General features: G+C 40.8%; 1 protein-coding gene and 1 pseudogene across 1 annotated transcript; both read left to right on the top strand.

Moving 5' to 3' along the window:
• Positions 1–23,135: 23,135 nt before the first annotated feature.
• LOC110540344 (E3 ubiquitin-protein ligase CCNB1IP1-like) lies at positions 23,136–24,032 on the top strand (annotated as a pseudogene).
• A 118,367-nt stretch (positions 24,033–142,399) lies between these two features.
• Kcnb2 (potassium voltage-gated channel subfamily B member 2) lies at positions 142,400–560,172 on the top strand. The gene is made up of 3 exons (XM_060385829.1): positions 142,400–143,064; positions 168,446–169,115; positions 545,748–560,172. The coding sequence occupies exons 2-3, from the start codon at positions 168,537–168,539 to the stop codon at positions 547,890–547,892; spliced, it is 2,724 nt and encodes a 907-aa protein (XP_060241812.1). The 5' UTR covers positions 142,400–143,064; positions 168,446–168,536; the 3' UTR covers positions 547,893–560,172.
• The last annotated feature ends 16,544 nt before the right edge of the window (positions 560,173–576,716 follow it).

The following is a 576,716-nucleotide window of genomic DNA, read 5'->3' as shown; positions in this document are numbered from 1 at the left end:
GCCATATTCTAGGTGAATCATCAGGAAAATTGAGGATAAGAGCAAATAGCACCCTGCTCTACTGCAAACCATTTAATCAGCTCCTTAAAGAAGAGACAGGCAGAGCACCTCTCCATTACATGGGTGTTTCTGGATAATACAGAACTTGTGTGTATGTGCATAGATATTTTTAGAAGTACACTCTATTAGTCAGACTCATGTCACTAGAGCAAAATATGGGAGCCAAGTTGCTGATGCTGCTAGAGATTCAGCATCATGGTCCTGCATTGGGTCAGTTCTGGTGAAAGCGTCAAGTTAGCCAAGGTCTAAAGAAGGACCCCTGGCTTTGGCAATAGTGACGACTGCATAATATGCTCTCATAGCTGAAAGGAAAGATTACTTGGAGTAGGTTTCTATGTCATTAGCAGTAACTGTAAGTACTTTTGAGAGGTTGTGCCACAAGGAAGATCAAAAACAGGAGGAAGACAATAGCAACCTTAAAAGTTATAAAGCAAATAAATCCAAAGTTTTGAGTTGGAGAAATACTGTAGTCACATGTCAATGAAAATTTCTAGGAAAACGTGTGTCTTCCATCTTGCAAGAACATTATAGTGATGGGTTTGGCTGCAAAGGAAGAAAGACTGGCTCTGGAAATAAATAAATAAATAGATAGATAGATAGATAGATAGATAGATAGATAGATAGATAGATAGATAGATAGATAAAGTAAGGACCCCAAAATTCTAGTATCTCTGTTGCCTCTACTACCACCAGCCTGCGTCAAATAGTAAAATAATCACCATTCCTACCAGGAAGCCTGCAGAAGTGTTGCCTCCTTTAGAGTCTCTATGGCTCTGATTAAACACCATGACCTCCTGATGAGACCTGATAGGCTAGGGTCAGATAGTAGGGCAGGGGGACCTCCCCTATTAGTGGACTAAGGGAGGGGTATACGAAACAGGGAGAAGATGAGGGATACAAAGTGAATAAATTGTAATATAATAATAATAATAATAATAATAATGAAAAATTTTAAAAATAACAACCATGACCATAAACAGCTTGTGGAGGAAAGCTTTTATTTTGCATACACTCACATCACAATCCATCACTGAAGAAAGTCAGGGCAGAAACTCCAGGTAGGAATCTTGAAGCAGGAAGTGATGCAGAGACCATAGAAGAATGTTGTTTGGTGGATTGCTCCCTATAGCTTGCTTTATATACTTTGTTGTACTATCCAGGACCATGTGCCCAGGGGTGGCACCTCTCGTGGTGATCTGGGCCCTTCACTATCAACCATCATTCAAATGCCCTAGAGGGTTGCTCCTAGGCCAGTCTCCTAGGACGATTTCTCAGTTGAAGCTCCCTTTTCTCAAATGACTCCAGCTTGTGTCACAGGGATGAATAAAAACAAGCAGGCTAGGTCTCTATCTAAAACCTCTGTTTCTTCCCTTTACCCCATGTTAGCCTGTTCTCAACATGATCTTCAGAGCTAGTGTTTTAAATAAGCTGTCAGAGCAGAGCACAGCCATGTTCTAAACAATGCCATGGCTTTCCTTTGCTCAGTAGAGTTTACAGCCTGCAGGGTCACACAGGGCTCCTCTGCCATGATTCTTGACCTTTGGACTGTGCTGGGCACTCCCAGGGCCCTCTTGCTCCAGAGCCTTGGTCTGCTTTAATCTCTATCTGAGACAGGCATAGTCACAGACATACATAGACTGCTCTATTCATTATCTTCTCCTTTTTTAAGCTTACCTTTTCAAAGAATCCTCACTGGCTGCCTTCTTGAAATGCAATATAGCCCCACAATCTCCTTCTTATTATTACTTGCATTATCTTTAGATTTTTTTAAATATTAATTTGTTTTATGTGTATAGTGTTTTATTCATGTGTATTTCTCTACAGTGCCTGAGGATGTAGGCCAGAAGACAGTATCAAATTCCTTGCAACTAGAATTGGCGATGGATTTAGCTGCCATGTGGGAGCAGGGACTCAAACCCCAGCCTCTGTTGAATCATCACTCTAGACCCTATATCTTAATTTTATACATTTACTCCAGTCAAAAATATAATGTAAATTTTCTGTTTTGTTGTGTTTTTGTATGCATTTCTTTTCCAAATATTAAATGAAATCCTTCTGATTCATGTTCACTGGCATGGATCAAGCTCCTTATATCATCCCTATTGCACAGAGGGTATTCAATAGTTATTTGTTGGATGAATCAATACACTTGGTTAGTGAGATTGTAGGTTATTTATGAACATGAAATCTACAGGGCCTGTTTGCCTCAAGTAAATATATTATAATCTGAATACCTCATTATAGGTGTGTCTTCTAAGCTAAATTTATTTAAAAGCTAAAAGAAATGAATGTTATACATACCTCGCTTCTTTGCATTCAGTGTAAGGCACAAACATCAAAATTATTTATAATAACCTTTATATGTGCTTCAGTTAAATCTCTTAAGTATGTTATATAATCAATGTTGTCTTTCTCATTCAGTTGTTAAAGGAAATAAAATTTGGAAGACTTGTGTGGCTTTTTCAGATTTTGGTTAAAAGTAAAATGTTGAAATGCTGATCTTTTCTCTAAGTACTTACTTTTCTTTCAACCCAGTTCTCTGTGTGAATTCTGCTTGGAGGTGAGATTTATTGGGTAGTCTTAATTAGTACTTGTGAAAACTGAACTTCTCCTGTCACAAAATGACATCCATATGCATCAGTTGAAAACCAGAGACATCCAATGAGTGATGGAGGTGGTGTGAAAGGCAGCTGAATAGCAAAAGTTAAGGCAAAGAGACAAATAATTTCCCATTTCCACTCATGTGAAATAGTTTAATATTTTAAATTTCCAAGTTTGAGTAGGTATGTTCTGCTTAAAGAGCTCATTGTTCTTTTCTAGTTCCCACCCTTTGCCTTCAAATTTGGTGATTTTCTTGTTTTTAATTACTGAGTAGTATTCCATTGTGTAAATGTACCACACTTTCTGTATTCATTCCTCCACTGAGGGACATTTGGGTTGTTTAGAGGTTCTGGCTATTATGAATAAAGCTGCTACAAACATGGTTGAGCAAAAAAAAAAAAAAAGTAAAATGTTGAAAATCAGGTCTCAATTGTATACATTCTGCTTAGCTCAATTATACAAATAAATGACATTTGTTACATCAAAAACTATACATTGGTGTGTTTCTTGTATGCAACAGACTGCTGGGTTTTGTTTACGTATCCATTCTGTTAATCTGTGTCTTTTTATTGGAGAGTTGAGTCCATTGATGTTGAGAGAGATTAATGACCAGTGGCTGTTAGATCTCTTGATTTTGATGTTGGCTGTGGTCATCAGGTTGTGTGCTTGAAATAGTAAGAGCTGGAGAGGACAGGGTCTCCACAAGGAGAGCAACAGAACAAGAAAATTTGAACACAGGGAACTTCCCAGAGACTCATACTCCAACCAAGGACTATTCATGGAGATAACCCAGAACCCCTGCACAGATGTAGCCCAGGGCAGTTCAGAGTCCAATTGGGTTACATAGTAATGGGAAGAGGGACTGCCTCTGACATAATCTGATTGGCCTGCTCTTTGATCACCTCCCCCTGCGGGGGAGCAGCCTTACCAGGCCATAGTAGAGGACAATGCAGCCACTTTTGATGTGAACTGATAGACTAAGATCAGAAAGGAGAGGAGAACCTCCCCTATCAGTGGACTTGGGGAGTGGCATGCAAGCAGAGGGAGGAGGGAGGGCGGGATTGGGAGGGCAGGAGGGAGGGGCTTATGGGGGGATGCAGAATGAATAAAGCGTAATTGATGAAAAATTTAAAAAAAGGGAAAAAATAATTTAAGAACCTTAAATGACTTTCAAAAGTGGAGGAAAACATGGAGTTAGTCAATTGGCATGGAGCATGTCTCGCCCCTGGGGGCAATGGTCTCCTGAACCTACTTAGACCTCAGACACCACCACTGCTAGTTCTAGAACTGATGCAGGATGTTCCAACGAGGGGGTTAAGGCTTCTCATAATATTTCCTATAAGCCCACACCTGTTTGTTTATATCCCCCATTTTTATTCATTATTAGCCAGATAGAGCCAAGTAATTGTGGTAATGATACTTGCTTTTTTGCCCAATGCTGGAATGCTAGTAAATTTAGGTATGCCCTGGTTACTCGCATGCCTCGCTGGGTGCCTGTGCCCGTTGATGCCCCTCACGCTATGACTCTCTTCAGACAGAAAAGGGATCTTGGAACTACAGCCACCATTGTTACTGCCATCTCATTGGCGGCTGTTGGAGCTACCACTGTGGCATTAGCCAGGAGTCATACTGGGCAGACTGCTCAGACCCTGAATAATCATTTAGCCAATGTAGCTCATGCCTTAGTTGTACATAAAGGAATTAATGCTCAACTAAAAGGAAGCTTGATTGTGGTCAATCAGAGGATTGACCTCTTGCAGGAGCAAATTGATACCCTATGGCAAATCGCTCAACCTGGCTGTCAATGAAAGTATGCTGGACTTTGTGTCACTAGCATACAACATGAGAATTTTTCCTGTGCTGCAAATCTGTCTAAACAATTGTCGAGCTATATTTTAGGTAATTGGACTGGAGAATTCGATACTACGATGGAGCAGCTGAGAGTGGCCATTGTCACAGTAAATTCTACCAGAGTGGACGCAGGACTAGCCACAGGATTATCAACATGGATTGCTGCAGCCATGAATCATCTGAAGGAATGGGCGGGCATGGGAGCGGTAGCAGGCCTTCTGGTGTTGGTCTCCTTGGTTTGCCTGTGGTATATATGCAAGATTAGAGTCTCACAACAGTGTGATGCAGCCATGATCATTCAGGCCTTTACAGCCATTGAAGCAGGACATTTTCCCCAAGCATGGTTGGATACCATAAAAAGCTAAAATGATACACTCAGGATGCGAGGCTAAGCGCTGCACTCAGGGTCAGCAGCTTTCGACCCAGAGAAGAGCATGTCTGATTGCATGCGGGTTGATGCCCCAGGTCCCGCCTCTGAGAAAAAGGTATCGGACGGGTCTGATGCTCTTTGGGTGGATGACACCTAAATGAACATCAGTACAAAGTCCCAATTTATTTCTAATATCAGAGATCAGACCTCTACTCTTGCCTGATGCGTCTAAAACAAAAAGGGGGAACTGTAGAGAGCTGCGGAATGCTATGCCTTAAAGATGGAGCTGGTTTCCGCCTTCCACCTTCCCGATGGTGAGTGCTCTCTGTCACGAACAATTCCACATTTGGCTAAGGCTGAGGATCTGGCTTGCTTCCATGTATGTGGACCTATCTGCATTGCCCACGTGGCACGCCTGGGTTGGCTACCCAGAGGCTATTTAAGCTGTGGGCTGGCTTTCCCCAGGGTCCGAGGATTGTTCAAAGTTCCTGAATAAACTGCATTGAAAAAAAAAAAAAAAAAAAAAAAAAACTAAGATATTCTGTGCTGAGTATGTCAAAACGCAAAAAAAAAAAACAAAAAAACAAAACTATACTTTGAAATAGAAGAGAATAGGACCCCTGAGCTTGCTCCAGAGGTGAAGTACTTGCCATCAAATGTGAAGACCAGTGGTCAGTTTTGCTGAACCCAAGGACAAGCCAGGTGTATGTGGTGACTCACTTGTAGCCACAGAATTAGAAGACAGAGACAGGGATCCCTGGAGTAATGCAGCTGTCCAGAGTGCCCTGTATCCCAAAGCTCTGGTTAAATGACTATGACTCAACCTTCTCAGTGTCAATCTTGGTTTCTACATGCATTCACACATGGGCATGTGCACCCACACATGTGTTCCTCCACACACATAAACCCGCATTCACACATGAAATAACTGAGGAAAAAGTTGAGTAAGTTCAGACATTGTGTGTTGGTATACTGAAAGTACAAAACCATATAATGGAAAAAAGATAGCATCTTCAGCAAATGGTGCTGGTCTAACTGGATGTCTCCATGTAGAAAAATGAGAATAGTTCCACATTTATCACCTGCACAAAACTAAAATCCAAGTGGATCAAAGACCTCAACATAAAACCAGACACACTAAACCTGTTAGAAGAAAACGTGGGGAAGAGCCTAGAACTCACTGGCACAGGAGACAATTTCCTGGACAGAACACCAACATCACAGGCTCTAAGAGAAACAATCAATAAATGGGACCTCATGAAACTGAAAAGCTTCTGTAAAGCAAAGGACACTGTCATCAGAACAAAACAACAACCTACAGATTGGGAAAGGACATTCACCAACCCTATACCTGACAGAGGGCTAATATCCAGAATATATAAAGAACTCAAGAAGTTAAACACCAACAAACCAAGTAATCCAATAAAAATTGGGGCATAGAGCTAAACAGAGAATTCTCTGTAGAGGAATAAAGAATGGCAGAGAAACACTTAAAGAAACGCTCAGCATCCTTAGTCATCAGAGAAATGCAAATCAAAATGACCCTGGGATATCACCTTGTACCCATCAGAATGACTAAGACCAAAAACTCAAGTGACAACACATGCTGGAGAAAGGATGCTGAGAAAGGGGAACCCTCCTCTATTGCTGGTGGGAATGTAAACTTGTACAACCACTTTAGAAATCAATCTGGCACTTTCTCAGACAATTAAGCATAGTGCTACACCAAGATCCAGCTATATCACTCCAAGGCAAATATCCAAAAGACGCTCAAGTATACAACAAGGACATTTGCTCAACCATATTTGTAGCAACATTATTTATAATAGCCAGAATCTGGAAAAAAACCAGATGTCCCTCAGTTGAGAAATGGATCCTGTAATTGTGGTACATTTACACAATGGAATACTACTCAGCAATTAAAAACAAGGAAATCATGAAATTTGCAATGCAAATGGTGGGATCTAGAAAAGATGAGCCCGAGTGAAGTATCCCAGAAGCAGAAAGACACACAGGGTATGCACTCACTTATAAGTGGATATTAGCCATATAATATAGGATAATCATACTAAAATCTGTACACCTAACGAAAGTAAGCAAGAAGGAGGACCCTGGGCAAGATGCTCAATCTTCATTCAGAAAGGCAAATGAGACAGACATCAGAAGAGGAAGAAAACAGGGAATGGGATAGGAGCCTACCATAGAAGGCCTCTGAAAGACTCTTCCTAGCAGGGTATCAAAACCTATACTGAGCTAGCCAAACTCTGGGCAGAGTACAGGAATCTTTTTTTTTTTTTGAATTTTATTTTATTCTTATCAGTTACATTTTATTAACTCTGTATCCCAGCCGTGTCCCGCTCCCTCATTCCTTCTCAGTCCCTCCCTCCCTTCCTTGTCTCCACCGTGCCCCTTTCCAAGTCCACTGATTGGGGGGGGAACTCCTCCCCATTCATCTGATCCTGTTTTATCAAGTATCTTCAGGACTGGCTGCAAAGCCCTCCTCTGTGGCCTAACAGGACTGCTCCTCCCTTGGGGGTGGGGAGGCCAAAGAGTCAGTCATTGAGTTCCTGTTAGAAATAGTCCTTGTTCCCCTCACTTTGGGAAACCAATTAGTTACTGAGCTACCACAGGCTACATCTGAGCAGAGGTTCTAGGTTATATCCATACATGGTCCTTGGTTGAATGTCAGTCTCAGAAAAGACCCTGTGTCCAGATATATTTGGTCCTTGTGGAGCTCCTATCCTTTCCCCATCAGACTAACTCCCCTTCTTTCTTATGATTCCCTGTACTCTGCCAAAGGTTTGGTCATGAGTCTTTGCTTTGAAAACACTGCTAGTTATAGTCTTTCAGATGCGCTCAGTAGACTCCTGTCATACATTCAATGCACATCCCATCTGTCTTTCTAAATGAGGATTGATCATCTTACCCCATGTCCGCTCTCTTGATTATCTTTTTTAGGTGTATAGATTTCATTATGTTTATCATATCTTATAGGTTTATATAAGTGAGTATATACCGTGTTTGTCTTTCTCCTTCTGGGATATTTCACTCAGAATGATCTTTTCTAGATCCACCATTTGCCTACAAATTTCATGATTTCCTCCTTTTTGATTGCTGAGTAGTATTCCATTGTGTAAAAATACCACAATTTCTGTACCCATTCCTCTGTTGATGGACACCTGGGTTGTTTCCAGGTTCTGGCTATTACAAATAAAGCTGCTATAAACATGGCTGAGCAAGTATCCCTTTTGTGTACTTGAGCAAACTTTGGGTATATACCTAGCAGTGGTATAGCTGGGTCTTGAGGAAGCACTATTCCTAATTGTCTTAGAAAGTGCCAGATAGCTTTCCAGAGTGGTTGTACCAGTTTACATTCCCACCAGCAGTGGAGGAGGGTTCCCCTTTCTCCACAACCCCTCCAGCATGTGTCATGAAGGAATCTTATGAAAGAAGGGGGAGATAGAAAAACCTGGAGGGGACAGGAGCTCCACAAGAAGAACAACAGAACCAAAAATATCTGAACCCAAGGGTCTTTTCTGAGACTGATACTCTAATCAAGGACCATTCCTGGAGCTAAACTAGAACCTCTGCTCAGATGTAGCCCATGGTAGCTCAGTTGTTCCTTCACTGGTCAAAGTGTTTTCTACTTCTGTAGTTACTTTCTTTTCCCTGTGAGTAAAGCATCTGAAGGAAACAACTTAAAGGAGGAAGAACTGATTTTTTTTACTTTATATATATTTTTATTAATTACAGTTTATTAACTTTGTATCTCAGCTGTAGCCCCCTCCCATTCCCTCTCCCAATCCCAACTCCCAATGCCCTCTCCCTCCCTCATCTCCTCTCATGCCCCTCTATAAGTCCACTGATAGGGGAGATCCTCCTTCCCTTCCATCTGACTCTAGCCTATCAGGTCTCATCAGGACTGGCTGCATTGTCTTCTTCTGCCCTGGTAAGGCTGCTCCCCCCTCAGGAGGAGGTATTCAAAGAGCCAGCCACTGAGTTTATGTCAGAGATGGTCCCTGTTCCCCTTACTAGTGAGCCCACTTGGATACTGAGCTGCCATGGGCAACATCTGTGCAGGGGTTCTAGGTTATCTCCGTGCATGGTCCTTGGTTGGGAAATCAGTCTCAGAAAAGACTCATATGCATAGGCTTTTGTGGTTCTGGTGCTCTCCTTGTGGAGCTCCTGTCCCCTCCAGATCTTTCAATCTCCCCTTCTTTCATAATATTTCCTGTTCTCTACCCAAAGATTGTCATGGAATATTTTGTTTTCTCCATCTATGTTGGTTGAAAGCTTTGCTGGGTATAGTAGTCTGGGTTGGCATCTGTGGTCTCTTAGAGTCTGCATGACATCTGCCCAGACCCTTCTGGCTTTCATAGTTTCTGTTGAAAAGTCTGGCATGATTCTGTAGGTCTACCTTTTTGTTACTTGTCCTTTTTCCCTTGCTGCTTTTAATTTTGTTGTTGTTCTGCAGATTTAGTGTTTTGACTATTATGTGAAATGAGGTATTTCTTTTTGGGTCTAGTCAATTTGGTGTTGTCTAGGTGATGTTTATGGGCATCTCTTTCTTTAAGTTGGGAAAGTTTTCTTCTATAATTTTCTTGAAAATATTTTCTGGACATTGGAGCCTAGAATCTTCTTTTGCATCTTCTCCTATTATTCTTAGATTTCTTCTTTTCATGAGTCCTTGATTTCTTGGATGTTTTTTGTCTGGATCTTTTCCAATTTTATTTTTTCTTTGAGAGATATATCAGTTTCTGCAATTGTATCTTCAGTGCTGGATATTCTCTCTTCCATTTCTTGTTTTCTATTGGTGATGCTTACCTTTGTGTTTCCTGATCTTTTCTCCAGGTTCTCCTGCTTCCGGGTTTTCTCTGTTTGTCCTTTCTTTATTGATTTTAATTCTGTTTTCATGTCTTGCACCATTTCCTTCATCTTTTTGAATATGCATTCGTATCTTTCCATGATGGCCACTATTTTTTTCTTTGTTTCCTCTCTATATATCTCTACTTGTGCCTCTATTTGTTTAGCTGTATTTGGCTGTGTTTCTTTGAGAGCTTTGCTCATTTCCTCTTTATGTGACTCTAATAACTGGATAAGCATAGATTTGAGATCATTTTCTTCTGTTTTCAATGAATTAGAATATCCATTGATTTGGGGGGTTGTTGATGAAGCCATCATGTCTTGATTTTTGTAGGATGTGTTCTTAGGAAGACCTCTTGCCATCTGCTTATCTGTAACCCTGGCCATTTGTCCATGGAGTCTGGACTTCACAGTGGGGCCGTCTGTCTCTGGAGTCAGGAGTATTCTTCAGGTAGATGAGAGAATCTCCAGCACTGAGATTTCTGGATCCAAACTGTCCCAGCTCATGGTTTGTCCCCTATCACCCAGGAAGCCTCAATGTCTATGTTCTGGCTTCAGCTGCCCCTCCATTTACCAATTTCAGAGTTTCGGATCCTGTGCCCCTCAGCTATGGTGTGCAGGGGTCACTTCCATCTTGGACCTCGAAGAATTGATTTTTGATCCATAACTTCAGAGAGGTTTAATTCCACAAAGGAAGAAATACATACAGCAGGAGCAAATCTGGGAAAAGATGAGCATGAGGCAGTGGCTCATAAACCTGCAGCTCAGGAATCTGATGGTATTGGTGAGAACCATAGTCCCCACCTCCTAAAGGTTCCAGAAACACCGAATGTAGCCCCATCATCTGAGAGTAAGTGTTTAAATATGAGCCTGTGGGAACAACTTCACAGTCATACTCCGACCATCATGGTCACATTCATAGACAGCTATCTGTGTAGAAAGTGATCTACTACAGAGTCAATTTCATGTCAAATTTCAGAGTTCTGTACTAAGAGATGGGTATGTGACATCTGAGAAAGTAAATTCCAAATCCTCAAAGTCACTTCATTAATCCCAAAACTCCCTTCAGGTCCTGGGCCTGTAGAGAAGTCAAGACCAGCGTCTTAGCAGAGAGAGCTAGGTGATGGTTCTCTCTACTTCTCTTTGCTGGTTTATTTCTAGCACTAGAGAAAGAGAGAACAGAGGAAAAACAGTACTCATTCTATAAGTATGTGGTACTGAGGATCAAACCCAGGACTTCAAATAATTCTCATAATTTTAAGTCTGTTCTTTCATTTCCTGTTCCTATAATAGAACACCCTGACAAAAGTAACTTTCAGTTCACAATTCCAGGCCCTATCCATCATGAGCAGAAGTCCAGGCAGCAGGAACGTGGGGTAGACACTCATGTCACACCTGCAGTCAACAGCAAGGGGAATTAAACTGATGCATTTGTGTTAGTGCTCAGCTGGCTTTCTCCACCAATCCAGAATCCCCAGGTAATAGTGCCATCAACAATGGGGGTGTCTTCTCATCTCAATTAACCTAAGCAAGCTAATTCCCCATAGACATAAAGGACACAAATCAACCTAATCTAAATAATACTTCGTTGAGATGCCTGCCTTTCCTAAGTGAGTCTAGCTTGTGTCTGGTTGATAATTAAAATTAACCATTGCAGAGGCCAAAGAGTAGTTATAACCATGATTTTGTCACTCTTCCTATCAACATGTGCTATGGTCATTCTACATTAGCTAGATTTATCAATGGAAAGAGCCAGAGAAGTCTCTTCCATTCAAAGTAATCGAATTGTAGGCAGGTTGGATAAGACTGCAATCTAAGTAGTATTCTAAAACTAGTACAGACCCATCTCCTGAAGCAATTATCAGAATGGCTTCTGAATGCTGCTTGGTTTTTATTGGGCTGCTCTACTGAATCCCCATTAGAGCCATCATGATTTTGCTTTAAATGGAGCATTTACAAACTGATCCATTTAACAGTTATTGAACATCTACTGTGTGCCAGAAACTGTTAGGTATCTGGGAGGAGACGGGTTAGATAGTTTCTACCCTAAAGGGACAGTCTCATAAGAAAGCAAGCACTTCAACAGGTAACAGTAGTGAGAGGAACAGTGTTAGAGACGATTATGCAAGATGCCAAGCCTAGCTGTATTGTTTAAACCAAATTTTGCAAGCTTGAAGACAGAACTGCCACACTTTTGTTTAAAAACTATTTACCATGCTACCAGGTACACGAAAATGTCATATAAATACTATTTCTGAAGAGAAGAAAGCACCACAAAGCATTAAATCATACTATAAGTTATATAAGACTATTTTGTTCTCTTACCCATACTTTTGAGCAAAGAATTTTACATATGTGATAAACTTACTGTTCTTTACATTTTGTTTTTATCTTCTTTCTTTTTTGATGAGGCTAGAGATTGAACCCAAGCCTATATCACTACTGTCAATTATTCAGTCTATCGTGAGCTATATTCCCCTACCTGTTCTCCACTTCAAGTTGTTTTGAGGATTTTGTACAAAGAGTTTTGATCATATTCATTTTCACTCATCCAACAATTCCTGGACCCACCCATTTTCCTTACCAACTTTGTGTCCTTTTTTCTTACCCACCTCGACCAATTTATGACACCCATCTATTCTTGGAACTGGAGCTTTCTATTGGAGCATGGCCAGCTTTTTAGGGGCTGCACTCTTGGAGAAAACTGACCCCTCCTTTCCCAGTAGCTAACAATTCCATCCTCAGGTATGGGTATAACTTTGTGCCTAACTCCCCTCTCCATACTGAGATTTGGTCTGTCTTAGGCTTACATTGGCCTGTGCATGCTGTCACAACTGCTGTGAGCTCATGTGTGCAGTTGCATTACGGTGTCCAGATGACATTATTTCTTTGGAGTTACTACAACTTCTGCTTCCTAAACTTGGTTAGCACCCCTGCCTGAGATTTTGAAGAAGGGGTTAAGCATGTATGTTCCATTACAGGATAAAATTATTTAATCTCTTGTTCTCTGAACTTTAGTCATTTGTGAGGTCTTTGTGTTCACCTTTCTACTGCAAGCAGAAGCTTCTTGGATGATTGTTAAAGGGTGTTTTAATCTGTACATATAACAGGTCATTAAGTATCTATTTAATATTATGTACATTTAGCAGAATAATAATGGTAGCTTCTCCCATAGCACCTATGACCTTTGTTTCTTACTCCATTTTTTATGTATGGGTATAGACGTATTTTAGGAAGCTTCTACAGTAGTCAGTATCCACTTCTTAATGCCAAATTTCCAATCAATTTTTGTATCCTGAAGTTCATGTCAACCAAACAGATTCTTCCTCAGGCCTCATTCTGTCTCATTATTATTTTTTTTTAATTTGTGTTTGTACTCATTGTTCCTCAATTCAGGTTTGCTGAAGATGGTCTTCTTTTTCAAAGCTAGATATTATTTTTCTGCCTGTGTTTAGCTGATATCAAAACCTGAAACTGCAAAGTAACAGTCTGGTGCCAGTTCTTCTCCATGGCAATAATGGCACATCCGTCTCCACCTGTCTTGAGTTCCCACTGTTGCTTGGTTTTGTTGTTGCTGTTGTAGTTCCACTCCCAAACCTTCTAGAATTACAGGCATTCATCATCACACCTGTCATTCATGGGTTACATTACCAAGAAACTTATTTATTTCCGGAGCCTTCTGGCTGAGGTAGAAAGGAAAGAGCAAAATTTCAAATCATGGCAAATTCTTGTCATGGACTTAAGTTCTATCAATGTGTTTTGAACTTTCTTTGGTTATATACCTTATCTTTAACCAGGTGTAATCAAGGCTTGGATTGGCATGTTTTCTGTGAGAAGGTACATTCTCAATAGTCTTGGTGTTCTTTGGAAGAAAGGAAGAGAGAGAGCATAGAAAATAAAAGAGGAGGGACCAGGGAAACTCTTGATGGACAGGGAGCCAGGACAAAAGCCAGCCCCAGGCAAAGAACAGTGCTGGATATCAGGAAGGACTTTAAAGAAGACTGGAACTGCCTTAATCACTCACAAGCTTGATTAAAACTCTGCTATGCAGAGCAACTTTTATCTGAAGGTTTTTAGGAATACAGATCACAAAGACCTGTAGTAAATATTATGCTCATCATTGGCACAAGTTACATACCTTAAACAGAAATGACAGCACAGCAGAAGTTTATACATCAGTGCAGAACGAACACATTCACACACACTTTCTCTCTGTCTTCTCTCTCTTTCTTTCGCTCTCTCTCTCTGTGTGTGTGTGTGTGTATGTGTGTGTGTGTGTATGTGTGTGTGCACACGTACATGTGTGAGTACTTAGATATGCTGGAGAAAATAGCAGACATTGGAATTCCCATAACATATGGATTGGTGACGGCAACATTATTTTAAAATGCTCACAAGCAAACTAACCCATAATTTTAATGGGTTAAATAATTCTGTAGAGAATAATATTTGGTTTCTACAATGAATATGTTTTAGGTAAAATGATACTCCTTTTCCATAAGCCACACTTATACTGAGAGACACTTGTTGTGTGTACTATGTAGCCAGACACAGAGAATGGTAGAAGACACTCTGCCACGTAGGCTTCTTTCCAACCAAATAATTTCTTCTGTAAATGAAAGCACACCATAAAAAAATTGTGCTGAGACCAAAATTATTTACTGTAGTCTGTGATGTGTATAGTATATCTCACTTCAGGCTTTTCCCTTTCTGTGAGGGTAACTTTGGGCCAAAGTAGGGGCTACCCCATGTGGATGGCACAGAGCAGTGCAAAGTCCTGGCATCACCTAGTCTCTTTCAAGTCCTTCTCCTTAATGACCTTCAAATCCCAGACATGATGTACTATTGCCCCAAACTGTGCATGATTCACTAAAACGATGTCCTCTTCACAAGTCATATGCACCATACTTGGGAAAGAACATTCTTCTTCCATCCTAATGTATCCAGTCATAGGTCAAAGAACTTCCTGTGCAATGTCATCTATAGGAAATGAATAATGCTACCGTAACCATTAGGGAACTATTAAGAATAGTAACTATTATGAAGATGCAAGTAGGTTGAAGGTGGACCCACACTCTCCTACTGATCCTATGATCCAGTCCCTCTAGTCTCATCCTCAATTCTGTAGCAGGAAATCCACTTGGGTCTTTTTTTCCTATCTGACCCCACCCATAACAGATCACAAAAATCTTCTTCTCCCATCTACCTTTCTCCAACTCATCCCATTATTCCAGCCTCCAACACCAGCAGGCATTCACTGGGAGCATGGCACCTAAGAAAAACAGAGAAAGAAGTAAGCTAGCTGAAGACCTTCACCACTCCCTCCTCCCTTCCAAGTCCAAACTCCCAGTCTCAAGCCCCGTACTGCAGTAGAATACCAACTGGAGCCTTTCTATGCCCCCTGCTCCTGTGGATCTTACAGTCCATTTCTTCCTAGCCTCATTGCTTTGTGCCAGACCCCAACCCTAGCAACAACTACTTACCTGAGCCACTCCTCCCAGGGTAACAGATAGACTGAAGGTGGAACCACACCTCTAATACTGCTTCTGTGATCCGATCCCTCCAGTCCCATGCCCAGCTCTGTAGCAGGAAATCCCCTGTGATCTTTCTTTCCTCATTGACTCCATCCCCACCAGAACTGTCCTTTCCCCAACTCATCCCAACATCCCAGCCTCCAGTATCAGAAGCCATTCCCTGCGAACACACTAGTTGAGCAGGCCAGTAAAGTGGGAAACATGCAGCCATTACACTCTGAAAATCCATAGAGGAAACAGAAATCAAGGAAAAAAACACCTATGCCACAAAGACAAAAACAAACCCAGAAATCAGCACCTAGATGTATAGTCATCCCAAACCCAGATACCGAGACTCCAGAGTGAAAACACAGTAACAGCCAGGGAAATATGTTTCTGCTAGAGCCCCCGCTATCCTACTACAAAGACCCTGAGTACCCAAATTTAGCGTAACCACACCAAACGTCTTTAAAATCAACTCTGTAAAGATGATAGAAGTCCTCAAAGAGGAAATAAATAAATTACTTAAAGAAAGCAAAAAACAAACAAAACCACAAACAACCAGTTGAAGTAAACGAATGAACTATTCAAGACCTGAAAAGGAAAAGAGAAGCAATAAAGGAAGCACAAACTGAGGGGATTCTAGAAAGTAAAAGTTCTTTAGGTATATTGAACAGAAACCTACAGAGGCAAGCTAAATAAACAGAATATAAGAGATGAAGGGGAAAATCTCAGATGTTGAACATATGACAAAAGAGATGTATACATCAAAGAAAATGTTAAATTAAAAAAAAAAAAATCCTGACACAAAACATCTAGGAAATCTGGGACACTATGGAAAAAAAAAACCTAAGAATAATAGGAATAGAAGAAAGAGACGATGCCCAGCTCCAAAGCCCAGAAAATATTTTCAACAAAATTCTTTAGGTGAAAGAAGGCGATGCCTATAAAGATAGGAGAAGTATACAGAACATCATTTATATTGGACCATAAAAGAAAGTCACTTTGCCACAAAATAACCAAAACACCAAACATAACAGAGCAAATTAAGAATACTAAAAGCTGCAAGGGAAAAAGACAAAGTAACATATAAAGGCAGACCTATTAAAATTACAACTGACTTCTCATTGGAGACTCTAAAAGCCAGAGGGGCCTGGACAGTTGTACTGCAGACTCCAAGAAACCACAGATACCAGCCAAGATTACTTTAGCTGGCAAAATTTTAAATCATAATAGATGGAGAAAAATCAGATATTCCATGCCAGAAATACACACTGGAAAAAAAAAGACAACAACTCCAACAAATGGTGCAGGTCAAGCTAAATGTCTGCATGTAAAAGAATACAAATAGGTCTGCTTATCACTCCACATAAAGCTCAACTCCAACTGGATTAAAGACCTCAACATAAAACTAGGTACCCTGAACCTGATAGAAGACAAATTGGGGAAGACCTTTGAGTGCATTGGCAAAAGAGATGAATTTCTGAACAGAACACCGATAGCACAGGCTTTAAGATCAACAATAAATGGGACCTCTTGAAACTGAAAAGCTCTGTAAGGCAAATAACACCATCAATCAAAGTGGGAGCCTACAGAATAGGAAAGAATTTTTTTTTTTTTACCAACTCCACATCTGATAGAGGACTAATATCCAAAATACGCAAAGAACTCAAGAAATTATTATCTAGTTTTTAAAATGGGATACATACCTAAACAGAATTTTCAGTAGAAACAATTCAAATGGCTGAAAAAAACTTAAAGGAAATGTTCAACAACCTAAGTCATCAGGGATTGCAAACTACAACTACTTTGAGATTCCATCTTACCCTGTCAGAATGGCTAAAACCAATAACACAAGTGATAACCTATGCTGGCCAGGATATGGAACAAGGGCATTGCTGGTGGGAGTGCAAACTTATATAGCCAGTTTGGAGATCAATATGACATTTCCTCAGAAAGTTGAGACTCGATCTACTTTGGGAGCCAGCTATACCACTCTTGAGCTTATAAACAAAGGATGCTTCATCCTATCACAGGGACACTAGCTCAAGCCTCTTCACTGCTCCTCTATTCATAATAGCAGAAACTAGAAGCAAGCTATATTTCTCTCAATAAAAGAATGGATAAAGAAAACATGGTGCATTTACACAGTGGAGTACTATTCATCAATTAAAACATTGGCATCATGACAATTGCAGGCAAATGGTTAGATTTAGAAAAAAAGCACCCAGATCTAGAAAGATCATCTATGTATTGGCTTATAGCTGGGTATTAGATGTTAGGTAAATAATAACCAACTAAAGTATAATCCTGAGAGAGGTAAAGTAAAGAGGAAGGGTCTAGGGGGCTTTATGAATCTCCTTAGGAATAGAAAATAAATAGATATATATGAACAGATGTAGGATTGGTGGTGCCAGGAGTAGGGGATTAGATTGGAGGGGGATATGAGGTGGATAGAGAGAGAGAGTAGGTGAAGAATTGGGGGAATGTGGACGTGGTGTCAAAATCTAATGTAGTGGAAACTTCCTGGAATATATGAAGTTGATCTAATGAAGACTCGACTGGACATCTCGTGTCGCCAGACAAGTCTTCCAGTAGTGTGACTGGGTTGAATTCAGTTGAGTTGTTGGCCAAGGAGTTTCATGGAAATTCTCAAATAATCCAGTCTGTAGCTAAGAGAAAGGGTCGCTCTTCACAAACCAACAGTGGACCTCATTGGTGAGGACAGCAGCCAAACAACTCATTGATCACAGAGAAGTTGAGCTGGTGTCCATGGAGCTTTTCACCACTATGTTCTAGTCTCTTTGATGCAGGAAGATGACTAAAAGAGAAACATGGACACCAACTCAGCCATGAAACCTTTGACACACAATCTGTCCTTCCTGTAAAATAAGCTAGGGCAATGGTGGCACAGAAGCATCCAGGAGTAACCAGCCAGTGTCTGACTTGGCTTAAGGCCCATCCAACAATAGGTAATCCATGCCTGACACTGCTTGGGTATTCAAGAATCAGAGAATAGACAACCCAGAAGACCTAGGGTAAAACCCAACACTACTGGTCTAAAAAACATTTCAATAAAATGACTCCTAATGGTATTTTGCTATACTCACAGATCAGTGCCTTATCTAGTTGTCATCAGAGAGGCTCCCGCCAGTATCAAGTTGGAAGAGATGAAGAGACCCACAGTCAGACATTATATGAAGAAAGTCTAAATGAAGAGAGTCATCAAATTCCTCCCCACAAAACCCAGGGAACTCCATGGAAGAGGCAGAAAGGGTTGGAAGACACCAGGAGAACAAGGACGCTGACTCAACTAAGCAAGGCACCTATAAGCTTCTCAGGATGACCTTGAACTCACAGTTCTTCTACCTCCTCATTGTGAGCATTTGGATGACAAGAGTTTATGATAAGTCTGTTTAGGCGAGCTCAAACACAGAGTTTTGTGCATGCTAGGCAATCACCCTGCTAACTGAGCAGTACCTCCAGGATGAGAGGTACTTTTCAGAACTGTTTGGAAAGGACTGAAAAAGAATCAGATTAAGTCATGCAGAAAGGCCCAACTGAAATTACTAAAGGACAATCAAACAGGAATATGGGACCAAATGATACAGAGAAAATACTAAGCATCTACTGATCACTACCAGAGGAGATGAGAATAAGCTGTCTTCCTGAGAAGAAGGCATTGGATCCCCTGGGACTCTGGTCATAGACAGTTGTGAGCTGCATGGTGTGCTGAGAGTTGAAGAGTTGAATAATCTTGGTTCTCTGAAACAGCAGCCAGTGCTCTCAACCACTGAGTAGCCTCTACAGCTGCAATCTTAACATATTTAAATGCAAAAACATTTGTGTTTTATTGAATTGGGTAATACAAATAGCAGAATACATCCATAATACCCCAAGAATAGAATCTTTATGGCCAACACACACACACACACACACACACACACACACACACACTTTGTTGTTGGAGACTTTTTCAAGGTATATTATTTCCACTTCTTAATTTAGTCATAACCATGGCCTATGTGAAATGAGAAACACTGACCCATTCTCTCTAAGGTGTGTGAATCATCAGGCACTGTCATAGAGACACCTGTACATATTTTATTTTATTTTATAGCCAGAAATCATAAGCTGAAACAGAAGAATATTATCACAAAAATAGAATATCTTTAAGATGCTGAAGAAAGTTCATCTAAAGAAAATATAATAAAGTTTTGCATTTATTTAGAATTTTGAAAACCTGGACTTTGATGTTTTACAAAACTCCTGTGTTTGAGGGTTGGGGATATGACCCAATGGTAGGACCCTTGTACAGCATGTGTTAGCCTCTGAACTGAAGTCTCAGTACTTAAAGCAAACAAACAAATGCCCCCCCTCCCCGCGTCTCTGTACTGTTTTAAGGGATTGCTAGGAGGTTGAAGTCTTAGGTATACTTTCCCTTCATTTGCCACTGGGGATTTTGCTGTGGCAGGCTCTTTGCCCTCTTGGCTTAATTCATTCTTTGCCAGCTACATTTTGCCTCAGTTGACTAGCAGGTGAAACTGATGAAAAGCCCTTGTTTGAGTCAACACTGCTTGCATAAGTGGGGCTGATTTCCTAAGATTCTGTACAGTGAAATCTCCTAAGGGCTCTCACAGCTAAATTTGTTCAGAAGCTTCATCAATGTTGATTATACCCTAGAAGCTACAGCATAAGAATCTTGATTTAGTTGCCTTGAAAGTCGATATAGTTCTTCCTGAGGTATTTTGTATAAACTGGCACGAACCAAGACAGAATTGACAACTGCTGAACATATCACTCTTCTGTATGATTAATTTGCAAGGGTCATCTCAAGGTGTGGAGTGATAAATCCCAGGGTTCACTTCTCTAGAACACATGCTGGGACATACCAGGCAAGGAGTGGGCACACTGAGCTCACAGACAGAAGCCCCATAAAATACAGCTGTGTAGTCAGGAGAACAGCAGGAGAGGCAGGAGAAGTTCACAGTTATCACCAAGTAGTACTTGTGTGCTGATTTCAATAAGGTGAGCTATCCTAAAATCAACAGGAAGTAAGAAAGCTGGCATAGGGACATGTTGATATAGAAATAACTGGAAATATAGAGTCAGAATTAATAAGTGGGTGAATGGTGATGGCTCTAATTGTATAGCCATGCCTAGAAGCTTTGGATCCAAAAGACACATGACCTGATTCCAACTACCTAAAGCCAACAGAAGTTACTGCCTGCCTTAAGTGGTTGTCCAAAGGTGAGCCAGGGTCAGTACTGACTGAACGGGTGTGTCAGCACTATATGCCTTCCTTTCTCTTACCTTTCCTCTTGTCTAGGTGACTGATGGTGACTGAGATGGCAGCAACTGCTCTGGTCTCCATCTGTGAGAGGCAAGGGTAATCTCTTAAAGATCTTCAGAGAAGAATATTTAAAAAGTTGCTACAAGTGTCTTTTTGAGTTCTGTCCTCCCATATCAGGTCACATGTACAAAAGCTATTGCTGGCAAAGAGACTCATTCCATCTCTGAGCTCATCTCTAGATGTGGTGTTTGCTTAATGTAAGGTCCTATCTGGCTGGTGGGAATTCTACCTCCTAACAACACACTGAGGTGCTTAAAAGATAAGTTTTATTTTCCACCACAGGAATTCCATTTCAGGATACTTGAGTATCTTTCTGTTGTGAGAGGGAAAGCAAAACATGCCTTTAGAAATAAATATTTCCCTCTCATGATGCGCTTCATTATTTTCATTGTGAAAATGATCTTGATCCCTTTAGAAAAACCATAAATAGTCACAAAGGCATCAAGAAGAAAATATAAGCTCTGTGTAAGTTTTTCACCAGTGTCACTGTTCTGAGAAGGTCTTGCTGATTTGTCTATGTCAGACTCTCTTGGTTGCTAATCACAGAAAACCATATTAATCTGACTTAAATGAAATTAGCAATTCATGTAATGCAAGCTGGCAATATGCCACAACACAACTAGCCTGAGAAAGACAGGAATTTTCCCTTACCCTTATTTGTGGTTCCACCATGACTTTCTTCATGTTCCTTTTTTTTTTACTTTATTAATTTTATTTTACTAAAATTTTTAAGGTTCTCATGAGATTATTGTAACAATCACAGGACAATGTGGTATTGTCCATCTCCTCTGACCTGTACATCCGAAAGGTCAAGTTGTCACTTTAACCAGAATGCAACAGGAAGAGCTGTACCACAGACATCAGCAGGCGCTGCAGTCCAATATTCATGGAGAAAATGTCAATGGTGATATTAAACCTGAAATAATGTCCTTAGAGTCACTGGACTGCCGATGACACAAAGAGTAAAAACCTGTCATTTCCCTACTTAGAAGTTGTCTTTACTAGATTCCGTGGTCAAGCATGACCACCATACAGGTTCCAACTCCATCTTCTCTCTTCATTAAAACAACCCCAGGTTCTTTTCAGGGTCAACCTGTTCTCCTGAGTTCATGCTGCATCCAGCCACATGGGGCGAGGAATCACTCACATAGACTAATATGGCTGCCAAGAACCCAGTCTTAAATGTGAGTTGGGTCATTTATCAGATAAAGAGAAGTAATGTCCACTGGACATGTGTCCCCAAAGTATGCTACTACAGACGTGCCTGCCTGCTGTTATTACAGCTACATGGCTGGTTCCGCAGAGGCTTGAGCCTTTCTACAAAAATGTATGTCATGGAGACTGTTCTAAACATGAAACTGATTTTTAGAAGAAAAATAAATCAAGCTATTACACCATAAATTTCTTTCCCACATTATTACAATTGCTTGTGAAACACCACTTCCAGGGCCTGTGTAATAATCCTGGTAGTGGATGCATTATGTCTTATTTGTAAAACAACTACAGAATGCATGCTAAGATCATTCTCAATACATTATCACTCAAGTAGTGTTTAAATAGAAAGCTTTGTAAAAGTGATTTGTGTGCTCCACTCCCATTGAGTACAATAATGCTGGGTGGAGCACAGATTTCCCTGTACACTTGTCAGCTTGCTTTCTAGAAAGACTTACCAAGTCCCATTTTTTTACATTAACGGTTAATGGTTCTCACTCTGGGAAGCACATCCCAGAGAAGATGGTATCTGCTCATCCAGAGATATCCCTTTCAAAGAACTGTCATCGACTCAAAACACCTTCACTTTTATAGATGCTGAAGAATCTATTCGAAATTTTTTATCCAAGTAGAATTATCAATTGCTGCCTGCTTCCTGTACCCATCTGACAGCTAGGAATTCAGTGTTCTAGTCTCTCTTATTTGAAAGCTTGAGCCCAATCAGGTAGTGGCCTGGTGTTGTCTTTCTGGACTTAGAACATGGTGCTTTATGAGAAATGTTTTGATAAATGCCCCAGGCAGTGATGATCAGAAGCCAAGACCTTGATGAAGCTGGGATAGTCTGAGGAGCAATTTCCCAAGTGAGCTATCAATCAAGAAGCCAAGGCTGGAGCTTTATCTCTCAGCTGGGGTGGGGGTGTTTCAGGTTAAAGATGAGATATGTCCAGAAAAGATCTGGGATTGTAGCACTCCCTCCGTGTGTCCTGCATGAACCCCAAGAATATCTATAAAGTGGGCTCAAATTTTCACATTCATAAGAGGAATGTTTAAAGGCTGAAGGAACCATAAAAGCAGAGATGGTGCTAAGCAGTCATTTTGATATTTCAATTTGGCTTCCAAGATTATAGCTGGATTCATTTGATAACAGAGAAACTAAAGACAAAATGGAAGAAGTACAAATGTTTAGCATTCAGGAAAGGACACCAGATTAATACCAACACTTTCCGTCTGGACCTTCATGCTGCAAATCATGGTTGCATGATTAAAAAAAACAGTTGGCATTGTTTTATGAATTCTTCTTTTGGAGACTATCATGTCTTTGTGTGAAGACATACTGCTTTGCAGTTATTGAAAGTGTCATATCAAGCTCTCTGGTTATGGTTGGGTCACTGCATCTCTCACACCTTCTGTGATCAGCATGGCAGTGATGAGTTCAGTCATTCACCAACTATCTGCTCTGCCTGCAAGCACCCTTTCTGGAAAGCTAGATATTGTCTGTATAGGACAGTCCATCAGAGGAATATAAGCTATGATGCTGGCGGGACTTTAACCAGAGATTATATTGGATATTAGCTTCTGAGCACTGGCCTTCTGGACATGTCAGATACACCGGGAACATCTATCTTGAGAATACAATTTCAGCAAAGTTGAAAGCCATCTGAAACAGACGCAAAAGTTATATAGACAACAAATACATAACAAGTATGTAGAATTGGTCTGTATGAAAGGGACGGTCACCTCTACAAAGAACATTCTAGAAAAATACAAAAAAAAAAAAGTTTAGTGATATCCTGAGAAACAAATGGAGCTCAATCGCCAGCATCTAAAGTTCCAAGGCATTTAAAACAACCTCAGACTATAAAATATCACTATTGTTAGCCAAGAAGATGCCCTGGACAAGCTGCAATCACACAATCTGGTGTCTCTCGCTTTCTGTTATGGAACAGCTCAAAGTTTCTTTTGGAAAATACAGGGGTTGGAAATCAAGGTGGTGGAGATGAAAAGGTTTAGTTCACACCATTATGTGGGTTTCCCTACAGCACCTGAACCCATTAACAACTTCTTTAGTTTTGCCGCTCAAAGCCATGACCCAGAGCAGCAAGTCTGCAGCAGAGCCTTGAAGTAAAAGAAATTGATCTCATGTCACACTTCAAGTCTGTCTCTGTTCTCATACAGTTTTATGTCATCCAGTTTACTGCAGATGACATGATTGACATCCCTGAGTGCTCTTTACATGTTCACCTTAGAAGAAGTTGGCTTGCAGCAGAGCGTGTAGATTACTGTTTGGTTTCTTCCTTTTTGGCTTAGGGCATGAGCACTTCATGTATCTCAGTTTCTACATTCATCACTGTTCACACAACCACAACATTTCTTCACAGATGCTTGTTTCAGACCAAGCTGTGCTTATGCTAATGTAAACACCAGTGATACTTTACATGGCACTTTGGATTCTAGTGTGGAATGTGTATACATTGATTTTCCCTATTTGCTAGCATCTTTATGTCAAGATTATGGTTTGGGAAAATGGTGGTTTCCTATTTGCTTGTTTTGTTCACTCATGTATTTTCATTCGTATTGGCTTGTTTTGGAGATATGCATGTGCAAATGAATGAAAGTGCAATTTGACGAATATTTGATGCATAGTGTTCCATTCCTATTTTAAAAATAATTTACATTGATAAAAGTTATTGTTAATTTTATTGGTATTTGTTTTAAAAATAAAATTGCTTTTTTTTACGTTAAAATAAAGAAGTCAAGGTTGGAAACCAAAAGAGAGGAGACACAATGGAGGTGGAAGGGAGAGTGCAGGCAGATCTCCAAGGTCTGCAGTGACCAAAAGCACAAAGGAGGAGAACACATTTGCTTGTGGGATAAGAGTGATGTGAATCCCAGATATTTCTGAAATCTTTCTTTCTCAACTCTAGCCACTGATGCTACAGGAAACAGTTTAAAAGTTCAAAGATATAAGATTCACAAGCATCTGAAGGAAACCAGAAATGTGAGAGGTTGTAGGTCTTAGTTTTAAATATTGTTCCTATTTTTTAAAAGCTGTGTTTGTGTTTCTGTGACTTACTTCCCTTATCATAATGTATTCCATTTTGGTTGCCAAAATGGTAGGATATTATTCTTTTTAAATGGTGAATTGTAAGAAGGAGCTAAAGTGAAGCCATTTTTAATAAAACTTCCATTTTGAATAGGTATAAAACAAAGTTCAAGTTCCCAAGACCTTCCTGGATGAGCAACATCCTGGTCAGCAAGTTGAGACATGAATGCTGGGCAAGTTGCCCCCCCCCCCAGTTGAGCAAACCAACCAATGAGAACAGGGTAAGTGCACTGCAATGAAAATGTTCCTAGGAAAGTTGCCCATCTCTCAGTCCTGATTGATGGAAAATGCAACTGTATCTTGTCATGGATAAATGTGGCTTTGTGATTGTTTTCTTTTTTCTTTCCTTGCTTTTGTGCTTAAAAGCTCTATAGATTTCTGGCTCCCAGTTGCAGTTCATCTCTCATGTCTGTTCTGTTTCCCTGATCAGTAGTGGTCTGGTTACAAAAAACAAGCAAACAAACAAACAAACAAACAAAAAACCTTTTCATTTCTTCCTTGACTTGGTGTTTGACTTATTTTGGAACTTAGTAGACATCATAACATTTGGTGTGTTGGCCAACAAGTCAGTTCAACCTAAGTCCCTGGTTTATAATCATCTGCAGTCAATATTCCATTGTGTATAATGCATCACACATTCTTTTTTTTTTTTTTTTTGCATCACACATTCTTGATCCATTTATCCATCAACAGATATTTGGGTTGGGTTGTAGTCTGAATTTGAACTATCACTCAGAGGCTCCTATGTTTGAACACTTGGTCCCAGCTTGTAGCCTTGTATGGAAAGTTGCGGAACCTTTACAAGCTTGAGCCTTACTGAAGGAGGTAGAACAACAGGAGAGGGCTTGAGGTATCATTGCATTTCCCCATTTCCTGCTCAATTATTTGCATCCTGGCTATGGCCACAATGTGATGGTTTTGCCCTCACATGCCTGCAGCTACAACCTCTCTATCATATCAAACTCTGCTCATCTTAAACTGTGAGTCATAATAAACCCTTCCTTTTTTAGGTTGCTCTTGTCAGGTCATTTGTCATATGGTGAGAAAAGTAACAAATAGGAATTATCTTCCACTTAGCAATTCTGAAGGGTGATGGGATGAACGTAGCAGCACAGAATTCTCAAGACACATGTTTCAATAATTTTGGAGTAGAATCACATGGAAATTGTGTTTTTAATGTTTCTAAAAAAAAATCATATACTATTTCCATGGCTGATATACCATTTTTCATTGTCATTAATAAATGGGATTGCTGACTTAAAAAAGTAGCCATCCTAACAGGTGTGAACTGACTGAATCACATCATCTATGTAAAGAACCTCAAACAACTCAACTCATAAATGCAGAAAGTAGAACTGTTATTGCCCAGGGATGGTGGGTATGTCAAAAGGAGGAAATGGTGTCCAATGGTCATAAAACCATCTTAAACAAATGAATGAAGTTCTAAAGATGTGCTCTACCGTGTGGTACATGTAGCTGAGAATATGGTGTTAAAATTTTGCTAAAAATGTTTTGCATTCATTTTCACCACAAAAAAAAAAAAAGAAAAGGAAGAGGAGGAGATGGCAAAGAGACACAAGTATCCTGTGGGTAGTAATGAAACTATTATTTTGACTAGGGTGGTTATTAGTGCATATGTTCAGATTCATCCAGTTGTATTCATTAAATATATCTAGGTTTTAAATATTAGTCAACTTTAATACAAACATATAAGATGGTAGTATTGAAAATAAAGGAGATAATGAAAACCTAAGCAATTAAAAAATGAAATTATAGTCATGGTCTAACAGTGGCCTCCTGTTTGTGGCTCAGACTTAGAGTAGCACAAGCACTGAAATGTACTAACTCTTCTCAGTGCTAAATCTGAGTCTCATGATTGCAGATACAGTACATCTGGGAATATTTAAAAGCTGAAGATAGTTAGGCATGCATGCACTTGACTAGAAGATCCCAATGGGACATCACCTTGCCTATGCCTAGCAAGATCATCATACAAGAAGAGATTCTGTGTTACAACAGAAAAAAAAAGTGGGAAGTTCTGACATTCCTGTACAAAGACTGCCCCCATGTAAAGGAATAAACATGGGCTGATGCACTCAGGTGGTTGTTATCACTGATGAGCAGGGGGAAGCCTGGAATGTGGATAGTTTTATAATGCATCACTTCAGCTTGCAGATGAGTTGCCAATAAGACATTGATTTGTGATGTTCATGTCTAAAAATAGAGCTACCACCTAGTCAGGGCTAATCTTTAGAGTCTGTTTCTTTTATACTCTGGTGTCAACTGAGTGTCTGGGATCATATAAATCTGCTTAGAAAAAAAAAAAAACCCTACATCTAGGAAGAAAATCAGTTTTCTGTTATAAATCACTGGACACGTTGCTCTGATTGGCTTCCTTTCCTCTGGAAACCAGAGAGAGCCCTTCTGTCATCCTAGCAGCACACAGGAAGCTTTGGAATTCACAGCCCACACGGGGCCTTTATTCTGTTGCAGTTCCCCAGATCAGTCACCAGTAAATGATTAAATGATGGTCGCTCTCTGCTGGACACTCCCAATTGAGATTTGTCCCTGGTGGTAGGAAAAGGAATCACACAGAAGGCAAAGTGCTGAAGCACATAGGTTCAAAAGAAACAGACTTTGTAGCTATGATCTTATTGCTTTGCTTTTTTTTTTTTTTTTCAGAACAGTCAAGATACAGGATCTTCAAGTATTATAACAACTAGAGGTTTCCAATCAGCATGTTGTGTGAGAGGCGGTGTTCACCGCGTGCCACTTTTTCTGTGTGTTTGGATAGCGGAGGACAGAATTTGGTCTGCCTGCTGAATGAAATCAAGCCCTAGCATGCTCACAGTTCAGAATATAGTGAGAATTAAGAATTCTCCTGCAAAAAGCTAGGCTCCTTAATGTTTATGGAAATGTCAAATTCAGGGCTATATTCCCAGGGGTCTCATTGGACCTGTATCACCAAAATAGCATTAGTGGGGGTTCTCTACAGGAACAAGACTGATCGGGTGAATATATATTGAAAGGCATTTGTTAGATTGTGTCACATGACTGAATCTGGGCAATCCCACAATACCTGCCTCTCACTGGAGAGAGTGAGAACACAGTAGCTTCTCATGCCCTGAGGGTTGGTGGGGCTTCAGGAGTCCCCACCTAGTCCTAAAGACCTGTAAGCTCTTGGAAGTCCACAGGTTTGCAGTCTTCATTGGGATCCCAGACAAGCTAGGTTCTGATACCAGTAAAGCTGTGCAGCAGGAGCAGGATAGATGTACTTTTCAGGGAGAGCCAAGGCGAGAAGGCAGAGAGCAGAGCTCTTGTCTTGGATCTTCTGTCAGCAAGTGTGGTTTTGCTCATATTTAGGGTAGGTCTTCCCACTTCAAATACTCTGATCAAAAGAAAAGAAAAACCCACAGATATGAACCTATGTGTTGTGAGTTGTCAGCTGACAGGATTTTAGGAAGTCATTGAGTTCTCAGGGCTCTGAGCTGATCAATGAGTTTACCCCTTGGTGAGCCCTAAAAAGTTGAAGATGGAAGCCAGGTGGAGAAATCAGCTTTGTAGCCCACTCTTGGCCTCTATCTCCTAAGGTGCCTGCCTAAAGTTCTCTCCTTGGTTTCTGGCTGCCCTGTCAGGACCTTCTCTGATATACCATGCTTCCCCACTGTGGAGGAATGACACATAATAAATGTTCCCTCCTTTACTCTTTCACATGTATGTTTCATCTAAGCATGAAGAGGGTAATTCATTTAAGGCCCTTCTATACAAAAAGATGGCCCATAAATATTAGAATAAATGGCTCACAAATGTGTTAGGCCAACTTGCTGATTTGCATTTCTCTACCTCGTGTACTAATTATCAACTGACAAGTCCTTAGATTTGATCTAGCTTCTGTATGTGGATTCCTTTCTGAAGAAAATGTATCATATGGCACCATTCTGTCATGGGAATGCTTTGAACTCATTGGTATGGTCATTCGGTATACATATAAAAATATGTAATTGCTTTATTTTTCTGAAAATTTTCTCTTAGAAAACCTGGGATCTTTATTTCCTAATTTCATTACTTTTGCAAAGCATTATTTCTTTGACAGAGAACATATACTATTTTCATGTAGACAGGTGGAGCAATTCATTAAAAATAACAAGATTGAATTTGAATGTATTGACTTTATTAATTTGATTAATTACAATTATCTTTCATTGTCTTCCCTGATAGTAGATGCCTTTAGCTCAGCAGCAAAATCATTATCTATCAGGTTTGTTTAACCGTGAGGTGACTTACCTACCTTCTTTCCCCAGCTGCCATTAGATTCAAGTGTAAAGGATTCTGTGTGCTGGTGAAGCAGTGCAGTATTGATGGCCTTCCCTGTTAACTACTGAAGGAGTGCAGAGTCAGCTCTCCATAGCTGTGTTCAGAGAACTTCCCTCGTGGGCTGAGCTGCAACTTGCTCAGATGAAGTAACCTAGATTCACTCACGCTCACTCTACCCGCTGAAGCTGGAGGACCGGGGCTGTCTTCCTAGCATGAGGATTTTTCTCTGCCTGCCAGAACCTGACAGAAGCTGCGTACTAGTGTGGTCGCATAAACAAATTTGCAATCGTTGGAAGGATACAGAAGAGAGTGAAGGCTAAATGGATGGAGGATTGATCTGGTTGTGGAAGTGGGTCTTCATTCATAGAAGGTTAAAACACAACAGAGTCTTTGGCTCCTTTACAAGAGTAAGAGAAAGTGTAAACTGGCTTTAGATACCACATTCTCAAACTATGAGCTACGCAAAACAGAGTGTGGGGGCCAGGAAAATGTGGCATCAGTGAGAGGTTACGACTAAGTGTGCAGTGATGAAAAAATTAATTAAAAATCAAATGTAATGAATCTAAGTGTTTCAGGCATTGATCGCTTGTTGTACGTTACGTGGCTTCACTCAGCCATGGTTCTGTCTTTGCACTATTTGTGCTGTCACATGTCTCAGCGTCATTACATCTACCTGAACCACATTGGTCAGGTTCAAGACTGCTGTATGCTGTGAGCTGTAGTGCTTTTACTGTGCACACAAGGTTTCCTGATCTTACAGAAATAGTGGCTTAGTTACAGAAAGTAAAGATGTTTAATAGTTTCCACCATTATTCATTAGCATGTAAATATCAATTTAGTGTCTCTTTGGGTTGGATTGCTCCAGAATGCTTGGTTTTAAGGATTGCTGTCTGACTTGTTGAATAGAATTTCATAAAACACCATCCAATGAGTTTTGGCCTAGAAGTTAGGCAGGATTTCCAACAAATTCTGAAAAAATATCTAAACACATCTCTGCTACTAGATAGCATGCATTTATGCAAAGTGGCATTCTCAGTGCTGACAGTCATAGAATCAGAACACTGATCAACTCTGTTCTGAAGTATCAAAGACTCAGCCAGGTCTTCATTCCTCATGTAAAATAAAAGGCACATTTATCTCATTAGCAGAAATGTTTTATTTCACCTTCAATAAATACTAAAGCTTATTGGTATTACAATTCTATTTTTTTTCCTGCTTTGCCTTTTTTAAAATTTTATTTATTTTTTATTAGTTTATTCACGTTGTATCCCAACTGTAGCTCCCTCCTTCTCCTCCTCCCAACCCTTCCCTCCCTCCCTCTTCTTCACCCCTGCCCCTCCCCCAGTCCACTGATTGGGGAGGTCCTCTTCCCTTTCCATCTGATCCTAGTCTATCAGGTCTTATCAGGAATGGCTGCATTGTCTTCCTCTGTGGCCTGGTAAGGCTGCACCCCCCCCCTCAGGGGGAGATGATCAAAGAGCAGGCCACTGAGTTCATATCAGAGAGAGTCCCTGTTCCCATTACTAGGGAACCCACTTGGACACCAAACTGCCATGGGCTACAAATGTGCAAGGGTTCTAGGTTATCTCCATGAATTGTCCTTAGTTGGAGTATCAGTCTCAGAAAACATCCTTCTGACCAGATTTTTTTGATTCTGTTACTCTCCTTATGGAGCTCCTGTCCCCTCCAGGTCTTTCTATCTCCCTTCTTTCATAATATTCCTTGCACTCTGCTCAAAGTTTGGCTCTGAGTCTCAGCCTCTGTTTTGACACCCTGCTGGGTAGAGACTTTCAAAGGCCATCTGTGGTAGGCTCCTGTCCTCTTTCCTCTTTCCCCTTCTTCCAATCTCCATCCCGTTTGCTTTTATAATGAGGATTGATTATCTTACCCAGGGTCTTCCTTATAGCTCAGCTTCTTTGGGTGTTCAGATTTTAGTATTGTCATCCTATATTATATGTCTAATATCTGCTTGTGAGTATATACCATGTATGTATTTCTGCTTCTGGGATACCTCACTCAAGAATATCTTTTCTACTTCCCACCATTTGCCTGCAAATTTCATGATTTCCTTGTTTTTAATTGCTGAGTATTCAATTCTGTAAATGTACCACAATTCCTGTATCCATTCCTCAACTGAGGAACATCTGGGTTGTTTCCAGATTCTGGCTATTGCAAATAAAGCTGCTACAAACATGGTTGAGCAGATGTCCTTTTTGTGTACTTGAGCACCTTTTGGATATATGCCTAGGAGTGGTATAGCTGGATCTTGGTGTAGCACTATTCCTAATTGTCTGAGAAAGTGCCAGATTGATTTCCAAAGTGGTTGTACAAGTTTACATTCTCACCAGCAATGGAGGAGGGTTCCCTTGCTCCACATCCTCTCCAGCATGTGTTGTCACTTGAGTTTTTGATCTTAGCCATTCTGATGGGTGTAAGGTGAAATCTCAGGATCATTTTGATTTACATTTCCCTGACAGCTAAGGATGTTGAACATTCCTTTCAGTGTTTCTCTGCCATTTGATATTCCTCTGTTGAGAAGTCTCTGTTTAGCTCTGTGACTCATTTTTTTTAATTGGATTACTTAATTTGTTGCTGTTTAACTTCTTGAGTTTTTTATATATTATGGATATTAGCCCTCTGTCAGATACAGTGTTGGGAAAGATCCTTTCCCAATCTGTAGGCTGTTGTTTTGTTCTGATGACAATGTCCTTTGCTTTACAGAAGATTTTCTTTAACATTCCAGAAAACTGTTTTACAGTACATACCTTTGTGACTTATTGTCACTAAATATTTGATTTTTTACACTTATTTTATATTCCTTAAGTCTTGGGATCATGTAAAAATTTCTCAGGAAAAAAAGGATTGTGAGTAGAAAACTTTAAGAAGCTCTGCTTCAGGTTACAAAAGGTGTCTGAGTTACCTGAGCTACCACAATACCCAAAGGGAAAACTCAAAAGACTTACTGTGTCACTCACGTGTACCACATATGGAACAATTACCCAAAATGCTGTTCACCAAGTCTGTCCCCAAGTCCAGAGTCTAAGAGTGTAAGAAATGACTTTCTATCCAGTCAGGAGACCTTTGTGATTGTAAAAGATTTTCGCTTTTTCGTAGGATTCAGAGCTGAGCTGCATGACACACAGCAAGAGGGATGGGACAGCAGATCACTGGATATTCAAGTCTGACAACGAACAACAGTTCCCTCCATTCCATGCCTGTACAAAGTACAGCTCACTGAGGGCAAGTTGCTGACGATAAAAGTAAACAGGCGATTCAGTCACCACTTGAGCACAAATATCAGAAGATTGTGACCTTCTGACCTCTCCAACATCTGTGAATTAGTCACTGAATTGAAATGACCAAGTCTCCCTCACACAGGAAATAACCCACCTTCGTGTTCCTGTTGTAGGGCACATCATGTCCCCCTGTCTCTTTTGGTCTCTCTCTTTTTCCTCTCTCTCTCCTCATTTCCCATACTCCCTCTCTCTCTCCTGACAAGGCTTCAAGAAAAAATAATAATATGTGAAAGGATAGATTACTGAAGACTTTTGTATTTAATTTGCCAAGGGTCCTTTGTAACTTTAAAAGGCAAAGAAATAAAGCTCCTCATGATACAATCAGGAACAAAAAGACTGTCTTGACATCTATAGAAAAAAAGGAAAAATAGTCAATAAAATAGTGTAATATAATGCCTGCAATTACAGAGCTCACCTTAAAAAAATGAGGTAAAATTGCATTCTTCAGAATTAAGAACAAATCTTAACTTTGGAAGCAATGACACAAAAGCAAAATTTATTGATTCTCTATGTCTGCAATAATAAATGACTGTCAAGTCAGTGGCTTCAAACAAGACAAATTTATTATTATTTAGTTCTGTGGGTTAGAACGGAACTTACTGCGTGAAAATGAAGGTGCTGGCAAGAGTTGTGGGGAGGTTCTATTTTCTTTCTTTTCAAACTTCTGGAAGAGCCTGTGTTTCTAGGCCTTGAGATGCTTCCTCCTTCAAAATCACCGAGGTCTAGGCAGGTCTCTTATCATCTCCCCGAAGTTAACTCTTCTTCCTTCATCTTCCAACCTGAAGGGCTTCATGACTATGCTGGACATGCCAGGCCAATCTCTGGAAGTACAGTACAAACTCCACCAATGAACAATATGCTGTAGCCTCCCTTCATAGTATCACAGACCCAGGACTCAAGACACCAAGCATCTTTAAGTGTCCATTGTTCTGCTCTCCATAAATAGGAAACTGAAGAAACTTGGACGTAATTCTTTGTTCTCTTTTTAATTAATGAAACAGAAAAGTAGGGAGTGATAAGGATGGAATGCCTAGTGGTTCTGAAAGGTTGAGTACGTGCATAGCATAGCCTGTGGCATGTACTAACACTGACTAAGACTAAATCTAACTGAAGAAACCTAGGAAAGAGTACTTGCTCCTGAGCCCTCCAAAACACAAGCAATGACTCGTGGCCTTAGTAGTTCCCTTCCTGTTTGCCCTTACCTGCGTGATGCCACTTTCTCCATGAGGAGGTAAATTATGAGAGGGGTAGCTGTATCTACCTAGTTGTTGCTGTGTCCCCCACATTATGGTCCACACGGTCTAAGCACATCTTTCCAGAAAGCCTGATGCCTCTTCACTGGTGGATTTCAAATGACTTTACCAGCGATAAAACACAAGTGTCGTGGTCACTTACAACTCTAAAGAGAATTTGTGTCATGTGCTTCAAGCCTTGCCTGACCTCACCTGATCCACAGTACCACTTCATTCTTAACTAAGGCCTCTGGGTTAGGCCCAGGCTGTCCTAGACGTCTTGCTATTTGCCAGATGGTATGGATGTTTTTGTCTGAAGGCTTAGTTCTCTCACTAGAGTTCAAACAGTGTCATAAGAGTACTTAGAATGAGATCCACGCATTGAACCTCTTAAGTGCACAGTGTAATATTGTAAACTAAAGGCAAGGTTACACAGGAGATTGGATAGTCTTCTCTCAAGGGGTAATGGTGCTCTTGTCCTTCTTCTAGAGTGCCCAAATTGACCCATTGGCCCTGAAGTATCTTTTATGGTGTCTCGGAAGCAGCCACACGTGCTTTTCTCCTCTTGGTGAAGTTATCCTAGAAGGGTGGATGGTAATGACTCCTGAGTGCTTGGTGGAAGCTAAGTTCATTGATGATCACCATTTGCCTCATGTTGAATTCCAGCCACAGTATACTGGCGTCTGGCCTGAACTTTAAAACTCAGATTACACTCGACTTGGATTATGTAAGATGGAGCCAACTGCTTCTTCCAGATGTGGAGCAGACGTTCCTAATTCACTGAGGTGCAGGCACTTTCTAGGGGCTGTTTCTTAGTTGAGATAGATTCCTGGTCATCCGTGTAGTTCTTTTTCTGTGCTTGGCAGGAATTTGGGTGACATAGTCCAGTGATCACAAGCATAAATGTTAATTCATCCTCACTGACTTATCCCTTAATTATATAAGAAATGTTCAGAAGTTAAGTAGTTTAAGATAAAGAGCACAACATTCATTTACCTTTCTGTGTTAGACGGCATAAGGATTCTGTATGCACTATCATGGGTGTGTGGTGCCTAAAAAAAACCAACCAGTGTGCCATTTCATCCCATTTCCCACAACCTGGCCAATTATAAATAAGCTAAAAGGCCAAACATAAACCTAACGACTATAAAACCTAAGAACCTTTAACTTACTAAAGCTTTAGGGAAATAAAATTTTAATTAGGGAAGCAAGGGAAGGAAAAGCTCCAGCAGACTGAAAGATGAATGTAACAAAAATTTCAAACAGGCTGAAAGAACTGACACATTGTGCTGGGGGATTAGTGAGAGCCCCTGCATCCATGAACAGCATCCTGAGCCCAAGGATTTAACTACAGTGGAAGTGGTACTCTGACCTGAGAGGCCAGTGAGCTCCAAGGGTAAGCATTTGCAACTGAGAGACAAATCACAACAGCACAACAGAAATACAGGAAAACAGCTCACCATGGAGTGACCAGAGAAACAAACATTGAAAGGCAGCAAGAAGTAGGTAGTAATTCCTTTCTCTCTTTGCTTGTTCAGAAGTGAGTCATTCAGCCAGCATTGATTGTGTGTGCAAGGTGTGGATGCTGGAGCTACTAGGCCCACAAACTCCCTGCCCTCAGTGAAAGAAGGCTCAAGTAAGAAGAGAGTGGTGCAAATAAAGAAATAAGTCAATAAATAAATAACAGACAGGAGGGGCAGGGAAAATATCAGAGGTGTTTCCCTTCATTGCTGACACCACTGTCAGTAAGAATTTGGTACAGAGGGACCTTCCTACTCTTTGCAAATAGGAGTCAAAATTGTTAGCACCCTTTGAAAAGCAATTTGTCAAAGTATTTTAAGAACTCTAAAAATATTCAGACTCTTGACCCAGTTATTATTCTTCTGGGCGTCTAGTCAAAAGAAAGGATTTTATGACCAGAAAAAAAAATTACAAAGGTTTTCATAAGATCAGAAATGATTGTTAACAAAGAACAAAAGATTGGGAGGTAGCTAAACAGCCAAACTGTTGAGAAACTATGGTTCTTGAATTTAATGAAATACGATATAGCACCAAAGGACAATTTTAATGAAAACTATGCTATTAAGGTGATGTTTGCAATCTGAAATTACATACCTTGCGGTTGGAATTTATTTAAAAGCACACTTGAATGAAAAGCCTTTTTGAGGCAATGTTTGGACAAGTCATTGTGCTCATGGTGTTACTGTTCCTAATTCATTTTCTCAGCTGTGGACGGCTACACCTGCCCTCCTTTGGTTCTTGAGTTAGCCACTTGTGCAGGCCAATGCAATGTGAAGAGATGAGCCATTCCCTTCAGCCTTGTCAGAGCACCAAGTGAAGTCACAAGAAAACATCATCCTCTGATGCCTCTGAGTGTGGCCCGCTCAGGGGCTTTTCCAAATCCAGGCCTCAGAATGACAGAAGTACAGATGCAGCACCCAAGCTCACTGTACTGGGATTGGGAGATGAGTGTGTGCTTGGAACTTGCTGAGGTTTTAGATAAAATTGTTCATTATTTCACCAAAGATTAATCTGAAATCATTTTATTTTAGAATGCTATAGTTTGGGGAATGTCTTTATAAGCATTTAATGACCTTCAAAGTTTCATATACGTATATGTGTGTATGTATAAATATATATGTATATATGTGTACACACACACATATGCCTATATGCACATGCTCAGATTTGAGGGTAATGAAAAGCTACTTTCAAACAAGATCTGAAGGACTATGTCTGCATGACACAGGAAAATGACCATAGCTTGCCATTGTTAAATGACTCATTTTTTTCACTCAAACTTTTAAATTTTCTTAAAGAAAATGAGGAAAAACCTTTTAGGAATGAAAACTGGAAACCGCTAATGAAGACCAAAACACAGGAGCCATTAATAGCTTTCTAAAATGCATTCATTCCTTTCCTAGCTCATTCTCTTCAATAAGGGTCAGCTTCCTGAGTATTCCTCTGGGGAAGAATGCAATGGCATTGTCTGTTGGCAGATGTGACAGAGGAAAAAAAAAAAACTAATATTTTAAGTACAGAAAGAGTCCACACGAGATAGCAGCAATTATCAAAATGTTCTCTGGAAACATTTTTTTTTAATTTCACAAATGAGAATAAGAACTTGTCCATAAATTCATTTCTGCCAATAGCATATCCAAAATGCTCATAAATTTGTCTTAAGACTAAAAATGGTGGGCAAACTGAGAGTTGTGCTTTGGCATTGAATCTAGGAAAAACAATAAGTTCCTTGGCAAGAAGGAAAAAATGTATAATGACTTTATCACAATTTGATCCAGATCACATTGAAATGTGTATATTTATTTAACAATGCATAATTTTTGTCTTATCTCTTCATTCATGTGTATTCTAGTAGGTGCTAGCTGATGGTTGAGAATGACATGGTGCCTGTCTTTACAGACTCTCTCAGAGAATGGAACGCTCCTTGGCTTCATCAGCTATGCTATAGAGTAATCAAGGCACTTAACCAGGAAACTGTTTCTACAAGTGGAGAGCAGGAGTGACTTAGCAAGAATCAGAGAAATACTTTAGAGATTAGGATTTTCCAATGATCAGTAGATGATAGCCAGAATAAAAGGGGATGAAGACACTGTGGAAAAGGACAGTCTACCATCAGTGATCACAATCTTAGAAGGAAAGCTGAGCATGCCAGTTAGAGACTGTTAGGGAGATTCAGTGAGATGTGAAGGCCTCACATCTCAATAGCACTGGCTGCAGTGCTTGGCAGAGTCAGCTCCTTCAGCAGAGACTTAAGAGCTGGTGGAAGAGCTGGGACCACTAAGAGGAGCAAGATGCTAACACTAGGATGCCAGGCACAGTTAGATCATCAGGTTTATAAGTCATCAAACCAATGTGAGTAAGACAACAATGGGTGAACTGGAGTCAAAAAGCCTTTAGAAATGGTGGTGTTTAGAATTGTGAGTGAGGAAAATGAAAAGTTGGGTTCAAGACATGAAACTTCTAGATTCATCCAGACTGACTACTCCACATGCTTAACCATCACACTTTCCATTATCATGGTAAAAATTGGCTATCAGCAATGTTTTTCTCACTGGGAGAAGGTATTCTGGCCTAGGAAATTTTCGCCTTATTTGGACCATTGGCTTTCTTGGGGTTCATGAATAACTTACACTTCTGGCTGCACACTTCAGGTTCTTGAAGGCTCAGTGGGAAACTTGCTGTGAGGATTCCCAAGCCTGAGAAACTCGAACTGTCCAGTAAGCCTTCTGGCTCTGTGAGACTGGGCACTATATGCTCATCTGATGAATCCTGTGAAGTTGCAGTCATCGTGAGTCCTCTCAGCGGAGACTCTGCCATGAACTTTTCTTCAGACCCGTGCCAGCCTCAGGAAGGTTAGAACCATTTATCCCTTGAGTTGTGTGCATGTTGAACTCAAAAACCAGCTGACCACCTCTGGATATCTTCAGTGCAAGAGCAAGCTTTGTGGACTAGAGCAGTATGCCAGAAGACCCCGTTTTCATGCTCCTGACCACAACCCCATCATTGTCTACTCTGCACAGGAAGAAAAACGTCAGCCACGACAAATGTCTAGAAAGTGGAAAGAGCTCTTCAGGAACGCAGTAAGAAATACCTCAAAGACAAAGATTTAGTCTATCCCAAATCCTCAACTGGAGGTGTTTTCATCCCCTAAAACCAATCACAGTTCTGTGACCCATCGTGACACATTTCTGATTTGTAAGGAGTAGTGTCACTTGAACTGACCGTTAGTGAGCTGGTCCACGTTTGTGTGTGCATTTACATGTATTCCCTCGTCCTGGTCTTATTGTGTAAGTCTTTCTAAATTAGTAACTCCTGTTATTACTCTCTAAGCGTCAAGATTACTATTTCAAGCTCCTGCTATCATCTTAATGATTATAATTGAAAAATGAGATTAAAGGCTTGTGCTACCACACCTGGCCTCATAAAATATATTCCCCAGTACCCACTTCTTCCAATGGACTTGTGTTGTATTTTGGTGTCCAGTATTTGGCAAAAACTCAATAAATGTGTTTTCATTGACCGGTTGTATGAGTAACACGAGTTAGCAAAGTAGGTGGAAGTCTGTGTTCTATGAGAGTTCCACCTCCTGTGGGAAAGGCTTGCAGGCGATCTTGACTGGTGTCCACGTTGTCACACATAGTTGGACGTACATGCTGGAGAAAGTACAGAGAAGCTCTTCTGAAGACCCTGACACAGTTATAAGGAGCATCCGCTCTCAGGCAGGATTAGCTGTTACTCAACCCCTCTGTGTCCAATGGCTGTCATGTAAAAAACTGATGAAGGTAATACCTCATGGGATATTTTGTGGCTTGAAATCCTTAGGAGAGTATCTAGCGTCATTATGATTTTTCTTACACAATGAATAACAAGGTAGTCTTTGTACTGGCTGATATCATATATGATACATCAATACTGTGATCATATATTCTGCTGTTTGTCACTGAATGAATTCTTTACTAATACAAAGAGAGAAATAGAGATGTATACTGAAATCAGAGAGAAGTTTTTGTTTTTCAAAAGCTCTAGCATGCATAGAAATAGACGAGAGGCATATTATGGTAGGAAATCAAAGACAGCACAAGGAGGAGGGGCCTCCCACGCTCTTCCCAAGGGGCCTGACTGAGTCTTCAAGGATTGCTACTGTTATGGATCCAGGTTATAAAACTGCCTTGACAAGGCAGTTGATAAACACAACATTTTATGTGCCATCCAGATTCTTCTCACTGTTTATGGTGGTGACAGCCCCCTGAAACTTTCTACACCCTCATCAAAAGCAGGGCCATCACATGGCTTTCTTAAAATGCAAGTAGTACTGGTGCTCCTCCCCCACAGTCAACACAGACTTAGGAAACTTTTCTGTCTGCATTGAGATCATCTGGTACTGTCAGGATGACACAGTGTTAAATGTCAAGCACTCAGTACTTGGACTGGCTGCGTTGGCTTGCAACAGTTCTCTTGGCTTCGTGACCCTGTTAGTGGCTTTCTTGTCCCAATCACTTGTCCCACTTCACCATCTACCTCTAGTGTCTCCCTAGATTCTCTTATGTGTCTCCTTTGCTCTGATCATAGTCCTAGCCTCATGCAGACACCCATGTAGAAATCCAAGTCCCATGGAAACATTGGCTCCGCCACCCTTGTTCCTTCATCTCCCTGATTTAGTGGAAGCTTGCATATCCTTCCTTGGTCAATAGCTTTTCTTGGTGCTCTTCCATTAAGAAAAGAGAATGTCACTTGTGGCAACTCCTCCATCTGAGCCACCACATCAGCAGCTCTCCCTGTTGCAAAATGTTTAGTTCTTTATGTCTTTGTTAGGGTTTCTATTGCTGTTTTGCCATCTCCCTGCCCCCTCCCCTGCAGCTGTGCACCTCCAAGCCCCACAACCACCACACCTTCATTTAGCCAGCAATCAATTTGTCTTCAGGATTATTCCAATCTGCACATTTGCATATTTTAGAGTATGTCTTCTCCATGGAAACCAGGAATCAATCCTTGGTTGACCTTCACCACTCCCCCAACCTGGCTAAAATCATCACCACTTGATCTACAGCTGTCTCTTCCGGTTCCCTCCTCACCCCGCCTACTGTTCCTTCTTCTTAAGATATTCTCCATTCCTCCATTCCTGAGACCCTCCCTGATCACCTTGCCCAAAATTGTTATCCTTGTTAAAACATGTTCTATTTTTCTTAAGACACATGCATAGTTCTCTCCTGCCTTCCTTCCTTCCTTCCTTCCCCTTTCTGTGGGGCTGGCTTCTTGCTTCCTTATTCACTAGACTGTATGTTCCTTGTATAAAAGAACTGTGTCTTGTTTGCCCTCCATGATATTGCTTATGACTGGCATATAGCTTTGCACATACTAGAGACTCAAAATACTCTGTGATGTTTGTCACTATAAGAGAACAAATGCATTAAATAGAGCCGTTGGGTTGAACCACTTTTTCTTTGCAACAAGTTTTGCAAACAAACAAGTTCTCAAGCAGCCCAGGCTGGCTAGTGATGTACTCTTTAGCTAACAGTGGCCTTGAACTGCTGCTCCTACTGCTTCTACCTAGCTAGGACTGGGATTATAAGCCTGTGCCAGCATATCTGGAGACATTTCTTTTATTAAGATGCTGAAGTTACAAAGGCATTGTGGTGCTAGGCTGATTCCTTTGCATAAGTTTCATGGGGAAGATAATCATGTGTATATGTATTTATTTGTAGTTTAAAATAAATCACTGTTTCCCACAAGTGTTTACAAATTCTTTGTGTTGATGAGCCAGCTTTAGAAATTTGGAGTCTAGATATAATTTGCAGTGTTCAAATAGCTTTTAAAAGAGGCACATTTTTATTTTCCCTCTTTTCCTTTGATCTTTGTCCTATATAAAGTCATCTTCTACAGAAAAGACAGACAATAACTTTATTAAATCTATAGTATTGTTTTTGCAAAATGGGATACAATTCAGCTTTATTGGGATCCCTATTAATCATGGTTCCATGGTTCATGCAGTTCTTAAGGAACACTGACATAAATTCAGATGAGCTTTTAAGGTGGCTCGTAAATGCTCATTAAGATCTCACAGGCAGTCAGGCACAGTGGCTCACACCTCTAATCCCAGCACTTAGGGAGGCAGAGGAAGGTAGATCTCTGTGAGTTTGAGGACAGCCTGGTCTACAAAGTGAGTCAGGGACAACCAAGGTTACACAAAGAAACCGTGTCTCAAAAAACAAACAAAAAGCAAAAGCTCAAAGGCTTCCCTCTCTCTGTTTTTGTCTGCCATTACTGGTGATAACCATGAGATATTTTTATATAAATCCTCTCTCTCTCTCTCTCTCTCTCTCTCTCTCTCTCTCTCTCTCTCTCTCTCCTTTCCTAGTGTCATCTCTCTCAGTCTATCAGCACTATTTTTACAGCATCTTGCTCCTTTACTGAGAAAGTGTGATGAGACAGTGGGCAGAGTAGAGGGAATTCAGTCCTGCCTGTAGTTTGACAAATTTAATGGGAGCCTTCCTTCAACTTCAGTTAAAATGTCGATGCTGGCACTCTCTCAGAAGAAGAAGTTTTTGTGTGGAATGATGTGCTTACAAGCAGAAGTGTTTCAAAAGGAAAAGGATGCTTAAAAAAAAAAAAGAAAGAAAGAAAAGAAAATTGACCAATGCTCTCGCTGTAGAAGTGGAAGGGAAAACTTCCTCTCTCTCCCTCTCCTTTTGGAGGCATGGCAGAAACCTTAGAAAGAGCCCATAAGTGACATCACAATTGAAAGAACATCTGAAAAACCAACTACGCCTCCGAAATTTAACCATTCATTTTCCCCTCCTAAAATATTAATTACTCTTGCCTTTTTTTTTCCTGAAAAACATCTAGCAACTTGAATTCTTGTGGTGTGAAAAGAATAATTGTGCAAATAGCTGCTGAGATTTAAAAAAAAATCAAATCGGAAGGAAACTTGCATACATTAAAGCATATCTGGGTGGGGTTGGGGGTGTGTTTGTTGGTGCTCTAATTCTCTTATTTAAAATGATCTCTCCACAATCCCCCCCCCCAAAAAAAAGCCAGTCAGTAAATTATTCATCTCTCCCAGCCTCTATGTTCCCCTGCTGAGCCGAGGCCTTTTCCAAGAGGCCAAAGTTACCAAAGGGCAACTTCTTGGAGGAAAATGGAGCTTGCACTGAATGGCTGTATTTTTCTTACTTGGATTTAGTTTTATTGTGTTACTCCAGTCGTCTCAGTCTTTGAGAAATCTTTTGAGTGTGTAAGCCTATTGCAAACTCTTCAAAATGAAGCCAACTTACATTAAAAAAAAAGATTCCTTTCTAATCCTTTCAGAGACTCTCAGAAAATTGAGAAATGTTGAAACCAGCGCCTTCTTTTATGTAGGAATTGCATAAGAAGGGATTGTAAAAGTTATTTAAAAAAATAATCTATTAAAATAATTGTTCATTTCTTCAAGTAGGAAGACTTGACTGTATCATAATTACAGAAAGCTTAAATCTGCAATTCTGGTGGTGGTGGTGTGTGTGTGTGTGTGTGTGTGTGCGCGCACGCACTGGAACTACTAATGGCCTTGATATGCAAGTGATAAATTACTGGCTTCACTGTGCTTTGGAGCTGGCCATCCTAAAATCTCTGTGGTCTGTCAATACAATGCATTATGTTAATAAGGTGAAAAGCCAGCAGAGGCCTCAATGTAAAGGTGACCTTTCTGTGAAGACGCTGCATGAAAATCGACAGCTTCTAAAATAGTTTTGGCCACATTCGTTTAATTTACCACTATTACTTTTGTGTTACAGTTCAAACAGCTGATGTGGGAGAATTGCAGTTTTATGCTTATATTTAGTGCTACCAGTAGGGGTGTGTGTGTTTGTGTGTGTGCCTGTGTGTGTGTGTGTGTGTGTGTGTGTGTGTGTGTTTTCTAAAGGTAATTGAATTTGTGTGCTTTATTTTATGTCCACCCTGTACTACTACATCAATAGAGTTAGTTGGCATGAGCTTACCTCTTCTGGAGTCCCATTAGCACCATAGTCTTTAAATAGGAAAACCAAACCACACTTTCTGGACTTTCTAGCCAGGACACTTAGCTCTTATCCTCTCGTGAACGCTGGCAGGCTTCTGAGGTAATGACAACTTGACACAGCGTCTTCCTATTTTTTGTGGTTCTTTGTGTTGGTAATTAGGGTATCACAATGAAATCTCAGGTCTCTAGGGGCCAGAGGTCGTTCCTAAGTTGCAGAAGCTCAATTTTAGCTACCATTCTTTCTTATAAAACCTTAAAAAACACCTACTGTGTGTTAGTCCATGCTCGAGAGAGTGTCACATGCTTTATAGCCACTGGGACTCAACTCTTCAGTTGTGGCATGAGAACACATTTCAGATGTGTGCTGTATCTTAACATTTCCCCCCATTGGTCTTCACTGGTTCACAGGTAAACTCCAACTTGGGTTCAAGATACTTTTCACTGTTACAACCATTTAAAAAGAGATCTTAATTTTTAACTGGCATTTACCTGAGTTCTAAATATAAACAATGTTCAGAATAAAGAAGATCGGTATTTTAAAACACACAGTGTTATTTTTCTGTTTTCTCTCTCACAATTAGGGCTATAGTCTGAATCATTGAAGACAAGAATAATATGGCAGCTCTAAGTTTTACCCCCAGTTGTTCAAGACCACTTGAAATATGGGTCTCTGTCCCCTGAAGTGTGAGCTGGAATGAATCAATTATTCTTAATGGTGGAAGTGGCCATATGTGAATTCCAAGAATAGTCCACCAAAGAAATAGTGACATCTTTCCTTCTCAGATTATCCAATCCCCTAATTTGGATGGAAGTCGCTGTCATGCTGTGAAGACAGCTCTGTGTGGTATCCTAAATGGTAAGGAGACCTCCTGCAGGCAGCCATTGGGATGTGCTACTAGAGACACAGACAGCTCTCCACTAACCAAGCTTTGTTGGTTGGTATTTTTCTTTCTCCTTAAAAACACAGTATCTATGAAAATTTAACAGTTGGGTCTCGCAAATTGGTATTTATTTATTCAGCAAACCTGTGAGTAAATATCAGACACGCTGGATCATAACACAGGTAAATGTTCAGTTTTGTAAAAACTTATCCAAGTGTTTTTCAAAGTTGCACTTCCATTCTATACTTCCTTTAAAGAGTTTAAAAAGGTCTGATTATGCTATATAGTCATGAATATTTGGTATGGGCAAATTGTAAACCCCTCAAAAGATGTCCAGATTCTGACACATACGTTAGGATGTGACCTTTTACAGAAACAGAAATGAGCTCATTTAAGCTATAATTAGGTGAGATGAGGGCATCATGGTAAGCTCTAATTTAGCATCACATTTCCCTTACAAAACAGGAAAATTAAAGGAGTGGTGTGCACGCCTTTAATCCCAGCAGAAGGAGGCAGAAGCAGGCAGATCTATGTGAGTTCGAGGCTAGCCTGGTCTACAGAGTAAGTTTAAAGACAGCCAAGGCTACACTAATTCTGTCTTGAAAACAATAATAATAATAGCAATAACAATAACAACAACAAATAAAATTGCGACCAGAGACAGAGGGACAGTGACCTTTGGAACTGAAGGTAGAGATCAAGGTTGCGTATCTATAATCCAGACAATACCAAAGGTTGCTGGAAAAGATAGGAAAAGCTATTGTAATCCCCCAAAGCCCTCAGGAGGAACCAACCTTGCTGAGACTTGTCCTCAGGCCTCCAGCGGCCAGAACCACGTGACAGTAAGTTTTTGATATTCAGACATTAGCATTGGTGATACTTTGTGCTAGGAAACTTATTTCAGTGCTAGGAAAGTTAGACAAAGTTGTTAGTGTCTTAACTCTTTCCATTTCAGTGTGCTGAGTTGCATCTTGGGGCTCTAACTTTTACCCAGTGGTTGGCAACAGTGAGCATTTGTGATCTGCCTGTTGCGCCAACCTTTGTTTTCTAGTTTTAGCGGACTATGTACCTTTTTTTTTTTTTTGTTACTTGAGTTATAGAAGTACTCAGAGTGTGTTATAAGTACAAGTTCTCGGAAACATTTTCTCCATGCCTATGGCTCAGCGTTTCCTTGTTCTTGCATTATTGGGGACAGAGGAGGAGTTGTAGCAGACAATGCTGCAATGGCACTTTAAAATTATGTTTACATTTCTTAAAATATACAATTATCCCTTCCAATGACTCCCCTTCCCTTAACAAAAAACAAACAAACAAAAAAAAAAAACAATTTTTTTTTTTTTATGAACTTAAGAGAAGAAATGGCCTCTTAGAGCAAAAATGCTCAGGAAAACAGTGGTATACTTGTTGTTTGTTTATTTGTTTGTTTTTTAACCTATACATAAAACTAATACATTTTTTCTCAATTCTAGAAGCTGGAAGTTCAAGATCAAGAACCGGAGCTTCAGTGTCTGGTGAGAGGGTAGTTGCTACTTGCGAGGTGGCTCTTTGTGACTCTGACCTCTCCCTGGCAGCATCTGAGTCTTTTTTAATAGAATGCAAGAGAGGAACTGGCTTCCTACTCCCTTGAACCCTTTCCTGAGGTGTCTGCTATGATTTAAATGTAAAATGTCTCCCATAGTCTCGTGTGTTGAATGCTTGGTTCCCAGTTAATGGTTCTGTTTCCAGAGGTTCTGAAGACTTACTAGAAGAGGCAACCACTGGGAATGTGTCTTAGAAGGTAATGCCTATTCACTATTCCCTCACTATTCCCTTCCCTTTTCCTACTTCTTGCTTCTTGCCTGTGCTCAGGTCAACTGTTGGTTTTCTCACATGTTCCTCTACCCATGATGGTTTCACAATAGACCCAGAAACCCAAAGCCAAAAGAGCATGGACTCTGAGGCTGTGATCTAAAACAACCCTCCTTCCTCTGGGTCCTTTCTGTTGGGTATAAAGGTCATTCCCATGTAAAAGTAAATAACATGGCATTTAATCCTATTCGTGAGAGCAACACTTTCATAATCTGATCAATTCTTCCAACATTTCAGCTCAATCCTGTCACCTTAGTCTTTAGTTCTCTATGTGGATATTAGAGAGGATATATTCATTCAAACCGTCATGATGGTCATCTCACAGTTTTACAAACATCCTCTTGTATAATTTCTTCTAATTCTGGTATTTTGGCCTCTGAATGGCAACAGCATTTTTGAACAATAACAGCTAAAATATTGTAGAAGGGTAAAAGATAAAAACATTGTTGTGTTAAGAGAAGTAAAAATAAGCGAGAAAGAGAGAGAGAGAGAGACCATAATACAAAGAATTGAAAGACTAGGAAAGTCCTGAGTCTGCTTCCTCTCAATTACCCATTGTTGATCTTCAGAGGGTGTTGAAACTCGATCTCAGACTTATTCTGTGCAAGATTTAGGTGTGAAAAACGACGAAAACTGGCTAGGAAGAACACCTGTCACATTGCTAGCATAACTAGACATCGATGTTGAGCTTGTATTAGTATCATTGCAATTATTGTCAATAAATCATGGAACTTAGATGGGGAGCTGGAGCTCATAGTTTAAGACTGAATCAGTCACTGAGCAAATAAAAATCAGCCCTGTACCCCCAACCAACTGCCTACCCCTGCTCATCACTCTTCCTCTCCAACTAATTTTATGTCAGTAAATACAGAGAGAAGCTGAGCTCTGCGGAGATCAGTTAAATGCTGAAAATAATTCCATCGTGCGTGGGTCATTTTAAGCAGATAATGTGATGTCACTGAATACAGAATTCAGAGGAGATGCACATAGTCTGGCCATCCAAACCTGTGTGTGTGAAGTCCTGCATGGCCCTCTCTCCGCCTTAGTCTGTGGAGGACACTGTTCTGTTTGGATAGTACGAGTCTCTTGGGATAGGTCCTCACCTTGCTGATGGGATTGCCTATGCCTAGCACATCTATCCAGTTCCCACACACGGTGGCTAAGCAGCTTCCTTGCAAGAAGTTACAGGATCATGTCCCTTCCTAACTCCTCAGAATCATATGTGCTATTCTTCCCACAGATCCACAACCATCTCTCCAGTTATCTTCCCCCATAAATTCTTTAAACATTGTTTCTGTAGGAAAGACTTCTGAGTCTCCAACATATAAAATTTTCCTTTGTTATATTTTTAAACAGTAAAAATTTCCAACCCATTTTCTCCATCACGAAATCCCAAGTATAATTGCTTGTTGATTTATATTGCCACAAAGCATATAAATACAGCAAGATCGGGGACTGTGTCTTTTTCCCCTAATATTTAAACTGTACAGGAAAAGAATAGGTATTCAGTAAGCAGTTAAGTAACTAAATAAATGTATCAAAGTTGTTGGTTTATGTCTGTTGTATCCAGTGACCCAAACATACATACTGTGTATTATTACCCTGTGTCAGGAAATTTTTAAATAGTTGTAAAAATTGAGGAAAAAAAAGTGGTATTCTCAACTGTATTCTTCCAAAAATTATTTTTTTTGAGAGTCTACAATACATATTCTGTTTTAGGTAACTAGAATCTTGGTCATTTGGAATTATTACAAACCCAAAATTCTTGGAACAAGACTTACCACAATTTCTTTAAATAACTATAGATCAAATTGTATGTCTATGAAATGGTCGAGAATCAATAATAATCCAAAAATACATGTCCTCAATTCTCCTATCACTATAAGTCTTGGGGAATCGATACTTTTTTCCTTTCTGGTTTTCTGCTTGTTCCATGCCATTTGGTGGTCTCTTTTGTCAGTTTGTGGGTAACAATGATTTATTCAGTTTAGCAAAGATTCACAAATTTTGTGATAACAAATCCTGAACACAGATGGTCTGACAAACAAAGGAGATGAATGCGAGGGTTTAATGGAAGACACTGAAATTGCTAAGAGAGGGATCTGAGGGTGGGTGCCCAGTGTAGCACAGAAGCCACTCCAGGGACACGGAACGGCCCATGGTGTGGCTCCACCCCACCATGAGTACCCTTATTCAGTGGAATTGTCTAGAAAGTTTTTTATCTATTTACTTCGGGATTTGAAAAAAAAAAATGGGACAAGTACTTGAAAGTTCCTCTGGGCATCCCAACCCTATCAATTACCAAATAGAAACAAAGGACAAAAGAAAGTAGAGAGTAAACGACACAAATCTCAGATGCTCTTCCTCTGTGGTGCTCTTGCCAATCAATACGGAGGAAGTAAGGATGAGCATGAGGGAAGCCATCTGGCTCAAACTCAGAGGACGTCTTTTGATTTCCCTCTCCTTTGGTTCATATAGGCTTGGGCAGGTGAAATGATCACTTTTGATACTTCAGTTTCCATAATGTTCTTATGCAAATGAACGTAATGCAGATGAAGTCAGACCTAAGGATACATTCACTGAGAGAAAGTGGTTCAGACAAAAGAGGTAGTATGTTTATAACATTCTAAGCACTATTTTACCATGTGAATTTTCTTATATATTTATATATAATATATATATTTTTCTTATATATAAATATATATTCTTATATATATAAACATTTTCTTATATATATTTTCTTACATATATAAATATATATATAAGAAAAAAATATATATATATACACATACATACCTATTTACCATAGTTGCATTAGTACAATGACATAAAAAATAAAAATTAAAGATGTTTTTATCTTACCTAAACCTAAATATATTGGTACAATCCACATTGCTGAAGTCATTCTTAGTATAACAAAAAAATAACGAATTCCTCCCACACAACCTGAGTGTGACCCCTGAATATTGTCTAAATTTTGTAAGTGTGTAAGGCATAAATAATGACTGAATAATGTCAGATAGAAAGTTAGAATACTTAGCTGACTCCTTGAAAACCTATTTGCCCAATTCTGTAAGCCAAGGTCAAGAGCCATGAATACTTTATGTAGTTCTTCACTGTATTGACCATGGCTGAGGAGTGGGTGGGGTAGGCTAAAAGGTACACGCTCTCAAGAACCTGGAGCAAAATGTCCTGGGCTTAGAACCAGACAGACTGCCACTGCAATGGAACACACTCTTCCTTGGTTACTTTATTTATTTGCTTGTTCTTTCCAGCCCTAGTTGTAATTTAACAGAGATACACAGTGAGGCCCTGCATTAGAAGGACTTGAGATAACCAGACATGTCAAGGAACCTGGATCTCGGGAGGGTAAGACTGGGCAAGAGCAATGAACTGTTCAGAAGCCAAAGACAGTATCTGCTCTATCAACAGTTTGTCCACATTTTCCTCGCTATACATGCAAAAGAATGTTCTGAGCCTGGGTCTAAGAACCAGGCAGATGTTGGAAGAATTCAAATAGAAAAGCTATAATTGTCTTTGGATGCAAGGCCAGTTATTTTAGTAACTCGATATATACACCCCAAGGCACATCTTCAGAGTCTTTCTTTTTTCTTTTCGAGAAAAGGTACCATGTGTCTATCTCAGGCTGTCTTGGAACCCACTATCTAACATAGGAAGTCCTTGATTTTCAGATCTTTTTACTGCCGTTCTCCAAATGCTAGGATTACAGACAGGCACCCACATACCCAGTTCACCTGGTGCTAGAGACTGCGTCCAGAGCAGTCTTACCACCAATAGAGCTACATCGCCAACCCCCTGGATCTTAGGGCTTCTATAGTTTGAGAAGTTAAAAAAAAAATGCCAGGCCAAAAGATACTTGCTGGGAGGACAGTAAGAGCGGGCATATACACACAAACCATGACTGGGTAGCCAAAGATGTCTGATATCCACCTGCCCTCAGCACTCATACTCATCCAAGGTCAGAGAGCTTAAGTTCATGGCCAAGGCCCGAATTCCCTAGCATTATTCAAACTTCATGTTAAACCACTCAAAGATGTCACTTACTCAAATTTTTACCTTTTTGAGTTTCTCACTGCTTAAGTTAACAGAGGCAAATGTCCCAAACCAAAAGTAAGAAAGCCCTTGGATGTATATGTTAAGGTCCAGCATCACCCAGTAAGAAAATTTAAGGCCTTTGAACACAGGCTATGCAGCGTCATTTGTCCACTGATTCTCTTCTCCCTCCTCCAAAACAAAAACATACCTCCAGTGGACTAATTCTAGAAGTTGGTTAACTATCAATTAACAGCAAACTCAAGCTGAAAGAAAATGTCTACTATAACCAAACTTGGCTCTCGGGATACAGTCTCATAGTGAGAAATGAGAAAAATATTAAAAACTCCTCTATGTCGTTTTCTTTAGTGTTTTTCTTCATTCCTTCCACATACAGCACATCCTGACATCAACCTCCCTCCACTACTCCCAGTTCTCCTCCACCTCTTTTCTCCCCGGATCTGCTCTTCTTCAGTTTCTCTTCAGAAAAAAACAGGCCTCCCGGGGATGTCAACCAAACACGGCATAAGAAGATGCCATAAGACTAGGCACAAACCCTCTTATCAGGGCTAACAAGTCAACCAGGAGGAGAAAAAGATGGTTCCAAGAGCAGGCAAAAGAGTTTGAAATGCCCTCACTCCCACTCTTAGATGTCACACACACACACACACACACACAAACACACACACACACACACACACAAATATGCTAAGCAAGAACAGGATATATGTACAGCATTTAGCGCAGGCAATGTACAGTCTGTGATGGCCTCTTGAGTCTCTGTGAGTCCCTCTGAGCCTCCCTTAGTTGACGAACAAATCTGCTGGATGTGCTCTCCTACTATCCTTGACCTCTCTGGTGCCCAAAACCCTTCCTCAGCCTTTACCACAGGGTCCCCAGAGCTCTCTCTAAGTTTAATGTTTGGCTGTGAGAGGACGCCTCTCCGATGGTGATTGGGCTAGGCTCCAGTCTATGAGGATAGCAGAATATCATTAGGGATCATTTCACTGATCATTTCTCTGCCCCCTCTTCCTCTCTCTCTCTGCCAGCTGAGTCTGGTGCTACCCTGGGTTTTTGGGCCACCCAGCTTCCAGTTCCTGACCACCCAGGCAGTGCTGAGCTTGGGATTGCCTCTCCTGGTGTGGGCCTCAAGTCATTAGTTGACCACTCCCACAAGCTCTGAGCCACCATTGCCCCAGTACATCTTGCAGGCAGATTAGTGGCTGAGTTGGTGTCCCAGTTCCACCACTGGAAGCATTGCCTAGTTACAGAAGAAGGCCGGTTCAGGCTGGCTTCCTATCCTCCATTACTAGGGGTCCTTGTCAGGGTCAAGGATCCTCAGAGGCTCCAGGAAGTTTCCACTGAACTAGGTCTCCACATCACTTCCCCCCCACCCCAAATACCTCACAATTCCAGTTTTCTCTCCTCAGCTTCTCTCCCTCTGTTCCTCCCTCTTCACCTCATCCCTCCTGTTTCCATTCCTACTAATCACCAGTCCTTTCATAAAATCTATTCTGTTTTCCCTTCCAATGCAAATCCATGCATTTCCCCCCCTCCCCCCCAGAGCCCTCCTTTTTACCTAGCCTCTCTGGGACTGTGGATTGTAGCATGTTTATCCTTTCTTTACCAACTAATATCCACTAATAAGTTAGTACATATCATGTTTGTCTTTATGAGTCTAGGTTGCTTCACTCAAGATGATTATTTCCTAGTTCTATTTGCCTGTAAATTTTATGAAGTTATTTTTTTAAACAGCTGAATACTTCATTGTGTAAAAGTAGCACATTTAGGTTGTTTTTAGTTTGGGGCTATTATAAAATAAATAGAGCCACTATGAACATAGTTGAGCAAGTGTTTGTTCTTGTGGTAGGGTGCAGCATCTTTGGGGTATATGCCAAATGGTGATATAGCTGGATCTTGAGGTAGCAGTTTTCTGAGGAACCTCCATATTGATTTCCAATGGCTGTACAAATTTGTACTCTAACAAGAAATGGAGGAATGTTACCCTTGCTCCACATCCTTGCCAGCATGAGCTGTCACTTGTGTATTGATCTTAGCCATTCTGACAGATATAAGATGGGATCTCAAAGTAGTTTTGATTTGCATTTCTCTGCTGGCTAAGGATGTTGAACATTTCTTTAAGTGCTTCTCAGCCATTAGAAATCCTTTTTTGTGACTTCTTTGTTTAGATCTGTACCCAATTTTCAAATTGGGCTTTGTTGATGTCTAATTTCTTGAGTTCTTTATATATTTTGTCTATCAGCCCTCTCTCAGAGGTAGTGTCAGTGAAGATCTTTTCCCATTCTGTAGGCTGTCAGTTTGTCATTTTGATGGTGTCCTTTGCCTTACAGAAGCTTTTTAGTTTCATGAGGTCCCATTTATTATCTGTCTTAGCGCCTGCAACTATTGATGTTCTGCTTAAGAAGTTGTCTTCTGTGCCAATGTCTTCAGAGTTATTCCCTACTTTCTCTTCTGTCAGATTCAGTGCATCGGGTTTTATGCTGAGGTCTTTGATAGACTTAGACTTGAGTTTTGTGCCACGTGATAGAAATAGAACTATTTGCATTCTTTTACATGCTGACATTCAGTTAGACAATCACCATTTGTTGAAGATGCTTTTTTTCTTTTTCATTGTGTACTTCTGGCTTTCTTAAATCAAAAATCAGGAGTTTGTAGGTGTATGGATTTATGTCTGGGTCTTTGATTCAATTTCATTAATCAACATGTCTGATTTTATGCCAGAGCCATATAGAACAGTTTGAAGTCAGGAGTAGTGGTACATATAGTTGTTGTTGTTTGTTTGTTTGTTTTATTTATTTAGTTAGTTAGTTCAGCATTGTTTGGGTTTTTGTGTGTGTGGTTTTCTTGCTTATTTTGTTTTCCCATATGAAATTGAGGATTATCATTTCAAAGACTGTAAAGACCTGTGGTGGAATTTTGGTGTGGACTTCATTGAATCTGTAGATTGCTTTTGGTAGAATGGCCAAGGATTGGTAGAATTAACACAGGTATTTCTTCAATGATTTAAAGTTTTTGTCATATAAGTCTTTCATTTCCTTGGTTAAGGTCACCCCAAGTTATTTTATATTGTTGGTGACTATTGTGAAGAATATTGTTTCCCTGATTTCTTTCTCTGTTCATTTGTCATTTATAGAAAAGAGCACTACTGATTTTTTGGAGTTAATTTTGTATCCAGCCACTTTGATGAAGGTGTTTATCAGCTGTGGGAGTTCTCTGGTAGAATTTTTGGGGTCACTTCTGTATACTATCATATCATCAGCAAATACTGATACTTTGACTTCTTCCTTTCCAATCTGCCTCTCCTTGATCTTCTTCAGTTGTTGTATTGATTTAGCTAGGACTTCAACTGAATAGCTATGAAGAGAGTGGACAGCCTTGACTCTTTCCTGATTTTAGTAAAATTTCTTTGAGTTTCCCTCTATTAAGTTAGTGGCAACCATAGGCTTGTTCTAAACTGCATTTATTCCATTGAAGTATGTCTCTGTTTCCCTAATCTCTTCAGGACTTTTATCATGAAAGATAAAAGAGATGTTGGATTTTGCCAAAGGCCTTTCTAGTGAGATGACCATGTAGGCTTTTTCTTTCAGTTTGTTTATATGATAGATTATATTTACTAATTTTACTATATTGAATCATCCTTGAATCTCGGGATGAAATCTACTTACTTGATCATGGTGGATGGTATTTTTAATGTGTCCTTGGATTTGGTTTGTGACTTTATTTTTAGTAGTTTGCATCTATGTTCATAAAGGAGGTTGGTTTGTAATTCTCTTTCTTTTTGGAATCCATGTGTGTTTGAGTATTCCATTTCATCCCTGAGATCAATTATTTCTTGCTGTCTACTCCTCTTGGGTGTGCTTGCTTCATTTTGTTTTATAGCTTTCAGGTGTGCTGTTAAATTGCTAGTATGAGATTTCTTCAAATTACTTATAGAGGTACTTAGTGTTATGAACTTTGCTCTTAGTACCACTTTCATTGTGTGCCATAAGTTTGGGTATGGTATGCATTCATTTTTCATTGAATACTAGGAACTCTTTAATTTCTTTATTTTCTTTATATCTTGACCAATTGTCATTCAGTAGAGAGTTGTTCAGTTTCCATGAGTTTGTAGGGGTTTTTTTTTGTTTTTGTTTTTCTTGTGGTTGTTGAAAACCAGCTTAATCCATGTTAGTCTTGAAAGACTGATTATTTCAATTTTCTTGTATCTGTTGAGGCTTTGTGATCAAGCATGTTGTCAGTTTTGAAGAAAGTTCCCTGCGGTGATGAGAAGAAGGTATGTTTTTTTGTGTTTTGGGTGAAATGTTTTATAGATATGTTAGACCCATTTGGCTCACAATGCTGTTAGCTCCAGTATTTCTTTGTTTAGCTTTTGTCTAGATGGACTGTTCTTTGGTTAGAGTAGGGTATTGTACTCTACTGTCAATGTGCGAAGGCCAATATGTGGTTTAAGATTTAGTAAATTTTTTTTTCTTTTTACAAACATGGGTGCCCTTGCATTTATACCATAGATGTTAAGAATTGAAATATCATCTTCTTGGATTTTTTCCTTTAATAAGTATGAAGTATCCTTACCTGTCTGTTTTGGTTAATTTTGGACTTAAATCTATTTTTTGTTTGTTTTTTAGATGTTAGAATAGCTCCACCAGCTATCTTCTTAGGTCCACTTTCTTGGCTAATCTTTTCCAAACCTTATACTTTGACATGATGTTTATTTTTAATATTGAGGAATGTTTTTGTATGGATTGAAAGGATGGACGCTGTTTTTGAAAACATCTATTTTCTATGTCTTTTTATTAGGAAATTGAGTCAGTTGATATTTAAAGACAGTAATGATCAATGATTATTAATTCCTGTTACTTTATTGTTATTTGTGGTGGTGGCGGTAGTGTGTGTATGTGTGTGTGTGTGTGTGTACTGATTTTCCTTCATTTGATTTTGCTGGTGTGTAATTAATTATTTATTTCCTGTGTTTTCATGTATATATTTAACCTCCTTCAGTTGGTGTTTTCTTTCTAGTTTCTTCTATAGAGCTGGATTAGTGGATAGATATTGTTTAAATTTGGTTTTGTTATAGGATATCTTGTTTTCTCCATCTTTGGTGACTGAAAGTTTTGCTAGGTACAGTAGTTTGGGATCACATCTCACAGTCTACAGGATATCTTTCCTTATAACTTTTAGAGTCTCTGTTGAGAAGTCAACTGGAATTCTAATACATTTGTAGGTTTGCCTTTATATGTTACATGTCCCTTTTCCCTTGCAGCTTTTAATATTATTTCTTTGTTCTGTATGTTTAGTGCTTTGATTATTATGTAGCAAGGGAAATTTCTTTTCTGGTCCAATCTATTTGGTGTTTTTATGCTTCTTGTACCCTTTATAGGCATCTCTCTCTTTAGGTTAGGAAACTTTTCTTTTATGATTACGTTGAAAACATTTTATGTGCCTTTAGGCTGGGACTATTTCTTCCTTTATTCCTATTTTTTCTTAGGTTTAGTCTTTCATAATGTTCCAGAATTCCTGGATGTTTTATGACAGGACTATTTTAGATTTAACATTTTCTTAACCAATGTATCTATTTTGTGTATTGTACCTTTAACAACTGAGATTCTCTCTTCTACCTTCAGTACCTCGACTTCTAATACCATGATGCAATGCAGTATTTTTCCATCACCACTTAACCAGGAAAATCTAAATTTAGAGTAGTTAAAAATAAACAAGTATTTTTTTTAGGTACCCCACTATTAAGCAACACACCAGAGATTCAACTGTACTTCTGTAAGACACCAAAAGATTTGATAAATTACAGCATTAAAAATATTACGTTCCACCCTAGAGTGGCAGAATATACTTTTGAGCACCTAGTATGTTTATTATTGGTCTATCTTCTTAAATTATAAGAATGAAGCTTCCTCAACATTGCTTGAGCCTGAAGTAAAGGCATAATGTTAAATCTTTCTGCTTTAAATTTTTTTCCTCTCATGCTCATGAGCTTGACAAAGATTGTATTAAATATACTAATATTAACTCAGAAAAATCCGTATTATACGGTCAGCTTGAAAAGTTCCCATACTGCAGAGGATTCGAACATAAACAATAGCTCAGTGGGCTGTAACTCCTGCCTCTTGGCTTTCTGGTTTTTAGACATTTTAACAATGGTTTAGTCTTTAATTAGCCTCCTGTGAGTGCCTGCTTCTCCTTTTTGGCATTAATTGCCAATTAATAAAAGCATGGAGATGTCAGTATGTTGGCATATGAACCAGAACCTTGATGTAGAATGTTTGTCAGACACACGGCTTTTAGATTTGGACCAGGCAAAAAGTGAAAATTCCATAGGCCTCATGGGACCCAGCTTCGCTTCTTTAAACTTGCCCTGGTGGCTTAGTCAGTTTTCTCAAACTCCTCAACACCTTCCATTCCCAGAAGGACAGCACCATACAGGTATGTACAGACTGTAAATACTTTCAGGAGAAAATAAAGGTGTGTAACTATAAAGCATTAGTTTTTATAATGTTTCTTGAGTTATAAATTCTACTTCAGTGTATATGGTGTGTTGGATGGATAGCATGTCTTGGCCCCAAGCAAGTGTGTTTTTGGAAAGGGGTGCTAAATTTTTAAACACTGTCTGCTTGTTTTTTAGTCTCAACTTTGTCATAATCTGACCAGTTGCTACTTGAAGGTCAATCACTTGAAGGTCAATAAACCTCAGAGTGATGCAGGTTGTAGCAAAATTCATACATAAGTGTGTATGCATGTATGTATGTATGTATGTATGTATGTGTGTATGCATGCATGCATGTCTGTATGTGATATACATAAAACAGTACATACTTGAATGATTGTCCTTCTCTAGGACCTGGAGGAAAGGATGGATTTGACCATGGGAAGGGAAGAAGCGACTCTCTGGGCTGTGAGGTTGAACCATTTGTTTTAGTCTGAACCACAGTCATGAACAGGGAGTATGATAAGAGGACGACACACAAAAGCATGATTCCTGTTACAATTTTATGAAGTTCTCCATTGGAATCTACATGAGAAGGGAAGGCTTGTAAATACCCAGCTTCGATAGCATCCTCCAAGCACCAGCACAGGGCATCAGTTAGAACTTAGAATGATAAAGACTATGAGAACTCTTTAACCCCTTATTCTTTTTCCTTGTGTTAAAAATTATTAAATAAAGAACACTAAGAATTATGAATCAAATGGAAAGAAAATAGGCATTTTATTTTTATTTTTTAATTAAATTTTTATTTTTTAATATTAGTTAGTTTATTAACTTTGGTTTTTTTTTTATTTTATTTTTTCTTGTCAGTTACATTTTATTAACTCTGTATCCCAGCCGTGTCCCGCTCCTTCATTCCCTCCTAATCCCACTCTCCCTCCCTCATCTCCTCCCTGCCCCTTTCCAAGTCCACTGATAGGGAAGGACCTCCTCCCCTTCCATCTGACCCTAGCTTATCAGGTATCTTCAGGCCTGGCTGCAAAGACCTCCTCTGTGGCCTAGCAAGGCTGCTCTTCCCTCGGGTGTCCCCGGTCAAAGAGCCAGCCATTGAGTTCATGTCAGAAATAGTCCCTGTTCCGGCATTTTAAATCGTTTCAAAATGTCTGTTTGAGCTGTCATTCTATTTGACAAAGTTTAATACCAAGTGTCATAGCTCTCTCGGAGGACTTCCATAATGGACGTTTCAGTCTCTTTGTAAACTCACTAAATGTGTTTTTGTTTTAAACCCAAGCGTGGGATTTTAGTTTGAGCTTTAGTTTGTCCACAAGCTTTAATTGTCTCATGCAGAGCATGGCTTTTGCCAGCTGGCATTGGCCTGCCACGTGAGACACAGAAAGGGGCCATGGTCTAGGACTCAGAGAGCCCAGAGGAAGAGAAGATGACACACAATGTTGGCCTATGGTGTATAGCAGTTTGGAGAGGCCAGAGAGATGGACGATGTGGCAGTTTGGAGCAGACTGGGCGTAAGTTTTTGGGCACAACCACTTCGAGGAGGCTCCTGGGTGCATTTGCTGTTGACAGAAATTGGTATATCCCCCAAAGACCCATCGACCCTAAACAGCAGGGAGAAATACAGGGTTCTACACTCCCCTCTCCCCACTAACCTTCTCTCTTCTGCCTAAAGTTAAAGGGTTGGTATAAAGGAGATAGAGGCCTAAACACTCCAAATAAAGCAGAGTTTCAAAAATGAATGGTTACAGACTTCGTCATTTGGTGTGATAGCTCAGTAATCAATTGGTTTCCCATAGTAAGGGGAACAAGGACTATTCCTAACAGGAACTCAATGACTGGCTCTTTGACCTCCCCACCTCCCAAGGGAGGAGCAGTACTCTTAGGCCACAGAAGAGGACTTTGCAGCCAGTCCTGAAAATACCTGACAAAAGGGAGTCATATGAAAGGGGAGGAGGTCCTCCCCTATCAGTGGACTTGGAAAGGAGAAGGGAGGAGATGAGGGAGGGATGGTGGGATTGGGGAGAGAATGAGGGATACAGCTGGGATACAGAATTAACAAAATGTAACTAATGAGAAAAATAAAATTATAAAAAAAAAGAATTACTGCAATGCTTCTTCACTTTGTTCTTTTTGGTAAAGTTATTTTAGAACTTTATTATTTAAAAAAAAAAGATCACACATTCCAAATGGGCTCCCTAGTAAGGGGAACAAGAGCTGTCTCTGACACAAACTCAGTGGCTGGCTCTTTGATCACCTCCCCCTGAGGAGGAGAGGCAGCCTTACCAGGTCACAGAGGAAGACAATGCAGACAGTCCTGATGAGATCCGATAGGCTAGGATCAGATGGAAGGGGAGAAGGACCTCCCCTATCAGTGGACTGGGGGAGGTACATGGAAGGAGAAGAGAGAAGGAGGGAGGGGTTGGGAGGGGATGAGGGAGGGGCTACAGCTGGGATACAAAGTGAATAAACTGTAATAAATAATTTTTTAAAAAAAGATTACACCTCCCTTTTCTCCTAATGATAGCCTATTTATATCTATGGTACCATTAGTCAAAATTAAGAAGCTAGTGTCAGTACCTTCTGAATAGCTGAATTCCAGATGGTTTCTTTTGTTTCATAAACCAAGTCATCATATTGTTTTTGTAGCACATTGATAACATCAAGGAATACAGCTCATATACTTTCATTAAGTGTCCCTCCATCTGGATTTTTCTGAGCATGTTAGAAAATGGCGTTCAGACTAAAATAGTCTCAAAGTCGAGCTGACCAACCAGAGCAAAAGCAAGCGCTGTGGTAAGAGCATAATTCTGCATCTGTACTTACTTCTGATGAATTCCCCTTAAAGATTAGGAGACTGAGACTCATGTAACTTTTAAAATTTGTCATGAGCCAGAAGTTCACTGAGCATGGCCCAGGAATGAGGGGATCGTGGGGAAATGAACCCAGGCTCAGCTAGAGACAGACCAAGCACAGCCTCACTAAACAAAACAAAAACAACAACAACAATGAGCACACACATACATACACACCTCGTCTTGTTTTTCCAAAATAGATAAAGGGCGCTATCTCCCAGTCACTGGTGTGCAAATGCAAAAAGCCAAAGATAGAGGAAAGAGATGAAAAGGAAAAGTGAAACAGGCCTGAAAGTCTCAAATACACCTACAAGCACGGCCTCAAAATCTTCACTGCTAAAAGGGTCCCTGAGCTAGAATTAAGATGAAAACAGTAAGCATTTTTTTTCTTTAGCCTTCACTGGTTATATGTATTTCTGTAGCTGTTAACGTTTAAATGCAGCTAAGTCACTGGGACTGAATCCGGGGCCTTATGCAAGCTAGCTAGACACTCGCTCTACCACTGACGCACACTGAACCTCACCGTTGCCCACTTGTGCTAGACTGTGAGCCGGCCATCTCCTGGGACCCTGTCTCCACGACCCAACAGCGGAATTACAGGCACACAAAGCTACAGCTGGGTTTTAGGTTGGTGCTAGGGATGTGAATCCACGCCCCTGTGCTCTCAGAACGAGTGTGTGAACCCCAACAAGCCACTTTTCTAACCTCAGGTCAAGCAGCTTTTAAGGAGCACCTAGGATAGTCTGAGTCATCATGTTCATCAGTCTCCACTTAACCCTACCTTCATGCTCTGCTCAAACAACCCACAGTCAGCCATAGTCTACCACACAGCCCAGCAGACTAGCCTGTTTGGGGCAAGTGGCCACACTGTAGAACTTTCAGGGCAACGTCTTATTATAACTGATTTCTGTCATCATTGCTGTTGTTAGTCTCTTACTAAACCTGACAGGTAGAGTGGACGTCTTCAGAGGCGTGGATATACATAGCCAATGTAGTGTATGCGCCTTTCAGGGCAATGTGTAGTTTGGGCATACTGTGCTTGGCTAAGGCAGAGCCTCAGCCCTCAAAGCTACCTTTGGCTGTCATAAAGACCAGATGCTGAGAACCTCCCCTGTACACGTACGTGGTTGGTTGGCTTCTGCACTTTTTTGTTTGTTTTGTTTCTGGCGAAATCTTCATTTTGAGTGTCTCTGCTGTGAATTTAACCTAGTGAAGCTTTTCGTTCACTGTGAGTTTTGCTTTAGTTGAAAAAAGCTTTTTAGTTTCTTTACTTGAAGTTTAGCCAGGATTATTTGGTTCAACTCACACAAGCACTGTTTGGGACCCCTGACTCTCATTTGCTTTGTTACTTAAGCCATAAGTTATTATTGACATCCATATTGTTTTTTTAATGAATTTTTAAATTTAGCATATGAAGAAGTAGGTTTCACTGTGACATTCTCATACATCTGTATCATGTTGTTCGTGTTTGCTCAGAATATTCTGTTTCCCCCACCTCCTCTTGCTGCACTCTTTCCTATTCTGTAATAGCCCCCCCTTTCACAGTGCGTTTATTCCATTACCCTCTCTTGATGCCCTCGTTTTTAAGCCAGAAATATCTAATCGTTGCCAGCATCCTTTCCCTAACAAAGCAAATGTGATTAGACAGTAACACTTAATTGTTCTCAGCTACATTATGTTTTGTTTTGTTTTTCTTAAATTAAAAAAAAAAAAAAGCTACAGGGAGTGCCCCAGGCAGAAAGCTGGAAAGGCTGGGACAAGGCTGCAGGCGCCAGCTGCCAGGGTGAGTCCAAGCTTCTGCCAAGGGACCCCAACAGTGGTAGCTGAAATCAGAGGTAGAAAAAGAGGTGCACCCTGGGACAACAGGACCATCTGCTCCAGATGCACAAAAAAAAAAAAAAAGGTCTGGGCCATCCCAGCCAACCAAAATGTTCCTAAGCCAGCTGCCACTCCAGTGCCCCTCCTTAGGGTGCTTTCTCTCCTCTAGTCTTATGCTAAAGTCGGTAATTAGGTATACCGAATTATACAGAATCTCAGTATACAGAATCTGAGTCATTAAGATCTGTATACTATCTTGACATCATGTATACGTTCATGTTTTCAAAATTCAATCCAAAACTATTTACATCTTTGTGTCTATGAATGTTCTCGCAGTAGGAAATTATGGAAATGCTGTAATACAGATAATAATTTAATGATTTAAATTAATGGAAGTTATTACCATGTTTTTCCAACCTCAGGATATCATCTGACATATTGGAGATGAGAAGTTTCAGTATTTATATAAACATATTTTTCTTTATCTCTTACAGTTAAGGGCTAAAATAATAAAGCTAGCTTGCATTGATTAACTCCTGTTTAAAACTTGTTTGTGCCTGATTACGAATGGCCACCAGCAATTTCACCATACAAGAAGCTAATTAATGCTATAAAGACCATGAATACATCCTAATTCCATCATTCCTAGGTAATGATACACTGATAAGAATGAACAACTTTTTAATGCTCATTGGATTTGATGCCCACCCTGAAGCCAAGTCCATGACCTGCTAATCAGGTTGGCAAAGGCATTCTTCATTTACTTGTAAAAGAAATGAAAGTACACTAATTACATCCTTACAGTATGCCATTTGTGTGCAGGTAATTAAATACTCCCTTCAGTGCTCAGAGGGACTTTTAGAAATTTTAGATAGGCACTAGAAACATTCCCTAGCGTTCATGTTTATCAGAGGTGACATTGTCCTTGTTTATATGAAGAAGGAGTATTATGAATGATGTCTATGCATTATTCTCCATGTACAAACACACATTTTGTCTATCAATAAAAATTTCAAACTAAACTGTTTTTTTTTCCAGAAGTCAAATGAAAAACATCACATTCCTTGATGGGTATTTTATGGGATTTGTAATCTGACATGTTAATTATTTCATGCACAGTTCTCAGGAGTTGTGGTTCTGACCGACTCCTTAATTTTGAGATTCATGTTTTGTCTTTAGTTCCCCTGTTCAGTTTCTCTGAATGCCTTGTTCTCACCTTGTCTGCAAGTTTTCTTTCCTGTTAATCATACTAAGATCCACAGATTTAAAGAAGATAAATAAGGAGGACCCTAAGGGAGGATGCTTAATTCTCATTCAGAAGGGCAAATAGACACTGAAGCAGTTGAAGACAGAGAACAGGACAGGAGCCTACCATAGATGTCCTTCGAAAGATTCTACCCTTCAGAGGAACAAAACAGATACTGAGACTCACAGCCAAACTTTGGGCAGAGCTCAGGTTGTTTTATGGAAGAAGGGGGATAGAAGGACTCAGTGGGGACAGGAGCTACACAAGGAGACCACAAAGCCAACTAATTTGGGCACAGAGGTCCTGCAGAGACTGATGCGTCAACCAAGGACTGACCATAGATGGAGAGGACCTAGCTCCCTTGCTCAGATGTAACCCATAGGCAGCTCAGTCTCCATGTGGGTACCCTAGTAAGGGGAGCAGGGGCTCTTTCTGACATGGACTCTGTTGCCCACATTTTATCATTTCTCCCTGGCAAGGTAGCCTTGCCAGGCCATAGAGGAAGAGGATATAGGTAATCTTGATGAGAGTTTATAGGCTAGGGTCAGATGGTGGGGTGGAGGGCTCCCCTTTTCTGTGGACTAGGGTAGGAGAATAAGGGGGAAAAGGAAGGGCAGGTAGATCCAGGAGGAGAAGAGGGAGCTACAACCGTGATATAAAGTGAATAAATTATAATAGATAGATAGATAGATAGATAGATAGATAGATAGATAGATAGATAGATAGATAGATGGATGAATGAACAAATAAATATTCTTTCCAGTTGCTTGAATAGATTTTTTTGACTGTTTTGTCCTCATTTCTAGCATTTCTAACTGCCATTTATTTTGAGTCAAAAAAATTGACTGTGTAACTTTTCTGACACATCTTAGTTTTAAATTTTACTTGGACAATAAACTGTGTGTTTTATTATACTTTGGTGCCTTTATAATTTCTTGCTTAGAAATTATAATTAATGTTTATTCTGTCTATTATTGAATTCAGCTAAATATATTTCCAGAGACTATTTCCTTTTGTTTTATAATTCATAATGTATGAGAGCAGATGGTAGGATTCTCCAAGATTTTGATGTTTTTATTTAAAATATTCATAACAGCAAGTGTAAATTATGAAATTATATTTAACAAAATGATAATAAAGTAAAATTCACATGAATTAAAGCAAAAATTCTATAATATTAAACAAGAAAACTGTTTGTTTGATTTTTGAGAGAGGTTTCCATATTATCTAGGTAGTCTCAAACTCTGTGTAATTGAGGATGACCATGAACTCCTAACCCCCTCCCCCATCTCTATTTCCCAAGTACTGGGATTGCAGGTGTGTGCCAATAAGACCCAGCTAAGAGAATTTGACATTCTAAAATAAAAAGAAAAATGTAAGAAGGGGTTGGGAGTGGGATGGGGCTTGCATTGTCATCAAATTCCCCTTTCTGAGTTATCTGTCAAAGACCAGCTTCGATACCACAGGGTAAACTAAATCAGGGTAGAGATGGGCAGCTGTCTGATCACCCTGCAGACTTTCTTTTGAGGGTGACTTTCCAGGCCAGAACTGATAGTTACCAACAGTGGCTTTCACTGAGAATGGCAAGCTGAGGGGCCAGAATTGACTTGCTGGCTGCAGGCCAGATGCTGGTAGCTTCCTCACGTGGGCTTCCACTGGTGGTGGCAAGTGTGGGTTAGAGCTGTTAGCTCTTAGTATGGGCTTTCACTAGTGGTGGCAAGCATCGAAAAGGGAGAGAAAAGGAGAGAAAAAGACCACACACACACAAACACGCACTTACACTTGATAATAACCTAAGACAGACTCCAGCAGGTAGGTCCTAAAAAGCTTCTTCGTCAAGCTTCTCTTACTTTGCACATACACATACATGCATGTATACATATGTGCACACACATACATACATATTCACATACTGAGTGGATTGAAATGGATTCCAACCCATCCTGCTACTGTGCATATACACAAATATACATGTATACATTTGGTAAATGGAACAAACTCCAAAGATTGAGTTCTAACACAATCTTACACATATGTACACATATACACTTCTTGGCGGATGGAAAAATATTCCAACAACTTTATTTTTTCTCCCACAGCTTATATATCCCCGCAAGATCTTTCAAGCAGTAGAAAAATCACAATGCGCTTACATTCTGTTTTTCTTTAAGTGAATAATTACAATGAGTATACACAAAAAAATGTTACCCCATACCCTCACATGATCAAATGTTTTGCCTATTATGGGTGAAAAGCAAATATGAAAAACAAATTATTCCCGAGAACCTATATACATTTGTAACTAAGCAATTTGTTATGTACTAACAAAGTGTGAGCAAGCAAGGTAATTTCTCAGTCAGATTTTCTTTACTGGCAGGCTGCGATTTGCAAAAAACGAATCAACTATCCTAAAAAATAATCTTATAAAAACCTTAAAAGAATCACAAACCTCAACTTCTATATAAAAAGCAATCAACCATTTCTACTTTAAATTCTCAACGTATGCACCTACTCATTAATAATTTTTATTAAATCATATCAGGGAGCTGAGGGCAAAAATGAGTATAAGAAATTAATCCACCTTGGAGCCCAGAGCCACTAGCAAAAACATCTTTACCTAACCTTGAGAGACAATCTCTTTTTTTCAAATTCTTTCTAAGAGTAGTGGTCATTGTTAGCAATCTACTTCTGCAGGTTCTTTTCAAGGGTGGTGGTTGAATCATGAATCTGCTCCAGCAGCAATGCCTGAAAGAAATCAAGCATTATATTGTGAGGGCCAGTGATACTGCCCAGTGAGGGGCTGGAAGCCCATTTGGAGTTCTCATACAACTCATATATTATGAATGATGTGGTGACCGCAAGGGCAACAAGTAACAGTGAGACGTCCTCATGACATGTAACCCTAGGGTTATACCTCTCCAAAGCAAATCCATCACGATCGTGCTAACCGGTGGGCCGGATTCCATGAGCTCTAAGGCTGTTTCGCTGTTCCCCCAAGCACAGGCCCCAACAGTCATCACAGTCTCACACAGCGTGGTTGCTCTGCTGGGTCATTGTTCTTAGAAGGGCAGAGAGTAATGGCATAACCTATGTCAGGACCACTGATGTACTTGCAGGAGAGTTAAGGCTGCCGCCAGACAAGAAGGATCATGTACAGGACGAAGAAAACCACACTGGTTTCTTTCCTGAGGATTCTACAGAAGCCTGGTGTTAGGCCCGTGGTGAACGCTGTAGTGGTAATAGTTTGCTCTGAATGCTAGCCCCATCTCTTAGCTTAATGACTTAGAACATTCACCAAATCTCGCTCTTCCTCTGTTTCCACCTCTGTAAGAGAGGGTAATAAGGTGTGTTGGTTACTTTCTTTGTTCCTGTGACTAAATACGTTTCAAGAAGAAACTGGAAAAAAAAGGGTTTGTTTTGGCTCAAAGTTTAAGAATACATAGTCCATCAGAAAGGAAGGCATGGTGAAAAAGCATTCCCTTTTACTCACAAGCAGCCAGGAGGTAGGACTGGTTGCCAACACAGATTCGACTGGTGAAGCTCAACCTCCTAAAGATTCTAGAATCTTCTAAATGGCACCATGATCCAGGGAGCAAATGTTCAAATACATGGGCCTTTGGGGGACATTTCTCAAATCTCTGAAAGGTTTCTTATTTTGTGAAGTAATAACAAGCATTACACATGTACACAGTTTTAAATGCTCCCAAGAGAGTTTACTATTTAAAATATGGTGTGTTCTAATAAACAAGAAGTACAATCATGAAAATATTCTGCTCTTTTTTTTTCTTTCCTCATTCAATTTAAAATTCAAAGTTCTTCCAGTAGGCTGTCACATATGATCTATTCCCACTCCTATCTGACTTCATTTCCTCTGTTCTGGCACTCACTTTGATTGCAATTTTAAGCCACTTTATTTCATATGAGATCACATATCTAACTTCTGGCCAAGGCATGTGACCCATGATCCATGACCCATGACCCGTGCACTTTTTGGCTGACCAATGGCCATTACTCTCCTATTTGCACATGGCCACTCCCATCTTAACACTGCAAATCTTGCATCCTGTGCCTCCAATGAATGTGGAAAAGAAGTGATCTCAACCAGTCAGTCCTACAAAAATCATTTAGTTTCCCACACTCTGTCATGTGATGACTGTCAAAGTATAGGGTGATGTTGAAAGTCATGAACTAAATATAATAAATCACCATGAGCCTAAATTCTCCATATGACAAGTTATTGCCTCTCTTCTCATTGTACTTTTTGCAACAATAATAAATTTCTGATATAAGTCATGAATTCTCCATTGAATTAACTTGAAGAACAAAGTAATCATACTAGCCCCCTTGTTCACTCACCAAAACAAAAAACAAACAAACAAACAAACAAACAAACAAACAAAGGATCTTGCAGAGGCTGATTCCTGTTGTCATCATCATCACCATATCTGGAGTCAACTAAAATCCAAGCACCTACCACATGCGTGGAGGCTTCTCATGATTGGGTCATTTGAGGGGATAAAACCCACCCTAACCTGGGCTACACTTCTGGTGGCAGCCTATATGGAAGGACATGGAAGAAGGTAGTTTCTGCTTTTTACCTACTTGTTCTCACTCTCATTGGCAAGTTCATCAACTCTGATGCTGAGGTGTTACTCATCTGTTTCTTCAGCTTTACGATATAGACTGAAGACCAGTGGAGACACCCAACCTTATGGACTGAACAGCTATCAGATTCCTGATCTTTCTGTTGGGAGACATCCATTGCTGTACTAGCTGGACCACAGCCTGTAAGGCTGTAAGGCTCTAAAGGCTGTGTGTATGTATATATGTATGTATATGTGTATGTATGCATATATGCATTAATTTTGTCAGGTCTATTGCTCTAGAGAACCATAACTAACACAGATGGCTTAGAAGGCCATTAACTATTTAGAATTCTCCTTTATAGATAACTGCACAATTTTCATTTTCACTCATTCATTAAGACTTCTGTGGCACTTGAAACCTATTCAAAATATCAGTCTATCTCCTGACCTAGTTTCATTTTCTTTCACTATGACATTATCTTTACTGTGTGGTGTGTTACCATCTACTATCCTTTCTTATGTGTTGTTTTTCTATCTTGCTTCTCTCACTTAGAACCCCAGGCTATAATGGCTGAGAACTTTGTTAAGGTCAAGACCCTAGAGCAGGGCTATGGAGATGGCTCATCAGTAAGAATTTGCTTTTAAGGTTAGTGACCCAAGTTCAGTCCCCAGAAGTAGAAGGAGAGGACTAACTCCCACACGTTTTCCCTCTGACCTCCATCTACAAATAAATACACACATAAATAAATAAATAGAATTTAATATTTTAAAATATCCAGTAATAAGAGGATAGAGTAATAGGAATGCAACAGATGGTTGCTGAATGAAGTAACTAATTCAGTTTATATTATTTTTAGATTTTACAAAGTTGACAAAAATAAAACAAAACCTGAAACAAGCCCACACAGGCAAGGAGAAGCACATTTGGTAGTGACTTAGCATCCTAGATCCTGTCAAACATTTATAGTACATTGTTACGGGTTTTATAAATCTCATGATAATCTTTATTCCTGGCTTCCATGTGAGATTTTTCTAAACAGAGATGCTAAGTGTGTTCAAAGCAAATGTTTCAGTCTTCACACCTGTAATCACTCTTGTTATTGGCTCGATGTCTCTGAGGTCACATCACATTCACTGTCGCTTTAGTGTTTCCCCATTACAGCTGTGGCAGTGGATTTATGGTACCCTTCCAATCTGTTTTCCTTCCTATATACATATTAGTGTTTGCATGCCTCAGTAACTCTGGATTTCAAAGAATTAGAGATGCATAGGTATGTAAGCATATGCTTATCCTACTTTACCTTGAGAAGTTGTATGTTCTCATGCATGTTAGATGCACCAAATCTTTAAGCAGGGCGAAAGAACATCAGAATACACTGGCTCTGATGTTTTAGCACCATCCCCCAAAAAGAACATACTGTTCGTATTTGGTTCTTGTTTAGAGCGAGTTCTGTGTAGCAGTCTTTGTGGCAGTGATTACAATGCAGATGCATAGGTCACAGTTTGGGTCATCTTTTCATTTCATCAGTAAACAGAACACGGAGTATCGCTTGTTCCAATGGCTCTCTCTTTGGTCCAAGTTCTCAGCTAATCGGGATTTGAGGTTGGCAAGAATTGCATCCCTGAGTGATTGCTTTCAGAGTGCTGAGCTTTTGTGCTCAAGGGAATGTTACCATGGCAAGAGTGGCCCATCCACCTGTTAAGATCAATGTGATGCTGGAAAAGATTAAACAACCCACCATGATGTAATTCCATGACTTCTTTGTGTACCTCTGGGAAGCCTTTCAGAGCTGCTGTTTTCCCTGAAGGGGGCATATTCACAGAAGCTGCTTAATAACAGATATGTCTGGAATAACGTTACAGAGGTTCTGATCCAATTTTTTTTAGGAATTATTTTTTTATGATTGTATTTGGTATTTATGTACTTTTCCAGTCAATTCCAAAGGGACATTTCCCCACAGAACTGGGCTGGGTGTTGGGAGGACATAGTGAATAAATCTTTCATGTCCTCAGAGAGCTTGCAAGCTAGTGGCAAGAGTATACAGGAGTTTAATGGTTACAGTTCAATGGTGTTCCATGACCTAAGGAGGGAATGAAGGCAAATCCTAACACAGGGCCATTTTTCAGGAGTTGGTGAGTGAGGACAGGTGATAAGTGCCTTAAGAGTAGAGTGAACAGGGCACTGTGAACAGTCACTAAGCTGAGTCGAGGTGGAGAAAGGTATTAGAAGAGGCGACAAAGAGGTGAAGGCAGGGCTTTTGAAACAGGATTCCCTCTATGCCAAAATGTTTGAGTTCCATCATCAATATAAGGAAAACGCTGTACTTACACTGGTCACTTTTTGTCATCTTGACACAAATATAGACATAACTGGGAAAAGCGGATCTCAATTAAGAAAATACCTCCACTTTCTCTGTGGGCTGGCTAAGTCACCCCAACAGGCAAAACAGATCAAGGAGCAGGCAACCATGTTCATGTCAGAGATTGTCTCTTCCCCACTTTCTAGAGGATCCACATAGAGACTGAGGTATTTATGGTTACATCCAAGCAGGAGGTCTAGGTCCTCTCTATGCATGGTCTTTGGTTGGTGCATCAGTCTTTGCAGTCTCCCCTGGGCCCTGCTTTCATGCCTTTGTTAGTCTCCAGGCAGTCCTGATGGAACCTGATAGGCTAGGATCAGACAGTAGGGGAGGAGGACTACCTCTATCAGTGGACTAGGGGAAAGGGAAAGGGGAGAAAGAGGGAGGGAGGGTGGGACCGAGAAGAGATGAGGGAAGTGGCTACAACTGGGATATAAAGTGAATAAGGTGTAAACAAAATACTAATAATAATAATAAATTTAATATAAAAATCTGAAATTAAAAGAAAGAAAGAAAGAGAGAGAGAGAGGGAGGGAGGGAGGGAGGGAGGGAGGGAGGGAGGGAGGGAAGGAAAGAAAGAAAGAAAGAAAGAAAGAAAGAAAGAAAGAAAGAAAGAAAGAAAGAAAGAAAGAAAGAAAGAAAGAAAGAAAGAAAGAAAGAAAGAAAATACCTCTATCAGTTACAGACAAGTCTATGAAGAATTTTCTGGATTAATTATGTGGTAGAGCCCAGCCCACTGTGGGCAATGCCACCCCTGAGTAGGTGGTCCTTGGTTGTATAAGGAAACAGGCTGAGCGAACTGTAGAAAGTAAGCCAGTCAGTGTTCCTCCACAGTGTCTTCAGTTCCTTCCTTCAGTTTCTTGCCTTGTATTCCTTCTGTGGCTTCCCTCAATGATGCACTACCATCTGTAAGCTAAATCAATTCTTTCTTCCCAAGGTTGTTTTTGGTTGTGGTCTTTACCATAGCAACGGGACTAGGACCTAGCAAACTAGGACTGTGCCTTTCAGAATGTTCTAGGAGTTGCAGTTAAAATAACCGTAAGCTTCTAGAAACAAGAGAACCTACTCTTCTCCCTTCCTTTCCTATTCTTGAAAAGGCTCATTCTTCTAGAAAAGTAGAAGTGTTTACAATGATTTTGGTTTTGCTTTTCAGTCAACAAATAGCAATAAGAGACCAAGAGACATATTTGATGGGTTCTTCCTAAAGAGGCCAATGACAGCAGTAGACCAAAGAGAAAATTGCTGTTCAGACAATGCTGGAAAATTGCATCAACTTGGCACCAGCTGGAGTCACCTGGGAAAACGGAACCCTAGTTTGAAACCATGGCTCCACCAGATTGGCATATGGCAAGCCTATGGTGCATTTTCTTGATCAATGATTAATGTGGGAGGCTCAGCCCTGTGGATAGTAGCACACCTGGATGATGGCCCTGGGTGCTATAGCAGATAGCTGTAGGCTGAGCAAGTCTTAGCAGAAAGCCACATTCCTCTATGGCCTCTGAATCAGTTTCTGGTCCTGGGTTCCTGCCTTGAGTTCCTGTCCTGGTTTTCCTGAATGATGGACAAGTTGTAAGATGAATAAACTCTTTTTCTACTCAAAGCTGATTTTGATCATGCTGTTTTATTACAGCAAAGTTAACCCTAACAAGTCAGGAGTTGTGAACGATGCATGTACTGGTCATTCTGTACTGCCATTCAACGGAATGAACAGGGATACTGTAATAATTTGAATTATTAGTAACGCAACTGAAAGATAGCCATTATTTTTGTGTTGCTTTCACCACCATCCTCAGTCTTGCTGAAAGTTAAAAATTATGAGGAAACTAGGAAAACTCCAATTAGGAAGTAAAAAAAAAGTTATCTATGTTTGAAGCTTTCACATATTTTGACTGCAGCCATAGTAAAATCATTTTACATTAATATATAAAGGCACACAAAACGGAAACAAATATCTCTACAAAACAGTAATTACCCTCATTATGTATATGGCACTGCAATGTTTTCTATTCTGCTGCTATTTTTACCATCTCTTCACAGCGTAGTACATTTAATGATTGTGGATATAAAAATTCAATGCAAGGAACAAGGAGGATGGAACAGTGTGTTCTCTACAAGGAGAAGCGTCACATGCGAGGCAGACAGGAGAAGACCTGGAATTTGAAATCAGACCAAGGTTTACAACCTGATTCACAATATATCAAGCATGCTGTGTGTGAGACACTAGACCTAGCCCTCAGGGACACAAGGTAGTCACAGAGTGCTTGCCCCCTCAGGGTTTTCTTTATCCTAGGCAGAGTGACAGTGCAAACACCAAAATGAGCAAGTGAAAACCTAATGCCAAATACCAAATCAGGGTTACTGTTGGTGGAGAAATAGGATGGGCCCTTAGACGTGTTCTGGAATGAAACAGCTCAAAATAATGAATGAGAAACAGAGTCAAGGGAGGCAGCCGTTACAATGTTCTTAAACAGGATATGGTTTAATGTTTCAAACCTTCTGGAAATGCATATGTGTATATATGTATACATATATAAATGTGTTTTAAAATTATAAAAACAAAACATTAATTTATATTTTCAGTAGAGGTAAAATATCACCCATACTTCTGAAGCCACAGCCCAACTCCTTTTTCTTCTCATGAGTAATCACTGCTTTGAACTTTTCTCCATCTTCCTTTTGTTTAGCTGCATGGTTTTCTGGCATTTCCACAAGTTTTAAATAATGAGTTATTTTGTTTTACATTGTTTTGAAGTCACAACCATGTGACGACATCTAGTTTAATTTCTTTTGTCATTTGTTTTCTCCCTCTTCATACCAACTTGAGGATACTCATCCAGAATATCAAAATGGTTTACTTCCCAATGACCATGGTGTATTTGTATACCACATGCTTGGTCAAAATGTTGATATTCCCAGTCCATGGGTTTGTTTTTATGTAACAATCCATAAACCTATGATCTGAGATATTTTCTGTGTTTTCAGAGTACCTATGGTAACCGTGTAAAATACAGGTCACCTGATTAAAAGGAAGTATTGTAATGAATATGTCCCATGCAATACTTGAGACATTTATATTAAAATGTTTAGCTTAACCCAAGAAACTCATAATTATATTTGATAAATTTGACTCCCCTGTAAAATTCTCATCCTGAGAATGAAATTGCTAAGCCACAGGGAAGGCACAATTTGAGTTCTCCGGGGTGTTTTCACAATGTTCTCTAAAATAATAGAAACAATTTTCTGCACACATCTCACCACTGGAAGAGTGTGAGTTCTTGCTGTCTCTTATTGTCATTGTTACATCAAAATGCATGCAGTCAAATATGAACCCCCCAATGTTACTGACTTTGGATATAGGCTCGCCAAAGGAGTGAATTGGGGCTAAATGATGTTGTGAGGATGTGGTTGTAATGCAACAGGACTGATTCTATACGGGAAAAAAAGGGACCAGAGCCCTACTGCACATGGGCAGAAAGGACAAGCCCTGTGAAGACGGTGGAAGAATGGACGCATGGAAGTCAGATGGAGGGGAGTCACTGAAAAACAACACCGCTTAGCAGCATGGCGGTACTTGTTACTTTTCTCAATGCTGGAGTCCCAACAGCTGAAAGAAATGATTCCATGGAGGAATCAGTCTATTTTGACTCATGTTTTCAGAGAGTTTCAATCCATGGTGGCAGGGAGGTTGTGGGCAACAGACAAGTCCACAGGTTCCAGAGTGTGTGGCAAAGGCTGCTCATAGCATTGCAGGCCAGGAATCACAGAACATGATAGGAACAGAACCTGATAGAACCTTCAAAGTCCAGCCCCTATTGACCTACTTCTGTCAGTCGGCCCAATTTCTTAGAAGGTTCCAGCACCTTCCAAAATGGCACCACCAGTTGGTACCCAAGCATTCAAACATAGGCCTGTGGGGAAATAGTTCACATTCAAACTATAATATTAACTTTGTCCTTACAGCATCCAGAACTGTAGAAAACGAGTGTCTTACAATCTAAGGTGTTTTGTTAGAACAGCCCTACAGCAAATACACTCACCAGGATTTGGTTTTCCAAACTGGGTTAGTCACAATTTTCTCACATTGACAAACATCCGAGAGCAACAACTTAAAGGGAAGGATATAGTTTGGCTCACAGGTTACAGTCTGTGGCCAGCTGGCTGTGCTGTGTCTAGGCCTTGGACAGCAGAGCATGCTGTCAGAAGGACATGGGGCAGGGAGGCTGCTTGCTTCCCTGATGGAAGCCAGGAAGCAGAAAGAAGCAGTAAGAATGGGCCTGGACCAAGATACTCCCTCAAAGGCACAAGGGAAACAACTACTTCCCTGACTGGCTCCCATCAACCTCTCATAAACTATTCAGTCTAAATCCATCAGTGTGCTAAAGTATTAACTCAGTCAGAGCATGCACATCAGGACTACTATCTCTATGTGGACTGCCTCACATACATACTGAGAAAGAAGACTTTACAAGTCTTTAGTGCAATCAAGTTAACAAAGAGGAACCATAACACATGTCAATTTCATTAATATGTTGATAGAAAATATGTTTTTGGTCTTTAATGCATGGTCCTTTGTTCACTAATGAAGTTGAATGTATTTTTACAAGTTGATTGGCCATTTGTAGTTTCTCTTCTGTTATGTGCCTTCTCATGCTGTTGTCTATTTTTTTTTTTTCTTTTGCATTACTTATCTCCACTGTTATTACTAGTCGGCAGTATAGTCCTTGGGTGATTAATGTGTTTTAACTTTCATCTGGTACTATATGACTTGTCCTTTCACATTCCTTAGGCTATGAATAAAACTACTGGTTCTGATGAAATTGAAGTTATTCATCTGATCCCATTATGGTTTATTTTTATTTCATTATTTCAGAAATTATTTCCTCACTTGATACTAAAAATCCTTTTTATATTTTTCTCTAAAACTTTATTTTTTACTTTTATAGTTTGTCTTTATTCTGTCAGGGATTTATTTTTGTGTAGGGAGAAATGAGAACCTCGCTTTGGTTCCATCATCTTAACCACTTATTGGATTAGGACACTTTTCTGTAACAGTCTATAATGTTGGTAACCCAACTAATACATGTGATTAAACCTGTTTTGGAGACTGCTTCCCTGACCACACAGAATATTGCTATTATTCCAGATATTTTCTTAGTTGCTATAATTTTATGTAGCCAGTGGAACAAGACCTCCCATCCTTTAATCTTTCATAAAGATATTTGTTTATTTTATTTTATTTTATGTATTTCATGCCTGCCACATGAGTGTCGAGAATTCTTATCTTAAAACTACAAAGTTTAATTTCCTGATGGTCTTCATCCTTTCATACAAATTTTTGGATCAACTTTAAATAATTTTAAAGAACAAAGTTTTAACTAAGTTCTTACAGTTCTCTGTATTTCCTCTGTGTCTGTTGTGGTGTCCCTTTTCATTTCGAATTTTGTTAAATCAGATATTCTGTCTCCACCTTTTAGTTGATTTGGCTAAGTGTTTGTTCATCTTATTGATTTTCTTCTTGTTATTGTTTTGTTTTCAAGACAGCTTTTCTCTGTATAGCCTTGGCTATCCTGAACACACTTTGTAGACCAGGGTGGCCTTGAACTCATAGAGATCTGCCTGCCTGTGAGTCCTGCGATTACAGGCATGTGCCACTGTGTGCCCGGCTCCTCTTAATAATCTTCTTAAAGAACCAACTCTTTGCCTCATTGGTTCTTTGTATTGTTTATTTACGTGCATATTTTATTGATTTCAGTCCTGAGTTTGGCTATTTCTCATTGTCTATTTTTTGTGTGTAATTTCTTCTTTTGTTCTAGAGCTTCCAGGCATGCTTTTCAGTTTCTAGGATGAGATCCTCTCACCCCTTTAATTTTATGTAGGTGCTTAGTGCTATGAACTTGCCTCTTAAAACTGCCTTGATTGTGTAACATGAGTTTGGGTATGTTGTGTGTTCATTTTCACTCCGTTCTAGAAAGTTTTTTCATTTCTGTCATGATTTCTCTCTTGATTTTAATTCAGTGGAGAGTTATTCAGTTTCCATGAGTTTCTGTTGGTGTTGATATCCAGCTTTCATCTATGCTGGTCAAATAGGATGCAGGAAGTTATTTTCATTTTCTTGTATCTGTTGAGCCTTGCTATGTTTCTGAGTATGTGGGCAATTGTGGAGAAAGTTTCATTACATGTTGAGAGAAAGGTGTATTCTTTCGTGTTTGGGTGAAATGTTCTGTAGATATCAGTTAGGTTCATTTGGTTTATAACTCCAATTAGATCTATCGTTTTCTCTGTGTAGTTTTTGTCTAGATTATCTATCTATTGTCAGGAGTGGAGGATTGAGGTCTCCCACTAGCAATAAATGAGGATCAATATGTAAAGCAGTCATGTTTTTTGGTTTTTGTTTTTGTGGTTTTTTGTGCACCATTTTGTTTGGGGCATAGATATTGGGAATTGCAATGTCCTCTTGACAGAGTTTCCCTTTAAGGTGTCCTTCCCTTTTTCTTCTGGTTAGTTTTGGTTTGAAGTCTATCTTATTAGATGTTAAAATGCCTAAACTACCTTGGTTCTTGGGTCCATTTGCTTAGAATAACTTTTTCCAATCCTTTACTCTGAGGTGTTGTCTATCCTTGATGCTAAGAAGTGTTTCTTGAATGAAGCAAATGAATGGATCCTGTTTTCTCATCCATTCTGTTAGTCCGTGTCTTTTTATTGGAGAATTGAGACTTTTTTTCTTGAGAGATACTAATGATCAATTATTTTTGTGGTATCAGGGTGCATGTGTGTGTGTGTGTGTGAGAGAGAGAGAGAGAGAGAGAGAGAGAGAGAGAGAGAGAGTTGGGTTTGTAGATAGATATTGTTTCAACTTGGTTTTGTCGTGGAATGCCTTATTTTCTCTTTCTATGGTGATTGAACATTTTACTGGGATAGCAGTCTGGAATGGCATTTGTGGTCTCTTAGAGTCTGTAGCACATTTGTCCCAGCCCTTCTGGATTTCAAGGTCTCTGCTGAGAATTCAGGTATAATTCTAATAGGTCTACTTTTATCTGTTATTTGTTTTGTTTTTTTTTTTTTAACCCTTGTTGCTTGTATTCTTGTTGCTTATTTCTTATTTCTTTGCCCTGTATGTATGATGTTTTGGTTATTCTGTAGCAAGAGATCTTTTTTTTCTGGTCCAACCTATTTGGTGTTCTGTATGCTTCTTACCCCTTTATAGGCATCTCCTTCTTTAGTGTAGGGGAATTTTCTTCTATGATTTTGTTGAAAATATTTTTCTGTGCCTTTGAGTTGTGTTTCTTTCTTTCTTTTTTATTCCTATGATTCTTAGATTTGATCTTTCATAGTGTTCCAGATTTGCTGGATGTCTGTGTCAGGAGGTTTTCAAATTTAACGCTTCCTTTTACAAGTTAGCTGTTTCTTCTATCATGTTTTCAATGCCTGATATTCTTTCTTCCATCTTTTCTATTCTATTGGTGAAGCTTGACTCTTGTTCCTGTTCAAGTTCCTATATTTTTAACTTCCATATTTCTTTTAGTTATTGTTTTCCTTATTGATTCTTTTTCCAGTTTCAGGTCTTGAACAGTTTTATCCATTAGTTCCAATGTTTGTGTTTTCATAGATTGCAATAAGGAATTTATTCACTTCCTTTTTTAAAACCTCAGTCACACACATAAAGGCAGTTTTAAAGACTTTTTCTTGTGTTTCAGCTATGTTAGAATATTCAGGGCCTGCTATAGTAAGATTCCTGGACTGGAGTCAAGATATATAGTCATGGCTATTATTGATTGTGTTTTTACACTAACACCTAGGCATCTGGACTAGAAAGATTGTAATTCTAGGTGCTGATATCTGGTTGTGTCTTTGTTGGGTGTTTTTTTGTTTGTTTGTTTGTTGGTCTCTGCTTCCTCTCTGGCTCTTAGAAGGGTGTAATGGCTGTGTGTTGCCTAGTAAGAAGCTGTCCTGGGGTCCTCATAGGTGTGGTCACTGCGGTCTGGATACTGGGATCTGAGACTTAGGAATGTGGACAAGCTTGGGCAGTGAAGAGTATTCAGGAGACACAAGAAACCCTGTGTTCCACCAGGATCTGCTCAGTTAGTTCCCTCAGAGTGGTAGCAGAGAGTGATAAAAGGCCACAGCAGAAGGTCTGTTACAGAGCATGAGACTGGAGGGATTAGACTTGAAAGAGGGAGGAGAAATAAAGATCTGCAGTTTGCTTACTTGCTTCCCTGGTTGGGATGGCCTACTGGGATTGGAGTCTGGGACAACATAGTGAGAGAAAGGAAGGAATTTTAGAGAGGAATATCTGTATGATTCATTGAAGACGGTACAATGTAGGAAGGCAGGCCATAGCAGGTGTTCTGCTGCAGAGCTGAGGATGTGACTGGAGAATTAATTTGCAGGAGCAAAGGGAGAGGTGCAGATCCGCAATTAGCCTATGGTTTCCTTTCCCTGACTGGAGAGCCCTGTGGATTCAGCGGGAGCCCCTGCTGGCATTGAGAGGAGGGACAAACAAATGAGTGGGGGAAGGGAGGCTAGGCGGGGAAGAGCTCTGGGATCTACCTAAGATGAGGTGTTCCAGGTGTTCTGCTGCAGAGCTGGCAATGAGACAAGTGGTAGGATTTGGAGAAATGAGAGAAGATTTGCACGTTGCCTAGCTGCTTCCCTGATGACAGTAATGGCCTGTGATCTCCCAGAGAGTGTCTGATGGAGTTGGGTCTGGGACAGAGCAATGGTGCAGGGGAGGTTAGGAGGAGATCTGTGGGATCAACTGGTCATGGAGGCAGGGTGGGGAAAGGGAGGCTACAGCAGGTGCTCTGTTACAGAGCTGAGGATGTGGCTGGGGGGTTGGATTTGGAAGAGCCTAAAGAGAGGTGAGCTAGCCTACCTGTCTCCCTGGCTGGAGAGGCCTGTGTGTTCTCAGGGAGTGTCTAACCTCATTTCTAGAGACTTGAAAGATATACCATATATAAGAAGAAGCACTTATGTATTTCCTGTGCATAAAAACATGGTGCCCAACTATAGGCTTGCATCATTTTATAGTTATCTTAGTTAATTTAAAGGCTGAAGATGTTGATAGACTGAACAAATATTTATAGCGCAAATTATCTCCAGTATAATTACCCTGTATCAAGCTAGTAAACATAATTTTGACAAATGGCTGTAAATTCTTATACTAATTAAAATGTTACAATATTTATTCCTGAAATTCATATATACATGTCACAGTGATGTTTCTGTTCGTGAACAACAGTTGCCAAAGTGTGCTTCCCTTGTTACAGTGATTGTAACTCCCTACACAACGTCAATATTATACAAAAATGTGTGAAACAGGAATAGTGTGTGTAAATACTAATATACTAAAGTGTTAGAAACAGGAATGTGTGTGCATGTATAAATACTAATATACGAAAGTGTATGAAAGAGGTTTGTTTGTGTATATGCTTGTGGAGGTCCGCAACTACACTGGGTATTCTTTCTCAGGAGCCATCAATCTTGCTCTCTAACACAATCTCTCACAGGCCTGGAGCTTGGTGGCTGGGCATAGACAGCCCCAAAGATCCACCCGCGTCTACCCTCCCAGCAGTGGGATTAAGTATGTGTCACCAAGAATACCATTCTTATCTGCATTCTGGAAGCCAGACTCTGGTCATCCTGCTTGCAAGGAAGCTTATCACAACCGGAGAGCTCTGTTCAGCCCGAGATCCTAGCATTTAAAGAAAACTGATCTCGGGGGTAATTACTTTTCGATTTATCAAGTGCATAATTTTATGTATTAATAGAGATTGTGTCTGCATCTTAGAGACCTTTAGAAATCATGCAGCTCTGTTAAAGAATTTGTTTTAAATATTCATGTATTTTATGTTCCAATGTTAATTGTCCATGATTTTAAATGTGAACAAAATTCTAAAACACAGCTTGATGGTTATTTTCTTAGCTATATAGGACTCACTATAGTCACAGCTCAATGGAGTCCAGACTATTTGTTTCTTTAAATAGCAAATATTTATGTTTTCCTTGAAGTATCCCTAATAATTTCAAACTCTGAATGTGTATACCAGCTTCAGTTACCGATTTTTTTAGTTGTATGATATTCAGAAAATAAAAGAACAAATAAGCAAAAAGTCAAGAGTTCATTTTCTGACTTTTTCACAGAAGACAGTATAATTTTTTCTGTTTTCCCTAGAAAAGTAGAAAGACAGAAATGTTACTGTGACTTTTTAAATGTAGCTGTTTTTTCCAGGTTCTACAGAAATATTATCATGATTACTTAATTGTAATATTTTTATCTTTGAGAACAATGTCACTGATATTTTGATGAGAGCAACACTACATCTGTAAATCACTTTGAAAAATGCGAACATTGAATATTTTTAAAATTTTTTAGAGTTTATTCATTGCATGTTTTTATTGATCCACCTTCAAATCTTCTCACTTCTACCCTCCTCCCTCTTTCCCCCATCTCTTCCCCATGTCCATTGAAAAGGGGAGTTCTCCTCCTGTGCCATCTGCCCATAGCTTATCAAGTCTCCTTAGGACTGCCTAGAATCTCTTCCTCTATGGCTTGTCAAGGCCCCATCACCAGGGAGAAGTGACCAGTTCATGGCAGAGGCAGCCCCTGCTCCCCTTACTCAGGAACTCACATAGAGACTGAACTGCCATTTGGCTACATCGGAGAAGGGGGTCTAGGTCCTTTCATGCACAGTTCTTGGTTAGTGTCTCTGCAGGCCCCCCTGGGCTCAGGTTTTTTAGCTTTGTTGTTCTCCTTGTAAGGCTCCTATCCCCTCTGTGTCCTTCTATTCCTTCATTCTTCCATAAGACTCCCTGATCCAAAGTTTGGCTTTGAGTCTCAGTAACTGCTTCAATACCCTGTTGGGTGGAGCCTTTCAGAGGACCTCTGTGGTAGGCTCCCATCCTGTTCCCTCTCCTCTGCTGCTTCTGGTGTCTATCCTGTTTGCCATTCTGAATGAGATTTAAGAATCCTCCCTAGGATCCTTTTTGTTGCTTAGCTTCTTTAGGTCTGTAGATTTTAGTATGGCTATTCTATGTTATCCGGCTAACATCCGCTTATAAGTGAGTATATACATGCTTGTCTTTTTGTTTCTGGGTTACCTCACTCAGGATGATCTTTTCTAGTTCCACCTATTTGCCTGAAAATTTCATGGTTTTCTCGTTTGTAATAGCTGAGTAGTATTCTCTGTGTAAATGTAGCACAATTTCTGTGTCCATTCTTCATTTGAGTGACATCTAGGTTGTTTCCAGATTCTGGCTATTACAAATAAAGCTACTATGAACATGGTTTCTCTTCAGACCATATAAATCCTTTGCCTTGTGAGGTGGACATTATCATCATTTGACTTTTTCCTATCCTTAAACACAAAGGTTCCACTTTGTTGTTGTTTTTGTTGGTCTCTTCACTGATTTCTTTCAAAGCATTTCATTACTTTCCTTGGAGATGTCGTCCACTTCCTTGGTTAATTTACTCGTGGGTGCTTAATTCCTTTCTGCAGCTATTGTGACTGGGATTCCCTTCATGGTGCCTCTCCCACAGCCCACAACCAGTGCTTTCCATGCTATTGATTCTTGTATGTTAATTTTGTATCTTATAACCTTACGCTATTAATTATATTCTAATTGTCTTTCAGTGGAGCATTTTTTTTAATCGAGACAATACATAATACAGCAAAGGTTTAAACAAAAATATATGAAAGACAAAAGAAACTCTGTATTTCTTCACTTAATTCACTTTACTGCTAAAATCCAATCATAGCCACCAAATGAGTCATTGCTAGGATCAGATGGAAGGGGAGGAGGACCTCCCCTATCAGTGGACTTAGAGAGGAGCATGGGAGGAAATGAAGGACGGAGGGTGGGATTGGGAGGGAATGAGGGAGGGGGCTGTAGCTGAAATACAAAGTGAATAAACTGTAATTAATATAAAAAAAATTAAAATTAAAAAAAGAATTCCTGAAAATGTAAACATGTAATGGAAGTCGTCTTAAGTTCACTTCTCTACTTGTAAGATGTCTTTTAAAACGCATGAGAGAGGTTTTATATTTCTGCAGTATGTTGAGAATGATAAAAATGTATATGCACATAACCACTTGAGAAGGTCAGAGGAAACAATTTTCGCTCTCAGATTGGCAATTTGGTCTATCCTATAGTTAAAAAAAAATGAGGTGGCAAACACGCACATGAGATTTTAAGGTCCATGGAAGCTCTCTTTGGCTCACTGTGAACCGTCTTCCCTCTTCTGTCAGTACAAAACTTTGAAACTGAACTTCTAGCCATGGTGTGGGAGTCTTTATTTACCCTCTCTGCTGAAGGTTTACCAGGGTCTTGAGCATGCTGGGTAACTACTGCCACTGAGTCACACCTCCAGCCCAGGTGATGCATTTGTTCATTTAATGAATCAAATGACATAAAGCATTATTCATTTCAGAGGAACATGGTGATGAATTAAGTATTGAAGGAAACTATTCAGTTTTAAAATGCATAATCATATTGCTTAAAACAAGTGGTAAAAGATAAAAGATTTGAAAGGGCACCAGTCTTCTCCTGGCTTCCTCAGACTTTGATCCCAGAGAGCCCCCTGGACACCCATGAGGCTTGCCCACGCACCTGCCTCTTTTTACCAGCATTGGTGCCAAGTGCGGCCCTGTGTCAACAAACCTTTGAGAAAAGAAAACATAAATCTTCAAAGCAGTAATGAGGTAGAAAGCACATTGTGTTTCAATAAGTAAAGATAAAAAGAAAAACAAATTTCCTTCCGGAAAAAAAAAAAGTAAACCAGTGTAGGAGGACACTTCTCTTCCTAAGCCAAGCTTCTGGAAACATCAAATAGTTAAAGAAAAGTGACTATAGGATGCGTATCAGCAGATGGACTCGGGTTGGAACAGAAATATGAACAATGATCTGGTACCAGACAGCCGTGTGCTGATCTTAAATAGCCACACACTATTTTATGGTTCCATGAGTCCAGCAAAAAGTAATTTCTGTGCAACAACAAATGGCACAGAAGTGGTGAATAGTTGGTACCCAGAGTCTTCAGGTAGCAGAAGCAGGAACGTGCACTGTGCTGCTGACACACAGATACCTAAAGTCAGTTATGACTGACCCTTGGAGCCACTCAAGCAGCCAGGCATTGCTTCATCTGCAGCTACCTGTAACTGTTCCAGCCTTTTACAGTCAAAGGTAACATAGGGAGTGGGCACTGAAAAAAATATATGAAAAAAAACAAGATTCTTTCTATTGTGTTTGAGCCAATTATCAACCCCAGAAGCCAGCTCACCAATTAGGTGAGCTGGCTTATCTTATTTAAAAACATTTTGAGTTGAGCGTTTTTGCTTTTTGACATCAAAAGTATCCTAATTATGTAATTTTCTTGAGGACGCCTCAAGAAATCTAAAGCTTACCCTCTGGAGAGCTCCATGATCCTCACCCTTTGCTCATTTACAGGAATTTCACTGTCAATTATGCATTCATTGTCAGCCACATCGAGTTGATACGGTTCAACAGAACACCAAGTGAATGACAGACAGGGAGAACAAGGCAGAATACAAAGTATGTTTTACAAAAACAAGAGTGGGCCAAAGATAGAGCAGACACTCATTATTCTCTGATATGTTTCATACGATGAGACTTTAAGATGCATGGCTGGCTTTTATTGTGTATAGGCAAAATGGCAGTCAGCGGGTAAAGAGAATTTACAAGAGCATTTAGTCAATTTCCCGTTTTATAGAAATATAAAATTACTGTGTACTCAGACTACACAGGTAGCATCAGTAAAGATGCTCAATCGGTCCAGCTTCATGATCTCTTTTTTTCTAAGGACAAGAAACTTAAGGAGCAAAAGAAGAAGTAGATGGTAGGAACCGCATACTGCTTTAAAGGAACATAACACTCCAAATGGGAAGATCCAGCGTTGAAGTTGAAGGATGAGGAAAGGAACTTAGGATCTGAAGGATATGGTGGTAGAGACTGCAGTTTATTTAGTTCCATGTGACTATACAGTCTTCTTGAGGAGCGAAGCAGTGAAACCAGAGGTGATTGTAAAAGCTTGGGAAGGTTTACATGAAACAAGGGTGTGACAGAGAGAGACAAAAGAAAGAGAGATTTGAGAGCTCGGCCTAAGGGATAGGTTTGGCAGGTTGAGATGTAACAGTGATGGAAGGCCAAGAGTTGAGGATGATGTCAGGGAGAAGGAGCAGGTGTGAGGCCTTTGAGGACTGCATGGTAGTTCATCAACAAGAAGAAAACACTTCAGAAGAGAACATTCGCCTATTAACAGCTGGGTGAATCACCTTCCCATCCCTGTGACAAAATACCAGAGACAGAAAACTTGTATAAAATAAAAAAGTATTTTGACTTAAATTTGACCCAAACAAGACTGGTTGTCCTGTCATTCTTTCATGGAGGGAGGGAAGAGACTCACAAGCTTTCCAGAGAACCCTTCAAGGCCCCTCTTGCTGAGATTATGTGCAGTAAACAGACAAGATGGGGTCCTGCAGTGCAGTAGCTGCCTTTACAGTAGGGGACTTCTGCTGACATATGAGTTTAATTCACTCATGTTTCCATAATCCTAATAAGCTCACTTACTCATCAGTCTGGATTTGGAACCATTTTCTAATCTGTTGATGTTCTCTGTGTCTGGCGCGGATAGATGCTTCAAGTATGTCTTCCCATTGAAAGTTATGTGACAGCAATCATTAGCTATTTTCTGAAATCTTGCATCAGAATGAATAACTGCTGATCTGTTTGCTTGTTTACTCACTCATTCTTTTACTTTCTTATTTAGGTCATGGTGCATTTTGAAGCACGAGGTTCCCATTCATTTTCTACTTGGCATGCTCTTTTGAAATTCTTCTGTGAGTCAATATACACTAACAAAATCATCTCCCATTAACCATTTCCCTCTCCTACTTTTTCCCTTGGCTGTTTTCAGTATGAACAGATTCATTCTTCCTGCACTCACATAGACCACAAACTTGGTAGAAAACATACTGTTGACTGAACAGCAATACCACGGCATTAAAGACTGTATAACTCTACCATATACACAATTACTTTCTAATTATTCAATCACTTTCCTGGTCTTTGTCAAGGAAGTGTGTTCTTACTTCACCTTAAAAGCCTAGAATTTAATCAGTCAATTCAGGGAAAATGATGCATTTTTCAGGCTGTGGTGTTTGTCATCACTGTTTTCAATGGCCAATCTATACTCTGCTATTTGGCATCAAACACTTTCATAGTCTCAGCCCACACTCTTCTCCCTGGAAAGAGCCATTTTCAAGATTTAAGCTTTCAGGAGTTCAATACCCCTGCTTTTTATATTTCAATGTTGTATTTCGGGGGGAGGGAGACTTTAGATTTAAAAGATTTAGGTATGTTGATATTTCAGTGTTCAGGGTATTGTGTCTACCAGGATTTTACTGACAGTGTTCATAAAAATAAATACTTGAAAAATGCCAAGTTATTTTCTTTGGGAAGTACAGTTTTGCTTTTTAAGGGACAATTTATAAAACTTTGTCATGCTGCTGTTTCAGATAGACTGTGTATGGTTACCTATGGGGGTCCAGCTAATAAATAAAGTGCTGAATGACTTCGGTGTTCCTATAGGCTAAATCCTCAGTGTGTTTGAGAATTTATTAGAGTAAATCAGAAAACAGTGCCACTTTACAGAGTGACATTGCTCTAACCAACATTCTTTAAGTCCTTCTAAAGGAATTTGCAATAGTTTTTATAGTCACCTTCACGCTCCAGGGCTATACAAATATTCATGACTCCTGCCATAATATAGTTGACAAGAATATTTATTGCTTTAAACTCCCACAGCATACATCAATCCAATATATTGATAACCACAAATCAAAGCAGCAAGAACACTCAGTGCTTCCCTAACACAGACAAGAGCCAGAAATAAAAAATAAAAATTGACTATATATTTCATGTAAGTGAATTTTATGTAAGTCCATGGATCTGTATCACAAGACAGCTTTTTTCTTTCTTTGTGATTGTTTTATTTATTTACTTTACCTCCAGATCACAACTTCCCCTTCTTCCTCTCTTCCCAGCCCCTCTCTCTCCCACCCCCTCCTGTGATCTTCCCCTCCTTTTCTATTCTGAGATGGGAGGCCTCCCATGGACAGCCATCTACCAAGACAGTTTTTTCTATGGTTAAGGGTGAGCTATTAAGCCATGTGCCCCGTGTCCTTTAAGAGGTATAATTCTTGTTGTGACTATTTGAATTTTGAGCAATGTAAGTCATAGCTAAGACAGTGGTCTCAATCCATTCTCTAATCACATGGTGAGGAGGCCATATATGTTAAGTTGGGGCTACTGAGAGTTCTAGATAGAAAAGAAAAGGTATAGTGGTCAGAAAGGAAGAGATAAAACTTATCACATTCACATTTGAGATAACCATTCACATAGAAAGTATGAAAGAATTAACAACAACAACAAAACCCTCCTGGAGCTTATAAGGAATTATAGCAAGCATTTGCTTAATATGGAATTACATTAGAAGAAGAAGTGGAGAAGAGCCTAGAACTCATTGGCACAGCAGAAAACTTCCTGAACAGAACACCCAAAACACAGGCTCTCAGATCAACAATCAATAAATGGGACCTCATGAAACTGAAAAGCTTCTGTAAAGCAAAGGACACTGTCATCAGAACAAATCAACAGCCTACAGACTGGGAAAGGACATTCACCATCCCTATACCTGACAGAGGTGTAATATCCAGAATATGTAAAGAACTCAAGAAGTTAAACACCAACAAACCAAGTAATCCAATAAAAATTGGGGCACAGAGCTAAACAGAGAATTCTCTGTAGAGGAATAAAGAATGGCAGAGAAGCACTTAAAGAACTGCTCAAAATCCTTAGTCATCAGGGAGATGCAAATCAAAATGACCCTGGGATTTCACCTTGTACCCATCAGAATGGCTAAGATCAAAAACTCAAGTGAAAACACATACTGGAGAGGATGTTGAGAAAGGGGAACCATCCTCCATTGCTGGTGAGAATGTAAACTTGTACAACCACTTTGGAAATCAATCTGGCACTTTCTCAGACAATTAGGAATAGTGCTACTTCAAGATGTAGCTATACCATTTCTAGGCACATATCCAAAAGATGATCACGTATACAACAAGAACATTAGTTCAACCATGTTCATAGCAGCTTTATTTGTAATAGCCAGAGTCTGGAAACAACCCAGATGTCCCTCAGTTGAGGAATGGATGCAGAAATTGTGGTATATTTACACAATGGAATACTACAGAGCAATGAAAAACAAGGAAATCATGAAATTTGCATGCAAATGGTGGGATCTAGAAAAGATCAACCTGAGTAGGTATCCCAGAAGCAGAAAGATACACATGGTATATACTCACTAATAAATGGATATTAGCCATATAATATAGGATACTCATACTAAAATCTGTACACCTAAAGAAGCTAAGCAAGAAGGAGGACCCTGTGTAAGATGATCAATCCTCATTCAAAAGGCAAATGGGATGGACATCAGAAGAGGGAGAAAACAGGGAATAGGACAGGAGCATACCACAGAGGGACTCTGAAAGAGTCTTCCTACCCAGCAGGGTATCAAAGCAGATGCTGAGACTCAAAACTTTGGGCAGAGTGCAGGGAATCTTATGAAAGAAGGGAAAGACAGAAAAAACTGGAGGGGACAGGAACTCCACAAGGAGAGAAAAAAATCTGGGCACAGGGATGTTTTCTGAGACTGATATTTCAACCAAGGACCATGCATGGAGATAACCTAGAACCTCTGCACAGATATAGCCCATGGCAGCTCAGTCTCTAAGTGGGATGCCCAGTAATAGGAACAGGGGCTGTCTCTGACATGAACTCAGTGGCTGGCTCTTTGATCACCTCTCCCTGAGAGGGTACAGCCTTACCAGGCCACAGAGGAAGACAGACAATGCAGCCACTCCTGATGAGAACTGATAGACTAGGGTCAGATGGAAAGGGAGGAGGACCTCCCCTATCAGTGACTTAGGGAGGGGCATAGGTGGAGAAGAGGGAGGTAAAATGGGATTGGGAGGTGACTAGGTAGGGGGCTACAGTTGAGATACAAAGTGAATAAACTGTGATTAATAAAAAAAATCAATAAAATTTTTAAAAAAAGGAAATAAAATGAAGTCATTCTTTCCTATTCCAAGAATAAATAAGTGATAAGTAAAGGCTGACATTAAAAACATACTGTTTTTTACTAGGACCCCTATAAATTATGCGTTAACCTAACATTATATGTCTTAGTCTACATGAGGAAAACTGCCGGGAGCCAAAGCTATTTACTGAAGCCTAAGTCAATTAGTGAGTCAAAGCTATCTCGTGGAGACAAAAGATGTTTGCTAGGCCAAAGCCAAATAGTGAGCAAAGGTCATTTAGTGGAGACCTAAAGCTATTTAGTGAAAGTTATCTAGGACCCTAACTCATGGGTCATAAACTGTGAGGACATCTGTTTGTTAGAGCATCCGTGAGAAAACATCCCTATGGTATTTTGCAGGCACCCTATTTAACACATGAAAGCACTCTTCCTATCTCCTGCAACAGCTAATTACCTTCCCCCTTTTCCTGCCTTCTCCCTATATAAGTTGGGAAAAAAATTTCTAATAAATGAAGCCTTGATCAGACAAACAGACTTGGCTTCCTTCCTTGCACTTCTCGTCCCCCCTCCCCCATTCCTTCCATTCTCCTCCCTTAGGAACCCCGTTGAAGGCCAGCTGGATGGGGCCATAGGAAGCTATGAAACTCTTACAAGAGTCTGCAGATATAGCTCAGTTTTTGGTTTCTTAGCATCTACGATGCTCTCAGTTCATTTCCTAGCACCGCAAAAACTGGGTATGCTGTTACCCATCCCAATCTAAGCACTTAAAAGGAATAGGAGTGCAAGAAGATAAAGAAGTTTTGCTATATAGAAAGCCTGTGGCTAGATGGGTTATATGAAATACTGACATGTCAAAAGGGGAAGAAGGAAGAGGGCAGTAGGAAGGAAAGAAAGAAAGAAAGGAAGGAAGGAAGGAAGAGTCTTGGATACACTGTTGAATAATAGTCATCAAGACAAAAGTAAGGATTGACAGATCAATGGAACAGCGAACTCTCAAACATACACATGTATGAAGGCTGTGGTCAACTGATCTTTAACAAAGGTACAAAGATATTTTCTTCATAAGACCCACAAAGAAGCTTTCTGTAAATGATGCTAGAACAACTAGGCATTATGTACAAAACAGAAAAAAAAAACGGAAATAGATATTGCATTTTTCACAAAGCTAACTCACAGTGGACCCTAAAATTAACTCTGATGGGCAAAAAGATAGAATCCCAGAAGATAACATGATAAAAAATCTAAAGGGATTTTATACCATAATGCATTTTAAGATTTATTTAGCATGATCTTTAATAAATTCCTGAACTTTAATAAATTCCAAATCTTCTGTATCACTTTTAGGCTGGTCATAAATATTTGCAAACAGCAAATGTAATAAAGAACTGATATCTAAAATACATAATAAATTCTTAATAATAATAGATTCAATAATAATATTAATTAAAAAAACCTCAACCAAAAAAAAATACAGATCTGACCAGATAGCTCACTGAAATTTACAAATGTCATATAGCAGGAATCCAGGAGTCTGACAATAACAAGTCCCAGCAGGTTATAGAGTGACAAGAATCTCATTCATTACTGGGGAGATGCAAAATGATATAGCCACTTAAGCAGACAACTTCAATTTTTCACAAAATTAAACATGCTATAAACAGATTTTTAGTATTCCAATTTGTGCTGAAGGAGGTGTCCTGAGTGGCCCCTGGTCCTGGGATTCACTCTTCTGTGTGCCTTAGCACCTAGACACACTGTTCTAGTTGCTTTCCGTCGCTGTGACAAAACACTAACCCAAACTAACTTGGGCAGGAAAATGGAGCTTACAGAATATACTCTATCACCAAGGGAAGTCAGGGAGCACCTCAGGAGAGGAATCTGGATGCAGGAAAGGAAGTGAAGACCATGAGCGGCTTATGGGCTTGTTCTCCATGCTTGCTCTACATGCTTTCTTCTATAACCCTAAACCACCCTCCTAAGAGAACCCCTGCCCACGGTGGGCTGAGCCCTCCCACATCAATCATTAATCAACAAAAGTCCTTAGAGCCTTTCCTACAGGCTAAACTGATGGAGGCATTGTCTCAGTGTGGGGTTCCTGCTTCCAAGGTAACTACAATTTGTGTAAATTGGCAAATGCTAAGCAGTACACATGTTCAAACTGACAGAACCTTGAGATAGCCTCTGTATTTCAAATGTCTGAGCACAAAAAGCATCTCTCTACACGTATGAACTTCAGGCTCCAAAAAGCTTCAGTTCTGCAAATAGAATAATAAAATATAAGACATTGTATTTTCACTCACTTACATTCATGGTTCTTATAATTAACCAAGAATTCAAGTTTTATGTGAAGAAATTATGATACTGCGTCTTAGGCACAGTTGCTCAGTGAGCACTTTTGGACTTTGCATCTCAGAAATTCACAAAGGAAAAAAAAAGTATACAGGTATCTGCTAGGTGTGAGTACAGACGGTCAACTGTGAGGGACAGGAACTCACTGACATATGTGATTTTATTAAGTGTACATTTCTGCTATCCAGTCTCTCTCTGGTGATCTCATACAGTTCTGTGCCTTTAAATTCCATCTTACTACTGACAGCTCCCAGATTTATAACTCCAGCTTGAACCTCCTGGAACAGCAGAATAATACATCCAACTGTCTCTTGACATCTCCATGCACAGCTGAACCAATAGCTCAGGCTTACTGTGCCCCCAGGTTCCCATCTCCTTAACCTCATGCATTGCTCACTTTTTCGTTTTTGCCACTATTTTTTCTCTCACATCTCACACCCCATTCTTTAAGAAGTCAGTTGCCTCCCTCTTGAAAACATGTCAAGAGCCTGTACACTTTTCAGTCCCTCCATCTTAGGCCAAGTCCATCATCTTTGAACAAGTATTTGTAATAGTCTCCTGACTGGTATTTTTGCTGTAATCGTTAGCCTCCTAACAGTCTAATTACCAAATAGCAGCAGGAAGGAGATTTTTAAAGACACAGTAAGATCACACCATTCTTGTACTTCAATTCTTGAAGCTGCTTTTCTTCTCCTTCTTATCAAAGGCCCCGTTGCCTTCCTCCCTGTCCTTGCTTACCACTGTCTATCCAGCCACACTAATCTTCCTACTGTCCATAGGCACAATCGGAAAGTGAAAGCTTTTGCTCTGCTGGAAGGTTCTTTTACAAATTTGCTCTGGACTAACTCCCTCTACCTCTTGCACATCTTTCCTCAAATGTCATAGCTTTGAACATTGAGACCTCTGATCACCCACAAAACAGACACGGGACAGGTTATCTTTACAAGAATTGGTGAGGAGAAAGATCTGAGAGGGAGCACTAGTGGTGAGGGAAAAAATATTCAGCTGGCCTTGTGGACAGGAAGAAGCAAGGATGTTGGAACTGACCCAGACTATTCTGTGGGTCCAGCCACAACAGTCTTTGTACTTTCTCTGCAACCCCCAGATTTCTGGCATGTCAGGACACACAGTATGTTTTGTGTGAACTTCTCTGCTGATGAGATCAAACATTCTACCAATAGCAACTCAGGGTTTCTTTGACTTGAAGGTTATACATAGTCAGCCATCAAGAGAAACCAAGGCAAAAAAACATGGAACAATGATGCGTACTGCCTTGCTGTCTTCAGGCTGTACATCCTAGGCTCATCTGTCTCAGGATGCTACAGTCCACAGTGGTCTGAGCCTTCCTACATCAAATGGCATTCAAGAAATGCGCCATAGACATGCCCTTGGGCCAGTCTGCCACAGGTGATTCTGCAGTTGGAGCTCTGTCTGCTCAGGTATATCAAGCTGACAACTGAGATTAGCCTTCATGTAGTAGATTTCTATCTCTAGCCTGGAAGGGTCTTTCTCTATTTTCAGCATGACAAAAGTGTCAGTTATCATTTTGTACTCACCACCACAGAGAAGCCTTTCCTGGAAGCCATAGAAGTCATTTCTTCTATGTGACCTTCGTTTTATCTTTATTCCTTCTTCCTCAGAAGCACTTACCACACTTGGCAGTGTTCTTTACTTGTGTGCTGAAGTGTTCAAATTTGTGTCTTTTCAACCTATAAGCTCTATGAAAACAGCACTATGGCTCTGATTGTTTCCATTGTTTGCCTGGGGCTGGGGGCCTTTCAGGACAACCATTGCCATACAGAGAGGCTCCTTGGTCATGAATTTTCCACCATTTTTTTTAGTGAATATTAAATGTAATAACTAGCTTTCCAGAAAAGTATGCTATAAAGTAGAACATGCAAAATAATGTGGGAACACACGGAAGTCAGACTGTGAAAGTGCAGGAGGTCAGGAGGTCATCATCCCCACACTTATCTCCAGCAACTTCCCTTTCTGCATCTCTTGGATGTTCTGACTTTCTCCTCACAAGTCTGCGTTGGCTCCACATTCAAATATCTCTGTGATTCTAGAAATGAGGTCTCTAGCCACCCCACCCTCCACAACAACTGTCTCTGCTCTGCCGCTAGGAGAGGCACACACCTGTCTGTCAGAGATAAAACATTCTACAAGCGACCAAACATCCCCTGAGGCTGTTACACTCGCTTACACTGTCACTTACCTGCCATCCCTTTGGAAGAGTTGAGTACGACTTCGCAGTAACTGAGCATTGCCAATGTCCTTGCAGATGTGGTTTCTTTAATAATCCTAGTAACTCATAAGTTCATTTGCGTATGTGCATGTATTACACACATACACACACACTAACACATTTAACCCACATACACACACTCATCCCCCACATATATCTATATATGTATATAGCACAATGTATTATATGATATAAATATAATGTATGTTTTATGTATTTATACATATATAAATTTCTATATTAGTATTTATATGTATATATAATTCCCATTCCTGTTCCCATCAAGACATGGCTATGTGAAGTATTTAAAAATCAATATTTTGTTATATTCTGTCTACTTTCCACTTGCTCTGGGTGGCAGCTGAGGCAGAATCAAGGCCCACTTCCTTTGGCTGGTAGTCCACTTTTGCTTCTCTAGGTGGCCATGAAGAGAGGATTAAATTTTGATTATGTTAGGGGACATTCCTCTGATGCAAGGCTGACCAGAGAGAAGAAGGAGGAAGAGAGATTAGGTGGAAGCACCCAAAAGTACTGAAGAATCTAAGAAAGGGAGGCTCCACAAAGCTCTCCGAGAGCCCTCAATACAAAGCCACTGCCAGAGGAATGGGTCATTGGCATGGGCCTTATTTAGTCTCTTATCATAACCATTGGCTGAGTCCTGTGGGAAGCATAACCCTCCTACAAAACCAATAATGCTTTTGCAAGAATGTACCTTGAAAATTGAGAAGATCCACTGACAGCTATCAACGAAATAAAAAAATGTAGTCCTGAAAAGGCAGAGAAGTGACTGCCAAGGAGCCTAGTAACGTGGAGCATGAGCTCTCCAGAGCCTCTGGATAAGAACCCGGGCCTATCCAGATCCTAATTTAAGCTCCACAAGACCCAGAGTAGAGAAGGCCCATCCACGGGAAACACAAAATAAAAATGTTATGCTGTTCAGAGTAATGATAGGAAATCCGTGCACACCATCTGTAGCTGGACGTTTGTAATCAGCATCTTCCAGGCCTTCACACCTCCCTGCGTAGAGCCACTGTCCAAGCTTTATCCCATCCCCCACCTTATCACTCCCCACACACCTATTGTTTCTTAATGATCTAGATATTTTACTGAATTCCTTTAAATTAATTGTTTCCATCCACTGGGGCAAGAATGTGTACATATATGCATATATAAACATGATTATATACACATAGATACATACACACATATACATATATGTATATCTATTTACATACGTACACATTTAATGCTATTGAACTATTGTTTGCTTACCTAAGATTCTGGTGTTTTCTAGATAGCTGTTTGTCCAATGGACAGGGACTCAGAAGAACCTGAACACCTCGCTACAAATCTTTTTGTTCACCGTAAAGGATCCAGCTCAAGCCTTCTTTCTTGATCACTTCTTACATATTCTAGAGCCGCCTACTTAGTCGAGAAAGGAATGAAAAAGATAAGTCCCGACTTCGTTATTATGTAGCTTATAAACCACATTGACAACATAAACTCATTATTCCACTGGGACCATTCACCTGAGGTCCTAAAATATATTTCTAACTTCATGTTAAATGGAGGCTTAGAGACATCTACCCAAAGTCAGGCAACTGAAACACCAGAGCACTATTCAGCCTCTGGTGTCTAGTATAAAATCCAGCGTTCCTCTCGTTGGTTCATGTTGTCCTTGACTAGTTGGATTTGTTTAGTAAACGGGAGAGAAGGGAGTCGTGGGGACACAGGTAAACTGATTTTGGAGATCTCATGGTGGGAGAGTAGATTCTGAAATGAGAATAACATCAGGCCAAGGTACTTTTTAGCATGCCTAAAACCAGACTTCGTGTACTGAATATGTGCATTATCCTTTGGGAGTCACCCACGTATTCATTGACCAAGACGAAATCCTGAAAAAAACAAACTAAGGAAAACCATGGCTTTAGATATTCTTTCCTTAATCCGCTGGATACAAAATGGGAGAAAACTACACATTGCTGAAGTCGGAGAGCAGTCAACACCGTCAGCCCCTCTTGCCCAGTCATACTTTATCCAACTGTAGAAGGTGTGGACACAGAGGACAATTTCTTCCTCCTGGGTCTTGCTGGCTGTTGTCCAGTTTGCTTTTAAGTTGGGCTGGAGGGGATAGAACACTTGCTTGTCATGTGCCAAGTCCTGCTTCACTCCTGGCGCTCCCACAACACGGAGGTTTCCACCACTGCTCGCATGCGTGGTACGCACAGTGCACCTTCCAAGTCACCGTGGTGGGGTGGATTCTAACAAATCTCAACAAACCGATAATTAAAGAGAAATATCCAGGGTAGGGAAAATATTGCACCAACTGCCTCTATCCAAAGGGACATACAGCCTTTAATGGTTTTAACGTCATTGATTTAGTCTCTCTTATATTCTAGCCTTACTACAGTTTCCCCTCCTCCCTGTCCTCCCAGTCCAGATTCTCACCTCTCCTCTCTCCCCAATCCACTCCTCCTTTGAAAAAAGGGCAGCCCTCCCAGGGATGGCAACCAAACAGGACATGGCAGGTTGCAGGAAGATTAGGAGCCTCCCCTCATGCTGTCTGAGGCAACCCAGTAAAGCTTTTAATATTTAATAAAGCCTTTAATTGATTGTTTTAAGTTTTATTTTTTTAATTGTGTGTGCATGCATGTGTCTTAATGTGGTTATATGTCTATGTATCTTAGTATGGGTTTCTGTATGTATATATGTGTACATATGTGTATGCATGTTGTCTTAGAATGTGTATGTATATGTATTCCTGTCTCAGTGTGGGTTTGTGTATGTGTATGTGTGTCTTAGTATAGCTGTGTATGTGTGGATATCAGTATGTATGTGTGTGTCTTAGTTTAGGTATATACATGTATTTGAGTCTTTGGGTATGTGTACCTGTATGAGTATATATGCTTATCTCAGTGTGTGTGTATGTGTGTGTGTGTGTGTGTGTGTGTGTGTGTGTGTGTGTGTATGTATGTATGTATATTGTATAAGTGTCTTAGTGTGGGTATGTGTGTGTGAGTGCAGGTACCTGGGGAGATAAGGAAACAATGTGGGGTCCCCAGAACCGGAGCTAGTCCTTATGACCCACCTGACATTAATGCTGAGAACTACTGTTTCTTCTACAATAGGAGTACAGGCTCTTAACTGCTAAGCCATCTTCAGAACCCCTCAATTGATTTTTGTTCATTGTTTACAAGGTACAAATAAAACTGAAGTCTTTTTGAAAATGTTTACATTAGTTTTTGAGATTATAATGATAAGATTACATAATTTCTTCCTTTCCTTCCTTGAAACACTCTCATATAGCCCTTTTTTAAAGCCCTTCTTGCTTTTTGAAAAATTTGTCCTTTCATTACTTGTTGTTATATGTATATGCATATATTTATGTTCATAAATAGGTAAATACAACCTCCTCAGTCTAGTTAATGCTACCTATACATATGTTTTCATGATTGGCCATTTGATGTGGTAAGATCCAGAGAGTGAAGAATTTACTATGAGATCATGTCTCCTAGAAACTCCAGAAGCCATGCCACTCACCTCACCGGCGTGGCTGCCTAGACATGACCTGAACAAGGAAAAGGGCAATCAATAGACATGCTAGAATGCAGAGGGGAGAGCCCAAGAGGCCTCAGCCCTGCGCAAAGAACTACAGGGAAGTAAGAAACGTTGAGACAAGGAGAAATTGTCTTCCCCAGGGAAAAGCACATCAATTGGGTGTCCAGTATTTCAAATTTCTCTCTTCCCTGATCTGCAAGACACACTTCTAAAATTGTGACAACCATCATTCAAACCAATGTTTTATATTTTCTCATATGTGTGTGTGTGTGTGTGTACACATATGTCTATACATACATATAGATATATATGTCCTAGTTTATGGTGATAATTTAATTTCAACATGAGGTGTTGAGGGTACTCATATATATATATATATATATATATATATATATATATATGAGAGGGTACTCTCTCTATATATATATATAGAGAGAGAGAGAGAGATGAAGTAGGACTTCTTAGAGGCAATAACACATCAGCCTTGTTTTCTCCATCATTGTACGATGAAACACAGCATACAGTTCCCCATAGGCTTTGTGTCATGCTCTTAGACATCCCAGATCTGTGGATAGTACCTTGTTTTTTTCTGAATTACACACTCTACGGTAATTGAAGGTAAGGTGTTACAGCCATAGAATACAGACTAAGACAATGAGTGAGTATTGTTATTTTTGTGTTGTAAGAGCAACTACATCATACAAAAGCTCTCTTGAAGCTTTCTCTTTCATGCAGCCCGTTATTTTTGGTCTGCCCGTTATCAAAAAAATAAACCAATGTATTATCTCTGAATTATAACTACTAGATAAATATTTTATGGCATGATTAAACCACAGCTTGTGTGTTCCTTCTGAATAAAATTTAGTTCTTTTCAATGTGTCTTCTTATATTAAAAAAAAAAACAACACTGAAATGGATAGTCTTAAAATATGACTTCCTGGAGCACATTGGTAAGAATTTCTCTGGACAATATTTTTAGAGAAGAAATTGCTGGATCATAAGGTATGGACAATTATAGCCTCACTTGATTTTTGCAAATATGTTCTCCCATAATGATTGTACCATTCACATGGCTGCAGCAGTTTATGAGATCTCCTATCTTCAAGTGTGTGTCTGCATGTGTCTCTCTATGAGTATATAGATCTCTGTCTGTGTGTGTATGCACACATACATGCAACATACACACACACAAGCATACTTTTATATTTTGAGTATAATTTTTGGTGCGTCTTGCAAATATATTCTTTCCAATATTTCATGTTTGTCTTTTAAACTGGGTTGTCAAGTAAATTTTGTCTTTTGCTGTCAAATTTATCATTTTTCTCTCTGAGTCATGCTTTTCTTGTGTTGTTTAAAATGAACATCCTCTTGATGTTCAGTCACTATGTCAGATGGTCATTGCTCACCCCCACAGCCTTCCACACTCCAGGCTTGGTTTCAAAAACCCAGCCTTCATAGATTACATTGCTGGCTTCTCTGGCCTCTGCCTTCCAGATGAGTTTGGCTAACTGACAGCATCTCCCAGAGATTAAGGGACAAGAAAAGAGAAAAATCAATGTACTTCTGTCTCATTTATCTTGTGCTTTGTTAAAATTCAAGACAATTTGTCTATCTAAGGTCGTAGTTCCTGTTGAATGGCCTTTTGAATGACTAATGTCTGGTGGTCCCTGTGTCCACTCACTCACTCCCTTCTCCCCTTTAAGTTTAGGGATTATAACACCAAAGACTGCTGTCTGCTTGCTAACCTTATTATGTTTTGTCTTTATTAGTTGGTTAGTTAAACCAACAGGTTAGTGAATAGTCCAGGCATTAAAATCTTCAGTTATCACTTATAACTGATCACCCGTTTCCTGTCTGGATTCTCTCAATATAGCCACAAAAAGAATCTAAATTGGAATGCAGAAGTCAAACATCTATTGAATAGCCTGGCCTTTTTCTACTGACTGATAGAGCTAGTCTACCATATGTTAAGGTATAATATACTAAGCACATACTGAATTTGTTTCTGAATTATTCATCCTGTTACAGAAAAGAAGATTTATTTTCTTACAGTTTGGGCAGCTAAGAAAACCAAGATTAAGGCTGCTAGACAATTTTGTCCTCAATGAAGGTTTTCCTAGTGGGAATCAGATGTTTGACATCTGAGATTGTCCTTCCCTTAGCTCATGCATGTGAGGACAGAGAAAAGATTTCCTCAGAAGATAAATACATGAAGGCCACATTCTCATCAGCCTCCTCCCTTTGGCTCACATTTATGGCCTCATAGAGGAGTGGCTCTGATGAGTTGATGGAAAAAAGAAAACATTGAGCTTGATTCATGGGGGTGGAGGGTGGAGGACAGATTGAATGTTCCAAGGTTCCTGTCTACAAATGTTGTTACACTGGAGATTAATATGTCTATATACAAGCTTTACAGGTGGACAAACTTTCAGTTCAGACCAGTGAGAGACAGCTTCCCTTCCAATCATGATCCTGATGAACAAGTGCTAGATTTACCGAGGACCTTCATTTGCTGGACTGCCTAGTCCACCTGTAAGGTGATGCCTCTTCTACAGTGGACTGTCTGAGCTATATGCTAACATGGGGAAAAAAGCTGAGTGTTCTTTCTGCTGACCCAACTAGTCTTTGAACACATCACTGAATCAAACCTTGTGCGCTTACCCTTCTGATAGTATTCCTTCTGGGACTCCGACCAAACAGCCAAGATGTTAAGAAGAAATCTCCAGATATGTTAGATGACATTTCTTTAGAGGTTTACTGAAGTCTATATATGTATATATGTATACTTTTTTTTTTTTTTGCTATGGCAAAATACCTGACAAGAAGCAATTCAATGAAGGAAGGGTTTATTTGGGTTCATAGTTTGAGGGTACACAGTGGGGAAGGCATGGTCTTAAGAAGGGTATGAGCTATAGCAGGCTAGAATGTGAAGCAGTTTGTCACATTATTTGCTGTCAGGAATTCTGGTGCTCTCCTTGCATTTTCCTTTTGTTTAAGTCTTGACCTCAGCCCAAGAGATTATGCCACTAGTACTCAGGATGAGAATTCCCTCCACAGTTAAACATCTCTGGAACCACCATTACAGACACATTTAGAAGTGTGTCTCTGAGGTGATTTAAATCTAGTCAAGGTCACAAAAAAGATTACCATCATGCTGCCCTCATCATTTGTAGCTTCGGTGGGTCTCTCTAGCATGATTCCATCTGTGTATCCATAAATCTAAACCAAATTGGCCAGCCAGTTCCTGACTTCATGTAAGACGTCAGGCCTAGCCAGCTCCTGCCAGGAGATAGATAGTATACACGAAAACACAGGATTTCGTTTGTTATCACAGGAAGTAAAGTGCTATTGCATTTTCCTGCATGACTATCAATTATCAGGCTATTAACATGTGAGATAAGGTCAGGAAACTTTCTGGACACTTGCAGCTCTCGGATCTCTTGGAGGATGATTTGTATAACTAGGTGGTGCTTCTTGAAGAGTTCTTGAAGAGATTAATGTAGTACACTGGCACAGGATGGCAACTGACTGAAGAGGGCCCGACAGAACAGCTCACAGTGCATTTACAGTAAGACTAAATGCCATGTTTGCCAAAGGCATGAGCAGATGACACTTAAAGAACCATGGGTGTCATATCACAGCTAAACAGATCTACCAAAAATTAACTCTTCTAGCAACGGTTCTTGCTGATAGCAAAGTGCTATCACGAGTGTATATTTTGTTTAGAATGTACATAAATGCATACAGTATTTTGAAGGTTCACTGCTTTTGTGCTTTGCAGTTTTGGCTTCTTTCTCATGAAAGGAATCTTCTGTTCAAGTCCAGTCATGCTATGACACAGGAAAACTAAAAACCTCATTGTTTTAAAGCGGTGGGTCTCATGCTGTTGTGTTTTTCTAGTTCTAAGCCCAATACCTTGGAATGACTGTAAAATTACTACGGTATTATTACCAAAACAACCTTAACTGCTGTTGATGATTTTAAAAAATTCTCATTATTTGTAGTACATGACTCCAGTGGATGCTCATAGGTATTTATTTGAGTAGAAGAACAGGAAAGCCATTTGTGGTGATGGCAGCAAGGAAGCAAAAGAAAAGGAGGGTACATAAACAGCCATTACAGAAAGAGAAAGGTAATTTTTATAAAAGGGCAAAATCCTTCTAAAGCATGATGGATTCTAACAGACAATATTGAATAAAATTTCAGAGACAATTATTTCATCCTTTAGAAACTAAACAATTCCTTATCTTCATGTACCATTGTAGGAGATTACACAGAATTTAGGATCATGTGCTAAGAAACATTGTGATAAATATTATGACAGCTTCCAAATGGGGTTAAGCTGGTAGGAAAATCTCTAGTGAAACGTGAAATGCCTCGCTGCATTGGGCCCAAGAGATCCCTGCTCCTAATCGCTCTATGACTTACTCTAGCAAAATCTCTGTCTTGCCTGAGATGTTGATTATCTGAGCATTCCGTTGGCGACTCATTCCCGCATCGCTCGCCCCACACTGGAAATGGAGCAGGCAGGTAGGGATATCACTGTGCTTCCAAAGCACAGCTCTCCATCAATCTTTAATGTTTAAGGCTTACCAAGAACGAATGTCACTAAGTGGTAACAAGAGACCATTAGGATAATGTAATAGGACGCTGAGAATTCTCTAAGAACAGTGTGTGCTCTCTTACTTCTTCTTGGCTTGTGTCCCCGTGATCCAGGACTGCCTTTCCCTCTCTCTGCTATTGAATGTCTTTTTTTTATTTAAGGCTCAGATCAAATATCATCTCTGGGTAGGCTTCCCTGTTCTCATTAATAAAAAGCACCTTTTAAAAATATTTTTTAAAATATTTTAGAATTCATTCTATTTTTTTTTATTTCACATACTGATTGCAGCCCCTTTCTTCCCTCCTCTCCTTCCAGTTGCACCCTCTCAGGCTCTTCGCCCGTTTCCCCTTTCTTCTCACAAAAGGGAGACAGCCCTCTCACTTGTCATTTCACGTCACATCAGGACTATGCATGTCCTCTTCCACTAAGGCCAGACACAGCGACACAGCTAGGGGAAAGTGATCCAATACGCTAATATTTTAATGCTGATCTAGTTGTAACTCTGTCACTCTCTAGTACTGTGTTTGCTTTTTGTCTTCTACTCCGTGAAACCTTAAACTCTATGAACACATCCTTCTCAGGTTTATTGCCTGATGCCCAGAACAGTACTTGACACAGTATTAAGTACTCAACTATGCCTACACCACATGTTACTCTTTCCTGAGGGATGCCTTCACTTCACCAGTACCTTCATCAGTACTGAAATGACTGCCTGTGTGCAATATCTGTTGGACTGTGTAAAATCCAGTTTCATGCTGGACTAAAACTTGATGAATATTTAAACTTCCTTAACATTCTACAAATGGCATCGAAAGTAGAAGACTGATACTTCCTTCCACTTCTGTGAGTGGTTCACAGCAGCACTTAGGAAGGAATATTTAGCTTCACCTTTTTCAGTGAAAACAAATAATGGAAAATCCCAATGCATGTAAACTGGATTTGACAATGAAGCAAGTGCATGACAGAGGGCAAAGGATAGTTTTCTTAGTGGTGAAGAGATTACAAACAAGAAAGGGAAAAACTAGAATGATCTAAATACTAACAGATTAGAATGGAGTTTTGAGTACCAAATCCTATGCTCTGAATGTAAATACGGATAGAAGTATAAATGTTCTTTTTTTATTTTTTATTTATTACAATTTATTCACTTTGTATCCCAGCTGTACACCACTTCTTCATCCCCTCCCAATTCTGCCTTCCCTCCCTCTTTCCTCCCATGCCCCTTCCCCTGTCCATTGACAGGGGAAGTCTTCCTCCTCTTCCATCTGACCCTTGCCTATCAGATTTCAACAGGACTGGCTGCAATGTCTTCCTCTGCGGCCTGGCAAGGCTGCTCCCCACCTCAGGGAGAGGTGTTCAAAGAGCCAGCCACTGAGTTCATTTCAGAGACAGCCCCTGTTCCCCTTACTAGAAAACCCACTTGGACACTGAGCTGCCATGGGCTACATCTGTGCAGGGGTTCTAGGTTATCTCCATGAATGGTCCTTGGTTGGAGTATCAGTCTCAGAAAAGACCCCTGTGCTCAGATTCTTCTTTTTTTAAAAAATTATTTAGTTATTCACTTTCCATCCCAATCATAGACTCCTCCCTCCTCTCCTCCAGGCCCCCCCCTCTCTTCCCCCATCCCCTCTCCCTTACCTCTCACCAAGTCACGTATTCTTATAGATGTGTAAGTGAACACATTAACACACACACACACATTCCCTCGCTTTGCCATCTGAGAAGGTCTAAGAAAGACAACTCCCCCACAGCACTGAGTATGCCCAGTGCTCTCTCTTGGGTTGCCACACCCTGCCCCAGGCACAGAATCAGAACTCCATGGACAAACAGCAGCTTATAGTATGAGAAATACATAAGTGGAACCTTGAGCAACTCAAACTACTAAAAACTAAGTACACAAAGAGATCAAAACGGGGCTGGCAACATGCTTCAGCACATGAAGGTAATTGCTTAACAGCCTGGCAACCTGAGTTTGATCCCCACAGCCAGTGCAATGGTGTGTGCATTTCCCTGCCAACATTAAATAAATAATAGACAAATAAATAAATAAACACGTTTAAAAATATTTTATAGATCATAATGACACATTTGTCAAAAGTGCACAGGAGCCAACAAAAAATATTTCTAAATGACTGAAAACCAGAGAATTTGAGCAATAAGATAAAATAGCATACTGAAAAGTCCAAACATCCGTAAGTACATATTGACAGAAATAAATGACAACTACATGAAAACCACACTTTTTTTCTGCAGAAAAATTCTAATAATTTGTGAATCCATTTCCGTTCAGTGTGAGTTGCATAAGGTTTCCGCCTTTCAAAGTGTACAACATGGAGAGATGAGAGAGGGACAGCTTTATGGTGGGGATCATGACAAGTCTTATCAAGTTATAAAGACCCATAGCAACAGTGTAAGGCCTGTGGACCAGGAGGTAGGTGGCGATGGCACATCAACTGTTCTCTTTATCATATCGCATAACCTCACTGTAATCATTACAAAAGTGGAAAAAATATTTATCAAGGTGCGTTCCATAGAATATTTGGCCATACAGTTAAAACTTTGAATGTTACCAAAAGTGAAATGTATGAAACTGTCACAGCCGAGAGAAATGCAAAAATGTCACAACACCAAAAGGTAGCCATGTCTCCAGTGGAGCCCCAAGAAAGAAAAGGTATTCTGGGGGTGGGGGGACTGTAAATTTTGTAAATTGTGAACCTTAAAGCCTATAAAAAGGGCCAATGAGATGGTTCAGTGGTTAAATATGCTTGATGCCAACCCTGCTGACAGTTTCCAGGCCACATGGTGGAAGGCAATAACTGACTCCTGAGTGTTATCCCCTGACCTAAGTGGGAGGTTCTGCCACACCACACACACACACACACACACGCACACACACACACACACACACAAAGAGAAATAAGATGTCACTAAAACCTGGAAATCTAATAAACAGAAAATGTGAAGAGCCCAAACATAATATACATGGACCATAAGTAAACGTTTAATTTCTCATTTATCTAATTTATGTAATAATTATTATATAATATAGTTGTAGATGCCATAATCATATAAGCATGCATATTTATTTCTGTGCATATCCATTTAAAAGAATGTAAATAAGATTATGTAAATTGTTACATGTATTTCTGAACCATTGGTTTGGCTGTATTTCCAGAGCCCAAGCTCTTTCTTATTCTTTTCTCCTTTCAATAAATGTAAAAAAAGCATTAGACAAAACCCAGCAATCTTTCCTGGTTAAAAAGAATCTTTCAATAAACTACACACATAAAGAATATGCTTCAGCACAGTGAAGGACACATGATAAACCTACAACTGATATTAAATATTAAACCACACAGGAATAAATTGAAACCTTTTCCTCTAAAACCTAATTTTAAAAAAGGACAAAGGCCTACTTTTAGCACCACTGACATAGCACCAATCAAATGACATTTAAATTGAGAAGAAAGAAGTTAAATAATTTCTACATGCAGGTGATTTGATCTTATATGAAAAAAAAGCTGAAGATGTAACTAAAGGTTATTAGAACTGATAAACAAATTGATTAAAACTGAAAGCCACTGATAGGGGAGGTCCTCCTCTCCTTGATACTAGTCTATCAGGTCTCATCAGGAGTTGCTGCATTGTCTTCCCTTGTGGCCTGGTAAGACTGCACCCCCCCTCGGGGGGAGGTGATCAAAGAGACAGCCACTGAGTTCACGTCAGAGACAGTCCCTGTTCCCCTTACTCCCGGGGAACCCACTTAGACACTGAGCTGCCATGGGCTACATCTGTGCAGGGGTTCTAGGTTATATTCACGAATGGTTCTTGGTTGGAGTATCAGTCTCAGAAAAGATCCCTGTGCCCAGATTTTTTCTCTCTCCCCTATCTGTGGACTGGGGGAGGGGCATGGGTGGAGAAGAGGGAGGTAGGGTGGGATTGTGAGGGGATGAGGGAGAGGTCTACAGCTGGGATACAAAGTGAATAAACTGTGATTAATAAAAATAAATAAATTTTTAAAATTTTTATAAAAGACATGCTTGAGACAAAAAAACACAAAACAAACAAACAACAACAACAACAAAAGAAAACCTTAAAGCCAGTACCTGGAGAGATGACACAGCTATTAGGAGCACGGACTGCTTTTCCAGAGGATCTAGGATTGGCTCCCCTCACACATATAGCAGTTTACAACTATCTATAATTACAGTCTCGGGTATCTGATGGCCTCTTAAGCCTTTGTGTGTACTGCCTACACGTGGTGCACTTATGCATAGTAGAACACTCATGCACATAAAACTAAAATATATCTTTAACGTTTGAGGAAAGAAAACAATATACAAAAAAAAAGGGTAACAACCAATGTGGCAGTAAAACCTAGCTAGAGTCTGAGCAACTTGGGAAACTGAGGCAGGAGAATCGCTTAAGCCCAGAAATTCAGGGCCAACCTGGGTACCATGGCAATGACCCATCTCTCAAAACAAACAAACAAAAGCAAATACAAAACAAAAACAAAAGTAAGAAACCTCAGTATCATTTATATCCGCCAGTGGTAGACTATAAAAATGTCAGAAAATAAATTAAAACAAGGATTAAAAATATTTCCATCCTGAACACTATGAAATTTGATGGAATAGTAGAAACAAATAAATGGATGTGCATTTCATGCTCATTGAATAGAGAAAGTAACATTATTAAATTGTCTGTATAACTTGAATAATCTATAGAATCAATGCAATTCTTGCTGAAATGTCAATTATATTCTTCGTGAAATAAAAATAACAATACTACCATTTGTAGGAAACCGCAGAAGACCCCTTGGAATCAAAGCAGTTGAGAAGTGGGTTGAAGGTGAAGCTGGAGACATCAAATTAAATTGACTCTAAAGCTACACAACGAAACCCAACACTACCGTAGCACTAACAAGGCACTCAGCACACCACAATAGAGCCCACCGAAGGGACATCCTGAGCTGACAGCCAATATATTTTAAGCAAAGATATTGTGAACAAGCAGCGAAAACAGAAGTTTTCTCAGTAGGCAGTGTGGAGAGAGTTGGAGATGCACGAGCAGAATGAAGCAAGACCTTATCTCCCAGTGTATAAAACAACTCAATTTGGAATAAAGACCTGAACGTGAGACTCAAAAGACAAGGCTGTGATTATGAAGCAAAGGAGAAAGGTTCAATGCCATTGACTTGGATACAGAACATGACAGAAACAGACAGGTGACACCACACCACCCGCTTTTACATAACTCCCACACATAGCAAAGGAACTCATTTCCAAAGGGGCCACCTGCAGACTGGGGGAGAATATTAACAAACTCCTCACCTGACAAGAGGTTACATCTGGAATCAGCTCACCATAAATAAAACCCAAGTCATTTTGTTTTAAAATAGTGCAGTCCCAGAATAGAGTTCTCAAAAGAGAATGCAGGCATGGCCAAGAGGAGTCTACAAAGTGTTCAACATTACTCACTGATCGTAAAGGAAAAGCACACCCAAACAATGAGATAAGTGCTTTATCCCAGTTAGACGGGCTGTTATCAAAGAAGGCTATAAGTAAATAAATGAATAAACTTACATTATACATAAAGATGTGCATTAAAATAGCCGTTGTGGAAAACAGAATAGAGGTTTCTCAAAAAACTGAATGTGCAATACATTATGATCCTGCCCCTCACTGACCTGTGTATGCACCCTGCAAAGGAAATGAGTGTGTGGCAGATAGGTGTTCAGGATGGAGACGTCATCTTGATGGATTTTTCTTTTCATGAGTATAAGATGTCCTTTCCCATTTCTTTTATTAATTTTATTTGGAAGTTTTGTTTTGTTAGATATTAGAATAGCTACACCAGCTTGCTTTTGGGGCCCCTTAGCTTGGAGCATCTGTTTTCAACCCTTTACCCTGAATAAAATAAGAATACAATCTATTTATATACTATAAAATAGAGGTCAAATATAGTTCTTGATTATTTTCTGTAGCAGCGAATGATCCAGAATCTGCTATGTGGGCTGCACTGGCCTTGTACTTGTGGTGACTCTCTTGCTTCCACCTTCTGAATACTGAGATTACAGCTATGTGTCACCGGCTATGTGTTACTTTTTGCCCTCAAAGTTTCCCATGTACAATACAGACTTTGTTGCAACCCATCCACACAGAAACTTCACAGCTGAGAATTCCTAATTAACAAAATAAGACCACATAGCTCTGCTACATTAAAACAGTATTCTTATTTTATTGATGAATTATAATCTAAATTCTTTTTTAGTTTATTTAGTTTTAATTGGCACGCACTTATACACATCTACAGAGTAGACTGTGATATCCTGATATATGCATGTGGTACAGAATAATACATGCTGTTTATAATAGTCATCAGCCTGTATCATCCCTCTTTAGCTACCTTGTGACAATAGAGCAGCATTGTTTAGCCGCAGGGTGTCTATAGTAGGGTTACTGTGCAGTAGAATGTAATTATAACATTGTATATCTGTCAGTCTCCTCCTGGTAACATTATTACATCCTATGCTTCTGAGAGATCACCTTCTTTCCATTCCACGAGTCTTTTTTTTTTTTTTTTTTTTTTGCCTGAGCCTGATGTGTTTCACTTAATGTCTTCCAGGCTCATCCACATTGCCTCAAATGACAGAACTTCATTTGTTTGTGACATAGGTAGAATAGTGATTCATTGTTTGCCCATGATGGGTTTCCTTACCCATCCATCTGTTCACTCTATATTTTGGCTAATCCCACTATAACAAACAGGATCTATCTGTCACATACTCATAGTACTAAGTGCTTACTTTAAAAAAATTGGGAGATCTCAGACTAGCAACCTAACAGCATACCTAAAAGCTATTGAACAAAAAAAAAGCAAGCATACCAAAGAGGGAAGACAGCAGGAAATAATCAAACTCAGGGCTAAAATCAATAAAACAAATACAAAGATCAATAAAACGAAGATCTGGGTCTTTGAAAAAATCAACAAGTTTGACAAATTCTTATCCAAGTTAACTAAAAGGTGGAGATAAAATATACAAATTAACAAAATTAAAAATGAAAAGGGGAAGATTAAAAACAAAAACTGAGGGAATACAAGGAATCATTAGGTAATACTTATAAAACTCTACTCCACAAATTTGGAAAATCTAAAAGAAACAGACAATTTTCTCGATAGACACCAATTACCAATGGTAAATAAAATCAGATAAAAATTTAAATAGACCTATTACCTCTAAGATAATAGTATAGAAGTCATTAAAAGTCTTCCAATAACAACAAAAGCCCAAGGCCAGATGGTTTTAGCATACAATTCTACCAGACTTTCAAAAAAGGAACTAATATCAATATTCCTCAAATTATTCCACAAAATAGAAACAGAAGGAACATTGCCAAATTAATTTTATGAGACAAAGCCACCCTGATAACTAAACCACACAAAGACTCAACAAAGAAAGAATTTCAGACCAATTTTATTTATGAACATTGATGCAAAAATATTCAATAAAGTACTCACAAACCAGATCTAAGAACACATCAAAAACATCATCTACCATGAATAAGTAGGCTTCTTCCCAGTGATGCAAGGATGGTTCAACATACAAAAATCTCTCAATTCAATCCACCATGTAAACAAACTAAACAAACAAAAAAAATGACATCATCTCATTAGGTGGTTAAAAGGCCTTTGACAAAATATTACATCCCTTTGTGATAAAAGTCCTGGGAGATCAGAGATATAAGGCACATATGTAAACATAACAAAATACAACAAAACCAACAGCCAACATCAAATTAAATGGAGAAAAACTTAAAGCAATTCCACTAAAATGAAGGACAAAACAAGCAAGCAAACAAACAAACAAAACCCTGCAGAATCAACTAATCTAAGATTATGGGGGCTCACAAACATTGAACCGACAGCCCAGGAGCATGCATGGGACTGATCTCACCCTCTCTACCTCCCCTCCAGTGGGAACATGGGCTACCTCTGACTCTGGTGACTGCTTTAGGGACCCCTTCCTCCTGCTGGGTTGCTTAGTGTAGCCTTAATATGAGAGGAAGTGCCTAATCTACTGCAACTTTATGTGCCATGGCTGGTTGACATCCATTGAGGCTAGCACTTTTCTGAAGAGAAATGGAGGAGGAGTGGATGGAGGTGGGAGGAGAGACTAGGAGGAGAGAAGGAGAAACTGCAGTCAGGATGTAAAAGTCAAATAATTAATTAAAAACATTCATGAGTTAAACAGTGATGAATGAACAAATTTGAGAGATCTAGAAACAATAGTCTGCAATGAACAATTCTGCTCCAAGTTCTGGACAAACTCCTACACACACACACACACACACACACACACACACACACACACATACACAGAGAGAGAGAGAGCAAGAGAGAGAGAGAGAGATGCAGACAATGGCCACTACATTGTCCATCTCCTTTGATTTCAACATAAATAAATCATCATGAAATTATACCAGGGAATACCATAGGCATTTAGAATTAATTGACTTCATCAACATGTATAATGCTATAAAGGAGTGTTGAATATAACGAATATTTAGCAGAACATAGGCAAAATTGTAACAGTTATATAAACTTAAACTCAGAGGCCTGTGTTGTCTCTGACTGTGTACAGATGCAAAGGGAAATTATGAAACCAGGCATGAAAGGATCCGTCAGACTCTAGGACAGAGCTTGCCTCTCTCTATAAGGGTGGGCTGGTGAGTGAGAGCAGAGATGTGGGTGAAATTACTTTAGCTCTCTCTTTGACACTTTATTCCCTTTTTGAAAAGGAGCATTGGAGCAAATATGTCAAAATGCTGACATTCGATATACCTGAGCAACAGGCGTCACATGTTTTCTGTATTTTTCCACACACTAAGTAGTTATGTATTTTGAGATACTAAAAACCAATTTTATAAACATAAATTTTTAAGACAGAATCAATATTCTTTCCTCCTTCTTTGACAATTTTATCTTTCATATTTCTTTTGCCTTTACAGGAACATATGCATACATATTTTTTTTTAATTTGTGTGAAATGACACATTTAGTCTGCAACTCATTTTTATGGCTCATTTCATAAGTCAATACACAGATCTACATCACTTTGTATTTTCCACCCTGTGGATGTGTCATAATTTTATAACATGATTTCTCCACAGATGGGCAATTAGGTTTCTAAGGTGTTTCTGTTTTTGTATTCAGGGAGAAATGATGCTACAATAATGATGCTACAAACTCATACATTTATCTCTTCATTGAAGGAGAGCCAGATAAAATCTCAGAACTGAGGGTCTGGGGTTAAACAGTATGCTCTGACTCTTTCTAATTCACCATAATAACAACTGTAATATTTTATGGCACCACGTCTTATCCATCCTGGCAAACAGAGGCATTATCAGTCTTCATCTTTAGCATTCTGAATTCTTTTTCTTTTCTGCTCCCTTTGTATGATAACTACTAGCCATTGATAGTATGCAGCACAATTCTAAACACAAACACCATTAGGTTAACTGTTTTTGTTTTACAGGGATTTTTTGTTATTTGTTTTGGTGTGTGTGTATGTGTGTGTGTGTAAGTCCTTACAATGTTCCCTGACAAGCCATGTACACATATTTGTATAATGTGTGAATGTATGTGTGTGTTATTTTTTGTTTTTTGTTTTTTGTTTGTTTGTTTTGTGGTTTTCAAGACAGGGTTTCTCTATGTAGTCTTGGCTGTCCTGGATTTGCTTTGTAGACCACGCTGGCCTCAAACTCACAGAGAACCCCCTGCCTCTGCAACCCTGAGTGCTGGGATAACAGACGTGTGCCACCATGCCTGGCTGTGTGTGTGGAGTGTGTGTGTGTGTGTGTGTGTGTGTATTTCCTTAAGATTTGCTCACTGCACTTAGTAAAAGTAATTTAATATCTGCTATACAACTCCCCCATTTCAGAAAGCGTTCTTACAGCTGAGAGTGAATGCTTGGAGCTGAGATGAGATGGAGGCAGAGATGAGATTGAGGTTGTTCCTTCAGGACTCGATAATCCAGTAGAGGGAGACATCCAAATCCCGGCAGGTACAGCAAGAAGCAGTGTTTTAGCAGGGCGTGATGAGCTGTTTGTGGAGCTCCCCAAGGGTCTGGCTAACCTTCACGGCCATTTCATGCTGGATCTTGTACGTGGATTACCCTTCAGGGCTGCAAGAGAAAAGGACAAGGGTGCAGAGAGAAGAGTGCACACAGGGGCAGGAAGTGTGGATTGGTGCTCAGCAGTCACTGCATGGGGTGGGAGACTCAAAGGTCAGGAGGCAGGCTCTGTAGTCCACTGTATGAACTCGCTTTGGCCAATGTATCTAGAAAACAGAATAGTTGGAATTACAAATTTGGGTTTGATAGTCAGCAAGATTGGGAAAATTTATTAATCGTGGCCTTGTTGAACTGCTCCTGTCCCTAGCTCTGCAGTGTTTTTTGGTTTGACAGAAAACTAACTGGTTTCCAACTTCACTTTTGAGAAGGTTTGTTACCGCCTTTCTCTTGCTGTTAGTACACACTTCTTGATGCAGTCAAGAAAATCCCATTATACCATATTCTCTTTACTTTATTTCTTTACACACACACACACACACACACACACACACACATCAAAGCAAGCAGCAACAAAAACAAAAATGTTTAGAATTGTGTTAGCATTAATATCAATGTCCATAGGTGTGTGGGTTTACTTCTGGGTCTTCTATTGGATTCCATTGATCCTCCAGACTGTTTCTCTGCCAGTACCATGCAGTTTTTCTTACTGTTGCTCTATAGTACAGCTTGAGGTCAGGGATGGAGATACCTCCAGAAGATCTGTTATTATATAAGATTGTTTTAGCAATTCTGTTTTTTGTTTTTCCATATGAAATTGAGAATTGTTCTTTCAAGGTCTGTAAAGAATTGGTATTTTGATGGGAACTGCATTGAATATGTAGATTGATTCTGGTAGGATGGCCATTTTCACTATGTTAATCCTACCGAGCCATGAGCATGGGAGATCTTTCCATCTTCGGGTATCTTTTTCAATTTCTTTCTTCAGAGGCTTGAAGTTTTTTTCATACAGGTCTTTCACTTACTTGGTTAGAGTCACACCAAAGCTGAGCCTTGGGGGCCCTGAAGAGAATGAAACCCTAACCAAGGTTCATGCATGGAGAGGACCTAAAACTCCTGCTCAGGTGTAGCCCATAGGCCCAGTCTCCAAGTAGGGCCCCTAGTAAGGGGAGCAGGGGCTTTCTCTGGCATGAACTTAGTGTAACGCTCTCTAATCACCTCCGCCTAGGGGGTGCAGTCTTGCCAGACCACAGAGGAAAACAATGCAGTCAGTCCTAATGAGACCTGATAGGCTATGGTCAGATAGAAGGGGAGGAGGACGTCCCCTATCAGTGGAGGGATATAGGGGGAGAAGGGTAGAATTGGGAGAGAACAAGGGAGGAGACCACAGCTAGGATACAAATTGAATAAATTATAATAATAAAAAAGAAAAAAGATCAATGTCTCGCAGTCATTTTACAGAGAAGATGGAAACCTCCCATGACGGAATACTGAATACAAACCTCAAATGTTTTAAGGTTGTGCTTTTCACCTGATACCAGCATATGGTTTCAGAACTCCTTTTATATCAAAAACAAAACAAACAAACAAATTTTGTTTTGTTTGGAGACTCAAACATAATCACAGCATTTTCTTTTCTTTTTAAATTTGTATCCAGTTGTAGCCCCCTCCCTCATCCCCTCTCTATTCTACCCTCCCTCCCTCTTTCTCCCAGATTCCTCTTCCCTAGTCCACTGATAGGGGAAGTCCTCCTCACCTACTGTCTGACCCTAGCCTATCAGGTCCCATCAGGACTGCCTGGATCCTCTTCCTCTGTGGACTGGCTAGGTTGCCCCACCCAGGCTGAAGTGATCAACGAGCAGGCAATGGAGTTCATGTCAGAGATTGTCTCTTCTCCCCTTACTAGGCATTCTGAGCTGTCTAAGCAGCGGGTCTGGGTCCTCTCTATGCATGGATTTTGGTTGATGCATCAGTCTCTACAATTACCCCTGGGCCCTGTTTTTGTTTGCTTGCTTTGTTTTTGTTTATTGTTGTTTTTGTCTCCTTATGTGGCTCCTGTTCCCTCTGGTTTCTTTCTTTTTTTATTTTTATTACAGTTTATTCACTTTGTATCCCCCTTCTTCACCCCTCCCAATCCCAGCCTCCCTCCCTCATCTTCTCCCATACCCCTCCCTTACTCTGCTGATAGGGGAGGTCCTGCTCCCCTTCCATATGGCCCTAGCCTATCAGGTCTCATCAGTATTGTCTACATTGTCTTCCTCTGTGGCCTGGTAAGGCTGCTCCCTCCATGCCAAAGTGGGAAGCGATCAAAGAGCCAGCCACTGAGTTCATGTCAGATACATCTCCTATTCCCCTTACTAGGAAACCCACTTGGAGACTGAGTTGCTATGGGCTACATTTGTGCAGGGATTCTAGGTGATATCCATGAATGGTCCTTGATCCCCCTTCTTCCATAAGACTCCCTGTGCTCTTCCAAAGTTTGGCTGTGAGTCTCTTCAACTGCTTCAATCCCTTGCTGGATAGAGTCTTTTAATGGACGTCTGTGAAAGGCTCCCATCCTGTTCCCTCTCTTATACCACTTCCAGTGTTTAGCCAACAGACAGCCCAATCTCCGTGTGGGCTAATAATAAGCTATTATTATTATTTAGTTCAAAAAATTAAAATAGCTATGTTAAAAAAAAAACCTTTTGATATCTGTGATGGTCCACATTGTTAACCATCTTGGACTCTAGACAAGATTTAAAACCACCTAGGAGATGCAGGCATGCCTGCAGGACATGATCTAAATGAGGTTAACTTAGGTGGGATGGCCCATCTTAGCTATGGGAGACCCCGCTGGCTGAGGTCCCAGATTGAATAAAAAGGAGGGCAGCCTGAGCAGTAGTGTTACTGAGACAAGCTAGCATCCTGCTCCTTAAACCATGCTTTCTCCCACAAGCACTGCAAACTAGAGTAAACCTTTCCTCTCCTTCATTGTTTTAGTCCGGTATTTCATCCCAGTAATGAGACAGGGAAACTGCTAGAACTGAAACAATAGAGCCAGAAAACCTTGAAAGCAAGGTAACACAATTCCAGAAAATTGAGCAACAGAAAGAAAATGAGCTGAGGAAAAAAAAAATGTCTGCAGGGCCTCATATATAGATGCAACAATTTTATAATCTGTTTATTCTATTAGGGTCCCAGAAAAAATAAAAATCATAAAGTGTGACTAAAAGAATATTTGAAGAAGACATAACAGCTAAAGTATTGTCAAAATTCACAAAATCTGTAGCTCTGAGAAACAGAACAATAACCAACAGGATGACCTCAAAGATAGCCACACTGAAAGTTTATCATACTTAAACCTCCGAATGTTAAGGGAAATAAAAACAAGTGGAAATCAACCTCAGAAATCTGACTTTATCTGAGAAAAAGCATCATTTAAATAATAGCAAATTAGTGAGCAGGAACATGGGCATTAAGAGTAATAAAAGTTCAGAGAGTTGTTAGGTGCAATGTCTGCACAGTATTTAAACTATCCTGATGTGATGATGGGGAAATAAAACTAACGAAGACAAACGAATATAAAAGATTTTATTTGTCAAACATCCTTTAAATTTTTACTAAAGAAATACATTCAAACAAAAATTGGAAACAGTGAAAGAAGGAATCTTGGTGTTTAAACCTAGGAACTTGGGCTCTGATTTTAGGGAAGCTTTAAGCTGACGGTAGTAACTCTGCTACCATCAAACTCAAGTGACGCCTCCAATACTGGAGTAGACCCATCACTACTGACTCCTTAATAAAGCAAATAACATTACACGAGATTGAATCATCATCCCCAATTGTTCTGATTCATGAATGCTAATCTGATCCTGTAGATTATGACATTAGATCCTATATTTAATTTTCCAGTATCAGAATAAGATATGCACGTGGTTGGAAAACAGAGAGGCATATAGTTGGTTCTTCAGGAACCGCCTTTTGTAATGTTTCTTGCTGGCTCCGACAGTGTAACTTTGCAGTCTCTTTCTCACTAATGCTCTTTGCTAATTGCTGTCTGTGGTTTTACTGCCTCTGTGATACTAGAAGGCCAATCTAACCTGTCCCATCTCACTTTTCCTTCCCTGTTTCTTTACATCCTTATTCATACTTCCATCAGATACATTTGCAAATTTAAACATATCCTTTCTACCCTAGTAAAGAAAACCAGTCTTTTTGTCCTCCACTGTAACATATCAGGATGTCAACATGTTTGCATTATGAACTCAACTCCGACCTCATCTTTCAAAGCTTCATTTTCTGTACTCTCAAAGGTAGCAAAAAAAAAAAAAAAAAAAAAAAAACCCACACATTATTTTATTATAATTAAGTTCCTGAATTTTCTGTCTTCGATTATTAGAATTAAAACTTTAATAAACAATAGAAAGTTCATGGAATCAATACTATAATCATCTAAGACACTGGGGTGATGGCTCAGTTATTCAAATGTCTGTGTGCCAGCATGCAGTCCCGAGTTTAGGTCACTAGAACAAAAAAAAAAAAAAAAGCCGCTGGTTTGTTTGTAACACAAATGGGTTGTTTGTATCCTAGCGCTGAGTGGGGCCAGAAAAAGAAAGAAAGCAGGTGGGACAGAGACAGGCAGATCTCCAAAGTGGATCCCATGGGCTGGTCAGCCTAACGGAATTAATGACCTTCAAGGTCAGTGAGAGACTCACTGAAAAATCTCAAAAGATAAACATGGCGGGGCTGGTGACACTGCCTTGCCTTACACCATACTTGCTAGTCTTTCAGAGGAACCCAGCAGTTCTCAGCATCCAGGTCAAGTGACTCACAACTGCCTGCAAATCCAGTGTCAGGAGATCCGTTGCTCTCTTCTGGGCCCTGTGGCAACCAAACACACGCAGCATACATTTGTGTGCGTGTGTGGATGGCAAAAGGTAGAAACAACCCAACTGTCCACTGATGAATGAGTGCGTAAGTAAAATGGCGGATGCAGAATGGTGCAATAGAGGAATATATGCTACAACATGGGTGGAATTTGCAGACGTTCTAAAAGAAATGGGCCGAACATGGCTTTTAAACACTATCTAATTCCACTTCCATGAGGTACCTAGATAGCCCACTTGATAGATACAGGAAGGTACCTGTGATCCTGGAGCACACAGTAATGAAAGGAATAGAAATGTACCAAAGGCATCTGTACACTTAAAAATGGTAAATTTTTTTGCCATATATTTTATCAAAAGAAAAAATTTTAACATATGGAGGAGTAAAGTGAACTAATTTGATTATCTGTTAATAATAAATAAGAAACAAAAAAAACCATTTTGAGCTTTTGGAAGATGAATCTCTGGAGGGAAATTTGGTGGAGATGAAGTTTATAACGTCCAGCTGTGAAATCCCAGCCATCTGAAGAACTCAGCAGAAACTCCAAGCATCACTCCAGAGAGCACTCAGCTCTTCTTAACTTTCCTTAAATCTTAACTTTCCTTAAGGCTGTAGTGATGGTTTAAATCAGTATAGAACTCCAGGCTGAAATAATTTTTAGTTAGAAATGTGAAGAATTTGCCTTAAGAACTCTTTTGGTTTTTCTTAAAAACTACTAGGAAGAAGTTGACATGCTTTCTGTAGGTAAATCATGCTTCTCAAAGATGCAAAAAGTTAAAGATGGCATTTTATGTTTCTAACCAAAGTTAAAACTTCAAATTTACAGATACCAGATCTTTAAGAAATCTAAAGAATAAGAATTTATCCGCATAAACTTCAGACCTCACAACTAATTGGTCATGCTTGTTGAATCAGGACACAGCTCAGATACAGGCCTTTATTTTTATACCATGGAATAATTTAGAAATAGCAAAACCCTAACTCCTAATCAAGCAGCATAGATCTTAATATTAAAAATGGCATAGAAAAATCATTAAATTAATCATTAACCGTAAAGACAAAAAGGCACCATTGGGACTGGTTTTATCAAGAGAGACTGCTCAATATCTTCTGATATTAGAATTTTAATTAAAAGTGATGGGTGTTTCGATTTTTCATTTCCTTCATTTAAACAAGACTGCCAAGCCTGAAGGCTTAAATACAAACCAGAAATAATTAAAATATATAATAAGGGTTAGACTTTGAGTAAACTTTTTATGTGGTCTGTTACACTATGTTTATTTTCAGTGGTTGGTGAAATTAACCTATTTGAATTATTGTCTAAATATTTTGTGCAGACAGCAGACTTTAAAACCCAGACATTCATTGTTTATTTATTTTTACAAAACTTCCTTTTGTGTTACTTATTCTAACCACAGAATTATAATTGTTTCTGTAATTAGAAAGTCCATGATGAGCGCTCCCCAGACGATATCAAGAAATACCAACAACTTTAATGATTGCACTCATTCTTTGCTTAAGTTTATAGTTCTGTGAGACGTCTCAGTTCTAATTGAATTGTCTTTGTCTTTCAAGTCAGGCAAGACTTTCTGCCTAATGGTCCCTGTGTGTAGCATCACAGCAGCATAAACAGTAGGGCACCACTTTCCACTGTTCTCCTACCTGCGCACAGAGATGCACAGTTCCATCTAGAAGCTTCATTCCTCCCATTCCCTTGTTGGTCTTTAGGACTCAAAGCAAAATGCATGGTTTTGTTTTGCAACTTTCTATTGAATTTTCTGCCTACTGGATTTAATTTAACTTGATGTAATGCTATTACTTTTTTTTTCCAGTAGCCAATGTCGTCTTATACATTTAGGAAACTCTTAAATTACATTATTTTCCTTTATGAAACTTCAGCCTGCTTTTGAAGTGGGGCAGCATGGAGGCCAGAAAATGAAAAGGAATTAAATAAAGACAAATAACAGTTGAATGTGTCTGTCAAAGATCACTGTCTTTGATACTTTATTTCTTTTGTAGTCTCAGCTCTCCATTGAATTGAGATTCAATGCCACCATTGACTTTATTGGTAAATGCCAGTTCCACCATAAACAAAGACCTGCATCTTAATCTTTTTTACAAGCCCTGGGGTATATCTTACCAAATCTAATTTTAATAATGTTATAATTAATAAGTAAAATAATATTCACATTTCATGAATTCTGTTTTACACATTTAATCTCCCTCCTCCAGCAATCTCATAAAAACACAATTATTAATTACATTTTATAGGGAGGGAAACAGGAGTTCAACGAAGGAAAAGGATGTGCCGATGATCATGCATTTTCTGGGTCAGGATGTCAGTCCCACCTCCTGACACAAAGTCTATATTTTTGTAAATATCTGCTAAGTACTCTGATTGGTTTCTATATGTTAGAATAGGAACAAATGAAAACAGCGATGGTTCATGTGACTCTTGTTAATCTCTTATAGCCTGTTTATCTCAGGTTAAGGAAGAGTTTTCCTGCTGTCTCACACCAGCCTACATAGTCAATCACTGTGCCTTTGAATGGCTTCTATGTACTTTTCCTGTGTTAGGACTGGGGAACTAACTGTCCTTCTAAAAAAAAAATGTTGAAATTGTAAATTGTCACAGTAGTTTTTGCTATGAATTTGATTTTGACCAAGTCCTTTTGAGAAAACCAGTGGTGAGAACTCGCATTCATTTTCTTCTTTGGCTAATTTCCCTGTATGTTATTTTAATCAACCCTTAAGACAATATTTCAAAATGTATGTTCCTTCCGTCTTCTTATAACCATGAACCCAAGGCCTGGAGATGCTGAGCACTCTCTGCAGTCATGTTTGGAGTTTCTGCTGAGTTCTTCATATGGCTGGGATTTCACAGGTGGAGGTTATAAACTTCATCTCCCCCAAATTCCCCTCCAGAGATTGATCTTCCAAAGCAGTTGATTACCTTCAAAACTCTAGAAATAGTGATGAGACTTTGCCACAAGTGTTATAATTTCAAAGTGATACAGGGGGGGCACTGTGAATGACACTATCTTTTAGGACAAAGAAGTAGTAGATAATACGTTATGGTTTAGACATGAACAAAACTTTTCTGCTCACAGTCAGCATGGACGACTTTAGGGGAGTGAGTAGAATTTCAGTGGACCTCTTCAGAATGTCGACTACTGGACAAGAAAGGGGGACGTCTTTTATGAGAAGCATCTAGAACTATTAAAAGTCTGGAACTGTGAAAGTGCAAGACCTTTCGTGGTGTGGGGACTAGAGAAAGCTCTGTAAAGAATGAAAGTGGAAACTTGGGGTGGTGTCAAACACAGAAACACTTAAACCTCAGAGAAACAGGTTGGAAGTTTACCCAATTAACCACAGGAAATCAGTCACAAAACAATCTCTGGTGTTCTTAAAACACCCAGTACTGTTTGGGGGAAAATGAAATGGCAGCAGTGGGGATGGAGAGGTGGTTCTTATTGAATGATCCCGTGAGGATAAGGCAAAGTTAGAAACACTGTAAATGTGCATGTGTGTGTGTGTGTGTGTGTGTGTTCCTGCATATTTGTGTGTACACGTTGTTCTAAGTTTGAAGACCACGTGAGAGAAAAATCAAGACTTAGCAAGTACTGAATATGGCTGAGACAAAGGAAAAATGACTGTCAAAGCTTTAATCTAAGCAATGGAAAGAAAAAGAAAGCATGGTGATCAACAGAAGAAACGAGTTCGGGTGAATCAGGTTGAGCTGATGGTCTATTGATGGAGTGGGAGGATTCAGGAAACAGTAGGAATTTTAAGGCTGATTGTAACTACAAATGAATAGACACTGTGAGTTTGGAACTTATCTGCAGGGAGATGATGTTCTTAGGAACTGTGAAGCTCTCCAAGAGAGAAAATGACAGCTGCCAAAGAGGAGGGCACAGTCTACCCTGGTACACTTTCCTAATTTTACCATCTTCTTCAACTTGATTAACTTATTTTTTAGCTGCTAAAACTGCAACTCTAACAGTTATAGATATGGAATTGTTCATAAAGTGTAAGCATGTGAATGAAACAGAAAAGGAATGTCAAAAAGGAAAGCTGAAAGCTACGAGATAAAAAAAAATCTTGCAAAAGAAATGCAGTGTTTTCTCTGCTCAGATATAGCCCGTGGTAGCTCAGTAACCAATTGGTTTCCCATAGTAAGGGAAACAGGGACTATTTCTGACAGGAACTCAATGGCAGGCTCTTTGACTTCCCCAACCCGAAAGGGAGGAGCAGTTCTGCTAGGCCACAGAGGAGGACTGTGCAGCCAGTCCTGAAGATACCTGATAAAACAGGGTCAGACAAAAAGGGAGGAGGTCCTTCCCAATCAGTAGACTTGGAAATGGGCAGGGAGGAGATGAAGGAGGGAGGGTAGGATTGGGAGGGAATGAGGGAGCGGGATACAGCTGGGATACAGAGTTAATAAAATGTAACTAATAATAAAATAAATAAATAATAAAAAAGAAATGCAGTGTTTTATGCAGAATTTATTTACCCTTCTGAAGCCAAGTAAATTTCCATTATTTTATTATAATTTTAATAATTTAAATCTAGTTAAGCGCATAGCAATAGATATTCTTGCATTGAAAAATGTCAATGTTTATTACCTGATATACTATACATTTTGAACTTAAGAGAGGCCCCAAGACACGTGTATAATATGCCCTATTTTTAAATGATCAAAGAGAGTATAACTTAGCTGACTCTTAGACTGGGAAAACTTGTCTGGAAATTGTAACAATGAAACTTGTCCTTCTGGAAAGGTTGAGAAAAGAAATACTATGAGCAAGTGCCTTTTTAAGAAAGTCTAAGTACCTTTTTTTAGTCTTGTTTTGCTTTACTGGGGCAGCTTTACAGTATTAGGTATCTGGGGAAGAACAAAACTGTGTGGTTCGCTTTAACTGTCAACTTGAAACAACCTTTAATTATCTGAAGGGAGTCTTACTAATAAAAAAAAAGTCTTAATAATAAAAAGTAGCTAAATTGGATTAGTCCATAGGCATGTCTATGGTAAGTTATTTAAGGAAGATCTGGCCATTGTGGGTGGCTTAACGGTATCTCAGTATCTGGTCCTCACCTTTGTTTCCCTCCCTACACCCTCTCCTGGAGAGAAGGGAAACACAGTGGGGAGGACATTGCTGAGGCAAGCTGAAGACCTACCACAGAGTAGACTCCTGGGAGGATATGGGAGAGACTCTAGCTGAGACTCCTAATTGCAAGAGATGTGGAGACTGATGTGGCCACCTCCTAGCCAGGCAGGGCTTCCAGTGGAGGGAGTGAGACACCAACCCACCCACAAAAACTTCAACCCCAAATCTACCCTGCATACAGGATGTGCAGGGATAAAGATGGAGCAATGAAAGAGGGAATGGCCAACCAATGACTGGTCCAATCTGAGACCCACCCCATAGGGGAAAGCTAACCCCTGACACTATCAATGATGCTCTCCAATGCTTGCAGACAGGAGCTAGCATGACTGTCTCCTGAGAGGCTCCACCCACAGTAGATTGAAAGAGTTGCTGAGACCCACAGCTAAATATTAGGCAGATCTAGGGGAGTCTTGTGAACGAGTGTGGAGAAGAATAGAAGGTCCTGGAGGGAGAGGGGACAAGAACTCCTCAAGAAGACCAACAGTGTCAACTAACCTAGAGCACGCACAACTGGACCTAAGCCCATGACACATATGGAACGGATGGTCAGCTTGGTCTTCATGTGGGTTCCCTAGCAACAAGGAGAGCATAGATTATATCTGACATAGACTCGGTTGTCTGCTTTTAGATCACTTTCCCCTAGCTGGGTTGTCTTTCCTGGCCTCAAGAGAAGAGGATGGACTAAATTCTGATGCAACTTGATGGGCCTGGGTGGGTTTGGGGAGGGGCTTCCCTATTCTGAGGAGAAGGGGAAGGGGGAAAGAGAGAAGATGGGAAGATGGTGAGAGGTTGGGATCAGGAGGAGAGGAAAGAGATTACTGTGATTGGGATGTAAAATGAATAAATGAATAAATCTATTAAAACAAGAGAACAAAGTAAAATAAACTTCCAACCCCCCCCAAAAAAAAATCTCAGGGATACAGTATACACTTTAGCATACCTATTCAATCCACAGAGACATACTTTGACCTCAAATTAGAAGGTTTAGCTATCTCTTATTTTATGAGGAATTTTTTTGTTTTGCTTTAAAATATTTTTCTTCTTTGACAATTTCATACATGTATACAATATATCTTGATCATAACCACCCACAATTTTCTCTTCTCACTCATCTAGGGATGCCCTCAACATTTCCCTTACCACTTTGATGTCCACATCCTTTTAAAAATAATCCTCTGAGTCTAAACACTGTTGCCTATATGCATAAAGGTATAGGCATCTCCCAGAACATGAGCAGTATATCAATAGCCATATACCAAAAAAAAAATAAATAAAAAAGAAAGAAAGAAAGAAAGAAATTATTTCCTTTCTCCCTGAAGCCAACAGCTGTCAATAGCACCTCATCTAGGAATAGAGTTTCATAAGTCCGTCCACTATCCGTGCTGGAAAGCTGACTAGCTTGAACTTTCCAAGTGTTGTAGAGGAAATACCTCTGAATTAGTGTATAATAGCTATATCTAGGTCAGAAGAAAACTCTTCACACCACTCCTCTTCATCCTCAGGTTCCTATATGCTTTCTGCCTCCTCTTCCACAGTATTCCCTGGTCGTTGTGTGGTGGTTGAAAGAGATGCCCTTAAGAGCCTTTGATTTTCTCTTATGCAATCCCATACACACATATTCCAGAAAAATGACTCCAGCGCTTGCCACTTGACATGTTACACTTCTCAGCACTTTGAGCCATTATGAGTCTCATTGCTGCCCAACAACAACAACAAAAAGCTTCTCTGATAAAGGTTTACGTAGAGCACCACTCATCCATGGTTATAAAAACATAACTGTTTAGGAAGAAGTTGGCCAATCCATTTAGCAAATAGCCTTTGATCTCCCCATAAAGGGGATTTTTACAAGATTTGTAAAAATACTAGCAATAACAATATTACATAGCAATACCAAATACTATAGTACCTAAAATACTAGCAGAAATTTGTTATTTATCCGAATTAACCACCATGCCACTATTGATCCAGTAGACAGACCTTGCCTTATATGTCACTATTATAGCATTCAGTTGCCATTGATGAACAAGTCCATGGATGACTTTTCTCCCTCAAAACCCTCCATAGCATCTTCTGGTACTATGAAATCTAGACAGTAGAAAATAGAGGTACATAATCTCTTTCTTTCCTCTTTATATCCCCTTCTTTTGTTTCTCTTGTCCTATTGTTCTAAGACTTCCAGTACTATATTGAAAAGGAGTGTTTGTCTTGTTCCTAATCTAACTGGAAATGCTTTGAGATTTTGTCTATTTTATACAATGTTGGCTATCAGCTTATCATTTGTATTGTTTCTCATGTTGAGAATTGTGAAATTTATAACATTTATTGATTTGTGAATACTGAACTATCATGAATCTTCAGGATAAAGCCAACTTGATGATAGTGAATGATCTTTTTGAGATGTTTTCAATTTTGATTGGCAAATATTTTGTTGAGAATTCTGTTTTCTTAAAGACAGGGTTTCTCTGTGTAATCAGGCTGTCCTGGAACTCATTTTGCAGATAAGGCTGTCCTCAACCATTTAGAGGTATACCTGCTTCTGCCCTCTGAGTGCTGGGAGTAAAGGCATGTGCTACTATGTCTGGTATATCCATGTTCATTGGAGAAATTGGTGTATAATTTTCTTTTTGTTGCATGATTATCTGCTTTGGGTCTAATGATAATACTAGCTTCAAAAATAGCTTGGCAATGTTCTTTTCTTCTCTATTTTATAGAATAACTAGAAAAGCATTGGTATTAGTTACTTGGTTATCTGATAAAATTCACCAGTGATTCCATCTAGGCCTGGAATTTTTTAATCTGGAGACTTGCGATCACTGCTTTCATCTCATCGATTGAGGCAGATAGGTTGAAATTGTTTGTCTCTTCTTGGATTGCTTTTGGTAAGCGTGCTGTTTAGTTTTGCCAACTTTTCAAGTGCTAGAAGGATCTTCAGATGAGGATGTTCCTGCCTGTAGGTGTGCCCATGTGGCAATTAATTGATTGTTGATCCACATGGGAAGGCCTAGCCCTTGTCAAAACCCTCCATAGCATCTTCTGGTACTATGAAATCTAGACAGTAGAAAATAGAGGTACATGATCTCTTTCTTTCCTCTTTATATCCCCTTCTTTTGTTTCTCTTGTCCTATTGTTCAACCCTCTCAGAGGAGAGTCATGGTAGGTTCCCATGGGCAGGTGGTCATGGTAGGTTCCCATGGGCAGGAGAGTCATGGTAGGTTCCCATGGGCAGGTGGTCCTTGACGCATAACAAAGAGAGTTGAATGTGAATCTAGAAGCAAACATGCCAGCCAGTAAACAGGGCTCCTCGATGCCCTCTGCCTTAGCTCCTGCCTCTAGGTTCCTGCCATGGGTTTCTGCATTGGCTTTTCTCTCTTGTGGACAATGACCTGTAAGCAATAATAAGCCTTTTCTTTCCTAGCTTGGTTTTAGTTAGCATTTTATCCCAACAGCAGAGAGGTAAACCAGTAGGTTATATGCGTCCAGAAATTCATCCATTTCTTTTAATTTTCCAATTTATTCGAATATATGTTTTAAAATAAAGCTCCCTGCTGACCCCCCCCCCCCATGTCACTGGTATCTGTCTCAATGTCTCCCTTTTCATTTGATTTGAACTTTGAACTTCAACCTGTTCTTCCTTTTCCAAGCCCTAAGAGTTATTTATTAGAGATCTTTGATTTCTTCTTGTAAGTAGTGAGAGCTGTTGCTCTCCTCCTTGGGATCACTTTCAATGCATCCCACAGGTTTTATGATGTTGTGTTGTCATTTTTGTTTGACTCTGAGATTTCATTTTATTTATTTCTTGCTTTTTTTTCCCCAAAGATCCACCGTACTTGCTATTTTATTTTATTTTATTTTTGTGTGTGTGTGTGATAAAACACCACAATCAAAAGCCCACTTATGAAGGAGTTTATTTTGGCTTATGGATGCAGAGGGTAAAGAGTCTATCATGGTATGGAAGCATGGCAGCAAATGGCAGGAATGGCATCAGCAAGAGCAAGCTGAGAGACCACATCTTAGCAGCAAGCATGAAGCAGAGGGAACAAACCGGAAGCAAGGAGAGGCTGTGTAGTCTCAGAACACAGTAACATACTTCCTCCAGCAAGGCCTCACCTTCTAACTCCCCAAATTGTGACACCAGCTGGGCCCGTGTTCTAATACCCAAGTCTATGGGGCCAAATCTCAAGCAAACTACTACCCTCATGCATCACCCGCTAGTGTTTTTTGTAATCTCTATTAGTTTACATACATTCTAAGGTTTCTTTTGTTGTTTATTTATTAGTATTTACTTATTATTTCTTTTTTTGTCTTCCCTGTACTGATATATGGTCTATTACAAGGAGGTTCTATGAGCTCCTGAGAAAAATATGTATTCTTCAGAGTTTATGTGGAATATTCTGCCATTGGCTGGTGAGTCCATTTATTCTACTATGTAATTTAATTCATATGTTTCTTTTTCATTTATTTTACAAAATCCTGTCACTTGGGAAGAGTGAGACATTGAACTCACTCAGTACTATTGTACTAAAGTTAATTTATGTAAAGTTAGTTTAATAGTACTTATTCTATGAAATTGTTTTTAATGCACATTATACTTAGTATCATACTATCCTCTCAGTATGCATTTTTTATTAGTTCCTGTTTGCAGCCTATTAGGACACTGACAGGTCCATTTGGTTGTAGCAGCTTACTTCATCCATCCATGGTAAGGTGGTATCTTTTGTGATGAAGTGTTTCTTCTGGACACAGCAAACAGATTCTGGCCTTTTAGATCCAGGTTGCAAGTCTCTGTCTTCTGACTGGATAATTGATACATTCGACTGATATTCATAATTATTGAAATCTATGCATGGATTCCTGTCATCGTGTGGCTTTTCCCTCTATGTCTCTTGCTTAACTATTATTCTATGGTTTATTATTTCTATGCTCTCATAGATGATATTGCTTTCATTAAATTTATTTATTTATTCATTTTACATCCCAATCACAGCTCCTCCCTTTTCTCCTCCTGGACCCACCCTCCCACCTCAGCTGGAAAAAAAGGGGAAGCCTTTTCTCCCCCTTACCTTCTTCTTAAAAAGGGGGAGCCCCTCCCTTACAAACCCACCTTGGCAGATCAAGTCTCAAAAGGACTAAGCACATCCTTTTCTACTGGACAAGGCTGCCCAGCTAGGGGAAAGTGATCCAAAAGCATGCAAAAGAGTCCATGTCAGATACAACCCCACTCCAATTGCTAAGAGACCCACATAAAGACCAAGCTGCCCATTAGTTACATATGTGTTGTGGGTTTAGGTCAAGTCCATGCATGCTCTTTAGTTGGTGCTTCAGTCTCTGTAAGCTCCTTTGGGCCCAGGTTAATTGACACTGTTGGTCTTCTTGAGGAGTTCTTGGCCCGTCTGGGACCTTCTCCACACTGAACCAAAAGACTTCCCATGCTCCGCCTAATGTTTGGCTATGGGTCTCACCACCTATTTCGATCTGCTGCTGGGTGGACCCTCTCAGAGGACAGTCATGGTAGGTTCCTGTCTGCAAGCATAGCAGAGCATCATTAATAATGTCAGGGGTTGCCTTTCTCCTGTGTGATGTGTCTCAGGTTGAGCCAGTCATTGGTTGGCCATTCCCCCTTTATTTCCTCTATCTTTATCCTTGCACATCCTGTATGCAGGATAGATTTTGGAAGGGTTTATGGGTGGGATGGTGTCCCACTCTCTCCACTGGAAATCCTGACTGGATAGGCAGTGGCCACATCCAGTCTCCATGTCCCCTGCAGCTAGGAGTCACAGCTAGAGTCTCTCCCATATCCTCCCAGGAGCCTGTTCTGTAGTAGGTCTCTAGCTTGTCTCAGAAATGTCCTCTCCCCTTGGCTTCCCAGCCCTCTCACCACCTATCACTGCTCTCCCCACACCTGATTCCTACCCTGGTTCCTCTCCCCACATCCTCTCTCACCCACTTCCTTCTCTTCATCCAGTTTCAACATTCATTCTATTTCCTATTTTGAGTGGAATGCAAGCATCCTCTCTTGGGACCTCCTTGTTACTCAGCTTCTTTAGTTCTGTGGATTATAGTATGGTTAACCTGTACTATCTGGCTAATGTCAGCTTGTAAGTATATACCAGGCAGGTCTTTCTGTGTCTGGGTTACCTCAGCATGATCTTTCCTAGTTCCATCCATTTACCTGCAAATTTCATCATTTCCTTGTTTCTGATAGCTGAGTAGTGTTCCATTGTGTAAATGTACCACACTTTCTCTATCCATTCTTCCATTGACATCTGTTTTGTTTCTTTCAAATATGTTCTGTAGAGCTAACTTAAGTTCCTTTGGTATATTTGTGTGAATAGTTTTTTTTTTTAAATTTTTCCTTTAATTCTAGATTCCTTTAATTCATAGCTTTGCTAGATTGAATAGTCTGGGAGGAAAGCTTTTGTCTTTTAAACCTTGAAGTGCATCATTACAAGCCTCTTTAAGGTTTCAGTTGCCTTTATACGGAATGTACTGGAATTTTAGTTGAGGAGATTAGGCCTGAAGAGAAATAGGGTGGGTGAGAATAAATATAAGTATTGTATTAGTTTTGATAAGGAATACAAAATTGAAGTGGGTAAAGTAGTGCAAAGACGAGATTTGTGATTCCGCTGGGCACCATAGATTTTTTTTAGAGGGTGTTAAAGCTATGGAAAATGTTGTGCAAGGAGTGGTGACTGGGAAATATTGGTCTCTATAGCCTCCACAGTCAATGCTGTCTAGTATATGACAAAGGGGAGGTTGTATGTCTCTTCCTGGGGTCCCTGCCTTCAGTTTCGGCCTCTCCTGGTCCTTCGAGTCTGGGGTATGTGAGGAGGGGAATTTATGTTGCAACTCCCATTGTTCTCTTCTAGGCAGTTCATTTCCAAGGTGGAGAGGGCTTGCAAACGGGCTCTGGTTCACCTGACACTTTTGTTCTGATCAGAGTTAGTTTAAGGTGCCGAATACATTCTCCACGCTCTACATATACACGGAGCACTGTTTAGAGCCTGGATTTTACATCTCCTTTCCCCTATGCTCATTTTGTAATAGAACTTTAGTGTTCTTCTATGTGTCTTTCTTTTTAATTGCTTTACCTTTTTTTAAAAAATAAAACTCCTCATCTAGCAGCATTTTTCTGCTAGTGAAGTCCACAGAATTGACTATAATTTTTCTAGCTCGAATCTTAACAATCATTTAAATGTCAACAGCCATGTTTTTCAGATGGGGATGCCAACAATATTTTATAGCTCTGGAAGCCAAACAATAATATTGTCTATGGGCACTCAAATCTCATGCTTCAGGGGATAAACTGAAGCATTAGTATAGAGGCAGGAAAGTATTTTTTCCTTCCTCAGCATTTGTTACTTGACTAATTCACTCTATCCACTCTCTTTTTGTTAATTTTTACATTAGTTTCCAGTTCTATAACTATTGGTAATTGCCATAGGCAACATGGAAAATTACATAAGGCAATAACCTTGCTATAAATATAGTGAAAAATATTATGCCTGGAAACTCTCTACAGTTTTTAGTTTTTAAGATCATTTTCACTTTGTGTATTACACAGAAACACATTGTTTTTCATAAAACAATTTCATGATCTCCTGTATGGTAACCCTTCAAACTTTCAAGTGAATTTTCTGCAAAATGACATTCTGGAGTGAAACTGTCTTTGTGGATCTTAGCACTTTGTGTAATGAATGTACACTAATGAGTTTTAAATTATTGTGTCTCATAGGAATATGGCATGATGCTTTCAGTCAATGAAGCATATAGCAGAGAAGATGGGGAGATACAGTTCTTTGGAATATAGTTATCATGATGATTGTATTCACTGAGTGTAAACAATAGAAGAGAACATCAATGAACTCTTCCGGTACCAGTGACAGCCATGCTAGCAGGCATACTAGAAGTCATCTTAAGGAAAGAAAGAGAGAACAAGAGAAATCTTCTAAGTCAAAAGCAATTCCATCCTCCTACACTGCTTGACACTAACCGTGGCAAGAGGGCCTTTTTAATTTTCTCATATTCTCTGGAAAGGTAAACTTTTGTTGCACTTCCTCCTGGGCTGCAACTTAATATGAGAAGAGCTATAGCTGACCCAAAACTTTTAAAATTAATTACGTGATTTTACACCCTGACCTCAGTTTTCCTCCATCCTCTTCTCAAAGTTTCCCCCTGGAACACTCCCCCACACCCCTTCCACTCTTCTGTCCTTACTCTTCAGACAAAAAAGATGGCCTCTCATAAATATCAACCAGCTTTGGCCTATCAAGTTGCAGGAAGACTAGGTGCATCTTCTCCTATTGAAGATAGACAAGGCAGCCCAGTTAAGGGGAAAGGGAACCAAAAGCAGGCAAGAGAGTCAGACTCATCCCCTGCTTCCACTGTTAGGAGTCCCACATGAAGAACAAAATACACAACTGTTACATATGTGCAGAGGGCCTAGCTAGGTCAGTCCCATTCAGGCTCCCTGGTTGGTGGTTCAGTCTCTGGGGCCCCTGTGGACCCAGGTTAGCTAATTCTGCAGGTTTTCTAGTAGTGTCCTTGACCCTTCTGTCTCCTTCCTTCCCCTCTTCCACCGGATTTCCCAAGCTTTGCCTAATGTTTGGCTGTGAGTCTTTGCATCTGTTTCCATGAGTTGCTGGAGAAGGCCTCTCTGATGACAGTTATGCTAGTCCCTGCACATCTTGCAGGAAGGACACATTGTAGGTCAAAGGTTTTGTAGTTACATTGGTGTTGGTGACCCAATCCTTTCACTGGGGGCCTTGCCTGATTACGGGAGATGGCTAGTTCAGGCTTCGTATTCCCCACGGTTGGTATAGATTCTTGGCAGTTTCTATTCCCTATGTTTTTCATTCATCCCAGAGATGCCACCCACCTAATCCAGTTGTCTCTCCCAGTGTTCTCTCCCTCTGTCCTCCCCCAACCTGATCCCTCCTTTACCTATTCCCACTGCCACCCTCCGTGCAGCTCCTTCCTCCTGTCCACTCACAATATCCCCTCAGAAGTCCAACTGCTGCTTCCTCCTGAGTACAGGGATTAAAGGAATGTGCCATCACTGCCTGGCTAAACCAAAACTCTTAAAGAATTGTTTCTTCAAGGAAATGAACATCTCTTCCATATATTACAATGTGACCTGACCGAGTGCAGACAGTTGATTGGGACTTCTAGAGAGTAGCAGAAAGTCAAATTAGATTGTTCTCACGCTAATGAGACTCATTCAGCAGGCTGACTTTTCATGTTGATTTTCCTCTTAAGTATGTGATTATCTTTATAAGTGATGTGATATATGTTAATACTAAGACTTGGTTTGTCTGTGTATTAGTTACCTTTCTCATTGTTATGACAAAAATACCCAGCAGAAACAATGTAGGAGGGGTTAAAATCCAAGAAGGTCAAGTCCACCTTAGTTAAGAAAGTATAGTCGGGGCTGGAGAGATGGCTCAGCAGTGAAGAGCACCACTGTCTGCTCTTTCAGTGGTCCTGAGTTCAATTTCCAGCAACCACATGATGGCTCACATCTATCTGTACTGTGATCTGATGCCTTCTTCTGGCATGCATTCATATACATAAAATAAATTTTAAAGAGAGAGAGAGAAAGGGAGTATAGTAAAGCTTGTGACTATGGGAGCATAAAGCTGGGGTTTCTCACATCTCAGCTCACGAGGATGCAAAGTGTATGGTATGCTGATATTAGCTGGTATGGAATGGGACTGCTCACATTCAGGCTGGGTCTTCCCCTTTGGTTAAACTGTGGGCATAACGTTATTATGTAATTTAAAAACTGATTTTTGTACCCCATATCTGGTTACAATCCTTGTTCTGAGACTCTCCTGGTCTCAATGTTGTGTTAATAGTGCTCCCCAGTTGTCCCCTGATATGCCAATAAAGCAGCTTACAGCCGATCAATAAGGAGGTGAGAGAATAGGGCTGGACTTCCTGCCAGCCAGGGGAGAAAAAGTTAGAAGAGGAAGTAAGGGATGGAGCCCTGGGAGATGTCCAGGAGACATCAGAGAGAGGAGCTAGAGCAGAAAAGCTACAAAGTGCAAGTATCTCTGGATGTTCACTGGCAGGAATCCAAATCAGTTTAGAGGGTTAAGAATAAATTAGTAACTGCTCAGTTATTGTGTTTTGAAGCTTACTATTAAACAAATATAAAAGAGTCTCAGTTATTTTTGTGATAGCTGGGTTAAGAGAGAAGCTGGGAAATAAACACAGTTTTATAAATATAACTTTAACATTAAACCTTACTGGAAATCCTCTCAATGACACACCTAAGGTGTGTTTCTTAGGTGATTCAAAATCCAGCCAAGATGATAATGAAGGTGAAGCCTGAGAGTCTGATTATCAGTGCATAAATTCATTGTGGAGGGGGTTAGTCACTTCTTTTAAGGTTTATTTTTTTTTCCATTTCTGTATTTTAAATTCCAGACAAACTTAGTTGCCTTTGTATTATATATGTTTAGGTTCATTGAAAAAAGGCTCAAACAGACTCAAACACCTAACATGTACATTGACAACATGTTACTTTAAATTCTATATATAAAAATATATAAATTTTATAGAACACATTTGTTGTATGTAATAAAACATTAAATGCACCATGACAGGCATGTGCATTAAACAGAATTTTAACAATAATTAAGGAATCTAAAAATTAACATCATTGGAGAAATTATTTAGTCGTCTCTATTGTTTATTTTAAGTGATACAAGTTTATGTTTGAGTTTGCATGTATCTCATATATGTTAACCAATTTTTATGAATTATTTTCATACTTATTTATTATTAATATTAAGGGTTTAGAAGTAACTACTGTTCGTTTCTTGATATAATTTTTAAAATATCAGATGCTAGGAAATGAATTTTATACATTATTAACTATATTTTAATTAAACAAAACATTGAAATATAAATTTAGCAGGAAATGATAATTGTTAGATTACAGATCCCAGGAATGATCACTATTTCTCCTTGATGCTATAAAGGTTTTGGAATATAAAAGTACTAACTGCAGGACCAGGAAATAATCGGCATCACTTTTTCATCCTTCCTGGAATTAATGGTCCATCAGGAAGGTCGGGAAGGTTTTTGTTGAAACTTTATTATTATTTATTTTTTTCAATGCAGTTTATTCAGGAACCTTGAACAATCATCTGACCCTGGGGAAAGCCAGCCCACAGCTTAAATAGCCTCTGGGTAGCCAACCCCAGCATGCCACGTGGGCAATGCAGATAGGTCCACATACATGGAAGCAAGCCAGATCCTCAGCCTTAGCCAAATGTGGAGTTGTTCATGACAGAGAGCACTCACCATCGGGAAGGTGGAAGGCGGAAACCAGCTCCATCTTTAAGGCATAGTATTCCGCAGCTCTCTACAGTTCCCCCTTTTTGTTTTAGACGCATCAGGCAAGAGTAGAGGTCTGATCTCTGATATTAGAAATAAATTGGGACTTTGTACTGATGTTCATTTAGGTGTCATCCACCCAAAGAGCATTAGACTCGTCCGATACCTTTTTCTCAGAGGCGGGACCTGGGGCATCAACCCGCATGCAATCAGACATGCTCTTCTCTGGGTCCAAAGCGGCTGACCCTGAGTGCAGTGCTTAGCCTCGCATCCTGAGCGTAACATTTTAGCTTTTTATGGTAGCCAACCATGCTTGGGGAGACCTCCTCCTGAGGGGGAGCAGCCTTACCAGGCCATAGTAGAGGACAATGCAGCCACTTTTGATGTGAACTGATGGACTAAGATCAGAAAAGAGAGGAGAACCTCCCCTATCAGTGGAATTGGGGAGTGGCATGCATGTAGAGGAGGGAGGGTGGGATTGGGAGGGGAGGAGGGAGGGGCTTATGGGGGGATGCAGAATGAATAAAGTGTAATTGATGAAAAATTTAAAAAAAAAGGGAAAAAAATAATTTAAGAACCTTAAATGACTTTCAAAAGTGGAGGAAAACATGGAATTAGTCAATTTACATGGAGCACGTCTCACCCCTGGGGGCAATGGTCTCCTGAACCTACTCAGACCTCGGACACCACCACTGCTAATTCTAGAACTGATGCAGGATGTTCCAACGAGGGGGTTAAGGCTTCTCATAATATTTCCTATAAGCCCACACCTGTTTGTTTATATCCCCCATTTTTATTCATTATTAGCCAGATAGAGCCAAGTAATTGTGGTGATGATACTTGCTTTTTTGCCCAATGCTGGAATGCTAGTAAATTTACTAGCTGGTTACTCGCATGCCTCGCTGGGTGCCTGTGCCCATTGATGCCCCTCACGCAATGACTCTCTTCAGACAGAAAAGGGATCTTGGAACTACAGCCGCCATTGTTACTGCCATCTCATTGGCGGCTGTTGGAGCTACCACCGTGGCATTAGCCAGGAGTCATACTGGGCAGACTGCTCAGAACCTGAATAACCTTTTAGCCAATGTAGCTCATGCCTTAGATGTACAAAAAGGAATTAATGCTCAACTAAAAGGAGGCCTGAAGGTGTTCAATAAGAGGATTGACCTCGTGCAGGAGCAAATTGATACCCTATGGCAAATCGCTCAACTTGGCTGTCAATGAAAGTATGCTGGACTTTGAGTCACTAGCATACAACATGAGAATTTTCCCTGTGCTGCAAATCTGTCTAAACAATTGTCTAGCTATATTTTAGGTAATTGGACTGGAGAATTTGATACTACGATGGAGCAGCTGAGAGTGGCCATTGTCACGATAAATTCTACCAGAGTGGACGCAGGACTAGCCACAGGATTATCATCATGGATTGCTGCAGCCATGAATCATCTGAAGGAATGGGCGGGCATGGGAGTGTTAGCAGGCCTTCTGGTGTTGGTCTCCTTGGTTTGCCTGTGGTATATATGCAAGATTAGAGTCTCACAACAGCGTAATGCAGCCATGACCATTCAGGCCTTTACAGCCATTGAAACTTTATTATTTATTAGAAAGGAACACAGGCACTGTTACAGTAACTGCCACATTTTAACCCAATTGCTTTGTTGAGTACCAGGACCACATAGAAATTTCTCAGAAAAGCTGTAGGTAACTGATTTAATTTTGCTAGTTTTGGCTTTGATCTTGGCTTCTTCCAGATCGAGTCTCTGCCCTGGCAGGAGGGACCTATGTTAAATCCACCTTTTGTTTCTGTTGAGAAGTCTGGGGCTCAGAGCAATGCCCTGCTCTCACAGAGCAGCTCTTGGAGTTGCTTGCTCTTTGCTCACTGTTGGAGAGGACTCCATTCTTTCTTTGTCCTATGCGTAGGATATGCCTTAAATCTGTTTTTCTGGGAGCCCCCAAAGTGGTCAGGCACCTTGTGCTGAGGGTATGTTGACATACTGCAGCCATCCGGTACATCTAGGTGAGCCATCCACTCAGGTACCATTACTCGGCGAGTCTGAAAGCCTTCATCAGCATGCCTCAACCTCAAAGTTCCAACCTTGTCAAAACAAACCTGCACAAAGCAGTCATTCAGAGACCTGTTAAACTTGTGAGCAAACCAAACCAGCTACCTATAGAAAGTAAAGGTACACACCCTACCTCCATGCCCCGTTAAGATGAATGAAATTTTTTCTTTAGATAAATTGGCTCTTTTATTTTCTTTCTTTTGCAACTCCCATCTATCTATATCTTAGCATTTTGTGTATTTTCCCACATCAACCTGAGACAATCAAGTGAAACAAGTAAGGTGTTAGGAATGCGAGGTAAAATATATTGCCTAAAACTTTAAAAATACACTACTTCAAGTCAAATTCCAATTCTGCCATTTAATAGCATAAATTCAGGCTAGAACTTTAAATCTTTCTTTGCTCAGCTGCCTCCATCTTTAACAATAACAGCAGTGTCATGATGATGACGATAGTTTTCCTTTTAAGAGCTATCAGAAAGATGAAACTAGCAAAGACTTGTAAAAAATTCAGCCGAATGGCTGACATGACTCAAGTCTGAGTGGGGGTCTAATGCAATGCCCTAGAATAACATGACAAAAATGTCAAATTCTAAGTGCTATATATATATTTTTTTAATTTCCGGTTCATTGGTTACAGAAACTCTGTAACACAATGCTTATGATACCTAAGTGGGGGCAGGGGGTGCAGGGAGCAAGCTGCTTACACTTAGATTCTAAGGCTGTCTGGAAGCAGGCTAAAGGGTGACTTCAAACATGCTACTTATACCCAACCCATGACATAGAAAAATGTGTTTAAGCATCTGGCATTTTTCAAAAAGTTCATGTTCAGGACAAGAACTTCTTTAAAATATATAATTACAGCCAGCCTGGAACTTATCTCCTCCTTTAAATCTCCAATGGACAGCCAAGTCCGTCTCAACTAAACCCAGGAGCACCAGTGAGATAACACTTATCTTCTCAAAGAAGACCACACCGACAGCTCATTCATTTTCCAAGCTTTTGCTGCAGATGTGAGTATAGGATTTCAGCGGCTGCTGAGATTCTTTAAGTTGCTCAGGACTGCCAATGTTTGCCTACGTTTTTATTTAGAAGAGAAAAAAAAAAGAAGCACATTAGGTTTTAGAATATGGTAAATTCTTCCTGCTATACAACGCTTTCCTTTTAACAATAGAACCCACAGTTGTAGTTTCTTTTTTATAAAAGCCTATAGTAGCAATCAATATATAAACTGGATTTTAATTAAGTGCACAAATAGTACTGTTACATACTGATGTTCGAGGAAATTGATAAGCATCACATCTTTTGATATGACTGGCAAAACAAATTTGCCTATCAATTCAGAGACCATTTCTTTAGCTTGGTCATGTATACTTTTCCAGACTGTGGGCACACATGTACATATATGCATCCACAAGCACACACACACACACACACACACTAGCATGTTCACACACATCATGCACATGCACAAACATACAAAGGCACACATGCACATACACACACACACAAGCACACATGCACATGTCTATAAACACACACTATATTTATATAGGTTATATTTTCGCTCTTAATGGGACCTGTGTCATTTTTAGAGACTCTTTTGAGACTCATTTTTGTTTTATTGGATTTTACTCAGTATGTTCCACACTGCCTTCAATTTTATTTTATCTTCTGAAAAGGGGTCTTTCTAGGCAGCCCATGTTGGCCTGTAATTTGAGAGATTCTTCTGCTTCAGCCTCCCAAATGCTGGAGTTATAGGCCTGTGTCACTACACTGACTCCATTTGCCAAAAAATAAAATAAAAGCAACAAATCAAGTCTTGGAAACTATTACTTTTATGCATCTATCATTTTAAAACTGTTCACCCTCTAGCCTCACTTTTTCATTCTAATGTGCACAGACTAGCCGAAAGCCAACATGCAATTCAAATTCCTGCTGGAGAGACTGAAGTAAATGCTAATGTTATTCAGATTAAACTGGTTATTTTCTAATGCTACATTCAACAACAAAACCCAAGAGCACATTATGCTTTGTACTGTGTATATGCAGAGATTCCTGTGTGCCAGCATTATGATGTATGAGAAAAACACGTTTTTCATTTAAATTGTGTCTACTTATATGAAGAAAGATGATTTGCAGTCTATGTAGAGGTATTTTAATCCAGCAACATGGCTGCTCTGGCAAGGAATCACATCCAAAGACCTTCTAGATCTACACAATCCAGCAGGAGTGAGATTCACCCTCGATTATAGTATGCTCTGGCTGGGTTACAGACATGCCCTTACTACACACCTTTAATCCCTCAATGAAAGTAAGGTCAGTTTGTAGAAGGAAGCACCCATGTACTTGAAAGTGAAGTCTAATTGAGGTTTAGACAAACGGACAAATCGGAGAAAGATTTGACAAAATGAGTCAGAGATAGGATACACCCAACTCTCATGAGAACAGGACAGGAAAGACAGACTACTTAAGAACAGCATGGGGTCTGTCAGAGGCTCCTGTCCTGTTGCCTGTTTTCTCACTCATCCAATGTCTGTCCCGTCTGCCCTTCTGAATGAAGATTGAGCATTTTATCCAGGGTCCCACAGAGGGTCTCTGAAAGACTCTACCCAGGAGGGTATCAAAGCAGATGCTGAGACTCATAGCCAAACTTTGGGCAGAGTGCAGGGAATCTTATGAAAAAAGGGGAAGATAGAAAGACGTGGATGGGACAGGAGCTCCACAAGGAGAGCAACAGAACCAAAAAATCCGAGCACAGTGGTCTTTTCTGAGACTGATACTCCAACCAAGGACCATGCATGAAGATAACCTAGAACCCCTGCTCAGATGTAGCCCATGGCAGCTCAGTGTCCAAGTGGGTTCCCTAGTAATGGAAACAGGGACTGCTCTAACATGAGCTCAGTGGCTGGCTCTTTGATCACCTCCCCCTGAGGGAGGAGCAGCCTTACCAGGCCACAGAGGAAGACAATGCAGCCAGTCCTGATGAGACCAAATAGGCTAGGGTCAGAGGGAAGGGGAGGAACATGGGGAAGGTGGGGTTGGGAGGGGATGAGGGAGGGAGACTACAGTTGGGATACAAAGTGAATAAACTGTAATTAATAAGTAAGTAAATTTTAAAAAGAGCGAGACAGGGAAAAAGGAGGCAGATATTTACCAAGAAAGACAAAGTTTTTCTAGGACAGTTTTACAGAGACAAGTGCAGAGAGATCAGCCAGAGAATGAGAAGGGACCAGAAGATTAGAATGTATTGTCAGAGTTAGTTTGAGGCCAACCAGAGCAATTCAGTAAGAAGCTGTGAAAGAAACAAGATTGAGTCAGTCAGCTTAGAATGGAGTTTGGTCCAGAACAGCTGAGTTGAATCAATTAGCGAGAATCCCGAAAATAGCAAGACAGGGTGAGTTCATTCAGTAGTAAGTCTTTGAGGCTGAAACCTTCTAGGCCTATGTCAGCAGATGGAAGCTGGAAGCTGAAGGCTTCAAGTTTTGGGTTAGATTGTATGGGTGCTAGAGATAGCTAGAAGAGAGAAACAAATGCTCTGGGCTCAGCCCAATCTGCCTATATGCACAGCTTGGGTCTGGCTCCCATCCCCTAATCTGAGGAAATAAAAAGAACATTAATGCCCAATGTGCTTGGAAGAAAAATCCACTGTGAGTGGGGAATGAGAAAGCCCACCAACACTGCAGAAAGCAGAGGTCATCTGACAGAAATATCATAGAGGAAAGGAGACATCTGACAGAAAGCCACAGAGGAGAAATTTCCCTAGGATCATCTCCAGAGGAAGCATTGGTTCCCTGAGTTTGGCTGGACACCCCAAGAGAGTCAGGAGGCTCTAAAGCTGCAGTATCCTCTGAGACAGCAAATCACAGTGAGCCACTCCAAAAGACAACTTTAACTGTATAGACAGACTTTTCCTGCATTAAAAACTGGGAGACTCCATTTCAAATCTCTTAAGAGCAAGGGTTAAGACTTGAGGGGATAGAAACATTATTTGAAAAAGCCGTTGCAGTGCTCACTGCAACTGTGACCACGGGAGTAAACCCTCTCTTTTTTCAATTGCAAGCTTTATATATTTCCTCTCAAAAAACATTGAAAAAAATAACTGGACAACAAGAAAAATAGCTGTACAACAAGAAAAAAATTGGATATGAGAGACAAAGGACAGGACGTAAGAAAACAGAAACTGCTTAATTGTGAACCTATGGTACCTATTGTAGACAGTCCATTGAACCTACAGCTCCAACTCTTAATGAAATTGAGGAAAGGCAACCCCCCCCCCCACTGCTGAGCAGAAGAGCAGGTGCTGGGAGCAGCTCAAATGAGCTCACCACAGATTCTGCTCCAAAGAAAACAGAGTCACATAGATCAAAATATGGTGGAAAATTTTTCTCTATTACCGTTCAAAGTCTCTAAACGGTGTGCCACAAACTGTAGAGTTGGTCATCTGAGAATGGTGCCAGCAGGACAGAAACATGAAATCTGGGGTTCAGACCAGAACTTCAGAGGTAATGCAGACCTTGAGACTGATGGTTTCTCAACCCCTGTTGCCTCTGCTAGCCCCAAAGAAGTCGCTTTTGTTCTAGGGGAGCAAACAGACAAAACCCAGGTGGTCCTGGAAACAGTTTTCAATAGCAAGCAGAACCTTTGCTTCCAAATGATACAAAGCCTGCCTGTGAAAAATGCTGTGGCTGTTATAGCTCTCTTCAGCCTAAGCCAAATTCTTCCCCACTTTCTTCAACAATGCCACGCCCCAGCTGTTACCTTCAGTTAATGATGTATGGTCGGAAGGATCCTCTGATTATATTGATTCCTCAGGAATGGGGGCTTAGAGATTTTGAGATACCCTAAAAATACAATACAAACTAGAATTAAAAAATGAAGCAGGGAGAGAAGATTTGAAGTGTGTTGTTACAGATGGGAATAATCTTGCAATTACCTGTGGTCTGAGAAAGTTCTTTATTTCCGTGAATTAGTGATTACAGTTGAGTATTTTTGGAAGCCTTGGCAACAGAAACATCACTGTTTAATAGCCATTAGTACATACCTTTAATCCCTCTGGCTGGAATTTAGGGCACACCTTTAATTCCAAACCGTGACGTCCATTCAGGGACAGACTAAGTGACTAGTCAGAGAAAGACTTGACAGAATGAGTCAGAGATAAGTTACAGCTAGCTCTCATGAGAACAGACTGGAAAGGGAAGCTCCTGAAGAGCAGTGCAGAGAGTGGGGGTGGAGTTGTGGACACAGTACAGTACAGTTCAGGAGTACAGTGCAGTTCTGTGCAGTTCAGTTCGTGGAGTTCAGAGGCAGGTTTTCCAACCAGAACAATTCAGTGAGAAGTGGAGAGAAGCCAGTTTGAATCAGTCAGCTTGGAGAGGAGTTTTGAGCCAGAACAGCTGAACTGAACCATCCAGAGAGAATTCAGAAATAGCTAGAAAGGGTGAATTTATTCAGCAGTAAGTCTCGGAGGCTGAAACATTCTAAGCCCAGGTTAGCAGAGAGAAGCTGGAAGCTGGAACCTTCAAGATTCGGGCTTGCAGAAGATTAGATTGTATGGATGCTAGAAGCTTCTAGGCCTAGAGATATCTAGAGGAGAGAAAGAAATGCTCTGGGCTCAGCCCAAGCCGTGTATTTGCATAGCTTGGGAACAGCTCTCATCTCATCCCCTCATCTGAGGAAATAAAAGCAGCATTTACAAGGCTAACCTTATACAACTATTAATTTTGTTAGCAGGTTATACCAGTGAGGCATTTTCACAATACACTAAACAGTCATTTCTATTCTTTAATATTGAATTCCATCATATTGCAGGACGAATTTGAGAAATTAAAATATAAGCAAACGGAACAGTTCTATAAATCTCAGTAAAGATTTTAAAAAAGGAGTTAAGAAGCAATATGAAAACATGTCTGTTTTTTCAACTACATCATGTTACATTTTTCCTTTGGAGAAAATGGAAATTTATGCTCTAAAGAGGCTCAACCAAGTGATGATAATGAACGCAGGAGTTTTTGCTGTCAGTTGGAACCAAAGCGCTGTTCCTTGGGAGAACCCTGCCATAACAACTAGTGCACAATGCTTTATTTTCTCTAAGCCATTCTGCAGCGAGTAGCCCAGTAAGCAGGGCCAGATCCCACTGCCCAGCCTGAGGCTGTTTTCTTAGGTCTGCATCTCAGGCACACAACCGGGCTGGACGGGTAAGACACACCTAGCACCTTGCAGCCCAGAAAAATGGCAGCTTTGCAACTGGGCTAGAGTCACTCCCATGGTAGACAAATGGCTTTCATTTCCTCAGATCTAACCCAAACGTAAGGGAAATATTTTAAACATTTTTTTTAATTTATTTACCAAATATTTAAGTCCTCCCAGAGGGAATCAGAAGTATTGCTGACGTAGGTCTAACAAAGAGAGGTTTTCATAATCATTCTTAAGTGTATAAAATGTTTACTGTGTCCCAAATTTTGGGCAGCACGCAGGTAGTCTTTGGAGAAATGGGGGGGATAGAAAGACCAGGAGAGGACAGGAGCTCCACAAGAAGACCAGCGGAGCCAACAAATCTGGGTGAGGGGGGAGGGGGCTTCGGAGACTGATGCACCAACCAAGGACCATGCAAAGAGAGGACCCAGATCCCCTGCTCAGATGTAGCCCATAGGCAGCTCAGTTTCCATGTGGGTCATCTAGAAAGGGGACCAGGGCTGGCTCTAATATGAACTCTGTGCTCTTTGTAGGCCACAGATCCTTGCCAGGCCACAGAGAAAGAGGATTCAGGCAGTCCTGAAGAGACTTGATAATCTGGGATGAGTTGGTAAAGGAGAAGGGCTTCCCTCTTTGAGAACTAGGGGACTGAGATAGGGGAAAAGAGAGAGGGAGGGTGGGATTAGGAGGAGACGAAGGAGGGGCCTACAACTAGGATGTAAAATTAATAAATTAATGAAAAATTTTAAAAGTTTACTGTTCCATTGAAGTTTCAGTACACCCATAATAAATGCCAAAATGTCTCACTAGACTTAATATTTTTTATAGATTTTATTCAACTGACAAATAATGAACGGAAAAAGAGCTGTGAAATAAGTGTTTGCTGAATAAAGAGGTGACATTGGGTTCCACCGAAGGCATGGAAACAGCAAAGGCATTCTGAAATCATTCCTGGAGGAACTTGCAGGTTACGACGATACATGGACATACACATATTCCATAAAAGCCATAAGGCTCTGTGTATCTCTTTTAAAAGCTGGGCCAATGTGCGCTGTATGTCTAGGGGATTCACTGAAGAGCCAAAGAGTAGGAAATGCGGCTGATTAGGCTTTAGTAGTCCTAAGGAGAGGAAGGCAGGAGCCAAGGCAAGTTTCTTGTTGGAGAATGAGGGAGTTAGAAGAACCAGTTCTCAGGGTAAACATCAAGCAAATCTGGCAGCCCCCAAAAAACCCCTCACCACAAGGTAAGCCCCAGAGAGGCAGGAATTCAAGACTCGGTGAATTCCAGAAGGTCAGGCCTCCTCCTCTACATAAAGACTGGATGCGATGTATTTTAAACACAGTATCTAGACATTGTTGATCAAACGTAATGTTGGGGTCCCCACTTGGAATACAGTCTCATGCCTTTTCGAAAGAAAGGGCTTTTTAAGTTACCTGTTTTCTTGAGAGACACACAAATATTTCGACTGCTTAATTTTCCACCCATCAAGGTGCACCTAAGTCGGAAACCTGCGAAGCCCAGTAATGTTGCTCAAGTTCGTTGTCTTTATTACACCCTGAAGTTGGGCTAGGGCCTGGGGTATCCACCTTAAGGCCCTCTCACTAAGGGAGAACTTGGCATGGTTTTCCAGCCAATAAATAGACCGCTAAAGCAAGCAAACCAGGGTATGAACAGCGCCCCCGTGGGAAGCAAGAGTCAGAGCGGCCTCCCACCTAGCCTTAGCCTTAAAGGCAGAAAAGACAGTGAGTGACTCCTGTCACTGGGTGAGGATGGTCCCACGTGGAGCTGGAGGATTCCGGGGTGAAGTCAGAATCCCCCCCCCCTGGGCTCCCGCTTATCCCCGAAGCTTCTTTTACCGGAAAATACTCTGGGGCCCATTCTTCAGGAGCCACCAGTTCCCCACAGTGGAGCAAGGAGCCTGGGTTCTGGTTGCTTAGGGGTCGGGAGGCAGGAGAGCACAGCAGCTGGAGGAGAAAGGCCAAGAAACCCCTGAATCCGCGAGGGCATCTCGGCGGGCTTCCCGGGGCTTCCCTGGCCGCGTGCGTTCAGTGGCCGCGGGGCTGTGGACCCCTTGCTGATGGCAGCTGCTTGCAAGCTAGGAAGAGAGGCAGGTGGGTGTGGAGCCCGGACTCAGGCGGCAGCAGCAGCGGAGGGAGGATCCCGGCGAGGTGTGGGCGGCGCCCGATCGCCCGCGCCCTGGCCGCGCCCTGGGCACCGGGGGCGCTGTCGCCCCGCTGAGCGCGTAGCTCCGGCGCCGCGAGGCCGAGCCTGGCGTTCCCCTCCAGGTGCCCGGCCAGCAGTGGAGCCCCCGCCGCCCACCCCGTGGAGCCGCGATTGCCTGGGAGCCGCGGGAGGAGGAGACACAGAGGGGAGGCGGCGGCCGCGGCGGCTGCTCAGCCCGCGGGTGCGCGGAGCGCGGGGAGGCGGAGCGCAAGGCTGGGTGGCCGCGGGCGAGTGTGCGCGCCCCGGCCGGAGAGCTGCGGGGCGGAGGACCCTCGCCCCGAGCGCCCCGCCCGGCCTCTCGCGCGCAGTCAGCGCCGCTGCTGCTGCACAGACACACACACCCACCGAGCGCCAAGGAGCACCCGCCGCCCCCGCTGGCCGCCGCCGCGCCTCGGGCAGCGGGATCCAGCGCCAAGTCCAGGCTGGTGCGGCGCGCGGAGCACCTCCTGATCTATCTAGCTGTATCTTTTCCATTTCACTCCAGCCCTCTCTGATCTGGGCGGCGGCGGCGGCGGCAGGGGGATGGGGTCTCCACGAGGAAAAAGGGGGTGACGATCGAGGAAGATTATTGTTCTTAAAAAAAAAATGCCTTCGCTTCTTCCCAATGCGTCTTCCGTGAGCCTCCTTACTAGAGACTGCGAACCGGAGTGAGGGATGTAAAGAGAGAAGGAAAGCCGCCAGGAGCCAGCCAGGGAGACCCTGCTCTCTGTAGAGGGGAGGGGGATTTCCAGCGACACATCATTGGTGAAAGGGACCTTCGCAGGAGTGGAGCCCCCAGAGGGAGCAGGGAATCCCACAGCCCCTTGTGACACAGGAACCAATGCTGCTGGACGAAAGGAGCGGGTCGGTGGGAGCTAGGTAAGTGGTCCGGGCATTGCTGCCTCTCCCCCCCCCCCCCCCCCAGGAGCTCTTCTTTAGAGATGCTTCCCTGTGACAGCCTAGCCAGACTTGAGTTGCTAAAGGAACTGGAAACTGCCATATGGCGCCTAGTAGACTTCCATGCAAAGCTGTCTGGGATGTTAGCCCTGACCGGGTTATTAACGCCAGGCTTCTTCCTGGGTGGGGGAGGACACACAAGTATGAGCCCCTGAAGAGCCTGCCTTGACCAAAACGGTGAGAACTGTTTATGTAGGAGAGGCGCCCCTGGAGCCTTCTGTTCTGTTCATTTGTTGGTAAACGCCGCTCTCGCAGGCACACACTTGTCGGACTAGACTTGGGGAGTGTGTTGTCTTCAGAATACAATCTTCAGAATACAGGCGTACATGCGTTTTATTCCTCAGTGGTGAGAGGTCTTGGTTCCTGGGAGAAAGGTAGAGCAGGTCTCTAAGGAAAGCGCTCCAAGGCGGTTTCCAACCTGGCAAGGGGACTTGGAATACAGTTGTCCTGAGTGGCACCAAAGACGTTTCACAGTTCACCTCATCATTTGCTCTGGAGACTTAACGACCCTTTCCAGGATGGTATCCTGCCACCCATTTTTCTCAGATTAGGAGCATTTATTTGTATCCATTCATAAAAAAGTGTCAATGTGCGGTGTGCATAAACAGTAAAGAATAGCACAGATAAGATTAATACTGGGGAATTTTAATATGCACCGGTGGGCACTGGGGTAATTGCACAGTCCATCTAATCAAGTCGTGCAATAATGTCAATATTTTAAATAGCACTTCACATTTTTTTTTGATCGGTTGTGGGGTGTTGTTGACAATCTGATTTTTTTTTTTTAAAGCCCAGCTCCAAAGAAAAGTAAACATCTCACTGTCATTGTTTTCAACTGTCTAGCAAGGGACAGACACCTCTTGGTTATTCACCAGTGAGAGCACATTTTATAGAATTATCAAATAATAGATTTTGCTCAGGTGTCTGAAGTCTTACCTGTTAGGACTGAATGAGTCACAGGAAAAAAAAAAGCTGAAGAGAGTAATGTTAAAATCGTTCATATCTTAAAGTTTTCTCTGTTTCACTCTTTAGATGAGTGTGCAGGGTGTATGAATAAATACAAGTTTGTCCCACGCTTATCTTTTAATATATGATTAAAACATGGCTATCTGGACTAGACTAGAGAGTTCTTAAACCAACCAGAAGTTAGACAGTTCAGTAGTTTGGTCCATTATATGTACATGTGCATTTTTTTTATTTTTTTATTTTTATTTTTTTTTTTAGTTTTGCTGCTTCAGGTGTTGTTTTTAATGCGGGGCTTATTTGTGTAGCTATAAAGACTCTGAGAATGATGAAGGTCCAGTAGGGAAATAACTCAGTTCTCCTCTGAATGGGGAGGTCACCTCAGAGTGTCTATATGTCCCCACAAAGCCAACCCTGCGGCTTGCTTCTGCATGGGGTGGCACTGTCTCCGAGCAGTTGTTCATCACAATTAGGGTTCTGTCTAATATGCTCTTCTCTTTCCCCTGGCGCTACTCAGACTTTTGGAGAAAGGAATGAACCTCTTGGCAGTTCTCTTCCCTTTCTTTCTCCTTCAGCTTTCACCTTTCTCTTCCTTGCCTTGTGTCTCCAAGTCTCCCTCTTACACAAACCCCTACAGACAGATTCCAGAAAGACGACTCCAGTGCTTGACACTTGACACGTTCAGCTTCCTGCTGGGTGACCATCCTTTTTGTGCACCCCCCTTTCTGAAGAGACTCTATCTGTGCATCATTTAAAATTGTTTCCAAATTCACTTTCACCCCTTATCTCACAGTTAAGTTTTCCAAGCATGTTTGCTTACTGACTAGTCAGAAAGAGTGAAGGAAACAATTACCTTATCAATGCTTTTCATTGGACTTTTAAAGCATCCCCGTTAATGTTCTGGGGGAATGGGAACACCAGCCTGCTCTTGTAAGATATTCAAGAGTGAGACTGTTAGGAAAAAAAAATGAAATTGAGGGATGTGGGTTCAATCACATTTCTTGGCAACTTTAAGGCATATCTGATCAGATTCTTGGTAGACTTAACTGAATGTTTAAAAATGGCTAAGTCTGTGGAGTACTGAAATATACTTTGTTTCTTGAGAAAAAAATGTGGCTTTTTGCACTGCTACAGTAGAGAGATAACTACACATGTATACATGATATGAAAGTAGATCATATTACTGGCAATCTAGGAAACCCACACAAGATACTTCACTGAATCGCAGTGCATGATTTTGCTCTGATTAATTCCTTGAAATTTACTATCTATTATTGACTAACTACTAAGAAAAAGAATCTTAAATTAATAGGAAACTTCCTCGTGTGTATTCCAAGGTAGATGGATAAGACTAAGATATTTTGTTTATTTCAGAATACTAGTTAGGGTTTTTTTATAGTCACATAGTCATCAAGTGGGGTTTGCATTTTAGCATGATGCTGGCTAACTTCACAGGGCCTTCAGAGCATGCAAAGAACAGATGGGCTGTATGTGAGATCTTTGAATTTCAGAGTATTTTTTAAGATAAGACTTTATGGTCATATTATTCCCATGAAGAATACAAAGAAGAACAGCTTTGAGATAGTTTTACTTGTGGACCACAAGTATCTTGATAGTCTAGACCCGGAGTCCATTCTTTTTTATTGCTTATTTCTTCCCTTCCTTCATAGACAAAAAATCTACCCAGCTATTTATTAAGGTAGAGTTTATAAGGAAGAAACTCAAATGTCCCTTGACCTATGTGAGCTGAGAGCCCGACTGCATCATCTTTAAAATGCCTTTTGCATAGGCTGAATTGTACCCATTTTTACTTTCCAAATTAATAACATAAACGGGTTAAATGCCTTGTTCACCGATTGGTGTAATACTTATTAAGTATAAGAATAGTTATGGATAGAATGCAACAAGGCCTAATGTATAGAAGACAAACCCTGATGTCAGTTTTTTAAAAATCAGGGGGGGAAGACAAACTCTTTCATTCTTAGTTGAGAAACTGTTTCAGTTCAAAATAACAGCTTTCTTGCATTTAGAAACACATTTCACAACTTCATACTTAATAATTTAATTGAAACAAACTCATGAAAAAGATTATGAAGATTTGTAATAGGCTATGAATTTAGGATGTCTCAAAAACACAATCATAAACAACACTAAAATTGTACTAAATGTTTCATTTTAAATATACAGAGTATATGAGAATTTTCATTATAAATCAGAGTATTTGTTTTTTCTTCCTTAAACAAATAATTGTGATAGCCCACACTTAGTTGAGCCAGGCACTGTCTTAAGCATACTGAAAATAAGTTTTCTGTCTTATGGGGAAGCTATAGCTAGTGCCCTTTATATACAGATATAAAAACAAATAGTCACAGGTTTTCCTTACCTAGAGTCACACAGGAAGGAAATGGAGAAGTCAGTCAGTATTTTGAGTTCGGGAACACTGTGACCCACTTTGATATTAGGGCATATTAAGAAGGATGACCCTACACAGAGCTTGCAAGCATGTTTTCACTTTCTAGATTCTTTGGGAACTGTGCATTCTCTTTAAAGAGGCCGTGGTTCTAAGGATAAAGGGAGTGTTGGAAAATACCAAATTGAAGGGCTTTTTTTTTTTTTTAATTGTCTTGATTCAAGAGAAACCTATCCGCCACCCTCCACAAACAGTAAATGCTTTCCTGTGAAAGTGAAAGAAGGAAGTAGTTCAGGTTTGGTTGACTTTCAATGTTTGGTGGGGTCAGTCCTAAGAAAGTTAAGCTGTGAGGCAGCACTGTGCTCATAGTGACCCCTGGAAACATGGGGCTGCAGGAGTGGTCCTATGAATAAAGCTCTGTTCCCAGAATGCACCTAGCATGCAGCGTGGCATTTCAGCATGGCCTGAAATCCTAGCGGTGGGGATGTCAGACAGGATACTTGTCCACTGTCTCAAAAGAAATGAGCAGCCAAAGAGCAACACCAAAGCTGCCTTCTGGCCTTTGCATGTGCACTCCCACACATATGATACACATACATTAAAAAGGGGAAAAGTGTCTCTGAATTATTTTGTGAAGTGTTTTCAACACAACATTGCATTACAGGTATTTTAAAAATTTTATTCATTTATTATTTATTACAATTTTTTTCACTTTGTATCCGGTATCCGGGCTGTAGCCCTCACCCTCCTCTCCTCCCAGGCCCACCCTCTATCCCTCTTCTCCCCCTATGCCTCCACTGATAGGGGAGGTCTTCCTCCTCTACTGTCTGACCCTAGCATATCAAGTCTCATCAGGGCTGGCTGCATCCTCTTCCTCTGTGGCCTGGCAAGCCTGCACTTCCTAGGGGGAGGTGATCAAAGGAGGCAGGCCCCTAAGTTCATGTCAGAGACTGCCCCTACTGCCCTTACTAGGGAACCCACGTGGAGACTGAGCTGCATATGGGCTACATCTCAGCAGGGATCTAGGACCTCTTCATGCATGGTCCTTGGTGGATTCCTCAGTTTCTGCAGGGCCCCCTTGGCCCAGATTTTTTGGTTCTGTTGTTCCCCTTGTGGAGCTTCTGTCCCCTTCAGGTCTTTCTATCTCCCCCTTCTCCCATAATATTCCCTGCATTCTACCCAAAGTTTGGCTAAGAGTCTCAGCCTCTGCTTCGATACCCTGCTGGATAGAGTCTTTCAGAGGCCCTCTGTGGTAGACTCCTGTCCTGTTTCCTGTCTTCTCTGACTTCTGATGTCTATCCTGTTTGCCCTTCTGAATGAGGATTAAGCACCTTCCCCAGGGGTGGAAATGTAAACTTTGTACAATCAGTTTGGAAATCAATCTGGTGCTTTCTCAGAAAATTAGGGATAGTTCTAGTTCAAGATCCAGCTATACCACTCCTGGGCATATACCCAAAAGATGCTCAACTATGCAACAAGGACATTTGCTCAACTATGTTTGTAGCAGCTTTATTCATAATAGCCAGAATATGGAAACAACCTTAATGCCCCTCAACTGAAGAATGGATACAGAAATTTGGTACATTTACACAATGGAATACTACTTAGCAATTTAAAACAGGGAAGTCATGGAATTTACAGGCAAATAGATGGAACTAGAGAAGATCATTCTTAGTGAGGTAACCCAGAAGCAGAAAGACACATATGGCATATACTCACTCATAAGTGGATATTAGACATATAATATAGGATAAACATACTAAAATCTATAGTTCTAAAGAAGCTAAGCAACATTACAAATATTTTAAAAATATTTTTTATACCTCCAAAATTCTTGTATTCAAAATATAAGTCATTTATCAATGTGTTCATGCTTAACTTTGAAAAATACAAACCCAATATTTGGTGGAAATTGAGGCATAGTCTCCCAGCAGTGTCTAGTGTATTCTTAGAATGCATCGGTTTCTTTACACAGCAAATAATTATAATTGTAAGAGAACAAACAAATCCTACCTTGAAATATTTGTCAAGAGAACTTACATAATATTTGAGGCAAAGTTCTTTCTAAGTAGCCACTGCTTCTGTTTATGCCGACAATTCCATCTGGCTCAAAACTGAGAGCTAAAATGATTAAATATTGTTTGCAAGATACCATAGAATCAAATATTTAGATTCATCTTCATGATTGATTGACACTTCTATTTTTCACACAGATGTGTCTCCTAGGCTGGGTGACATAGTCTTTTAGCTGACAATTGGCATGTAGTACAAAATTTCACTTTAAAACTTACATTTCCTCATAAAAAATCAGAGTCTTAAGCAATGTTCAGGTCCTCCGACAAAATTAACAAAGCCTTTTGAATCGATAATATATTTGAAGTGAAGTGCCGTTAGTAGTAAAATCCATGACCATTATCTCTAGCAGCGTTCCCGGGGGACGGTTGGTTTAAATAATGTGTATTGACCTCTCTCTATGGGACTCTCTGGGGGACATGGAGGGGGATGCTGTACTGTCCAGGATCATGAGGACAGGCTAGGCTGGAAAGAGCTATGGGCAAGGAGCTCTGGACTTTCCTAGATACTTCATCTGGGCAGGGTATGGACTAACTCACTCACTGGTCAAACTGAGAGCAGTGCCTTTAGGATTTGCATCTGCTACTTCATTCTGAGGGTTCCCCTGGGCTTCTCTTCTGTGTTGAATCCTGTGTGGATGGCTGTAAGACATCATACCCTCTCAGCCCAGAGGCAGAGCCATAAATCCCCACAAGCTACCATAAATCATTTTGGTGGGTGGTATGGCAAGGCAGCTGAGTAGCTGCACCGCAGCAGGATCACAGAGTAAGAGAATTTTTTTTTAATTCCTCCATATATTTACAGCTATGATTCTACCTTCAGTGAGAGCAAGTTCCTCCTCTTTCATGGGCAGTATTTTTGCAACAGCCCCTTTGCTATTCTGAAATGACATTTACACACAAATTATAACTTGTCTGTACATATATTTTAAGTTAATATCATTTGCAGTAGAAAATACCTTCTGGGGAAAGAGCAGGTATGGCAACATGCGCTGCTCAGCTCTGGATAGACAGAAGACAGAATGGAGTAGAAGTACTGAGAATGCAGATGATGAGAAAAGTCGAAATCCAACCACTTGGAGTAAGAAAGTAATGGTCTCTCGGGTGGCGATGACACTTGCGCACGTGTCGTTCCAGAACAAGAGTGAGATAAACATTCACTAGCTGTGACAACTGCACTCTGTAAACGGATGTGGGCGTGCTGTGGTAGTGAACCAGTTAACAGGAGCAGTGTTGCTTCGGGTTGACACAGTTTTTCAAAGTGGTGACCAAATCTTGGTGATGTTCCAAATATGGTAGTTTCCTAGAAAACTCCTCTGTAAAAATATACTGTGTGCTGTAGGATTGGTCCCCAGCAACGCAGGGAGCTGGGCTTCGCATAAGTGGGTATCCAGGAAGATGTACGAACATTTGCAGGTCTGACTCTAAGTTTCTGCGCACATGCATTCCTGGGCCTGGACAGCTTTCTGGAACTTCCTCCAGAAGGGACTGTGTCTGGGTTTTCAGAAGCACTCACTGTGCCTGTGTTTTCCCATTAGAGGAAGCTTCCACTGTGGTTCTAATGTGTGGCTGGCTGATTTGAAAACGTGACCCTCTTGAAGCTTTTTATTTTATTTTTAAGGCCTTTTTATTACCTTGAGAATCTCACACGCTGTGTTTTGATCATATTCATCTCACCCCTCCATGCCCCCCAGATCTACCCTTTCTGTACGTAGTCTTCTGTTTTCTTTTTCAGCCCATAAAGTCCAGTTTGTGATTGATATATATTGGGTTCATGGGCATCCATTCGAGAGTGGTTGACCCAGCAGGTAGACATACCCCTAAAGAAGACTGGCTATTTCTTTCCCAGCAGCTGTCAACTCTTCAGAGAGGAGTGGGAACTAGTTCCTACCTCCACTCTCTGTGCTGAGATTTTCTCTGGGTTGAGCTCCTGCATGCCTTCCCAACCTCTGTGCACATTTGCAATGTCCTGTTGTGTCTGGAAAGTACTGTTTCTTGTAGTTATCCACTGCGTCAGACTCATGATTCTGCCTTTTCTGAAGTGTTGCCTGAGCCTTGGGAGGGTGGGGAGGTGATGGAGATGGGCCATTTAAAGCTGAGCATTTCACAGTGTCTCATTCTCTGCTCCTTGACCAGTTGCAGGTCTCTGTGTTAATTTTCATTTAGCACAAACAGAATCTTCTCTGATGAGAAGTCATCAGAGTAAGAAGTCATCAGAGCTCTCAAGCTTTTGATAAGAAGGTGAGTTTAGTGGCTGGTTAAATAATAAGGAAAGTAGACAGAGCAAGATCAAAACATGTAGCTCGCATAACATTCCAGACATGCCGATAGTAGAACAGTCTGCAAGGCTGGCTGGTGGGGGAAGGGGGAGATCTGATCAGAGCTGTCAGAGCTTCATCTCCTACGTGGGAGTGTCAGACAAGCCTTCACAGATGAAGTGACATCTAAGCTCACTTTCGAAGATGAGTAAGCATTCTCCAGGTAGAGAAGGAGGCAGATGGAGCATGGTCTAGGCAAAGAGAACAGCATTTGCAAAGCATGGTCAGGAAAAGAGCTGGGCTGGTGACTGGCTTAGTGTTGACACCTGTAGGAAGTTGATGTCAGAGGAGGATGAAGAAAATGAAGACAGGATTAGACATCAGGGTGCTATAGGCCATCCTAAAAGTTCAGAATTTTATCCGGTAGGACAGACTACTGGGATCATCTGAAATTTAAAAACAAAAGTGGCACACTTTTTGAGGTGGTTGAATTATGAGAGATAAGACTGAAACCTTGGAGATTAATACACTCTTGTGGAATACAAGCAGGATAAGATCAAGAACCTACTTTTAATGGGAGTAGGAAGAGAAGGAGGGAGATATAGGTTTCCTCATCTCTTTAGGATCAGCTTTGTACTTTGACAGGTGCAGCTCACTCAAAGTCTTCCCAGGTCATCGGGTCACGTGTTCATTTGTTTTCTGGAGCACCACTTCTTTGTATATTCCTTGAACCCACTTTCTTTTTTCTTTTCTTCTCTTTTTTCCCCCATGTCTCAGATATTCAGATCTCAAATGATTACTGTGCTAGTGTGTTAGGTAAGATTACTCTTGCTGTGATGAAACATGACAATTAAAAGCAGCTTGGAGAGGAAAGAGTTTATTCAGCTTACACTTACACATCACAGTTTGTCATCAAAGGAAGTCAGGAGAGGAACTCAAACAGGGCAGGAACCTGGAGGCAAGAGCTGATGAAGAGGCCATGGAGGGGTTCTACTTACTGACTTACTCATCATGGCTTGCTCAGTCTGCTTTCTTATAGAACCCAAGACCACCAGCCTGGGGGTGGTCCCACATTCAACTGGCTGGGCTCTCCCCCATCATTCACTAATTAAGAAACTGTCCTATGGGCTTTCATACAGCTCAGTCTTATGGAGGCATTTTCTCAATAGAAGTTCCCTCCTCTCCTGTGACTCTAACTTGTGTCAAGTTGACATAAAACTAACCTGCTCAGTTACCTTCAGAATCATCAAAAAAGCAGGCATGGGTGGTTAGGGAACTTCATGGATCAGATGGTTCCTAACAGGCTGTTACTTTGTCCATTCGGAAGAGCTAGTGAGTATCTGTCACTCCAAACCCCCTGCAGGCTGTTTCTCTTCTTTAGAATTCCTAAAATAGTGAGCTGTTACAGATTTTAAGGTCTTACTTTCTAGACTTTGGCTACTCACCCTTTTCTCTGTTACAAAACTAGCAATTCCTTCCCAAGGCTACCAGTTTTTATTTGTTAGTACCTCATTACAAGTACTAAGGAACAAGTACCACATGCTAACATTCTAATCATTCCCTTTGGAGTAATAGGTGGGCCCTCAGAGTTCTATGGCTTTTCTAGAGTATAGCACAAACACAGGCTATAGAGTTCTGCATTTGTTTCCTTGCTGATGGCCAGTGTCATAATATTTAGATTTTTGTAAAGGCAGCACCTTTATTCAGGGTACCAATTTCAATTTCATAGTAAGGTAGAATGATGATAATGGCTGGAAATAACACTGAATGTAGCTATTTAACATGATGCATATTTCTCTATCAGTTAAAGAGAATGAAGAGAGGAAAAGAAAATCGTAAAAAAGGAGAGTGTCATCGGAGATGGAAGAGGAGATAGCAATAGGTAGTTAGGTGGCAGATAGATAGATAGATAGATAGATAGATAGATAGATAGATAGAGATAGATGAGTCTCAACTACTTCTTAAATTCCTTGACTTAGATATGGGACATTTGGGAATATTTGATGAATATTTTTCAGACAACCCCAACCTAGACTACTGGAGGTTGGAAATTAACCCAGTGGCTCAGTGGGAGCTTCTTAGTGACAAATCTCTCAAATGAAGGTGAAGCATAATTTTAGATAGACACTTAGCCATCCAGGCTGTCGTCATCTTCCTTCAAAATAAATTAGGGGGAAATGGGTGTGAATTAAGCTTAGTCACCAGGTAGCCCATACTTTGGATGGTACACCAAATACTCCTTTCTTCTCTTTAACTCTCCTCCCAGACCTGTGACACATGTTCCTTTGCGGCGCATCTTCATTCTCTGAACCCTCAGTCTTATGAGACTCTGGTGTGTGACAGACTCTGGCTGGATGCTTTGGAATAAAGGATGATAACTGTAACATAGGCAAGAAACTGATTCTAATTAAGTATTAGGTGCCATTGCTCCTGGAATGTATGTAACACTTAGTACCACAACGGCTTTTCTACAGGCTCCTATCTCATTGGAGTCCAGACACAAGTCATTTGCTATCTCTCCCTTCCTCCAGATCCATCTTCCTCTCCAACCAGAACTGTACCACTGTCCTTTGTCAAGACGCCAGGGACTCCAAAAGTCAGAGCTAGTTTATTGTGTGGAACAATTTAACTCATGTGTTTCACTTTCACAAGGACACTTGGTTCTAATAGCATAACAATCCGCTTTTCTTTCTTTCCTTCTCTCTTTCTCTTTCTTTCTTTCTTTCTTTCTTTCTTTCTTTCTTTCTTTCTCTCTTTCTTTTTCTGAAACAAAGAAGTGGTTTAATTTTGTCTCATAGCTTCTAGTTTGAAACTGTAGGCAGCTTTGAAGGGCCTTGAGCTCAGCAAATATTTATTAGGCACTTTTCAGATAGGAAGCTCTCTGCTAGGTCACCAGATTAAACAAGCTGAGTTTTCACCTGCATGGGGTTCCTGTCCATCTGAAACCAAGCCTGAACTCTCCAGTCCTCTTTTCATGCTTATTGTAGTGACTCTGCCCTGGGTCCAAACCAGTGATGCTTCTCTGGGTTATAAACTGTTTCAGAAGGAAAGGTGAAAAGCTGTTGTGTGCTGAATTAGGAGAGTTCAGATATCATGCCACTATTGTCTTCCAGCGGTGACTTTAAACTGTGAACCTTAGAACTTAATTGTTTGTGTCATGTTATACTGTCTCCTGTTTTAACAGTCAGTATAAACCTGTCTTACAAGGAGCTAAGACAGATGTGGATAATATGACAACTGGAAAAAGTGGGGCAGGTGATAAATGGCTATCTTCAGAGTCTGAAGACTGAGTTTTCAGAATATGGCAGGATGTCCTGCTGAATATGGGAGAGGGTACCAGAGCAGCCAGTGCTCAGGGGTTTCGACAAATGGCACAAAAATGGCCCCACGAAATCAGACGTGCTTCATAGGAACATAAGGTTTAGGACAAATGTCTGTTTAGTAGCTCTCATGGCTCCACCCACTTTCCTTTATCAGTCTTGTACTAACGAAGGGATTCAGTAGAAAGTTACATTTCTTGTCCCCTTGCCATGTGACCAACATGACTTTCTTTAACTTCCTTTACAACTTACTTACAGGGATTCTTGCATTTCTTGCTGTTTTAATTGATTTGGTACTTTGTGTATTTAACAAATATCAAATTTGAGCATGACATTCTTTTTCTTTTCTCTCCTTTTCTTCCTTTTCCTAATGATGAAATACCAAGCCACAGCTCTGAACTCACATACTCTTTAGACACTTCTTGCCACAAACTAGGGTGTTCCAAGACTCTGGAAAGCACTAGAGTGTGACTGGAGGCCCAGGGTCCAGCATTCTTGAAAATCGAGATGGTCAGTAATCAGGAATACAAATACAGATGAGGTCAAGCGTAGTGCTTCCAAGACAACTTTTCTCTCACCATTTAGGGGACAACAGAAGTTATTTCTGCATTCTGAACGGAACTTACTGTCAAAGCTGCAGGCAGAGGCAGGTTTGAAGTAGAAATCCACAAGAGGATGGGAACGTTGTATGCCTGTGCCTTCTAGAACAGTGAACACCAGCAACATCGAATACCTGAAATCTGATTTCTGACACTAAAAATTAAAACTTAAATCTCATCTAAATTCAAGCAGCTATAATGGCTAATGGCCATGCTAGAACTAGACTATTATAGTATGAATTAATATAGAAAAATGAAGTTTCAAAAGTGTTACATACTACTGTATGTAAATATGGCAGCCATTTCTGATACACAGTACCTGCTTTGGCTCAGATGATCTCAAGGTACCACTTATAGAAGGGATCTCAGTACAGTGGGTCTTGTTTCTAACCATAGGAACTGTGGTTTTGTTGGTTTCCTGATTTCTGTTATCTGCACAAAACATAGATACAAATGCATAGTATTATCTTTGTAAGTATCTGACTCATGTGACCCTAAATGTTTTCTCCAGCCCAGCTGTCCTGACCAGAATGTGTCTGTTGGGGAAAAGGACGGTACCCTCTCCTCCTCCTCCTTTTCCTCCTCCTCCTCTCTCTGTTCACACCTCCTAAGTTCTAAAGTTACACAAGTACATCACTGTGCCCTTTAGCAGGTTCCCTTTTTTGTCATATTGATTTCTTTTTCTCCTGTGCTTATTTATAAAACATGTTTCTCGGTTTAGTTCAGTAGCAAAGAACAAAATAACAACAACAAAACTGCAAACTATTTTGTTCATGCACACACACATACATACATACACACATTTTGATCCTTTAAAAGCACCTGTAGGTCAGACTCTTGAATTCTTCTTCCTACTCCTTTCATGTAAAAACACATTCCCCTAACATGATCCCAGAAGAAGAATGTGGTGTCTGAAAGGGAACATTATGAACTGTGATGGTAAGGTAACATTTAAGAAATTCCATCTTGAGCCCTTTATCCTCAGTGTGAAAGGCTCTGGAAAAAAAAGTGGGTCCAGGGGCGTTCATACAGAATGTCTCTAGTTCATAAAATCATGATCATTAATCAGAACATCATTAAATATTAATTTACTTTTGAGATAAATGTCACTTTAAATTTGGAATCCTGCCTTTTTCTAAATCTAAGGAGAGCATTTTCATTAGGCTATATGGAGAGAATGCACAGAGAAAGCTAAGAAGCTAGTAAAAATCCACTTCTTAAACTCACCTCTGGCTTAAGTTGGGCCCAACAAAATACTTGGCTTTCGGCATAATCAATGCAGTTTGCAATCAGATGCACGCTGCTACAGCACAGCACTGTAATGAGAGCCTTTGTAATTTTTAATCTAAGGCACTTTCTTCTTCTAGAACTTTAGGACATTGGAATGTAATGCCTAATAGTCGGCACTCAGTACATATTTGTTGAATGAATGAACAAATTAATAAAACCTCAAAGAATTTAAAAACCAAACAGCAGCTAAAGTTGTGGCTGCCATAAATAAAGATATTATTGGAGAGAGTACCTGGGGCTTTCTTATTTCCCTTCCCTTTCAGTGAGGTGTTTAAATCAAGGGGAAAGCTTCAAGCCAACTTCAGTGTAATGATAAGTCTGTAATATCATCAGTACCTGAGCAGCACATGCCAGAAGCACAGATCCAAGAGCTGCAGAGCTGTGAGCAGTGGTCCTGTTGGTTTCTCGACAGCAATAGCTACTTTGCCCAATTTGTTCCCATTGAATTTAATGAACACTTAGCTGAGTGACACACTGCTTTGGGAGAAAGAATGGAAATGAGAAGGGAGTGATGGATCTGAACCAGTATTTTTTTTTATTTGTATTTCATGTTCTTTTTCCAGTCTGACTATTACTGAAACAGTAGAAACTATAGAAAGTCAGGATCAACAATACTTAGGCTCAGCTCAGCAGTGTTTGTAGGATTAACTGTGTACTAATTAGTCAATTTATTCTTGTTTTACACCTTTTCTAACTCACTGTTTTCATTTTATATTTATTTGTAAACTCAGGGATTGCAAGGTCTAAGTGAAAGACCTAGGTTTGGGAGCCTTGGCCTCTAGCCTTCATTCTAAAGAGCTTTTGGGGAGAGGATTTAAATCCACGGATGCTCTTTCTCTTCTACATGCATTGACTTTCTAAAATTTTGAACATTAAGAAAACAAATTTTGGGGTATGTCTTGAGCATAGGAATTGAATATTAAGGCTGAGGCTGGGGAGAGCAGGTAAACACCCTATTAACAAATGGACAGAGGTGTGGAGTTGAGACAGGCAGTACAGGGGGCTCTGGCCAGCCAGCCTGTCTGTAATAGCAATAGCTCTAGGATCAATGAGAGACCTTGCCTCAAAAAAATAAGGTAGAGACTGTGTCAAGTTTGACCACCTATTTCATTTATCAGAACTATTTTATAATGCGCTTTGGATATTAAAAAGAAGTATTTAAAAATAAACCAACACATAAATTACTTACTCTAAGAAAGCTGGGGAATTGAAAAGTTTCCAAAGAGAGTTCTGGAAATATTTTACGTTAGCACATCCACACTGTAATAACTTTTATTAAAAATAAAAAGGGTGGAGAGTGATACAGAAGAAATCAAATCTCTACTTCTGCACCCCCCCATACTCACAGAGACAAACTCAGAGACATACACACAGATACAAAGAGACACACACAGACACATCCACATAGATACACAGACACATACACACAGACACACAGGAACACACACACACATACACAGACACACATATAAACACACAGAAACATGCACACACATAGATACATATAAACACACACATATACACACACAAACACATATAGACGGACACCCAAACAGACCAGTACACACACAAACACACGAACAAAGACACATACAGACACGCAGACAGACACATAGACAGATATACCCGGACACACACAGAGACGTACTCATGAACAAATACACACATACACACACAAATATACAGAAACACACACACAGGAGAACATATTCACACTTATATAATACACAGAGTTATACCCACGGAGGAACATGTATACACACATCACACATGCACACATACCCACAGGGTAGTGATAGTGTTGCTTCTGAAAGACATATCTACTAACTTATGCTTATAGTGTAGAAGTTTTCAAGTTGTATGAACTATCGCCAGTATCCCCACTTCTCTAAAAAATAATATGATGCAATAAATAAGAGTTGCACATGTCAGCTATGTCAAAGGATAGATAGGAAAGTATAGAAACTTGGGGATGGTTCTATCCTTTTCTGTATCATACAAGAAGATTTGTTTCATATTGATCCAATCACCATCTTTCTTCTGAGACATCTAGAGTTCTACAATTCATAGAAAACCGTCAATGTCCTATGAAGTTGAAACTATGAACTCTGGATTCAGATACTGCAGCACTTACCATTTGTGTCATTTTGTGTAAGAAGTTTGCCTTTCTGAACTTCAGTCAGTCTGTTAGTAAACTATATTAACACTCACCTGTACATGGGTTTAAAATAAAAAAAGAAGGCTCACTGTCAGAATTAAATGGAATAGGCAGAGTGATCGCTTCGTATTTGGTAGATGATGAGAATGATAATTATTAACCAAGTTCACAAATCAAATGAGATCATCACTTGGGCTCAGTTTCAGATACAGCTCCAAGAATATCCCACCTTCTAGGAAATGTAAATTTTCCTTATGGACATTGAGATCTTAAGCTGAAATCAAATCCAAATTAAGACTCTGCATCTCATTGCCATATTTATTTTACACTCACATGCTCTCTCGTTGTGAGCCTCCGTGCTTGAGGCTTACCAAGGAGACAAAGCATGCTTTAAGATTCTACCATCACCAAATCTAGTCTACCAGTTCCCTGGAGGGGGAAATAGTGGGGAAATACATCATATTAAGTAAGAATTGCAAGCAGGAAAAACATCCACCACCCTTTAATTGTATTCCTCCTTTCATTGATTTCTGAATATTTTCCCTGGTATAAGGCAACAATTCTCTATTTTACTGTTCTTGCCATAATTTTTTTCAACACTGTTTTTGAAATTATTTATTTCAAGACTGTATCATCTGGTACCAATCATATGAACTCAGGGCTTCAGTCAGTCCATCTGTGGTCCCTAATTTTCACATTTTTTATTTTAGAAACTGTTGATTGGGATTGATGAGTTCATTTTCTAATTCTCAAATGCTTTCATATTTTATTATCAGATTGTGCTAAATGCTGTTATTGGCAGTAATTAAACACCCCAAGGTTTGTAGATGCTAGTGGGTCATCTCGTCCATCTGCCTTCCCATAACTATTTGTCATTATTGTAGAACCTTAGCTTTTCATACAACAGAAACACATGGCAGATTAAGACAGGGGTCAGGGACCAGGAAAGGAATACTTAAACACTGCCTTATACAGTCAGATGCTTAAAAATGCTGTTGCTGATTGGCCCCAATGATTAGAATGGGCAGAAAATATCATTCATACGGGATGGAGAGGCAGTAGTATCCATACTTCAGGGACCTCTTTCCTTTACTACCTAGTAGTGATAAAAATAAATAAAACCAAGCATACATGTACTTCTGGTGAGTTCTGATGTTTAAATGTTGTTCACTGAGATGATTTTCTTTCTATGGTAGAATCTAGAATACATTGACTTTCAATCAGAAATACAGAAAGGAAGGAGGGCTGGAAGGTAGGCCGAAAGTTGATCAAATGAAGGGAAGAGAAGTGGAGGGGAAGAAAGGAAGGAGAGAGAGAACAGAGGGAGGAGGAGAAGGAGGGGTAGGAGAGAGAAAAAGGAAGGAAGGAAGGAAGGAAGGAAGGAAGAAAGGAAGGAAGGAAGGAAGGAAGGAAGGAAGGAAGGAAGGAAGGAAGGAAGGAAGGAAGACTTCTGTAATTTTGCTATTTTCCTGAGTATGGAGGCACAATAATAGTCCATTATTTTACATTTTTATTGTGGTTTTTTTTTTATCATGCCTGTCTACCTTCACTAGATTGTAAGTTCCATGATGTCACCAATAGTGGCCTTTATCAGTGTAGTTCCTCATAAATATTTGCTGACAGATGAAGAAAGAACTCTAGATGATGTATAGAATCATACAAGAAAAGCATGGTAACAGATGAGACAGACCGATGGCTTGCTGAAGTCAATGATTCTTTCTGAAAAAGATACTTGTTTTAATCCTGAATAACCAGAAAGGGTTTGTCAGGAAGAGAATGTGGAAGTACCTTTCGTACAGGAAGCCATATTGGATTGAAGAAATGGCAGATAAAAAAGTATCTGGAATGAAAGAAAATGCCTTTTAAATAACTAAATGCAAAAATTAGTGTACTAACCACTGCTGTTGCAGGTGAAAGGTACCTGACTCTAAGAAGGCTTAACATGAGAAATTTACTGTATAGTTAAGGAGGCCAGAGAGACCTCAAATGTCAGCTGTGGGTTGATGTCTGTGGGTAAAGATGGGGGGGTGCTCTACAATTTTTTTTTGGCAGAGAGAGAATAGCATGTAATCATAAATGAAAGATGATCCTGTGACTGTGGAGAGCTCAGCAGGTGGAAAGCTATGTAGGAGAAGCACAACGCTAAATAGAGTTCAGGTGTTGTGGACTTTGCCTTTATTCTGAAAGCTTGGGAACCTGAGAAACATCTTTGATAAGAAAAGACCCAGAGCTGCTGGGAGCTAGGTCTGAAGTAAGCAGAGCCACCTGGGGAAGTTTGGGACAGAAGAAGGTAATCATCAGAGAGACGGGAATGAGGACCAGAGGGAAGAGATTCTGTGAGGTGCGTGACTCTCTGTTGGCTGCAGCCGTTTCCCTTCATTTAAATGCATGATACATAAAAGGCAGGTTGGAGTTTCGTGAGAGTAGCCCTTCAAAACTCTCACTGACAAGGTAAAAAGCAAAGGAAAATGCTGCAGCATGTGATGGAAAGAGACTTGTCTCGGCATGGACAGAGCTGCATTCTAGTTCTAGCTCGACAGATGCCAGGTGATGCCAGCTAAGTCATGTGACCTTACTGGAGCCCAGGGTTAAAAGTTAAAAAAAAAAGGGGGGGGGAATATACAAGCTCTCTTCTGCCATGTTCTATGTTTTAGTCCCCAGACATCGGCATATATTAAAGCATGTTGTAATGCTTATGTTTGGAGGGATGGAGAGAAGGCTTCTTTGTCAAGAGCATTCACTGTTCTTCCAAGGACCTGAATTCAGTTCCCAGCACCCATGTAGGATGGCTCACAGCATGCTGTAATCCAAGCCCCAGGGGATCTGACACCTTCTGGCCTCCAAGGGCGTACACATACACACACACACACACACACACACACACACACACACACACTAAATTGGAAAAAGATCATGTAATAGAGCCCAATATTTAGGATTTGGGCCTTAAGAAAGCTGTATTACCTGTCATGTGCTGGACTCTGGAAACGGGAACAGAAATGTATACCTACTACTAACAGGGTCCAACTGAGAAATATTGCTTGTGCAAAACTCATATTTCTGAATGTTGGAGACTCATCGTGTGAATTAAAGGAGCCCAGCAGTATGTTCAAACTCTACCCAAACTTCATAAATGTTTTTTAACTTGGTTTCACGGAGGCTAACTTTGCTTTATGACAAGCATCCAAATCGAGTATGGAATGTAAGGCAACCATCCAAGGAGTGGACTGTACGTCCAGACAGAGGCCCAGGTAGTAACTGTACTTTGTGATTGGTTTCAAAAGATTAGTGTGGGCCAGCGCTTGCCATCTCTTTCAGTGGCACTGCGCATCTCCTAGCCGCTTTCTGTGTTTTCCTCACACCTTTCACCTTTGGTTTTTTCCCCTTTACTCCATCGTGACTCTGACTTTTATAAAAAGAGACATTTGAAATATCATATTTCGGGGCCCAACAGAAGGACACACTCTCCATCATAATATCCCTACCTGAATGTTTGGGTGCTACTCTGATAGCTGAGCTTTATAGTGCATAAACAATTAATGAAAGAAAGAGGCCATGAATTTGAAAGAGACCAGGTCTGTGAATATAGGAAGGTCTGGAGGGAGGAAAGGAAGAAGAGAAATAATGTAATTCTTCTATAATCTCACAAAAGAAAAGAAATATTTTTAGAAGAAGCATTAACAAGACCTAAATGGAAGTCTAGAGCCTTGGTGCTGTAATTATAGAAAACACACACATACGTGGGCTAATTCTTTAAATAATTTTGTATGCTAGTGAAGAAAATGGTGTCCAAATAAAATAGTTTATTTATAAATTTGGGGACGTCTGTGTTATTGAAGAATGCTCAGATTACATCCTCTATAATACCTGTCTTTCCCCTTCTCACTGCAGCACAGCGCATCCTGTGACCACAGAAGGGAAAGCTTTGGAGATCTATTTGAGTGCATCCAAAAACAGCATCACTTGTGTCAAGGATAAAAGTTCTAGTTTTTTTTTTTTTAAACTAAAGAGTAAATAGTTGTGCTAAAACTGAGGGTCATATTGATATGAGTGGCCTTTGATGGCAGAAGAGAGATGGCACCCTGTGCTCAGGCCGCAGTGGCAGCTCAGTTCTTACTGGAGCCTGACTTGCCAAAAAGCCACAGACAGTTTGGAATTCAGTAGTATTTCTAAGTTCCAATATCATCCTGGTTTACTCATTTTTCTTGGAATCCTTGAAAAATTCTGGGAGCTCCATTTAAAATGTATGTCATCTTGACATAAAAAGTTTGATGTAGGGGCTGGAGAGATGACTTAGCAGTTTAGAGTACTGACTACTCTTCCAGAGGACCTGGGTTCAATTCCCAGTGCCCACATGCAACTCAAGCTGTCTGTAACCGCAATATCTGACACCCTCACCCAGGCACACATGCAGGAAAAACACCAATGCACGTAAAAGTAAATTAAAATAAAGAAAAAAACTTAAAAATCTGATTAAAAAAAAGAAATTTGATGGATTTTTAAAGTTGTTAATCATTTTAAGTTTTCTTTTCACTTTTTTTGAGATGTTTTAAAAGATTTTAGCAGGGAGTGGATTTTCAAAAATGATTTCTTTATCATCTAACAGTTATTTTGTCTTTCTCTCCAGATAATCTCGCAGATAATCTTTGTGGCTTTCTGAAATAGAAACAGTACTACAAAATTCTACTCCTTGATCCATACATGAAATCTTATTTAAAAAACAACTGCATAGCTAGATATGGAGCCTGAAGCTTTACAGGTCTCAAAGCTGTTTGCAAAGCAGACAACTGGCCAGCATGACGCAGCCACACAGAACTGAAGTGAGGCATCCCGAGCCCTTTAGAGACATTTGCTTTTTGTAGTCACAAAATCACACACATGACCTACCCTGCCTGGTTACACCAAGGAAGTGTCAAGTGTATGACATAATGCTAGTATTTTTGAGTCTAAAAAAAAAAAAAAGAAAAAGAAAAAAGAAAAAGAAATAAAAAAGAAAGAAAGAAAGAAAAGAAAACCTTCTCCTCAAACCTGGAGCCTGAAGCTCTGTAATTATGATGCCATGATCAGAAAGTTCTATTTTGTCATCTTTGGCCCTGAAAGGGTGGCAGCATAATTCCACGCTGCTGCTGGGAGCAGTGTGCAGCTGTGTGAGCTCCAGTGTTTGTCCTTGTTTGCTGTTTAAAGAGTCACTCTCTTCTTAGACTAACGAGGGGATGTGTGCTGGCCAACTGATCTGCCACAGGCTTTCCATTCAGTCGCTTCAGCCAGGACAGAACATCAGCTGCCAAAAGAGAATATTCACTGCCATTTCATCTCAAACAGAAGTATAGATGTATTCATTTGTAATTGATCATTTACAGACACAAACACAAATATAAAATCTACAGTTACTTAACACCTATAATCTACGTATTGAATCAATTACATTTGATATTTGATTTATATACAAGTTGAATTATTTGATTAACTTTTATGGGGTAAAATTATTATGATAGACATAATTTCCCATATAAACTTATATATGAGAAAACACAGTAGTACATGCACTTTCATTACTAAAATTAAAAACATAAATTTTATGAACACTCGGAGTTGGTAAGACACTCAGGGTTGGTTCCTAACCCAGAGGAAATGGACAGATTCATTATTAGAAATAAAATTAACATGGCAGAAAAGATAACTTAGATTAAAAGTGCAATGTTACGGTACAGAAAATTAACCAAACGCTAAATAAAATGAAGAAACATTTTTATAATTTTCAGTATGTAGTCTTGTCCAAGCCATGATAAAATTGAAGGGCTCTTAAAGTGAAATATGCAAACCTCCTTCTATTAGGAAGCTGGAACTGGGGGAAAAAAAGTTTTCACTGATTTTGAAGGTAGTCTGAATTTATCCCTGTTTAAATATGGAGACTGAAAGGAAGATGGAACAGACCACAGAATCACAGCAACAGGAAAGTAGCAACTGGGTGTCATAGGAAGTGAGGACATCTTAGAAACCATAGTCCAAACATAAAGGTCAAATGCAAAAAAGCTCTGCCTGCATGGAAGCAGATGTTACGGCCCTCGGACACCATTGTACGGAACGCAGCTTGGGACAGCAACAGTAGCAGCTGCATGAGGCCCCAGTTGCTAAGGAGGCTGATGCAGGAAGGCTGCTTGAGATTAAGTTTAGGAGTCTGAGAGCCAACTGGAAAACACAGGGACACCTTGCCAGAAGCAGGTAGCTCAATGGAGAGGAGGGTACATTAGTAAGTGCCAAGTTCCTTGCTCAGTCTCCAACACCTAAAAATGACATCAGCTTGGTTTGTATATTTTTGTTTCCTCCGAAACAAGACATGCTCTCTTTATCTTGGAATGTTTTTATATTTAAAAGAAGATATAAAAACAACTTCGATAAGTGGTGCAAATTTGAAAATATTAGTCTCTGGATTTGTGGCTGTTTTCCCGGGTTGTGAGACAGGAGTGACATATTCGACTTATAGGAAGACAGGGCATGGAATGGAAACCAGACATATCATTTGTAGGGTGGTGGAAGGTGAAAGCCAAAGAGGAAAGGCAAGAGGAGAGAGCCAGCGGCTCATAGACACAATGGGTCAGTGAATTTCCAAGGTTCTGTTGTCAGGGCTGGAGTGTTGCATTTTACCTGAATTACCACCTTATTCTGAAAGCTTTTTTTTTTTTGACTCTCTGAACACTTTTCACAGTTCTTTAGTTACTCAAGACCTGAAGTCTTTGTTTATCAAGAAATAAGCAGCGCATTCTGCCAAGGGTGAATGAGGAAATTTTACCACAGTAACAAGAGCCACAACAGACCTTGTTCATTCTTAAGGAAACCAAATCAACAGGGCACCCTCTCACCCTGGTTGCACTCTTCACTTTGAAAAGAAGGCATTGGATTTCAATCTCTCTTTTATTTGTGGGATCTGTAATCAACACTGGATGTCTTATAATAGAACGTTTTTGATCGGTGAAGAAGACATTTTGAAATCTAAGTCTCCTGGTCTCTCTTCACTTTTCACTTGAGATCCCCTTTGTAAAGGAAAATTCTATGGAAGTCATGGTCATTAAACTCTTTAAGATAACTGGTGCCCCACGGGTGACTCTAAAACAAGAATTTTCTCTTGGTAAGAACGTTACAAGGTGACAGGTCTCACTCTACCCTTGATCACATAAGAAATGTTTTTATCAGAGTCATGTTGAGGTTCTATCATAGACCTCATACATGAGGCAATTAATTAAAACACTATTTATCTGAGGCAGAGAGCATACATTTCAAAAAGAGAAGCATTTTGTGTTTGTACTTGTGAGGGCTGCTCATGGCTGTGAGATGGACATACTCAGAAAGAATCTCAGCTGAACAATAGTCTCCATCAGATTGGCCTCTGGGCATGACTTCAGGGCATCTCCTTCATCACTGATTGATGGAGGAGGGCCTAACCCATTGTGGATAGTGCTACCCTGGGTAAGTGGTCCTAGGCTGTATAAGCAAGCAAGCTGAACAGCAATAAATGAATAGTCAGTGAACAGCACTCACTCATGGTCTTTACTTCAGTTTCTACCTCCAGGTTTCTGCCCTGGCTTCCCTCACCGATGAACTGTGATGTGGGGGTACACTCCAAATAAGCCCTTCCTACTCCAAGTTGCTTTGGGTTAGTGTTTTGCAACAGAAAAGCAAAGTAGAACAGTATCCAGGTTTGAAGCAGTCTGGCCACACTGCCTGTTGTTCATGGGCACTAGTCAGAACTCTGTGAGTGGTTACAGTATTAGCAGGGAGAAGTTACACAGTGGAGGAAACATCCGGGTTCACCACTGAAGTGGCCCTGTCCCTAATATTTTCATTTAATTTTGCCTGAGCTTGATGTTGCTGCTCATTTTAGTATATATTAAAATATTTATTGATCTATATTATATGCTAATATATATTATATATTAATGCCAGTAAGATACCAAATGTGGACTCAAATATCATTGTCAGCACAGTGCATACATTCTTTGAAGCTCCAATTCTCAAAAAAAGAAAAAAAATATGAGACCCACAAGTACAGGCCTTAGAAGGCAAAAAGATAAACTAGCATTTATTTACTAAACATGAATGTGCTTTTGTATTATTCATTTTCTCTCTGTGGTTGAAAACCAAACCTCGGGAAGATCTGCGAATAGTTTTATGTTATTTAGATGCCTTTTTCTGGGAGTAAGGTCTTTAGACACACTGTCTCATTTACTCATTTGATGCCACCTCTTACAGAAGAAATATTATTCTGGTTTTTATAGAGAAGGAGTTCAAGCTCAAACAACTCTAGTGATCATTATAGTCCCTTTTTACTTTTGTAAAAATGGAAAATTTTTCTTGTTAGATATGAAGGAAGTGTGCATGAGGATGCTCAAAATATTCCCATAACTATGTATCTGAAAAACTCCCAATTCAAATATATTTGCTGCCCATGTCTAAAATACCCTTTATACTGTCCATCTACTTTTTCTTCAGAAGCCAAAATTACATTCATTCGAGAGGATGCTTGGCCTCCAGATGGAGAATTAAATTTAACTACAGATGGTGAATCCTGGGGCTTGTAGGGATTGCTGTGCCTCTTACAAGAAAGTTCGAGTCCTGAGGACCTCTGGGATCTAAGACTTCATCACTTTAGTCTCAGCCACTGACTGTGAAACATGATGTTTTACATTTAAAAGGGTTCTGGGGGTTGGTTGCTCAAAGCTCTGTGATTTCCTGCCAAAGCACTCAGAAAAATGTGCACCACAAGGATCCCTGCTGCTTCAGGTGACAACAGAGACCAAGAAGGGAAAAACTCTAGCTATCATATTCCAAACAGGTAGTGCCCAAGGGAAAAGAGATGTGAAGCAAAAGAAGACAAACCACACACACCCTAACATACCCAATACATGCATAGCATGTACACACGGCTGTATTTTAGGCACACGTCCCCAATAACTTCTTCTACACATTTTTTTTTTCTGACCGTTAACCGCTTAATGGAAAACAAAGAATTGACTCTTTTTCATGTATTAAACCTCACCAGTGTGTATGAACAGTGCTCAGTGATAAGGGCATAAAAGTAAAGGATAGGCTTGCCCTTGAGAGCCTGCAGGTCACCATGGGACAGTTCTGTTAGATTCACAGAGTGAAAGACAAGAGAACCAGTTTCTTCATCCCAGAGGAGTATGTCGTGGAAGACCTTCAGGATGAGGTAACATCTGGCCCCAGGCTTGAAGGGCCAGCAGTGTGGAGACCCCACTAGGATCCACTGTGGAGAGGCCAAGTTCTAGGACAGTGGTGTGTGCGTTGAGGGCTTGTGGTAACACAAAAGGGGAAGTCCCCTTTGTCCTCTCTTTCACTTTCTGTGGTTTTAGTTAACCATACTTGGAGGTTCTCAAAATCCACCCAGTCTCCTGAGTCATATACTCTGTAGATAAGAAGTGCTTTCCAGACAGTGATTTGGACTGAAAGGTAAGGTGGAAAGGATGTGTTAGGGCTGACTGGGTTTTACTTCCAATAACAAAGAGCCTTTGAAGGTTTAAGATACAGGTGGCGAGGTCAAATCTGTGTCTTAGCAGATGGTTTTCATAGCTATGTAGTGAGTGGTTTTAAGATAGTCGACACGAGGGTTTGGGCCAGTTTTAATGGCTATTGGAGTGACACATACAGGAAGGCTGGGATTTAGCTCTGTGCCTTGGTGCTGGGGACTTGGGAATGGCAGAAAGTGTAAGCAGTATCTAGGAGCTGTGGGATGGACTCTGGAGTTGCAGGAATTGCAAGGATCAGGTGCTATCAGACTTTGGCTCGGATAACTAGGGTAGGTAGGGGCCGGAGGAAGGTGATCAACTCGAAATGGCCATTGTGAACAGGACCTGACTGTAGGTTGGAGCCGTAGGCAATACAGCTGTGCTGAGGCTCTCTTTTTGAGGCCCTCATGAGCACCTGCGCTTTTCAGGAACTTGAGAGAGAGAGAGGACTCCGGTGACACAGTTGGGTCTTGTCCACTTCCGGATGTGTCCAAATGAGCACACAGCTTCCTCTGCGAACTTCATCTTGTTGCTTCCAATCATTCTGATCTCCTACACCATAGATTTATATCTGCAAAAACAAAACAAAAAAATACAAACAAACAAACAAACAAAGACAAAAACTTAGCCAAATTGTGACAGTTGATTGACCCAGCAGGCCTGGCAGTGACACGTGAATAACCAAAAGCTGTTGCCTTTTTTTTTCCCCCAGCTGACGAGGAGATGCCTGCTCCGGAGGACTCCTGCTCCAGCTGACCTCCCTCGTTCAGGACCCTGGGCTCTGTGGTCCTGTCCGGTTCAAAATGGCAGAGAAGGCCCCACCTGGCTTGAACAGGAAGACATCTCGGTCGACGCTCTCCCTCCCCCCAGAACCCGTGGACATCATCCGGAGCAAAACGTGCTCTCGGAGAGTGAAGATCAACGTGGGGGGCCTTAACCACGAGGTCCTGTGGAGAACTCTGGACAGGCTCCCCCGGACCCGCCTGGGGAAGCTCCGGGACTGCAACACGCACGACAGTCTCCTGGAGGTGTGCGACGACTACAACCTGAACGAGAACGAGTACTTCTTCGACCGGCACCCCGGGGCCTTCACGTCCATCCTCAACTTCTACCGCACGGGCAAACTCCACATGATGGAAGAGATGTGCGCGCTCTCCTTCGGCCAAGAGCTCGACTACTGGGGCATCGACGAGATCTACCTGGAGTCCTGCTGCCAGGCCCGCTACCACCAGAAGAAGGAGCAGATGAACGAGGAGCTGAGGCGGGAGGCGGAGACCATGCGGGAGCGTGAGGGCGAGGAGTTTGACAACACCTGCTGCCCGGAGAAGAGGAAGAAGCTCTGGGACCTGCTGGAGAAACCCAACTCGTCGGTGGCTGCCAAGGTAGGAACGCGCGGCCCCGGGCCCAGGTAGTCCTTCCCCCCGTGGGCTGCCGGGAAACGGCCTTAGTCTTTGTGAAATACTACTGTCTGTAGAGACAGGCCTGGACCACAGAGGACAGTCCTGATCTATGTATGTTGCCGTGTCTCAGAGCCTATGAAGTGTTTGCCTGAGATGAAGGCAAATTTATGTTTTCCATTGTGCCTGCATAGAAACATAGCCGAATCGGAATTAGTTCCTGTCACCGATTTTTGTGTTTGATATATATTTAATGCACGATTCTGTTTGTCTAGTTTTATCTAGAGCTTCGAGGGTGAGCAAAGGAAAAAGCAGTTTTCATGCCACGTATCAAATGATGTGTTGCAGTATGAATGAAACATGAATATCGGTGGTTCACTCCTGATAGATGGCATGGAGAGGGGCAGAGAGAGGAAATGTCATCATATGAGTTTTCTGGTTGTTCCTTTATTTTCTAATTTCTTTTTTTTCTGCAAACACTAATGGCTACATAAATATAACAGAACATGTGAGCTTTTTGACCGGAAATGAAGATTCTGCAGCATAAATATTGAAAGTAGCTGACACAGATGATGAGAGCATTGGTTCTTACAGTGTTTGGTTTGTCTGGGTTGGTTTCTGATTGGCTTCTAAAAGCATCTTATTTTCTGGGCAGAATGTGCACTTTAAATGAAAAAAAAAAAACTAGCCTTTCCTTTATGCACAATGAGGAAGTGTATTTTTGTGTAGGCGATCTCACTAGCTTCTTCTTTCCCTTTTTCAGTGATGAATCTTTGGTTTGCTCTTTCTTGTCCTGTATTTAGGAAGCAGATGTCTCACCCATGCGGGATTTTGTTGGGGAGGCTATTGCTTTCGCCTATGTTGAGTATTCAGTTACATAGTTGAGTTCCTGGTGAAAATACGGGATGGATTTTGAAAGTGAATGAAATAAACTCTGGATTTAAGTGAGGACTGTGGGAGGTTAAAAAAAAAAAAAAAAAAGACTTCCAGCAACAGAGAAACTAGTTAAGCTTACACCAAAAGATCCAGAAGAAATTGAACCAATTATGTGAAATTGAGCAGGTATATCGAGAAGACTTGAAGTTAATATAATTTATTTGATCACAACACTATTGATGTACATCTAAACTAGAGTGCTAGTGCAGGAAATATTTCAAATGCCTATTTTTTTTCCCTTCTTTAAGATTTTCTGGTAATGCTAATATAGGGTCAATAAAATGTTTCCCAGGTTAGGGAATATATTTGACTTTAAGGTTTAAAAGCAGTAGTTGTTCTTTGATTACTAAGAAGATGGTGCTGATAACGGCTTATTGTAATGTATCATTACTTACCCTATGCATCAGTGATTATTTAAGCTTGCTTTGTATAGATAAATACTTATAATAATATCTACACATTACAACACTGTCCTTCAAATTTTTATATTGTTATAAATAGTAATTTTTTCTCTACATTATTAATGAGGAGTGATTTTGATACCTTAAGGACAGTCACAGAGCATTTACGTTTACTTCAATGCCCAGTTTTCCTCTTTGACTGAGCTTTGAAGCTTCTTTAAAAAGGCTCTGCATGATGCTCAGTGTAACCTGATGTCCGCTTCCACATGCTTCATGAGCAATAGAGCTTGCTATTTTCCTGGAGGGATTCTGGAGGATGGGCGCACCCATTCGGGTGTGTGCGGATAGTGTTTTGTCACTAAAGAATGCACCGTTTGATTAGATTTGCAGTGGGGTGACGCTGCAGTCCTCACTATATATTTAGGTACTGGGTACATTGGAAGCTTATTCACATGCTTGAAACTTGGGTGGAAATTGTGGGAATTGCTCTGTGTTCTTGGGAGGCAGAGGAGGCCAAGATACTGGGCCTACAGAATTCTTTCTTACCCAGTCATTGCTGCTTCAGACGTTTGGACTTGTGTTCCATGTGCACTCTACCTTTAAAGCAGAAACTAGGGAAGATGTTCCCTTCCTTCCAGAATTTAAAAATCAATTCTCAAACATTGGGAATTTCATACCGATGAAAATACTGGTCTTTTTCCTCTTTTGATTTTTTAAAAGTATTTTCTAATTTGTCTGTACTGTTTCTGTAATAAGGTATAGTTGGCCAGGCGCAGTGGGGCACGCCTGTAATCCCAGCCCTCAGGAAGGCAGAGGCAGGCAGATCTCTGTGAGTTTGGTCTATAAAGTGAGTCCAGGACAGCCAAGGCTACACAAAGGAACCCTGTCTCGAAACAAATGAACGAAGTATAGTTGGGGATGGTGCTGCATGGCTACAATGCTAGCACTGAGGATGAGGAGGCAGGAAGAAAGATGACAGTCAAAATCACCCCAGGCTGTAGATCTAGTTCCAGGAAGTCTATGCTGTGCACTGAGACTACGATTATTTGCCATTCCAGCCGCGCTCCAAGCATGGAAGGAAACGCCTTCTGTCAGACAGTCAGACAATTCACAATAGATTAAAATATCTACTCACAGATACGGAATGAACATTCAATAATTGATTAGCAATTTCTCACCCCTGCTGTGTGGATCCAGTATGACGCACATGGGCACTGCTGACCTGCCACACTTTATATTTGGGTATGAACCTGGAAGTAACAGTTTGACCCTTGGGGAACAGGCTCTCCACTGTCACATAAGGAGCTCCTTCACCAGTTAACTTTCAGGAGTTCTAGAACAGCAACAAAGATGGAGCAGAGCATAAGAACAATGTCTGTTTGAACGGCCTGTGTGTAACAAGTTAGCTTCCATGAGTATGCACAGAAACAGTAAACTGTGACAGTAACTTTTCATCAGATATAACAGGACTGATAGAAACGGTATCTCTGTGCTCCAGGCATGGTTCAGTGTTGCAGGGGTGTTTAATCTTAGCACCCCAGTCAGAGGGAAATGTCGTTTATCAGTTCTCAGTGGTATGGTATGACCTGTGATCTGGCATTGCGGTGTCAGTTCATGTTTGTAAGATGGATTTTTATCTTCTTTCAATCCTGCCGATGTATCTCGGTACCTAGATTCATCTTCATGTTGAGATACTGTCCTGACTTAAAATTACAGGCCCTTTGTGAATCCGTCCAGGCATACGGACCTGAAAATGACTGGGACACCTTTCTAAAACACATGACATGGGATTAGTGGCTCTGGTCTCTTTTCGTAGGACTGTGGAAGGCCAAGGGCCAAGATTAACCCAATGCCAGTTTCCTGGGAAGTAGCTTGGAATTAGATTTGAGCCTGTACCTCTTCCAGACTGGAATAATTTAGTCTGTTTCCAGAGCATTCCTCTCTCTCTCTCTTTTTTTTTGGCCTTTTCCAAAAACTATTTCCTATAAATAGCACTGATAAGGGCTTCAATTTAAGGGATGTTTAGAAGCTTTGAGGAAAAATAAGTGCTGTGCCCTGTAGTCTCTCAGGCTCGAGATGGAGAAGAGAGGAACAGAGCTGCCTGCATTCCGAAGTAGACCATCCTCACTGGATGCTCTGGATGTGTATGAGTTAAGGATGTCAGCCCAAGAGCTCAGCACAAGCAGAGACTACAGCATAGCCCCCGCCTGAACATAGGGGAAATTGGCTCCAGGACAGTGCTTGAGAACGGGCTGATCTTAGGCTAAGCCTACCCAGGGAAACTGGGCTTGATGCAGCCCTGCCCTGATAAAAGCAGAATGCAGAAATACATTCCTGCTTAGAGGAACCGGACATCGAGAGCCACCCAGCAGCTTTGTCAGACATGGCGTGGAGTCAGGAACGGGTACTAGAGCTTGTCTGCTTCCTGATCAGTTCCCTCATTTGCATGGCCATCCCACCTCATACACTTTCCTCACTACTCTTGAGTGTGTCTTCTTTCCCCCTTACCCTCTCCTCACTCTTCAGGTCCTGCCTCCCCCCGACCCCCAGTATTGACTTTGATTCTTGCCATTCATCCTCTGCACGGCCATCATGGGTAGCATTTCCCAGAATGGCATCTTAAGCAAGCCTGGACCTCCTACTTCTTGGAGACCCATGGTCAATACCAACCTTTTCACTGTTGTGTTGCTCTGTGGGCAATATTTCCTTTAGAACCGCACCTTCCCTTACCCCACTGTTTTTGTGTGGGCCTTCAATGTCACAAACAAAGTAAACAGAAAAAAAAAAAACGTCAAAAGCACAAAACCCCTAGAGCTCATCAAGGAGAAAGAATGTATAGCATTCTTATTCTTTTTTGTAGTATCCTGATCAACAATGCTTTCAATGAAAAAAGGTAGTAGAACAGAGCCACTGACGACTACTGTTTAGTTCAAGAATGGAACATCACATGTTGACTTGTGGCTCTGAACAGCGCCAAGTTCTGTCCCGTGATACTCTCCATTTAGCTTTGTGATGCCTCCCTGTGAGACCAAAACTAAGTGACAACAACCGTTTACACGATGGATGGACATAAAGGATGACCGATGCAGTGTTAGCACGGGCACAGCAATCTGCTTGCATCCCTGAACTTTTGTGAAGTATCCAGGTCTGTAATTCTTCCCTAGGATTGACAGCCGGCCTAAGCTGTCAGTACCATGCCAGTGTCTGCATTGGTGTTCCTCAGTCTCCTCTCTCCTTTCTGCGTTCACTTCTGTCCTTTCCTTTCTTCATTCACATTGTTCAAATTAAGCCAGTCTGTACTCTTCAGTAACATAGTGTAGGAGGGCAGAGGTGCCAACAGGAAATGGGATTGAACACAATGTGGTCAGGCTATAGAGGGTGAACATGGAGGTTGAATTCTTTATTAAAAAAAAATCAGCAATGCATCAAAGAAGTCAAAATCCCAGTTAAAATATGTGTAACAAAGAAAGCAGATGTGAGAAAACAACTTAATTTTGATCCAAATGTCTGTAATATTCCATTCCTTAGCTCTATGGTCTGTTTCTAAATTCCACTTTTCTGTTTATTAGATGGGCTGACTGGGAGAGGCCTCTCTGCTCGCTTGGCCTCATTTGATGAGGATGAGAAAGGCAGGAGGATAAAAGGAGCCCACAGCTCAGTCTTCGCCTAACTTGGCGGAGGTATGAGAGTGGAGCGTGAACTTTTGCAGCTGTTTGGGCTGTCTTTGAAATCTAATTAACAGTAACCCCTTATGTGTGTAAAGTCCTCTCTGTTGACACTGTAGCTTGTGTGATCACCTTCAAACAGCCCTCACACCCCCAAACACAGTGCCATAGAGCTGAGGATTTAACTCAGATCTTCATGCTTGCCAAGGAGAACTCTGCCAATGAGCTAGCCTGCACCCACGAGTGTTCTTAAAAAAAATACAAGAAATAGTTACTTTTCATTTTTGTTTGTTTGTTTGTTTGTTTGTCTGATTGGTTGGTTGGTATTGCTTGTTTTGAAGAGAGCCAGTCCTAATTTTCAAATAGCTATTTTTTTAAATCTCTTTTAAAAAACAAAACAAAACACACAGCAACAACAAAAACCACATTGGCTTTCATGAATTAAGAGAAGGCTTCCCGGTTTCTTTCAAACTTGAGTTTTAAACCTCAATAAGTGATTATCATTCTCAAAGTTAATCTAAAAATCCAAGAAGCTCTTTTTACTCTGCTTAACATTATCAAAAGCCAGAAAGCATTGGCAATATTGAAATGCCATGGCTTTGAAACGCTGAATAATAGCAGATTTGTTTTATTTCAAGAAAGAGATTTTATGAAGAGAATGGCCTGCTATTTTAAGACAGCATAAGTATTATGAAGAATGGTCACAATATTTAACACTCTCCACTTGGGAAGATTCTAGGAGGGCTTGAAAGATGTTTTTTGATTAACTGATCTTACTGGCACTTGGTTCCCCAGTAAAATGGGAAGAAGAAAGCCAATCCCAGCAAATGCTAGGAGTTTAGCAGGATGTGCCAGTTACACGGCCTGTTTGTGTTTAAGTGTGTTTTCTAGTGGAATAATGAATGCCCCAAGAGCCTGTCTGACAGTTGAATGAAACTGCGTTGATTCATTGAGGAGAATCATTTTATTCATATTTTCATAGCTTAGTTTTGAACATGTAACAGAGGACACAAATAATTTTTTTTTCAAAACTGAAAAACTAGCAAACATGGCATGGTTTAGAATAGAGACAGTCATACTGACTTATGATATGATATAGATATATCAGTTAGTTGGCCTAGAATTGAACATGGGAAAATGTTATTTTGAACATTCTGAGTTTGTTCCCTTTAATGATCCACTTTTATAGAAATATCAAGCATAAAATAAGACAAGCATAAAATGACACAAACTAAATCTCTTTCCAGAGGATCCATTACTATGACCATTATGGAATTTTGAATTTTAAACATAAAGTATTGAATGTCTTATTGAAAGTCACAATAAATAATACACAAATTTAATCACCAGAGAGAAAAAGTTTTAGATGTCTTATTCATGTTTGATTCATCTGTACTTCCAAACTATGCTATGATAAGACAGCTCACTAGAAAAACATGCACTGATGACTCAAATAAAAAAACAAACAAACAAAAAAAAATCCAAAGCAAAAAAAAAAAAAAAGAATTGGATATATTTTTAAAATGCCATAGTGACTAGAGAATATTTTATTTTCTGTACAATGCTGTACCCAATTTGAATGAAAATTACAATCTCACAATTTTTAAATAGATTTTAACATTCACATATAAAATGTGTACTCATGATTAGAGGAGCTTACCTCTCTGGCCTTAGTGACTATCACTAAATGATCCCAAAGAAAAGCCATTCTTTTTTTTTTTCAGGTACATAATAAGTATTTACTCCATATTTTTCTTCTTTACCCAACCTTATATGTTTCTACACACTATATTCTGTTGCTTTAGGAAAGTAGAGGAAGCTGATTGTGATACTGTTTTACCTGTAGAGCTCTGCGGGGTCCTATAACACCGAAGACTTAAAGAACTTTTTTATTTAATGAAAAATTAATAATCTGTTCACTTGCCCTCCATCCAAACTTTCATGCACCGTAAGATTCTCAGCTCTTCTTGTAGCCCATTTCACTTGAAATAAAGTCGTGTGGCTCTGCAGGTCTGGAATCTTAGGGCAAACCATTCAAGCTGTAAAAAGAATCTCCTTGTCACCCAGCCACCAGAATACCCACCTCTGTCTGAGGATAACTGTGCTCAGGCGAGAGCAAGAAACAAATACACGGAACATAATTCAATCCCAGAAAAAATATAAAGGAGAATATTGATTACTCTAAGTCATCAGTTAGCTGAACTACTTACAAAGATGATAGCCTTGGCAAGAAACGACTCCCTCCATTGTTAGACCATAATGATGCCAAAGGTGAGCAAATTTTCACCCTGTTAACACTGAAGCAATGGCTACTTTTATGTAAATTCCACCCAGTCATTCTTCCTAGAAAAGCCGTTCTTAATGGTGACACCATCTACACCCACTTGAACTGACTTTTACTGATGAGGCATGCTTCCAAAAATAATTAACAAAGTGAATCATGGAATTATTACTTGAACTAAAAGTCTGTTCTAATGAAATCATAGCCACAAAGAAGTAAAACAGCTGACAAAGTTTAAATCATGGAGTAGACTGTTGTTTCAAGCGTTGATTTAGCATTGGTGATTTTCTCTCATTTGAAACTAAGAACAAAGTTCCTCCACATTCAACAGTTTTAATGTGCTGAGTCATCAGTCTGAACTGCATGTGATGTAAATTAAGCTTGGGTATGCAAACTTAGCTGGCCCCATAGTCCAACCCGATTTGGGGTTTCTTCACCTTGTTGTATAAATTAACTAATGTTCAACATTATACGTAACAGGACCAATTATATGGAATAGTAGAGATTTATAAACCTTATGACATATTTATCATTAGGAACAGCCTAAACAGGCATGACAGCTTGCTTGTAATCCCAGAACTTGAGAGACTGAGGCAAGAAGATCACAGGTTCAAAGGTCGCCTAGGGTCCACAGCTGCCACAGATGGAGGGAAATGCTTATGCCAAGGAAGAAGATAAGAGTGAACAAAAGCTCCTGCTTCAAAATAAATAAATCAGAATTAAATAGTATACATGTGCACCCACTCTAGGTAGTCGAAGGTATAACAGGGACTTTTTCAGATGCAGTCAGCCTTGAAATCATTCTTGTTTGCCAGTTGCCTGATGCGAAGCTATTCCTGTGTGAGCAAGATGCTCACAGGTCTGAGCACTGCACGTGTTTCAGGCAGCATGTGGGTATTGAGTATGTCTAGCAACAAGGTATAGCACATCCTCCTTTCTCTCTCCCCATGTCACCGGAACTATAGCTGAGGATGGCTCTATAGCTCAGAATCAGAGTTTAAGGACTTAAGGCTGAGGCACCTCTGTGAATGCGGTGCCATTCCAAAGCTACACATAGGCATTCCAGAATGAAGAAAGCGGCCGGACATGGACCAACAGAGAGCTATTGTAACAGGTACAAACATGGATCATGGGAAAGAGAAAGAGGAAGATGTTTGCTTTCATCTTGCCAGAGATTTTCTAGTAGGCACTGAAAGCTAACATCACAATCATTCCGTACTAGGAACCATGTGCTCTTCACGTTTGACTGTGACCGTTTCTATGTTTAAGTTGACTTCTTATAAAATACATAAACTAAGTGGACATTGCTTGTCCGCTTTCTCCCTAAGTCACACCTTTATAGTTTTTATTAACCATGAAGTAAAGAAGGCCCTCTAGATATCTCCAAAGACAGTCATTGAAGTAGATATGTCTGTCCAAGTGCAGACTCACTGCCGCTTCTCCATTTAAACATGTCATGAGAAAAATAATTTCTCTGCAGGAAAACACAGTGTAGTCATTGTTTTCGTGTAGATTTGACTTTGTCATCCAAATAGAACACTCAGCCCATTCAGAGCATAACCTCCTGTGATAATCCGATCGAGCACGAAAATCTGTAAGAAGTGCTCTAATACCCAAGAATAGAAAGATGAAGTGTTCTTATTAGTCTCCCAGGATTTTATTTCAGGATGTTAGAGGTCATTGCTGCCCTGGGTGTCACGATTTAACTTATGTCTCATTGAGTCACCCCTGATGCAACCACAAGTGTTGAATGTCACTCCAAATAGATGCCACCCAAGCCTGTGCCACAGCAGTACGTACCAAGGACAACTGAATGATGGCAGCACAGCATCCTTCCTCTGCCTCAGGATATTTGCATATGAGAGGAAGGACTTCTGACCACTGTTATAACTCTCAATCAATATAAAACCTCGAGTACAACTGTGGATATTGAACCACAGTCGTCCTAGCTGGTGACATCCAAGCTATGTCCTCAACCAATTTTTCAGTTATGAACTTCTTTTTTTCCATTTTTAAATTATTTTTATTTTTATTAATTACAGTTTATTCACTTTGTATCCCCTATAGCTCCCTCCCTCCTCCCCTCCCAACCCTACCCTCTCTCCCTCTTTCCTTCCCATGCCCCTCCCCCAGTCCACTGATAATGGAGGTCCTTCTTCCCTTCCCTCTGATCCTACTCTATCAGGTCTCATCAGGAGTAGCTGCATTCGCCTCCTCTGTGGCCTGGTAAGGCTGCTCCCCCCTCAGGGGGAAGTGATCAAAGAGCAGGCCAATCAGTTCCTGTCAGAGACAGTCCCTGTAGGAACTTATTCTTTTAGCATTGAAATTTTAGCATACATTTTCGAGTTACAGCCTTTTCTGACTTTACAGATTTGTTTGACACCTGTACCTTGCTGCCAGAGTGTGTGGCTTCAAACAGAACCTGCCTGAGTTAGGAAATAAATCAGTGCCACTTTCTGTGATGCATTGTTATGACAAGATTTGTGCTGACGGGTTTGCTTCATTCACGCAGTGGAGATTTTTGCTTTGAGAAGCTAGCAGAGCCCCTGCATGGTATCCTGAAGGTGAGGAATTGGTTATGTTTCGGCAAGCATTTCGGTTTACAAGCACACAGACATCGGTAAGCAGCGTTGCTTTTCAATGGCTGATAATTTACAGTGCCGAAGACGGAGTGAAGTGTGTGCGCCAAGAGAGACGATAAGAACAGGAAGTCTAAGAAGCAGGAAACCTTACATTTGCTATTTGCTCTGTTACATTTGCTCTGTCAAAAGCCAATACATTTTATTGTATTTCTTATATGAATTCTGTGGGTGTAAAAATTATTGTATTGCACAAGTAACATAATTGCATTATGAGTAATATTACAGTTGAGAAGAAAAATCTGTTTGGTTTTTTTTTTTTTAGCACTGGTCTTTATTTTTCAATTTCTTGCACAGGTGCCATTATAAATATTTCAAACACCACTGAAATAATGTAATTTATCATGTAATATCGCACAGAACCTATGTACAGATTAGTGTAGGTAGCTTAATGCTCATCAAACTGTGTTGGTGGGCATATTTTAACAATATAACTGGCACATTTATGTTTCCAAAGAATGATGAAGTTTTTCTTTTGTTCTTTAAAATGAATGAGCTTGAAGACAGGGTAATAGGTCGGGACTACTTATGGGCCATTCTGACCTGCCTGTCAGGGGCCTCCTGGTGTACTTCCAGTGTAGAAGGGATTGGTCAAGGCACTGTATTGCCACTAAGGAAAATATCTTAATATCTTTCCCACTACACTATAGCCTAAGTAAAAATGCACTTTAATCACTTCCTGAGGCTTTTATTTTCTCTGTGCCTGAGTAAACTCACCTCATCTTCTATTGCTCGTTAACAACCTACTTCTCTATTCCTTCACCTGGGCCGGATTTTCCAAATAAAGGAAAAAGAAACCTGTCCCTCCTCCAGGCCCATGCACAACCCACAACCCGTTAGCACTCAATTCCTCAAGAGCCTTCTGCATCTGAGACTGTTGGAGTTAATATGTACATTATTAAACAAATCACTGCTTTTCCATCTCATTTCTTTGGCTCTTGCTGGATTTGCCATTTATGCTTGCTTCTTCATGGATCATTTTTGTGATGATATTTTCTCAGATTTCATGACATGGAACCTAGTATTGATTAGAAATTAAGGAAAGTAGATGGCCTCTCTAATCCAGCCTCTTTCTGGCCTCTGAAAGGCACAGTCTAAGAGGAGGCAGGCTTTTCCCTCCTGGTTCCTTTGAAACCAGAGTCTAGGTTGTTCTCTCCCTGTTCTTTTGAGAGGGACAGCTTCATCCACAGACAGCATGTGCAAGGAAAGCATGGCTTACCTTCTCCTCCCTGTGGCTGCAGCTGTCTCCCCAGCGCCTTCTATTTTGAACAGAAACATAACTTGGGGGAGGCTGCAGTTAGTTCACACCTGATATAGAACCCAAAGCTGCATTAGCTTCTTCTTGAATGTCCTCCATGGGATTCACAAGCAGCTTCCTCACACCCATCAGCACAATGGCTTTTCCTTCTCATTCTCAGAACCGTTCCTTTCTCACAATCCCATTTTCCTCACAACCTGGGAAAAATGAACCTAATTCCCCACAGTCCAAGACCTTACGCAGAGCCTAACCCATGATTCATGTTCACTCCATATCAGCGATGGGAAGCCATTTTATGAAAAGGGCCAGCGAGCCACTGCTTTCAGTTTTATAAGACTTGAAGTCTCCATGTGGAGGGATGGTGAGAAAGCAACTTAAAGACAATGGGAAACAACCAGGCTTAGTGGCTTCTGATAAAACACGACTCTCCAGCTGGATTGGACCCTGGTGCCTCTATGGCCACTATTACTGTGTGCCAATACTATGAGATAACACTACTAATCCCATTTTGCAGATGGGAATGCGGAGCCTCTTCCTGCCTTGCTTCCCCACTGTTGTCTGGTATCCCTGTCACTCCCTCAGAGTCCCAGCAGACATTGCTTCCTGACTTAAAAGCATCTTGCTAGTTGTCTTTGGGAAAGCAACCGGTCTTTCCCACCCTAAATGTTCTACATCTCTAAATCCATTATTATGGGGATGGAGCTTGCTTCCAGAATCTTGAACTCTGGTTCTGATCTCTGAGCCTGCTTCAGAGATTGTACAATCTCAATGCCCCCCCAGAATGCACACTTTTTTCCTTCACAAGATCTTTAGGATTCCTTGTCTCATTCATTTTCTATGCCATTGGGACCACTAGATACACTTCTATAGTCCAGGCTTTGTTCCTCTCAGACTAGGGTGAGGGCTCACTACCTGGACTCCCTCCTCCAATTCCAGCTTACTCTCTATTTGGCCAACAGAATTCCCTTTTAACACATGTATGTGACGGATTGCTCCTGTCTTGCAATCCCCAATGACTTCTCCTTGGCCAAAGTCTAGTTCAGACTCCTTGGCAGTTAGATGAAGATTCCTAGCCCCTATCTGTCCAGCCTCGAACCTTACCACTCCTGAGGCACAGGGCTCTAGCATGCTGCTCTCTGTTGAGATGGGCTTGTCACTTAGAGAGATATTGGTTGTTCTCTACCCTCTGCAGGCAGCAATGCCTTGCAGCTGCAGTCTCTAACTAGTTCGTGGGCACCTGCAGTTTCTCTGCAGCCAGTCCTGCACGTGCATGGCACATTGATACCTCTGTGACCATCACTGATTCTTTGGCCTACAACATTGTCTGTTCCCTGTCCTTCCTTTTACTTCAGCTCATATACCACACTTCTGTGACTTCTATCTGACTCTCTGTTTTTCCCTAGTTCTCTAGTCTTGCAGCCTAGAGATTCTGTCTGTACTGTGTTCTTCTTGGATAGCCATTTGTGGTCTCCGAGGGATCAGACCCCCTCTTATCTTTAGTTCTGGATAACTTGCACTCTTCTGACTCAGAGTAAAAGGTTCTCATTTCCTGCCACCAAATGGCACTGAAGGGTAATGATGGTAATAAAACCAGGCTTGGAAATAGACTGATGTCGATGAAACACCACAGTTAGAAGCTGAATATCTCATCTTAACAACCAGAGCAGGGTATGGTTTTGACAGTTTAAGAAAGGAGGGCATGCTGTCAACTTTAAATTGCTTTCTGTTTTTAAGTGTAAGCCAAGAGCCATGGATGTAACTTTTTGTATTCTTATAACTTATAGACTCTCCCTTCAGAGCAGCAGTGGCTGCTTCTCTGTATGCAATGGCGTTTCTGTGGAGAAAGGAACCAGGCACTGCTAAGAGGCAGGCTTTCAGGTACCTGCCTTGTCAAGGCTGCTCACTTGGCTATCTACACCACAGGTTTTTGTCACAGGCAAAGGGTAGCTGCTCACCCTATGTGTGCCAGGAGGGCTTGCTCTGATGCCAGGCACGGGTCCCGCCACACCCCATAGAGGACAGACACATCATTTCTTTACATTCAGCCTATCTTTGGAGGACTTTGGGACCAAGGGATGTCGGTGACATAGACTCATGATGTACCCTCTACAACTCGGCCTGAGTTCGGTGAGACACGTGTGTACTCAGGGCATGGGGTGACTTAATACCTACATGTGGACAGCAAGGGGCGGTGGAAGCCTCAGCAGCTGGACCCCCGGTGCCCAGTAAAGCTTCTCAGAGCACAGAGCGTCTTGAAAGCAGCCTGTTTTGAAGGACTTCCTGTTTCTAGAGGCCGCAGACAGTTCCTCCTCAGGATGCTGTCTCCCCAACACATTTGCAGATAGTTGAGAGCTACAAGTGATGAAGAAGGACAAAGTCAGTCAAGGGACACCCAGAGACCTGCCTTGCAAGAGGACCGCATTATCTATAAGTCATAAATAAAGACAAATTTTACAAAACCCGCATGGGGGCTTGTGGAGAAATATTAAAGATAACATTTTTTGAAAATAATAATTTTAATAAAGGAATAATTATAAAGTAGAGGATTGGTTATTATTTTTACTATAAAATAAAGTATATATTTATATGTTATCTATATAAGTGTGGTGATATTTTGTAATAAATATTTCTGTCAATACCTTGATTGAGATTTTATAATAGAAAAAATGTGGGTTTTAATTTTTTTAAAAAATACTTGTAATCTGCATACTATTTCCTAGCAAATATACCCAAACAATATTCTGATATTTCAGGTTATACTCATGGTATTTCCTAATTTACTTTTGCATAATAAGGTTTGTTTAGCATTTGCCTTTTAAACTTCTATTACCTATGAGGTGATTTTATCTTGTTTCCATTTAACATTTCATAAAACTATTTTTTAGAACTACTCTGTGTGTAAGCAACCAGAATTTAAGCCTTGAATAGGTCTTCTGTGAACATAATTGCATAGTTGCCTAGAGTTAAGTTTTTCACATGTTAAATCTTCTGACACTATCACATCTGTTTTTGAGTTTTAGCACCGTCGTATTGTACCCTAGTTCTCTTGGGATTCTGTTACAGAAGGGAAGATAGTAAACTGCCGAATTATGCTCTAATCCCAATTCTGTCACTGTAAACTGAACAAAAGAAAAGTCATATTTGAAGAGATTATAAGATTTTATGGTAGAGCAAATTACTAGCATTCATTCTCTATACAAGCACAAATTAGAGCAGAGGCCATATTGTATGGTACTTAGAGTTTAGAGAAGGGATCTAATTGTGCAAATTCTGCTAAGCACAGGGGTCTTTCTGAACCAGGAAATAAAGTGAGAGAGGAAGAAGAATGTTTGGAGAAGAGGGGGAAAGTATAAATAAAGGCAACAGGAAAGGAACGAGAGTGCTGGATGCATGCAGTCTCGTGGACTGTGGACAGCTGAAGGCAAGCTCAGGGGAGCCCCGGCCTTGCTCTCACCCAAGGCCCACCTGAGAGTCTGCACTCACAGGGGTCATCAGGGAGTGAGCTTCTCTTTGTATACATAAATGCCTAGAATGTATGTTATCATCGCTATTACTCAGAGTAGTTATCACAAAGAAAACATTTTTTTAAATATTTAGGATTTCTATTGCAATACGGTAATTTTATTAGAGTGTGAAGGGCAAAGTCTGTAAACAGGCAGTAAATTATCTTCCTCTTATTTCAGAACTAAATCTTTTAAGGGAAGCTAATTGAATTGAATTAATGTTTAGTTATTTGTCTGTTTTCTTGAAATGATACATTAGATGAGCGGAAACTCGAATACAAATTAAAATTTGAATTTTTAAAAAATAACGTTCTTTTTATAATTTTTTTATTTATTACAATTTATTCACTTTGTATCCCAGCTGTAGCCCCCTTCCTCATTCCCTCCCAATCCTGCCCTCCCTCCCTCTTCTCCTCCCATGCCCCCTCCCCAGTACACTGATAGGGGAGGTCCTCCTCCCCTTCCAGCTTACCCTAACCTATCAGATATCATCAAGACTGGCTGAATTGCCTTCCTCTGTGGCCTGGTAAGGCTGACTTCAGGGGGAGGTGATCAAAGAACCAGCCACTGAGTTCATGTCAGAGACAGCTCCTGTTCCTATTAGTAGGGAACCCACTTGGACACTGAACTGCCATGGGCTACATCTGTGCAGGAGTTCTAGGTTATCTCCATGCATGGTCCTTGGTTGGAGTATCAGTTTCAGAAAAGACCCCTGTGCCCAGATTTTTTGTTTTATTGCTCCCCTTGTGGAGCTCCAGTCCCCTCCAGATCTTTCTATCTTTCTCTTCTTTCATAAGATTCCATGCACTCTGCCCAAAGTTTGCTTATGAGCCTCAGCATCTGCTTTAATTCCCTGCTGGATAGTCTTTCAGAGCCTCCGTGGGTAGGATCTTGTTTTGTTTTGTTTTGTTTGGTTTGGTTTGGTTGTTGTTTGTTTGTTTGTTTTCCTTTTTCACCCTCTTCCCATGTCTATCCCATTTGCCGTTCTGAATGAGGATTGAGCATCTTATCTAGGGTACTCCTTCTTGCTTACCTTTGCTTAACCATGTTTGTAGCAGCTTTATTTGTAATAACCAGAATCTGGAAACTATCTGATGTCTGTCAATTGAGGAATGGATACAAAAATTGTGGTGTATTTACACAATGGAATGCTATTCAGCAATTAAAAACAAGGAAACTGTGAAATTTGCAGGCAACTGGTGGGAACTAAAAAGGATCATCCTGAGTGAGGTATCTCAGAAGCAAAATGACACACATGATATATACTCACAAGTGGATATTGGACATATAATATAGGATAAACATACTAAAATATGTATGCCTAAAATTTGAATCTTAAAAATCTTCTGATTGGGGGATGGCAAATGGGTCCTATTAATGAAGAAAAAGAACAAGAAAGGAAAGAGCGGGGGAGGAAAAGAGAGAGGAGGGAGACTGAGATTGATCTGGCCCTTTAGCTCTTGTACCTGCTGTGCCTAGCTGTTCTTTCCAGATGGCCACCGTCGTGCTAATCATGATATTAATGTAATTTCTCAGAAGCTGAGCAGTTGTAAATTGTTCTATTCTTGCTTACAAACATTAAGTTGCCTCTGGGACGTGGAAGTGATCAGTCTATCATGTTGCACTTTCTGGTTGGTCTCACTGGTTCATCTTTCTTATCTACGTATCTGTGGGCAGGTATAAAATTAAACATACACTGTTGACCTTCCAAGGCCCTGTAATTCTGAAACATTGACAATAATATATTTTATGGAAAATGGTTGTTTTGGCCTTAGCCTTAAAATTGTCCATGCTGCATTTCAAAAATCCAAAGTTTGTTCAAAAATTCAGTAGCAACTAGGGAGTCATCAGAACACTAATAAATACTAGTCTTTAACTTAATACAGTGTTTCATCTTGAGTCACATTTGCTATCTTTAAGACTAAGATAGAAATATACAATAGTATTTGTTTTCCAGTGTGTGCATCTATTTGCGTAAAAGTTATCCCCCTTAAAATATCACATTTTCCAGGGACTATTTCTAACAGGAACTCGATGACTGGCTCTTTGGTCTCCCCACCCCCGAAGGGAGGAGCAGTCCTGTTAGGCCACAGAGGAGGGCTTTGCAGCCAGTCCTGAAGATACCTGATAAAACAGGATCAGATGAATGGGGAGGAGGTCCCCCCCCATCAGTGGACTTGGAAAGGGGCACGGTGGAGATGAGGGAGGGAGGGAGGGAGTGACTGGGAGGGAATGAGGGATCGGGACACGGCTGGGATACTGAGTTAATAAAATGTAACTGATAAAAAAAAATAAATAAAAAAAAAGAAAAAAAATTAGCTACATTTTAAAACCACATGAAATTAATCTCTTCAAAGGAATTATTTTGTTGAGATACTATATATGCATTCAATCTGGAATAAACTTTCTGTCCTTTTGTATTTAAAAAAAATATCACATTTTCATTTGTATTAGCATCTAATGAATCATCATCGTGATTAAGAGCATATATTAGTAGGTCTCATTTCCTCAAATTACGTAAGGTAGCTTACAGAGATTAGCATCATCTGAGAATAATCAATGACTGGGTTGTGGATACAGAAACAAAGACAAGACAAACTAAACCAACAGGGAATCAACAGAAAGACAAACTAGATAACAGATGGTTCTTCTTCTTACTCTTATGCCCATTGCTCTTTCTATAGAATATTAAACTATTTTTCTTCTAAAAATGTTCAGGATTTGATAGGTGGAGAGAGTGATAGATGATAAATTATGGATGGATTTGGTACATAGATACATAGATAATAGACAAATTTTAACTAATTTAGATAAATAGTACATATATGATAGATAGATAGATAGATAGATAGATAGATAGATAGATAGATAGATAGATAGATAGATAGATAGATGATAAGGAAATGCTGGCAGCAAAATGAAGAGAAATTTAAGAAGAATGACATCAAATTTCAGGACACTGAACTTTAGTTGTGAGAAAATAAATTTTGGAGATTCTTAATGCTAAAGTGAATAAGTAAACACACAAATTTCAAAAAGCAAAATTCCACAAAATCTTGACTTCTCAGGCAAAACTTATGGTCCCTCTCCAGTCAAGACCTTTGACAAGAGAACTATGACGGGTAGTCAGCGCTTCATGTCATTCCTGTCACTCACGTCATTCACCTATTAACCAGTGTTACTGACTACCTGACTCCGCTCTGTGTGCTGAGGGTCTAGCCTTGAGGACAGAAGGCAGACCTAACTCACCACCATGGCAGGGGAAAGACAAGTACTGTGCAGTCAGGACATTTTTATATCTGTTCTTTCACATCCATGATTCAACCAACCATGGAGGAGGGTTCTCTGTATGTACTGAACACTTATAAGCTTTACTGTTCTCTTTTCTTTTTCTGTACAGTAAGACCACTTGTCTACATAGTTACTCATGTTATTATAGGAAATGTAGAGATGGCACACAGGGGGTGTATGTAGGTTCTTTGCAAATACCACAGCATGGTGTATGAAATTTGCTGTGATTACTTGAACTTCTCTGGACTTTGGTGTTTGCACGGCATCCTGGATCCAATTGCTCAGGGGCGTGAAGGGACAGCTAACTGTGTGTAGTACAAGTGAAAAGGATGAATGAGGTGGGGAAAATACAGCCAGAAGCAAGGATAGGGAGTGTTTCATGACTGATAGTCCCAAATGAAATAGGTTTTCCAGGTAAGATGTGACTGGAAAGGCCACAGTGAGGCAAAGTTCTGAAGTGAACCTGCCTGGCAACCGTGGCTTGCAGCGTGAGTGATTCGCTCACACTCCAGGAAGCATTTGAATGTAACTGGAGCTTTGTGCTTTCAACACAGAGTGCCGCTGTCGTTGGGTGGATGGAGGTCTGGATGCTGTCACACTCCCCACAATGGGCAGAAGAGCCCCTCAGAGCGTAGTGAGGGCCCATCTGTGGCCTAGTTTTGAGCAGGCTGTTGGGGAGTGAGCCTGGGAAACACAGGTGTTAAGCTGACACTTCACAGGAGTCCCGCTGTGGAACCCTGTAGGCCCTTCCCTGGGCATTTGTCCTTTTCAAAAGCTCTGATGAGGTCACAGAGCAACAAGTGGGTTCTGAACAGAAGGGAGCTGGTGTCCTTTGAAATGGTCTCATTCCAGCCCCAGTGATGGAAACAGATGTGAGGGGAAAGGCAAATATGGGTGTTTCTGTAATGATTCTGAAGGGTATATCGCGCTAACTGATGAGACCACACACGGTGAACTAGAAAAGCATTTATACCACACGAAATCATTCAGGGAGTTTATAGTTTTCTTAACACTGTTTTCTAGGGACTCAGCATTCTCGCTGTTCATGTTTTTTTTTTTTAAATTGTAGGATGAAATTCCCACGGTCCAAGTTAGATTTTAATAGCTGCAGCAATAAAATGTATCAAAACAAAGAAATACCTTTAAATACATAACCCAGCTTTAGCATTGCCAGTGACGCTCAGTTTGTCGTCAGCAACTTTTACAAACTTCTTCAAAGAAGCATTTCTTTCAATAAGCTACATTTAATGACTAAATCACAGTAGCTCTATATGAAATGTTAGTGGGATCATATTCAACATTAAATATAAAAATCTGATTTTTAATTTTTTTCAATTTTGACATTGTATTTTAACTGCAATATGCCTCCCTTCCCTTTCTTTCCTCCAGACTTTCCCTTATGTGCCTCCCTGTTTTCCTTCAAAATCATGGCTTCCTTTTTCAATAATGTGATTGCGTGGAAATCTGTACATGCATATACACACATATTCTTAAGTCTAACCTTAATTCATAATGTAACTTGTATATGTATTTTCAGGGCCGATCATTTGGCACTGGGCACCAATTCCTGTGCTCTTCCCTTGGGTAGACTACCTCTGCCACTCTCAGCTTCACTCAGTTGCCCAGAGTTCAAAGAAGCATTTTATAAGGAATAAAACCACGCAGCTCAGAAATCCAGATATCTTTTGGGGGACATCTACAGAGTATCATAATAAGCTAATCAGAGGACACAGATATATGAATGTAATTACTTTAAAAGGGCAAAATCCACCCAGATAAATGTGAGGGAACTCCAAGAAAGCAAGAAGCTCCCATCAATAAATGCCCTGTATCTTCCTTTGACTGTGGTCCCCAGGGTGCTTCTCAGAGCCCACACTGCTATAGGCTTTCTCCTACCTTAGCACTCTATCAGATCAGATGATACAGGTTGTTTTTCTTTTTCTAACTTTTATTCAAATGTGTTAGGAAAGGTCTTTTTTTTCCTCTTACCTTTCTCAATTTCTCTGACAATAAAGAGCATTAATGATTTAAAGAAAGGGAACATTATTTTTTTTTAAATTAGACAAAGGTTCATGTAGTGACAATATAAGCCATGTCTCAACCTCTATGCAAGGACAGGAAATGTGCCTTTGTAAAGCCACAAATGCCTTTGTGACTGTGATCCACTGAGCAAATAAAATTATGCTATTTTATTGCAAGAGATGACATGGTTTCAGGCATTTATATGTTTAAAATCGTGCAAGACACTTTAATATTTGCTTGTGGTAACATGATTTTGGCAAACACTATCATTTAGAGGCCGTATTTAGAATGTTTGACGACTAACAAAATAGATCTTTCTTCTTTCCTTATCCCTGTCTCTCTTGGCTCCATCCTCTGGATTTCTACAGAAGGTTTATGTGGTTCCTTGCAAATCATGGCTACACCAGAAATGACACTTCCAGCTCGTGTGCCTCAGGCTCTTTTACTCTAATATAAAATCTCAGAGTCCTGTCTGAGATTTCAGCCTTGCTGCTGACTGGATGTGTTAATCACGACACCTGGGTTAGAGGAATCCCTGACAGGAAGCAAGTGCTGGGTAGAGGGTGTGCTGTTATTACTGATGTCTGTTTTAGCAGCATGGTGTGGTGGGAGCAATGAAAACGGTGGAAAAGTTACAAAGTAATCCCCTAAAAATTATCTGTAATATTGTCAATAAATAGGACCTGACTCTAAGAAATATTATGCGTGGCTGGAGAGATGGCCCAGTGGTTAGAAATGCTTGCTGCCTTCCAGAGGACCTGGGTGATTCCCAGTACCCCTGTGGAATAGCTCACAACCGCAGCTCCAGGGGATCTGGCGCCCTCTGCTGGCCTCTGTGGGCACTAGTGTACATACATAAGGAGTAATTATTATTGAAATTTACTATTTTTTAATGATGACTGTACTTGCTTCTTCTTAGCTGTTTTCTGTGAATTTGCTCTCTCAAGTTAGATTTTAAACTAGACAAGGATTCTATGGATTTGTTTTATTTTTCTTTCCTTCTAATGCTAGGACCAGTGTCCCAGTGTGTTACAAAGTATTACGCACCCGGTTGATAAATACTTTTGCTGTTAGGTTTTATATAGAAATTAAAATGAATGGTTATATGAAACAAATTTTATATCAAAATTTTTGTGGAAACATGATTATTTAATTTATTTTTTATTTGTAGCAGAGATCAACTGAGGTCATGAAAACAGGCTTGGGAAATAACTTATTTTAGCCAAATAATGGCAGCCTGCACTTCTCAGAATTTGCCATTTGATTCATTTAAATTTATATTTTATTTTTTATGTCAAAGGTATTTTAATTTAACATATTTAAATAACACAGTGATAACAAAGCATATATGTATATTCTGTTCTCAGTCTGTACTGTTGGACTGGAAAATACATTATTTTATTAAATGCATTTATTCACTTTACAGCCCAATCAAAGCCCCCTCCCTCCTCTCCTCTAGGTCTTACCCTCCTACCTCTTCCTTCTTGTTCCCCTTCTCAGAAAAAGGGAGCAGCCCCATATTAACCCACCTCAGTGCATCAAATCACATCAGGACTAAGCACATCCTCTTCCACTGAGGCCAGACAAGGCAGCCCAGCTAGGGGAAAGTGATCCAAGAGCAGGCAACAGAGAGATCTATACTTTGAAAAGTCAGGAAACTGTCGACTTGAAAATGCACTAATTTGAAACATTTAATTGGATACGGGTTTCTATCTAGTCAGATCTTTTCCAGAAATTAATCACTCTTTTTTTTTTTTTTCATTTTCTCACTCACTGTAAATAGATCCTTGTTAACCCGCCAGCATTCCTGAAAAGTGACATTAGAGTTGTTCTTCCATGTGGCGGAGAGGAATGTCCACATTGCCAGATGCCTTAGGCTCACCAGAAGGAAGTCCTCCCACGCTGCCAGTTGGTCTCCTGGTCCATACCCTTTGAACAATAGAGAGACCATCACAAAAGGAACTGCCTGGAAATGCCGGAAGCTGGCTGTGGCACTGACATATTGCAAGCCAGCTTTGGAAAGCGGATTTGGAGAATTAGGGATTTAAATTCTCCTTTGTGTAGTGAGTTCAAGATTAGCCTTGGGCTACATGACTTCCCATCTAAACAAACAAGCAAACAAAGCGAAGCAAAACCCAAAACAAAACAAAAGCAAGCAAACAATCAAAAACCAAGAAAAAGAGAAAAGAAAAATGTTGGCGTACTTACCAGGATAGAGCTTGCTATGTGTCAACTCTGTTTCAAGCCACTCCCTCTGGGAAATGAAAAGATTCCATTAGGAGCCATGTTTTTGCTGTTGAGGTTTTATTAGTTTATTTCATTGTGTGTAAGTATGCTATGTATGGAAAATATGTATATGTGGTGTGTATACATATGGCAAGGGTAGGACACAGGCCAGCCTGTCCCTCTGTAGTATTCTCCCCCCTACTCCTTTGAAGCAGGGGCTCTCACTGAACCTGGAGCTTGCAATTTGGGGCAAAGCTGGAAGCTTTAGGCAGCACACCCCAAGCCTCCTAGCTTCCCCCACCATTACTGGAGTTGCAGGCATGCGCAGGACCACTCTGGGCTTGTCACATGAGTTCTGGGATCTAAACTCTGGTTTTTATGCCTGTTCGGCAAGTACTCTTAACTGCTGAGCTCTCTCTGGCCATTATTGTGGAATTTTAGGTGGAGTTCTAGCTAGTAGATAACTTAAGATTTCTCTCTTGTATCTGTAAGCTCTGAGAGCATTGAAGTAGTTCACTTTCAGAATTGTTTTTGAAACAAATATGTTCGATTTTCAGAATTTTTGCATTCAGTTGAGGAAGGGGGGAAATTCATATTAGAAAAGAAATAAGCAAATTGATTAAAGAGACATAGCATCAAACTGTCTTTTAAAATACTTATACCCACGTAGCTCTCACCCTCATCAGAGAAGTTTCTTTTTTTTTTAGTAATTATTATATTGATTTATTATTATTATTAATTACAATTTATTTACTTTATACCCCAGCTGTAGCCCCTCCCTTGTCTTCTCCCAATCCTACTCTCCCTCCCTCTTCTTCTCCCATGCTCCTCCCCCAGTCCACTGATAGGGGAGGTCCTCCTCCCCTTCCCTCTGACCCTAGCCTATCAGGTCTCATCAGGACAGGCTGCACTGTATTCCTCTGTGGCCTGGCAATACTGCCCCCCAACCCCCATTAGGGGGAGCCAGCAGCCGAGACAGCCCCTGCTCCCCTTACTAGGGAACCCACTTGGAGATTGAGTCTATGGGCTACGTCTGAGCTGGGGTTTTAGGTCCTTTCCAGAGAAGTTTCCTACTGCAATGGAAAGCAGCTAATAGGACGACTCATGACTGGTCAAGGGTAGAGAAGAAGCGGCTATGGAGTGCTCAGTTCTATGAATGTCTCTGTCACTTCCTTACCCCAGGAGTCAATGAACACCCTGGAAGAAGGGGTAGAAAGACTATAAGAGACAAAGGTAGGGGAGTACAACTGTAAAACAGAGTGTTCTGGACATGGCGGGACCATTTCACTTATGAGCTCAAAACAGCTGTGGTTGCTTGCACAAGATCTGCACATAATCAAGCAGGCCAACATTTCGGCCTGGATGGGAGAGGGACTCCTCAAGTCCTACCTGTGGCTGACAGAATTGGCAGTTGCTGACTGCTGGGAGAGGGAGAACCATTTTTTTTCATAGGTGTGACATCTAGTAGGTTGCCTATGCTCTGTGGATGGCCCTATATTCAGGAAGATACAGGTAGAAAACAAAAGATAGGAACCTGGAAAGGTGACATGGGAGCCTGGGGGTACTTGAGGGGGATGAAGGGAGTAAGTAGGATCAAAATACATTGTATACATGTATGAAATTCCCTAAGAATAGATAAATAAAAATAACATTAAAAATTGCAAATAATATTACCATGTGAACAAACAAGGAAACTGAGAAGGATGATGATATGACAGTGCACAGAGTGAAGTGTCTGGGGAAGAAGGAAGCATTAATTATCTACCGTAACGCCATCCATGCTCAGTGACCACAGCTACACAGCAATCCTGAGCTATGTGCATTCGCTCTGACCTTGGGGGATGAAAAGCTAAAGCTAAGAGAGCTTATGCAACAAAACAAGGGGCATTTCCAAACTTTGCTTCCTGGCTTGAGTAATTCTATCGTCTATCCTGCCAAGAGAGTATAAATAATTCTTCAGGAGAGAAGGCTAACTGCCATCACCAGTCCAACCTCATCACGTCATTAACGTCCTCCTCAATTCCTGGGACTGGCCTCACTTCAAGTGGTCATTTCATCTGTGGACTATCAGTAAATACCATGTCTTATATAACTCCTACAATCCTCTCGGGAGGTTGCTAGGAACCTTCATCCTTGTGTTAGCATCTCTGAGACTTTATTCAGATGAGGTCTATGGGAAGAAAAGAAGTTGTGTGTTTTCTCTTTTACTAAATACTACAATGTGTTTCTGTCAAGGGAGCAAGAGTTCTATACGTTTCTTTTTTCATTCCTGGAAGCTCGTCTGTAACCAAACAAAGCAATAGAGAAATAACAGATATTGACTTTAAACCTTGAAAACTCACGGTCAGAGGATAGCTGCTTCAGGACTTGGCTTTCTCCTTTGGCATCGCTGTTTACACTCACATCCCTATCTTCCTGTGTACCGAAAGCCTCTTGGAGACAAGGACGGTGTGTTCTCATTTGTTGTTTTCCGCCCTTGCACAGGGCTAGTCTGTCAAGTTCTCTGAGAATGCCGTCTCTACGGAAGAATGGGTGAATTTGCTATGTCTGAATTCACATGCAGCTTTTAGTACAGATATTGAAAATGTAGACTCCGTAATTGATGCAAGACTTCAATTTAAAATCACCTTCTATTTTTTGAAGTTATCATAACATCCTGATTACATGAAAGAAATAGGGGAAATATATTCCTTTTCACTGAGCATACATGCCCGGGCTATGGGAAGAGTTAATGTATCATAATCATTTATTAAAAACTAAAGATCTGGCTTAAAATACCATCTATGTGGTAAGTAAAGGATTAATGGTACATTCTGTGTATAACGCGTTCATGGTCTATGTGTAATGGGCACCCATTTCCTAGGTTTTTGCATCAGAAAAGAGCCAGGTCTGAAAACACAGTCATACCTTTGAAGTTTGAAAACATGCTCTTCTGCATCAATGGTCATGGTGGCACTGATTTGAGTTAAGGATTTTAAACATCTAGGTTTGCTGCCAGTCTGAGGTTTCTGAGCTCTGTGAAATTCTTCACCTTTGAGTATCATTCACATGTCAGCATGATCCCTGGACAACAGTGAGCCTGCAGTCCTCTACAGTAGACACTGTTCTTCAAGGCACCTTAATCCTCACACTCAGCCTACAAGAGTAGTAGGATTTTCATCCCATTTTATCTGGGGAGCAGAGAAAAATGACAAGCATACCCCATTCCTCATAGCTAGTAAATGGTTGAGCTCAGGACGATATCAGTAGTCTGATTTTTAGAGTCTGTGCATTACATCACTGTAGACATTGCTCTGCCTAGACGGTGCAGCACAGAAATGTGAGAAGACACAATGAGAAGACAGTGAACACTGCAATGGAGGGGCAGCACCAGTGGCATTCATTACAGCTCACAGTGGTCTTCAATGTCCCTTACCATGTGAGTGTGGGCTGCTATTTCCTCAGAACCTGTGGGTCCCTGATAGCACAAGAATAATTTAGCTTGGCTCTATTATAAGGGTGTTTTGTTTTGTTTTGCTTTGTTTATTTGTAATTTTGAACAATGACTTATTCTTGGAATCAAAGGTTAAGGATTTGGGGGACTTAATATGTATATATTCAACTTTACAGCACACACTTTTCTTACATGAAATGCAGGTTACATGAGTGACCCCCAGGAGGGGTGTTGTCTCTCTGATCGGGCAATGGTCAGGAAGAGGCATTATCTTAGTGACTATGCACTGCTGGCACCCATGAGGTGCACCACGAGCTCCTGCCTTCCATGTTCATGCCTCCATCCCAGAGAAGAAAGAACTGAGAGAGCTGAAAGCGTCTTGAATTATTGAAGCCCAGGAGCAAATTCTGTTGACATGTTTCTAACCCCATATTTTAGACTGAATAGCCGAAGAGTGGAATGAAAGTATAAATCCAAAAATCATCGTTATTTACTTTGCTTTGAACCAGACAAGATGTTGAAAGATTCTGAAGCTCACACTGGGGTTGCAGCATTGCTCTGGGGGTTAGAGTCACTAACACACACTCACATGATGATTACATAGCTAAGGGCAGGCATCTGGCTGTATGCTGGTTGTCTAGTTTGAACTTTTGTGCCTTAGTTAGGGTTTCTATTGCTGTGAAGAGACATCATGACCAGGGCAACTCTTATAAAGGAAAATATCAAAGGTTTAGTCCATTATTGTCATGGTGGGAAGCATTGTGGCACTCAGACAGACATGATGCTGGAGAAGAAGCTGAAAGGTCTACATCTTGACCCATAGGCAGCAGCAGGAATAGAACTGTGAGCCATTGATCCTGGGTTTGAGCATCTGAGACCTCAAAGCCCGCCCCCACAATGACATACTTCCTCCAGCAAGACCATGTCTCCTCCAAGGCCACACCTTATAATGGGGCCACTTCCTATGGACCTGTGGAGGCCATTTTTTATTCAAACCACCACAATTTGCATTTTGGAAACCTAGATTATTTCATTAGAAAGGGTTTCCTTTTGTCTTTTGTTCTATAGTTAACTTCATTTATTAATTACTTTTCTCATCAATGTGAGAAAATACCTGAGAACAAGTTAAAGGAGAAGAAATGTTTGACTCAATTGTTCCAGAGGATTCTGTTTATGGTCATGTGGCTTTTCTTTCTGGAGGTCTGGTGGGGCAGAACACTGTGAATTTGTGAGCTTTGGGGGGAGGAGTCTGTGCACAGCATGGTGTAAAGAAACCAGAAGAGGGGACCAGAAGAGGCACGATAAAACACTCAGGGTCAAGGTCCTAGTAACCTAACTCTTCCTGCTAACACCTACTTTTCAGCACCTTCCAATGTTCCCATGACAAGGAGAGAACTACCTCACAAGAGCCCTTTGACCTCAGCATGCATGCCATGGCACATGTGAATGTGCACCACCCCCATACACACATGCACACACACACACACAAGCACATGAGTAGTGCCAGCAGATTGTAAATCCATCCAGAGGTGAATTCATTGATTACCTCAGGGTTCTCTAGATCCAGTCATTTTCGAAAAGTCCTTCAACGGTCAACCAACCCACCTCCCAAGACATGAGACGACAAGGGACATTTCTCAATCAATTTAAAGTAGTTACTAAAAAAATTTTTTTAAGTGTATGCAAATTAAATTACTCACCAGTTTCATTCCCTTGTAGCAAATGAAGCCACACAAAATCTTACTTTCCAAATGAGGTTTCCCTATTGACAGAATCCAGAATGCCAGGGTTGTCTTCCATTTGGAGCCATAAGGACTCAGAGTCAGTCATTAATTTTACTCTGCCAACAATCTTTGCAGCAGTCAACCAGGGTTAACCTAATCACCTCGTAATTACTTCCTTGCAAGGTACCATGTGGTACAATTAAGATGCACATATATGCCTTCACCCTGTTTGCAATTTGTTTTAATTGTGCTAATCCCAGAAGCAATATGAGAATGGACACACCTTCCTGGGATGGTTCTTCTCATTTCTCTGCTGCTTTGATTTGCATGTATATATATGCAAATATATGTATATTCACCTCTTCTCTGAAAGAACGTTAGAATCAGGAAGAAGCTAATGCCATTGAGCAAAAGGGCAAAGTCACTTCTTTTAAAAGAAAAGCTCATTTTTTTTTTCTCCTGGCAACCAGCATCTACACCACATGGCCCATGATTATGAATCCTTTCAGAGATGAATTTCTCTCAGAGAATAATGAGTGTTGCCAGGGCTATCCTTAGGTGACAACCAATGTGATCAGGGTCACACCACTCTGCTGCATTTCATCTGCAGTTTGCAAGAGACAACACTAGCATTTCACTTTTATAAAGATGTTCAATAAAAAGCAACCATGTGCTCTGATTTCTGTTGCATGCAATTTACTAAGTTCCAGAAGTGACAATGTCCCATTTTCTGTAAGAAAACTCTGGAACTCACTCAGTCTTCGTTTGATTTCTTGGACCCTTGTTAGTCGCTGCTTACAGACTCAAAACAACAACATCAACAAAGCTGGTAATTGTAGCTCAGCATTTAGCCATAGTAGGTTAAAAACTTTGGTTCTGAATTAGACTCACTTGTTTAATGATGAAAAGGAAGAGGAAAGCCTTCGTTAAGCATTTTGCATCGTGCAAGTTGTTTTGGAAATACCCTTTGCACTTTTTATTTGGAAACACCTTTTGTTCAGCCAAACTTTTTTTAAGCTAATGTCTCTGGAATTTGCTTGTTCAACACAGGACTTTCATATGCACTTTCCCAATGCTAGCCTGGTATTCAGATGTTGTAGCTTACTGAGTATTCAGTGGTTAGGAGGGTCTCTTAGCTCTCATGTAAGTTCAGATTGGATGACTTAAATACATATAGATTTCTATAGTCTGATACTGATTTCTTCTTTTTAATGAATTCAAGATGTGGACTACAATTCGTTATTATTAGCGGGTTAGGAGTTACAAATATTTTTTACAAATATGTTCAACATTTCAGATATATTTGTAAATTTACACTTTAAATAAATTTGATGCATATGCAAATACATATCAACCTAATATGCCTTTGTAGTCTGAGCAGACATTGTCGAGAGCACAGGACAAGGTAGAGAAAAATGTGTTACCCACTGTGGGAGTAGGAACTATTCTAATAACCTCAGAGCCTTATCATGTATTCGTATGTATCAGTGAGGAGTCGGAATATGCATTTCTGACTCTTAATCCCATTCCTGTCTCCCCTCAGTGTTTCACTCATCCAGCCTAAGATGTTAGCTTTTTAAGGAGAAGAGATGAAGAAGATAAAATTGCAACCTTAACGGAAGAAACTCACCGCAGGGCGATCGAGCCAGGGTGTCCGTGTATCACTGCAGTCCCATCTCAGCCATCTTTGACTTGCTCATCTGTACTGTGGGGCCAATAGGGCACTCAGCAGCTGCTTGCTGAGTTAACATTATTTTGGTTATCATTTTGCGTAAAACTCTTCATTTTATAAGGCTAGGTTTTTTTTTCAATTATAAGATTTGACTCATGTAGAATAATCTTATGTAAATTTATATAACTAAGAGAAAGAGATTCTTTTGAAATGAATATTTAGCTACATAAACTGTACATCCAAAACTTAAGGCATAAGAAATTTACATTTTGGCTTGGAGAATCTCTTTATTGTTGAATTATTATGTGTCCATCTGCTCTAGCGCTGCATAGATTTCAGTGCTAGTGAGCCAGGTGGGAGGATTGAATAGATTATTTGTCTGCCTCACATTCTGATGCATAGAAAACTTCTGATTTGTAAATTTGATCTCTAGTCTCTCCTTGTTTCATGTTAATGCAGTTATATCTTTGCTTGAGTTAAGGTTGACTTTGCAGTGCTTCCCTTCACCCTGAAGGAAAAAATATGCACCAAGTGTAGTAAACTGAGCCCTTGTATGTATTGATGCTGCTATAAAACTCTTTTCTGTCTTTAACCTAATTTTTGAAAAAGCATATCCCATATATATATATATGTATGTGCATTCTGTAGAGGGTAGCTAAAAATACTTAAGACTTGGATTACAAAAACGGTGTGTGTGTGTGTGTGTGCATGTGTGTTGGGGGGGATTCATTTTTGGATGGAGAGAAAGCCTATCTTAAACTGGAGTAATCATTGAGGTTGTTCCCAGGTATTTCTTTGATGTGAGGTGTTATCATGTGACCTGTATTGATAATGAAATGTGAGTGGTGCAGTTGGTATCACTTCTTGGCAGATATTTGAAGAGTCTGTGTGCAGCATAAGCATGTCTCTTCCTTGTTGTTATGAGTATGGGAATGTGTGTTGAGGAGGCTCTTCCATTAGACAGTGTCTCTCAGTGACTGCTTTGTGTTACTACAAGGAGAATGAAAAGGACCAAAAATTTGTTTTATTACATTTATATATGTATGTATTTAGTGTTTGGCGAGGATGTGCAGGCCACAGTTCACATGTGAAAGTCAGAGGACACCTTGTAAAATTTAGTTCTTTCGTTCTAGCCTGTGGGTCCTGGGTTTAAACTCAGATCCTTAGGGTTGGTGGCAAGTACTGTCTCCTAGCAAATATCTTGCCAGAATGAGCCATTACTAATCTTTATGGGTTTAGAGTCATTTTGGTATAGCAGTATAGCCTAACCCAACCTACATCCACAAAACCTCAACTCTTCCTTGGCTCATTCCCATCATGTCTCCCCAAAGAAAAAGAGGATCTGGAAGAAGAAAGTAAATAAGACTTTCTGAATTGGAAATACATAGATTTGCTTTGGATTTCTTTTATAAAACTGTCAGAATACAGGCTCGTTTAGTGAAAGAAAACAGGCTTTGAGTATGTGGAGTATTTGGCTTGCTTGAGAGCGGGAGGTTGTAATTTAGATTAGAAAATAGCAACCACTAAAGTTAGAATTCTTGGTTTCTTTGCAGATATAAAAATTTATGTCGTGTTTACATATAGGATCATGTACTGAGCCCTAAGTATCCTTGTAGAGAGATGTACTTTAATGTGCATAAAACAATAGGAGAAATATGAATTATGAATATGGATTTCATTAAATTCTTCATTTGTATTGTTTAGGTGTTTAAGCTCGCTTCTCTTTTGCTGCGATAAAACAGTGATCCAAAACAACCTGGCGATTAAAAGGTTTCCTTGAATCACAGGTAGCAGTCCTTTATCAAGTGAAGCCAAGGTAGAAACCCGAGGCAGGAACTGAGGCAGAGGCCATGGAGGAACATTGCTTACTGCCTTTCTCCTCATCTCTTGCTCGACTGGCATTTTACACAGGACCACCTGCACAGGAATGGCACTAATGGGCTGGACCACCTCCCATATCAATCATTAATTTTAAAAATGCCCTGCAGACATGCCTGTAGATCAACCAATAGGTAGGCAACTCTTAATTGTGTTGTTCTTTTCCCAGGTGACTCTAATTTGTATTAAGATAACAAAAATGCAGCACACTAAATATTCTGATTTATGTTTGAGGAACTATCAACTATTACTTTAAAATTGTTCTATATTCTCTTTCCCAGTGAAAAAGAAAAAAACAAAAAAAAAAAAAAAAAAAAAAAAACACGGACTATGGGATCTGCAAGAAATAATGATGAACTTTGTAAATAGTCCATCATTACCGGGGTGAAATATTGAGGATATTTGCTAGGATAAATGCTGTTCTTTCTTTTCTGTCTTAATTTCTGGACAGTTCCAGAAAGCCAGTTTAGACATTGTATGAGACAGAGGTGGGAAACCTCTGATGTTCTTACCTTGTCACCTTAGAACACTGAGGCAATACCAGATGTGAAGAAACAGGGGTCAATGACTACTTAGAAACCCGGGTGATTTTCCAATAGCTCTTTCCCGAATGTGGAGCCCTGACCTGCTGCTATGGCTGAATTGACACCATGGTGATCGAAGGTTAAGACCATTGTTAGGGCATCTGAAACTTTCCAATCTGCTGGGTTATGGTTAATTTCATAAATATTGAATGAGCCAGAGTCTGCCAAATGGCCTCAATGTGTTTACTGGGCTCGTAGGAAGCAAGTGGAAATGGTTTCTGTTTTGTCTCTTTAAGTATTGGAAAGAAATAAAACCTCTACGGAGAGTGACAGTTACTGCAAACCTTCAAGGATTTTTCCATAAGGGCTGTTTCACTTACCTTCCCTAACAGTCATTTATTGACAAGTTTAGAGAGGCACAAAGCTGAGCAAAACTACCTTTAATTTCAAGGACTCGAGAGTTCAACATGGGAAATGATAGGCTAGTTACACACCTCATCTGGATATTGCTGTGACTCAGCTCTGCTGGTGCCTATGAGAGTGGAAATGAGGAGATAAAATAGGTTTCTTTTTAAGGCATTTTCTACTTAAAAAAAAATTAAGACGGTAACTCTACCAGGAGGAAATAAAGGATATAATTTGTATACCCTCTGTTCCGCCATCTTTTCTTTCTGCCATTCTTCAGATGTGTGACCACTCCATCCTTTGGTCCACATCAATTGAGAATAAATTTTCTAAACAAAGAAAATGTGACCAAGAAGAATTTTTAAATTGCATTGGCTTTTGAGAATTAGTTTTGAAATACGGGTAGGAGTGGAAGGGGAAAGTATGGAAATGACAATTCCGGTATGCTTTGATACTTGAAGTTAGAACAATGGATTAATTATGGGCTTTGATAGCTGTAAGCTGGGCTTTTCTTTCACCAACGACCAACATTTTCTCATGGAATATGTCAGTAGACCCGCTACTTTGATTTCAACATGATGTATGGGCTTAACCTAGCTCATGTCTTTACCCTAGAGTCATTGGCCGAAAATGTTTCATGAAAGGTCCCAGATGTCCTCTGTGGTGGCTAGACTGTGTCACCTTGACACAAGCTAGAGATATCTGAGAAGAACGAACCTCAGATGAGGAAATGCCCTCGTAAAATCCATCTGTAGGGCATTTTCTTAATCAATTAATGATGGAGGAGAGCCCAGCCGAATGTGGGTCCTGCTATCTCTGGGCTGGTGTTGTTGCGTTCTATAAGAGAGCAGGCTGACCAAGCCAGGAGGAACAAGCCAGTAAGCAGCACCCTCCATGGACTCTGCCTCAGCTTCTGTCTGTAGTTCTTGCCCTGTTTCAGTTCCTAGTCTGACTATTTTCAATGATAGACTAAAGTATGGAAGTATAAGCCAAATTAACCCTTTTCTCTCCAACTTGCTCTTGGACATGGTATTCCATCTCAGCATGGAATCTTTGAATTCTGTTCTGTTTCTTACTGATAAAATAACTTTCTTGGTCAATTTATTATTTTAAAAAATACGTAAAAATATAAACAACTTTGAAACATGAACAGATTTAATATTATGGCAGGCTGGAAGCAATATATTAGCTTGAGAAGATTAGAAGAAAGTTTTCTCTGTATACACACATGAGTCAGAAGTGATGATTGACATGCATCTGGATTGTGAGAATAAAACCCCTATGAAAGCTTTTCTGAGGGCACAACCTATTTTTTTAGTAGTACTTTGGAAATTTCAGGCAATGTATTTTGATCATGTTTATCTTCTCCCTCAACTCCTCTAGAGTACCCTCTTCTACCAATTTAACCTTGTGTCCTCTGTTTGTTTTTGTGTTTGTTTTTTTTTCTTTAACATCCATCAAGTCCAATTTATACTGGCCATGTATTCTTGCATTTATGGCCTTCCACTGGAACATGGTTGACTTATCAGGATCTATATTCATAACCAAAATGGACTGTCCCTATACCAGCATCTGTCACTTGCTAATAGCTCCTCAGCAAGGGATGGGACTTGATACCCACTTCCATTCCATGCTGGAATTTTGTGTCACTTGAGCATACCCAAGTCTTATGTTTGTTAACAGAACCACTGTGAGCTTATATGTTCATTCTACATTCTGTATTTTTATATTCTATATATAATTCTAGAAGACACTGTCTCCTGGCTGTTACAGTCTTTCTGTTCTGTATTCCACAATGATCCTAGAGGAGGGCGTGCGTGTGTGCCTATGTGCATGTGCATGTGTGTGTGTATTAGTTCTTTGAGAATGTCATGCAATGTGTTTTGATTATATTCACCTTCTCCCTCAGCTCTTCTCAGATCACCCTCTTCCACCCATTCAGCTTTGCGTCCTCTGTGTTTGTTTGATTGTTGTTTTCAATGTCCATCAAGTCTAATTTGTGCTGGCCATATGTTCTTGAATCTCTCTCTATATATATATCCCATTTAAGGATGAGAATTCCTTGAGGCTCTTATTCTTTACATCATGACCAGTTGTGAGTTTCTGAGTTAATTGCCACCTACTGTGAGAGAAAACTTCTCTAAAGAGAGTATAGAGGTCATTAATCTATGGACATAATTGTAAGTCATTAGGAGTTGGTTTAATACTATGTCCTCCTAGAAGAATAATAGCAGTAGTTTCTTTCCTAGGGCCCATGACCTCACAGATTCTTGGTCCTGCAGTGCTTCCAAATATTGGTTTCATCTTGTTATGGAAGACAAAAATGCAATCAGAAAGTGGTTGGTTACTCAAATGGAGTTTTACCACTATCGCATCAGTGAGTATGTCTTTACAGGCCAGTCATTCATTATTGTAGATCACAGGGCTCACGGCTTTTCTTTCTCAGGAATGTGCATTAGACCTTCCAGCACCATAAAATCTAGCCAATAAGGATGAAGCCTTCAGGTCAGTACCAGCTTGATATATCTTCATGTTCCATGACTAAAGTATATGGTGTTGGCAACAATAGACTTGCACTATCAAGTTCTGAAGGAAAACCAATAGCATTGTTAATAGTCTGTAATGTTCAGAAGTCTATGGGATATCACTGGTCAACATTCAAAATAGGTAACCTATTTCTGGCACTGGAGATTTTGTCTAATAGGGGCATAGTTGCTCTCTCGTGGGGAAATTCCATTTTAAATGTGTGTGTGTGTCTTTGTGTAGCATGTAGGTTTCCATGTGAATTGTTTTGAAAAGCTTTTAGATTTACTTATCCCTCCCCAGCATTCCCTCATCTAGCCTAGTCTTCATTCCTTGTCTCAAATCATACTTCTCCATTATTCCCCGTAACGTTTTATGCCAGCGCTTTTCTGGATCAGTTGCTACAAGGACAAATTGTTGCGCCTATTTCAAGATCTCTCTTGAGTTTCTGCTTTTTACCTAACAGTGATTCCATTTCTCCCTCTATTTACAAGGGCGCAGTCAACAACTTTTCATGAGCATTGTGTTTGTCAGCTTTCAAGTCACTGTGACAAAATAACTGGAAACATGGTAAGAGGAGGAAATGTTTATGTTGGTGGAGAGTTAAAAAGCCCATAATCACTCTGATCCTTTTGTGATGTGCCTGTAGGTCACAGTACATCATGCTGGTTGTATTAGATAGGATTCATTCTACAAATTCTGTTTTAGATACATATAGATATACATACATATACATATGTATGTAATAAATACCATATTTATGGTATTTATTAGATTGGCCTACATTATAGGGTCTGGGCAGTCCAACAATGGTTGTCTCACACTAGAGTCACCTGAATCTAGTAGTTTCAGTCCACCAGGCTGGATGTCTCCAGGGTATCAATTCTAGAGCTGAAAGTTGGGTGATTCCTGGGTAGCTGCTGGTCTTTATTCTACATCAGCAACCCAAAGAAACTGCTTCTAATGTCATCAAAGGAATGCTGCAGCAATAGGATAAACTTGCCAGCAAGGCCAGGAGTGAAGACTATCAATTGAAGCACTTAAAAGTCATAGGCAATCAGGTCTCTATGAGGCTCTCCTGCTCCACAGAGTTAGACCCTGTTTACCACATAAAACAAAAACACAAATAAAATAGTAAAATAAACTTACTAAATGAGAGCAAGCAGGCAAAAAAAAAACAGTGATTTTCTTCTTCCATGTCCTTTTATTTGGACCACCACCAGAAGGTATACCCCACATTTGGTTGCGGTTTCTTACTTCAATTAATCTGTGCAGTAAAGTTCTCACAGGGGTGGCACATGCTTTATGTGATGTAATATCCAATCAGGTTAATAACCATGATTCGTTTTCCCAGTATGAGTGGGGTGGAGGAGGCGTCACCTTCCAGGAGTTTCCCGGCATCACTGTAGTATCACAGGCTAGAGATCGTGTCTTTAGCACATGAACCTTTAGGGGCACAGACAGTATGAACAAGCATCAACTCTAAACTCCTTATAGAGAGAACTTCCCTTTGCTGCTTACCACATTCCCTGTTGCTTCTGCCTGCCTACCACCATTGGCCTTGAGAGGACCATTATCTCCCTTACCTTTGGCCTCTTGGGTTCTTCTTTCTAAAGTTGCTTTTGACAGTATTATTTTTGTCACATTTGGATCCACATTTAGTACATCACCTTCTCTGGGAAAACTTCTCTTCTCCAGAACAAGAGAAGTGGCCCTGCCAGGTGTTCCTGTAAAAACTTACACATTGTCTGTCCATACAGCGTGCTACAGTTGCCTGTTGAATGGTCATTAGCAGGACTTAGTGAACTGTGACCAAATCAGACAACATCTATTTCTTAAAGAAATTTTTAGTGGACCATGCCAGGCTGATTTTTGTGGCTCCTTCCACAGCACACTGGCATTCTTGGACAGTTGGGGCAAGGGTTGGGGAGAGGCATATTCTACATTTTTAGTATCTAAGCTTTTCCACAAAAGTGTTTCTTGGATTTAAAAACAAGCAATGTGTCTCCACCTCATGCACCACAAATGTCTAGTATTTAGAACAGGGTATTTCATAGAAATTATTACAGTATATAAATAAACCAGTCAAACAAATTTTTTTTAAAAATTAGCCACAATCTGTGATATCTAAACAGTATTCTGGGTGCTATTCATGAAATCCCCAGGGTCAGCAGGTGAAGGATGAAACAAGAATTTTGTTAAGAATTGCAAAGCAACTACAAGGGGCTTTCCTGGAGCTTGAATCCGGATTTCCCCTGTAGTGAAAGTAGAGACAGCACAGCATGTCATAACAGCAAAGAGCAACACCTTTCATTAAAATACAGGGATAGAGTCTTAGCTGTCACATTTGCTACCCTTAGGACCCTGTATGAGAACACACTGAACTTCTCTGCTAATTTATGAGAATTTATACAATCTCTCTGGTGTTCATCTCCACATATAATAAATGAGTAGATTTTAGTGTTTCTTTGGAATGCTGTGAAGTTGAAGTGAGGTAAGTTGCATAAAAAGGCTTTGAAGTGGCCGGCAGAGAGGAAGCTTTTAAAGACATGGTGCTCAGGGGTAAGTGTCTCCCTCAAAAATTTCTTGCTTATGAGCAATACTACTGCAAATGGAGGTAATTACATTAAGTGAGGTAAGACAGGCACAGAAAGACAAATACGACACATTTCTTTAATCTGTGCAGTTATATAACATAATGAAATCAAAGTCAGGGAGCAGGGCTGGAAAGGTAGCTTAGCAGTTAGTAACAATTCCAGAGGCCCAGAGTTTCCTTCTAGCATCCACTTGGGGTGTCTCACAATCACCTAGAACTTCAGCCCCCACATATCAACTCCCTCTTCTGCCTTCTGTGATTATCCACACACATACAACATATACTCACACAGACACATACATGTATACACACACACATACACATATATATGTATATATATAAAGTTCTGGAGGAAAAATGTAACGAAGAGCAAGAATTAGTTTTGGTTGTATGTTGATTCTGGAAATCTAGGTTTTGTTTCAAATTCCCAACATATTAGAAATAAATGGTTCACATGACCCTGAAGTGCTCACTAGGCTGACTGGACATTACATCATGTTTGTTGCATATTATTATGCTGTGTCTAAAACTTAGACTTCACAAATGCTGTATTTCAATAAGAAATTTAAAGAAAATTATAAAACCTTGGTATGCACTTTAAAGTTTTCAAGAAATTCCATTTTGTTTGTGACATATCTCACCTGATTTCAAGGGAAATTTTCATTTGTAGTTTAGCTATGTTCTTTACATAGCTTTTTGTGTGACATTAAAATGTAGCATGCATTGGCTGTTGGGTTGTGATTTGACTCATTATAGCCTGATTGATTGATTGATTGATTGAATGCTTAATGTCCATTGTTAGTGTTTAAGGGGCAAATATCTGTGCAAGATGTTAGAAATGAATCTACAGTTCTAATAGTGAAGTGGATTTTAACTTGTGAAAATGAAGCAGGTATGATTTCTTGACCTGAGCAGTGTCAATAGCAGCTCAGACAAGAATAGTTCATGGAGACTTTCACCAAGACAAGAGTTTGATAGACAGCTAGTGAGGACAAGACATCACACTGAAGCCTCACAGGTACGCAGATTTACAGATAGATTTGAACTTGTATCAGTCCTCAGAATCAGCTCAAGCATGGCCAACACACAAGTGTGTAAAGATTGATGCTTAAAGACTGTGCTGCCTCTGCTTACTGTAGTGGGGAGGAGAGCAGGGAGGCTGAACCCCAGTGAAGGTGTCAGTCAGAGAGTGGTCTGTCATGATTAGGAAAGGTGGGCTTCATTTTGTCTTTACTGTTATCCTTCCTTAGGGCTATAAAATGCAATAATTAGGATTTTCCTGTCAATAATCACTACTGAATGGTGACTTGAATTTTTACTGTTGTACTCAATTTTAATCAAGGAAAGACTGTACTTTTAGAATTATTGTAATTTCTATAACCATTATCAGTATTTGTATTCCAACCTATAAAAATTTCTGTATGGCTCGTCAGTGAATCATGATATGTCATTACATGGTTCTTTTCAGTTATCTTTTGCAAACGGCTTCAAGAGGAGAGGCTTCAGTAGCAACTATTTTACTAGCACTCTTGACTTTATGGGCCAGAAATTTAAGAATTTAGCCTGGAAGTTCTTGAGTTTACCTTCATCAGGTGTCAACTGTGGTTTCATGTGACAGCTGGCTGGTCTTCACTTACAAGTTCAGCATATTCCTGAGAGAAGATGGAATTCTAGTTACCTCTGGTTCCCTTCTTTCCATGAAGTCTTCAGGTCTTTACACATGATATGTCCAGTAGAAGTCAAACTTCATAACATAGCAGCTCAGGCTTCCCAGAGCTAGCCCTCTGAGAGGCCCTTATAGAGCAGCAAAACTTGAGTCCTAGAATACCAGGGGTCCCACCTGGAACCAAGGAGAAGAGACATCATCATCTCCTAGTTAGAAGAATTCAAGAATAGTTATCATCTGGCATTGATGGATAGTTTAGTTTCCTTTGATGTTGAGTATTTTTTTTTTACATTTTTGAGAATTTCATACATGAGTACTGTATTTTCATCATTTCCTCACCCTCTCCTTCTCCATCTCTTTTCCACTTCTTTTTAAATTCATGACATCGTCTTTATTTTTGTTTTACACACACACACAAGCATGTGCATATAGATAGATGGATACACAGCCTTCTGAGTCTGTTTAAAATGCTCCATGTAACTGGGCACAGTGGCACACAGCTGTAAATCCCAGCACTTAAAAAGGCAGACTAGGCTGGTCTATAAAGTGAGACCAGGACAGCCAAGCGAGGCTGCACAGAGGAAACCTATCTCCACAAAGAAGAAGAAAAAAAAAGGTACATGTATTTTTGCTTAAGGCATATAAGTTTGACCATTAGAATTGCAATTGGCCAATTTATCAGGGAGCTCATCCTGTGAAAAGCTGATTCTCCCTCTATTAGCAGCAATTAATTGCCTGTAGTTCTTAATCTAGGAAAGCCTTCTGGTATTTCCCCACCTGCATTGGGATGTTAACTGGTTTTGTCATTGTTCAGATATTTTTAGATGACTACGTTATTAAAATTCCATGGTTGCAAATACCTGTCATGTATAGAAGACATTGTTTCCAGTAGATGTCCTGGTCCTCTGGCTCGTACAGTCTCTCCCCAACCTTTCCATGATGTTCCCTGAGCCTTCATTGTAAATATCCCATTATAGACCCATCAATAAGGCATGGGCACTCCATAGTCAGTTGTTCTCTACGTCTCGATGAGTTGTGTGTTTATGTAATCGTCTCTGTCTTTTGAAGAAAAGAAAAACGTCTTTGATTAGGGATGAGAGCTACGCTTATCTCTATGTAAAGAAGTGGTCATCAGAATGCAGTTGAGAATTATACTGGTTTAGAAAATTGGCAGTGGTAGGTTGTCCTCTAGGTTCCATGGCCCAATCAGGAATGGCGGTTAGCCAGGTTTACAGCTACCAGCCATGAATTTCCCCCTGTTGAGCAGGGCTTACGTCAAACTAAATAGTTGTTGGCCACACCCAAGTTAAACATGTCACTGCCACACCCTTGGGCATATTTTGCTATGCTACTCGTTGTTACGCTTCATAGGCTTTACAGATGAGCAGGACAGTTGATTGCTTTCTTTGTAGCTTACATAGACCTTTTGGATACAATGAGAGTTAGCTAGGCCGAGAGAAGCAAACCTCCAGGTCAGTTCCAACTTGATTTCTCCAATAATGGGGTCTTACCTTTAATTTTTGGGAGGCAACAAAGGGCAAAAGTAACAGCCTATATTGTTTTGGGAGTCTCTTGAACTCTCTTGACTGACAAATAGAGAGAAGGTTATCTATATCTGGTAATGGGATTTATCATCTTAAGAGCAGTAATTCCATCTAAACTGTGTGTATGTGTGTTTAAGCAAACATAAAATAATATGTTTCATTATAGATTTTTCAAGCTTCCTTAGTGTTTGTTATCACTTTTACCTCCTTTTTTTCCTTTGTATTGTCCTTTCTTTCTCATGCCCAATTAAAGCCTCCCACCATTAAAAAAAAAAAAATAGACAACAAGCTAGTCACTAAACATGAAACCCTATCTCCTGAAAACCTCATGTAAAAATGTTACCTCATACTTTTCTTTTTTTTTTTTTTGAGAATCTTCTACACAGATAGCCTCACCACTGATATCCCTGCTTCTTCTCCACTGTAACCACAGTTATTATACTGAAGCACACATACAACTGTCCGTTCTCATTAACACCTCTAAGGGACACATGCTGATGCCCTAGCTGTGGTCTGGAAGACCTGTATTGTCTGATCTCATTCTGCTATTGCTTTTTTTTGTGTAAACCATCTTTATATTTACTTATTTATGTGTTTAGATATGGAGAGCATATTTGGAGATCAGAGGGCAGCTCGTGAGAATCGGTTCTTTCCTAGCATCATGTGAGTTCTGGAAATCAATCACAGGTTGCTTTGTTTTTGATTTCTAATCTCTATAAAGGTGAGAGAATAAATATTATATTAAGCCACTAATTTTGTAGAACTTTGTTATTGTATCCCTGGAAATTAATACACTAACTGGATGACTGTAGTCACCTGTAAAATGCTCACAGTGACGAAGTGTAGTGAATGAATTATGATGTAGTACTTGCTTAAAACACCACACACAGAGAGTCAGTGCTCCTCTCTATACTCCACTACTTATGTTGATGCTTGTTTTTCACTAGAGTAGAGATGATCTCTGGTTTTTATGTGCATCTTAAAAGCAGTATGACATAGCTTAGAAAATAAAGAACAGGTTCAAGTTTGAGATGTGTTATTATTTACAAGTAGTTTTGAACAATTTGTGTAGCTTTGGGCCTGAATCTTCTCACAGGTAAGATAACCAAATAGTACCTGCTTTTAAAGGGTATTGTGGCAAGCCGCACTACTCTGTGGCACAATGTGTCACCTGGATCAGATAAGGGAGCTCTCTTCTTTCTACAGCATTCCTAAGACATGAAGAGTTTGGGTAATGATGTCACCTCTCTTTAATCCCAGCACCTGAGGACAGGGGTAAAGCTGAAGGATTGAGAGTTCAAGAATAAACCTGGCCTACATACTGAGCTCACATTCAACCTTGAGTTCATAATGAGACCCTGTATCAAAAAGAAGTTTTGATTGGATGTGTAAATCAATCTTTCATTATTTGTTTAAATTATCATGTTTTAGAAAATCTATGTCTTTCCAAAAGTTTTTTTTTGTGTGTGTGTGTTTCTGAGTTTTGTGTCCTTCCACTTAGACTCCAAAGGTCATCTCCATCTGGGAAGAGAATTCTGAGTAGAAGAACATGATCGTTTAAAAAATGTATCTTTTATCATTTTATGAACTGTCTATCAATCATGCCTTCTCTTGTGTTTTGTAAAAGAGGAAAAATGATTTTAACATTCTTGATGAGCTTTCTGCTCCTGCATCTGGATGCCAAGTTGGGTCTCTTGTTCGCATAACTTTATCTGTAGTCTTGCTTGGAATATTTTATTCCTTTCATGTTGTGCTGTCACTTTTAAGACAGCCAGTCAGCCTAAGAGTGGTTCACCGTGGTGTCTGTGCCACTCAAATATGCAATAAGAAAGATTTTTCAAGCACAGTGCTAGGAGACACAGTTAATTAACAGAAGTAGACAGTAAGAAGTCACTGGGGAAAATGTCTGGAAGAAACAATGCCCCATTGCACTGCTTCTGTGATTCTTACTAAGCCTGACACAGCACAGATGGGACCTGGTGTTAACAATGGTGCCAACGAGGCCATCATTTCTCAGCAGCTGCTAGTGCCTAGGCTGCACTGAGGGACCCATCGGAGATATCATTAGAATGTTTGTGGTGCTGGCGGCTTTGATTTTGTTCTCTGAGTCCATTTGTGTCATTGCTATCAGCCTGAGACATGAGTAATTTAAACAGTAGGGAAACCATTGCATGGCCTTAGAGGATTTTCTTAGAAAAAAAATATAAGATCAAAATTTCAATAAAATCCATGTAATTGTATTAGCACTACTTCTGAAGTCATTACTAAGAAGAGGACAGGAAAGGAGACAGATGTGTGTGCACAGAAAGGAAAAGTATTGAGGACTTTTTGATGCTGTAAAACCTGAAAACTAATTTCACTGGAAAGAAAATTTTGCAAATGAACCCCCCTAACACACACCAATTTCCACTTCATTTGCTCACCAATTTCATCTTTGTAAAGATACATTATTGAGAAAAGATACTAATAATAGCAGGAGAGCATAAAATTATATACAAGATGATAACCAAATGATACTTATTTTATGACAGTATAAAAATTATACCATTAAACTAACTTTTCGATATAAACTATAAAAAATGTCATGCTGTATTCTCAGTATTTTCCTAGCAAGACATTACTACCCTAATAATTGAGAGAGAAGAACAAAGGATGAAGAAAATTCATAAATTAACCAGTTATACTAAAGAGATATAAATCCAAATAACAGCCCACATTTCCAAGGGTACAGTTCTAAAGATCCTAAAACTTAAAAAGAAAAAAATTGATGAGTACACAGTAGAACTATTGTGATAAATCAAATTGACATCGATTTTTGTGATATTCTTGAGGGTAGCTGGAGTTTAAATTACACAAATAGTGCTGTGGTTTGAATATGAATTGTCTTTCAAAGGTCCATCCGTTTTAACACTTGGTCAATGGCTAGCAGTGCTATTCTCTGTGTGTATATGATGAGGCATTGTGGCAGAACCTTCAGGAACTAGAGCCTTGTTGGAGAATATGAGTCATTGAGGGTGGGTGTCAGTGTGTTACAGCTCAGCCCCCTTTCCTGTCTAGGCTCTAGATCTTTTTAGATGTGAAAACCCCCATTTGTATGACTCCCGTGCCGTTAACTCTGCCGTAACCTTTTTTCCATGATGGGCCGTACTCTCAAACTCTAAGCCAAAATCAACCTCTCTTCTCTCAGATTTCTTGCCAAGTATTTAATCACAGCAGTAAGAAAAGTCACTCACTAATAGAGACCATTGTGATAAAGCTAAATGCTTGTAAGCCTTCAGAACTGATTTGCGGGTGGAATGTAGAGAAGTCTACAGATGGAAGCTAGAGAAGGCCTAGGGTATTGTGAGGAGACCTTAAAGGGTCCTTCTGGTGGGAGTTCAAAAGAATGCTGTCAGAAACAATGACAGTAAAGGTCTCCTGAGCTTTCAGAGAAGAGCAAGGACTCCCTTCAGTGTTGGGCTATTGACAATTTTATGTTGCCTTTTGGAAAATAATATGACTGGTGTTCTTCCCATGTCCTATTAAGTTTGAGTGTAATGAATTAAAAAATAATGAGCTAAGATGTTTGAAGAGAAAATTTCAAGGCAGTATAATATTTAGGCTGTGAAATAGTTGTAGATTATTGCATTCCCTCTTATTTACAGTGAGAAAGAGCAGAAACTAGAGCAGAAATATGTTCAGTGTGGCAAAGATATGAACGTGAACTGGAGATGTGGATAGAAATATCGAGTTTGGTGGAGAAGGAACTTTAAACCCCAGTGAAGTTAAATTTGGGGCTATTTGAATAAAGTCACTGTAGTTGTTAAAAATCGTTAGTTTTATTAAAGAGAAATTTCAGATTTTCAACAAGAACAACAGGAAAGGTGTCTAGGACAATAACCCACCTAATGAGAGCTAAAAGATAGAACAGTGCAAGTTCATGTAAGTGGAGAGTGTTTGAAAGACAGGGCTATCAGGTAGGATACCACACTGGAAAATGGCTGCCCGAAGAAGGGTTTTCCCAGGTTTAGCCTGAAGGGCACACAGAACTGAGCAACTCTGGCCAAGGTTGACCAGGTTGTACCTTGAGCATTCAGTGAGACTTGACATTTGCTTTGTGGGGGGGTGGGGAGTGGGGGGTGGGGGATGGAGAGAGGGTTGAGACTTGCACCAAGGTTCCAGAAAGCTTCTGGGGTAATGTAACATGTATCAGGGTCAGATTCTTTGCATGGAGCCCTTGAACTATCTGTGCACAAAGTTTGCAGGCTTAAGCCTAAATTACAAAGAAGATCCAGGTATAGAAGAGATACCAGAAATGTTAGACATTTACTAGGGTAGAATATTATAATTATCAGGTAGAACCAGCCAAAAAGAGAGTCACACATACTACAGAAAATAGAGCTACAGGGATGGAGTTACCCAAGGCACTGGAGCACAGTCACAGCCACCATGAGCTCCATATGCCAGGCATGAAGCTCACAGATCTCGGGTTTGGCCTACTGGGGTTTGGTCTCACTTTTGTTCAATCACTGTTCTTCCCATTTTGAATGAGCATTTTCACCCTGAACCAAAGTTCTCTTTTTGCGAGTATGTGATTTATTTTTATTGGAGTTAGGAAAATGCCTGAGCCTTTGAGGACACTTTTAATTTCACTTTTTTTTTTTTTCAGCAATGTAAGAATTATAAGACTCTTGGGACTAGTAAAGCTAGACTAAATGAAGTCTGCTTTATGGCAGGACCATGAGCATACGGGACTGGGGAGAATGTTTTATTTTTCTATGAAGCGTCCCCAATAGATGTTTGAACACTGGTCCCCAGATAGTGGTGTTATTTTGGGAGATGCTAGAACCTTCTGAAGGAAGTGTAAAATCTCAGGCACTGAGCTTGAAGTTTTGTAATCAGTCCTACTTCGTGTAAAGTTTCTGTTTCCTGGTGATGTGAAGAGACCCAGTCATGAGCTTTCTGATGCCTCACTGTGCTTTCCTCACCAAGATGGACTGCATCATCTCAAACAAGCCAGACAAGATCCTGACTTTAAAGGAGATTTTGTTCTTACGGTGGTGAGAGAAGGTCACCTGAAATTTTTCAGGGAGTGAGAAATTATCCAGGGATTTTAAAGTAGAGTGGTATGATAGAGAATTCTGGGTAAATATTTTTGGTTATGAGGTTGAAGAGTCTTTGTAGAAGAAGCCTAACAAACTTACATTTTTGGTAGAATTGTGTGGGCATTCCTAATAGGAAGTACTTAGTTGCTATGGAAAACTAAGAGCTATGAGACAGGTGAGCAGATGTTAGGGAAATGTTGGCCAGGGAAAGGTAGATCAGATATGTTGATAATGTGTATACATACATGAACATTTACAAATGCACATGTACACATGTGATCATGTAGCATTATTAAAATTCAAGTGACAAAAAGAACAATACTGAGAGTAAATCTTCTATATAACTTTAAAAGGGACTTTTGATTTGTAAAATCTCAAATAATATCTCTCTTCAATATCATTTCTTTATGAAGGCACTTGCGCTTATCATCTAAGAAGGAAAACATTATTTCTCTTTATCCGACTGTGTGGGTTACTTTTCTGTTGCTGTAACAAAACACCATGACCAAAGCAACTCATAAAAGAAAGAGTTTATTGGTGCTTAAAGCTCCACAGTGTTAGAGTCTGTAATGGCAAAATGAAGGCATGGCTGTTGGAGGTGGAAGCTAAGGACTCCCATCTTGAATTACAAGCATGAAGATAGAGAGCAAACTTGAAATGGTACATGGCTTTTGAAACCTCAAAGCCCACTCACAGTGATGTGCATCCTTTAACAAAGACTGCACCTTTAAACCTATCCAAACAGCACCACCAATGGGGACCAAATTCAATTATCTGAACCTATGGGGGAACATTCTCATTCAAATTACCACAAAGACTCTACATGAAGATTTATAATTTTATTCTATTTTTATGAAGGACAAGAAGTTATTCCAAAGTAAATATTAATATTTTCTACTGTGCTTCTGTGCTTGAGTATAAACTAAAGAGACACAGACAAAATCAGATTTTAAATGTATTGTAAAAAAAGACTGAGAAATATCTAATGCATTAGGCCATACTATCAATTAGGATCAATGCAGTATAATTTCATTTGTTTTACTTGGAATATCTACAAAATGTTTTAGACCATTAAGCGTGATACTCAACTGTGCATTTATTTAAATCAGGTTTTATTCTGGCTCCTGGTTGAATAAAACGTCATCTAGACCTCAGTGTCACCCGATCTTGCAGCTCCCGGCCACCATTCCCATTGAACTCTGGGACCCAGAGGCAGCTATTTACAAGCTTCTCCCTGGAGGTGTAGTCCAGAGCCCTCTCTTTTGTGTGTGTGTGTGAAGGGAAATTGGTTTTTCTCACCCACAGCAAAGTATCACAAACAAAGACTACTTGAAGAGAATTTGCAGACTTTTCTGGCTACAGTGTTAGGATAAGGCAGCAGGGAAAATCTACACATGAATGGACAGAAAGGGATTAGAGCTGAGAGCCGAGAGAAGGTAGTGACTCTCAAAGTACTTCAAATCACAGCCCTTGAATAGTGTATGCTGCACTGAAATATAATCCCGACAAAACCAAGGGTTTACACTTTAGTGCCCTGGCCCTATAACCAGGGGCGTCCTTTCTTCAGCTGATACGCAAACAAAGTGGAGTCTAAGCGAAGGTGTGAAAAGGCTTAACATAGAATCAGGGTTTTATGCAATTTAATTTACGGTGATTTATCTCACAACCATTTTTATGCTTACAAAGCACTGGTTTTTTAAAGACTTGGTTTGCAATTTGTATCTTTCTTGGATTTCTAAGATAAACTACGTCTGAGAAAAGGGTAAGATAAGAAATGTCTTACTACCTAAGCAGTAAAATTAATACTTATAGTGCCATCAACCAGTGATGAGTGCCCCCTGATAAAAATCTCCATTCTGCATAATTTAAACTTCATTTTAACTAGTTGGTCTTTACAGGCAATCCTAAGAGTAAGGGTCTGTTTATTAGTCTCATTTGAAAACGTGTTTAAAGAAGCAGGTCATTAAAATAAAAATAGAGCCGTTCTCTTTTGAGAAAAGGAAAATATATTAACTTTTAGCTTGAGTAAAATCAAAAGACAAATAATTTACAGTATGACAAACACATTTGGACAATTAGTCACATAAGAGGAGGAGGCAGACAGATAAGTGCACTAATAAATATAAATTTACTTGCAATGCTAGGTTTTTGGGACGGGACATTTAACCTGTCTATGTCTGATTTTAAATGAATTATACCAGTAGGCTAGGAGAGATGTCCCTGCAATTGAAAACATTCTGACATGAACTGATTGGCCTGCTCTTTAATTACCTCCCCCTGAGCAGGAAGCAGCATTACCAGGCCACAGAAGAAGACACTGTAGCCACTCCTGATGAGACCTAATTGACTAGGATCAGAAGGAGGGAAAAGAAGACCTCCCCTATCAGTGGACTTGGGGAGGGGCATGCATGCAGAGGGGGGGAAGGAAGGGAAGGATTAGGGCGGGAGGAGGGAGGGAACCACAGGGGGGATACAAAGTGAATAAAGTGTAATTAATAAAGAATTTAAAAAAAGATTTTCTGTTGCTCTCTGAGAGGATCCAAATGTGGTTCCCACAACCCAAGTCAGGCCACTCCCAACCACCTGAAACGCCAGCTCCAGGAAGGTTCTATGATCTTAGCATCTGCAGGAACTTGCACTCGGATTCAGACAGCCACATGCAGATAAACACATACACATAATCAAAAATAATAAAAATAAAATTTTAAGAATTAATTTTTACCCAAGCTTTGGTAAACATAAACTTAAAAATGATCTTCAAAAACCCAGGGGAGAGAGATGGCCCAGAGTTTACATCTCCAACACACATTGAATTCCATATGGACACGGTAGCACACCCGTTTTTCCTGTAGTTAGGGGGTGGATTGATGGAATTCCCAGTGGCAGGCTGGCTAAGACCCTGCCTCTGTTATCAAAATGGAGGGTCATCAAGGAAGACAACTGATGTCAGTCTCCGATTTTACATGCATGCATGTAAAAAACATCCCTGTGCGTACACACCGGCACCTATGTGTGCCCATTTGTATGCATACCACATGTATACCACACACATACGCGTGCAAAGAATGAATCAAAAAGGAAACATAAGGAAATGAACGTAACTAATCAGATTATCACTTCTGGCTCTTTGTAGTTCAAACCAGTAACGTGTCTGCTTTGCTGTCATCTTCCCTTAAGTTTTCCACCTCTTAAGCAAAATTATATGGAAGGTGCTCTGGGAGTTAGTAACACCTGCCATAAAAAGCCTGTTCTGAGTCAAGACTGCGTATGAAGGGCCTGCACATTAAAACTGTGTCAGCATCCGAGACATCAAGTTCAAAGTCTACGACAAGAGAAACAGAAGCTGTTGCCTTGGGCTTTGTGGAGGTAAAATGGGTGTCTGAATGTGACTGAATGAAATAATTGATTTTTCCTGAAGCAAGAGTTATTCAGACCTTAAAACTCCTAAGGGAGTTCAAGTTTTACCTTGCTAGAGACTTTTAATAGACTCTTAGCTGCTAGTCGTTTTTAAGATGAAGAGCAGCGTGAGGAAAGTTTGCTAGAATGATCTTCTCAATAGACTTAAGTCATGCCTTCTGTTTTCACACTTCTTGGGGGAAGATTAAGCATGATCTATCATTAAAAGTTATGATCGTTTCACTGAAATAACCTCTCCATAAAGGTAGTCATTTCATTTACACAGAAGTACAGTTGAACTCACAAATAAATGTCAGGAAGGAAGGAAGGAAAGAAGGGAGAGAGAGAGAGAGAGAGAGAAAGAAAGGAAGGAAGGAAGAAAGAAAAGTAGGTACCAGTAAGATTATACAGAAAAACATAGATTCAGTGTACTCAGGGCTTCATTTTTCCGTATTTTTTCTAAGCCGTTGCAAAGCCTAAGCTGTGAGCCTGGAATTGACACTGTCCACTCACCTTGGCCTGGAGTTAGCCATTCAGAACACCTGGAAACAGAGTGCCCATCTGGCTTCTGTCCCATCGTCATACCTGAGGTGATTCGGCAGCTGATCTCACAGTTGCCATCAGCTGGTGCACTGAGCATTCAATTAGCAGATAACTCCTTTCCTCTACTGGAAATCAGGAAGGGTCCACCTCGAAATTTTATCACCAGAATGAAGCAACGTAGAAGGGTGAATTTCTCGAACTCTTGTACTTACCGAGCGAGATCCGACCTGATCCGTTCTCAACGTGCAGAGATTAAGAGTGTAAACTCCCACACAGCAGCTGAGATAGCGGCACCAACTCTGAGCACACATGTGGACTGATCTAATCTTAGTCGGGTGGCAGCGGATTCTCTTTGTAGACATGTTGCCTGTCTTCCCGCTGGGACGGATGGGAAAACACAGCTCATCACACACGGAGGCAAAGCAGTTTTCTTCTTGCTAAGAGTGTAATGTGCAGTCTGTATGAAGTAGCTCTCCTTTCTGGTAGTATTGCAGTTGCTTCCCCCAGGGGGTGCTGTTTATTGGGTAAAAATAGTCTTATTAGATACAGACTAAATACAAAAGAAGAAGGGTCTGTGAATTGTAGCATGGTTACCCTGTACTTTATAGCTTATAAGTGAGTACATACCATGACCATGTTTGTCTTTCTGGGTCTGTTACCTCACTCAGGATGAGTTTTTCTAGTTACATCCATTTCATTTTTTTACCCCTACCCCAAGACAGTTTTCAAGTGAATAGAGTGGATTAAAAAATAAAAAGTGAGTCAGGTTGACAGATCTATCCTCAGTAGAGTACATCAATTCACAGCTACAGAATCATAATCTGTTTTGATTGACGAACAAAAGACAACTTAAGTTTAAGCCACACAGAAAAGAATTTATTATTACTTTGGAAATGTCAGCTGTTCTGTGCAGGATTCTCCGAATTATTAACTATCCTAAACTCATAAAAATTAAAGCTACATAATCACAAGGGGGGAAAATTTCTATAACCTAGCCAGAGAGAATGAGACTTTTAATTTTTTAAATGGCTTTATTGACACATAACTCACATATAAGACAATTCATTGTTATATTACATAAATAATTTAATTATGGTAAAATACATATCACATGACCTTTCTATTTTAACTATTCCTGGATGGAAAATTTGATGGCCTTAATTACATTCATCATGCTGTGCAATCACTTGTTTCTAATCCCAGTCAGAAGACATATAGCCATCCAGGAATAACTCTATTTAGCGTTCTATCCCCAAGTATTTGCCTGTTGTGGATATTTCACATAAGGAGTAATTTGAATATTTCATGGTTCTTCATAGACTATCATGGTACTTATTCCAGTCTTTATAGAATTTTTGTAGCCATGGATGTCAGACATGGTCCCATATATCTTAGTGTGAACTTCCGGAGTTCTTGGTTCTGTCACTTAGTTAGCTAATCATTTTAAATGTCCTACAGTTGGTTGTATTAAAGAGCCTTCCCCACGGGCCACATCTGCTTACACTTTCATAGCATGTCACACTGTTCGAAAATGTTCTACTTTTCTATTTAGTTTTATCTCCCAGTTCCCTTGGAATGTGGACTTCATGACATCAATGGTAGGTTACCATTCTTCCTGCTTCTTAAAGCCAGACCTGAGGAACAGAGACAAAATGACAAAGTGTTTGCTGGGTACATATATAGAGAGAGTTTATAGCAGTCCTCAGGGCTCTGCATTCTGGCTCCTGTCCTCTGTCTTGTCGATAACATTTCATAAAAGAAGGGAGGGGCTGAAGGGACTCTCACATCCCTTACACACATCTTAATTAAATGCCGTCTAGATTTCTCCTCTTTCCTCTGATTTCTGTTTTAGGAAGTTATATGACTTCACACCTTGAACCAGCTCTCTTCTTTATTTATGTACAGCAGTTGTAACCAGTGGCACAGTACCTTAGTAAGTAGGTAGCAAAAATGTTCACTAATAAAGGGAAGCCTAGCTCATTGTCTAGTTTTACTTCGCCGGAACTTTAGGCTTTATTAATCAAATACATAGACTTCTGCATTGTCGTGAGAAAGAAAGAAAGAAAATGGAAATGTCAGGGCATGGACCTGATCCTACTACTAATATATGAGACTGTTTCTGGTCTCTATGGCATTGGACAGATGAAATAGTAAGTAGATGCTGAGGAAAAACTATCACTGTAGGAAAAGGTGGAGTGGTAGTTAATCCTGAGCTCTGATTTGACAGAATTTAGACTCACTTAAGAGAAAAACCTCTGATCCTATCTGTGAGGACTCGGGCAGAGCAGGTTAACTGAGGTAGAAAGACATACCCTGATTGTGAATAGTGTCATTTCATGGTTTGGTTTCCAGACTGAGTCAAAAGGAGGAAGCCAGCCTAAGCAGCAGCAGCTGTCACTCTCTGCTTCCTGACGGTGACACCATGTGACCAGCTGCCTCAAGCTCCCGCCTTTGGTGGTGGCTTCTTCACTGTGGTGGACTGCCCAATAAACTCTTCCTTCTTGCAGTTGCTTTTGTTGCGTGTTTTGTGAGAGCAATAGGAAAAGTAACTAATGCAGGTAAGGAGTGGAGCCCTGCGGGGTCCTTAGAGGACCTGCATGTCCATGGATCAGATGCAAGGTGAAAGCAACTGCTGATAAAGCAAAATTGGGTAAGGCATGGACAAGTTTGAGAAAGTGTGGAAAGCAAATGATGTCTCCCGAACTGTTCCCAAATAAGATCTATACTGGTTGCAGACACAAGACAACATCAGGACACTCTCTAGCTGTGAGTGCTGAGTGATAGGAAGGGAAACAAAAGGGCGCAGACTGTGTCCTCCAGACTCAACAGATACATCTGGGGCTGTCTCTGCTTGTGTCTTAGTTACCCAGACTGCGTGCTTTTCCTCTTACCTCGAAGCTCTCTGTGTGATGGTTTTTCCAGACGATAAATTCCTTCCTGCTCCTCAAAAACAAATAAATAACCAATTAAAAATAGAGCGATTCTGGCAAGTGCTGTCTAAAGCCTGTTTTAGGAAACACACACCATAATATTATCTGAGCAGCCTCTGAGGCTTTTTAGTGAGGGATATAAATAAGCAGGCAAATAGTTTCAGGACTCCCATATCAAGCACCAGCCGTGACATTTGGAGTCTTTCGTTAGGCTGCTTCTGGTGCTGGGGCGCCTCCCACTCACCTTGGTACCTAAACACACTGTTTCTCTACTCCCTTGTGTGGCTGCATCTGGGTAACAGGAAAGCTAAAAATACCTGTAAAGATGGCAATGTAGATGGACTTCCTCCCATAAACCTTGTGAACTGGCAGGATGTATTCAAACATACCCCCAAATCCCAAATGACTCAAGTTTCTACAGTGCCTGGGAAGATGAGCTAGGTCAAGTATCAAAACCAGACAGTATCCCTAAAATCTTAGGTTTTATACCCTCAGCATCAGAGAAGCTTGTATTCATTCCTAATTAATTTACTTTAGGTATTAGTTTAAAAACAGATGTTGCTGAATTGTCAAGAACCCTTGCTGGTGGCTAGAATTTAAAATATGATTTCAGTAAAAAGAATTAGTTATTTTCAGTTCGTACTATGACTAGTAGTGAAACAATTTTATTTACTCGCCTTTGTTATGTGAATTTTGTCTTCAAATTTTGTTTCTTCTAAATCCAGAATCCTTGTTCAGCATGTAATTGAGCACAGGCACGATCAGTTTCAAGAGACAACTAACAAAATATTCAAGACCGTAATAATGAAAGTGAAATTACAAACATTTCAGATCATTTATTTGAGATGAATTATCCCAGGATTTAATTGTCCTTTTGTTGGATGGTATTATGGCTCATGTCTTGAGTTCTTGGCCCCCAGAGGGTGGTGTGGGTAGGAAAGGTTATGAGGTTAGACCCCCCCCCAGAAGAAGCAGGTCACTGGGAGAGGTTCCTTAGTGGATGCCTGGACTCTGGGCCCCTTCCTGACTCCCTCTTTCTCTGTTCCTTGTCAGCCACGAAGTTGAGAAACACCTGTATGCTACAGGCTACTGGCATAGCACACCGGGTCAATCAACCATGCCCCACAGCCACTGATGCCATGATATCATGAGCCAAATGAATCTCTGCTCTCTTAGGTTGTGACATTTGTCACAGAGGTGCTGGAAGTAATTCATATAGGTGGGTAGAGCTGTCCTCTGCAGTCTGCCAGACACTGGGCTTTAAGTGTAGCTGTTCTGAGTTGAAATGAACTACGAGTATAAAGTACATGCCAGTTTGTTTTGAGGACTTGCTAGAAAAAAAAAAAAAAGAACACGAATATAAAATACTTCTTAATAATTTTGTAAGTAGGTAGCACACAAAATGTCAATGGTTTGGACATATTGTGATAAGATATGTCATTAAAATTAAATTCATTTGTTGCTATTTATCCTTTAAAAATATAACATATAAATAGTTTTGTCAGTGTCCATTGGGCATGACTGCTTTAGAGAAACCAAAAATTCTGATTATTTTGCTGAAAACAGTTAAAGTACAACAACATTCACAGAGATCCAGTATAGATAGTTTTTATTAACATATTTTTTATTCACACTGTGCACCCCAATCCTACTCATTTCTCCGTTCTTCCATATCTGCCCTTCACCCTCATAACCCTCTGCCAAAAAGAAAATTTTTAAAAATTATAAAAAGAATGAATGAAAAAAAATTTTGCCAACCTCTCTGGGCAATGGCCAGTTACAATCTATAAATCTATCAATCACAGCCTTCTCTCATACTAGTCACAATTGTCCTGTCTCCAGTTTCATTATACTTGTACCCCTCTACTCTTCTGCCTTTCCTGCCTCTCTATTATATATCCATTCATTGTAGTGGCATGTGGAGCTCTGGAGAGTCACACACTATATACCCTTTTGTCCAAACAGCTTTACTTGGCAGTGTTCATTGCAATGAGTCATTGGTCTGGTTCGAGGCCCCTGGCTTCTGCTACACCAATACTGGACCTTCACCCAGACTCCTCGAGGATATCCTGTTGTTGTCATGGAGATCCTGCAGCTTTGGTTCTGCAGCACCAGCCTCTTTACATGCTCCAGCAGCTCATAGATAGGGTAGATGCTGGAATGGGCCAACTCAAGACCCTGGATCTGGGCCTGGGGGGTAGCTGAGTTGGTGAGCTGCAGTCTCTGCCAGCCCTCTCCATCAGGGGTAGGGCCAGCTCTTCCATACCCGTCTCACTGCTGGCACTGCAGATCAGCAGGTGTAGAGGTCAGCTCAGCATCCCTTCCAGGCAGCAGCGCTACTACCATCTGCATCGCCTTTGATGGTAATTTGGGCCACAGACATCAACGTAAAACCCTGATGCTGTAGGACCACTGACCCAGACATGGCCCTCAGTGGCAGCCAAGTCCAGGACATCACCATGGCCTCAGGGGCAGCACAGGCCACTCAGATCAGTTTGCATCCCAGCGGCAGCATGGCCCACAGACATCAACCTGGCCTTAGGCAGCCGCAAAGATCACGAACAACCAAATAGCCCTCAGTGGCAATACAGACCCTGGACATCCACAAACCCTAGTTGTGGACCTAGACAAGGCCCTCAGCAGCAACCCCGACTGGGACGTCACCATTGGGTGCACAGGCTGTTCACATTAGCCTGTCTCTCACCATGTTCGTGCCTCCAGCTCCACCTCTCTCTGCAGTGCAAGGACCTCTCTGTTTCTATTTCTTTTCCATCTCTTCCCCACATACTCTGTTTTCCACATCTCTCCAGCACATATTTGTTCATTGTAGTAGACGCTTGGGCATCTTTCCCAGTATAACTAGTTTAAAATTTCTGCCAGAGATTGTGACCAAAGCTACGCCAGGACCAACCAGAAAGGCACCTCTTGAAAGGAAAGAGCCACCTCATTGTCTGCACTGACTCCGTCCTCCATCCCTCTTCTGCAGTAACAACCATATCGATTGTCACTGCATTGATGGAGTTACTGTATCTTCAGTTGCTGTAAAAGAAGAGATTGGCACACATTAACACGTACAGCAGGGGCTTCTCACATCTGTCCATAAAAAAGGCAACTGTCCCTTCCTACAAAGACATTGCTACCCAAGGGGTTAGGCTTTTCCAGCATCACCTTGGTGGTATGTGAGTCAATGGATTATGTATTGAACCATGAGGCACAAATGCAACACGGTCTCTGGGTCTCTGTCTTCCGGAGACTTTTCTGTGAATGCTGCCTGGCATTTGAACAGTCACGAATAGAAAATATGAATATAAAAATGTGTCCTCTTTTTTACATAAAAAGACTAGAAGCTTATGCTTTCCACAGGATCCCGATGAAATGTGTACGTTCTGTCTTTCATCAGTTTCTAACTTAAATTTTTAAATTTTGTCTGAATTCTACCCTAACATGAGTGTGATGGCCTCCTAGGAACACCAAGGAGCTTCTGCCATCTGCTGGTGTGTGGAGTTCACTGGAATCACAAACCCGACGGCACACCTCACAAACCCAGTGCACACCTCAGTTTCTAGACTTTTCTATTAGAAAATGCAGAAAGATGTTTAGAATAGGCCTTATCTGTTTGCTATTGTCACCAGGCTCGCTCTTTTGTTTCTATAATGCCCATTTTCTTGCTTTGGCTTTTGTCTTATTTTTAATTATTTATGTGCTTATTTATCTATGTGTTTACTCATTTGTGTATGGTGGGGATTATTATTGTGGGTATGTGAATGTGGAAATCAGATACCAATATCTGCTGAGTATCTTTCTTGCTTGTTGTGTACTTTATTCTTTGGGACAGGGTATGTCTCTGAACATGAAGCTCCTCATTTGTCTGGACTGGTTGACCATTGAGTTCTGGGATTCACCTGTCTCTGCTCTGTCCCCCAACATTTGGACTTGCCAAGCATACCGGAGACCCAAATATAGGTCCTCAATTGATGCAACAGTCCTTTTACCCATGGAGTCATCTCTCTAGACACATATGCAAACACACACACATGCAAACACACATACACACAGAACATAAAAAGTATTTAACTTATCTATTTCTTTCCACGTGTTTTATTTCATAGTATTTTTAAAACTAGAAATAACTGAGCATCAACAGTACAGATTTAATGACATTTAGACTACATTTTTAAGATTAATTTTAATGTTAATTATCTGTTGTATCTGAATCTAAAGTGACCAAACTTGATCTTCAGCTGATGATGGCGTGAGGAACTGGGGTCTTGCTAGAAGAAATGGATTGCTGAGGCGGCTGTATGGGCAACGGCCCACCCTGGCTCAGGCGCCGTTTTCTTTCTGTTTCCAGACTGCAGACATAATGTAATTAGCAGCCGCAGTGCCGCAAGCTACAGTGAACTCAGCTACGGCTTCTCCACTGTGGCAGATCTCTCAAAGTATAACCGAAAGAAGTCTTCCTTTCTCTGTTGTTTCTGTCAAGTGTTCTGTCACAGCAACAAAGCACATAACCACCTCAGTGTTTCATGAAGTATGTGCCATCCATACGTGTTAATTTATTCTGCATTTTTTGACCCCTGGGTAAAGTATATTAGCATAACAGTTAGCCTTCTAAAATGTAAATAAATTAATCATGGCTCTATCATATGGACTATATAAACTCCTACAAAGGAAACGTGATAGTCTGAGTAAGTACTTTTATTTTTTTACTGTGTATTTTATAACTTCTTACCATATCCTGGGCTGAATGTGATGTGTTAGAGATGGAGAGAGACTGATAACTTGGTATCAGTCTGATCCTTGTGCAAGAGAATGGACATGTTCAGAATTGTCCTAGGAGTCTTTAAAAATGCCTCTGTGGCTTGATGATTTTATACAAAAGTTTTTAATGATTCATATGTTATTTCAGAAGAAGAAAAATCCTATACACCATTATGGGCTTTCTGAATAATAGTGACAGTTTCTCCTTTTATCCCAAAGAAAAGAGACCAAATACAGCATCATTATTTTTATATTTTAATCAATAATGGGAGACAGTCTAGTTATCATAACCTACCACCATAGCTAAAATTCCAAACGAGCAACCCTAAGCTTAAATTCAAAATGTTTTGGAATCTAAAATCAGTGTGTGTGTGTGTTACTGTGGAGTGAAATCAAAGGCTTGCTCATACTAAGATGAGGCACTTTACATCTGAGCTAGTCCCAAGGCTTGTGTTTTTATTTAATTAAAATATTTATTTTGAGACAGTGTCTCACTAAGTTACTCACGGGGTCCTTGAACTCAGTCTGAAGCTCAAGCAGCTCTTGAAATTTCAATCCTTCTGCCTCCATATCCTAAGTAGTGGAGACTACAGATTTGTGCCACCCAGCCTTGATTAAAACCAAAAAATTTTGGACACTGTCCAACAGTGGATAATATCACGTCACGACTCTTTGTTTGTTGCATAAAATAATTTCAAAACCTAGTATAAAGTTACTTTTAATAGGTATGTGTGAGGTGTACAAATCATAAAGGAATCTAACATTATTATATTTGTTTTCCATCTCAGTATATTCAGAACATACATGTTAAAAATTGAAAATCATTCCAAAGTCTGAAATACTCTGCCCCTAAGCATTTTTGACTCAGGATTCTCCACTTATGATATTAATATCATGAACTATAAGAAAGTCTAAGATAAAAGTATCTTTATTAGATGGATAAACATCTTCCTACCTGGACACAGAGATGGATTTGAAGTCACTTTCTCTATGTCAGGTCCTCAGAATGATTAATGTATTAATCTGAACACTCAGGCAAGTAGACACACACAGTAGCGGGGCACTCAGTGAAGAATATGACTCTCAGAGAAAAGGACTGAGGATAACCCAGGCATTAAAGCCTGCTGGGCAGCTTCTTTGAAAGTTGGTCTATGTACGTGTCATGGAGACTAGTCAGGAACCCATGCATAAAAGCCTACTGTTTAATGCAACCTGTTCTGCCCTGTAGAGGAACATTAACCAAAACTGAATTTTGTCTTTGAAGTTGGTTTACCTTGGGCTCCCATCTGCTGACTAGATCACTGCATCTTGATCACCTGTAAAGAGGAGAAAGAGGAGCCCTGTAGTGAGGCTCTGAGAATCCATGGACAATAGCTTGGGTTTGTGATCTGTTCAGCTCCCACCTAAATTCCTCATGTGGGCATACAAGAGACACCACTTGGTCCATGTGTCTGACTGAATTTCCCCATCTGTAAAACAGGGGCCGTCTCAGCATTCTGATTTTACAAAAACTCAAACTCCTCTAAGAGGGAGGCAACAGAAGGTTTGAAGCATTGTTTTCAGCATGCCTTCTTTGACAGGGCTGTTAGGAATAAGGCTATTTCATTGGAACATTCCTGGCACAAGGACTTGTATTCCAGTCAGTCCCAGCCAGTCAGTGTTGAGGTTAACTTTGACTGTATTGATCTGATGAAATTGTTATCACCGTGCTCTAAGAAAGAAACGCCTTCCCCCAGCTAAAATCAGAGATGCCCATCACAGATTAAGGTTACTTCTGATCATTTGCCCTTCTAAAGTTCACAGAGAGATCACAGACATCGAAGTTTAGCTTCGGGAGAAGGAGGGCTGGGTGAGAAAAGGGAACTCTCCTCTGGGTCTGAAGAAGCAGACAGCAAGAACTGAAACACTGTTGGCTGAAACTGAGGATAGAGGCAAAAGAGAGATGGGAGTCATGCTTTGGCCTGCTGTTGATTTGCGCAAATAGTTTTGGAACCCAAGCCATTTAGTCACATTTTAGGAAAGCATGAAGACTATGTACAATGGAAAGAATGTGAAAAATAAGGTAGATGTAACCTTATGAATTAGTTGAAGGTAACTGGCTTCTGGTACACAAGAGATTTTGGTTAGATTGCAAAAATAAGTCTCAGAACAAGGAGAATCCGTTTCTTTGTTGGCTTAGAAAGAAACAGAAGAGGATTCCTGGTGATGCAAAATGAACCACTGGAATGGCTTTTTCTGAGGACAATTGATGAATGTATAAACATCACTTTCATTCTTCATGTCTATGAAGAAAGATATCTAGATCCTTTATCTCCTGAACACCTCAAAATATGCTTTTTAGAATACTGTATTAGTTAGGATTCTCTAAAGGAACAGAACTGATAAAATTATTTTATTAGAAACCATTGGCTTTATAAGCTGTGGGTCCAGCTAGTCCAATAATGGCTATCTACCAACAGAAGGTCCAAGAATTCAGTTGTTCAGGCCAGGAGGCTGGATGTCTCAGCTGGTCTTCAGTATGTGCTGGAATTAAAAAAAAAAAAAAAAAAGGCGGGGTGAGCGCTCATGCATTGAAGGAATGAAGAGCAAGTTTCCTTCTTCTGTGTCATTTGTATAGACTGCCACCAGAAGGCGTGGCCCAGATTAAAGGTGTATCTGCCTACCTCAGTGTGCTCTGGAAATCTGACAGAAAGGTCTCTAAGAAGGCTAGATTAAGTGCTTTTTCCATGATGCTTTTTAGTTTGCCACATGGCTTTATTTTATGCTTGTGAAATGTGTAATGCTTGTAAAAGCATTTTCTTTGACCAAAACTAATATTACTTTTTTTGTTTGTTTACTTGTGATCTCTCACCAAACTTCATGAATCTGGGGTGATGTTTAGAATGTCAGTCTTGCCAGAGGTGTTTCTTTTAACCACACTCTTGCTTCAGAACTTTGCAGTAGTCTGCACAGAACACGGAACCAGTTCAAAAACAAAAACAAAAACAAGCCATCTAAAACCTTAAATGCAAAGCTGCACAAAGTCACCAGAATAAAGCAATTTCAAATCTGGCAATTTTATCTCTAGAAAAGACTATTGCCTAAGAAGAAACCCAGAAATTTCTTTGCATAATCTGAAGATTGAAGTCACGATGACAGATGCTGTGTGCACATTAGTTCTGATGTCTCTGCAGAGAGCTCTGGAGAAGGGCTTTGGTTGAATCTCTGCACAACTTACCTGGCTTTCCATGCAACTCCAGAATGCCCAGCCATCAGGACCATAGCCCACCCCTGGCCGACTGCCCAGCAAATCTGAGCTGCTAGTATGTAGGGGACCTGGAATGCCTACCTTATTCAGCAAACAGCAAAACCAGGGGCACATGAGATGAATTAGACTGAAATGTTTCTGAAAGTCATATGTAAGGGGTCACATGCAGAACTCCTGTAGAGCTTATTTATGTTTTGTGTCCTGTGTACTGAAATGAATGACACTGTGGTACACATAAGATGCTCATACAGCTGGTTCTATCCTTGTTAGTCATAATATGTAATGAGTATGTCTATCCATGTTTAGGATACAGTAATGAGTATGTCTATCCATGTTGTGATTAGGCTGAACTTTTTGATGTATATTTAACTTTATATTCTTAAGAGTATCATTGCAGAGCTGGAGAGATGGATCAGGGTTTAGGAGCATGAGGTTCTTGCAGAGGACCCAAGTTCAATTCCAAACACACATATCTGTCTCCCCAGAACTGCCTGTAACTCCAGCTCCAGGGTATCTGAGGCCCTCTCTTGGCTTCCACAGACACCTGCACTCATAGGCACATACTAAAAAGACACACATAAATATATATATTTTTTCTTTTATTAAAAATAAAAGAAAAATTAAGTCATTGCCTCTGCTTAATAAATGAAAAGTTTTAGAGAATCTAAGCTTTATGCTGAAGCTTCAGGAACAATGCTACGTCAGAGTCAGGGTCTTAAATTAGGCCCTCTGGCGCCTGCTTCCCCACATGCTGCTGTTAGGAGGACGAGAAACTGTTCTTTACTTTGTTCCTCATAATAGCCCAATAGAAGGTTTTTAGGGTAGGCAGGCTATACAATCAAAGTGTTCAGACAACTAGTTTTGGGAAAAGCCAACACGTAGGCACACAATTTTTTTTTTTTTTTTTGGTGCTATATTCATTCCTTACACAATTGGGATAAATGGAGACAGCAAAATTGATTGTTTTGATAGGTGAGCATCATTTATATAACATATGTATGTATATCTATATATCTGTATATCTATATCTTTAGAGAGAGATAAACACATACATTTACATACATATGTATAACTATACATATAGATATACATCTGTGGTACATATATATGTGTGGTGTGCGTGTGTGTGTGTTTGTGTTCTTTCATTCTGGGAATCAAAGTCAATGCCTCTTCATTCTAGGTCAACATTCTCCACTGAGCTACGTACCCAGCCCTGTATGCTAATGTATTAGTTGCTTTTCTATTGCTCTGATAAAATACCAAAAGCAACTTAAGGGAGAAAAGCGTGATTTTCACCTAGGGCTCCAGGGGAATGAAGTCTTGATGCCAGGGATGGCTTGGCATGGCAGAAGGCATGGCAGCAGGAGCTGGAAGCTGACTGTTCACATATCACCCACAAAAAGGAAGGAGGGGGAGAGAGTGAGAGAGAGAGCAAAGAAATTGGGGTGAAGCTAAAAACCTCAAAGTCCATTTCCAAGTGTTGATCTCCCCCCAAAAAATGTTCTATAATCTCCCCCAAAAGCACCACCAACTGGCAGGCAGGAGCTCAAATCTGAGCCTATGGGGACATTTTCCATTCAACCACCACAGCTCATACGTATATTTTAGTAAGAACAAGTTCCTTGCAGTCTTCCTTGAAAGCATAGATTTATGGCGCGGAGAATGGAAACATACACAGACCTGAAGCACTTTTCTAATAGAGGAAGTCAGTAAGGAAGAGGGCAGAAGAGATCTTGTGTAATGCTTCTCAGAGATACTAAAAACATTTTCTGGGGCTTTCGATTTGTATTTTTTATGTCTAATTATATTTTCTATCATAGATAACCTTGTTTATAACCTAGATGCTGCAGAAAGTAGATATTCAGAAAAGGCACAATCGCTTCTGCCTACACCTATTTTTAAAACTCAGAGTTGTTCCAACACACAATTTTCTTACATTAGAGAACAATTTGAGCACAATATGAATTTCCTACTTTCTTACATATTATTTTTAATCCATGAGAAACACTAGATGAATACACACACACACACACACACACACACACACACACACAGTGAGCTGAATGGTGTGCATAGGACTATGCCGAGAATGTTGTGCTCACACATCTGCAGCCTCTGCCAGCTGTCTTCATTCTCCATATTTAACAACCATGTGCTATGAACCACACACATCTGTATCTCGTGCCACACCTTCCATTTTGATTTCAGATTCCCCTCCTCCACCACCTCACATTCATTCCCAGGTTACTGACACACCTACTTTCACAGACAAACTCCTGTCTATGTAATTGTGGTGTGGTGGTATTTTGTAGCATATGTGAAATTGTATTACTATTGTATTCACTTTTTAAAATGTTTTACTATTTAAATCTGTTGCGTTCATTTCTCCCAAGTGTGTTTGTGGGGGAGGAAATTTCTTCATTCTACAGTGGTTGTTATTAATTCATTTAAAACATTATTTAGAATGACTTCCCATCCTTCATTGTGTAGATGGTGTTCCTGTTGAGATGCATGCATGCCTAGCCTTGTACTTGAAGTAAAGTTTACTATTTAAATAAAGAACTTTTAATAATACATTTGGACATGATTTCTCCAAGAAATCAGACTAACTAGGCATCACTTCTAAGGGAGCTTTTCAGAAGACAACCCCAAAGACCAGTGCTCATTTGATTATTTAAATTGGCAACTCTCAAACCTTGTGGTAATGATAGGAGTTCTATCCAGTACTTCCAGGAAGCAGTTGGCAGATTTTTCCCCCCTTTCTTTACACTGAGATGTAATGAGTACCATGCACTCATTGCCTTACCTTCGGGCCAGCCACTGAGAACATAGCAGTCTTGATCTGTGCATACACTGTCCTTAGAGTAACATCCAAATGAAATGCCTCATTTGAAATAAGGCTTTAGCTTGGAGACCATGCTAAGTTTGTGAAGTTTACCATGGCTCCTTGCCTCTACTTCAAAGTCTCAAGAATAGATTTGTGTTTTCTGAGTTACATGGAACCTCAGAACTTATTATATAAAGAACTTATATTTTAAGCCATAAATAGATGATAATGCTGCTGATGAGATTCAAATCAATGGTCAAGCAGAACCTGCAAGCCAGGAGGCAATACTAAGCTGGAAATGCAGACATTTCAAAGCATTCCTATCACACAAGAGGTTTGGAATCCAATAGAGTAAATTTCTGTAGGTCTTGGTAGGATCAACCCATGACTTCTTAAAAAACACACTACAACTCAGTAGTTAAAGAAGCACTGAAGAGTACTCCAACGTGGAGAAGGGAAGAATTGTTTTTCGCTGGAGGAATGGACTAAATAAATGCAGAACACAGCATCTAGTTGAATGGAGTTTTAGAAAAATATGTCTTATCACCCTCACGTACACAGATGCACAATTCGCATACATGCATTCATGGGCTAATGTCACTAGAAGTTAGTCCTCACCTTATGGAAGCACATCAGTCTTTGATAAGCAACCCTCTTAGGGAGATTGGTGGTTTCCGGAAACTTCAAGCTCATATTCTGTCTGCTCAAGAATTCCAACAGGGAGTATGAGTTTTATTCCCCGAACTTTCAAAATAATATCATCAGTGACACAAAATAATATCATCAGTGACACAACCCTGAACTTTATTGGTTTGATGTCCTCTACTCAGTATCATCATAGCTCATGTAGCGAAAGAAATGTGGCATTCTGATTGTCTAGTCCTAACTGACCAGTCACACTCAGTTTGGATCCTGGGAAGACATTTATTACAGGAGAACTACATGAATGTAGAGTAGAAGGTAATCAATGTCTAGAAACCCTGAAGTCACTTCCAATATTTGGCTGTATTTGTTCTCTCTTCCTGTAGCTAGCAAACCTATAGAAGCAAGATTGGCAAGTAGCCAGTTGCATAAATTATTATTATTATTATTATTATTATTATTCATAAATTTTGAGAAATGTATCTGTATATCCCTTTACTTCTAAGATGAATTAGTGTTCACAGCTGGAAATCACAAGCTGTGGTGAGGATATTTACACCACAAAAACTGGTTCACGTGAGAGGGCATAGCTTCCCATCACCAAAAGCTGGTCCAGATACATTTACCAGTATAGTTACAGGGATTTAATCTTCAAGTATTTGTTTTTTCCTTGTCAAGAGTATTTAATCAAACTCTCAGTACAAGTAGAGGAGTGACAGAGCAGGAAGTCAATTAAAATATTAACTTTTTTCTTCCTGCAGTTTACTCCAAATCCAAAGGTCTTCACTTTTATATATTTAGTGTAAATTTTATTTCATTTTCATGCTTAATTCATACTAGCCAAGTAGACACTCTCTATTGGGTAACAGATGAATTTCTAGCTATGAACTTCCACTACTGACTTTTTAGCATGACAAATGGAGTGTCTAGTACTTTTTAACTTTCTTTTTTAAAAAATTATTAAATTTTTATTAATTACAGTTACTCACTTTGTATCCCAGCTGTAGCCACTTCCCTTGTCTCCTTCCAATCCCACCTTTCTTCCCTCATCTTCTTCCTGCCCCTCCCAAAGTCCACTGCTAGGGAAGGTCCTCCTCCCCTTCCAGATGACCCTAGCCTATGAAGTCTCATCAGGACGGGCTGCATTATCTCCTCTGTGGCCTGGTAAGGCTGCTCCCTCCTCAGGGAGAAGTGATCAAAGAGCCAGCCACTGAGTTCATGTCAGAGACAGTCCCTGTTCCCATTGCTATGGAACCCACTTGGAACTGAGCTGCCATGGGCTACATCTGTGCAGAGGTTCTAGGTTATCTCCATGAATGGTCCTTGGTTGGGGTATCAGTTTCAAAAAAATATCCCTGTGCCCAGATATTTTGGTTCTGTTGATCTTTTTGTGGAGCTCCCATCCCCTCCAAGTCTTTCTATCTCCCCTTTCTTTCATAAGATTCTCTGCACTCTGCCCAAAGTTTGGCTGTGAGTCTCAGAATCTGCTTTGATACCCTGTTGGGTAGAATCTTTCAGAGGTCCTCTGTGGTAGGCTCCCGTCCTGTTCCCTTTTTGTCTCCCTCTTCTGATGTCTATCCAGTTTGCCTTTCTGAATGAGGATTAAGCATCTTACCCAGCGTCCTCCTTCTTGCTTAGCTTCTTTAAGCATACAGATTTTAGTATGATTATCCTATATTATATGTCTTACATCCACTTATAAGTGAGTATATACCCGGTGTGTCTTTCTGCTTTTGGGATACCTCACTCAGGATGATCTTTTCTAGTTCTCAATTTGCCTGCAAATTTCAGGATTTCCTTGTTTTTAATTGCTGAGTAGTATTCCATAGTGTAAATATACCACAGTTTCTGCATCCATTCCTCAATTGAGGGATATCTAGGTTGTTTCCAGCTTCTGACTATTATGAATAAAACTGCTACAAACATGGTTGAGCAAATGTCCTTGTATATTTGAGCATACTTTGAATATATGCCTAGGAGTAGCATAGCTGGATCTTGAGGTAGCACTGTTCCAAATTGTCTGAGAAAGTGCCAGATTGATTTCCAAAGTGGTTGTACAAGTTTACATTCTCACCAGCAATGGAGACGGTTTTAACTTTCCAAGTGGTAGTGCATCTCTTATAGCCACATTTCCCAACAATTATATTTGTTAACTTTGCCTTTTGTGACAACATGTTATTTGGGTAAAGGGAATAGAAGAGATATACAAAAATACCTCTTTTCAACTTAACTCTAAAAAGAATGAGGGTATTTATCTTCATTGCTTAAGATAACAAAATTTAGTATCCTACAGTTCTGGAGGCCAGAAGTCCTAGCTCACAGTGTCCCTGACTGCTTCCCTCTGAGGACTGTGGAGGAGAGTCTGTTCTCCGAGACTATCCCTTCTGGAGCAGATTCACTGGCATCCTTGGAATTCTTGGGCTTCAGCTCCATCACTCTGCCACTGCCTTCGTCTTCACATGGCATTCTTTTTCATTTCTGTGGCTGTCTAAATTTCCCCTTCTACTAAGGACATCAGCCACTGACCAGGGGCCCACCCCATGCAGTGCATTTAACTTGATTTATCTGTGAAGACCCTATTTCTAAGTACATTCCCTTTTGAAGCAATAGGTTGGGACTTGAACATATTTCCAACTCATAATATCACCATAATTAAATTCTTAAATCATCACATGTTAATATCAATATATGAATGTATTTTGTCAAGCTGGAAGTCTAGCATGTCAAGTTTTCTTTTTTATGAAGATATTCCTACTGCTCTTCAGAGAGAGTTCTCAGAATGCCATTCCCTCTCCTGAACCCTCCCCCCACCATGCCTTAAGCCTTGTATGTGAACCTCCCTTGTGTGGATGAAGCTTTGCTTACTTAAGGGAGAAGTCAACTCAGCCTGTTGCCTTTCTTTCTTTTCTTTTCTCTTCCTTTTGTAGTGTCTACAAATCTAGAGTGCTCTTTTTTTTTTTACATTTTTAAAAAGTTGGAAACAAATCAAAAGAAGAATATTTCACGACACATGAAATGATACCAAATTCAAATTTCAGTACCAATAAACAGTTTTATTGGCAACCAACCACACTTACTCATTTGTATATTCTCCTTGCCAGCTTTTACACTGCATGGGAAGAGCGAAAGAGTTGTGAAAGAGAGCTTTTAGTCTGCAAAGCCTGAACTACTGACTCTGCCCATTTACAGGGATAGCTGGCTGACCTCTTCTTTGGAACACCAGTTTTGTAAACTAGGCCCATTCACTGCTGATTTCTGATGCTCCTGAGTACCAGAGAGAGGCAAGAGGGATGCTGCCAGCCTTTCTGTTATGAAGATATGTCTTCATTCATAAATATTATCATCCTCGTGGTTTGGTCTAATTTGTTACTATGAGAAGAACCACACAGCTAATTAGTGGGCATTTAATTAGGAAGCTGCATTCAGAGCTGTTGATAGGCATGCTTAATATTCCACTCACAAAATTAATTGCTGAGATCAAAGGTATAAGCATTAATCACCTCCAGCCTCCACCCAGTATGGCAGTGTTTTATGTCTTTGTGATAAACACAGCCTCCTTATGTAGCTTTCATCATGGAGCAATTTGGTTCACTTAAGTTTAGTGAGTTTATATTTGATCCTTTCTCTTATCAGTTTTCTATTGTTACCAAATAAAGTTACCACAAATGTAGTTGCTTGAACCACCCAACCTTTACCATCTCAGTATTCTGTAGGTTACAAGACAGTGGACTTAGCTGACATCTCTGCTCCAGGTCTTAGTGACCTGGAATCAAGATATTGGCAGGACTGCATCCCTTTCTGGAAATGATGGGGAAAAATCTATTTCCATGGACCTTCACATTCCAGCAGAAATCAGTTCATTGTGACTGTAGGGCTGGGGTAACACTGTTTCTATGATGGCTTTCAAAGGCATCTTTCCTTTTTTCCGTTAATTAATTTGTTCATTTTACAGCCCGATTGATACCCCATACCCTCCTTTCCTCCCAGTTTCACCCTCACACCCCTTTCTGCTATACTCCTTTTCTCCCCTCCTCCCCCAATGCCCAGGTACCAACCCACCCTGGCACATCAAATGGCATCAGGGCTGTCTCCTCTTTCACTGAGGCAATACAAGGCAGCCCTGCTAAAGAAACAGGATCCAGAGGAAGGCAACAGAGTCCAAGTCAGAAAGAGCCCCTCCTCCAATTGTTAGGGGACCCACTTGAGGACCAAGCTACCCATCAGCTTCATATGTGTAGGAGGCCTAGGTACAGCCTATGCATTTTCCTTTGGTTGGTGGCTCAGTCTCTTCTAGCTCCCATGGGTTCAGGTTAGTTGGCTATGTAGGTCTTCTCATGGTGTCCTTGGCCCCTCCAGCTCCCTTAATCCTTCCCCTAACTCTTCTCCCAGACTTCTTGAGTTCTGCCTAATGTTTGGCTATGGGTCTGTTTTCATTATCTGCTGGATGAAGCCTCTCAGATGACCATTATGCTTGGTTCCTGTCTGCAAGTATAGCAGAGAATCATTAATAGAGACAGGGACTGGGGGTGGATCTCAAGTTGGGGCAATTGGTTGACCATGTTCTCAATCTCTTTTCTATCTTTTATCCCTGCACATCTTGTTGGCAAGACAAATTTTGGTTTAAGGGTTTTGTGGGTGGGTTGCTATGATCCTCCCTTCATTGGAAGGCCTGCCTGGCTACAGGATGTGACCATTTCAGCCTCAGTATTCCTGTTGCTAGGAGTCACACCCATAATCTTTCCAATAGACTCTCCTATCCCAGGTTTCCGTATTGTCCCAGAGATTCCTCCAACATGAATTTCCCTCCTCTCTTTCTCAGTCCTCTCACACCCCATCCCCAAACTCCTTACACCCCCCCAACCCCCCCAAATGTTCCCCTCTCCATACCCTATGTCTCTCAACCAGTTCCCTCTCTTCCCCCATTTCCGATGTCTCAGAAAATTGAGACTAGTTCTACCTCAAGATCCAGGCATACCACTCTTGGGCATATACCCAGAAGATGCTTCACTATACCACAAGGACACCTGCACAGCTATGTTCATAGTAGCTTTATTCAAAATAGCCAGACACTGGAAACAACCTAGATGCCCATCAACCATAGAATGGATAAAGTACATGTGATACATTTATACAATGAAATACTACTCAGGTATTAAAAACTAAGACATGAAATTTGCAGGCAAATGGATGAGACTAGAAACGATCATCTGCAGTGAGGTAACCCAGACCTAGAAAGACACACATGGTATATACTCATTCATAAGTGGTTATCAGACATACAATGCAGGATAACCATGCAAACACACAGACTCAAAGAAGCGAAATAACAAGAAGGGTTCAAGGGTGGATGCCTGAATCCCACTAAGAGAAAACAAAGGTATCTTTCTTAAGATGGCCAGCATTCCTTCTCTCATGATTCTCTTCCATCTTCACACCACTGCAGCACTCTTTCTATTCTTTCTTTGCCTTTTCAAAAATGTTTGCTTTATTATTATTTAAAATATAATTATACCATTTCTACCCCCACTTTTCACCATCTAATCCTTCCCATACCTGCCTCCACCAAGTACTTTTCAAATAATGCCTCTTTTTAATTATTATTGTAACCTATAAATATATGTATATGGATAGATATACAATCTACTGAGTTCATTTATTATTGCTTGTATATTTATATGTGTTTGTTTTTAGGGCTGACTATTTGCAATTAGATAAACAATTAGATAGCTCATCCCTGAGGAACCCATTCTCTCTTTCTCAGAAGCTGTTGATTGTCTGTAGCTCTTCATTTAGAGTGGGATTCTGTGAGGTTCCTTCCATCCCCACGGGCATGTCAGCTGGTGTTGTCATTGTTTATGTCTTGTATAGGCAGCAATATAAATTAGATGTCATGAGTATAGTCTCCATGTCATGTCTAGGAGACACAACCACACAGCAGACTTCCTTGTACTCTAAGAGCTCTTAAAGGATTCTGGCCTACCTTCTGTGGTGTTCTCTAGTCTTAGGTGTAGGGAATTTGTAGGCATATCAATTGAGGGTGGTTACCACACCATCATTTTTTTTCTCTGCATTTTGATCAGTTGTGGTTTTCTGTGATGGTCTTTCTCTGAAGGAAAGACACGTTAGGAATTATACTGGTTTAGGAAAGTGGCAGTGGTGAGTTCTCCTCTAAGATCCAAGACCATACACACTAGCCATAGTCAGTTGGCTAGGTTTCAAATACCAGGGCTGAATTTCCTCCTCTTGAATAGATGGCGTTCACCGCTAAGAGAAATGCCCCTATTGCACCTTCTGATAGAGCTTGCCCTGCTAATCATTGTGATGTGGAGCACTCCAGGCAGGCAGGACTATTTGTCGCATTCCTCTCTTGGCAGCATTTATAGTGCCTTCTGGTATTATGAAAGCTAGTTCTCAGGGCTATTAGTCCAGACCCAGTTTGAATCTGTTGAGTCCTGCTTTCAAAGTGCATGGTGTCTTTACCTACTGGTGAAGGACTTCACTCAGCCTCTGAGCGGCAACCAGGGACAACAGCAACAGCCTATGTTGTTTAGGGGTCTCTAGGACTCTCCTGACCACAACTTAAAAAGAGGTTGTTCATACGTGAAACTAGGGTTTTTGTTAGTCTACGGCTTTTGGAGGGAGTGCTATCAAAAGTTATATGTGTGTACATATCTATAATGTGTGTATGTATATAATTTAAAATTATAAAATAATATGATTCTGCATGTCATTTTCAAGTATCCTTAGTATTGTTTATCTCCATTAACCCCATCTCCTGTGTTGTTCTCCCTTTTACAACCTATTAAACCCCTTTTCCATTTTCCCCCTTATATCACATATAACCTGCTAAATCCCTCACTAGGGCTCCTGCATCCTCTTGTCTTATTGTCCTGGTTTCTGTGGTTATTCTAAGTTATAGACTCACATCTGAGCATCTGGAACTAGGAACTGCAAATGAGTTGGAAGATATTATATTTGTTTTGGGGAAGAGGGGTCTGTGTTATCTAACCCATCATAATCTTTTTGAGTTCCATTCATTTATCAGCAAATTTCATGATTTTGTGTTGCTTTAGAGCCAAAGGAGTATTCTGTAAGTTATATGTAGTACAGTTGAAGGGTATTTAGGCTGTTTTATGAACAGAGTAGCAATGAACATGGCTGAACAAGTACATGCAGTTTAAGATGGTGATTCCTTTGGGCATGTGCCAAGGAGGGGTATAGCCGGGTAGTATGATAGATTTATTTTTAGCTTCATGAGGGTTCTCTACACAAAATACTTGTATCAGTTTGCAATTTCACCAATAGTGACTGAGTGTTTCAATTTCTATACATTCTTACCAGCATTTGTTGTCATGTGTCTCCTTGATCTTAACTATTCTGAACAGGATAAAATTACATCTCAAAGTAGTTTTAATTTTTATTCCCCGAATTTCATATTTCTTAACTATTTTTCATTTCTTCTTTTGAGAACTCTCTGCTCAGATTCATAGCCCATTTTTAATTGGTCCATTTGTTTTCTTTATTCTTTTATTTTGTTGTTTTTTGTTTGTTTGTTTTTTGTTGTTATTTTAGTTCTTTGCATATTTGGGGCACTAACCCTCTCTCGGATGTATAATTGGCCCTGTGTGGGCTCCCTTTTTTACTCAATTGATTATTTCCTAGGCTGCACAAAAGTTTTTCAGTTGTCAATTGTTGACCTTAATTCCTAGGCAAATGGAATTACATTTAGAAAGTCCTTTCCTACACCTACATCTTATAGGATAATTCCAGTGTTTTCTTTATATGCTTCTGATATGTCTGCTTTTTCTGCCTCTAGTGGAATAGCATTATATTTTCTTTTTTGTTTGTGTGTGTGTGTTTGGTTTGGTTTTTGAGGTGTGTTCTTGCTAGCTCAAACTAGTATTAAACTCACAGCAGAATTCTTGCCTCAGCATCTAGAATGCTGGAATTACAGGTGTGTTCCATGGTATCCATAGGCTCATATATTTGAATGTTTGGTTCCCAGTTAGTGAACTATTTAGGAAGGATTAGAAGGTATGACTTTGTTGGAGGAAGTGTGTCGTTGGGGATGGAAAAGCCCACACCAGGCCTAGTCTTCTCTCCTCTCTGTCTCCAGCCTCCAGCTTCCAGTCTCAGGGTACAAGTTCTTACCTAGTGCTCCAATACCATGCATGCCTGCCATCATGTTTCCCACCATGATGATTGGGGACTACTCTGAAACTGTAAGCAAGTCCTCAATTAAATGTTATTTTTAAACAAGTAGCCTTGGTTATAGTCTCTTTACAGCAATAGAACAGTAACTAAGGCGAGGGCATTGCTTTTGAGAACTCATTGATTAGACTGGACACTTTCAAATAACTCATTGAAATTTCTATATAATAAGATACAAATATTTATTATTTCTACAAATCCTAATGTCATGTAATTTAACATATTCAAGTTCCCAGTATTAGGAAATTGTATCTCCTGCGGGTGCTCTGCCTGGTTAAACTTTTCTCTAGGTCTTTCTTTTTTTTAATTTTGTTACATTTAACTTTATTTATTTGGGTGTGATGGTGTGATGGTGTGATGGTATGCATGTTAGAGAATAACTTAAAGGACTCAGTTCTATCTTCTTACCATATTAGTCACAGAGATTTAACTCAGGTCTTCAGGTCTGGCAACAAGAGCCTTTAGTTGCTGAGGCATCTTACCAGCCCTGGACTCTCTCTTTTTAACCTGAGATATTGTGTCTCTGTGTTGTCCTTGGAAGTCTGGAGATCAGCACTTGGTTTTAAAGACTCAACTGTCTTCTCCACATTGGTGGTAGCTTCTTCTACTGCAGAATTTGAGTTTAATCCTTCACCTATCCGTGATCATATTATTCCCATATAATATACTAAGCAGACTAAATTGCAAAAGCTCAGAACACTAGTATTTATTCATTTTATAAAACTAGTGTCAAAGCTTCATCCACATAAACTGTGATGTGAACATGGCCCAGTGGTTTGTAAGGTGTTTAAATTGCTCCTCCAGAGTCTATCCTAGGCAAGAAATCTGTATGCCCTCTGTTGCCCACACTTCCCCTCCTAAAGCCAAAAGCCAGAAGTGACATCAGAAAGCACAGGCATTCTTTGAAGTTTGGAATACATCCATTTCTTCAGGGCTATTCAAACTGTAGATGCACTGCTATCTTTGTTCCATACTATCTTGGTCCCTATAGCCTTGGACTTGATCCAAGTAGGAGAAAACTTGAAAACTTTGGCTTAGTGATAAATCACATCTAGCAACTTTTAGGTCAGTAAAGTAAACTCCCCATCTATAGGGAGGGTAATCGGAATGAGGAGCTTGATCTTTCTGCCTTTGCCTGTGATTGAAACATATAGGCCCTCAGACAGGTGGACCAGGGCTTTCTAAACTCACAGGTTCATGAGTCACCCGTGGAACACAGATCTGTGACTGAAGTGGGGTTATCCTCTAAGCATCACCACATCTCAGGAAGATGCAGCCTCTGTATGACCATGGAATGACAAAGAGTTTGGACTATAAATAAAATGGATTTTTCCCTAAAAATAGACGTCTTTTAATGCTAACTGACTTTTATATCAAACATATTCATGTTACTGAGAAGGCGTGGTGCTACTTTTCTTTCTTGGTATCCGCATTTAAGTGTAACTTTAATGACGTTGCAATCCCTCGGCTGAACAACTTTGAAGAATGGCATTAGTTCCAACAACACAAGATCTAATTAGAGAGAATAATATGTTTATAAAGGATACAAGCTAAAATTTTAATCCAAGTAGAATTTTGATGACAGGGCTAGAACAAGGGAGATAATTTGCTTACACTATGTTAAATATAATTGGAGAATGACACAATGAAGTCTAATGATTTGTGTTGATGGACAGGCATTTAGAATCTTCCTCTACATCTCTTTGACACTACCCAGAATTCTTTTAGAAGCCCTGGAAAAATGTGTAATTATTGTCATATTAGGATTAGACTGTATGGGTCTGAAATCTCAGTATTTGTGTAAATGCCCTCACTTGGTCTGAACTTATGGAGTAGGATCCACTTCTAGACACTGAGATGTTTCAAGGTTGGTACGAGGGCTGTAGATTTCTTAGAGGCTGAATGGCTGTCTCTATTCTCAATTCTGTTCATGTTGGTGAGTCTAGATCTGAATAAGATTTTTCTCTTTTTACCTTGAAAGTCAGCTTCAAATTGTGGAAGATGGCATACACAGGCAACACCTAAGAGGCTGGAACTGGGCTTTTCACCCTTCATAGATAAAGGATGTGAGTCAGCCATCAACACAATGTAATCCAATTTACGGGAGACTCTAAATCACCAAGATTAGATTTGGTTAAAATGGAGGCATTATCTCCTTGGTGACTTGCCAATCCTATCACTAACTGATTTTTTCTTATTGACTAGAAAGGTCCCAAAGGAACTTCATGTGACACTCTCTTGGAATATGGAGTCCAGCTGAACAGTGAGTGTCCTCATTGCTGATGCTGTATCTCATCGTGGTAGTGAACACTGTTACTCTTACTCTATTCTGTTGGATCTGCCTCAAGGCTCATCAGAGTTATTCATGTGCATTTCCACAGGATGGAGATCCCCGAATACACACTAAAATACAGTTATGTTTACTAACTGAGAACAATAGAAAAACTTCATTTGGGGTATAGGGAAAAAAACCACAAAGTTTGTGTCGACAAAAATTCATAGTGTAATATCTTCCAGCTGTCTTCCTGAGGTAGGACATACCTTCTAATCTGACTTCTCCGTGGCATGGTCATACTAAGGGAGAGCTTTAGTCAAATGGTGTGGTTTGACACTAGTCCTCTTACTTCCTGCTTGTGCCACAGTTGGCATTTCCTTATCTGTATGTTGTGAACACTTGGCTACTTATAACGGATTTCATCAGATTTACCGTGTTCGTACATCTGAAGGGATTACAAGCTGTATGCATTCACTGAAGGCCAGTCCCAGTTGCTGGAAATTTCCTGGATGTCAGAGAGCAGCTACTGATGTAGGGAGGGTCAGTTCATACACACTTGTGTGGATTGTGGCCATTCCCACAGAATCTCTGCTCCTCTTTCTGCAGAGCAGGCAAGGTGGCACCTCTGTCTCATGCTTCCGGTTAAGCTGGAAGAGCTACTAATGCATGAGTGTGGTGGTGAGTTTTCACATGGGAAGAGATCATGGAAGAACAAGTTATTACAGCAAATATGCCTTCTTAATAGTAATTAAGTATTAATTTAATACCAAGCAAATGTGATAGCAAGCAAATGAGCTTTTATCTAAATTAGAAATCTGTTTGCAGACTAGTATTCATTATGAGGCATGGAGAGGATGCTTTGCTTCTCCTGTTATCCTTTCCTTTGATTAGATTATAATCATAACAGCAGCATTTAGATAACATTTTATTCATCCAGTCTCATAAATCCTCACTACACTCACACAGTATTTTTGTGGATAATATTCTGATCACTATAACACAATGTTGGGAAATTTAGAGCTCAGAGAGGCTAAGTCATGTGCTTTCAATCACATGGCAGTAAGAAGCAGATGAGAGACTATATGTAACCTTTCTCCTTTTTACATCAAAGCCATGCTGTTTATATCTGTGATACTTTCCCATCCATAAACAAAGCCAAATCACTTTATGTCTCAAACAGTTTTTACCTACCAATTATAGTAGGTCAGGTCCTAGATTTATTTCAAAGTAAGAAGTAAGTGATCAATAAGAAAGAATACAGAGTCAAAAAAAAAAAAAGGCCCAAATAGCGGTGAGGATGGCTTGGTTGCTAAAATCCTTGCCACACAAGCATAAGGACTTGAGTTTGGACCTTCATCAAGTGCTTAGAAAGCCACATGAGGCAGCATGCACTTGCAATCCCACTGGGCTGAAAAGGAAACAAATAGACACCCATGTCTCACTGGCCAGCAAGCCTAATCAGAAATTCAGCTGTCTTGGGGACATTAAGAGACCTTATCACAAAAAAACAATGTTTCTGGTACCTGAGAAATGACACTCAAAGCTGGCCTTTGCCCTCTGCACGAGTGTGTGTGACATACACACAGGCATGCATGCTCATGCACACACACACACACACACACAAAGCTTGCTATCAAGGAATGTCACAATCTCCAGTGAGAACGTGTGATGAAGAAAAACAGTTGCTATTCAGAAGTCTGGAAGACCACCCCTGAAGAGAGCATGTTGTGGAATGGGGGTGAAGGAAGAGGGAAAGCTGGCCAGGTGGTGATGCTTCCTTTCTCCTCCCCATACAGCTCTGAGACTGTCCACTCAGCCTTAAAATAGGAAAACAGTAGTAATGCCAAGCTCAAATAATTGTTAACACCAAGGAGGAAAATGAATGGAAAGCACACATTAGGGCATATATTCACAATGGTCAGAATACTTTCAAGAGTAGACATGATACATATATGAGACAAGCATGTATGGAGATGTCAAATGAAACTTCTCAACTTGTATAATACGTATAGTATATGTTCATGGAGAAAGGAGTTATCCATCTCTACCCATGGTCACAAGGCCCATCCTCATTATTTCACAGCTCTGCAAGAGAAGGTTCCATGATCTTTGAAACACTGTTCTGTAATATCCTCCTTATCCATTCTGCTTGCCTCCCACAGCACACCAGAACAGAAGCAAGCACTCCCATGCTTTCATCTGTAGATCTATGGAGCATTGAAAAAAGAGTAGTCATCAGCCTTGAACTTCAAGCTTTTTGCTCTAAATCCTCAGAAGCCAATTCTGCCGAGAACATTGACTACTGAGCATCAGAAGGGAATGTTGATGCTTATTTGGCTCTTTGCACAACAGCTCTGCAGAGATGTACTTCTCAGCTCAGGACAGTCTTTCTTACAGCAGCTGATGTAATGAGCATTTTAACGGGCATTTCTGACTGTACGGTTGCCCTGGATACAACAAACATATTTTCAAGCCAGTCTTACAATCATAATTATTGTCTAAATTCTGCCTCCTAGACAAACACAAGGCATCAGCATCCTCAAACACATAGGAATTTCAAATTTAATCAATTCATAACCCCCTTTTCACTAGGAAAATCTCCAGAGCCACTCAGGACCATTCTCTTTATATTATTGGAGAGATGAGAAGATCTAGTAGAGTTTGTAGTAGTTTAAGAGTAGCCTGGAACTTTCTCCTGTACTTTCCATTCACAAATAGGAAAACTCCAAGGGACTTTTTTTCTTTTAGAGGCTAAAAGCTTGAAGGAAATGCGTTCAAGCACTTTGGACAACTGTAAACCCCTCACCAAATGTGTCAATAATATTGTGTTGAATTCTTGTTACTGGCTTCCAGGCATGTTTAATGGCCCTCTCCTTTAACCTAGTGATTTGGGGCTGAAAATATAAAATTGGTTTTATCAAGTCTCAGAAGCATCATGATAACAAATACGTCGTAATAGGGAAGGAGGGAGTGAGTCCTTGACCCCTGAGACTGATAAATGAATCTTTCCCCAGCTTGGTCTTCTAATTGCAAGTCTTCTAGGTTTGGCCCAAGGTGACTATTCATAAGCTCTCTGTACCGTGCACAGGGAAAGCACAGAAATACTTTACAACCAGCCAGGCATTCATTGCTTACACGCCTACAAGGTATATTGCTGATTACTCTCTCCTTGAGCTTGAGGCAGAGAAACATGTTTTCAGCTTTCATGTACTTGTTCTAAGCTGAATACATTTTCTTTCCTTGGTTTTTGAAGTCCCTATGTCTGGCTGTTACCATTTTGTTGATAAGGCCTCCTTAAAAATCTGCCCTCATTCTTGCCTCTTTCCCAGACATACTGCTGAATTAACTCTCCATGGCTGGTAGAAGGGGAGAGGGGGATGTGTTGCTTCCTAAATCAGCCTGTGCTTTGTACCAAGCTCATGCCTTCATCCTAGTTTGGAACCTCAAGCTCTTGAGTGACTGAGGAGCACACTCAATGAACCATCTTCTGGTTGCTGTTAATAATTTCCAGTGACCAACTTCCTTTAGCAAGGCTTCATCACCTAAATGTTCTACAGTCTTCCAAAAAAGTACCGCCAGATGAGGCCCAAGTATTCAAATATAGGAGCCTATGAGGGATCATTTTACATTCAAACCACAGCCCAGTGCTGCTGAGGAGTACTGTGTGAAAGAAGAAAAAAAACCTTCATTAAAAAATTCATTATTAAACTCACAAAATCAGATTTCAGATAGAAAAGCACAGTCAGACCCATAATACATCTCATAGTAAAAATATACCAGGAAAAGGAGTCTAATTACTGTCTCTAGATTGCTAATATTACATTAAAATTGACATTAATATGGACTAATTGACTCCATGATTTTGATGAAAAACGTCATCTTTTCTAAACATAAGATTTAAATGGTGCTGTCAGCTTACCGGTAAATTCAAGCTTATACTACATAGCACATTGGCCTGCCTGTTGTTAAACAGAAGAATGAAAGTAAGAACAGCAGCACTTTCATGTGCTCCAGGTCTAACGTGGGGAACTGCTATGTGTGTTTTCGTTCATCATATGGCTCTCTGAGGGGATGCGGTGTGTATGGGGAAGCTGATAGCAGGCCAGTGAGGATTTTGAAAAGGACACAGAAGTTCAGGAAGTGAGGAGGCAATTAGCTTGACAATTAAGCCATTGAGGAAACCTTCCAAATTCCCTTTCCCTCGGCAAACAAACAAACAAAAATGTCCCTTTGAAGCATCATACCTCCACTCCAATTTGAGGTGCTTATTTTGGTGGTTGTGGGTCTACTAGCCGTGACAATTTAGCTGTTTCCTACTTGGAGCGTATTCATTTTTCACCCTCAAAGTTCTATTTTGGAAAGCACTTTCTAGTATGGGCTTACTCCTGTAGCTATGCAGGTGAATTAGATCAAGTCGTATAGTTAATCCTTCACTAGCCACTCAAGGGAAGGATCTATTTTATATGCTTCCACACTAGAAGAAAGAAATAGGTGTTCTCGATGGCCTGGTTTGCACTTCATCTCCTGCTCAGTTGGTCTCTCCTTATTAGCGTTTCCATTCCTTTAAGCCTCATTTTTATATAATGTGAAATTACACACCAATGAAGTCAGATGCCCTCGGCTCTCCTGAAGTCATCCCGTGTGCAATGACAGAGCACAAGAAGCCCGTGCCTGGATTGTGGCGACTCAAATCGTGACACTGTTTCTACTCTCAGTGGGATTTTGAGTAGCCAGGCCACTGACCCCAAAACCCAGGTCCCCCTGTGCAGTGAGGGACCTACCTGGTTGGGTGATGATGGCATGACTGAGGTGATGTAAGTGAGTGCCTGGGCAAACTAAGTTACCTGGGAAGCTAAGTTGGTGCTAAAGGCTGACCGTGATGCCAGGTGTTTCCGGGAACTTAAGTCGTTTCTGCTCACTCACCTCCCTAATCCATAACACTTGCTGAGCCAGTTAGCACTGACCCATCTTTTCCCACACACGATGAGCTCGAGTTTTGAGTCGAAGCTTTAGGTTCGAGAGGGTAAGCTTTGTTAAGAAGAAGAAAAGGTGACCTACATGGCTCAGCATGATAACCTTGAACTGCATGTGACCACAAAGCACTGGCAATGTGGCCAGTCTTAACTGAGAAATACTGTCACCTGGTTTTTGAAACTTAGTTCAGAAAAAGAAAGTATGAAATCTCTCACTAATAACATTATGTTATATACGGAAATGATAAAATTTTGGATAAATTATCTCAAATAAAGCATATCATTGCCATTCTTTTTACCAAGTTATTGGTGTTCTTGAAAAAAACTATCTGTCAGTTTGCAGCCACATGCCTGGCTCACATAGTTCTGGGAGACAGCACTATTACATCTAAAGATGGCATTCCGCACAGGTTTTGTTGTTGCTGCTGCTATTTCAAAGGGAGCTGTGAGGAGTGACCACGGTATGTGTGTACACAGAATTCATGGTCTCCTCGATACAGGAGACAGCACTAAAAATCTACAGTCCTCTGAACGATTGGGCTTTGTAGTCTGTTTCCATTTGTGTGCAGCAGTGTCAAGTAAGGGGTGAGAAGTTTTCAACAAGGATGGGTTTTTCAATGGAAATCCAGCTAAAGCCAACAGCGGGGGTTCCCCCCCCCAGTTCTGAGAACGTAATGCTTCTTTTCTACAAATTCAGGTGCCAAAATCCAAAAGTAAAATAAAATAGCTTGCTGGTGCTTTTGCAGTCTTCATAGACCTCTTGTTTAAAGAAAAGAATTACTTAGGCTTCGTGGTATTGTAACCAATAAAATCGAGATGTACTTTGTGAAGTACTTTTTTTTAATGTAAGAATACCAGATGTGATATAAGCCTGGATGGAGAGGATTTAAAACCCGTTTTTTTTTTAAAGGCACATTTTAAAGCTTTTAGCTTTGTCAAGAAATAGTTGTTTTGACTTTTGGATAGATGTCTTTTGAGCTTGCCAAGCAGAAGAAATAAAATTTCAGCTACTCGGTCAGAACTTTATTTTCCCTTTTGTATATGCCAAATGTGAAGTGGCTGTTTGGCCCTGAGGTCGGAGAGCACACATTCACAGCACTTGAGGTGTCACACAATGGGTGTCCAACACGTGCCCTCTCCACAGAAAGCCAAAAGCTACAAAATCATCTGTCACCTTCACGATCAGAAATAAAGAAGGGAAGGCTCAAAAGAAAGCTGAGTCAAGGGAGACAGCCATTACTGAGTTTCTCTTTTGTGGAGAAACTTGTACTAGAGACATGACATGTTTGACAGGCTACAGCTCTCTGGTACTTGATTTAGTGTGTGGAACCACTGGCTTCCTGATCATCCAAGGACGATGGTTACTGCATCCATTTAAGTGTGCTCTCTGCCCTGTTTGCATGACTGATTTCTGTAGTGGCCTAAGATCTCATACACAGGCTAAGGAGGAAGACAACTTCATGGTGTGGTGTGTAGCCCATTCCCTCTGCCAATCTGCCTTTGGTGAGATGCCCTGCTCCTGTCTGTGGGCTCTTCACCTTTCCCTTTTGAGCTCACACTCTTTTTGATTAATTGTTCTCTGTAGTTCCACGAACACCCAGTGTGAAATCGGAGGTTCTTAACCTTCTAGCAAATAGATATCTGATTTTTGACGATCAGTGGATCTATGCATGAGGAAGAGGAAACATGAGATGGGCCTAGTAGTCATTGTTGTGGCTATATAGAACACTGAGAACAGAGCCATAGTCAGGTATTATAATAATCCTGAGAAAATCCATACAAAGACTTTTTAGTAGAGTTTCTCAAATGTTTCTAGCAATTTAAAATTGACCTAAATTAGACAAATTGAAGGAAATATCTTTGCTTGTCAGTAGGTATAGTGGTTTCTGGAATAACAGAACCAATACATTGAATGAGCAAATAGACAAGCAAATAGATGATAATGATAGATAGATAGATAGATAGATAGATAGATAGATAGATAGATAGATAGACAGACAGACAGACAGACAGACAGACAGACAGACAGACTGTGCATATTCAGAGACTATTAAAATAGTAACATAGAGGGTGAGACTAATAGAAGGTAAGAACGAGGAGGTAGTCGCCTGCTCCTTGGGGCTGGGGACCTCAGCACTGGGCGGAGTCCCCTAGTGGTTGTCTCGCACTGGAGAGAACAACAAGTTGTTAGCTGCTCAGTCGACAGGGCTGGGTGCCTTAAGCAGTTTCAATCTAGTGTAGACAAGTTGGAAAGTTCCTGGAAAGCCACCAGTTCTTGGTCAGTGATGGAAGCCTGGAGGTGCTAGTTCTGATATCAGCAAAAGAAGCTGTAGCATCACCAAGAGGGTAAGTTAGGCCCATAGCAAAAGGGAAGGCCAGGAGGGCAAGATGAGGACCAAGTGAACGAAAGGTGAACAAGCATCCTCGGCTATGCCCGTCTTCTCTTGGCTGTTACTAGAAGGGGCCGGCAGACTCAAGTCGGGGCGGGTCTTCCCACATCAGGAGACCATCAGGACAGCCCTTTACTTGAATTTTCCTACTTGGGTGATTCCAGTCTGTGGCAAGCTGGTGTCAAAACCAACTACGATAGTAGTTGTTTTGTAAGATCTGGGACAAGAGTGAACAGGCCATCCTGGGATGAGAAAGTAAAGGCAGCCTTATGATTGGTCACCTAAATCTGTACATAAAATGTCATGTTCCTTGAAAACAGGTTTTGTTCTGTACATGAGCTGATTGTTTTCACACCCTGAGTACAATATTTCACACCAGAAATTTAAGTGCCCATTTACACTGTAACTCTGGCAGCTTCATTAAGTTCCGGTTCTGCTTTCTTTTTCTATTAATTGAAAATTTCACACATGCACATTTGTTTTGATCAAGGACACTTTTCATTTCCTCTCCTTTATTCCTCTCTTATGCCAACCACTACATTTACCTCCCAATTGTGTGTGTGTGTGTGTGTGTGTGTGTGTGTGTGTTCGTGCATGCATGTTTATGTGTGTGAGTGTGTGTATGTGTGTAGGGCCAAATGATGGGACATGTGAAGTCTCTCAAAGACTAGATCGCTGTAGAAAACTGAGTCCTAACAACAGCCAAGTGGATTGCCAGTAACTCCTCAGCCAGGAATGGGATCGAGATTTCCTGACCACCTCGTCTACCATGCTGGGATCGTTTTTGTTTGTTTGTTTGTTTGTTTGTTTGTTCCCTCTGGCTTGAGCCTCTGCAGGTCTTGTGCATGAAGTTCAAGCCACTCTGAGTTCATATGTTCAGGCTACTCTGGTGTGCCTGGAAAATGTTTCACCATAGTCATGGACTGCCTCTGGCTTTGACAATCCCGACACCCTCTCTTCTACAATAATCCTTCAGTGTTTAGAGGAATGGTTGTGGCAGAGATGTCTTAGATAGGACTGAAACTCCATGGTGTCTTTATTCTCTGCACCCTAATCAGTTGTGGGTCTCTGCGTTAATTGCCAGGTACTTCAGAAAGAAGCTTTTCTGATGAGGGTTGAGAGATGTGTTTATCTGTGGGTAAAAGGGTTAAGTCTTAGGAGTTCGAAACCATAGTCCTTAAAACTCTCACATTGTCATCCTCAGATGAATGCCGTGTATAAATGAAGTAGTGGTTTTGTTGTTGTTTGCTTTCGCCCTGAATTTTGCTGCTTGGTCCTAGTAACTGGCCATTTGCCATGTTTCCCTCCTGCACTAGTTGTCATTGGTCCCCTAGTACTGACGATGCAGCCTTGTATTTAATGCCAAATGGTATGGGGGGAAGAAATGGTGAAAATCCCTTCAACTTGAAATGGATGTGGTTGCTCTACATACTGGGACTCAAACACGATAATACTGTTGCCACAAAAGCATCACATCATCTTTGCCAACCTGGAGTTGCCCGCTGAGAAAGCCGACCCATTTTTTCACAGAATGTAAGTACAGACTCGCTAGTATCTTACTTTCAGAACTCTGGTTTTATAAAGTAGACAGGCATACTTATAGGTGTCATTTTAAATATGTGTGGAGGGCTTGCTTCGGGTCTCAGTTAATTTATCTCACAGTTCAGTTATGATCTGTTGAATTCTTTTTACTATAACAAGTACTAACTGAGACCACACTCTTTATTCCATTTAGTCTTTGCACTTTCTTGTGAGATTATTTACCTTGATATCTAAGTAAAGAAAATTATATCCAGAGAAATTAAATTGAACAAAAGAAATAAAAGCCAAGACACCAGTACATACCAGCTGGCCCTTAATCTTATAATAGGCTTGTTGGTTCTTTAGTAAGCCAGGAAACAATGCCAAAAGATAGAGGAGGAAGAGACAACCAAAGTGTCAAAATTGCCTTATAATAATCTTTCAGAAGCTAGAAAATGATGTTTGTGATCCTGTAGGATGTAATTGAGCCATGGTTTCGTGATGCATGCCTGCTACTGAGCACTCAGACAAGCTATCTCGTTGCACTGCTGACCACAGTCACGATACAGGGACACAAATGCTAGAGCTCATCTTCTGCCTAAGGTCTGTGTACAGAGGGGCAGGGATAATTTCTAGGACTTTGTATTTCAAGGCCTGGGCATAGTCATTGGTTCCTTGTGCCTTGATAGTTTACAGGTTCCTTACTATTAACCATAGGCTTTGTGGTTGCAATGTCTTGGTATTACACTGCTCCTGGACTGCTTACCCAACAGCTATAAGGTGGTAGAAGGACATTTCATGCTGGCAAGTGTATCATTTACACCTGCATATATCACGGCAGCAACTGTGTCTCGGCTGGGCCTAGTAATAGAAGCTGCTCTCTCATCACTACTGAAAGCAGCCCCTAGAAGGTACGGCATACATTTCGATTCACTTGGCTCTTCTTGTGGTGACGTTAGGACCCCTGGGCTCCCCTTGCAGAGTAATTTATGGGAGTGGATATCCTGTAGAAAGTTCCAAAGGCAAGAAGCCTGCTCTAAATTCTGTCATCAGAATTGCCTGGCAATCCCTAAGCCTGCCAAATCATGTTCTGAAGCCTCCAATCACCATTCTGAAGCACTAACAGGTTGAACCGTGTCTACTTCAAAATAAAATTTCAAATTATTTCCCCATTTTAGATTCCAATCCATAAACGGTGCTGCCTTCTTGATTGCCGAACAGTAGCGGGTATTAATGAGTCTTTTCAACTACCTTCATTGGTATTCAATACATGTTTGTTTCCCAGATTACAAATCAGCACCACCTGCCACGGGAGTGTCAATTTTTATCATTTTCTTTTCTTCAGCTTTTTCATCAATGTTAGTAGTAGAACTGTATGACTTTCTTTTGAAAATATGAATTAAAGATTCACTTTGTTAAGATGAAGAGTGTTTTAAATATATATACATATCACATTTCTGAGTATAGTTAATTTTAATAAAGAAATGAATGTGTGATCTAAATTAATGTATTGGAAATACTATGGACATTTAAATAGTAAAATATATTAAAATTTAATATATATGAAATACATTATGAATATTAGGATTACTTAATTATTTTGTGTGACTTGTATTGCTGCTTATTGATATTCAGTTCTTTATGTTTCATAATTTATTTACTATTAGACACAGTAACCATATTTTTCTGAAGTCCTTATTTCTTAGAGATGAATATAACAATATTCCCTCAGAACTAAAGCCTTTCTCGCAGTGGAAGAATTGAGTTAAAAATCTCCCAGAGTCCCTTTGATTGCATGATGAAAGTCAGGAAGACAGAATTCAGGGCTTGTAGCTCCCAAAACTCTGCAGTAAAAACTATTCTGTGCTGGACATGGTGGTGCTGAGTTCAAGGCCAGACTGGTCTACAAAGAGAGTTAAGGACAGCCAGTGCTACATAGAGAAACACTGTCTCAAAACAATGACAAAACAAAACAACAACAAAAAAAGAAAAGTATTCTGTATTCGGCCTTAAATTAAAAAAAAAAAAATCAACTCAGATCAACGGGAAGAATATCAAAGTAATTGTGCTAAATGAAATAAGCTAGACAAGAAGGACAAATGTATAATTGCACGTCATCTACATGTGATAGCTACATGAAGTCATAGTAACAGAGTGTAGAAGATTGGCTACATGTGGCTTAGGGCAGCTGGAATCAGGAGTTATTGTTGAGTAGGTATTTGGAGAGGTAAGAAAGTAACAGAACAGAGGATGATGATGGCTTCCCAGCAATGTGATTGTAATGAACACCATTGCACTTTACAGCTAAAATAATTCACTGCTGACATTTATGATGTGTATAGTTTATGGTTTAAAAGAGCCACTGTGCCAACGTTTCCTTGTTGCTAGAGAGTATATTCCCGAAGTCCTAAAAGAGAGTGAATTTCAGGGGTGACTGAGAACATGCATAATCCTCTTTATTTCTAGGACATACCTTTCTTGCTTTAAAAAAAAAAAAAAAGTTAGTCCAAGAGTTTTTTTTTTTTCCTAAACCGCATTCCCCTGTTGCTACCATTTCTCAAAATTCTGACAGACGCTCTTCAATTCTGAGAAAGATCATAGAGAGGCAAAGTAAAAATAATGCATTTGTAAGAAAGCCATTGTTATTGACACTCCATGTAAAGGACTAATGATTCCACTTCCTGGACAAACCTCCAGAATAAGAAGCAGTTAAGCAACCATCAGGTCACTCAGGAAATAAACAAAAGCGCTAAAAATGGAGCTGAGGGTTCCCCGAATCTTGTCCTGCCTCTTGAAAAACATGTTTGCACCCTTCCGAGCAGCAGTAAGGTTGGCAGGAGACATGGGGGGGGGGGGGGCTGGCAGCTTGAGGAGAATCTTCTGTGCCTTAAAATAGTTTTTGAGTTCTAAAAATCTCTCATGGCAAAGCAAACCCTGTTACAAATGCTGACTTCTCTCCCAGCCTAGCACCAACCGCTAAAGGAAGGGAACTGGAGGAAACAGATTGCCTCTTCATAGCCACACTGCATTTCCCTGAGATTTCCTGATGTTTAGGAGTTTCATTGTTCCCACTTTTTGAAAGATAACAATGCTCAAAATTTGTCGAACTCTGTTGGTTCCAAACAGTTAATAAAATCATGTTAATCATTTAGTATTCAACAGGCCTATAGCTTTGTGATAAATACTAATGTGCATTTTTTTTGGGGGGGGAACTTCCCAGACCTAGAAGAATATTCATTCTATTTTAGTGGAAAAAAAAAAAAAAAGAAAGAAAGTTCAGTACTGCCTAGGATTAGCCCAGGTGGGCATTAGATTTGATCCTGGTATTACTGACAGGAAGGGGCAGAGCTGAGTTCACTTCTGACTTGTACAGAGGTGATGACATTCTGAAGTAAGACTGAAGAGACCAGCGAAGAGGATGTGTGAGGCTCAAGCCATCAGATTAGGGGAAAATGTACCAAGGGTTAGTCGGTGGCATGTGATTAGGTGAGCTATGCTGTCTAAGCAGATGCTGTCCTCCCATCGACAGGAGGAGGTAGAGGCCTTGCTCATGGAGAAGGCAAGCTCAGGCCTGCTCTTCCTGATTGCTCTCAGGTCCCCGAGAAGAGCACCCCTGAGTTATAGTAGATGCTTATATATCACCAAGGGACAGAAAAGAACTGACAATTGTAAACCCCTTTCCATAGTTCTGAGTATCAAACCATATTACAAAAAGGCCTTATACTAACCAAATGCTGTGCCGCTGAGGAAGCCGTAGAGCTCTGTAAGTCCTTTTTAGTACATTCTCTAAGAAAGGGAAGTCAGGGCCTGTTGACCAATGTCATATAGGAATTGTGTACTTTCTTGGCTGGGCAGCTTTGCATACAGTACAATGCATGCCTGCTGTGTTTTCCTATTAAAGATATTTTTTCTTGTCTACTCTTAGGGGGGAAGATTTTCATTATACATCATAGCTTAAGAAGCTATTCTATTCCTATCATTCCTTGTATTTTAAAGAACGAGCTAAAGTGCTCTTTTAAAAACATCTTCTCACTCATGGTATCTTGAATTCATTCCACTTTGATTAATGGATATGGGTTTGTTTATATGTCACTGAGAACAATCTGTTGTATTGGCCTAACTTCTTTGTGAGAGATGTTGGGAGACCTCTTCTATTCTCCTTAAGGACTCACTGGCATTAAGTCTTCAGCATAGAGACTGGAAGATGAGTCATGGGCCCCTTGAAAGTGGGCTTCCTTCTAATCAGCACTGGAAGAGACGTTTCAGTGATGGAGATGTGGATGAAGGCATCTAAGGTTGTGCTATAGAGAGTTTGTCAGGTTTCCAGTGTGATCTGGCTCCATTTGGGATTTCATGGAACCTCTAAATGCCCTGCTCTTCTCCTGATGGGTGATCTGAATAGTTCTAATGAGTATGTGATTAAATAAAATGATTAATAGTAGGACTACCTGGGATGACTCCAAAAGGGGGGAAGCCATTAAATTACAACTTCAGTGCATCTTCCTACATGGATGGTTCTCCTAGTCAGGTTGGTTCTGTTGGCAATGGAACCTTCAAGATGTGGATCTTTGCTAGAAGAAGCACCTCCCTAAGGCCAGGCTTTGCGAGTTCACGGTCTCTTCATACTTCCGGTTTTTCTCTCTGCTCCATAGTAAAAATGGGATCTCTCAGCCTCCTGCTTTGGCAGCTTGCTGTCTTACCCTCTGAGATCCATGACCGCTTTAATCCCAGGAAGCTGGGTAGCTTTCCCATCGCAGGCATGATTTCTTTCTTATTGAACAAACCTTAAGTCTAATCAGGCAGCTATTGGTTACCACAAAGATGCGAGTGCCACTGTTACCCCTTTAGGGATATTTTCATTGTTATGAATTATGGACATCATAGCTGGATAGGACTATTGATTGCCTTCCCCACAATGGCAGTTTCCATAATACATACTCTGAAAGGTAATCTTCAGGTCAGATCCACCTTGAATCCTCCAAGTCTTTTGTTTGAAGTGAATGATGTGTTCAGCAACAGAGACTCTTCTTTAACCTCTGGGAGGTGAGCAAGGGCAGCAACAATAGCCTATATTATTTTTTGAATCTCTGGGACTCCCCTGAGTTAGATGTGCTATGGCTTTTGAGAAGAGCATTGCCAGCCCAAGTAGTTTAACTCCATTTAAACTATATATGTGTACATATACACATGTATATGTTTTATTTTTACAAGCTGATTCAGTTGTTCCAGATCTCTTAGATATCTTGGATGCTTTTCTAAATTCTCAGCATAAGATCTGCAATTTGCTGAATGCTTGAACCATTGTCCGCTCCCACTTGTGTGTGTGTGTGTGTGTGTGTGTGTGTGTGTGTGTGTGTGTGTTTTCCTATCAGTTCTGCTTATGCTCCCTGATGTTAATTATAATAAAGGGAAGCTAGAAATGACCTTTGCGAGACCTGGCTTGCAGGGAAGTATTTTCAACCCATTATTTCATTTAATCTTCTCAACACTCTCTTTTACCAAGGAGAAAAGTCAAGTTTAGAGAGGTTAAGTAACTTGCTCAAGAGCTTGAGGACAGCATCTGTCAAAGCCAGGAATCCATACCAGAACCCTCGGAGGTAGCCTGTATTCTTTGCATCCCATATCGTCCACACCATAAGATCTTGTCATATGCTTAGTCGTCATAGCCTACTGATGAGTGACCATATCTGTGAGAGTCTTGGAAAAGTGTGCTGTCAGGACTTATAAGGTGTTTTTTTTTTAAGAAAAAAATCAACATACATTATCTTTTCAGTGTCCCAAAGCTCTGATAAAGAGATAGACATAGATACAGTATAGTGTTGGTAAAAAAGTCTACTCTAGTTTTTAAAAATGACTTTTAACCACCTTGTAATGATTTCATATCTACTCTATGGGTGCTAAGACATAGATACGGTGTAGTATTGGTAAAAATGTCTACTCTAGTTTTTAAAAATGACTTTTAACCTCCCTGTAGTGATTTCATATATACTATATGGCAGCTAAGACCCGTTTGGCAGACAGATACATTTGGGAACTTCAAGATAACACTGAGTGTCAAAATTGACATGCCATTTTTAAACCCTAGAATTACCATGTCACAGGGCTGTGGGAAGCTTTAGGAAAGTGCCTTTTCCTGTACTCTGCAGCGTTCATTGAGAAAAATTCATTGATGGGATCATAGGGTATTAAGAAAAAGCAAAGTATAGCCTCTGCTTTCCTTCCAGGATAAACATGCCTAGATTTTATGCCAGAGACTTCTGTCATATTTTATTTCCTGTAAGCCATAGAAAAGAATTATATCCAAAACTTAGACTTCTGTTGATATCCAATTTGACTTTCAGTTGATTAAAGGCATTATGTCAATAAGTAACTAATTCTATTATTTAGACAAAGTACTAATAAACAATATCCTTTTGGGAGTTCTTTCAAATGTTGCATTTTAATTGAGATTGTGTTGGATAACAAAAGCAGCCAACAGTAGGCTTGTGGATTCAAAATACTCACTACCCAACACTAAAATAACTCATTATACCCCCTACTGCTAAAGATTATTTAACATTAACATCCACATCAAGGATCCTTTGCAGGCCCCAAAGTCAATGAAGACAGCACTGAGCCACACAAGCCAGTGATAAAAGGCTCAGCAGTGTCTTGGCGAGAGGCCCAGATATGGTTTATCCACTATAAATCGTACTAGATAATCATAGTCAATCCTGAGAATCTTTTGGAAAATGCTTTTACTTTTGGTCTTTGAATACTAGATCTGCACCCCATTCATCTACTTCACTTTTGACCACATGTTTATTTCATTGCTTCAGGATATAATAATGCAAAAAAAAAAAAAAAAAAAAAAAAAACACTTCTAATTTAAATTAACTCTTAGCAAAGCTGTCTACTTGATTTCTTTATTTGGCTTTTTAACAGTGATGTCAAGGATCAGAAAAAAGAGTAGAACCCTTGAATCTATCCTTCCTTACCTCCATCATCAAATAATCATTACCCTATTGGACCTGTCTTTTTAAATATCACTATTTGTTCTGGTCAGAAAAGGTAAGGCATCCTTTGGATTCTTCTTTCTACCTCACCTCTTACAGAAAATAAGTCCATTGATGCAACTTCCATCATCTACCTAGAATTTGACCTTTTCTCAATATCCTCTTCCAACTAGTCCAAGGCCCAAACATCACTACCCACTAGAAGACTCCTACAAATTTTAAAAGGTGTCCCTTTCTCAAGATACAGACATTGCTGATATGCTTTCTTGATGGCACAGCTATTGACTAGAAAGCTACTGTAATAAATATATATGTCCCTGGTGTTAATGCTCTAATTAGTCCCCCTAGGATTATTGAGTACAGAACCCACACAACCATGGAAAATGGTATTGACTCAACCACCATGCCTAATGCCTTGAATGGTGTAAGAAGTCTCTAATTAGCATACCTTCTTCCTCCCTGTGAGATAGAGTCATTTCTTTAAGATGCATCAAGAATAATCTTTTAAAATCATATATCAAGCCACCCGTTTCCTCAACCAGTGTCACTTACAGTCAAAAGCAAACTGTCCTGCATGGCCACAAATCTAAGCATACCTGGTCTCTGACTCTCTCTTCAGTTTTTTTTCTTTGACCTCTCAGACCAATATGTAATCAAGATGGAATGTCAAGGCTTAATGATTAGTGTCTATTCTGATCGTTGTCTTACCCTGTCTGCTAAATGTCTTTAATATAAATACTGTCTCTTTTGGCTCTTATTTTTCTGTGCTGGAAGAATGCAAGCTTTTCCCATGTGTATTAATTCCCTAGGATTGCTTCTACAAATCATTACAAGCTTAGTGGTTTAAAATAACCACTTTCAAGGATAATTTTTCTTTGAGAGATATTCATTCTCCCATAGTTGGAAAGGCAATAAATTTGAGATCAAGGCAGACTCGGGACCAGTTCTATCTGGAGACAATGAAAACCCAACCATATCTTCTCTTAGCTTACCGTGACTGTCAGCAATTCTCAGTGGTACTTGGTTCTAACTCCTGTCTATGCCTCTCTGTTCATACTGCCTTCACCCCGTCTCCATTTCCCATTGTTTTCTCTCATAAGCACTTTTCAATGAACTAGATGCACATGTCATTCAAGATGATCTCCCTCAAGGACTTTAAGTTAATAAAACCCACAAAATCCCTTCCTCCAAGTCTGTTCATAGTCTAATGTTCCAGGTGGTCAGAAAGTTGGGCAAATCTGTGGTAGCAGCTACATATATATAATGCTGCATAATGGATTTTAGGTCTCTAGCGTTTTCTCTGAATCTTTTTAATTTGACAGGCATGGTTTGGTTTTCTTCTTCACTTTATCCCAGTTTTTTCCCCAAATAATAATTTCTCAAAGAGGTATTTTTGTGCCGTCTCTTAAATGTCTTCCTCTTTTCCCTTGTTACTCTGGATTCTTGTATTCTAATATTTTTCTTCAGGGTACTTTACAACCACCTACTACCCCTTTGAGTATTACATATTTTTGTTTATTGATTGCTTTCTTCACAAGAATAAGAGTTCTGTAAAGTCAGGGACTTCATCTGTTTCACATAAGTGTCACCTAGAACAGAAATCAGCAAGTAATGCCCCACTGGTCAAATCTAACCTGCCACCAGTTTTCATAAATAAAGTTTTATATGAATACAGCTAATCACTCATAAACAGTTTGTGCAACCCTTTATGATGTACCAGCAGAGTTGAATAACATGACAGAGACCAAGCAACCCATAAAGCCTCAAGTAGTCTTTGTGCATTTATAGAAAACTGTGTGCTCAGGGAATGTCTTATGTATAGTATATGGTTTGGGAGCTTATTCTGCAAAGAATTATTTCTAGGGTGAAAGATTTAATTTGATCTAGGATTTGATCCTCTGAGTGGTAAGGTATTTTTGTTTATTTCTAACCTAGAAAAAAATTAACAGATACTGATTTGGGTAGTTAATAGATGAAGAGATAACGTGACGACAAGTTTACAAAGTGAACTTTTCAGATGCAGACCTTCTTTGAAGAGTGTGCCATAGTGTTCGTGTTCATGATGATCCAGATAAGTCAGTGCTATGCTCTACATTAAATAAGAAGGTAGCATTAGGCCATTCTGCCAGAAAGAGTCAAAGTCAGAGCTCCTGCTGAGCTCTGATTTGAAGTTCGGGGTTTCTTTATTGTGTCTGTCTCTCTGTGGATGTCATGTTTCAAGGGCAGCAAATACAGATACACTACAACTGTCCCCTAATACTCATAGAGCCTGAGTATATTGTCATGCCATGTCTCTCATTTTTGGCAGCCATAAGTATTATCTTATGTTTTAGTATAGAGTGTTAATATTAAAAAAGAAGCAGCTGTTTCGGAACATAGGCAATGCTGTATAGTTTTTGTATACCAGCTTATGCCAGAGGAGCACAGAATAACCACAGATGAAGATAAATGATACCTAGTCAGTATAACTGGATTCTGTTACCTAGTAGCAATAGAATAATGTACAATCTAATGGTTTAAGCAACTTAAACATTTCTTATGATTTCAAGGACTACCCAGGAACTAAGAAATCTTAGTATATAGATTTGTTAGTTAGAAACAAGAAACATTTTATTTGAGGTAGGTTGTCTTTGCCTCACTAACTGCTTTTATGTATCATTTAACTTTTTGATTTAAGTAAAGGATTGTTGAATATGAAAACATGAACATGGATATTCTGAAAATCAGATAGTAAACTTAAAAAGTTCTGCTGGAATATGGACTAGGCCATATGAAAACCATATGTGAAAAGACAAAAGATGGAGAGGCAGTACCTACAGGAGAGCTTCAGGAATTAACAGGATTACTGAATGAGGAAAATATGGAGCTATGTCAATAACAAGTCATCACTATGATTAAGATAACAGATAGAAAGGTAGAAATTGCACTAGTTATGTCATTCTAAGAGATAGGATGAATGCATCTATTTCAGAATCAGTCTCTCTCTTTCTTAAAAAAAATATTGATCCAAGACTAGTAATTGCTGAGTGCTCATGCTTGATGCTGGAACTCACAGCTGAGGAAGGTATCCTCTTTGCTCTCGGAAGTTTCACAGAAAGGTGGGAAGGTAAAGGAAGGTTTCTCAGCAGCAGGGACTTGTGAACTAGAATCAGGCAGAAAAGGCTACCACAGGCAGAAGTTACGTTAAAAGTACCAGAGCATTCCGAGGCCAAAAAGTCTTAATTAAATTCTTGTACTTAAGATCTTTCTTTCTTCTTCACACCAGTGCTCTCAATTTGTGACATTGAAAACTCAAGACTAGCATTTTGGTTTGGGGGGAAACTGGCAGCTTTCCTTCATCTTGCCAATGATTTCTAGCTGAAGGGGAAAGGTCGAAATGATAAAGAAAGGCCAAATGTCTTCCAACAAATCTTTGAGAACCACCTGTCTTCAGGGTTGAGGGTTTTCATATGAATTGGTTTGCCAGACTGATTCATTTAGAAAGCCCCAAGGCAGAAACCTTGATTACCCTCTCCTTATGCCATGCTGAACTGGCTGACAACTCTCAAATCATAAATAATATTAATGGCTGACAAAAGCCAGGAAATACAGAAGTGAAGGCTTCCGCTCCAATATTAACTCATCCAATTGTGCCATAAAATATCTCTCAATATCTAGATAAACTTTCCAGACTTAGTTTAGTATGTGAAAAATGAGCAATGAAATTAAGTTACCATTATAATGAGCACCTTCAGTTTTCACAACTGTAGCCTTTTCTAAACATTATTGGATAAAGCATTCACATTGTATAAATAGGAAGTTTCATATTAAACAATAAAAAACAATCTTGTGGGTTGGTAGATAACAGCTTTTCATCTATAGAAATAGATGCTCATTGATCTGCTTTTCAGGATAGGTAATAGGTTGCCTTAATACAGTCTCTACAGTGTAGTTTAGGAGCACCAACCCAAGCATGGTAGTGGAGACCCAACTCTCAAATCTACATCCTTGAAGTGAGGGGATATTTACGGGATAAAGAGGCAGGATGCCTTAAGGTATGAAGAAAGGCAACTGGAGCTGAAGTAACCTGTGCATGTACAGTCAGTCCTCAGAGCTCTGAATGAGGAATGTTTGCAGAAAGTGGTAACATTAGCATAATCCGTGGGTGAATTTTTACCCTCTGACATGAGAGTCATCCACACTCAAGTGATGCACCTGTGGTTTTCACAACAGCAGCCTTCAAATCCTTGCAAAGTAACCAAGGCAACCATTCTCACCAGAACCCACAGCCACAGTGCTTGTGAGAAACAGTATAGCTCAGCTGCATGAGTTCTAGAATTAGTGAGTTTCAAACCCAACAGAAAGCCAAGAACTAAGTAGATTGAAGGGTGATGAGAGTCCAAATGGTTAAAATTACAAAGAGTTTCTCAATGTAAGTGAGATCAGGCCAGATAGGACTGCAAATCAAACTGACTGTCTGGCAAATCAAAATGACCCTGAGATTTGACCTTACACTCATCAGACCTGGCCTGCTGTCTGGCAAATCAAAATGACCCTGAGATTTCACCTTACATTCATCAGAATGGCTAAGATAAAAAACTCAAGTGATAATAAATGCTGGAGAGGATGTGAAGAAAGGGGAACCCTCCTCCATAGCTGGTGGGAGGGTAGCTGTAAACTTGTCCAACCACCTTGGACATCAATCTGGTTCTTTCTCAGAAAATTTGGAATAGTGCTGCCTCAAGACCCAGCTATACCACTCCTGGACATACATCCAAAAGATGCTCAACTATACAACAAGGACATTTGCTCAACTATGTTTATAGCAACTTTATTCATAATAGCCAGAATCCGGAAAGAACCTAGATGTCTCTCAAATGAAGAATGGATACAGATATTGTGGTACATTTATACAATGGAATACTACTCAGCAATTAAAAACAAAGAAATCATAGAATTTGTAGACAAATGGGTGGGATCTAGAAAAGATCATCCTGAGTGAAGTAACCCAGAAGCAGAAACATGGTATATACTCAACTTATAAGTGGTTATTAGCCATATAATATAGGATAAATATACTAAAATATCTATAGTCCTAAAGAAACTAAACAAGAAGGAGGACCCTAGGGAAGAGGCTTAATCCTCATTCAGAAGGACAAACAGGATAGACATCAGAAGTAGGAGAAGATGGGGAACAGGACAGGAGTCTTCCACAGGGAGCCTCTGAAAGACTCTACCCAGTAAAGTATCAAAGCAGATGCTGAGGCTCATAGCCAAATGTTAGGCAGAGTACAGAGAATCTTATGGAAGAAGATGGAGATAGAAAGACCTGGAAGGGACAGGAGCTTAACAAGGAGACCAACAGGGCCAAAAAATATGGGCTCATGGGGTCTTACAGAGACTGATGAATCAACCAATAACCATGCATGGAGAGGACCTAGACCCCCCCCCCCCCGCCTGCTCAGATGCAGCCCATGACAACTCAGTCTCCATGTGCGTTCCCTAGTAAGGGGAGCAGGGGCAGTCACTGGCATGAACTCAGCTGCCTGCTCTTTGATCACCTCCCTCTGGTGAGGTGGCCTTACTAAGCCACAGAGAAAGAGGATCCAGACAGCCCTGATGAGACCTTATAGGCTAGGATCAGAGAGTAGGGGAGGTCCTCCTCCCCTATCAGTGTACTGTGGGAGGCACATGGAGTGGGAGAGATAGGGAGTATGGGACCAGGAGGAGATGAGGGAGGGGGCTACAGCTGGGATACAAAGTGAATAAAGTTTAATAAATAATAATAATAATAATAATAATAATAATAATAAAGAAACTTAAAAAAAAAACAACCAACTAAAAAAAAGCAGCTGGGAAATAAGCATCTCATACTATATGAAAAGTGAAATTTTAGTTTAATGATCTAAATGTTACTCTTTGTGTTTAAACAAAAGAACTTTAATGTATTATTTAATATTGTTTTATATGAAAAGTAAATTGAGAGTAGGGTAAGAGTATTTCTATTGAAGGAAGGTGACTTGGAAGCTAAAAACAGAAAAAGTATGGGTTTATTAATATAAATGTAGAAAAAAAACTTCATGGTAAAATTAAATAACAGAAACAAATTTTCAGGAAACAAAAGAGAAAAATGAACAACAAAAAGAAAAAACCAAGACTATCTAAAAATCAAATAAATTGTGAACCACTTCCTGGTCTTCACATTTATAATGCATGTTATATAAAGACCTCTTAAGAATGATGATCTTACTTCAGTTCCAGCTGAGCTCACAGGTAATCTTTAAACCATGGGAATTTAACCAAAAAAGAAAAGCCTCAACTTGTTTTCAGAGAAAGAAAAGGACTTGCTTTGTTTCTGCATGCTGTCAGTTGACTTGTTAACAACAAAAATGCTGTAATTATGCTACCTACAAGTAGAATTAAATGGAAACAATTAACCTGTGATGTCCACATTTCAATAATCTACAATTACAAACCATTATCCAAAGAATTTTAATTGTATCAAGCCTCCACTTAAACCATTATTCAATCGATTTATGGCAGTATACCTGAGAAAGAACACATCAAAATCATTTTAGTCTCAGGGAATAAAGCACCTTTCTGGAGTTCGGAACCTTCAGAAAGAGGCTTAGCTTTAGAGGCTGGGCCTCCTTTGCCGGGAGCATGCATCTGTTTCTGGGCAGTGTGGAGGCAATCCAGAACAAGATGTAGAGAGACTGTTTTTGTTGCTAAGTCAAGGATGGACCAGAGAGGGGAAGACCCTTTGTAGGAAGATGTCAGGAATGTTCCTGAAAAGCTGCCCCAGCCTTTTTTTTTAATTAGTTACAGTTTGTTAACTTTGTATCTCAGCTGTATCTCAGCTGTATCCCGCTCCCTCATTCCCTCCCAATCCCACTCTCCCTCTCTCATCTCCTCCCTGCCACTTTCCAAGTCCACTGATAGATGAGGTCCTTCTCCCCTTCCATCTGACCCTAGCTTATCAAGTTTCTTCAGGACTGACTGCAATGCCCTCCTCTGTGGCCTAGCAAGGCTGTTTCTCTCTAAGGCGGGAGTGGGAAGGAAGGCCAAAGAGCCAACCATTGAGTTCATGTCAGAAATAGTCCCTGTTCCCCTTGCTAGGGCACCCACTTGGATGCAGACCTACCATGGGCTACATCTGAGCAGGGGTTCTAGGTTATATCCATACATGGTCCTTGGTTGGAGAAAGTCTCATATGTGCCTAGATATATTTGTTCCTTGTGGAGCTCCTGTCCTCTCCAGGTCATATTAACTCCCCCTTCTTTCTTATGATTCCCTGCACTCTGCCCAAGGTTTGGTTATGAGTCTCAGCATCTGCTTTGATACACTGCTAGGTAGCTTCCTCAAGATCCAGCTATACCACTCCTAGGCATATATACAAAAAATGCTCAAGTACACAACAAGGACATTTGCTCAACCATGTTTGTAGCAGCTTTATTCGTAATAGCCAGAATCTGGCAACAACCCAGATGTCCCTCAATGGAGGAATGGATACCAAAATTGTGTTACTTTTACACAATGGAATACTACTCAGCAATTAAAAACAAGGAAATCATGAAATTTGCAGGCAAATGGTGCAACTGAGCTCAACTGAGGATTTTAAAATTTTCTCGGATCTAGAAAAGATCATCCTGAGTGAGGTATTCCAGAAGCAGAAAGACACACAAGGTGTATACTCACTTATAAGTGGGTACTAGACCTATAAGATAGGATAAACATACTGAAATCTGTACATCTAAAGAAGATAAACAAGAAAGAGGACCCTGGGTAAGATGATCAGTCCTCACTTAGAAAGACAAACGGGATGACATTCGAAGTAGGAGAAAGCAAGTAACAGGACAGGAGCCTACCACACATAGCCCCAGCGTTTTAAGAGATGTCTCTCACAAACACTCCATGATACCTGGCTTCTCATGAGAGTGTGAGATGGAGGTGGAGAATCTCCATTGAAGTGGAGTGTTAAATCAAAATAAACTCTGTGGTGTCTCTGATGAGTCAGGGAGCCCAGAAAAGAGTTCTTATAGAGAATAGAAGCAGCCTAACAGAGTGAGCTTGTCTTTGAACCTTGACTTTGGATGAGTGGCATTTGGTTTACAAGGAATTATAATGACACCAAAACCAGCTCTTTTTCCTCCTTGGAAATCACCCAAAGATTTGGTGGGGTCTTCTCAAGCTTCCACTCTACATCCAACTTCTGACATTAGGGACACAATGTGCTTTCCAAACATTTAAACACTTCCCTGATCCCTGACTAGTTTTATCTACTGTGAGCCTTTCTTTAGGTTAGTGAGATTTTTCTCAGCCTACAGAGCTCTCAAATGATTCCTCTGGGCTTTTCTTTCATGGGTAATGAGCTAACTTTGATAACAATCAGTGATTTATTCAACCTTTTCCTGAAAGAACTTCAGCTTTAGTTTTTACATGCATGGCTGATCTCGTTGTCAGCTACAGATAAGTTTGCCTCTGTTTTTAAGAGTTCAACTACTTTTCAAATGGATCTTTGTTGAAAATTCATTTCTTTAATTTTTAATTCAGTTGAGATAGGACCTGGAGTTTCCACTAGTTTTTTTTTCTTTCCATCATCTTTTAAATGTTTTTTAACCACAAGAAAATTTTTCTCGGTTTAAAGATGTCTAATATGATTTTCAAGCGCATCAATTATTTTGTTTTCCTTAGGTAATTTTCTACATGTGTGATTTTTTTCTTTATTTTTAAATATGTGTTTGACTTGGCACTATTGCATGGGTCTTCAAAGCACCTATGGTATGTTGTTTTACGAGTTCTCCATTCACTACCACTAGCCACCATACCTTTCTTCAAGAAAAGCAATCTAGATTCTGGTCTTTGGGAATAAGTCCTGCAGAGGCTTCCTTTGACTTTGACATTTAAGCTTGTCCTGTAGACACTTGAGCACACAAGCTCTACCATTTTATACTGTTTGTTCACATCCTTTCCGTGCCTCATTATCTTTTGGAAGCAGAATCCTGGCTCCTTAAAGAGTGGAGTTTGCACCCGTGCTTTTTCAGTGCTGCCTGCAGTTGCTCTCTGTTTGTCTGATGTGTGCTGAAGGCTGTTTTCATTGCAGCTACTTGAATTGGGTGTGGGATGATGCGTCTTGTGAAGATGGGAATCTTTCTTGCACTGTCAGGCATCAGCTATCCTAGTTCTAAATATTTAGATTTCTGTTCTAGAGATCCTTTCCTGACATCTCTATTTTAAACTCAAGGAGCGATTTGGAGGCTCGAGGCTTTTCATTAAAGACCTCTGGTATTGTCTTTTGTTTTGGTGTATTCCTAATGCTTTGTCTTGTGCCTGGCTTCTGTCAAAGTTCAACTGAGGATCTAGTTTCTGTTTCAGCGAAGCTAAGCCTTGGAAGGATAAGAATTCCAGTATCTTATCCTGCATGTATGTATAGGCATTTGTTTGTTTGAGAAAGTCTCATATGGCTCAGGCTGGCCTCAAACTCACTGTGTATCTGAAGCTATCCTTGACCTACTTCTGGCCTCCACCTTCCAAAAACTGGGATTACAGACTTGTACCATCACAGTTGATGAGTAAAATATTCTTACCTTGACTGTTAATACTGCCACTCCCATGGCAATCTATGGGGCTCTGGGTTTATTCTATGGTACCAAACTCTATTTCTGTCCAGTGGCACTGAGCTCTAGGGCTGATATGGACAGAGCGCTATGAAGATCTGGTGCTATAGAAAGCCCAGGCTTTCAATACCCTAAGAGCCTCAACAGACTTCAAAAGACTGATGACCACTGCACAAAACAGAGCCAAAGAAGGGTACTCAGCTATTAAATCAAAGGAAGTGGGGGAAGTAGAACAGTCCTTTCCAACCTTCCTTATGTCAGAATACAAACACTGTTCTTCTATATGATGTTCTAGTTTTAACTGAAACTATCTGAAGCTATGGGTGATAAGCCGAGGCTTCAGTTACCTAAGGTCCAGGCTTCCTGCCCCCAGTACTGAGGACATGAACGCCATTCTATAAGACCAATCCATTGGTGTCATTTGGGCATTTGTGTGGTAGAGGATTTGCAAGCCTGTGACCCTGGCCAACAATCCTCATTTCCTTGATTGAATACTTTATTTGTAGTCTGGAGAAGATCTTATCCTGCCCACAGAAGTCATAGCAAGTCATGTCCCCAACCTCTTCTTAATTATATCTCTCCTACCTTGCAAAGCACAGGGCATACATGAGAGCTCTCAAGGAAGATAGGCATTCATCACTAATTTCACCTTTAAAAATGAAAGCATAACAAAAGGAATTTTCATAGCTTGCACTTTTAGGGATATATAGCCTACTCATGTGCAAGAAATTCTTTTCAGGAATTGTTTCTAGGGTAAAATATTGAATGATATAGAAGGCTTTGGTATGGCAGGAGCTGAAATACCACTAGAGCTTATAGGCTGTCCATGGGAATAGACTAATAGATAGAATTTTTGAGATATTTCTTATTTCTGTCTTCTACATGGAGTACCATTTGCTTCATATGGGTTAATGCATAATCACATGATGAAGTAAATACTTCTATTTTCAGCTCTTATACATAGACTCACTAAGACTTTTAAGGGCTCTATAACTTGACTGAAGTCCATACAACTCACCGGAGACAGGGAGCACTCACATTGTCAGTCCTCCACATGCAGCTCTAACAGGTCCCATCACTCGCCTTTTGACTGTCCAAGGTTAGCATAAAGTGTCACCCTCCACACCCTTCTTTAGAATGGGTCATTTTAAGAAAAAGACTGCTTTTCCTTATCTGTAATGAAGAGAATGTCTTACCATTAATTTGACTCGTGATAAATATTTATTGCATATCTTCTATATTCTTAGAAATACTTCAGAAAATAAGGATAAAATAACCTGTGAAACCTCAATTGTTCTCCATCTATCATGGTTGATCTTGATGGTCTACTTGATTGTACTGAGAGAAAAATATAAGATATCAAAAACAATCCTGATCTCTAAGAATGATGACGAGGATATTTCCTTCTATACCTAGCATAGGAAACTGAAAATGAAGAGGGAAGACCACCTTCAATATAGATAGTGCTATCTATCTATCTTGGTCTGGGGACCAAGACTGAACACAAATGAAGGAAGGAGAAACCAGCACGTGCAAGTTCCATCCTTTCTTTAGCAGATGTGCTTATAGCTATCACTATCACGCTTGGACAACAGACTCTGGCTTCTTGACCTTTCAATGTAGACACATACCAGTGACACTCCAGAGAGAGTCCAGTCGTCTAGCCTTGGACAAAAACTGCATCATTGGCACCTCTTCTGAGGATTCCAGTCTCTCATCTATACAACTGGGTTCTGTGGTTCTCCAGCCAACAGACTGCCTCTGATCAGCCATGGTAGTCTATTAAATCTTCTTTTATAATTACATTCATCCTACTGGTTTTGTTCTTCTGAAGAACTTTGATTTACACACCTCGCACTAAATTCCATGGGGAGGAACAGACAGAATGCAAAAGTAAAACTATATTTTGGTGGAAATGCATGTGCTTGGGAGGTAGAGATAGAAATATTAGGTATTCAAGATCATTCTTCTTGCATACACAGAGAATTGTTTTTTGGTAGCATGGGCTAGATAAGATTCTCAAAAATACCTTCCCTAAATCATAGTTTTTAGACAATGATAATCACCACGAAAGAAGCCATGTATAATAACAGAACCATTGGGAGTTAATATTTGAAACAAGGTAGTCAGAAAAAGCTATGGGGGCAAAATCAGGTCTATAACACAGAAACCAAAGATCAGAGAATATCTTCAGTATTCAACAGATGACACAGGAAAAGAGAAACTGGAATACAAAGAGCTGAGGGAGAGACAGAAGATGAAGCCATGGAACAACCATGAGGTAGAAATCCAGAAGCTTGAACTGTATAGGTACTGGTTCAGATACTTTCTGTGAACCAGAAAGGCATTGGCAAGGTCTTGACCATGATTTGAGCTGCCCTTAAATATGATTGCTAGAGTTACTTTCCTGACTAGGGATAGAAGAGATGCAGAGATGGGCATGTGAAGATGGTGATGGGCCAAATAAAGAACCAGAGATTTTGGAGAACTGGTGAGAAATGCCAGGATGCTGTTGTAGGTCTTGCTGAAAACAGGGACTCTCTACTCAGGCAGTTGGGAGGATAGAGGTGGGATAGTGGCAAAAATCATGCTGGTAGCAAAAGAGACAGGAAAACTTATACCCTCTTCTAACGCTTTAGAACAAACACACACATGCATACACACACACAAACACACATGCACACACATATATACATACACATAAGTATAACATCAATAAAGAAAAATTGCGAAAGATATCAACATTAATGTATTTATGTGAACTCTTGATAAACTTCTGGGGGGAATTGTTTTAAATCAAAATGAGAAGTAACATTACATTGTTACATCAGATTATTTGGGAGAAATTTCACTGTTGTAACCTTAGTACCTAAGTACCAAGTAGGTATGCATTTGGTCTTTGAGTTTACCACTGCCAAGACTAACAAGCAGGTTCCTTATTAAACCATTTCTACCATTGCTACTATTGGTGGGTTGCTTTCAGGTTGCAAGATTACATATATCAAAGCCAAAAGCTTATTTCTATCCAGATGATTATGTTTTATTTAACTAAAAAAGCAAGCGTATACTCAGCCCAAACAGACTAGCTGTCTCCCATCAAGCTAATCATTAAACACAGTTGATCCGTCCCCTCCTAGCCAGCTGGCATACTGTGAAAATGAACTGGTTACCACAGTGAGTGAGGATGGTGGAGGCTATGGGAAGGTGGAGCTGTGCACACTTGGAGAGAACAGGAACAACTTCCTGGTTCCATGTAGACAGGAGCTAGTGTTCCTGGTCCCTGCCACAGTTTCATGACTGAGACAGCGCTTGCATATTTATTCATTTTTTTTGTTCTGTTTGTTTGCCTCTTTTGATATTTAGTGAAACAGTATTCCTTTTCAAAATTACTTGATCAAAACTGCTTAAAACCACCTTCAGAGTTTTGTTCTTCACAAGAAAAATGCAGTAATGATTTAATGCGTGCAAAGAACTTGTGGATACTTTGGTCCAACCTCATTCTCTCTCTAGAAGCATGGTCATTATTCCCTGTGACTGTCAGAAAAGACACATTTTAGGGCTGGCCCTTATACCTTTCCTGCTTTAAAAACAGGAAAAAGGTTCTGTTTGTTTCATACTTCTTACATGAAGAATGTATGCTTTTGCATCCTGTCTTAAAAAAGTTTAAGAAAATACTGACGACTAATATCACCTCTTAAAGCACCTTGAGTACATTGCCAAGTGCAGTATTTTCACTCCACTGTCTTCATCGTATAGATGGGTAAATCAGAAGCTTAGACTAGATTCTGAATGAATGCCTTAGGGAACAAAATTTTATGCAGTTATGATTCATTCGGTAAGTTGTCTGAGCTGTGAACAGTTTTACATGCCTTCATATGAATAATTGAAAGATTTTGACAGTTCAGTAATAATTTTTCCTTGATTTATTTTCGGTCATGAAGATTATAAACTACTAGAAATTTCTTCAATCATAGATCTTTTTATTTTGTTATGTTGGAGGTTGTTTTGTTTACCTTTCTACTTGTGATATTTAAAAAGAACAGAAAAGGACATAGGCTTACTTGCTCAATGGTGGTGCATAGTTTTAATCCCAATACTTGGGAGGCACAGGTAGGTGGATCTCCAAGTTCAAGGCCAGCCTGGTCTACAGAACAAGTTCCAGGATAGCCAGGGCGGTGCACGCGCACGCACACACGCACGCACACACACACTCACCAAAAACAAACAAAAGAGAAAAACCTGTCTTGAAAACAACAAAAAGAACATAGGCTTAAGAGCCAAATATTTATATTCTGCTTTTTACATGAATATGAGTGTGTTTATGTGTGTGGGGGGGGAAGGGGTATGAGAGGGAGAGGGGAAGAGGAATAGGAAACAGAGATTAGATAGATGATGATGATGAAGATAGATGATAGATAGATGGATGATAGATGAAGAAAGAAAGAGAAAGAGAGAAAGAGAAAGAAAGAAAGAAAGGAAGGAAGGAAGAGAGAAAGAAAGAAAGAAAGAAAGAAAGAAAGAAAGAAAGAAAGAAAGAAAGAAAGAAAGAAAGGGGGAAGGAAAGAAGGCAGAGAAAGAGAAGGAGGGAGGAGGAATGGGGGAGAAAGGAAGGAAGGAAGATGATATATAAATAATAGACATAGTGACTTTAAGGTGGATTATAACATTCTGTATCACTTGGTCTGAGTCTCTGAAGAGTGGGAATAATAATCACTGTATACGTGATGAGGACCAGATGAAGTCACAAAAATCAGTCAATAATGAGCCTGATGTGTTAGAACTACCTGCTTCTTCCTCATCCTGGCTACTAAGGGATTAAGTAAGAGCCCACTCTCCTTTTTTAACATTATTTTTTATTATTATAATTTATTACAATTTATTAAATTCGTTTTCCTGCTGTGGCTCTCCTTTGTCTCCTCCCAATCCTACCCTCTTCTCCCCCATGCCTCTCCCCTAGTCCACTGATAGGGGAGGTCCTGCTCCCCTTCTATTTGACCCTAGCCTATCAGGTCTCATCAGCACTGGTTACATTGTCTTCCACTGTGGCCTGGCAAGGCTGCACCCCCAAAGGGGAGTGATCAGAGAGCCTGTCACTGAGTTAATGCCAGAGAAAGTTCCTGCTCCCCTTACTAGGGACCCAACTTGGAGACTGAGTCTATGGGCTACAACTGAACCTGGGTTTTAGGTCCTCTCCATGCATGGTCCTTAGTTGGGGTAACAGTCTCGGCAGGTTTCTCAAGGCTCAATTGGGGGGGGTGCTTTGGTTGATGTTGTTGCTGGGTTTTTTTTTAATTGGCTCTATTGGCCTCCTTTTGGAGCTCCTGCCCCCCCCAGGTCTTTCTTTCATAAAAGTCCATTCCTTCTGCCCAAAGTCTGAGTCTCAGCCTCTGCTTCAATACCTCGATCAGTAGAGTCTTTCAGAGGCCCTCTGTAGTAGTCTCCTGTCCTGTTCCCTGTTTTCTCCCTCTTCTGATGTCTATCCCATTTACATTTCTGAATGAGGATTGAGTTCTTACCCAAGGTCCTCCTTGCTTAGCTTCTTTAAGTGTACAGATTTTATTATGTTTATCCTATATTATATGTCTAATATCCACTTATAAGTGAGTATATACCATGTGTGGTCTTTCTGCTTCTGGGATACCTCACTCAGGATGATCTTTTCTAGATCCCACCATTTGCCTGCAAATTTCATGATTCCTTGTTTTTAATTGCTGAGTGGTATTCCACTGTGTAAATGTACCACAATTTCTGTATCCATTCCTCAGCTGAGGGACATCTAGATTGTTTCCAGGTTCTAGCTATTATGAATAAAGCTGCTATGAACATGGTTGAGCAAATGTCCTTGTTGTGTACTTGAGCATCTTTTGGATATATGCCTAGGAGTGGTGTAGTTGGATCTTCAGGAAGCACTATTCCTAACTGTCTGAGAAAGAGCCAGATTGATTTCCAAAATGGTTGTACAAGTTTTCATTGCCACCAGCAATGGAGGAGGGTTCTTCTTTCTCCAAAATCCTCCCCAGCATATTTTTTTTTATCTTAGCCATTCTGATTGGTGTAAGGAGAAATCTCAGGGTTGTTTTGATTTGCATCTCCCTGATGGTTAAGGATGTTGAACATTTAAGTGTTTCCCTGCCATTTGATATTCCAATATTGAAAATTCTGTTTAACTCTGTACCCCAGTTTTTAATTGGATTACTTGGTTTGATGGTGTTTAACTTTTTAAGTTCTTTATATATTCTGGATATTAGCCAGAATATATAAAGAACTTTATATATTCTGGATATTATACCTCTGTCAAGATAACGGGTTGGTGAAGATCCTTTCCCAATCTGTACCAATCTGTAGACTGTTGTTTTGTTCTGATGACAGTGTCCTTTGCTTCACAAAAGCTTTTCAGTTTCATGAGGACCCATTTATTGATTGTTGATCTTAGAGGCTGGTTTCAGGAAGTTGTTTTCTGTGCCAATGAGTTCAAGGCTCTTCCCCACTTTTTCTTCTAACAGGTTTAGTATGTCTAGTTTTATGTTGAGGCCTTTAATCCACTTGGACTTTAGTTTTGTGCAGGTCCTAAATATGGCATAGTGAAAATGGCCATCCTACCAAAAGCAGTCTACAGATTCAATGCAATTCCTATCAAAATACCAACACAATTCTTTACAGAACTTGAAAGAACGATTGTCGACTTCATATGGAAAAACAAACAAAACAGAATTGCTAAAACAATCCCCTACAATAAAAGATCTTCTAGAGGTATCTCCATCCCTGATCTCAAGCTGTACCATAGAGTAACAGTAATATAAACTGCATGGTAATGGCATAGAAACAGAATGGTGGATCAATGGAATCGAACAGAAGACCGAGAAATAAACCCACACACCAATGGATACTTGATTTTTGACAAAGAAGCCAAAACCACATGATGAAAAAGAATAGCATCTTCAACAAATGGTGCTGATCCAACTGGATGCCTGCATGGAGAGCCTGCTCTCCTTTCATCTGCACAGAATGTCTTTAGTGCTAATGCAAGTTATCATGGTGTTAAATATTTATCTGCCTACTTTTACCTTTAAATTTTATATTTTCAGTCTATTCAATTCAGATATTCCAACCATCTCACATATAATAGGTAAACCTGAGTTTCTTCTCTGCTGTGTCCCACAAGCCACCCCCTTTCATTTGATTTTTTTTGTTTGTTTGTTTGTTTGTTTCAGGACACCACCATCTACCTGGAGAGTAGTGATGTTATTAAAATGGCAATGTGGGAGCCATCTGTGATTTGTCCTGCCTTCTGTCCTCCCAGGTCTCTTCTTCACAGACTATATCAAGCTTTCACACATTTCTCACACTTCTGTAACCTCAGCTACCCAGCCCGGGTTAAGCCACTAATCTGACCTGCTTTGCAAGGATGCATGGAACTCCTCCCTTCATCCTTAAACCTCTCTAATCCTTCCCCACACAGCAGCAATGCAGATCCTTGGGAGATGCAACAGCTCAGTAGCCTCCTCACCCTCCACCCCTCCACCCTTCTGTGGAGCATTGCTGGACTGAAAACCTCCAACTCCATAATTACAAATGCCTTCTTCATTACCCAGTGACTGTGTTTGGGGGCCGCCAGGACCACCCATGGGATTCAGGGATCCACTGTAATGACTCACAGAGCTTAGAAAACTTACTAAAATCACAGTTATAACCTACTATGGCAAAAGTACACAGGCCAAAATCAACAAAGGAAAAGGCACAAAGGTCAACATCCAAGTGAAAGCAGCCACAAGCTTCAGTCATCTCCTAGCAGAGTCTCAAGAGAGCGGTCTCCTAGAAACGCTGTGTGTAAGCACATATGGAACACTGCCAGTCAAGAACTCTGCAGCCTTGGGAACAGCATTTTCACTGGAGATTAGTCATAAAGGCACACAGAATGCACAGGGGTGACATCAGCTGCTTATTTTCTACCCAACATTAATGTTGGCATAAACCCTCCAGTGTGACCCATAACCTCAGTAGACAGCTTTCAGGCTGGATATTTCAAGTGCTCTGATGTTGTTTCTCTAGAGTCGGTCACTGTTCAGACTGTTCTTTCAAAGGTGAAGAGGTTGGATAAACTAGGCATGCTACGCGCACTCTTTTGTCACCTGACTAGATGGAAGATCCTACAGTAGATCAAGCTCTGTCCACCCCAAGGGCCTTTGTTCCTGGTACCTCGTCCTCATTTTGGGGCACCTTTCGTTAAATGTCACCCAGTCAAAGAGAACTTTTCTTAACCACGTAATACAAATAGGTCTGTTGCTTTTATTAATATCCATCATATGCCCTGTGCAAAATACTGTTACAGTCATATGTTTTCATTTGTCTCCCTTATTAAGCAAAGGGTGGGGAAAATGCTGCTTCTTTCGCTGTGCTATGTGCATTGTCTGACATGCACTTATTGCTCAGAAGAAAGCTGAAATTTGAATGGTGAGTATCTGTCAGAGGTAATGATTCTGTAGTTTTAATGAACTGTAGAAATCCTTCTAACTTGACAGTTAAACTAAGGGAACTCTCTCTGCTATACCTGTAACTTCCCCGATAAGCAATTTCCAGTTTTCTCCACGTATGCCTTTGCAAAGGAATGACAGGCAGGCAAAAAGCCACTTGTTCCTCCCCCCTCCCTATAAATCTAACCACACTGTCCAAGAGCCCTGTGGTCATTTGCATGTCTACATGCAATGAGTTGTATGTATTTGCCATTTACAGTTTACCTGTGGCCATACTATTCAATTAATTCAGTAGTGTTAATATAGCACATGAAACTGTGTGAGACTACATTATAAGTTAAAATAAAGTGTGTATTTTGTTTTATATTTAACTGATACACATAACCAATAATTATTCTAAGATCATTCTAAAATATATGGATAAAAATATAACTTCCTCAGTTCACAGAAATCTGACTGAGATAGAAAAATAAAAGATAAATACATTTGAAGTGTTCTAATTTGCACTGATGTGCATAATTTTGGAAACATCACTATAATAAGCAGAAACTTCTTTCAGCTTTGAAGTTAAAAAGTTCTAATTGCCAGTGGCAATATTCAAAAAAAAAAAGCTGTTCTTTCATAATGATGCTGCCATGTGACGTGAGTTTCATTCAACTTTTGTGCAGAGGTTCAAGAACTAGAGTACTTTTAAATAAATCACAGTTGTACAAGCCTTCTGTGATTTCACATTTTCTATTTCAGTCCAAACCTTTGTCTTGTCATTGCAGATCCTAGACATGTTATGAGCCAGCTTCTATTTACAGCCTCAGCATCCACCTACTAGACTATTCCACACTGGCCTCTTCCTGCCTCCTTGCTTCCAATCCTTAGCTACTGTATGGTCTAGCTGATATTGATAGTCTAGTTGATTAGCCAATGGATGAAAGCATTGCCTTAAACATGTGAGCAAGCATGAGTGTTCCTGTAAACCAGCATCGCTCAGGGAGCACCGTGAGAGCATAAGAGCCAGGATCCTGTCTTAGTCCCTCTCTGGTTTGCTACTCCACTAGACCAGAGCTCCCCGAATCGCATCATTCAAGCATCATTCAACTTGATCTCCACAGTGTTTCTTCCTCTAGGGGTCTGAGTTTTGTCTCCTTCTGTTGATAACTGGGAGACTTCATTAATTCTCAAGAGTTGAGATTGATTTCAACAGCCCAGGCAGAGAGTTCAAGCTGATCAAAGATGAGAACCCAGAGAGCAGCTTCTAGTGAGCTGCCATGTCTGCAGTGATGAATCGATTTGAGTTTCTCATTGTGCTTGTGGCCCTCCTGCTGTATAACAAGCAAGTCTGTCTCTATTGTTCCAAGATTTGGACTAGATTAACCTTAGGAGCAAATTTGGAATCAAATTTAAGAACCTTTATTTACCACTCTCCTATGGATAAGATTCATTGCACAGGATTCTTGGCTGTTCTTCTCTAGTATACACACACACTTTTTTTTCAAGCCACTCTCTTCATAATTTATATTTGTATTACTTCTCACCTAAATGGCTTTAAAGTTCTATGGGTTTCTCTTTCCATCTCATTTCATAGGGCAGTTGGGTAAGATGATTTTCTCTGAAACAGGAGTGTCTGCAGAAATAGGTATGGACATTTCCACTTGTTATCAAGGCATTGACAAGGCATACATGATGTTCCTTAAAGGTTCATCTTTCACAGCCTGCTCACACTTAGAGCCCACTAAACTGGATCATCCCTTGCTCATGTTCAGCTAGCATGTCCAGCCTTATGGAACTAACAGTACCTCTTCACTGTTCCCATTGCTTTGAAAAGTCTCACAAGGCTCTTAAAAGGCACCTGTCCTCGAACATGTGATATACATGTGAGCTCTTAGGCTTGAAGGCCCTTGCCTATCCTGTGTCATTCGTGTTTCATTCCTGGGTTACAAGAACACACCTACCCTAGACTGAAAATTGATTTTCCAGTAACAAAGAGATGTGAGCACTATTCAGTTTAAATTGTAAGTGCTTTTCAACTGCACTTCTATTCTACCCTCTGTAGTACTGTACCTAAAATAACAAAGTTGTGAAATTTCTGAAGTGAGTGAAACCTTGTTCAAAGCATTCTTCTTTGAAAGTTTTGTTCACCTTACACTAATCAAGAATGAAGGTGGGTTTTTCTTCTTGACATGGCATCACTTACCCTCCTGAAAGTGTGCCATAGTATTTTGTACAAAGGTATACATAATTCACATTTTCTGGTTAAGGAAAATACAGTCACCTTAATGAGGAAATGAGTATCGATGTAGAAAATCACACACTATATGTTTACTTATGTTATACTACAGCAAGTTGCTACCATGGTGAACAGGATAGCCTATAAAATCCTCTTTGTTTCATCAATTCATTTTTCTAGCTGATTTTATGGCCTTGGAATAATAACAGATTTTTAAACTGGTTTTTATGAGTCATGTGATTGGACCCAAACGATAGAGAACTCTCTCTCAGAAACTGATGAAAGTTCCATAAGGTGACAAAGCGGAGTGTGGTCACCTGCTAGCTTAAGTGGCTCATCTGTCACTTCTCACTTCTCCATGTGTTCAGTTTCTTTTTCCACATGACTCTGTCATTCCTGCTCCTGAGTCTCAGTTTCCCCATTAGTTTTGTTTGATAGTGTGTGGTTACAATTGTTGCCATAGTTTGAAAACAGACTTGTCTGTCTGTCTCTGTGCTCTTCTTAATTCATTCCTATGATCATATGACTACACTTACAATAGGCTATTGGAGTACAAAGCTGTACTGAGCCCACCATATCTTATGAGTGCTGGTTGCCCTGAGTGAGACAAAAACAAAACAGACAGCTGAACAAGTTATGAATCCCATGCCTGTACAGCAAAGCTTTTGCCAGGTCACTGTCTGTACACTCGTGAGCTAGATACGCAGATGCTACATTCTTTTGAAATTGAATGGTTGTTAGACTGCATTACTGTGCAATAGATAACTGGGCCGTGGTGACACTTGCCTTTAGTCCCAGTGTTCCAAAGGTAAAGTCAAGTGGATCTCTGTAAGTTCAAGACCAGCCTGGTCTACAGAGAAAGTTCCAGAACAGCCAGGGCTACACAGAGAAACCCTGTCTCAAAACAAGATAAAACAAAACAAAACAAATAAAAATATATAATTGAAACACCGAGAGGCAAGATAACCCTCAGGCCCAAGCATCCTTTAGCAAGGACACGGCAAAGGGTCAAATGCAGTGGTTTCCAGCTTAAGTGTTCAAAGGTAGCTATATTCAATACTCACTGAATTATGAGCAATATTCTAGAAAGTTAATTTTACTGCAAAATTGCTATTTTCAATTGAGTTAGGTGAATTAGAGGAACACTGGGGACAGTTTCAGACCCTGTGCAATTTCTTGATTCAGAATCATAAGAGAGAACCCTCAAGTAACTCATATCCTACAACCTCATTAACATAGCCATTTTCAGCAAAGGTGCAGTAAATTAACATGGACTGCTTCTCCACAGCTGCAGCTGGCAACATGCTAAGGCATTATGAACTATGGGTAGCCTAATGAAACTCAACAGGGGCACAGAACCTTATGAGAAACAGTTCTGGGGACACTGTAGGGCTCTGGGTGGTTGTGATGAACGGAGGTATGGTTTTTGCCATGAGTTATTCTTATTACCATTCACTAGGACCATAGTAAAGGGTTCATTTGTGATGTCCTTCCAAGGGCCTCTATTGATTCAGCAGGAAACTATTACTAAGGTTTCGAAAGTCTTCTCTTGAGTCTTAAGATCTGTCTCAAATGCCGTGGAGCTTAAGGAAAATAAACTGCAGTCTGATAAAAACTTACCTGGCTCCCGATCACAATGGGTATCTCAAGTCCATTTGCAGTACTTTGACTTCCTGTAAACCTTACAATACATACCATTGTTGGTAAATTTCAATTGAAAAATGAGTAGTAGTATTACCAAGAGAAAGAAAAAAATATCAAAAGTTAGTGAAAATATTAGAAATAAGCAAAATAAAACTATGCAGATTCTATGCAAAAACACAAAACAAACAAACAAACAAACAAAAAACCCAGTATGGTAGGTCCTCAAAGATTTATACTCCAAAGAACCAAAAATAAGGGACCTGAGCAGATATGTGCACACTAAGGTTCATAATAGCATATTCGCAGCAGCCAAAAGGTAACGACAGCCCAAATCATCAAAGGTATTACACATGAATAAAACACAACAACATTCAGGTATAGTGGGATTTGTAAGTCTGCTAAGATGTCAGGACAGTCTCATACACGCTGTGCGATGCCTGATTATTGAGCCCTGCGACGCAATAGAAGCTATCACAAAATGACAGGTACCCGAAGCACCTAGGCTAGTTCTACTCCCCGCAGCAATCCAAATGCCCGTGGCTATGAGACCCAGAAGAAGACAGAAAAGGGGAGTTATTTTGAGGAGTGTAGATTTTCAGTTTGGGAAGATGGAAAAGTGAGAGGAGTGGAGGGTGATGATGGGTTCTCAGCAATGCAAATGTGCTTAATATTCCTAAAGTCCATACCTAAAAACATCAGTTTATTTTTATAGCGGGTATGTTTTACCAAAATAAAAAAGTGAAGACAAAAGCTATTAGTTACCAGCTTAATTGGTATCCTATGCCTACATGGTCACCCTGTGGACATTTTTTACTCAGCCTGTTTGTGGTTAGCCCTTCTTTGCTGGAAAAGCTAACATGACATGGTGTCATGGTGAAAAGGGCATAGGCTACAAAGCCAGACACATGATTCAGAATCCCCAGAGCATCTCTTAAGACTATGGGTCAAGCTAATTAACCTTTCCTTACCCTTAATTTTCTCTTCAGTAAATAGTGATGATAATATCTACCTAGAAAAGGTTTTTGAAACTATTAAACATTGTTGAGTTCAAAAAGGTCATTTCTTTTTCACCAAGCGTTCTGATTTTTCCTTTCTTTGGTTTGCTAAATACCACTTAGGCTAACAACATTTTAAGGTGTAAGTTTTATCAAAGATCATGGACAGATCAAGGTCCACATAGGTTCTGAAAGAGTATAATTATATTTTTGAATCTAGTTTTTTTTTTTCCACTTTGCAACCTTTGCTCATAGATAGTACTTGTGGCATAATAGGCTTTTGTAAGCCTGATACTGCTATTCATCAGTGTTTAGCTTATGAAGATTCAATATTAATCAAAAATGATTTGCAGTTTGTTAATATAGACAGTGCAAAATGACTAGTAAAAGAAAATTGAAATTTTGGGTAGCCCTGTCGTCTAGCATAAATAAGAGTTAATACATGTTGTAGGTAGACAAAACATACCTTGACTTCCAGAGAAGGGCGGGTTGGGAATGGTGAACATGACTGTGAGCCTGTGTTTACAGTACATGGGCTTTTAAGGGCCAGATTGCACTCTTGAAAAACTTGTCAGAAAAGTTGATTTCCTTCTGCTACAGAGGATTAGATGAAGTTATATCAAATAAAAAAATTAAGTATTTTTTTCCATGCAAAAGTTAAAAAAAAGTATATTGTGTGGGTATGGGCAATAAAACACGTTCCTAAATCAACAGAAATAGCTGCTATGTTTCACTTTGCTCAAGGGCTTGCCTCCTGTTTGTTCTTTTGACCATTCCTTTGCTTGCATACAACACACTGTGGCAATAAATAATGAGGACCACAGCCTCCACCAGCGCATACTAGAAGAGAACAACATGAACAGATAAAGGACTTTTTAAATCATAGAGCCAGGTGTTATATCTAAATACATTCGGAGAGAAAATTAATAAAAAGTATTTAAGTGTCTTTGCTGAGAATGTTTTTTTTTTTGTTTTTTTTTTAAATTCAAGGCTTTTATGTTTATGTGTTACCTGATGGAAGCAATGACTAGCAGCCTTTGTTCAATTTGTTTCGAAGCAATATTGGGGGAAAATGAGCAAAATATGCAATGAGGAAAAAAAAATCTTCAAGTCCCCAGGGAAAGGATTAACTGACAATATAATGGATGTTTTCCATTTCCTCTTGTCTGGAGTTCTAGGTGGTTGCAGGCCATCTATTACCCTCCTTTCACTTCCACCATTGATACCCACATTAATAGAGGGCCATTGCAAAAACAAGCCAATCTGCAGTCTTATTGTTATTTATGGAATGAGATCATTCTGTCTGGCATGAGTGCTTCATTGCTCTTCTTCACATTCTCAAGACAGTGAGAAGCACTAACAGACACAGTTTGAAGTAGAGAAGAATTAAGACACCCCCGAAAGTGTCACTTTTCAGCAATCACTTTAAAATAGATGTTTCAATAAGCATTTCAAAATGGTGGCATTAATTTGGTTCCCATTACCCATTTCCTCTCCTGCCCCACCTACTTTTCACATGCAAGGAACATGTGCAGATTTAGAGGTGAGTGTTGTTAATTCTTTTCCCAAGGTCTTCATCGAAAAGTCAAGCACTTGAAAAACAACAGTTCATTTACGTTGTTAAAGAAGTGAATCTTGTGCGCAGTGAGCTTTCAAACTCCTGTGTGTTCAAGCTCCTGAACACAATAAAAGTATACTTCTCTTCAAGGCCAGCGAAGTCTCATGCAGTGAATGTTCTCTTTCAGAATCATCACGGAAAGGCTCAGATGTCTTTATCTTTGTTTCCATAGTGGAGATTGAATATTGGGCCTCACAGCTCCTCCCCATGCTCCTTACCACTGAGCATCATTCCACTGTTCCTTACAACACTGATCAGCGCTACACCCAGGGGGCTCTTTGCTTCCTATGTCACCCCCACTTTCTTAAATTTCCATTGTCTGATGTTTACACAGTCACTAGGCCATCATCCTCAGTGAGAAACCACAACTCTTCCATATTCTAGGTCACAGTTCCGTAGGCTGCATCTTCAGTTTCACTCTGCTAACCATACATCTTGGTAGATAGAATTCAGATTTGAATAGACTAGCCCTCACACAGGCATTGATGGTGTCCCGCAAAGGCTGAGGCTAGTTAGACAAGCAAAGTTTTAACCTGCGTTTTTGTTCTTGCTGAAAATGTTGCTTTCTATTTCACTGAGAAAATAAAAGCAATCAAACGGACTTGCCACAGACACCCACACCACAACTCCTTGGCACTGGAATCCATTACTATTCCATGTTCCTCCCCTTGTCCCAACAGCATTTGCTATTCATATTGGATTCTTACGTGGGTTGAATTTTGTCCTCTCCTCTCCTGAATTTTATTTACCCATGTCCTAAGTTCAAGGACTTCAGAACACAATCGCATATTTAGCAATGAGGTATTTGCTATAGTAATTAGTTAAGTTCAAATAATGTCATCACTGCCAGGTGTAGTTGGTCGGGCACACCTATGATCCCAGTGTGAGCTGCAGACCAACTTGTGTTATATTAGACCCTACCAATAGACGAAGGCAAAGATGTTATTAGAGTAGGGTAAGCCGTTATTCCAGTATGGCTGGTATCCTTATTAAAAGGGGAAATTTAAACAAAGACACTTATGAGAAGAACACCTATGGGGATTGGAACAATGTTCTTAGAAACCAAGGGACTACACAAAGCAAAGAGAAGTCCAGAAGAGATCCTGACATACAAGTATAAATTGAATTAGTTACTGACTGCTCCACAGCTGGGCTGAGACAGACTACCAAGTACAGTTTCATGGTTCTGTACTTCTTTCAGTGCTGTGTGTCCATCCCACCAAACTGCACCTCTTGATGTGAACCTTTGCTTTCCCAGTACCTTTTACAAATTCTTGTGGTGATGTGCTTTGAGAGATTTCTCTGCTCTTACCACTCTTGGTGTCTTAGCAAACACTCATTATGTTATTTCAAGTGACTAAATGTGTAGTTAGTGTTGAGGTCTTAGATTCTTAGTTTTGAGATATAATGCTCATACAGCTTGATTTTCATATACCCTAGCAGGATGGCATCCTAAGGGGTTTAGCCTGCACGTGTTCTAAAACGCAGGAACAAGATTGTATTTGGAAAGGTTCAAGGTGCATAATGAAGCCTAAATTGGCTGAGCTAAAGCATTAAAAGGACAATTGGGGGGCTGGAATTTCAGTAGTTAAAAGCACTTGTTGTTCTTGCATAGGACCTGGGTTTTATTCTGAGAAATCATATGGTGGGTCCTAACATGTGTAACTCCAGTTCCAGAGAAGTCCAATGCCTTTGACGTTTGCACAGATAAACATGTATACAAAACCCTCATACTTAAAATAAAATGAATACACCTAATTTTAAAAAAATAATCAACTTTTAAGAACTAGTACAAACAATGTTTCTATTGTGTATGGGCTCAGAGAAAGCAAATGTCTACATTTTCTTTCTACATTGAGAAACGGTCCTCATGCTTCACATCTGAAAAGATCCATTCATCAAGTGATAACTAAGTTCCTCTGGGTTGACGTCCAAATCCTTTGACACATTACATCAGCATTTCTTTTTTTTTTTTTTTTTTCAATGCAGTTTATTCAGGAACATTGAACAATCCTCGGACCCCGGGGAAAGCCAGCCCACAGCTTAAATAGCCTCTGGGTAGCCAACCCAGGCGTGCCACGGGGGCAATGCAGATAGGTCCACATACATGGAAGCAAGCCAGATCCTCGGCCTTAGCCAAATGTGGAGTTGTTCGTGACAGAGAGCACTCACCATCGGGAAGGTGGGAGGCGGAAACCAGCTCCATCTTTAAGGCATAGCATTCTGCAGCTCTCTACAGTTCCCCCTTTTTGTTTTAGACGCAACAGGCAAGAGTAGAGGTCTGATCTCTGATATTAGAAATAAATTGGGACTTTGTACAGATGTTCATTTAGGTGTCATCCACCCAAAGAGCATCAGACCGTCTGATACCTTTTTCTCAGAGGCGGGACCTGGGGCATCAACCCGCATGCAATCAGACATGCTCTTCTCTGGGTCCAAAGCGGCTGACCCTGAGTGCAGTGCTTAGCCTCGCATCCTGAGCGTATCATTTTAGCTTTTTATGGTATCCAGCCATGCTTGGGGAGAATGTCCTGCTTCAATGGCTGTAAAGGCCTGAATGATCATGGCTGCATCACACTGTTGTGAGACTCAAATCTTGCATATATACCACAGGCAAACCAAGGAGACCAACACCAGTAGGCCTGCTAACACTCCCATGCCCGCCCATTCCTTCAGATGATTCATGGCTGCAGCAATCCATGTTGATAATCCTCTGGCTAGTCCTGCGTCCACTCCGGTAGAATTTACTGTGACAATGGCCACTCTCAGCTGCTCCATCGTAGTATCGAATTCTCCAGTCCAATTACCTAAAATATAGCTCGACAATTGTTTAGACAGATTTGCAGCGCAGGAAAAATTCTCATGTTGTATGCTAGTGACACAAAGTCCAGCATACTTTCATTGACAGCCAGGTTGAGCGATTTGCCATAGGGTATCAATTTGCTCCTGCAAGAGGTCAATCCTCTGATTGAACACCATCAAGCTTCCTTTTAGTTGAGCATTAATTCCTTTATGTACAACTAAGGCATGAGCTACATTGGCTAAATGATTATTCAGGGTTTGAGCAGTCTGCCCAGTATGACTCATGGCTAATGCCCTGGTGGTAGCTCCAACAGCCGTCAATGAGATGGTAGTAACAATGGTGGCTGTAGTTCCAAGATCCCTTTTCTGTCTGAAGAGAGTCATAGCGTGAGGGGCATCAATGGGCATAGGCACCCAGTGAGGCATGCGAGTAACCAGGGCATACCTAACTTTGCTAGCATTCCAGCATTGGGCAAAAAAGCAAGTATCATTACCACAATTACTTGGCTCTATCTGGCTAATAATGAATAAAAATGGGGGATATAGACAAACAAGTGTGGGCTTATAGGAAATATTATGAGAAGCCTTAACCCCTCGTTGGAACATCCTGCGTCAGTTCTAGAACTAGCAGTGGTGGTGTCCGAGGTCTGAGTAGGTTCAGGAGACCATTGCCCCCAGGGGCGAGACGTGCTCCATGCCAATTGACTAACTCCATGTTTTCCTCCAATTTTGAAAGTCATTTAAGGTTCTTAAATTACTTTTTCCCCTTTTTTCTTAAATTTTTCGTCAATTACACTTTATTCATTCTGCATCCCCCCATAAGCCCCTCCCTCCTCTCATCCCAATCCCACCCTCCCTCCTCCCTCTGCTTGCATGCCACTCCCCAAGTCCACTAATAGGGGAGGTTCTCCTCTCCTTTCTGATCTTAGTCTGTCAGTTCACATCAAAAGTGGCTGCATTGTCCTCTACTGTGGCCTGGTAAGGCTGCTCCCCCCCCCCCCAGAGGGAGGTGATCAAAGAGCAGGCCAATCAGATTATGTCAGAGGCAGTCCCTCTTCACATTACTATGTAACCCAATTGGACTCTGAACTGCCCTGGGCTACATCTGTGCAGGGGTTCTAGGTTATCTCCATGAATAGTCCTTGGTTGGAGTATGAGTCTCTGGGAAGTTCCCTATGTTCAAATTTTCTTGTTCTGTTGCTCTGCTTGTGGAGACCCTGTCCTCTCCAGCTCTTACTATTTCCCAGTTCTTACCTAAAATTCCGTTCACTCTGCCCAACAGTTGCCCATCAGGCTCAGCATCTGCTTTGATAGTCTGAAGGGCAGAGGCTTTCAGAGGCCCTCTGTGGTAGGTTCCTAGGTTGTTTCCTGTTTTCTTCTTCTTCTGATGTCCATCCTCTTTGCCTTTCTGGATGGGGTTTGGACGTTTTAGTTAGGGTCCTCTCTCTTGCTTAGTTTCTTTAGATGCACAGGTTTTAGTGGGTTTGTCCTATGTTGTATGTCTATATGAGTGAGTATATACCATGTGTGTCTTTTTGCTTCTGAGACAACTCACTCAGGATGATCCTTTCCAGATCCCACCATTTACCTGCAAATTTCATGATTTCCTTATTTTTCATTGCTGAGTAATATTCCATTGTGTAGATGTACCACAATTTCTGCATCCATTCTTCAGTTGAGGGGCATCTGGGTTGTTTCCAGCTTCTGGCTATTACAAATAAAGCTGCTACAAACATGGTTGAGCAAATGTCCTTTTTGTGTACTTGAGCCTCTTTTGGATATATGCCCAGTAGTGGTATGGCTGGATCTTGAGGAAGCGCTATTCCTAGTTGTCTGAGAAAGCGCCAGATTGATTTCCAGAGTGGTTGTACATGTTTACATTCCCACCAGCAGTGGAGAAGGGTTCCCCTTTCTCCACAACCTCTCCAGCATGTGTTGTCACTTGAGTTTTTTATTTTGGCCATTCTCATGGGTGTAAGGTGAAATCTCAGGGTTGTTTTGATTTGCATTTCCCTAATGGCTAATGAGGTTGAGCATTTCTTTAAGTGCTTCTCTGCCATTCGGTATTCCTCTACAGAGAATTCTCTGTTTAGCTCTGTTCCCCATTTTTTAAGTGGATTACTTGGTTTGCTGCTTTTCAGCTTCTTTAGTTCTTTATATATACTGGATATGAGTCCTCTGTCAGATAAAGGGTTGGTGAAGATTCTTTCCCAATCTGTAGGTGGTCGCTTTGTTTTGATGATGGTGTCCTTTGCTTTACAGAAGCTTTTCAATTTCATGAGGTCCCATTTATTGATTGTTGCTCTTAGAGCCTGTGCTGTCGGTGTTCTGTTCAGGAAGTTTCCCCCTGTACCAATGAGTTCTAGGGTATTTCCCACTTTTTTTTCAAGCCGATTTAATGTGTCTGGTTTTATGTTGAGGTCTTTGATCCACTTGGACTTCAGTTTTGTGCAGGGTGACAAGTATGGATCTATTTTCATTTTTCTACATGTAGACATCCAGTTAGACCAGCACCATTTGTTGAAGATGCTATCTTTTTTCCATTGTATGGTTTTGGCGTCTTTGTCAAAGATCAGGTGTCCATAAGTGTGTGTTTATTTCTGGGTCCTCTGTTCGGTTCCATTGATCCACCATTCTGTTTCTATGCCAGTACCATGCAGTTTTTAAAACTGTTGCTCTATAGTACAACTTAAGATCAGGGATGGAGATACCTCCAGAAGATCTTTTATTGTAGAGGATTGTTTTAGCAATTCTGGGTTTCTTGTTATTCCATATGAAGTTGAGAATTTTCCTTTCCAGGTCTGTAAAGAATTGTGTTGGTAATTTGATGGGCATTGCATTGAATCTGTAGATTGCTTTTGGTAAGATGGCCATTTTTACTATGTTAATCCTACCAAGCCATGAGCATGGGAGATCTTTCCATCTTCTCATATCTTCTTCTAATTCTTTCTTCAGAGATTTGAAATTTTTTTCATACAAGTCTTTGACTTCCTTGGTTAGGGTTACTCCGAGGTACCTTATGTCATTTGTGGCTATTGTGAAGGATGTTGTTTCCTTAATTTCTTTCTCAGCCCTTTTGTCTTTTGTATACAGGAGGGCTACTGATTTTTTTGAGTTAATTTTGTATCCTGCCACTTTGCTGAAGGTGTTTATCAGCTGTAGGAGTTCCCTGGTAGAGTTTTTGGGGTCACTCACGTATACTATCATATCATCTGCAAATAGTGATAATTTGACTTCTTCCTTTCCAATTTGTATCCCCTTGATCTCCTTCAACTGTCTTATTGCTCTAGCAAGGACTTCCAACACTATGTTGAAGAGTTATGGAGAGAGTGGGCAGCCTTGTCTTGTCCCTGATTTCAGTGGGATTGCTTTAAGTTTCTCTCCATTCAGTTTGATGTTGGCTATAGGCTTACTGTATATCGCCTTTACTATGTTTAGATATGTGCCTTGTATCCCTGATCTCTCCAGTACTTTGAACATGAATGGATGTTGGATTTTGTCAAAGGCTTTTTCAGCATCTAGGGAGATTATCATGTGGTTTTTTTCTTTCAGTTTGTTAATATGGTGGATCACATTGATGGATTTCCGTATATTGAACCACCCCTGCATACCTGGGATGAAGCCTACTTGGTCATAGTGGATAATATCTTTGATGTGTTCTTGGATTCGGTTTGCAAGTATTTTATTAAGTATTTTTGCATCAATGTTCATAAGGGAGATTGGCCGGAAATTCTCTTTCTTTGTTGAGTCTTTGTGAGGTTTAGGTACCAAGGTGACTGTGGCTTCATAGAATGAATTTGGTAATATTCCTTCTGTTTCTATTTTGTGGAATAGTTTGAAGAGAATTGGTGTTAGCTCTTCTTTGAAGGTCTGGTAGAATTCTGCGCTGAAGCCATCTGGTCCTGGGCTTTTTTTGGATGGGAGACTACATCAGCATTTCTTAAGCCTTTTTCCACTGAAATACTTTTGATATCAGGAGAGAGCCAACATTCACTCCCAAGGGTTCAGCTACATAAACCAAAAGAGTCAACAGCAAATTCAAGAACACTTCATGGTCTACCACTGAAAAAGCAGGGAATTTTCCACGCTATGATTTTTGTAGATGGTGTTTGCTTGCTAGATTTGTAGTAGGGATTGAATCCATGATTTTATATAAAAGTACCCTACCACTGAGACACATTTCCAGGTACACACCTAACCTCTGAGTTCACTCTGAAATAATTAAAGTGATTATTTTAGCCATGTTATATCTGTTTTAATATAGCTTCCTGTATTTTCGGTTGTTTACAAAACAACACTAAATGTAAATCATGCGTGGCTTGTGGCTTGTGGCTTGTGGCTTGTGGCTTTAAGCAACCTGTAGGACCACGCATCCATTGAAATCCACAATCTGGGACTTACCGCACCATCTCTGGATAAGAACAAATTAGCTGTTCTTGTTTGGCATGGCTCTGGCAACTATTGAATAGAGCTCGCTGTCTGCAGAGGCTTAGCTCTGATCAGGAGGCTGCTTTTGGCAGCCAATAACTTCCTGTCTAGTCCAATCCTCATCACTAATGGAATGATGCATCACTGTGTAATGGGTCCTGTTTTATTCATTTTGTTCTATTAGGCCTAGATCGATAATGCAACCAACATCCTGAAGGCTCACATTCTACCCAACTTTCATTGTGGTGCCACCTATCTCAGCGCAAGATTTCAGCGCAATAACAATCAATGCCTAAGAAGATTTTAATTACCTGTATTTCTAGAGCACTGTAACACAGTTTAATTAACTTCGGGGTTTTCCGAGGCCTGTTCTCCAGGGAATAATCACTAGGGTGAACCCAGAGGAGGAGTTCACAAGTGAAGGCATGGGTCAAAGCATGGTGGAATAAACTGATGGGTGGGAGAGAGGGTAACTGCTTTTCCGTGTGGGGGTGACATGAGAAAAGGAGGTCTGACAATGAAGAAATGTCACATCTCATTTGGCCTTGAATATCAGAACTTGGAACGTAGAATTCATTAAGTAAAATCAATAGTGCTGCCAAATGAAGGCTAAGGGAAGCTCTTGATACAGAAAGTGCCATGATTGTGAAGAAGTAGCTTTTGAAAACTATGTGGGATATTATGGGATAGCGTAGTTGGTAAGCACGGCTGAGGCTGTCCCTATAGGCTGGTAGAGGCAATGAGGCATGAGGGTAGAAATGGGTGTGGCTTCTGTAACTACTGCCTGTCTGAGGCTGTGGACTCCTCCACAGGGTTGCAGCAGGGGATGGGGATAAAGACAGCTCAGTCAGTAAATATGTAGAAGATTGAATTCAGTCTTCAGAACCCACAGAAAAAAGCTCGGCATGTTGGTGTCGTTGTAGTTTCAGCACTGGGAAAGAGGCAGGCAGGGGCTCCATGACCACCCAGACTAGCCTGCTAGGTAAGTTCCAGGCTAGTGAGAGTCTTTCTCTCAACAGAGAACAAATATAGATGTCTCCTGTGTTGTCATTTGACATGCACACAGGTGTACATGCACATACATGTGAACAACACACAGAAACACACACACTACAAAACAGCAGTTGGCAATTTGCAGGACAGAAACGCAGCCCGCTGATGATATTTTACTGTTGCTTGCAGACTGCACCAAAGCCTGTTGTTAGGTGACCACCCAAAGGCTTGCAGTCTCCGTACTCACATCCTAAGTGAAATAAATATACTTGTATTGACTTTTACAGAAGCAGCCCATGGGTGTAAGTGGATTCTCCTGGCTTCAACTGAATGCATGGTGGTACGGATCAGCTAACTTGAGGTTTTCTGGGAAATTTTTTATACTTCTAATTACAAGATGAACAACTTATGCTCCATACCAGCTCTGGCCTGATGGGTAATCATGTGGGCTATGATTTTCACATCATAAGTTGTTGTTCTGTTTGTGTACTGAAAATGTCTGAGGCTCTGGCTCTCAAGTCAGGCTTCAGCTCTTAGGTCAACTCTTCCTGTGAACTTTCACTGATGCTGAGACTTTGCTTGTTGCTAATATCTGTAGATCTCCAACAGTCCTGTACTCTTCCTCTGACTCTTGCGCTATCTCTAGCCCCATCTCTCTCTCTCTCTCTCTCTCTCTCTCTCCATTGCCATTCTTTCATTTGCAGCTGTCCTACCTGCCACATAGGGCACAGCCCTTGCGTACTTTTAAGTTCACAGAATATGAAGGCCTCCCACACTGTGGACATCTACTTGCTTCAGAATCTGGGCTTGATGGGGCACTGTCTTCTCCCAGTGCATTGGCAGAGCTGAGCTACATGTTCTACATGGCAGAAGGCAGGATCTCTGGCACTGGTAAAATGGAAGAGAAGCAGGAAATGAACTATTATCCTTGAATGGCTGTTGTGAAAATGAGTCTTAGCAGTTAGCATCTGGGGCTAAAATTAAATTTTGAAGTTATCACTGACTCAGTTAACTGCTTCCCAGGCTCCAGCAAGATGACCTTAAGCATTCTTTCTTTTCAGACATGTACACTGTGTTTTCCTAAGATAATATGCTGATATCAACCTGTCTGGTTATAGGATAATCTATTTAACACTTAATTCCTTTTGGAGAGTACCTAAGGCAAAGCTTTTCAAATATATCATTTTGGGTTCAGGTCATAGTAAGAGTCCTCTGGAACATGACCAACCCTGTCCCAACATAGCTACCACTGTCTCCAAAAAGCTGGCCATGACTCATGGGTGGTTACGGACCAAGGAAAAGAATCCTATACTTTTCTCAATGATAGATATTAATGATTGGCTATGTCCTCTGGAATTGGGGAATACTGCTGACTTGTATTGTAAATGAACTGCTAATGACACTATTGAGATCATGTGTTCACACGAGTTTTTTGTAATCTCTCAAGGCAATTCTAGGAGAGACAAAGGAGGTTAATGGGGAAGTCAATGCAGAGAATATACCAATGTATGCATATGTGGAAATATCACAGTGACCTTATTTCCATTCTAACTTAAAATTTTCATAAACATGGAAGCAAAATAAAAATGTTAAAGTTAGTTCCAGGAACTAAGTCATCTGTAAATTTGCTTGTTTTTCACTGGGCTGCCCATTTTAGCGTTAGAATCTTTCACCTCATAACTGGCTAGGCAGTCAGTAAGTAGAACTCTTACATCTGAAAAAAAAACATAAAATAAAAAAGATCATCATTTTGGATGTAACTGCTTCTAAAGAGTAGGATGAATCATTTCATGTTGGCTTTGTGTGCATAATTTGGGTGTGGAAGAACACCAAAGACCATACATCCAGGCAAGAATAAATAATAAGATGGGTTCTTGTAGTCACTCTCATATGCTGCAATGGAAAGTTCATTTGTTATGTGCTTCATTATATAATATAGGAAAATTAGAAGTAAGTATTGGGGTTGTATAAAGAGCTCCAATTCCCTGCCATCACAATAGAGTACTGTTGGCACTGTCCCTGGGTTCTTTCTATTGCTTATGACACTTTTTTTTTCATGTTCCCCTTCCCAAGGAGTTTGATTATTCATGCCTGCAAGCATTCATACATTCACTCACTCAATCAATGTTTATTGTGTTCTAGGCGCTCTGCCAAGCTAATATAGAAAGAAAAATAAAATCCATTTTTTTCAGTTTTATCAGTTAGTGCTTTTAATTAGTGGCAGAAATGTGTACAAACAACTTAAAAATGTTAACAGTTCAAAGAATTAAGTATTAGGAAAGACAAGAATGAGCCCAGACACAAAGATGTAGACAGTAGAAAATTGATAAAGTGCCCTTTCAAGGCACTGTTACCAGAGTGAATTAGCTCAACCTCCTGTCCACTTGTGGGCATTCTCCAAAATTCTAAGAAGAGCTTCTTCTTGACCTGGCTTAGGTCAGGAGCCCACCCTTTGGCCAAAGAAGGCATGGTATCTTTATTGATATTGATTGATGGCTTTTCCAATAGAACCTAAGGAACCCAAAGTTGTTTTATCAAAGGAAGAGAGAATTGCCACTGCAGAAACAAAGAAGAGCAGGCAGCTGCTATAGAAACACCTATATGGATGCTGATTGTTACAGTAAGAGGCACACAGAATCAAAGATCTGGAAGGTTCCCTGGAGCACAGGGGTGAAGAACTGAGAAAAAGAGAAAATTCACATGAGGTTCGTGGGAGCAAGCTGATTATGAGTTCATATTCACCGTGTAAATACCACGCACTGAAGAACACTAATTTACAAAAGTTATTCTGCTGTGAAGGCTGTAGATAGATTAGAAGGCAAAGCCAAGACTGGCAGAACCATTGAGTCAAGGACTCAAATGTCAAGGACTGGACTAAACGCAACATGGCTGAGATTGAGAGGAGGCAGCTTTTAGAGACTGCAAAATAAAAAGAATCTCATGCTCAACTGACAAGGAGAAAAGAATGTTAAGATTCTTAATAGTACTCGGGTTCTTACTTGAGAATACTGTGTGGTGACTAAGAGGTGAAATGCAAAGCAATATTCTCTACTTTGGGCACCATGATTTGTGTCCTCCCGGGCCATCCAGGAGTCCTTAGCACAGAAGGTGATGATCAATAAAGATTCAAAGACCAGCTAAGAGGTCAGGGGTGCAAATGTGGTAATTGGCAGTTTATCGAACTAAAACCCTTTGGCCAAACAAGAGCTCCCTGGAAGAGAGACAGAATGGAGGGATGATGTTACAGTCTGTGTGATTCAGTGTTTGGAAGGATGGCAGCAAATGGTGCAGGGAGAGAAGGGAGGTTGCTGGCTCTGGATTCCTAGCTGGTTACTCTTAAAGATAAGTACAGTTAAGAAGGTGATGGAAATTTAAATAAAACATCTCCACTTATGTTTTCTCTCTACACAGTACACGCTAATGCCATGTGGAGCTTTTGAATATGTGAACTTTAAAAGAATATTTTATCAGTTTCCAACAGTTGAGATAAACCAGTAGAAGGGAAGAAGGGATGAACACAGTTTGACCAGCAAATACTAAGTTGCAGTTAGGTAGGAGCCAAGCTAGTCACCCAAAGGTCAGGGCTCATACTTCAGAATATTAGAAGAAAAGATTCTGAATGTTTCCACTGTAAAGAAGTCATAAACATTGACATTAGTTACTTTTCTTCTTGTGGCAAAACGCCTTGACAAAACCTCTCAAGGAAGAGTTTGTTGTGGCTCCCAGTTTGAGGAGATGCTGTCCCTCATCAAGGAAGGCTTTCAGTGAGAGCAGGAGGAGGCTGGCAACCCTGAATCCGCTGTCAGGAAGCAGAGAGAGCTGAAAGTGACCCCTCATTCGGCTTTCTCTCTTTCCTCCTTTCATTGGTCTGTGAGCAGCCTATGGGATGGCATTGCCCATATTCAGGTTGGTCTTCTCTCCTCAGTTAATATTCTGGGAATGTTCTCATAGACATGACCATAGGTGTGTCTTCTAGGTGATTCTAGGTTCAGTAGAGTTGACAGTGATTGTCAGTTTCAACCATCACAGTGTTTGATGCAGATATATTTAACCTGATTAAAATAACACAGTGTGTGTGTGTGCCAAAATATCATTCTCCGTTAATATGCATAAATTGTGCTTTTATAAGTTTTTAAAGGTCTAAAAAGAGAATAACAAACAATATAAATAAATCTCATAAAATATTTAGTAAAGCTGGCACAAAGGATTTAATTCTGTCTGGGATCTGATTTCAGTTAAATAAACTTCAAACACAGCAACTCAATACCTGTTATCTGTCTGTGGATTAGATGTGCACTATTCGCTAAGGCATCACATCAGTATATTCAAATATGTTTTATGTTGTCTAACCCAATATAATTTGTCACCTCTATGGTGCTTCCACTTTGTGAATATACACAATTGTTTTCATTTTTGCATTAATTTTTCATCTTTAAGTAATTCGTACGATAATCAGTGACAAGTTACAAGCAATGAAGCTTTGATTTCACTAAAGCCATGGAAGGCAAGGAACATGCTCTGGAGCTGGATTAGCCTCCGCTTTGATTCTGAACCCCATGCAATGGCCTTACTTTGCATGCTGTCTTCTTGTAAGTCAGGAAAGAAAAACAGCAAAACGAAACAAAAAACACACTACCATAAAGCCAGCTGTGTCAAGCCATAATGCTATACGGGTATCTCAAAAAGAATCAGTCGCATAGGGAAATGTCACTCTTATGGTCATCATGACCCCATGGTGTTACGGTATTTTTAACAGCCTGCTATTCCTTCTTCCAAATTTCTAAAACAATACATGCAACACATATGTCCATAAAGTCTGGAACAATTTTAACAAACCTGGGCTGCTGCAGGTGTGCTGTGCCTGGTCCTTGAAAGTGTTGAATGACCTATGGGTTTCTCAATAGCTTTGCAGGCTATTGAGGCAAACATTTGTATGGGTTTACAAATGAGGAATTATGGTGCTCTCACATTGGAGGGCCAGCAAGCCATGCAAGCAAGCCACAAAAGCACATCACTAAATGTGGGGGTAAAGAAGAAAGACCAGAAGAAGGAAGTTGATATTGAGGCCTGAAGATTATTGGCAGATAGGCTGAGTCAGGGTCTTAGCATCCCAATACCATATGTTAACATCAGATGCCAGAGAAAGATGGACAGCTGGGCTTTTTTGTTTTTAGGAACCCAGAGTTCTATATGCCCAAAGGATAGCAGGGGAAAGGGAAGGTTCTGAGCCAACCTTTCTCTTGAGATTTGGTAATAGTGCATTCTTCTCATTTGAAACACAGTTTCTTACCTAATTGCTGCATCAAGACCTTAACTTTTCACACAGAAAGTCATCCAGGTTTTGTTGCATCTGAAGGATGAAACTTTTGGAGTGTAAACTCAACCACAGAGGTTCTCACAGTCCTCATAGGGTCATTTTGGGCTTCTCTAAGTCAACAGTTTCTGAGCTCTCTTTTCTGGGAGCTTCTTCTCTAAGGAATCTGAAAGATCAGAAGGCAAAAGTGCAGGGCAGTTTCTATGTTAATAAATTATCTTGTGAACATGGAAAACAACCCAACAATAAGCGTCACCTCAGACCCAGGTTCCAGGCATGTGTGGAGGGGCCTCACAGAAAACCTTTCCTGTCACTGGCTGGCCAATCATTTTCTGAGACTGTGATGGCTCACCTCACCTTCAAATTATACATCTTGGATGAATTTGGTTAGAACCAGAGCCCTGGGGCCTCGTAGACATTCACCCATATCTTATTTACCTGGATCAACACTTAGAATAATGTGTAAGTCCTAAATAGCCACCATAAAATAATTTTTCTCTCCAGGACAATGATCTTCTTCCCACCCCCATGGCACTAAATAACGAGGATGTGATGGCTTCATGATTCCTGTAACATTCCCTTGAGAACTGTGCTCCACTAGAGACCTCACCTCAGAGAGCTGGTTACCCAGCAAGCTCTGCGTGTGTGGCCATTTGGGAATGCAGCTGAGAATGCTAAGAAGCATCTTCCTTTTCTGACAGGAAACGGATGATGTCTCTGTGGATATTTGAAATGAACAGCTGAGTCACGTCACCCTCAAGTGGATAGTCCCAGCTAGCAGCTGAGAGAAACACAGTGTCAGCGTACTGTTGGGTTGTTTGTTCAACATTTTGTGGGTGTCATTTACAACAGACTTACTATTTTTGCTCTCAGCTCTGGTGTCATCAGTAAATGGAAATTTTAGACAGCGTGTGTGGCAGAACAGAAAAAATAAATGTCCTTCTTAAAGCATAATTTGATTGTGTGTGTGTATCATGTTTCTCCTATTTTCAATCCTGACCTGCCATCTTTGCCTGGATGGAGCAGAGAGAAAGCTCTCCAGGGAGATTTATTCCTTGTCATTTCCAGCAAGCATGGAGCTGTGGTGGGTATGTTATTTTTCAACCTGAGGAGGAACCGTAGCAAAGAAAGTCATCAACAATGAAACCACAGAAATAAAAATTTAAAAATCGACCATTTCTAAGTATTTTTTTTACCATAAAACCTAGGGTTACAAACTCTATTGCTCCAGATAGTTAAAGTTACTTAGTTTTTTTAAGGTAAATTTTGCATTGGTAATTTCAGTCTGACTCAAAGCTGTGATGCGCCTATGATAGAGACATCTAATGGCCTTAGAAATAGAAACATTGGGCCACAAACTTATTTAAATGTTTTTTAGCATAAGACTTGTGATGCCTCGGTATCTCCATTTTCATGGAGACACATAACTGGTGAGCCAAGGTGAAAAACAGATGTTGACTGTTGATTTCAGCCTCAGAAGAAGCAGGGCTCCCTATACAGGACATCTGTAGAGGCTTAATGACAGGGGTAGGTCAAACCGGAACACATGAGAGAAAGAATGGGAAGATGAGAATCTAAAATCTGCCCTTGGTACTGGAGATATACAGTTCCCCGAGAGGTGGTGCCTGGAGACAGCTAAGAGCAGCTTCCTTACATGACCTGTCCTGTCTGTCCTCTACACCAATGCCAAAGTGGTCTTTGTGAAATGCGCATCTGATTGTCACTCACCTGCTTGGAGTCCCTCGTGGATCCCTCATTTAAAGAGTGTGTGTGTGTGTGTGTGTGTGTCTCCCAACTAGGGAGATAACTCAATTGGTAAAGTGCTTTCCATGCAAAAAAGAAAACCTGAGTTTGATCCCCAGACATAAAATGTGGGCTGGTATGGCCATGCATGCTTATGATCCCAGCACTGGAGAGAAAGAGACAGGAATATTCCTGGACTCCCTCGTCTGCCATACTATGCTGATCAGTGGGTGCCAGACAATTAATAGACCTCAGAAATGACGTAGATGTTGTCTTCTGGCACACACACACACACACACACACACACACACACACTGGGACCCTGAGACCATTTTAGAGATCCTTGGCTTTCTAGCCTGGGCTCTGTTATCCTTTCTAGACTGTTTACTGCTGATCCCTAGCGGGGGAGGGGAGTCTTTATTGATATTGACCCTGGGAACCTGGTCAGCTTCTCCAAGAACAGCATGTTCTTTCACATCTGCCTGTTTTTCCCTTTGATCGCCAAGTCCTTCCTCCTCGAGACACCTTCTAGCACATTCCTAATTACATTTCCTAAAATGGCTTGGTTGAAAAATGATCTCCCTTGACAATGCCCAATACCTGCCTCTTCAGAGCAGCCACCACATTTGACTCTTTCTTATTTGTCTGTCTCCCCACTATACCATACATTTCTTGGGTAACGAAGTCAGAAAGTACACATTGCACTTCAGTGCCTAAAAAGATGCATAACAAATGCTTGAAAATATTGAAAAAGTGAATGCAGGAACTAATTTAGATAGCCATTACCTCATTTTAAATGCTAAGAGAAAATTAAATTTTACCTTTCTAATCTTAATTTTGTTCATAATTTATTCATTATATATCCTGATTGAAGCCCCCTCCCTCAACTCCTCACAGTCCCACCCTCCCTCCTCCTGACCCTCTATCCCCTTTTCTTAGTTCACTGAAAAGGGGAGTTCCCCTCTATTGCCATCTGCCCATAGCTTATCAAGTCTCCACAGGACTGTCTGGATCCTCTTCTTCTGTGGCCTGTTAAGGCTGCAGTGCCAGGGGAGAGTGATCAAAGAGCAGGCAACCTAGTTCATGACAAGAGGCAGCCTCTGCTCGCCATACCCCGGGACACACATGGAGACTGAGCTACCAATGGGCTACATCTGAGCAGGAAATTTGTTTTAATGTTTATATATAGATACGCTTAACATTTTGAGAAGAGCTAGATATATGAAACAGTTATCAAGCAATTCAAAGGACTTAAAATTGGTTTTATTTGTGTAATTACATGTTAATAAAAGTATCCATTCAGCGTATGGAGCAATTGCTTTGTGTTTAGCAATGTGGGGAGAAATATTTATATATTCTTACTTTGACAAACTAATACATTGAACATGAATCAATTCTTGAACTTTGATGTGGTTTCACTTTTAAAGTTGAACCCCATTGAGATTACATTCCCAGGCTATAAAATATGTTTGAGACCCTTGCAGGCTGTATGATGTCCTAATTCTACTCTATTCCTGCCACCTCCTGAGAAAGCTGTGCTCATTGATAGTCAGTCTTCATTCTCACCTATGCCGGGATCAGCCACTAATGTGATTCCTGTAGCTTGGCTCATTCTGGACATTTGCATCCATAGAATCAGGAGCTATGTGGTCTTTTGGATCCGAGTTCCTTCATTTGGCATAAAGCTGTGAGATTATCTTGTGGTCATGTGATCAGCACTGTACCCATTCTGTGAACGTGGCTCATTTGTTTAACTATTCATCAGTTCACAGACTTTTTTGTTGTTGTTGATTCTCAGTTTTGGATATGGACTTGGAGATTCAGTTCTTTGGTAACATCTGGCTTACATTTGCATTTCTACCTATAAAAACTGTTTTGTTTTATAGTTAGCAACCAGATGGTTTTGTATTCACTTGCAATACTGAAGCAAGATTGTCATGACCTGAAACTGCTCTTCACATTAACAACTCTGCATTAAAGCCTGCTCTGGACGTACAGTCCAATTCCTTAACAATGTGAATCCATATAACCTTAGTCGAATGATCCAAGAGGTTCTTTTTCTGATGCTAACTTGTCAGTTACTGAGCCTGGAGAGCTGGAGTACTGTCGCTTGCTCTTGTGAATCTTGGCTGTGCAGGAAGGGATGCTCAGGGAGCATCTTGGTGCCTGCAAACGCAGGCCTGTCAAGTGCTGTCCAGTAGGAGTGGCCATATGATTGGATAATTATTGTTTCCTTCTCTCTTCAGATGCAAATTGCTGTCATTACCAACTGTCGCCAGTTAAATCAACTATCATCATGGTGTCTTTAGACCAGCTCTCTTGTAGGAGAAAAAGCCAAATATAGGTGCTTTCATTTCTCAAAAAGCCACTCTACCTTACCCATGTGCCCCACGGCCATCTTAGCCTTTGACACACCTACAAAAATTGGCTTGTCACTTACGGGGCTTGAACCTTCCTGAGGAAAGCACCCAAGCCCATCATTTCAGGAAGTGCCCAATTTTAAACTTTTCTACACTTTCTCACTATTTATACACATGCATATGATTATTTTCTGTACTTTTTCAATCAAATACGTGACTACCCCCAGATATAATTAAAATTACAAAGAAAAGATGTCATTATTTCCCTCACTCAAGTACTCATAAAAGTGTGTAGAGCCATCTTTTCAAGGTGTCTTTCGTGTAGTGGGTGAAGGAAGGCCACAGCTATGTGCCACAGCATCTTAACATCAGGGAAGCTTCACTGTGGTAGCAGCCCCTGCTTCTGAAAATAAGGACAACAGAATGTGCAAAAGACTTGAGGAAGCCGGATGCCTGTGTATTGGATATGTCCACAGCAGCCCCTGAACTTGCGACATTGACAAGCTGAGTGTTTACTTGGAGCCATTTTCATAGGACAGGCTGGCTCAGCTCCCTCGGGCTAAGAAGCATTTAATCTGTTTTCCTTTTGAATTAAGTGTTCATGTAACTTGACATTTTAAAACATAGGCTTTGTCTTCCCCAGAGCCTGTCATTCCTTGTAGTACCTTGATTTGAACTGTGGCAGCTGACATTACTCTGCATCCCAGAACATCTGACATTTTTATTCCCAGAGAATTTTTATTCTGGTCCACTTGTGGCCAAAGTGCCAGTTGACTTAAATTCTCTCTTACCAGCTGGTACTAAAGTTGCCCTCAAAACAAAACATCATGCTGGGTGTGATGGTTCTTACCTTAAGCCCCAACACTTTGGAGACATGGTTAGGTAAATCTCTGAGTTCAAGGTCAGCTTGGTGTACATAGCAAGGCCAGTCAAGGCTGCCTAGCAAGACCTTTCCAAACACACACACACACACACACACACACACACACACACACACACACCATCTGTTAAGACTTGTACAAGATCAAGCTTTCCAAAGATCTCATCATGGATAGGGAAGAGGCTAATGGAGTTCCATCCCATCTGAGGAGCAATTGGCAACTAGTAGAGAAGGAAAATTCATTCTCCTCAAGGATGTGGCTTCTGAGAGGCTTGTTCATGCTCCAGTAGATTCTCCTACATGCATGCATGTCTAGGCAACACTAAATGAGCCCAGGAAATATTAAATTGATGGGGAGGGATGCATAGAATATTGGAAAGGAAATGGTATGGAAAAGAAAGTAGAAATTGAAGAGAAGGTACTAGGGGGTGGATTTAATCTGAAGCCATTCCATGAAAGGAAGAAAGAAAAAGAAAGAAAGAGAGAGAAAGGAAGGAAGGAAGGAAGGAAGGAGGAAGGAAGGAAGGAAGGAAGGAAGGAAGGAAGGAAGGAAGGAAAAAGAATGAAGAAAGGAAAAGAGGGAGAGGGAAGGAGGGATGAAGAAGAGAGGAGAGAGAGAGAGAGAGTGAGAGAGAGAGAGAGAGAGAGAGAGAGAGAGAGAGAGAGAGAGAGATGTCTTCCATAGTTGAACTAATGCCATTTCAGGGCACAATAGGAGCTGCCCTCAGGTTGCTAATCATTTTTTTTTTTTTTTTTTTTTTGGATCCTGCAACCTCCAAAGTTGTAAGCCTTGTAATTATTTTAGTGAATGTAACTGGTAGTTTTTATTCGTGCTTAAGGAGCTAATCTGTTTGCTGCAATAATATCCAATCTCTGCAGGTGCTGTAGGTTAATTACACACTGAAGCTAAAAGTACAGCAGCTCACTAATCATTTGATAACTTCAGACTTCTCAAGCCCTGCATTCTCACTGAGAGGCCAGCGGTTTCTTGACTCTGCAAAGCTGATCATCAGGAAGTTTCAGGGGTGGCTGCCATAGCCCTCCCATATCAGTTACATGCCTGCTTCCTGTCCTTTGTATCCCTACTATTTTACTTTTACAATTTCAATACTTTCATGTGACATCTTCTAAGATCCCTAACTTGCTATTCTATGTCAACTCCTCTGCTCACAGTGGTCCCTGATGGAGAATGGGCATTCAAATATAGCAGCTAGGTAATGCTGCTGGATCTGATGGTAAAAATGGGAGTTTCTATTTCACACCTCTTTAGGCTTTTAAATTGAATTTCTCATTAACCAATATTTATTATGTATACAAAATTACACATGGAGAGTAGGAAGTGAGTAAGGGAAGGAGGTATTTTATCAAAGATAGTTTTACAAAGCAGTGTCTGGTCCATCCCACAGGTACTTGATTGGCAGGAAGACTGAGAAGGTGCTCAAGTTTTCACGTAAGAGTATGCTTTGTCATTATTTGTAAATGTCAGTGTGAAAATTTGTCACCCCCAATGGTCTTTAGTTTCTTCTGTCTAGCTTTATGCCAATACCCAAGGATTTTGTTTGCGAATAAAAAGCCATATAGATATTGATTTCTGGGCTCATAATCAGTGGTATTTTTAGACAGAATCTCATCCCACCTTCCTTATATAATGTCACAGATTGTATAAAACTGTCTTCTACTCCTAAAAATCTACTCCATATTATTTGTCTTAGTATCTTACTAGACACCTTGTTATTCAATAGATTGTCTTTCCGAAACTTGAGTTTTCTGTTTTTAAAACCTATCTGGTAAGATGAGCCTCATGAGTTTCACACTTTGTTCTCTGGCTTTTTGATGATGGTAAAATTGTGTAGCTTGCTCTTGGGTAATAAGAAATTAGAATACTGTGATTATCATAATATTATGATACGCTTAACATCTGGCAGCCCTTCTTCTGGTCACCATTACTAGCTGCCTTGCCTAATTGCATCAAAGGAGAACAGTGGAGTATTCTGCATTTCCTTCTTCCATGCACAGCTGTCTAATCTTGGGTTACAGCCAAACGTGATGGGTGGAGGGTCCGGGCACATGAACTCAGGGGAGGAATGGTTTCACAAGACACTCTCGGACCCCCGATTCCTCTCCGTTCTTCCCATAAAGTGGTGACCACTCCTTTGGAGCATGAATGTCCCTTTACAAAAGCACTGCTGTTGTGCTCCTTCTTGACTCTGATGGGATACCTACTTATGTGAAGCCTTGTCCTTCTGGTATCCTTACGTAAGGGTCTCTGAGGCTTGTTGGAAGACTGTCACGGGAACATAAATCATGTGACTGGCAACCTGCATGGCCACCAAGAGCTAGGGAGAAAGCTTAGCTACACTCTAAAAATAGCAACAACTCCTTGTATAAATGGTCTAGAAATATTCTCTGGGCTGACTGAAAATGGCTTCACTGTATCTGTGGAAACCTGTTCTCAACAGTCATGGGGCCCACCTGGATGGAATGGCCCTGAAGAAGAAAAGAAAAAGACAACAGAAAAATGGGACATGACCTTTGGAAGGAGGGAGTAGTGAATGTTCCTGTCTGTCATCCCTCCCATCTCCAGTAGCCTCAACCTCCCCTAAGAGAATCCAGAAGTTAGCCTGCATATGGTTTTCTGAAACATTGTCTCTATGGCTCACAGTTTTACAGTCTGTCTGTTTCTCTCTTGAATGGTAAGAAAATTTGCATCCAATGGAATTTTTTTCAATAAATATATAAAATGTTCAGCCTAAGCAAGGTTCAGTGCTATATGTAGATTGAGAAAAACAATAGAAATTAATATTCAGTTTGGGAATGTTTTATAGCATCCATTATCCTCAAAGGGAGAAGAGAAGTAATAATATTATAATATTTTAATTAATTGTATTATCACTAAGTTACAAACTGGGAAAGACGTGGAAGCACTTGAAAAGTAATTTAATTTTTGTTTGTTTTACAAAGGTCATTTCTTAAAATACCCCTGCAGGCATGGAAAGCGATGGACTTTGCACAGGTGGCCGGGCCGGAGAAGGCTGGCTTTTAGAGGCAAATCATCCAGTTTGCATATCTGTCCTCCCACAAACACATCTGTTTTCTTTCCTGCCTACCCAAAGCCCTCCTGAGTATCCAAAAACACGGGGTGTACAAAGACTGCAGGCTCATTCCCTTTGTATATTCCTGCATTTTAAATAGAAAACTATCAGACACAAGCATTCCAAAGACCAAAAATGAATGCAACTTGTAAGAGCAGTTTTTGAACTGTTTTTATTCCCTTTACTTACTAATTTGCTTTTATTTTTATGTGTATGGGTGTCTTCCCTTCCCATCTGTCTGTGTACCACATGTACGCGGTGCCCAAGGAAACGAGAAGAAGGTGTTGGACTTTCTGACACTGGAGTTACAGAAGGTTCTGAGCCGCCACGTGAGTGCTGGGAATCAAATCCAGGATTCTTCTGGAAAAGCAGCCAGTGCTCTTAACCACCTAGCCATCTCTTACCCTATCAGCAGCTTTGAAAGAATGTCAGATTTTTAAAATATAGATAGAAAATTGTCATTTTACAAAAAAAAATGATCTAACACAAGGAGACTTCCATGCAGACATAGGTCCAGCAGGGTAGAGGCTGTTAGCTTATCAGCAGCATGTCCACTGCTTTATATATAAAAAACAGTGGATACATATATTAGTGATCTGATAATCCAGGAAATAGAACCACCAGCTGAGTGGGATATAAGTGCTGTGGCATTTTTGTGGTCATCTTTTTCCCTTTAAAAGAAACATGCATACATTTTTAAAAGAAAATAGATATTTTGTTGTTTCATATCTGATTATGACTTTGGGGCTTTTAAATTCTTTCTTGCCCTGAAAACAAAAGTACCTACATTTTAGCTATAAGTCATTAGCGTTCAAACTGGATCCTTGTGAAATTTTATAAAGATTATAAATTATGTAGAATTACATAAATCCATACCTTTGTAAATGTGTTTCTTGATAGACACAATGCATTGCTGATTGATATATATCCTTCCCTGGGAATTTTTGAGCATTCATAAGATTATGTGAGTATGGTAAATATAGGTAAAGACAACACTTTAAAATATTAATCTAGTAATCTAACAAAATCTAAATCCAAGGCCTTGTGCGGGAAAGAAAACATACTGCCACTGAATTATAACCCCGGTAAAGTGAGCATTTTTAAACTGGGGATATTCTTGTCCTGGTTTTCCCTTAATACGTATTTTATAGAGTTTAGGCAGAGAGGAAGGGGCTCCAAAAGACAGCAAAGACAGCCATCAACAAATCAAACAAGAACATTACCAGACATTTTCTTTTCTATTATTGACCATTTGAATTTACCCACCGTGTTTCCTAGTACTGACTTTTGATGCTTTGGTATATTCATGCTCCCTGAGTGAATCACTGAATATCTTCAGTCATTTTTTTTTAATTCTAGCCAAATAACACCATCAGTTTTTTTATCTTAATCACATGATGCTATCTATGTCTGGTCCTGTGTGTTCCTATTGAAAATTAAGTATTAGTTCTATATGTGACGTGTCAAATTAGAGATGGGGATGCGATGCAGATTGAATCAAATCCGGGTCTTAGGCTGTAACCCATGAACCACATTAAGAAGGTAACTCTTCTGAAGTGATTTACCATCTGCCACCTGCAAAGGCATCAATTGGAGACATTTCGGTGTAACCTTGTCAGGAGACTCAGGGATAAATCTAATCCTTTTTGACATTTCCCCCCCTTCTTCCCTTCTGTTAGTTAGCCCTTCCTTCCTCCAATAAATATTTATTAAGGGCTTTTTCTGTGCTAAGTGCTTGGGCAAAAATCCAGGGGTGAATCAGAATTGGATCCTGCCCTGAAGGGGTGTATAATCTAGCAAGGAGGTTAAACAGGAAAGATCGTTGTATAAAATGATAGGAGAATTTGCAGGAAAGACAGGATTGCAGTTTTGGTTAAAGAAAATCGAGACTCTGGGAGGACCTAAGAAACAGACTTGTTCATAAAATGGACTTCCCAGTTAGCATAGACATGTGATCTCAGAAAGTTCACAGAAGCACTGGAGAGATGTGTGAGTGCACATGCATACATGTTTCGTCAATAAATTGTATGAACTTAGAGAATAAGAGTAGCATTTGACTCAGGCCTTCAGTCATAGACAGGAAAGATCCAATGGGAGGGACCTGTAGACAGAAAAAACAGCGTAAGGGAAACAGGAGCCAGGACAGCATAGAAAACTGTTTCCTTCTGATCTTAAATTACAGGCACAGTGGCACACACCTGTAATCCCAGCACTCAGGGAGACAGAAGCAGTAGGCATGTCTACAAAGTGATTCCAGGACAGTCAGAACTACACAGAGAAAGAAACCCTGTCTTGGAAAAAGAATTCTGCTTCATTATATAAAAGTGTGTTTTCTTATAAGTCTTTTGCTTTGTTTTTCTAATTGCTTTATTATTTATCACAATTTATTCACTTTGTATCTCAGCTGTAACACCCTCCCTCATCTTCTCCCAGTCCCAACCTCCCTCCCTCTTCTCCCCCTATGTCCCTCCCCTAGTCCACTGATAGGGGAGGTCCTCCTCCCCTTCTATCTGACTCTAGCCCATCAGCTATCATCAGACTGACAGCATCTTCTTCCTCTGTGTCCTGGCAAGGCTGGCCCCCACCAGGGGATGGTGATCAAAGAGCTGGCCACTGAGGCCATGTCAGAGATAGCCCCTGTTCCCCTTACTAGGGAAGCCACTTAGAAACTGAGCTGCCATGGGCTACATCTGAGCAGGGATTCTAGGTCAGAACATATATGCAGGTATATGTGCTTGTGCGTTCACTCACAATGGCCAGAGACCATGTTCAGTGTCCTGCTCTATCACTCTTTTTCCTTTGAGGCAGAATCTCTTACAGAATCTGGAACTAGACTAGTGGCTAGCAAACCCTAGCACCTGATCCCCCTGTCTCTGCCCACCCCCTGATTTGAGGTTGCATGTGTGCATGCTTCAACACCCCACTTCTAAAAGGATTCTGGGACCATGCTTTACATACTGAGCCATATCTACAGGCCTAAAAATGTTTTCTTTGCAGAACATTTTTAAGGATCAGGGCAATGTTGTCACTTTACTAAGTCTTTCTGTCACTTCTACTGAGGTTTAATTTCCAATAAGTCTAAGGGAAAGCAAAGAAAAATGACAGCTTTTGTGTAATGAATCTTTATTAAAAAATATTTCCTGCATGAATCTAAAAATGGTATGAAATTTGTGGCTTTACTGACCTTAGGAAACTACAGTTTAAACCATGTAAGCTTCACTTGTGACTGAATGTTGAAGCTTGTTACACTGTCCTTTGCCATTACAGGGAATCCTTCAAGGATTGCATTCAAAATAATCAGATGAGTACAGAAGATAAGTAATCAAACAATTCACTTTCTACAGCATTCAAAGTATGCCTTTGACTCCGTTTTAGAAAAGAATAGAAAGAGAAGCATGTCTTGTAGCTGCAAGGTAGACTAAGTGAGCTACATCTGTGAAATACCCATGAGGGTTTTAGATTCAGAGGAGCATGCAGTAAATGTCATCTCTCTTCACCGTCACCATTATCAATATTTTATTTTTACCATCATTGTGTCCTATGCGTTTTCCATAACTAATTCTTTAGCTGAGCATCTCACACCCAGATTGTCCTCACTCCCCAGAAATTGGATTTGAATTAAAGTGTCCTGTCTACTGTTTGATAAACCCAGTCCCATTTTGGAAAATGTATATTTACTATATATGAAATTTGGGATGTTTATTTCCTAACACAGGTGAGCGGGATGTAGATGAGGTGGGTTCCCTAAGCTCCTCTGAAGCCCTAAGCCTGTGCTTTTCCAAATGAGGTCCCATCAGCAGCGCCCTGTAAATACAGGTGCCCACGCTGGCCCGAGACCCTGTGCATTGGACAGGGTATGGCTCAGCAGACATAGACCTCCCTGGTAACTCTAATGCACCTGAAGGTTTGAGAACCGCTGCTCTAAAGCTCCAGAGTTCATTCTCAAATCATTCCGTTGCTGTTCTCGCCACGTTCTTACATTTGGTGTCTAAGGGTCTGAGGTGATATACAGAGGCAGGCATCTCACATCGGTGAGCCACTGAGTGCCCAGGGTGTTGGCCAGCAACTCCAGACTCTGCATCCTGTCCTCTGTGTCCCACAGCACACTGGTGCAGGACGGGCAATTGTATTTTACATCACCTCTCTTCCTTTATGTCAATTCTTCTTTCTTTTCTCTTCCTCTTTCTTTTGTGCTTTTCTATACGTTAGACCAGAGGAAGGGTTAGCGCACTGAAAGCAGAATTAACATTAAAGAGACCATTTTCCATACCATTTCCCGTTGTCCTGAGGAAAGAATAGATGAGTTCATTTGTGAGATGATTTACCGAGAAATGCCTTTAATTGAATGTAGTTGTTATAGCTAGAAGTGGGAGTTAACCAAATGCATAGTAGAGAGGGCTAAGCAGTTTATGGAACATACATAAAGGGAAAACCTATTCAACTTACTTGTGATAATATAAGAGGTTTGTGGGCCAGCAAGATAACTTAGAAGATAACCGTGTCTACCACCAAACCTGAAGGCCTAAGCTTAATCCCTGGAACTTACATGGTAGAAGGAAAACATTGACTCCTGAAAGTTGTCTTCGGATCTCCACGCATGCACACACATCAAACAACCATCAATCAACCAATCAATTAAATTAAAAGCTATTAGGAAAAAAAAAACAAACACAAAGTATCAAGGCAAACTTTCCTCTTTGACTTTTGTCATTGATTCCGAGGTCAAAAGCTCAGCCCAGAACAAAGTCTGAACAGGGAATCCAAATGTCCAAATTCCACAGTTTCGGCTTTTGTGTCAACTTCTTTTGAGAGAGGAGGAGCTCACAGAGCCCTACACCCGGTTGCAGTCAACACAGTTGTTTCTTCCTGATCCTACTTGTCATCTCCCAGGGCTGAAATCAAAGAAGAAAGGTATAAAAATGTGCACTTCAAATAGAGCAAGACACACTGAGCTAGCAATACCGAGTCTGTGCCTGTGCCTGATATCAGCACTGCAAAGATCTGAGCATGCTTTGTGTGCAGCCCAGGTCCAGCTTTGTCTCAGTGAGAAGTCTGGGTTTGTGTTTTCTCCCCTGGAGGCTGGAAAATAGGACATACAGTCAATTACACTGCTAGTGGCCATTTAGTAACCTTCGGGCTCCCTGTACACTGGAGAGGAAGGGCCGCTCTCACCGGGTCCTGGCTGTCTCAGGCTGCCACTCTTTGAAGAAAAGAAATGATGTGGAGAAATTGAATCACGATGTGCCATTCACTTAATTCAAAAGCCAACTGCTGCCAGGAATCTGCTGGAGATGGAGGGAGTGAATTTGTGCTATTAAGTGTTGTGTTCTGTTTGTCCAAGTCCTTTCAGCTTGGCAGACAGAGCCCAGGCAGGAAGTCTTAATCTGGAGCCATTGTCACAGCTTAGAAGAGGCTCAGAAAGCCATGAGAAATTAGGAGGATCTGTTGGGAAACAGGTTTCCCAGAGCTCTCGTGGCCTACTATGCAGTATGTGTGAACTGTCTTTCTGCACACTGACCTGTCCTCATCTCTTGGTTGCCAGGGGACGCCAGGGGACCACTTCCATTCTCTCAAGGAAGCCTCTGGGTGTGTTTATCTTACTGTAGCAACGACCAGAACACTTATGTAAATATCAATAAATGTTTAATCAGAAGTATTCAGAAGGCTGGGTAAAGGAGAATGTGGAAATAAAAGGCTTTTTCTCTTCCCAGCTATGCCATTCTCTGCACTATTCCAACCCCATTTGTGGCACTCTTGGGACGAATGAGCTTGCACAAGGACTTTTGAACATACCCTCGTGTTGTGAGATAATGGTGTCGGGGTCCGGTTCCTCAAAAGCTCTGGGGAATAAAACTACACAGGCTCTGGTGGCTGCTTGCAACTTAGCAGGAAAGGCTCTTACTTCAGCCACAAAAGAGGTTGATTTATAGCATTAGTACCGTGGCCTCATTACCACAATTTGGTCTGGAGTATAGTGGCTCCTTACAGTTGCTGCCAGTTGGACAGAGGAAGGCAGTGATCGTTGCACTGTCCAGTCCTTGGATACAGGATGCCCATGCTCTTTGACAACTCTTACACCAGGGCTCAGCTAAGAACTCGTCTGTCAGTACCTCCAGCATCCAAAAGGACAAGAGTTTCTGTGCTCACGTCAGAGTAGGAAAAAATCCTAGGATTTGCAAAAAAAGAAAAAAATTCCTGTTTATAATAAACATTAAAATCACGTGTAGGAGGGGAAGTCAGTTTTCTTCAGGGAAGTGGCTGTGTTTAGACTCCATGTACTTCAGTGGATGGTCTTAAACTTACGTGCATAAGACAGTCACTGATTCAACAGAGTGACAGTATGAAAAGAGGTTAGGAAGTGTGGAAGAGAGAGAGATTCTGGGAGGAGTTAAAGGGAGACTGGGGAAGGTTGATATGATTAAGACCTACTGTATGGAAATTCTCAAAGAATGAATGAAAAATGGTCTGTGGGGTAGTTGTTTCATAAGAGGTATGACATGGATAACTCCCATGGAAAGTCCCATAAGCGAGACATGTGGTAAAGAAGTAAGTACTAGATTGAAAGGTAGGCCATTCTTGGAGAGTGCAGTATTCTATGACTGTCACTCTCTACTGTCTCTGCACCTATGCTTACAAGATGCATTTCCACAACCAGGCCAAACACTGATGCCCACATTTGAATTCTCTTGAATGGCTGCCAGAGGGTAATCATCTCCTACGTAACCCTTACAGTTAGAAAAATCCATTCTTGGATAATGTCGGTGACCATGAAAAACAGACCTTTGCTCCCAGAGTTAATTGAGAGAGTTCAGATCCAAATTACTTTATCAGTCATTTAGTCAATGGCATTTATTAAGCAAATAACCTTTTATTTAGAGGTTGTGCAGCACTACCCAAATGGAATAGAGCTAATAACTACTACCATTTGGCTCATTCTTTGCTGTAGAATATTTTAACATAATTTTATTTTATTTTTTTAGTGAGGTTTGTTAATGTCCCCATGTTATAGATAAAAAAATGGAGTTCAGGAAAATAAAATTGTCTCAAATTACTAATTGTTGCTATTTTTTCACCTAACAGTTTTCTGGAAGAATTTAGTCTAGAAGGACTTAATGAAATGATATAACTTTCAGCTCCCTCTCTCTGAGAGAAAGGAGAATGTGTGTGTGTGTGTGTGTGTGTGTGTGTGTGTGTGTTTTCACAAAACACTAAGTAATCCCTGGATTTGCAGCAGGCAGAGGATACATACTGTATCCCTGAAAAGATCTCGTCCTTCAGAAGCACACTTCTATCTAGCTCCCAAGACTACAGTATAACTTTGAAAACAAATCAACAGGCTGTGTTTGAGTGACCTGGAAGTGACTCTTCGTGCTTCTTGTGTTGCTATAAGATAATACCTGGCGCTTGGTAACGTATAAGGAGCAGAAACTTACTTCTCACAGTATGGAGGCTGAGAAATCCGGTGTCCAGGCTCTTGCCTCTTTGGAGGGCCTTTCTGCTGTATCAGAAAGCAGACTCTCCAACCCAAGTCTCTTTCTCTCTCTCTTTTAAAGTCGCTAATTCCATCATAGGGGCCTCAGCCTCATGACTTTCTTTAAATTTAATTACTTCACCAAAATCAAAGGACTGGCTACCAAATTTAGTAATCTGATGAATGTTTCGAGAGAGCTGGGCTGGGTAGGGCCAGTGGCTTGAGGAGACGTGGATCTGACATAGACAGAGATTTCTGGGAATGCAAACGAAGAGACAGACTGAGATCTTCCTATGGGATGAGGTAGTGCCCTTGTGTTTGCGAAGATGGACAATACCTCTCAGAGGTGTCCCATTGAGCGAAGCCATGAGGTGCATCCCCCCAGTGCTGGAGGTGGAGTATCTGTTGAAGTAAGCCTAAAACTCTCTGAAGATTTACTCCATCCACCTCTCAGCTAGAGTCAGGTTTCTACAAGAAAGGATGTGGTGTGAGAGCTGAATATTGGTTCTCTGTTACGCACCTCTTAATGGAAGTACAGCATGGGTTTTGTGTCAACGTGCTGGTGTCAAACCACCAAACACATGATGGGTTTTTTAAAAGTGAAAAAGAAGTAAGACTAGTTCACAGAAAGAGCTTTCATCTTTGTGACTGTGAGGGTTTTTTCAGGTGTCAGAATTATTCTATTCCCCATGAGAGACATATTCTCAATTAGTGTCACAGTGGCAGAATTTTCCTCATGCACATACTCACAGGTTTTTACATGTTTTAAATACTGTTCCCTGAATCCTGTTATTTTCATCTGTACATACCACAGTGTGTAAGGGTTATGAAAATAAATGTGATTGGTCTTTTCATTGTCTCACGCGTCTGAAAGGTAGGCCATTAGTTGTTTCTTACACACACAAACTTCCTTTGAAGGCAATGATAGGAAAAGTTGTCAAAAGCTCATTCCAATAACAGATTCCATTGCTTTGGGTTCTCACACTCTTCAAGACATTTGTCATGCAACAAACCAAGTAGCTCCCAGACCCCTCTGTAGTCACGGGCCTGTCTGCTTTGAGTGTGTGGTGCTTATTGCTCACCTGGTTGCTGCTGATTCGCTCTCCTGTTGTGCTGTCTGCTCCTTCTCGTCAGCTGCCAAACCTGTACCCCATTCTGAGCTTTCCTTTTTAAATACTGATGTTGATTTGTCCTTTATGGGCTACAAAGGGACCTTGAGAAGTTATTTAATCTCAGAACTTGCTTTCAGAGGGAGTCAGAACTAAACATCCCAAAGAAGCAAGAACTCCAATTGTAAGCAAGACACCCAGAGAAAGTAATTTCACAGCTTTCCTTGCTAACTTTCTTCAGTGTTCTCAGACATGATAACTTGTCCAGACAGAATGTGACTCTGTTTGGAATTTCTGATTTAGCTTCCTCATGCTCAACTTTAAATATTTTTTGGGAGCCCAGGAAGGAATAAAGAATGGCTGATGAATGTCTTTATCTTCTGAAGAAGCCTTCTAATTATCCATGTATTTCTCTTTAGCTCTGTGGTTATTGATGATGAAACACAACTTTTTTTGTTTGATTGATTCCATTTTGTTTATTTTTCTCCATTTCATATAATATGAAATAGCACAAGAGAAAACATAGAGTTGCAGGAATATGAGCTTGAGTATCGGAAAACTCTGGCTCAGATCCTATATGCCCATGCATAGATAGCCCCACTTTTGTCACATTCCCAGAAGCAACTATATTACATAAAGAGCTTACCCTAAAACTCAAAGTGCTATGCCTCCTAAATAGGAAAAAACAACAATAAATAAGGTTTACTGTCATCCTTACTCAAGTTTATTCTTTCTTCCTATCCTCCAAACAATCAAGACCTAGGAAACAGTCTCTTCATTTTCTAATGTATGAATCCTGCAGAGTGAATGAGCATGTGATACAAATTGTGTAATGTGAGGAGAATATGAGAATAGGACTTTTCAACCAGGATGGAACAAGATGAGGGAGTGCTGAGGGGGAATAGTGAGCCTCTCTTTCTAATCTCAAGACCAGAGGGGTTGAGGAAGTCTACACTCATAGAGGACTATATTCTTAGCCTTTGAGGGGAGCTAGGACCCTAGAAACAGCAGAACCACAAGCCTACCACAGCCAGTATTTTTCTAGTGCTCCATCAGCCATTCCACCAGGAAGCCGAGTGCAAAAGGCTCTGCTGCTGTGGTCCATTCCAGGGAATTCTTGGAGAATCCAGAGCAAGAAGAAACCAGTAAACTGTGAGCTTTTGAGTAAATGGAAGTTTTCCAGCACAGCCAATGAGAAGAACCTTGGCTTCTTGTGAAAAGAAGAAATGTGGGTTGTTTGTTGTTTTTTCCCTATGGAAAAGGCTTTACTTGAAGAGTATACCTACAAGTGAAGCAGCGAAGTGCACAAGGAGGTGAATCTACAATGTTCTTTTAATTTGCTGAGATCATCTGGAATGATTTAGTGTGGTACGATGAAGAATCGATAGGGGAGTGTGGACTGGAGGTTGCCATTGATTTCAGAGAATGCCATCTTCTGTGCATTATCTTAGAGTTAATGATTCTCTCAGCCATTGTTGGAACAAGCCTCAAATCTCCTTGCAAGCTTCTCTGCAGCAGTGTTAATTATTCAGACACTTTGCCTTTTAATAGTGGAGAATGATTACATCTCAGTCGTTGGTTTCACTGTCTTCAGACTCTGCCCTTCCCTTGCTCCCCTTAGCCAGAAGTAAATACATGTCTGTGTCTTATCAGAGACATGCTGTCAAATATTTCCCATAGTTTCTGTCTTCAGACCTCCATCATAATGATATTTACAACTATTTATTCCTAATAGCAGAAGCAGTGTGTTCCCAAAGTCTGACATAGTTTTAAGAATGAGAACTTCGCATGATGTGCTGCTCAGTCTCCTCCTATTTTTATCTGCAGGCTTAAAGACCTGCCTGGGAGACTTCAGAACACTGACTTTCCCAGGATTGCTCATCTATCTTGAGGATGTCAGTAGCCAGACGTGTAGCTTGGATGTTGACCCTGCCAGGTGGTACAGAGTGGCCAATAAAAAAGGCAGACACTGTAAGAAGTGACATATTGTTTACATTTGGATAATGTCACCCTCTCTTAGTACTGACATTGTCTCTTTTCATCAAGATGTCCATAGTTTGAGCTTAAACTTCTGGGCCAAATACGTCTGGAGTAGAAACAGGAGTACTATTTTTCCCACTTAACAGCAGACAGAATAAAGGAAAAATCTCGCTAGCCTGTTTCAATTGCCTATCATGTGACTCAAAAATGTTTTTTTTAAAATTTTATTAACATAAGGACAAGAAAAGTTCCCAAGCTTTCCCAAAACAAAAGCTTAAATTGTTTGAAACGTGAGCTTTCTTAACAATAACAGTCATAACAACAATGACAACACCAGGCCATGTCATTCTCTCAGGCATCTCTTCAAGCATGGTGTTGGGACCACTCTTGAGTAACTGTGATCCCAAATGTATAGATATTTCCTCCAGTGGTACCTTGGGGCGTGAGGAGGCAGCATCTGCCTTGCCTTGAGAAAAGCTGCACTTCTCCTGCATGGTGGGAACCGTCAGCATGGGAGCTACAAAGTGGGAGTTCTTGGCCTTCTGCCCTCTCATGCCTGAGGTGCTTAGTCTTCACTTACCTGTCCAAGAGACTCCCTGAAACAGCCCTCTCTCGGTGTCCTGGGCTCATTTCCTCCTGTGTCCTCACATTCTTAGGACTGTGATGGATGGCAAGTATTTTAGGGTAATAACGAAATAATTTTGCTCCATCTACATAAGTAAATTTTATAAATTAATCTTAGAGATACTAACACAAATAATTTGTAATTTAAGGGCAGTTTTGCTTTTTTAAAACATGGGTTTAATGTGGCTTAATTCTTCACAATTCTGCTTTGTTATACATGTCATCTCTCTTAAGTTTTTTACATAATCTTCAATATTGGAAATGATAAATGGTTTATCCAAAACACTAATTAGTGCCAATAATGAACTAGCTTGGAGAACTTGGTATTGCAAATTACTGAGACAGCTCAATGTGCTTGGAAACAAAGTGAAAGAGATGTAATGTGTGTGTGTATTTGTGTGTGTTATGCGCATACACATGTGTATGTATGTATGTATATATGCACATATAGGTGCATGTTTGTGTGTAGACACGTGTATATAAATATGCAAATGCATGTACCTGTGTGTGGAGGCGTGTGTATAGACATGTGTTATGTGAATATAAATGACAGTGTGTATGTTGAAAAAGAGAAGAAACTAAAGGAAAGGTAGATAGAAAGAGCAGTGGAGCACACCTTCTCATAATGGTGACAGTTTCCCTCACACTAAGCTGGGATGCCAGTGGCCTGGGAAAATAGGTCAGGACAGTGTGTCCACGTAATGCAGTCCCAAAGTGCCTTTCAGTATTGCCTATGTCACTGCAGCAGATATCGTCCCTGCTTAGCTACAAAGACTTTTTTGACCAAGAGTTATTAAGTATCCATGTGTATTCTTGCTTATACCAGAGATTTCAAAAACAAAAACAAAAAAAAACCTTAACCTTAAAATTTTAAAGTACAAGCTTCCCTGAAAGAGAAACAATGGATTTGAAGGTCTCTCAAGTCTGTTTGAGTGGACGGGGAGGCCACGGCATTGTTTCTTCTTTATTTGTTTCTCGACAGTATGGACTTCACTTATCAGGATAAGCCAAGTTATGTGGACCACATGTTGGTCCTCCTTCCAGTGGTCCCTTGCTGGGAATGCCTACAATCACAAACAATGGCAAAATCTCAAAGGTCTCCAGTGTCAACGACTTGTTACTTCTTGTTGTATCCCTTGTGGGTCAGCTTAGGACTCTGCTGGGCATCATTCTTACTACAGAATCTAGAATTCTGGAGCAAGCAGCTGCCCTCTGGGATTCCGGTGGTCCCCTGTCAGATGGAGAGAGCTGTGGGAGGAGGGTGTCATGACAACTGATTGTTCTGACATGCAAGTGGGACACGGCTCTTCTGCTGGCATCTGATCGGCCAGAACACCCAACACAGCCCAGCAAAGCCACAGAAGGCCAGGAGTGCTATCTTGTCATGAGTCCAGGGAGCAAAGAGCCATGATGAGCCAGGTAAGCACTGATCGCACCCATGATGCCCACATATGCCAGACTACTTGTAATGGGAGGGTCACTATTGCTCCCATGTGGCCTGTATGTTCACACTGTAGAGCTAGGTACCTAGACTAGCAACTGAGATAAAGTTTAATAGAATCAGTGATAAAGGATAGCTAAAAGCATATGGGAGGAGGGATCTGCAAACAATTTCTATAGTAATAAGGAACCTTTAAGAAGGAAATGATATCCTTCTGATACAACCTGGGGTAAAAACAGGCATTAGCCAAACAAAACCAAGGATGATCTCAGACCCTGACCAAAGACATAGAAACTACAAAAGCCATTCATGATGCTCTTTATGGGATCCTGTAGGAAATTAGCTTCTCTTTTGTCTTCATTGATTTATTTGGCTAATGTTTACACATCACAAATGTGTACTCAGAATTTACTTTCAATTTACTCTTGATTTTTATGGTGACTGTTATCTGTAAAAAGAAATGCAAGCAATCCATGCTATACCTTTCATTCTGTAAACTCATGTCAGCTTACTACAGACAAGGGTGGGGAAAGCAGAAGGAGAGGAACATTTTTAAGACATGCCAACTGCTATAGCAGGCCATAGTGCTACCCTAGTCTTTCTTGTAGGATAGGTAATAGTTCTCACTCGTTGGACCTCGTTTTACTGGTGATGCCCTTACCCTCTCTTGTCCTGTGGTACCTGCTTTATCTTGAAAAGAGTTGGACAAATGATTTACTTTGAAAAGCCAGATGCCACCAAATGGGTCCCATGGCCTGAGCTAGCTTTGGTTGAATATGGTAGTTTTCTTCTGTAACAATAGCATAACAAAAATTAGCACTTGCTGAGTGTAGTGGAAAGTCTTTCAATGTAACTGGGCTTAGAATCACCTAGTAGACCAACCTTTGCCCTTAAGACCATTTTCAGAGCCCATTAGCTGAAGGACAAAGACTTACCCTGAATATAGTACCATCTGTTGTTCAGGAGCTCAGGCAGAAAAAAGATGGAAAGGGGGGAAGTGAGCTGAAGGCTATTTTCTTTTCTACTTCCAGACTCACCGCAATGTGAACTGAGCTGCTGTCATGCTTTCCTCATGAACAAAGGAGCCCCTCCCAGCTTGGGTCGTCTCTTTTAGCAGTGCAAATAGAACCAATATACTGGATGTTTATGTGCCAGAGGTGATGGGCAAAGCTTTATGTGTGCTGTAGCCTATATTCCTCAGCATCCTAGTGCCGAGAAGCTAATACTGTACATTATGACAACGGTCCTATACAGTGGGTGCTGTTGACGATGTCCTTTCCCCTTTTTCATATAGGAAGTCAGAGGTTCAGGAAAAAAGGCAGCAACATCAGCTATGATTTCTTCCCCACCTAGAGGTGAGTGCAGCAAGGGTTGTGATAAGAATTGTGACCCAACAGTAAAAGGAGCTGTGAGGTATACAAGAGGAACCCTTTTCTTTGCTGATAGGTTAACCTGACAAAGAAATGCCTACCATTGAGGAATAAGTGGAATATTCTTGAATAACCTTTTTGGATTCCTTTTCTTTTACTTTGGGGTTCTTCTTCCCCATTCAGAAGGAAGTACTCCTCTCCTGACAACACCCTGCAATCTTGTGACACCCATAGGAGACATTGAGGACACCAGTGTTTGCTGCTGGGAGGTCATGCCCTTGGGGACATCATACAGAAAATCACACAATTTAAAACACAGAGAACAAAATTTTTCTCTTCACTTATGATGAGAATACACGGTTTTATCTACTGTTTATTTAGCAATTAAACACTAACCAAAAAGATTTGAATAACAGAGTGACTAGAGTTGACCCGTCGAAATATGTAATTATTTTTAAAGAATCCAATTTACCACTGGATTTTCTCTCTGCTGAAGTTATTATGTGTGTTTCTGAGATTCCATTTTATTTAAATATTAGAAAGATACTTTGAGACTTGAGTGTAAACATATTCTCTGCTCTCAGTCAGTCTAACAAGATGAGAGTGACTGAGGCAGCTGGCATTTACAGTTCTTTAGTAGATTAGGAAAAGAATGGAGGGAGTGAAGGAAGGAGAGAGGGAGTGAAGGAAGGGGGAGGGAGGGAAGGAAGGAGGGAAGCAGAGAAGGAAGGAGGGAGGCAGAGAAGGAAGGAGGGAGATGGGGAGGAGTGGGAAGACAAAGGGGGAAAGGAGAGAAACCTATTTTAATTTTAAAACAATGAACCAAAGAAATAGAAGGAAACTTCCAGCAAAAGGAATTTTACTAGAAAATCTTAGAAATAAGGAGAGGAGCATGGTTAAAGGAAACATACAGTATGACAGCCAGTCTTTCTGGCCAGTATTCTGAATACAATTTGTAAGTGCTTAAGCCCCAGGTAGTATTTCCCAGGTGCCTAAGTGGAGTCTGATGCAGTTAGGGACCAGGGCTCAGCCATTTCATCTCCCTGTACAGTCCATAGGCCGACACTGACCACTGTGCCGTCAGCTCCACATTCTGTCCGGCAGTGGGTTTGGTTGGTTTGGGTTTGTGCTTTTTGTTTGTGTCACTAGGGACTGAGCCAGGGTCTTGCATATGTAAGCAAGTGCTGTGTTACTGAGATGTCACGGAGGTGTTTCCTGAGCCACTTTCTTCTTTCGTTCTCCTTTCTTACCTTCTTTCCTTTCTTTCTTTCTTCCTTCCTTCCTTCCTTCTTTCTTTTTATTTCTTCCTTTTTATAAGACAAGTTTTATCAATGTTGCTTCAGCCTCTCGGGTAATGAATGATAGAACTGCAGCAACAGGCCCAACTTATATAGTGATCGTTTATTAAACCATCGATCCTCCCTTTTCATTGGTTCCATATCTGTGGAGTCAATCAAAAACATTGGAGAGAAGCATCACATCTATACTGAATGTGAAAAACTTTTCTACTGTCATATGGTGTAACAACTCTTTCCATTATATCTTACATCTTTTCCAATATCATAAATAATCTAGATGTGATTTAGAGGATACAGATGGGTAAGCACTGATTATATACGAGTACTGCACCACCTTGTACTCACAGTCACAGTCAGCGAAGGGGAGCTGGGTGCAGCTGGCACTTATGGTTTCTTAGGGAAGAGGAGGTGAGGGCAGGCAGGGAACTCACCATTGAAGTTAAATACAGTTGAATTCTCTGTTGAAAGATGCTGAACTACATCTGTTTGGCCTCCTATAGAACTGAGCATTTCGCTATAACTTTCCTATGTTAAGTCGTAATTAATACAACTACAGGACTCCGATATCTTAAGGAGTCCTGCAATAGCTTGTGACACTGAGGGTGACTTTATATACTTATGTTGCATTCTGCAGAGCCTCCAGACCTGAGTAAGCCTATCCTACTGGTACAGAAAAAGCCTGGGCTTAGACGGAAGCAGGTTGGCTGCTCAAGTTCCTGAGGCTCTGACAAGTGGTGTCAGGAGCAGAACATAGTTGTCCGACGGGGATGACATTTACCTTTCTTCCTGTTTTGCCATTGTGGAGAAGTCATCTCTAGGCCTTGCTATTTTGCATAATTTATCAGCTGACCATGGTTTCCTCTTGATTAACCTCAGAGCACATCTTTGCTTGCTTCTGCCTGTAGACTCTGCTGCAAATGAAAGCTTCCTTTATACAAAAGCCCTTCAGCTAACCTTGTCTCCCCTCAGAACTTCTTCTGAGAGTCTACACACCACTCCCCATCCTGTGGGTTTCCTCGGCTGTGTCTGCTCCGTACGTATCCTACCTGTGGTTCAGTGTAGAACTGATGATCTTTGTATACAACTAAGATTTTCTGGGTACCTTCATCTTATTCACTCTTTTACCCTTGAGCCCTTTGCTCTCAGTTAAAGGTGAAGATGTTGTGTTTGGAATCAGTTATGTGCCTTGAAGCTCTCTCTCTCTACCCTGGTGACTTCGGCCCTCAAAAGCAAACATGGTTGTCCCTTCCTCCATGATACCTGGGAGATGAAATTTGAAAAAACTCAAATCTATAGGCCTTCTTTGATCTCCAGACCTGAGTACACAGTGCAGCAGACTGAATGGTTCCTCCGATCACCCATGGAAACCTGTCCACGACAAGCATCTCTCTTCTCCATGGAGCAGCTTTGCTTCGCATTTCCAGAATTTGCTGAGTCATGACTACTCAGTCCTTATAACAATGCCATCTAGACATCTCATGTCTGTATCCATGCTCCATCTACCAACTCATTGGGAGCTACCATCAGATTCTTTTTATTTGTCTCTTCCCTGTGCCTCAGATCGTTACCAGAATATCTCCATCACCATCTCATATCTGGGAAACCATGGCATAATGCCACCATTGCAATGTTCCCTCCTCTCCAGCCTGTCTACATCCACTGTGGCCCTTTGTTAGTCTGCTGTCCAGTCAACAAAAGGAATGATCTTCAAAACCTTTCATTTGATGTGCTGACCTCCCTGAAATGTTTTGGTTTCTCATTAGCTACACAGTTAAGAAAACAAAACAAAACAAACAAACAAACAAACAAAACAGATACAGCCTCAGAGGCCTGCTGCCTACTTTCTCCCCATCATATGCACCAGACACAGAGGCTTCTTTCTATCCATGGGACTCACATTTCCCTCTACTCAGTATCTTTATCCAGCCATATCTCTGTTCAGGATATTATGACCATGACTAACATCACCTTGCTGATACCTACCCATTGCCAGCATGTCCTCCCCTCTCTAGTCATTGTCATTGTTTCAGCTTAAAGGATTATTTAATCAGTGTTTGTAAGCTCCATGATCCAGGGGCCATGTCTATTTTTCATCTTGTTGTTTATTAGTTACTTCTCTTAGGACTGTGACAGAAGCCAAAAAGAAACAAAAATAACTTAACGGAAAGTAACACAAAGGAAGGATTTATTTTGGCTCACAGGTTAAGACATAACACAATCCAACAGTCCACCATTGCAGGGAGGATATGGCAGCACATCACATTGCATCTGCGTTCCCACAGCAAAAAGTTGGACAGGAAATGAGGTCAGACTATAAAGCCTAAAGCCTCATCCTGTAACCCACTTCTTCCAGCATAGCTTAATCTCCTAAAGCTCTACAACCTTCCAAAAGAACATCCAGCTGGAAACCAAGTGTTCAGATGTATAGGTCTATGAACAACATTTCACATTCATACCATACCACCTGGCACGACCCTAATACAAAATGAATTCTGACTGAATGATAGATAAAATAGTTATAGACGCATGAGCATTATAACAGACATTGTTCTAGCCATTTACGATCCACAAAGACCTGTGTCATTTCAGAAAGGTTAACACATTGAAAAAAATATCCTTGAACATCTGTTGACACAGTCAACTACATTAAATACAATATTATTAATTGAAAAAATTCAACAAGCTCATTTAGTGCCTGCTCTAGAGACAGCCAGGCATTGAGCGTATCAAACCTGTGCACGCTTTCCTGGTCTCAGTGTCTAGAAATCTTTTTTAATTGTGAATGTTTCATCTGTTTATCACCAGACTCCAAAACACACTGTCTAAGGTCCTAGCAAAAGCCAACTCCATTCTTCCTTTAACATCAGTATCTACAGATACTGTAGGAAGCACATATTCTTGCATGAAGGATTAACATTCCCCTGAGAGCACTGAGAAGCATTTGATTTGAATATGTGTAATAATGTGGAATGTTTGACTTTTTATACAATTTTATTATGAAACGGTTAGTTGATTAAATTGCAATTGGAAAGGGCAATGCAAAGAAGTGAAATCTTTCTTCAATTATTCACCCTCCGTGCCTCGTTTTAAGTTGAACATCAGAAGGATTTCATTAATGCATGCTGGGAGCATGCTTTGTACAAGGCATTTATTTGAACTAAGACACACATTGAATGGAGTAACACTTGAAACTAAAAATCTGAAAGTCTTCATATTCATTAAAATCCAAGGTGTATTATCCTAAAGGAATTAATCAACATGATTTGTTCAGTTCCACTATACAAAATTATCCCTTTATAAACCTCATAGTATGTACCTCTCACTAGAAGTAATCATTGTGCTGGTCTCCAGCTTCTGAAAAAGTCCAGTGTGCACCATTGTCACCCTGATAGTTGACTCAGTCTCCTAGAGCCAGCCCACCAGTAGATAGCACTTGATCGCGCATAAGCCTCAGACATCAGACAGGTTTGCTTTCCTTGTCTTACAATCCAGATGCCTCAAGTGCAGCAGAGCCCAGCATTGTGATCATGTTTTCCAGCTCAAAATCGTACGGATAAATACTCTTCTTCTAAGACCAAGGAACATTAGGATCTCATAGGCCACCCTAGGGCCGCCAAACAGAATATTCTGAGCCAGATTTCTCTGGTTGACAGGTATCTAAAAAAGCCAGCTGCCCTAGCTGTGACTTGTGAAGTAGAGAGTCTTCTGTGTGCACGTATTTCTGCTACGGTCACTTCTTTTTTCCATGGTGCCAGGGTAGGTAAGGCATAACTCTTCGCCATCTATAGGATCACAAATGAATCACAAAATTCAAAACTAGTTAGAGCCTAGCACCTGAAAAGTAATACTCCATTCTTCCTTCAGTGAGAGGCTCAGCACCTTCCCCCTGAGTCAGAGCTTTCTGTTCCTAAGTATCCTGTCATCTCTCTGCTGTGACAAAAGAGCCCCCCTCAGCACTGCGGTCAGATTTCCTAATCTTACAAGGATATCACATGTCACTGTCTGCCCCGTGTTTTATGGTGTACCCACAGTTCTGTAAATTAAATATGAGGGGGTGGTTATGCCCAGGAAAATCAATCTTTAACCAGATTAATATTTCAATGCCAATTGTATAGATATTTCTCCACTTAATGTGTGTCTTGGCTTCCAGATGGAAAAACAGTGAATGTATCATTTTGTAAAGCCTTTAAATCAAACTAAAGACAAAGAAACTAAGCCAAATATACCATATAAGACTTTGAAGCTGACCATTGAAGGAGAACTAATACTTTAATTTATGGACACCAGATCTTTTAAGACAGACAATAGGACTGTTACTTATTTCATTTCCAGCTCTTTCATTTCATGGGCTGGAAAGCAAACATGAATAACATCTATGTTGAGTTGCCCAAAACAAATAGAGTATACTCAGTGAAATTTAAATTTAAGATTAATAACTATTAGCACATACATGTCATAGATAATTCATGAGATATACTTTTTGAAAATAAGATACTTATTTTAGAAATAAAATACTTATTTAGGTAGAGAGTCCTTTTGCTCTGTTTGAGCAGAAATTGCAAATATGCACAGGGTCATAGCCAGTTCTGAATCCTTGAGCAGCAAATCTGTGCTGGACTTACAGAACCAGATACAATGGATTGTAGAACCCAAGAACAAGAGTAATATGGCCCCATGTTTCAAAACCTAGAGGCTGATATCTCTAGGCATTCAAGTGGGTAAACTGTGAGCTTTAGGACTCAGTGGCTCATGGTTTTAGGCACTGATGACTACAAGATTATTGCTTCAACTTTTCAATACCAAAGACTTGCAGCTCTAAATGCTAAATCAAAGGCTGATTGTTCGTGGCCTTGAGTTTGAATACGAGGAACCTTTACTTCCATCAATCACAAGCCATATATATCCACCAGTCACAAGCCGTTTGTATCCACTAATCCTAAGTCTTGTTTATGAACCAATCACTTGCCTCATATTACAAGCCTCTGGCTTTTTGTTGGGTCACTGCGAAGGTTCTTTTCCACTCTGATAGAGAATAGCTACAGAGTGAACAGGGTCATCTAGCGTTCAGAGGTTGTGTTATCAAGCTGGTGAATTTGCCTGGAGCCATCCTGACTATATCAAGGCCTCCTGAAGCAGAAGTCATGAGTTCAATGGTCCATGCAGTTGGAGTATAATTTTCTCAGACTCAGTGAAGCCTGTCAGAAAATGGCTTGTTTGGCTAACAATTCCCTGCTCAAAGCAGACAGACGTGAGTGGAGGTGGAGATTTCACCAGCTGTTCTTCAAGAATGGACAGCTAATTTTGCTCATTCTCTGCACACACTCTCATACAAACATACATGCATACACAGAGAGATACACACACACACACACACACACAAAGAGGATTAAGGTCCTTATCTATCTCAGTTACATTATTTAAAATTATGTTGTTTATTTGAAATTCAAATATTCTAAGGCTCCTTATATATCTGACAAATCTGGTACACCCAGCCACATAACACAGTCGGGAGAAATGAAAGCAATTTCCTGAGATTATAAACACATGGACATAATACAATAACTAACATAGAATTAACATAATATCTAATATCATCATACTTAGCATGGTAAAGCTAGTTGAGATCCTAGATACAAAATCCAACATGCTTCCAAATCTAACTTGGGCATGAACATGATACCTATACCATATTGCATATGATGAAGTACAGTCAAAATGAATATAACACTAAACATACTGTATAAAATTACCTTCAGGATATGTGTATACAACGTGTATAAAGCATAAGTGAACTTTATGCTTAATTTTAGGTCTCATCCATCGTGTGTCCTTATTTGGAATATGTGTATATTCCAAAATCAAAAAGGAGGAAAAAGACAGAAGGGAGGGACAAAGGGGGAAAAAAGGAAAAGAAATACTGAAAAAGAAAAATCCCTAAGTATTTAAATATTTTTGGTCCCAAGAATTTCAGGCAAGAGCGAGGATTATCTTTGGGAAAACCATCAGTCAATTCCCCTCCCTATAAAAGAAAGCCATGTTTTTAAAAAATGAAATCATACCTTTGGCTGCATCTGTGTTTTATTCCTCCCCCACCAGAATATGCCCAAATTAAAGTGTGGACAAGAAATATTAAAAGATTTTTAAATGTTAACTCCCCAGTCCTACCTTAGAATGGAGAATGTGTCAGAAATGTGCATGTCATGCATTCCTCCTCTGCCTAACAAAGGGCATTTCTATAGTTCTGTATTTCTGTAGTTATGTGGAATAGCTCTTGGTATCAAGCCAACAAAATAATTACTACCATGAGTTCCAGTGAAGGAATAACTGAAGGGTTCCAGTGAGGGAACAACTAAATTCCACACGGTGTGTTTTTAAAACTGAACTGATGCTCAGTGAAGTGGGCCCACTTTTTTATGTGTAGAAACATTACATGCTGCTTAAAAGGCAAATTGGTGATAAGGACCAAAATATCCTGAGGTTAAATCATCTGCTGAAAGCAGCGTTCCGTGCGGAGGGGACAGTGGAATGAGATGTGCTTCTGCTCCTGCAGTCTCTGTTCTTGACCTCTTTCACCCTCCTGCTGAGACCGAGAACTCCTTAGGATCAAGACATATCCATTTCTTGTTTGCACAGAGATCTCTACAGAGTAATGGCTAGTGGTTAAATATGCCCATCAAGTGTCTGGTGAGGACTCGGGTCACCGATGGCCAGTCTTGGTTGTCAACACTGACTACATCTGGAATCAACTAAAACCCAAGCAGCTGGGCATACCTGGGAGGGATTTCTTTGATTGGATCATTTGAGTTGGGAGGACCCATTCTAAATCTGTGCCAGGCCTTCTAGTGGCAGCCCACATAACAGGACATGGAAGAAGCAGGCGTTTGCTCTTTGCCTGCTTGCCCTCACTCTCTGGCAAGTTCATCTGCTCTGTTGCTGAGCATTCTTTCACTGAGGTTTGAACCTACTTCCTGAGGATTCCCAGGTAGACTGGAGATGAGCAGCTTTCTAGGAATTCTACAGGACGCCAGGAACAGATTTCGACTGCTGATACAACCAGTCACATGAACTGTAGAACTCCTGGATCCTTGGCCTTTCTATTTGACTAGACAGACCTCTGCCTATACGCCACACTAATAGACCCCACACACACACACTAATGCAGCCACCTCTTCATCATCAATTCTCTCAGTAGTGTCCTTGTGAGAAGCCACCAGAGAACTGTCTCCTTCTACACACCATGTAAGTGCAGAGTGAGAAAAATGTCCATCTAGAGCTAAAGAGCCCTCATCAGACACGGACCCTGTGAGCACCCTGATCTTGGTACTAAGAACTGAGAAAGTGGTTTCTGTTTAGTCTGCTCACTCTATGGCAATTGACTATAGCAGCCTGAGCCAAGTATGATCAATGTCTAAGTGCAGAATATGGATTCGGTAAGTGGTGGCAACCTCTCCTATAGATTTCTGGGCAATTATAGTCATTCCCTAACCAACTTGCAGTATGGGGAAATGTTTGTGATTATTAAATGAAGAAAAAAAGCTGACTGACAACATCAAAAGTTATATTTTTAATATTTTTCATTAGAATATGTTAAGTATATGTAATACTGAGTTTCATTGTGACATTTTCATACATGTATATATACTGTATTTTCATCATAGTCACCCATTCCTCTCTCTCGTGCCCCAGCACTAGTGCTGATCGCCTTCCTCTTCCCAGATCACCTCCTTCTATTTTCATGCCTTTTTTAATTTTTAAATTTATTTTATATTAATTACAGTTTGTTCACTTTGTATCCTAGCTGTAGCCCTCTTCCTCATTCCCTCCCAATCCCACCCTCCCTCCGTCATCTCGTCCCAGGCCCTTATCCAAGTCCGTGCCTCTTTTTAAATTTCTAGCTCAATGAGTTTTATTAGGGTTGTTTACAGGAGTGTAGACAGCTTGTCAATACCTACACCAATTCAGAAGTTCTCCCCTTCTCTCTGCAACTTAAGAACTAGTATAGGTATATACATATACAAAACATATCACTTTTAAAGAACACCAAGGTCATAGATAAAAATATAAATAGCTATCCCTGAGTCAGATGTTATTTTATTCTCTATTGCATTATCTAAATTCTGAATTTTGAACATTGTTTTACTTTTGTACTCTGAAAAATTAATTAAGAGATACACTCTTGTCATCGTTGCTAATGAAGTGATCCCTACTTCAGAAGCTGACACCATAGGGAAGAGCTGGTCCAAGAGGTCTCCCCACATACACAGGAGTCTTGTTCCATAAGGGCCAAGAGCTCCCAGCTATAGCCAGCAGCCTCTTGATGAGCTAGGAGACAGAGTTCAGTACTCTCTAACTGATAGGAGTCCTACTTGATAGATATACTTTCTTTCTCCCCCTTTCTTCTTTATATTGCCAATAGCCATGTGCCAACTTCCCTGATAGCTTTTCTCATTGGATAAAAAGATGAATAAGTTTGAAAAACACGACCCACTCAAGCATGCAGCCACAGAGAGATTCTTCTAATGAGTAAAGAGACTGTCAGAAACTGAAATGAAAGAGAGAGAGAGAGATGCTGTAGAGACCAAGTTGATTTGAAGGTCTGATTGGTTTCTCTGTACCTCCCTAGATTGATTGTAAATACCCAGGGCACTCACCCATTTACTTCATATCTTTGCACAGCTTGGAATTTTTGTCTGTCTGTCTAAACTTTTAGCAATAACACAGCAAATCTAGAAAAAGAACATGCTAATTAGGCTGATTGGATCACTGCATAATGTATGCATTTGTCAAAACATCACATTCCACCTCATAAATATCTGACTTTAATTTGTCAATTAAATATAAAATAAAACTAAGACAGTGAACATAAAAAAATAAATTGGGGTATTTCTCAATTTGGCTCTTGCAGCAAACTCATTAACCAAGCCTTCTCTCCCTCTTTCTTTAACATAGAGCCCATTATCGTAGAGCATATTGTAACTTCACTCTGTTGTCCTAAAATAGAAGAAAGCTTGTAACTTGCATTAAAAAGTTGGATAAGCTGCCAATCTATTTGTTCTGGGACCTATAACCCTTTCCATTGATGAAATCCTATTATCCAGGCTTTTTTTTTTTTTTTTAACTATCTGCAAGTCTGTACCTAGTTAGCAAGGCTGGAATTAACACCTTTCTTGGAGTGGTGATCTTTCCTCTTTCACTCTCATAAGATGTTTGGAGTAATCAGAACCAGAAGAAATGCCCAGATTACATGGACTTCATGGGTCTTTGCTGATGGTACACAAATTCATAGTGACAAAAGAGATCAGGCAGGGACCATAAACTGAGACTGAAAAACAAGCTAAACATCAGAGATGGATTAAAACCATTATCTAAGAAAGGAATTAACATGTCCTTATTTCTAGGAACCCGTTCCAAAGTTTTAACCAGCTATTTAAAGCATAGTTCTGTGCAGTGTGTATAAATAACAATCTAGCAATAATTTTTTGCATTTCTGCACTTCATGTAAATACTAAGATAATATATTCCCCAAATGCAAAGGGAACTCAACCCATTTGGGATGCAGGAAAACCAATTCCAAACTACCCAAGCAGACTGGAGTTTCTTTTTCCCAGGCAGAGCAGATTGTCCCTTCACCAGGCACTTGTATGACTGAGCAACCAAGCTAAGGGAGAGAGGCTAGCTCTCTTCCTATTTTAGGACTCCCTAGAAGTGTCCCTGTTAGTCCCTGTTCTTGGTGTGACTCTGTTCTGACATCACCATTTGGTTTTTTAATTGGGAGAAATTTTGAACATTGGTCTCATAAATGGAAAACTATTTGTATCAAAAGCTGTATGAGATACTGCACTTCCTTTAGACTGATGATGTGATCCTTATCACTTGCCAGCTGACTGACGAGGAAACACCATACATGGCTTCATCTCTTGTGTCTGTTAATCCTGCCTTCCCAACTTGTTCCCTGGGTCTAATCCCCGTGATGCATGTTTTAACAAGTGGATTAATGGTAGTCAGAGAATGATAAATACTTGATTGAAGAAATGTCAATGATGAGTTTTATATTCTTTCTTTCAAGAACTTTAGTGCTCAGAGCAGAAAATATGCCAGCCCTCAAGACAGAAATAGCAGCTTTAGGCAAAGCATAATTCATTTCCCCATAGTGTTTTCCATTACAAAATGCCTAATGTTACAAACTATATCATAATTATGTTAATTAATAACTAATGCATCACTCTACCTACAAGGCAAAAGGAGGAAGGTAATGCAAGGGAAGCTGTGGAAAATGTGTAACACTACGGCAGGCCTGGAAGTGTCTCGAGGAATTTGCCAGGGAGCGAGTGTAATGAACTATCGAGGAAGAGGGAAACAAGACAGCAAACTGTCTTTTTGAAGATATCATTCTCCAAAAGACACAAAAAGAATTTAAGATAAAGTTTTTATTGCTATAAATGTAACAACTAAAATGTTAGTGCTGGGAAAATGACAACTAGAGGACAGCACAAAGACCAGACTGTGCATGAAGACCACAGTGTCCTTCACAGCTAGCAAAACCCAAGACACACCTGAATCCTAGGAATCACAAGGAGCACAAATAGCTTGGGTTTTGTGCCTATTTTGTGGCTCTGAGTATGGATTGTTCATCTGCATGATACGAATTCTCACTGCCAAGCACTAGGTGAACAGTATGTAATTAGCTGTAGGCTACCCTATTTAATAAAAAACTTAAAAACATGAAAAATAACAAAGATGCATGGCCCACAGAAAGTGCTTGAAAAATCACAATGGGCCTTAATGCTTCTTGTAAGTTGGGTTGCAAGATATTCTGCCTGGAATGTTCACCAACACCATGCTATTGGTCCATTTTTTTTTCTTTTTTTAAATTATTTTTATTAATTACAGTTTATTCACTTTGTATCTTCCTTGTACCTCCCCCCCTTCCTCCCCTCCCAATCCTGCCCTCCCTCTTCCCTACCTGTATCCCTCTCCCAGTCCATTGAAAAGGGCGGTCCTTCTCCCCTTCCCTCTGACCCTAGTCTATCAGGTCTCATCAGGAGTGGCTGCATTGTCTTCTTCTGTGGCCTGCTAAGGCTGCTCCCTTCTTAGGGGGGAGGTGTTCAAAGAGCAGGCCAATCAGTTCATGTCCGCGACAGTCCCTGTCCCCATTACTATGGAAACCACTTGGATACTGAACTGCCATAGGCCACCTCTGTGCAGGGATTCCAGGCCAAAGACCCCTGTGCCCAGACTTTAGGATCTGTTGCTGTCCTTGTGGAGCTCCTATGCTCTCTAAGTCTTACTATCTCCCACTTCTTTTATAAGATTCCCTGCACTCTGCCCAAAGTTTGGCTATGAGTCTCAACATCTGCCTCAATACCCTGCAGGGTAGAGCCTTTCAGAGGCCCTCTGTGGCAGGCTCCTGTCCTGCTCCCTGTTTTCTCCCTCTTCTGATGTCCATCCTCTTAGCCTTTCTGAATGGGGATTGAGCATCTTAGCCAGAGTCTGCCTTCCTGATTAGCTTCCTTAGGTGTACAGATTTTAGTATGGCCTAAGAAGAATAACTCAAGTGACCACACATGCTGGAAAGGAAATCTTTCCTTTTTGAATATTTTTTTTATTCTTTGAAAATAAAATGTAATTTATTTTGATTATATTCATTCTTCTCTGCAACTCTTTTTTTTTTAGTTTTAAAATTTATTTCAATTTATTCACTTTGTATCCCAGCTGTATCTCCCTCCCTCATCCCCTCCAAATATCACCCTCCCTCCCTCTTCTCCTCCCATGCCCCTTCCCCAATCCACTGATGGGGAAGTCCTCCTCCCCTTCCATCTGAACCTAGCCTAACAAGTTTCATCAGGATTGTCTCCATTGTCTTCCTCTGTGGCCTGGTAAGGCTGCCCCCCACCAAGGGGAGGTGATCAAAGAGCCAGCCACTAAATTCATGTCAGATACAGTCCCTGTTCCCATTATTAGAGAATCCATTTGGAGATTGAGCTGTCATGGGCTACATCTAGGCAGTTCTAGGTTATCTCCATGAATGGTTCTTGGATGGCGTATCAGTCTCAGAAAAGATCCCTGTGCACATATCTCTTGGTTCTGTTGCTCTCCTTGTAGGGCTACAGTCCCTCCAGGTCTTTCTCTCTCCCTCTTCTTGCATAAGATTCCTGCAGTCTACCCAAAGTTTGGCTATGAGTCTCAGCATCTGCTTTAATATCCTGCTGGATAAAGTCTTTCAGAGGCCCTCTGTGGTAGGCTCCTCTCTTGTTCCTTGTTTTCACCCTCTTCCGATGTCTATCCAATTTGCCTTTCTGAATGACGATTGAACATCTTACCCAAGGTCCTCTTTCTTGCCTAGCTTCCTTAGGTGTACAGACTTTAGTATGATTATCCTATACTTTGATTATATTTATTCTTTTCTGCAACTCTTAACAGATCCTCCCTGCATCCTCCCTATGTATTCATCTCTTGTTGTGATTTCTCTTAAAAGACACACACATACATCACCACTACCAAACTAAAACATGGCACCCAGTTTGTGTTGGCCAATTACTCCTTAGGATGGGTCCTGGTGTCGCCCCAGTATCACTCCATTGAAGAAAACTGAATTTTCTCTCTCCCAACAGCTAGCAATTATAACTCATTCCTTGGCTACATATGGAACTTTGTGCCCACTTCCTCCCTTCTGTGCTGGAATTCTGTCCAGAATGAGCTCATGAAGGTCTTGAACATGCTGTCATAGTTGTTGTGAGGTCACATGCACCCGTGTCCTGTTACCTCTGGAAAATGCTGTTTTCTTGAAATTATCCACCTCTGCCTATTGTAATCATTCCACCCCTTCTTCTGCATAGATCTCTGATCCTTAACACAAATATAACATTTAGAACTGAACATTCTACAGCCTCTTACCTGTGAAGGTTTTCTAGTTGTGAGTTTTTTATGTTATCACCCGCGTAAGAAGAAGTTTCTCTGATAACTTTTGAGCTATGCACTTATCTATGGGTATAGCAATATGTCATTAGGAGTCACATTATTGCTATGTTCATTTAGCAGAATAACAGTGGAAGATTATTCCCCTAGGGCCTATGACTTATTGTCCTGTTTTATGTCTTCTTGACAGAAGCAATGTTATTTGGGAGGATGGACTCTCAATTGGGAAAATGCCCCCATATGACTTGTCTATAGGCAAGACTATAGTGGTACATTTTCTTAATTGGCGATTGATGTGAAAAGATCAAGCCCATTATTGGTGGTAACAGTCCTGGGAAGGTGGTTCTGTGGTATATAAGAAGGAAGCAGGCTGGATCAAAGCACTGGGAGCAAACCAATAAGCAGCATCTTTCCATGGCCTCTGCTTCAGATCCTGCCTTTAGGTTCCTGCCCTGAGCTCCTGCAGTGACTTCCCTAGATGATAAACGACAAGCCATAAGGTAAAATAAACTTTCTCCCTCATAAGTTGATTTTGGTCATAGTGTTTTATCATAGCAATAAAAATCATGACAATCTTACAGCCTTAGGTTCTTGGCATCATTAACACTGTCAGATATGGGTTTCATCTCATCATGCTGGCCTTAAATTCAATCTTAAAAAGTGGTCAGCTGAGCAACAGAACCAAAATATCTGGGCACAGGGGTCTTTTCTGAGACTGATGCTCCAACCAAGGACCATTCATGGATATAACCTAGAACCCCTGCTCAGATGTCGCCCATGGCAGCTCAGTTTCTAAGTGGGTTCCCTAGTAAGGGAAACAGGGACTGTCTCTGACATGAATTCAGTGGCTAACTCTTTGACAACACTCCCCTCCCCGTTGAGGAGGGGGCAGTCTTGCCAGGCCACAGAGGAGAACAATGCAGCCAGTCCTGAAGAGACCTGATAAGCTAGGGTCAGATAGAAGGGGAGGAGGACCATCCTTATCAGTGGACTTGGAGAGGAGCATGGGAGGAGATGAGGGAGGGAGGGTGAGATTGGGAGGGAAGGAGGGATGGGTGTACAGCTGGGATACAAAGTGAATAAACTGTAATTAATATAAAAAATAAAATTTTAATTTAAAAAAGTGGTCAGTTCACCCTATAACATTCATGCCGTTATTGTACAAATGGTCATATCTTACAGGCAGGCAATATTGGTAGCTAACTGGATTCATAACTAGATGATATTAGTGATTACTTTTCTTCTCCACTTACAGCACGGTGAATGCTATTCAATAAAGTTTTCCATTTAAGATAAGCTAGATTTCTCCATGTTCTATGATATAAGTGCATGGTACCTTTAACCATAGGGTCTTTCCATTTTGTTGTGGAAGGCAACCAATAGCATTGACAATAATGGGTAATGTTTGAGGGTCTTTGACCAACAACTGGCCAACAACTAAAAAAATATTTAACTACTGGGTAGTGGGGTTTTATTTGAGAGAAAATGATGTCTAGTTGGGTATTGTAATCCCTGTTATGTGATAACTTCATTTAAACTCCTTTTTATGTATGTGTGTATGTTTAAAGAATTATCTACAGTAGTAGGTTTCATAAATGGCTTTTAGTGTTAAATATTTCTCTCTGTATTCTCTCTCCTCTTTTCTTCCTGATCTCTCACACCATTTTATTTCTTATTTCTATGTGGATATGTTATTTTGGGCTTCAGTTCCAAAATTCTACATACATGATAGTTAATATAGAGTACCTCTAGAACACATCCTACGTGGACTCACCTCATTCTATCTATTCTCTTGTAAATTTAATTTACAGCCTCTCTGTAAATTCAATTTACAGCCTCTGATGTAAATTAAAAACAAAATTTAGCATAATCTAGAAAGTAGGAAAAAGGGTGTGCTTGTGTAGGGTTGGTTAGACCCATAATACATGGGTTTGCTTTTGACACATCTCCCTTTGAACCTTTCCTTATTTATCATAGCCAACATTACAATGTGAAATTTAAACTGGATGTCAAATATACCCTTTGATGAAATTTGGCTTAATATTTGTTCATTTCACACCAAAAGCCAATTAAATTCTGAAGCCATGTGAGAAAAGAACAGTGCATAATATGCTTGCCCTAATGATTGATTGACTTCTGTGTGTTGTTATTGGCCTTTTTTCAATTCATCCACGTCTTACTGAGAGTATAATAGAGCAGCAACACATGAACGAATTCATTTACCGTGGTTTCTTCACAAAAAAATCAAATAGTTCTCACCAAAACAGAGCACTCTTGATTATTAGTAATTAAAAAAATTACAACTGAAAAAAAAGAATATTCTATTTTATAAAAAAAACAACAGTCAGGCTAATAGGTAGCTTTCATGCTCAGGAAGCCATTGTTCACCTTTCTCCCATTTCTACTTTATGCTTTTGGTCATGTGTGATACCCATAAAGGAGATGTGGGCTTTTAATGGTTCTGATGCAGCTGTCGGAAAATCTCTCTAAATAATAAGACTTCAGGTTGATTCTGAGTGAGGATAAAGAAAAATGAAGGGAAAAAAATCTGGCAGTATTTGTATATTTTTCTATATGTTTAAAGAAAACGATGCTTTGCTACTTAAATATGTCCCTTGCAAGACCGCCACTCTATACATCAATAGTCAGCTATTTGCCTATGAATTAACATATAATAAAATATACTGAGTACCAAATACATATTGGTCATAATTTAATTTCTTATAATGATTCAAAATCTAGCAATACTCATTTTTAGCATCAATCATTTATGCCAAGAGATTTTACCCATTAACCAAGTGTTACTATAGGTTTAAAAATGTTTCACAAACAAGAACATAGAAGCTTACTATTAAAGGTACCAGTTTAGAAGCTATTTAAGCAAGACTACTTTTTCATGGGTAAATACTGTCATGTAGTGTCTACTTGCTCACACTTTCTCAGCCTCTCGGGCAATGTGGTATGAAAAGGTTAACTCTGCTCAGGGAAACCATGAGAAATGAGCCAAGATGAGAGAGAAACATTGTAAATCAATACATGTCAGAGAACTTCTAATAGAAAGTGTTCTGTGTCTGAAGTGATCATTAATTTTAGAAACTCTGATTCCTTCTGTCATACCTGGATCAGCTGGATACTTCTCTGGCCATTTTTTCTGTCTCTGACCACTTTGGCTTTGTGAGAACAGTTGCCTAGAGACTGTATCTGCCCAAATCCCATGTGGCAGCTGGTCTCACATATGAGTTTAGCTAATTCATCTTCACAGAATAGAAGAAGTTTCCCCACAGTTAGATTTGAGTTCTCTGATGATTCTTCCTCCCCTTTGGATGCCAAGAGGATGTCTCATTTGCAAGTTACTGGAGCCAAGTGGGTTCTCTCTGGTACAGGGTGTTTTGTTCATTTCCTGCTGAAGATGTTTTCTTTTATTCTGCTGGTCCTGGGAGCTGAGCTCTTTGCTATAGCAGCATCCTTATTTGCTTGTATACCTCCTCATTATATGCCCAACTGTGTGTCATTAGTTGGCAGGAACTACTCTATAGCTAACACCTGTGAGCAACATTGTATGTGAATCTGTGAGTTCCTGTTCCAGGCTGTTCTGGAGAACTCAAGGCAGAATCACCCTTATCTCATAAGCTTGGGCCAGTCTTCACACTGACCATACCCCACTGCTGGGAGATGACCCAGCTGGGGGTGGCCCACAAGTTTCCAGAAACATCTGAGGACATGCTACTGGTCACTCTTTATTCTGGACATTTATATATTGCAAGTATGCCTGATAAAATGAGATGCTTAGTAAACACCTTTTATTGTCAAGAGAGTTTGTACTGCAAGGCCTGATTAACTGAAACAGTAAGTACAGCTAAGTATCCCCATCCCAAAATCTGAAATACTTCAAAATTAGAAATTGTTTAAATACTGTTTTGAAGCTACAAGTGGAAAATTCCATGTTAAAGTTGATGTGCTTTCTGATGATTCAATATACATCAAAATGTTTTTTATATATTGTCATTTAAAATAGTGCATAATATTGCATTCACATATAAGTTACCATAAGATAAATTTGAAAATACTGTCTAAAGTTACCTTCATGCTATACCTATAAATGAAGTATGTAAAATAGGTGAATTTAGTGTTTCAACATGAGACTCATTACCAACGTTTTACACATATATAGATATGACAAATGAAGGAAATCGAAAGTCCAAGCATCTCGCATACTGACCTACATGTAAAGGGTCTTCACAAGCCCATTTTACAAGGAGTGAGGTATGTTGGTAAAGCAGCTTAGTCAATGGCCTTGAGAAGGGTAGTAGTCTGCAGAAAAGTGACTCCTATGAACTGTTCAAGTAGTTATAATTGAGACTGAAAATAGTACACGTAGCAACACTGTATATGCCTGGTAGTGTTTCAGCCATAAATATATCACCCTGTTCTACCGCCTATCTGTGACTCTCTCCCCAGCTACAGCGTACACGGTAGGAACAGTCATGCCTCCCGCCTCTCTCCAGTACCTGGCATTGTGCCTGCTAGATTGACAGTGCTTATGAAATAATGGAACAGACACTGCATGAACTCAGAAAGTGCAAGGGAGAGAGGGTAGGGAGGATGTAGTACAGCACCAGGGAAGGACGACAGAAGCAGCGAGGAGGAAGTCCCTGCAAGCATGGTGTTGTTAATTAGCTGGAGGAGACGTTGTAGGAAGACTTCAACATCCTTCGGCATGGATGAGCCACTTGGTCTCTCGCTGGTTCCCCTCTCTGCACCACTGAAGTTGTGACTAAACTGCATCCCTGTGTGTTTTTACTTTCAGCTTCTCTTCCCTTTTTCCTTAATGGAAGTAAGGAAAAAACATGGATGTTGATTTTGATTTCGAGCTGAGAAACCAGGCAGGGTCGTGGATAATACATTCCTGCCGGGAGCCCCTGCCGGCATGTGCGGAAGATGCCATGCTTTGTCCAAGCAGGAAGCAGCAGAGAATAAAAGCTGAACACACAGCCTGTGTGATCACACAGGGTCAGAGTCTGCTCTGCCATTAATTAAATGTGTGCCTTTGAATAAGTTATTGCCTGAGCCCTCCTTTCCTTGTGGGTAAAATAAGGAACATGATGGCTATGACGCCGGACTGTCTGGGCCTGAGTAACGTAAACTCTGTGACGTGTTCCGCACAGTGCCTGGCACCTTAGAGATATATTCTGCATGTAAGCACTACTAAAGCCATCCTGTGCCAGGAAGGGGGTCTTAAGACCATGAGGAAGAGGAGGAGCCTTCTGGGGCTGGCTGTAGCTAGGTGCAGTTTCTGGTGGAGCTGCTGGATCAGCTTTGGTGCGGAGGACTGAGGCACCTGCTCTCTGAGCTGAATTCACCATGGAGATGGGTTGAGAAGATGGAGGTGGGGGAGGGAGGCAGGGATGGTGGTTGGAGGGAAAGCCTGACACTGAAATGAACTAAATCTGTGCAAGTGGCTATTTTTGTCAGCCCAACCACAGTGGGTGTGTGATCGGGCGTCTACTTTTGATCCAGTTCTTTTTATAGATGCTGGGTTTTTTCCCCCTTAAAGGCAGCTAGTTCTCTTCCCTCCTTTCTCAAGCTGCTGCACTGACTTGGAAGTTGGTTTATGGAGTATTTGCCATCTGTAATCTCAAAAGGACAACATCGAGATTATTAACTAGATTTTCCTTTAAGATGTAAAGAGAATCTCATCAGCGCCAGCAGGGATTCCAACCATGCTTTCCTGGTAGAGAAGGTAAATACATTACCATTTAAGAGTGTTTTCAGAGTGCCAGCCCAGGCTCAACCTGGGCAGGCAGCTTTGCTGAAAATAAAAGCCAACATCAATCTACCCTAGCACATTCTTTCTTCTTGTAAAGAAAACATGACTTCAAACTCTGTCCAAACCTGTCCCTGATTGGCACATAGACAAGTTCACTTACCATCATCTTGCCCTTTCCCAAGGGAAGTTATGAACTGTTGGATACAAAAGAAGAAAGTCTGTCAATTGGTGCTTTCAAAAGTAATTTTTAAAGGATTCTATGAACATTCCCTCTTGTTACTGCTGTTCTGTTACAGTTATGTTTTGGACACCAGATGCTACTACCAGGACCAACCCAAACACTTGAACCACAGTACCCACAATGCAATGCCATATTTGTCTGGCAACCATATTCGCTGTGATAAGAACTCCAAATGTGATTCAGTGGCATAACTTCAGAATGTCTCCCATACCAGAAGCAGAGCAAGTTCTTTGTCTTTAGTGAGCAGATAGGTATAGCTCGGTAAAGGCATGCTTTATTCCAGAGAAATACCTAGTTGCCATATGTATGGAGCAAATCATCATACTAAGGTTGATTTTCAACAATTGTGGCTAAGAGTTAGCGATCTTAGAAAACTCCAGTCTTTTTTTATTCCCTTGTTCTTCCCTAGGGTGGAGAGGTGGTCCAGGCAGGCTTGTGCTCACGATTTAGGGAGATTCTGATGTAGGAAGTGCATTTTCATTACTATAAACAAAACAAGCACAAGCCTGTGGGGGCAGTTGGTGGCTTCCACTCAAAGGACAAACATGCGTTTATCTGAAGGCAATTCAGTGTTTTATGATGGGCGGGGTGGGGAGGGGAGATTTGTCTCCTTGTCTCAATCTTTCTGAGAGCATTACCACAAATCATAAGTTGAGTTATAGTGACTTTATCACCTCAGCTATTTAAACCACAGATTTAAATAGCACACCTGATTCCCCTGTCTTCACACCTTTAAATAGCATCCAGGAGTGACAGTCTATTTTTTAACACAATATTTTGAATTTGTACAAATAAGAACCAGTCACCAGGAAGTAACTTGATTATTTCTTATGCTTTGCTATAGTTAAGCATTGAGGCTTTTAAAAGTACTTGATTAGAAGCAGTTGGAATCATCATTTCCCAGCAAGGCTTATTATTTTATTCATGAAAGTCATTGTGTATCTTACTGAAAAAAAAATGGTAGTAATTTTCTATAAGAAATCTGTATGTCAATTTTGATACTCCAGGGTAAAAGTCTTCCACATAAAACCAGATGAAGTTCCAAAGTAACTAAATATTACATTTTTATTTGCAAGTGGTTTAATCAACTCTACATAGCTTCTTGATTAGGGAGGGGACATGTGTCTGCTTCTCCTTTCAGCTCTTGAACCCTATCTGGTGCAGACCCATTCAGAGTGTGTAGATGAGAGACTGCTTCCTTTATCACTAAGAGTTCATATCTGCATCAGTCCTGTTATGTTTGGAAGGACTTGTTTTCTTGGTGTCCTCCATCTCTTCTGGCTTTCACATGCTATCTGCCTCCTCTTCGGCATGGTTCTTTGAGCCCTGAGGGGAGGGATTTGATGGAGACATCCCATTTAGGACTGACTGTTCCAAAGACTTTCTCTCCTAGTAATGTCTCCTCTGTTATTTGGTGATTTCATTTAGATATGCTTCCTATATGTATATATGTTACAAAGCTTCTGCTATGTTAGGTTTTTATACTACCCCTTCAAAGGGACTTATTTTTAGCTGTCTCTCCCTGTATTCATTCCCTCTTTTCCTACACTCCTCCATGTTTGATCCTTCCATTACAGCCCCACCATCCCAGCTATCTGTAACTATATGCTATATTTTCCTTTCCTATGGAGATTAATATGTACCACTCCCCCAGTCCCCTACTCCATACCTAAACTCATGGTCCTACAGACTGTAATTTGGTTACCGATAAGTTACCATCTAATATCAACATATGAGAAACTACATACCAAATTTGTTTTTCTGGGTCTGAGTTGCTTCACTCAGGATGACTTTTTCTTTTAGAATGCATTCATTTAGCTGAAATTTTCATGATTTCATTTTTTGACAGCTGAGTAATACTCCATTGTTTAAATGTCCATATTTTCTTTCAGTTGAGGGACATCTAGGTTGTTTCCAGTCCCTGCTGTTTATGAACAGAGCAGCAATGAACATGATTAAACAAGTGTCTCTGTGGATGAAGCATCCCTGGGGTATATGCCCAAAAGCTCTATAGCTGGCTCATGAGATAGATAGATTCATCTCTTCCTGAATATCTGCCACATTGATTCCATAGTTGTTGTACAGGTTTGCACTCCCACCAGCAATCAAGATAGGTTGATTTACATTTCACCATTTCACTGATGGCTAAAAATATTGAGCATCTAAATATTTATCAGCCCTTTCAGTTTTCTCTGTTTAGATCTGTATTCTATTTTCTACTGAGTTATTTTCCTGAAATTTAATTTTTTGAGTTCTTTATATATTTAGGATATTAGCCCTCTGCCAGATTTGTAGCTGGGCAAACTGTTTTCTGTTCTGTAGGCTGCCACTTTGTCCAAATAGCAGTGCCGTTGCTACACTGTACCTTTTCAGCTTCACAAGATCCAATTTATCAATTGACCTTAGTGCCTGTGCTACTGGTGTTCTATTTAGAAAGTCTTTTCTAGTGTCAATGAATTCAAGGCAATTCAACACTCCATGTTCTCTTCTGTCCTGCTGGACTTTCTGTCCTGACATTTTTAGATGAAGAACAGTGATGTGGAAGTGCAAGCCAAATAAACCATTTCACCCCCAAGTTGCTTTGGTCATGCAGTTTTATTACAGCAATAACATCACTATAGGCACAACCAAATTGGAAAATCTAATTTCTCTTCCATCTCAAGGGGTCAGTGCATGTGGTTTTATGCTGAGGTCTAGGATTCATTTGAAATGGAGTTTTGAGCGAGGTGATAAGTATGGATCTATTTAGATTTTTTACGTGCAGCATTCCAGTTTGACAAGTACCATTTGTTGAAGATGCTGTTTTTACCTTGGTGTGTATTTCTGGCTTCTTTTTAAAAAAATCAGATATTCATAGGTATGTGGATTTATGTCTAGGTTTTCAATTCAATTCTAAAGATCAATGTGTCTGTACACAGCCAATGCCATGCTGTTTTTATCATTATAGCTCTACTAACTCCACACTACAACCTGAATCAGGCATAGTGATACCTCCAGCTTTTTATTTTAATTTCTTCATTCAGCATTGTTTTAGCTCTCCTAGGTTTTTAATGTTTCAATATAAGCCTAAAAATTTTCCTTTCAAGATCTGTGAATAATTGCTTTGGAATACTAATGGAGATTGCATTGATTGATTTTTGTGGAATGGCTATTTTTACAATATTAATCCTATCAATTTCTGAACATAGAGATTTTCCATCTATTGATATCTTTCCTTTCTTCAATGACTTGAAGTTTTTATCATACAAATCCTTTACCTGCTTCGTTAAAATTACCCCAAGATAGTATATATTACTTAAAGCTATTATGAAAGGTGTTGTTTCCCAGATTTATTTCTCAGACCATTTGTCATTTGTATGGAGGAAGGCTAATTTTTGTGAGTTAATTTTGTATCTAGTTACTTTTCTGAAAGGATTTATCAGCTTTAACAGTTTCCTGATAGAATTTTTTTGTGTCACTTAAGTATTTTAGTATATCGATTGAAAACAAAGATACTTTGACTTCTTTCTTTCTAATTTGTACCCCTTTGATTTTCTTAAGTTGTCTTATTGCTCTAGCTATGACTTAAATTAAATAGACTTCAATCAAATATTAAATAGGTATGGAGAAAGTGGACGGCGTTGTTTTGTTTCCAGTGTTAGTGGAATTGCTTTGAGTTTCTCTACACTTAAATTGATGTTGGCTATAGGTTTATTATGAACCGCCTTATTATGTCTAGGTATGTCCCTTGTATCCCTAATCACAATACTTTTATCATAAAGGGGTGTTGGATTTTTGTCAAGGCCTTTTCTGCATCTAATGAGATGATTGTTTTTAGTTTGTTTACATGGTAGGTTACATTTATTGATTTATATATGTTGAAACATCTTTGCATCGTTAGGATGAAGTCTACTAAATCATGGTTAATGATCTTTTTTAATGTTACTAGATTTAGTTTGCAAGTATTTTATGGGGTATTTTTGCATCTGTCTTCATAAGGGGAAATGGTATGTAATTCTTTCTTTTTGCTCCTTTATATGGTTTGGGTCTCAAGGTAACTATGACCTCATAAAATGAACTGAGTAATAGTCGTTCTCTGTCTAGTCTGTAGAATAATTTGAGGAGTATTGGCATTAACTTAAAAAAAATCTGGTAGATTTTATGCTAAAACCATCTGTCCCTGGGCTTTTTTTGTTGTGACATTTTTAATGAATGCTTCTATTTCACTAAGGTTTTATAGGTCTGTTTACATTGCTTATCTGATCTTGATTTAAAATTGGTAACTGGTATGTATCAAGAAAAAATTCCATTTCTTTTAGATTTTCAAATCTAAACAGTGGCTTAGAGGTACTATTGCTATAATAAAACGCTATCACCAAATCAACCTGAGGCTAAAAGGCTGTTGTGGGCTACACTTTCACATTACTGTTCTTCCTCTAAGGAAGTCAGGAAAGAAAGTCAAGCAGGGCAGAAACTTAAAAGCGAGGAGCTGATGCAGAGGCCACAGAGGGATGCTGCTTGCTTACTGGCTTGCTTACCATGGCTTCCTCAGCTTCCTTTCTTACAGACTCCAGGCCCACCTGCCCAGGGATGGCACAGTGGGCTCGGCCTCCACCATCTATTACTAATTAAGAAAATGCCCTACAGTCTTCTCTATAGTCTCGTCTTATGGAGGCATTTTCTGAATTATGGTTCCCTGCTCTCAAAATGATTTAAGCTTGCATCAAGTTGACATAAAGCTATTCAGCACAGGTGGAGTACAGGGTTTTTTAAATTATAATTTATTCATTTTGTTTCCAGGCTGTAGCCCCCTCCCTCATCTCTTCCCAGTCCCACCCTTCCTCCCTTTTCTCCCCCCATGCTCCTCCTCTAGTCTACTGATAGGAGAGGTCCTCCTCCCATTCCATCTGTTTCTCCTATCAGGTCTCATTAGGACTGGCACATTGTCTTCCTCTGTAGCCTGGCAAGGCTGCACCCCCCCCCCAGGGGGAAGTGATCAGAAAGCCTGTCACTGAGTTCATGCAAAAGAAAGCCCCTGTTCCCCTTATTAGGGAACTCACTTGGAGATTGAATCTATGGACTACATCTGAGCAGGGGTTTTAGGTCCTCTCCATTAATTTTCCTTGGTTGGGGGATAGGTCTCTGCTGAGTTATTTTTTCAAGTTCTGTAAAGAATTGTGTTGGTAATTTGGTGGGAATTGCATTGAATCTGTAGATTGCTTTGGGTAGGATGGCCATTTTCACTATGCCATATTTAGCACCTGCACAAAACTAAAGTCCAAGTGGATAAAAGACCTCAACATAAAACCAGACATAGTAAACCTATTTAGAAGAAAAAGTGGGGAAGAGCCTTGAACTCATTGGCACAAGAGGTAACGTCCTGAACAAAACACCAACAGCACAGGCTCTAAAATCAACAATCAATACATGGGACCTCATGAAACTGAAAAACTTCTCTAAAGCAAAGGACACTGTTATCAGAACAAAATGACAGCCTGGACTGGGATAGGGTCTATATCTGACAGAGGGCTAATATCCAGAATATATAAAGAACTTAAGAAGTTAAACACCAACAAAACAAGTAATCCAATTAAAAAATGTGGTACAGAGGTAAACAGAAATCCTCAATAGGGGAATATTGAACAGTAGTACAGGTTTTTAAAATACATCCTTATGATTCTGGATGTCTTGTGTGTCTGTTGTTATAGCCTTTCTTTTCATTTCTAATTTTATTAATTTGGATGTTCTATCTCTGCCTTTTAGATAGTTTTGATAAAAGTTTGTCCCTCTTATTGATTTTCTCAAAGAACCATCTCTTTGTTTCATTAATTCTTTGTGTTTTGTTGGTTTGTTTGTTTCTATTTTATTGATTTCAGCCTTGAGTTTGATTGTTTTTGTTTTGTTTATTTTTTCTGTCTACTCCTTGGAGTGTAATTTCTTCTCTTTTCTTCTAGAGGTTTTAGGTGTGCTGTTAAATCACTAGTGTGAGATCTTTCCAATTTTTTAATGTAGGCTTTTAAGTTTGCCTATTAGAACTGCTTTGGTTGTATGCTGTAAGTTTGATATGTTATGTATTCATTTTTATTCAATCCTTGGAATCTTTAAGTTTTTTCTTAACTTCTGTCTTGACCTACCTTTCACTCAGTATTGAGTTACTCATATTTCCATAAGTTTGTAAGCTTTCTTTTGTTTCTGTTGTTGATATCCAGATTGAGACTTGCTTCATGAATGACCAGATATATGGAGGGAGTTCCGTGAGGTGCTAAGAAGGTATAATGTTTGGTGTTTGGGTGAAATTTTCTGCTGTCATTTGTTAGACCTAGGTTAGACCAGAATTCACCTTGTAGCACAAGGTATTCTTGAATTTGAGATCCTCCTACTTTGGCCTCCTGAATATGCAATGTATTGACATGGGCCACTGAACTCACACAGCCTATTCCTTAACACACGCACATCCTATTTTTTAAACTCTAATGGACAAAATATAGAGAAAATATTTTCTATTTTTTCTAAAGTTTATCCATGCCAGCCTGGCTACATATTAAGACTCTAATTAAAAAATAGGCATAAATAAAAATAATATTAAAAAGTAAATAAAATATATGCAAAAATAGAAAGGCAGCCAAGTTAATTATGTGGTGAATTATTTCTGATTAATATCAGAAATATGTTTAAGAGAATTTTACTTCAGGAAGCCTCATGAGTCCAGTATCATTCCAGATGCACTACTCATTGAAGACCATGCATGCACATACATACACCACACACACATGTGTGCATGCATGCACACACACACAGATGCACGCACACATACACACACATGGATGTACTCACATACACACTCCCATGAAGTGTGTGTGGTGTATGTATGAACTCCCATGAAGAAGAGCATCAATGCACACACACATGCACACATACACACACATGCATACAAACACACAAAAGCATATGTATACAAACATATGCAGAACACACATGCAATTATATAACCACAGAGAACACACATGGACATGTAAAAACACATGTGAAAAGCACACACTCATGTATATACACAACCAGAACTCCCATGAAGAAGAGCATCAATGCCTGTAGAAAAATTATTGTGCATGTATACAAACACATGTGAAAAAGAACACACAAATGTATACACACACAAAACAGAGAGGAAAGTATGCATATACACACATATACTGAAAGAAAATATACACACATACATACATCAAGCATCCCTAGTCCAAGACCAAAAATACAACAAAAACAAAAATGCTTCAGAAATTGTATAATTTGAGCTTCAATATGACATTAAAAGTATAAATTCCAGAGTGTATGGAATCTTATGAATTAAGGGGGAGATAGAAAGATTCCTGGAGGGGTCAGGAACTCCACAAGGAGAGCAACAGAACCAAAGTATCTGGGCACAGGAGTTTTTTCTGAGACTGATACTTCAACCAAGAACCATTCATGGAGATAACCTAGAACCCCTGCTCAGATGTAGCCCATGGTAGCTCAGTATCTAAGTAGGTTCCCTAGTAAAGGGAGCAGTGGCTGTCTCTGACATGAACTCAGTGGCTGGCTCTTTGATCACCTCCCCCTGAGGGGGAAGCAGCCTTGCCAGGCCACAGAGAAAGAAAATGCAGCCACTCCTGATGAGATTTGATAGGCTAGGTTCAGATGGAAGGGAAGGAGGACCTCCCTTATCAGTGGACTTGGAGAGGGGCATGGGAGAAGATGAGAGAGGGAGGATGGGATTGGAAGGAATAAGGGAGGGACTACAGCTGGGATACAAGTGAATAAACTAATAATATAAAAAATAAAAATTTAATTTGAAGAAGTAGAAATTCCACACCATGAAACTTTCCTTTTATTCAGAAAATGACTTCAAAAAAAATCCTGTGAAATTATCTTTAGGTCACTGTATATGAGAGACATGTGTGACTATTTCTTAATATTTGGGTTCTGTCGGCAACATCTCACTTGATACATATGTTAACTATTAAAATATTTTAAAATTCCAAATCTTAAACATTTTGGTCTCAAGCATTTTTGGATAAAGGATTGAGATTAGTTAGAGATTGAGATAGATAGGTAGGTAGGTAGATAGATGATATAGATATAGATGATCTAGTTTACATGTATGTCACATATATTGTACATGCACACACAGAGGTTCAAATCTTTCTGTGCTCCTGTTCTTTCATTTATAAAAATGGTATGTAACCTAAACAGTTCATGACTGAGCTTTGCAACTGTCACCACCACGCTATTTTTAATATTTTTTTTTTTACTTTCCTTACGACTTTTTATTTGTGTGATTTGGCAAAGGTTACAGAACATATTCTTTATATGTAGGAAAGCATATTCCTTACATGCAGTAAAGCATATTCCCTCTGAAGATACTTAAGCATAATACATGCAAAGTTAAATAATTTAGTTTCTAATTGATTCCTAGTATATGTTGTGGTTGTAGTTGAGCTTTCAAATTATTTCTGAACCAAATGAGCAACAATGTGCTTGTTTTCCAGATAGGAACTATTAGTTGTGATTAATAATGTTTGGATTTTGCCAAATTATATTAAGCCACGAACAATCCTTATGGGCACGATCAATAGCCTGTTCTTATTAAATTCTTGGCTCCAGTACAGAATTAACATGGGATAAGGCTGTACCTTCACAGCTTGCAAACATGTCTACTTAGCCAGTGTTCATTAATGCAAATTAGTTGATAACAAATGTTCTTGATAGCAGTATTTAAAGATCCTTTCTGCGATATTTTCTAGCACAGAACCAAACTGAGTATTTTCTACTTTGCCGCTGCCAACTTCATTAAACTGGGAGATGTCTTGGCCTTGGTACTGAGTCATGGATCCTTTGTAGTAACGTGGGGAACACACTAAATTCATGCGTGCTATCCATGTGGGTGAGCGTGGCAGTGGGAACGGGGAGAGCTTCCTGCCTTTCCCTCTGCTCCAAGTAATACACAAACCGGAGGACTTGATTGTTACGAAACAGCTCACTTGGAAGTATTGGAGAGCAAATGCTGACTCCACTCATTAAAGAAACTGAAAACTTTGTGTTTTTGTTAGATGTCTGTGCTAACCTTTACCAGGTACGGTGAGCTGTGGCTCTGTAAGTTGATCATCTAGCTCAATTGTCCATCTGCTCAAAGGGATAGCTGAGATTGCTTTTTGTTTCTCAAAGGGCAACTGTCCAGTCTGTCCTCTGTGACAGACTAGACACAAGCCCCGAGTTTGTTTCTCCTTTCTCACCTGTTCCTAACTGAGAGCCAGGCCTGGCCAGGTGTTCCCGGATGCATGGACGCACGACTGTGGAGAGTCCATTCACACTCCGCATGCCCTCTCCCTTGATTCAGAGAAGAAACACTCCCCCTCACCCTTGTGCCTGTGATTACTCAGTGACTGAAGTTGCTTGGTTGCTCAGAGTTAGTTTCTCTGACAATGTAGCAGAGCCAGTGCTCATAATTTCAAGCCTAAGCATTCCCAATCAAAGGATCACACACCGAACCAAAGAAAAGCTAAGCAGAAAATAAAAGGAGATTTCTATCATATTATGTAATCTGTATGTTCTAGACAAACTACTCCTTCAGTAAGAGCCTCTAGAAACATTGGGACATGTGACTTTCATCTTACTGTCATTTGGAAAGTGAAGTTCTAACCTTACAATCATCCCTGGCTTCAGTAGGTAATTTTGATATTATTTACACATTCCAAATAGGTCATTTATTAAAATGAGTAAGTTCTTTTCTTCATTTTCTTAAATCTGCCTGTTTAAGTATCTAGTGAGGTAGTCTGACCTTTGAACATGCTGTGGGGCTCAGCGTTTCCTCAGCTGTCCTATGCGCTTTCATTCGGTGCTGTGGGGCTATTGTCCTCTCATTTGGGGAGTCTTCATTTATAGTCAAATCTTTCATCCCCCAAGAAGAAAATTTGCCTACCTGGTGTCTCACTTGGGAACTGGAACCATTCAACAAATATATACTAGTGCCCATTCGGTGCCTAGCTTCCACATTAGGCACTAGAAACACAAACGTAAATGAGCTACGGGATGTTGTCCTGCTTTAAAATGGAGAGTGATAGGAATAGACAGGTACATAAGTGGCCTCAGTACAAGATGAAACCGAGGTAGGGATGCACTGGGGGTAAATAGGAGATGCATGAAACACGAAAGTAGGGAAACTATGTCAAAGGAGGCCACGTAAATGGATGATTAGGAATTAAGGGAAAAGAGTGAGGAGAACATTTCATACAGAAATAATGGCCCTAGTTGTGTATGTGTATGTGTGTGTGTGTGAGAGAGAGAGAGAGAGGGAGAGAGACAGAGAGAGGAATTGGCATGTGTACTATAGGAGCAGTAGTTCTCGCAGTAATAACTATTTCGCCATTTAAATATGTTCTCTATTTAACTAAGTAGGAGGGAGGGGCCATGTCAGATACAGTACTACAGAATGCACCACAACCCTAACAGAGTGACACTGAGGAGCCCTTGATGTAACAGATCAGCTGCTTATACATAACTATACGTGGGGATAGAGAGATGGTGCCTCAGTTAAGAGCACTTGCTGCTCTTTCCCAGGACCAGAGTTCAGTTCCCAACACTCACAGCAGGCAGCTCACAACCACCTAAAATTCAAGCACACAAACATATGCAGCCACAGAAACACACATATATACGGAAATAAAAAGAAAAATCTCTGAAAAAAAATCACTATGCTTTAGTCCCAGTTTACTGACGTTATGAAGGTCTTAAGTAAAGACCTTCTACGGGTTTCAAATTCTGTCTTCTAAGATGAAAGTAGCTTATTAATTTATGTCATTCTCTTTGTTGATTTACATTTCTTTGCTTCTAATGTTATTTAAGTCTGGCTAATACTCAATAATGGTTCAGTGCCAATCAAGCTGAAATAGTGACTTGATATTTGAAACTATGTCACTTCAAACAGCTACTATTTTTGATACTGAATGAAAAGAGTAATGAGCAAATATATCCTAAAACACAGATTTACAACCAGGTTTTGGCTCCTAGTTATATCGGGAAACTTAATACATTTTGCACACTAAGCTTTTGGGATACCCCTACCCAGTCAATACACCTCTGCTCTTGGCAGCCTATCCCTCAAGCTCTGCAGTTGTTCAGGCCCCTGACCCCTGCTAAACAGCATGGCAGAAGAAGAGAACAGTAAGTCTTAGTGACCATTCATTTCTAACACAAATATGTTTTTGGAGCCTTTTCACAGAGAAAGTTCTTTACCAATGAGTAAAGGGATGCCGAAAGTGAAGGGACAGACTAGGGAAAGAGTCGGGTGGAGAAACTCAAGCTGGTTTTTCTTTGTCACATCCTTCCCCGGCTCTGATTTGATTTTTATTTGAATTGCCACCAGCAACTTCTCTTAAAACCCCAAAGACCCACTTTTGTTCTCACAAAAACTTCGGCTTGCTAGTTCTTCTCACTAAATATGATACTTTTAGAATCGGTCCGACTACTCTTGAATCCAGACAGGTCTCTTTCAGCAAAAGTATATTGATTCTGTAAGACCTGGGGTCTCACAGCTCAGGAGTTCAAGATCGCGCCCTTCCCAGAAACTCCCCCAGACCAAGACTCGTTGCAAAAGCAAGAGGTTTATTAACCATTGTACAACAGGGTCACCCCTGCCGGTCAGCAAAGAGTGGCACCGGGAGACAAAGGCTTTTAGGTTTTTAAAAGAAAACTTGTGGGAAATTTGAAGTTGCAGTTTTGGCAACTTAGGATTAGATGAGGAAGCTATAAAGTAAGATAATTGGTTAGTCTTAGGCGCTCAAGCTTGGCCAGTCCTGCCAAGTGTGGATGCAGCTGCACTTTAAGGTGGGGGTGGTTAGCTCATCCTTGAAGATTAGGGGCTACAGACTTTTGGCTGGAGGTCAAAAGCTACTCAGAAGAAGTCTAGGTTCGTTGCTAAGAAACACTATCTCAAGGACAAGGGTCTGGTCCTTCTTTTGCTGAGTGAAAGTCATTGCTTGCTTGCCCTTTTTTTATATCTGTCCTCACAGATAGGGACACATTCCTTCACTCTCTGGAAAGGTACTAAGAGGCTTTAGCTTAACCTGGACCTAAAACTCAAAACTATAGGCTTTAGAAGACATATAGGTTACAAAGTTAGCCTAACCCTTTCAATTCAACAGTGCTCAGTAGGCCATGTGCCCTGCACAGTATGCCCTCCTTTGGGACATTTTAAAGATGTGTGTGTGTGTGTGTGTGTGTGTGTGTGTGTGTGTGTGTGTGTTCTCTCAGAAGCCAAAAGACCCAGTATCATATCCCCTGTAGCTAGAGATACGTGGGTGCTGGGAACCCAGCGGTGGTCCTCTGGTCCTCTGAAGAGAACAGCACTTCTGTTAAGTAGCATTGGGGCATAAAAAGCCACCATGCCATCTGGAGAAAAAAAGAAGATTATTTAAAAGAATCTAAGCCACAAAAATTCCTCATTCCTCGGAATTAGGAATGTGTCTATTATTCCCTATAGTGTATTTTAATTTCATGTATTTCCTGTATCATCCTAATAGCTCTATTAAAATCTAGCATGTTGTAGAAGTAGACTCTGCTGACATCATCTTGAGTATAATGCCAGTTTCAGCAGCTGTCTCCCCAGCTTTCTCCTCTGACAACTCTTTATGCTCAGCTCAAGAACTGTCGCTTCTAGAACATTTGATACACCTCTTAGCTTTCAAACTTTCTCTTGCACCTCGTTGCCTGCTAAATTCCTACTCATCCACTGATGCCCAGTTACAATCAAGTCTTTCTTTATCTGCCCTCCCTCCCCCGGCAGCATTAGTGACTCTACTCAGTGCTTGGACTAAAGTGTTTTATTGTTGTTGTTTTCCTGCCCTGCTTTCACACCATGTCATTGTGCTTTCAATGAACTGGGAACAATTTGACTAAATAAAGGTTTTCACAGCCTAGGACTCCTAATGACAAACGGTGTGTAATTATGACTTTGAGGCAGCCTTGGGATTTTTATTTACCCCTGCCTATGCTTTCCATTCTCCCATACCACACTGAAAACCAAGAGGCAGAAATAAGCTGACCTGTTGCTGCTCCTCCACCTAGCCAACCCCTGCTCCCAGATGTAGATGTCTAAGTGTTTGGGAAATTCTCACATTAAATTAGATGGTTCCATCTTCCAGCATTCTAAGTGTTTACCATTGAGGTTGGGGTGAAATCAGTATCAACTCCTGGGTTAGAGACATGGAATGGGCCATGGCTTCCAAGTACCTTACAAGCAGAGAAGGAATCTTGGTCACATCTTATTTTTAATAAGGTACAGCTTGTATTCACAAATGTGTGAAGAATGAATGAATGAATGAGGACATGAACTCCTGCCAAGACCAATATGAAAATGAATCATGCTTCTTTGCAGAATGGGGGCCTTGAATTTCAACCAAACATTCTGAAAGGTCTCCTCTGGCCCCAGGGTGTTCAGTCCTAATACAAAATAAGATACTTTAGCACTGCCTGTCCATAACACAACTTGCAAATATGGCAATGATCTAGTTAAAGCCCAGAGAGACTTTCATGATGAAGCCTTCGTGTGCCATCTTTAACTGTGACCTGCACCTTCTCTGATCTCTGAGTGTGGTACATGTTTTTCGAGAGAGTGAATATCCAGATGGAATGACAAGCACCTTCTTCACGCACACCCTCAATTTCAAGGGTTCCATTGGATGACACTTATAAAGAAACCACAGCTGGGTAAATTTAGGGTGTTGAAAAAAATGCAAGCCAAGCATACTCCTTGGCACTGGGCCTAGGGCATTTTTTTATTTGTTACTAAATTCAATAAATTTTCACTTATTTTATATCCTTTGCTGTCTGCGTTTTTTTTTTTCTTCTGAGACAGGCAGCTAACCATTTGAATTTATTCTGTCTTGGACACTACAACTAAATTATGACACATTGTATACGAACTATGAAAACACCTATAAATCTTACTTATTATACAGATTTATCTTCACTTTAAATGTATCAATCTCATCTAATACATTCCCAATAATATAAAGCCACAAGAGCAATTTTTAAAAGTAATTGCACCATAAGCCTTTCCCTCTAGTTAAGATGTCCCCATTTTGAAAATATAAATGTAGTGGATTTAGATACCATAAACTTTTCTTTTAGTAGTTTCTTACAAGTTTTGTGTTCTTTCTCTAGGGCTCTGTCTTATACATTCTTGGACATGATGTTCACTTTTAAAACTAATAATAAAGAAAAGAAAATATTAATTTTTTTTGAAATTGAAAAATCAATCTAAGAGTCATTTGTGTCCAGATGCTGTTTTAATTCTGAGAGGTACTGAGTCCATAAACCACAAAGAAAAGGACAGCAGTGCAGGACCTGGGGCTTGTGTGAGCATGGGAACAGAAATAGTTGCATTCCTTGTTCTACTGTGTGATGGCTCAGTTTGCACATTTCCTTCAGAGAACTGAGTTTCATGCATTTGCTGTGGGTCTCACATCACCTACGACAGGGAAAGCACACAGTAGGTGGCTTACATTCATTCTCTCACATGATGGTGTAGGCCAAAGTCACGGTACCAAACAGGCATACAAACCCTTTCATCACAGTGCTCACTTTAGGGCAATGTGGGAGAAAGAGACAAAGAATATACATGTAAGAAAATAAACCACTGATATATTTAAAACAGCGAATGCTTTAAAGAACATAAGACATAAGTGAGGAACAAGCTCCAGGATGGCTCTGTAGGAAGAGGAGCCAGAAATATGTCCAGAGGGAACTGACATTGAATGTCAACTGTGAAGAATGATCCAGCGTATGAATTGCTGATGGAAGAAAATTTCAGACAGAGAAAACAATTGTCTAGTTTCTGAAGCAAGAATGAACTCAGAACTGCTGAGGGGTAGGAAGAAGGCTACGTACACAATGACAGGAAAAGCAGCCACCATCATCTGGAGCCTGAGTTCCTACCGGCTTGGAGAGCTGCTTGACTGAGACCTGGATGTAATGAGTTGCTTAAGCTCCATTGTTCTAGTCCCTTCAGGACCCTGTGTTTCCATTGGACAAGGTGTGAAGAGACTTGGAAGGAAGAGGGAAGGACCCACTCCTGCTATTGCAGCCTTATCTTTTAACCTTTGTATTAAATTTGTATCCTGGGAACTTTTTCTTCTTTGTCCTAGAGAATTCTGTGATATCTAACCCTGGATCTTAGAAAAGAAACTAAACGGGCCCTTGGCAAAACTGAACTAACAAAGCAGGAACAGAAGCTGCACTAATGGTCGATGTTATCAATCTTTCACGAGGGTTTCTCTCTCCTTAGAATGTGTGTAATGGTACATGGGAGGGTCTCATTGTTGATATCAAATACCTCTCTAAGCCAACTTACACACAGAATGGTTGGGGTTTTTCATCCCTCTCTTCAACTGGCCTAAACCACTGACCCTTTAACCACATGGTTGGTCTTTCCAGCCTAGCCAGCCCCTCATTCTCATAAATTGTCAGGTGAGATCAAAAGGGATCATCATGAACAGCAAAGACCCTGTCATGGTGTAATAAAGTCTAAGCATCCAGAAACTACATCCCAAGAGCCAGAGACAAAGGCCAAATGCTTTACTGCAAGTGCATCACATAAGATTTGTAGGCCTTGGATTATTCAGTATGGTAGTCATGAGTCCAACACAGGATGCCTGAGTTACAGAGCAGCTATGCTTGGTGCTTGAACTTCTTGGCAGAGTAGAGCTGGGAATTTAGGCATCTTTTAGTTAATTAAGTAAGAAAGTACCATTTATTCACTTTGTATAGCTGTTGTAGTCCCATCCCTCATCTCCTCCTAGTCCTACCTTCCCACTTCTTCCCCTATGCTCTTTCCCTAATGCCCTGATAGGGGAGGACCTCCTCCCCTTCCATCTGACCCTAGCCTATCAGGTCTCATGAAGGCTGGCTGCATCCTCTTCCTCTGTGGCCTGGTAAGGCTGCTCCACCCCTCAGGGGGAGGTGATCAAAGAGCCAGCCACTGAGTTCATGTCAGAGACAGCTCCTGCCCCTCTCATGAGGGAACCCACTTGGAAACTGAGTAGCCTATGGGCTTCTTCTGAGCAATGGGTCTAGGTCCTTTCCATGCATGGCCCTTGGTTGGAGTATTGGTCTCATCCTGAGTGAGTAACCCAGTAGAAGAAAGACACATGTTATATATACTCACTTATAGTTGGATATTAATCATATAGTATAGGATAAACATACTAAAATCTATAGTCCTAAAGAAGCTAAACAACAAGGAGGACCCTAAGGAAGAGGTTGAAACTTCATTCAGAAGGGCAAACGCGATAGACATCGGAAGTAGGAAAAGACAAAAAACAAGACAGGAGCCTTTCACAGGGGACCTCTGAAAGACTCTACCCACCAGGGTATCCTAGGATATGCTGAGACTCATCGCCAAACTTTGGGCAGAGTGCCAGAAACCTTATGGAAGAATAGGGAGATAGAAAGACTTAGAAGGGGACAGGAGCTTCACAAGAAGACCAATAGAGCGAATTTAGGCATCTTATAAAGGACTCCCAGATTTGATTTATCCACCTCTACATATCACAAAGCACTTCCCTGTGCTAGTTTTCTAACTGACAAGTGCCACAGCTCTAACTCCACTGCCCTCTACTGGATGCTTGCCTCTGCCTGGCAGACATGACATTGACCAGGTGACATCAGCTCCATAGGAATCTGTACTGAAAGGCAACCCTAGCTCATCTTTTTCTCCAGAGGAGAATGGTCATAAATAGAACCTACCTCTGTGTCCTTAGCATTTAGAGACTGCTGTCAACTCTACAAACTGTTCTTGGTCGACAAGTGATAAAACATAAAATTAAAAAAATAACAACAAAAGCCTGGATGACTCAATGAAAGATTGTGTAAATAACTTCATATCTTAAAGAGTGATGGGCCAAGAGATGTGGGGTCCTATTTACAGGTTTTCTAAATGACCTTAAGCAATACATGGGCTCTGCCATCCCTGATTCCTGATGAGTGTGACAAGTATGGCCTCAGAATGATTACATTGCCTTTGAAAAGCTGCCATCTATCTCCATTTTGTGAGCCACACTGAGTTAAGGGACTCAACTGCAGACATGTGGCAGCTAGCGTCTTATAAAAAGCTAGGGTCATATAGTAAGGGAGGAAGCCCTCCCTATCAGTGGGTTAAGGAAGGGTCATAGGGGGAGAAGAGGGAGGGAAGGGAGGATTGGGAGGAGGTGAGGAAGAGGGCCATAGCCGGGATACAAATTAATTGAAATAAATGATATAATAAAATATAAATGTAAAAAAAAAAAGCTACCAAACTGAATCACTCAAGTGTTTGTGATGTTGTTAGACTACAAATCCCAGAAACTGAATCGCTTCTAAGCAAACTGTATTGTTTTATATTCTCCCTTTGATGACCCTTCCATTCTAGTTCGTTTCAAATGAATGGGCTTTGTGATTGCTCTTTTGTTTTGGCTTATAATTGTGTGCCTGGATTTACTTAATGGGAGGATGGTGGTAAGATAAGGTTGCAGAAATACTTGTTATGAAAAGCTCTGTTCTCACAAATGCCCAGAAACAGCAGCCTGGCATACTATTGGGTACCTCAAGTGGGCACATCAGAATACACAGCAAGTTTCATGGAGGGCAGATGAGTTAGTCTCTATAGTCTAATTTCTGTACAAGGAATGTTCAAGAAAGAGTGGGCAGGTTTGGGATTGGCGTTTGGGATTGGCAAGTCTGATTACCGTCAATAGTCTCTGTAACTGGTGTCTGTAGTTTCCTAGTTCTAGGTCCTGGGATGAAGAGGACAAGAAAATACCAATGATGCTCAAAGAGCTCTGTAAAGGAGGTGGCTGGGGACTGGACTGGTTGGTTTACGCATGCAAGAGAGTTTCGGTAATAGATTCCTGTGCCCGCATGGGATTTGTTAGCCCCTCTTCCAGTAAGGCTCCAGATGTCAAAGAATCAGATATAGATTCTATAAAATATGATTGCTACAAGAGGTCAGGAAGGGGTCTTCGTTGTGTTCTTTAGCATAAGATTATTTTCAACCTTCTTGATTTAAATTAAGCATGGCTTTTACAATTGTATGACCTATATGTTTAAGCTTCTTTATTATTTTTTATTAGTGTAGAGTAATTGTACATTGTTAGGAGCCCCACAGAAACATCTTCATTCACCTGTAGTTTGATGTATTCACCACCTGTATAACCTTTTTCTCATTCCTGGTAATCTTTTTCCTTTTCCCTGAGAACACTAACTTTAATTTCATGTCATCCATATATATTGTTTAGTTATATAAAATCTAAGAAAACATAGTGTCTTTCTGAATCTGGCTTACATCTCTCAGTTTGATGACCTCACCTATTTTCTTGCAAATGAAATTGCTGTATTCCTTGTGTCTGAATAAACCTCCATCATGTACACCTACTTCACTTTTGTTATCCGCGTACCTGTTGATAAATGCCTAGGCTTGAGGATTGTGTGTGCCGATGCAATAAGCATGTTTGTTCACATTTCTCTGTGGTACACTGACTTAGATTCCTTTGATCAGATTCCTGTGAGTGGTGTAGATGGTTCATATGGAAGCTCTATTTTTAGTTTTGCTGGTGGGAATGTAAATGAGTTCAGCCACTATGTAAATCAATATGGAGATTTATAAAAAAAAAAATCTAAGAATAAATATTTTAAAGGAGAAACACCCAGACTATTCTAAGGGGCTTTTAAAAAAACTGCATGTGCCCAGGCAGCTCCTTAAACGATTAAATGAGTGTTTCTATGGCAAGGCAGCTGTAATGTATCCAGGAGTCCCAGGGAAGCCACACTGGGGAGTTATTGTTTTCCCTAGACAAATGTGGCAGTATCATTTAGGAACCAGATTAGCAGTGTTAGTATTCATCATCACTGCAACCTAGAGAATCAAAAATTTCGGGGGGAAGGACCCAGAATTGTGTATTTAAGGAGGCCCTGAGCTACACTGCACTTTGAAGAACATAATTTGCATAGATCACTTGCTCAGCTACAGATGAAGTTCAGAGCATGCGGTGAAATTTAAATTAAAAATAAGCAAACACTCATTTCTTTTAGCTTTAAGTATGACCTGTATCATACTTGGGATGTACATTACCTAAACAAGGCCATTGCTGTCTGAGAGTCTAATTTCACCAGCTTCCCTGACTTTATTTACAAAATAGAGCAACACTACTGGCCTGGGGAATCTTCCGAAAATGCAGATTCTGTTTGAGCGGGTGTGCATGAGGCCTAGAGCCTGCCTTGCAGCAAGTACAAGAGTCTCGCTAATTAATTGTTGCTCCCAAGCCTCACTCTGAGTAGCAAAACTCTATTGAGCACCCTGTGACTGCTGTCAATATCCAGTAATAGAGGGAGAGCAAATGGAATCCAGTCACCTTAAGTTCTTCAGCACAGAGCATCAATTCTCGTAATGTCACTCCTCTATCCTGTCTACCTTCCTGTTCTGCCAAAGGACCTAGCTTGCATTCTGGATTTGCGTTTATGAGGGTTCTGTATAAATAAAGCCTTTGGTGTGCAACCCCAAAGTTTGAGGTTACAGTAAGAGAGGATGTTCCTAGGAGCATATTGAGCTTGTTTCCAAAAGCAGAGGAAACTAACAGGCGAGTTTTCAATGGAGCGTAGCCTTCTCGTGTTTGATGGAGGTTCTTAAAAAGATGCCGAGCTATATATAGACTGAGGCATACCTTTCTACGTTAGAGCAACTGCCATTTCTCTTGCAATGAGGAACACGCGTGCTTCTATCTTGAAAGCTGCTCTTTTCATGTCAGCAGTCTTGTTCAGCTCCCCTGATTTGGTCAAGTGTGAAGTCACAATGGGGGGCAGAGCACAGGGTTGGCCCTGCAGCTAATAAGAACCTTAAGAAGACAGAAGATCAAACAAAACTACAGGAGAGAAACGGGGCAGATTATGAGAAGAGGTTTAATTTGAAATGACTTTAAAGTTTGTTTTAAGTTTCACATCTTTCATATTTGTTTTCTTCTTCAGTCGGGCCTCAACTACATACAACATGAGCAGGTTTTTGGTTTTTGTTTTTTGTTTTTGTCACTGTTATGCATCCAGGGACTCATGATTGGAAGCTTGTGCTCCAGTACGCTCCCGACTTTGATTTGTTGGCTTCTTTACTAGCTCAGTGTTACCTGTTAGATGAGCTTCTGCACTGGCTACAACCCGCCCTATGCAGAGGGACCCTTCTGCACCCTGGAGGGCTAAACTGTTATTCAAAGACAGGGAATGCTTCATTTTGATGATTAAACTTTATTCCCAAGTTCTGTGAGCACACCATGCTTTGAGAAGGATGGCTTGCAGAAGAGAGGTGAGGTAAAATATTAAATATAAATTCCCAGTCCTGTTCAATATGCAGAGTATCCAATTCATTGATTTAGTTTAGAAATTAGAAACTAAGGAAATATAAAGTTTTGTTTGTAATGGTTTCTGCTTTCTTAATCTCTTTGTTTCATTAATCAAAATTATACATTTGTGTTTGGAAATTTAAAAATCATGCATATTTCCCCTGGGTGACATGATGTTTTGAAATATATATCCAACAATGGCTCATTCCTCCTAATTATGTTAATTGCCTCAGATATTTATCATTTTATAATAACCTCTAAAATCTAGTTCGACAGTTTGCAAAGTAAAATATGCTGTTATGTATTATTTGTCAAACTGACATGCTTTAAAACTCCGTAAGAAATTTCATAGCTAAAACTGTTAAGTTGCAATTTGAACGCAAGTCTTCTCAGTCCAAGGTCCCAAAACTTGTTTTTTTTTTCGTTTTCCTTTACTGTGCCTCCTTTTTATCAGGAACCTTTCAAGACTCAAGGCCTTTATTCAGCAATGATGTATTGGTCAGGTAGCAGGGCAAGTCATACATACATATATATGTATATAAAATATGAATACATTTATATATTATAAATGTGTATTTAGAAATTTAAAAATCATGTATTTGTCATGTAAACATGATGTTTTCAAATATATATATCCAAAATAGCTCACACATATATATGTATACATATATATGTTTGTTTTCCCTAGTAAATATGTGTATATGCAGTTTTGTTATTCTGGACAAAGCGTAGGGACAGTTTGACCTACACATTTTGGCACTTAGTTAAGCATCCCTGAGAGGTTTCCTGTATGCCTGGAACTCCTTTGGTTTGCACACTGTAAATCCTAACACACACACACACACACACACACACACACACTGCATGTCCACATATTTCAGAGATAGACCTGTAGCGTTTTTAATTGAAGCAGAAAGGAGGAAAGAAATTGAGAAAATATGGAGGAAGTAAAATTCAAATGATCAGTGGCCTCGTGAACATGGGTACAACAAGAACAAACACTGGTATGGTTTGGTGAACTCCTTATGTGTAGGCTGGCATGTCCTAGTGGTACCATTGCCAGGAAGTGACAGTGTGGCAGAACAGGCTTAAGGGAAGCAGGAGGAGATCGATGTGACAATGACGGTAACACAAGGCCCCATAGAAGATAATCAAAGGTGTGTGGCTCTCACAGAGGCTGCCATCCTTTTGTGTGTCCACTTAACTTGATGAAGGATGACTGCTGTCTGTCTGCACATTGTTTCTGGGTGGGTCCTTATGTCGCTGGTGGAGAATGGCATTTGAGTCAGTGGATTCAGTAAAGGAGATTGCTCTCCCCAACATAACTGAACTTGGCCTATCTTCTGAGGACCTGCATAGAACAAAGGAAGAGGCAGAGGCAGAAGAAATTATACCTTTTTTCTTCTGCCCCACTGCATGAGCCGGGACTTGTTATCTGGTCTTCTTTTGTACACCATTGCTTCCTTTGGCTCTCAGACATGGGGTCCAGCCTGGAATTATTCAACTAGCCACATGGTGATAACAAGTCATGGGTTTATTAAGCTCTATAATCACAAGGCAATCCATAATGTTACGTTCGTATGCTCTTTGATTTATCGTGAGGTTATGTCCCAATAAGAGCATCGTAAGTTGAAAATATCACATGTCAAAGGTGGGTTTGGATCGATGAGCCTAGTGAACATCCTAACATAGCACAGACCTTACAGAGTAAAAGTTTAGCCTGGGCATCCCTCTTCCTGGCTCAGTCACCTAATAACACCTGAAAAATCTATCTATAGCTGATTCCTATCTCAGAAAGAGTTCAAACACTGGAGATTCTACTGAATGAGTATGACCAGTCTTACATCATCACAGAATAAAAAGAAACACTCTTAAATTATTTCAAGTTACAGACTCTCTGTGTGTGTATGTGTGTGCATGTGTGTGTGCGTGTGTGTGTGTGTGTGTGTGTGTGTGTGTGTAAGCATGCGTGCATGCGCTTGTTGGATTCTGTCTCTGGGAAACTCTAAATCACCAGTTAACAGCTGACTACTAAAATGTGTGATAACTATCCTAATTTTTAGTCAGGAAACTTCCAACTAGGATTGCTGTGATCTCCTGCTCCTGTTTGCTTCCTTCCAAAATACCCTAAAGGAGTGTTCACACTGAGGTGACATATTTTCACTTCACCCAGGCTTTGATTCTTTCATCTATGGATCAAAATGTCAGCACTGAAAAAGAGATTCTGCTCTGAATGTGCCGAGCTGACAGCCTAGGGAAGGATGCATTCTTCTTAAGACGGCTAGATCTTCTTCTTTAAGATGTATTTTGATAGCAGATCCAGATTTTGGAACAAAATGATGATACTGTCAGTGGACATGATAGTAAAAATCCATCTTTTCCACAAATAGTTATATGTGTGGCAGAGCTGCAAAGAATGGAACCCACGTACCCAGCATGCTCCACGCCACCGAGCTATAAACCAGCTTCCCATAAAATTAAATCTTATTGCCCGTTTCCAAAGTATTTTTGGTTCTCTTTACTAATTGGTTTGTGTCAATGAATGCATCTATATTTCTGTGGCTGTGAACAGTTTCATCCTGTAACTATCACCTAGCAACGTCACTTTTATAGCAATGTAGCTGAACAAACTTTCCCCAAGCTATGCCTGTGCCCTTATGCCTTGGAAAACCGTGATAAATCATGGCAATACAGAGCCTTCCGTCCTGTAACTTAGAGTCAAGAAGATCTTTTAACAAGCAGGTACAGGTAGAATGGAGCCAGTTCAGAATCCTGTCAGTTTGCAAGAGATTTGACTGAATTCTCCTACCAACACTGTACATTAGGTTATCCTTGAGAAAGCAGGCTAATGAATGTGCTGAGCAAGAATCGAGCTTCAGTTCCTGATCTTAAGCTCTTTAAGATGCAAGATGTGCTGAATATTTGTAGCAAAGGTTTGGGTAGAATTAATCCTATATATGCATACAAGGGAAGATTAGTCAGCAGCAGCTATCTAACTCTGCTTTAGAGGCTCTCACCAAGGCCCACCATCTCTGGCCCTGCAGTAGAACACATATTAAGAAAAACATTCAACAGAAGCCATGCCAGAGACAGTCCTATTCCCCTCACTTGGAAACCCACATGGAGACTGGGCTACCTATGGGCTACATCTGAGCAGGGTTGTAGGTCCTCTCCATGCATGGTCCTTGGTTGGTGCATCAGTCTCCACAGGCCATCCTTGGTCCAGATTTGCTGGCTCTGTTGCTCTTCATGTGGAGCTCTTGTCCCCTCCAAGTCCTTCTATTCCCTCACTCCCTGCTCAATACCCAAAGTTTGGCTGTGAGTCTCAACATCTGCTTCAATCCCCTGCTGGGTGGAGTCTTTCAGAGACTATCTATGATAGGCTCCTGTCTTGTTCCCTCTCTTCAACAACTTCAGATGTCCATTCTATTTGCCCATCTGAACGATAATTAAACACCCTCCCCAGTGTCCTCCTTGTTATCTAGTTTCTTTAGGTCTGTTGATTATAGTTGGTTATCCTGTGTTGTATGGCTAATATCCGCTTATAAGTGAGTATATACTATGTGTGTCTTTCTGTGTCTGGGTTACCTCATTCAGAATGATCTTTTTCAGATTCATCAATTTGCCTGCAAATAGCTGAATAGTATTCAATTGTTTAGATGTACCACAGTTTCTTTATCTATTCTTCAGTTGAGGGACATCGGGTTGTTTCCAGATTCTGAGTATTAAGAATAAGGCCACTATGAACAAATGTCCCGGGTGGGGTGGCCTTGCCAGGCCAAAGAGAAAGAGGATGCAGGCAGTCCTGAAGAGACTTGATAGTCCTTGGCCAGATGGTAAGGAAGGATGGCTTGCCCTTCCTGATGAATAGATGAGGGAGATGGGGGAAAGATGGAGGGAGGGAGTGTGGAGGGGGGGACCAGGAGGCGATAAGGGAGGGGGCTACTAAGTGAATAATTTTTTTAAAAAAGAAAGAAACTGGAAGGGAGATATGAGAAAGGAAGGGGTCAAGGAGGAATAGGGGAGTGAGTGAGAGAGGAATGTGACCAAAATACATTAACTACATTTATGAAATTGTCAAAGAAAAAAATTTTAAAGCCATATAAAATTGTGAATATAAATTCTATTTTTAAAAAAATATTTATTTAGAAAAAATAAAAATACAGCCTTGTTCCAGAAAGAAGGAAAGAGAGAAAGAAAGAAAGAAAGAAAGAAAGAAAGAAAGAGAAAGAAAGAAAAAAGAAAGACATTCACTGAGCCTTTCTGCTTGCCTTAACCTTTGAAAACCACAATGTAGAGTTCAACAACCTTGCACCTTTTAGCTGGGTTGGAGGAGCCTGGACTTGAGACATTGTCCACAAGATGCCAGAGAATGGGGTAGCCTTGGGAAACTCTATCACAAACCAGACCCTAGTGAGCACCAGACGTGGAATTCTCTAAAACTAGCCAAGCCCAGCCTGGAATTAGGACTATATAGACTGCATATATATGTAAGTCATTATGTGCTGATTAAAAGAGAAAAATACAAAAGAAAATGGAGTCATTCCTGGCAGGTAACAGTCTGGAATAACTGGGGAAAGCGCACAGCCTGATTAATAGCATAACCATCACAGATCTGAGAAATCTCCATTTTCCTTCATCATTAAATGGAGGCTTCCCATGTTTGTTAAATATTTCAAAAGCCAGGACACACCTTGCAATTGAAATGTACATTTAACATTACAAAATAAGTAACTTTTTCTAAACATGTAATCGTAAACCTTAAAATTAGAGCAATATGGTAAGAGGAGAGCAGGATGGAGTGGGCGACCAGCCACTGAGCTCCTGATAGATGGCATGGGACTGTCAGGCTCTCCAGACCCACAGTCCAGGTCTGATCATGAAGAAAACATGTGACAGACCCCAGGTGAGGCAGTTCTGTAGAACACATGAGCAATGTGCCTTAAGATTGTAACAGACACAAAATCAAAAATGGTCTGAGAAAGTGGCCTAGTCCAGAGGGACCCTTTTAGATCCTGCTAAGTATAACGGGGTAAACTGAGAGCAAACCTGCCACAGAAAATTACACTGGGTTGAGACAAAAGAAACTGACTGTGGCCTTCCCTTGGTTAAGGTATCAGCAATGCTTTCGCAACTGCAATATACACACCTTATTTCTGTTAGGTGTTACTCCTAGGGAAAACTGAATTCAGGATGTATTCCCTCAGAATCTTTTATTCACTCGGTCTGACAAAGGGTTTTGGAAGAGCACATTGCAGTTGTTCATGTGAGGATCATGTGCAGCCTTCCCTACAAAGGTCAGGAAACCAGAAAAACCTTGTCTGTAGAGGCAGCCCCTCTCCCTCTGTCCTGGATTTCCTGTCTCCTGACAGCCCATTTCAGCTCTGAGGTCCCTAAGTCCCCCAGAGGAAATTCTTCCACTTACTGTGGGAGCAAACTCAGTCCCCATGCTAGATTCTCCTCTGCCTGTTGCTTCACCAGGTGTGCCAATCCTAAACCCTAAAACTTTAAAAATCAGCTCTTTTATGAACTGCAATTTCAAATGAAGACTGGGAAGCCCAGCCCACCCTTGCGATGACAGGCCTCTTGCCTCCACTGACTTGACTCAGAACATCTTCCTTGTGGCCTGTCTTATGGTCAGGCCTCTTCAGAGAGCATATGATGTTTCAGTACACCTGGACAGCATCAGCATGGATCCTGCAGCCTCAAGCATGACCTTCCCAAGAGTAGAGGCAAGAATTTCCCACAAGCCACAAGAACTCAAAAGAGAGCATAAAAGTTGAGGTTATCTGACCCAGAAGAAAGAAACTGCTCAATGCAGTATATCAGAGAGATCTGGAGGAACAAATCATTCCTGTGCGGTCGCTGAGGAGCTGTCCTCCTCAAACCCAGTGCGGAAACCTGAGTGTTTGCAAACATCCAGGAGAGGTTACTAGCAGAGGGCATTTCCCAGCCATTTTCTGTGCTGAACAGAGGCCAGATTAAAGGAAGAGATGCCTTTCCTGGGAATAGCAAAGCTGAGAAAGTCATAAGGGGTGTTGGGATGGTTCCCAGCTGGCTTCAGAAAGTCTCCTTCTTCCCCCTTGAAATCTGGAGAAACTCAGAAGGCAGAAGTGCAGGTCCAGCAAAAGTCCATCCTTAAATTCTAAGCTCCCTGCTTTAAAGCGACATATGACAAGCTCTGCTGCCAAGTAGCTCTGCTTGCTGTCCAGAGAGTTCCTAAGTGCTGTCTATGGTCCTTAAAGACCAGAGGGAAATGCCTTCTCCACAGAGAGCCTGGAACCCAGCCCAACACTACCTGAACAGGTCTGGCTAACATCACTGCTTTCAGTCCCCCCACCCCACCCTGTTGTTTAGAGCATTCCAGACAGCAAATTTTCCTTTCCCTGAATAACCCATTTCTTGTAGAGAATATTGGTTGTCTCCAATAAACATTCTTCTGAAAGTAAACAAATAGAAAAATAAATAAGTGGCTGTGGTCACTGATGAACTGGTGCAAAGATGCGCAAGTCCCCGGTAATGACATCTGCAGCAAGCTCTCTTTCTCAACAGCCTGAGAAAGCTCTCGTGCTTGGGAGGCAACTGGCCACAGTGAGGCTGGCAAGCTGTTAGGAGTCAGGTTGACCTAAGCTAGACTCCAAGACCAGGCACTTAGTCGTCCATCCTGGCCATGTTTCTGATGTTTCTAAACCTCTATTTAGTATCCCACAGAGTAGTTTATATCACCTAGGACAGAGAGGGAATATGATGATTGAAGGTTATGATGTCCGTGAAGCCTACTGCAGTAGCAACCATTAAATGATGACTGAAGCCATTATTTTTTATTTGTTTTTTTATTCCACTCTAATACATTACAATCTTACCACAGACTCCCCTCACTCCACGGCTCCCAGTACCCCACCCCCACCCCTGTTCTTCTCTTTCTCCCAGATTCACAGTTCCTCCATTTCCCTTCGGAAAAGAGCAGGCCACCCAGGGACATCGGCAGAACATGGCATAACAAGACACAATAAGACTGGACACAAACCCTCATATCAAGGCTGATGAGGTAACCCAGGAGGAGAAAAAAAAGTTAGCACGAGCAGGCAAAAGAGTCAGAGACCCGCTTCCCCCCTCCCCCCTCCACTTCCACTGTTAGGAGTCCAACAAAACTCCAGGCTAGAGAACCGCAGGATGTATGCAGAGGACCTAGGACAGATCCATGCAGGCTCGGTGACTGTCACATCATTCTCCATGAGCCCGTATAGTTGATTCTGTGGGCCATGTTCTCCTGGTGCTGGAGATTTTTATAACATGAGTCTTTTATAATATCTCCCAGAGCCTGTACTCCACGGGATTCTGCCCCAGAAGTAAAGAACTGATCATGTAGAAGAAAAGAGCAGGGAGGTGTTCCAAAGGGTGAACAACATACTTAGTTCCAGCAGATTCTAAGGGTAGGATGGGTTTACAAACATTTGCATCCTGACAGTGGTCAATGTTACCAGGTGTATTGGTCTCCGGGGCTGCTGCAACAAAGTACCACAAACTGTGACTATGACTACAGGAAGTTGTCACATGCTTCCAGAGGTTGGATGTTCCCAGTGAAGGCCTCCTGGGGCAGTGCTCCATCTGCAGCCTGAGGAAGAAACTCCCCACCTTCCCCTCACTCTGAGCCTCTGCTGTGCCTTGGCTGGTAGCTTTTTGCACTCCCAGTGCCCATTCTCACATACCACGGCCTTGTGCATCTTCACATATTGTCCTTCTTTCATACCCATCTAAATTGCAGTTTTTGTTAAAGATCCTGGCCCAGTTGGATCAGCCACCCTAATAACCTTACTTGATTACCTCAGTAGAGACTCGGTTTCTAATAAGGTCCCATCCTGGGGCACTAGAGATTAGAACTTCAACAAACCTTTTTTAGGGGAAGCAGTTCAACCTCTCATCTCACATCTGGCCCACATTAGGCAGAGGGCTTGTGGTTTTGTGCTCTTTGTGCTTACAAGTAAAGTTGCTGTTTGTTTATATTGGAAACACTAGAGTTCTTTAGAGAAGCATCCTGTTCAAGAGTGTTCAGGTTGAGGAGTTTATATCTACCAGCACCCAGCTCTTTCTTTGCCATAGCATCTCATGTATGTGATGTAACAGGACCAGGCTGTGTGTGCTCAAGTGGAAGGAAATGGGGGTAACTGCCAGGAAACTAGAAAGAGGCCCACTAACCTAAATGAAGTGGAAATACAGAGGCCAAAAAAGATAATGTGGAAGCCAGGGGGAAGGTCAGGGGTCAGAATTAGCCAAAATAAATATGTATGAGAATCCCATGGAGGATTACATTGACTCTAACTAAACATAGCATGAGCTATCTTTAAAGAGGGGCTTGGTAGTGAGTAAAACAATACAGGGCACCTTTCAAGCCTGTCGATGAAAGAGACCAACTAAGGGAGCTATATCCAGAAGTCCTGCCTAGCTGGGGCAAACTGACTCCCAGGCCTTTCAACAACTGTATACATAAGGTCTCCTTCTTGACAAGACTGTCAGAATATTCAGGATCATGTGCACAGATGTGAGAAACAGGAGACAGATGGAGTAGGAAATGGTCCAGGTCAAGATGTATTAAATTAAGGAAGCTATATCTAGAAGTCCTGCCTAGCTGGGGCAAACTGACTCCCAGGTCTTTCAACAACTGTATACATAATGTCTCCTTCTTGAAAAAACTGTCAGAATATTCAGGATCATGTGCACAGATGTGAGAAACAGGAGACAGATGGAGTAGGAAATGGTCCAGGTCAAGATGTATTAAATGACACCGGCTTCTGGAACTATCCAGGTGGGAGTGTGAGATGATCAGAAGACAGGAAAGCAGGGGAAACTGTTGGAAAGCGTTGGCATAGAGTGGTCCCTGGAAGCTTGGCTATCTATTTTGTGCAGGCTGGCAGAACAGGGAGAACTGAGTCATGGTGCTCAAGATCAGGACAGAGAGAAGGTAGCCAAAAAATAGACTGAGGAGAACCATGGCAGCGCCACAGAAGTTGACGGAGTCGGCAGTGCAGGAAGAAACAGCAGGTCCATGGCTGCTGCTGGGTCCAGTGCAGAGTTTATTGAATTTGCTCATGGCTCTGACTCAGGTCGGATGATTTTTAATAGAAACAGGTGGGAGAAGTCTAACCACAATGGGGCTACAGAGGGCAATGGAGAATGTAAGGCTAAACGAATCTTCTGCAGAACTGGCTGTGAGCAGAAACAATGATGCTTGGCGGTAGCTGATGGAGAGTGCAGAATTCAGGAAAGGTTTATAAGTGTTTTCATAAGTATGGTTATAAGTTACAGCGGTGGGACTACAACCACACCAAAAAAGAGGTTAGACTCCGACAGAGAAAAGTGGGCAGTGATGCATCAAAGATGCTGATTGGGAAAGAGAAAATGGTGAGCACTGGAGGAAAGGGGCATCCTTGTTTTGTTGTTATTGGTGGTGGCAGTGGTAGTGTGTGGTATGTGTGAGTGTGTGTACACATATACCTGCTCTTCTACCTAGAGAAAGAACAATTCTTCAAAAGAAAATCATGGCACGACAACCTTTTCACATAAACTTTCAACCTAGAGAAGGTCAGGGATGGGCTGGGGAGGTGGCTCAGCCATTAAAGGCTAGAGTCACCACAAGATAAGAGAATTTCAGGGTTGGTGAAGAGGTCAGAACACCAAAATTGAGAAGGGACAGCAGAGGAAAGTGAAACTTCCAAGAATGGAGGAAACTTAGCATTGGGTGGTCACAGAATCCCGGTGAGTGCAAAGTTTCAACGTAGAGAAAGTCACGGGCAGTCTTCAAGTTCAAAGGTCATAGGTGGAACAAAACTATCACATCAAGGCAAAGGAGAATCAGAGATACAGAGGAGTGGCTGGTAGGGGTGGGATTTGGCCCATCACCAGTTCAGTCAGAGGAGCTGAAAGAGAAGGATGGGGCAGAAGGTGACAGGTTCCCCACAGCAGAGCTGCCCCTGCTCCCTGTTCTGAACCAAGCGGAACTCAGAACATGTCACTAAAAGAGAACAGGAGTTTGGAAGAGGCTAGAGGAGCATAGAAATGTTTCGGAGTGGCTGCTGAAGAGAACAGAAATGGGGGAAAGGGAAGCTGAATAAGACAGAGTCAAATAAAAGTCACTGAAATTGGAGACCAGGCATTTTCAGTGACCCCAGTCATCAGCCATAACTTATTGTCTCCAGTTGTGCTTGGCAGCCCAAGTGTAATCATGCACAGAACTGTGAGAGCCAGCCTGCCCAGGCAGATGTGGCCAAAATCCAAGAGTCGGGCTATCAAAGGAGGCTAGAAAAAGTGCAAGCCAAAGTAGATGAGAAAAAAAAAAAAAAAGATTGAAATAGAAGCATACAATTTATAGCTGCTGAGTGGGCCTGCATTATGACAGTTAGCCCAAGCCTCTTTCAGATGGCACTTTCCTGGTTCTTGAGAATGAAATCTGGTTCCTCAGTCAAGATCCCCTTACCCACTGCCCACACCATGAACATCTCCATTTATTTCTTGAGAGGAAACGATTCTGCCCTTCTCATGACTATAGCTACCAGACAGATTAGGAAGCAGCTTAGGTTCCAGACTTATCTTTGCAGTGGGCACATTAGATTTAAGTAGTCATTGGATTGGATTGCAGTCCTTGAAAGTACAGGGCCCACGGTGTCATATTTTTTGAAGAAAGGATATTGGTTATTTCCCATGAGTATACTAATAGTGGAGAAAAGGCAGAACTCCACAGGCTAACCTGATTTGACATTTACTTTAAATGTGCTAAGTGCTATTTATCTGGGTTTTGTTATTATATGCCGTGGCGTGGCTGGATAATTAAAGGGCAACCAGAGGATGAAGATAAAATCATGCCAGTATTTTACAAGAAAAAACTTTTAGAGTTCTCCCTTTCTCCCTCATCCCCTCTGTGTAATGAACTTGTTCTGGACTGCTAGAAGTTTTATACTGATGCCAGGGAAATGGACTGCGGACAGAGATGAGGGTCAAACTACCACTTTCTTTTTCTTTTTAGCCCATTCCAGCCTTTATTATGACGTATATGACATGATTTTATTATGCTGGTTAAATATAGACACCTACAAAGGAAACATTATTTATACATGGGATAAAATGAATATCTAAAACTAAGCCCAAACAGACTAAATATAACAGTAGCCAGAGAGAAGAGGTGAATGACTAATGTAAATACATACTTAGGGCATTTATTCTCTCTTCAGTTATTATTTTTAAATATATTTTTAAAGTCTTGTCTGTTCTACTCAGTGAAAGAAACAGCAGTACAGAGGAAAAGATATGAATCTTTTTGGGTTTAGGGGAAAAATGGTTCTTGGGTTATTTATTAGAGGGTAATACATTGCATTATAAAACATGGAACCCACTTGAAGACTAAGCTGCCATGAGCTACATCTGTGCAGGGGTTCTAGGTTTCTCTATGTATGAACCTTGGTTGGAGTATCAGTCTCAGAAAAGACCCCTGTGCATAGATTTTTTGGTTCTGTTGTTCTCCTTATGGAGCTCCAGTTCCTTCCAGGTCTTTTTATCTCTGCCTTCTTTCATAAGATTCCCTGCACTCTGCCCAAAGTTTGGCTATGAGTCTCAGCATCTGCTTTAATAACCTGCTGGGTAGAGTTTTTCAGAGGCCCTCAGTGGGTAGGCTCCTGTCTTGTTCCTTGTTTTCTCCCTCTTCGAATGTCTGTCCTTTTTGCCTTTCTGAATGAGGATTGAGCATCTTATCCAGTGTCCTCTTTCTTGCTTAGCTTCTTTAGGAGTACAGATTTTAGTGTGATTATCCTATATTTATGTCTAATATCTACATATAAGTATGTATATGCCATGTTTGTCTTTCTACTTCTGGGATACCTCACTCAGGATGATCTTTTCTAGTTCCCATCATTTGCAAATTTCATGATTTCCTTGTTTTTTAATTGCTGAGTAGTATTCCATTGTATAAATGTAACAGGGCCTGTCTCTGACATGAACTCAGTGGCTGGCTCTTTGATCACCTCCCACTGAGGGGGGTGGTGGAGAGCAGCCTTACCAGGCTACAGAGGAAGACAATGCAGCCAGTCCTGATGAGACCTGATATTCTAGGGTCAGATGGAAGGGGAGGAGGACCTCCCCTATCAGTGGACTAGGAGAGGGACATAGGAGAGGGACATAGGAGGAGAGAGGGAGGGAGGGTGGTGATGGGAGGGAATGAGGAAGGGGCTACAGCTGGGATATAAAGTGAATAAATTGTAATAAATAAAAAAATTATAAAAACAAGCAAACCTGTCTACAGACTGAGATCATAGACTATCACAATCAAAATACATTCCTTCCACAACTGAAAAAAACAAAACATGGAAATATTAAGCTCACCTTGAAGAAGAAAAGAATTCAACCCCCTATATTCACTAGAAAGGAAAGACAGAAAAATACCTTAATGAAAACCCATGTGGACAAAAATCTTGATATTGATCCAAAAATTACCCTGCCTACAAGAAGTGCAGGAATAAAGGGGGAACAGAGATTGAGGGAATGTAAACCAGTGATTGGCCCATCCTGAGACGTACCTCACAGTAGAGAGCCAGCCCCTGACACTATTAATGATGGTCTGCTATAATTGCAGACAGGAGTTTAACATGACCGTCCTATGGGAGGCTCCACCCAGCAGCGGGTCTTGTCAGATGCTGGGACTTGCAGTCAAGCATAGGGCTGAGCTCCGGGGGCCTTGAGGAAAGATGGAAGGACCTGAAGGGGACAGGAACCTCAAAAGAAGACCAACAGAGACAACTAACCCAGACCCATGAGGGCTTACAGAGACTGAGACATCAAATAAATAGCATGCATGGTCTGGACCTAGGCCCCTTGCACATATGTGGGCGATGGACACCTTGGTCTTCATGTGTGGGTTGCCTGGCCAGTGGAGGGGGCGGGGCTGTTTCTAACATGGACTCTATTGGGTGCTTTTAGATCACTTCCCCCTGGCATGGCTGCCTTGCCTCTCCTCAGTGGATGAGGATATGCTCAGTCTTGATGTGACTTGATGTACTGGGGAGGGCTGATAAGGGGAGAGGGGTCACCCCTTTTCTGAAAGGAAAGGGAAAGGGGAAAGAGGAAGGAGGTGGAGGGGGGACTGGGAAGAGAAGAGGGAGGGGGAACCTTTGAGATATAAAATAAACTTAAATAAAAATTTTAAAAAAAGAAAAAGAAAAATCTAGGTAATCTGAGAAAAGGTGCACAAAGGAGTTTTTGTGTCATGGGCTCTCAATAAATACCAATGGATAGCCATCAGAAATCAAATTTCACTCCCACTTCTCTTCTGATGCCCTCTTCCCTCTACTGTGATTAACTTAAATTATGCAACCACAAACATGTGAGGCTTTAAGCAGAAGTCATGCTTCTGCCTCATATGAATTTGCTACTCTCCTTTATGGCTAGTCTTGAACACTGTGATCCATACCGACAGGGAAAAGTGCTATTTTAAAAAATCACCTTTCCTATTCTTTGAAAGATGCCTAAGACTTGTAAGGTAGAGACAGGGAGAGTGAAATGAGACATAGGCTTTGCCCCAGTCCTGAATGATGTCCTAGCAGGGAAGGCAACAGCCATTCATGGAACAGTTTGCCCATTAGGATAAGCTTCTTGTTCAAAGGCCACGGTGACACCTGTGTTGCTGAATGAGCTGAGAGTCAAATCGGTGCATATGGCAGGGTAGTCATCAGCAGTAGTAGGACAGGGTAGGTATCTGCAGCAGGTATGGTAGGATAGACAACATAATCTGGGCCAGGTTGTGTGCGTCACTGGCAGTAACCAGGCACTCTTGTGTGCCTGTTACTGTTCCAACAAATGAACTAATGGTCCCCATATTCAATCCAGGTGCATTCCTTTACTTCAACTTTGATTCTCTCTACTCTGAGTCCTTTTAAAAAGTTCTTTTAAGATACAGTGGCCCAAAGAAAAGTTCAGCTGTGGAAGGTCTGGTCTAAGATTTGGAGCCAGGCCAACTCTGGTTGACTCTTCAGCTTCAAGATACGACCTTCATGGACATATGATAGACTGCCTGAACTTATGTTCTTTCATCTGATAATTAGAGATAATGATACCTGTCAGGCCATTGTGAGCACTAATTGAGATAATATGTGAAGTATTCACTGCTAAATAGTTTCTCAAGTCCAGTTCTTTCCCATTCAAGATTGAGCATTAAAACAATCTAGGTGACAAAGATCTGTAGTCAAAACTAGGTTTTTCCACTAGAACCTGATGTGCTTAGTAAGGCATTCTCTCTCCTATTATCAATGGGATAGTCAAATTTTGCCCCACAATCTGGAGCAACAATATTCCCTGAGAGCCTCAGCTCCACTGCAGACCTACTAGATCAGAAATTCTTGTGGAAAGACCCAGAAACTTGTGCTTCACCAACCACTCTGTGAATTCTCGTGCAGGTTAGACACTGGTGTGTTGGGATAAAACTGGGCCAATAATTCAGAAACGGCTAGCACAAAGCCTGTAGACCTCAGCAAACATCTTCTACTGAGTACAATCTCATACTTACCTACACAGATTCGTTTAATGTTGGTAATACTTTACTTCCACTGGGCCCTAGTGATGTTGTGCCTAAATCCTAGACTTCATGAAAACAGTCATTCCCAAAGGTCTCTTCACTAACAGGCCACGTGTTAGGCTATGTATCTTAAGTTTTGGAAATTACAAGAACCAAACCAGCAGGCTAAAGAAGTGACTCCTAAACATCCTACCATGTGAGCATGAGTATCGAATGTTGAAAATTTAGCACCTGCATGAAAGAACAAGACATGGTGGTGCAAGCATGTAATCCCAGCATGATGGGAACCAAGACTAGAGCATCCTTAGGTCTTGATAGACAACCAGTGTAGCCAATCAGAAAGGTCCAGGTTCAGTGAAGGGGCCTGTAGGAAAGAAAGAAATATAGAAAGGAAGAGAAAGAGAAGGAGGGGTAGAGAATCAAAAGAAGAGGAAGAGGAGAGAAGATAGGAGAGAAGAAGGAAGGGAAAGAATAAAAAAAGAGAGCTATTGTTCATGACATCTGAACTCCACATGCATGAATATGCACACACATGTATATACAGAGGAACACATCATCATCATCATCATCATCATCATCATCACCTTCTTGTAAAGTCAGTTCTTCCTATGTACCATCAATTCTCTTTACCCTTCTTTTCCCCAGTTATGTTTGGTAACTGGGTACCAAAAGCAGCCACCAGGGAACTCCCTCAGCTATTGCAAAAACCTCAGTCCCCAAGAACAGTAACTATTAACAGCCATCCAGAGAAGAGGCTTCCGTGTCCTGCTCCTTTATGTAGGGGCCGAAATTTCAGACTTGGATACTATATACTCGTATATAGCAGGCAGTACACGAGCCACTTCTTCAGTCTGGTGATTGGTTCTGTTAGTTTCCAAAACGTAACCAAACACAAGGCCTGTTTGCATGAATAAGTGTGTGCGACAGCGCAGCGAGAGGGGCTCAGGAAGCAGAGCTAGCTGCAGCTTCTGAATCTCACTGCCAAGAGGCAGGTCCAGGAGAGTAATCACCCCCACTTCCTCTCTTTCCAGCCGCTGCACCACTGCACCGGGTTCTACCTCACCAAGGATTTTGAAATGACTCATCGGCAGGTGTCCCTCAGGCTTCCGTTGACTACATGCCTGCCCCCTCTCTCTACTGCTCCTTAAGTGGAAGAGAAAAACAAAATATAGCCTTGAGCTTGAAACACAAGCATTCACAAATGAACTCCTTTCAACAACGCCCAAGGAGAATCAGAAAACAAAACCAGCTTTTTCTCTCTTGTACACACCATGGCCTCCAAAGCATATGCATTGTTCTGTCAAGGTCCAGCACTTGCCAGAGTGATTGCTGGAACCTTCAGGGAAGAGAGATTGTGCTTATAATGAGAGGAAAGTGGATTAATGAAAACTCGAGCTCTCAGCCATCAGCAGCAGCATACAACATGCCAATCGGAATATGAGATACCTCTGACAAGAATGAGGTCTTGCTTGCTTTAGTCAATCTTACTTGGAGCAACCTGATTTAAGAAATGATTTTTCTCTGCAGCAAATGAATGCCTACCAACAAAATCAATAAACTATAAAAGTTGTGGCATTGATTTCAGAATAAAATGGCTGTTTCAGAATAAGACAATCATGTCCTGTATGTGCAGGGCTGACAGCCTGCTCAAGTCTCTGGAGAGATCAAATGCAAAGATCCCCATTGTAAAATATACATAACTTCCTTCAATCATTCTTTGGAGTTTAGCCTGTAACATCACCAGAGCTTGGTTTTTATTGACTCTGATAATTGGCTTAAATTGGCATACCTCTGAAAATTCTTTATCCAATACATTGTGCTGCCTCCCAATGCATGTTTCTGTGTAACAGCTTCACTGTGCCCTAGACAAACATGCAGCCAAGGCACCTGAGGTACATCAAAACTCCATTTCTAACACCTGCCTGCTTCCCAGTGGGTGTGGTTTTCTGACCATGTTCTGTGAGAAACAGGAAGGCCCTATGCATTTGAGGCCACAGGTGTCCCATGGTTCAGAAATGTAGACCATGGAATAGGTGTCTGTCCATCAACAACCGAAAGGTGACAAGCTGCCATTTTTGGACATGTGGTCTTAACATTCCTCCTCACTGGGATTCCACTTGGGACATCCCTCCAAAGTTCTCCGACCCACTCAGCACCCCATTTTCCTTCATAAGTGCACCTTCCCACCACACTGGGTTTTACTCTACCTGACAGGAGGTGTTTCCATGCGTCTCTATGCATATAGATTAAAGATATTCATGTGCATTTATGTTTATTTTAGAAGAGTGAATGAAATAATGAAGCCTAAGATATCTAGCCTTTAGGAGATGTTTAATAAGTGTGCTCTCTTACTATCCACTTTGATGCTCTCGGAAGCCTAGGCCAAATAACTCTCTGCTTATTTCCTCATTTGAGCATTGAGAGATTGACTTTGTGTCTTGGTAACTCATAGACAACAACAACAACAACAACAAAAACCGTATCATTTTAATAAATGATTTGTGAATTTACATAAATAGACATTAATAGAATAAAGCTTTTCATTTTGGCAAAAGTAAGCTTAGAGATAAACAAGCAGGCAATCCTTGCCTTAGATCTGGCTCAGAATGAATTAGAGATCCTTTTAAGCTGTTCTTAGATCAGCACCATCCTGAAGCTAAGGGTACGCTGGCAGAAAGCAATTTTAAAAGGGCTTTTCTGTATGGGTTTTCAAATTGGTGATGTGCGCAAGCACTGAGGTAGAGGCAGCAGACAACGAGCCTGGGCACTTCAGAACACAGCCTACCACACTAGTGGATGTGGTGAGTTGAATGAAAATGGCCTCCATGGGTTCACACGTATGAAATCTTGAACCCCAGTTGATAGAACAGTTTGGAAAGGATTAGGAAATGTGGCTTTATTGAAAGAGGTGTGTCACTGAGGTGGATACTGATGTTTCAAAAGCTCTTGCCAAACCCAGTTATCCCTCTCCTTTTTCCTTCATGGGTCAGATGCCTGTAAGCTCTCAGCTACTTCTCTAATGCCATGCATACCTACAACTATGCTCCCCATCGTGATGGTCATGGACTCTAACCATCCTAAATCTTAACCCCTCCATTTAAAGGCTTTCTTTTCCAAGTAGTCTTGGCCATGGTATTTTGTAATGGCAATAGAAAGTAACAAAGGCCCATGCTAGCATGAGATTTCTCTCAGTCTCAATAAATCACAACTTCCAGAAGAGACTGAATTATGCTCATATATTTACTTATTTTGTGTCATATGTGTGTGGGTGAACACTGTATAAGGGTCTATGTGCACTCGTGTGCTTTTTGTGTGGAGGTTTGTGCTGAATGTCTTCCTTGATCACACTTTACCTTTTATATTGAGTGTCAATATAAAGTGTCACACTTGAACCCAGAGTTTGTAGGTTGGGCTAATATAGCTTTCCAGCTTGCTCCAAGGATCCTCTTTTTCTGCCTCCTGGATTCTATGATCATGTGTAAGCCACCATGCCTGTCCTACCTTTCTGTTTGTTCTGGGAATCTGAACTTAGCTGCTCCTAGTTGCACAGGAAACTCTTTTACAGCTGAGCCCATTTCTCAGACCCCTTGAGTCTCATGTTTAAACATCCCTTTCCCAAGGTAATTTTGATGTGCATCTACATATCAGAAGCATTGACTTTATACTTAGCAATAGGTTGACAAAAGTGCTTTTCAAAATTCCAGTGCCTTCAATGGGCATTAAGCAGTACAACATTCTCTAGACCCAGAACAAAGCCTAACAGGGCTGAGAGTGGTTACTAAATAGTAAGCCATGTGGTTAGTTAGACATGAATCCCAGTGAGAGAGACACAATTTGGTTATTATCTTTTTAAAACTAGACTTCTTCTGGCCAGGAGGTAGTGGCATGTGCCTTTAATCCCAGCATTTGGGAGGCAGAGGCAACGGATCACTGCATAGACAGGACAGCCTGGTCTACAGAATGAGTCCCTGGGCTACCGCGTCTTGAAACAATAAAAAATAATCTAGACTTCTGTTTCTCAAGACAGTTTCACACAGGCTCAGGAAACAGAGCATGTGCCAGTCCAGTCAATAATGCCCAGTGGTTAAAAACAGAATTATTCACCCAAAGTAAGGCTGTACTCCGCCTGGTCCAACTCAAGTGCTCAATAAGTTATGTTGAATTATTAAGTACAAAGAATGTATTGTTAGCTTCAATGGTAAGTACTGTTGTGAGGGCTGTGCCCAGCAATGCTGGGAAACACAAGCAGCAGGCTTCCCAGAGGGGGTAAGACTTTCGTGACCCTGAAGGTAGGCAGCTAAGGAAGAAGTAACAATCCAGATAAATCAATGTGTGCCCATGACATAGCAGATGGTCTATACAGTTGAAGAATTCAAGTGGTTCTCATCATCCCCAGTCACAGCGACCAGGGTCCATGACTGCAACCACAGAGATCCCACACTATGCCTTCAAAGCTGGAGAGAAAAAGACAGAAACATGGCCTATGTGTCACAGTCTTCCTTGAAAGAAGCCAGTTCCCTCAGAGCTGACCAAGCACAGCAATGGACAGAAAACAGAGCGACTAGAGAGAGCTTCACAACTGGGCAATGGAGAGCCAGCATCTCCATAGATGTTGACTTGAAACTCTCTGAGTTGGCTTGAGAATGAAGCAGCTTTACCCAAGAGTTTGACAGATGAGGTCAAGGAAGCCTTTTGTGGAGGAGGAGTCACTGTCCACTGAAGACAAGGAAATGGATACAGCGTTAGGAATGCAGAAGAATTCAAGTGCATAAGACGAGATGGAAGCTGATAGTAGAGAGAGTCCTCTATGTAGGAAGGACTCAAAGAGGAAGAAAAAGGGAGAAAAACTGGCCAGGACTCCCAGCTAAGCAAACGGGGTGGTAGTGTGAAGGGACAGCAGTGAGAAAGACACAGTTCCATCCACCTGAGCTCAGTTTGGAGGAGAGATTCTCTCCGGGACCATGTTGTCTTATTGGACCACTGAGACAGGCAGTGTGCCTTAGACTGGGCTGAGTTCTCTTGTTTCTGTCAATATATGTAACCCTGTATCCCATTGCCTATCTTCTCTTGCTCAGTTTCCCCAGCCTGTGATTAAAAAAGAAAATGAGCAGTAATAATCATGCCAGAATCATCCTTCTCAATGTTTGATTGCTTCTTAGGCATCATATTTTAGGAAAATATATTCTCAAATTTATCAGGAGAAAATGTGTGCTTACAGATTCACTTGTTTTGCAGTTTCTTGCTCAACAGGATAATAACAGAGTTAGTGTCTGTACTGGGAGAAGTATATCTGCAAAATTAATAAGATCCATTCCCTGACAAAGAATGACACATCCCCTTCAGCACAGAGTCTGAGTCAACTGTAACAAATGTCTTACTTGGGAGAGTATTTCCCATTAATACAACTCAGCACACACATTCATGTTAGTAGTTGCTAGTTGCAGGGGGTCAAAGAACTTACGGAAGAGACCTACATAGCTCTTCTGAGGTGAGGAGAGCTATGTATCCAGTGAACAGAAAACATTTTGAACACATTGGTGTATACCACACTGGGGTGCCATCTTGTCTTTAACCTTTACTCATTCTTGCCCACCGATATCTGAGCCCTGCCATCAAAATGGGCCTTCACTTGGGTATATCTGGGCCTTGTTTTTATTTCTACTAAGGAGATAATTGCTGGGGAAAGTACCAGAATTTATGAAGTTTTCAAGTGGAATTTTCTTATTTTTGTTTGTGTGTTATGTTGATATTATATCAAAATGTAAGACCTGGGGTCTCACAGCTCAGGAGTTCAATCACGCCCTTCCCAGAAACTCCCCCAGACCAAGACTCGTTGCAAAAGCAAGAGGTTTATTAACCATTGTACAACGGGGTCACCCCTGCCGGTCAGCAAAGAGTGGCACCGGGAGACAAAGGCCTTTAGGTTTTTAAAAGAAAACTTGTGGGAAATTTGAAGTTGCAGTTTTGGCAACTTAGGATTAGATGAGGAAGCTATAAAGTAAGATAATTGGTTAGTCTTAGGTGCTCAAGCTTGGCCAGTCCTGCCAAGTGTGGATGCAGCTGCAATTGAAGGTGGGGGTGGTTAGCTCATCCTTGAAGATTAGGGGCTACAGACTTTTGGCTGGAGGTCAAAAGCTACTCAGAAGAAGTCTAGGTTCGTTGCTAAGAAACGCTATCTCAAGGACAAGGGTCTGGTCCTTCTTTTGCTGAGTGAAGGTCATTGCTTGCTTGCCCTTTTTTTATATCTGTCCTCACAGATAGGGTCACATTCCTTCACTCTCTGGAAAGGTACTAAGAGGCTTTAGCTTAACCTGGACCTAAAACTCAAAACTATAGGCTTTAGAAGACATATAGGTTACAAAGTTAGTCTAATCCTTTCAATATTATATTATCAGTTTGATCACAAGTGTCCTTTCTTAACCTAAATAGAGTGATGGGTTCTCTACTGGTTTCAGTCAGCCTGTTTTATGTTCAAATGTAACTCAAAGAAATATCTTTCTTTCCCACTTGCACAAGAACAAACAAAAACCAATGTGAGTATAGTCACATCCAGAGCTATGTCCCTGGGAAACTCCTTATTCAATGTTATATTCTTTCCCCTCTCAAAAATATCACAGTTCCAACTTTGCTACTGTTAGCTGTTTGGGGAAGGTGGGATCAACTTTAATGGAAAATATCCACGTTCAGAGCAATCTGGTACCCTTATTTGTAGAGCTAAGTTTCTTTTAAATTAATGCTACGCGTTGTCCTCAGGATTCTCCAACTTGAATGCGCATCAGAGTCACTCTTAGATGGTTTGTTAAAACACAGATTGCTGGGAATGCCCACCAGACCCTAAAGTTTTCTGGGTCAGGGCCCCCAGACTTTAATCCTAATATGTGCCAAGATGATATTGCTACTTCAGTCTAGGATCCACACAATAAGAGCCTTTCTTTGAGCAACTACCATCTCAGTTTAATTTGGGAGAGTATTTAGCTGTTAGCTGTGCCAGGTGCTTTCTCCCTTCATTCACAATGCTGACACTTGTTTATTTTTCAGGGTGTGTGTGTATGTGTTTGTCTTTTCTTGTGTGTGTGTGCGATCTTGTCTGAATTCAGAAAACAGCATCAGTTCCCTTGGATCTGGAGTTGCAGGCAGTTGTGAGCTGATGTGTGCCCTGGAAACTAAACCTGAGCCCTCTACAAAAGCAGTTTGAACTCTTATTTGCTGAGCCATACCAGCGCCTTCATCATTTTTAACTTTTTTAGGAAGGTCCTCCGTATGTAACTCTGTCTGCCCTGGAACATTTTATGAAAACCAAGTCATCCATAAAGCTGCTTCTTGAGGGATAGTCTGAGCAGTGTGTAACTGAGCTCACCCAAATGCTCTGAGCAAGCAGTGGGTGAGAGCATGTTATCTAGACACTACCCATGAACCTTCCAATAACAGCTCTCCAACCACCCACCACCACCACTTGAAAAGCTTGAATAAAGATAGATTCTTGGGCTCTGACTGTAGACTGTGGTTTAATTGACTTAAGCACATCCTGGGTATTGAAACATTTCAAGGCTCCCCACAGAGTCTCAAGCGCAGATACCTCCCACAAAGGATAGCCTGTGAATGAACTCTCTGTAATTTGTTTTCTTTTTATTATTGTCGTTACGTTTGTTTAAACTTGTCCTTTTACAGTTTTGCACATGTATATAATGCCTTCTGTTTACTCTCACCTCCTGTTGTGTATCAATTTCCTCATCCCATTCTTCAGGAAGCTCCTTAAGCAGGACGTCAAGTAACCCAAAATAGCTGCAGAAAGTTACTTAAGCAGGAAGATGAAATCTCAAAATAGCTTCAGGAAGTCCCTGAAACTGACCAGATTCACTAGGCCCCTTCTCTGCCAAAGTAAACAATAAAAGCTGAGAGTCCCGTCAGGCTGAAGGAAACTGACATGCAAAAAAATGTCTCTCAGACAAGCAAAGTTGCAGCTAAGACTAATATATACCAGCTGTCTGGAAGAAATAGAAACCAGACCACCTCCTTGGAAGAGGTTTATATGAACTCAGGCACTTAGAAAAAACATTCTCCAACCTGATGATCTGGCTGTAGTCTGTGCTGTATGTTCCAGGTTCCCAGCTGTACAAGCTGTCACCTATGCTGGGATGGACTTTGATGACACGTCTTTGAGTGGTTTCTGCTCTTGTAAGTTACCCTAACAAAACTCTTTGGTTCACCAAGTTGGACTTTGTGATATCTGTACTTTGGTCTGTCCTGGGTTCCCTCTGGGTTAGATAGACATGTGAGTTGCCTCTCCCCAGGACAAGTTTTGTCAAACAACGCCTTCACCCTGACTTGTCTCCCTCCCAGCCCTCTTTCCTACAAAACCTTTTATCTCACATGCATGTGTTCTTGCTTTATCTTGAGGTCCACTGATTGTAGCCAGGACCACCTGTGTGACCACAACTTTAGAACTATGTATTGGAGCCTGATGGGCTCACTGTTGAATATACAATTGAAGACATTGACTTCATTTATTAAAACAAGGCATCTATACCACAGAGGTGGGATAAGGAGAATGTCAGGGCAGATGAGAAATGCTGCCTTCAGGGCACAGACTTTACAAACATCATCTTATAGCAGATGCGGTTGCCAGCAGTGGGCGAGCATAATACTAGACCTGTTAACAGCTAATCATGGATCAGGAAAGAGCTCATGGAGCCCTTCTCCTTCCTGGTAAGCTAGTCCAAAATGCCATCTACCTTAAACCATGTTCCTTAAGAGACTTTGCAGCTGGTCCCCCTCTTACCTAATGATGAGGGGCTGTCCTCATAATTGCTGTATTGAGATACAATTTGTATAACATAAAATTGGCCTATTTAATGTATAAAGTTTAGTGGTTTTGTTATAGTCCTTGATTTGTACATTTGTGGACACAATTAAATCTACAATAATTCCATCATTCCTACAACATTTCCATCATTTCAGAAAAACAAACAAACAAACAAAAAACAAACACAGCAAAAAAGGATGCATGCCATCCATTCCCTTCTGTGCCTCCTAAGGTCTAAGAACCCAGAGTCAGCTCTCTGCCTCTGCTTAATATAAATGCAATATGTAGGCATTGGGTTTTTTTGCTTAGCTTAATGTCTCTAAGGTTCATCTACATTGTAACATCATTAATTTGTATTACTAAATAAAGTTCTATTTTCTGGGTATGCTGTACTTATCCAGTTTTACCTGTGGGCATTTGGGTTTCCACTTTGAGGCTATTATGAATAACACTTCTATAAATTCCATGAATAAGTTCTAACTGAGCACGTGTTCCTATTTCTCTAAGAGTAGGCTTGTTCGATGATGGGGTAAGATCCATGTTTAATGCTCTGAAGGACTGCCAGCTATGTTTTGAAGTGGTCGTGAAAGGGTTAGACTTACTTTGTAACCTATATGTCTTCTAAAGCCTATAGTTTTGAGTTTTAGGTCCAGGTTAAGCTAAAGCCTCTTAGTACCTTTCCAGAGAGTGAAGGAATGCGACCCTATCTGTGAGGACAGATATAAAAAAAGGGCAAGCAAGCAATGACCTTCACTCAGCAAAAGGAGGACCAGACCCTTGTCCTTGAGAGAGTGTTTCTTAGCAACAAACCTAGACTTCTTCTGAGTAGCTTTTGACCTCCGGCCAAGAGCCCGCAGCCCTAATCTTCAAGGATGAGCTAACCACCCCCACCTTAAAGTGCAGCTGCATCCACACTTGGCAGGACTGGCCAAGCTTGAGCACCTAAGACTAACCAACTATCTTACTTTATAGCTTCCTCATCCAATCCTAAATTGCCAAAACTGCAACTTCAAATTTCCCGCAATTTTTCTTTTAAAAACCTAAAGGCCTTTGTCTCCCGGGGCCACTCTTTGCTGACTGGCAGGGATGACCCCGTTGTACAATGGTTAATAAACCTCTTGCTTTTGCAACGAGTCTTGGTCTGGGGGAGTTTCTGGGAAGGGCGTGATTGAACTCCTGAGCTGTGAGACCCCAGGTCTTACATTCGCACCATTTTCTGTCCCTACCAGAAATGACGATTTCAGTTTTTTCACATCTTTATTAATACTTGATATTTATTATGCCATCCTCACGGTTTTGAAGTGCTATTTCATTGTCATTTATTTGCATTTTTTCTAATGGTTAATGATAGCGAGCATCTACTGGATACTTCGTCAGCCACTTATTCATCTTCTTCGTAGAAATGTCAGTTCAGTGCTTTGCACTTTGGGTGGGTTATTTAATTTTTATGATTGGGTTAGAAGAGATCTTTTTGCATTCTGGTTGTAAATCCCTTTCTGGAAAGAGGAATTGCAAATATTTTTGGCCCTGAATTCTTTGTAGTACAAAAACCTTTAATTCTGATCTGGTATAGCTAATCTTTTCTTTCTTTAGCTGCTTATGAGTTTTGGCATCACATCTAAGAAGCCATTGCTTAAGAAAGTCACAAAGGTTTATGCTTGTCCTCTTAAAAATTTATAAGTTAGCTCTTTCATTTACCCTTTGATCTATTAGAGTTGTTTTGGGGGCATGGTATAAAAAAAGGACTCGATTCATTTTTAGCATGTAGATCAGTCTTGCTAACAAACAGTAGTTTTAGCAGTATTTGTTAGAAAGATTATTGTTTTCCCCAAGTTGAACTTAGTATCTTCATTCTTTCAAAAATTGAGCCATAAAAAAAGACAAACCAGCAATATTTTCTCATATTAAAAGCGAATTAAGGAAGTAAGCGGCCATGTATACTAGATACCATTCATGTCCTACAGCAACTAAAGAGCCTAATTTAGCATCATTTGGTCCCTGGTTAAATAATTCCTACAGGTTGGATTCCAGGGAAGAAAAATAAATTGACTAACATTTCTATTTACTCTACCTATCTAGGAAGACAGAGGAGTAAACAGTAAATCCTGGCAAATGTACTGCCAGTGCTAAGTGTGGGGCAAAATGGAGGCATAGTTCTGGGAGTGTTTGTCTCTAAGGTGAAAGCTGAGCTCAGCCCTGGAAAGAGAGGAACACAGGAGAAAGGAAAAGAAAGGCAGGCAAATCTGTAAGTCTAGAGCTCACAAGAGGGTGGGGAAGAGAGTGGTTGGTGATGAAGCAGAAAGCAAATAACCCAGCAAACCTGCCCCTGGCATTTGGGCCACATTCTGTTGTCACTAAAGGACACTAGACATACCTAGGCACTGAAGGACATTGGGCATAGCTAGTTCCCTGAATTTCTTGGAGGTTCTCAAACTTCTTATATTTTAGCTTTGATACAGTGCACTCCCAGGTCAGCCTCTCTGACCACAAATTTTGGATGCTTTCTCTGTGTGAAACCATGACTCAGGTGCTTACATGCCTCATTAACCAGGGAAGTTTCCTTCATGTAGATCCTAAGCATAGGCTGGGCTGCCTTTCTTATCAGTGGTTCACTGGCCTGAGTAAAATGCAAGCTGGAGAAAAAGAAATAATGACCCTTTATTAATGCCAGCCAACTGTGGACTTGAGGCATAATACCTGTTTCAAGCACCCCATGGAAACAGAGGAGAGCCCTTGAAACTCTGAGAGCACCAGGTCCCAAAACCTGGATGAGCTCTCCTTTGGATACAGCTGAAAAGCAGCCCTCCATCAATTGTCATGGGAGGGCTCAGAAAACAGGAAGGACAGTTTCCCAGTAGAGTCGGGACACATGTCCACCTGCAGACCGCCCTACCTCCTCTACAGTCTAAGTCTCCAGGGTTGCCAGCGGTGTTTGAGGGGTCTGTTTGTTAAGATGTAGGTTCTCTTCTGATGCTTCATGGAAAAAAAGGCCTCTTTGGGAATTATCTACAGAAGCCAATTTGAGCCCTGAGGGTGAAATTCTCAGTCTTGTTGCTCATATTCGGGGGTGGGGAGAGAGAGAGAGAGAGAGAGAGAGAGAGAGAGAGAGAGAGAGAGAGAGAGAGAGAGAAAATGTTCCTACACATTGAGAAAGTCCTCCCTATTACTAATTAAAAATAATAAAAAAAAGTGGCTGAACAGTTAAAGCATGGGATACAGTCGTGCTCTCGATATGTCCGCCACCTACCAGCTACTGACAAGTTTCTTTTTTGAGCTATCTAAAATGTGTGCTAGCTAAAATGAAGAAGCCGGTGTGAATTAGTGGGAGAATTCATGTTAAGGCTTAGCTACTTACCATAAACTCAACACTCCTTGGTAACCACAGTTAGAACTAGGGCCATAGTTATTTCCCATTCCCACTATGGAAATCAATAGAGAGGCCGCTTAGTTACATCTGTGTGGCTGAGTCCAGGAAGGGAGAAAGATGTGTTTTGCTCACAGTTCCGGAGATCTCAAACCATCAAGATGATTGGCTCGTGTAGAGGAGAAGACTCTTCACCTCATGGCCGAAGGCATGCAGAGAAAGGAAGGGATTGGGGGCCAGTTTTCCAGCATCACACAGGTACACTTCCAGCGATCTACTTACTCTAGCTAGGACCCACCTCCTAACATTTTCAGATCCTTCCAAAATAGTGCCACCAGCTGAGGACCAAGAGGAAAACAGGTGCAGCACACCGGAAATAACCACATGTTTTCTCTGTGTGTAAAAACGGCAGAACTGAGCCCAGGCCCCAACCACAGCCACTTTAAGCAACAGATACTAAGTTCTGAGGACACTGTACTTCTTTTATATTGGTCCAAATTATTCCTTCCACATGTTTTTTTTTAAAGATGGGGATCTGTTTATGATTATTTGTGTATCATTGATGGGAAAAGCTTCCAGCTATTGGGTGACAGCTAGGGCTTGGCTAGCTTTAGCTAATGTCATGGTTTCTAAAGAAAAATCATCTGAGGTTGTAATTATTCCACAAGAAATAGGCATGGACTGTATAATTAAGGAAGAGATACATTAACCAGAAATTATGATGATATACAAGACGCTGATATGTAATTAACCTTTGTAGCAGGTAACATTAGCAGTTACGAAGCCACTTTTCAGAGAACTGCTCGCTTGAAAATCATCCAGCTTTCCTGTGGTGCTTTCTTAAATATTTAATTCACCTGCCTGAAGAGAAAGCTACTCCTCTCTTCATCGTTTTTCTTTTGAGCTGTAACATTCTGCTTTGGCCTTATCAACAGTCAAACTTGTAGCTCATCAAAAGAATTGGTTTTATGAAAAAAGCTTATTTTTTTTCCTGGGGTCTCTAAATGTGAATTACTACCTAAATAGTATTTATAACTTAGAAGAAAGCCCGGTGTCCTTTTATTATTGCACAGTGGGCTTGAGATGGAAAACGGACTGTATGCTTTGTGGTCAAGTGTCAGTGAGAGATGAGTCAGACCATGGAACCCTGAGATGGGGCACATGTGAGCAGAGGATTAGCGGAAAATGTGGTATGTAGGGGAGGCTAGCCATAGTCAAAGGCAGATGTTTTAGGAGACTGACATCCTCAATATTGTCAAAACAGAGGCTGGGCCTTAAAGGGCATAGTCTTTAGGAAAGCCCAAGGGTGGTTTGTAAAGCATCAATCTACATTACAATGTAGAATCAGAAGGATCAATGGCAGCCCAAAGGGTCCCAGTCCAGAAGACCAGATGTTAGGGTTTAGAACCGCAGTCCCTATAGGATTCAAGAAGAAAGATATGACCACAGCTCCTGCTGAAGCAGCCAGAACACTGATTAGGAAATCTAAAGAAGCACCCAAATAAAAGGAATCCACGGTGAAGGAAGAGTCCAGCAGTGAGTGAGATCCAAGGGCAGAATGGCTATACTATAAAACAGTGCTCCCTAGCCAATAAGGTACCGCCCAGAGGACCTAAGCAGGGACAGTATGAACATAGACTTAGAACAGGTCCAAAGTAGGTGGCACCATTGACATTTCGAACACTTGCCTCTTTTACAGTGAGGAGAAGCTCCATGCCCTGTGGAGTATTTAGAAGCATGTCTAGCCTTTACACATTAACCCTCAGCCATAAAAATTAAAAATGTCGCCAGCCGCTGTTAAATACCCCGGGAGAAAGGCAAGTTTTCCTTTGGTTGAAACTACTAAGTGGGCCTAGCTGCCCAAGTTCAGAAGCTGCCAAGGTGAAGAGCGATGTTGACCAGGACTTGTCGTTCTTTGTCACTTTGGTTGTTCTCTTGTCCCTATCTGAGCTTCCCAGCAGCTTCCTTCTTGATCTTAAGCATCAAGTCCTCTCTGGTCATGTTTCTTCTGTAAGAATTCTGTCAGAAAATATCAGTGTCTACCCTAAGAGCAGTTAGATGCCTGCTCAATCCCTACAGTATCGTGTGATAATTACACAGGATTTGACCTACATCTATTTACTGTAGTAACTATGTAAGTGAAACATACCCTATTCCAAAGAAATACCTATAATCTCAGCACTTGAGAAATTGATTGAGAGGACTGACATGAGTTCAAGGCCAACCTGAACCACAGAATAAATTCCAGGACAGTCTGAACTAGAGTAAGACCCTTCCTAAAATATTCATACACACACACACACACACACACACACACACGCAGACACACACACACTTCCAAACATGCAGTACCCTCCCAAGCATGCACATCCATCCTGGGTAGCATTCATTAACATCTATCACACGAACTATTGGTAGATGGGAGCTAGTCACTCAGGCCTGCTGAGCAGAGCATCATAAAAACGTACTGATCCTGCCTCTTTCGGTCAGGTCTGCAGGCTGAGTAAGTTTTCACGTCTTCCCCTGTGTGAGGAAAGCAGGTTGTTAGCATGGATAATAGTATGATCTGATCTAATCTAATCTAATTTAATCTTATCATTTCAACATTAATAGATGGAACTCTACAGGCTATTCAGAGCTCCTGAGGGGAACATGACTCATATTTTAACCGTAGGATTATTTGTTTTCTTTCCATCCTATGTTACACTGAGGTTAAGTCGAGATTATGCCTATGGGATGGGGATAGGATGGGACAGGTTTCACTTGCAATAGCTTTGTGGTACTGACAGACATTAGGGACAGAGCTGGCCTGTTTAAGATATTGTTAGCCGAATGGAGTCCTATTACTAAACTATTGTCTAGGACATTAGGTAAAATATTTCAACTTACCGAGTGTTTCGGATGGGTTTTATTTTCACAGGGCTTATCTTTATAGTTACTTTTATGTATAATAATTTTAAGATATTGTAGAACTTTATTGTCAAATCATATTATTATACTAAAGCATTTTTATGGAATTATAAACGGGTCACCGATCCATACCAAAACCCTGTAAAACTATGGAAATTATTAAGATTAAATTATTTGGTCAAGTTTTAGTCAAGTCATGACAATCAAAAGCTCTTTGTATGCTACCATCCCCTTTTACCCATGTTTCTCATTAAATCCATTACGAATCTATGAGGTCATTTACTGTTTCACTTATTGTAAATAGGGAAACTGAGACGCAGAAGGTCACCTGTCTGATGCCAGTCTTGGGTTAGCTGACATGCAAGCTCAGAAAGACAGATAAATTTCTATATGCATTGTAATTGCGTAGCGTTCCATTTTTCTTATATATGAGCCGTAAGAGGCTATTTCTACACTTTTTCTTTTATTCTTATTTCACATTTATACCACCTCTGTCACTGTGATTTTATATATATATATATAAACATACATTTTATGCATACATAAATTAACGTACGATTTTATGTGTACAATTGCATGTGTAGAAACACATAAACTCTTCTGATCTCAATACAGAAATGATCTCATATGAGTTTGTATTTCCCTGGATTATGCTTGGTAATGTGTTTCAAGAAATAGCATACTACAGGTAAAATAATTCAAGGATTTAGTAGTCATCCAAGTGCTCATAATTTGGAGTGCTGCCTAAAATCACAAAGTGGCTGAAGGGCACTAACTTTCCACCAAGATCTAGAGGCAAAGAGCAACCTAACTAACCCAACAGAGGTTTTCTTTGGAAAGAGAAATTAGTTGATTAAACTGTTGGCCCAAAGTAGAAGCATGCAAACTGCTCAAGCTGAGACGGGATTGGGGGGTGGGGAGGCAGGAGACCGAGAGGCTAGCAAATCCACCTCATAGCTATATCTGACTGGCAACCCAATGGTTCTTTATCTGCCTCCCTTCCTTCTGCCTTTGAGGCAAACAAGGGCCAGGAGAGCCAGCTGTCTCCATTCCTTCCTTAAAATGGAATCTTAAAATTCTGTCCCCCATAGGCTGGCCCCAGTCAGTATCTAAAGGGTATCTAAAGGTCCCCCTAAGCACAAGGCACAGATTTTGTCAAAAGATGCTGGACTGCTTCTTAGGAGGAAGATGGAGGGGGAGGACGAGAAAGAGAAGAAGAAGAAAGAATATTTATTTTATTTTTAAGAGCAAGGGAGGTTGTCCATGATGCATCTCCTGGAGTTAAAGTTGGAGTTACAGGTAGTTGTGAGCTGCCTCATGTGAGCACCGGAATCGAACTCATGTCTTTTGGGAGAGCAGTAAACACTCCTAATTGCTGAACCATCCCTCCAGCCATGACACTGGTCTTCTAACTTTCTAAACAGTGTCTTTGGAGCAAGACCGTGTGTGGCAGGCTATTGCCCTAGGCTGTCAGTTTTTAGTATCTCCATGTAGATCGCTCATGGGATTCCTGAGAGTAGTCAGCAGTTTGACCTAAGAGGAACCCTGGCCTTCCCTTCAGTAACAAAGCTGCTCTTTGAACTCTCTTTAAGCAAATGTATAGATTTAAAACAACAGAGGCATGACTTGACTTTGTGACTCACAGTCAACTCTATGGCAACACCCCTCAGCCCTGAAGCAAAAGCTGACAATTGCACCTTCCCACAATCTCGCAATAGCTTATTAGTACGTAGGGAGGGTTAAGATAAGTGGCTATATAAATGAGCTTTTCAGCATCGACCTACAGTCAGGGATGACTAGGCTTGGTATGTTTTGGTTGACAGAAATCCCAGAAGGTGCCCTTCTTTCAAAGCCGTCTGATTGCTCCTGGGCTTTGAGTAGCTCTTCATTATTCAGTCTCTTGTCCTTATTTACATGCGCTTGCTTTGTGTGGGCTTTGGGACCTCAGGAGGATGCTAACAACTCCACTGAATATTTATAGCATTTTCCAGGGTAGCTCTCTGTATTTCTATGCCCGCCACTAACAAGTACCCTTTACAAACATCAGTGAGGTGGGGACTTTGGTGGGAACTGGGGTGACAATTGTAAGCACGGTTCAGGGTTCAACATTCCCCGAATCCAGTTCTGTCAGTTTCAGAGGATGACACCTTCTGAGCCGAATCTGTTGGGGCGAGAGAAGAGCTTGGCAGAGCAAACCAAGTCATGTGGAACTTAAATCTGACCGGATCTTCAGCAAGGAGATAAAACTTCTGAGATACCTCGAAGGTTATGACAGCCCGTGCCTCACTGAGCAGTGACCTACAAAGGTTATAAATGAAATAGACCCTGGAGAATAGACGGGAAATGCAGGGATCATCTTACAGCCAGGAAAGGCATCTATTTACTTAAATCTTTATTACACTAAGGCATGAGAGCATTTTCAGATTAGTATTTTATGGTGTCCTCTGCCTTCCTCCCCATGCAGGAAAGAGCCTGCAGACAAAATTGTCAGTGCCGTAGAAACGCAAAGCGCCAGTGCTGTAACAACACAAAGGCGGAAGACTGGTGAATGATGCAGTTTGGCCCTTCACATTGGCAAGTGCTGCTAAGACGGGTCATGAATGAGTTGCATATGCGCTTGACAAATTAGAGGATGAGGCACGCCAGTTTGGCAGGCATAGGGGGTGAGAAGCTTGCTGGAAAGTCTTTGGAGTTGCTGGTGGAACTGGTGAACAGCAGAGAGAGCCAAGGCTTTGCCACCCCCCCGGGGGGGCAGGAAGTCGTAAAAGTCACCCATGTTTTTATCTCCAGTTCTCGGCTTCTCGGCTTGTAAAATCATCGCCAGAGAAAGTCAGTCTCTTGGCTACTTCTCTCAGCTACTTGCCCCCATCATGGAGTTTGCAGGCGTTTACTTTTGTTGTTTTTGAAGAATTTCCAGAATCCTAGAGCTTAAAAATAATAGCAAGTTAATGCGCAATATGGTCATCCTATTACAAACACTCTTTAGAACTCTCTGTGTGCACTCACATGTGAATGCCACTTGGCTTAGTAGTCACAGGGGAATAAAAAGAAGTCATAATTTGAGGCTTAAGATTTCAGTCTCAAGGCAAAAATGAAGTAGACACACATATACATATATATAGAGGGAGAAGAGAGACAGAGAGAATACTTCAAAGCACTTGGCTGCTGTGCTTTTTTGGAGATTCATTACAGATGATACAGTTTGCTGCTTCTGAAGAAACATTCAGTAAGGAATACGCATCTGAAGTTACCCCTTTCTAGAAGCCCTGTTTGTTCAAGCCTGTGAATAAAGCTGGCCCCACTGTGTTTATAAACTAAGGTTAGTCTGAAATGAATCGTCTAAACAGCATCTGAGAATCAGGAGCCCCTGTGGGTGGGCCGCATGATAACACTCGTGTCACTCACTGTGTGGTATTTATAATTAATGTTCTTCCCTCTCTAGCCAACAGTTATACAGCTTTGGTTTCTAATTGTGGAAACAAAGAAGGAGTGGTCACACTGAGGTATCATTGTTTTGTTTTGTTTTGTTTTTCTGCTGTGGAAAATGAAGATCTGTGAAAAGAAAGGAACCGTCATTGTCCCCCTGATGTTCCAGGTCAGCTATTACCTTGCCTCCCTTGAGGGAGGATCAGAAAGTACATGTCATTAATTGAAGACAGCAAATGATGACCAGATTCAAAATCCCCTTTCTCTAGAAACCTTCCTGATTTGGTGAAGCAATGACAAAGAAGCAGCTCTAATTCCAGTTCAACTTTGTGGCTCAATTTCCTCCCGGAAAGCTAAGTGCTGTGTTTGGCTGGCACGTTCCCCTTCATACATAGCTGCCAAGGCTACTTGCAGAGCAGGTAATGGTAAAAAGCCAGGGAGCGTCTCAGCAGCCAATTGGAAGTCGTTGGCTTGGTGGTGATCCTGTCTGGCCCAGTCAGTAAGTGCACAGACTGTTGGCTAGTAGCTGGTTCCCTCCTGACTTGTGGCTCACTCACGCCTAAGCTGTTGCGTTCTGAGTAAATGCCAGTGAGACTTTGGCGTAGGCGTCTCAGGCAGAGAAAACCACACCTGTAAACTATGCCTGCAAAGGCAGAGGTAACATTCTCAACACCTCTCTACTCTATAAATAACACTTTCGGGACAACGTTTGCTTTCATTAAAAGAAGGCATTTGTCTTTGGATTAAGCTTTTGTTGCTACAACAAAATACCCAATGGTAGATAGTGTTTAAAGAAGAGAGGTTTATGTAGCGCATAGTTCGTTGACATCCCAGTGGCTCTGGTAAGAACCTGCTTAGCTGCTTCACAATGGCAATTACACAGTAAGACAGAAAGTCAGAGGGTAGCAGTGAGTAATCTTCCTTCTTGGTAGCAGCCAAGCCTCTTGGGCGCTGACTGGAGTCCCTGAGACCTGCATTAGTCCCTCCTCACATCAGTATCCTAACTGAAATAGTCACCTTGTACTGAGTCTCACATCACAGGGGTTTCCCGCAGTCTCCCCCCTTTAGTGGACAAGCTCCCAACACATAGAGCCTCAGGCAGTACCCGACATTTGCATCGTAACCACCACTGAAGGGATTTGAGAGACGCTTTCGCAACCACCCCCAAGTACTGGTCATAGGATCAAAGGACACCGTTGCACTGCAGATATCTGCATGCAGGACAAACTATTTACAGCATACTATTCGCTTGTCCTCTGGGTTAAGTGACCAAATGCACTGGTATCTTTTCTCGAAACTGCATTGATACTAGTATCAACTTGCTCGTGTCTACCTCATTCAAAAGAAAAAAAAAATCTACCTAATGTCTGAGCTTGTCAATGAGGGCATGGGAATGTTGAAAAATCTAATTGACAAGATTCTTTAACTCAGATCCTACTAACTGACTGAAGAGGAAAGGCCCACCCTGACATGGGCAGCACTAGCCCATGGGCGGGGGTTCTGGACTGAGGAAAGGGGAAAAGGTGCCTCTTTTCTCTCCCTCTGCTTCTTGTTCCCCCAAGGCCTGAGGGGCTGAGAGTCCCAGGCACATGCTCGTGGTGCTGTGCCTTCCCCACTGGAAGAAATCTTTCTCCCCTTAGCTGCTGTTCATCAGATTTTGGTCGCAGCAGCAAGAAACATAATGAATACAGTCCCCAACTGTTAGATTTTATGGGTCTGTCAAAATCTCATCTGGCTACAGAGCTCATTTTAGAAGAAACTTGACAATTGCAAAATCTGAAGCTAAATGAGATGGTGCCAGGTCAGAGCATGTAAAACTGAAGAGTCTAGATGACTGCTCTGGAGAGGCAGTGGGACACTCTCCTCAGATCAGCACAAAAATGAACATATGGAACATGATAGAAAGAAAACCGAGACTCCCACAAATTGTCTTCTGATCTCCACATGTGCACTGGACACATGGACACACACACACACACACACACACACACACACAATTAAATGGATAAATATACTTAAATGGCTTATTTTCTTAGAGATTTCATGTCTCAGATACTCCATGTCTTTGGAGGACTATTTCTTTGGCTTGAGAAGGTCACTAAGATATATGGTGCGTCTTTTTGCATTGCTATAGACAACGCTCCGGCCTCTACCATGGGTTAGATGTACCTGACTTTAGGGACAGTTGCTCCGGATTCAGCCCCATTGTAAAGCTGCTATTTTCATAAGACAAAGCCTCCATATCTGAAGGGTCGCTTAATGATGCTCAAAGGTGATGGTGGAGTCACTGCTTACAACATGGACCCACTCAGCCTAGACCCTGCTGTTCCATTGTATGACTTCTGATTGTCCCCCTGTTCAGAGAAAATTGAAGATTTGAGGCCAGTTTGACAAATAAAGACCAAACTATCTGAAGATCCTGGTGCTGAAATAATTTCATCTCAAATTACATGCCTAATGTGTCCTTCCCACTTCACTTTGCACTGCTCCTCTTCAATTCCTTCTAGAAATGACTGCAAATATCATTTAGCAGTTGAAAATGTTGAAACTCTCAAGTAAAAGGAAATATGTAAAATTTAAATTCTTTAAGGCTGGAGAGCTTCACAGGGTTGGTGCGGGTCTGAAGCCTATTCACATGTCCAGATCAATTGCCAGTTTTATAAATCTCAGATTATTATAATAACCCCCTTTTTTCTTGAGCCTGAGCTTCCTTAATGACTGCTATTGTGTTTAAATCACACTGACGGGGGAAACCCCACCCTTTTCATCATATGAAATGCCAAGGACCTTTTGGTGCTCTCCCCAGGTGTCTATTCTTTCTCCAAGGCATATCACTAAGGATTGCAGAGAAATCATTTTCTTGATGATGTGCTGCTTAGACCACATGCTCCCAAAAGATGCTGTTGGAGCTGAAAATTCCTATCACCTAGAGATGTGGCCTCCATGCTGTCATCATGGCTCAGTGCCTTTGTACGGACTCTTCTATGCTTTTGTGCCACCAGGAATAGAAAGACACAGTAACACAGTGTATGCCCTGTACATGACACTTGAGAATGATAATAGACAATTAGTGTTGTCTGGTAACAACTGGTTCTTGTGTTTCCCACACTAGCTTTTTATGAGCATGCTGTCTTCTACTTACAGTTTTTCTCTTACGCCAAGGGTAGCCTGGTCGCTCACATGTTCACTGTGCCTCTTTGTGTGCGTCGCTATGCCATATTTAATGGTGTCTCTAAGTTTACATGTGTCTATTCTGTGGTATTCCTTCGTGTGGAATCATTTCATGGCACACACGCTTGCTATTAAAAGGAAAAAAAAAATGTGGCTATAGTAGTGTTATTTAGAGATGGACAAAGAGTGCCTTGCAGCTTTATTTCCGTCATCGACACACCTGAGGAGACCCCAAGCCTGATGTCTGTCATTCTGACCACTGCTTTTGTGAGACCCTTCCAGAGCTTTCTTCCTCATTGGCTCTCCCTGTGCATGTTTTCCTGGGTAACTCCTGAGACTCGCAAATAATATCCACACTAGTTTCTGCTGGCTGCGAGTGAGGTTCAGTTCTATTTTGAAAAAGTTATAATGACCTTGGCTGAGTTTTTGAAGAGGTTGTTTCTCCCTGTGGGTCTTTTTAAAACTTCTTTCAAGCCATTGTTAGAAGGGTGATTACTTTTCCTATTCATAGAAATGGCCATGGGTTGAAAGCTAATTACAGTTGCGGAGCTATCTGATGCTTGAATCAGAGAGACGTGATGTGGCAATTCTACAGACCCTTCTATACGATACTTTTTCAAACTTCACAAGCAGCTTTTTTGAAAGTCTTCTATTTTATTCATCGCCATTGTCATCATAACCATTATTAATGTGAATGACATGGGGGAAGGTATATGCATGCCACCGCAGGTGGGTGGGGGTCAAGGGACAACTTAGTGGAATCGCTTCTCTCCTTCCAGGCTCATGGGAGCTCCTGGGGTTGAACTCCTGTCACCAGGCTTGCATAACAATCGCTTTACCTCGCCAGTCCTCTCACCACCTGGCCAGATCTTACAAGTGTCTTAAAGGAACGCTTTGTGTCTCCTGTACAACGAAATACTAAATACAAAATACTAAAGGCCCTGAAAGAGGTCCTAGCTTCCGCCATTTAGCCTTCACTCCATGATTTACCCACACCCAAGAACCGCCCTGAGCTTTTCAGAACATAAACCAAGTCATATCCTGATAATAACCAGCAGTGCTTTTCCTGGAGGCCAAGACTGATCTCAGCTTGCTCACCCAGTTCTTTCTCTGCCATGTTTGACATCTCACTTATTTTCACTCTTTTTTTTTTTTTTTCAAATGAACTGCTGCCTCCCTGGGACCCTTGGGAATTCAGGTTTATTCCTATCTGGAGCCCTTTGCAACTGTCTGACCCACTGCATGGAATTCTCTGACCCTGCGTCCCTGCCTGTCTTGGGGCACAATTTCTTCTCTCTAACATTGATGTGGAGCCGCTTTCTAAAGCTCCATACACATCTCCTGACTCCACCACCCCATCAACCCCTCTTGTTTGTTTTTACAGAATCTGTCACCATACGAAGTAGCTTGTTTGCTTGCTCTTCTCTGCCACTAAACACAAACTCCAGGAAGGAGCAGGGTGAGCAGTTAAGAGTCTAAATGTTTTGCAAGATACTCATGCTCCCAGTCACCTCTGTTTCAATGGGTGCACCCTATCATTTCTGACTCTCTGACCCCATACACTAGCCCTTACTTGCAAGATTCTCTGACTTCTAGTTAAATGCATCAGACATGGAGTGCAGCTTATGGCTAAGCCTTTTAAAAAAGATGGTCTGAGTGGTTGTGAAGGCTAACCTAAATCCATAAGAGAGCCACAAGCTTTATTTTAGAAATTAATTACATGGAACATTTGACGAGCAGCTTCTCACTACTAAGGAACTATGTTCCTATGAGCACAGCCTCTGAACATTTCTCTTTCTAACAAAATTATGTGGGAGAAAGGGAGGCAGAAAGGAATTACCAACATCCCACATGCTGGGAAATGAGCTCCTGAATAATTAGAACTCTCTAGATTTCTGTAGTCATTTTTTTCCCTCTTTTCCTAGAATTCTCAAGTTTGTCCTTAGGAATGGGGAAAACCACCAAGAAAATAATTATGCCCTGCTGAGGATTTTCTTCATTCTCTATGAAGAAAATAAAGTTAATCTGCTTAATGATTCATATAAAAATCAGTATGAAAAATACACAAGATTGTTAACTGAAATAAGGTTTTTGACCCATGGGAAGATGGTACCATATAATCTGGTATTTTTCTGACATTCTGTTTTATGTGCTTAGAGATGCCTGCCATGAATACGAACTCATTTTTTATGTCAATGTATTTCCAAAACTTCTGGTATATTGTCTCCTTGGCCTATAACTTAGTTTCTAGAAATCTGATTTTCTTTTGATTAACAGCTTTTTGAACATGGTGGGAAAGATGGGATTTTATTCACTCACTGATTGCTGCATGTCTATTGTGCACTTGCCAGTCAGAGCTCTAGGTGCAGAATGAGACACGTCAAGGGGTTAAGATTTCTGGAGACCTTTCCCCATAGCCAGCATTCTGAAAAGGGCAATTCCATTTTTAAATCCTGGAGTATTTCCATATTGAAATGCGGCTTGGAGGCACAAAAAGGTCACTAGTTTGCTGCAAAAATAAAGTTGTTCATAATTAAATGTGAAGTGGGAAGAAACCTGAAAGTGAGAGAGAAAAACAAAAAGAAGCAAGATTTGGCTTAGATCTCCATAGTTGTATGTTCACTGTTTACTTATAAAATCATAAACTGTTCTGGCTTTTATGTTAGCTCCTGAGCACAAAAATAATACAATAGAATTAAACATAGTTGCACTATTTTAAATGTACACACTCATCTCTTATATGACATGGAATATGACATTTTGCTCTGGAAACCCTCTAATCCTTAGGACAAGTCTCTTATTAGCTACAGGTTTAGCATGGGAAATAAGTAATAAGCAGCCTATCAAGAGTGGAATAATTGGTGAAGATTTTCCCCATTCTAAAGACTGCCACTTTGCTTGAAGGCTGGTCTCCTTTACTATACTGAAAGATTCAGTTTCACGAGGTCCCATAAATTTAATGCCCATGCTATCAGTATCAGTTCAGAAAATCCGTCTCAGTGCCAGTGAGTTCAAGCCTATTCCCTACTTTTTATTCTCCCAGACTCAGGATATCTGTCTGATCTTATTCTGAGATCCCTGAACCATTTGGATTTGAGTTTGATGCAGAGTGATACATATGGATCTATTTAGATGAAACCATCTAGTTTATTCAACACCATTTGTTGAAAATACCATCTTTTTCTCCCACGTGTATTTCTGGCTTATTTTGTGTGTGTGTGTGTGTTTTTGCTTATTGGATTTTGCTTATTGGGCTTTTGATTGTTTTTATTTTTGTTGGTTTTTTTGTTTCACTGTTTGAGAGAGAGGAAGGGAAAACACAAAGTTGGCTGGGTAGAGAGGCAGGAATCTGGGCGGAATTGGGGAGGAGGAAAGAATATCATCAAAATATATTGTATGAAAAAATTTTAAAAATAAATAAATAAGAGATTATGCCATAATAAAAAAAAAGTTATCCAATGAGACTGAGATGCTATAAGAGGTCTTGTGTTCAAGAATCTTCCCGACACTCACACCTTGAACTTTATTTCTCTACGTCTGTGTATCAGTGTTCAGACAACCACCCTAAAGCTACTTGTGAAGCAAGGACTTACATCAGATGGGACCGTTGTGGCACCACGGAATTTCCAGAGGTCCTACTCCCCTCTTCCCGTGCAACTTAATAAAGGCTGTGGCAGTTGATCCCCCAGGCTGGGAATTACCCCTGAAGTGCTGCTATCTCAGCCCTCCTTCTGTTTGACTCATTGTGCAGATTGTTTTACATGATCAGACAATTCAGTTAAGCCTCCTCGGGGCCACGAGGACTTGAGGGTGTCTTTGGGGAGCTTTGATTTGCTTAATTCTGACTATCCTAAACTGATTAAGTCTGTGCTGAAATAGAAAGCTCTAAAGACATTGTAATAAGAAAGAGAGGGGATAATAGTCATTGAAAATGAGCGTCTTATAGGATAGGCATCTCACTTCCCATTCTCTCACTCTAGCTACAGAGCAACTCACCTAAGAATGAGGTATCATACGATACAGAAATTCATAAGTAAAAGCGATGGCATTCCAGTGCCTGGAGCTCATATGTCATTGCCCCATGCACGTGCTTCCCACAGTAACCATTTTCCAGCAGGAAATTATCCCATTCCTTTGATGGAGTACTTACCATCTCATCATTTGTGCCTCTGATCCTGTTCAGAATGAGTGTAGCATCCCACTGATAGCTGGAACAGACCGAGGAGTAGTAAGTGCCCTGCCCAAGAAGGAGAAATCATTCCATGAAAACATTAAGACCTAAATCCAGACCGTGGCATTTAAGGAATTTTGATTGTACTTTGTAGGAGGTACTGGAAGGCTTCACCACACAGTACAGTCGCTCCTAACCTATACGCTACTTAACCGAGAAGTTAGTTTCACCGCGGCTCTCCACTCCCAATTCATTTACAAGCCACAATGACCACTCAGGGCTAAGAAGCAATTACCGTCTCTCCTGTTCACATGCAGTGCTGCAGCCTTACTTTCTGCTGCATTTGCTTGCCAGCCTGTCTGTGCCAGTTGGGTTGTAGTTGCTAGGTTGGAACGTCATCCATTCAGCAGTGTGTAAGCCCACTGAATACAGTAAAATAGGAATACATTGCTGCTTTTAGCTAAAGTGAGTGCTTTAGGGTTATTCAGTAAGACTACGTGGCCCTCTTTTATCTTTTCAATTATGTTCCTGCATCACAACATTAAAAGACTGGAGACATGGAGATAAAAAGCTAAATGGTTTAGCAAAGGTCTTTATGGATCCATCTCAGACTATGGGACTCAGGACTGGAGGTTGTAGGCAGTGGCAGTGTGTACCTTATGGAAGTCAGTGCAGGGCTCCAAACATTTAACCAAAGGAACAATCTTTGCCTTTCCATCTCCGTGCCCTTCAGCAAAGGGAAGATGACCTTGCATGCATGCATTTTACATCTGATGGCACCATGAAAGTATATGACATTTTCCTACTTTTTCTCTGTTTTTCACTAATGTTAGATAATTCAGTTTCTCTGTCTAGCATCCTGTCTACCTTCTGAGGCTTCTTGAATTCCAGATCTGGGCATTCTTGCTCTCTATGACTTTGGGCACCCACATTTGTTCCATTTCTTTATGAAATGTTTGTTCCACTTCTTTATGAAATGATTATGAATGTGCCCATTCCATAAGCTTGTAAGGAGGATTGAATGAAGTAAGGCATATTAAAGACATTATCTGGCAAAGTACTAATCCTTTCTAACATTTGTAGAAGTGTCCTCCCATATGTTAAATGTTTGGTCCTCAGTCTAAGCTTCTGTCGGGAGAATGTAAAGCTTTTAAGAAAATGGACTTAAATGAGGGGGAGTTAGGTCACTAGTGGAATTCCCTCAAAGGGAATAGTGGGACCTCAGCCCTTTCCTCTCCTTTCTTGTTGGAGGCTTTGAGGTGGAAAACTTCCTCTGCCACTCATTCCCCAGCATGACATATTATTGCTGCTTTAACTTTGGTCCAAAAACAATGAGCTCATTAGCTATGGGCTGAAAGCTCCAAAATGTGGGCCAAAAATCTCTTTTCTTTATAAGATTGTTAAGTATTTTATTATAGTGGTGTCAATCTAAGTAATACCCCTTAATAAATAGTATCAACTTATATATATTTGTATTATCATAGCAGAAATTGTGCCCCATGTGGATTAGTCCACTCAAAATGTCATAACAAGAAGCCCTACACAGGGTGACTGAACCAACAAAAGTTTCTGTATTATGGTTCTTGAGTCTTCTAGCCTAGAAGTAACTCATGAGCTTTGGGGAAAGAAGACATGTAAACAAACAATGTGATAATAATGAAAGAGAAACAGAGTTCACAGCATTTGATATGTAATTAAGTTCCATGAAATATAAATCTGACATTTATTGAGTGTTCACGGTGATGTCCTAGTTACCATGCCAAGTGTTTAATATTAATTATTTCATTCAATATTTTAAAGAACACAAACTTAAGTACTGTTTTAGTTAACATTTTTAGGATTATGAAGATAAGTGTTATAATGGTTAGCTTTAATTGTCAACTTAACATATCCTAGAATCACCTGGGAAAGAGTCTCAGTGATGGATTGTCTACATCAGATTGGCCTGAACACATGTCTGTAGAGGACCATCTTAAGTTAATTGATGTAGGAAAACCCAGCCCATTGTGAGAGGTGCCATTCCCTATGCAAGAGTCAAACCAAACTGAGAACAAGCAAGTAGCGTGTACATTCATTTCTGTCTACCCTTGACAGTGACTAGTTGTTTCAAATTCCGGTCTTGACTTCCCAACAATGATGTTCTGGAATCTGGAATCATAAGCTGAAATAAACCTCTCTCTACCCTACATTGCTTTGCTCAGGGTATTTTATCACAGCAACAGAATGAAAAGTGCAGGTGGTATGCTGTTTACAACAGTGAAGTGAGCAAGCTAAGATAAACTCAGGTCTGGATGATTCTGAAAGTGGGTTTTCATAACCATGGCCAGTCTGCATTTTTGTGCGGTGAGCACATTAGAGTAACTAAATCTCTGTGAGTCACAGCATACTTAATAGGAAAAATTACTGTTGAGCTCTTGAAGGGTAAATAGAGGTTATCAGGTAGAGAAAGAGAAAGCAGGCACACGGGAAAGCACAGAGAGACTTGGTGTACTCAGGAGTGGACAGCAGGACTCCCAGGAGGGAATAGCTCTGATGAGAGCACTCCAGGAACTAACACTCAAGAATCCAGTGTCCTAATTTATTTGTCTTTTCATGTGATAAACCACTCTGACCAAAAGCAACTTGAAGGAAGAAAGGATTTATTTGGCTAATACTTCTAGGACCCAATCGATCATTGAGGGAAGTCAGGGCAGGAACTGAAACAGAAACCATGGAGGAACACTGCTTACTGACTTACTCTCTGGCTTGCTTAGGTAGTTTGCCCAGACCCATCTGCCTAAAGACAGTACCACCCACAGTGGGCTGGGATCTCTGGTGTCAGTCATCAATAAAGATTCTCACAGACAGGGCTACAGGCAATTCTGACTGAGGCAACCCTTCAACTGAGGTTCTTTCTTCCCAAGTGACTCTAGATTGTGTCCAGATGATGGTAAAACTAACCAGGGCATCTTGGAAGGATTATCCTTTATCCAAAAGATGGCAAGGAACCATAGAACTTTTTTGAGCAGGAAAGTAACAAGAAATGAGATAAACTCTTTGTTTCATGGGTGCACTGTCTCTCTGACCTCTGCAGTGTTTTTTTCAGGGCTTTTCTGGCTATTCCAATTTTCTCTTTCAAGCTGCTACTATGTCTTCTGGGTTGAATGAAGCAGGATTTCAGAAAGTTATGACATGAGAAAGAAGACAATTAGCTCAGAGATGATGTGGGAGATGGCTTGGCCATTAAGAGTAGAATAGTTGTTATTCTTACAGAGGGCCAAGGTTTGGTTCTAAGCAAACATGTGGTAGCTTAGCACCATCAGAACAGCTCCAGCTTCTCATCCTGTTATATCCTCTGTGGGCATGAGGTACACATGTGATGCAAATATATTCATGAGACCAAACAATCATACACATCAAATAAATGTAAAAACAAATTTAAAGGCAATTTAAGGGGCATGCCTGATAGCTCATGCCTTTAGTCCCAGCACTCTGGAGTCACAGGCATGCAAACCTCTCTATGAGTTTGAAGTCATCCTGGTCTACATAGCAAGACCCAAGCCATATAGGGTTACATGGTGAGACCCCTTCTCAAAACTAAATAAAACTAGAGATGACATATGTCTTAACTAGGAAAGTGGGACTAGGAGTATGGAGGAGACTTTTGAAAAAAATATAATTAAAAGATTGACATAGCACTAGTTCTAGTTCATTAGATGAGTTGAAACTGAGTAAAAAAGCAAGACTGAGTCTTCGGACCCTGTCTCAAAGAATTGGATGAAATATTGTTCTGTGAAGCAAGAGAAAAAGGAGAGGAAGAGGTTCTGGGTGGATGATAAAGTTCCACTTGGGATCCCTTGCTTTGAGTTGCTTGTGGGATATGCAGGTAAGTAATGCTTATAGACAGAAAGTTCTTGATCACCAGGGAGAGAAACCAATCTAGCAATGGTGACTGGGAAGTACTTACCCATAAGCAATAGCTCAGGGCAAGGAGAAAAATAAAAGCCTCCAGGACCAGAGCTCAGGAAAGGTAACTGCAAACATCAGTGGCCAGAACACCTCAGAATAGTTACTGCAGAGGACAGAAGAGCAGAAGAATGCCATAGAGAGGGGCTCCCTGAATGTCAGGAGGATTGAGCAGGATGACAGGAGTCTGCCCAGCGAGGTTAAGTAAGGATTTCTTAACATCTATTGAATGTGAACATTAGGATATCACCAGCCACAGAACTGAAGAGGCTTTGGTGGCATATAAGACTAGATGCCATAGTGGGTGACAGAAGGAATAAACACAAGTAAAGATATGTTTTCAAGAAATTTGGCACTCTGGGAAAGAATTTATTTGTGGCAGTAGCCAGCAGGCGTTCAAGATCAAAGTAAAAGCAATGGATTTTCCCCCTATTACATCTGCTATTTCTAATAATACCCATATTATTAAGAAATACACAATATCCTATCTCTTCATAGCTTTGAGGCAGAGAGAACACTACCATTCTTTTAAACTTTCACTTCATTTACAAATGATAAAGTTTGCTTGCACCTGAAACTTGTATCTGAGGTTTTCCTATTCTGTGTCCAGCTGATAAAAAAACATTCAAAAATCTAAAATTCAACCATACCAAACTCAGAATGTTCCTATACATTATTTTTCCATGAGTGTCCATTAACAAGAATCATAATCCATGAGTGTTGTTTGATTTATTTTTTTAAATGTATTCAGAATGTGAGCATTTCCATAAATAAACAGTCTGCATAGGGGAAGAAAGACGAGCCAAGGAATACCTCCCAAACATTTGCATGGGAGCAAGAGACTTCCTCCCTCAAATTTGCCTGAAGCATCCTGAAAGACTGCCAGAGGGCAAGATGAGATGCAGGCTAGTTTCTGATAGGAGAGATCTCGCCTCCTAAACGAAACAGGTGAGCCATGTTCAGAGAGCAAAACCACCCATCATGGGAGGACCTGCTGCTGCTTCACTCAAATCCTCATGTCACTTACTTCTTCAGGGAAACAATAGATCACATTGGAAAGCCATTATGTCAGGGAAATACAGAGTCCAGGAGCTGGCTGTTCACAAATCTTGCTTTATCTCATCTAGTTTTACATGTTTGAGAAGCCACAAAAGTGACCCATGCTTCTGTAAAGATGAAAATACAAATGATACTCAGAGAATTATGTTGAGATTCTATCTTTCAGGGCTTTCAAGTACGTATGCCTATGTCCAGAGCCCATGAGTAACAATATATACTACAAACACTTGCTTAGCATGTAGCTTATACCTTTTCCAGTCCCCCCAAGGTGTGTGCCTCTGCTGTAGAGGGAGAAGAGGGCAGTGTCCCCAGGAATGCACACTGCATCTACCCATATTTACTGTAACAATCAAGTGAGGGAGGGGCCACCATCTCCTCTTGCTCCTTTTGCTCTAGCAGTAAGTAAACAGGCTGGAAAAACTTAGCCTGGACCCATGCCACAGAAATGACAAACAGGAGCATGAGTGAGCAAGGCTGGTGGGTCCTGGGCCTGCTGTTGAATTCCCAGGATGCCTTCCTATGGCCACATCCTTCAGTTAACAAAACCTTTCACCTCTCACTCAATAAAGCATAGTGTGCATCTCTCCAGTTTAAATAATGTTTTATAAATATTTCTACCCACACCTTTCCCCAAAATCTGTACATCTATCTCTTTTTAACCCCTCATAACATTTGAAACTTAGCTCAGATGATAAAGTCCAAAGATTAATGTCTCCCAAAGTAAAAACCAAATGTCCCTATTTTCTACAAAGAATTGCTCTTGTTCGGCCGCCTCTTTTCTGCTTATCTTGTAAATGTAATGTTTTCCCTTCTTTTCAGGCCAAATTATGCTGCCAGTGATACTTAGCATGAATGCACAGAGCTTGGGGGATAACTTTTGAAAAATTCTAAGAGCAGCACCCTATACTCGGATATTGTTCTTCAGTAAAAGAATCTTTGCATGTGTACAAGCACAAATTTCTAATTTGTGGCCAAGTCTGGAAACTACTGACATGCCAGCTGATAGTCCCATTAACAGCTTCCAGCTAAAGCTTATGTTGATAAAGATGTCTCATGCACACCCAATTAAATGCCCTGACTTGATTGTTTTTTTTAGTATAACATAAATCCTGATTGTAGGATTTAACAAGTTAAAACCCAGTTTCATGTATCAGTAGTATGGTCAGCGGAATAGACTTCTCACTTTCATTAACTGTCTTAAAATGTATGTATAGAAACTTATGGAGAAGTTAATAACACTTTCCCTTTCCCCTCTACAAACCAAGAGATCAGTACTCTTGGACCTGGGAGTAGCTACAGTCTTTTAGACATTCTTGTTTGTTAAGTAAATAAAACGTACTGGGTTTTCCTGTTCATAAAGAACAGATCAAGGGGCATGCCCTTGAGAGTTACTGATGAGGAAAGGCTTTTCTGAAAACCTGACCACTGAGTTAAGAAAGAAAGAAAAAAAAAAAAAAAAAAAAAAAAAAAAAAACCTTTCACCTCTCATTCAACAAAGCATAGTGTGCATCTCTCCAGTGGTGATGCACACCTTTAATCCCAGCACTCAGGAGGCAGAGGCATGCTGAGTTTGAAAACACCTTGGTCTACAGAGTGACTTTAAGACAACCTGCTCTACACAAAGAAATCCTGTCTTGAAAATACAAAAGAAGAGGAGGAGGAGAAGGAACAGGAAGGATGGAAAGAAAGAAAGAAAAAAAAGCAAGAAAGAAAGAAACGCTAATAGAGAGATGGATTTGTGGAGGGATGTGGAGAAGGCACTTGGAGCAGATACCTAACTCTCCTGTGACAGGGATGGACTTAGTGTTTCGGATGATGTCACTGTAGCTAGAACACCTAGAAATAATAAAGATCCCAAACAAGACTCATGTACAGGCAAATAGCAAATGTACAGCTATTCTTCTGACTCCAAATATACACTTGTGAGTGTTCTCTCTCTCCTCTCTCTCTCCCTCACTCTGTCTCTCTGTATCTCTGAGTGTGTGTGTGTGTGTGTGTGTGTGTGTGTGTGTGTGTGTTGCTTTCCAAGAAGCAAATAACTTCTTGGCTAAGCGTGGGACTTGCTGTCCATTTTCCCTTCTCCATGTTGCTGTTTTATCTGCTTTGAACTTACACAGGTCTGGTGCATGTGTCATGGCCTCTGTGGGTTCATATCTGCATTATCCCTGTTATATCTGAAAAATATTCCCTGAAGTCACCACATCTAGATCTTAAGATCTTTTGGCCTGCTCTTCCACCTAGATCCCTGAGCCTTGAGAGGACAAGTGTGACACAAATACCCATTTAAGGCTGTTTGCTCAGAAGTCCTTTACTGTCTAAATGATGTCCAGTTGTGGGTATCTGTGTTCCTTCTCATCTACTGCAAAAAGAAGCTTCTCTGATGAGGTTTGATCTGTGAGTTTAAGAATGTCAGTAGGTGTTGTCTTAGTCAGTTCTACTGATGTGAAGAGACACCATGGTCATGCAACTTTTATGAAATTAACTGGGACTTGCTTACAGTTTCAGACTTGCTTAGTTTATTATCATCATGGCAGGGAGCATGGTGCTACACAAGTAGACATGGCATTAAAGAAGGAGCTGAGAGTTCTCTATCTAGATCTACAGGTAGCAGGAAGAAAATTACCCACACTGGGCCTGGCTTGAGCATATAAGACCTCAAAGCCCACCTCCAGTGACACAATAGTGCCATACCTCCTAATCCTTCTCATGTAGTGGCATGTCCTGATAACTAAGCATTCAAATATATGAGCCTATGGGGCCATTCTTATTCAAACCTTCACAAGGATTTTATCACAACAGTGATAAAAGGAAGTAATACAGGGTATAAGGGATGAGGTTGTCACTTGCATGCAGTATAACAAGAAGTAACTAAGTAAATGAGCATAAGCAGAGCAGTAACATCACACTGCTCAGTGGATAGATTAGAACAGACTCAAGAGCATCCTCAAGAAGCCAGTTAAAGGCAATGACAATATTATAGAAGAGAGGCACTGATGGTTGGTCATAGTCTGGAACATGTAGTCTGGTCTGTTATCAGTATATGGAAGGAAGGAAGCTACACTTCCTAGGTTTGCTGGGAATCAAATGTGGAGTGACTTTTTAACATTAGGATTGAAAACAGTGAGTGTATCTGTTTGTTTTACCTGTGAGGAAGAAGAAATACAACTATATGAGTCCTAAAATATCTGTCCCTTGGTTTCTCTGTTGGCCAGTAAAGCAGGAAAAGCAAATAGGTAGGTGAACAGATAACTCTAGACCTCAGGGATAGACAGAGGAGACAAGCAAATTGAGAAATCCCAATTATATAGAAACTAGCCACACTCATGAGGATGTCTTCAAAGAATTGGGAGCCAAAACCCTAGAGCAGGGATGGTTGGAAAGAAAAACGGCTAGTTGATTCAACTGTTACTGAAGGTCTAATAGAGATGCAATCATTGTAAAAAAAAAAAAGTCTTATCTCCGGTTTGGGGTTTGAGAAATCAGGTCGGTCACTAGGTAGACTATAGTCTGTGACAGCAGAATTCTTGCCACAGTTAATGGGTACATTCATCAAAAGTGACTCAGACTGAAACGTATAAATAAAGGTGTTAGAGGTGTGAGGTCAATGCCTGGTCAAGGTTGTGAGGCCATAACTAAGCTTTAGGTTTATTAAGAAGGCAGGAGAGAGCATGTACAGATCACAGTTGTTCTGAAGCAGAGTAAGTGGGTGCATGAAATGTAGATAGTGACTCCGTACATTTACATATTTTCTGTTTACCTTTCCCTGTAAATCTTCAGGAGGGACCCAGGAGATCAGATGTGTAAGAAATAACAGTTCAAAGCTAGCAATTTCAATCAGTAAAATTACTTAGTCAGGGACGATGGGAGCAACTTCACCAAATGACCCATGAAATAAATAATGTCTTCTATGACTACTTAGAGATTTCTATTGAAAGTTACTCAGTGTAATAGACTACTAAGGAATTTTTAAAGCCACCTCGATTTGTCTAAAAGAAAATACAATGCATGACCTTAATCTAGGCACTGCGCAAAGGGACAGCTCTTGCTGGCTGCAGGTACTCAGACAGGTTTCATTTACCTTCGGACTATTAATGTGTTCACCACGCAGCTTCATTTCCAAAAATAAACAAAGAATGTACATTCAAGTTTCCTTTTAGGGAAACTACCAAAAACTTCAGGTAGAAATTTTCAGAAAGTGCCTGTGAACGCAAACCAAAGCCCAAAATACTTGTGCAGTCGATACTCGTACGCCTGCTGAGCAGAAGTACAGTTCTGTTGTGCTCCCTGCAGTAGGGAATCTCTCACAGGGCTGTGTAATGACACATCAAAACCAAATTAGCCTCAGTAAACTCAGAAAGTAGGAAAGAAAAGCCCTTCATCCCAAATGGCTGGTGTATGCATATGGAACCAAGAAGCTGTTGTTTACCTTGCAAGAGAAAGTATAGGGCTGGCTGCAGCTCGCTATAAAAGTGAAACTCCTTTTTTACAGAATACAGAGGCCTTAACACTACACTTCCGTGCCTCCATCTGGCATGCATTAAGCTACCACATTTATGACCCCTGATCTTTTATGTCACCAGGAAATATTTACTGAAGGCGCCTTTTTTGCTCAGGTTTGCTCGTCGTGAGTGACTACCTGTTTGGAGCTGTTGTGAGAATGGGAAGTTTGAATTCACCCCGATTCAGGGTAACTCTGTACAACCAACTGAAATCCAATGTTTTCTCCATGTTTCTCAGTTTCTCGTTACAAATACAGGAGGGAAAATGAAAGAGACGGCCTGATGTATGAAAGGACATACCTATAAATGTGTGTGTGCGCCTATTTTTTATTGCACCAAACATCTGGCTAACGTTAATCATACAGCCAGCAATTTGGTATCTTTCCAAAGATATATGAAACAGGGAGTTTATCACAGCTCTTGTGATTTGGAGGCAGCTCAGGAAAACTGAGTCATGCCAAATTTAGAGGTAATTACAGCTTTCAGCCTTTTGGTGTTGTTTTGGAAGAACTTACAAATATACAGGTCATTTGCTGAGGGAATAAGATGGGGATTAACATGTTCGTGCTTTCTACTCAGATTTATTATCATTTACCAAAAACTAATAAGTCTGAATGCTTTAAAGATTCCCCTGGTAATGAATACCAGGAAAATGGTGTTTTGCTCAGTTCCACAAGATAAGGAGGCTGAGCAGAAATGTTTCTAATACTAAATTGGCTTAAATAATTACATGAGAACTTTAGATTGTCACCAAACCAAGACCCACTGTGGACTCCAAATATATTCCTGAGTGCATGTGTGCTACATGGATAATTCTGGTTGCAGTTTTTGGTGTACAGGAAGTTGTTTTCCGACAAAATTACAAAGCAAAGACCTTGCTAGACACTTTTGAATTTTGGCGGTTTTTTGTTTGTTTGTTTTGGTGAATCCAATGGTCTATTAGGATTAAGGAATGCAAACTTTAATTAATACTGTTTGTATGAGCCTCGTGGATTATTTATCTTACTACTAATGTCATAATCTGGCACATGATATGCTATATACAGCATGACATTGAGTTTTAATTCCCACCATGCTCCATTTCCTGATTCAGGTGATGCTAGATTTGAAATACCTGAAAGGAATGTTTATTTCCCCATGGAAGCTACCTTTATAAGCATATGTAAAAGTTTTTAAAGTCTATCAATACAGTCCTTTAAGAACATATGTAAAAGGAACTAAGTAAGTAAAAATGCACATTTTCATTTGAAGTCTCACAAACTGGAAGTTCTGGCTCCCACGGCTTACTGGCTTACTAATGAATGTACAGCTGTCATTCAACTACCCCACAGTCAAGAATATAGTCAAAAGGGAGTTCAGTTAGTTCAGTTACCCTGCAGACCGCAGCCAACCTCTCTAGGCCCAATGCTCAGAGGAGGTCCCTCTGCAGCACCCGCACTCAGGATGGCCGCTCATCCGGCCCCAGAAACCGGTGAGCTCATCTGCCACCTTCTCTCGGATGGACAAATGTATTCTTCCACTCGTGTTTTTTTAACTTGATCACCACAGAAATGTGCTACAGATGGGAGTAGCTTAATAAACCGGAATGAAGTCTGCGAGACGCGACATCTCGCACCTGCCAGGCTGAGAGCATTTTCTCGCCTGTCTGGGATAACCCCTGCTGACACAGCTTAGCACTGTGAAACCAATTATCCATCTCACCTACAGTAACATGGTGCCAACCGGATTATAAAGACGCTGACTGCTGGGAATACATGCCAGCTCCCAAGGGGTTGTTTGTCATGCCATTGGGGCTTGTCCTGAAGATAGTAAGTGTCTTTTTGAAAGATGTGGAAGAAAATTTGGAAAATAGCTAACGGAGGATTGCCATTACCTTTCATGTTTTAATATTTTAAACGTGCTATGATGATCAAAACTTTAACAAGTCTGTATTTGTGTCCAACCATATTTTAGATTTGTTTTCCCACACTGCTTGTCCTCCACAATGTTCCTATTTCTTTGCCTCCTTTTTCTTGCTAGCTGTTCCTAATTTAATACATTCAGCCCAAATAAACTTTTCCTTTAAAGTATTTTCATCAGGATATTTTATTTTGGTTCAAGGCTGAAAAAGATACAATAGCTCTGTGTTTGCCCTTGATCCTGAGACACAACTTTTATCCTTAACATTTTCAAAAAATAGCCCCAGGCTTGAAAACTTGCAGGCTCTGCCTAGTAGAGCTGGCCTTGGGAACTTCTTTTTTACATCTGAAGAAGAGCCTGCAAAGACAGAATTTCACCACAAATCTCTGTGTCTCAAAAATTTCAAGATGTAAAGCCGACATGTTAATTCCTTCGCAACCCAGGCCTAAAGATCCTTACACCCACTGGAACTGAAGTTCCTTTTGAAGGCAAGATCTATGTTTTTTATTAATATTATTATCATTATTATTATTATTTATTTGGAAGCTACTATGGCCCCGGGCAAAATTCCTTCCTCACAGAATTGTCTAAGTGCTTGTGAAAGTGAGCTTTTCCCATGCCCACTCTTCCTCCTCTGAATACTCCCAAACAAATATAATAACTTTGAACCTCCTCCATCTCAACTCAGGAAATGTGATAGCCAGAACTGACAGATGTCTGATCAATGGGAGGAGGAAGGCAAGTTCTCCGTTTTCCCTGACTCTTGCTCCTTACCCTAACCCTCCCAACACAAGCACACGGGTAGCATAGCTCTCCTACTTCCTCAGTTCCCCTGGCACCAGTTACTGTATTATGACTTCCCGTGGTGGTAGAGGGCACCTGCTAAGTGACACTAACTGGAGGTTTCTCTGGGCACATGCAGAAGGCCAGACTCAAGTCCCTAGATGACAAGCTGGTGGCTCAGGGAAGTGACAAATTAGAGAAAAGAATTAGTATTTTGATCAGTTTTCATCTCTGTGTAACTGAGAGAAACAACTTGCAAGGAAGGAAAATTGATTTTGCCTCACAGTTCCAGTCTGGGCCCAGCCAGATCCGTGGCTTTGGATGAGAACTGAGAAGGAGCACCAGGGTGGCAGGAGTGTGTGGTGGAGGAAGCTGCTCACCTCATCATGAACAGGAAGCAAAGACAGAGGGACAAAGAGAGGCACCTCCAAGTCCCAGGCCGCATACTCACATCCAGTAGTCCATTCAACTCTCTTTCCTTTAGCGAGTTAATTCATTTTTTAGGTCAGAGCCATGAGACCTTAATCTCATGGATTGGCCTTACTATCTGGAGACCAAGCCATTAGAACAGGAGCCTGCCTTGGAGAATCTTTTGCTCTCTTTTTTGTTTTTAAGAGTGTTTTTTAAACAGGGCTCCTCGATGTAGCACTGGCTGTCCTGGAGCTTGCTATTTATAGATCAGGCTGGCCTTGAACTCACAGTGATCAACCTGCCTCTGCCTCTGGAATGCTGGAGTTAAATGCATGAACCACTATGCCCAGGATGACCTTTTCTAGCTCTTGAGTAGGGCTTCTTAAGGACCATCTTTGCTCAAAGAGCTTCATCGTTAGGTGTGTGAAGTGCTTTGATGAGAGTGCTGCTCACAGGACTCAAAGTCAAATATGGACAATGAAACTCTGTCCTGTCTGAAGGCCACAAGGCTGTGGTCCATGTTCTCCATCTTCTCAACTCCCCAGAGATAACCTTGCAGTCCCAACATCACACTCATTTTGAACAATTTAGACAAAAGTACTGAAAGTATTTTCCTAAATTCCCAATCTAATACTATTACTTTGGACAAACCAGTTGAAAATTGAAACACTACTTTCTTCCTCAATCTTGGTCTAAAACACTGATAAATATGAAGAGAGGACTTGACCCTTCTGAATAAGAATGTGCTTTTATTAAAACAGTGTTATCCTGAAAACAGAGGCCATGAATTTGAAAAAAGAGTGAGGAGGGAAATATGAGAGAGTTTAAAGGGAGAAAAAGGAAGGGAGAAATGTTGTGATTATATTATAATGTCAAAATAAAATTTAAAACAGGAAGAAAATTCTACTATCGTATTTGGATATCAGAACTCCTCAAAACAGAATATACTTTCAAACACGGATGAAATGAATTCCCTTAGTGCCCTTTCTAGAAACTGGAAAAATATATTGTGGCCTATAAGAAACGATAGAAAAAAAGAGGAAAAAATGTGCAAACCTTTGAGACATGATCAAGTCAAACTTATAAAAGAAACTATTTAATTTGGGGCTTATAGTTTCAGGGGGTTAGAGTCCATGATGGGGAACAAAGTCATGAAGGAGGGCATAGCTGAGAGTTCACATCTTAATCTGCAAATCTGGGGTAGTGAGAGAGATAGCTGGGAATGGCATAAGCTTTTGAAACTTCAAAGCTCACCCCCAGTGACACATCTCCTCCAACACCTCCTAATCCTTCCCAAACAGTCCCACTCACTGGGAACCAAGTATTCAAATATATAGGCCTACAAGGACCATGCTCATTCAAACCACCACAACACTAGACTTTGCTTTTTAAAATTTCTTCATAGGCAGAAGATTCCCAGATTGAAGAAACACTATGTCACTGGAATGTAATAATTTTCCTTCAAAAATTAGTGTAATTTATTCAATGGAGAGTGCAACGTGCTGTATTTCTACAGTTTACTTAATGGATAGTTATGAATATTGTCAGAATTCAGCCTCTAACTGTGAATCATTGTGACTCTTGGCTAAAACTTTAGTTATTGAATAAGTTTGAATTAAATATAATAGAGCATTCTTGGGGTAACTTGCTTATTCTTCAATCAGACTCCCAGTATATTTAGTTTTAAAAGCTTCAATAAAGCTGGGCATGGTGGCTTACACAAGGCTGAGGCAGAAGAAATTCCATGAGTTCAAGGTCAACCTGAGCAACACAGTGAGTTCCAGAAGAAGAACAGAAAGGAGGGAGAGGGAAAGGAAATAAAAGGAATCCCCAGTGAGACCAAAAGCTATCTGGATCCTTGGCCCTTGCTCCCATAGACATTATAGTTGAGAAAATTTTGATATTGCCTAAATCACTATACAAAGTTCAATTCCTAACTTTTTATTGATATTGAATATCAAGAGTACACTCCTATAACCGCTTCTGTTTTTGAGTCATGGTCTTATTCTGTAGTCCAGGCTGGCCTGGAAATTGTGACAAACTTCCTGCTTTGGCCTTCCAAGTGTTGGCACTACAGTCCCTGTGCCTGCTACCTTTCTGTACACATTCCTTTATCCTCAAACTCACCAAGAGCAAGAAAGTGGTTGGCTGTAGTTGTGTTTTTTGTTCTAGTTAGTAGAACTTTACATCTGCTTTCAAAAGTGATCATTTATAGAGTGATGTTCTTTCACACTTTTCAATAATAACAGTGGCTGCTAAGAGGCCATTGTCAAAGAGAAGAGTACTGTTTGAGGTTAAGCTTGCAGGTTCCAAGCCTTCCTAGAAGAGGCAACTCTGATTCCCACTTGGGTCGCTGCTGGCAGCTCTTTGTGAGGATTTCCTCATATTACATCTGCCCTGTTTCCTGCAGAAGATGGTTTATCAGCAGCATAAACCATGAAAGGGGAAATCATGACGTGAAATCTGAGATCTGCACTCGTTTGCCTCCCCTGGGGGAAACAAAGCAAACTGAGTTCTTGCTAAGACACTGAGGGGATGTGACCAACACCAAATTCTTTTCGAGTCTTTTGATTCAAAAAGATCCAGTCACATGAAATCGTATTGTTATGCAGCACACTGGGTAACCATACACCCCCTTGTAGATGCTTGTCCCCAAAGCCAAAGATATCTATTGACCACAGTGTCCCATTTTCCTGTTTTGTGAAGAAAAGACTAGAACACACTTGCTGGTGCCTCCTGAATGGTTTCAGGCCACCCTTTTGGAGAAAGTGAATACGAATCCGACTGTATTTTGGGTTTCAGAACTGAATTTTTAAAGATCAGCTATTGGGATGTCTTATTTTTGCAGCTATCTCCACTTTATTTTTTGGAGCATTTGTTGATTTCTAGTTATACCAATTGAGTGGCCAGGTTTATTAAAGAGATGACACAGTTCCTGCCTTCAAGCCTGGCAAAGGGGGCTGAACCTTCCATCTGTTATAATATACCATATTGAGGGCTGGGACGGTGGAGAAGTAGCATGAGGGTGACTGAGATCACCAAAGAGAATGCTCTTCATCTGAGCTCATCAGATGAGGTGTCTAAAGGAGTTTAATTGGAGCTTGAAGCACATTTCCCAAGCAGATCCAATGGCAGCCTTGGGATAAACTAAAAGACAGCATCATTTTCCATTTTATTTGCTAAAACAAAGGCAGAATCACTTCAGCCACTTTCTCCAGCCTTTATTGGGAGAAAAACATTTAAAAGAAAAATTAAGTAACTGATTTCCTTATTAAGTCCTGTAAAAGATGAGTTTATTATTAGTCCTGTTAGCCTGCCCAGATCTCAATTTGGATAATTACATTCCTCCTACCTAATTTATCCCTGTAGTTTTAATTGGTTTCTGAATTTTACTTCTCCTCAGTTGTTGTATAGTGTTTTTATTTGGTATAAAACATCTGTTACATTCTTCCGCAGAGCTAAATACTTTTCAGTAAGCAACATAGTGATGTCAGTCCTATAGGACAAATAATGCCATTTGTAAGAGCTTTGAGATGACAAATAATCCCTCAATGCACAGACATGCCGCGTTAATTATTGATAGCAATGGTTCATAGCCATATAGTCATCACACTGAGAATGGCAAGGAATGCTGTCTCTAGTCAACAAAGCCATATACCCAGAGAGTGATCCTTATTATCCTTATTTCTTTAGATAGTGTCTCTGCGTTGACATACATGCCAAAGTGTGGTTCATTCTTCTATTTTTTTTATATCATGTTGGTTTTAATTAAATATGTGCTGCAGTGTGAAAGAACAGATGCTCATTTTACTTTTTAATCAACTTAGAAGTTTATTTGGTCATTTGTGTGTTTGGTAATTTGATTGCAGGCAGTCTCCCTTCCATCAGTCCTGTGTGTGTGTGTCTTACTGGGATGACAAAGATGGAAAGATTTGAAAGTTTTTTTTACAGCCAGTAGCTACTGTGAAGCTTCAGTACTTTTGTTAACTCAGTCCTAGCATTAGCCATAATCCTGCAGCAGCAACTGCTGCTGCTGCTGCTGCAGCTGCTGTTGCTACTACTATTACTACTATTACTGTTAAAGGCCATGCTTGATGATGGGTACATAATTAGATCATCATTCTCTGCCACCCATTACGGGCCTCACTTTACAATAGAAGTTCTGTCCCAGGGTAAATAGTAATGAATGAGTTGGAAGAACTGTCGGTCCCTTTCTTCTTCTTCTTCTTCTTCTTCTTCTTCTTCTTCTTCTTCTTCTTCTTCTTCTTCTTCTTCTTCTTCTCCTCCTCCTCCTCCTCCTCCTCCTCCTCCTCCTCCTCCTTCTCTTCTTCTTCTCCTCCTCTTCTTCTTCTTCTTCTTCTCATCAAATATTTCTTTGCTCTTTTGATGAAAGCTATGACAAAACCAAGAGGTTTTTTTTTTCTGAAAACCAGTGCTCAGTAAGAATATTGTACTAACTGTCCTTGAAATCATTAGCCACCTTTGTAAAGCCATGCAACTTTGAGAAACTTGACTGCTTATGACACTATAATTCTGTGTCCATGATTTCAATTCATGGAAGAAAAGAAAGCAGAAGCTTGTTCATTTTGGTTGTGGGGGATGATGTATACCAACCAAAGCTATTACATATATCAACATTGGTATCAGAAGAGACAGTGTAGATTCTACTGACATGGACTAAGGCTGCCTCAAGCTAGCCGATTCAGCGCTCACAGCAAATTATGTTTTAGATTATTCTTTGTGTCACTTACAACTACGTATCTCCATATCTCCATACCTGTTTTAGATCCTTGTGTCTTGTTCTTTGCTCATAGCATCTCACCAGCATTTCCCCAAACTTTCCTAATGTCTGAAAAAACAAACAAACAAACAACAAAGGTTTCATGACAACCATTCCAGGTACTTAGGAGCTACTCTGTTCCTAATGTCATCTGGTATTGCCAACACTACATTCATAAAACTGTCATAAGACTTGTAGCACATGCCTGTGAGAACTGAAAGGCATTGGAAGCTCCCAGAAATATCTGAGTTTATACTACTGACTAGTGCAGACATTTTACTATTCTCATTACTCTATAATTCCATGAGTTCACAGGTCTGAAAGAGAGGAGAGTGAATTCTGAAAACCCGTAGAAAGTGATACAAGAATTGAATTTTTCCAGGATCATTTTGGTGTAATGACAGATGGACCCAATGCAGAAAGGAATGCAGATGAGAACCATGATTCTTGAGAGGGTTTTGTTTGTTTGGTTGGTTGGTTGTTTTTTGTTTGTTTGGTTTGTTGGCTGGTTTTGTTTGGGATGGGAGTGGGGGAGGTTGTTGTTGTTTGTTTGAGACAGGGTCTCACTGTGTAACCTTGACTGGTTTAGAATTCATTATGTAGACCATGATGACCTTGAACTCACAGAGATCCTTCTACCTCTATATCCCAAATGCGACCATTAAAGGTGTGTGTGTCATCTTGCCCAGCTCACACATATGTCCAAAACATATGTGGGCACATGCAAGAGAGAGGACACAGGAGAATGGCATGTTCCAGAAAAACAGCAGTTCAGCATAGCCAGACTGAATGTGGATGAGTGGATTTGGTGGTGTGGGGTTCAGGTTCATCAAGTTACGTGGGAGCATCCCTGTGTGCACAGCAGCAGAAATGCACAAAAACAAATTTAAATAAAAGGATAATAGGGTCAAATTCTGTTAGCAGAAGTGCAGCAAAATGAACAAAGGCCAGAAAGAAAAAAAAAAGGAAGTTTCTCCAGAGTGTAGCAGCTAACAAAAGCAAGTAGCTATGCTTTCCCTGACCTTTTTAACTACCAAGTTACTGCCATTATCCTATTTTCTCACTTGTGACTAGACACAGTCTAGAAAATTAGTCTGCTTTAAGCTATAAGGTGTCACCAGAATGTGAAAACTATTAATGACATTGGAAGGCAGGATTCCAGTTGTGAAGACTGAGTACCTGGGAACATACACACAAAGGCAATTTAATAAAATAAAGCTTCTGTTGCTGAAGATTAAGATTGGTGTGTAATAGTACTTCCATCAATGGTTTTGCAATTTAAAACTTTTAATCAATACTGTCCTCCCTTTTATATTTCCTCCCTCTACAGACTACCTCCTTCCCCAAGGATTAAGCCAAATTAACTACTAATTAAAACATAACATTTGGAAATTACTTGTGGGGCTTTGCTATATAAGTAATAAAGTGAACTGAATGGCAATTAGTTCTGAAAACTCATTGATCAAGCATTCCCCGAACACCTGTTACCTTCATGTGTTGGCTACAACCCTGTTGGGAATGTCAAGATGGAAAAGACTACCCTGCTTCTTGGAACTGGGACAGAAGCATGGGAGGGAGGATAAGGATCTGGTCTAGAGAAAGTGTTGAAAATGCTAGAGCCCAGGCTCTACATAACAATACACAATTTGCTCTCCAGAGTGAAGGTTACATCAAAATACGGACTTAGAGTGTTGGGTGACAGACAGCATGTTGCCGATGCTGACCACTAGTACCAGATTGCCTCAGTTTAAGGAGCAGCTGCATCCATGTAGCCCAGTTTCCCTCCTGGTAGGACGAGTATCCCTGCATCGTTGTAGTATCTGTAAGGATGACCAGCGTCAGTTACCATAATGGTCAAATCGTGTGTAGAAGTCAATCAGAGTCATGCACACCATTCATCATCGCCAATATTAGGACCAGGAGCTGAACAATCTATAAGGGAAAAAATGGAAAAACATGCCTCAATAACAAACTGTGCCAAAGGAGAAATGAGTTTGCTAGGCAGTCACTGTGGTGGCTAATCTTGATTGTTGACTCATTGGTTTAAGAACTGGCCAGGTTAGTGGCGTGTACCTCTGGGTGTGTTTCTGAAGATGTCTCCAGAGGCAATTCAGTCTTGAAGCCGGTGGCTTGATGGACGGATTCATGATAGGATGGTGTTATTGGGAGGTGGTGAAAGGTAAGAGACAGGGCATGGCAGGAGGAAGTGAGTCACCATGGGCCTGTCCCTCTTTCTGTATGTCTATTCTCTGATTCCTGTCTGCCAAGAAGTGCAGAAGAACCTCCACCATATGCTCTTGCCACCACGATAAACTACTGTCCAAGTACTTCAGCCATGCCACCATGACCAGCTTCATTGAAGCTATGGTCCAAGTAATAATAATAATACTAATAACCTACAACAACAACAATAAAAATAATCCTTCCTTAAAGTGTTTATATTAGTTATTTTCTTATACAATAAAAAGCAAACTAAAACATCTGTCCTCCATTAACAGGGGGAAAATGCTTCCTGCCTGGGCCACAATTTTATCCAGGAATACTCTTTGAAGTGAGATAACCTTAAGAAAGAAGTCGCTGGTCACTCTTGCTTCTTCACTTGGAAAGTGTGACAGTGCATTTTGGCGCCATACAGAGCTTAAGCATGGATTTTGAGAACACTATGTTAGACTATAAATCTGTCTCCTTGCTTACAGCCATGCTCCCAAGCGTTATGCCTTCTGCAAATAAAGATTTGGGGAACAATGATAAGCAGAGTTTGCTCGGTCCCTTGACCCACTGGTGTCTTAACATAGCCTGTTTCCCCTCATTACCCAGAGTGATTCATGCCTCTCTCGGCCTTAAGCTCATTTTCAGTCTGGTTCTTTAAGTAATAACCAAAAAAGAAAAAAAAAAAATGCTTTCAGATGCTTTCACCGTACGTGACCTCACCAACATCATGCACTGTTGTGTTTGCTTACTCTACACTTCACAAGTGCTTTTCAGTGTCTAAGTGTAAGTGGGAATGTTTCAGATGTAACCTTTTTGTTGAGTCAAGGACTGGCAGGAGGACTAGGTGTGAATGCGGCTAAGAGACCTGACTATAGCCCCTGGCCACAACCTTGAGTAAAACACAATACTGCAGCTTCCAATTGTTGATTTGCACAAAGGCCAGGGAAAACTCTGTTGCTTTATTTTATGGTAGCAATTAATTAAAAGTGATAATTACTTTTAATCAAAGACATGGCTGGGTAGAGTCCTTTTGGATATGTGTCGAATGCCCGGCATGTACCTTTGCTACTTTCTGTGCTGGCACACTGAGGTTGTGAATGAGTCTCTCCCGTCTTCTATTCCAGTAAATGTGACAGTAAATAAAGAAGCCAGCAAGATGAATTTAGGTGATTATAGTGCTCTGAAGGAACAACCAAGTAATGAAAAAGAATAGCCGAAGATCACTCCATGCTTAATGACCATAGCCTCGTAGAAAGTCTCTCTGTGTGTCTGTGTCTCTGTCTCTCCCTTTTTGTCTCTGTGTCTATGTCTCCTTCTCCATGTCTCTTACATACCACACACACACACATGCAGACCAGCTTTAATTTTGGCCATAATGGTAAAAAGGTAAATGAAGAGGGAGGGTACAGCTTACTATAAAAACTCTAAGGAAGAAAAATATTTGAAATTTTTTAGCACAACTATGTGGCCTGAAAATGCACACACTGCCAGCTGGTGGGCTCTTTATGTCTGCTCGGGGAGTCTGCAGAGTTATCGCTTCACAGCATGTAGACCATGTTTGTGATGCCCTATATCTCAAATTACGGCTGCTCCCCAGCGAGCTGTAGAGATGAAGGATATGAACCATACACTGCAGACCAATGCAAGCAAGCTGCTTTTTGGGATTTAAGGTTGTTGTGAGAACCATATGTGGTATTTCAAGTGAGTAAGCTCTTGTAAGCTTGCCTGCCCTGCAGGTGTGAGTTCTTACTGTGTTTCCTGCTAATAGAGACCCTTATTGATGGCCCCTGGAGGCACCCGTCACTTCTAGACACTCAGTGACTCTCTGCACATCTTTGTTCTTTCCTGATCCTATCATCCTTTGTGCCCAACAGACTAACTTTGCTTAGGACCCATCTCTAAGTTCACGATGGTGAGGTCTGAGCTTAGGTTGTCTGTTTATGCAGATTTGTGTTTGACTACCTCATCACATCCCAAGAAACTGTTCAGCAGTGGAACGGAAAAGCACTCTCTAAAAAGCATGTGAATGGGGAGAAACAGCCACTTCCGTGTCATGTGAGGCAAGAATAAACCCACCTCTCTGTGTAGGTCACATATTTTTCCCAAACGTTGTAAATGAAAGAGGGAGGTGTGGGCAAATGCACATACACACAACACCAACATACAATGTGGACATTTCTTTCTAAACTCATTGCTGAGTACATAAGGAGGCTCTGAGAAATAAACTGCAAAGAGAGCAGAACAAAGCCAGCCGATGAAGCTGTCACTGAAAGACTCAACTTCAGGCCTGCCTGGTCACCTCACATTTATAATCATTTTCCTCATGCTCATGCCAATCTCAATACAAGTTACTGGAAAATGAAGATTCTTCAGGAGAAGGCTGGGGCAGAGGATGGAGGGTTTCAGAGTAGGCTTATATAGCAATATCCTGTCTTAAAGCAAACAAACAAACAACCGCAACCAAAACATCTTCATATTTCAGTGTTTTCTGGTTTGGCCAAATCTATCCCTCCGTTGAATACATTAAATCCCAAGCCAAAGATCATTTTTCACTGTGAAACACTGTCCTGCTTTAATATGAGCTCCAGTTTAATGCAGTAAGAGAAGAGCTATCAGCAATTTCCTGCATGTAACAATTTCATTGTTACGTGTCCGAACATGTTTTGACTAGAAATATATGAAGGGCCAGTGAAATGGCTTAGCAGGTAAAGGTGCATGCCACCAAGCCTGAGAACTTTAGTTGGATTCCTAGAACCCACATGACAGAGAACCAGTTCCCAAAAGTTGTCTTCTAACCTCTAGATACACATACCCTAGTGTGCACATGACATAAATAGATAAATTAATTACTAAAACTTTAAAAAATATGTCTAAATCTATATAACAGTCATCTGTAGTAATTTTGAATCTTTGAAACATCCCTATAAAGATCTTTGGCTGCTAACATATGGCTGCTTAATAAAATAAAGAGGAAAACGGCACATAGCATGGGGTGTCACATACAGTGAGTAACTTGGAAAGTGTCTCTTGGGTGAGGCTATCTAAGAGTGAGTCTCCAAAGTCACTGCAATCTAACACCCATAATAATGTCAATGTCATCAAGAACACATCTGGAATTTTCAGAAGCAAGAGAGGTACCAAAAGATTTTGTAATTATAAAATATTAGACAGAACCCCCAAAGGAAATCTTTTATTACCATTGAGGATTGCATCATTTAGTGAGAACATAACAGGGTTCCCAGTCTGAGCCTTAGCTCTTCACCTCATGCCCATCCAGCCTTCATGCCCAGAAAGTTGTTCATAGATTGACCCCGACCCTGAATATATATTGTATCTTTTCTAAGCTCTTAGCACCAATTTACCCTCATTGTACTTTGTTGAGGATTCTACTCAAAGCATCACAAAACTAAAATTCACTTACCATTCCTGCAACTATAATTTTAAATCCATTTTGATCTTTCTTGGTCCTAAAGGATAAGGTTTGGAGACCATGAGAGATGCCCCTAATTATCTCACCATTATGCCTGCCTAGAACCAAGAGTTCAATGAATATTTGTTGACTAAATATGGTGTAGAGTGATTTTTGTGTACTGGATTTGTGTGGCCCATTAATTTATCCTAGCCAGCAACAACAAAACAGCCTTTAAATATAATAAGCTATTACACTTGTGCATCATCACTTAAATGCTCAGTTCTGTGTAACGATGTAAAGGTGGAACTCTTGTTCCAAATGAAGGTTAGTCAAGATACTGTGTGTTATTTATCTTTACCAAGACAAATGTTTCATAACCGGTTTCTAACCAATTTCTTCTCTAATGTATAGAAATTAGTTCTCTTCTCCCAATAAGTCTTATTTCCCTAGTGGTATGATGACATTTACAAATTAAAATTAAAGTAAACACAAAAAGAAATGTGGAATTTGGAGTAATATAGCCGGCCTCCCAGAGAACACCAACAGAGAGTTGCCATTACCCTGGAGGACTAAAAGGAACCAATACTGATTAGCTCAAGGACACTGCTTTCTCCATCTGAGACATCTTCTTTCAGTGTTATTAGATAAGTGCTTCTAGAACTGAAGCCTCCATCCAAATATCACTCTCAAATATATCCGTATTACTTCTTTGGAAAATATTAATATGCATGAATGTCTCCAAGGAAGCCCAAAAGATCCCAAATGCTCTAGTTTCAAAGTATCAGTACTTACCACAACTGCAATCAGACTTGTCTTAAAATTAGAACCAAGTGACTATCAAGTTAAGACTCTCCTCAAGTAAAGAACTAGTTAGTAATTGCTTAAAGGGTGCTTTGTGTATCATTATTTTTATTTGTATCTGAGGTAGCCCATTCAGTCTTAGTTCCCATCACTCAACAATTTGTCTCTCTGATATACTGGCAGTTGGAACAAACTATTAAAAACCCAATAGCCTCAAATCTTTTTTAACCTCAATCCCTACTGGAATGGTTTCACCTGTGCAGTCAGTTGAGCCCCCCCCCCCACACACACACTGTCTATAGGGGTGACAGGTGCATCGTTCACATTGGAGAGGCCATACGAGGGAGCATGTCTTAGCAAGCTACCTAAAGAAACTAGTCAAGAAGGAGGTGCTAAGATGCTCAATCCCCAATTCAGAAAGGCAAAGAGGATGGACATCAGAAGAGAGAGAAAACAGGGAACAGGACAGGAGCCTGCCACAGAGGGCCTCTAAAAGGCTCTGCCCTGCAGACTATCAAAGCAGGTGCTGAGACTTAAGGCCAACATTTGGGCAGAGTTCAGGGAATCTTATGAAAGAAGTGGGAAATAGTAAAACCTAGAGAGAACAGGAGCTCCACAAGGAGAGCAACAGAACCAAAAATTTCTGAGCCCGGGGGTCTTTTCTGAGACTGATAGGCCAACCAAAGACCATTCATGGAGATAACCTAGAACCCCTGCACAGATGTAGCCCATGGCAGTTCAGTGTCCAAGTGGGTTCCATAGTAATAGGAACAGGGACTGTCTCTGACATGAACTCAGTGGCTGGCTCTTTGATCACCATCCCCTGAATGGGGGAGCAGCCTTACCAGGACACAGAGGAAGACAATGCAGCCACGTCTGATGAGACCTGATAGACGAGGATCAGGGGGAGGGGCATGGCTAGAGAAGGGAGAGGAAAGGTGGGATTGGGAGGGGAGGAGGAAGGGAGCTACAGGGGGGATACAAAACGAATAAATTGTAATTAATAAAAATTTAAAAAAAACATTAAAAAAATTCACAGCAGAACATCCAACCAGTTTGAAAAAATTCAGCACAGAAGGTTCTGTGCCATGGGGACAGAGATAGGAAAGTATGTACAGCTGAGCAGTCCAGAAGATCAGGTGCTGTTTTCTTTTGAAAATGAACAATACTATAAATAAAAAGACATGTAAACCTGAATGGTCCCTAACCATCCTAGACTCCTGCTCTATTCTGAGGGTGGGAAAAGGATCCAGATCAATCCAGCAGGATCTACTGTGTGGAGACTTCACTTTCTGTCATCCTTTGTCCAAGTGTCCATTGCTCACTGTCCTCTTTGACTGCCATTCAAATCCCTTCTCTTGTCTAGATGAGGAAATATTTTTCATTCAAGGTCAACTCTCATCTCTGCAGTGACAGAGTCCTTATGGTGATATAAGCAAGACCCTGATAGAACTAGCTGTGTGCTATTGTCATAATAAAGCAATTAGTAGAGAACACACTTAAATCCTTTATTACCCAAGGACTCTTGTTGTGAGGTACTAGGGAATAAAAATCCCAGGTCTTACATAGGCTAGGCAAATGCTGTCCCTGAGCTATCTCCCTGGATCCCAATTACCAGCTTTTTGTTGGAGGTCGTCTGTATTGATTAGAAAAACTTCTATGACAAAATAAGTGCTGTTTCTCAGAAATTCCTGTATTTAATACCAAACAAGTTGGGCACTTTAGAAGGAAGACAGCACGACTGTACCTTTATCACTGCAACTCTAATATGAACGGTTCATGTAAGACACGATGGAGGCAAGCAAAGCACATAACATCAGCATGTCAGCTATCAAGGAGTAAGTCACAACATAATTTGCTGCATAGTTCTCATGGCTGTCAAGATGGAACATAAAAATAAAGAGAACAATGTCATCTTCTCATGAAGAGACATGTTCAAAGCATATATACACGATTTCTTATCCCCCCTCCCTACCTGTGTGTGTGCACGCACATGCACATATATGTATGCATGTTTTTAAGTCGATACTGAGTGTCTTCCTCAATGTCTTTTCACCGTCCTTTTTGAGACAGGGTCAGTTACTTAGCCTAGATGTAACTGCTTTAGACTGAGTGCCTGGACAGCAAGCTCAAAGGATTCACCTTCCCAGCGCTTGGATTCCAGACTTGTGGTGCTATGCCTGGCTTTTTGGATGGGTGATGAGGACGCCAACCTAAGTCCTCATGCTTGTACCCCAGGCACTTCACCAACAAAGTCATCTCTTCCGCCCCATCATCTCCTGTGTAACTATTTATTTCTCAGTGGACATATTAAAGGCACAGGTTTCAGTTCTCAGGCACCAATTCCCGCAAGGGAGATGGCATCTCTTTTACTGTTTCTCTTTTATCCTCTGCATTTGGAGTGATCATTTAAGATGTTTTTCCACATTCTGAAGATATGAACACATTTTTGTTACTTCTCAAATTTTCATAGTGTCATTTAAAAATATTTCAATAATTTGGAATTTATTTTGAGATAAAAAGTGGATCCAACTCTTTTTATCCATATGTCTCACCCCACTGTTTAAAAGATAAATATAGACTTCTAAGTGATCGTGCTGGTTTTTAGCCTTTCCTGTTCATTTATCTGTCTGTTCATGTGGATAAGTCACATTGATTTAGTTGTTAAGACCTTAACATCCATCTATTTTAAATTCTCTCTTCTTTTCCTAGCTATCCTTTCTTGATAATCATCTACCTTAAATCACATTGTCTGTATAAATTCCTCTAGGGAGATGCAATATTTTTATTTGCCTTCTATTCTGATCCAAAAAGTAGACTGGTTTCTTTTTTGTGTGTGTGTCTTAGTTTGTAGCCTTTAAAAATGTTGAGAAGTTGTGAAGGATCCACTTTGCTTGCTAAGGTTTTGTCTTGAGATTGTATTCTTAATGAGGTCTTTTCCAATTACGCCTTCAAACTTGCATTTGTGTAAAGAATTGTTGACCTTTCTTAATTGAGGTTGTGTCTTCCTGATTTCTCTCATTCTTTGCCTGTATCTTGGGTTTTTCAGGTAAACACTCTTGCCTAAGTGCTAAGCACTAATACTAATAGATTTGCCTCCTTTGTAATTTTTGTTCTTCTGATGCGTTTGTTTTTTGAAAATTTTGTTAAAAAGTAGTGCTCTCAGCAGTAATCCTATTTCCACTCAAACACCAAGAGGGATTGCCTTGGTTCCCCGTAATTTTGATGTTATTTGGAGATGATATACATAACGGATAAGAGGATAGATAGAAGAATGGATGGGTGAACATATAACGGGATTTTATTATTTTAAGGAATACCTATCCATTACTACTTGAATTGGTATTTTTAATTACAAAAAGTTGATGGGTTTTACTCCCAGTTCTATGAAGAGGGTATATGGTTTCTTTATGTTTGCTATTGTAACTTATGTTAGTACAGAACCTACTATCATTACATTCTTGTATTTCAGGAATAGGTACTTGCTCCTGATTTGTTGTTGTTGTTGTTGTTTTAATGTGTTTCCAGATTCTTCTTGTTATTGCTTTACATGAATTTTCATCTTGAACACATGAGTTCTTCTTTGTGTGGAGTATTTCAGGTTCTGTCATCCATGTTGTTCAGACATCACCAATAATTGAGGTTTTCTTATTTTGTGTCTTGACAAAGAATAAATGACGTGGAAATCAAATGTCCTTTAATGTGCCAGTCAGGTTCCCAAAAGGTTTGATTGATTGCCTACCCTGAGCCAGACCCTGTGCTTGGTCACATGGAGATACAGAAATGAATGAGGCCATCTCTGCCTTTGAGAAGCCTAATTTCTAAGTTAGGGGTTAAAAATGTCAGGAAAATATCGCATAAAGGAACACTAAGTTTCTGTAGTGGAAGAATTCAGGAAAATCTGTGACAGTACAAAAAGATAGCTTCATAAGGAACAGAGCACTGTGCTCAACCAGGATTGGCATTGTCATGATACAGAAAAGCAAAAATCCCAAACTGGAGCTTGAGGATACTTGTCCCTCATACCTGCAGCAGCTGCTGAAGTTTCCTTAGCGGAAGCCAAAAGACTTGTGTGTGTTAGAAACAGTCTAAGTGTTAGAATGCAGCTTCCCACTGGAGATGTGGAAGCCCTACTTCTAGTTACAGCCTACAATGGCTATTTGTGGTCAGGCTCTCCAGGATGACTTTCATTCAGAAAAGAAAAGAATAGGGATTGTGATGTTCCAAGATTTATGAAAGTTAATGAGGAGGTTGGAAAGAGTAATGATTTTAGTGTCCCAAGATTCACAAAATTGAAAATGAGGAGATCGAAGAAGAGAAATAATAGATTGTCAAAGGGAAAATGTGCTGGTGTTTTTCTGGCTCCTCCTAGGATGCACTAACCAATGACTAGATTACGTTTTTCTTTTTTTTTTTTTTTTTCAATGCAGTTTATTCAGGAACCTTGAACAATCATCTGACCCTGGGGAAAGCCAGCCCACTTTAAATAGCCTCTGGGTAGCCAACCTCAGCATGCCACGTGGGCAATGCAGATAGGTCCACATACATGGAAGCAAGCCAGATCCTCGGCCTTAGCCAAATGTGGAGTTGTTCGTGACAGAGAGCACTCACCATGGGGAAGGTGGAAGGCAGAAACCAGCTCCATCTTTCAGGCGCGGCATTACGCAGCTCTCTCTACAGTTCCCCCTTTTTGTTTTAGACGCATCAGGCAAGAGTAGAAGTCTGATCTCTGATATTAGAAATAAATTGAGACTTTGTACTGATGTTCATTTAGGTGTCATCCACCCAAAGAGCATCAGACCCGTCCGATACCTTTTTCTCAGAGGCGGGACCTGGGGCATCAACCCGCATGCAATCAGACATGCTCTTCTCTGGGTCCAAAGCAGCTGACCCTGACTGCAGTGCTTAGCTTCGCATCCTGAGCGTAATATTTTGGCTTTTTATGGTAGCCAACCATGCTTGGGGAGACTGTCCTGCTTCAATGGCTGTAAAGGCCTGAATGATTACCTTTCTCTTACAAAGCTCTCTCTGTCTGTCTCTCTCTCTCTCTGTGTCTCTTTTGCCTTCTTTCCCTTTCTCTCCCCTCACTCTCGCTTGCTCTTTTCCTGTTGCCTCTGTTTATCTGTCTTTGTAATTTTTATTGAAAAAAATTACACACATACTTAAAAATACAAAAAACACAAGAAGTGGGTAACTTAATTAATTTTCACAACTAAAACGTACTCATGTAAACATCAATCCCCCCCAGCCACTCCCAAGAAGTACTTTTCTGATTTCTATTACAATGAATTGGTTTGCCTGGATTTGAACTTTCTGTATAATTAATCATCTGGTTCATGTTTCTTTTTGTATCTACTTTCCACTGTTCAATATTGTATTTGTGTAATACAGCCTTTCTGGTATATGTGGATTTCATACTCATTGCTGTATAGTATCATATTATAAACAGTACCACAGTTCTCTGTTTTGGTTCCTTGGTTATTGTTTGTTTGTTTTTGAGATAGGTTCTCAGTAGCCGGTCTAGGCCTTCCTCAGACTTGATACCCCTCTTCCTTAGCCTGGAATAACAAATGATCACCACAACAATGGCTAGCTTTTTTTAACATTTAGATAATCTCTGTTTGAGTTTTTAGGAATCCTTGTACTACTAATCCCTGTGTTTGTGAGTTCTCATTACCCTAGTTATCAGGTATATCTAGAGATGATAACACACATCATCAGATGGCCATGTATTTAGCTCCTAAACAGTTTTCCAAAAGGATTGTGCTAATTTACTTTACAACTTGCAATGTATTAGAATTTAACAGCCTTTATACCTTCATTGATGCTTTGTAATTTTCATCATTGTCATTTTAGCCATTCTGTAAGTTAGTTAAGTGCTTAGCAAACCTTTGAGTAATTTAGATTAAAGAGCTTATTTTTAATTAATTAATAAATAATGAAAGGAATAAAGAGTTCTTAAGTAGCCAAGAAATTTAATTCATTCACAGGCTAAAATCACCCCACTGAGGACATTTGCATCTAGATTCATAGCAAATACTGAGGGCACTCACTCTTTTAGATTTTAATTATCTTCCTGTTCTCATGTTGGCATTTTATTCCGGCACACTGTAGTTCTAGTAAATAACATCTCTAAGTGTGTGGAATAATAATTGTTCCACATTAATTATTCAAGACAATGGACCAAAGAATAGGGCCAGAGTTACAGAGAAAACAGTGGCTCAGCTACAGTAATTACTGGGGAAATTAAGAGGTCAATGCTTGGTAAAGAGACAAAATGCATCAGAGCAAAGAAAATCACTGAGGCTGAACAATGCTTAGTCACTTGGACTAACAAGTGACTAGATGTGGAGAAGGAGTTGCAAAAACCTTCCTTGTAGGATTTTTTCTCCACCAACATGCTAGTTAACAAAATCTACCCTAGTAAGAGTGATGGTCAATTCTACCATCATGTTCAGCTTCATTAATACTAGGTTAAGCACATGCTCCTTACATTCTAAAGAAAGGAAGAGACAGCAACAAGACAGTTGAAATGCCCAAATAGTATTGAAGACCTGTGATCATGAAACAATGTCTATTTCTTGGATATTTTAATTTTTTCTTTTTTAATTTTGTTTATTATTTATTACAATTTATTCACTTTGTATCCCAGCTGTAGCCCTCTCTCTTGTCTCCTTCCTGTCTCACCCTCCTCCCCTCTTCTCTCCTTATGCCCTTCCCCTAGTCCACTGATAGGGGAGGTCCTCCTACCTTCCCATCTGGCCCTAGCCTATCAGGTCTCATCAGGATTGGCTGCATTGTCTTCTCTGTGGCCTGGCAAGGCTGCTTCCCCCTTAGGGGGAGGTGATCAAACAGCCAGCCACTGAGTTCATATCAGAGACAGCTCATGCTCCCCTTACTAGGGAACCCACTTGGAGATTGAGCTGCCTATTGGCTACATGTGGGCAGGGAGTCTACATCCTCTCCATGCATAATCCTTGGTTTGAATATCAGTCCCGCATGGGCCCAGATTTTTTTGGCCCTGTTGGTCTCCTTGTGGAGCTCCTGTCCCCTCCAGGTCTGTCTACCCACCCACCTTCTTCCCTAAGATTCCCTGTACTCAACCCAAAGTTTGGCTTTGAGGCTTAGCATCTACTTCAATACCCTGCTGGGTCAAGTCTTTCAGAGGCTCCCTACGGAAGGCTCCCATCCTATTCCCTGTCTTCTCCCACTTTTGATGTCTATCCTGTTTTCCCTTCTGAATGAGGATTAAGATCTTCCCTAGGGTCCTCCTTGGCATTTAGCTTCTTTAGGACTATAGATTTTATGTTTATCCCATAGTATATGGCTAATATCCACTTATAAGTGAGCATTTACCATGTGTATCTTTCTGCTTCTGGTTTACCTTACTCAGATGATCTTTTCTACTTCCATCCATTTGCCTGCAAATTTTATGATTTCCTTGTTTTTAATTGCTGAGTAGTATTCCATTGTATAAATGCACCACAATTTCTGTATCCATTCCTTGGCTGAAGGACATCTAGGTTGTTTCCAAAGCTGCTATGCACATGGTTGAGCAAATATTCTTGTTGTATGATTAAGCATCTTTTCGATATATGCCTAGGAATGGTATAGCTGGATCTTGAGGTAGCACTATTCCTAATATTCTGGGAAAGTGTGAGATTGATTTACAAATCAGTTGTACAAGTTTACATTTTCACCAGCAATGGCAGAATTGCTAAAACAAAACCCTGTACAATAAAAGAGCTTCTGGAGGTATCTATCTCTGATCTCAAGCTATACTATAGAGCAACAGTAATAAAAACAGCATGGTACTGGCATAGAAGCAGACTGGTGGATCAATGGAATCAAATCGAAGACCCAGAAATAAACTCACACACCTATAGACACCTGATTTTTTACAAAGAAGCCAAAAACATACAATGTAAAAAAGACAGCATCCTCAACAAATCGTGCTGGTCTAACTGGATGTCTACATGTAAAAAAATGCAAATAGATTCATATTTATCACCCTGCACAAAACTAAAGTCCAAGTGGATCAAAGACCTCAACATAAAACCAGACAGTGGGGAAGAGTCTTGAGCTCACTGGCACAGGAGACAACTTCTTGAACAGAAAACAGATCTAAGCCAACAGCACAGGTCTAAGATCAACAATCAGTAAAGGGGACCTCATGAAACTGAAAAGCTTCTGTAAAGCAAAGGACACTGTCATCAGAACAAAATGACAGCCTACAGAGTGGGAAAGGATCTTCACCAACCTTATATCTGACAAAAGGCTAATATCCAGAATATATAAAGAACTCAAGAAATTAAACAACAACAAACCAATTAATTCAATTAAAAATGGGGTGCAGAGCCTAACAGAGAATTCTCAATAGAGGAATATTGAATGGCAGAGAAACACTTTAAAGAAATGCTCGATGTCCTTAGTCATTAGGGAAATGCAAATCAAAACGACTCTGAGGTTTCACCTTTCACCCATCAGAATGGCTAAGATCAAAAACTCAAGTGACAACACATGCTAGAGAGGATGTAGAGAAAGGGGATATTTTAATTTTTTAACTCAAGGTTCTACAAAGACTATCTTGCAGCATGTCCTTAAATTGGTACATATTTTGTTTTATTCCCTCTCTATTAATTCCTAAAGATAATTTGTTTGTTTGTTTTGATGTCTGGGCTAGAGCTGTGCCCTTCCTGCCTCAACCTCCTGAGTGCTGTGATAATAGGCATATACCACACATTTTAAACTAGAATATCATATCATATGCTTTCCCCCCTTAAATAGCACGTAGCCTTGTCACTACCAGTGTTTTATTTTTCTTCTTTCTTTGTGAATATACAGATGAAGAAAGCAGGAAGCCTATTGTTCCGTTGAATCTCCATTGGTTACCATATCAGTAAAACCATAAGATATTTGTCACAAAGTGGAAAAATGAACAAACCAAGAGGCACTAACTCTGGCTTAACACTTTCCTTAGTCTTTCATTGACTTTGATTCCAAAATTTTATCTTTCATAGCTTATGCTTACAGGGAAAAAACGAAGGAAGGAAGGAAGGAAGGAAGGAAGGAAGGAAGGAAGGAAGGAAGGAAGGAAGGAAGGAAAGAAGGAAGGAAACAAAAGAAAGAAGAGAGAAAGAAATATTGGCCTATTATGGAAAATTTCTTATCTAAGTGGAAAATTTAGTAGGAACTATTCCACAGCAAGTGAGAGCAAGTGTTCTTGAGGAAGGTTTAGAGAGCACAAAGAATTCCCTAAAATCCAGACAACAAACCCAAAGATTGAAACTTTAATATGAAAAGACTGTGAGAACTAAACAAAAGCATAGAAATAGTGACATAATAATAAAAAAAAGGAAGGAAAAGATGCAGCTATTTCAAAACAGCAGAAGAATGAACTCAGTGAGGGCGCTTTCATCACCTCCCCCTGAGGGGGGAGCAGCCTTACCAGGACACAGAGGGAGACAATGCAGCCAGTCCTGATGAGACCTGATAGACTAGGATCAGATGGAAGGGGAGGAGAACCCCCCTGTCAGTGAACTTGGAGAGGAGTGAACTGGGAGGAAATGAGAGATGAAGGGTGGGATTAAGAGGGAATGAGGGAGGGGGCTACAGCTGAGATACAAAGTGAATAAACTGTAATTAATATATAAAAAATAAAAAGAAAATTGAATGCTGAAAAAAAACTGCAGAAGATAGCAGTAAAACAAGAAACAATGAAAAGTTAACTTCATAAAGCAATTCAAAATTAAACAGCTGTAAAGAGAACAAATTTGAGAGAGTATTGAACAGATTTCTACCGACTACACTGCCTAGCAATGCTCTTCAACGTGAAAAGCTGATGACAGCAGCTTCTTGGATTTAACCAGGTCTCTGGATCCTGGGCCTGTGCAAACTGCACAGCTGCCAGTGCAGCGGGCAAGTTTTATTGTAACAACATTCACAATTTCCCTTTGGGTTGAAGGAAGGCTGAGGGACCATCTGAACAGATAATGAAAAAACTGTGAAAGTTCAGAGCCTGCTGAACAAAACAAAATATGTTTTTCCTAATTTATGCAAACGAAACATATTGTCAAGATTTTGAAGCAGTTAAGTCCAAAACATGCACAAAACACAGCAATTTCTCAAATAGCCTGATGAATTCAATGCATCACAGAAAGTTTAATCAGACTGGATATATTTTTGTAATATGAATTCACAAATAATGTCTTTCCAATAAGGAATACCCTACTCAATGCCCCTAAATTCAAAAGTCTTGCTTCTCACTTCAGAATTTAAGGCCATCTTCGTTTTTGAAACGTCTGTTAAAGAAGTTATAAAATTAGATATTTTGTTGGCTCCTTTTCTTCTTTTAAAGAAACCAGGTCAATGATCAGCCTACACTGCTGTTTCTTCCACATAGTATCTCATCCTGAGGCCTCCAGCTATGAATTTCGGAAGCCAAGTGTTTCAAACAGTTCTTTGATGGTACTGTGAATGTTCAAGTTTCTGGAAGGCTTACCCTCCATCTCTGGGGAGCAGTAAAAAGATCAATGATTTTTCCAGAGTCAGGGAAGTTTTGAAATCTACCTTTTGTGCACCCTTGTGTGACAGATCCTAGGAAAGGGCACAGCCCTGTAGAAAAATAATCTTCCAAGGGGGAAAGAAAAACAGTGACCTTGGAGAAGAGTACAGAGGGTTTTGAATGAATCAAAGGTTTGTACTTGTGACATCTTGTCAGTGGTTTTCAATTTCTGAAGGAGGAGTCGGTGACTCAAGGGGCAGATGCCTGCTAATGCTGTGTATGGCAGCTGCATGTTGAAAAGTCTTCACCTGGCCTCACCCTGTGCTCTTTCCATTGAAGCAGGTGTGCTCAAAGCCTTGCCTTCAGGAACTGAAGTGGCCCAACCCTCTCTGCCTGCCATTCAAAGGGGATTCATCAATGGCCAATGTACATGAAGGCGACCAAAGGCCTTACATTTCTCACCTCAACATTTTATGCCTCTGGATTTTGTTAAAACGTTCTACCAATTCTAAGCCCTGGAGAAGGTCTTCGAACCATGCTATTAATAGACAATGAAGTTTACCGTACTCCAACCACAAAAAAAAAATCTCTGCTACCTGGAAGGTTAGGGTAAACAGTATCAAGAGTTCAAGGCCAAGCTGAACTATATACTAAGTTCAACACCAGCTTAGGCAACTTAGTAAGACCTTGTCTCAGAATAAAACTTCCGGTGTTTTTTTTTGGTTTGGTTTTTGTTTTCTTTTAAGTGAGAGAAGCCTCTTAGTGGTAGAGCGTTTGCCTAGCATACACAGACTCAAGGTTCGTTAGTGTGAAAATAAAAATGAAATAAAATAAAATGTTGCCCTACAAGTTTGATATGTAGCAAAAATACTATACAACCTATTTACTAATATGAAAATTTTTTCTATTATTCAAACTATTTTGTAAATAAATCTGTGATCCTCCTATCACGTTCCATATTCAAATTCTTTGCTTAAAAGGATAATTTGTTTTAGAATGACAACACAGCATAAGCCAGTAAAACAAGAGCTGTCCAAGTTTTACTGCAAACTAGCTCTGCAACCCTGAAAGCGCCACTTCTGCTTTTTCTTTCTTTCTTTCTTTTTTTTTTTTTTTTGGAATCCCCTAGTAAATGTAACAGCAGGCACAGCCTGCTCGTCTAAGGACTAAGAAATATGAGCTAACACTATGCCATACCAACTCGGTAGGAAAACCTTTTCAATCATAATGCTGTAACTCTTAAAATTAATTGACAAGAATGAATATCACTTATGATGATATTTTCAGAATGATCTGGCCTTACTTTCTTAATCATATGCTAATATTTCAGGTTTATGTTTCCCTTCAGTATCCTTCAATTGCTCCTGGAGTCTTCATTGGTTCACCTACAGTGAGCAAGATTCATTTCATCTAGCAACCTCTTTTCTTCCCTCCATTTCATTCATCGGCAACTCTTTTTACTCAGCTTTTCTTTCTTTCCACTGTGGCTCTAGTTCAGACACTCCCAACCTCACAGTGTGAGATGAATCCTGCTCCTATTTACCAGTCATGTAAAGCTGTTGCTCTGTGTCCCAGCTTCATTATCTCTAGAACAGTGAGAGTGTCCTGGTCCCACCCAGTCCACCACAGAGACAATGTAGAGCAATGATTCTGCCAAGGTCATGGCACAGCCATGCCATCTTACTTTCTCTTGTCTTGTTCCTCTTGTTTCCTGAAAGAGAGATTTATGGAGATACCCAGTTACTAAACTACCTCCCCTTTTGAGAAGCAAATATCAGAGAGCTGGTCCCAATTTCTGTTCATCCTACCTGAGCTACAGCACCCAATCCGGAGAGGATAGCTACCCTCCTTAACTCCTCCTCAGAATTGCGCAACAAAACACAAACTCTGCAAGAAACCATCTAACCAAGCTACTGTAGGATCCCTCTTAGCTGGACTCTCTTGTGGGACTGTGTGTGTGGTCCTAATTGTCATTGTTGACTAGAATAACGCCAATAGAAAAACTATGTAATTGTTCTATGACTAGTAATTTATCTTAATCATATGATTCCCCTAGGGATGCTTCAAGAACTCAATGAGATGGTGTGAATACAGTTGTTGTTCAGCACATATGAAGAACTGGTTCTAGGTTTCCCATAGATACGACAGCCCCCTACAGTTCAACTCTCTTCATAAAATGGCCTACTGTTTACATATAACCTATCCAAATCTTCTCGTGTACTTAAAACCATCTCTATATTGCCAATATTGCTTATTATAATGTATGTGTTGCTGCACTAAATTGTTCAGGAAGCAGTGACAAGAAAGTGTTCTGTGCATGTTTACCACATGTGCAACTATTACTATTGTAGTTCTAATGGCTTAATACATGAAGGAGCCTGGAGGTAAACAGTCCTTAGGAGAATTCTGGGGAGACTGAGGTTCTGGAGAAAGGCAAGACATACCTAAATGTCTTTCAGGGTAGACTGTCTAATCATTTCATTCCTGCTCCTTGCCCTCATTGTCTCCGTGACACAGAGTTGTATCTTGTTAGGCTTGCCGGTGTTTGCCCTATGAAGCTTCTATGTGAAACATCACGTTTGAATTATGAAACAGCTTTCCGGATTGTCTTTTATTACCTCTATTCTCGTTCTGCTCCTCTCAGTGAGTGCTATTGTCCTTGCCTCTTGAATTTTTCAAATCTGCCCAACTCCAATCATACAGCCCTATTTAAACCCCTCTCTCAAATCATTTCATATTTTTTCACCCACTTTAACTTATTCAAACAGACCTTTCTTCTTTAAAAGTTCATTGGTTTTTAGGAAGTTTCTCTTCAATATTATCTCCCTCCCTTCAACACTTTCTCTCCTTCTACAAAGTCCATTTCTATTCTTATTCCATCTTTTGATAGAAGTCAAACACATTTTTCTTGTCTCTACTAAAATCTACTAATGTTTTATTGTGATGTTTCTCATGAATTAAGAAATAGTTTCTTACTTAACATTTATTACCCCTCCCCCCCCAAAAAAAAAAAAACATTACCTAACTGTCAAAATAAAGAATCCCAGCTTGTTGCGTGTTACCTGTGACACTGATTTGGCTTAGCCCACATGGCCACATGGTAATCTAAGACCTATGTGCCAGATCAGGTGTTGGAAGAATTTCTGAGTTTAACTGTTAAGTCTTATTGTCTGCTTTTAAAAATTATTAAAACATAGAATTTGCTCCTGAGTCTGGTTCTTAGTCAGGCATTGTCTGTTAGTGTTCAGACACTGAAAATAGAAGAGCTTTATACAGGAGTGGGAAAGGGAGAGGAACACCAAATTGGGTGTAAGAACCTAAGCCAAGGGCTGGAGAGATGGCTCCGTGGTTAAGAGCACTGTCTGCTCTTCCAGAGGTTCAATTCCCAGCAACCACATGCTGCTCACAACCATCTGTAGTGTGATCTGGTGCCCCCTTTTGGCACGCAGATAGAGCACTCATATACACAAGATAAATAAATCTTTAAAATATGTATTTATTTTCAAAAAAAAAGAAGAGGAACCTAAGCCAACAGCTACAGTTCTTTAGACCCAGAGGCCTTTGCATGCCTCTTTGCTGCCCTGCCCCTATTTCTACTGTACAGTGTGATAATCACAGCTGTGAACACAGGAAGATGTGAAATGGTCATCAGCATTTGTTTGTTTGTTTCTGAGACGGGGTTTCTCTGCAAAGTGAGTCCTGGACTCACTTTGAAGACCAGGCTGGCCTCGAACTCACAGAGATCCACCTGCCTCTGCCTCCCTGAGTGCTCGGATGACAGGTGTGAGCTACACTGCCCAGCTGGCCATTAGCTTTGAATTGCAACTAAAGACTTTTTTAGAATATTCATTCTAAAAACATTCCTAACTGTCACTATGCTGACTGTCCAGTGAGCACACATATGTGCATATACGCATGCACCTCACTGAGCCCATACACACACATGCACATGTACAAACATGTACACACATACATGTGAACACACATACTCACTGAGCCCATTCATACACATGCTCACTCACTGAGCACTTACATATACATCTACACACAAGTACATACACAAGCACCGCACACACATACACACTCATACCTGAGCACACACATGTGCACTCACTGAGCTGCACACGCTGAGCCTTAACTGTGCGAGCTTTTTAAAAAGTGGATGGCGATTAAAGGAATGGAGCGCTAGTTAATTCACCTTCTGTGGGCACTTACAGAAAAGATGGTTTTCTTGCTGTTTGGTTTGTTTCTTTGCAACAAAAGTAAAAGGGAAAGGAGGGGAGTCAGATTAAGGAATAGCTATAAATAAGTAGATGGTAGGTAGATGATAGATAGATAGATAGATAGATAGATAATGATAGATTGATAGATTATAGATAGGTAGGTAGATAGTTAGATGATAGATGATAGGTAGATAGATAGATGATAGATAGATAGATAGATAGATAGATAGATAGATAGATAGATAGATAGATAGATGACAGTGCACATATATGTACCTGCATGAAGGGAGGGAGAGAAAGAGATTGTCTTCCTTTCCCTCTTGCTTTCCCCCACCCACCCATCCCCACACAGTCTCAGTCAAGTACCAAGTTGAGTGACTCCCGCTCCTTGGTGTATCTTCCCTCGCCCCCTCTCATCTATCTCCACCCTCACTCCTGCTTCCTTCACTTCATCCTTTCCTGCCACACCCATGCTTTTTCATCTCTGCCTCCTCTGTGTTCTAACCATCTCATCACCCTGCTTGACAGTGGCCATTCAAAAGTACAGTGCTCCCCTCGAAGGGGAGAAGAGATGGTTTATTCTGGAGGCAAACATGAGTGACCTAAGAATGCAGATTCAAGTTACCCAAAACTCCATGTTCCAAGGTGGGGACAGTGTCTTGAGTTTTTATAGTAACAGAATGAGAAAGTCGAGGTGCTTTTCAAATACACTGTTGGAGACGTTACGTAGGCAGGTTACAGCAAAACAGGAAAAGTTCTGCTGTCGGGCTCAGGTGCTGTGGAAACTAGGGGGGTAGTTCTTGTTAGCTTCTGCTGTCAGCTTGGGACAGCCCAAAGTCATGTGAGGGAGCCTTCATGGTGGGATGGCCCAGGTCAAATTTGTTTATGGATGAAGAACTGTCTTGATTGATGACTGACGGGAGAGGGCCTAGCCCATTGTGGGCAGTTGGTTCTGGCCTGTATAAGAAAACTAGCTGAGCAAACCAGTATGCCAGAGCATGCCTCCATGCTTCAAGTTCCTACTTTGAGTTTTGACATGCTGTCTGCCAGTAGTGGACTATAGAACCTAAAAGTATAGGCCAACCAGAGGCTTCCTTCTGCAAAGGCTTGGTTTGGGTCATGGTGTTTATCCCAGGAGACACAAGAATAAAACAGGATGTCTTCATGCATTTCAAAATACTTACTCAATGGTCATGAAAAAGGTAGGCCAAGAGCAGAGGAAGGAAATAAATGGCAGTTAAGGGGGCTAACGATACCTCAAGGTCATTGGGCTCTGGACTTGAACATTTCAACCTCTCCACATTATTGAAGTTCTAATCAAATGGATCCACTTTGCAGGAGGTCAGGTGGAAGGTGCAATTCTTTTCAGTGACTTTCCGTCTCACTTCAGAGAGACTCTTCTCGGGAATTAGCTATTTGAAGTGGGGGATTAAACTATCACTTTGAATGTGTGAAAAGGCCAGTGCGTCCTTCAACAAGACACACTGTAGCTCTGGCACTTGCCGTGGCCTCACGGTTAACTGTGTGTTTGAAATGTGTTCCTTCCCTTCTATGACAGGAGGGCCAGTGCCTCAAGCATAGCACATACTTGGCATCTCTGTGCTGAACCGGGCAGCAATCTAACTGCAAAGACAACACACAGAAACAAGAGTGGGGAGCAAGTCTGAGGCAGTGAGTGTCCACAGCTCTTGTGCTACATGCTGTTGACCTGGGTGTGGAGTGAGTTCTCTTGACCCCACGGACCTCACAGTCAGCCCCTCTCACCTTCCTTCTCTCTGCTCTGCTCCCCTAGTCCAGCCATCATGATTCACTACCCCTCTAGCTCAGTATCTTTCTGCCTCCCTTAACCTCCTACCCTGTCTAGTCTTCAGCAGCCATCAACATGCTGTTTGTAAGTAATAACAAACCACGTCATCACCCCATATTTAAAACTTCTGAATTAGGGCCAGCAAGATGGCTCATCAGGTTAAAGCAGTTGCCTAACAATCCTGACAACCAGAGTTTAATCCCTGAGATTCACATTGTGGAAGAAGAAAACTGAGGCCTGAAAGCTGTCCTCTAACCTTGATGCATGTGCTGTGGAAACACACACACATAGTCAGAGCAGGGTTGCCTTTCTAGTTCTCTGACCTCTGGCTTGTCTGTGTGTGGCTGGGGTCATATTTACTGAGCTCTGTCCAAGACCCATCTCATTCCTGTCATTTAAATCTCAGCTCAAGTGCCACCGCTTCATTTTCTTGGCCACCCAAAGACTCACGAGAGTTGCCATTTCAGCCTTCACCCTAACCTTGACCTTATTATCTTTCTGAGAATAAGGCACCTGGCCGTGTCGCTTCTTCTTCACATCTCCTCTCTCTTAAGGTCATTTGTAGCTTAAATTCGCCAGCACACACACACACACACACACACACACACACACACTCACGCATGCACGCACGCACATATTTGAAAGTAATTTTTTCATACAATATATTCTGATCATGGTTTCCCATCCCCTGACTCCTCCCAAATCCTACCCAGCTTTAAAGCCCTGTATTTGCTCAGCATTTATGACCCAGCCAATAAGCAGAATGAGGAAGCCACTCTTGAGTCATGCTGTGCAATTTTGAGTACCTTGAGAACAGGTGATATTTTTCACAATGTCAGCTGCAGGCTTCTGCAAGTGTTTCCCTGTTGCCATGGTAAAGGCTTTATGAAGCAAATCCCACCAGAGAGGGAGCTTCTCAGTGCTTCTGGAGGCTCTGCCCCAACACTAGCTCCCGAGTGGACCCTGCCAAGGGCATCGCTCAGGGCAGGCTCTTCGTTAATCTAGATCTGAGCTAAATTGAGCTGAGACTTTGACTGCTACTACGCTCCACTGCCAAGCTCCTCATCAAATGCCATTTTCCCAGGCTCTTGTAGAGAAAACACAACATTCTTTGTTGGAAACACAATCCTCAGAAAGCAAACATCTGTAATTTTCAACCTATAATAACAATTAGAGCCCACATGGAGAAGCACTTCTTTTCATTGTCTCACGTAATGCTAAGAGCATCTAGGTGGCGGATGGTGTTATTAGATCCACTTTACAAACGAAGAAACAGGGCTGAAAGAGGCCGAATGGATCCTTGCAAGGGCTAATACTGAGACAGATGAGAACCCAGCCCTGGAGGCCATGGACTTTGCTTTCACCTGTACAGGGTTTCCAGGGAAACCTACTTTGGCTCTTCAAGGACCTGGGAACCCTGAGCTTAGAGCTGGTATACACAACAAGTATGGATAGTGGTTGGTGATTAACAAAAATGCACTCTTTTGGGAGCTGAAGAGATGGCTCAGTGGTCGCAAAAGACCAGAGTTCAGTACTCAGCAACCACATGGGGTGGCTCACAGCAACCTGTGACTCCATCTCCAGGGGATCCAACACCCTGGCTTCTGAGGACGTCCACTGTCATGCACCTACCTCCACATAGACCCATATACAGACACACATACATAACAAGTAATAATAATAAATCTTTAAAATTTTTTTCATAACCGCTTGCTTCTGTCTTCCCAATTTTGACACTCTAGAAATCTAGGCTATGTTCTTCTGCTCCACAGACACAATCAGAGATAAGTGTTCTATGGCAAAGACAGTCTTTATTTGTTTGTTGTGTTTTGTTTTATTTGGTCGTGGTGGTGGTGTTTGTGTGTGTACATGCAAGCGCCTTGTTTTGTTTGAGGCAGGGTCTCATTTTGTAGCTCAGGCTTACTTCAAACACACTGAGTAGCCTAGGCTGGCCTTAGATTCACAGCTATCCTTCTCCCACATGCTGGAACTACAGAATTTGCCACTATGCCCAGCAACAAATAAACAGAAATATTCAAATGAGAAATCTTCTTCATTGTGCAAAAGTTGGAGCCTAATTGAAGGCCAGCTCTCTGCTCTCTGTTTGCCTTACTGTGGGCTCCTGCTGCCCCTCCCCTTGCCACCATCTGCCTCTTTTGCCCTAGTCTGGCACAGGTCTGAAAGATGGCTCTCCTGCAGTCTGTCCCTGCTGGGTTCTTCCCCCACATTGCCCTGTCTCTCCTGCAGTAGCCAGGTGATGACCTCTAGCTCCCTTCTCACAGCTCTCTACCCAGTCTCCTAAGGTATGTTCCATGCTGTTCTAGCTCAGATCCCGCTGCCCTTGAAATATGCCTTTTTTGTGATACTTTGAAAATCTGACAATGACTCTTTTCTACCTGGCCTACAAGCATCACCCTCGCATTCTTTCTTCCCTAAAAGTCTACACATGTGGGCTCATTGCAAAGCAGTAGGCCTGGTCATGAGCAGCTTTCCTTGGTCTAGATATGCTAGACCATGTATTCCCTATGCAGATTCAGTCTTACTGATGCCTCACATCCAGAAATTGCCTCAGGCTGGCAATGGGTCAGGTGACAGCCACCACTGACCCCTTTCTGCAAAGCTTCCTCCAGCCAGCCCCCTATAGCCCATTCTGCCTTCTACACTCGGGGTTCTTTTAAATTTCGCTGTGGTAAGAAACAGAAAATAGCACTCATCATTTTATGGGCTCATTGTTGGAGCTGAGTTCTGTGGCATGAAGTGTATTCACACTGCTGCACAATCATCACCCACTTCCATCTTCAGGATGATTTCATCTTCCAAGACGGAGGCTCTAAACACACTATCTCCCCACACCCATGAACTCATACTTCTTTTAGCCTTTTAGCGATTTTTTTCTGTATTTCTAGGACCTCACATCAATCACTATCTGTCCTTCTACAACTATCTTAGTGTCTTATTTTAGAAACATGAGATTGCCTCTCTTTTAAACATCCACTATCCACATATGTCACATTTTGTTAATCCATTCATCCAACAAACACCAGGTTGTTTCAATCTCTTGACTGTCATGGGTGATGCTTTTGGCATGTACCCCTGCATTATATTCTTTGGAATAAGTAACTAGAAGGGTCCTTCAGGATTGTGTACTTTGTGTACTTCAGGATTGAATTCTTTGTCTAAAGACTTGGAGAATTCTCTTACCATTTTCCACAGTAGCAGTGCCATTGTATGTTCCCTCTAACAGTGCCCAAGATTCCAAATTCTCTACATCCATCCCCACCATCTATTTTGTATTTTCTAGGTAATAACTATATTAATGGGAGTAAAGTAAAATGATATAGTAGTTCTATTTGCATTTCCCACTGACTAGTGAGGCTGAGCACCTCTCCCTGTGCTTTTTGGTCAGTTATGGATCTGAAATAGTGTCCTGTGATACAATTCCAATTTTGCCACAGAACAACATCTGTTTTGTTTTAAATTTTCTGCCTATGATTTTGGTGTCATTACTGAACCCAACCTCACACAAGGATGTGTTTCTGTTTTCTTAACATCGACTTAGATTTTATTTCTTATGCTCAGAGCTCTTACTCCTTCCTAGAAGGATCCATATCCTATTAGTATCGATTTTTTTCTTTTTCTTTTTCTTTTTTTTTTTTTTTTAGAAATTTTGTTATTATTGCTTTGGTATTGGTTACCCATCACATTGGTACCCAAGTCAGAGTTGAGGCATGAAGAATCTAACTCTAACTCTAACATCTATATAATGGGAACACAAGATGTAGGAAATGCAAGTTATCTGCTGTGTTCTCACTAGGTCCCACAGGGCATAAGTTCTATTAGTGTAGCAGGTTGATATGGTAAAGATTCTCAACCTAGCAAAGGTGAATCACTGGCAGAGACTGTGATTTCAGTCAACAGTAAGGAAAGGAAATAGATGTATCAAACCTGAAGATGGGAGAGCTGAGATACGGTAAGAACAGTTTGCAGGCATATGACAAAGACTGTGGACAGCTGTTCCCTTACTTCATAGGGTAAAGAAAAAAAATAGCTTCCAATTGCAGGATGAGAGATTAATTTAGGTATTTCCTGAGAATGTGTATCTAGGTTACCATGGATGCTAAGTCTCGCTGTTTAGAGATTCTTTCCTACTTAGATAAAATAAAGGAGGGAGGGTAAATAAATTGACTCCTTAGTCTTCTCAGTTGGAAAATGATATTACAGAAGAAAATCCATATTTTGAAATCAATCAGTTTTCTTGCCTGGGTAGTCTGTAGTAACTTTGAGCATTATGAATTAAAACTGAAAGCACTCCCAGCTGTGACCCTCACATCTGTTGCCACTTCTTCCCTTTACACAATTCCTGTGCCACTCATGATCACTTGACTACAAACAGCAATAATGACTACATAACAGCTTTGTGTTAGTTTTAATCCTCATTTCTGTGCCTTTTGAACATGGGAAGGAAGCTCTGAACAGCGTTCAGCTCTGATTTTTGCTATCAGGGTACTAACTGGCTGGCCACTGTTGGCTTAGAGGGGATGTTGACTTACAAAATCTGCAACATCAAATAATCCAAGACTTAACTTCTGTTTGGTTTTAGACTCTGCCACCTGATTAGCAAGCAGAAGCTGACCTTCCTAGGCTGGTGAAGGGTGGGAAAGCCAGCTATTAGTAAAATCAGCTTTCATACTCTGAACACACACCAATGCTCAGGAGGCTGAGAGAAATGGCAGGGGTGATTTTGACCTAGCCTAGGAAGTCGGATTGACATTGGATTTTTTTCCCACAAGCAGCCCGTTAAATCCATTGATGAGTGAGCGGACCTGCTAACACCTTCGATTGGAGGCTTTTGTTGTTTTCCTAGAAGATCCAGCTGTGCTTTGTCTGTGAGGTGTATGTCACAGACAGTTCTGCCACTGCGGTACCTTGAGTTCTGTGTACTACAGTCAAGGAACCCTCGCACTTCACATAGTTTCAGTAGACTTTTTCTCCCAGCTGTAAAAGATCCCCTGCCTCACTGCAACTTCCTGTCACTTTGTCCCCTCTGCCTTGGTCCCAGTCTGTTCCTAGACATGAATCCCCACCTTTCCCAACAGCCCTCTAAGAACCCCTTTCTGCATAACCCACACTCTTTCCTTCAAGGCAGTGATAGTGTCCTAAAGAGTCTAACTGCTTTTTTCCCTTTAACCACAAGGTAGAGTAATTATTTTTTTCACAATGTCCGGGCCATCCTGTCATGGAACCTAAATCCTTGCAGATATATATATATATATATATATATATATATATATATATATATATACTCACCTGTCCCAGCCCTCACCCTCTGAGCTTCCTGGTAGAAGGGATAGGAAATGGTCAGACCTGGGGCCTCTGTATAAAACATGCAAGTGTTTGTGGTGGTTAAACGAATACTTGATCATCCCAGTATCAACTAGCATTCCCAGAGTATTTAAACAAGAATTAACAGGGTTGTCTTAGACAAGGAAACTAAACCTACCTTTTGAAATATTTTGTACAGTGTACTTTAAATCCAGATACTCTGCAATGGCGAAAGATAGTAATAAAATTTTTACTTAAGCCATCCCTTTGTTATAAAGACTGAATACATAAAAGATAAGCAAGAAAAAAAATGCTGTCATTTCTAAGGCAGCAGCTGAGAGTTGTAAAAAGTCTAATCGCCAACTCACACTCACTCGTTCACTAATTCATTCAGAAAATATTAACACATGCCTACTCACTAAACAAAAAACACCAAAGTCCATTGCTGGCGTGAGAAGCCTCAAAGAGGCTTCATTTCTTCTCTAGGTGGGCTCATTTTTGTTCTGGGCCTTCAGTTCCAAGTAATTATATTCTTCCTTCAACAAAATGCCTTTCTAATTGTAATTGCAATCACGTAGCAAGAGGGAAATGTGCTTATGGGTAATAACATGAAATATACAAGAAGAAGACAAAGCTAGAAAAATTAATATCTAACAGATTCTTTCATGAGGATCCAGCTTATTTATTAGAAAAAACACAACCCAGTTGGATCCGAGCCTGAACTTATTATCAAGTCTTGGTAGATGGTATAAATTCCTGTAGGAAGAACTCAATGTGTACAGTAGCTCAGCATGGTTTTCTAACTGGCCAAATGTCCTGAGTATCTGGGTACTTGAAGTAATCAACATTGCATCATAGACATACTTACGTATATTTTCTCAATAAGAAATGGGTTAATGTCTGTGTACCAAGGCCATTTATTCTATGGCATGAGCAGAGAGTTTGGCAGGGCTTCCTGAATTGTTTAGTGTGCATATTTGATCAGAGCAGTTCTGATAATCTCATAGGATTTTGTTAGAGAAAGGACAGATTTGTGGCTGCAGGGTTTCAGTGTTTATCTAGTTTAAAACCCTGGACTTGTGACAAAACAACACATGGCCTTCCATCTGTTTGCTCTTTCTGTGGATCTATTTTTTGAGCAGATTGAAGAGATCTATTATGCTAAAAATATATTCTATTCTATGGTTTTCAAGCCAAGCTAAGATCGTTCATTTTCAAGCCCTCTAAGAATGGGGATGCTGGGGCAGTGCTTTACCCAAAGTCCCAAAGTGTGAACTGAGAACAAGGGTGGTGAGCTTTCAGTCCCAGCACTCAGGAAAAGCTTGGCATTCTTGACAGCTCGAAATAGCCTCTTGTATTTCTTACTCTGCCTATTTCTCTCTTTTCAGCTTCAACTTACAGACCCCCTTCAGGCAAGCCTCCTCCGTGGTTCAGTGTAATTTCATCTGCTTTGTCATGGCTCTGCCCAGACAAGAGTCTGAATATCTGCCCATAAAGACAGAATTCAGTCTGTTGAAATGAATAGTTGAATCAGTAACTCACTTTAGATTATACTGCCCAAAACTCATTCTCCAAGCTTAAGAATGTTAGAGGCCTGGATTATATTCATGAAGACACTGTCATCTAGTTTGTAAATGCATGGGGAAGCTCATGAAATGTGGCACACTGAGATGAATTCAGTAATTACTCCACTTTACACATCATGTCAGAAAGCGGCTTTGACTACAAAACATTCTTCCAGGCTGCGTATATGGCTTAGTGGAGAGCACTTGCCTGGCTTGCAGGAAGCCCTAGGTTCAATCCCTGGCACCACACAACAAAAAGAGGAGGATTTTATCACTCTGGGTCCATTTGAAACCCTCAGAATGCACAGAAAGGCCCCGTTGTTTTCTGAAACCTGTCCCCTGGGCAATGATAAGACAGATTCAGAATAGAGAGTACATAGAATAACGGGAAGAATGAATGCCTGAAAGCACTTCTTGGGCTCCCCAGGCTTGGGGAAAATATGTCCGCATTGTTCTTCAGCGCTTCTCTAAGGGAGGTCTTGTTTTTGCAACATCACAGATACGGAGAGTGAGACCCAAGAAAGGAGGTTGCTCGCCTCAGGCCACAGTAACACTAAAGGTGGTTCGGGGCCGGTAGCAAGCTCTGGTCCTCTGCTTCTTTCTGGCGTGTAGATTCTACATCCTGTTTTTAAAAATGTCTCCGCATACTGCTCTGTGAGCCTTTTTCAAGGCCTTAATAAGTAAACATGACAAAAAACAACGTATCTTAAATTAAAGCATTCAAAGGGTTATTTTCATGTGGCTGGCCTTTGTAACCATGGCTACAGCTCTGTCCTCACATGAACACTGAGGTAGAAAGTGAGATTGCAACAGAAATTATCATTTGTTGGGAGGAATGGGGGCATAATGGAAGAACGTGATGAAAAAATTATTTCTTCAAAAGAAAAAGGCTTCGTAATTGGTGGCTAAAAATTGCTGCTTCTCTATGGAGCGTATACAGTGCCCATTGGGACCGTGTTGACTCAGCTCTTCATTATTTCTTCTGCTTTTAGTGACACAGCCTATGGCATCGTAGCCAGTCTCCTTGACTTCCAGTGACACACCGTGCTGCTGTGACGGCAGAGAGTCTTTAAAAAACAAACAAACAAAACAAAACAAAACAAACAAACAAACATAAAAACCTCTATATACTTGCCAGGAGAGAAAGGGGAGGAGAAAAGACTCCCACATCCTCATCACCAACACTCCATCTCTTTGTTTACCCTTTGGAGGCCGTGTTAACCTGCCCAGGTGGCATCTTCTATCTGTGTGAAACTTTGTCCTGGGCAGAGAAAATTTGAATGGAAGTATGAGATTCAAGGGCTTTCTTCAGAGAGAACCCAGGCGGATATATTCTGTGACTGTGACGTCACATAAAAGCCCAGGATTAGCAAAGTTCTTATTCAAGGCTGAGTTATTTGCTTCTGCAATTTAAGAATTATCTTTTGTTTTCCTCCCTACAAACCAACATCATATTAAAAATAAAATTTAAATACTCTGGATGCCCACTCAGACATTTTCTGCTGGAGTAGCTCATCCCTAATCTTCTCTTTCTCCCAGTAATCATGTTGACTGAGGCTTATTCACGTGCTAAATGGTCCAGCCATGAGATAGTCCATCGTGGATTCATAAGACCACCAATGAGAGGAGTGCCCAGAGAAAAAGCTGTTTCAATTGAAAACAGAATGAATGCTGTCGATACACACGATTGCAATGAACACAAAGTGCAAGCCTATTCTTAAAGTATGAGGAATAGCGTAAGAACAGTGAACCGTTATTAAAGCATCTATCAGTCTGTAATGTGTTTGAAGTGTGGCATCATGTGACAGCATTATGATAAATGATAAACAATGGTAAGCGCACCCTGCTTTGGTAGGGGAGATAGTTGCCTCACTCTTGTAAGGTATCTACTGAATTCACACATCCTCGGGATAACAGACCAATTCAAAGACCGAACAAAGTTCTGCTCAGAGGCATACATGAATACAGGAGACCTGTGAAGAATTGTTTCTCAACAGTGAGTAGGAATACTAAGTCTAATGAAAGATATTTAATAGCAAAGGTTCTAAGGAGCACCAAGAGCCAGAATCAAGACTTACAATAAAAGCATTGAAGAGAATGTTGATTTCAGAGAGGAGAGGGAGTTGTTTCTAGGTGGAACATAGGAAGGAAAGAAAGGGCTGCATAAGAATAAATTGTAAGTTGATTTGAACTACCTTTGAACGCAAGCAACTCAGGGAATCACTGGAGAGATGCCACTGCTCCTTGATTGTGTCGCTCTGCACCACTCCAGTAGAGAGTGCACTTGGTCTCTTCAAGTGGGACCAAGGAGCAGCAGGGAAGGGCCAACGGGACAAGTCGTTGAGTGGCTACCCCTCTAGGAAGGTTCATTCTGCGGCGTACAATAGCCATTTGCCTTTAACAAGGAACCGGGAGTTTGCACAGGACTGAAAGAGAGAAGGAGAGAGGGAGGAAGGGAGGAAGAAACAAACAGACAGAGAAAGAGAAGCAAGCATGTAAACCAGAACAATGTTGCTGACCCAAACCACTCTGCTGTAATAGTTGATGGGTAATTTGTCAGACCTCACCTTGATTGAGTGCAGTGGTGTCTTTGGGTGATCACAGTTATAAGTACAGTGTTTTATTATGGAAGAAATAGTATGCCTCTCTGTCCTCAAAATTAAACCAAACCCAGTTGTTCTTGTGCGGGTGATGCTTCCTTTGCCTCTCCAGGAAAAATAAAGCAATGGAAAATAAAGAAGTGAGAAATGTTCTAGTTCCATCCATTTCCCTGAAAATTTCATGATTTTCTTGTTTTTCATAGCTGAGTAGTATTCCATTGTGTAAATGTGCCACACTTTCTGTCTTCTACTGAGGGACATCTAGACTGTTTCCAGATTCTGGCTATTACAGATAAAAATGCTATAAACAAAAAGATCATCCTCAGTAAAATAACCCAGAACCAAAAAGACACACATGGTATATACTCACTCATAAGCAGGTATTAGTCATATAATATAGGATAAACATACTAAAATTTACAGACCTAAAGAAGCTAAACAAGGAGGACCTTGGGGAGGATGCCTAAATCTCATTCATAATGGCAAACAGGATAGACACCAGAAGCAGTGGAAGAGAGGGAACAGGATGAGAGTCTACCATAGAGGTCCTCTGAAAGGATCCACGCACCAGGGGATCGAAGCAGATGCAGGGAATCACAGCCATTTGACCTGGAGGGGACAGGAGTTCCACAAGGTAACCAACAAAGCCAAAAAGTTGGGGTCCATGGGGTTCTGCAGAGACTGATGCATCATCCAAGGTCTATGCATAAAGAGGACCTAGACCCCTTGCTCAGATGTAACCCAAAGGCAGCTCAGTCTCCATATGGGTCCCTGAGTAAGGGGAGCAGGGGTTGCCTATGTCATGAACTCAGTTGCCTGCTCTTTGATCACCTCCCCTTCAGGGGAGAGCAGCTTTACCAGGATACAGAGGAAGACAGTACAGCCAGTCCTGATGAGACTTGATAGACTAGGGTAAGATGGCAGGGGAGGAGGACTTCCCCTTTTCAGTGGACTAGGGGGAAAGAGGGAGGAAGGATGGGGCTGGGAGGAAATAAGGGAGGGAGCTACATTCAGGATATAAAATGAATAAATTGTAAAAAAATAAAAATTAAAGAAGGAGAAAGAAAGAAAAAGACAAGCATGAGCGTAGAGATAGAACCTGCCTGGTGCCGAGAGCTCTGAGAAGCGTGCTTTCTATAGTAGGAGCCTCCGAAACAAGTCGCCTGTCTTTTAATGCTGATACTGAGGGTTGTGGGAACTGAACTTGACAGTACTTATAGCACTTCAAAATAAAGACCTGCTCTTACTCTGAAGTTTTTTTCCGTGTGAAGAGCTCCCTGATGTGTAATTTTCAAGGCCCTGAAGGTGTAAGCGAAGTCAAAAGCACAAATCACAGCTGACGTGAGCTGAAAATTCACAATTATCTGACACGTGGAATAGTGTGGAGAACCAAAGTGGATAAATCACACCAAACACAGAACTCCTCTGCTAACTAGTAGGAATCTACTAGAAAATAATCATTCCTTCAGCTGTCCTTCTCCCTGCATTCACAGCTGCTGTGCCACCTAAAAGGTTGACTGTATGACAGAGCACATAGGTATCAACATTCGACCTTCTCAGGGTGTGTCCTGTCAGGCATGGCCTAGCTACCTTTGATTTGTCTTTTTGTAACTATTTGTTTTTATTACCTCATCCTTCACAAGTTTTGGTGGAAGACAGAAAACTTGAAAGTGAGATGTTTTACTCAAATTATTCTCACAATTTAAGCTAAAGTTTTTGGTTTGGGAAAGTTTGTCAGTGGTAGAGCTCTTGTTGAAGGTGTGGGAAGCCCTGAGTTCAATCACCAGAAACAACAACAACAAAATAGTAGGAGGAAGAGAGAGAAAGAAAAACAGAGAGAATGAAAAAGAAACAAATTACCGGCTTAATTTCACTTCTGTTTACTTTCTTTTGAATTTGTCAAAAACTTAGAGGTGGGAGTAATAGACAGCAGAAAAGATTTATTAACTTGGCATTACTCAAAATTTACACATTGAGGATCCACATTTCTTTAAAAAAATAAAAATGAAATAGGTCATAATTTACAATGTGACTGTTTAAAAACAAGCTTCTGATAAATGAAATAGCAATGGTAGTGAAAAGTCACACACAGCTCTTTAGAAGTGAAGTAAATACAGAGTGGTCCAGGAGATAGCTGATGCTTGCTGCATTCTAAAGTACCAGCCTAAAGGTTCTTGGAACTTTAGCCAGTTCCTGGAAAATGTATGAGCTAGGGCATCCCTTATACAAACAGGTACTCCATGCCACAGAATCTGGAAGTTACTCCTTTGCACGCTCAGCCCTTAATCTACCTTCACAAAGCATGACCAACACCTTTCTCCTGGTTTTCAGGTATTGCTGATTCAGGGTTCAACAAGATGCTCCACAGCACACCCTGCGTTGAGATATGAGCACTTTTACGCATGGTCTTTTCAGTTCTACCAAAATGAGTGTGAGCTGTTTTATCAATCAAATATGTTTCAAGTGAATGCAGACCCTGCGCAAGGAACCAGAGAAATTGTCACAGGTTGGTCCCTGGGATCCAGCTGTCAAGAACATTGTCTGTTTGCGCCTGATTTAGGTACAAGGGCCACTGAGGTCCATGAGTCCATTTCAGAACAGTCATGTCCCTTCTGTCAGCTGGAATGCCTCAAGAGACCCTCATGTTTTTGGAAACTCTTGCCCCCTCTCCTCCAGGCTGGAAAACCTACCTTCTATGACAGTTGGGCAACTTCAGGCCCTCTTGGCTTCCAAAGATACTTCTTGAAGATCTGATCTTTAACAATGGCTAACAGTCTTCCACATTAGAATCCTCTGGTCCATTTATAGATTCTTAAGCCATCCTTGGAAATTATCATTGGTCGGAGGATAATTTCTCTCTTCCCTATCAGTGTTCTCTGATATGGAGATATTTGAAGGGAACCAGCTGATTACATAAAGTCTGTTCCCCCAGAATCCCGCCAACTTAGAACCCATAACAACATTCCAGTTTTCTCTAAGGGTGTTGCCCTGGTAGACAGCCCCTCACGTCCGTGAGTATAGGGGCAGCACAAATTGGACACAACATCGGCCATTTTAAAAAGAGAAGACACAGCATCAGGAGATGGAGAGATGGGGTTGGATCTGGGAAGAATTAGGGAGTGAAAACGGAGTTAGGAATGTAAAACAACTATCGTCAAATACATGTATGAACTTCTCAAAGAGTAGATTAAAATGTTATATTGTTAAGCGAACCCATGACTTTTAGGATATGAATTGAATGTTTAAAAATAATGATCTCATTGATGAGTCCATTTCAAAAGCGCCATATCTCCTCGATAGTTTTCTGATAAGCCAATTAGTGGCAGAGCAAGGTTTACTAATACCATGGCAATTAATCCACAGCTAAAGGAAATGTCAGAGACTCTGGAAAACAAAAAATTTCAAGTATACTATATTATTTTCGATGGCAATTTCAAGCCTTATTTATTTCCAGTGTATTTGCTAAAGAAGTAGTTCCTTAAGGACCCATCAGAGACTATAAAAATATTTGGAAGTTAGGAATGTAAATGGTAAAATGTTTATCTAATGTATATAAGGCCCTGGGTTTTGCTCATCGGTGCCAGAGAAACAGTTTTTAAAAGTAAAGTATTTGATGGGCAAAGTGTAGTTTCAGATTGCTGCCTACACAGCAAAGCTCTGTGTTCTTAGAAATATTTGTCAGCTTTGGTTAACACAGTCATGCCGTTCTAACCTCTTTGTAATAATTTATACAAGTATTGTTGCCCTTATGAATGACAGTCTCTTAAGTATTAGTTATCTGAGGGTTTAACAAGAAGGTCTGTAGGTTTTCATTGCAGCTATTTTCAGGGTGAAAACTTCACATTGGAATCCGTACATATGCAGGACCCGGAGAGGCAGCTCAGGAGTTCTCTGTTCTTGCGGAGAACCCAGGTTTGGTTCCCAGCACCCACATCAGGTACCTTTAGCTCTGGGGGATCCAACCCCCTCTCCTGGCTTCCAAGGACACCCACATACATACGGCACACACATGTACACACACACACACACACACCTAAGTTTAAAATGTTTTAATTTTTATAACTAAATTAGAAGATACATGTTTATAAACACAGTAAATGTCTACATGTGCCATAAACTAGATAATATGTAACATGAAGGAAGTTTTCTATCTGTCATCTTCTGAAACTTTGACTAAAGAAAAAAAAAAGTTCAGTTGTATGGAATTTTTCAGCTGTTAAGGACAGTGTGGATTTGGATTCCGTATGAGCATGATAATCCTCTCACCTTTTCAGGTGCTGGGGGGACGGGGACACTTTCCTATGACAACATTAGCCACCAGTTATATTCTAAGTAAGTAAGCTTCTTCTCAGTGTTAACCTAGAAAGTTAATTGAATGTAATAACAGCAATTGTGCTATAGTAAAAGATCACCCAGCACAATAAGACACATGTCACTCAAGCACAATTATTTTCCCTTTGCACCTACTTCTCTTTTTCTCCTTACCAAATGTCTATATTTTCTAATTAACTCGTAATTTACATAGTATTTTATATTTCCTTTTTATTCTATAAGCTTTTCCAACGATTTTACTGGTATTTTATTTTTAATGTTAAGCAACTAAAATGTTATTTAAATGTCCCAGTGAAAAGGAACTTTATACTCCATGCCTTCTGTCTTGTAGAACTCAGATCCACTTCCATTCCATGCAGCTTTGGAGCACCAGGTGGATGCCCCACAGTTATGTATTCCACAGGAAGATGAAAGAAACTCTCCCTGAGCAAATGCAGAAACGCACCAGCAAAGCGTGTTCAATAATCCCCAAGCATGTTTCACATCCCGGTAAAGGGGACCAAACGCAAAGAGATTCCTGGGTTGCATTTGAACCTTCTCTTTTAAATGTGGGGTGGCTTCACACATTTGGATGAAGAGTTCACTCAAGAAACAACTAAAAGCTCACTTTGTTCTCCACCAGTGTTCTCTCCTGGTGGACAAACATTGTCCGCGTGCGCTGTACAACATCGCCCCCACGTGGCCTTCCAGCCTCTGCCTAAACACCAGACCTCCCAGGCCAGCCAAGATCTTGTTTGTTTGATTGATTGATTGTTTTGAGACAAGGCCAGGGTAAGTAGCATGTGCTGGCTTCAAACTCATGATCTCATGATCCACTTGCCTCAGCCTTCTGAGTGCTCTGATCACAACCATGTGCTAACCACCATGCCTGGCCTCTTCTAGGCGTCTTTAATCTTAATCACTTAGAATGGGACAAAAAGCCACAAACAGGTTCCTTAGTGTCTCTCATTCCTCCATTGCTATTTAATAGTTAGTTGATTTCCAGAACATTTGTGAAGGCATTCATAAATTCTAAGGTTCTTGCGCCCAGGTCAAATACTTCCCCTAGCATTTATATAACCAGTCAAGGATAAAAGATAATTTTGAATATGTAAAACATTTTACCATCATTCGTTAAATCTGCTGCTATCAACCTGAGAGATGAAGGAAACTCCGCAAAACCAATGAACCAAATAAGGGACAGCACGGAACACCAAACAAACAGCTACAGTGTTCTAGATCCTCTGGGCAAATCAGCAGATGTTCTGTAACGCGTATCTCTGTCCCTAGAGCCCAGCTGGTCCTCTCAGTTCTCCAACTCACTGCAAAAGGAAGCTGGCTCCTGAAAGTGCATGGAAGGAGAGGGAGGAGGGGAGGAAAGGAAAGGGGAAAGGAGAGGAATCTGTGAGAAGTACTTAACCTTGCGCTTTCCCTAAAACTGGTTCTCCTCTCCACAGACCCCAACCGGGTTTGCCCCAGTGGATAAAACCCTGTTGTATTCACTCCTTCTGGGTGTTTCTTCCTGCACCTACCATTTCTGGTAGATCCCTAACTAAAACTGCCTGCCGGGAGGATACCATTATTTACATCATTAAGGCCAAATTTGCATTGAAATACAGAAAAATGGCCAGATGCTTTCTGTTTTCATGTTTGCCAATAAGAATGGGTGGTGAAATCCAGAGCTTACCCAAAAAGATAAGTCTGTTTCCCAGATAAGGAAGGGCCCCCTCCAGCTATCCCAACCCGGGCTGCGCCAATCACTGATCTGATTCCATCCCTGAGGTGGGGGTTGCAAGCTTCAGAACAGCACTTCTAAAACTCTAGTGAAGGAATGCTTCCTCATCTGGTCCTCTTCTCTCCATTTGTTCTGGACAGATACTTTTGTAAACAATAATGGTGAATACATCAGGATAAATGTAACCGTGGCCTTGACTATTGGAGCATTGTCAGCTGTTATAAAACCAAATTCTAGCTGGAAGAGGTGGTACGGTACAGACCGATAATACCAGCACTTGAGAGGCGGAGGACCTCGAGTTCAAGGCCCACATGGACTACATGGAGCTACTTGAATCAAAAAGAGAGAGAGAGAGAGAACACTTATTCCTCTAAATGATCTCTTTTAATTTCTGATCTTCTCCTGCTATGAGTTAGTGTCAGTGGCAGCTTTATCTGGCCCAAGCACTTTGAATAGTACTTTTTTAGCAGACAAATCAATGACTAGATCTAAAGAATGCTTGTTATCCATCCTTTCTCCTAAAGCTACTGTTCAAAACGTTTGTGAATTCATCCATCTGTCTGCTCTTTCAGTAAGTACTTGTTGCATACATACACATATGTATGTATATATGTATACATGTAATATATATATATATATACTGTTAAGTTGGACATTGTTGTATGTTGGAGACACCATAGTAAAGAGTTCTCAGTCTCCCTACCCTTGGAGGAGCCTAACCACTCACTACTGGAAGTGTTTTCAATGGAATATGCCCCAAAACAGAAACTAAAATCCTGCAGATACAAATAAGTGAATATTGAATGTAATAACAGCTTAGCCCCAAACGTGGGATATGGTGCGGGCTGTGATGTCTCACTGGAAGAGGCAAGATGCACTATGGGAAACCATTAGGACGGTAAAGAACCAAGGATCTGTGTTATGTCACCTCACCCTCTGTTGCTTTTGTACACCTTGTTGCATCATTCTTCTCACAGAGTTGACTGAGCATTCATTGTTATATGGAGAACTTGAAATGATCCTAAATCTTCCTAGACAGCTGGATAGGGATACAAGCCTTCTCCAAAGGCCAAACTGAGTGTATCTCCACTGGTGGCATGATTGATTGCAGAACAGACGAGCTGCCTGGCTTCAGCCTGGGCTTTGCCACTGAAACCTTCAAACTGCCAGGTGGCTCCACAGAAGAAATCACCATGGCTATAGGCCCCTTCACAGGCTACTGCATCCCTGAATTAAACAAGGAGGCCTGCCTTCCTTCCTCTCCTCCTTGTCCTCCTTCTCCTCTCACGTTTTAAATAAGGAGAAAGCAGGAAATGACTGCTGCTCAGTTCCTGAGACTTTCAGGAACAGCTTCTGAGAACCTCTGAGTGAACAGGAGAGAATCAGGCTTGTCTCTAGAAGGAATGAAAAGGGATGGAAGGAATGCAGAACGGAAGAGGTATAACCATCATCTTTATTTGCACAGAATAAAGGGGAGAGGTGCCTGCAGTTCAGCTGTGGTCCCTCAGGCTCTGTGCAGTGGCTCCTAGCTTCATGGCCACTGAGTTTTCAGGCTTGGCTGCTCCCCACTGAGATGTGTGCTAGGGTTAAAGTCACCAGAATCTGAAACGAGGTGGGGGAGGGGAGGAAGAGAATGGAGTGGGGCTAGAGAGCTGGCTCTGCAGTTTGCTTAGCACTCTTGCAAAGGACCTGAATTCAATTCCAGGACCAGTGAGGTGCTCAAAACTCCAGCTCCAATTCGCAACACGAGCTCCAGAGAATCTGATGCTCTCTTCTGGCCACCTGCCCTCATGCAGATACACTATATGAATGTGCACATCAATGATAATAGTGACACAGCAATAATAATTAATGATGATATTAAAAATACAAGAGGTAGCCATTAGAGAAATGCAAATCAAAACTACCCTGAGATTTCACCTTACACCCATCAGAATGGCCAAGATCAAAAACTCAAGTGACAACACATGCTGGAGAGGTTGTGGAGAAAGAAGAACCCTCCTCCACTGCTGGTGGGAATGTAAACTTGTACAAACAACCACTCTGGAAATCAATCTGGCACTTTCTCAGACAACTAGGAATAGCGCTTCCTCAAGATCCAGTCATACCACTCCTAGGTATATATCCAAAAGAGGCTCAAGTACATAATAAGGACATTTGCTCAACCATGTTTGTAGCAGCTTTATTTGTAATAGCCAGAAGCTGGAAACAGCCCAGATGCCCCTCAACTGAAGAATGGATGCAGAAATTGTGGTACATCTACACAATAGAGTATTATTCTGCAATGAAAAATAAGGAAATTTTGAAATTTGCAGGTAAATGGTGGGACCTGGAAAGGATCATCCTGAGTGAGCTGTCCCAGAAGCAGAAAGACACACACGGTATATACTCACTCATACAGACATATAATATAGGATAAACCTACTAAAATCTGTACATCTAAAGAAACTAATCAAGAGAGAGGACCCTGACTAAAACGCTCAATCCCCATCCCAAAAGGCAAAGGGGATGGACATCAGAAGAAGAAGAAGAAAATAGGAAACAACCTAGGAACCTGCCACAGAGGGCCTCTGAAAGGCTTTGCCCTGCAGACTTAGGGCCAAGTGTTGGGCAGTGTACATGGAATCTTATGTAAGAAGTGGGAAATAGTAAGATCTGGAGAGGACAGGGTCTCCACAAGGAGAGCAACAGAACAAGAAAATCTGAACACAGGGAACTTTCCAGAGACTCATACTCCAACCAAGTACCGTGCATGGAGATAACCTAGAACCCCCACACAGATGTAGCCCATGGCAGTTCAGTGTCCAAGTGGGTTACATAGCAATGGGAAGAGGGACTGCCTCTGACATAATCTGATTAGCTTGCTCTTTGATCACCTCCCCATGAGGGGGGAGCAGCCTTACCAGGCCACAGAAGATGACAATGCAGCCACTCCTGATGTGATCTGATAGACTAAGATCAGAAGGAAGGAGAGGAGGACCTCCCCTATCAGGGGACTTGGGGAGGGGCATGTGTGAAGAAGGGGGAGGGAGGATGGGACAGGGAGGGGAGGAGGGAGGAGCTTATGGGGAGATACAAAGTGAATAAAGTGTAATTAATAAAATTAAATTTAATTTTAAAAAAAAACAAAAGCAAAAAAAATAAAAATACAAGAAGATGTACGAAATTCCTTTAATAAACTTGGCATTATTAGATATTTAAGTGATAATATTTTTTATTTACATTGGGTTACACAAAATATGTTGCTGAAATTAATTTTATCGTTTTTGCTTGTGTCCTTTTTAATGGGACTACCAGAAATTCTAACCACACTTGGGGCTCACAGCGCTGCTCTTCCACAGTGCCCCTTTCACTAGTCTTAATTGATACAGAATTTGCTCTGGAAGGATTTTACCATCTCAAAATCTCTTTGTTATTGAGAGAAAGTCAGGGATACCATCAGAAAAAAAAAAAAACATTAATTTTGTTAACAATGCAATATATTTGTGTGCACCTTCAAACTTTTTTATTCTCAAAATCAAAATTGATTTAACACTAAATAAAAATTGGGGCTGAAACAGTGGCTGGGTGGCTTAGAGAACTTTCAGGAGACCCAGGTTTGGTTCCCAGCATCTATGTAGAAGACTTACACCTGTAATGTCAGTTCCAAGAGATCCAACACCGTCTTCTGGCCTCTACAGTCAATAGACATATAAACTCAGATTTTAAATATATGCAGGTAAAATGTTGATACAGGTTAAATAAGATAAATAAATCTTTCTTTTAAAAGTAAATGAAAGAACGGTATCTTTAGAAAAAGAACACCTTACCATGCTTCACTCAAAGTTTGGAAGTATAGTAGGTTTATGTAAATTGCATCAACTTAAGATTTTTAATTGCTAGTGATATTACAATTTTAACTTTGAGGCCATTTTAAAGGAGTGGAGAGATGGCTCAATAGTTAAGAGAAATTGCTGCTCTTGCAGAGGAGCCCACTTTGGTTCTAACCACCTGTAACTCCAGCTCCAAGGCATCTGACACTTCCCTATAGCCTCTGTAGTCCACAGACGGACAGACAGACAGACAGACAGACAGACACACACACACACACACACACACACACACACACACACACACACCAAGGATTTTAAAATCTCTCCTTGAGGATAATAACTATTTTGAAAGTATTTTGGAATTTTCTTCCCAGATACAACTTTTAAAAGGCACAGAGAGAAGCATTCGTCTCTCTGTGACCACTGATAATGTTCATTCACCAATCTAAACAGATGACTTATCCTCAGAATTGCATGTTTCACTTTATTTATGGCCTTGTTTGTATTTGTACAGAAATGATGCTAACTAGAGTTGAAGTATTGCAGGCACCATAGTTCTATTACATTAATCTTTGCTTTATAGCAGAGCATAGTATTAAATATTTATGTGGATTATGAAAGCAGTCGATAGCCATATTCTACAGTGGATAATACAGAACCAAGTGGGTTTTGATATCATCATTCTCTGCAGGCCTGGGGGAGGCACTCTGACAGGACATAACTAATCTCTCAGCTTTGTTTCTCCACATAAAAGTGTCCTATAAATGAGTGAAACAGCAGATGCCAAAACTGACCAAATAATCAGCCATCATTAGAGTTTGGTCCCCTATCAATTCTAATGCTTTCTGTACGCAATCAGGAATGATTTGGGTGATATGAATTCTTCACTTTTGGCTGTCACCTATTAAAAACTCAAAATACTAAATCTATGATGATGTACTTTGCCGCTGAGACAATGTAAGCAAAAGCACTAACACGCTGTTGGAGGACATGTACGGTGTGGGGGAGGGGCTAGCAATCCCTACCTCCTCGCAGACCCATCGGCTGTTTTCTTCTCCTTTTTGTTTCTGCTTCTATTACTCTCTATTAGCTGTTAAATAAACGTATTACAGGGGCTAAGAAGGCAGCTCAGCTGGAAAAACACTTCCCTCTCAAGCATGAGGACCTGAGTTCAGATCCTCCAGCCTCCACATGAAAGCTGAGCACAGGAACCATGTGCCGCAGTAACCCCATCATCTGGGACATGGAGCCAGACAGATGGCTGGAAGTCAATGGCCAGCCAGCCTGGCTCAATCAGTGAACTCCAGGTCCACTGAGCGGAGTCTCTCAGACTGTGTCTCAAAAAAATGTGGTAGAGAAAAATGGAGTGAGACACCTAATATTGAACTGCGACCTTAACATGCATACACGCAAACACACATATACACACATGTGAACACCTATGTATAACCACACATAAAAACACATAAATATTCCACACAGACACATATACACTCATGTGAACACCTATGTATACCACACACATAAACATATAGATATACCACACATATACAGACATAAACACACACACACTCACATGAAGATTTATCTATACCACACACATAAACACATGGCTGTCTCTCTCTCTCTCTCTCTCTCTCTCTCTCTCTCACACACACACACACACACACAAGTATTAACTACCCTTGCTATAAGAAGGCTTAAACCCAAAGCAGAGTTGATCCTCACCATCTGGACTCTCTCGACTGGCCATTTACAATTACATTGCCTCCCTGGCAACCTCATGTGCTTGCTTACTGTGTAAGTTCTTCCACCATTTTGAGTTCAGGCTCCTGACAGAACAGAGCTGTGAGCTTCTCCAAACATGGAGGTTCTTAGACCTGGGGGATGGTCCATGCAGCAACAGCCAGTGGGGATGGCACAAAGGTCTCCCCACATGGGAGACCAGCTCTGTGGCTGAGTGCTCCAAGGTCCTCAGAGATGAGAGAAGTCTTCCCCCAAGCAGCTCGGTGCTTTGGGAGTACTTTTTCACCAGTGCTGCTCTCGTTCCTGGGCTCTTTTCGGGCTGGGCTTGCACATCACTGAACGAGAATCTCAGCCTCGGGCTTTGACTTCAGCCAGCCGGCCTGAGATAGCACCCAGCGTTTACGGCTTACTTTCTTTATCTGTAAGAATACCCACTAGTGCTGCATCATGGGATCGCTATGAGAATAAATGATGGACGGTGGTGTGAAGATGCTCTGTTCATTCCTCCTGCCTTCAGTTTTACTGCTAATATTACTACAGCAAGCAGACCTGTATAGCCATCTGGGACTCGCTACTTACCCTCCCTCAGCGAATGTCATACCTGTCCTTTCGAATAAGCAGGATGTGACAAGCCTTTCTTTGGCTCTTCACATCAGTGTAACTAGAATGGAAAGTTCCCTTGCTGTTTTGTTCTGGTCTGCTTATTCTGAAATTCTGAACGACACTTCCCGTGCAGGCACAAAGGTGTTGCTGTAATGGATAGCTCTACTCTCTGAACCTCCTACCTGTGATACTGTCAATCTCTTGACTAGTATAAATTAAAACAATACTGGTGACTCATCTGCAAGTCTAAGACAATTCCTCACAATTAAATTGGGACCATTTAGGGCTGTGTTCTACTCTTATGAGGTGCTTGTCTATAGGGTGTTCATTTACCTATTATGAGATCTAATTGTTTCCTGGACTAATCTGTCCTAACTAAGAAAGCTATCATAGGACATTTCCAAAACTGGATCTTGGTACTCTGTAAACAGTTTGCATTTGGGGTTTTTTGTTTGTTTGTTTCTTTTATTTTGTTTTATAAAGTCAAAATAAAAGTACGAGTAAATCCTGTGTTCTGACAAGCACAGGGAAATGAAATCTGAGAAAACACCCGAGTGTCAGAAATGTGTTTGACATGGCTGGCAGATACTTAAAGTTTAGGTTTTGTCCATTGTCAACCCAGGGATTGTCATGGTCCATTCTGCTGACACTGTTCTATCAGAATTCCACATGTTTGGGATGGTAAGAACTCATCCACTTGACTGATAGATGTTTGTTGAGGATTATTGGGCACCAACCACTAGGCTGAGAAGTTGTGGATAACACAAAGGAGAGCAGAAACATACAGTGTCCCTTGTCCCTTCAAGTACTGTAGAGCTGGCAAGACATTTTAATAAACGAATGTGGGGATATAACTACAAAGGGCGTCTTCATACCCTTGGATCATGGTCAGCTCCAAGTTATCAGAACAGGCTTCCAGAGAACCCAGTCATGACATTGGCACTGTAGGGATACTAGAAGGAAATACAATGAGGAAGAGCCTTCCATGATGAGATTAGTGCAAAGATCCTGTGGCAGGAAGCGGGCATGGCCAACTGTGACAGGCAGTTAGCTGTCTAAGGTAATAAGGTGAACATTAAAGCTGAGAGGAACATCCCAGAAAAGATGACCAAAGATGACCAAAGCTGACAAAAGGAACAGTTGCCCTACCAGAACTAATCTCTCTATAAATGTAGTTTTTATTTCCTCAGGAATGGGAATGAGATGAGAGCCATACTCAAGCTTTATGAATACGTGGCTTAGGCTGAACCCAGAGGATTTCTATCTAACTATCCCTGGGCCTCAGCCTAAAAGCTTCTAACCTCCATACAACCCTCTGCAAACCCAGACCTTGAAGAATTCAGCTTCCAGCCTCCACCTGCTAACTTAGGCCAGAATGTTTTCAGCCGCTGAGACTTACTGCTAAATAAGCTCACCCTTTCTAGTTCTTTCTGAACTCTGGATGACTGGTTCATCTCACCTATTCTGGCTCAAAACTCCTTTCCAAGCTGACTGATTCAAACTCGCTTCTCTCTGCTTCTCACTGCTTGGAAAAACTGCCCCTGAACTCCATGAACTGAACTGCACAAACTCAGTTGCACTGAACTGTACTATCTCCACAAACTGTCTCTTTGTCTCTGTCTCTCTGTTTCTCTCTGTCTCTCTCTGTCTCTCTCTCTGTCTCTCTCTCTCTGCACTGCTCTTAAGTAGCTTCTCTTTTCTGTCTGTTCTCTTGGATGGGAGTTGGGTGTATTCTATCTCTCACTCATTCTTTCAAGTCCTTCTATGATTCATCACTTTGTCTGTCCCTCAATAGATGTCATTATTTGGGAGTAAAGATGTGTAATAAATTCCATCCAGTGGGATTAAAGGTGAGTATTAAGGGTACCTCTGTATTCCAGATCCGTGTCTGAATCACGCAAGCCTACTAGATCTTGGGATGTGGACCCTTGCCAGAGCAGCCTTGTTGCTGGCTTAAAATTCCTCTACATTTCTCAATCCAATCAAAATAGTTTTAAAATTATCCTTGTTACTTTTGTGTGTGTGGGGAGGGGTGTTTTGCCTGCATGTTTGTGCACCACGTTTGCAGAACCCTCACAAACCAGACAAGAGTATTGGATCACAAGAAAGCACAGGAACAGGTGGTTGTGAGCCACATCTGGGTGCTGGGAATCAATCCTGCACCCTCTGGAAGAGCAGCCAGTGCTCTTACCCACTGAACTTCTCTCCAGCTCCAATCGGAGTATGTTTTATGTCCACTGCAAGCAAGGACTGTGCTTGATTCAGATCAAGGAAGCCTGCCTCAAGGGGATCCTTCCCATACCACTCAGTTTCACTGGACTCCATCCTTCTACACATGTGCCTGACAGAGCTATCCTTGCATGACCTTGAGCTGCCTTTATACCCAGGATCCTACAAGCAACCAGAACCTTATGCTATTTGTCTAAGATGTACTACAGCCTCTAACACGGAGCCAAATGGTTTTGAGTCTAACCCAATGCAGGGGCCTGGGTATATGCCTGACAGAGTCCTACCTTGTACCCCCTAGATGTTCTCTCCCTCGTTTTCAAGACAAACTGTTACTCGGTATGCAGCATCCTCCAAGAATGGACTGTCTACCCCATCTCGTGTCTCCCTGAATCATCACATTCCAACAACTCCAGGCCGCTTTTTTATTTTCTGTCATGAATGTTTTCATCAGAATTGGCATAAACCGTGATGCTTCAAGTTCTTGTTCTTTCGTATTTCAGACTTCCAGGCTGTTTAGATGGAATCTGGAATGCGGGTTGAGAGTGTCAAAGGGAAACACAATAATACAAGCCATTTCTTTTAACTTCCAAGTTGCCATATCTAAAAGGTAAATGTAACAGGGCAGTAGTGGCACACACCTTTAATCCCACCACTCGGGAGGCAGAGGCAGGCGATTTGAGGCCAGCCTGGTCTAGAGAGCAAGTTCCAGGCCAGCCAGAGATACACAGAGAAACTCTGTTTCTAAATAAATAAATATAAAGAAGTAAATATAAACAGGTGTAGTTAACTTCAGTGTCATTTACTTAACACATGCAGGTGAATAAGCTACCGTTTCAACATGTGATTAAGATTAAAATTCCTAAACCCTCCATGTTTCCCCCCTAAATTTGGTTTTAGCGACAGATTGCAGCTGGTGTGGTGCTCCTCGTATCTCAAGGTCATCTGTGGCTGATGGCCACTATATTGGGTAGCAAGGATTAAGGTGATTGGCATCCAGGTAAGACCAGCATCCACACAAAACAAAATGCCTAAGAGGAGTTAAGGAAAATCAATATAGGCCTCACTGCACAGACTTTGGAGAGGTCCGTTGAGTGTAGAGGCTTTAATTGTCCCATTTGGTTGTTGATGGACTAAAATGCCCTTACCCATTTCCGCATATCTGCAGACAGCTTTGGTATCATCATGTATTTAAAAAAAAAAAAAAAAAACAGCACACATTTCTTCTGTTCTTCATAGTTCGCTTTTTCTTGATTCAAAATCGAGGCATATGTGAGCTAGTCAGATGCGCGAAGTTAAAGAGCACTGTAAAATAATTTTTAAAAATGTTTAAGACTTCCATTTTACATTTCAGGAGGAAAACAGATAACTGGTATATGGTTGCCTAGCAACATTCTTTTCTTTTGCCTCCAGAATCAGTTTTTCTCAGTTGATCAATTTGTATAAAAGTATCACTGAGTGAATGAGATTCAACAAGAATTCTTCATCCAAGCATCTCCCTCTCAGCCACAGGAACATGGAAAGCTGGAAGTAGCAAAAGTAAACTATGCAGCTAGAAAAACTTTAGCATGCTAATTCATCTTTTACAACTAACTGGGGCATTCGTGTGTATTTATGGAGAAACACAAACCTGGGCCATTCCTTCTCTGAGTCAGTTTTTCAGAAGCTGTTTATATGCACTTACTATGCCCCAGGCCTTATCCCAGGCTTAGAGATTTCATCAGCCTAGACTTCAAGGAGTGTACAGGCCCTTGGGGAAGTGAAATGTGGATGGTGCCTGTGATCTGTGCAGGTAAAGGTGGAAGAGGCCTGGGGCCTGGACGTGGGCTACTGAAAGCCTTACTGTGAGAGCGAGCCAAGGGAGGGGCAGGAGCTGGCCAGCTGAGGAGATTGGGAACACGTGTAAGACTGACATTTAACATGGGATGTTGTGATTTGCGCATCAGGAAGCAAGGCTCTCCAGGAAGCAGGGGTCCATTGTCTACCGTGAGTGGGGATGGAACTGAAGGGTGATGTGGTTTGACTCAGTCTGAGGAAGAAGGCTGCGGAGTCACTTCACAGAGAGAAAGAAGTAACAGAGAGAAGACAGGGGATGACAAAAAGGGAAGAATGAAGAGGGGCAAAATAGTAAAAGGCAAAATAATTATACGACCTGAAGAGCAGAAATTTAGATTACTTTGTTAATCAGCAAAGATCAGTGTTTCTCAACCTTCCTGATACTGCGACCCTTTAATATGGTTGACTCCCAACCATAAAATTCTTTTTGTTGTACTTCATAGCTGTAATTTTGCTACTGTTGTGGCTCATAATGTAACTGTCTGTGTTTTCCGATGGTCTTAGGTGACCCCTGTGAAAGGTGAGATGACCCCCCCAAAGGGTTGTGATCCACAGGTTGAGAACCACTGGCATAGATGATGAATGCCCGGTTCGGATCCTTGATGGCAATGCCAGTAAGCAGGAAAAGAGACCCACTCCATGAACAATCTGGCTGGCGGGCCTTTGCATATTGCCTTGACTGGCTCTCCAAATTGTGTATTCTGAAGTAAAGAAGCAAAAGGCAAGGGATGGGGTTGGAGTGGTTGTCTACAGTCCCTGTGGAGAAAGGGTGCCTGAGGGACAAGCACACCTAAGCTGCCAAGCCAGAGTGCCAAAGCTCTTTCCACTCAGCCAATCACAAAAGGAAATCTTAGCTTCCCAGAGAGTATGGCTTGGGATGTGGTGCATTTGCCCAGAATGCACGTGGGCCTACCTAATTCCCGCCTCCAGCACAACACAAATAAGTAAATGGAGGGAGAGATGGAAGAAGGCCGGAGAAGAGAGAGAGAGAAAGGAGAGAATAAAGGTGGAGGTAACTTAAGTTTTAAACTGAATACGGTTGCACCCTTGAAAGTTCCTTGGGAAAGGTTGCTGTGCCATGTCTTAATGTTGACACAGAGCATTTCATTATGGCTGTCACCTTCCCTCAAGTGTCAATCATAAATAACACACCTGCCGTGCCCTGAGCTAGCAGGAAGATGGCACACAAAACCCCACTTATCGTTCATATCTAGTTCATATAGTCCTCGTTTCTGTAACGTTACAAACAGTCAAAAATCATCGAACAGGATCAGCCAAATTTAACAGCTTTGATCTAGTCATCACACTAGACTTTAAACATATGTCTTAAAAGGAAACCACAGCCTTTAAAAACAGCACGTTTTTAGTTTTCGTTCTTTCAAAGGGAGTGCTTTCGCAAGAAAAAAAAATTGCATTCCGAGCAGGGAGTAACTTTACCTCTCTACTGTGCCAGCTAGCTGCTTTCTACTGCAGTTTGTTAAATAATTATGCATGACTGCAGTTTTCAGTGTGCAAAGCAAGGACACCAAGCAGCCTTCCCTCGTTGCGTAGTTAAATCGCCTGCACGCATTGGCTTTTCTCTATCACATGACGCTGGGGTCATGTCCCTCTAATGGAAAAAGAAAAAAAAAACCTTCAAAGAGAGAAAGATTTGGAAATGAGGTAGGTAATACGTACATCTCTGGTGGAGCCTGCTGCGGCCATCGGTGTGGCCATGCACGAAGACTACAGAATGAGGTCGTTGGGAGTTCCAGCTTCTCTCTTGTTGCTTTCTCTGCTGGCGGACTGAAACTCACTGAGGCTAGGCCGACTGCTGCTCCAGCTCTACAAACCCTTAGAGATCACGTGCTGCGCACTCCCAAGTGTGGGCTTCTTGTCTTTTGGTGTTTGGCTGAATTGGTTCGGGATGTTTTCCTCCAGTTCCAACCATACTGTCACAAACAACAGAATGTCTTCTTTCATTAAGGCCCCGGATATTAGTCCTTATGGTTTCTACCCACTCTTCCCTCTTTGGACACTGATCTTGGCTCCCTTGCTCGGCTGTTGTGAAAAGTGCAGTGAGCATGGTGTGAAAACATTTCTTAACATTCAGAGTCTAGATCTTCTGGGTAAATATTGCCCACAGATGCAGCTGAGCCACTGAGGGTCCTCTTTTCTTTGAGAGCTGGGTCTGCGAGTGGGGTGCTTGCCTAGAGTGTAGGATGCTATAAAACAATTCCATCTTGGTCTTTTGAGAACCTTGCCTGTTTTTTTAATTGATGCTACACTGAGTGACATTCCAGCCAAGAGTTCACAAAGATTTTTTTTTTGATGGGGGGTGTCATAACCATTTTAATGCATAACAATTATTTTTTCATTGTGGAACTGGCCTTCTTCTAAGCTTACTCAGACCCCTGCCTGTTTAACTGGATCATTCCCTCCTGTAGAACTGTTTGGGCTCCTCATGGCTTTTAGACATTAACCTCTTGCTTGACACATGGTTTGCAAAGATTTCTCCCAGCTAACTCTTAGGCCGCCTCTTTCTTGTGCTTTCATTTCGATGTAATGTACTTCCCTGTTTGTGCATTGCTTGCACATGTGTAATTGTGTTGATTTTTGTTAACGGTGGTGAATTTGGATTTTTTTAAATTTTTTTTAATTACACTTTATTCACTTTGTATCCCCCCTGTTGTTCCCTCCCTCCTCCCATCCCAGTCCCTCCCTTCCTCTATCCTCTGCACACATGCCCCTCCCTAAGTCCACTGATAGGGGAGGTCTTCTTTTCCTTCCTTCTGATCCTAGTCAATTAGGTCTCATCAGGAGTGGCTGCCTTGTCCTCTTCTGTAGCCTGGTAATGCTGCTTCCCCCTGAGGGGGAGGTAATTAAAGAGCAGGCCAATCAGTTCATGTCAGAGAAAGTCCCTGTTCCTATCACAATGGAACCCACTTGGATACTGAACTGCCACGGGCTACATCTGTGCAGGGGTCTTAGGTTATCTCCATGCATAGTCCTTGGTTGGAGTATCAGTCTCAGGAAAGACCCCTATGCTCAGATTTTTTGGTTCTATTGCTCTCCTTGTGGAGTTCCTGTCCTCTCCAGATCTTACTGTTTCCCACTTCTTTCCTAAGATTCCCTGCACTCTGCCCAAAGGTTGCCCATAAGTCTCAGCATCTACATTGATAGTCTGCAGGGCAGAGCCTTTCAGAGGTCCTCTGTGTTAGGATCCTGACTTGTCCCCTCTTTTCTCCTTCTTCTGATGTCCATCATCTTTGCCTTCCTGGATAGGAGTTGAGTATTTTAGCAAGAGTCCTCCCTCTTGATTAGTTTCTTTAGGTGTACAGATTTTAGTAGGTTTATCCTATATTATATGTCTATATGAGTGAGTATATACCGTGTGCATTTTTCTGCTTCTGGGATAGTTCACTCAGGATGGTCTTTTCCAGATCCCACCATTTACCTGCAAATTTCATGATTTCCTTGTTTTTTATTGCTGAGTAGTATTCCATTGTGGAGATATACCACAATTTGTGCATCCATTCCTCTACTGAGGGGCATCTGGGCTGTTTCCAGCTTCTGGCTATTACAAATAAAGCTGTTATAAACATGGTTGAGCAAATGTCCTTATTGTGTACTTGAGACTCTTTTGGGTATATGCCTAGGCGTGCTATGGCTGGATCATGAGGAAACGCTATTCCCAGTTGTCTGAGAAAGCACCAGATTGCTTTCCAGAGTGGTTGTACAAGTTTACATTCCCACCAGCAGTGGAAGAGGGTTCCCCTTTCTCCACAACCTCTCCAGCATGTGTTGTCTCTTGAGTTTTTTATCTTAGCCATTCTGATGGGTGTAAGGTGAAATCTTAGGGTCTACAGAACCCCTAATAAATTGAATTTCTTTTAAGTCATTCTCAGATAAGGAAGCCAGGGATGAATATAAAAAATTTCCTGTATTCTATAATATGGTTATTTTGTGATAGTTTATCCATGATATTTGTCATTATTTCTGTCAAACCTGTATTCATGTTTACTAAAGTATTAACTACTTCGAATCAACGCTTGAGTCTTTCCTGTGTAATGGCACTGAAGCATGTTGCAAGTGTTAGTCAGACATCAGCTACTCCCAAGGAGGTATGACATAAATGGTTTCTGTAGTATAGTCACTATCATTTACTTCACATGAATAAATGTGTTAGGAACTGGGGTGTCTAGCTTAGAGGAATACACACATTGAACCCCTCTCAAAACCTGGAAGGTCATGGGGTGATTACGGTACCTGTTCAACTCTTTGCTCTTGAAATAGTAATATGAAGAGAGGCAGCACTTGCTTTTCAGCCAATCCACTTCTCTAGTCTGAAATCCGTCCATTTGTGGATGTTGAGCCTCTATACATTTGCAGAAGCACATCAAAAGGTTCAAATTTGTAAATTATGATTTTTCTGTGTGTGTCTAACCTCAAAGCTGTAATGTAATTTGCTATAATGTGATTTTAGTAAAGAATAAGGTTTTGCTCATAGCTGTGCGTCCTACAGTCAAGAAGTGCTCTTGCTTCTTTATTTTCCTTGACAGTCTTTCAGAGATGATTATAGCTCCACTCCCTAGAGAGGGTCCTAAGAGCTGATCGTCCACCAGAGGCTGCAGCCAACGCAAGGGTAGGTAGAAACACTAAATACAACATAAAGAGCCAGTCCTTGAGACTCAGCTGCTTAAGACCAAGAGTGTCTTCATGCACAAAGCTGCAATGAAGGGACTCAACCTGTTGTCATCAGTGACTGCGGTGGCAGGCCTCAGGAAGTACTTCTCCCAGCCTGCACCAGGTCTGGACTAGGTCGTCTCTGGTTAATCTCAATTTAACTGACCCTCAGGCCCCCAAAGCAACATAACATCTGATTCACAGAAGATCCTGGCTCTCCTTAAAATAACGCTGTGGAAAGCTTGGTCCTGCTTCTATTAATTACTCTTCAGTTTTAAAATGTGCTGAAATACCATGACCACAGCAGCATACAGAAAAGAGGAGATTATTTGTGTGTATGGCTTCATGGGGATACGACTCTATCATGTCCCGGAGGCATGGCAGCAAGGGCAGGCAGAGGGCTCAGTGATCACATTAACAACAAACTCGGAGCAGAGAGAATGAATAGAAAAACGGCCAGGTTGTACCTTCTCATAGCCTGCCAGCAGAGGCACAAGACCCACTAACTGGGGAGCAAGTGTTAAAACTCTTATGCTTATGGGGACATTTCTCATTCACGACAACTGGAATAGGATGTCACCTGTGGCCAATGGCAGTCCCTGTTCTTGTAAGATCTGTTACCAACTTGAGGTGTTCAGGTGGGTTTCTTTGAGAAACACTAGGCTTTGGAAAGTCAAAGCACCATCTTTAATTTCTTTTTTAGTTTTTGTCTAGTTTTGTTGTTTTTCGAGACAGGGTTTTCTTATATAGCCTGGTTGTCCTGGACTCACTTTGGTAGACCAGGCTGGCCTTGAACTCACAGAGATCCACCTGCCTCTGCCACCCTGAGGACTGGGATTACTGGCGTGTGCCACTGTGCCTGGCTCCATTTTTAGTTTCTGCAAGCCAACTTTAATGTAGTAAGTCACACAATACTTAATTTTCAGTATCAATGAAACCCAGAACATAATTCATTTCCAAGTAAAATGAAAAATGGGTTGAGTAATACCTTATTCTCAGTCATTGAAGGTTGTGTCCTAACTGTTCCTGTAGTTACAGGGGTCACCATTTTTGCTCATGATCTGTGAACTGACACTGTATGGTGCAGACGGCATACTTCTTTTCCAGCTCATTAGACACCGTGGGTGGAGAAACGAATTCATCCTTGCAATGTCAGGGACGGACCTGGTTACTTGCCACACGATTGTAGCTCCTTCACAATAATCCACAAAGGTCAGGGTATAATTCTTACTCCATCTCTGACATTACTCGGGTTCACAGAGGTTAAGCCATGCAGGTACCCAAGGTCACAGTGACGGTTAAATGAGAGGCCATGACATAAATCCAGGTTGCTTTCATTACAAAGACATGGATTTGCACTATTCCAAGGACTTTTGCATTACAGTAGAATGTTACGAAGTATAGGAGTGTTTTTTAACTCTCTGCAAACGTATGCTAACTTTGCAAGGTGGCGCGTGTTAGTACACTGAGGCAGATGGATTGTGAGTTTGAGGCCAACCCTGGCGACACAATTAAATTCTGTCCCCAAAATCAAAACAAAAACAAAAACCATGCAGTAAGTCAAATTAAGCTACCTCGGTAGCTTACTAGGGGAGATCTGATTTCATTAGTAAATTCTAATAGTTTGTAAGCATCAGCCATTTGTTTCTGTGTAAACAGCACTCCTACAGGGCTTGTCAATGCTGGAAACAATTTGTCCTTTAAGTATTTCAAACATTCCCTCTGCAATCTGGTTTGCACTATTAATTTCGCACTATTAAGAATGCGTTTACCAAGCAAAAGTAAGCCTTCCCAGCTTGGGCCTGTCAAAATGATAATGCATTTTAAATTAGTGGAATTTTTATTAGGTTTTTCTTAGAAAACATTTTAATGGATTTCAGAATTCACACCAGATAATTACCCAAATCTTCAAGTCAGCTACTATATCTCTGAAAGAAAAAAAAAAAGGAAAGAAAAGCAAAAAGGGAAGGAGGGAGGGACAGAGGGAAGGAAGGAAGGAAGGAAGGAAGGAAGGAAGGAAGGAAGGAAGGAAGGAAGGAAGGAGACTTTGTATTTGTGTCAGTTTCCTTATCAGCTCAGGGTCCTTTGAGCTGTCCTCCCACAAGGAGCCCTCATCCCAGTTGCCGTTAGTGCAGTAACCTAAGTATCAGCATGTGTGCACAAAGGGCATTCTTTATCTCTCCAGCAGCTGGACCCCGATCGTAACCTTTGGACTTGTGAAAACGAGACCAAGTATGTATAAAGGGTATGTTTCTTTTCTGCACACATCCGGGGAGAAAATTCCCTTGCTCTCTAAAACCAGACTGCAGCCTGCCTTGTGAATGCTCCCTTGATCTGATCCTAACCCAAAACCAGTTACACCCCTTGTGGGCTAGCTGTGTGTGGCAAAGGCTGTTGTCAAAGCTTCGATAACACAGAAGCCATGAAGTGCAAAATGGCTCCAGACTAAAGAGCCCTGTACCCCTCTCTCTACCTGAAGACCCCCCACTCTCCTTCATGCTCCTTAGTAAGAAAACTCAGCACTAAGTGCATCCATGAAAATGCAAAGTGGTTTCATTCTGCCTCCCAGCATTTATATTTTTTTAAATGTACCTTTTATTCGGAAAATGTTTTCTTATCTTTCATCTGGTTTTTAAAATCAGAAACAAAAACCGGAGGAGAAACTCCTCTGGGAGTTCCGCTAGTTGACACCCTCTGCCTGCTGGAGAGGAGACATGAATAATTGATTGAATTTCCATTAGGGTCAGCCAGAGTGTATATTACCTACAGTGTGGTGCAGTGGGGAGGCTGAGCCGGAGCTAATGATCCAGGATCGAGGCGAGGGAGTTGGAGCTTTGTCCTCTGAAGCCAGACATGTCCTGACCCGTAACTGACTGCTACAGATGTGGAAAATAACAGAAAGACAGAAAATAACTGCTAGGATCTACAGGCAGCCCTTCACATGGCATCACTCCCAGCTCTGACTCTTTTTCTCATAGCTTGATTAGCCATCTGATGGTCCTTCAAGAGTGTTTGTGAGAGAATACAAATTATCCTGGCCATGCTGCACGAGCGTTCTGGTTAATTAAATCTGAAGCAAGGGCTTCTGCTTGGTTTGGGAATGCGTGTGAGAAGGAGTCAGAACCAGCGCTCATTACTTACGAAGTGTGCTTGGCTTGTGGACAGCTCACATTCATTCAAATTCTCTAATAGAGAATGCATCTTTAGCCCACAGCTCCTGCTCTGGCTCTGATTGCCCTCCAGCAAGTTCATCTATGTCTCTTCCCCTCCACCCACAGCCACCTCCAAGCAAAGCCTTTGGAGTCCCTCCTCAAAAGCGTTCCTACAGGCCTCGCCTCACACTAAGGATCACTTTGAGCTTTTTCTACTTCATGTTTTTGGATTGCAGAACTCAGGGAGTCGTAGGAAAAGGTGAGGGAATAGAAGGGCTGGGAGGGGACAGGAGCTCTACAAGGAGACAAACAGCAAACAAATCTGAGTCCAGAGGCCCCTGCAGAGACTGATACACCAACCAAGGACCATGCATGGAGAGGACCTAGGCTCCAAGCTCAGATGTAGCCCAAAGGCAGCTCAGTCTCCATGTGGGTTCCCGAGTAAGGGGAGCAGGGACTATCTCAGACATGGATTCTGTTGCCCATTCTTTGATCACTTCCCCCTGGAGGGGAAGCCTTACCAGGCCACGGAGGAGGAGGATCCAGGCAGTCCTGATGAAACTTGATAGGCTAGGGTCAGATGATAGGGGAGGAAGTCTCCCCCTTTCTGAGGACTATGGTAGGGAGATGGGGGGGTAGAGAGATGGAGGGTGGAACCAGAAGATGAGTGAGGGGGCTACAATCAGAATGTAAAGTGAATAAATTATGAAAATAAATTTAAATTTAAAAAAAGAAGAAGAAACACGGAGCAGGCTGGCATCTCCTGAGAAGTGCCTGGAATTCCTGGCCAGTCCTGCCTTCATGTCCCAGCCAGGGACCCAGGGCTCATGCCCCACCTGGCTCCATTCTCTTTTCTCTGGACAACAGTTATAAGAATTGTTCCAAAGCCCCCATTTCCAGACCTGTGCCTCAGCTTCCTTTCTTCTCTGCTTATTTCTTTATTATCCTGTTTCAGAGAAAGTAGTATGCTCCCAAAAGTTTAAGGACATATTTTTTGGTATGGGTTTCTTGAGAACATGTATTTTGAGTGCATACAGTGTTAGCACTTAGCCCTCACCAAGTAGTTACTAAACAAAGATAATAATGACGATCATCATCATTACCTACTCACTTGGAATAATCTCATAATAATTGCAAATAGATGCTAATCTTCCCCCTCCTTGTTAACTTACATGTAAAATGGCTTCCTCTTCAGAAGGGTCAGAATTTCCAGCATGCTCTCTCTCCTGCTCTGAAGATTCAGCTCTGTATAGAAAATACTCATTTTCCTGCCCATTGTCTCTTGATTATCATTCTGGTCTCTTGTGAATGTCCCCTCAATGAAGCAAGCTTTAGCTGCCCTCAGGAGTCCGCCAACATCCTAACTGTACTCTATCCCTTTGGGTACAGCAGCACCCAACTCTCAGGCTGTGCTTTCAGGTCCATGAAAGAAACCACAGGTTGGGATTCTTCAGCACCAAGTCATCCTAGCTCCTGGCATAAGACCGTCCTCCTTATGGTCACCCAATAAATACTTGTTCCCTTGGCCATCTGTTTCCAGCCTTTACAAATTTCTATTCAGATGGTAAGGGAGAGGGTTGCAAAGAGCTTTTGGTAACAGAAAGGAAATACCTGAGTATCATAACTTTCCCAAAAGCGTAGCCTTAGAATGTGCTCTCATCATTCTTTCTACGTGTGAGTTGACAAGTGCTAACCAGTGCCATTGAATAATTACAGCATCCCACTAGAAAACAGAAACTGTTCTTCTCCAAAGGCCATCAAGAACCTTGGTGGAGTCACAGAAGCATCTTTAAGATGAGAAACTGTCTTTTTAAGTTTGGGTGCACAGATTCGTTCTAACCACATGTTCTGTTACCCAGTCGAAATGTTTTCTGCACTCCTTCACAAAGCAAGTACAATACAGTAGACACAGGACCCTGAAACTGCCAGCTCTTCCATCCCAGAAGTACTTGACTTTCAGAGTGAAAAGCACTAAGATGGCTGTCAAGACAGCCACTCTGTTTAAACAAACCTTGTGCAGTGCAATCCCTACAGGTAGTTACCGAGGTGGCATCCTGGGACTCCTTGGGAGCCACGTTGGGGAGGTGTAAGGTTTCAGAGGCGTAAGGATGCTTCTTATACATGATGTCCATGGTTTGGAAATTCCACTTTATGAGTTATTCTTTTTGTTGTTGTTTTTGTTTTTAGGTTTTTCAAGATAGGGTTTCCCTGTGTACCCTTGACTATCCTGGAGTCACTTTTGTAGACCAGGCTGGCCTCAAACTCACAGAGATCTGCCTGCCTCTGCCTCCCTGAGTGCTGGGATTTGGGGTACATGCCACCATGCCTGGCTACGAGATATTTTTAAAATAAAATGAAAATTCTTGTTTTATTTAATGCACTATTTTAAAGTAAATGGCAAAGCATTCTATTTTTAAAAAGTGTTGGATCTGTGCTTAAATTAATTGCAGGTCAAGCAGATTGCAGGTGAAACTGACTCCAGTGAGGGCATCTTCTCTGCGGTGCTAGCCCATAAATACACCATGAGCTCAGTGTCTGTTTGGTTTATTTGCGCTGTAGAGTAGCAGTGGGTTTGCAGAGGCGCTAGTCAATTGCTCAACCATTTATAACCCTCTGCTTTAGACCTGGCTAGCCATGCAAGTAACGCCTAATTAACATATCACTAGATACCATACTCTGAAACATCTGTCCTGGTAAGAGAAACCAGGTAGTTCCAGGTGTGGATATTAACTCACAGGAAAAGTGTTGCCACCTTTGCTCTGAGAAATCAGCCCCATGTTGAGCGTGTCTTAGAACCACGGGATGGAGATTTCCTTGTTGATGGTATCTACCAGCTCTTATCAAAATTCAGTCAAATGAATCTAACCTAAGGAGACCTTTGTAAAAAGCAGCCCATGGTACACTCATCTGCCATGACTCTAATTAGTGATTTAGCATATTCTTTTTGCTTTTCTCCTGCTTATTGGGGGCAATGCCCCATGAATCCACTCACACTTAATGTGAACCTTGAGCCTACAGTAGACAGGATGCTCTAAGTGCCCCATCCAGTGACAGCATCCCTTTGTGAACTGACATTGCTGGGATCATTTTCAAGAATGGAGCCATAGTCAATGACTGCTTGGGCACGTTCCAACATTACTTGGTTATTTCTCCCTTTTGACATTTTACTTCCCAAGGTGACACGTACACTCGTAGGACCATGTTGTCTAATTTATTGAGATAAATGCTATAAACACAGCAGATAATAATGTCATTCATCACCGAAAAAATAGTCTAGAAGCCAGTTGAGTGCATTGAGTATTCTTGGTTTTGACCTTCAATTACTTCGTGTTCCAGTAAGTGTTTTCCAGTTCTCATAATTCTCTTATTCTTTTGTTGTTTTGTTTATTTTTTATATTGTATTTTAATTGCAACATTTTCCCTTCCCTTTCCTTCCTCAAATGCTCCCATATACCCCTTTCTATTCTCCTTCAAATTCATGGTTTCTTCTTTCACCAATTGTTAGTACATGCACACATACACACACACACACACATACATATACATATACATATACATATACATATACATATGCCCTGTTGAGCCCATTTAGTGTTACTTGTATGTTTGTTTTTAGGGCTGACCATTTGGCACTGGACAATCAATTCATGTGTTCTTTCCTGGGAAGGACTGCCTTTTCTGCTCCCTGGTATACTCACTTGCTATAGTGCTTTGTTTAGGGTTGAGACATTATGGGCTTTTCCCCACCCAGTTTAGCACCTTGGTTGGTGTCTTCTTTGTTCAGCTCCTGTTTGGCCAGTCATGTTAGTGAGACTTTACAGGTGTAGCTTCTAGTGTTATTCACAGCACACTCCTTGAGCCTCTAGTTCTTACACTCTTGCCATTTTTCCTCTTCCAAAATGTTCCGTGGGCCTTACATGGAAATGTTTTGTAGATGTATCCATTAGGACTTGCTCCACCACTATGCATTTTGATCAGTTGTGGTTTTATATAATGGTCTTTGTCTGTTGCAAAAAGAAGTTTCTTTGATGAAGACTACACTTATCTGTGGGTATAAGAACAAATGTTTATAGATTGTCATTAGAGATTATGCTGGCTTAATAAATTAGCAGTTGTAGATTCTGCAGTAACCATGACTTCACTAGCACTGAGTAAGTTAAGTTTTCAGAACAGGCATGGCATCCCTCTTGTTGAGCAGGCCTAAATCCAACTGTAGAACTGTTGGTTATATCCAAGGTATATGTGCCACTGGCACCTCTAGAGTTATCATACCACCCTGGTCACTGATGTGGTTCATAGGCATCAAAGATGGGTAGGATTGTTGGTTGACTACCTCCTTTGAACTCTTGAATGGTTCTTCCTGATACCAAAAACACTAGTCCTCAGGACACTCAGGTCAATTCCAGTTCATGGCCCTCTGGAAAGGACTCCCTCTTTAAAAAGACACTATGAAGCGTATAATCAATGAACTTGGAAGTGGAGGAGGAGTAAGCGCTCCAGGCCACTTCTATACGATATATTGAGTTTGGGGTTAATCTGGACTACATAAGATCCTGTCTCAAACAAACAGAATTCTCCCTTACTTGCATTAGTTATAGTTAAGCCAGACTAGACGATGTGAAACAAAATGTTCTGAGTTGATCTGATCAAAAGAAAAAGAAAGAAAGAAAAGAAACAAGAAAATCTCACCGTAGAGTAACCTTGCACCAAACTGCATACCAATGTCAACAGAGGTTCCTTCTTGATCTCGTAAGATTAAAATGTAGTCCCTGAAAATGTCTCAGTATCACTTCTAATCATTCACTTCCCCGTGTGTCCCACAAAACAGAGTCTATGTTTTCTCTAAAGTTCTCACTTATCAAAACAAGAACCAGGTATGTAATCAGAATTGGGATGGAAGGGGTCATTGATGGAGAAGACACTGAGCCAGCCCCCAGGAAGGTCAGCCCACCCCAAGCCAGCACCGGTTCTCTCACTTCTATTGAGACAAAAAGCTAGTTTAGGAAGAGCTTAGAGACAGAAACAGACTGTTTGGTCACCTGCCCTGTGGGCAAATACAAGAGGTTAAAGCCCCTGGGAGGCAAGGAGATCTGTCTGTGTACCCAGGGATGGGAAGAGGAGTAAACAAAGAGAAACTTATAGACTCTTCATAGTGCATTCACATTGTGAAGGGGACAAATGACCTGGACTAAATCAAGACTGTCATTGACTTGGGAATGTGTACCTTTGTGAATAGGAGGAGATATTTTCAAATTATATAAGGAGCTCCTAAATTTACCTGCTGTGTTGTCGAGCGATGTACATCACAGTACCCGCGTGCGAGAAGGAGGGCAGACCCAGTTCAAGGGCAAAACGAAAACACGTGACTCAGCTTTAGAACTGGCAAAACAATTAGACATATTAAAATGTTTTATTTATTTGTTTGTGCTTGTGGGGGTTAGGGGGGCAGATGCACACACATGCCATGGCACACATGCAGAGATGAAAGGCCATCTGCAGAAGTTAGTTTTTTCATTCTACCATACCATATGGGACTCAAACTCAGGTCCTCAGACTTGGCAGCACCGCTAAGGATCAGAGAAAGGCAAACTGGCCACACTGTGACATGCCTGTTCAGAGGACTACTGTGCCTTTCAGTTTTTGTCAACTTGACACAAACCTACATACACCCGACTGGGAGGGACTCTCGACTGAGGAATTGTTTCCATGAAATCAGCCTTTGGGGTGCCTGTGGGGGTGTTTTTTTTGATGGATTATTGATGGTGACACTGTGGGCTGTCCCAGCTCTGGACAAGTGGGCCTGGGATATGGGGAAAAGATAGCTGAGCAAGCCAGAGGGAGCAAGCCAGTGAGCAGCTTCCTCTGTGGTTTCTCTCAGTCATTACCTTGACTTTCCAAGTTCATATTAGTCACGGTGTTTATCACAGCTATGGAAAAGCCGAGTGGGACACCCATGACCAGCAAAGGAATGGTAAATTATTGTTAAGTTATGGAGAAAACAGACACCTGTTACCTGTTGTGGAAAATGTCAGTTAGGACAGCCACCATGAGAAACAGTGTGGAAGTTTCTCAGAAAACTGAAAACAGAACTATCATATGATTGAACAATCTTGTGTCAAAGAACATATCCAAAAGAATTGGTATCAAGATCTCCAAGTGCTATTTTCCCACCCACATTCATGGCACTCTTACCACAATAGGCAAAGTGTGAGACAACCAACAGGTCCATCAACAGATCAATGGAAAAAAAAATAACTATGGTGGCTACATAACTAGAATATTATTCAACCTTAAAAAGGAAAGAAACACTATCATATGTGGCAGCATTGACGGGTAAGACATTATAGTAGATATAATGATTAGAGATAAGCTAGTCTCGTGGGATAAATACTACACAGTTCTATGTCTGTGTTCATGCAGAACAGTAATCCCCAGACACAGAAAATAAAAGGTTTCAGAGACTGAAGAGAGGAAAGTAGGCGTGTCCTATTCATGGGACTAAAGTGTCAGTTGTAGAAAATGGGTATTCCAGTGAGCTGATGTGAGACAGCCTATCTCTACATAATAATCTGCCCCAGGTACATGGTAATGCTGTAAGAGAACTGATCTCCAGTGTTGTCCCCACAGTAAGCATACATTTCTAAGGCTGAGGAGATGGCTTGGTGAGTAAGAGCACTTGCTGTACACACAGAGGACCTGGGCTCAGATCTCCAGAACACTTGTAAATGCCAGGTATGTCAACCTCAGGGGCTAGGAGAGGGTGTAGGAGACAGAGACAGGAGGACTGCTGCAATCTGCTGGCTAAGCAGCCTCACAGAGAGAGAGAAAAAAAAAACAGCAACAAATTAAGTCCTGTATAATGGATGCATTGAAGTAGAGGTGAATATAATCCAGGCTAGTTGTTCTTGTCATCATCGATACGTTATTTCTTATTTTTTAAACAAATGCAACCGAGAAGGGTAGCCTGTGCCTCTAGTTCCCCGCCTCAGGATGTGGGAGACAGAAAGATAAGATTAAGATTTTACTGCTAGGGTAGGATAGATGGCAACAACCTGACTGCGTTAGCAGCGCCGGCTGGTCTTAGATGAATTAAATCATTAAAGAACTTAAGCATTCCTCTTGTGACATTTGTATCCGAGAGGCCTGTGCCAAAGCCCTAGGTAAATGGGGCTGCCAATAGTGCGGCAGCCATGCAATAATCAACACAGTGTTTGAGGGGCCAGCAGGTAAAGGTGTCAGGCACCAAGCCTGAGGATTCAAGTTCAATCCCAGGGACCCACTCTTCAGGAAGAGAGAAGCAATTCCCACAGGCTGACCGGTGACCTCCACCTGCACACTTTGGCACTGCAGACCTATACACATGCGCACCGAATAAATAACAATACAATTAAAAATAAATATATAGAATATTTGAAATGAAGTCAAACAAGATGGCGTCCAGCGCGGGCTTGTTTGTTTGTTTGTCCTCACAATAGCTGTGTGGGCTTGAGCCAGGCCCTGAACTTTCTGGGGACTAGTGTCACCATCTGTAATAATACTGAACCTGACAACCTCACAAAATTATCAAAGGGTCAAGTGAGGTGACACGGTCAGAAGAGTGTTTCTTAACTAAGAGCTTTGCACGATAGGAAATACTGCTGAAGAAGATGAAAAATATGGGGGAACATACACAGATAAAAGCTATCTAGTAGATCATGAATGAATGAGGGAATGATGCCTCAAAAAGCCCCTTTCACGAGAAACACTAAGCTCTTGATTGCTGGCTTTCATAGAGAAAAACATCACAAAGGCAGCCAGAACAGAGGTGGCAAATATTTTATATGCTAGATGATAGCTAATAATTCACAGCTTGAATTCTGCTCATGTGTCGTAGACTACAAGCTGCCATTGGATTCCCTTGTATTTCCCATCCCCCTCAGTGGGCGGTGAGACAAATGCAATTTACCCACGAGCCCTTCCTTGCTCTTGGAACTGGTCATAGTCCGCCTTCACACTGAAACATTCTTACTTGCCATAGATTTTTCTCAACACTCTTCCTCTTTGTTTCACTCAAACGCTAGGGTTAAAAATGACTTACAAGGGACCAGAGAGATGGCTCAGCAGTCAGGCGCGCTGGCTGCTATTCCATAGCATCTGGGTTCAACTTCCAGCACCCAGGTCACTGCTCACAATTGCCTGTAACTCCAAGCCTGGGGATATAACATGCCATCTGGCCTCTGCAGGGACCAGACATGCATATAGTATACAACATACATGCAGACAATATACCCACTCACATAAAATATACTGTGAATATATATATATATATTAACTTTTATTTAAAAAATGACTTGAAGGCCTGAGTTTGAGCCCTGGAATCCGTGTAAAGGTGGACAGAGAGCACTAAGTTCACAGAGCTATTCTCTGAACTTCACCATGATACAGACACCCCTCACACATGTCATGTGTCCACACATCTGCTCATCCGACGACAACAGTTTTTTAAAATGTAATGACTTATGTCGGAGTTGGGCGTGAAACTCAGTGGTAGAGCACTTGCCTCCCATGAGTCTATCTGTGGGACACACACATGTACACACACATGCACACACGCACACACTGACTTACATCACATATTATTTGAATGAAAAATTAATAAGGTATCTCCTGTGCTTTTATTTTAAAGACATCTGCTCACCCCGTAGCCAGCAAATGCTTAAGAAAATACGGGTTTGTATTATGGGAGACATAGTAGAAAAGCTTTCTTCCTATGATGTGAGGTGGAAGTGTCTAATCTCACGTAGTGTCTTAAGTCAGAATTTTGGTAGTGAGACTTGTTCACGAGAACTATTTCCTCATACAAGTCCTCTGCAGTTTAGCAGAGAATTGTGACCAAATGTAGGCATTACTCATCAGGAGACCTGCTATCAGTCTTTCCTCAGGTTAGGAAGGTGGCCCTTCGATGGTTAAGAACAGCCTGCTCAGATAGAAAGAAGCCCCAAGCTCCTGCAAGCTTGTCACCCTCCCACCATGGACTGATGACGCACTGGACCTGTGCTTGCTTGCTCAATGGACAGTGTCTCGGGAGAATTAGTTTGAGGAAATTGTCTTAAGGAAATTGCTCTTTTTGGCAGCATCTGGTTATGACCTGGCGTCTCAGCCATGCAGCTATGACTATTAAGTGACTGTCATTCTGAGCAGAAAGGACAGTGACCATGTTTCTCAGGCTTATAGCCCTGTCAGAAGAGCCTCCATTCCTTCCCAGCATGCCCCAGTCTGCCTTTAAACAGCATAGCTCTGAGCATCCATCACCTATGATGTTTTCTCCTTTCTCCATCAATTCCAGTGTGATCCTCCATACACAGTAGGATCCCTGGAGAGTCTTTTTAATGTTACTATTTTTTTTCTGGGAGAAAAGAAAAATCAGAAGAAAGTCTTTATATTTTCACGTACATGTTGAGAAGATTTCTGTGACTCTAACAGCTGTCCTGCAAGTGCCCTGTCTCTAAGTGCTGTGTAATTAGCCCTGAGTGGCACACGGTACTTACGATGGCAATGAGTCCATACGAGAGAAAAGAGCTTTTCAAACAGACGTGCTGTGGAGGGCAAGCGCAAAGGTTGGTGCCAACTGTGGACAGCCAACAGTTCTGTGCTGTGCCCACCCAAGCAACAACTCCAGAAAGGACACAGACCCAACAGGACCCCAACTCCTGGCTAAGACATAGGCCACGAAGGTTTGATTTTAAAAAAATAATAGAAACTTAATCTACGTTTTGGCTCTCCCAAAGTTGGAAAGATTAAAAAGCAGTGTGCCGCCTGCCCAACTGAGGCATTCTTTGGGATACAGTGTCTGTCCCACAGAAGCTATTCAGACAATGTGAGTTGCCATCCACAGAGCCTCTGCCAGGACCGTGCTGTCCAATACAGGAAAAAGTACCTAAACTCTCTAAGTGAAAGGAGGCTGGCCAGAGAGTAAGCATGCTCTACCCTTCCTTGTTGGGATAGCAATGGAGAGCCAGAATGATGCAGACCTGTCCCTCCTCTATGCAATTGTAGCTTCTGCCCACAAGTGTGGGCCCAAGCCTTCCTTGCGGTGAGCTTCTAAGCAAATAGTCCATGTTACACGGATTGACAGACCTCAATTAGCAAAAACAGCCAGAAGTGGAACTACAAAGTCAAAAGGCAAGGTTAATGCGCGCAGGGCCTTTCCCAGAAAGATGGATTTTGATGGATTAGGTATTTGTTCTAGTTTTGGCGGGTGTTGCTGCCTACATGCTGAATTCCAAGGCCATGGTGTCAGTGGTGCTAAGGTCCAGGGACCTGTTACACTCCTTCCCTAGAAATAGATTTTTTTTTTCCTAAAACTTCCAGGGCCTTCTTGCTTGTCAGGGGGGATAGTTTGGTTTTTGAAACACAGTCTCACGGTTTAGCACAGGCTGGCCTCTTACTTGCGGCGCAGCCAAGGATTACCTTGAACGTAATCATGCTGTTGCCTCTAACGTCTGAGTGCCGGGATTATTGGGTAGAAGCAACTGTGTCCGCTTTGTGCAGTGCTGGGCACTGGCCATGGATTTCGGGTGTGTTAGGTGTGCCCTTCGCCTACTGAGCTAAACTACAACCAGAAGTTCCTGTTCCCTGAGAGCAGAGTGTTTCTTGCTTTGGTGAGACCTGGCCATCTCTCTCTCTCTGTCTTTCTCTCTCTCTCTCTCTCTCTCTCTCTCTCTCTCTCTCTCTCTCTCTCTCTCTCACACACACACACACACACACACACACACACTGTGCTGTCTTTTTCTCTTCTCCAGAAGGGACACCAAGAGGCACACGTGGACGTGCCTGCTCCTGCCCACTCAGATCTGCAATGTAAAAGCGAATTAACTGTGACTTGCTCTTTTTTTTTTTTTCACTAGGACTCTTCCTGTTTTTAAATTTGAATGAGACATAATTTCAGTTTTCAAAAAAAAAATCACTCCTGTATCCCCAAATTACTTAAAAGCCATCTTCAGTAATGTAGCTTTGCTCCAGGGACATGTTCACCAGAGGGTTTCCAGAATTTTCAATGCTATCTTAGGGTGAAAGCCTTAGGCTTGATTTTATTCTGCCGGTGATGAGCCCTGGCAGCCCGGAGCCTCTCTTGAGTGGAATTCTCAGGCCCTGGCAACCTGGCTGCCGGTGAATCTTGATTCTGCCTGGTCTGTATCTAGTGCCGTCTCCACTGTGCAGAGGCAGCAGCATGTCGAGATCCAGGAACCCATGCACGCCAGGCCTTGGCCCACACTCCCTGATTAGCTCAGGCATGGAAAAGTACATACAGCCTTGGAGAGGAAGACCGATGTTCAAAGGCAGAGCGGGGACAGCAGGCTGAGCAGATGAAATGTTTACACTGCGGGCGAGGCTCTCGTTCAGCGGCCAGAACCAAACAACATCTGTTGCGGCCCTGTGAGGCCCAAAGGTTCTCATCACCTCCCTGTCGGAAGCAGGAGGGGGCCAGCCTGACTGTGACACCATCTGTGTGCCAGGGACTCAAGCCAAATGGCCTGCCACCGGAAGGCTTAATTTCTTGCCATCCAGGCTGCATCACGAGAAACCTTGGAACCGACCGGCAGCCGTCTCTTCGTCCTCGCTTACCTGATCTGCTCCAATCTCACCGGAAGCACACAACTGCTATTTTGCCATGTTCAGGAGCCCACGGAGCTGCTTTCCACCAACACCCTCTGCTCTCCCACACCCTCCTCCAGCCTTCAGCTGCTGCTGCTACTTTGGAGCCCAGAGAATACTTGACAGGGCCCTGAAGAGCCAGGGCTGCAGTTCTGAGAACAATGTGGGCTGTGACAAAGACTTGCACTGGAGTCCTCCCTCTGGGCCTCTGCAGCAAAAGCCTCCACTTCAGCAAGGCTCAGGTGATAATGTACTGTCCCAAGTGAGCGGGAAAGAAGCGCCTCCTCAGAGTAAAAGGGGAAGCCGCACCTTCCCTCATTTTATGCATAGGCCTCCCCTGCCTCTCCAGATGTAGCACGCGGGGACAGAGACAAGCAACCCCAGAACCACCTGGGAGCTTGCCAGCAGCTGCTCACACCCTCCTCCACCCAGAGCAGCAGTGTCTGCATCTTAAACCCTGGGTGATTTGTTTGCACATTGTTTAGAGAGTCACCCTGCCTTCCCTGTGGCTGAAGATAATAATCAGATGCTTTGCTTTAAATGAACAAGTTGAAGGAAATTGCTTCTGTAAAAATCACGCTGTGAAAGGGACGCAAGTGCTGACATGCATGAGGCAGAAAACCTGGGCACCACCAAAGCTGTTAATATTAGCAGCGTTACCTGGGTCTGTCCACTCTGCCCGCCTCCCGATCAGAGATGGAAGAAGGAAATCCATGTAGGTGCCCTGTTTGTATCAGCATCCATGGAATGGGGGGCGGGGGGCGTTGTTTCCTATAATTCCCGAGGAGCAAGGAGGGCCCTGTCCTCACAGCCAGTGGAAACCATTTGGAACTTCCCTTATCACTCAAGAGGCCATTAAATTTTTACAACATGAGAAGTACTTTTTCCAAAAATAAACTCTAGAATTATCATTTCGCTAGGCCGGGGAAATGTACAGCTCTTTTATTATAGCTGAATAAGAGAATTCTGTAACAATTTTAAATTTCTTCCGAGACTGCAGTCTTCTCTCCTTATCAGGAAAACAAACATTAATAAAGCAGCCAGGAGTTGTTTATGAAGAGAGCCTCAAGACACACCTGTGCCCAACACAGACCTGCTCTGCCCCCAACATGCAATCAGCAACTGTTATATGGGGGCTGAGAAACTCAAACATTTTGGGGGGTAAGGACTCCCCCAGAAAGAGAGAGAAAACCTGGGAGGAAGGCTGCGCAGAAAAAGGCAGTGTGAATGCCTCCAGGAGATTTTCATGGATCTCCTTCCAGATCATTCAGTTCTGCTTTTTGGACTTTATTAATAGAGTTCACAGTCTAAGTCTGTTGTTTCAGCCATACAGATTCATGAGTGTATGTGTGTGTGTGTGTGTCTGTGTGTGTGTGTGTCTTTGTGTGTGTGTGTGTCTGTGTGTGTCTGTGTGTGTGGTATATGCATGTACCATGTATAACGACATGTGCAGTGTGTATGTTGTATAGTGTGTAGAATGTATGTAGTGGAGAAGATGTGGTGTATTGTGTGTGTGTGTGTGTGTGTTCATATGAGTGTGTTCAATCCTGCTCTTCACTGTGAGTTTCTCAGCAATAGGGTACTAATAAGAATTGCCATAGGACCCCGGTCATGTTGCTTCCTTATTCATTGCAAGCAAGATGACGGTCTGCAGGCAGGACTCTGCCATCAACTGCTTCTTCTTGGCGCTTTCCTCTACGCAGTATTTTAAGAAACGTTCAAATTTGTGAAATATTTAAAAGTCATGAAATTTCACCTCTCTTTGTTGAAAAAAAAATCCAGATTTCTGGCTTCTTTCGAGCTGAAGAGCTCCATTTCCACATGGCAACAGCTAGCTAAAGTTATGGCCACTGCCCCCTCTGGACTCCATTGCTTGCCCCCACCACATCTGGCTGCAACCAGATTCACTTAGAAAGCAGCTAGATGATCCTTTATCTCAGCATGTCAGATAAAAATAAGAATGGGTGCACCACGAAGGAAAGGAGGCCCCTGTGTAGACAGACTCTGCTCTTCTTCAGAGCGGCACCATCCAGCACTGGCCTGAGGCGGGCGGTCCCTGGAGGACTCGGCCTCACTGTCCACCCACCTGAGCAGCTCTGTGGCTCGGACCACTCCTCAAGAATGCACGCACTTCCTGGCTTTCCTGGAACCTCATGTTTTGCCCTCCTGCTCCACATTGCTTCCTCCTGAGAACAAAGAGCTATGATGTATTTGAGATTCTCCACATATTCTCTTCAGATTGCATGCTCTTCCCTAACTTTCTGAGGTTACCATCAGCCTAAATTACCTTCCTCTTCCATCTTATCAAATGCCATTCTTAGCTTTAGCCATCTGATACAGGTTCATGTTTAAGCGCCAAGCCCCTGCAGAATGCTTCATGACTGCCTTCAGCTCTTGCTTTTCTGAAGGACAAGTAGACAGTGTCTGACTTTTTTTTTTTCTCATTACTGACACTGAAGTGACTATTCCTATATTTCGCATGTGGGCATGAGTCTCTTTCTACACCTGCAAGTGTATTATGAGTCACAAGACAGCATTTTCATACTTGTATTTTATTGCCAGATCTTCTCCAAAATAATGTCATTGCTATAGCTTTCTGAGGAGCAATGTACAAGTGTTTCGTTTCCTTTCAGCCTTCCCTTGACATTATAGAGGCTTTTGATTTAGGCCAATACAACATGATGAAAAGGCATCACAGCATCATTTAAGTGCTCACGTTTTAACTGGTACTTAGCACCTTTTAAAAATACATCATATAGAAATATATATTTGTACTTATAAGATTATATAACTTGATTGTGTGTGTGCTCATCCATGTGCATGCACACATGTGAGTGTAGGTGCCCAAGGAGCTGGGGTTACAGGTGGCAGGGAGCTGCCTAATGTGGATGCTGGGCAATGAACTCAGATCCTCTGCACGATCTTCTTAACCACTGAGCGTCCCTCCAATACCGGGTTACAAATCTTTTCACATCTTCATGGACACCCCCCTCCGTGGGATTTCCCATGCTATGAATTGCCAATCTCATTATTTTGTGTTTTTTTCACTCTTGTACTGATTTATAGGCCCACTCTTTAATTACAGACATTGAAGTTTAGATAATTGGAAATGAGGAAGTCCTTTGTTTTATGGAAGTTTTGGGCCTTAATGTGGAGCAGGTTGTTAATATTTTTATGTCTCATGCTTTCTGTGTCTAGTTTAACAAATATTTCCCTATCTTGCAGGCATAAGTGCATTTTTTTCTATGTTAGTTTGTAAAAGTTTTCAAGTTTTCTTTTGCTTTTCTCGATTAAATTACTGATCCCCCTGTAGGTGATGGAATAAGGGGACCTCCTTATTCCCACCCCTCACTTTTTGGCAAGGTCTCACTATGCAGCCCTGGCTGGCCTGGAACTCGCAGAGATCTGCTTGCACTAGGCTTAAAAGTGCTGGGATGGTAGGCACGAGTATGACTCCCAGCTTGTTTCTCATCTTTCCTAAAGACAAGCGTCTCCATAGTGGTCAGCAGTGTTGCCACTGTTGTTCATGTATTTTTATGCATGTTTCAGACTATTTAAGAACTCTGCTCTGTGTCATTTTTTCTTTGTCATCTATTCCACCCAAATTCTCATTTTAATCACCAGGTCCTCCTGATGCTGCCAGGTTCCAGCCCCTGTCTTTGGATTTACCTTTGCTCTGCTTAATTTTTTGCTATTCCGTGTAACCTCTGCAATCGCCTAGCATCATGAGTGTGTCTGTGGGATTTTGATTGGGATTACATTATTTCATATTGGCTTGTGATTTCTTTTTAAAGAGATATATTCTAACAATTTAAAAAAACAAAACAAAACATTTTTTTTCAGCCAGGCATGGTGACACATACCTTTGATCCCAGCACTTGGGAGGCAGAGGCAGGCAGATGTCTGTATGGTTCAAGGAAAACCTCGTCTATGGAGAGAATTCCAGGATAGTCAGGGATACACAAAGAATACCTGTCTCAAAAAATCCAAAACCAAAAATCAAAGAAAAGAAAGGAAAAAAGAGAAAGAAAACTTTTTTCCTGCTTGTAATTTAGTAGGAATTCTTAACTCTACTTTCAAGTTTTGAATTTCATCAAACACTTTTCTGTGTCAACTAATTTGATCCCATGGTTTATGACATCATTATCTGTACCCTTTTGAGAATAGTTTAATTAATAGATTTTAAAATAATAGCCAAAGGTAATGAGTGACATATACCTGCAATCCCAGCATTCAGGAGGCAGAAGCAGGAAGATAACAAGTTTGAGGCCTGGGCTACATAGGGAGACCTTGTATTTACAGGCAGATAGATAGATAGATAGATAGATAGATAGATAGATAGATAGATAGATAGATTTGTATTTACAGATAGATAGATACGTAGGTACATACATACTTGCATACATACATAGATTGTTTTCTTTGGATAAATACCCCATGGGCATTCACCGTGCTAAACTAATTTACTACTGATAAATTAAATTTCTTAGTTTATATTCTCTAATGGGACTAGCCCAATGTTTTACACTTTCCTATCCACTTTCAGTTAGCAGCTGGATGAGTTGCACTCTTTTTCCTTTCTCTAAAACCATTTGGATAATAAAGGAATTGTTTGTTCCCTGAAGATTTGTCAAGCCTCGTGTACAAAAACACTCAGGCTTTGTATTGGGGAATGTTTAGACTTAAATAGTGACTCAGCTTCTTAACTCCTTGGTGGTATATTTGGACTCTGTCTATTGAGGCAGCTTATTAATTGCTGCTTTCTAGGATCATCTGCTGCTTATTTGTATTTAACATTATATAAAGATGAACACTGTACTGTAATATTTAGAAATTCCTGCATTATTTGCAATTGATAACCTTTTCCCATTTATATACTTTTTTCTATTATTATTTGTTTCTCCATCTTCTATTCATCTACCCTTTCTCCTGCCTTTTTAATTTTTTCATTTACACACACCATCACAAAAGTCAACTTTAAATAGTAATTTCTTTTGATGAAATGTTAAAATTACAATTGATGTCTGGGACATATGTGGGGTAATTTCCAAATGCATGGATTTGGATATAGTATGCGGCAAACACACACACACACACACCTCCTGGTTCTTTGATTCCCATTGTTTATGGGTTGTAGTTGTTTTTTGTTTGTTTGTTTTTGTTTTTTCAGAATAGGCATTTTATCTGTTTACTTGCTCTGTTGGTAGTTCTGTTAATAATAGTGCTGGAGACTGAACCCAGGACCTCCTGGAAACAGACCAGGTCTGCTTCCGACTACAACCCCTCCTACCACCATCCCCAGCCCCAACCTCCACTCCTGCAACCTTCCTGGGGCACATTTCTTAACTCAAACAAAAGACATTCTAATCCAATCAAGCTCTATAACCAAACCCTGAGACTTTGAAACTAGCCTCAGGAAGATAACAATCAAAACCTCGTAGTCTACAGATTATCTTCCCCTGTATCCTAAACCATTTAATTGCGCTATTTTGTTCAAAGCAGATGCTTAGATCAAGGTATGAAAAGACAAGCATGCAGCTGGGCGAGGTGGTGCAGGCCTGTAATCCCAGCACTCAGGAGGCAGAGGCAAGTGGATATCTGTGGGTTTGAGGCTAGCCAGGTCTTCAAAAAGAGTCTAAGACAGCCAAGGCTACATAGGAATACTCTGTCTCAAAAACGAGGAAGAAGAAGAGGGGGAAGAAGAAGGGAAGAGAAAGAAAGAAGAAAGAAAGGAAAGAAAGAAAGAAAGAAAGAAAGAAAGAAAGAAAGAAAGAAAGAAAGAAAGAAAGAAAGAATAAGCATGCATGCTTCTTTACACATATTCTTCTGTGTGCTTCTGAAAAGCTAGACTTCCCCAAGAACAGCCTTGACCCTCTCCCTAACCTGGGAGCCTGCTCTCTGACCTGGCCCCTCCCTTCAGCTGAGCAATGCCACCTCAGAAGAGTACAGGCTTGCTTTCCCAACTATGTGTTTTCCTGTTAGGCCAAAGGTTGATCTGCCTTGATCTTAGTCTTGTGGTTTCCCAGATACCAGAGAGAAAACAAGGACAGAGAGAGAAAAGAAACATCCCACACACAAGCATTCCTGTGACAGTCTTCTGGATCTAAGCCAAAATTCTACTTCCAAAGATCTCTGCTTTCTCTCCTGACACCATGTGTCCCATTCCAAACTGAATGGAGCATCAAGTATCTTCCTCTCTGGAGAGCATCAACATTCGCCACCCACTTTTCCCTGGTCAGAAAGAGGTAGTTTCAGTCTGTGATACCACTCAGTGGTAAAGTCCTTGACTAGTATTACTGAAGCAGTGGGTTCAATTTCCAGTGTCAAAGAAAGAAGGAACTATGGAAGGAGAGGGAGGGAAGGCTGGAAGGTGAAAGAGCGGAAGGGGAAGAAACAAAGTATTTTCCTTGCTTCCCTTCCTCATGCCTTTGCCATGCTTCACTGAGCCTGGCATTGGCCCCAGCCCTGGTCATGTTACCTCCCACGACACTAAGCCTGGCAGTGATAGTCACACACAGCCTCAACAAGTATCTCATGCCCCCAACTCATTCAGCAGCAATTTAAACAGCTCATCAGCTTTTTTCATCACAGTGGCAGCTGGCACGCTGGGAACATTCAGTTAATATTCATCAAGAACTGCCCAGTGGCATGGAAGAGAGGTAAACATCTTAATCTAATGGCTTACCCAAGGTCACACTCAACAGTCACGGGGCCCTAGTCTTCAAGCGATGGCACATGGCTCCCATCAACAGAAACCTCTTCCAAGAGAATCTGCTCATAGCCAGAAAGCATTTCCCTTCCACAAGCCATTCTCTCCGGGACAGAGGATGTGTTCTGCATGAGCTTCAGTGTGAATACACAGTGGTAAGGATTCCTTAAGCTAACTTGGTGAGAACTTTCAATCATCATTCCTAGAGCTCATAAGGGAGGGGGCTGGGTCAGACTGTGGAGCATGAGATGAAATCACGGCACTTTTACAAATGCCTCACGCCCACCCCTCGATGGCCCATTTTTCTATTGCAAGAACAGTCCAGGATCATGTTTCATGCCATTAAACTGGCCATGTTGGAGATGGATCTTGATAGTGAGCATCCTTCTAAAGATTAAAATGGGACAGAGACCGTTGCTTTGAAATACAGAGTGCAGGAATTTGGCTAAAATGCATGATAAGTTTAGGGTCGCAGATGCTTAGGTAAATTTGAAGCATGGTTCCTGAGTTTCCTGAATCATCTCACAATCCCAACTGGGGCTTTTCAGGTTTACTCAGTCTCTAGTCAGGAATGGGTCTGGAGCTTCAGATCAACAGTCTGTCCATCTAAACTAACTTGGTGGATTCTCATGGCCTCCAGTATACAGGGGGAGCTATAGACTCCTTCAAAGGCTCCTCTTCAAAGAAAATTTGTACTCCCTGGTTTTTCAGTGCTCTATTTTCCTAGGTATTTTATTAATCCATCTAGTTGCCCATTGACTTTTTTCTCCATCTGCTTCAGTGGCAGGACCTAACCAAGGCTTTCCTCACACACCTTTATTCATGGAGCCCAGCCCTCATCCCCACTTGATACCAGGACTGTGACATTTTTCCTGCCCAGAGTGGAGATTGGTTGTGGACAGACCTGATATGGGGAAGACATACACACAGTTCTAATACTGTATCCCTGGCCCCAAGTAGAAAATAGTTCCATTAGACACAGGCTTCCTGTGCCATGTGAGTGTCTTGTCCCCATGAGATGTTACTCTCAGAAGAGCATGAGCATTTATATAGTGTGGTCTCCATGTAAAGATTCCTCCATTGATTTCTTGCCAGTTAATTTTGATTACTCCGTCTTTTATATCTGTGATCATACTCTTAAGTCTCAGAGGCATGTCTTAAAGCTATAATAACTTTGCTTTTGATACAAAAAGTGGTGGAGAACCAAGTCTTAAGTATATTCCACAGATCTCTGAGTCAAGCTGCAGGTTGCTCTTGACACTGCTATGCATTTATTATTTATTTATTTATTTATTTATTTATTTCTATTTATTCACTTTGTATCCCAGCAGTAGCCCCCTCCCTCATCTCCTCCCAGTCCTGCCCTCCCTCCCTCTTCTCCATCTATGCCCCTTCCTTAGTCCACTGATGGGGAAGATCTCCTTCCCTTCTATCAGACGCTAGCCTATCAAGTCTCATCACAGCTGGCTGCCTCATCTTCCTGTGGCCTGGCAAGGCTGCATCCCCCAGGGGTAGGTGATCAAAGAGCCAGCCACTGAGTTCATGTCAGAGACAGCCCCTGTCCTCCTTACCAGGGAACCCACTTGGAAACTGAGCAGCCCATGGACTTCCTCTGAGCATAGTGTCTATGTCCTTCCCATGCATGGTCCTTGGTTGGAGTTATCAGTCTCAGAAAAGACCCCTGGGCCCAGGTTTTTTTTTTACTCTGTTGCTCTCCTTGTGGAGCTCCAGTCTGCTCCAGGTCTTTCTATCTCCCCCTTCTTCTATAAGGTTTCCTGCACTCTGCCCAAAGTTTGGCTATGAGTGCCAGCATCTCCTTTAATACCCTGGTGGGTAGAGTCTTTCAGAGGCCCCCTGTGGAAGGCTTCTGTCCTGTTCCTTGTCTTCTCCTACTTCCTATGTCTATCCTGTTTGCTCTCCTGAGTGAGGTTTCAAGCTTTTCCATAGATTCCTCTGTGTTGTTTAGCTTCTTTGGGACTATAGATTTTAGTGAATTTATCCTGTATTTTATTGGGGCTGGAGAGATGGCTCAGAGGTTAAGAGCACTGTCTGTTCTTCCAAAGCTCCTGAGCTCAACTCCCAGCAACCACATGGTGGCTCATAACCATCTATAATGAGATTTGGTGCCCTCTTGTCTACTGCCATACTACCCTGAATGGGCCCAATCCCACCTGATCTCAGAAATCGGGACTGGTTAGTACTTGGATGGGAGACTGCTATGCATTTTAAAATAAGGAAGCATCTATACACATAAAGGGGAATTCTGTGGAGCAGTGTGCCCTCTCAAGAGCCTCAGATATGAAAAACAGTAAAATTAAGGCCCTGGTTCCTTAGTCATTGGGGTTTATTTTATGATTCCCCAGCACAAGTAGAAGACATAAGCCACTGCTGCCTCTCAGCAGTGAGGAACCTCAGCCAGGCGTTCTTCTTCATAATAATTTTATTTAGAAGCCGTAGAAGAGACATACAGAGCAGTGACAGTATGCAGAGTACAGGGAGAGCTCGTTTCTTGGAGCAGATTTTAAATGAATTAGAAATGTATTTTTGCCATCTGCTGCTGCTGCTCTTGTGAAGTGTGGGATTCACAAATGGCAGTTTGTGTAACACTAACTCTGGGACTCGGAAAACCTACGGCAGGATCTGTAACCTGAGGGAGATATTCTGGATTGCTTTGGAAAGCTCTGTGGCTCAGTATAAGGCTGCTTTCTGCAGGGCTTCCCCCAGCATCTGACAGATCCTGCGCAGGCCTCTTGGGGCAAAGCAAAGAGGAGAGCTATTTCTACTAGGTATTGCAAAACACCACACGAAACACTCTTCAAAACACCTCGTGTTGTGCAGAGAGCTTCATGGTGCAGCTAAAAGGAACCTCTCCTCCCTGAGACTGAATACTTACAGAGTCCAAGGATTCCATGGATTGAGGCAAGAAGATCCATTTTCACACTGTCTCATTCAGAGAGGTAACACCACTCTAATCGAGAAGAAAAAATAAAAATGCCCAATAATTTGAAAGGAATGGCCAGGTCAAAACTCTTAGCAGCTAAACAAGCCCCGCTGTTGTTCATTCTTTATTTCTAGGCTTTGAAATAGGAAGAACAAAGAGCAAGGGGGACCGTGATGTCCACTCACCTACTGAAAGGTCAGATTCAGATTCTAAATTTCTAGAACATTCAGATGAACTATCACTCCATACAGAAATACCTAAACCTTCTTCCATTCCTTCTCCCAGTCTAACTGGCACCAAACCTACAAAGATGAAAAGACGAGGCAGGGAAAGCATGTCGAGAGGCAAGGCAAATGGTGGACAGGGCCAAAACGAACCCCAGGGATTAGGAGACACAATAAAAGCGAGTCTCAGACCACTAATACAGGTTTCCTCATACCTGAAAAGCTCAGATCACTTTCCCAGGAAAATACACTAACCTAAAAGCACCCACCTCACCTGTTCCCACCCCTGATTCACCACAGGAACCAGCAGCAATGGGTACACATGAACTCTGAGCATCCATTCTTCTACAGAGGATATAAATTGCATTACCCTTCTTCACAAACCCACTTTCCAGATGAGAACGCTGAGTCTTAGAGAAGCCAAGTAATACCAGTGTCGGACAGTAAGAAGGAAGAAGGCAGAGTCTGCCTCAGACTCCTTGTTTCTGCCAGTGTATTATAGAACTTCACTCTTTCTGCCTCAAAAACGCTGTCTGGCCAACTCAATGCAGATGAGCCTGCTGCTTTCTAGTCACAAAAAGGCTCTTCCGTGGAGACTACAATCTACGGGGCAAAATTGACATGCAACCGGAATGTCTCCATGAGGATAGTTTAGAAAGGCAATGGAGAAGGATCCTCAGAAAGATACTTTAGCAGGATACTTTAGCATAACGCATGATCTCTTGGGGCCAATGAATTCATCTAGGAAGACAACTCATGTGTATCACACAATTCAAGAGGAGGGTCTGAGATGGTCACTTACTTTCTATGGTATAAGAGCTTACAGTTTAATGACTGTCTTTACAGTGATACAGTAACCATCCAGCTTAAACTGTAGATGCACTGACTGCTTTTCAGTGTCTGTATCAAGAAAACCAAGTCTAAAGGTTCAGATAACCCAGGTCTTGGGATCTGTTGCAGCACACACACATGCACATAAAATGTACATATGTGTAACACCTATACTGTAAAGTTAGGTGGATGACAGAATGGGTGATTTCATTCATTCGTGATTTAAAAAATTGTCATGATATTTATTTGGGGTTTTTTTTTTTGTTTGGTTTTTGCCATTTCTGTTTTTATTTATTTGTTTGTTTTGATTTTTGGTTTTTAGAGACAGGGTTTCTCTGTGTAGTGTTGGCTGTCCCGGACTCTCTCTGTAGACCAGGCTGGCTACAGATCTGCCTGCCTCTGCCATATGATAATTTATTTTGGGGATATTTTTCTTTTTTCAATAAGTGCCTCAGCTGTAGCTCAGGCTGGCTGGAAAATCTTCTTGCCTCAGCTTACACAGATCCACAGGTATGAAATTTTCTGAGACTCAGACAGATTTTGACACACCAGCCTGTTCCTGTGGCTCTGGGTAGAATGTATCTCAGATTGTTTTTTAACTAGCAGTAACCTCAGAAGAGTTACCTTGTCATACTCTCTATCATCCACTATTCCTTCATGTGAACAACTGTGTCGTCATCATGATAGATACAGACTCAAATGGTATTGTGATGGGTGGCAGTAGAAAGAACAGAATTTGAGATGCTCACAAGTAGGCCATACTGGTAGCCACACGTGTGAAGAGCATATAGATGATGGGGAATGTCCAAGATATCATTCCAACAGACTTGGTTTTATCCCATCCCTACTAGTTGATCCCATCCCATCACTGCTAGTTGAAATTAACAGAAAACCTGAAGCTTCTTCCTGGCTTTGACAGGCTTCCATCTTAAACCCTTCTACTGGGAAGTATTCTGTTCACACTGTCCCACTCTTGAGCTCTCTCTACTTGATACCTGAAGTGCAGGACATGCCTTTTGAGTCCAAGGAAGAGCAGGTTTGTGTGTGTTTGTGTGTTCATGTGTGTGATCATTCCACAAGTGATCACAGAGCAAAGAGGCGTTTGTGGTTGAGCCACCATTGAAAAAGACCAAAAACAACCTCACAGCAAATTAAAAGCAGGGGAGCCTCCTTGATTTTTGCTTTTCCCTTTTCTTTTTGTTTTTAAGTAAAATAAAATATAAGATAAAACAAAAGCTAACACATTGGAATCGGCTAAAACAAACAGAAGGAAGAGTCCAAGAGAAGACAGAGAAAACAGAGATCTGCTTGTTCCCACATTCAAGAATCCCATCAAAACTCTACACTGTAAGCCATCATATGCTTTATATTAGCAGAGGACCTGGACCACGAAGCCGACCCATGAAGTTCCTGTGTATGCTGCTTCAGCCTCTGTGAGTTCTGCTCATGCTGCGTTAGTTGACCTTGTTTTCTTGGTGTTCTCCATCCCCTCAGGCTCTTGCACTCTTTCCACCTCATCTCCCCAGGGTTCCCTGAGCCCTAAGGGAAGGGAATTGATGGAGCCATCCCATTTAGGACTAAATGGTTCAACATCTCTTAACTCTCTGCATTCTGGTTCTCTGTATTTGTTCCCATCTGCTGCAGGAGGAAGCTTCTCTGATGGTGAGCAGGGCACTTATCTAGGGACATAGCAGAATGTTAGTAGGAGTCATTTTATTGCTTTTTTTTTTTTTTTTTTTTTTTTTTTTTGTAGAACTGTAGTATTTGGTTTTACTCTGAGTCTGAGCTATCCAGTCTGAGTTACCCAAGCAGTGCCGGTTATGGGTTCTATCTTGTGGAGTGGGCTTTAAATTAGATATTGGTTCTACAGTGACATCAATGCCATAGTTTATCTTGCAGGCAGGACACCATTGTCAATCCAAGAGTTTGTGGCAGGGTGGGTGGCTACATTTCTCTCTTGGTGGCATTGCAGAGTACATTTCTGTACCAAAGACTATAGAACATAAGGTTGAAGGCTCTAAGTAGACATCAGATCAACCTCTCCGTGTTCAATGAGTTGGGTAGGTGTTTTCTTAGACAATGAGACCTAGCTGTCAGTTTGTAGAGCACAACCTATAGTTGCAACAGGTCGGGTTGTTTGTGGATTCCCATGGGACCCATTTGGCCAACAGCTCAATTCGATGTAATACACTCCTGGGACTGGAAGTTTCATTTGGTGACAAGGATGACCAGTTGGGGTTCTGTCTCCCCCAATTCAGTTAGATTGCCTTCATATATGTATATATTTTAGGAAGCTTCTATATTAGAGTCCCATACTACCATCAACTTTAGCTGTCTCTCCCCACATCCCCATCCTCATCCCACATTTTCCTCCCCCTCTGTGTTTTCTCCTTCAATTCCAGCCCCCTAGCCTTGGCTTGTCCACCCATAACTATCTATTCTATTTCCCTTTTGTACGGAGAGCCATCCCGCCGCCATAGTTTCTTACTCTATACCTTACCTCTGTGATTCTAGAGATTGTAGCTTGATTCTCATTGGCTTGAGAACTAATATCCTTACATAAGTGAATACACAGCACATTTTTCTTTCTGTGTCTGGGTACCTCACTCAGAATGCCTTTTTTCCAGTTTCACTCATTTGCCTGCAAATTTCATGAAGTTCCTTTTTTAACACTTGAGTAATACTCCATAGTATAAATATGCCACATTTTTCTTTAGCCATTCTCCTGTCAGGGGACATCTAGGTTGTTTTCAAATTCTAACTATTACAAATAGAGCAGCAATGAACACAGTTAAGAAAGTGTCTCTGCGGCAGTTAAGAAAGTGTCTCTGCGGCAGGATGAAGCATCCTTAAGGTATGTGCCCAAGAGTGGTATAGCTGGATCTTGGAATATAATGATTGCCACCCTCCTGAGGAACCACCACACTGATTTTTGTAGTGACTGTACAAGTTTGCACTCCCACTGGCAATGGAGGAGTGTTCCCCTTGCTCCACATCCTCACCAGTATGAGCTGTCACTTGTGTTATTCATCCTAGCCATTCTGACTAATATAAGATGAAATCTCAAAGTACTTTGATTTTCACTTCCCTGGTGGCTGACAATGTTGAACATTTAAGTGTTTCTCAGCCATTTGAGTTTCCTCAATTCCCTGTTTAAATCTGTACTGCATTTTTATTGTATTATTTGTTTTCTTGATATTCAGTTTTATGAATTCTTTATAAATTTATTTTAAAATTTATAAAATTTTAGTTCTTTATATATTTTAGATATTAGTACTCTATTAGATATGTAGTTGGTAAAAATCTTTTCTCATTCTGTAGGCTACTAATTTGTCCAAATGATGGTGTCCTTTGCTATGTAGAAGCTTTTCAGTTTCAGGAGGTCCCGTTTATTGATTGTTGATCTTAGCACCTGTACTAATAGTTTTCTGTTCCGAAAGTCTTTTCCTGTGTCAATAAGTTCAAGACTATTCCTCACTTTCTCTTCTTTCATGTTTAGTGTATCTGGTTTATGTTAAAATCTCTGATCCATGTGGAAAAGAAGTTTTGTGCAGGGTTATAAGTATGGATCTATTTTGATTTTTCTACATGCAACCATCCAGGTTGACCAGCACCATTTGTTGAAGATACTGTGTTTTTGCCAATCTGTATTTTGGCTTCTTAATAAAAAAATGTGGGTTTGGGAAGATTGTAATTTAAGTGCTGATATCTGGTCTTGTCTTTGTTGAGTGAATTTTCCATTCTTCACATTCGGTTGGCATCTCCAGTTTATAGGAGAGTGCAGTAGCTATGTGTTGCCTGATAGGAAGTTCTTCTGGGATCCCAGTAGGTGTGGCCACTGCTTCTCTGGTTGATGTGTCCTGTGGCCTCCCAGGGAGTCATCTTTGTTTTCTTAGTTTTGCAAAAGCAAACTGGCTTTTCTGAGATAATCTGGGACCACTTTTTAAGTGTTGACATAAACTAGTGTTTCACACACATCACTCTCAGGAGTCAAAGAATCTGCCAGTATCCCTATTTCATTCCCTGCACTTACATAGCTTGCCCAAGGTTTATGTAGCTGCAAAGTGGCAGAGCCAGGATCTGAACCAGTGTCGGAAACTCATGAGCTAGCCAAGAGCTGTTAACTCTAGCCCTCACCTACTCCCTCATGTCACTTGTTCCTTGTTTATTTTCTTTTAAGAATGTATTGTCTGTGCAAATTTTCCATTGTCTTACAGCTCTGAACATGTGGCCATTAGGTTTCCGATTAAATCTGATTACTGTTTAAACAAGTATGCAAATTTACCTTTAAAAGCAGGAAATGTGCTTAAGGAACCGGCCACAACAAAATTCTGCTTCTGGAGCTGTGCACCGGGCAGTGTCAGCCGAGCAGCCCTTGGGAACAGATAATGATTTTGTCCTGGACTACTGCACAGCCGGAAAATTTGCTTTGACCTTAGGGTGATGAATGTGTGTGATTTAGAACTGAGGACTGACCACAGGGGCAAGGTTTATGCAAGGTCACAAACACACACACAAAAGGTAGCCGTGGTGTGATATGATTTGCTATTTATAACCGAGATTGTTTGCTTTTTGTGATGGATTTATCTAGACTGACATTTATTCTGCTTATTAAAAAATTTCACACTCATCATTTTACTCTGTAGGCATAATGAATATATTTCATGTCCCAAGTACTATTACACTGAATTTATTTCCATTCCAGCATGGGGTAGAAAATATAGTGTTGATTTGTTCTTTCCAGCTCTGTTGAGTGTTTTATCACCTAGACTTTATGCATTTCATGCTTGAAGATATTTTAGTTACAGATAAGGACTCCTATCTATTTTAACACACATGGAAACAAGTGTTAATGCAATTCAAACTAAAAATTAATAAAAATACTTTTCACAAAATGTAGCACTAGATAGCTGTGTAGATATATATGCACACACTCACAAGTTTATATGTGCACATATGTATGTGACAAAGTGACAAAGTGGTAGGGACATGATAATGAACAGGATAAACAAGTCTTCATGGAGATCACAGAGCATACAAAGACAGTTGAGTTGAGGGCCATATGGAGAAATACACATGAACAGGGATGGAGGGACAAAAGTGTAGACGTATGAACAGAGTGGGGAAAGAGAGAGAGCAAACATCTTAGTGAAATTTTATCTGTTCCTTAGTTGAAACAATCCTGTCTTTTTTGTTCATCTAGACAATACTGAAAAAAACATTGTGAAATAGTGTTTAAAATACAGAGGGTTTAGCCCAATTCTTTTTTAAATCCAGGTGTTCATTTACAAAAACCAAATGGTTCATTGAACTGATTTGTTATGTGAATATTGACTACGAATGTCAGAGAGCAGAGGACACTTTGAGACATTTTAAATTGGTTCTGAACTGGAAAGGATATCAACCTAAATGACACTGTTGCAAAGCTAATTGTCTACTCTTTGGTACCATCCGTGTGTTCTAAGTTCCTGACCTCTGTCTTGCTCTGTTGGGAGCACAAGGGATGGGCAAGCAGTTAGTCGGGGTGATACTTTCTGTAGTATTGTGGAATTGGTCCACTACCAAGACAGCTCCGGGGGATAAGTTTTGTGAGGTGTGAGGAAGGTGAGTGACAAAGGACTCACATCAACATTTAACCCAAGTTCTCAGTGACAAGAGGAAGTAAACAATGCCACCATTTTCAGAAAGAATATTACGGCTGTCAGGACAAGCTAACCAAAAGTGAGGCGGGTGGCTGGAGGGACTGCATGGCAGACGGGAGAGTGGAGGCGATGAGAGTAGGGAGGGCAAACAAGTGGGGCCTCACAGGTCCAAATAAGGAGTTTGTGCTTTATTCCAGATGTGAGGTGGAGTCCTGGGAAACTTCTGAAAGAGCAGGCAGGCTATGTTTTAAAAGTTGACAGTAGGGATGTGGCAATGCACCAGTTCTTGGGATAATGGAAGTCCCACGTCAATCAGATCAGGTGGCAAGCCATGGCACCACCTCCTCACTTCAGCTTCCCTTTTGTGGCATAAAGATGTCATAGGTGACAGGTGACACTTGCTGCATCAGTCTCTCTGAGCCTTCTATAAGGCAGCAGGATCCTTGGCAGCTCATCTTGCTTACATGCTGTTTAGTCTTAACTCTTCTTTTGTGTGTGTGACTCTAGGAGGAGTTCCATTGCTTTCTGTGAGCCTGAGAAACTCTGCCTATTTCTCTAGAAATGTAATTTCACATTCTGGTAGGTTTGTTGCATTTTTACTTGCTTACTGGACACTCAATGCAGACAGAGACAGGAAATACCATCTAGTAAAAGGAGGGACATTTGAAAAGTATCATAAATATTTAGGTGGGAATAGTCATGTTTTGTTTCCCAGGATCCCTTAGCTGCTGCGAATGAGATAATAAATGGTCCTATGATCCACTGAGCCTGCTCCTAAGGCCCTTAGTAAGTTGTAAGGAAAATGGATCAGGAGTCCAGAAACAGTGAGTGAGTATACCAGAATGGTGCATTTCAGCCTTTGATAATGATGACTGTGATAGGCAGAATTACGGCTCCCCAAAGACTTCCATTTTCTGCTTCCCAGACATACCAGTGTTGTCTTACATGGCAAAATGGAATTATATTTGCAAATGGAATTGAGATTGCTTATCAGCTGACACTAAAATTGCCAACTTGTCCTGTATGTTGGCCCTGGGTACTATCTAAGTTAGGGTTTCTGTTGCTGCGAGGAAAAACTATGACCAGAGAAACTTCAAGGGGAAGTTTTCAGCTTACAGTTCCACAGCACTGTCCATCACTGAAAGATGTCAAGACAGAAACTCAAACAGGCCTGGAACCTGGGAACAGGAGATGATGCAGAGGCCATGGAAGAGTGTCTCTTACTGGATTGCTCTCTGTGGTTCTCTCAGCCTGTTTTCTTATAGAGCCCAGAACCAACAGCTAGAGATAGCACCGCACACCACAGGCTGGGCCCTGTCCAGTCAATCAGTAATTAAGAGAATGCTCTACAGCCGGATCTTATGGAAGATTTTCTCATTTAAAATTCTCTTCTTTCAGATGACTGTAGCTTGTGTCAAGCTGACATAAAACTACCCAAGACAGGTACCCTGAAATCACAAGTTTCCTTTCAAAGGGGAAGAGTCAGAAGAGAGTTGCTGGATGACAGGCATGCATACATAAATGCTGGTAGCTTTAATAAATGGAAAGAGACATCCGAGACACAAGGAAAGAAGAAAGGGCAAGGAAGTGGACTGTGTAATAAAGCCTCCCCGAAAGGGTACAGCACTGGCAACATAATTTGATTATTTTAGTCCATAAAACACTGGGTCAAGAACCGTCAAGCTGTGGAACTATTATATAACAAATGTGTGTGTGTGTGTTGTTTAGTACACTGGTAGTAATTTATTAATGAAGCAACTGAAAACTAATGCAATAGATAAAGCTTCCACATTGTGGCATACCAAGACAAGAGAAATGAACACAGAGTCACAGGCTCTGGGTCTCATAGAATGGCATAAACCCTCTGATAGACATCCTTCTGCAGAACAAAAGACAAAACAAATATCTGCACATCTTTGGAACCAACACCCATAGCCAGCAGTCTGCCAAAAATTAGTACAGGATACAGGGATATTTTTGATTGATTCCTGTGTAAGTTTAAAAATATCTGGGCTAATGAATATAGATGTTGATGAAGGATATATTTTGCTCCTAATTTTAAGGGTCGATATTTCATAACCATTCAAGCTGTCATTCATAGCTCATAAAATCTGAAGGACAAAATATCCTTGCACTCATATTTTCTTCAAACTTCTTAAGTGAATTTCTGTAAATCTCCATGGATCTTTGCAAGGAGCTATGTTGATGCTCATTCTGTGCCCTGGCAGAGTTTTACTCTACTAAATGTTTTAGAGGAGAAAGTTAGCATAGGATATCTTCTTAAGTGGCTATTGATATTTAATAAGCTCCATTCTGATGGCACATTTCACCCAATATCTCTTCCACAAAGTCAACACTGCCCTGTTTGTCTGTTGTGAAAGCCAGTTAAGGGAGGGTACTGGCACCTGACTCATCACACCAGTAATTATTTTGAGTTCAGCGTTTGTCACTGAATTATCTCTTTGGACAAATGCAATGTGTGTTCTTCACCTTCATTCCCATCCAACTATGAACTCAGTATCTTTCACAATGCCAACAGTACAGTATTTCACGATAAATGATTAATGGTGGAAATATTTGAATTATAACAGAAATGTTGAACAGTCAATTAGAATAACTATGAACAAGCCCTAAGCTTTGATTTTGCCTGCAGACTTATTTTTATGTATGAATGTTCATACCTGTGAAACTTCTGTATTTACACATTGTGCCATTGCATATGTATGTAAATTTTGAAGATCATCCTAGTATGTGTAATTTGTTAGCATTAAATATCAGATGATTGAACACTAAATTGTTGGTTCAAATACACTAAATTCAGGGACCCAGAAAATATTTCAAAAGGATGCACCATATTTGAAAAGTAGATGTTTCTTCTCATTGTGTTTCTTTACAATGACTAATTTTCATAATTCATCCTAATTGAAGGTTCTCCTACATCTCGGCTTTAGCACTAGAAAAAGAATGTCAAGATATAAGTCAGTCAGAAAACCCCTGCTCATATGTAGCCCATAGACTCAGTCTCCAAGTGGGGTGCCTAGTAAGGGGAGCAAGGACTTTCTATGGCATGAACTCAGTGGCAGGCTCTGTGATCACCTCCCCCTGAGGGGGATGCAGCCTTGCCAGTCCACAGAAGAAGACAATGCAGCCACTCCTGATGAGACCTGATAGATTAGGATCAGATGGAAGGGGAAGAAGACCAGGACTACAGAACTAGAGGAAGGGCATAGAGGAAGAAGAGGGAGGGATGGAGGGTGAGTTTGGGAGGAGAAGAGGGAGGGGCCCACAGCCGGGATACAAATTGAATAAATTGTAATAAATGATAATAATAATTTAAGAAGAAAAAAACATAAAAAAGAAAATTGAAATCTGAAAATAATAATGATAATAATAATTGTTTCTGCTAAAGTGTCTATCAGAGTTTTGATGAGATTCTAGTAGCGTTGGTGGGGCCTGCAGTGCTCATCTTAGGGATGTCAGAACCCGGTGACCCTGTCCTCCCTTTGAGCTACTGACTGAAAGGGAAGAGACCAAAAGACCCATGAATCCGGCGCCAGTCACATGGCTGAGACATGCCCATTGACTGGAGGGAAGAAACACTGTTTTACTCGACCTGTTTCTTGTCTAAATTCTTGCACGGTGAATTCTATTATTGATTAAAGAAGATAGATCATAAACTCTTTACATTTGGAATTCCAGTGTCAGAGGCTTAGCCTCGAGGCCACTTTTGATGACCTGTAAGGCAATCTATGTCATTGTCCCCACAGTGATTTAATACAATTAAAAAGAAAAACATGAATAATTAAAAGTTGAATAAAAAAGAAAAGAAAAAAAAGAAAGCTTGTCTGGCAGAACCAGCAGTGGTCCACATTATGAAAGCCACAGAACTCGTTTAAAATGCTTTAACATTTAGACTACCAAGGCTACACGAAGCTCTTACCAAGGCAAGCCAGAACTTCCCCTGCCCATTCCTATTCCTTTCCAGTTTTGCCAAGTTTCCAAGAAATGTTTGGATTAGATTGTTTCTTCATGGGCTCGTGAGCATTGCTTTTCAGCCAACCTTAAAAGCTTCAAAGTCCACAAAGAGTCACTACTTTTGAATATTAGCTGTGGACCTAGCACTGGGCTGATCCGGTGGAATTCTGAAGGTATTTTTCCCCTGTGTCGCAGCGAACTTGGCTTTTGACAAGCTTTTCTAAACACTTGGGTTACAGAAGTCTGCCACTTCCTTTATCTCCTTTTGAACCTGGTTCGCCTGACTGGAGGGTGGGTGCTTTCTCCATACTTGTTTTAGTAGCCATCATGTGGGCCTTTTGTACTCCACTACTGTGGAAACCCTAGAACCAAGCCTCAAGACCTTGGAGGACACGGGAAGCACAGCAGGCCAGAATCTAGCATAAAGGGCCTATAGACTAACGCAAGAGGTGTAGCGAAAAGGATGGCAGATGACCCAAAAGCAGCCACTGGATTGGGCACATTTTAGCAAATGACAGCAAGAAACAGCATCAGAGTTACAAAAAAAGACAGAGCCCAAGCCTGGGAAAACCTCTAATATCTCCATCTCAGAGCCTAGCATTGTTTCTCTTTTTGTAACTGAAGCAAATGTTTATGACTTCGCATCTTTATCACCTTTTATTGGTATAGTATAGCATTCTTCTATACATTGTTACTGTCATCTCTCTAATCAATACCGAACAACCCTCCATCCTACAAGGGGTCTTCATCTCTTTCTTTTACCTGTATAGGGCTTTATCATGAAGGTGCTAGAGTTGATGGCATTTGCGGACAGTGCGCTTGTTTTCAGCTTTAAAAGAGTATTAGATACCCACTTATAAATAAGTGAGTATATACCATGTGTGTCTTTCTGCTCCTGGGACACCTTACTCAGGATCATCTTTTCTGGCTCCAACCGTTTGCCTGCAAATTTCATGATTTCCTTGTTTTTAATTGCCGAGTAGCATTCCATTGTGTAAATGTACCACAGTTTCTGTATCCATTCCTCAACTGAGGTACATCTGGGTTGTTTCCAGGTTCTGGCTATTATGAATAAAGCTGCTATGAACATGGTTGAGCAAATGTCCTTGTTGTGTACTTGAACATATTTTAGATATATGCCTAGGAGTGGTATAGTTAGATCTTGAGGAAGCACTGTTCCTAATTGTCTGAACAAGCACCAGATTGATCTCCAAAGTGGTTGTACAAGTTGTACAAGTCCATATCCTCTCCAGCATGTGTTGTCGCTTGAGTTTTTGAGCTTAGCCATTCTGTTGAGTGTAAGGTGAAATCTCAAGGTTGTTTTGATTTGCATTTCCCTAATAACTAAGGATGCTGAGCATTTCTTTAAGTGTTTCTCTGCCATTCGATATTCCTCTACTTAGAATTCTCTGTTTAGCTCTGTACCCCACTTTTAATTGAATTACTTGACTTGTTGCTTTTTAACTGCTTGGGTTCTTTATATATTCTGGATATTAGTGGAAATTAGACATATAATATAGGATAATCATAGTAAAATCTGTACACCTAAGGAAGCTAAGCAAGAAGGAGGACCCTGGGTAAGATGCTCAATCCTCATTCTGAAAGGCAAATGGGATGGACATCAGAAGAGGGTTAAAACAAGGAACAAGACAGGAGCCTACCCACAGGGCCTCTGAAAGACTCTACTCGGCAGGGTATTAAAGCAGATGCTGAGACTCATAGCCAAACTTTGGGCAGAGTGCAGGGAATCTTATGAAAGACGGGGGAGGGGACTGGAGCTCCACAAGGAGAGCAACAGAACAAAAAATCTGGGCACAGGGGTCTTTTCTGAGACTGATACTACAACCAAGGACCAAGCATGGCAATAACTTAGAAACCCTGCACAGACGTTCCATAGTAATGGGAACAGGGACTGTCTCTGACATGAGACAGTGGCTGGCTCTTTGATCACCTCCCCCTAATGGGGGAGCAGCCTTACCAGGCCGCAGAGGAAGACAATGAAGCCAGTCCTGATGAGACCTGATAGGCTAGGGTCAGATGGAAGGGGTGGAGGACCTCCCCTATCAGTGGACTGGGGAAGGGGCAGGGGAGGAAAAGAGGGAGGGAGGGTGGAATTGGGAGGGCTAAAGGAAGGGGCTACAGCTGGGATACAAAGTGAATAAATTGTAATAAAAAATTTAAAATATAGTGTTGGAATTAATCCCTGCTTATGGGAGTGTTTTGTATCTGGTCATTTTATCTTTAAGGTAAGATTCTAGAAGTAGATTTTCTGAGTCAAGGTATACCCACTTTTGCCCAATTCCCTTCCACCAGTGCTATGGTTTGTTAAATACACATCAGCAATCAAAGTCAAGTAGCATAGAGTAATGTCTGAGGAGCAGGACAAGGACTTGATGGGATCCAACCCGGGTGCTGGGTTTTTCTGCCAATAGAAAACAATCCTAACTATATGTAAAAGGAGGCTGGTGTGGATGGGTGTGTTGAGGGGGGAGAGACACTTTTCAGAAGAACTGCAGAGGAAACTAAGCACCAAATGAGATAGGACCCGTCAGCAGCGTGAAGGGTTCAGCCGTAACAGTGGTCTTCGAGGACAACTCATATCCAATCCCTCTGATATGGCTCCTGGATAGTAGCTTTGAACATTCAGTGCTCTGTGATTTGGTCTGTGATTGCTGGCTAGTGAAGAAATGTAATGTCCCTGCCCCTGTGTCTCATTTTGTACCTATCCGTGAGAGATACAAACCTGACTGTGAGTAAAATAGTCAGAGGTGGGTTGTTTTGGTATCTTCCTCATTCGCTTCTAACTAAAATTCATGTTTCTGTAATTATGGAATTTTTTCTTTTTTTAATTTAATTTTATTTTATTAATTACACTTTATTCCCTTTGTATCCCCCCATTAGCCCCTCCCTCCTCCCCTCCCAGTCCCACCCTCCTTCCCCAATTATGGAATTTTTAATAATAATGCATATTTATTGTACAAAGTGATAACTTTCTAAAAGCTTTTTGTTTATGTTTTGTTTATTTTTTGTCTAGGATGGGGCACAACTTGTGAAAGTCGGTTTTCTCCTTCCACCACATGTTGTCTTGGTTGGCAGCAGGTGCCTTTATGCACTGAGCCATCTTGGTAACCCATGACATTTTTCTATATTGTGTACTTGGTTCATCTCCACCACCCATTGCCCTCTACTGTCTCCCTGCCCTCTGCACTGGTTCCTTCCTCTCCCCAACTGAAGACTATGACTGTGAAGGGATGCAGAAAATTCTGATTATATTCGTCTATCTACTCTAAAATGATTTGTTTAAAATTGTTTTCAAAACTGAGCACAGTGACACACACTTATAGTACCCCCTCCCTAGCAGATTAAGCAAACAGGATCACCAAGCTCAGGGCTTCAGCCAGCCTTGGAGCTCTGAAGGCAAACACTGAAACTCTTGGTTACTTTAAAGTTACTTGCACTCCATAGGTGTCATTGCTCCGTGGGATGTTGGTTGTTTCCCTCCTTTGGGAGCTTGCATGTGCCTTCTGGTACCATTAAAGCTAGTCATCTGGTCGTTCTGGTCAACTCCAGCTCAGAGTTCTCTGGGCTGTGTGTCTGAAGCACATGGCACCTTCAGCAACAGGGACTTACCTCCCAGGTCTGGGTAGAACCAAGGGCAAACAGCAACCAGTCTGTAACAGTTGCGGAGTCTCCTGAACAGCTCTGACCAATAACCCAAAAGGGAGCTTTTCATGCCTGGTGTTGGGGTTTTTATTGGGTGGTCTTTGGCTCTTTGAGGGAACATGGTCAACCCAGATGAGAAAAGTGGTTTTTTTAAACTTTTATAGAGACTTACATGTATTATAGATAATCTTAGTTCAATGGTTAACATGTGGTTCCTTTTGACTTTTTCAGACATCTTTGTGACTTTTTTACCCTCTTCCTCCTCGTCTGTATATATCTTTCTTGCAAATGTGGCAGCTAGTAGGTTGGGTAGGTTGACTATTTTTAGTAGATGGTCCCACGCCCAGGAATATATGAGCATCACAAATTGGTATTGGTGTATTATTAAATAAAAGAGAGAGAGAGAGAGAGAGAGAACACAAAATTGAGAAGGGGTAAGGAAGGGACATGGATCTTGGAGGAATTAAGGAGGTAGGAGGGGCAAATATGATCAATACACGCTATATGTATGTATAAAATTCTCAAAGAGTTAATGAAATATTGAAAGGATGATCTTTCCCATGAAAGCTATAGTTCTAAAAAGCCAAGCATCCCAAACCTTGGTCAGACAAATAACACAAAAAGATTTTCTCTTTGGTTATCCTAGATTTTGGAAAGTAAAAAATATATATATATATATATATATATATATATATATATATATTTTACTCAATAGAGGTATAATTTTATTTAACAAAGATTTAATTTTATAGCATACTTGGATGGACAGGCATAACTTTATTTGGTGAGACTATATGCTAATAAGACAGATAAAATCAGGTAGAAATATAAACAAATAACTACAATCCAGAAACAGACTAACTCCCAGATGAATCACATCTGCTAAAAAAGAACACTGGGTTATTTATAAAAGGACTTTGAGGAGAACCACATAAATAAAATAGTTCTATTTCTCATTTTTAACTTTTAACCAACATTTTTCCATTATTCTCTTTTATCTAAATGACTCACTTTGTATACATAAGATGGCTATGTCACCAATTATTTTCATAAGTTGATGTGTTTACAGGTTAGGATTACTAAGACCTATACTGTACTATTTTTAAGTGTACACAGATAGTTTTAGATTCTTTGAAATTCAGTTATCCAAAGTAGCAAAGTCTATACAAGACTTTGCTTCATTTTTCACTTCATTTTTCTTCTACCCCCTGAAATGGTCTTAGACATTTTGAAACCGGACCAGAGGAAAGAACACAGGTTCAAACTAAATTAGATTAGCTGGCTACCTCTACACATCTTTGGTACTTTAAAAAAAATTAAAGGAGTCCTCACCAATACTATTTAGCACTATATGTAAACTTATATTGGAAAATTCATGACTTCATAGTAAAATTCAAATTTTACTTAACTTTTTCCCAAATGTAGCCTCTAGATAAAAAAAAAAAGTCTCATTCACTGCTGTACTTTGTATACCTTTCACACTAGATGGGTAGATAACAGGCAGGTAGATGTATGGGTACGTGGTTGGATGGATGGATGGATGGATGGATGGATGGATGGATGGATGGATGGATGGACGTATAGATGTATGGTTGCATAGATGAATGTGTGAGTGGACTGATGAATTAGCAGGTAGTGTGATAATTAAAATGAGTATGGTCCTTATAGGTTCATATGTTTGAATACTTGCTCCTCAGTTGCTGTGACTGTTTGGAAAGGATTGGAAGCTTTGTTTCAAAGGTGTGTCAATTGGAGTGGGCTTTGGGATTTCAAAAACTCTTGCCTTTCCCAGTGTTTCTCTCTACCTTGTGCTTGTGGATCAAGCATAAGCTCTCAGTTACTGCCTTCCTTCTGCTATGCTTCCTACCATGATGGTCATGGACTGTAACTCTCTGAAAAATGTAAGAATCAACTCCCTCTACTATAAGTTGCCTTGGTCATGATGTCCTATCACAGCATGAGAAAAGTAACTAAGCCAGGTGGATGGGAAATTGCTGTCTCTGAACTCTTCAACAAGATCTGAGGAAGCCACCTTTATCCTCCTTTATCCATGAAAACACCTGGCAAATACTGACTTCACTTGTATTGGGTTTCAGATGACTATCTATGGAACGGTTTGTTTAAATGGCCTAAGAACTAAAGTATTTTAAAGTTTCTCAAAATCTTTTAGAGGCTAAGCTTGACTTCTAAAAATCAAAATAATTGAATATATTTAAAGCTCACTGCAGACTGATAAAATACATACGTAAACCATAGGAACAGCTTTCTCAAGGATCCCTCCCTGCCCTTCTCCACTCTCTTCTGGCATACTTGCTACCCAGAAAGCCCCCATGCACAGCCTCACACTGTTCTCTATTCCATGTTGGCCATTCCATTGGAACCTAAAGAAAAACAGTTGAACTGCAAAGATTTTAAACAAGAACATCAGCAGCAACCTCAAACTTCTCAGAACCTCTGTAAATTTATGGGTGCTAAAATTACAGAAAAATAGAAAGTTACATGAACTGAAGGACATGGAACTTTTTCATAAGGAAGAGCAGTTTCAACAAAACAAAAACAGAGGTACATCAAGACAGCCAGCCCTGTGCTGTGTATTGTTTTTGTTTTGTTTATAGTATAAGGATCAAACTCAGATCTTCACAAATTCTCAGCAAGCCCTACTACTGAGCTTCACCCAAGCCAGGTATTGATTTCAAATCAGCTGTGGGCATAAGTGCTGACAATGCTTTGGGGGTCCACTTTAGAAAGAACCTCTACCTGCTTGCCTATATGAAGTAGGACTGCTTCTATCAAAAAGAGCATCATTCCACAAATATTGAATCCAATCCAAAAGCCTAAATTTAACCCTGGACCCACCAAAACGGTTGGGAGACTGGTGATTAGACCCTACTAAGAATTCATGTGGCATAGTGAGCTTATTATGGGCTTCCAGAACTACAGGAATTAACGTGAGTTATCTGGAGTAGAGATCAGGAGACATGGGAGCATGGTTACTCACAGGCCAATCCCATTGGAGTCCCCACTGAGCAAAACTTTCCTCCACTGCAACTGAAGCAAATCACTCTTTAACTCACTCTCTTGCCCTTACCCTTCAGGTGGGTTGTCACGTGGCCCTGGAGCTTCCATGTACATCCTGCATGTGAGCATATCAGTGTTTGCATCATGGAAGGGCACGGATAGAACACAAAAATAAAGCAAAGGCTCAGCAGGTTTTCTTTGTTCATTCTACACACACACACACACACACACACACACACACACACACACATACACACACTAAAAAGTCATTTCTGATGTCTTAATCCCTACAGCCTTCTATCATTTTACCATGTTTCTACTTTTATTTCCCCTTTGAGCTTATGATCCTAGTTGGTTTCAGAAACATTTCCAAGAAGTTCAGATCATCCTCAATCCTAAGATGAGGTCTCATTAAACAAGAATATGTATAACTTAGAAAAAGGATTGTTTCCAATTTTTTTTTTACAACCAAACGAGTTAATAGTTTCAAAGATACTTGGTAGAATTTAAACTATACCATGAAAGAAAGCTGCTTGGGTGGTTTGGCAAAGAAATCATTTCCTCTCTTAGAGTAGAAGTTAGTTTGCAAATTAATGAGGTGGAGCCAAAGTAGAGAATTGCATTGTAAGGGGTGACTCACAGTGTTGTGACTTTCTAAAGTATAAGGTTCCTGACAGCAGACTGCCTCTTCATTTGATTGCTTTCTAATGAATGTTAAATTCTGTTTCATTTCTGCCACCAGAGCTACCCATTGTGACCTTGTATTACCTGTCCTTGAAGAATGCATGGGGCAATTATGACAGAGACTCTGTAATTACAAGGATATATCTTCTATATTCTACCCAGAGATATGGTGCGATCAGTGCCATTATAAGAATGTTGCCATAAATAGCAGACAAGTAAATCAATGTTTGTTTGCTTAGAAGTAAAAATAGTTGCTTGCTGATAAGTATGTGTTCCTTGTTCTTTTTATTTACAAAGACTTAACCAACCATGAAGTATCCTTGATAAATAAAACCGAAGTACAGTCTTCAAAAACAATTTAAAAGTACATCTTTTAAAGCTGTACATTGCATAGGAGAAAATGTGGAGTGAGGTAATAAAGTCAATCCGAGGCATGGTCACTGCCCCACTGAACAGACCCTGCCCAGAACCATTGCCTAGAGTCAACATGCAGCCTAGAACTTGACCGAGATGCACATTGAGACATGCTTGAATTCTTTTACTCTTTAAAAAAATAAAATTAAAATAAAAGCTATGTGTGAAAGCCTCCTGATTCAGACGATGCCATCTGAAGGCTGTGCACACATCAGAACTTCCATCTTAGTGTTGCTGTAAATAGCAATTTAGATTTAGAAGAGCCTGAGGATGGCCTTCCTGGTGTCTGTGGCCTAGTTGGCATTGTCAATGTTTAACCTAACGTTATATAATAAAGTTTAAAGCCTTAGATAATCAGTTCCTTTTTTTAAATTTTATTTTATTTTTAATTACACTTTATTTACTTTGTATCACCCCTCTAGTTCCCTCCCTCCTCCTCTCCCAATCCCTCCCTTTCTCTCCCTTCTCCACGCAAGCCCTTCCCCAAGTCCACTGATAGGGGAGGTCCTTCTATCCTTCCTTCTGATCCTAGTCTATCAGGTCTCATCAGGAGTAGCTGCACTGTCATCTTCTGTGGCCTGGTAAGGCTGATCTCAGGGAAAGGTGATCAAAGAGCAGGCCAATCAGTTCATGTCAGAAGCAGTCCCTGTTCCCATTACTATGGAACCCACTTGGACACTAAACTGCCATGGGCTACATATCTCTTGGTCCTTCCTCTCTATCGGGGCGCCCCTCTCTTCCCCTTCTTTCTTTCCCTCTCTCTCTTTTTTCCGCCATCATGTCCTGCTCTCCCTTCTCTCTCTCTCTCTCTCTGCATATCCATCTAATAAACCTCTTTTATATATGTTTAAAAAGACAATCAGTTCTTAATGTGAGTTTCAATTCATTTGTCCCCTCTTATTTGAATTGAGATAATCAGTCCTCTTCCCAGCTTGCTAGGACACCTGTCTACAGGACCTGTCATCCTGCACTTAGACAAAGAATATTTGTCTTGTCTAGAGCATCTTGGAAACACAGCCTTTGGCTTGGGCTGTGTACAAAGCTGAGTTAGGCCTCCTTTAAGAAAAGCTCTACACTAACCTTTTCTTTTCCTAAGTATTTCCCTGGGTGCTTTTGATTCATCCAGCAAGTATTTATGGAGGGGCTACCTTAAACAGTGAATTCTTTTTCCTGTTCTATTTGGTTCTTTTGTTTCTTTTACCTCAAACATCTTATTTTCAGAGAAGCATCCCTGACACTAAGTCTATGGCAGCCATGTTTGTTGCACTGAGCTTTAGTCTTTCCCTCACAGATCTGATTTTAATGGCAGGTAAAATCACTTATTGATTATTTGATTCATGCTGTTCTCCAGAAAATGAGAACAGAAACCATGTCTGAATTTATTCAGTAATTTATTTCAATGTCTGTCACTCAGTACCACTCTGTTAATTGGTGGATTGTCTAGTGAATGATGAATGGATTGATGGATGGAAGGAGCAAATACGAGCCCATAGTGTGCTCCAGCAAAATGAGTGTGACTAATCTTAGAAGGCAGGTGAGGCCAGAAAAGTAAGATTGGGCAGAATTATAAACAGCCCTTTCAGAAGCATTTCCACATATCTTGTAAACAAGAAGCTATGAAATGTCAAAACCACAATGGGTTAGAAACTAACCCATTGGAGGAGACTAATGGAGGCTGAAGGACAGAGAGAGGCTTTGGGAAGGAAGAGGCAGAGACAAAAAGAGAAGGAAGTTGTTGCAGTGGCCCAAGTCATAAACGGTGAGGTTCAGAGAAATGCCGCAGCTGGAGAAGAGCAGAATTGAGTTCTGTGTCATACAACCTTAGATATCCCTGCTGCTTCTTAGAGGATCAACAGGGGTTAAAAGGAATACCCTTTAAAGGACGCTTCCATTTCTCTGACCTGTTGTTTTAAAAGAAGAAAATACGCTTCTGGGGTACTTCATTCAGGATGATATTTTCTAGTTCCCATCATTTGCCTGCAAATTTCATGATTTCCTTGTTTTTAATTTCTGAGTAGTACTCATTTGTGTGAATGTACCACAATTTCTCTATCCCTGAGTAGGGAGCAGCCTTACCAGGTCACAGAGGAAGACAGTGCAGCCAGTCCTGATGACACCTGATAGGCTAGGGTCAGATGGAAGGGGAAGAGGACCTCCCCTATCAGTAAACTGGGAGAGGAGAATAGGAGGAGATGAGGGAGGGTGGGTGGGGTTAGGAGAGGATGACGGAGGAGGCTACAGCTGGGATACAAAGTGAATAAATTATAATAAATAAAAGTAAATAAATTAATTAATTAAATTAAAAATTTTTTTAAAGAAGAAGAAAATCCCAAATTTTACCAATGAAGACTCAATAGATAGATGCTGCAGTGAAAGCCTACTAGCTCAGAGAGGCAAAAAAAAAAAAAAAAAAAAAAAAAAAAAAATACCCAGCTGACTTTTCTACTCAGCCTATATCCCAGAAGGAAAAAGCTCTTCCTACTTCTCCACACTGTCTTAAATACTCTTCAACGCAATGCCCCCCCTTTCTACTTCCTGTGCATCTTTCTATCCATCCTCTGGACTTCCTCTCACTCTCTACAGGTTTTTTTTTTCTCATGTTCACTGTCAGTCTGGTTGCTTGTTCCATTTCTTGACCTAGGGTTAATTCATTTAATCCTGTTTACAGAAAGCTCTTGGATTAAAGCTATGTGCTCTGTTTGAGCCATACCACAAATACTTGTTTACAGTAAACAGAAAGCTCAGAGACTGAGCCATACCACAACTAGAAACAGGTTTTTACAGCTTACAGTGTTGGGATTCACAATGAAATCAAATATCTTGCAACACTGACCCAGTAGACCCACCAACAAAACTATCCTAAACCCAGGGGCTGATCTAAAGGACTTCATATCTGTGACAGTATAAGCAGGTGTGGGGGGGGTGCTATTTTTTTCTGGTTATTTTTCAAATTGTCTCAACAAGGTTAAAACTTTAGGTTTTAGTCAGATAGCCACCAGTATTTGTCAAACACTGGTCACATGCCACAGACATTGGATAGAAGGACTGAAAAAAAATTAATGTGGTGGATATGGCCACTGTCGTTACAAAGCTTAGAAACGGATTAACTAAACACAGCCACAGGTGGGCTAGGGCAGTATGATGCAGCAAGAGACCTGATGGGTGAAACAAAGAGAACTTACATGGGAGCTGTGCCCAACCTGGTCTCAGGTGACCTGTGAGACCAGAGCACATGTGATCTCATGGCAAATCAGGGGCTTGCAAGTGGTGTGAGAAGGAGAAAGAACATCACCAGGTACAGGACCAACATGCACAAAGAGTCATAGACAAAAGAGAGCATTACAAGTGATAGAAAGATGGTGTTGCCTATTTCATAAGATATTGGGTGAAATAATGTTGAGAAGCACAATGCCTCAGTAACTCACTCCTTATAGCAGCAGCAACTCTCCTGGAAATGTAGATTTTGAGAGCCATCTGTGTATAGCTGATGATGGCAGAACCACTGCAAGAAATGACAGTGGGTACATAAAACGAGCACTAACAGTGAGTGGCATGCACTGGAGCAAATAAGCTTCTGGCTGGTGGCAAGAAAGAAATGAAGAGCAGGAAATGTCAGGTTGGCATTGAAGGAAGTGGACAACATCAGGAGGACGTGTTAGATAGAAGAAACCTCTACCAACACCCTGAGAAAGGACTATAAAGAGCCATTGCATTCAGGGTTAACTCAGGATCAGGGACTCCAGAAAAGAGTTTTTATAGATGAGTAGGCGAAAAGAAGTTACCAAATACGGATTGCTAGTTAATATGCGAAAATACTATTAAAAATAACCCAGGTCAAGAGCATAAGAACAAGCGAAAGCGTATGGTAGTAATGAGTAATGAGATTTTGCCTCTGTGCTGTGCTTCAGTATGTGATTAAAAGACCTTCCGGGCCTGGCTTTGGATGCCCCTATTCTAACTTTTTATCATTAATTGTCAGGCTCTGGCAAAGGAGAGGGAAAATAACAATTCTAAAGCCGTTTCCTATAGAGGAGACTTTCTGAATACAACGTCCAAGCAAAATGTGTTTACTCTTCTCTCAAGGATGTTTTGAAAAAGAATTAAACTCACTATAGCATCAGTACCAATTTTCTGCATTGCATGTGTATTCACTGGAAGAATTTATTTTCCTTCTGAAGTATTAAAAGGTCTCTCTGGAGCAGAATTCTGATGACAGGCTACATCTCCAGGCCCTACTCCAGAGTCTTCTCAATGACTTTTGGAGATTTGAGACCAGCCTTGCCTCTTTCTCATTTTCAAAGATCACTGATAGATTTGAAATTGGCACTTGTCCTTGGGTGAACATTTACTTCATCTGTGTTAGGATATTTATTTACCCTCAGACTAACAAGCTTAGTCCAACCAATCTCTCTCTCTCCCTTTCTCTCTCACTCTCCCTCTCTCTCTTTACTCTCTCTCACACATTAAAACTTTTCATTTGAAAATGACATTGAACAGATTAAGAAACTGAGGTACCAAGAGATTTGATTCACATTTGTTTGCTTGCCTTGTGTGGAAAGAGGCAGACATGGCATGGATGTTGTAGAGGTCAGAGGACAGCTGGTTCTCAACTCCATCATGTAGATCAAAGGAATCACGGACCAAAATAGTCCACTTCTCAAACTGAGTGCTCTTCCTGTCAGTCAGGACTGTCCTTCTACCAGCTAAGCCCTGAGCACCTGCTCTGGGCTGGCTCGAATTATGTGATTCCCTAGTATAAGCTTGAATGGGAGCATCACTAAGCCAATTCCTTGTTTAATGGAGCTACCTATAGAATCAGACTGGCAGAGTTCAAGTACCAGTTTATCTCTCTGTGTCTCAGTTTCCCACTTTGTGTACTGGTGCTAACAGTGGTTATCAACTGGCATGGGGCAGAGAGAATATTGTATGTTCGTTAACAAAGAATTGGGTGTGGTCCTGAATCATTTGTCTTTTGCTTCCTTGTCTCTTGGCTGAAAGTAAAAATGACACTGACCTGAAAGAACATTTAAGAGATTGGCATGAGCTAACGTATGTGTACCTGTCTCTACTAATCCCCTAATTTTAATTATTTTATATCTTAGTCGGGCTTATCTGGAAATAAGCATAACTCCTGGGGCATGTGGCAAAGCATCGTGTGCAGCTTCATGGTTAGTCTTTATGCTGGCACATTGATCAAAGAACCTCCACAAAGCAAAATGGCGGGGGGGAAGGACTCTGGAAGCTGAGTAAACCCGATTTCAGGGATATTTATCCAGGTGAACAAGTCTATGTATCGTTACCTCCGAGTTTATATTTAATTTTCTAAGCATTACATTAAAATAAACTCATTATTTGATAAAATAAAGCCTGGGTTGAAGGCACACATCTACACTCCTAGCACACGGGGTACAGTACAGGTGAGACGCTAGTAGAAAGCCTGCCCGAGCCGCTTGACACATTCTAGTCCGGCCCAAGTTCCAGAATGGAAGTCTCTCCCCTCCGCTCACCCCTCACGTGTTTAAGTAAAGGTGCCTTGTGTACATGTTAGTGGAGGCATGTGTGCACCTGTGTACATGAGTGGGTCAAGACAAGAGACTGGCATTGTGTCTTCTATTGTTAGTTATGTTATATGTTTGTATTTTCATTGTATGATTATTTTACATATTCTTTTTTAAATTATTTTTATCAATTACAGTTTATTCACTTTGTATCCCCCCCCCGTACCTTCCTCCTCCACCCCTCCCAATTCCACCCTCCCTCTTCCCCACCTGAGTCCCTATCCCAGTCCATTGATAAGGGAGGTCTTCCTTCCCTTCCTTCCTTCAGAGGATCCTAGTCTATCAGGTCTCATCAGGAGTGACTGCACTGTCTTCTTCTGTGGCCTGGTAAGGCTGCTTCCCCCTCAGTGGGAAGTGATCAAAGAGCAAGCCAATCAGTTCATGTCAGAGATAGTCCCTGTCCTCATTACTATGGAGGCCACTTGAGCACTGAACTGCCATTGACTACAGGGGTTCCAGGCCATCTCCATGAGTAGTCCTTGGCTGGAGTATAAATTTCAGAAAAGTCCCCTGTGCCCAGACTTTTTGGATCTGTCCCTGTGCTTGTGGAGCTCTTGTCCTTTCCAGGTCTTACTATCTCCCAGTTCTTTCATAAGCCTCCCTGCACTCTACCCAAAGTTTGGCTATGAGTCTCAACATCTGCCTTGATATCCTGCAGGGTAGAGTCTTTCAGAGGCCCTCTGTGGTAGGCTCCTGTACTGTTCCCTGTTTTCTCCCTCCTTCGATGTCCATCCTCTTTGCATTTCTGAATGGGGATTGAGCATCTCAGCCAGAGTCCTCCTTCCTGATTAGCTTCCTTAGGTGTACAGATTTTAGTATGCTTATCCCATATTATATGTCTAATATCCACTTATGAGTCTTTTATTTTCATGGCTTAACTCAGACTTTTACTTTCCTCATTCCTGAAGTTAAGTTCGTAACAACTAATGTCTGTAACCCAACTTCATGTAGAAGGAGTTTATTGAGTTGTGCTGTGTAGAAAACCTCCTTAGGAGTTCAGGCATCTGCCTCTCCCCTTATGAAATTACACGGGCCAAGTGAACTAAGTCTGGGGCAAACTCCGTGAGGCAGTTTTTTTACTCCATATTTATAGCCTTTATGAGTGAAACGAGTTGTAAAGGAGGCGCGCGCCTGACTGTTAGAGCAACCATTGCCTTAGTCCAGCTATGTCAAAAGCTATGTCAAAAAGTGGGTAACAGGAAGGGGGTATGTCCTATATTACAAACAATGTATAGCATTCATAATCCATATACACCATGAGGTGTTCTGGGTAACTTAAATCCTAGGATGTTTAATCTCTACAGCTTTATCACAGAGAAAGAGCGCTGTTATCATGACCGTTCTGTAAAGAGGAAACTGACAGGTTCAGTGTGCCACTCAAAGACGACCAACCAGAATGAAAGGCAGAGGCAGAATATGGACACAGAAGTCTGGATCTCAAGACTGCAGACTAGTGACATACTCAGACTTGAGATGAATATCTTCATAGCTTAATCCACAGCTTCATTTAATCAGACATGAAAGAACTATTTAGGAGAAAGATTCTGGAATTCTGAACAGGCTGTATACCTACACTGTATATTGCTGTTTTTCTCGGAAATGCAACATTTTATCTAACAGAAATAAAGCTTAGCAACTGGGCTAATTTAAGTACCAAAGAATGAAATGGGAGTTTATCTTGAAAACACCCTCCAACATTTTCAGCAACCAGTGATGTGAAACAAGGCCAGATTCGGAGTTGATGTGAGTATAAATAAAAAGGAGAAGTCGATTATATCTTCCCAAAGTATAGGATTTCTAAAGAAAAGATGCTTTTTATGTAACACACGAAGGTCCAGGAGAAACTTGGGTGGGTTTGGGGCAGAGTGTGATGGAACAGAGACACCTACTGGTGAGAACAAGCCTTGTGTCATTGATCAATCAATTTGCTTCCAGAGGCAAAGATTCTCATTAATTTTTTAAAATGTTGTCTGGATTCCACATAATGCCAAGATGCAGAATCTTTCCCACAGGAAGTCACATTTGGAAAACATCAGGCACAGCCATCTATTCATTTTCTAACTCAAGAATAGGGTCTCCACATTCCCAAACGGCCGCGTACAAGGTCCCTGTAAGCCCTCAGTTCTGCCATTTTAAGGAAACAGCATTGAATAAATTCTTTCATTCTAAGGACAGCTGAGGCAAAGCACCACAAGCTCTCACATCTATGAATAGGAGCCCAAACGTTCAGCAATGTGAACATGACGATGGCTCCTGACAGGAGCTTCCCATCCGGTCTAGAAGTCCCTGGAATAGAGCCTATCAGTTACTATCCACCAGCAGGTGGTTGCCATCTCTCCTGGAAAGCTGAGGTGCAACTTTGGTTCTCCAGAGATGACACCTTCCACCCAAATTTTCACCAATGTATAATCACTTGAATTTTCTCCTCTCCCATCTCAGCTGGTGGCATCGTGCCCCACAAGCTGTACTTTGCTGAGTTTTGACGTTCATGAAATATTCAGAAAGGTGAGGTGGAGAAAGGGTTATGCCCTGGTTTGTTCAGGTTGCTAGAACAAGGTATTGCACGCCAGGTAGTTTATAAACAATGGAAATTTATTTCTCTCAGTTATGAAGGCTGCAAAGAACAAGACATGAGCAGCTTGGGTCTGGTGCAGGCTCATTTCTTGGCTTACAGATACCTTTTCTCTGATCCTTACATGAAGTCTCTTGAGCCTCCTAAGAGTCTCCTAAGAGACAGATCCTGTTCAATGAGCAGCTACTCCTTCCAAAAGCCCTACCTCCAAATATCATCACTCTGAATATCAAAATTTGAGCATTAACATTTTTCTTTTAAATTATTAGGATATGTTCATAATTGGAATTCATTGGCACATTTTCATGGAGATATATGTATATACCATGTACTTTGCTCATATTCACATCTCGCCTCAACAAAGGAGAATTCTTGAGGAATGCAAACATTCATACCATAGTAGGATGGAAGGCAATGAAGTTTAAGAGAGGCAAAAATTTTAGGCGGAGATAGCGATATCATTTTTGTTGTTTTAACTCTGTTAGTTAAAACAGTCCAGTTCTATATTTGTTGATTCCTGTGTTTAGGAACTCGGGTGTTTCTGTGTCTACATGTGTATCCTATGCTCTTTCTTTGACTCCAGTTTGTTTTATTGTATTCCAGATTCTTTGTTTTTGTTTTATCCTGTTTTATTTCGATGCATTTATCATATTCTTTTTCTTTAGGTGCCTGCTTATTTTCTAATAAGAGTTAAAAAAAGGTGTGGATTCTGATGGGAGGGAAGAGGAAAGGAATCTCAGAAGAGTTGGAGGAGGAGAAACCATGATTAGACTAGCTCATATGGAGAAACATATTTTTAATATTTATTTTAATTTTTATTAATTATACTTTATTCACTTTGTATCCCCTCATAAACCCCTCCCTCCTCCCCTCCCAATCCCACCTTCTCTCCCCCTTCTCCACGCATGCCCCTCCCCAAGTCCGCTGATTGGGGAGGTCCTCTTCTTCCTTCTGATCTTAGTCTATCAGATCTCATCAGGAGTGGCTGCATTGTCATCTTCTGTGGTCTGGTAAAGCTGCTCCTCCCTCAGGGGAAGGTGATCAAAGAGCAGGCCAATCAGTTCATGTCAGAGACAGTCCCTGTTCCCATTACTATGGAACCCACTTGGACACTGAACTGCCATGGGCTACATCTGTGCAGGGGTTCTAGGTTATCTCCATGTATGGTCCTTGGTTGGAGTATGAGTCTCAGGAAAGACCCCTGTGCTCAGATTTTTTGGTTCTGTTGCTCTTCTTGTGGAGCTCCTGTCTTCTCCAGATCTTACTATTTCCCACTTCTTTCATAAGATTCCATGCACTCTGCCCAACAGTTGGCCATAAGGCTCGACATCCACTTTGACTGTCTGCAGGACAGAGCCTTTCAGAGGCCCTCTGTGGGAGGCTCCTAACTTGTTTCCTGTTTTCTTCTTCTTCTGATGTCCATCCTCTTTACCTGTCAGGACTCTGGCTAAAATGTGCAATCCCCATCCCGGAAGAAATATATTTTTAATGAAAGAAAGGAAAGTAAAAGAATCGGTGGCTACAACTTAGAGATTTAGATGTAAGGGAGAAGAAAAACACATAAACACAGATAAAGACAAAAATTAGAACTAAGAAAAATTGCTTTAATTTCATGGTTTTAACAATGAATAAGGGTAGTATTTTTAATAGAGATTTAAAAAAAACACTAGGAATAGGTCAGTGATACAGCTCAGTAAGTAAAGGCGCTTGCTATATGTAAGTAAAGGTACTTGCCAACCTGTGTCAGCATACAGCCACGGCTCTCATTTCACCCGTAGTTAGGCTCTGGACTTACAACATCCCAACCTTGCCACAGTTATTGAGTTCTACTCATTTAAACCAGACTCAAAGAAAGTTCAGTATAAAGTGCAAGTCTTTCCAGAAACTTCTGGTTGTACCTGAGTTCCAGCCTCACATGAACATGGAAAGAGAGATGAGATTCCACCAAGTTATCCTCTGCGTTCTACACATGTGCCATTGTACACACACACACACACACACACACACACTAATGATCATTTTCTTAAGCAGGAAGGATCTATGGTAGTTGGAGGACACCATCAGGACTCTCTTTTTTCAAGTTTCTGTAAGTCTAGAGAGCCTGGCAGTTATGTATGTGAACATATCACAGAAGAGACCGGATATAGAACCAAAACTAGATGGAAATTCATGAGATCTATGGAGAGAATCTATGAGATCTTAGCAACTCCAGAGCTTAGTGTAAAGAAATAATAATTGGTTTATATTGTGGGTTGATTCCAAGACAGTTTTATATGATTTTATATAAGGCTTGTTAAGTATAAGATTGTTATTTACAAAAAGAAGTTGTCAGGCTTAAGCCACAGTAAATTATTATGAGAAGAAAACATGTCCTTTAGTTACTAAAGTTAAAAAGTCGTTAACTGTTTAGCGCATGAGTAATCAAACAAAAAATAAATTAAAAAGTAAACTCATCTATGGCTAAGTAAAACCAGGAAATCAAAAGGTTGAATTTAATACCAAATATATCCTTCGTGGAATGAGAGAGAATAAATACTATAATCAGTTGACTAAAAGCAGTCATTAATATGTGAGATATCACCCTTATTGTAATACTCACAGAAAAAAGCACACCAAAATGAGGTGATGTAAGTGAGAGGGAGTTGATTTTTGCTGTCCTCAAATGCACAGATGGTCATTTAGTTTAAAAGAACAATTTTTAGAGTTAAAAGCTTGACACCTAGTCAGTAAATTGACTCTATTTTAAATGCTCTTATTTTATCATTGTTTATCATTTAAAAAAAAACAAAACAAACAAAAAAGACAAAAACAATTGTTTTGGTTTCTGTTCAAACAGAATTTTTACTTTCCCAATGAGGTTGAAATAGGAAGATGAGAGCGAGAAAGAGAAAGAAAGAAAGAAAGAAAGAAAGAAAGAAAGAAAGAAAGAAAGAGAGAGAGAGAGAGAAACAAAGAAAGACTAATTTGTACCATTTATTTAAGTGATAAAAATTTTAAAATAATGGTTTGTTGTACTAAGCCACTTCTCTGGTAATATCAAGCTTACAATTTGGCCTGATAGGTAAATGTTTTATGTTATAATTTAATGTGTTATACTAATCACAAATGTCTTTATTTAAAATTTTACTGACAAGAATATATTCATTGGATCAAGACTTAATCCACTATCATGGTGGCATCATGTTGGTGGAACAGAAATTGTAGGCAGAGATTGCTGGGGGAAAAAATACTTCAATGAAAAAAGGAAGTAGCAGAAAGGGGGTAGCATCAAGCATGCTGTGTTGAAGATCTATGAACAGTCCCAAAGGGGCTCAGGACTTGGCCCACAGGGAATGGAGAGGAAAGGAAAGAGTGGACAGAGGAGGGAAGAAGAAAAGAGAGCGTAGGGGAGGGAAGGGAAGAGATAAACAGAACAAGAAGAAGCAGACTAAATAATAACAAAATAGATGTTTCACTGGCAGGTCTGGGATGCCGAGATGCAATTGGATAATTATGTTCTCATCTTCAAACTACCTATTCATGGCTTTATAGAGAGCAAATTAGTAGTTCCTTTCAGCCTGCTTTGCATGCGGATTTGGGTGTTCTTTGTTTATCTGCCAAATCTTTGGTACCTGACAGTCTCCCCACCGTATCATTAGGATGAGAACTCTCAAGCAGCGCAGAAGTTGTGTGTTTCATCTAAGTACGAAGTCACCCTGCGCCTGGCTTTGTTCTGTGGTCTGCTTAATTCTAACAAGCAAACGCTGTTACACAATGAGAAAATGCGATGAGGAGGTTGCTGTGAGGATCTTCAATGATTATTTTGCTGACGTTTGCATTTATACAGAAAGCTCAGATTTTTACTTCTTCAGCTTCCTGCGTTAGAATAAAAATGAAGAAGGTGTCAGGGCCAAGGGTGGTATTTACTGGGTTTTGCATGTGCACACATAGAATGTCGATGGGGATAACACATCGTTAATGGGCACCGCAGGGTTGAATACCCTGGGCAAAGCCTTACAGAATTCTTTTTACGGGGTTGTACATTGGCATGTAAATAATGTGGCAAGATGAACATTCTTTATTTTTATTATATTTATCCAATTATGCAAAAACTGTACAATATTTCTCCTGAAGAAGGAAACCCCCTTATGATGCAGTCTTTCCTGATGCCCAGCATCCTAGAGGTTAGTTGAATATGTGCGTGGTACAGTGGCTGAGCAGAGCAGCCTTAGCAGGGGCTGCTTCAGCTGGATGATAGAGACTGAGTTATCAAAGGTTTCCAGTTTTATGTGCCATCTTAAAATAACGTGTTAGACATGTCCCCTGCTTGCTCAGAAGTGTCAAATTTTAGCTTTCTGGCATATGCAAAACTGGAATGGCATTTAGAAGTCCTGGATATCCAAAGCACAGAGCTTCACTCAGTAGCCAGTTCCGCAAACAATAGCCATCGCCACAAACAAAAAGTATCTATTTGTGAAGAAATTACATGGAAAGGGCTTTTGGTCACGCCAAGGGCTTTCCCTCGATTTCCTTAAATGCGACTCTTGACAGAAATACTTTTCACTGTCATCAACTTTGACAGAGACCTCTGTTTGCATACATAACTGCATGTGTTTGTATGTGTGTATGCATTTTATTTTTATAATCAATAGAAGCAAATTCAGTTGCTTCTGTTTGGTGTTACATGCCTTTAATCTCAGCACTCAGGAGGCACAGGCAAGTGTATCTTTGTGAGTTCGAGGCCAGCCTGGTCTACCGAGTGAGTTCCAGGAGAGCCAAGGCTACACAGAGAAATCCTGTCTCAAAAAAGAAAAAGCAAACAAAAACAAACAAACAAACAAAAGAAATTCTAATGAAAATGTTTCCTTCTTTACCTCATTGCCTGGAACCTTTGGCAGTGTCTGAGAAACAGCTCTCCCAGGTCTGTGGCATGACCTGCCCACTCACCATAATTTTAACAGTGTCCTCTTAGGAACATCCACAGATCTGAGGGCCTGAAAACCATGGCAGGGAGTAAGGCCCACTCATGGAAATCAAGAATAAAAACTCTGTGTCCAAATAAAATGGATATAAAAAAAAGAAGAATAAAAACTCTGGAAGATGCAGCTTTTAAATTCTATCTCATTCAGAATAACTGTGTCTAGACTATTAGAACTCCTCTCCAACATCAGAAACAGTGGTAGGTGGGAACCTTCAAATGTGGCATTCCACATTCTTTCTGCAAACAATTTATAAGATGCTGTCATATAAATGATTGTTCTGTCAAAGCCTCTAGCCATGCTTCCAAGCATGCCTAACTTGTGGTCTAGGGGATCTGTAAGGCTGAAGATGCTGCAAGATAAAATTATTCTGAAATCATAACATTAATTCAGTTTGTTTTTATCTGTATAATAAATATATTAGTGGTTGTATTTTGTCTTGATGACCAGGAATCGCTGTAGACATAAATCTTCACTTAGGAAAAGTATTTGGAAAATGTGTGCTCTCATATTATTAAATAAATCATTTATGGAGATACTCACATATACAAATATGTGTGTATACATTCCTGTCATCTCTATTATCTGAAAAGTAACACACTCATAGAAAGGTGAGCAAAATTGATATTGAATTCAAAACATGATTTATTAGCTAGGCTAATCATTTTAAATAATAGATATGAATATCTTACTATTAACTACTTAAATCATATGTAACTATTGTGTGATCAATAAACAGATAAATTGAGACAAGTCATATCAATATTGTCAAATTTTCTTAAGTCTTGAATGATTTAATTATAAATTTAGATAGTGTTCTAAGACAATAGTAATGACCAATTTAATATTTGCCACTTCTTTATAACAAAATTTTAATTGCTAGGTACATTTCTAATGATGTATGGAAATTTATCACCCCAACCTATAGCCTAGAAATGTCATGAAGTAAAGCTATTTAAATAGATTCAAATCCCAAAAGTAACAGAAGTATGGAACTGGTAAATAAAATGACAGGAATCTCCTTTAATGTTTTGTTAGTTCTTTGAGAACTTTGTACAGTGTGTTTTTATTGTAGTCAAGCCCTCCAACATCTCTCAGATCCACCCTTTCTTTCCCACACATCCTACTTTGTGACCTTTTTTTTTTCACCAATCAGGTCCAATTTGCACTGGCCATTTATTCTTGGATTTATGGCCTTCCATGGGAGTGCGGTCAGTCTATCAAGGACTACACTCTTAAAGAAAACTGACCCCTGTTACTCTCTTCATATAGTTATTAAATTTCCCGATGACCCAATGAATCTAAGTGGGGCTGCTTATAGGGTCCTGGGTGATTATTTACGGCAGCACGGGCTTCTGGCCAGCAGCTACACCACTGAAGTCCTTCTGCCAGTAACAATTAACTGCCTATAGATACACAGACAGGAAGAGAGGCTCTCTCCTTCAAGCTACCACTTAGTGCCTATAGGTCTTTGGGGCAGAGCCTCGCAGGCCCTTCTCTGCCCTGCCCCCTGTGGTAGGTTGTTGGCAGGCTCAATCTGTATAAATCTGGTGAGCTAAGATCTGCCAGGATCTCACATGCAAGCCTATAATGTCGTATTCCCAAGACTGGGTCTTCACTGCACTCCACTCCTTGCACCAGCTCTTGCCTTTCCTTCCTTCTTCTGCATTGATCCCTGATCCTTACAGGAAATGATCTTGACATCCCACTTGTGGCTGAACAATGAGAAGCGACTTGTTCTCAGTCCTTTGACCAGATATGAGTCTCTGCAGTTACTGCTGTTGGCAACAAAACAGTTCCTCCAACCAGAACTGACAGGAGCACTAATGTGTGGGTATAAACAAAACTATTCAAATGGGAAATTGATGGATATGAGCATATGAGCATAGCAGTGACTTCCTCACTAAGGCTTATGCCCCACCCAGCCACAGGCTTTTGACAGCGTTTACAGCACTAGGCATGGGTTCTGTAGAGTGGGCCTCAAATATAACGGGGTGGTTGTTCACCCCATTACTGACTTGCCACTACTACAATGATTGGCCCTTCTAGGCTCGCCAGTCAGTTGTGTGGCGTGTGATGGCGATTCTCCCCCAGATAACTGGGTGGGTGATCGTTTACAGGATCATGAGCTCCTAACCAGAAGCTGCATCCCTGAAGTGTGTCATTCACTCCCTTAGTGACAACTGACTGTACATCCACAGAGAGAAGAGGGACCTTGTGAGCTCCTACCTCTATCTACCACTAACTGCCTAAAACTCCTTGGGGATGGGGGCATAGCACCCTCCAGGCACTATGGAAACCTCCATCCCAGTCCCAGCTTTATTTTTTTCTATGTACTGTGACAAAAGCGAGTGGTGGGTTCTGCTATAGTGTCTTAGATCTAGTCCTAGTAGGCAATAAGCAGCCACAGCAAATGCCTGTATTACTTTTTAGAGAACAACCATTATTATTGATAGTAATGGCGTGGCCCAACACAGACATAGACATAAATATTTTACAACACACAACTTCTGACAACTCCTGACAATTTCTGTCCTAGCATCAACTATTTTATCTCACTTTTAAAAGAATGATGACTATGAGTCTCAAAATGATTTCAGATCAACAGTGGGTTGCTATTCACAGTTTGAGGAAAAAACAACAACAACAACAAAGTATGTTTCTGATTCCACAGATAACACCTGCCATGTTTTGGCAGGACTTGCTCTTCCAAAGGGTTAAATAGAAAATGCATAAAAATACATAGTACATTTAAGGTGCTCTTGATCTAAAATCCATTTATCTAGACAATACCATACTAAATTCTCAACACCTTTTAATTTATAAGCCACCACAATCTTTGCCAGGTACAAATCACATAGGAAATTAATATCTAGACTACATAAAGAATTGTAAAATTAAGCAATTGAATCATCCACTTTGATCAATAAATGTCCTAATGAACTAAAATATACTTCTCAAAAGAAGAAATACAAATGGTCGATAATTTTTTTTTTATTTTTAATTCTTAGCCATCAAGTTAAAACTACTTTGAGATTCCATCTCACCCCAGTAGGAATGTCTGTCATTAAAAATACAACAGGCAACAAATATTTGCCAGGATGTAGAAAAGAGAGATCCTTGTTCACTGCTGGTGGAATTGCGTAGACACTGTCAGAGTCTGGACGGGGTTCATCACAAAGCTAAAAGCAGCACTGCCGTGGAAGCTGAGTGGAACACTCCTGAGCACCTACCATCGGACTCTAAACCAACTCACCACAGGGATGCTTGCACATCCGTGTTGATTGTGGCACTAGTCACAGTAGCCGGAAATGCGACTAGCCTGCATGTCCAGTGGCGGGTGAATGGATAAAGATATGTGGCTTGTATGTACGATGAAATTTTTCCAGTCTTAAAGAAAATGAAGTCAGGACATTTTCAGGGAAAGAGATGGAACCCTGGATCCAAATTGTGAGCAATTTACACCAGACTCAGAAGATAGTGTATGAATTCCCTAATAGGCAGAATCTAGCTTAAATGAGGAGGGGGTAGTTGGAGGTCGGTAAAGGAGTGGAAGAAACCTTGAGGAAGGAATCTAGGAAAGAGAGGGCAATGGAATTCCTGTCACAAGAAAGCAGGAAGAAGGCAAATTTTCTTGGGAAAAAGGGGGTAGCAGGAACAGGAAGAATGTAAGAGGACTGAATTACAACAAATTATAATGACACTTTTTTGCTCATTTTATTTAACTTTTTATTGATTCTCTGTGAATTTCCTATCATGTACCCTAATCCCACTCATATCCCTGCCCCTTCATATCTGCCCTCTGACTTGGCAACTCCCCCACTAACAACAAAATAAAATAAAATAAAACTTAAAAAACTGAACGAAACAAAACATCTCACCATGGGAACTATTGTATGTGACCGTGTGTGACACAGCATACCCTTTTGTCCACACATCTTTATTTGCAAATGCTCAATGCAATGAGTCATTGGTCTGGTTCAAGGTCCCTGGCTTCTGCTACCCCATCAGTACTAGAACCTCACTGGGACTCCCTGTTGTCACCCTCTGCCATGGAGATCCTGCAGATTTGGATCTGCAGGACCTCCATCATACACTCCAGCAGTTCATAGATGTTGGGGTGGCCAATTCAGAGCCCTGGATCTGGGCCTGGGTGGTAGCTGAGTTGGTCATCCTTCCAGCTCTCCCACACTGCCCTGCTAACTCACCCAATGCTGGACTGGACCGGCTGGCTTCTCCTGCTCTCAGGGGGGTGAGGTGGAAGACACACATATTTTTAAATGCCCATATGAAACCCATAGCTTTTTGTGCTAACTTTAGCAATCAATTAATATAGCAAAAAAAAAAAAACAACTCAAAGCTAAACTGGGTTTTCAATTTCTTTTGCCTTCTTTTTTAAAAATTTTTATTTATTAATTATTACAGTTTATTCAGTTTAGATCCCAGTGGTAGCCCCGTCCCTCATCTCCTCCCAGTTCCACCCTCTCTCCCTCTTCTCCCCCTATGCCTCTCCCCTAGTCCACTGATAGAGGAGGTCCTCCTCCCTATTTATCTGACCCTAGCCTATCAGGTCTCATCATAGCTGGCTGTATCATCTTCCTCTGTGACCTGGCAAGGCTGCACCCACACAAACACAGGGAGATGATCAAAGAGCCATCCACTGACTTCATATCCGAGACAGCCCTGATTTCCCCACTAGGGAACCCACATGGAGAATGAGCTGCCCATGATCTACATCTGAGCAGGCGGTCTAGGTCCTCTCCATGCATGGCCTTTGGTTGGAGTATGAGTCTCTGCAGGACCCCCTGGGCCCAGGTTTTTTGGCTCCTTTGGTCTCCTTGTGGAGCTCCTGTCCCCTCCAGGTCTCTCCATCTCCTCCTAGCTCCATAAATTTCTCTGCGCTCTATACAAAGTTTGGCTAAGAGTCTCAGCATCTGCTTCAGTACCCTACTGGGTAGAGACTTGCAGAGGCCCTCTGTGGAAGACTCCTGTCCTGTTCCCTGTCTTCACCCACTTCCAGTGTCTATACTCTTTGCCCTTCTGAGGATTAAATCTCTTCCCTAGGGTCCTCCTTGTTGTTTGGCTTCCTTAGGGGTATAGATTTTAGTATGTTTATCCAGAAATTTCTTGTTTCTAACTTTGCTTTCAATCTGTTAATGGTGGTATTTCTTCATCTACCCCACCCAACGCACATCCTGCTAGTATAAGTGACTTTTCAGTTTCTGGCCCCCTGTGTCCCAACATGTCTTGAACTGCTCCTTAGGAGAGAGGTGTTAATTATATAAGTGACAAACCCTCGCTATCTACATCCAATAGTAAATACAACTTAGTGCCCTCCAATTAAATGGGCTTTCCTGCTGACTAGGATTCTACCCCTCATTCCCAAATGACAGCAAATTTGCTTTTGAAGTAAACACACACACACACACACATGCACACACATGCACACGCACCCGCACGCACACGCATGTAAGAACTCATTGTTTTTAGCATGATCTCTCATTAAAGATTAGAATATCTAATTGGCTAAATAACTTGATTGCATCCATATCCTCAGCTGCTTTGCCAAATTACCGCAAACTGCAGAGTTGAAAACAACAGAGAGAACTGTGTTCCCTCATACCAGGCAGAAGGTGCTAGAAAGGAATTCTTCCTGGACTCTTCTCAGCTTCTAATGGTTGCTGTCAGTCCTTGACATCCATCTTGGCCTGAATGTGAAATGTCTGCTATATAGCCATGCATTTGAACACTTGTTATCCAGTGGGTGGGACTGTTTTAGAAGGTTGTAAAACCCTTAAAAGGTCAAGCCTCATTAGAGGAAGTGGGTAACTGGAAGGTGAGACTTACAGCTCCAGTGCCTTTATTAGGCTACTTCCTATCCAGACTCTGCTTTCTGACTGTGGATCCAAAGTACTCTGAACAAGTATAGGAAGGCCACAGGCTTGAGAGCACACCCTGCCCACAGGACTGAAGGTATCTTTGGTGGTTTGAATAGGTCTCATAGACTCATGTGTTTGAATGCTTGGCTTATAGGGAGTGACACTATTAGGAAGTGTGGCCTTGAAGTGGGTGTGGCCTTGTTGGAGGAAGCGTGACACTGTGGGGGTGGGCTTTGAGGTCTCACACATGCTCAAGTCTGGCCAGTGTGGCACAGTCCCCTTCTGCTGACTGAGGATCAAGATGTAAAATTCTCACTCTTCCGCCAGCAGCATGTCTGCTAATGGACTGAACCTCTGAAACTCTATGCCAGCCCCAATTAAACATTTTCCTTTATACGAGTTGCCATGGTCATGGTGTCTCCTCACAGTAATAAAGCCCAAACTAAGACCATAATTTGTTTAAAAAAATTATGAAAGAGCATCTAATTCTGTCTTTTATCTTGCTTTTTTCCTTCTTTTCATGGGGACACAACCTGGGGCTTCACATATGCTAGGCCGACATTCTGCATTGAGCAATACTCCCCTGACTTCTGAATTTTATTCTCAAGTGACACACACACACACACACACACACACATACACACACCTGAAGGGCTGGTCCAACATGGGCCAGAGGTCCAATCCTTAGTAACTTCTTTGGAAATAGGGAGTTTGGGATGACTTGCTGGCAGTGATGCTGCTGGTTCAGAAGGATGTGAATGCCCAGAACCCTTTGAGATTTGTTTTTGATTAACCTTCCTTACTATCTAGAGTCTTGAGAGTTAAGACTTGTCTGTAGCTTCTCTTTTAAAGTCTGAGTTTACAAACAGAACTAAAAGATATTTTTCCAAAGAATTTTTATGCTGACTGGGGAGTTAGCCGGTAAAGCAATTGCCTTGCAAGCACAGTGGCCTGAGCTTGAGGCCCTGAACCCACATAAAAAAGCTGGGTGTGGTAGGTGTGGCTTGTAATCTCAGGGCTGAGGGAGGACATCCCTGTGACTAGCTGGCCAACCAGCCGTGCCTAATCAGTGAGTTCCAGACCAGAGAGAGAACATGATCCCCAAAACAAGGTGAACAATGATACTCAAATTCAACATCCAGCTGTCATGCAAACCTCAAATGCACCTGCACACACATGAAAATACTGTGAAAAGAGAAACACATAAATAATAACAAGAAAAATAATTATCTTTTCTATAAAATATTTTATTTTTTAATAAAGTTTTTAAAAAACAATATTTTTAATTTATTCACTTTACATCCTGATGATAGATCATATCCTCCTTCAGGCCTCACCCTCCCTCCCTCCCTCTTTCCCCCCTATACCCTGCCCCTAGTCCTCAGGAAGGGGGAGCCCTCCTCCCTTACCTTCAGAAGCCCTCATAAGAGAATCCAGGGGTGACCCTATCCAGAGGTGGATCTATGTGCCCATTGCTCACATAAGACAGTAATAAAAACATGATCTCTCTATCTAACAAGCACTTCCTAAAACAAAGTAATAAAAAAAGATGGACTAAATACGGAAGTGCTGGAGCCCATCCATTGTATGGGTCTTCAATTGTTGATGCTGAAGCAAGCCAAACAGGTCCCAAAGAAAAGCCTTCGTTTGCTATGCTTAGCCCATTTGTGGAAGAACATTTGTCATTCTTGCATCAGAAGTGAAAAGCCATCTACGAAAAACAGCCGATTCTGGGGCTGGGGGACCACTCAGAAGCCTCCATAATAGACAGTGAGACGAACAAAGTTCCGGCAGGCCCAAATGGGTTTGGCTTCCATCCAGCTTCTCCCTTGGCAGCACTTTTGCCATGGCCCCTGCTTGTCTTGTTTGCTGGCATTCCATAATGTGGCCGTAATGATGTTGACCTCAAAAGTACATTTCAGAAGATGTTTACCACACAGATTTATTAAAAGGAAAAATGGTTGCATTAGAGCTTTTTTTTTTCCTTCTTTCTGTGAAGCTGCTGGGACACAGTCTTGAGCTGTGGGGATAATGGTGGAAATAAGTTCTTGCAGTTCTCTGCTAATGGTGATTGATGAGCTGATGAGAGTGAGTAGTTATCCAAGGAACAAAGCCAGGTTTTAATGGCACTTTAATTCTGGAAATTTAGAACACTTCCTTGCAGAAAATCAAAGAAGGGATAGATAAGAAGTCATTTGACAATGTATACATGCTTTCAGCAAGTATAAGTTGGTCCTGAAACTAGCCTTTGCCCTGTGTAACATGAGCATGTACACGTAGGATAACATTTTTTTCTAAGAAAACAGTTCTGGTAAATAACAGCGCACATCTCATACTTTATTCACACACCCAATGATGTGTTTAATTCTATCAAAAAAAATTTTTTCTCTTTACAACGCCTCAAGTTCTGAGTAGAGTATTTTCTTACTATGAAGAAACACTTTTTGAAGATAAGTCATGGTTGAGGTCAAAGATGACTCAACCTTCCAATTCTGTAAACTGGTGATGAACGTTCATCGGAGATGCTCAGTGTTCACGGTGAGAAGCTGGAGAGAGCTCCAGGCTCCTCCAACCCTTTAACAAGAGTGAGATGCCTCCTGAGAAAAGGTCTTACAACGAGCCCATTGTCCAGCTGCTGTAGAAATTGCTCTCTGGGTTGCATTTGTGTCTCCAACCCATCTCGTATAATGCAGCCACTAATCTGTCCACCCTGCAAACATAGAGGCTACTCCTTTGTTTGACCTCACTTGGTGACCTTTGCTCTTTACAGGTATCCTCAAGCTTTGGGAGGCATCAGAGTCACTGGGCAGGGTGGCAAAACAAAGAAACAAAAAATGCAGACTGCTGGGTGTCTCCCCAGTACTATTCCATCATATTGAAACGGGGCCTGGGAATTCACATTTCCAACAACTCAGCACACCATACACAGTGCTGCTGATCTGCTGCTGCCGAGCCAGGGGACCTGGTCTGCAGAAGGAAGCTCAGCACTCATGCTCTCCTTACATCACGTGCCCTTCACAATCTGCCTGACTCCCCTGACATACCCAGCAAAGATACACTGCAGAACGCTCTGTTCCCTGGGGCTTTCACAGTTACGTGCTGTATAGATGAGGGAGGGATCATTCACCACTCACGGGAGGATATCCCAACTGGTACCCTCTGGTGTTATTCAGCACACAGTCTATATACCCTTGTGTGTGGGAGCCATTAATTCACCTCCACACCGTGCCCTTTTAGAGATACGTCCGGTCCCACAATATTACTTAGAATTTTCTGAGCAAGCCATAGTTTGGGGAGCCTCAGAGCTATTGTCCATCCTCTCCTCTCAGCCTGCTTTGAATGGAAATATGTCAAGGCTTCCCTCTCAGAATTGTGATTAGGATTGCACTTAGGTTAAAGAAAACATCTTTCCAACACAAAAAGCAAGAGCATTACAAAAATCTAGATAGAAATGTAAATACATAGAAATGCCTGATATTCCATTTGGAAAATAAAACACATTCCAAGTATGTTCTGATTCCATAAGTTTCCATAGATTATCTTTTTAAACAACTGGAAACCTGGTAATAATAAGAACCATGAAGAAAGCTTCTGTCCATTATCTTACTTTGTCCTAAATCTTCAGGTGTCCAAGATGTTGAATAATCACATGATATTTTAACCAGTTATTCTTGCAAATATGTATTTCTTCAATAGAATATACAGAATTCTTATTTTTTTTTTACTTTTACACATTAACGTTTGATCACACGGAGCAATGATTGGTATGTAGATCCATAAAGTATGTGTATAAGTAGTAGGAGTTGAAGAGTTGGTTTTCTTTAATGATCTGACCCTTGGTAAGGCAGCCACCTGACAGGGCAGCCCCGCTACTGAGATTAGGTGAGCAATAAAAATTTGAGCAGATGGGGCAGGGAGAAGCTTAAAATTGGTTTAAAGGTACAGAAGAGTAGAGAGGTTGTTTATGGGAGAAGTTGGAGAGTGAATATGTTCAAAACAGATTCTATAAAATTCTCTAAAAATTAATAAAATGTTGTTAAGAGTAAAATAAAACATACATACAAATGTGTTTTTAATACATACCCTGTATCTCTCATTACTCTCAGTGGCTGAACATCTTTTGCACAAGCCTGAAACGTACAGATCTATACATAAAACTCTCACTGTGTGAACTGGTTAAATTACATGCAAACTCAATAAAAATTTGATATAGAATGAATACAGCACTTTTCTTTAAGCAAATGTATTCTTTTATGAAGGTGACATCCAAAGCGAATATCAGTTCAAGAACAGGCTTCTTAAAGAACAAGGTTTTAAAAAAGGAAAGGCAATCTCCTTGGAGTAATGAAAGAAGAGAGGATTAATAAAAAGTATAGCTCTTAAAACTAGGAAAAGATTATGTTGTTGAACTTGTAACACTGCTCTGTTATCTCCAAGTGGACTATTTGAAATAGGAATCTCTATTTAAGAAGAAAAACGATTAATACCAGCTAAAGGCTGACATTGGATTATGAAGATGCCAGCCAAGATAACAAAACCTTTGCCATATTCTCTCAGAGTTAGAATTTCTTTATAAGTTTCATTACTTGTTTATAGTTTTATACAAAGCCTTGCTATGTTGCATGATGATACTGCTTTAGCTTCCTGAGTTCTATCTAGAATTACAGGAGTTTCTATCATACTTGGTTAGAAATCCTTAATTTCTTCAAGGGTCCATTCTCAGTTCTTCCAGCTCTCTCTTTTTTTTCTTTTTTTTTTTTTTTGGTGAGGGTGGAGGTACCATTGTGGTGAGGGTTGGGGTTGATTCCTTTATCCAAAATATAGTCACAAAGTACCTGCTCCGTGAGAACTTCCACAGAAAATCGGTGGTAATTACCATACGCCTAAAATGTCGTTTGAGAAACAAAATTGTCTCCTATGAACTCATTAAATGACTGTGCAAGAGAGATGTAAGGCTGTATGGGTGTAAGGGAACGTAAGTTAACACTTTGGTGAACTTGAGCTGTAAAAGGAGAAAGGTAAGAGACAGCTTAGAGGAGGATTCCGCTGAGGGCAGAAAGAAGACCCCACACAGTTTGCTGTTGCTTGTCACTGAGAGCCACCATTACACAACTACAGCCCAGCCCCCCCCCCCCCCCCCCCGCAACCAAAGTCCCTCGGTTCAGTCTTTGGAATGCCCAAAAACAAAACCATCTGCTTGGGGGAGAGATGACTCAGCTCTTGCAGAGGATCCGACCGAGTTCAATTGCTCACAGCCATATCAGGTGGCTCACGACTGCCTGTCACTGCAGCTTCAGGGGATCTGACTCCTTCTTCTGGCCTCCTTGAACACCTGCGCTCACATGCCCTAACCCAAACACAGAGACACGTGCATATGTATGTTGTTTTTTTTTTTAATCTGTTCAAACACCAAGGAACAGAGATTGTTCCCAAGACAGCATGCCTGATCAAATGCAGAACACTTTCTTAAATTTTAATTTCATACTAACATCAAATACATTTTTGGTACATCCCAGATAAACATTTGATTTAAATACAACTAAAATATCCCATATTTTTATCTCCTACATTTGGCTTCTCTGCAAGAAAGGAGCTCTTCAAGTATAAGGAAGGCTGCAAAAGGAGAATTTGCAAGTTCAAGTCAGTGCAGAACTGAGTGTTCATGAGCCTCTTGTTTACAGTGAACACAGGATACTAATGCTCTGTGTAAGCATTCAAAGGGATGTCTCCCCCAGCTTCGGAGCTGCCTGGGCAACTGGGAAAAGGGGCACGTTAGAAGGTTTCCTGTTCTTAGGAGAAGTCCAGCTTAGGGAAGTCCCGTTTGTTGGCACCAGTATCTGAGAACCTGCTGGTTTTCTGGCTTTCCTAATTATGCCATGCACTCAAACCTGGTCTCTTTGTAAGATATTGCAGGTCAGGGGGCATCTAGGCTTTCATAATATGGACAGAATAAAGAACTGGATTCTTCTTTTGACTCAGCAGCAATTGACTTGGGAACTTCTCAAATAAGGATAATAATGGGGAGGGGGTAGTGGTGCACATCATTAATCCCAGCACTAGGGAGGCAGATGCAGGCAGATCTCTGTGAGTTCAGCCAGCCAGCTCTACAGAGCAAGTTTCTGGACACTCATGGCTACACAGAGAAACCCTGTCTCAAAAAGGGGGGGGGGCTAATAAAGAATAATGTTAATGCCTTACAGTTTACAAAAACCTATCATGCATTTTGTTTTATTTGTCATCGAGTCATGGCTGTCTAGGTAAAGAAAGCAGGCGTTTTATTTTCCACACTCTCTACATAAGATTACTTACTGACTCTCAAAAAAGCTGCCTCTGACATCCATGGTCAGAGAGAGAACACTGTCAGAACCAGGGCTCCAGCTCAAGCTTCTGACCCTCAGTCCTATCATGTATTACACCAACCCTGCCCCCTACCAGCTGCTTATTAGACTCCCTCAATCTTTTTTTAATTTATTTTTGTTAATTACAGTTTATTAACTCCCCCAATCTTTGCTTCTTTGTGTTTCCCTTTTCCACCTTGATTTTTGTAATGTACAATTTCTAAGCACTTGAGCTTGATTTAAAAAAAAAAAAAAATTGAAAGGATGTATTCCCCTGGATCTCATCTTGCAGGTTTGCCCACACCCTATCATTCCTGTACTAAAGGTTGGGGCCTAAGCCTTCATGGAGACTGCAGGGTAGTTGAGTCACAGAGTCTTGTCTGATACACATAAGACTTTGGGTTCATCCTCCAGCACAGCAACAAAAACAAGCAAACTTAATTAATTAAATATTCATGGAGACCAAGGAGTCAACAGAATCAATCCATGGCTCTGCTCAGAAAGAGCTAGCAGAGGAGATGTCTGTATTCCACCAAGCTTGGCTATTCTCCATTTTTACTCTTAGGCTCCTAAAGGCTTTCCTGAGAAGTAGTTACTGCCTAGTTATGGGAGTGGGTGTAAGACTGTGTCATCTCAAGCTCACTGTTGCTCCTATGTTTATAGAGAGTCTAGGAATAATAGGAAATTCCATTTGTCAGATTTCACCTAATGACTTGCCTCCTAAAATCTAATCCTTTCAGATACAGAAATATATCATGGTTGGTGAAACTGATCTTATTTCAGAAGACACCAGCAAAATAGCAAAACAACATCTTTGGTCATAAGATATTCAAACTCTCCTCTCAAAAAAAAATTAGGCTTGTGTGTGAAAATGATAAGCAGTCTAAACCGGGTTGCTCCCCATGCCCCACTTCTCCCCATAGAGAAAGCACTGTGCACGTGGATGGACAATCCTTCATCTAAGCATTTCACAGACTGCAGGGGAAGTGAATTCGGGGGACACACAACACTAGGACCTTCATAACCTTGCAGGCAATTGAACATTATCATGATGTGTGTTCCTCCCATTTAGTCATGTGCTGTTAGAGCACAAGGAGTCTTGTCTGTATGTGAAAATCGGCTGAGGGAACTTAAGCATGGTGCCTCTTTTGTTCTAGGAGACCCAAGAGACCATTAGAAGAAGAAGGGACTGTTAGCCGGTCTGTGTCCTTCAGCCTTAGAAAGGAAGGCACCATGTAGGTCAAAGAACATGAAAGGCTGGAACTGAAAACAACCCTGTGGCTCTTCCTTCAGTGGGAATTAAAGCACTTACTTTTAGCCTAGCTGTTCCCAGTAGGCATTTGGGGAGTAGATTTAGGAGATGAGTGCATGGGAATCATGATATTCTTACCAAGTCTCTGCCTCTTCCTTCAACAAGTGGGTTGGCATTTGGCTGATAGGCTCAGAACTGCCAACATGTTGTATCCCTGTTCTGAAAGTAGAAAATTATTCATGCTTCTAAGAATGCTTTTCACAGCCTGCTTTCTTCCTGTCAGTTTAAACAACTTGTCTCTACCCTGAAAATTCTTATGTCATTCTTCTCCACGTTGCTTTCCTGAGCTCATTCAAAGCATCGATTATGTCCCACTAGAAAGATAAATAATGCCCAAGTGCTATACAGCGGTTCAGAGCATTCAACCTCCTTCACTCACCTCCTGACATGTGTTCATAGAAAGGAACTCTGGCTTAGGGAAGACAAGAGGCAAAGCCATGAATCTTTCTGTGTGAAGCACAGGAATTTCTGTCTGTGTGGCAGACAGAAGAGCAGGGAAGGCGCACAGATGAACACATGTGAGAAGCAGGCCATAAAACTATCTGCATGTTTTAAGATGCAAGGCACGGGCTGGAGAGATTGCTCAGAGGTTAAGAGAACTGGCTGTTCTTCCAAAGGTCCTGAGTTCAATTCCCAGCAACCACATGGTGGCTCACAACCATCTATCATGAGATCTGGTGCCCTCTTCTGGCCTGTAGGCACAACACTATATAAATAATAAATACATTAAAAAAAAAAAAAAAGATGCAAAGCACATGAAGCAACCTCTGTCAGACTCTAATACTGGCCATGTGGGCGGTTTAGCCGGACAGAAAAATGAGAGACAAATCGCTGCTTAGGTCAGAGAGAGTATGCCTGAGAGTGTTGAAAGTATGGGTAGGAAGCTGGTTATGGTGGTAGACCTCTGTAATTCCAGCACCTGCGACACAGAGGCAGGAGGATTGGGAATCAGAGACCTGCCTGACCTACAAAATAATAGCTCTAGAGTCATATTTAAAAGGGGATGTGGGTTAGAGTTGTCTCAGTTGATGTAACAGTTGGCCTAACAGACACAAAACATCCAACCTCGGCAGCGCATAAACCACGCAGGGTAGAGCAAACCATAATCCGTGACAGACAGAGAGAACATAGTAAGTTCAAGGTCTTCCTCAGCTGCACGGTGAGATAGAGTCCCCCCCACTTCCCACTCACCCCTGAATACCTCAGACCTGTTCTCAGAAACACACAGAAAGGATCTCCAGCATTTCTTACACTTAGCATGCTCTGTTGTGCAAAGTGCTCTCTTTGCAATCCAGGCAGGGATCCTGCCTGGTGAGGTGAGGTGTCTTGTGAGATGAGACTGGCTTGGTGTCATACCTAGCAGAGCCATGTGTTTTAATTCTTTGACGTGCATTTCTTTCCTGTACACGGCAGCCATTGTCTACAAATAACATCAACAAGTGGATGTGGCTGAGGTCTTGGGTTGCCATGCATACTCCAATAAACAGAAATCCGTGCAGCCAACTTTGAGGGCCTGCTACAAAAACACAGGAGCCCTGTCCAAAACTCCATGCCAAGATATAGTGTCTGTGCCAAAGTGAAGGACAGAACTATTCACCCTTGTGACTCAAGAGAAAAGAGTCGTCCATACCTAAGTGCTTGCCTGTTCCCCATAACTAAATGCTTGCAACATACACAGGGAAATATAATTTAAAGCCTTCTCTTTAGAAAGTTTTTCTTAAGCAACAAAATTTAATTCTGTCCATTCAACTAACGAAATGTCAGGGTCATTTAGGACTTGTCTCTGGTTTGTTTTACAGTCATGAGTAGAATAAGAAAAATGTTAAAGTGAAACACAGAACCGCTAAATGTTAGTGAGAAAGGGACTTTGGCAATGAGCTAATTCAAATCTCCAAGGAGGGTGGATCAGCATCACATAGATAAATGCTTGGAATAGTAGCCACTTCCTTTGCCATGTGCAAACATAAGTCTGCTTGCTGCCAGAAACAGTTTGGCTCTACTGGCTCTGGAGGCCAATCCAAGGTAACAGATTAAAAATCTGAGTCTGTCATGCCCTAACTTATGCATGGCCCTAAGTCAAACAGTATACTTGTCATCAGGCTTCATTGTACTTAGTGTAAATATTCATGTTTAGAAGCTTATCCTATAGCTCTGAGCAAAATTTCACATTTATTGAATTAAAAAATCTTTCCAATAAAATAATAAACATTCATTTGCTTGTTGCTCTACAAAAATCACCTTTGGCATATATGGAGTAATTTGTCTGAAAAGCTGTTTTTCTGGGAGAACTCCAAGCTTCCCAGGATATTTAAAATAAGCGATTCCTCCAAACTGAGAGCAAATGGATTCTAACAGATTGATTTCAATATGAAATAGAAAATAATGCACTTTGGTTTCCTTAATGTACATGTGGGGTTGCTAGGAGCTTAAATGTTTGGGTTTTCCCTTTCTTTAAGAATATGTTCTGGCCTGTTTCACATGTATGCTAACTTTCCAAGTGTTAAAACGAAGCCATCTTTATCAGGTTGCAAACACCTACACAATAGACTGCCTTAATCTTACACAGCATGTCAGGGTTTTAAGAAAATGAATAAGAAATAAAATGACTTACAAATCTAATTCTGTGAAGACAAAGAAAACTGAAGACCTCCTATTCTTTGTCCAGAGGTCCCAAGATAGGGTCTAGGCATGTGGCTCAGAGGTAAAGTGCATGCCTAGCATGTGTGAGATCCTGGGCTTGACTCCAGCACCACGCTTAAAAAAAAAAAAAAGTTTAGAAATAGTAAGATGGGTTCCTTTGCATTTCTGCTTTTCTTCTTTCCCCCTGAAGTGACAAATATCAGTAAAAGGCATAGAAACGGTCATGGGGAGAGATTCAGTGTGGAAAATCTAGAGTACAAGTATCTGTAAAAGAGTGATAGAAGAAATCCCAGTATTAAAATATTTAGAGTAGGGTGTGGTGGCATGTGCCTGTGGGACTCAGAGGCAGGAAGTTCAGAAGTAAAAGGCAGACAGGGTTATCCAGTGACTTCTAGGCCAGTGTCTGCTACATACTGGGACCCTTTCTTTAAAAGCCACAGTGTGAAAATACCTGATAAAACAGGATCAGATGAATGGGGAGGAGGTCCCCCCTATCAGTGGACTTGGAAAGGGGCACGGTGGAGATGAGGGAGGGAGAGAGGGACTGGGAGGGAATGAGGGATCGGGACACGGCTGGGATACAGAGTTAATAAAATGTAACTGATAAAAAAATAAAAAATAATAATAATAAAATTAAAAAAAAAAGCCACAGTGTGTTAATAAGAGTGTGGTCTCCTAGGAACTGCACAGACAGACCTGGCTTTTTTATGTTAGAACATGAGAACAGGGAGGGGTACCCAGTGAATTCAGACACAGGACGGTGTAGGGATTCCCTACCATTGGCCGTTAAGGGCGGAGCTTCAAGGGGAACATTCCTAACTTGTCTGCAGAGAATAGTCTGTAACCCACAGGCTCATCTAAACAGAGATTCTTATCAGTGTTTCAGCTTCCACAAGTCTCTTAGATGAAGACAACTCTTTTTGGGATTCACTGGCCCATCTCTTCAAAGCAAAAGTTGTTTATTTCTTTATTCTGAAAACTCATACAGCTGCAGATGAGCAACACAGTATGCACTCATTGGTGATTTCATAGATCTCGCTCTCTCTCTCTCTCTCTCTCTCTCTCTCTGTCTCATATTGCTTTATTTGGCTTTTAAAAAAAATCTCAGTGGCCTTTTGATTGTATATTATGCTTTCCAGTTTCGTGTTTTTATGTTTATGTGTGTGTGTTTCTAGTGCTTTTTGCTTTTTTATTTTCCTGGTTTGTTTGCTTGACTGTTTTCTAAAGAGAAAAGAAGGTGTGAGAAGATCTGGGAGGAGAAGGGACAGGGAAAACTGCCTTAAGTGCAGATTTCTGGATTTACAGATTCCCTACACACCCTTTTTGGCCTTTGTTTCACTACACTGAGGTCTGGGTCAACAATCTGGGTATATTTTAATCTATATAGCAATGTCTGCATGGTATGTTGCAGCAACCATGAAGTAGCCATGACCATGCATGCATTCAACATATTTGTAAACCAAGACACAGAAAGGTTAAGTGATTTAGCTGAGCTCTCGCAGTAAATGGAATAGCCAGTGCCCAAACAGCAGATTCCCAAACCCAGTTTTAGAAATCCTCTTTTTGCTTCTTTCTGCTGCTGTCCTCTTTCTTGCCTTTGTGCTGACCTTCCCTCAGCCTGGGGCATCTGTGTGTCCTTCACTGACGTCTCTGTCCGTTCTTCAGAGTCTTCATGAAAACTGTCTTCCTCAATGAAGTTAGCACATGATCTTCTTCCCATGTGATGCTGGCCAGAAATCTATACATCAGACAAAGCCTACCCCTAATTGCTTCTCAGATCAGTGCTGACCAATGAGAAGTGTTTGTTCTTAGGAGTATGCCTCTTTACATTTGGGTTCTGCATTGGTGTACGCAGATGTAAAAGTAACACTTTGAGATTCTTTATCAAGCTGACATAGCATGCAAGATAATTTTCACTCAAGCATACACAAACCAGGTGGCTATGAAAAAAGAGGCTCACATAGATGAGAGAGAAGAGATGATTACCCCCAAGAAGGTATGACAACTTTACGGAGCCTTCATTCAATCGGAGATAACCCACATCTCAGACAATGGCAAGTAGGGAGAACTCAGGTCTTGTCGAATTGCTGAAATCTAAATGTGCACGAGGCTGTTAAGCAATGTTAACTCATAAAGAATGGAAGTGTTTTTATTCCTTCGGGAACTCTAGGTTGTAACATTGCTCTTTCTGGAATAACTAAGGGCATTCTCTGTCATTGAAAAACAGCCAGTGTCCCTAGAAAGGGACTATTTCTGACATGAACTCAATGGCTGGCTCCGCCGAGGGAGGCCACAGAGGAGGACATTGCAGCCAGTCCTGAAGATACTTGATGAGCTAGGATCAGATGGAAGGGGAGGAGGACTTGGAAAGGGACCCTCCCCTATCAGTGGACTTGGAAAGGGACAGGGAAGAGATGAAAGAGGGAGGGTGGGATTGGGAGGGAATGAGGGAGGGGGCTATGGCTGAGATACAAAGTAAATAACCTGTGATTAATATAAAAAAATTATATATTAAAAAAAAGAAAAACAGCCAGTGTATATGTGTTTGCCAGAGCAACGAAGGGGATGTGCTAATTTGGTCCTCCTTCTCCTTTCTAGATCCTGGCCATCGTGTCTATCCTGTTCATCGTACTTTCTACCATTGCTCTGTCTCTCAACACACTTCCGGAGCTGCAGGAAAACGACGAATTTGGGCAACCCAGTGACAACCGCAAGCTGGCACACGTAGAGGCTGTGTGCATTGCCTGGTTTACCATGGAGTACCTTTTACGATTCCTGTCCTCACCAAATAAATGGAAGTTTTTCAAAGGCCCACTGAATGTCATTGACCTGCTGGCCATCCTGCCGTACTACGTCACCATCTTCCTCACCGAGTCCAACAAAAGTGTGCTGCAGTTCCAGAATGTGAGGCGTGTGGTCCAGATCTTCCGGATCATGCGCATCCTCAGGATCCTGAAGCTGGCCAGACACTCGACGGGCCTGCAGTCCCTGGGCTTCACCCTCAGGCGGAGTTACAATGAGTTGGGCCTATTAATATTATTTCTGGCCATGGGGATAATGATATTTTCCAGCTTGGTGTTTTTTGCTGAGAAAGATGAAGACGCCACCAAGTTCACCAGTATCCCTGCATCGTTTTGGTGGGCCACCATCACCATGACTACTGTGGGCTATGGTGACATTTACCCGAAAACACTGCTGGGGAAAATTGTGGGAGGCCTCTGCTGTATTGCGGGGGTACTGGTCATTGCCCTTCCTATACCCATCATTGTGAACAATTTCTCTGAGTTCTATAAGGAACAAAAACGCCAGGAGAAAGCTATTAAAAGGAGAGAGGCTCTTGAAAGGGCCAAAAGAAACGGAAGCATCGTCTCTATGAACCTGAAAGATGCCTTCGCTAGAAGTATGGAACTGATAGACGTGGCTGTGGAGAAAGCCGGGGAGTCAGCCAACACCAAGGACTCAGCGGATGATAATCACCTGTCTCCAAGCCGGTGGAAGTGGGCCAGGAAGGCTCTGTCGGAAACAAGCTCCAACAAGTCTTATGAGAGTAAGTACCAGGAGGTTAGCCAGAAAGACTCCCACGAACAGCTGAACAACACTTCTTCCTCCAGCCCACAGCATCTGAGCGCCCAGAAGCTGGAGATGCTCTACAATGAAATCACCAAGACACAGCCTCATCCCCACCCGATCGCGGACTGCCAGCAACAGCCCGAGGGGCCATCTGCCTATGAGGAGGAGATAGAAATGGAAGAGGTGGTCTGCCCACAGGAGCAGCTGGCCGTGGCGCAGACTGAGGTCATCGTGGACATGAAGAGCACCTCCAGCATTGACAGCTTCACCAGCTGCGCCACTGACTTCACGGAGACGGAGAGATCGCCCCTGCCTCCACCCTCCGCCTCTCATTTGCAGATGAAGTTCCCCACCGACCTCCCAGGGACAGAAGAGCACCAAAGAGCCAGGGCCCCTCCATTTCTAACACTAAACAGGGATAAGGGGCTTGCTGCCAGGGAGGCTGCACTGGATTGTGTCCCCATTGACATAACCGTGAACCTCGATGCCGGGGCTTCCCATGGCCCTTGGTCATCCGACAGTGCCACCGACAGCCCTAAGAGCTCGCTGAAACGGGGCAACCCCCTCAAGTCCAGATCCCTCAAAGTGAACTTTCAGGAAAACAAAGGTAGCGCACCCCAGACCCCACCCAGCACAGCTAGGCCACTGCCGGTAACCACAGCTGACTTTCCGCTCACCACCCCACCGCACATGAGTACCATCCTGCTAGAAGAAGCCCTCCCCCAGGGAGAGAGGCCCTTGCTGGGCGCTGATGTTTCAGCGCCCTGTCAGGGACCGTCCAAAGGGCTATCCCCTCGATTCCCCAAGCAAAAACTGTTTCCCTTTTCTTCTAGAGAAAGGAGGAGCTTCACCGAAATAGATACCGGAGAAGATGAAGACTTCTTAGACCTCCAGAGGTCAAGACCGGACAGTCAAGCGGACTCCAGCCCCAACTGCTTAGCAGAAAAGCCTGGAGATGCCAGAGACCCTTTACGAGAAGAGGGCTGTGTGGCCTCCTCCTCCCCCCAGAACACAGACCACAACTGTAGGCAAGACGTTTACCAGGCTGTGGGTGAAGTCAAAAAGGACACTAGTCAAGAAGGGTACAAGATGGAGAACCACTTGTTTGCCCCAGAAATTCATTCCAACCCAGGAGACACAGGCTACTGTCCTACCCGTGAAACCAGCATGTGACTAGTTATAAAAGCAATAATGATAATTTAAAACAATAAACTTGGGTCTTTAAAAAATGCAATTACTAATGCCATGAACTAAAATATGGGAAATCCTTTCCCCTGAAAACAGCATATAAAATGTTATTTTTGCATGGCATGAACGGTTTAGTTTAAGCACTGTTTAAATAAAGAATCAAGACTGCATTTTTGTAACAAACAAAACCGAGTCATGAACAGTGAGCAAATAAAGAGCTCTTAGGAACCAGTGCTCTGCCATGTCTGACATTTTTGATCCTTTCATTTCAAAGGTGTAGGCAGGTTTTCCGGTTTTAGCTTTTACATCACAATGAATTTTAGAATTTGCACATGAAAGGATGAAATGCACGTGTCCATGCTTGTGGGGAGTTAAGGTGCTTTCGCCTTGCAAAGTTCGTAGCTCTGTAAATAGGCCTGGATGTAAAAAGTGGCAAGACCATATGGACACGTTTCCTTCACAGCTACTGCCTGGAGGAGCTGTCCAGACTTCCTGTTGCAAAATTGCAACCTCTTCTTAACCTACGCTTTGTGCATCTTGCTTTGGATTATGAAGTTCTTATGTTTGTTTTAAGGAATACAGTATTTTTATTTATTGGGGGTATAATTCAGAGGGTATGTTTATACCTTTTTTTATTTATTGGGGATATAATACTGGGGGTATGGGTTTCTTTTCTTTTTTCTTTTGTTTAGTTGTTGCATTTGTGATGTTATTTATAAATCATGGAAATTAGTAAGACTTAATGACCAGATATAAAATATTTGGAATTTAAGCTTGAACTTCTGCCTATAAAATAAACACCATGTCACGGAAAATACAGAGATTTATTTTTCACAAACTTGAAAATGTACAGAAGGTCCTATAATAAAATAAAATTTCTAAATTGGTATTCCACGTTTGGAAGTCACCTTTAAAACAATATCCTTTGCCACTCCAAACATGGCTGTATTTTCCTCTGGTGTCTAACATATGAGTAAAAATTTCCTGTTTTTTAAAAAAGGGAAATCCCATGAAATGACTTTTAGCAAACTAAAAGCAGAGTCCCTTGAATTGACAGAGCTGGTCCCAACAGGAGTTACCATGCTAAGAGTCCAGGTCCAGAAATGGGCCACTAAATACGTTTCAGTATAGGGTAGGGGTACAGGATGACAGTACACGTTGTGTAAGAACGTTGTTCTTGCAGACTTTAAATCTTTCCCAAGCATAGCCAGAGCACTCTGAGTAACTGCAGCAACTGGACAGGCTCTCTCAATTTTCCAAGCCCTGAATGTCTAGAAGAGGTCAGAACTTTTCTTGCTGAAAGCCATGCCTGGCACTTTCTTACTGAGCACACTAAATGCAGAAGCCCTGGGAGCCGGAAGTTGCCCTCCTCATTGGACCCACCTTGCTTTGTGCCAATCAAGGCTCCAGTTACTGATGAGCAGCTACCAGCTGTGCAGTCTTCAGGATGACTCTGCAACCTCTTGTGATCTCGCTTGCATCCAAATGACAGCAAACACCAAACTATTTCTAAGCTCCCTTAAGATTTCAAATTGGTGACTCCTTAGTTTCTTGGCAATGCTCAGGTTTTGCCTCAGCAAAATGCATTTTGTGCATATGTCTGTACAGTTCAGGGAAATGGGAAGACTGCCAGGAAAAACGGAAAGAAAGGCTAATTGTTTAAGGGGGAGGAAATCTAAATTTTGTTCTTTTTTAAAAGAAAAAAACATTCAGAAAAAATAGCCCAATATTTAGAATCTAACATGCTTTTAGTATTTCCTAATTAACAGGATCTGGTCATTAAACCTTAGATAAGAAAACAAATTTTGATTTTTTTTCTTAAAATCTAAGCAGTCCTGAATAATTTAAAACATTTCTTTTATCCCACCATTTCTTAATGGTTTTCATGTTTGTTTCAAAACATAACCTTTAAGAGCGTATTGTCATTGATCATTGATATTTATATTATGCGCACTTCTTTTAGTGTCTAAAGACTAAGTGTTGATCAGTTTTTGTAAATCTAGAGTATTTGAATTTTCTATATATAGTTTTTCAAAGTCAAGCAGGTATACCTATTGTTAGATGAATAGAAAATAAGTTGCAAAGATTGTCTCCTTCATACAGCCTCATGAAGCAGTTCTTTTCTAACGTCTCCTATTGATGAATCTCTATTTTTTTTATTCATCTGGCTTCATAAGTGGACTTAGTGCCCAGCCATATGACCAGTGTTCCACTTTCCGTGTGTCTGTCAGGCCTTCTGCTGAAAACCCTGTTCCATAACGGTTATAATAGGACTCTTACCGAGTCTCTGCTGTTTTCCCTGGAAGCAATTTTTCTGAAAAGTCTTTCCTTTTCATTCTCAAGGTTTGTTCAGAAGATTTCTGTACGTTTTGAGTTTTAAATAACTTAGAAAACAAAACAAAACAAAATGTTCCTTGAAATCTCATCTTTTGAGTCTTTCTAGTTCCTCTGAGCCAAAAGTCTTCAGGCAGGAAAAATAGGTGACCCTTTTCCTCTAAGAAATCTTCGACTTCGCTGTTTCACGAGGAGGTATCTACCAAAATTCACCTACCAAGCCCTTATAAGCTTCAGAAAATGGCGGCAAACTGAGAGGAGAAAGTGGTACCTCTGGAAAGACCTGAAGACAACAATCAAGCACGAAGTTCTTTTGAGGTCTTTTATGTTCAACATTAAAAGTTCCTGCCCATGCTGCAACACACTCCACAATATATGTTTCAGTATTTTTAAATGCTGTTTTATATTGCTCATCAACTAGTAAGACCGACAGTCTTACAACTTCAAATACCTCATTTGTATCCCTTGGAAAATATCACCCAAGTTTAGGAAGGAATACCTGAAGGGGCCTTTGGAAGGCTGTGTTTCCAAGAGTTGATTTCACCGTTAGCTAGCTCAGTGACCAGGGATAAATGCCAATGAGAAAGGTTATTTGAATGACCTCAAAATAATGTGGTCCCTCCGATGGCTAAGCTGTTTCTGCTGGCTCTCTTCATTGATGCAAATTGTCACAAGGTGTTTTCTTCTCAAAAATAAGAGCATAGAAATGGGTATGCATTGAGTGCTGGTGAGGAGAGCATGCATGATACCCTGCTTAATCACCAACCCTGCAGAAAGTGAAAGAAAGGGGAAAGAGAGGAAGAAATGAGGGATTCTGTGTATCTTAAGTATTTCCACCCATATGCCAGGTAGTTTCTTGGAATTGACTTAACTGTTCTCTAACATTTCACTAGAAATTCCTTCACTCTGACATAGTCAACTATTTTGAACCAAGATGTGATCAAGCACTTGTCATGCTGAGACTAGATGTGGTAGTGGAGAGAGCTTGTGCCCAGGGTCTGTTCCCATGTGCTTTTGTTAACATTCTTACCCTTGTGCTGGCCACGAAAATTTCACTATTGTCTTGAAATTAGAAATTAGTTATGTAGAGACTACTTCACAGTTCCTTCGCTCTCCACAGCCTTCAGAAATGTCAGTAAAGACTAGACAAGTCTGTTCTTTGTTCGGTTCACACAGGTCACTGGTTACTGGAGGACTCTGACCTCAGACACACCATCTGGCTTTAAGACTGGCATCTAATATACCATTGGAAAGTATGTTCAGCATCTAAAATTATGTAAATAAACAGGGAGTACATTGAAAATACGAAGATTTCACGTTTAAAGTAGCAAGAAAGTCTGCGGGAGAGTAAGAGCCTGGTAATTGATATAAGCCACGTTAGGCACTTACGGTTGCCAGTTGGGAAGTCTGGCCATTGTTTGTGTTGAGATGTGGCACACACATGAGGAAGAAGACCTCAGCAAGTCACTTGATCTTCCTAAACAAAAGCAGACAGAGCTAAAATGATCTCCAGTCATGTCTCTCTCCCATGCCAATCACAGTAGCCTGAGCAAGGGTCCAACTCTTAGCCTCCTGGGGCTTCCTGCCACTTTCAGCTACACCACTGATATGAAGTTGAAGATGCTTGGGGTGACTGCCAAAGAGTCACCTACCAGGCTAAAAAAAAAAAAAAATTATCCAATGATCTTATCAGAGAACTGTCGAACGTAAATAAATTATATTACTTTCCCAGGGAACCTTTTTTTTCCTAAGAAATAAATGAACTGTATAAAGCCTAATTTATAATTATATTTGAATTATGTTTAGTTTTCATTCTTGAAATGACAAATTGTCAATCTGATTGAGTGAAGTTGTGAACTATTTTTGTTATCTGGTAAATTAAAAAGTAGTATTTCACAGCCAGGAATGTACCTCAGTGGTAGAACACTTGGCTGCATGAGGCCCTGGGTTAGATCTCCAGTAACAAAAAAAAAAAAGAGAGAGGGGGGGAGAGAGATTTTTTAATTAGATATCTTTCTTATCAAAATAGCTAATAATAATCTGTCACAGGAATGAGCACAAATTTTAATACAAGTGGGAAAAATTGAAAAATTTCACATTTATGAATATATTTTTTTAAAGATTTATTTATTTATTATTTATACAGTATTCTGCCTACACTTGCTGGGAATTGAACTCAGAACCTTTGGAAGAAAGGCCAGTGCTCTTAACCTCCAAGCCATCTCTCCAGCCCAATGAACATATTTTAAAACAGCACATTTTAGTGCTTTTCTTCTCGCAGTCTCTTGGCAGTGTTAAAGGGGTATATCATTGTTCTCTATTTAGTCCTCCAAATTCCTAACATTTAAGACTCAACATTCAAAAGTCCCTTGGCTTGACTCAAAGAATTTAATCACTAGGTCCATGGAGATTTGAGAGTGTATTGGTTATTTTGCCACCGCACTGTCTTCCTCAAAGTAACAAATAATAAATAAATAAATAAATTGGAAGAAATAAAACAAATAAGAGAAAAAATTAATTGGTTTGGTGACACATTCCTTTATCCTAGCATTTGGGAGATTGAGATGGGAGGACCCTGAGTCTAAACACAGCTGTGGCAACATAGTGAATTTCAGCTCAGCTTGGCTACATAGTAAGACCCTCTCCCAAAGTGAAGAGGAGGAAAAGGTGGAGGGGGAAGAGGAGAAAGGGCGGCGGCAGCTGCTGGACAAGGTGGTATGTTCTGGAGTCCCTGAATTCAGGAGGTAGAGGCAATCTTGAACTAATCTTGAGTTCAAAGCCAGCATAGTTTACATATTAAGTTCTTCTCCAGCCAGAAATATACAGTGAAGACACTGGAGAGGAGAGAGAGAGAAATAAAGACAATAAAAGGAAACTGTGAGACACAGGTAGAAATGAAAATATTTAAAGGGCAGTTTCTGCTAACAGGAAGGCCTCAGGGTCTGGTGAACAGACTGTACATGCTGTGGTTAACACTTCCCTGGGATTGGCTGCAATCTGTCAGTGGTTTCAACAGTCATTTCATCCACTTGCCTTTGTAAAATAACCTGATACAGTTCCACGAACCATTATTCAACACTGTCATTAACGTGCATTACCTTCCTTACTAAGAGAAAGGGAGAAAGGTATAATAAGTCAGTTCAAAGCTAGCAAAAGACAAAAATACAAAAGAAAAAAAAAGATTTTTAAATGTGACTAGAGTTCTTAATTTGTTGTATACACCTGTATAAAAGTTGTACTTGCACACAATATATATGCATAAAATTTAGATACTTCAGAGATACATGGAGAATAGAATCAGGCAAAGAAGTTACTTATCATCAAACAACTCTAGACTACTGTTGATGTATAACAAAACTTTCCTGAGAGTCTACAGTTTGCCGAAGGTAACATATAGTCACTCCCTCAAGTTTACAGCCTAGCAGATGTTTCTTATTTAAGTGACTGTGTTCCCACGTGAAATCCTCTTTCACAGAGTGGGCCAGAAATAGCATGACAAGATGTCTGAGTCTGTTGTCCAAGATCTCCAAAGTTCTTTTCTGTTTCTTAGATTAATGGTGCTTATCTTCATTATTTAAACTATTATCCAAATTCTACCACATCATTTCTAAACCATTCTGGCTTAAAATTACAATAGCTGCTGGATATTTAGTGACACTGTGTAAAGATATTTTCAACTTCAAACAAGAAAAAATAATAAAAATGACTGAAAGAAAATATTATAGTGAAATCATGTTTATTAATTAAAAATGACTTAAAAACAAACACAAGTAGGAACTCTCTCTAGGTAGCCCAGAGTGGCCTCAGAAACACAATCCTCCTGTCTCAGCTGCCTATGGAGTGATCATTTTTTAAACTATTTCGTTTCATATTTTCAACCTTAACCTCTATTTAAGTCAACACAACCTACTGCTTTGGGCAATGCCAGATGCTGCCCTGAGCAGTGTATTTTACCATCCATCTACAGTGGAACCTGCTGACAAATATATGACTGGATAGTTTTTCTTAACACTTATTTTTCATGTTATTCAATCTAAAACAGGTTTGAGGAACCATAGCAAGGAAAAACAGTGGCCTTTCAGAATGAAGGCAGAGAAAACTGACAACCAGAGGCTAAGGCTCAAAAGTGGGTCATAATGCCCACATTCCTCCTTTTATTCTCCGCCTTAAATGCCTTCTGGTGCTCAATGCAAGAAGAAGTGAGTTCTTCAAGAATTGTACATAGATGTAATGATGAAGGCCAGCCCCTTACTTCCATCCCTTCAATCCCAACCCTAAATTCACACCACTATTTTCTCCCAATTCCATGCGTTCTTCACAAAGTGGGATTCTGTTGGCACAGAAAAATGGTTGGCAACCAGGAGTAAGGAGAAGCTCTTTACAATTTCTCTGTCCATGTACCCTGCAGTCAGAGACAACTAGATTCCAGACATTTCTGTCCTCAGGTGTCCATTTTCTTCTTCTCCTCCTCCTCCTCCTTCTTTGTTTTGCTTTGTTTTGTTTTGCTTTCCCTTGTGTTTGTCGAGCTCTGCACTACACTTTCAGGGAAGGCAGTCTGTGGCCTGTAAAAACAAACAAACAAACAAAAAGCCCTTGAGTTTGGCTAAATCTGGCTCAGTGTTCTGGATGTGTACTGTAGATACAGTGTGTGTCGTTTTGACATTCATGTGACTGTGGGAAGCTAGGCAAGGGCTCAAAATGGTGCGTTTGCTGGGGGCAGGGAGAGTACAGGTCATGAGCACAGTGGCGATATGCTGTCTTGTTTACATGCTCAACAGCGACTACTCAAGACAGCTTACACTTGAAGACTACGTGCAGAGCATGGCACAGACCCTGGTAGGACCCTGGTAGAGAAAGGAGTCTCTTACAAACACCTTCTAAACATTGGTTTGTGCCAGCCAGAATTTCTACTATAGCCAAATTGCTCACCCATCCTTAAGACAAGATGCAAGATGCAGCCAGAATTTTTTATTTGCAGCATATGTGTTAGCCTTTTTTTTTTCCCTGCATGCAGGTTTCATATAAATCACTACATCTGATTAAAGTTGGGGATATTTTAAGGAAAACGGACACAAAAAGCAATATTAATATTAACCAAAGTTACTTGCTCAACGGGAATGCTGTCACCAGAAATAGTTAAATGTATACACTACTCAAATGTCAATTAAGAATTAGCAAAGTTCTTTGTATTCAGCTCAGAATCAAAGGAAGAAAAAAAAACCTGCAACACACAAAACATTAGGTTCATCACACACTAACCAAGTTCCAAACTTATCCAATTTTAAAGAGGTATATATTAAACTATAAAATATTCAAAAGCGAATGTGTAGAAAGGGTCTATTAAGCAAATAGGGGTCATTAGCACACTGAAGCATTGTAACAGCCTTTAATTTAGCTACATAATCTCTGTGCATGATCTTAGCACCTTGCTTTCAATGAAATACTTTATTTTCTACTATTGTTTGTATGTTGTCTGCTTGCTTGTTCTGTTTTGCTTGAGGAGGAAAGGATTCATAGAAAAAGAAGGGTTTAAAGGGATAAATTATCAGGCAACTTGTTATTACCTACTATGCCTGGAGCATGTTGGAAGCTTTGTGGCCTTCACCATCCTGGTTTCTTCCCTCTCCCCTTTCCAGGCTTCACTATCCCAGTTTGAAAGGACAGCTCTGCGATCACATCTCAGATCCTTTACCCTCTGGGTTTTCATTACTCTCTCCAGCACATCTTCCCAAGGGCCCATCTGCTCAGAATGCATAGGTCCCAAGTCAAAAGCAGAAGCAAATGGGCCATTAGCAATAACAACTTGAAGCTGAAAACCAGAAGGAAAGTATCAGAAAACTTAGAAGCCAAAGGGACACTGTCCCAATACGGAAGAATGATGTGATTTGACATCATTCTTTTCCTATGAGTGACCAAAAATACAATTCGGGCAATAGTACCATGGGTCAAACCTTGCCCTGCTATGTATGTGCCCTATGGCTGAGCTGCTCTCATAGACCAAATGCAGTGTATTTAAGTCCCTGTCAAGCTCTGACACTTGAAAGGAAATAGCTGGCTTGTTGAGGAAGATGGAACCAAATTCACTAACATATTCAAGGCAACCATCTCAAATGGAAAGTCTTTCTAACTAAATGTGAGTATAGCCAGTAAGGGGGTCTGTTTTCAGGGCAGTATGCCAAAAGGAAGATACCAATACATCATTTTTATTTTCTATAGTAAGAGACAATTCAACCAGGGAAAACTGACATTCTGATATGTTTTCACATTGTTCGGGAACAAAATTCTAATAGCCATTCAAACAAAACCTTAACAAAAGATACTAGGGTGGGAAGAAAGCCATACTGAAAAGCTCATACTTTGCCATACATCTAATTATAAACAATTCAAATTTGGATTGGAATTAAAATTTTTTCTTTTATGTAAAAAGTGTCTTTAGGTAACCATATGAAGTAAATGTTACTTATTTTATTAGAAATATGTAGATTTTTAAAAGACTATTATAACTTAAATGGAATGGAATGTAGGAAAGTGCCAAGCACACCGCTGGACGAATGAAGGTGTGCGTTTTAAAATGAGTATTCCAAAGGAAGTGCTTCAAGTCACATTATGTCCTTAATACTAAGTTCTCAACTTCTTCTGTAGTTTTTTGTGTGTGTTTAAGTAAAACCCACTGTTATATAAAGTATAGGGCATTTGACTTGTTAAGTTATATACATACAGGTACCCTAGGTGGCTTTCAAGAGTGATACTATTTTAACAAATAACGTGTTAATGAAAATGAATAGTACTAACCTAATTGCCTTAAATCTTTAGTGTTCAGTAGGCGAGTGTCAATTTCTTCTTGAGGAAAACAGCCTCCTAAATGATTTCAATAGAGTATCTATTTGGGGAGTCTTTTATATTTTTCTGTTACCACAAATTTAAACTTGTATCATCATCATTGTCATCATCATCATCATCATCATCATCATCATCCCATTCAACTTGGTACTGCATCTTCCTGCTTTAAATATTTGCAACCCTGCAGATCTATTTTATTTATCGATTCATAGCCATTTTGGTTCCACAGTTATAATAACTGGCCCTTTACCAACTATATTATGAATAAAAAAGGCTTTGGCATTAAACACATTTTTTTCTCATTAACTTTTTTGTCTTAAAAATCTGAAGTATAAACTGTAACCAGTATAGATTTCATCAGAGTTTTGTGTTTTACTTTATTTTAATGTTAATCTAGCTGATCAAGAAAGGTGATTCCAAGGGGGGGGGAGGGCTAATTTTTCAGCTCATTATATTTAAAATGCTGGGTTATGACATTGAGATGAACCCACATATCTCGTGATGGTGAGTGATGACCAGAGGACTCCATACAGGACAACACCCCCCTGACACAGCTGCAGCAACTTCAGCCAAAGCAGGCTGGCCACTGTGGAATCAGAGTGTGATGACTCTGATATTAAAGAGAATCTAAGCCCCGTGTTCTTCTGCTGCATCTACAAAAGAATTCCCAAGATGCATTCAAACTTTGATCTCGGAGGATCTAGTAGCCATCACTAAAAACTGAAAATAGTCCCTTAACTTTAATGAATTCTTGTTTGTTTAATTGGCTTGGGGTGATTATTTTGGAGAATTTGGGTTGGTTGTGGTTTGGGGGAGATGGCAGCCCTTTGTAGGGGTTGCCTACTAACTTCATATAAAAAAAAACCTTCAGTATAAAACATTACTTAGTTTGGACTTTCAATTCATTATGATGCTTAAAAATACTTCACGTTCTATGTCATAATTGCATGACAATTTAGATCTTATTACTCTTTAGTTATAGCCTAGCGGATACTGTATTCCTCTGTTTTCTTAAAACAATAAAGTTTCTAGTTTATTATTAGGATTCTGACAGAAAACTATGCTGCCCACCAGCATTAAGTGTATTGATACCTATCTCTGTGTGGCGTAGACAAAGCTTCCATGTTCTCTGTCATGTGTCTGCTGCATTATGAAGCTGCCACTGTCGTCTTCTCATTTTACTACGCCAACATTTTAACAGTGGGGTCATGTACATAGGTTATGAAGCAAACATGGCTGTAATCTGCTAAATCGATGTCAAGTCCACAAAGTCTGAGGCAACGCAGTAACATTGTAGCCCAAATGGCAAATCTTCATCCCTGCATTCTTTACCACAAACGCCGAAGCAGTGTTTTTTAAGATTTGTAATAAAAATCTCTGTGTCATATCTACATAGCCAAACTATGTCGAGTAATTCAGTTTTAAAATGTTGCCTACTAAGATAAATATCTACTAATTTTCCCACATAATCGCTCAAATTCTCTTCTGTTGTCAATATAGGCCTGTCTCTATTATATGTAAAATATAAGGAGAGTACTGTGGTGATATCTTACCTCCTAACATTAGCTGTTAAAACTAGTCATATATTGTCCTGTTTTCGGAAATGATTCATTACTTGCAGTCCAGTATCTCAACATACTGGGTGTAGGTATGCTCAGCGTTGGAGCACTTGCCTAGCGCGTGCAAGGCTGTGGAGTCAAACCGACACCAGAAAACTAACAAACATAGATTTGGACATCTGCAAATTTAATGACTATGGACGTTAGGAAACGGGAGGGGAGAGTAAAAGGGGGAGACGGATTGGAAGAAGGTGGACAAGAGAAAAAAACAGCAGTGCTAACCAAGGAAAATATTAAATGGGGGAGTCAATGCCTACAATGTATACTTAATGGAAACATGCCTGGCTCGGGAAGTGTGCACACACAGGCACTCCTGTGTTTAGAAAGGGGTCCGAAGTCATAGGCTAGGTTTTCTCCCTTCACTTTACTGAAGTCACATTTTTCAGTTTTGATTGTCTAACTTGCAAAAGTCGTTCATTCAAGATTTAATATTACAATTATAAGCTTATTGTTAAACTCAGGACAACTGTGAAGTTTCATACAAAGTTCCTGGAAACTCATGATGAAGGTATTTCATGCTGTTAGTAATTGATGCATACAAAAAAAAAGAAAAAAAAACCTTGCTGGGGGTAATCCTGAATGATTTCTTTATAAAATATATTAATATACAACCCATTTTTTCTCTCAATTCATAGATACTTTAATTTGTTTTGATGATGTCCTAAGCACCCCCCCACAAGTTAAAAAAAATACTCAAAAATATTTTTTAAAATCTAAGGAGTAAAGTATCAGAAATTAAACACCCAATGAGTAGTTCTTTAAATGCTTCTATAGATATATATTAAGTAAAACAACTTCATATCTTGGAGCTATACACAGCGTTAGGTTCATAGCTACAGTGCATGGTACATCATCCCTTTAACTTCAGTGTCTTCAAGGGTTTTCACAGTAGTCTGTAAAAGCTCTGAATGCTGCAGGGAAAAAGAAGCACAATCGCTATTTTGTTTTAAAAGATCCTGTCCTGTCTGCTCATGTAATAGCGTTGCATTCCATCCTATACTCTGTTGGCTTAAACACAGACTCTCACTAGGAGCACCTGCCTAAGTGGCTAACTCCTGTCTCATTCATCCGCCTCTACACGCTTTATTTCATTAGATTTGCAAACAAAATGCTTTGGTTTCAGTTCTGTAAACAGGATGTGGTTTGGCATATGCGTGTCTGTCTGGACGTCCATCCTGCACCATTAATACAAAGCCTTCCTCTCCCATTTAATGGTGTTTGTATCTGTGTCCCTATATCTGCTGCATTTTAACTCCATAAAAAGAAAACGTGGTTTTGTATTTCTATTTTGCTGATCGACTCAGTAATTCTGCTCCAAATCAGCACACTTCTCTGCATGTAGTAGTCTGTACAATTGTTCAACATCAAAATACTTGTTTATTTTATGTCGAAATGTCTATAAAAATTGCCAGCATTGTTCTCCATTTCAGTCTGGTAGAATAAGTGAGATAGGAAATAAATGTGTAAATGAATCATCTGTGTCATTTCAGTTCTCTGCATGAAACCACTTGAACATTAAGCATGGCCCAAATGCTGCTACCCAGAAGCCCGTGGTTGCCTGACACCATTGCTGATGCTTTAGGAAGGTGGTTTTTACAGGGCATGGAGGAGCGCTCAAGTCCCAGGGGGATGGGAGTTGGATCTTTTGCCATTTAAAGAAAGCACTGCATTCTTGTTTTCAAAGCGATTCTTTTCCACCAATGACAGGCAAGTGTCACATGCTTTATGCTTTTTAAAAACCCAGTATAGGTCCGGGAGAAATGGCTCAGAGGTTAAGAGTGCTTCCTGCTCAGAAGACACAAGCTCAGTTTTCAGTGCCCATGTTCAGCAGCTCACAGCCACCTGTAACTCCAGCTCCAGGGGATCAGACGCCACCTTCTTAACTGTGCAGTCACCCGGACTCACTCACATGCACACACGCACTAGAGCATGCACGCACATACAACTTTTTAATTTAATAATTTATTTTAAATCTGCAGTCTCCCACTGTCATCCTACAGTCAATTCCAGATGATCCCTATGGGTAAATCAGGCCTTCACTCTGGACCCAGCATTAGCTTGGATATGTGACCTGCGCAGCCCTCAGATGGCACCCCCACCCACACTGAAGTGATGCCTCCTGGGGTGTCAGCCTGAAATTCTTAGTTTTTAGGGGGGGATACCTTATATTTTCACCAGTTGGGCAGATGATAGGATTTGCCACAGATTTAGATCCTCCAAAAAAAAGAGGTTAGTGGAATGAGAGACTTACGGGGTGCTTACCGTGCATTAATTGACTCTTCATAGTGTATTATCATCACCCACATTTTACAAACAAGGAAGTAGGGGCAGAAAGAGGTTAAGAACCTCGCTGAAGGTCACAGGGCTAGGAAAGCCAGGGTTTGAACCCAAGCATCCTGTGTGCTGAGCTACCTGACCATTTAGGCTATGCTGTCTCTGTTCGTGGTGCTGCCTTCCCATCAAAGAAAAGCATTTTGTTTTGTCTGTTCAGACAGTGATTGGACAGTGTATCAGCATCGTCTGCCTTAGAAACTGTTGCTTAATAACCTGAAGGTTTCAAAGATGATACCTTCTGGGAAACTGCAGGTTCCACAGCAAAATGGCCCTGCTCTTGTTGTCAGAGGCACTTGTGTATGCCTGGCTAATAAGACAGCTATGAACTTTGGGTAAATACTGCCAGTGGACTCGTGCCCCCAGCTCAGATATGACCACAGGGAGCCTGGGCCCTCCGGCCTCCTTCTACATTAGAGAGAGGAGAGAGAAGAGTGGTGCAGAGGGAGGTGGCAATGGGTTTGATACTCCCCTCCACCACCCCTCTGCCTTCCAAGCTCAGAAACCTCCACACATTCTTCCTGAAACGACAAAGGACAAAGAGCAGCACGCGTGAGTAAATGCCACTGCAGCTGCCATTTGATTTAAATGAGGAAAAAGCTCATGGACACACGTGTGTGAGCGTGAGAGTTTGGAGCTGATGTAGAGTGATTCAGTACTAGATTCTAGGAACTGGACAAGAAAAATGAATGAATGGATGAATGAATGGTGTTCTTTCAGGTTTCAATGTCACAGATGGAGGGAACAGGGGTCCCTAAAAAGCCCACTGTACCTGCATCCTTCAAATTTGACACCATCCAACACAACTAGATAAAGTATCAATGGTCATCTTTGAGGGTTGGCAACCAGAATGACTCATCTGTGCACATTAAGAAAGTATAAATCTCCCAGTAAACTTCTCTATTCTGTCTTCCACACTCATCAGAATTCTGGGTTTTGAAGATTCAAGGGAAAACTGACTAAAACAAACAAACAAAGGATTAGGAGACCATCCACTCTTAGAGTTCTGCCTAAGGAAACTGCAATGAAACCTGGATGAACGCAAAATTTTCAGAAGATGTGCTCCCTTCTCACTGCTCAAGTCTCTCCTCTCCTCTCCTCTCCTCCTCAGCCTTAGAAAATAAACTGTACAGGGCATGATTTGAGAAACAAAAAAGATGGAGGTGGGAAGGGGGTAATAGCATGGCTCTGAAAGAACTAAAATAAGATTTTTCCCCTCCCTTCTCCACCTTCTCCCGTACAACCTCATGTAAACAGATGGCTTTAACGGTGTGACTCAGATGGCTGCAGAACAGGAGCCCCGGCAGATGGGGCTCCTCACTTCCTCCCCGCGGCTTTCTCAGTCCTTACGGCTCCACTGAACGTCTTCTCAGGGACAAGCACTCCTAGCCCATGCGTTAGAGCTTAACTAGGAAAGTGGCCCCAAAGAAGTCTCTCCTCCCCCCAGTGAGGCCAAGTGTTGCACGGTTTAGTCTTACTGGCCAAACAGCTTTGTGCTTTCTCCCAGCACACAGTGACATCAGAAAGCATCAGCGGAGAGCAGGGGCTGTCAGAACCCTGTCCAACGTTCAGCGCACTTACAAGACATGTGGTCTCTATAACTCGCAAATAGTCTAAAAGATGGGGAGTTCCTTCAGAGGAGAACTGTGGGGAACTCTCTGGCTAAATGTAAAATAGTGGGAGAGATTAAAAAAGGTATATTCAAAGACAGCTTTATATATATATACATATATATATATGTGTGTGTGCTGGTGCTGTACAGGAAGGTAGGAGCAACACTCACAGAATTCACCAATGTTTTGTTGAGTAATTCATGCAATAACCACCATTCAGTTAATTCACAGTGTATTTTTTTGCTGAGTACTAGTCTCAGATTTAATACCAGGGACCGTGACTGGTAACATGGGGAGCCTACCCTCAAAGAGCTCGCAGGCAAAGTTACGGGGAAAGCAAAAGCCAGCACAGGCATTCCATCAGTTAGCCCTCTGTCCCCTCCCATGTCACTCTTGACCGTGTACAGCACCCAAACCAAGCACCTCCGGCAATCAGAGAAGCTAATCCGAGGAGCATTTAAAGCTTCAGTATCCCTACAAGGAACAAAGACCTCAGTCTCTCTCTCTGCAGTAATGATACTGCTGTGGCCGCTGAGGCACTTCGAGAGCCCACTGTCTGCCAGACCCTGCTCTACAGCTCTGCTCTCTCCTTTAATCCTGACTCTCTAAAGCAGCTGGTTAACAGGAACCTTTAGCAGTCATCAGTGAAGACACATTTAGAGGAAATGGGAATGAACCTCAGCATGAGGAAATTAGGTGCCCTTTAGACGGAGCCTCCACGGTGATGGATGTCTTACATTAGCGATAAAGACAGAGCTGGTAAAATCGCCTTCCCAGGATGTCCTCAGAATTAGGATAGATTCTCAGCTGTAATGAGAAGCACAAACCTGCCGGGATGAGGGAGGATGAGGCAGATGACCTTTCTGTGTCCTTTTTTATTTCCAAGATTCTATAATTTGTGATGTTCCAGAATCAAGTTTTTTTTTAATTTTTATTAATCACAGTTTATTCACTTTGAATCCCAGGTGTAGCCCCTCCCCGTCCCCTCGTAATCCCACCCTCCCACCCTCTTCTTCTCTTATGCCCCTCCCCCAGTCCACTGATAGGGGAGGTCCTCCTCCCCTTCCATCTGACCCTAGTCTATAAGGTCTCACCAGGACTGACTTCTTTTTCTTCCTCCGAGGACTGGTAAGGCTGCTCCCCCCTCAAGTGGAGGAGATCAAAGAGCCAGCCCATGAGTTCATGTCAGAGATGGTCCCTGTTCCCATTTTTGGGGAACCCTCTTGGTTCAGTCTCTGAAGAAAGAAATAGAAGAAGATATCAGAAGATGGAAAGATCTCCCATGCTCATAGCTTGGCAAGATTAACATAGTAAAAATGGCCATCTTACCAAAAGCAATCTACAAATTCAATGTAATTCCTATCAAATACCAACACAATTCTTTAAAGAATCAAGTTTTTTTTTCCTAAGTCTGTGGTGAATTGTCTTCACTAAATTGTCCCATTTCTCCTTAGCACAGATGACAAAGCTGAGGGGAGAGGGGGAGACAAGAAATCTTCACAACCACATTTTTAATCACAAACCCACATTTTTGCAGGAACGAAAATCCTGCTTAGAGAACTTTATGCCATAAAATCTCTAAAAGCAAATAGTAGACATGACATAAGGCTACATCCTAGAAACCCAAGCAACAAATGCTGCACCATGTGTGGTGAGTCTGGAGTGCCTCTGTGAGGACTGGGACAAACTGAGGAGTACTTGTCACTTTAACACATGAATTGATTTTGCGATGTCAGTGATTCCAGTAAGAAATAAAAATAGTAACATTAGAATATTTTTACTTTTAAGAATTCACACGATAGGGCTGAGGGGGTGGCTCAGGGGTTAAGGGCACTTGCTGCTCTTCTGGAGGAACAGGGTTGGATTCTCAGAGCCTGATCGGCAGCTCACAAACCACCTGCAACTCCAGTTCCAGGAGATCTAGTGTGCCCTGCTAGCCGCCTAGCACATGCATGCTACACAGACGTGCAGAGACGCATGCAGGCATCACCTACACACTTCAAACATGCTTGTCTAAGCAGAATTAAGGAAAACACAGCTTACATTACATTTGATTTCAGCAAGGAAATACCATACTTACTGTAAAGTAATGTCTCAAAGAAGCTACAGAGGTATACCAAAGCTCCAGTCTGTTTCTTAGGCAGCAAGGAATGACACTCCAGCATCTATGGGGTACAGTAAACCTGTTAGGCTCTTGACTTCCACAGTGCATCACCTCAAGGGAGGATGACAGATAAACAGATGACAGAATGGCAGAATCCCAGTGTCCAGCAACCAACTGATGCATTCGTTCCTTGAGCATCCTAACCATGTTGCCCTCTTACACATCTTCTCGCTTTATTTCCCCAATGCAATTTTATCTTGCCCTGATTTCCTCTTTCCGTTGATGACTTCTTTAGTGTTTCTTTCCTACTCCCATGATCCCACCTAAACTGAAATAAGAACGTCATGCAAATAGAGATTACTTAGTCTGCACTTTCATCCGTGTAAGTTTCAGCACTTGAATAGTGCTCAGTAAATAAGCACTGAATGAAAAAGTGAGAAGATGAGATGGAAAAACAGGAAAAACTGTCATTCCAGAAAGAACCAGAGCAGGGCTAATCTGAAGACGTCTGGGTGAATGGAGGAGGCAGGACACTGGGAGGTGTCTGTGCAGGGTACCGCTTTATTGAGGACTAGCAAGCGGGGCTTCTCACGTTACACACGGTCTCAGGGGGAAACCACCAATGGGGAAATCAATCGAAGCAAGCATTGCCTTCAGGGAACCTGCAGGCTAGTAGGAAGACATCTCTTCAAAGAGATGAAGTAAATTGAGTGCTGAGCTGAAATGCAGGGAGAGCGCAATAGCAATGGAAGTATAGAAATTGCACATGGAGAGTTCAGAATGCATCTTGAAGCGGGTAGAGTATGAGCTGAGGGGTTTCTGGGATGCAAAGCAAAGAAAGCACCTAAGTTAAAGAGCATGACAATTAAGACATGAAGTGTCCGGTGTGTTTGTGGAACAGCAAATTCGTCACAGTATACATGAAGTGTAGAACAGCCTGGGCTGTGTGTCAGTCAGTTTCGGCCACTGTGATAACACACCTGAAAACAGTTTAAAAGAAAGACTGCTTTTGCCTCATGGTTAGCCTCATCGTGTCTGTGGCCATAGTAAGACAATCCCAAAGGGGAGTGCATGGTGGGGAGCACGGTGATCACTGTGGGGTGAGCAGGACAGGGAATGGGACTAAAGGTAGGTCAGAGACAAAGTACAATGTCAATGGTATGCCCTCAGAACAGATCCCACCTCCTAGAGTTCGCACCTCCAAATAGCCTGTTAAGCTATGAGCCTCTCAGTGGCTCAATATGTTGATAAGGTCAGGGCCCTTACAATCTCCTCCCCTCCGAAAGCATACCACCTCTAAAGGCTGCTGCACTGTAGGCCTTGCCTTCAACCCATGGTACTCCAGAGGGCATTTCCTATCTTAACTGAAACAGTGCAAGAGGCCTTGAAAATCACTTGAAACAGCTTCACACTCCGTCCATGTGAAGTGAGGTTATTTTGAAGAAATGAGTGGCGTGATAAGACACGCAGAGAAGAAAGCATTTGAAAAGAACAGAAAGAAAATTCAAGGAAGGAAGTTTGTGAGCACTTACCTTTTGATGGAGAATATGTGCCTGATCTTCACAACCCCCTGGAGAAGAAAACAGTGCTCCTCCTAACAGTTTATGATTTGGACACTGAGGCTTAGAAACTGAGTTCTGAAAGCAAGAATACTATTTTTTTTATGATTTAAATAAGAAATTATGAGTGTCTGAGCTAGAACCCAGTATATGAACCCAATTATCTAAATGATAATTTAGAAAGTTGCATTTTACATGCCTCATATGCTACAATTTCCATTAGGATTTTTATAATGCAAGTAAGCCCCCCCCCCACCCATATCACATTTACCTAAATAATTAAATGAACTTACTAGCTCAAAAATTGAAGCTTCAATTTGACATCAGCCTGGTCTACATAGTGGGGCCCAGTCTCAAAAAATCAAAAACAGGAGCTAGGGAGATGGTTCTTAAGAGCTCTTGTTGCTTTTACAGAAGACCTGAGTTCAGTTCCCAGCATCCAGATAGTGGCTCAAAACTATACCTAAGGCATATCCAAGGCATCTGATGTCATCTTCTGAACTTTGCAGGCACCAGACATACACATAGGCAATACTTTGTGTAGAAAACAAAATGAGCAAATCTTTTAAACTTTACCCCCCCAAAAAAAAAATTTTTGAAAAGGCAGCAAAAACTTCAAACGTGACCAGCTCACTGACCCCGGCTATGAATGATCTTCGTCCACTGCATGGCCATCTGTGGCATCCGCTTCACATACCTCATGGTGATCCTGGCAGGTCTAGACTGTCCTCCTCATCACCCAAAATGGCTGCCTTGGTTTCAGAATTCATAACTCGGTAAAACTTTGTGGTTCACTTTTAAGAAATATAATGAGAAAAACAAAAGGAGATGAAAGTGAGAAAAATCTTCGGAATACAAAAAGAAATAACAAGAGCCAGGCATCACAGCTCCTGGCACTATTAATGATACTCTGCTCTGCTTGCAGACAGGAACCTAGCATGACTGTCCTCTGACAGGCTCCACCCAGCAGCTGATGGAAACAGATGCAGAGACCCACCACCAAACATTAGGAGAAGCTCAGGGAATCTTGTGGAAGAGTGGGAGGAAGGATAAAGGGGCCTGAAGGGGACAAGAACTACACAAAAAGACCAACAGAGTCAACTAACTGAGAACTATGGGGGCTATAGACACTGAAGCACCATCCAAAAAGCAGGCATGGACTGTACCTACGACCCCTACACATATGTGACTAATGGGCAGCTTGGTCTTCATGTGGGTCCTTGAGCAAGTGGAGTGGGGTCTGTCTCTGACATGGACTCTGTTGCCTGCCTATGGATTACTTTTCCCTAGCTGGGCTGCCTTGTCTGGCCTCAGTGGAAGAGGATGTGCTTAGTCTTGATGAGACTTGATGTGCTGGGGCCGGCTGGAGGGGGCTGTCCTTTTCTGAGGAGAAGGGGCAGGGAGAAAGGGAGAAGATGGGGGGTGGGACCAGAGGAGAGAAGGAAGAGAACTGTAATCAGGATCTAAAGTGAATAAATAAATAATTTTTTTAAAGAAGAGCCATAATCCCATAATCCCACACCCATAATCCCAGTGCCCAGGAAGCAGAGGCAGGAGGATCATGAGTTCAAGACCATCCTGGCTACCTACTAAATTTGAGACCATCCTGGACCCTGTCTCCAAAAATAAACATAAAAGGAAAGATAGGGAATGAGAGAGGAAAGGTGTAAAATAGAGAGAAAAAAATACAGAGAAAGACACGTGAAACTAAATGCTTAAATTGGCAAATGCTGGACTATCACAAGGTCTCATCCTTCAGCAGGACTATTAGTTAGTAGATGTGCCTCCAACATCTTCTTCCCATACTTTTGGCTGCATGCTCTTTGAATGTTTCTTTATATGGTTTTGTAATATTTTCTGTGAAGAAGTTAGAAATCAATTCATTCTTTGCTCTCTGTGGTTGATGATCCTTGTTTTTGTTATTCCTAGCTCATGAAATCATTTTTCTACTATTTACCAACTCATTTTGGGATACTATCACTTCTACGTTCCCACCACAGCTTCCTGTTCAGGGAAGCTTCCAACGCCTCAGAAACCTCAGGTCTTGGCCCCCACTACTGAAGCAGTTGGCTCAGATTCACCCCACCTTTGATATACCCCACACATCCGAGCAGGGAATGGAATCGTCTCTGGGGAGTTTATCTTGGGACTAAAGGTGGTGTCTGGATGATCAATAACACCAATCAGTTCTTGAATGAACATGGTACATGGCTGGTCCCAGGCCTCCGACCAGAGCTTCCTGGCTAAAAATGGCAGGTGTTTTCACTCAGAGATCTAAAAGTGCATTGGAATGTCTGTGACCTGAGCAACCATTATACATTTTAACTGGCTCTACACGTATCTTACTCTAGGAAGAGTGGATAGCTGACATTGGCTATTTCCATGACAGGTGGTAGAAATGAAGAGGACTTGCCAAATGATGCAAGCACGTTTGAAACTCGTGTTGAATGTGTTGTGCATTGTACTTGTTCACATAGCATGAAGAAAGGGAAGTCATGTGGCCAAGCCAAAAGTTAGTTAAGAAGGAAGGCACTCAACAAGAAATGTGACTCAATTGGTAGACTCCTTGTATCGCCAAGGAAATTGGGTTTCTTTCTTGGGTTCTCCGGCTCATTGATAAAAGGATTGAAAAGCAGACTCAGAATTTGCACCTGTATTTATTTACGTTTAGTCTAAAGTATTTTGTTTGGCATTACTAAGGTTTGCTTACTAACCACAAGTTCTCTCTGGCTTTGTTTATATAGAAACCTTTGTATTTTGTTTTCATTTTTTAGAAATAGCTCCTTTGGATAAAACAATGCTTTTTTTATCCAAAGTTTTTCTTTGGGAACAAAAGTTTTTCTTTGGGAACTGTAAACTCATAATTCCTCTGCCTCTGAGTCCCACTGCCTCTGGATTCTACTGTCTTTGGGTTCTACTACCTCTGGATTCCACTATCTCTGCATTCCATTGCCTCTGTGTTCCACTGTCTCCGCATTCCATTGTCTCTGGGTTCCACTGTCTCTGGGTCCTACTATCTCTGTAGTAGGACTGTCTTTGCATTCTGTTGTCTCTGGATTCCATTGCCTCTGCATTCCACTGTCTCTGGGTTCTACTATCTCTGGATTCCACTGTGTCTGTGTTCCACTGTCTCTGGATTCCACTGTCTCTGTGTTCCACTGTCTCTGGATTCCACTGTCTCTGTGTTCCACTGTCTATGCATTCCATTGTCTCTGGGTTCCACTGCCTCTGTATTCTGGGTTCCACTCCCTTTGTGTCCCATTGTGTCTGGATTCCACTGTCTCTGGATTCCATTGCTTCTTGGCTGTTAAGCTGGGAGTTCTCTCGTATTTATTTTTGAACTTTCTTTCTGATTGATTGATTGATTGGTTGATTGATTTCTTGGCACCGTCTCACTCAGCATAGCCTTAACTCACTCTGTAGAGCAAATTGGTTGAATTTGCAGCTCTCCTCCAGCCTCTCCCTCCCAGTGCCAGAGCAACAGGCATGCTCTAGCACAACCTGCTGGACTTCCATTCCTGATGTTTTTCCTGCTGGTTTCAAGATGCTTTCCTTTGACTGTCACCATTTCTTTGTGATGAACATTTTCATGGAGTCTACAGTTCCATAATTGGACTTTCTCGAGCTTCTCACATAAGTAGGAAGCAGACAAGCACAGGAAGCAGTTTAATATACTGGGATGCCATTCCCACTATGTTCTAAGTTATGCAACACTCCCCTTGTAATAACACACTTTTTAAATCTGCAAATAATGCACGTACATGCACTCGTGTGCGTGCATGCATACACACACACCCCAATCTCCAAACAATGTTCCTAGCAAGTCTGGAATCATCTTGACTTGCCACTTGCAAAGGGCTATATCTAAACAGTACTACAAGTAGCAATCAAATTTAAACATTTATAATCAATATTCTCCTCCAAGGACTTAGGAGGCTACATGTGGTGGTCTAACTGTTATCCACCATGGCCTTAGGCATTTGAGTTCCTGATCCCCAGTTGGTGGAGGTGTTTGAGGAAGCTTAGGAAATGAGAAGCCTGAGGTAAGGCTTTGAGAATTTAAAGTCTCCCAGTGGTTATCAGCCTTCTTAATGCTGCGGCCCTTCAATACAGTTCCTCATGTGACCCAGCCATGAAATTATTTTTGTTGCTACCTCATAATTATAATCTTGTTACTTTTACAAATTAGAACATAAATATCTGTGTCTTCCAATGGATTTAAGCAACCCCTGCGAAAGGGTCATTTGACCCACCCACCCCCCAAAAGGCTAATAGCCCACAGGTGAAGAAGCATGACTGCCATTCCTGATGAGTTCTCTGTTTCATGTTTGCAGTTTACAACGTGAGCACCCAGGCTCTGTCCCTTCGGCCATGCCTACTGGTGGCTGCCATCATGCCCCTTATTTCCCCTGCAACTGCAAGCCCAGATAAACTTTTTCTTCTGTAAGTCACCTTGTTCATGGTGTTTTATCACAGCAACGGAAAAGCAACGGATATGCTTCGTGATGCTAAAAATAAAGTGTTTTGTTTTCACTTTTTCCCACTGAAAAATTGTCCTATCCTCTACCTTAAATGAAAAAGAAACAGATACCCATGGAATTTTTAAAGGTCCTAGACATTCAAGCGGAAAACAGGAGTGAACCAGAACTAATAGTCTGAGTAGTTATCAGAGAGAATGAAGATGTACCTGTAGCAGAGGTGGATCACACCATAGGCACTGCCACAGTCATGAATATGATGGTACAATACTTCTCCTGGTTATAATCTCCAAATGAGCAGAGACATTTTAGGGAGAACAGAATGCATTAAACCAAAAAGTATGCATTTCTTACCTCTATTATGAACCTGGAATCTTGTCAGCCCTCTAACTCTCTGTAGACCAAGGTTTCTCAAACACTGTTGGTGTTTGTTGGAAGACAGTTGATTGCAGCACATCAGGCAGCATGGCTGGCCTTAGCCACTTGATGCCAGCACTATTCCCCATTGGCAACAATCAAAACTAGCTCCAGCCTAATATCTGAGAGACACCTAGGTCAAAGCTTCTTTAATTGTGGGTCATGACCCCGCATGGAATTGTGTGACTAAATGTGGATCTTGTGAAATATGGGGCAACAGTAAAAAGGTTTCTGAGTGCTCCACAAGAAATAATTCAAAATGAAACACACAGTGAATCTGATGGATTTCTGGCAGTGCTCAACCTTGGGACTCAACTGCACGTTGATCCTGAACTCACAAAGTGAGCATTTTGTACTGTGCATGCCCCCATACCATGCAACAAACTCAGCCTGAAACACTTGCATTCAGATTTGAGACTATTGCATGTTGTGAATTGCAGTATTTTATTTTATTTTATTTTATTTTATTTTATTTTATTTTATTTTATTAGGTTTTGTTGGTTGGTTGGTTGGTTGGTTAGTAGGTTGGTTGGTGCTTTTGAGACAGGATTTCTTTGTGTCACCTTGGCTGTCCTTGACTCAACAGGCTGGCCTCGAACTCACAGAGATCTGCCTGCTTCTGCCTCACAGAGTGCTAGGATTACACGTGTGCCCAGCTTGCAATGGTTTTTGTTGTGCACAGATTTTTTTTTGTTCTGATAGAAACATAATAGTGTAATTGCGGCAAATAAGGCATTGTTTCCCTACCATTATTTCTCAACATATATCAAATTCTTTGTATGTCTTTGTATTTTATTGCATTGTTAGAAAAACACCCATCTCATTCAAATTTGTGTTCGTTTTTACTATGTGGTGAAATCACATGTATACCAAAGAATTATTTTAAAATGAGTATGTTCATTTATTGTCAGTAGACATTTGATTTGCAGACCTATTTTATATACCTGGAGTCAGATTAAAAATTTCTCTGGCAAAAAGGATTGTGGAACATGTTTAAGCAGCCCTTATCTAGATTAGGTTATATCTAATTGAGTTGTTGGCCAAAGGGGTCCCATGGGAATCCCCAAAAATTTCAAGATTTTGCTCTCCACAAATGACAAGGTCCCATTGCTGAAGACAATACCCACTAAACTTAGAGGTCAAACTGGTGCCTTAACCCTGACATTCTAGTGTCTTTGGAACAGGAAGGTACTCTGCAGGCTACCAAAAGAGAAGCATGAATACCAAGCCAGACACAAATCCTTTGATTGACAATAGAGTCCTGACTTAAAGATATGGTATGGCAATGGTGGCACAAAGACTACGGGTGTAACCAACCAATATTTAATTTGACTTAAGACCTACTCCATAGATGGATCCCATATCTGAAGTGACACTGCTTGGGTTACCAAGACTAGATAGCCCAATGACTTAGGGAAAAACCAAATACTACTGTTCTAAAATATAATAACAAATAAAATAAATGTAGTAATAAAATGACTTCTCCTGACATTCTGCTATAGGTCAGTACCTTGCTCAGGCATTATCAGAGAACCTTCCTCCTGCAACAGTTAGGAACAAATAAAAAGACCCACAAGTAGAAATTCTGTAGAGTGAATGACCCAAGAACACACATCCCTAAGTGGGATAGCTCCATCAAGTCTCTCCCTTCAGAGCTCAGGGAACCCCCAAAGAAGAGGAGCTGAGAACACCTTAAGACCCAGAAGGGATGGAGGACACAAGAAAACAAGGCCCTGTAAATCAATGTTCAAAGCCCATATGAATTCTCAGACACTGGGGCAACATGCATAGGGCCATTACAGTCTACATCAGGTCCCCTGAATGTATATTATAGCTTCTAGTTTAGTGTTTTTATGGGACTCTTTAGTGTATGAATCAGTGGGTCTTTGGTTCTTGTGCCTTCTCTTGGGCTCTTTTCTTTATGTTTGTGTGCCTTATCCAACTCCAATGTTTTTGTTTTAATTTTTTTGTTTTTGTTTTATTTCATTATATTTTATTTTGTTATATTTTATTATTATCCCTTAGAAGCCTGATTGCTTTCTAAAGAGAGATAGAAAAGGAGTGGATCAGGATGGGGGAAAAGGGAGGAACTAGGAGCAAGAGAGAGAGGAGAAACCATTAACAGAATATATTATGTAAGGAAAAATATTTTTAATAAAAAAGGAGAAAAAATAAACATACCAAAAATTAAAATTAAAAACTCTTAAGAAAGCAATGCCTTGTCTAGACTATTAATCAATAAGGAGTAATATTCAGAATGATGGGATGAGTTTCTATTGTAGGTCAAACCTTTCTTTTATAAAGATCAAATGTCCCTCTTTAAGATGAGATTTAACCAAGAAAATTAATATAGTTCACAAAGAATCAGCTGGAAGAGATTAGTACTAATTGATTTCTCCTTGACAATCAGCCATTTGTTAGGTCAATCATATTATACGTGTTTCTACATTGTATGTTTCTGGCTCACTCAAAATTAACTATATCATTTGCTTGGGTAGGAATTCAAAGTTCTATTTCTTAATTTTACAATCAAGTTTTACATGCAATCTTCCTCTTGCTTGAGATCTTTTCTGGAGGAAGAAAGGATTTAAATAAACCTACAGTTAATAAATAAATAAACCAAATAGGCTAAATAATTACACACATAAGAACTATGTCACAAGCAGAGTTTTTCTTTTTTTTGTTCACTTTTTATTTATTTATTTGTTTATAATTAAATTTTTATTAATTACATTAATTACATTTTTAAATTTTAATTTAATTTTATTTTTAAATACACTTTATTTACCTTGTGTCCCCCCTCTAGTTCCCTCCCTCCTCCCCCCCATCTCTCCCATCCTTCCCTTTCTCCACGCATGCCCCTCCCCAAGTCCACTGGTAGGGGAGAGTTTCTTTTTCTTCCTTCTGATCCTAGTCTGTTAGGTCTCATCAGAAGTGGCTGCATTGTCTTCCTCTGTAGCCTGGTAAGGCTGCTCCCCCTCAGGGGGAGGTGATCAAAGAGCAGGACAATCAGTTCATGTCAGAAGCAGTCCCTGTGCCCATTACTATGGAACCCACTTGGACACTGAACTGCCATGGGCTACATCTGTGCAGGGGTCATGAAAGAAGTGGGAAATAGTAAGATCTGGAGAGGACAGGAGGTCCACAAGGAGAGCAACAGAACCAAAAAAATTGAACACAGGGATCTTTCCTGAGACTCATAATCCAAACAAGTACCATGCATGGAGTTTTCTTTTTCAACCTCCAATTGACAATTGTTGGCAAAGGTAAAATTAGTTTTCTCCAATAGACTCTCATTGGGCAGACAAATTGCACGTAAGGGCAGGTTCCATACTCAGGGATAGAAGGCCAACAGAATAAACTCAATGATATTTTACCTTACTGGTCTTGGGCTTGTATAGTTTCCAATTTTGGAGTTTTATGGGTGTGTGTGTGTGTGTGTCTTCATGTGTGTGGCATGGTGTGTTTCTCATTCTTTTTCTTTTTTTAAGTTATGATTTGTTTCATTTTTGTTTGTTTGTTTGCTTGCCAAAGAGAAAGGAAAGATGGTATGGAATTGGGTAAGTGGGCAAGTGGGGAGTATCAAGGAAATGAGGGAAGGGAAACTGTGGTCAAGATATATTACCCAGACAAAATGTTTTCAATAAAAATTTAAAACTCTTTAGTTTTTATTAAAATTTAAATTTAAGAAAAACCTATAACCCTAGTTCAGGAGGCCCAAATAGTAAAATCTCTTGCTTGAGCCCAAGAGTGTGGGGTCAGCCTGGGGTGACATAGTGACATGGCTCACAGAAGGAGTTTGCAAAGAGGAAGGGAGAAGAAAGACTAGTGAGAAATTGGAGAGACTGGAGGAGGCAGGAGATGGGGAAGCATTTGTGCTCATGCCTCTTGCGATATTATCTTTAATCCTGATCACCCATCCTATAATTTACTGTTTCTAGGCTACAGAAAGGCCCAAGGTGAAAGATTCCTAAACTAAGACGCGAGAAGGAGCGCGGTAAAGGAAGGGTGTGCCACTGACTGAGCCTGTCAGTCACAGTGGCTGCTTCTGCCTTTCTGGGACTGACCTATAAGATGGTTCTACCTCCCAGCCACTTGCTGTGAATGTTTTTTGCAGACCTCGTCCTTTCTCTTAACTTGCTGGAAATTACCCTGGGAAGTTCCCAAGTGTTGAGGCTCTGAAAGAAATTTCACAACAGCCTAAAAATTCTCTTTTGTGGAAATGAAAAAGCTTGTTCTCACAGAACAAGTAATCAAGCATTATTCTCCAAAGAGCCATTTTCTCTCTGAGCACAAAAGCCCATTTTAGAGTCTTCACAAATGGAACAGTTTTATAAATGAGCACCATCAGAAGGACCAGGCTAGCTTCCAAGAAAGCAGCAGCAAAACAGAGAAGGGTCCTGGGACAATTCTTTCAGCTCTGAGAAACCATCTGAATTGCCTTTTAGCGTGTGTGTGTGTGTGTGTGTGTGTGTTTGTGTGTGTATGTTTTTGTGTGTCTGTATGTGTGTTTGTGTGTATGTGAGTATGTTTGTGTGTATATGTGTGTTTGGGTGTATATGAATGCTTGTTTCTGTGTGTTGGTTTTATGTGTGTTTTTTCTGTATGTGCAGTGTGTGTGTGTATGGTGTGTATGTGTATAGTGTGTGTATGTGTGTTTCTATGTATGTATTTTTGTATATATGTGTGTTTATGCACACTCACTTGAGGTGGAACCTCGATCTTCCTACATTTTAAGCACATGCTGTAACATGAAGCCACATGCCTTGTCTAGGATACAATCTTAAAAACACCAAGCAATTGTAGACCCAAGGTATTATTAACAGTTTAGACACCCCAGAACACAGAAAAGAAAGAAAAGAAAAGCTGTTCTAATTTTTTTGAGGGAAAACGCTACTTCAATGAGATAAATTCTTGATTTAGATGAACCACAGTACAAAGACTTATAATGAAGATAGTGTTGTGTAGTATCTATCTACCAGAGAAGACTGCTTGGACATGACTTTAAGCCAATAGAACTCTCCATTAGCTGGCTATCAATTACATTGGGCTTGGGGATGTTTTTAAGCACAAACAAAATGACAACAACAACAAAAACTAACAAAAAAAATTCTGTATTAACACACTTCAGTTAACAAGAACAATTAGCCAGAAAGAATTACAGAAGCCAAAAATCAAGGTTAGTACATTTAGAGACTTTCCCAGAACTATGAAATTTGATGGTTAGGTGGTACAGTTCTACACACTGAGATGTATGGCCTGAATGGTACTTTCATCATGGAGTCAGTGGTGCTAAGGTCTGAAAGCCTCCTAAGATCTGGAGCCCTGTTACAATAGATGCCATTTTTGCAAAAGATAGAGCAACACACAGTACAACACAGGATCATGGTTCTGTAGTGTTCAAACCATCTGTAGCAATACTCTAGTTCCCATTAAAAGTGGGTGGCAAGGGTTCAGTCAAATCCCTGAGACCATGTGCAATGGCTATTTTGGGTTGTCAACTTGACATATCTG

The sequence above is a fragment of the Meriones unguiculatus genome, chromosome 6 (assembly GCF_030254825.1).
Source record: "Meriones unguiculatus strain TT.TT164.6M chromosome 6, Bangor_MerUng_6.1, whole genome shotgun sequence".
Taxonomy (NCBI): domain Eukaryota; kingdom Metazoa; phylum Chordata; class Mammalia; order Rodentia; family Muridae; genus Meriones; species Meriones unguiculatus.
Note: the sequence above shows the minus strand (reverse complement) of the source record. Positions and strands in the feature narration are given on the sequence as shown.

Coding starts and splice junctions, on each gene's coding strand:
- Kcnb2 (XM_060385829.1), top strand. CDS start 168,537: ATGGCAGAGAAGGCCCCACCTGGCTTGAACAGGAAGACATCTCGGTCG. Junction 169,116..545,747: donor ACTCGTCGGTGGCTGCCAAG/GTAGGAACGCGC, acceptor TCTCCTTTCTAG/ATCCTGGCCATCGTGTCTAT.